We start from the raw sequence: 560,914 nt of genomic DNA on the forward strand, positions 1-560,914 counted from the left end.
TCCTGTCCCCTCGCTGCCCTCAAGCCCAGCTTTACAGATCCCAACACCTCATCTAAAGAGGTGCTGAGCCCGAGGGAAACCAGGCTTGGAAACCCTCCAGCGATCTCCTGCCTTGGGCTGTGGGCAAGACCAACTGCTGCGGCACTTCTGAGAGGCAGCAGCCCACCCTGGGATGATGTACTCGGGCGATTCTGACTTGGCTGAAATCAGCCCTGCTTCGGGCAGTGCTTTCTGGCATCCCAAAAGCACCTCGTAAATGAGCTCAGTGAATTTGTCATCGAGATAGGAACAGAGGCACGACACCTGCCCAGACACACAGCCTGTTCCACGCGCCAGAACGAAGCGTGCCCTGGGACACAGTTAGGAGGAGGGCACTTACTAAACGCCAGGGTCTCTCAGTTACACTCCCACCTGCCCAGCAAAACCTCCCTCATTCACAGCTGCCCAGCAAACAATACATGTGCAGATTTGGGCTCGTGGTGAACATAAGGAACTCCCCAAGAGCAGTGCACAACGGGACCCTCCTGTTGACGTCGCTAGCCTAAACATCTGCCTTAGGTGCCTCTGTCCATGGGCACCCCACTTGCAGGCAGCCTTCAACCCAGCATCAGCCTCACGGGCCACGACCGACACAGCAGGCGGGGAAGGAGCTGCGCTGCTCCAGGTGCTCATCTGAGCCCAAACCTCGGCAGAGCCACCCAGGCAGCAGCAGGTGCTGGGCCTTTCCATCGCTGGGACCTTTCCACACGCTTCCCTGTGTGTAAAGGGAGCGAAGGGCTCCAGCCTCCTCTGTAATTGAGTTGAGATCTAACCAGGAAAAGAGCTGTGCACGATTTCAGGGTCGCGAAGCAGCGCTGCTGCTGCACTTCATTACCATCCCCTGGTCTCTCTTCTTTTCCAACCTTGATCCCTTCCTTGGCTCTGCTGTGGCCCTAGCTCTGCTCTTTCGTCTCTTCCCCTCGTCTGTACGGCCTCTGCTTCGTCCCTCTGCCCACCGCAGTGCACTGCAACACCGAGCCCTCCGCAGAGCTCCCGCTGCTGCTAATGGCAAGTTATTTTCCTTCTTCCCTGTGGCAAGAAAGAAAAAGGAAATTTGATACCGATTTATTTCCAGTTATTGTTTGCTCCTCCAAGAGTGGCTCATTTGGAAAGTTTAATCACTAGGTAGCATGTTCTGCTTTCTCACAGAGCATCTTTTGTACTGCAAGACACGTTGCGCATTGTGTTCTTTCCCTAACACAGTTTTCATGGAGTGAGCTTTAAAAATCATTTTCCTTGGCCACTTTTCTTCTTGAATGTTTAAAGCACCGTTTCTTTGTGAATCCCTGACTCTCCTCCCTCGTAATGCTGCTTTTTGAGATCTGCCTTGACCCTGCGTGGTCCAGCCTAAAACTCAATGAAATCTTTTAGTGGCAGCAGGTTTTGGGTCAACCCCACAGAGAAGCCGGAACCCGAGATCAGCCCAAACCACAGCATGCGTATGTACACAGGCTGGGACTGCTCAGCCCATCAGACTGCCCACTGCACTGTCCTGCCTACACTAAATTACTTCCAACCCAGAATGGGTTAACAAAAGAAATAAAATAAGGCAAAATAAGAAACCACTGTGCTTTGGTAAGTAATAATTATCACCACAGAGAGAAACTAATCTGAAACGAGCAAAGACAACTCTTGCTTGTGCTGCTGCACAGGTGATTCATGAAGGTTCAGCGAAGTCTGGCATATCGAAATGCGTCCCAGCAAGCGCGCGTCCACACGCAGCAGATCTTGTGCTTCCTGCAAGCACCAGGTTCACTGCACGAGTGGCATGTTACGTGAGGACACCTTTCTCGTGGGGAAGTCCCAGAGAAGGCAGCCCTGGCTGGAGTAGGTTTACAGGACTGGCCATCTATAATCCTTCCGGATTTCAGTGGCTGGACTTGGCACACAGGCTGCACATGTGTACGTGTGTAATGATCTATGCAGACACTGTGTACCCCATTATGACTTCTGTACATTGGCGATACTCCTAAGGTCTTGGAGAAAATGTAATTAATTACACTGTACTATTTCATCTACATTCATTTCAACAGCCCTGACTATGAAAATACCATTCTCTTTTTCACTGAGACAAGAACAAAGGTCCCCGTGTGAGACATCTTTCTTAAAAGACTTCCTTTTAATTTATCCTTTTTCTGCTTCAGCAGTGTTGAGAGGATGCAATGGGGTTCATTTCAGGTAAGAAATAGAAGGAGCTGCTGAGGATGAAGGTGTGCAAAGACCAGGCCTGAGAACAAACCAGGGCAGCTCGGCAGGGTGTCTTGCCTCCCAGCTGAAGGTTTGTAGACGATGGCTGAGGCAGAGCAGGAGGCTGTGCTGGCAGAGGAGCAGACACCAAGGGGAAGAGGGTGCACAACTCCCCTCTCTGGGTAATAACGCCTGGGGTCCAGGCCTGGGATTCAGTGCTTTGACCCCACTGGAGCTGGATGACATCAGCATGTGGGCTGGGATTAAAAAAAAACAACCCAGATTTATCTGCATTGGCAATATTCAGTTGAAAAAGCCAAAGCAGAAAGCAATATTCCCCTCCATCCCAAGTCTGAAATACTTTAGCGTGACATTTTTCATAGGGATGACTCTAATTTCTCAGGTCACGGGGCTCATTCTCTTTTCACATGGACTCCCATTATATACAGCCATACTTGAAAGGGTAAAACCCTCCCGCTTCTCATTTGGGACTGAACGAAGGATTTCCTTTTGTCCCAAATGAAATCATTGCTGATTTCTCCATCCACTAAAAATTCAAAACTACAAAAGAAAACTACCCAGTCTGGCTTGGTCTGTAATGAATTCATTTCCCGGCTTGTTTGGGAACGGCAGGTGTTAGAGCCAGATTGCAATGCAGGTAGTAAATGAGCTCATCAAACTTTAGCAAAAATTCCACTCTGGACTAAACGAATCCAGCTCTGACTCTTTCTACAGTCAGTTGAGTGCAGGGGCAACCCGAAAAACAACAGCTCTGTGCAGGTAGCCTTGGTTGCTAGCTGCAATACTCAAACCTGGGATTTCTTGTCACACCAGAGATCCCCAATGGCAGGAGTTACCCCTCCTCCACAATTTTTGGAGGAGGGGACAGAGCTCAATACACGGGAATGACAAGTCCCCCCCAATAAGGCATGCATGTGCCAGACTTCAGCTCAAATCCTGGGTTCATTAATGAGAAACACAAGTGGCACCTCTTAAGTGCTACGTGTCATAAACGGCTCTGCTCCTCTTTATTAGCACCTCCAGCTTTCTGCAAGAAGAGGGAAGGAATAAACAAAAAGTACAGTTCACAGCTACGCCTGACTGACCTTGGTAAGTCAACTCGACCTCAGCTTGTCTGTCTAATGAGTCAAGTACATAATTACAGTCGTCTCAGGGAGAGGCAAATAAGTCCCAGGTATGCGAAGTGTCACCAGCCTCTGCCACAGGATGGGAGAGGTCGCACTTGCGCTGGAGGCCGAGGGATGCAAGTGGGAGGGAAGGAGGAGGAAGAGGTAGGAGGCAGAAGGTTGAACTTTGGATGCCTCTGCCACAGGAACTGCTCTGTGTCGTGGATCCATTTCCTTTGTGCCCAGGGAACGTCATTTAAGGACGGATCCACTTCTCCACCCCAAATCCATGCATCTGGGCTCCCTCTGCACCTAAAGCCGGGACACTTGCTTGCAGTGGACATATTCTGTAGATAGACGGGGTGACAAAACCTCTGCCGAAAGTGCTTCTGCATCTGCACTGCCTGTAGAGGAAGCCCGGGGGCTACCTTGCATTTGAGATTCGGATGGTTAAAGAAAAGACACAACCAGCTAAGCCCTTCCATTCAGCAGCCTCGAGTGGGAAAATCTCTTTTAAGAACAGGTCTCTGCATCCCCCAGCCCCTGCTCTCCCCCTCTCCCCACCGTGTTGTGTGGCACCGGGAGAAACACACAGAAATCCTGCTGCAGGGAAAGCCCAAATAACTGAAATACAGACTGAAGCCGTAAGAAGGTTTTGCCGTGTCATGGGACATCTCTAAACAATCCTGTCCTACGTGGGGTCACTCTCCTCCCACCGCAGCCAGACACAAACGCTGGATTTGGGAAGCTCAGGCTCTACCCTCCTGAGCAGGAGCTGCCATCCCATCGCGCGAGGGCAGGGCAATGTGCGTACCTGTGGCTGCGTTGCTGTGAGCACAGTAATGCTCCAGACCCTGCGACCTCTGCGTATTACCACGATACCACCAGCAATATCTGCCGCTTACGTCTTTGTTCTTTCTGATGAAAGGACTCTGCATTTGCACATAATGCAATTTATTTGCCTTTTTTACAAATACACACCCCTTTCCTCCTCCCCCACTCTCTCCTTCCCTGAGATAATATTGACACCAATATCCATAAAGGAGAATATTAAAATAACCTTTTCCATTACATCCTAATTTAACTACTTCCCCGCGTTGCACAACACACCTGGCTGTCTTTGTCTGTTTGTAATGTGCTCCTTCATTCCCTTCTTGAGAGTCCCTCTATTCCATCAAATTCCTCCTCCTTGCACACTAAGCTGCAGATTACTTTTTCATAAGATGCAATTTCATCCAGATCTCATTACTTACTCTCTTAATGTATTTTCTGTATTTGTTTCATCTGCAATTTCTCTTGTGCTCTGTTCTGCTGATAAAACAGTCAGTTGAGGTGCTGTGGAAAGCAACTTGCTGGACTGCATTAACTAAAACTCTTCTTATTCTTGATTCCATTTGCATTCTCTGGGCCTTTGGCCTGCCAGGCAGAATTAGACCCGGTATGTGCACGGTGCAGAAAGGACCCCAGAATGTAGCCCTCTTGATTTATTGACATCTGTCTGAGAGTGGCATTTAAGCTGGCCAGGAACCAGGGGCAACCAGGGTGGGGAAAGAAACCCAGTGAGAATGCTGGGTTTTCAAGCCAACCTCAAGATGCGAAAGCTTCACGAGGATGCTGTAATGCTCCAGGAGAGGTGGAGTTCACTGTGGACACCCCCTCTCAGGAGATGCTACAGCCTCCCCCCACCCTCAGTAGCCAGAAGCGGCACAGAAATGGCAATTGCAATGCATCGTTGGAGATGGGAGTCTACTTGGGAGCCCCTGGCCCAAAGACAACATCAACTGCCTCCAAATTAAAGGTCTTGCCCAGCATCATGTCAGCCCACCTAGACGGAAATTGTTCCATTTTGCCAGAATTATGGCAGTTGTGGACTGGACATCTTCCACTTTTTAGGTGTTCTGGGAGAAAAGTGAAAGCAACTTTTCTGCGGAGAGTTGACAATGTTCGGGAAATTAGCTATTTTCTGAGAAAAAAATCACCACAAGTTTCAGATGAACCATGCCCATCAATTGGGAACTGCAGAGGAGCACCCTCTGCACTGATCAGAGTTAGAGCTATGGACCCCATCGGCCATCCCACCCTCCTACTGACATAAGGCTCTCCCCAGGCAGGCCCGCCGGGGCGAGCAGAAGTGAACAAGAAAGGAAAAGGGCAGAAGAGGCGCCTGCAACACCAGGGAGACAGATAAAATGAGGAGGTCGTTTTGAAGTCGAAGTGGGAGCCAGTGGCTGGATGAAGGAACATACTCTATTACATGTGTGAATCCTTCAATCCTGATGGACTTGGATTACTCAAACCTTGTTGGGCTTGTGTGGGAGTCGCTGTCGAGCTCCTGCGCCCAGAGCAGATTTAAGCCCAGCGCTGGTTTGCTCCCTTCCCTTTATGCTCACGGCTGGAGCCAGTGCTGCAGGCAGGCAGCAGCGTTGCTGGTGACAGTGGCCAGGACACGGAGCCTCTGGGCTGAGATATCGAGCTGAACGGGGAACGTAACAGCACAGCCTGTTCTCAGAAAAGAGGTATTTGCCTTAAGAGGCTTAAAGTGCAAGTTTGGGGTCTGGCCTGAACTCAAGCCAAAAAGAAAAAAAAAAGAAAACCCTGTAATTACAGGCAATATTTTTACTCCGCAGAAGATTAACAGGTCAGGAGAAGAATTTAAGTCTCCTTCTTTCCTGAATTCCAATTTAATAGCAAATAATCCTGTCCCTGAATGCAAAGAAAATATATTACCCTGGAGAATTCTGGTGAAGTTCAAAGGAGGTCAGACAACAAAAAGGTCAAAAATTAAACAGATGGTATTCTCTGATGGTGTATACAAAATAAAAAGTGATCTGCCTTCCTTTTCCATACCTACATTCCTCCCCCACCATCAAATACCACACATATACCCCTTCTTGTTTGTTCTGCGGCTAAAATAAGAGTCTGAAGCCGCTAACACTCCCTATCCTTCAGTGATGTTCAGGCAAGCGCACCATTTTTAATGTGTCTGGAGGGAGGAATTTATTAAAGAGGCACTGCATTAAAAATATGCAAATGTTCCCAGTAACTACACAGGCCCATGAGGAAGCCAGATGAAATGTCATCCCTCCCTTCTCCCTTCCCCATTTTTATGCACCGAGATGGTTTATGGTTCCTCCTGTTTTATACTGTAACTGGGAGCATGGCAGATATTTAATCTGTTTGGAAATAATTGCAGCAATAATGATTATTTTATTGGGTTTAACTACGTTCTAAAAAAAGGAAACGCTGCAGCAATGACACACCAAGAAAGGGAGAAGGAGAAGAGATGCTCGGAGTGTGTGTGCGAGGTTTTATCCCCTCCTATTTGCACAGACGCAGGCAGGCATGGGGGGATGCCCGTGTGATGCATGTGGATGGGAGGGAACATGTGAAAGCATTTCTGGTTGAGCATGTAATGGACTTACATGGAACTTGTGCCCAAACACTCCAATAGCAGCCAAGCTGCCTGCGACCTCCAAACAGGACAACATCTCCAGAATTAATTGCTCGTCCTGAGTTTTTACAAAGTTCTCCCTTTGGGAGTGCAGCAGGATGGGCAGGGAACGGGGAGAGGAAACACCATTAATTTTCTGTTTCTCTAGATTTCCTTTTGAAGCTGCTGTTACACAGCCTCAAGGCAGCTAAAAGCCACAGTGAGATGGACTCTGTGGTCTTAATCCCAGAGAAAACGCATCTCTCAAGTTTTTTATATCTTCCCAACCTTCCCAAATCCCTGCCTAATACCAAGCTTCAGCGAGCTTTCTTTTTCACGTTTCCCTTCATTTTCCCCATCCTCCCTTTCGGCTGCGGCAGCGGGGCTGGGCCATCAGAGAAGCGACCACCAGCACCGCCCTGCAGCCCTGCGAGGACTTGGCGATGATGGCTTCAACAAAGGGAGATATTTCTACACCCTGCCTCATGACAGCACACTCGTATCTGGCAGTGCTTGATGGAAGCGGTTCAGATTAGGAGGGGCTGCAGTGTGCATCCTTGGGGGTTGCTCTTGCCATACTGAAAGCAGAGGTTTTTGTCAGGGTCATGCAAAGAAACTGTAGGAGGACTCGAATTTAGGCCACCTCCAATCACAGCTCCTGAGACCTCATGAAAGGCAGCAAGTTGTTTTTCCTTCCCTTGCTTGCAACATATCTTCTAAGGCATATAAGGAGTAGCATATCTTGGAGGAGCATTTAGAGAAATCCTGCACCCTTTACTGTCCTCTTCCCTCTCCTGGGAGCTCAGACAGAGAGCACTGGGATTAGGCCAAGCAGGCACTGAAATTGAGACACCTTCTGAAAATCCCTCCTGCATGAAAACCAGTTATTCTGAAATGCAGCCTCCTTCCTCTCCCCATCAGCTGGAGTCCTTGCCGTGGCACGCTGATGCTGGCTATCAGGCAGAGCAATGGATGCATAAGATCGAGGCAAATTTTGGATGGGCAGGAGGAATAGGCTCCCATGGGGATGGTGGAAGCAGAGGATGACACCAGTATTTGCAACTGGTCTGCTCTGGGGATCATGAGTTTTGTGTCCAGCATGACTCTTGGAAGAGGAGGCGAAGTTTTCCATCACGTAGCCCAGCTGCCACCACTACCCAGGACCTCGAGGCTTTCAGCAGGAGTAAGGGGTTGAAGGGGACACCTGACTCTCAGTGCGGCCCCTCATGAACAAAGCTCCCTTGGCTTTGGAAAGTGCCTTTTCTCACCAGAGCAGCTCTAGTTCCCCTTCCAGAAAAAACTTTCCATTTTCAACAGCTCTCATGCAGCTGTTGGTCATGGAAGTGTCCTAAGCACCAAGTTTTGTCCCTCCCTGAGGGTTAAGGGATAGCTGCAATGTGTGTGAAACCCCAATCACTCTACAGCATCTATCTATCTTTCACAGGCTGCATTGTTAAACATCCATAAATATGTTTTCTGTCAGCAACTGGTTCTTAATTATTATATAATAACTGTCTTAATAAATAGAAATGCCTTATCTGAGGCACTTCATTTAACAGATGAGACATCATCTTCCCTCCCATAAATCCTGGAGAAGATCAAAATGTCAGAGGGTCTTAAAGCTGCGATGGGGAGTGAGACTAACATCCTTGTTTACAGGGAAAGGGAACATCTCCACAAGGTCTTCTCAGCCCAGCACAGCACCCACGTGTTTGAGTTTATGACAGTGTTTGGAGCCCATCAAGCCAGAAGAGTTCATCCAATTAGAATTCACACAGTGTAGATGTAAACTGCGTAATTGTCGACATGGTGAAAAGAAAATTTTGGGAAGAAAAATAACAAGATAATTCAATGCCAACAGTCCCTTACAGAGAGGAGAATCCCTCTCTGTCCCCAAATCCAGAGCACGGTATGACACGGCGTCTACAAATAAGACGTCAGAGGTTTTCCATGATCACTGCAAACACTGCAACACTTGCCTGGGCTTCACCAACACGCATTAACCAGAGCTTGTTGCTTGATGTCATCTCCTTTCATCTCAATTAAATTCCCTTCTTTTTTCTCCCTCCTGACTACTCAATTAAAAGTGTGACCAAAAGTTAATTACTCTAATTCAATTTAGCTACAATTCCTGTGGGGAAATAGAGAAAAGAGCATGGGTGAGGGGCTGGAGAAGGGAGCAAAGGCAGAAAAGCTGTGGTGGAGTCTCCTGAAGAATCAGCGGGTCTTGTGAGCCTAGCGCTGCTTACAGGGAGATGACCTGCACAGCTTGGTCGTGCCCGGTGTGCAGAGTCTGGGAAGCAGGACTCGCCTAGCAGGGAAAAATGTGATCCCAAACCGTGCTCCCATGGGAGGAGCTGTAAGATCTGTCTAAGAGCAAGAGATGAAGAGCAGGATGGATGGTTGGCTGGACGGATAGGTATAGACACACCGCAGAGGGGCTGACAGAGGGCTGGGCATGGGAGCGGGTGGACAGAAGAACAGAGAGAGAAACCAGGACTAAGAGGTGAAGCGCAAGTCTGACTTCCCTGGCGAGCTGTCCAAATGGATTCTGCTAATTAACTTCCTTCTCACAACATCCTGGCAGGGTTGCAGACTAATTAGAAACCCCTCTCTTATGCTGGGAAGCTATTCTGACTTGGGCACTCAAGGCCGCAGCCCTCAGATTGGGGACATATGGCAACCGAATGTGCCAGACGAAGCAGCGCGGCTTGTTGGAAAATGTCGGCAGCTGGGAATGAGCAGTGCGGCTCAGTCGCAAGCCCTCTCCAGTCTGCTTCCCTTGCTGCCTGCAAACAAAAGGGCCTTGAGTGGAAAATCAGAGGCACTTCTTTGCAGCAGGGCTGGGCCAGCTTAAGGCAGAGGTGGAAATCAGGACACCAGACTCCCAGCTCTTTTAAAGTTACTCTCCATTCCCTTTTAGTCTTGAAAACAAATATAAAAATGTGTCATCAGCAAACTTACCTACCTCTCTAGTCAGCCCCGGCTACAACCATTAGTAAATAGACTGAGCAATATTCCCATCCAACGCTGACCTGCAAGAACCCCTTGACAATCACAATTTCCCCTGCTGAGTATTGCCCATTCCTTCCTATTCTCTCCAACAGCATTAATCTATCACAGGGATTTTAACTTGCACCCCCTGGTCACCATCATGCCTTGATAGCTCTCTGTCAGGGTCTTTATCAAAAAGGGCTTTTGAAATTCAAAAGAAGGAGTGTGTGTATATATACTCTCTCATTCCCTTTTATCCACTGGTCTCTTAACTCATCCAAAGGATTTAAGCGGGTCAGAGAAACACAATTTTCTTCAGCAGAAACCACGCTGTCTGTCCCTTATCCTATAGAAAAGCCTAAATATAGACTCTGAAAGTCCCCACAGCTGGGAATGTGAATGCAGTCATCCTGCTTTGAAGCTGTCTGAGACTCGTGCAGTTCCCAGATGAAGGGCTAGCTGGCTTTCTCAAAGGAAGAGACAAGTCTTTCAAAGATGCTTGGAGATACCAGGAAAGATGTCAGTGGCCCACAGATACTCCTTTTCCTCCTCCTTTTCTTAGATTTTCTTTAGCCTCTTTAGTTCCTTCTCTCTGTCAGCTTGTGCTGAGAAGGAGCAAGGCAGTTGTGCAGACTACACCCACCTGGGGAAAAAAAAGGGAAAGGGCCTGATGGCAAATGTGAAATAACTAAAATATTATGGAAGTGAGGGTCCTTAGCCCATTGCTGCTGGGACTGGGGACACAGCCCAAGAAAATGAGGCTGTGCTGTGAGCGGGAGGTTCCAAGACAGGGGTTTTGCCCAGTTGAGGCCATGTTTCAAGCTGCAGAGAGAAGACAGTGCCAACGCAGTGCTGATCAGTGCTGCGCCGTGAGGTGCTTTGAGGAGCCTCACCCACCCTCTGTGGACTGACCGATGGCTTGTCACCCACTTGTCTGGCAGCTCCCTGGCACCCCTCCTGAAGAAGTCTGGAGGTTTGGGTAATTCAGTTCTCCACAGACTGACTGCGCTCCCTCCCGAGGATCACTCAGAGCCCACTGCTGAGCAGACCAGTGGGTTAGCACATGGGCTCCTCTCTTGCTACCGACTTACTGTTCCAGCTTCCCTGCGCTTTGCTTTCACCTCTGATAAAGGCAGGTTATCAGGATCTGCCTCGTCGCCAGAGAATAGCTAAGAATGATAGTTATTATTGGATCCTCCGACTAGTCAGTGAAACCTTTGCCAGAACAGCGTACCTGGATTAAACCTCCTTTTCCACCCAGAGCTCAGATGTCTCCAGGATCTGCTATCCATTTTCTTAATGCAACTGCCTGACAGCTAAATCCATGCCTATGTCTATTAGGGAAATGCATGTGTTATGAGCACCATGAATTCAGGCAGCCCTGTTAAATCTATTTGATGTATTCACTTCAACCCTAACCTCCCCCTTCCCCCAAAAGTTACCTATCGTCCAGGCACTAGAGCTGTCAGGTCGTGAAGGATAACAACATTATGGGACTAATGGAGAGCAAAACAACAGGGAAAGCGGGCTTGCTTCACGCTGCCTGCATTAGGCACTGGGCAGCTCTGGGAAAACAGCACTTCTGCATCAAGTGCGGAGGAAGCTTTTGAGACACCAGGCTCCGCACGCTGATCTGGAAGCACTTTGGAGACGTTCGCTAATGGAGATTATTGCCCTGAGGGGAAATGGGAAGGCAAGGAAGGTAACAGCTTCCATTTGCAGCTGATTTTAAGGCACTGGAGAGTCCCGCACTGGCTCCACCAGACTCAAAGTGGAGCTGCTGCATTGGCAGTGACTGAAGAGCCTGCCCAGGGCACAAGGGACCCTCAGCCCACGACCGGAGGTGTCATCTCTGCACTATGGACCTGCTCTGGGGAATTTCAGGTCTTTCAGCTCGGTCTCTGGGTCCTGGTTCCTCATTTGATCTCAGGCTGCAGACGGATCTTGGAAGGGCTCCAATACGTGCCTGCAGCAGGCCAGTCTCAGCTTTGAACTGCCTTCCAGAGAAACCTCTCACGCTTCCTGCTGGTTAAAGAGTAAGTAAGGAGACAGATTCAGCTGGTTGCCATTTATTGTTGAAGAGCAAGGTGAGATGGTGGGAATAGCCCTTCCCAGCGCACCCGTGCATGTCCAGATAAGTGGGTGGAAGAGACGGGGAGGTCTATACAGGGGAGAACGTCCTTGACTGGAGAGCATCCAGATAATGCCTATGTGAGCATGGACTTCTATGAACCATCTACAGATGCTCTGGGCTCTGCTGACAACTGCTTCTCCCGTTTTAGGGACTAAATGAATGTTCCGGATCCTCACCAGTACCACAGTTAAGCGATGGGTGAAATTCCCACGGGCCCTGGCTGGAACGGGCCAAGATGTAGTGATTTCCACACAAGTCACGCAGCCTTGTCTTCAGCATGTGGGCTTCCCTCCCACTCCAAGCTGCCACCAGGGCTAGGATTTTGGTTGTTTCTTTTTCTTTTCTCCTTCTTCTTTTAACCTTTCTTTGAGCTCTCGCTTGCTTCCTCAGCACCTAGTGTAATTGCTTGCAGTCTCTGAGGATCCTGGTGAGGATTTATGTAACACACCAGGCAGCAATTTGAAAGGCTGCTTTCAGATATAAGAACTTAATGCTACACCAGCCTTGGGGAAAATGAGCTGAAATCCTTGGGAGGGCTGTGTGGTGTTTGCTGCATGCTGCTTAAGCGAAAGGCTCTGGGACGGCACAGGCACCTCTGAGCCTCCCCACTCCTTGCACGGAAGGGGAGGAAATAAGAAATGTCTTTAGGCAAGTGGCTCACTCCTCCTGTGTCTCGTTGTGCTGTGGCTTTACGTAGAGGGGGAGTCAGAGGCAGGCAGCAAATGCTCAACGTTGCTGAGCAGTTTGGAGAGGGGAGCAGAGGCAGAGGGAGCGTGGTTATTTTTCTGGCAGACTGTGGTTTTGCTGGTGTTTCTCTCCTCTGTGTTTCTGGTTGTATCAGGGCCAGTCTCTTGGGTAACTGTTGCTTTCAAGATCTGCCCCTGAGAAGGGCACCAGGACTTTGGTGCTCTTATTTAGGGGAGAGATTTGGGCAAGGATGGGAGAGAGAGTACTTTCAGAAGAAAGGGGAGAGAAACAGTGTTCTTGTAAGGCTCTTGAGACACAATGGCCCTGCAGCAGCACTCGAGTGCCCTGGTTTGAGGGATGCATTCCCTCAGTGCACAGGCTGTGCCTGGCAGGCGATGAAAGCATAGCTTTGTGCACCAGACACCTAGAAGAAGCCACCCCCAGCCAGCCCGGTTAGACCTGCCGTGCACCTGCTCCTTCTGCGCCTCCTCCGCTCCCACCTACGTGAGTCTCCAACAGAGACAGGTTCTGGCACCTGAAGGAACAATGCATTTTCAGGAGGGCTGAAATTTTTCACTTCAGCTTTCCTTAAACTAGAGTTTATAGGTTTTTTCCCCTTCAAAATCATATTTGCCTTAATTTATTTTCCAATCAGGTCGCTGATGGAAATAACACTGGAGCAATCAAACTCTTTCAGTGCGTGAGCCTGTCCATCTGTCAGTCTGCGTGCCCTCCCTCCCTCATAGCTTTTGAGCTGATTTCAAGTGCATTCAACACAGAATTAGGGACCTTAAAACTCAGAGGTGTCAATGAGTGAGGTGAAGAGACACAGCTGAGCAGGGGGGAGCCATCCCCCGTGTGCCTTCTCTGATTAAGGCATTAAGGAACCGACATGGGATAGTGACGCAGGGAACTGGGTGCATCATTCAAGGGAACACTTTCTTCACTTAAAACTTGATGGCTTTCTAAGCTTTTTTCACAATGAAAAGGAAGAGAAAAGGCTTTAAAAAGTTACGGAACCTGCAAATTAAACAAAGCCTTGCGCTCCTGGACAAACAGCCTGCCTCTGGTCGGTTGGGGAAGCCCTCACCATCTCACCGTCCTCACCGTCCACGTACTGCCGGTACCTGCAGGGTCTGGCTGCAGGTGGGAGCTGCCCTGTCTTCAACAAGGGGGCTCGGACTACTCCCAACTAACCAATGTGGAGCTCTGAAACTGTGCTGGCAGTGGTAAATAAACCCAGGCTCTCCTGGCTCTAGTATTAAGACTAGAACAAGATCTACCACCATACCGGCTGCCCTCCTGGTCCCGCGAGGGCGATGTGCTGCCTCCCTGCTTTACCATGCGGCTTCCCACATCCTTATATTTATGTGGGTGTTACAGCAACACCAAACCTTCCTAAGCCGTCCTGCTCCTGCTCCCCACAAGCACTGTTACACCTTGCTATTGCGATAGCTCCGGGCTTCACTTTTCTTCTTCTGAGCCCCAGTGCAGCCTTTAAACTCCCACCCCCCCACCAGCAGCACCAACAGCCACAGTCTGCCTGGGGATAACCAGGGCTAATCTATAATTTGTAGCATCAAATAAGCACGTTGCCACTTTCCTTTCTCATCCTTCTTGTATCTATAAAGAAACAGGGCGGGGAACGACCAACAACAACAACAACCACCAAAAAAACCCCGAGTAAATTAACATTACAGCTGAGGTTTTACACGCACGAAAGTCAGGAAGTTCAAAGTTATGGTTCCCCCTCCAGCTGTAATTCTGGCACACTGCACATATATATTAAGACATTAAAGTTAGCCCCATAAACAGTAATACAAAATACTACACGCACACAAGGGGGCCAATCTACGACGGCCAGGGGAGCCATAATTCTAGCTACCCTGACTCCTGTGCGTGCGTTTCTCCCTCAAAAAAGGAATAAGTCAGCTCTCATTCACTTGTAATTCAAAGCTCAGGATGCTGATAGAGAAGAGAAAAGAGAGATTGTTCTGTCTGCTTCTTCTTCCTCCTCTTTTTTTTTTTTTTTTTTTATTGCACAGGCTGTTGTCTAGCTGCTTGCGATCAATGCTCTCCCTCTGTCTGACTTTGATATATCAGGAGAGATCTCAGATTTCTATTCGCGTCCTCTCTCGCTTTGTAACCGATCCAGCTTCCCAGCAAGGCACACGCATGCAATAGATAAGGGATAGCCTTTGATTGAATTTACTTAATTTATATGGACGATGGGACACAAGAGGAATATTAAAATACAAATTAGCAGCTTCATATTTCACATGCATTGAAATCTCCCCAGCAGATAATGAGCTGCTGGAAAATTATCTGCCAAAGGTCTCTCCCCAGCCACACCTATTCCCTTTCCCCTGAGATCCTCGGATAAACGCTAGGAAAGTTGATAACTCGAGAGTTACAGTTTAGGTCCTTAAAGGGACAATAACTCAGGCCAACATTTTTAAACAACTCTGCCACTGGGGGTAGATGTACTGAGAAGGCGCAAAAGGTTTTTCAGCCTTTGTGACCACCTTCGTGCCCTGCAGAGCAGGATGGAGAGATGCCTCCATCTCCAGTTCCATGGGAAATGGACAAACTGGTATCATCATGCAGGATCTCCTCTCCCCTTGTTTTGGAGCTGAGCCACAGAAAGTGTGGCTGTGTGAGATTCTGGCCACTGTGGGGCACAGCAGCAAAACCTCCCTGGGCATCAGCAGGAGCCCCAGGTGCGTTCCTGCTGCCAGCTTTAACATCAGGGCAGAGGCTCCCACTGCAAGTTTGGGGACTGGGATTCTGCTGCGTGACCTCACCAGGGCAGCCTATTACCTGTTTATGATGCAGTCTGTGACCACGAAGCACCTGCGGTAGCTGGGCTGCCTTTCAGCAATTTGGCAATACAAACGTGACATCACTTCTCACTCTCACAGGGACACTCTGGAAGAAGCACCTTTTCGGTTAGCTGTAAGAACCTAACCCCATGCCTGAAGATGGTGTCTCTCTCCAGTCAGCTGGCCCAGACTCCTACCCCGCACGTCCAAGTGCATTCACAGGAGCATCCTCTCGCAGTCCTAAGCAACCCAGTGGCCTTCCTCTTACTGGATTAGACAAGATCCCCAGTTTGGGTGGAGTATTTCATTCTGCCGCAGCTGCTGAGATTACAGGCTAGATAAATCAGAGGTTTCTGTAATACTGTGGTCATCCTAGAAAGTCACAGATGGGGTGGAAGGGGCAGAGCAGAAGGAGCAGTCATGGTGCACTGCAGGAGGGATGAGAAGGGTCTCCATGTACATGTTTTCCTCCTGGTTGCCCTGTGGAGGATGGATAGAGATGCACAGATACAAACAGGGGAACTCTGAAGAAGCTCCTGCAATGTTAAATTGCTCTCCCAACGGAGATCGGTATCTGGATTTGAACAAGAAACCTGCCAATAGACCTGACTTTGAAGTGGTCAGTAGGAAATGCCTACAGGTAGATTAAACCAACAAAGTCAACCTGGAGGTCAAACCTACACTGTATGCTTAAATTAAGTTTAAAATGGCTCTGTTACTTCTCAGTCCTGGGTCTTTAACTCTGGTAGCAGCCAAAGTAAAACAGAAGTGAAGAAATATTCTCCAATGGGATTTTCAGGAAGGAAGGTATATTTTGAAGTTAGGCCAATGAGCACTTGAATTTTGCACACCAGGCCCGAGCAGCCATTCCTCCTCAAGAGGCTCCCAAGATGATTATCTTCACACAGCTCAAGGCATCAGTAACATGAGAACCTGATCTACTTCACAAGAGATTAGGTACAGCTTGAGCCTTGCTAGGGGTGACGATGTGAAAGGTAGATGATACTTCCCATAAGTCAGAGAAGCCTGAAAGCAGGGAATATCCTTCATTCTCCAGCTGGGCCCTAATGCCGGAATAGTGAAAAGGAGTAGGAGCGGGGGCACATTCACGTATCAATGGGTACTGGGGGGCAAAGGGGCTGCTCTGTTTATTCCCTTCATACACATGCTGGTAAAGCTGGCTCAAAGACATGGAGCAGCACAGAGGTCAGGTGGACCGAGAGGGAAGAGATGCAGATGTCTGCGATGCTGGCTTACCCTGTTCTCTCTGCCGGCCCGGGTGAGATCCCTCCCAGCACACAAATGGGTCAGACCCTTTCCTTGATGAGAAGAACTAAGGGCCATTTTTGCAAGAGTATTCTGCTTTCCTTGATTTCCCACTGGAGAGCTGAAAAGCTAGGAGATGGTGGAGAAAAAGATTTCCCTTGCCTTCCAGGCAGGCACTTACCTACCTCCCACTGCCATCAAGTACATTTTGGATGTTTCAGTGGAGACTGTATCTAGTTTCAGAGGGCACTGACACTTTTAATGCTGTTTTGGAGCAGAAGGATCCAGCTTTACTCAAGCCTGCTTGGCACAAGTGGGTAACGAATAACGAATGACTTTCAACCAACCTCCCAACTTTCATGAGTACACTCCTTTCCCACTGTCACGAAATGGCCAGAAAACCAGGATGCTCTTTCTCCACTAAAGAGCACTCTGATCCTCTGACTTTTCTTCCCATTAGAAAGTAAAATGACCCAGGGAGTGACAAAATTATGCTGTCAAAAACAAGACAGTCACTTTGAAAATCAATAATACCCCAAGGTGTTATTGTGAGTTAACAGCTCTCTTAGGCCCGAAGCGCAGAGCTGGTATTAATGCTGTTCTTGCCACCTTTCCCACCAACATCCCTGCTGCTGCCGTTACTCGAGAAAATCTCTGACATGGAATTCTACTTAAAGCAGTGCAAAGGATGGATTTTTTCAGTTCGGTGACCAAACAAAAAATAAGCGAGAGAGATGAGAAAAAGAGAGAAAAGAAATGTGCTACAGGCCACCCTACATGCTTTATGTAAGGCAAAACCAAAATACTATCTTTTTTTGTTTGGGGTGATTTAACAGTTACTGACTCCCACTCCTTTATTTTTATGTGTTTGTTAAAAGCAGCACTGGAGAAAAGGTGTTACTTCAGAACGAAACATCGGATTTGTGTGACACTGACACACACTGTTCAGTTCCCTGCTTCACTGTCCCATCCCTCTCTGCTCCTCAGCCAAAACTATGGCACTTGCTGAACTGAACCCAAACTGGGTCAGTCCGTCCCACAGCTATGAAAATGTGCTTTCCAGCTAATTTAGAACAATTAAAAAAGAAGTAATCAACACCCAGAGTATGGATGGTTTCAAGAGAGATGAAACATCTGGGAAGACTGATGAACCTCCAGAGGTTTTGAGGTCCCCTCCAGATGTGCCCCTGTATTTCCCAGCAGTTATGGAAATGCATCACTCAGAGAGCAGGTTTGGGCATGGAACAGGTACGACCTGCCTTGAATACGCCTTGCATTTCTAGACTGCTCCAGTGGAGCTCAAAAACCAATATATACAGCTGGCGCCATTGCGCCAGGGGACTACGGGTAATTCAGGAGGTGATGTTCGGCACGAGGAACCTCTGAACCCTCACTCCTGGGAAGGGGCATTTACCTGCTGGGGCAATCAGTGCTGGTTTTTCTCACAAGCACTGAACATGGATGGACAGGGCAGAACTGGCACGGGGGCTCCCGGGTGGCTAGTTTTCATGTGTAGCATAAAAAGGTCCCGAGCAGCTGCTGTCAGTAAAGCTCCTGCTGCATTTTTCCAGGAGTCAAAGCGTTACATCTGCCACCCTATCCAAATTCTGGGTTGGGGTATAATTAGCTGCTGCCTAAGAGCCTCGTATATCATCTACATACTACTCCTGCCATCTCCTAAGGAGGAGAGCAGGGGAGGCTGAGTACACGTAACAAGCTGCCCCACACCATCCCTCATCTTGCTGCCTAGGCATTCCTGGCAGGGAAAGCACAGTGGGGAAATGGCCAAGACAAAAGACAATGAAAATGCAGAGGATGATATTTCCTTGATCACAGGAGGTCAGCAGGGCAGGCAAGCCCTTGAAATACCATTCCCTGCCCTTACCCACACCCTGGCCTGGCCTCACTAGGGGAGATACCCAGTGATGAGAGATGGGGAGTCACGCTGCCCCAAAGTTTCTGCACTAGCTGCACTGCTGCAAGGATCTACGTGTACCACAGCACCCAGGGGCTCCCATACCACAGGAAGGTCCAGATCAAATTACATATTAGTCTCATTTCCCTCGCTGTCTTGAAAAAAAAAAAATTGTCCAAAAGGGCCTTCTCTCCTCCTCCTGTGACCAAGGCAACAATCGGAGAACATCTCCCGCCTTGGACTCCTTATTAGTTTAATTAGATGATTTTCTGCATGATTTATCCTGAACGCTGCAATTGCACAATCAAATCACAGATCAGTTGACAACTTCATTTAAAAAATTAGTGTTTAGCAGCTTTGCGGGCTCTAAAAGCTCTGAGGACATCTGTCAGCAGTGACCCCTTCTGATAATGACAAACAGTCCCAGCCTGTGTCCCCACCTCCTGTCCTGCCTGCAAGCTGGCATGCTGAAGAATCCCTTGAGAACAGAAAAAAACCCCTGAGCCTCAAGGCATTCCCGGTTTGCATCTGCCTACGCTGCCTGCTGCTTGGCTGTCCTTCTCACATGTCAGTCCACAAACGTTAGCGAGTGTTACAGGCCTGTCAGAAAGAGAACAGATCCTACTGCTCGCAGGGGGCTTGGCGTTTCAGATGCACTTGCATCAGGCCCCGTGCTTTTGCTAAATTATGTGGGAGTTGATGCCCAATGTAAAGCTGCCCCCCGTGCTACCCAGCATCAGCCAAGGCTGGAGCCCCTGCACTCCCCTCTTGAGCTCTGCTCATCCTGCGCCACGTGGGTGGTGATGGAGGGATGGATGCTGCTGCTGGCTTGAGCACCAAGCTGAGGAACCCAAAGCCGAGCACAAAATCTGTCGGTGGATTTCCCAATCCACAGGCCTCCTGCAGAAAGGTGTTGATCCTGCAGGCTGGGTTTGGATCAACTCAGCATGGCAAGTCTTGAGTTTTCGGGTGCTCAGCAGGCTGTCAGGAATCACATGGAGCAAGGAGGAGGGCAGTGGTACCCACTGATGGAAACAGTGATACCATAACAACGCTCCTTGCAGGCTTGGCTTTCTGGAGCAACAGAGAACTGCTCGGGCAGATCCCGCAGGGACTTGGGGGAGAAGGTGAGTGAATTAGCAATCCTTTTCAGCAGGTTTGGGGAGAAGAAGATATCATGCGCCTTCTGAGCAGGGAATGCACAAACTGTGTCTTTCCTCTAAAAAAAAAAAGAAGCCAAAACCAACCTTCCCTCCTGGCTTTATCTGCTTTGTTAGTCCAAAGAGCCCTGCTCCCCAGGGTGGAGGATCTGTAATGGTTGGACAACTGATCCTTAAGCTGTCTCAAAGCCAAAGGACTTCCTCTAAATCCTCCATGTTCACGGCAAGGCCAACTCACTGGCAGCCCTCCTGAGGGAGCCTACCTTTCCAAGGGAGACCGTCCGAGCAGGGTGACACCATGACAACAAAGCACCCTGCATCCTCAAAGATCTCCGGAAACCCTGCTAACACCATCTGAATTCAGACCTTGCTAAGAAGCTCAGGAAGCAGCCTCCATTCCAGATCTTCAGCAGCCTGAGACGCTGATTATAATGAGCTACGCTAATTAGATTGTTTTAATTCAAAGGCCAGCAGGCTAAAAGAGATGTGAATCAGGGGAACCTTTGTGAGGCATCTGCTGGGATTTCCAGCCAGCGTAATTCCTCCAGGTTGCCCACTGATGAGTCCTTTAGCAGATGTCTCCTCTCCCACCAGGAGAGGTCTCATCCCCAGGATGAAACCTTGGCCAGGAAGGGCCAGGAAGGTCTCCAACTTGCCAACCTGCCCTCCGTTCTCCAGCAGGCATCTCTAAGGGGTGGAATGACAGCTGTTTCCATTCAAATGAACCTCCTTCTCTTGTTCCCTCTTCATATGTTTGCTTCAACTGTTATTCAATTGCACAGATGAAAAAACAACTCAGGCAAGAAGCTAATTAGAGGAAGACAATGGAAGCAGATTAACTGAGGTGGAAACGATGTGGTGTGTTGTATAGCAAGGAATGGAAATCAGTCTTGAAAGGAGCAGCAAATACACAGAGAGGGTCCACAAGTGACCATGTGGTGGATGAGAAGAGCTGAGTGCACGGCTGGTGGCTGATTCAGGAGTCGGGAGCCACCAGGACTCAGGGCCACACGCTCTGCATGGTGAGATGCCTAAACTGCAGGTTCAGCGTGTGCGATGTGCAGGTGATGTGCACCTGCACCATCGTGCAGGTGAGATCTGCAGATATCCCAGACATCTCTGACTGCAGTGTGTGCTAACAGAGCAGAGGCTATGGCTGGCTGGCTGAACGCTGCCCCGCTCCTGCTCGCTAAACTGGCCTGGAGCCACGTCTTTTCAATCACAAATACAACATAATCCTCAAATGAAGATAAAGAGCACTCAACTGCCAGGTGCACCTACCCGCATTGCTAGAAAATTAAGAAACAGCTAATCGCAATTTCAATGGGAAACGTAACTTCCTCTGGTGCTTGTGTGTCCATGGGAGGTTCCCATGGTTCATTTAAAAAGAATACCAAACAAAGAAGCAGCATTGTATTAAAATAAAATCATTTAAAAAAAAAAAAAAAAGAAAAGAAATAAGAAAGCTGGTTTGACTCATTTGCTGCTAATGCCCCAGACACCTGGATTCCTGCAGCAGGGGACAGAACAAAATGGGAGAGCTAGAGTGTAGCATCAGGGTTTAAAAAAGCGACCACACTGAGAAATGCCTTGGAGTTCAACAAAACCCAGCAGTCAGGAAAGGAAAAGCAAGGGTGAGCTAACAGTTTGTGAGCCACCTCTCTTACAGTAATGCAAGACTTGCCACCCATCTCCTGTTTGTGCCAGCCTTTCTAGCCAGGTGCCCTGGGAACTCCAGGACAAGCTGCTGATCCTCTTTGGGCCTCAATTTCCCTTTCTGTAAAAACCAAAGTCCATTTCTGCTTGTGTTCAAGAAAGAACAGTGATGGACTTAGAGATATTTTGAGATGTGCAGACAAAAGGGACTCCAGAAGAACATGTCTCCTTGCTATCTGAGACCATGGAAAGGTGTGGAGGGGAATAGACACTGGGAGAAGGACAAGGAGTCCAAGATCCTTCACCTGAGTTTTTGGCCAAACCGCAGTCCCCACAGTCCAGGGGAACTACGGTGATTGAATCCAGCCATAAGTTGGCTGTCTAGCTGGCACATCTAGAAATTCATCACCTCCCAGCTTAGAAGGCTGGGAAAAGGCGGGTACTGGCCTGTCATGCCAGCTCCTTCCTTTTAGTGGCAATATCTTCTGTCTCCCATCCTTCTCTTCATTACCAAAATCCCCCGAAGACACCATTGATGATGGAGAGCCATTGGAGAGGCAATTAGAAAGAAGTTAGAGCGAATTACATATGCAGGGTTTATTTTCTGTTTTCTGCTATAGCTGCTGCCAATTATTGCGCAATTAGGCTGCCTTCATTAGCAAATGAGATTAAAATTAACATCGTTAATTACTCGTTCTGTTAAACAGGGGAAAGCAGGCATTTAAAAGGAAGATGCAGAGAAGGTTGTTCTCGGAGTAGATGCAGTAACGTTCTCCGTTTGCAGCCCTGTTTCTTCAAGGGTTGAATTTGGTTATTCAATTTCAGCTAACACAGCAGGGAGCGTTTAAATTCAAGCCACTAATGCAAGGCCTTGAAGGAACATGTTGCTCAAAAAAATCATCATCACATGTTGCAAAACACAAGCTAATGGCCACAGTGAGTAGCCACTGGATTGCTCCCACCAGGGACTGGAGAGAAACCTCTCTCTCCTCAGTTGCTGGTGCGCTAGACTGGTTGTTGACAGAAATTTCTAGTGGGGTCTACAACCTGGCAAGCTGGGAGCACAGCTCACACCGCCAACCATGGTGCAATAAAGCCGAAACAATTACTGCTATTTATGGCAATGTCTTCTTGGCACTGGATGTTTTGTGGACACTGAAGAAGACTGCTTTCCTGGGCTCATAGACTAGGAAGGGAGGTCAAGGGAAGAGCAGCAGTGCTCCAAATTGATGGCGATGTCTTTGCAAGCCAACTCAATGGTATTGCTTGCTGCAAAACTCAGATGCTGAGTAAGCACAAAGTGATGCCACTAATCTACAAGGCGACATTTTGAGGGTCCTGGATCACAGGGCTGGAAAGGATCTCAAGAAGTCACCTAGCCCGGCCCACTGTCTCCATACAGAATGGATGTAACTGCATCATTTTTATCTGCCTCTCTAGGCCATTCTTGATGGCCTGCACCAACGGAGGCTCTGCCCCTCCTGAGACATTATGTCTAACATTTTGCTTTCTTTACGCATGGGAAGGCTTCTCGAAGTGTTTAATTGGAACTGCAGCTGTCCCATACTAGCTGCGTTGCTCCCCATGGACATGGAAAAGTGTTTATTCCCATTTTGTTTGCATCAGCCTTTGTCATATTTAAGAACTATTCCTGTCTTGCCTGAGTTCCTCTTCTTTGGACTAAATCATCCCAATTTACTTGATCTTTCTTTGCAGATCATGCCTTCTTGTCTTCAGCCAGTCCTCTTTGCTCTGGAACCTCTTCTATTGCTTTGCAACTCTCTAGATGAGTTGTGCCCAAAACTGGACCCAGGCATCCAGGTGAGATCTCTGTAATGCTGGGTAGAGCAGGAACACTATTTTGTGTGTCTTGCTCGTGAGACTTCTGTCTAGACTCTCCTGTTTGTCATTTTTCACAGCAACTTGACATCTCTGACTCTCACTCACAGTGATCAAAAATGAGTCCTAGTCTTTTCTGCAGGATTGGCGCCTCGTCAACTCTGTATTTCTGCATCCTGCATGTGAACAGTTCATTATTCCTGTCTAGATGTAGAATCCAGTACTTATCTCTATTAAATTGCATCCTATTTCTTCCAAACCATTTCTCCAACTTGTCAAAATCATTTTGAGACAAATAAAGAGATTGCTAAGGTCCCTTGGAAAACGCGGAGTGTAGCAAAACAGCCCTGAATTTCAGCTTGAACCTTGCCAGGTTGAAAGTTTCCCTTGGATCTATGCCTGTCTCACCTTGCTCTGCAACACCTAAAAGCAAAATGTGGTCCCTGTGAGGGACATTGTCACAAGCTGAAACACAAGCTGCCTCTTCAAAGTATGTAGATGTGCAAACAATGTACTGAACAGCAGGAAATATACCGCTATGGTTGTGGAACCGCTGCTCAGGCTGCTCTCTCTGCCTCCAAACCTCAGACCACATTGAAGTCCTTGCACAGTATTGCAACATCCCTCTCCAGCTGGGCCAAAGTACCAAAACCTATGAGCACTGCAAACAAAAGCAAAGACGCCAAAACTAGACCAAAGACTTAGGAAATAGCTGCCCAGTGGACTCCTAAACTGACAGTCAGGATCTGCTGAATGGGTTACCTGCCAGCCTGTCTGCTGGTACTTCTACTTTTCAGCATACAACAGGTAGCAGCAGTACAGCTGCAGCTGCGAGCCTCTACAGATAGGGGTAAGAAAAAGGAGGGAGAGTCTTGTATTAAATCTGCTTTGGAGCACACAAGTTTTTGCATTAGGAACAGGAACATCAGACTCCAGGTGAAAGAAGGCTGAGGTCACTTATTGTCTGTCCCCTTGCTTCAAACTTCCTCAGCTCTAAGAATGCCAAGTACCCCTCTGCCGCACTGTCCAGTTCATTAACATACCTTTAAAAAGGAGCAGCCTGGCTGGAACAGACTCTGCTACCTCCAAGCTCTGAAGAAGCACGTAGTGCTCAAACGCTTATCTGTTGTGTTTGGACCTGCTGGCTGATCTAAGAGAAGGCATTTCCTCCTCTGTGAGTTTTCTCATGTGCACATAAGAAGATGCACCAGCTGTGAGCAGCATCGCCAGCGGCAGTGACCGTACAGCCCAAGCTGAGCACATATGGGCTGTGCCCCTTACTGGAAGCATCTGAATGCATCACATTTTTTTGTTTTCCTGATGCCCCTGTGAAGGTGGGAGGAGAAATTTTCCCATCTCACAAGCTGGAAAACTTGGGCAGAAAGAGATTTAACAATCCACCCATGGTTAGTAATAAGCAGGAGGCCACTTGGGGAACTAATACTATTTCTTAGTCAGGGGAGATTTTCAGTGTTGATGATCTGTGAAATGTTTGCCTTGAATTTCCTTTGGACCCAGCATAGAGCAGTATCTTATTCAAAAGCTGTATTTAAGAATGGCAATGAACTTTATTAGGTGTGTGCCGACAGCTTCACGGACACCTTCAATAAGAAAAGCAATTGGACTCTGAGCAATACGATACCTTGTGCATAGCAACAAGCCAGCTGGCTCTGAAAACCGTTTTCTCACGCAGACCTCATCAAAAAACGAAATGAGAAAATAAGTAGACAGGACTAGGCAGGGAATTCTCCTGCCCTTGTGCCCCAAGGGAAGTATATCCAAATTAATAGGCCTTTTCCACTGCTAATGACTCAGTGAAGATGTGGGAGACACAGGCCACATCATCAGCTGGTGTAAATCAGTGTGTACCTGGAGATGTTGCAGGAACAACATCAGATTACACTCATCTTAGCATACAACCCATCTTACCAGGGAGCCCACCTTCCCGTAGCACTGGGTTAAGCCAAAAACCATCTTGGCAGTCCCCAGACCCTACGTGGCTCTCTGCTGGGAGGTATGCATAAGGATAGGGATGCTATTCAAAGCCTCCGGTTCAAAAGTCAGACAGTGTTGCATTGCTACTGGTAAAATCCTTACCGATGCCAAATCATCCAGCATTGGGACTTCCATGCTCCTCTCTTGGGTTTGGCAATTCCTTGGAGAACAGTGAATTGAGACTGGCAGAGGAGAGATGCACGAGGGAAACCTAGGTGGTGTGATGAGATCAGCAGGCAGGAAGGGACTGAGAAAAGGTGCGAAGGAACCCTGAGGTGTGCACAGGGGGAAAAAAAGATAGATGTATAGGTGCAGGAGAGAAAAATGAGAGATAAACAAGTGATACGAAGTATTCATTTCAGACTCCTCCGTGAGAGCAGATTTATCTGCCTTCGTTCTCTAGAAAATTCATTAGGCATTTGTGCCTCCCTCTTCTCCCTGGCAACGTGCTCTAGCTTTGTCCAGGAACGAAACAGTAATTCATGCCCATGTGCTCTCCTCTCCCAACAACCACGAAACGACACAGCATCCTCCCACCCCAGCTCTCCTCTTTGTCTCAGGTTTCTGCAAGGGCGGACGGGGACCAGCATCCTGGGAGTCTGCAGATATTCCTTGAGGAATTTGCAGGACAAATAGCAGAAACTCTCTGGTCACAGCACAGGTTGGTGTGAGATCTGACCCGTGGCTGAGGAGCATAAATGCTGCCCTGCGAACAAGAGGGAAGAGGCTCCAGGAGCAGGGCATGCTCTCTAGTTAGCTTGGATAATTTAGCTGTAACTCAAATTAAAGGAAATTGAAGTGACCTGTACCAACGTTGCTTAATTTGGCAATGACCTGGCTATGGAAAGAGATAAGAAATAAGTTCTGAAATCTTAAAAGAAGCCATTAGGAAAATAGAGACGTGAAGACCAGCCAAAATAAAGCCAAATGCATGTTTGTAAGCCGATAAGATTCTGAACACTTCTTTCAGCAGCTGATAGCCAGAGGTATAAACAAGGTAGACAGATTAAATTCCTACAGGCATTAATTAAAAGAAGTCTGATGAGTAGAGAAATTAAGGCCCAAACACTAAGCAGAAATAACTGTTGTTTTTCCTCTTCAGAGAATGTTTAGCTCCAAACAACAGCTGGGGGGGGCGGGGAGGGGGAAGCTTGTGGATGTAAGGTGTGAGATGCAGATGGGAGATGCGGAAACACATCATGAAAGGATAAGGGCAACAAGGTAGCTGAGACAAAAATAATATTGGGATGAATCTGGTGGTGGTGAAACAGTAATGAAGAAAGATGAGAAGAAGCTGATCACTGTGTGCAGCCCACAAAACTGTGAACCTAGAAAATGCAGTGAAATCCCAAAGATTTCAAGGCCAGGGTATGAGATTCCCCAGACAAAAGAGAGTTCAGCAAAGCATCTCCTCGTATTCAGCTCCTGTGTGGGGAGAGATGGAGGAAGGCACAAGCACAGTGTGATTATAGCTGAAACAGAAGAACAGGAACCTGCTGAGACAGGTCACGCAGCTCTGTGTGTACAGGACTCAGGAAAAGGGAGAAAAATCTCTGTTTATGAGTTCTCCCCTGCTTATAAAATTGGCTGTAGGGCGCCAGTGTGTGCTTTCTGTGTAGCTGGCCAAGCAGGCACGTGTGGAGCAGATGCCCCACGGGCCTGAGGACATCTCTAGGCAGTGCTACCCCATGACTACACAGCCAGAGAGATCTGAGAGGAGGAGTAACTTTGGGGAAGTTAGAATAGGAGGAATATCCCCCGAGGTCGGGGATCAGTACCTACTGAGCAACTCCTGGTTCTCCCACAGATGCCAGTTAGATGGAAGGATTTGGGGTAAGTCATTGCCCTTCTCCTATCTTTCATCCTATTCATTTTCTTTCATACCAAATACTCTTTCTCTCTTAGCTGGTACACGCACAGTGCTGGGAGGTCTCTGGACCCTATGTTAAATCAAACAGGGCTTACTACACCTGAAAGAGTGGTGGCTGCCAAAATTATTGTTCCACCTGCTGCAATGGCACAGGAGGGTAGCGATTTTGTCTCTGCTCCCCTATAACACTCGTGTGGGTGAGTGCTTTTCCGACAGAAAACCCAGCTTTGTGTAGAAGTGTGTTAATTCACATTAGCTGTTTCCTCTAGAAGACACATCTAGCTGAAGCCAGACCGATTCCACCCACCACAACACGGCACAGCTGACGTCTTGTGGCAGTCCCTTGAGGACACGTCTCCAGAAAAAGAATCACACAGCTGCTCATCTCAGCTCCCAAAGTCACCACTTCTCTCCCCCTTTTCTTTTTTTTCCCCCTTTTTTGCTTTGCTTTATTTACATCATTTTCCCCCCACCAGGTTGACAGAACAGCAAACGCTTCGTGGCAGGGAGGGATGGTACAGCAAAAGACTCACAAAACACTCGGGTGCCTCAGCAACACCCGCGCTTTGCAGCTACGGCGCTGAACCCACGATGGCATTATAATGCAGCTGCAACGTGCTACAGATTAAACACCAACTTGGAAGTTCACATGAGTGAAATGTCAGCTCAGGGGTTGATTTCATTCACCTGACATTCCTGTTAATAACAATGCCTAATTAGAAAGGCTTTTAAGCATCCGTTACATTAATTTAACGTGAAAATCTCATGGAGCTTTATTGGAATTTTTTTCCCCTGTAAAATTAACCCTGCAGGCTTGTTACACATGTTTTCATTAGGGACTGTGAGCAGCGGGGATATTTGATGAATTAGAATCAGCCCCTCAGTCTTTGAGTTTAACTTTGTATTCCAAGTTCTTTTATGCTGATAAAGCCCTGGTTTGATTTCCCCCCACCCCCTATTAGCTTTAATACGTGCTACAGACTCCTCACACTGTGGTTGAGGGCCAGAAATCTAAATTCACTGCTGCCAATTTCCACGCAAGGCAGAACAAAAGCCTGTAGTTCACAGCCTTTCATACCAGCTGGTGCTAAACTCTGGTCTTCAAACCTGCTCTGCTCCACGGAGAGCTTGCTGCTCACATGGCTTTTCTTCCGCACTTCCAGCTGCCGAGCCTTCTTTAAGGGAGCTGAAATGCCACAAAAGGGTTGCCCCAGTATTATTTTCCTTTCTAAGCGTTATAGATGCCATCTTAGCTGCGACTGAGGCTTCTACCGCTAAGGGCACAAAGTGCTCCAGCAGGAGCTAAAATATCAACCTCCGTTGCAGGGAGGGGAAGAACAGAGGCTATTAGAGATCAGACGCTCCGCGGCTCAGCGGAGAAAGGGACTGGCAGTCCTAATGGCCTCCACATCACACAGACCACTCGTGCTCTTGCCACAGTCTCAAACTGACTGCAATTACGCACGGCTTGGCCAAGTGCTCATGGGACAAGCCTGATGCAAGCCCCCTTTGAAAGCTCTTCTATACCTTGAGAGCTAGACCTTTGAAGAACAACCTCGGCTATTTCTAGCACTAGTATTCATTAAACTGTGTTATTATGTTAAAGTTTGGACCTCCATTGAACCTCTCAGCTTGCTAGACACAGAATATGCTAGAATGATTTTAATGATGGATCCACTCGGGGGTTTGAGGGAGAAAAGTTGGAGGAACAGGAAGAAATACTTGACTGGCATATATCTACGGAATTGTTTGACAGCCAGTGGAAATCCGACATGAAGCCAACTCCCCTGTCACACAGACCATGTTACTGAAATTGAACCTAAATAGCAAAAGAATCACACTGTCACAGTGATGGAAGAGAACATACACGTCACCTTGTTCTCCAGCAGGCCACCACAGGATGGTTTCCCTCGTTATATTTTACACTGCTGTAGCTTCACCAGATCTACAATTCCCAGCTGATTTCACCTCTCCCCATAGTACACTACCCTACTGCCTAATGCAACAGATGTAAGAATATTTTCCTGATAACCACAGAGCTTTCTCCTCTTATTAAGACTTTCCCTTGAGTCACTGAACATTAATATTACCCATCTGTGGTATTTATTCTATTTCAATATGCAGACACCTAGCATGTCTCTCCTAGTTGTCACTTTGCCAAGCTGCACATAATTAGATTTTTTTAATCTTTCCTCATTAATCAGACCCTTTGAACTCCCCCTACCCCCAATAATTTTGTTGCTCTTTCTTGAACTTCTTAAGTTTGTCAATACCCATCTCATAATGAGGTGTGCAGAACTGAATGCAATATTACAACTGTCTCATAGAGAAAGGGAGTGTGACCCCTGCCTCTACGCACATAGTGCCATTAGTCTCTCTCTGCAGCCATAGCACATCTAATCTTTTCACTTCTACAACCCCCAGATCCCTTCTGGTCATCTTCTGGCTCCGAAAGTCCTCCAACGCTCTGTTGAAGATGACGGAGATCTTTTCTGCCAGCTCAGTGCCCTGCTACCTCCCTCCTACCACTCATCATACAGATCAAGTTATTAACTCAGAACCCAATTGGCAGGAAAAGGGATATACAAGGACAGGAAATGAAAGGCACGCAGAGATTTTGTATGCAAGTTTAGCTCCTCTGCACGCTACTGCATTGGCATTGCCTAAGAAACTAGTTCAGTTTGCTCCCTGCTGAGAATTTGTTTCTGGAAACCTGTCCTGCCTAATTTCCTAGACTTTCCAAAGCTGTATCCTTTGAAAAACAGGCTCCTTGGCTCCCCTCTCTCTCAAACTGCCCTCTACGAAATAGCTTTTCCTTGATCCTCCCCAGTTGCTCAGGAACTTCTGCCTGGGTAAACCTCTTCTTGCTGTCATGGGGTGAAATTCGCCCACTGCTCTACATAAGAGCAGGTTGGGCCAAGAATCATCAAACCTGATGTGAAACCTCTGTTGGGATTGTGACAGTGAGTGAGATTTCAGCTGAATAAGATCTGCCTGTGATTTCCTGTTAGGAGGCTGTTGGCATCTGCTGAGAAAATTTTGACACACGCACACCCCCTCTGCCTCTCCCCAAATTGGTCTGACAAAGGCCACCCGGACTGGAGCTCCCTCATGCTAAGAGCAGGCAGAGGCTGTAAAAGGATTAGGAGTGGTCTGAAAATTCTGCTATTAAAAGAGCTTTGGAGTGTAGAATTGGATAAAAAGCACTGAAACTCGGGCTGGCTGGGTTTCCCTGTCATTTACATCCTTCTGATGATGCTGTCTCTCATCCCCGCTGTGGATGCTCTATGTTGGGATTTCTTAGAGGCTGAGTTTCACCACCTGAGCTGACAATGCTTTATCTCGGCAGCTCAGTCAAGCAAGAGGACTCGGAGCAGGTGACAAAGGCTGAGATGTGCCTGCTAATTGCATGCATGCTGCTTTTCCATAGGATGGCAGGGCCTGAAAAGTGACAGAGCAAAAAAAGCTTAAACCTAAAAAAAAACCTGACCCACAAATTGCCTTCACCCACATCTTCAGTCATTTGGAAGGGGAAAGGAAGCCTATTTCTGAGGATTTCCCCCAAATCAAGGAAGAAAAAAGGTGTAAGAGCATGTCAGAAGCAAAAGATGCTGAGAGATGAGAAAGTAGGAATAATCCAGAAGATGAGCTTCTCAAATGGGACATAAACCTCCGAGTTCAGCTCCTGGCACAAACCATTCCCTGCCTGGAGAAGAGGGATGCTGATACTACCGTAGGACAAATCCACCTAAGATGGGAGGAGATGGCTTAGCAGAACCTCCCACTCACTAACAAGAAAAGGTAGGAGGACATCCTTCCCCCAGGGACTCCCAAAGCCTTCCCAGCTCCTGCACAGCCAAGCAAGGCTGGCTTTGAGGGAGATAAAAAGGCAATTCACTGCCTGCTCGTCATGGAGCTGGAGGTCCGCAACGTGAAGGATTAGTGCTGTGGGAAGCTCACTGATCTGAGAGCAGTGAGGGGCTGCACAAGGAGTTTTGCTCTTGCTGCCCTGGAGAATGGGGTAATGATAGTGCGGCTTCTCGGGTCTGTCAGCCAGCACAGCGGCAGCCCCAGCCTGGGTTGTCTTAGGCCTGTCTTCTCCCAGCAGGCTGTGAAGGGATTTACATAATAACGTGGCTATTTTAACTTTGCTTCATTGACTCCTGACAAGATACAATATTTTTGATTAAACAGCCTCCTAGGAAGGAACTGCTGCCTTAAACCGCTCGCACTCTCTCTGACCCCATGCAATCTCGTTAGCGGTCCCCTCAGACAACATCTGACGGCATCTTAAATTCCTCTTTTCCTTCTTCCTCTAAATGAGCTCTTCAGGTTAGGGCAGGGCCCTCCTTACCGCCACGTGGCATCCAGCTCCATGGGACCTAACCCTGACCAGGGCGTTCTGTCACTGCCGCGGCAGCAGCCCTTCTGCCTCTCCGACTCCATTAGTCCTGAGACAGGCTTTCTCTCCAGCTGCTTCCCTCACTCAGACCTTCTTCTCCTCCTTTCTTCCCCTATCAATCTTTGATCTGCCTTTTCAGTTTCTCTTCATCTCATACCATCTGTCTCTTTCCTTTCTACCTTCTTTTTTTTCCTTCCTCTACTGACCAGCCCAACAGAGACAGATAAATCTCTCAAGCCAAGGAGACCATGTCCTCCATATATATTTGTGTGACAGTCAGATGCTACAGCGACAAAGATCAAATCAGCAGCTAGCTCAACAGAGAGATTCAATAAAAGCAGAGAGTTATATTGATAGGAACAAGGCAAATGGATAGTTTTGATTTTAGTAGATTATTGACTGCTCAGTAGAGGCAAAAAAAAGGCTTCCCAGCAGCATGGCTTAGAGAGCAACTCCTCCTGATGCAACGTGGCCAAACAAGAGGAGTGAAATATGAGAGAGGGAGCACTCTGTGGCATGTCTGACAGTCCCATCATCTGCATGAGGAATGGTCCTCCCTGCTGGATGAACCACTGGTAATATATATGAAGAAAGATGAGATCTGCTTTCAGTTAAGCCTGAAGCGAGCTGTGCTGTGCAGAGAATCAGGGCGCACTCCCACAAAACTCCCCTGTTACATTTGGGCACGAGAGAAAGACTCCCCATCTCTCAGAAGAGTCCCGTCCGTGTGGAGACGGCTGGTCTAAGCCAATGCAGGACTATGAAGGACGCAGAATGGCGTCTTCAATCTGACTCTAAATACAGCGCGTGTCTGATACTTACATGGCACTCATGAATCACCATGGTCTCTGAATGGCTGATACTCTGCAGTGAACATATCCTCACTGCTCTTTTGCCTGTTTCATGTTGGGAAATGAAAACTATGGGATGTGCACACGGCTCCCAGAGGAATCTGGGTCAGGGCAAGAAATCATCTTTGGTTATGGCTCTTTACTGTCCAAATCACTCAGTGCAGATAACTCTGCATTCCCCCATGATCACATTTTGCACACAGATTATTTGCTTACAGTCCTTCTGTAAGAGAGGAAGAAATTCAGATGCGAAGCTCAGACAGCAAGAGTTTACCTGCAAATACAGGTGGAGGCTCAACACACACCGTGCAAGCTGGGGAGTTAAGGTCTGCATAAGGAAAGATCAGGTATGATGCTATGGGGTAGTAACAAACCCCACAATCCACGTCAGACTCAGAGAATCAAGAGCCAGGAAGATCTCTCTTACTGTGATGTTCCCCCCTAAATGTTCGTGGGAAAGTTGGTGCGTTTATTTACCCCTTCCACATCAGCCAGTGTCAACTGCAATAACATACTGGGTAGCACATCCAGTGTCCAGCAGGCTTTCAGACCCTCCAGCCTCTCCTGGTCTCTTCCACTCTACCTCCCCAGCAGCCCAGCTGACCACAGACCCAAACTTCTTGCTGTGGGATGGGGCAGAAGGGAGCAGATGAAGGAAAGTAGGTAATTCATCCTCAGCTGACCCACAGGCCTGGGTCAGCTGGGAGCTAAGGGGACATGGGTGCTCCATCCCCATCTTATAGGGCTGCTGGCCAGCAGATACCTATAGGCATTCGGCTGTGTTTCCTCTCACCAAGTGCCACCACATGGGCTGTGCTCAGCCGTGGGAGACAACACCACAGCAGGACAGTGAGTATGGTCACCAAACACACGGACACCTTGAGCTTTTCCAGCCACGCAAACCAGATTAGCAGCTCAGCTCCAGCCACGTCCCTGGATGTCCCCTGAGCCCCTGTGGGACCCGCTGAAAACAGCCAGGAAATCACTGGAGAGGCTTCAGATTTGTCTTGTGCCTTGGGCCAGGTTTCATGCTAGGGAATGACCGGCAAACAGCAGCCTGGCAAAAGGATGAAGGCGGACCTCCAAACTCAGCGGCTAACTCCGCCCTGAACCAGAGCAACCAGAACAGAAGAGCAAGGATCAAATCACTTCACGCCCAGACCAGGAAGAAACGGCAGCATTTAGCAAATATTAAATAAACAAAAATGACAGGGGAGTGCTAAAGCATCCCTCAGAGCCTGGAACACTGCAGGCGGGGTCAGGAGTAATGTGGAGCAATCTAGCGCATTGAACAGGATTAATTAAAGCACCAGCAGGCTGAAAAGCTGGGAAGGGGGCATGAGTATGGGGTGTGAAGGATATTTCAGCTCTCTCTGCTTAATTTTAGCCAATTAGCACTCATCCAAGGAAGGGGGAAACCATTAAGCGCTAAATAACAAGAGTGTGAGCTCAAGTGTGAACAGGTACAAGCAGGAACAGAGAGAGACACTTTCAGCAGTATCTATGTCAACATTCAGAAAGGGAAAAACACCATGAAGTTATTTCTTCTGCATTATGGGAAAGGAAGGAAATCTTACAGTACAAACACACTAATGGGCTACACAGGGATCTGACGGAGGATTGTTGAGGTATTAGAGTAGGCTGCATTAGGGAAAAAAAGAGCAAGAAAAGAAAGAGGATTTTCAGGGAGATTTCATCCAAATCGATTAAGTGAGAAATGTAAAGGGGCAGCATTCCACAGGGATGGAGCCGGTAATTGGCCCAGGCAAGTCCCGATAGAGAAAAGCACTCAAAATGCACGTCGGAAAGTAAGCACATGGCTGACATGTTTCCTTCGGTCAGAGGCCAGAAGAGACCATGGAGAGGGAAGTTTCTCCTATGCTAATCCTCTGCACAAATCTATGAAGCCTCCCTTATCTTCCTTCACATCCCTCCTTAAAATTCACTGCTACTGCAATGCCTATAAACCACCGACAGTGCCTAAGCAGCTGGTGCAGCAGGACCAGAGCTTATCACAGTAATCAGATATTGGGTATCACTGTTCCCGCGTGCAGGTCCATGTGTTCTCCGTGTTGACTTGCCTGTCATCTCAAACTAAGCTCTCTGGGATAGAAACCATCTTTATGTTCAAAATGTGGTACAGGAGAAGGGCTCAAGTCCCCGAGGTGAGGCAGGGAAACGCAGCACACGAGCTCTCTGCAGACAAGGGAGGGACACTGCCACAAACAGAATGCAGAATGCAAAATTGGGGCCAGCATGAAAGTAGGTCCAGAGGGAAGCAGACAGCACACAAGGTCTCTGAAAGCATCAGATAGAGATTGTCACTCAAATTCTGAATGTTTCTCTGGCACCAAGATATTTCTGATTCCTTCCCCCAGGAAAAGCAAAGAAAACACTTGTCCCTGTTTTTGTATTTCCCTCTTTTTAGAAAAGAAATGAAAACTCAGACCAGGAGAGAAAAAAAGCATCTGAAATGGCCAAATCCAGTTTTTTAAAATGCATTACTAAAAAACATACGTGAGTCAGGGGAAAAGGTTCATTAAAAGCAACTCTTGACTGCTCCCAACTAACCTCAGTGGACAAACTTTAGAATAAGATGGGACAGAGATAAGGAAACTGCACTCTGGAAAGTGGCTTCAGCTGTCTCCATAGGTCCACGAGTAACCGGCTCAGTTCACAGCTGAAGGTCTGATTGAGATTATAATCATGGGGCTAAGGAAAAATACTTCTTCTTTTTTGTTTGTTTATTTTTAATATAAAATATCTGAAAAGTGGAAAACAGCCTGGGAATCAGCTCCCACTGTCCTCTGTCTCGTAGATGTGCAGAACCAGCATCTCTCACGCGAATAAAACAGCGGGTCTGGGGGGATCCTGACTCTGCCTACGCGCAGCTGACTGCCGTCGTGCAGAAGAGCGAGGTCTCTGCACGGGTCTTGTCAGGATTAGAGTTGTATTTTGGCACCTCCGGCTCTGAAATCTCTCAGAACTGACTATGGAAGAAAACACTATTTTTACATGTAGTATTTCTGGTTCTGTTTTCTCTCAAGTATTCACAAAATAGGTAATAGAAGGTTTTTGAATGATTAATAGGTGTTTTAATGAATGACTAATCAATGCTTAGAGATTACTATAAAGCCCAAACAGTCAATAGGTTGCTTATAATATTCTGTAATACCTTCTCCTGACATGCTTATAATCACATGCTAAATTATGCTACTCGTGTCTATAATGCCTATTAATCATTTATTAATCTTTTATAAGCCACTTGCAAACGAAAGCATAATATAAACTGTGAGAACCTTTTCCTCCTGCTGTCCACGAGCATCACACTTTCTGGGGTTTAGGGAAGTATCAGTCAAGAAGAGACATGATTTCAGCCAAAACTGAGTCTTTGCAGCTCTGATGGGCTACAGGTAATTTGCCACCTTCTGCAGGATTGGAGAGGCGAGCGGGAATGGCAAGGCCAGCTGATAGTTTTGTGGTTCAGATGATGTCAAAGTGGTGTTAAGAAAAGATGAAATAGTCACGCACACAAAAGCTTCAGGAAGAAAATCCTCACAGAGAGAGAGGGAGGAATTAACTTCAAGGCTTAAATCAAGGAAAGGAAAAAAAAATCACATCTGTAAGGACAGAGGATTGAAGTAAATGGACCACAGGTAGGTGAAAATAACCAAAAATCGTTCCAAGTAATCACAGTAAAATCAAAAGATGCTCTGACACAAAGCAAGCATGAGAAAAAGAATTGGTAACACAACATTCACATATTTCTCCCCTCAGATAGGACCAATTTTTATAAATATATATATATATATTCGCAAGATCATACCAGGCTAGTTGGAGCCATGAGAAGCTGCCTCTGCTTCGTGACTAAATCCCCAGAGCTGACAGCTAGAGGCTGCCATTACATTTTCCTTCCAATTACTTACAATTGCAATTAGTTACAACAACCCCTTTTTAACCACTGCCAGCGCAATGCTCCACACGATGTGTTCCTACAGAATTCATCTCAACCATTTTCCCTACCTACTCAGGACCATGCTGTGGGACTCCCTCTCCCAGCCCACGCCTGGGGAGGGAGTCCAGAGGACACAGAGCCAGTGGCTGCAGGTTGAAGCAGGCAATTTATCCAAACGGCCCAAGTGATGAGGCTTTAAGCAGTTCCTGGGCTGTAAAACTGCCCGGCCTGGCCTCTTTTGGCCTGTCTGCCTGTAGCTATTGCCTCTTGGCTGTTTCTTGGCACGTCTGCGTACAGCACCGCGCGCTGCCCGACCCCACCGAGGTGGGACTGCTCCGTGCAACTGGAAGGACTGAAGAAGCCTCAGGAAAGGCAGCGACAGAAAAATCAATTGAGGGGTAGGAGAAAGCATTGAACCTGCTTTCACGGGGCTCCCCGTGTGCCAATTTTCCAGGGCCTAATAATGTGGTTTAGCTCCAAAGACTGCATTTTCTTCAACAAGTCACGAATTTAGATCTTTCTCTTCTGCCCATTTTCACAAAACATGTAGGAATTTCACTCCTCTGAGCTCTTTCAGCGGTCTTTCAAATCTGTTTGAAAACCAGCAGGTTTTAAAAATTTGTACACATGGGGTGTGCCAAGCAAACACACGCACACACAGAGTTGATTTTAAACACCCCTTTCCTTTGGGCAAAACCTACAGCCTGTCCCCAGCCTTGGGGAGCTGTCTCACTTCTAGGCCAATGCTCTCAAAACCGTGCAAGAAGCCACCAAATCCTCTTATTTCTTGCTGGGCAGCAGAGAAGGTTCATTAAGTAGGTGTCATCATGTGTCACTCCTTCTTGATCCAGAAGATCCTTGTGGTATGAAATGCCCTAATTAACTTGCATTAATTTCATTCCCTCGTTTCATGCCCCGCTCCTTTTTATCCCCCGGGGTTGGCTTTGGGTGCTCTGCTGTGTCACCTACCGGAGGCATGTGCTTGCAGCAGCAAGTACTGTGAGGAGGAGAAGAAAACCGAGTGAGTCTAAATTAAAAAAAATAAAAATAATAAAATACAATCCTCTTGATCAGTATGCCTGTCATTTTAGCGGCATTAAATACACTAAAATGGGATCTGCACACCAACTTAATTAAATGAGCCAATTGAAAGTTGCTGCCAAGTATTAGTTTAAGGTAGAAAATACACTTATTTTGGAGCTTATGCAGATTGAATTTGTAGGGCCTTGTGGGAAATGCTAAGTATTTTTTTTGGAAGACTCACAGTTTGGAAATTTATTGTGGTGATCTGAATTTTGTTTCATTACGAGTGTCAAGCACAATCACAGTTAGAAGAAGTCTCTTGGCTGCTTCCCAGGTTAAAATATCCCATTTAAATTGATCTTTTCTTCAAAAGTACTGCTGAAACGTAGCCGGCTATCAACGCCCAGGGGCAGATGACGTGTATTTGCCCATGAAAGAGGCATTTCAGGCTCTGAAAACAGAGCAATTATGGTACCAAGTGTGAGATGATATTTTGTGTCCAGTATCATTGTTTGATCTTCTCTCTTAGGTGACGTGCGGCCAGCTGCAATATGATTACTGAAATGGAGCGCCTGGAACATGTAGCAAAGCTCATAATTTATTCTGGGCCTTTCTTATCCATGTAACACTGCAATCAAGAATTAGTTGAATAGCAGAACAATTGATTTGAAACTATTTCCGTAAATCAAACCACCAGTTTCAGCTCCCTCTCGGTCTTACCCGGAGATGTGTCACCTCATTGTCAGTTTTCTGGAGGCGCAGCAGGAACCGAGGCTGCCGAGGCTGGGTTTAAAAGTTGGGGAAAAATGTGATTTTAGAGGCAGACCTGTACAGTCAAGGTTTCAAGCAAGCCGTTGGAAGAAATGCTTTTTTAGCTGGACTAAGACTTTTCCTCTAACAAAATTAAACCGCTTTGCCTCTGTGGTTCTTTACTGAAACATTTCTTTGACCCAGAATGAACAAGGTCATTATTTTTCAACGGTATATTCTAAGATCTGGGTGTGGTTTTTTTAATGGTAAATTTAGAAGGCCTTTAAATACAAATGTTGTTCCAAACCGATGAGTGGAATTTTTTCACTTCACAAATATCAGATGCTTTGATTTTTTTTCTGATGTTTCATTTCCATCCTGCTCTGAAAAGAATAATTTGGTGTATTCAGCAGGGATTCAAACATTTTACTAAAGTCCTCATCCGATGTCATTTTTTTCAACTTTTAGTATTTTGATAAAATTTCAAAACTGAGAGGCCGGTAGGTCAAAATCAAGGAAAAAATTATTGTGGGTTTTTTTCGCTCATGTTATTGATTATGCAGAAGCGTGCGTTTTTCACTTTTAGAAAGTTTTGAATGAAAACTTCACTCTCAGCTACCTTGCCTGGGAGGAGCAAGCACAGTCGTCTCCAATCTGGACACCCAGACAAAGAGCCACAGAAATTAGGAATGGCTCAGCTCCTCGAAGCAATGCCCACCTCCAAGGGGTGCACAAAGTTGAGGGGTGGTTTCCAACGCCAATTTTGGCAGACCTGTGCTGTCTGCAGTCTCCCGAGGGTGGGGAGACCAGGGAGGCATCTCAGGGACAGCCTGCCCCAGAGGTCACAAGCACCTTGTCAGGCAGAGAAAATCACAGCCGATGATTATTTGTGAGGAATAGCTCACACACTTCGGTCCTGCCCGCTCTGCTCTTCCAGCATCGCTTCCAGCCTCTGTTCTGCTTTGCCTGATTCAAATCAGACACCTAAGGTTAGAGAGTTCTGCTGCTCCTAATTAATCACCTCCTGAGCTAAATCATTTCTGCTGCCTTGGAGATCGTTTAACGAGCACGGCTCACTTAGCCGATTCGCAGCACAGTGCCAGTAGAGCGATCATCCAAATGCCAGGTAGCCAAGCCAGGCCGCGTTTAGAGGATGGCTGGTCTGAGGACGCTGCAGTCCACCAGCCTGGTCAGCACTGGTCACACACTGCCAAAGATCAGCTGCTCAGATCACCCCGCGGAGCTCAGGATGATCCCTGCTGCCGAGGGCCACGAGGGTGCAGTAGGCTGAGGTTTCCACCAGGGTCCACATTCACTTCAACGGGACACTTGCAAGGTCAAACCTGAGCTCCAGACAACCCCAAGCCAGCCCCATGGCTGTGCAGATCATGGCAAGTGCTGGGCTTCAGCTGACCTCACTCCATCTTCTTTCTATCAGGCAGCTGAGATATTATATTGTGGTAAAGTCAGCCCTGAGATCTCTGCTGCCTCTGAGCAAACCTCTGCTCAGACTGAGTTTGCCTCTCATCTCATTCACAGGAGCCAGGCCCGATTGCCCCATCCTCCCCTAACCGCCTGCTGAAAAAAATCCACGCAGCAATGAAAACTTGCCTCAAAGGGATGATGTGAAGGCCAGCAGTGCACCCAGCCGCCCCATGGTAGCCATGAGAAAGCAGACGTCAGCCAAGCAGGGCTGCTGTTGGGCTGTGCATGGCTCGCACAGAGCTGGCTCCGACAGGGACAAGCCATCCACCGCAAGGGACACGCTGTCCAGCTGGCTTCCCGCTGCTCACCAAAGCTTACGCGGCACGGCTGGCTAAGTGGCTCTCTAGCTCTCTCACTTTTTGTCTTACAGTGCTCTGTCAGATGCACAGACGCACCACCTATTCATGCTGCGGGACACAATTTATAAAGAAATATAAATAATTTCCATCTGTGACGTCTGCCTGTCCCTATCTCTTCAGCCATCCATCTCTTCTCCCAGTTTGATGGGAGTTATCAGGCTAAACACAGGCTTCTACAGGGTAAATGTTTACCCTGCTCGAGTCACCTTGTGAGTCACAAAAGCGCCTGTCATTACTAACGGAGACAGGAGAGTGATTGCTCTCCTCTAAAGTGGGCATCTGCAGCTGGGAACATGAATCAGACCCTCCGAGTGCCCGTGTTTCTCTCCAGAGTACCCAGGGAGCATGAGTAGATGGATGAGAGGAAGACGCTGACACTGCAAGGGTCTGAGGTTGTGTGTGATGTATCCCAGCCTCAGCCCTTACCTACTCCCATCTCTACTGCCTGGTCTGTCACCAGCTGCCTGTCAAAAATCAACTGGGCATGGTCTTGGAAGACAAAATCCAACATGGGCTATCAAGAACCAGGGGAGCACCTGCAGCTCAGCCCATCCTGCATATCACTGAAGCCTGGGAGAGCCTCCTGGGTGTCCTTTCTCCCTGTTCTTTACCTCTCTCAGGTCTCTGCCAATCCTTTCTTCCCTTCTTTGCTCCTCTTTTCCCTGACTGAGCCCCACTAGAGACATACCCTCACAGCGCTGAGAGGCAGGTTACCTTTACTCCATTGTCTGCTGACCCCTCAAGGGAAAAGCCAACTTCAAGCCGGGTACAAAACCAGAATTAGCTCTGATCCCACCTCTGCTATCTGGGTTTAGTCCTCCAACCAGCTCAGCATATTTGTTTTAACTACTTACTGCTGATAAATGGTTTCTCTGCTTGCCACGGGTGAGTGAGCACAACTGCACATTCCAGGCCCAAAGAAAACGTGCAGAGAAACCGTAAGATTGTGTACTGACCTTTCAGACAATATGCATGCTAGTAAATACCAGCCAGCCTCTCGAATATTAAACAACCCACAGCCAGACCTGCATTTCCTATTACCCCAAAGTCCTTCAGACTGCATCTTGAGTCTGGCCCCGCATCTGCAATGACCTGCCATTTCTTATATTTCTCTTCCATGTTGGACTTTGGGGGGTTGTACAACCCTGACGCAGTAACCTTCTGAACTGATTCCTGTCACAACTGCCACCAGTTCCACCACAGCGGTGAACAGTGCAAAACAGCCACTAGCAGCATGAAACCCCTGGGAGACCCCATCCATATTGTCCAACGTCACTCAACATTGTGTAGTTGTCCGAGACCTGCCATAAGGCCCAGGATTCCACTCTCTTTCCTGGAAAACTCTTCAATGGCTGCCCATAATCTTCATTGTATTTTCCCATCATTACCTCAGAGAATTGGGTTAATATGGCCCAACAGGGACTCCAGAGCATCACAGAGAGGGGAACTTCACAGAATAAATTTTCCCAACCCTTGCCCTTCGAGAGCTTTAGACAATCCTCCCATATGGGAGTCATTATAACAGGATCTATCCTCACTACAGAGTCACAGTCCACCCCAGGACACCTGCAGGTCTCTTCCAGACCTGCATGTTATGCCATGTGTCATGTTATACCCACGCCATGCTATATACCATTTCTATCCATGCCTGCTCCCTCTGCGGTGGGCTTCTTGTAGCCAAGAAATGGCTTGACATCCACAAACAAAACAAGTCCACTCTGAGTAGCGCTGGCACTGAATTTTGTTGCAGCTTTTTAAAACTCTAGGTTTTAAACTCTAGTCTTTTTTTTCTGTTATGCACTCTGATTTCTACACTTTGTGCAATCAGGTAGGCTGGAAAACAGAAAACCGGACCAAAGCTGAGGCCTAGGGAGGTGGCTCCCCTATTTGACTTCTTTGTGGCTTCCCAGACACCTGTTGCTGTTCCCTGTAATTTGTCACAGATAATGTTTTACGGATGAATGTCAGCATCTCCTCCTTGCTGGCGCTGACGGATGCTGTGCCATCTCATCGGTATGCCTGGCACCCCTTAGCCCATGAGCGACCTCACACGCAGCCTCCTGCTAGTGGTTGGTCTTGACCTTCCCCATGTGGGACTGAATAACAATTACACAGGGGTAGGAGGTTCTCCTGAGAGTAAGCTCATTTCTACAAAGGGTGGATATGAACTCGCAGAGAGCCCCCACTGCCTCCCCCTCTCTGCTTAGTCCACCGGTGCATGGGTCCCGTGCCATTTGCAGCAAGGAGTGCATGTGCAGAGGCAGGGTCAGCTCTGCTGACCGGTGCTGTAACCTGCAGAAACAGCCTTGGATCCAGGACACGCAACGTGCGCCTGGGGAAAACAAAAGCAAACAGCAACTCCCAGTGCCCAGTGCAGTTCTCAGCCAGAGAACTCCACTCGCCAATTAGATTTCCTCCAACAATTTGTATGGGGAAAGACAAAAAGGAAATGCCAGATGCTGCTGGGCACGCAGAACAGATTCGATGCGTGTATTTAAAGCACTAATAACTGCCTTCCTGCTGAAAGAGGGAAAAGACTTTCTCTTAATCCCTCCTTGCATCAGTAATCAGAGAGAGGAGCAGATGGTGCCAGAAATACAGTAATATGCCCATTAAAATAACCTCAGTAGCTGATGAGTTAGCACCAGACCCCATGCAGCAAACACCTTTATGAGTGCCCCGCTCCAGCAGAAACCGTGGCTCGTGCAGTGAGGCTGAGGAAATAAGAACTTGCTAGGAACGACCCAGCTACGTTTCAACAGTAAGGCCAGAGCTCTCGCCCATAAACTCCCTGCTAGCAGATGTGCTCAGTAAGATTTGCCCACCAGGCACATCTACACAAAGCGCGTCCCATTCTCCCCCTCACTGACACCAGTCTGTGCCCAGATGGACTCTGCCTCCCAGCTGAACGGTGAGCATCTCCAGCACTGCTGCTGGGCTTTCCAGAGTCCATTCGTCCCTCAAGAGGAATAAGCAGATGGACAAGAGGCTTTCCAACGATGGATTTCTCTTCTACAATTCCCAGTGTAAGGTCCGTACATAAGCAAACTTCTTGGAATCAGAAACAAGTCATACCATTAATTTCTCAGCGGATTTGTAAGTTTTTGTCCAACTACATCTGTCCAGAAATTATATTCTTCTACATGGGCCACCTGAGCAGTTTTCTGCAAGTTTTCTATGGCATTCATAAAGACAAACAGAAGTGACAGCAGTCACCATATTGCTGATCTTGCACCCTTGCATGGCCAAACTATCTGTTCCTAGACACAAAGTAATGATGCTTAAATCACACCACCCATCTTGGTTGCAAAGGACAGGAACCAGCAACTACCAGGGGCGAAAACACTTTTACTATTCAAGGTCTTCATTTACAGTGGGAGTGCTGCCATCTCCTAAACCTGTATTTGAAAAGCAGCATCCTACAGTCCAGGTAACAGCCTGAATTCTTCTTTCTCTTTCTATGACCTCATAAATCTTCCTGGCAAAATTTCCATCCAAATAAATGTGCTCCCACAAACATTTATGCCAAGTCACACTTACGCCAAGCAGTGTCTCTCATCAGAAAAGCACTGCATCCAAAATATTGCATCAACTCCAGCTCTGTGCCTCTAGAAGGGTGAACATTTCTTTATCATTAATTAACTCTTTATATGACATGACATTTATTTCATTATCTCACTGAATGTCACCGTCCAATTAGCTCATCCCTAAGGAATGGGACCTAATTAACCAAGACAAGTAAACTGAACTTTAGCAACCTTCCTCTCCTGTGAATAAGTTGCTAGTATGTAATTACTTAGCAATAACTACCTCGTTAAAGCTTGAATAAAGACTCCTTCTCCCTTCCTTGGTTTGATTTTTAAAGAAATTTCCAACTCATCTATTTCCATTTTGCTTGTCACAATGTCTCCGACATCTGTAGGGTCAAAGCATGCTACCTTCCAGCATCAACTGTGTGGAAGCGGTCATACATAATCCCTCTCCCCCCATGGCTAATAGACACCAATTTGCTCATGAGGCAATGGAAGCTTTCCAGTGGGGGAAGAAAAGGAGCGCTAGCCCAAATCTGTGTCTCTAACACCTCCCTGATAGACTCACAACTGCCTCACCTCCCGGGTCAGCTGAATTCAACTGCAATAGGTAGTAACTGCACAGAAAGCAGGAGGTTTCTTTTCAGCTCACTTCGTGCCCCCTGAGAGTCTGATTTGGTTGAGCATGTTAGAAATCTGAAAATATCCCTCCTTTCTTTCATAATATTTTCCCCAATTGCATGTTTTAGCTTTTTCAGTAGCAAAGGACCCCCTTCATCTTTACTGAACCACAGAAGGCGAGGAGCAGAGCTGTATCTCTATCAGCGGAGCCATCCCTTCTCTGAACTGCGCTGCTCTGGGATGTAACTCTAGACCACCCTGCCACGACCACCCATGCAACTACAAAGGACACAGGGAAATTAATAGCTCTCCCCAGGCTGATGCAATGTGCAGCCCTTCACTTCCAAACAGGTTATTTTCTTTGATATTTTTTTCCACAGGTAGCATGCTAGGGGCTATATTTTACACGGTACCTGATTTGAAACACAGAGATGAAGGGTCGCAAGATGAAAGGGATGCATTAATCTCGCATGTTGACTCAGCATCGCAATAAATTTCATCCCTGGATTGCTTTTGCTCTTGGCTGGAGGTCAGCATTTTCAGGGAGGAATTCTCCAAAAAAAGACATTGCACTGGTAGAGGAGCACTAACATACCACTGCCCAAACCTGCATCCTGCCTGGTAGTGCAAGGGTTTTCCCATGCCAGTGCCAGAGACGACTGGGAGACATCCCACAGGCTCTGGGGCAAGCCTTCCACAAACGGAGGCTGCAAGTCCCAAATTTCTCATTATTATGTTTGGCTTTACAGGGAGCTATTCTTTTAAGCAGTTTTGCCACAAGCTATGTGAAACTGGCTGCTGCAATACGCGGAGGTTCACACATGGCACTGCTGAGCAGGCACAACCTGGGCACAGGCCCGGCCAGGTCTCTCCTGGCTCCCAGCTCTGAGCAATCGTCGTTAATGCAACGTGAGGAGCTGTCACGGGAAGAGCAGCCTCATAAACATCCCAGCCTTCCTCACCGTGCCACGCTGAGCTCCCAGTTAATGGGATTCAGAATAAATCATCAAATACCATTTAAATACCTCTTTACCTGTGTGGATCTTAAGCAGGCCAAAGAAACAAGATTATTCTTAGTGGGTGTCAAGCAGCAACAAGAAGATCTGCCTAAACCCCCTTTTGGGTCATCTCACACCTCGGGGACAGGGTGCTGAGGTGCAGCAAGCCCAGCTGGCCAGAGGAGCCATCGGGAGCAATCACTGCAGGCAGCAGGATCAGTCCCCCCTTGGCACAGCTTGTGACGGAGATCCCTGGTCGCCCGAAGCACAAAAGCGCATGATCTCAGAACAGGATCCAGAGGAGAGAGAAAGGAAACATCATTTAGAAGGTGCTGCTATCTCGCAATGACTCATGACCAAACAGCACTGGATGTGAACTCAGGCTGGGGCGCAAAGGGAGGAGGTACCAGTTCCCCTCCCAATTCCATTTATTTATTATTATTTTGTTACATATTTTCTCCTGGCGGGAAGCACAGGCATCCATGATGATGTAAAGCACGTGCATGATGGCTGCTGGCATCACTGGGATAGCAGGGTCAGAGTCATCAGTTCTCTACATATGTTATTTCCTTGTTCTTCAGCTTAATGGGGCGTTCCACTTTATTATTGTATTTTTTTTAATTTTATAAGACATGTTTCATTAAATCTGAATTATGGCAATTCAGGGAAAGAAATTAGCCCATTAAAATTACAATGAAAACATCTTATAAAAAAGGCTGTCAACTGCCATTTCTGCTCTGCTGGGTGAGGAAATAAGGAGGAGAGAGAAACGTGTTCTCTCTGAGCAGAGAGAGCACCTGGGAAAGTGGGATCTGCCTGCCAGGTGCTCTGGAACAGCAGCCCCTGTCAGGGGGAGCTAAAGGGTCATTTTTTTTCCATCAAAAGGCCTATTTCAGGTCATTCAAAGAGCTAAGAAAAAAGAGGAGCATTGTCCTACGTTCACGTTTCGTCTCACTTCCTTCTGACCAGCTGGACAGCAGGAACGAGCGGGCAATTTCTGCTTGGATTTCCCTCCTGCAAAGCCCCAGCAAGGCTTGAAGCAACGGCGACATGCACTGGAACTACAGCACTCTGGGATTTTTCTAGAAGGGAGAAAGTTTTGTGCTGGAAAACAAGCACAGGCCCTGGCAGACAGGGAACTGGAAACAAGGAATATCCCCAAAGCCCCATTTAGGAAGGTTTTGCACTTTTCTTTGAAACAGATTGCTCTTCCTGTTGTCAGAGACAGCTTGTACCACCGGGCGCAGGCTCAGGTGCTCCCATATATCGTTTTGTTGCTTCTGTGGCAATGACATTCTCAGAGGTGGGAAGAGATTTTGTTAGAAATATAAGTGGAAAGAAAAATAAACCCCCTTAAGCTCACTCATTTATGGTTATAGGGGGTAGAAAGCTCAGATATATTCTGCAGTCCAAGTGCTGTGTGATTTCTGCTGCTGTCCTAAACTCTCCCCGCCCTCTGAGCAAAACAGCGCTGCACCTCTCCGTGCTTTTCAGCAATGTAGCAAAGGTATTAGCTGGAGGGGAAAAAAAAAGCCTGCATGCAAGGGAATAAAGGTCAGTTCTGCTGAAATGAAATAGATTTTGAAACTGCATGTCAATTAGACACATACAAAAGAAACTAATAAAGCTAATCCACTAAACTGGAAAGCTGTGATAAAGCAGCCCTGTAAGATACATAGAAAAGAAGGTGGGGAGGGGCTGGTAAACAGAAAGAGAAGTGAGGAACGGAATAAAGAAAGTACAGAAGAAGACCTAATGAGTAAAGGAGGAGACGGAGATAAATGTGATATTCATTCCTGAAAAGGTAAAAGCAAATGAAATGAGATCAGGATGAAAGGCAGAACCCAAATAAACCAAAATATGCAGTTCTGCTATGTCGAACGTAAGAAGGGAAAAGGTTTCTTCCTCACAGACAAGATAATTGTCTTAAGAGCCCCAGAGAGCGGATCCGTGTTTGTAAAAGAGCACAGCGGCAGGGGCAAGAGGAGGAGGGGACGCCTGGGTGGGGAGGGAACAGCCTGATCTCCTGCACCCCCGGTACTTGTGCACCCGCCCGGGTGGAAAGCACCCACCACACCAGCAGCCATCAGGTGAGATACATCTGCTGGGTCTTGGGTCCACCTTTTAGCAATGCAGCCTGGTCTGACAGGCTCCCTAGGACAGATGTGGGCAGATCCAGTAGTTCAGGTGCTCCTTTCCAGTGCAGTGCTGTACAGACACTGGTAACAGCCTCAGACGTGATGTCCGGTGAAGCAACGATCTGTACAACCCACAGATCCACGCACTGGACCCATATGACCCATTCAGTAGGGAATACCACAGTGGCTGATCTTCAACCATCCAAGGGGCTGCTGAGGACACCAAAAAATCTCTCTCTGATCAAAACGTTAACATGGGAAGCTGAAAGTTCTGGTTTTACTACTGGTGCCTCTGAAGCCCAGCAAATGCTTGTTTGAAAATCTGCCCTCTCTGTCACCTTGTCTTCCAACTCCTTGATTTTTTTAAAGTGAAGATGACGCACTTAGACTAAGAGCACTTAGTCCTTGAAAGTCTGTTTCACAGTGGTAACTGCCTTTGTCCATTTGATCACCGATATGCAATAAAATTCAGCAGCAGTTTACGTGCATCGGGGAAATATGCTTGTAAAAGTCCCATTACAATTTATTGGATGCTTTTTGCTTCCTTCTGTGATTAAGGAAGAGTGGAAATCGTTCTGTTTAATATATACACAGTGGACATGGGGTATGACAAGAGAGTTCAGCCACATCTGGGAAGCGCTTTGCACACCACTCATGCAAATAGACCTTCTACCAGCTTATATGGCCTGAACTGAGAAACAGCACGGTCGGAATTGCCAACCAGGACAAACCCGCCTTGCTCCACCAAAGCATTGATCTACACCTGAGGGCAACTTGGATGGATCTTAGCCCAATATGGTCATGGATCCAGCATGGATATTAATGCAGCGTGGACAGAACTTGAGGGAATGACTGAACGGTGTAGGACAAGACTTCAGACGTCACAGAAAAGCTGCTGTTACGTGACACAGCCCCATACCAGCCCACAGTCTATGTATCATACTTCTCAGTGAAACCATGGAGCTGGCTCCAACCAGGAGTTCACCTAAGGCAGACCTAAGACAGCAACTTAAATCAATCCTTAGATCAACTTTAATTTCTTCTGCTTATTTTATCTTTCCACAAAACTGACTGGCCCTGAAAAAACTCTCCATCATTTCCTTTAGAGGAGTCTAGTCCAGGATTTGAAGAGGCAAACAGTTCACCCATGTTTTCTCCACCCCTTAAAAGCTTCTTCCAGCCCAGATCCTACCCCTGATTTGGCAATGCTTATGGACACGGGCCAGGATATGCTTGCTGGAGGTACAGTTTACTCAGTGAACGGACACCCCGCCTTGTCTTTCCACTTTTATTTTACTGTTGCAATTGTTCCTGTGCTGCAGGGCATTTCCTGGGTTTAATGAACATCAGGCGGGCCTTCCGCCTAATGGTTCATTAGTGCCTTCCAACAGAGCGAGCACCACACTGAAGTCATTATTGATTTGTTACATGCACCATTGAAGGATTTCCATACGGAGAGGCAGTCAGTTGAGGTGACCCTGAAAACATGGAGTCTCACATCAAACACCAAACAGAAGTTGTATGAAAGAGCATCAGGGAATTTGGTACCGTTAGCCTGATGTCTCTGATCCGGCTTCAAGGATGGAGTGGAAGCCATGTGGCCGATGCTGTCCTGAGATCTCAGGACCCTCACAGGGGCCGCTGCATTTATTGATTGCACTTCTCAAAGACTTCTTACCCCCAGCACAGCCAAGGCTCTTCCAGCCATGGTCAGAAAACAGACTCCTGGGGCTGTCAGCCCTCATGCGAGAACTGAGGGGATAAAGGATTCTTTTAGCGAGATCCTAAATGTGGATTTCCAGTGGAAGAAAGAGGAGCGTATAATACTTCACTGCAAGAGGCAAACATCTCTCTGAGTGGCTCATTAGGAGAAAAGAAGGTCGATTAAAACTGGAATCAAAGAATTGCAATAGTAACGTTATAAATATATGTGCCGAGTGGTGCTCTAGCCGCACTCTCACATTCTCATGCACTGGGTTTCTGTTCTCCCTTGCCTCTTTTAAAGGGAGAGAGAGGAACAGGCTGATTAATAAGGCTACAGAAAAACAGAGAACCATCTCCAGAGAAAGAAATACATTTTGTTTAAACTCATTTCCATATTTTTCTTTTGCCCCCAAAGAATTTTGACACTGATCTTTTCCCCTTTTCCTCTTTATTGTTTTAAATAGAAAGTTTCTGCTTTCAAAACAACTCCTCTCCCTTTCCCCCTTCTCCTTTTTATTAATCTCAAAATGAGGGAGGAAGCAGGTTCTCAGCTCCTCCACTGAAGCAAATGTTCAGTTCAGATTTTCTCATCAAAACCTGGTAGGTGTTTATCTGATTTCTGTCACACACGCTACTTAGGCCAAAGCATGTTTGCAGAGTCATATTCATGATGTATATCAATATATGTTTATTGCAATGGCTTCCTCACCCTTTATTACTTCGCTTTTCTCTCTGGAAGAACTTTATTCAGCTTTACCCGCCACATCAACCCCAAGTTTAAATCAGAGTAGCACAGATGTGTAATAAGAACTGGATACCAGGGAGCTGAAGGGGAGCCCTTGGGTACCAAACACCCAAGGTGCCTTGTACCTGACTGGGAGCATCCCAGTTTGGTGCAGTGAAGGAGCAGCGCTGGCAAAACAGGCCAGGTGCTTCCCCCCAGACCCGAAGGAGGAGAGGACGTGCCAGGTGCCCCTCTGAAGAGCAGCACTCTAACAGTGATGCAGAGTCATATACGCTGTTGGGCAAAGGAAAAACAGAGGGGAACGTAGTTTCTCTTTGTTCCTGGAGAGGCACACTGCAAAACTACAAATGCCACTGCTTTGCCCTGCATCTGTATCTCACAGACAGAAACACACACACATACCCCGACGGGAAACTGGTGCTGCACTTATTACTTGTCATGCGAAAATGGTACCATGTGTATTAGCATGTAGTGGTGTGCATGTGGCAGGCAGCAACCACACGCTCCCCTGGCCTGAGACATCAAGACGTGATCTGATCCAGCTGCTTTGGGAAGATGCTCAGGAAAGGACTGGGGGTGTGTGGAAAGGAAACACACAACTACATCATATGCCCTAGCATCCGTACCGCCCCCAGGGTGGGGTGTGGGGAAGCCCTGACACCCCTTTCCCAGTAAACCTGCACCTGTAATGGATGCTCTGGCAAGGCAACATCTCACAGCAAATCACAGCACTGAAATCTGGAATTTAGCCTGAATCTAATATATATATATATTTAACACCTCAATGCAAAAGCATGACCCATTATTTACTAACTGGGGCCATGTTAATAAAGATAATACATAATTATTGCTGAAATAGTTCAATGCAAAGGTTCCCTCAGCTATAAACAGATCACATTTCTCCTCTGTTTGATGTCCTAATTACAAGTATCACCGTCCATCTGAGTTAGAACTAGATTAAGGCTCTGCTTGCATTTAAAGTAGCTGTTAGCACTGCTTAATAGTGAGAGATGACTAATTGGCCATCATGTTGGTGATGAATGAAGCTGAGACACAAGGCAGTGCATGAAAATTACATATGATTATTGCCAACAATTAGATTGAAGAAAAAAAAAATGTACACACACACACCCCCCCCCATCCTATTTGAACACCCAGGTTGATCTGAAACCCACCAACAGCTCCGAATAGAAGTGGAGATGGAGATAGGTTCATACTGTAGCAGGCAGCTGAGTGTCCCGTGTTCATCCCTGGGCTGGACTCCTGCACCTCCACCCTCTTCACACTCGGTGGGGTGTGCTTGTCATCGCGGGTGTGAAAGGAGCTCTTTGTCACGCTGCAGCTGGTTCCTTCCCCACCATCGCCACAGAGTAATAATCTTGTCACATCTCACAAGTTGAACGTGGTTTATCCGACTCTCCGTGCGGCACTGGCAGCACAGCAGGCATCGTTCTTCCCTTCCAGGCTGTGGTGGAGGAGCTCCCCTGTGTGCTGTTAGGGTGTGTGGGTTGTTGCAGGTGCTAACTTTTCAGTGGAAACCGAAAAAACAAGACTGTGACTGCATCGGCTCATTAAAGGCTCAGTTCTGGGGGGGGCTAGGGCTATCAGCAAGGCCAGGACTTGTGAGAGAAGCAGTATCTTTCATTAACCTAGTGAGAAAGCTAACAAGCTTACAGGCACGTGAGGCAGATACAGAGAAACCAGCCTGCTGCTTCTCACAGCTGTGTCAGCTCCTCTGACGAATTCATAAGCACTGTTCACAAGGGTGGTGGAAGGAGCTTTTAAGGCTATTGTGTGTATAAGACACTTAGACTCACTTCTTCCCAACCTGTTATTTCTAAGTCTACATCCACCTCTTTGGTTGCCAACGGTCAGTGCTTGGCCATTAAAGCACCTTTGTGTTCAATCCTCGAGGTGGCTGCATTTCAGCTCAGGCTGGACTCACTTCTGTACGGTTTTGAGGGCTTTTTACCGGGAAACGTTCACAGGTGCCAGTAGTACTCAGCACAGTGAAGCCTTGCTTTTTTACTGGAGCACATGCTATGCAATGAATTGGTAATAATAATACACTTTTCTGTCTCACCTACTTTCTCGCCCCCTCCAAAGCGAGCAGCAGCACTTCCTCCCCTGTTTCTCTCAGTTTCCTGATAAAAATCTGCTTCAGATTAAACTTGAATAACTTGCTACTGAAGGTAAGAAAAGACTGTGCTCTACCTTGGTCTCATTGTTGGGACACTGGTGACTGCAGAAATCCCTGATTAAGGTGGGAGGCTGGGGCTGGACCACTCCATGCAAAATGTAACATAAAGTTTGCTATCTGTTCAGAACATGAAAAAACAAAATCTTGGGAAAAATCTAAGCTGACTCGAGCTTGGACCTTGGTCCAGGCAAATGTGGGACATGTGATAAGAACTCTGAATTTTGAAGCCTGAGTTTTGACCTACTCCAGCAGCTCATGAAGAGAAGTGGCCAAAATGTATCACAGGAGGTCAAGTTTGCATGGCAGGAGTCTTAATTCTCTCTGGTGCATTGGCTCATATGACCAATCAGTGGATACTCATTAGTCCCAAACAAGATTATGGAAACTTGGCCAGGTTTTTTTTCAGCTGATTTTTGGAAGTAAGATGTGAACTTTTGCTGACGGACGTCCTCCCTGTTGATGGTTTTTGACATCTTTTCACAGCAAACCCCAGGTTCAGAAAGGGGTGGGGAAAGAGGTCAGTGTTCTCATTAAAGAGTTCCTGCAAATACTTGCCACAGGAGAAAGGCTGAGAAATCAACTGGTGAGTCCATTAAGCCTTCCACATAATGCAGCTGTTGATACAACAGGGCCCAAGATGCCCCGGCGCCCCTCCTCATCCATGTGTCACGTTGTTCCTGGCTGAAGTCCCACACACCAGTGCCCGGGCCAGCGCTGGATGCGTGCTATTCTCCTGCATGGCGTGCTGCTCTCTTAAACACTGAGCCCGTGCTTGGGCAAGGTTTTAAGAGTGCTGTCAGCACTGCAGGGATGCCCATGTTTCAGTCCCAGGCAACTAACTTGCTGTGACCACCCAGAGTTGATTTAAAGAGGATGCAGAGCTACAGCGAAGCCTCCTGTGCTACACACAAGTCTTTATATCTATGTAAGGCACTTTTTACTGGTGTGTGCGAGTGGGAAGGAAAAACAATCATGGTACCAGTATCCCTTGGGGGCTGCTGCAGTCCATGCTAGATGCCAGCCCACGTGAGATGCACTTAACGGTCCCCAATCATCTGAAAATTCATACATCTCCAAAATTATCCTAATGACAAATATAAATCTTAAAAAAGCCCTCGCTTCTCACAATCCTTTCATGCACGCCTTGGCAGTCAGCTTGTCCCCGGGATATGAGGAAGCATCTGTGTTTGTAGGGTGGGTGTGGGAGGAAACTGGCTTACCCATGAAAATATTGCCAATTGCACCTTTTATTTCACACATTTAGCCACTGAGATGAGACAAAACTGTGTAGAAAAACTAATTTCATCTGCTGCACAATACCATTATTACCATAATCTAGTATAAAAGGGTGAACTTCACAGCACTGGTAAATACATTATGAGAGTCATTTAAGATCCTGGCTCAACAGCTGAGCGTACAGAGATGCTCTCATTTTTGCAAACAAGGGCTTACAAAACTAATGCCTTCTTCCTGCTATGATCTAGACACTTTAGCTCAGAGTTACCTGAGGAATGATGAAACACCTGAATGCACTGTTCCTTTTTTTCCAGTCTTGATTTTACATCTTTCTGTCTCTCCACCCCACCTATAGCCTGGAACTGCATCTTCTTCAAGTATAGCGGCAAGGAAACTGCAGGAGCATAAGAGAGAAGACCTTGTCTGTTCCTGCCTCTGCCACCAGTTGCTTTGCCAGACTTGAGAAAACACTTTACCGTGTCTGCCTCGCTGCGTAGCACCCCAGGGCTCTTGCTCTCTGTTTGTACAGCATGTAGTGCAGGGGGTAAAGCACTGTCAAAAGGTGCCTGCAGCTGAAAGCACGCTAGTAATTAGTAACAGCCCATGGCGCCCCGGCTCCAGGCTCAGCACATCATCTGTCAGCTCAGCAGCCAGGGCACAGCTCTCTGGCCAGACACTCTCTCTTCCAGGACAAGAACAAGAACTGCAAATATGGGGCAAGTTGTGACAACTGGATGGAGATGCATAAGCACCCATCAGTTTATCCAGGGGCTACATTTTTCCTCGCTGCTTCAAATGAAATAGTAGGTTTCTAGCAAAAGCCTTTATACAGAAACATTTTTCATCGCCCTTCCACCAGCCAGTATCACACCGTATTTTCCTCATTCTCTGCGCTGCATCCAGAGGGTATTTTCCATGCATCCTGAGCTCTGCCAGTGGCTACGCCTCCACGCACCGCAGACTGACAGGTGAACTGTGCGTGGCTGATACCTTGTACCTCACACTGAGCTTATGGTTTCCCTACAGTTTCCCTACATCTTTTCTCCAACTCAGTAGGGAATCCTTATCAATCATATTTTCTGCAAGGGTCAGTTCCTCACCCATCTGACCTCAGCCACCCACCATGTGATAATGCATTAACACCTCTGTTCAGGGGTGGTGCCCCGCAGGGCTCCCGAGCCCGAAGCAGACTTGTGTGCTCACCAGAGTAACTCTTAGATTAAAAGCAGAATTCAAACTAGCCAGATTTGAGCCTGTTTACAGACGCTGGTCACTCCTGCAGAATGTATTAAAGGCACGATTGCCCGGTGGAGTTAAACTTTTTGCCCCGACTCAAAATCTTTCAGGAGGGGTGTGAACTCCCGTGGAAATGTCACATCTGGAGGCTGCAGTACAGCATAGGTGAACGCGCTTTTCTTAAGCACCTTTTATGTACGCTGCAGAAGTACACAGCCCTCCAGGAGGATGCAGCTCACAGCAAAACCCACTGGGTTTTAGTCATCTGACTTCACTGAATATTGTCCCCAGTTAATCTCGTGCTGAAGACGACCTCTGAAGTACCAATCGTGCAAAAATCGACTTTATGTTTGAAGGACAAATGCAAAGTCTCTCTTACTGTCCTTTTATAACACACACTCCATCACACCGGACACAACCACACCTGTCAAATATTGTTGTTTAAATAGCTCTGTTGGTAAATGATAAATACAAGAGCATACATTTGGATAACCTTACACCCTGGAGAGAAGAGGGTGCCCTGGATTTATTGTTACAATGTTTAATATTGCTTCATTTTGTCCAAAGAGAAACACTGGAGTTGTTCATAAAGGTGAACCCTGTAAATCAATAAAGACATTCTTGGTAAATCTGATTTTTAGCTGGGAAAGATTTTAGCTGCATTGCTAAGAAGTGCAGAGGGGGAGAAGCTGTTTTTTCCCCAAAGTGAAAAAAGAGCATGGCATGGAGAGAAGCGCTTTCCGCTTCAGGTGCCAAGAGATGGAAAGTTTGCTGGTCTGGAATATCTTCCCACAGGTTGTCAAACCCCCATGGTGTTCAGAGGCAGCAGTGCGCAGCAAAAAGCAGCAGAAGCAAGGGAATCCTTCCAGAACATACCTCTGAGCTTGCCTGAATTTCCCTAACGGCAGCACTGAGTTTCATCGCTCCGCGCTCAGGAGTCTGACCCGCTGCAGCTCAAGCCAGGGCGCTTTACCACTGGTGCAGAGCCCAGATCCTGCTTTCCAAATGTCTCACGTTGGCTGCATTAATGCAACAGAGGCCTCTGCACATAATCCCTGCCAGTAGGTAAGCTCAGGGGATGCGCTCGTCTCTTAGAGAAGCATTCGCGCACTGGTTTCCTCTCCTCGAGAGGAAGGCAGCTGGCCAGGATCTCGCCATGGGCACCAGTGGGAAGCGTCTCGCAAGCCGAGCGTTCCCACCCAGACTCTACCTTGCAGGGCAGGATGTCCTCTGGTATTCAGTTCAGAGGGTGAAAACGCGAACGTAAAGCCAGACTTCAGCATTTGATGACCTAGGGAGGAGAGGCTGTTGATAAGTCTATCCTGGAAACTAGTGTGAGAGTTTCTAATCGTGTTCCTACAGCTTGTTTATGTTGGGCTTCACTGCTTGCTGCTTTGAACTGCCTTGATTTTGAAGGTTTGTTTGGGGGTTTTTTGTTGGTTTTCTAATAAGCTACGTACTGCAATTTATTCTGTATCACAGAAACCAGCGAAACGTCTCCAAGAGAACGACAACTCATGCAAAGAATGACTCAGACGTACGTCCCATCCTGCAGAGAAGAACAATGCTCGTGCCAGCGCAGCAGAGCCTGCTAAAATCTGTAACAAGGCTGCTGGAAACAAGAGGAAGGTTGGACGAGTTATAGAAACAAAAGCCAAACCCTCTGATCAAAGAATCGAATTAGAGACAAGAAAGGAATAGAGAACTGGCTGACAGTCAACCAGACGCCCTGCGGGACTTGGAGAACACAATTTAATCTCTTTGCTTCAGTTCTCTATCAGTAAAATGGCTATTGGCCACCTTATTCGTTTAGTCTACGGGAGGCTGGGGGCAGAGACGGTCTCTCATTATGTCTGCACACTTTCTAGCCAAGTGGATCCTGTATTGCTATGAAGGTAAATAAAGAAGAAATTCTTGAATACCAGCACAGTTAAATCAAATTTCTGAATGATTTTGTGTTTCACTGTTCACTGCCTGTGAGCTCTTACTGAAGCTTTTTCAACCGGGGAGATTTTTTGGACCTCTTTCTCCCATGAGATAACACTGATGAAGTCGGAGCTGGGCCCTTTCCTCTTCCTCACCCCTACTTTTGTGAAACTCGCATGGGCATCATCCCTTTTAAGACCATTACCCCTCCATCAAACAGGGCTGAAATGGGCTGAGATGTGCAGAAGTTGGTGAGTCAAAGGACATGCAGCCGCACAACTTATTTCCAGGGAAAACAAAATCAAAATCAAGCTGGCTGGAGCTGGCCAAGCCAACTCTCCCATCTCAATCAGGAGATCAGTTTATGTCCTCTAAACAGTCTTGTCTCCTTTCCCATACAGTTTAAGTCCAAAGGGAACTATATCACCAGACAAATGAGAAGACAATCTGGTTTTGATTTTCATTCAGTCTCCATCGCCTTAATACACCGAGGACCCAGTGGCGGTAAGCTGAGACTGAAATATTTACACAGCATCTGAAACACAAATATTAACAGGGAGAGGAACTATTCCCTGGAAGAGCTGACCAAAGAGCAGTGCTAATTCTCCATCACTTAGATCCAAACCAGAAGAGCGTAGGAGAACCACCACTTATTAGACTCAGTGCAGAGGTCAGTCATTGAGCTCTTCTGAGCTTGATGGGTGCCAGAGGCCAGAGCAGAACATCACACAGGTTCTTTCAGACTGGATAACCTACAGGACTGACTCTTATTCATACAGAGTCTCTGTTGCACTAGGATCAACCCTGCGAGAGGAACTTGCACCACTTTTGAAGGCCACTAGAGAAATACACAGTAGAAAAGCACATGAGACCCATGACCAGGATTCCAAGCCAAAACTGCATCATTTATGGCAACACATCCAGTCTGACCACAGGGTTTTGTAGATAACAAAAGAAAACTCTTTGTCATTCCATGTTCTTAAAGAGTTCATCTGCAACTGAAACTCCCTCCAGGATGCCCAGCTTCCCCCAGCTGCCACCTCAGATGGGTAGCCCACCTCCAAGGACACAGAAGCCCTGCTGCCCTGGCCGCAGTCTCAGGGTGATGGGCTCTGTCTCTGCCATGGGGATATTTGGTCTGACACAGCTGCTGTACACATGAGGGAGCCTGGTGCTCAACGCGTTAATGCAGATCCCCGCTGGAGACCATTCATCGATGTTGATAGCAGTCCACAAGATTCTTAACCTCTGTCTAATACTGTCACGCTGAATAGATGGTTTGCCCTCGTGTTTGCAGCTTTCACTGCCTTGTCACGTAATATCTTCAGGGGCCAGAGGCCACACCACTGCTTCTATCAATCCAGCTGCGTGCCCTGCCTTATTGCATTAGTCCTTTACATCTCTGTCAGACGTTGGTAGGCAGTCAAGGATGTTTACTGATATCCACTGCACAGTCAATCTCAGAATGATCTCAGTATCTATGACCCCTCTCTTTACAAATCACGTTGGTTGAAGGCTATAATTATGGGATATAATTAGAAGTGGAGTTTCATTTAATGGAGGCAGCAACATGTCAAGTGCCCCGAGTCCACCAAGCTGCAAGCTATGATTCCTCCTCACTCTTCTCTGCTGCTGCTGCTATTTTGGAGCACATAAAATGCCTGTTGCACTGAGGATGACCTAGATGATGCTGATGATCTTGCTTTAGATGTTGTATCTCCAGCTAAGAAGTAAAGCTCTAAACATGAATTTAGCCCATCATTATATCTATCAGATCTTACAAGCCAGCCATAGACCTTACAAGCCAATGGATCGAACACACTGTCTTTCAACTATTCCCATAGCAAGATCCCTCCCTTTTCCAAGCCCAATGCACACCCACTGCACGCACTTTTACTCCCTTTCTGGATCATGAATTCAAGTGGAAATTAATATGGCAGTAGAGAAAGGTCCCCCATATATGAAGGCATGGAAGATGATCCAGTCTGTTATATTCACTGTCTACCTCTCGACAATCCTCCAGTAGCAAACAAACTCTGGAAAAGATTCAGGGCACTTATGAATTTGTCTGTAAAATGTCTTTGGAAAGATGGAGTGCAGTCTTTATCTCTTGATCAACCTAAACCTTTCATGTCCTGGTAGATTCTAAGTCCAACCTCTTCTGGACTATCAGCACTACAAAAAGAATTCAATATCATGGAGCAGGAGTAAAATCCAAAGCAGAAAAGAACAAAAAGTACCTGTGTGAAAGATGACAACAAACCAACCTAGTCAGCATATATTCCTCCTACACTGCACCATCCAAGTGTCCAGCCCTGCATCACCAGGGCATAGTCAAAGGCCTTGGTCTTTTGGGCACAGTCAATCTTTGGCCCTTCTGTTGCAGCAGGCAGTAACAAGACCTACGATGACTGAGATGTGAGCCCTTGTCAGCCACCGGGATGAGAGCAGCGGTGACTCTTGCACCACCTGGGAAAACTACAGTGTGTCCTTTTGAAAGCACCACTGGTCACTGCCAGGCGGAACGTACTCATCACCAGGCTGCTGTGCCATGCGGGTCCTGCGACCCGGTTCCTCTCTAGGCACAAGAGCCAACACAACTCACAGCTGCCTGGGAACCAACGTGTGCCAGCACAGGGCTCAAAAGTGCTGAGGCAACACTGATGGGAAATGGCAGTAGCTTTTCCTACTATGGAAAAAGCCAGTAGGGTCTTTGTTCTGAGGTGATTGGAAAACACAGGGAGACAAGATCATTTCTCATCAAGTAAAAGAAGGGAAGAGCACATACCTAATTCAATTGGTGTCAACAGGAATTCAGGTCCTATTCAGGTGTTTGAAGTGGTGAAACTGTACAGGAATTTGCTTTGCAGCCTGGGCAAGGAGCAGACGGACGTGACATATTTAAGTCCCAAGTGCAGCAATGAAGGGCATGCAAATACCATTACCTGTTTGGAAAGCTTTGGGGTGTCTTTGGAGAAAGACAATGAGAGGAATTCAAAAGACAGCACAGACTACGCATTCGAGTGGTATTTGTTTACTTCTGTGCTTCTGAATAAAAAGCACCAAGGGAAGAAATACAACCACCAGCCCCAGAGAGATTCCCACGGGCTGTCTCATAAGGCGTTTGAGTGGTGCGATCTGCAAAGAAGAGCGAGCTGGCAAAAACCAACCCCAGCAAAGGTGTTTCTTGAGAGACCTGTCTCACCCTGATGAAATTGTCCCAGACAATACTGGGCTCCAATCAATGGGGAATTTTGGAAGCAGCTTTCCAACCATCTTGTGTGATAATCTAGCTCTCTTTCCTTCACCCTGACAGAGCAGAGACTGGAGAAAATGATGAGGATTTTATAGCTCTCTGCAGTAAGCAGTTAATAACTCTCTGAGGCTATAGATCTGGGCTCCACTGCAGGGCTGGAATAATTCACAATAAAATATGACTTTTCATTTATCACTCTGACACTTAATAAATACTTCCTGGTGAAGCCCAGGAAAGAGGAAGAGAAGGAAGGAGGGGGAGATCCCGTGCTTATGGTCACCAGGTGCTTTCAGTGAACATGGCACATGGTGAAGGATGGTGAGAGACCAACCAGGAAACACAGGCCTGCGACATGTTAGAGGAATGGTGTGATGAGGCCTCAGCTTAATAGGGAATTTTTTTTGTCCATAACAATCATAAGAGGCCCCTTCTGAGCACAGGCAAGGCCCCTGTGGACATAGACATTGTATAATACTGATAATGATGGATGAAGGGTGCAAGTACCAAAGCAAAATGGTGGGGGGACCTTTCTCTTCTCCTGTGCTGCCATCACCCACTGCCACCACACGAAGAGGGCTGATGTGTTCCTCAGTCTGCATGCCGATGGCCTGTGTGCCAATCTGCTTCTGCAGTCACCTTTGCTTGGGTATGGAAGTGTCTCACGGACATACATCATCATGTCACTGCAGAGAGGCAGGAAAATGTCTGTGTTCTTCAGGAAAGGAAATAAACCCAAGGCAGAAACTTGCCCTGAGAGAACCAACGGCAATTTGCCAGGGGGCATCTCTCAAAGTCCTCCAGCAGATGGGCTAGCCTTGCCAAGAACATGTCTCTGCTTCCCCTGCAGGCACGGGCAATTCCCACTGATGAGCAACCTGAGATCTGGGCAGGGATCAGATCCTGGTGCCTCCAAACCCTATCTAGCCCCAGAACGAGCTCACCCTCAGGGAAGGGAAAGTAAGCCAGCAAGCATCTCTGGCAGCAGCCGCTGTTTGCTTACAGCCCCAGCTCCCTTGGAAATCACAGCTGCCTCCGAGGTGTGCAGCAGTGCTCCCACGCTGCCCACGTGCCGCGGGGCTGCCGGCAGGTTTGCTCCCAGAGCAGGTGCTTGCTACACGGCAGAAGCCTGCACCCACTTGTAGTTTGTCTCTGCTGGATTCCCTTTGCCTTGAGCTGTCAGTGGAAACAGCATAGACACCAGCCTTTGTAAATCAGATAGTGAGGCATGGTTTAGTATGATATATAAAGCAAGAGATATTGGTGGGAACTCGATTTGCCTGTGGCTCTTTTATGTGGCTGCTTTGCAGATGGCCTGTCCGCTGCCCCACGTTCTTGAAGGCATTTTTATCTACATAGATGCCATTTCCTTTTCAGTTCCTTGCATCACTTTATCAGCTGATCAATGGAAGAGGCTCATCTTCCCACACCCTGAAGAGGCCTGTAGCAGCTGCTGCGGTGTTCACACAAAACCCTGATGGACCACAGAGCCATGGACGTCCCTGGTTCCCTCTTCCCATCCTTGGCTTGGTTCCTCTCAGAGCGATGGAGTCCTGGTTTAGCTGAAGAGTTCATCACTACAGGGGGAAGGTGCGGATATTGCTATATTGCTCTAAACACTCTGGAAGTGTTTTAGCAACAGAGGCAAACAACAAACATTATCCTGTGCACAATATCGACTCAGTTAATTGGCAAGTGAGGTGTTGGACTGGCCTCCTGCTTGGCTTAAATTGTATATGCACCGAACACTTTCTCTGCTCATCATGCTGTCAGTAGGAAAGGCTCCATACAGGGTAATCACATGCTGCTGCAAACTCAGTGCTCGGTAAAGCTGCAAATCAAAAGAAAATAGCAGACAAACAAATAGGGGAGATGGAAGGAGGGTGGAGGGGGCCGAACGGGAGAACACAAGCAAACTTGCACCCTGCAACTGTAGCCGCCCCTTCTGGGAGCTCAGAGGTTCCTGAGAAACTTCTTTGAGTTGGTCTGAGGTTCACGTAACGTGGCTACAGGCAGACCCAGCAGAAATGAATGGGAAGGAGTGAGCTGGGGAGCTGCATGAGGGAGTCTCATATCTTTCAGTCCTGGTGCTAATGGGAGAGGGGAGACCTGGAACTGGGGAGCATAACCTTGGGAAAGCCACAGGCACTTCCTTTGCCACAATTCCCACATGGCAAATGAGTATTGCAGTCCCTCCTGTGTCTCTCCCTGCTGCTTACTGCTAAGGACCAGGTTTTCTAAGACAATACAGACCCCTGAGGATGCATGCGTCTACCCAGAAGTATTTAAAATTGTTCTAAGCAATTATGTGCCTAACTCACTTGGGTCTTGTCCCATTTCAGCGCACCCTCGAGCATCCAAATGCCTCTCCAAATCTGGCCCTTAGACTCTTTGAGGCAGCAAATTGTCTCTTACTATAACTGTCTGTATAAATATAAGTGTATGCATGCACACGCACAGTGGTGGTTTCTGGTACGGCACAAGTAACCAAAGAGCTACAGAGGTCGAAAACTAAAAGCCATCTCCCAGGAGCTCTCAGGCCTGTGGCCACCTTGCAGATTCCTATTGCACATGCAACATTTCATCTTGGCTACAAAACTGTGGATCTGATTCTCTTCCCACTTGGCACCCAGGCCACATGAGACCTTCCCTGTCCCTGGCTGCTGGCGGTCAGGAGCTGAGCAGAGCCACGTTGATGGCCCTGGCAGTTGTTGACTATCTAGAAGGGTTACTGAGTGCTCTTGGCCAGCGGACACTTCTCAGGAGCTAGAGTCACACAGAAGAACAAGCATTCCAAGGGCAGGCAAATCAGTTCCTAACCTCTTCAGCCCTGAACTGGGAGAAACAAAACAAAACCCCCACACAGCCCACATGCATTAGCAGTAAGGACGGTGGCTGTCAGAGGGGGTTAATGAACCAGCTGCTCAATTCCCTTGCAGACAGGCATTTAATTTATAGCTGCCAGAAAATCCCACACATTTGGAGATCACATCCTTGGTGGAAGTGGTGTCACATCAGAGAAGCACAGGGCAATCTGGCCACTGGGGACAAGGCTGCTCTCCACGATATCAAGTCCATTAAACTCCTCTCCCCCAGCTCTGTACACGCCAGAAAGTATAGGGAGTTCAGGGCGGTGAAAATTTACAGTCTGGGCTCTGACAGCCACTTTGGCTAGGGTTTAGGCATGCTTGCTAGGGAGGCGTTTGGACAAGGGTGTTAGCCTTTCTGTTAAGCTCATGTTCAGAAAGGATGACAAAAAGGGGGGGAAAAGCATGTGGGTAGAAGCAATCCATAATGCTGGAGCCAGGCCACATGGCCGGCAGGCGCATTTAATGTACAGATTAGTTCTTCACTTGAAAGCTGCAAACTTAATTTGTTAGTACAGGACTTACTCTCTGCCTTTGTGTATACTGTGTCTAACCCCGGTCCCCAAGTTCATCTGGAAAGCAGACGTTTCCATTAGCAGCGCTTTAAACTCGGCTCTGTCAGCGCTTCCACTACAAGTTTGGAGGAGTTAACTCCCCATAAAGCATCCGCTCCCAGCTGGAACACAGCATACAAGAGGGGGAGATATATCTGCATAAGTCCCATTAGCGCTTAACGTTCGTTATCTCCTGGGCCCTGTAGTTGGAGAACACCTCCTGAGCTCAGTGCAGGAGCCAACATCCTTACCAGATTTACTCTGCAGACATTTGGCTGGGGATTTTACTTAAGGTTTAACTCAATTGGCAGACATTGTTTTTCCGGGTGCTTCTGTTCCAGCTCTAGGTTTCTGTAAAGCAAGTATGAGATGCATTGGCAGAGTGTGCTGAGTGTTAATTACCAGCTACAAGCACACCCTCAAATGCAATAAGATTTTTCATTCACAATCTGGAATGGAATAACGATGCAAGCAGAGCACCAGGTTGTGGAGAAGGGTGTTTTCTTCAGACCTGCCATCAAATTGGATGAGAGTTTGGGAGCCAGGTGGGGAGCGCAGAGAAAAGGCTATTTAGCATCAGCACAGCAGGGAGGAATAGATTTAGGAAAAGACAATAAGTCAAACTAAACACACAGCTTCATGTGTGTGATCATCTGCTGCAGAGTGAGGTGCACACTGGTACCCTATGAAAACCCACCCAGGAAAGCAGGGGATGCTACAAATCCATGGAGATTCACTGTTGATTCTGGCTCCCCAATAGGCCTGCTGTTCCTCACAGCCCTTTATTTTGCTTTGTTTTGTGTTTTTCAGTTTGATGAGGAACAAGGACATGAACTATAGCCCACAGTGCACACATTCCTTAGATCCACTGCCTGCCGGCCAGGCAAATTTGGGAAGGCAGTACTTAGATGAACTTCTGTGTGGAGAAACAGGGGATCCATCCATACAGGAGCAATGTGAAAGCTCAGATTGGTTCACAGCAGAGAGGGAGCTGCTACAATTCCAGGCAGAGAGGAAAGCGAGGAACAACCACAGCACTTTATCTACCAAACATTTCTGTCTCACATTAAATTGAATTTTTTCAGAGTATGCATCTCCCTCCCTAGGAGTCAATGTTGGAAACATCCTTCTGAGAAATGCCTACAGAGGCAAAGAGAAACCCAGAGATATTTCAGCATCAGTGGTGGGGTTCCAACGCTGCAGCAGAATTTCTCTCTCCTCTCCCTCCTACACTTATCTCTAAAGCTCTTCCTGTTGTGTAGAGCCCAGGACCTTGTGAATCCTAGATCAGAAAATGAATAAGGTGCATCACCAGCAACAAGATTCTTATTAAAGATCCTACATGTCCACAGCTTGGAGCAGGCAGAGACAAATCTCTGGGAGCCTGCCAGCACACGGGGCACGCTTTCCTTGAGTTTCCTGGCTGGATGTTGAACTTCTCCCTTTGCCAGTGTGATTACTGCTTGAGAGCAGAGAACACACTTCTCTCTCTCTCTGGCTTTTGGGAGGGGTCTTCCCAAGGGCAGCAGGGGAGAGAGGCAGAGAGGGAGAATTGTCTATTTATGTTGGCTCACACAAAGCCTCCCAAAACCATTGTTCAGGCTGGAGGGAATGAACCTTCTGCAGTCCTGCTAATCACTCAGAGCTAACCTTGAGGTCCTGGTGCTTTGAGCGGGACATTAAGTTGGATAAAGCAGAGGACAAGGAACAGGAGCTCCAAAAGCTAATATCGTGTGTCTCTTAACAGCAGCGTCTTAGAAATAACCAGGCTGAAGTGAAGGCCCTTCCACTGTGCTAGGAGCTGTACAAAATACAAACTCTGCTCCAAAGAGCTTGAAATCAAAACAGAGGAGACAGGGCAGGGAGACAGGCAATAGGAAACCACAGAAATCAGGAAGGTCACTTAGGTGCTGCAAAGGACATCATGAGCTTCTGAATGATCCACCCCAGCCATGCACAAAGGGTTACTCGCAAGCCCAAGTAGGATTTAAGCTAGCCACTAGCAGGAAGAGAGACCTTTAAGATGAAACTTATCAATTGCTATTAATTCATTAGATGACCCTCTTTGAGACAAAGGTGTTAGAAGATATGAAATACCATTTTTGGAGAAAAAATAAACTCAGTCCTTGTCCTCAGTTGTCTGTTTCTGTGCTGGATTTTTCTTCCTGCAGCTCCAGGTCTCCTGAACTTTGCTGGAGATGCTGCCTATTTTTAACCTGCCTTGGCACTTATGTTATCGTTCATGTCAGAATGAGGCCATGCATTAAATATATCTTTCCACCAAAACTTCCCAGATTTCGTTAATTTAGGCATTCTAGTGTGATGCCTACCACGCTTAGGGGAGCACCCAAGAACGGTTGTCTCAGTCCTGCACTGAGACCAGGCTCCTGCCTCCGAAGCAAGGGGAAGTTTCCTGCACGCACATGTACACAGCATGTGCTATTGCGAGGGCAGCTCCTGTTCCCAAGAAGGACTATTTCTGTCACCTGCACAAGTCTCACTCCAGAACTGTGTAGGGGCCCCAATATTTATATGTCACCAATTTGTCAGCTGCCCTGTAACATCTGCTATGGGTAGTAAATCGATACATGGCATTAGCACAGGCCAGTACCACATCATTTCATATTAAAACCTCTCTAAATTTCAAGGCTAAGAGGTACTGAGAGCTTCCAAGGAAATTCCAGGGGTCTTGTATAATACTTGCCAGCCTGACAGAGTAATTGCCCTATAATTCAAACACAATTGCAATCTATACTGGAAGCGATTATATGCAGATGACTGGAGTGACTCTCATTTCCTCTACGATTTCTTCTGAGCTTTTTTTTTCCAGTATCATTTCCATTGAAAAAAAAAGCCTTGGAAATTATTAACACACAAAACCACATTTTATTAAAGCTTATTTTAGGAACTGTGTGTTAAATCCACATATAGATACAAAGGCTCACGAAGAATCGCTCCTCCTGTTTAAGGTCTCAATACAAAAGCCTTCCTGCATTGCCTTCTGGGAATCATGCCAGCCAAGAGCTTGAAAAATGGTGTAGTAATAGAAATGTAACACGATGTATTGTAAATTATACACAGGATGGGACTGATGAGGGAGGTGGTGAGTGTATTTGTCTTTCACCCCTTGCAATGAGCTCAAACACTGCCTAAGGTCTCTTGCCTACAAGAACTTGGGAGGAAACTTCTTACTCAGCTTTGCACCTGTGAGGCTTCTCTGCAGTGGCGTAGGCTGAGTCTTCCCCACACCAGAGAAGCAACAGGAACAGGGAGCAGCCCTTCGCTCGCTGTGGCTGGAAGCTCCCTCCAGGGTGGATGAAGCGCACCAAGCACCAGCCCACCTGAAGCTGCACGTGACACAGAGCTCTGCTCATCTCCTGCCATGCCATCTCCTGGATGGTGACCTCCCGTGCCATCTCCTGGATGGTGACCTGCAACAGCTCAGGAGAGAGGACACACATCTCATCCCATCAGCTCTGCTACAGGGGAGATGACCCACAGCAGACAGACTGGACAAACATCTCAGTGCACTGGACGCGTGAGGCAGCCCTCTGTGCCCGCCTTTCACACAAGTGTTACCCTGGGAGGAGGATGCCAGGACCCCCCTGCCATGCACGCCCCCACACCCACACATCTGCAAGAGAATCGCTCAGGAGCGAGATAACCCAGCTGTACACAGAAAGGAGACAATTAGAAACGCCTAGCAAAAAGGATTTGTCTGTAAATTATTATTTACAAAATATGCCAATCCCTCACGGCTTAATATCATTCTCCTATTTATTTTGCAGGAAAGATGAGGCTCTAGCATAGTCAGCAATCCTGTAACGAGGACATTTGCCTACTCCCTCGCAGGTAGGAGAAGAGCTAAGGAGGGATTTAAGAGCCTTCCCTCTCCTCCATGCCACAACTTCTCTTCCCCAGACTCTCTCAGGCTGGCTGTCTCTCATTTTTACAAAAACTGCTACAATATCATAGTTACAGCTATAAGGAGATCAGGAATTCTAAAAATCTCAGCTGTTTCGTGGGATGGAAAAGAGAATTTCCCCCCTCCAGCCTTCCAAACTGTCCCACAGCCCAACCATGTGTGCTGAACATCCCTTCTGTGCCTGCTGACTCCAGGGGCAGCTGAGAAGACCTGTCCCACGCGTGAGGCTATGGCATCCCGCATTGTGCATCTTCCCTAGATTCATATTCCCACATTGCCCTGGCATTTCCCTGCTATGGGGATACCAAAAAGCAGTTTATTGCAAGTACCATCCACATGCGCCTTGGGGCGACAGCTGGCAGGTATCAGCCAGTGGAAACCCAAGTGAACTCAGCAGGAAGGAGCCTAAAGATCCCAGTGCCTGGGGATTTGCAATGGGACATGAGCAGCTCATTGCATCTTGCCTGCTGAGACTGGAAAACATGTACATTTTTGTGACCTGAGGACAGAAGGACACATCATAATTTCGCAAAGGTGTGCCCGGTGCTGAGGGAGCACTAGGTCTTGCTGCATGGTCTGACAGGGGAATGTGAAGCCCCTTTAATCAGATCTCAGCAAGTGGAAAGCAGAAACAGACCATATCTTTTTGCAAAAAGAGCAAATATGGTGAAAGACAGATGTTTTGGGGGGGTAAATTTCTTTCCCCAAATGTGGCAAAAATCTTTTCTTTTTGTTTCAGAAATGCCAAACCATTTTATTGCACCATTCAGCAATTCAGCATTTCACTTTGAGGGTACCGTTTTCAGCTTTACTAAATGGTCTAAGGCAAGTTATGTGGAGCAAAATGTTCTTTCAGTTTTCAATTTTGACTCAGAAGAAAGGTTTTTAGTTTGTACCCCAAACAAAAAGCTTTGCCTTGCTTGGCTCCAACAAGAGCCTGTTCCTTGTTTTTTCGTCTGACTCCTGAAGTAACTCCCAAACCTATTGCAAAAATAAAAGCAAAGCCAGAGACCAGGCTTTGATGGAAACTTGATTCATTGGCTTCCACTGCAAGTCACGCGTGCATTGAGGAACATCATCTGAGCACTCAAGACAGGTAGATAACAGATAGCACCACTGATCTCAGAAAGGCTGAAATTTCACTGTCCCCCTGTATGTAATTCCTTCTCCTGGAACCATCCCCTCGACTTCACCCCCCTCCACTTCCTGCACTTCTGGAGGCAGCCACCAGCCTAACGCTGGAGGTCCTGCACCCTTAGGCAAGGGCAACACAGCCCTCACGCTGAAGGGAGTTAATTGAACCAACCCACATAGGCAGCCTTCAGGATACTGGGATTTAATTTATTTGTTCTTGTAATCATGACTCGGTTTATTCACTTGAGAAACACAGAAAGACAAACCAGTAACACAAGCTATCTGAGGAACTGGTCACATCCTGGCTCGTTACTTTGTCCTTCTTTGGCTTTTATGCACTGCAGCACTGCTCTTTTGTGTCCATCTTAAAACGGTTCTACTGAATCTCTATTAAAAAGCATCAGCTCTAAATGGAGCGTTAGGAGAAAAGCCGGCTCCCTGCAGCAGGCAGGCACTGCAGACTAGCTCATCTCTGCCTGCAGAACCAGAGCCTGCTCTTCTGTGTGGACAAAAATCCCTGCATCTCACTACAGCGCACAGAAAGAGCTTCTCGAAGGAGCCAGCTAAGAGGCTGTGCCCGGGGGACCACACAGAAAGGAGTCTAGGATCGGCCACCAGCCACAAGTCAAGGAGATAGAGGTGGGAGGCGGATCAGACCCTCATGGGTCAAATACAGCATATAACAAGGGAGAAGTGAAGGAAGGAAGACAATTCAAGCACATCTCACCTCTCACCAGAGAGAAAGGCTGCTCCTGTGGGACTCCGTTTCCCTCCTCAATAAAGGAAGGGGAATGGTAATTCTCCTGCCTTACAACCATGTTATGGGAAATCTATTCTGCATCATGTTACTGGAATTGTTTTCAGTCCATGCTTTTACATCCCCCTTGTACAGAGGGTGTTCTGCCTTGCACACGCCAGTGCAGAGTGCTGTTCACTCCACATAACTTGCCATGAAAAGGGTACGGTTTTGCTCCAGGCTCCTTTTAATCCATTAGATTGATCAGCAGGAGCTGAATTTAGGAGCTCTGCATTATTCTCTGAAGAAATCTCTCTCCTTCTAGCCTGGGATGTCAAACACCTATGGTAAGCAGTATAAACACCCCTTCCCTCTATGTGCCACCCATCTGCAGCCCTGTTTCAGATGGAAGGAGAACGCCGTGTAGAAATGCAGAGCTATTTTGCAGACCCATGCTGCACGGCAGATTGAATGGGTTTCACCAGCTCCCACTCGGGAGCAGAAAAGGATGATTTTTTCCAAAACAAAAGAGCTATGAAAGCAGACACACCATCCGGTAGGAAACGGGAATCAGCCTTGCCAGCTTGGACTGAGATTTTTCTTTACAAGTAGCGTAGGAGTCTGGCAAGTACAATTAAAGGTAAGTCCCCTAAAATGGGGGAGGCTTTGGCCACCGCCCAGCTATGCCAGCACTGCAGGGCAGCAGAGGGGTCCTTGAACGTTCACAGGGCCAGCGCCACCCTCGCGTCCACCCCAGTCCTGCCCCCCTCGCTGCAGGCAGGAATCTGCTGGCTGCTGCTGACATGCAGCCGTCTCCGAGGGGGACCACTGCAGCTGCTCAGCAAGGCAGAGCCACACCACATCTGAGCTCAGGACAGACGTGAGGAAAGAAACTCTCCTGCTGCAGCAGCAGTAAAAGTCCTTTGCAATTGTTAAAGCCAGACGTAAACTAATTTTTCTCTTTTTTTACAGCCTCTTATCGTCTCCCCTCCTTCTCTGGCTGGTACAAGACTGTACAAGACTGAGGAAAGCCAATTGAAATTAAACGTTTCGTTCCTAAATGAACGAAACAACAATGATGACAAAAAAAATGCAGCTCTCAGCAAAAGCAGCCCAGCTTTCTTTGCAAAATACCACAGGTCCCCAGCGAGAAATTGCTCCTTTCGACATCATTCTGAGCTCTCCCGGGGCGCTCCCTTGTCCCTCCAACCCCTCTTTGCCCCAGATTTAGAGCCTGTCAAAGCTAATATGAAGAAGTGGATGCACGCACTGAGACATCCTGGCCTGGAAGCTGTTCTTCTGAAAAAGCACTGCAAACCTGCTCCTTTAGATAAATAAATAGCGCATCCCCTGTGAGACATCATCTGCAAAGCACTATCGTACGATGCCTCCACTGCCATAATTCCCCATGTCCTTATTGCCCGACAGCCTCCATAAAGAGCCGGCAGGTTTATGTGCCACTTAAAACCAACCTATTACTAGCAGCAAACTTCCTTCAACAAGTTTCTGTGTGCTCTGACTCAAAAGCAAAAGAATCATGTCTCAGGGTGACTAGCTAGTGCTACCCACACACCCTGCCATACCTCCGGTGACAGAGGGGTTACTGGTTCCAGAATAAGGTCTGATCTTCCACTGCTATCTCTTGGGCAGCCACACTAAACCCAGTACAATTACACCAGAAGATCAAACCCAGCATGCACAATTTATAAACTGCAAGACATGAATGATGCTTCCCTATAGGCTATGCATGAAGGGAAGCAGGTTTTCTGTAGACAGAAAGAGACATTGATATCAATGCGGTAAACGGCTGTTGCATCACTCCACGATTCGATTCAGTGGGCACGTTCAGAGGCTGCTGTGCCTGAGGGACACGAAGAATGCCGGTGTGGTTTGCAGCCCTGTAGATAAAGGTTTCGACCTTCATTTGGGATTAAATTGGAGGAGCTGCACTGATTTGCATGCTGCTTTACGCTAGCTTGCAAATACGAGCAGGTCCTGCAATATGCAGTGATCTCTTAACAGTAAGGGGAAAAGGCACCTAAAATCTCCTGAGCCTTTCCAGCCTCCCCGTACATAGGTCTGGGGTTAACCACAGTAATTTTTATTTTAAGACACTGAGAAGCGTTTTTTTCTGTCAAATGAGATTAAAACACAACACACAGGGGCAAGCCAATTGCCCCACACTGTCCCATCTGCTCCATGATCAGATTTTATGTGACAAAGGCTAGAGTATTTGTTTTATTTTCAAAGAGCATATGGTTTGATTTTTAAAAGCTCAGCCACTCACCACTGGGGCCAGCCTTCCAGACAAGCTTGATGCACAGCGGCTCCTCCGGTGACATGTGGGACTTTTTGAAAGAGCTCATCACCCAAGCTGGGCATTTGAAGTCCCTGGAAAAGCTGCCCTTGTTTGGGAGAGCTGAACAGCAGAAAAGCAAGCTGCGTGGTGCACGAATGTAATCCATCTACTCAAAAAGCATGGAAGACTTTAAACCGGGGGGGGGGGGGGGGAGAGAAGAAAAAAAAAAGCAGAAATATAATAAAACAGAAAGGGGAAAAAAAAGAAAGGCAGGAAAGGGTTGAATAAATTTCCCCTTTGGTTTTAGACTAGTAACACCATAAATGCTACTGAATAAATCACGCACAGACCAGAGAGTTGAAATAATACGGGGGAAAACTTGACTTCCCATTCATCACACTCCCTCTGACATATAATAAATGCTTCTCATTCAGACAAAATGAATTAGCATAGTTGACACAGCACGCTTACATACCGATGCCCACAGATTACCCTGCGCTTTGCTCTCTGAAGCCTCCCTTCCTGCCACCTCCTGTCCTATGCCCCCCGCTCCCAGGGAAAGCAAAACAGCCCCACCTAGACGGAAGGGTCCTTGCTGCCACCAATCCCCAGGACACTGGGGTCTCTGTTGTCACCTGGAGTGCCTATAAGCCCCAGTGAGTATGAAAATATAGGCCATGAGGGATGCTACTCACCACTTCCTCCCTGAGGAAGGGAGCTGGCAGATGAGCAGCAGAACTGGGAATGGCATTTCTGAGCCCCACCACAGTATTTCAGAGCCCAGACAGCAATGGCTCACTGGCACCCTACTTTGCAAGATCCAAGATACAAGGATGAGCCACTTGCTTGGTACCACGATACACAGGTCCAAGGGAGCCCAGAGAGGGGTGAATGTGCAGTCGTGGGGTCACCTTCACACAACTCACAGGGAGTCCTGCACACCAACCACAGACAAACTGCAGTCCTGATGCCAGCCCGTCAGGACATTCAAGGCCTTGGACCACAGCAGGAGAGTTATGGGAAGCCAGGTTTATCCTAGAAAACCCAAGCCAGCACCTGCCATGGACATTATTATGGAAACACTGCTCTTCTGTGATGAAAACTGGATCCAACTGTGGCTGAAAGGGGACAGACACTTGTGGCCAACACTGGGGTCAAGATATGACAGGCAACCTCTATCAGAAAGGACTCCATCCCAAGACCACCCTTGTGTACACACAGTGGGTGAGGATGTGATGGGAAGCACTCCTTCTGGTCCCTGCATGACCAGAGCCAAATGAGAGAGTCCATGCTGGGAAACCAGCCCAGCCCACAGCAAACCGCGTGTGGCAGGGGCAGGCAGTGGGCAGCTGACGGCTGAAGAGACATTTTAAAGCCAATTGGAAACAACCTTTACTGATGCTCTGAACGTTTGAAACCATCATTGGTGGATTAAATACATTGCAGGGGGGAAGTATCATGCCAAGTCTGAGCGATTGCCCAGACTAAGTCTGGAGTGATGTGAAAATGGATGATAAATATTAAGAGATGGAGATGAGACACATATAATAGAATGTCTGACAAAACTTTAATTAGAGCCTTGTATATACTCGGAGAAAATATATTTAGCTGATAGCAGCACTAGGGGTTTGAGGCTTTCTACAATGTACTTAGGTTAAAATAAACATTTATTTATTTTAAGCACAAGCAAGTCATTCAACTAGTTAGTTTAAAGTTGAGGTAGGTGAATAGCTTATAGTAAATAAGCTACTACATGCATTTATTCAAGCTTCTTTTTAGCCTAGATTTCCTAAGGAAAAAAAAGAAAAGGCCTGTTATTGCTCTGCATTAGTCATTTCCTCCTAATAACAATCTCCTGACCGATTTCTCTGAGATTCACCACAGCAATAAAGGGCTTGGAAATACTACGGTCCTGCAAGTGTGGTGGAAATGGGTTGCTGATGATTCCCACTGCTGGAACAGCTGCCAAAAATCCAGACCAGATGCCTTCAGGTTTCTTAAACTCATCTTTGCTTGTTTATAACTCTCCTGACTCCTAACACAAATAACTGCTCCCTCAGATAGCCCAGCACAGATCCTAGATGAATTTTGGTCAAGATATCGTTTTCATGATAGTTTCTCATGGCTCCTTTGCCCTCTCGCCCTTGGCTATTTAAAGGCAGGAACTCCTCAGAGTTATCCCTGACTCAAATACTTCCCAAATACCCAAATAGTTCTCCCCAACAACCATTGCTGTTAACGACCTGTACTGCCAGCTCTCCCCATCACAGCCTCTGTGGAGAAAAAGGAGGGAGCTGTGTGTGTAACTGGTCCCTGCTCTGAATAACGGGTTCAAACTTCACTCAATGAAAGCAGACGGCAGTTCCAAAGAGCTCATCTAACAGCTTCAGCAGCTCCTCACCCACCTCTGCCTCCAAAATAGCCTGCAGAGCAGCTCCCATCCCCGCAATGGATGTGGGGTCACCCTCAGACAGCCATCAGTACACGGAGCTGGGCTCCACTCTCTCTGGGCAGACAAATTCTCCTGAATAATGTACTGCCCCAGATGAATCCTGCACTCGGGCAGGATGAGTAAGGGCCTCGGTGTGTAAGTGCCCACTCCTGCAGTGTTGATCACAGCCAATAGCAGGCAGGGCTGGCAAGGACTTGAGAGACATCTTGTCCATTCCACTTGCTCCAAGGCAGCAGTCTAACACCTCACACGTTTGTCACAGCTGTCTAATCTGTTCTTAAATACCTCCGTTGACAGAGCTGCCACACTGCCCCTACGTGCCCTCTTCCTGTCGTTCATATTGTCACCTGCTGCCAGAGTTCTCTAAGACTAACGGTGTTTTTCCTGGGGAATGAGTCAATCCATGATGGGGTTTTCAATCCTCTGGTGTGTCAGGAAAGGTCATACTCAATTTGTCTGCAAATGCTACTCCCTCTGTGATCTCCTCCAGGCTATGAGCTCTCACAGCCCAACTGTGTCCACCATGAGGCGTCACAGACTGGGCCCCAAATATCCACTTCTGTTTCTCTCCAGACTTTCAAGGCTTTTATAGAGGCCTCTTACGTTCCTCTTCAGACCATCAAAGCAGCAAAGGAAGGGAATTCCCTTCCTTCCTCCTTCCAAAGGCCTCACACCCAGCCCCTCAATGCAACAGGTTTTGCAAGAGGTTCATGCATTATTAGCAGGCCCATCTTTTCACCAGCACCAACTGTTTGCAACCCAAAGAGCTCAAGATACTGGGTTCTCCGTGACAGATCCAGCTTTCAACACAAGCACAGAGCCCAGGAAGACGGCTGGTGTGCTCAGCCACGCTCCAGCATTCAGCAGGGCCACTGTCAGCCCAGGCAGCTACCGAGTGCGGAGAGCTTGGAGATTGATTGCGTTGTCGCCTTTGCCTACTGCTCCTTGGTTGCCAACCAGCAGAACGGATGTCCTGCTTTGCATAATGCTTGTACTGCGAATATTATTAACCTCATATATCACTGGGGAATGCACACAGCTCCCGTTTGCAGGGAGCAGCAGGGCCAGCCCTATTCAATCTACTTCTATAAACAGAAACAAGGACCATTTAATAAGCAGGAGGCAGCTGGTGTCTTTAGAGGTTAGGGTTTTGTGTTGATTTTTTTCCCCTTTACGAAAGATAAATACGCTCAGGAAATTTCCTCTATGGATTTTCATCTTGTCAACCTCTCATAAACTAAGCAGGGTCAAGCATTGGTCAGTACTTGGATGGAAGATCTCAAGGGAAAACAAAATCCACAGCAGAGGAGGAAGAGAAATACTTGTGACTTGGCTTTTTAGGGAGTACTGCTCTTCTCTCTGAGCCAGCCCTGAATCCCCATTGCAGGCAGGGTTAAAAAGGCAATCGCAGCTGCAGAAGGTTCCTTCTCCCTACAGAATATGAAACCAGGGTGGGCTGGCATCTTCAAAGCAACCAAAGGTAGTTAGGAACCAGAATTAAATGACAGTCAAGCATTTGAGCTCCTTTAAGAAAATACCAGCCTTGGTCATAAAATCTCCTATCTGTCTCACTCCAACAACAGGTGTTAGCCAAGGGGTAGCTGTTTAATGCTCCATGTAAAAGGCACTCTAGCCTGCTCCTTCCCCTAAATTTAGGCAGTAATTTCGTTTGAATCCAGTATGTTTGCTCCCCCTACTGAACTGTCCCGCGTGCTCAATGTATGTTTTCCATCAGTTCCCCACATACCGTTCCTACAATGGCTGAATTTCCCTGGTGAGTAAAATGATTTCTGCGTTCAGTAGCCTTTTAAAGCACTTCAAAATCTTTCAGATGAAAGGTCCTCATCGAAAAGTGTATAATAAGATTTCATTATTGTATCATTTATTCTCATTATCACTAATAGCAGTGGTTGTATAAAATGTTCTTCCTGTGATCAGAACTGACTACCTAGCAAACACCCCAGCCCACAAAAGCTAAAGACAAAGAAGGCATCAGGGAATAGGTGCCCAGAGTTCACTCGGCTGTTCTGAGCTCCCCACACATCCTCTCTGCTTCTTTGAAGATTTTAATTAAAGCCTACGAAACGGTGTTCCAGGACCTGGAAAAGATCCAGAGGTATAAAAGACAACAGTCAAACTGGGAGCCTCCGCTCGTCGCGGGCATAAGGCTTTTTAGACCTGAAATGCACAAAGGAAGCTGGAGATCAGGCAATGCTGAGGTCTGGGGACACAGCACGTCCAGCAAGAAAAAGGGGATAGTTTGGATTCATCAGGCTCTGTTTTCGGTGGGCCAGTTACCCGCAAGCAAACAGCCTAGCTAACATCTAGGGTTCAAGGTGCGCTGAGAAGCAGAGGCAGCATTTCAATGAGAAACTGAAGGTGTAGGAAAAAGGATTCTGAACTCAGCAGCAGTAAAATAGGGCAGAAAGAAAATCAGGCAAGATAGCATGGAGGGGGAATACAAAAAGAAAAGAAGGGGGAAAGAGAACGAAAAGCACTGCTAACTCAGACTGACCTAGGAAGCAGCGTTCAGAGCTGTAGAACTAATTGCCATAAATAAATATATGAAGTAAGGGTAGGATTTATAAGCAAGAGAGATACAAGAAACAGCTGGCTGCATGGTGTTTGAATGGGTAATGGAAAGTATTTACAATGTTGGCAAAGCAACTTGACAGGCAAGAGGAGCCTAGTCATCACTTAGGGCAAGAAGAGGTGACAGCTGTAAGATCTCTCACCACCTAGAGAGATTGAGAATGAGGGATTTCTGCACCATTCCTGCCCTTCCCCTGTGTGTCCCAGATGCTGTAACTTCAGTGACTTGTATTCCACGCAGACACTTGTAGCCTTGCACATGTCAAACAGTGCAGTGACAAAGAAGAGAGTTTCATCCAGGGGCTGGACAAAACAGATGGGCAGGAAGGCGTTTCAGACCTCTGTCATTCCAGGGTGACGAAGACCAGGAAAAAGCAATTAGAGCTGGATTTGATGCTGGAGCCGGGGGACCCTTCAAGCAATGGCAATGTTTGGAGATAGTCCAGTATGAATGAAGAAGCCAGTTTTCGTATTGAAGGGGAAGGAAGACATGGGACAGTTGAGATTTGACTGCAGATCCAAGGGCACAGACAAGATACAGAGAAGTGAGTGGTTCTGTGGTACCCTGTATATAGTGAGAACAACAGGAAAACTAATACCCAGTTTCACAAGTTGATGAAAATTCATTTTACTTGAACATTAAGTGATAACAAAGAGCATGAGTTGTGTTTTCATTCCAGATCATGGCTTGTCCCCAAATGAAAGAGGGAACCATCAAGTTTAGGCTTGGGTGATGCAGGAATTTCTTGTCAGTTCCTCTTCACCAGAATCATTCAAAGATGACCCATTTTTCAAAGCTTGGCTGTGGTTCCAGTAACCAGACAAAAGGCACAATATATGTGGCATCCCCACTGTTAGGCCAGATGAGATCTGGTCCTTAGGGACTCGGAGAAAGAGGAGGATGCTCTGCTCAGCTATGAGCTGACAGGTATCCTCTTTCCAGGGTGACAGATCCAAGCACCCCAATGGAAATTTTTAAAAATACTCTCAAGATGTTGTCAGAGCTGTTCATGAGAACTGCACTGATTAACAAGCATTACTGAACAGCAGCTACTTTGTCCCTTTGATCACGGCTGGTCCTCAAGTCATGGATGAATTAAATATTTAATAGCCTCTGTGACAGCTCAGGACAGCTGCTGTGTCAAAATGGTCCTGGAAGGCCCCCACGTACCTCGGAGCAGTCAGCAGAGACGCGAACGCAGCAATGGTGAGAGTTAGCAGCACCCTTGGCTGGTCTCCAGAGAAGAACTGGAGCCACGGGCTCTGTGATTAGGGGAACCAGAATCTGGCAGCCAAACAAACAGATGGATCTGAGCAGAATGGGAGGATTTTAACGCCAGGTTTTCTGCTTTTCCAGGATGTACAGTATTTTCTGGGCTGTCACCATGCTGAGAAAGGGGATTCTTGCAAGACTTACCCAGTATTTATTCCATTGTGTATGTCTCCATATAGTCCTGGACCATGAAAAACAATTCAGAGGCTGCAAGCCACACTGAAGAGCTAGCAGGGTGACTAATTCCTGACACACACACAAAAATGCTGTATTGCACAAGCAAGTACACACACTCTGCTTTGTAGATGCAAGGAATGGTCTTGCTTATACACTGCATCCTAACTCTGCACTATATGCACTCTGTAGGTTGGACATGTCTGGTGTTGAACCTTAGACATTGAGCCTTGGCCTTTTGAACATTAGAGAAGTCCAAGAAAAAAACTAGCGCAGGTGGAGCTGGGGAAGACTTGTGAACATGATGATCTCCTGAAATCCCTTTGGTACCTGCTGTTTGGCAGCTCTGTGATTCTGAATATGGTCTTCTGGCTCACCCTCAAAAATCGAACAAATGACGGTGACTTTGGTTACAAAACAGTAGCACTTTAATTGCAACAAGGGCCCTGCTAATTTATCAGAAACCCTTTTAGCTCAGATAACTGCTCTGCTAATGAAATCAGAGCCATCACCACTTCTGGCTCCCCATGGTAAAACCTCTGTCCTTCCCAGGGAGCGAATCTCACCATAGCTTCAGACAGAAGTTTTAATGGGCTTTAGAAGCCTTCGAGAGAAAGTGCTTGAAGGATAAAATAAATCATCTCTCTTACTGTGCTGTCATAAAATCCCCCTTCCCCTTAACATTCTTCTTGCATCACCTTCTAGTTCTGCCACCTTCTCTCTTTCAAAGCTTAGACTTAACTTGAAAGAGCAGATCTAACCCAAGGGGACTAAAAAACACCCCCCAAAATTTCCATTCTTCAGGTCCAGTTTTTGGGAGAGCTGAACAGCACCACAATCAACAAACTCATCTTTCCTAATGCAATGGGGAAACTGCTATGACGGCTCTCCACAGGGAACATTAAGGGAAAACAGCTCCCTCTCCTCCTCTTAATGCTGCCTTGGTGGGACGCTCTGTGTGTTATTTTGAATTGGCTTTGGCAAAGGTTTTAGTCTTCTATGACTGGGGAATCTCCAGCCAGTGCAGGGGCAGCACAGACAGCTCTATAACAGTGCTCTGCAGAGGTCATCTCCAGGACAAGTCCTTGGAAGGATCTAGCTGGTCTGTTCCTAGCCCTCAAATACCGCAAGGCATAAGAAAATCTGTGGATATCCAGTGCAGTCCATGTCAGACTGCAGGAAAGACAGGAATAGGGCAGCAAAGCCACCTCTGCATCCCAGCTTCTCTTCCAGCATCAACAACAGAGCTAAACAGGATTGCAAGTGTTGGCTCGTATTTCCAAACACTTTCTAACCATTGCAAAGAACAACTGCTTAAGGGCTTGGCTGTATTTATGCTTTTGCTTGTCTTTAATAAAAGCTGCATTTATAATGCATGATTAATTATTTTGCACAAGTCTCCCTTTTATGGGAACCTGTGAAATGTAAGTGAGTTTTAATACCACCTCGCAGCCATCACTCCTTCTTCCCACCCCCATTACCGTTAATCCATGTTGTAGAAAGATGTAACGTTTGTCACTGGTTTATTATGAAGTGCAATGTTGCGAGTTATTTATGAGCTTGCTATTTATTGAAGTATTTGTGCGTAGTTTTAGCACTTCAACTCTAGGGTGAGAATAGCCACGTTTTACCCACTGCCTGGCAGAACCCTCTGCTGTTTAACCACTTCACTGCCACTCTCTGGCTATGCCATCACTGCATTTCACCCAGGGATGTGTTTTAGGGCAGCCTCTCAGTCTTGTCACTTCCAAGGGACGGAACAGGTAAGCTCAATTACCTCTCGTTCTCATTAGGTGGATGGGGATGTTTGGAAAGGACACAGAGGTGACAGGCAGAAACAAGTAAGGAATGGAGACGTTACCGAATTCTGAGTGCTGGAAAGACGGCAGTCTGGGGGTCTCACAGCATAGGAGTGAAGCAACTGGCCAGACCACAGATCAAGCCAGTCCTCTATTCAATGCCTAATAACCGGTACCCAAGAAAGAGCATTAGAAAAGGACAAACACAGAGCAACCCTTCCCCAGAGTATTCCCCCTGCTCCCACGAATCTGCCACACTGGAACTTTCCACATGAGAGCTTTGTGCCTGTCTTTAATAGCTCTCAAGAGATCTTTATTCCTTGACTGTGTCCAGTACCTCCTCAAATCCATATAGCCTTTTTTGTACCACAATGTCCCGACAGCAAGGAGTACCACAGCTTAAATTACACGTTGCTTAAGAAATATTTCCTTTTGCTTAGTTTGAACCTGCCATCACCTCTGTTCACTTGATGTGTATCTGAAGCTGCCTCTGCACTGCACATCCAACAGGACAACCGCTCTCTCTCTTGCACTTCAAGGCTGAAAGGTAAAAGCTAGCAGGTATGCCAAACAGATGGAGAGAACAGGAGGTAATGGTGTGACAATTAGGTGAGGAGGGTAACAAACAGCAGTCAAAAAAAGCATCTGTGAGCTCCAGTGCTCCTGCCACACGGAGAGTAACTGCAAGACCATGCTCTGCTCTGCCCTGCACCTAATTGCACCTAAAACCTGCTGAGCAGAGTCGCTCTTGCCTCACTGGGATCTCTGTCTATTCCTGGCTAGCACAACCCAGGAGATCAGGAGGATGGGAGACCTTAAGCGGTTTGTGTACAAAACAACTCCCAGCAGAACATCGGTGTCACCAGCGCGGAGGCCCTGGCAGTTGTGCTGCGTTCACCTCTTTGGCTGGGAGCAGTACAACAGGGGGGAAGCAAATCTAAGGCACAAACCTGTAGTAAATTTCTCTACAGCAGCTTGGCCCCACGTCTGAAAGTATGCTCTGAATTTAAGCACAATATGCAACACAATTGTGGCGTTCCCTTGGTTAAAGTAGCTGAACTCTATGTTTCAGCTATTGCTTTTTAAAAATTCAGGGTAGCCTGATTTGCCACAAGTGAGCCTGCTCATATGACCATGACCGTAACCTCTGTTGCCCTTCTGAGTTTCCCACTTCCAGCACATAAACGAAAGGTGCAAGATCCTGAGCGCTTACCCTGCCCCAGCCAGTCCCATGAGAGCAGACGTGAGTAAGAACAACCACAAATTTACTGCTGAGGCCTTGTGAAAATCTGGCTTCTCTGAACATGCCCTGCTGTCTTTTAGTCATCCATTTGACCTTAGCATTCAAGCATTAACACTTCAGGAAACTGGCCATACACTGAAATTAAGAGCAACAGTGGTTGTTGTGTCTTATCAACAGCCCAAATTGTACATCACTATAGCCGTACAGCAAATACCTGCTGCAGGCAGAACAGCTAGTTCTAGGTAGTCCCTGCTTTTTTCCTCTGTATTGCACACCGTTTCAAGAGAAAAGCGAGAACAGCAGCCAGTGTACAGTGCTACAGCTGTCCATGAAGGAACAGAAATTCATCTATCTCCTCCATTTAAAGGTGTGGAAAATGAACTATACTGAAGTGTTATACTGCGGGGTTTAGACATGCAACCTGTGGAAACTTAACCAATCGTTCACCCTGTGTTATCCAAGCCACACTAATCATCTACAGAAATGCTCCTAGTCCATGGCAAACACAGAAGAAACTCATGTTACTCCACAATGAACAGAAGAAATTTGTCGATGCTCAGACTGCCGACAAAGCAGGCTAACCAAAGAGACCCCAGGCCTAGGACTGAATGCTGAAAAGACAGCCGTTAACTTCAGACAGAACTCACAGACAGATTATGAGCTGAAGTCGCCTGTCACACAGCTGCCTGTGGTCAGCCAGAGGGATTTGAGCAGAAAACTCCATGGAAAACAGAATATTGCCTTTACTGAGCTCCGTGAGAAGGCTTCTGCTTTTACATTTGCTTTTTATCAACTGCAACGACACAAGTAGTCAGTTTTCAGCACCTGAAATGCCTTGCTGAAAACTGTTTACAACACTTAGCACTTTGTGCTGAGATCACTTGCTAAAATGACAGCCCGTATTTTATTAAAAAGAGGAGACACTTTGCAGGCACAGTCTTATTTCACTCTAACACCAGGCACACTCCCTGGCGCTAGCAGGATACAGAGATGCTGTACTGGTATGTAGTTTGCTGCAGATAGTGCATTTGAAGGGTGTGAATTAGAGGGCCACGAAGTCTATTCAAAAGGTTTAGTAGCCAGCAGCAGGCGGATCTGAATGCATTTCCTCTCATTCTATACATTTTTGTTCTGATCCTGCTGTGTCTGTGAGTGCTTCTGTTGTGTTAGCTATAGTTACATTTCCCGACACCACCTTTTTCGACAGAAAATACTATTCCATCAAAACAAGCCAACTTGATTTTGATATAAATTCCATGTTTTAAGAGAAGTCTGCTGATTGGAAGCGTTTTGTAAAAATCAAAACAAATCTGGGAACTTTGAGGTTTGGCTTCAAACTACCCTTTATTATAAATAATTCAAGCGGGGGGACGACCCACACTCCTACTGCATTTTTTAGAGCAAAGCACCGTCACCTGTAATTTCTGAACACTAAACGCTCTGAAATGCTGTGGCAGAGCATTTTCATACAGCTCGGTGATTGTTCCAAAGAGAAAGAGAGACAGAAAACCACTCAAAGTCTTTTAACTAGCTTTTAGCAGACCTGTTCCCACCTGATCCAGCTGGCTTCTAGACCCCCTTCAGAGGGTCAAACGACATAAAACCTTCACTCACTAGCATTTTATCCTGTGCCACGCACTAGGCCTGATTCTGCCGATGTGAAGTCAGAGGAATTTCAAAGTCATCAGACTGGTGCAGATCTACTGAGGCGTGAATGAAGAAAGAAGATGTTTGATTCAGACTCCGCAGTTGCATGGCCTCCAGCTGGGGTTCAGTAAAGGAAGTTTTCCACAGTGAAAGTAAGGACCAGCTTCTCTGCATCAAAAGGTGGATGTCAGTCCTGCTTCCACTCTTCCAACCTAGCCACTTTTTCTTTCACGCTGTGCCTCAGTTTCCCTCTTTGCAAATCACAGCTCACTACCCTAAGAGCTGAGCACTGTTACAGCTCCCTGCTGTGGCTGACTTCCAGAGCAGAACCACAAGCTTCAGGGCCTCTTTCCCCTTTCTCCTGAGAGCCAACACGGAGAGGCACGGCAGGATGCTGGGCAGATTGCCACACGTTAGAGCTTCTATGAGGTTTCTTCTCCAGCCAAGGACAAACTGGGTTGTCAGGAGCTGGTGAGAGTGGCGTGATGGGGTGAACAGCTTTGCAAAGAACAAACAGGATAATAAACCCACCTTAATGCCTACAGAGGAACACAATCTGACCTTATCTATATGCAAATGGTGGTGCCTTCTTCCTCCTCTTTGAGGGCAGGTGAGCTGGCTATAATGTGCCTGATAACAGCAGTGCATTGGCATTCCACCAGAAGCTGTTAGGAACTTCTCTCTGCTTTGTTCAGTGACTTAGGCTGTATTTAAAAAGAAAAAATCTCTTCTGACTAGAAAGCAGCTCCATTTGGCTGCCACCTGTTACGGAATCACCAGAGCCTCAGCAAACTTTCAGACACCAGCTCCCACACCCTTTGTCAGCAGTGTTTGCCTCCTTCTTCTTTGTTATCAGGCTGTATTTGCATGGAAACCAGCCTCTGGTGCTGCAGAATCCATCTGTTCCTGCTGTTCTCTCCTCACCTGAAGTCAGGCAGTCCTACTTAAAGTGTTTTGTGTGCCTGTGAATTGAAAGGACCTAGAGAAGTTAGAGACTGGGAGAAAAAATAAAGCAAAAGTGAACAGCGGACATTCTCTCATCATGCAGCCAGCTCAGGATGCAGAAGGAGACCTCACGTATCCCAAAAGCAGCATGCCACACTGTTTTTCTTTCCGAAATTAGAGGTGAAATACAGCAGGAACTTGTCAGGATCTGCCAATGCAAACTTCTATATTCTCTAAGGTTTTGCAGAAACCAGTATGTTCATACAGTCACACGCACACTAACAGGCATATGCACACTAACAGTAAAATCCACATTCTCCATAAATCTGCATAGCTCCCTTGTCCGTCACTTCTTTCCCAATTTCTTTGAAGCCACTCCAGCTACCACGGAGAACCAGTTGCTGTCCCAAACGCCACCAGCGGTGTAATCATGCTTGCTCCTGTCTGAACCAGTCTGCAGTTCAATGAAGTTTGGATGAACTTCCAAATCCGAGGCATTCTGCTCCTCCACAGTCTAACATTAGTCTTACATACTGGCCCACAGCTTTCAGGGTAAGAAAGTAAAGAGGAAGAGTAGTTGTATTTTTATAAGAATAAAAAATGAACACCATGTTTTTATGCAAATAGCCTTAAACTTTCAGTAGGGGCAAGAGAGAAAATGGGGGAAGAAATCCATTTAAAAACCTTTCTGCTTCTATTCTTTTCTCCATTATGTTTTCAGTGTGGCTTTAGTGGCTCTTTAAAGATGTACTACAAAGCTTTTAATAAAAGCCAGAATGAAAGGCAGAATCCTCTTTAAGATCCTAAATCAGTCTTGCAATATGTGTCTAGACTCACACGTTACTAATACATTAACTTTTTAGAAGTGAGATATTGTAACACCCAGTAATCCCTTCAGCTTCTGCTAAATTCCCTGTCAAGGAGGCTGTGTGTTTCTGTTTAGATGGGAAGCAGCAACATTAACAATGACCCCTTCCAGAGAACATTTAATAGGCAAGTGGATCACTCAAAGTACTTCTCATTTCTGCCTCTCATTCATTTCGCAGTCCTTTCCACCACTCTATGAGCATTGAGGGTATGATTGCTTTGCATCACGCAATCGCTGCCCTCACTGAACAAAGGAAGCAGGAGCTTGGTCCTAATGCTGAGAGCAATGTGCTGGGTTTGGCACCGATCCCACCAAATCTAGGGTTACACTTTTACAGCAATAGCCATTCCATCTTCACCGAGCACTAGCAATTTCCCAGTTTCTCTTCTCCAGGAATTCAATTTTCAGTGCTGCTGGCTTTCAAAAATGTGAGTCCATGTAAGCTTTTATCAGCCATGGTAAGCATATTCTCCTGTAATTTGCGGGTTTGAGACGTATGATAGTTCCTAGTTCGCTTCCAGGCCTAAATGTGGCATCTACAAATTGGCTATTGAGAAAAGGTAACAAGCAGTGTCTAAATGAAGTGTGGACTTTATTTTTTTTTCTAAAAAAGTCCCAACATTTCTCAGTCACAAGCGGTGGCTGTACTGCATCTGTTTGCAGTGGAGATGCTAACCCGCTGATCCTTTTGCTGGGGAATGCCAAGGGCAAAACAATAGGTCACTGAAAAATCACCTGGTTAGTCTGGAGCTACAGAAAGAAACTGGTTTTGAACTCAGACCCCCTGAGACCCATGTCCTTACCTGCCCCCCCCACTTCCCACAGAACCAGAGGCAAATCACTTTCTCTCACAAACTCCAGTTACCCAGCTGTGAAGCAAGGAGGAGCTTTCTCCATCCACGCCCTTGTTTGACTTTCCTGTGCAGGCTGCAAGCCCTGTGGGGCACAGACGCTCACTCTTCCCTAGTATGTAGAACAGTTTTTCTTTTTTTTTAAATAACGACCAAATGCACTGCGGGAATCTGTGAGCCCCAGACTTAAGAGAGGTACCTAGAAATACAACAGAGCAAGTGTGTTGCTCTCCTGTGTTGCCTCCAGCCTTTGGATGCAGATTCAGCTTCTAAGCTACACAATGCTGCGAGCAAGTGCCCCAGCAGTCACAATCCTCAGGAGCCCCAGGCAGGCTGCAGCTAAATTTAGATCCTCTCTTCCATGCTTCAGCTGGGATTTTCACAGATTGATTTTCTTTATCCAGTGCAGGCAGGGCTGCTCAGAGGGATCCCTTGTTTCTCTAGTTAGTTATTACCCTCCCGCAGGGAGAAGGGGCCCTGTTTGCACTAGGAATGCCAGACAAGCTGTTCTGAGCAAAACGGTGAGCGCCGAGTCCTTTCATCAAAGCATCAAGGCTAGAAACACTCCTGCGTGACAATGACTATGAGGAACCACATGAAACCGTCACTTCTGCTGCCGCCACTGAGACAGCCTCCGTGCAAGGCAAGGGGAAGGTCCTGAGAGAGCAGAAATCCTGATCCAGCCATGGGAGGACTCCCCAGCTGCTCTGGGGCACTTTGTATGAAGTTCAGCCATCTCCCTTCCCCAAGGTCACACGAGCCGTTCGTAACCCACACATACGCGCAACCCCGTCCACTCCTCAAGGTTTGCCTGCAGCATCATTTTCTGTAGGACTCAAAATCATCAAACCAAAGACTTGTCCCTTACCAGATCAAAAAAAGCTCAATGAAACCAAAACATCTTTGCCCTGGGGCCGCTTGATGCTTGCTTTAACTGCATCATTCCATTAAGGATGATATGATTTAAGTCTGAATGTCTGGTTTGCATTAAGATTAATAGCAGCTAGTTAGCCATATTCCTTGGATATTAACAGCAGAGCTTTTTCCTGGTGATTTCTCATTGCTCCTAACAAGATGAAGCACTCCAGTCCCAGCAAGCAGAAAACTAAGTTTGACTATTACCAGCAATGAAATGGTCAAAAAGAAGAAAGGATAACCCTGGATGGCCGTTAAGCAGCCAGAAACCAATTAGATGCATTGCTTTTCAGGATCACCATGCACATCACTTTATCCAGGTTTCAACCTAAGCTGTGAAACAACATTTCAAAGACAATTAAAACATCATAAGCAATCATGTGTGAATACTCCTGAATGCAGCTACTAAATAAGAAACAATGACAGATAAGCAAAGGAAGAAATCATAGTTTAATCTAACCTTTAATGGGTTTTTATTAACTAAATGATTACCCCAATTTAGAACTAGACACTTGTTACAGACTGGAACTATATCACAGCTTTGTCCATGTTGAAGCCAAGGCTCGATGGAGATATCATTCAACAGGTTTACGGGCAGTGAAAATGCAATACACCTACAGACTGAACATGCCCGATCCTGCTAGATCATCCTGTGTCCACTAAATGATCTGGATGGAAGGCCACTGGCATATACTGGAAAGTGGGGCAGAAAACCAAGGAGTCACTGTAAAAAATGCAGTTCATATCCAAGCACTGAATAAGTAAAGAAGCTTCATCCAGCCCCACAACTGCTGCAGAACAGACAGCATTTAAACAGAAGCATTTAAACAAGCACTCCCTGGAGGAAGAAGAGCGGCTGTCTCTGAGAGAAGACCAAGGGAGCCAGCGTCTCGTGGGTTGCTGGCACCAGGTTCAAGTTGCTGAGGCTGAGAAGGCAGAGTAAGGCAGGAACTAGGGGGTGGAAGCTGGGCGCATTCACTGTGTGAAACAGTGAAAAATGTTAACGAGCTAGTTTTGCTGTTCCCTGCAGCCTTTAAATCAAGGCTGGACACCCTTGTGAAAGAGATGCAGCTGCCAGGGTGACATTTTACGCTGTTGCAGGAGTCTTGACCAGCTCAGCGGCCCCCCAGCTTTCCTGCCGCTGGAGCACAGCCAGCCAGGCATAGCGCCAGAGCGGCCTCCCCCTGCCCACCAAAGCCCAGAATGGAAGAGCTGCAAGCCCATGGAGCAGTCAAACATCTCTGACCACACTCCTGAACCCCATGAGATAAACAGGGTGGCCGCCTTTGCCCTCAGACCTATAAGTCTGAGGCCCTACTCGTGACACAGTTGATTAGCTTCAATTTATCTGCAAGGAAGCCATCAGCAGAGGAGCACAGCAATGGCTCCGGCAGGTCTGTCCAGCTCTGGATTCTGCTCTGTTATTGCAGCCTTGAGCAGAGGCCTGGGAGAGGATATATGGTAGTGCTTAACTTTATATTAGAGCAGGTAAGGGCTGAATAAGAAAGGGTCTAATCTCACATCCAAACGCCGCAGTCATAAGGGAGAAATTTAACCGAAGAGAAAGGGCAGCATTCACCCACCTCTCCCCCTCCTCTAATACTCTCTGTCTTCCCAGACAACTAATTCTCTTCTCTCAGGGATAAGTCAACATCTTGCTCAGCTATTTTTTCACCTCAGCTGCCAGGGTGAACGCCTGTATTTGCGGCTAGTTCCCCTGGCAGTCTGAAACTCACTCAATTACCCAGTCCTTAGGTCTTGGACTCCGCCGCCTGCTTCTTCAGAGGGAACCCCCTCGCTCCTCCCTCAGGGCCTCTGACCTGACACACACTTCTTCTTACTGAAGCTCACTTCATTAACCAAGCGGTACCTAACTCTCACTTTATTGCTTCCGTCTTTGCTTCTCTGGGTTTAAGGTTGTCTCATGCTAAGGGTTTTATCAAAGCAGATAGTCTGCAGCTGATGTTAGTGCTGCAACAAAACGGTCTACTAATTGTGCAGCCATCTGGAATTAAGCTTTCGGTCTCTGACCTGTCCAACAGTGTCTCCGCACAAGGCAAAGCCAGTTCCTTTGTGTCATTGCCTTGACATTGGCCTGCGGTCTGAGATGGGGGGGCTCGGTCCTGTCCTCTGTTGATGGAAGAAAGGTAAAAGGGAGACACATCTCATTTGCATGAGTAACCACCCACCATGCCAGGCCAAATATTGTCATTGTTTTCATTAGAAGATTAATTTGTGCTTGGAAAGAAAAGATTAAAGTGAGTTGCCTTTACTGCACAGACAGAGCAGGAATAAAATTACATTCACTGTGTCTTCAGCAATGGATTCACCCTCCCCATACCCCAGTGCTATGCCACTAACTCATGGTACGTGGACTCAAACAGGACACCCTGGGATGACAAACAGTCCCAGATGGCCTGCTTCTGCAATATACTTCATGTCACAACTCGATGGATTGTTTTCCACTCAGATTTGTCTCCCAAAAGGAAAATGGTTAAAATATAATATTCTGGGGCATTTTTTTCATTTAAAGAAAAAATAGATGATTTATCTTAGGGGGAAAAGTCTGGAGAGGCACTAGTTTCTTTTTACGGTTGTACATCCAGGGACATGATCAAGCACTGGTGTTGGTTAAGGCATTGTGGCTGCTCTAGCTCCCATCAGTCCTGTAATAGGGCAGGCACCCAGAGCCACTAACAGGCCACTCCAGCACGAAGGAGTCACTTTGGGGTTCATGTATGCTTCCTTTATCCTGTCAAGCAAGCGGGCTGTGTACACAGAAAAATCCCTGTCCCCATCACCTACCTCAGAAAGTTAAAATACTGATGTGGGGAGGAACAGAAATGAGCTCCCTTGTGTTCAGCTCTAACCATCAGGGAGGGCTACTCCCACGTGTTTCTCTTTGTTTCCCCTGTCTTGTCAACACAGAGTCACAGTAGCCACATGCTACCTACAAGGATGCGCCAAACCATAAACTGATCTCATCCACCATCACAAAGGTTATTAAGCCTCTGCTTTTTTTCCTAGTGGGGAAAAAATAGGTGATCTGTGCATTTATTTTATGACAGATTTTCTTTTTTGGGGGGTAGATATATCTGATGAGATCCAAGAGACACTCCCACCACTCAGCCCAGCAGGTGGAGAACTTTGCATCAGTCTTTTGGTCATGGAGGAGTTCATCACAAATCTCAGCTTATGACATGAGCTACAAGAAGTTTCACCCCCAAGGCCAGCACCGCCTATGATACTGTGACCCTTAGCCTTAATGTGCATATTAACACATCCTGCATGCCTTTGTAAAAGGCTACTAAGGAGTAAAGGACATTTGAAACTGCTGTACAGCAAGAAACAGACATTTGCTGGTACGTGATTTGCAATGCATTCTAATAATCACATAATTATAGCTACGATCCTCTCACCCTGCTAGAGAGAAGAGGTGAAATTGTTTAAGAGAATTCTCTCCACGGATCCTTGCAGCTACCATAAGGTGACACCACAATACAGGTCCCAAAGCCAGCACAGGAATGTGGGGGTACTCAGGAATAGCTGTTTGTGTTCACTAACAACCAACACATCACCAAGCGCATGCAAGGGACAGATATCCAGGGATGAGACCCTCTCTGACAGCAGAATGCTGTCAGGGCATCACCGTCTGAATTGAGTCCTCAACCTCGATAACTCTTAGGAAAACAGCAAGAAAATCAGAGCTTCATATGAGCTTCTAGGAAATAGATTTATTTCCACTTGCTTTTCTTGTCTTCCTTCTTGCTGTAGTCCCAGTATTGCAGAGACGAACATAACCCTTTCCTTTACTGGAATAGGATGCTTTATCCTTTTCCCAGTGACTGCAGCAAGCACAAGGAAATGCAAAGCCCGAACAAACGTGCTGGGCAGCCTCAACCCAAGGCCAGTTTGGGATGTTTAGGAGCCAGAAGATGTTTTCCATGAAGGGAGTTACGTCAGTTTGGGGATAGGCAGGATCAAATGGCAGGACATAGGGAGAAGTGCCACATACCTGTACTTTGAAAGTACAAAAAAGAACAGCAGGCTACAGTCTGTACTGGCAGAGCAAACAGATGGACATCTGTAGTGCAGTGCGAAATGGAAAAGCTGAATGTTAACACATGCATCATTTGGACACTGAGGGGACAGGCACTTCAGCCTGTCTCATCAGAAGGTTCTTAAAAGCTAAAACCTGCTTTGCATGAGCACAGAGAGGGTCCCTTCATTGCACAGATTCCTCTGGTACCAAAGGACTATAGCCACTTCTCAGGGTCTTCCTGAAAGTGTTAGATGTGCCCTAGATACCCCAGATACCTAGATACTCACCTAGATATCCCAGGTGCCTCAGATAATAACAAGAAGACCAGGACTATTGAGAACTTGATTCAAATTGCATGGGAAATCAGCCTGGAAAGTAGAGGGAGAGAAAGCTACAGAGCCGACAAACTCCAAGTAGTTTGTGTTGCTAAGGAGACACATTACAGCATCCTTTAGTTGGAATTTCCTCAGTGATGAAGGGCTCCATGCCCAGGAACATCACTTCACTACAGCTCAGCCCAAAGGGGATGAAGACACCAATAACTAAGGTCGGGTCATCATCTGGCAGGCTGGAGCAGAATCTCCCAGCCAACTGGACACAACAGAGCACGCCTTCAGATGGCACCAAACCCAGTCACGAATATGAGTTTGTTACAGTCCCTCTGCTAGATGGATTCAGAGCAGGATTTAGCGATATGTCTTTCTCAGTACTGAAGGTCACAAGTTCAATCCTCGGCACCTTGGTTATCACACCTGGAGATAGGACAGAGATGATAGTAGGAGAAGGGGTGTGAAAAAGGCAGCATTGGCCAGATGGTGGGGTGGGTTTACGTGACATTTCTACTGGCACAGCAAACTGTGAATCTGTAAGGCTTCTTACACCTACTTAGTGGCTATACACGGATGGTTATTAATGCTGCTGCCAGATTGCCTTCTCAGAGGATTTGCTTATCTCCTGCAGTGGATGCTTTGTGAAAGACTGACAGCTTTTAGGATTGCTACTGGAGACTTCCAGGAGGAAGACTAAAGGTAGAATCAGGCTAAGCTGCTTCCCTGTTTATACAGCAGCTTCAGTTCTTTGCCATCAGAAACAAGAAGCTATGGATTGATGGACAACATGTCCCCCCAGTCTCCATGGTGCCTCACAGGACAATTCTCCCAGGGGACACATTGCACCTATGACCAAAGCCTGCCTCATCTCCTCAGGCTGGAGCCAATGTGGTCTTGGCTGAAAAGAGAAGCACTGGGGGACAGTGCTCCTGCATGAAAGAAGTCAACCTTGAGGAAATGTAGCAAAGTTTGTCTCCTGCCTGACCCTTGGGTGCAGTGGGGATCTGGGCTCTCTAAGCTGAACCACTGCTGGGTCATGTTGCTGGTCTGCAGTAGTACCCAGCAGCCATGGATAGGGGTCGGACCCCTCATGCTGTACAAACACAACAAACAGGCAGCTCTGCAAGCTGTTGGTTGCCAAACTCAGACTTACGACTCTAAGGGGGAGACTGCAATTTTGTCAGCTTTTCCTGGGCTTAGTTGGCATTGATGCCACAGACCACTCCCACTCCACCTCACACTGAGATGATGCTTCAATACACCCAGCAGAGAGGCTTTGCCAGCCAAAGGGCAGGAGGACTTCATCCCTGCCAGTTTCGTCCCTCTCCCCTATGCCTCATAATCACTAACTCGCACAAGCAAAAAACTCAGCAAACCCTTGGGCCACAGGTGGCTGCAAGGTGCTCTGAAACTTGCCAGCTGCTGGGGTGGGGGGGTCCCCCCATAAACATCCTTAAAAAATAGTTGTAGTGAGGGAAAGCACACTTGGCATTCACAAACTCCGTTATTTTGTGTAATTGGTTCCTACTTCATCTATTATTTACAGGAAAAGATCTATCTGGGGAAAAAAAAAGAAGCCCTCTCTTCTGAACTCTTTCCAGGACTGACTCAGCAACTTAATTTTTATGCTGGCTACTTTTTTGCTTTTCTTCTCTTTATTGCTTTTTTTGTTTTTTTTTTTAATTTTCCACTTAAACTCCTTATTTGCATGATAGCTCTGTCCAGCCTTAAGCAGATTTTTCTTGTCTTTGACTTTTATCTCATTCTCTCTTCACTATTTTTTATAATTAAAAACACCTTCGAATTAGTTTACTGAAGCATTTGTTTCCCCACCTTCCTCTCCCCCCAGAGAGCTCCTTCTGCTGTAATCCTGCCGGACCGTTCTGCCATCTCAGCACATTGCCATCACAAGAGCAAGTGCCAGCATGGAAAAGTTGATCCAGATTCACCCCTGGATGCCAACTGCTGACTGACTCCCAAGCAGATCCTAGCAGCATACGGGTGTCTCACGCTGGTTGCTCCCACAGAATCCCTGCTTTCGCTATCAACCAAAGGTCTTGTCCCAGAGGGAGAGGTAGTTGTAGTGCATTTGAGTAAATCCCTTCAACATGCAACAAAATGAGCACTTCATGCTTTTAAGCCATTTTCACCTCTGCAGGATTACATAGGATCAGACCCTCTACACTTTGCAGAGGAACAATTATAACAGAAGGTACGAGCCTGTCTGTTTCCACTACCCATTCTGCCCTGGCATAGCCTTTTAGATGACTGGGAGGAAAGGAAAGAAATCATTGTCAAGATGGCTCACTTGGCATTTGCTAAGATCCTAATGAGACCCAGTTTCACACCTACTCTGACACGGCCTTAAGCGTTGCTGCAGACACCGTTTGCAGAAGGGCAAGTGCAAATGCCTCATGAAAACACATGCAAGCCAAGATGCCAGTAGCTACAAATCAAACTGGCACAAATCTGGGTAATGCTACTGATTTCAAGTGAGTTGCTCCCTGCTCACATTAGAATGAGTCAGCCCACGATGTGACTTTTTAAATTTTCCAGGTAGTTACAGAAAAACAGAGAAGGAATTTATGTTGCTAATTGCTTTCTTTGCCTAATTCTGGATTGCTGTAGAGACCCACTGGATCTTGGAGAAGGATGGAACAAAGGGTTACATTGCTCATTTACCAACTTAAGTATCGGTGCTGTTCCTTCATTTGTTCCCACTCTTGAAATTGCTACTGTTTAGCTGTAATACCAATATTTTTAAGCTCCATTTAATGCTAGCCAGATCATGCTTGCATTGAGGTCACAGAAATGACTGCGGCATGTTGGACAGGGAGCCCCATGCTGGCTTTTATTGTCTGTCATGTGTACCTGTATCATCCCAGCCACAGCAGCACAGAAAGCCACACAGACTAAAATTGATCTTGCTTTTCCAAAAGAGCTCTGTGATCCTACTGCTGCTGCAGTGAGACTGTTACCACTAGAACACAGCAACAGAAAAACACACAAGCATAAAGAGCAATTCAGTCAGCTCAAATGTCTGTGTAGCTATCTCTGACCAAGGCCAAACATAGATACTTGGGAAAAGCACAAGAATTAATAGCAAACATATAATCTTTCCCCAAATTGTCTCTCAGACTCCAACCTTCATGTCACAGGAAAATTCAGAGTTGCACAGTTCTTCCATGTACTTAGTACCTCCGAGCAGATTTCTCTTCCATTAATCAGTCTGTAGCATCCCCTCAATATTGTATAAAGCATCCTGCAGCAAGGAGTTCCTCAGCTGAACTACCACTGCAAGCACCAACCTCCTTCTGTTTCTTTTGATCCTGCCACCTACAACAGGACGCTTCACCTGGTGCTTTCTAGTTCCTGTGCTGGAAGCGGTAGCGCACAACCAACCCCTGCCCACTCTCTGCAGGCCTCTCACAACTCCATAGACCTTTCTCATACACGCCTAGGATCGGTACTCTTTCAGACAGAGGAGTCACTCACCCCTTGCATGGAGGCTATCACAGACTTCCGATCACTTTTGTCACCCCCCTCTGAACCTCTCCCAGTTATCCTAGATCCTTTATGAAATGGGAAGACCAGAACTGCACAATGCAGGTGGGCTGCCAAAATTAACTGACTTGGCAGCATTTCCCACATCCATGCTGTATACTGTGATCGTTTCTAGGGCAGTGCTACAGCTCCTAATGTGTCTTTGCTAAGAAGAGAAGGGATGAAAGTGGAAGATGTATTTGATCTCTGCCAGTTGCTGCTATTTAGGAAAAGGGGCTGGGCAAGACCTTCCTGAGCAGAGGCTAAAAAAATCAGTGCCCCAGACACAAAACAACTCCCTGCCATCCTGGGCCCATCCCCAGTCTCCATTATTTTGGGACAGGAGAGCAGGAGAGAGACAGAAAAGGATTAGCTATGCTCCACGGAGTAACTGGTGTGATCCAATTAGTGGCCTGTTCTAGGAACATGGCCACAGCTAAGAAGAAGTGAAGCCAATTGAATCCTGTCATCGCTTTCCATTTATACTAGATGCCAAGTCTGGACTCCTCAGCACAGCTGTCCATCACTTAGCTCCCCACCGGGCACAACCAAGCGTAAAATCCTGGCTAGGGGAACAATCGTTCACCAAGGACCACAAGCAGCAAGAAGCAGATGGACAAAACCAAACCTTTCCCCCATTTCCTTTCCACGGGAGGCAACTGCACACACCCTGACAGGCGGCCACACAACGCCAGCGCAGAGCAGGCACTTCGTTACCCATCTCCTATGTAGCCCATCGCCTTCAGCTCCCTACTATCACCATACCGCCTCCGCGGCGCTTTGTGGAAAGCTGGTGTTTGGCCAAATGCAAGAGACTCTTGGAAGAGAATCAGCCACACGGCATTATCAGCTGACATTCACACTCTTATCTAGTCTCTTCGGAAAGCTCCTCATCTCAGGGCAACCTCCACCTTTTTAATTTCTAAAAGGCTGATGCTAAGTAATTGTTTAATATCTCTGCAGCATTTGCTCCCCTTTATCTTGGAATCCCTGCTGTAATTCATTGACGGAGTCGTCTTTTCTCTTTCTCTATTCCACCGTGTATGTACTTGAAAATGCTTTCATTGTAGGCAGAGATACTTGCTGCTAATTGATGCTTATTATTCCTTTTAAGCCTGTAATTGCTTTTTCTCGTCTAAATTTACTTCCTTCTCCCCCCCCAACTCTTCCTAAAATTGCTTTGGTTTTCTCTTCTGATCAGTCCAAATCCCGGTGTTTGGAAGACTATTTGAACATGTGCCAAAGGTTTTACTGTTGCTTTGACACGCTGGCTTTTCACATCTGTGGAGTTTACTTCAACTTCTTGAATATTTACAGGCAATCGGGTGGCCTGCAACTGGTAATCTCTCAAACATCTTAATGAGAGCAGATTTTAGGTGTCAGCTTCCATGCAGACTTTTGATTAGAAGGCTACAAAGGGTCCTTGGATTATCTCATTTCTCTCTTACGCAACATAGGATTTCTGAGTCAATTCTCTCAGCAGATAATGAAACAAACGGAACAAGTGGAACAAAATGCAATTTTGTTTGCAACTGAAAGAGCCCCTGTTCTTTCTGATGATCTCTGTTTTTTCTTCCACAGGCCTTTACTGGACTGACCCAAAGGAGTTTCCAGCCCATCGCTCCCTGAAGGATTGTAATCCCCTTCACTGAGACCTTCCCAGAGCCCTCCTCTGGATTCTCACCATCACACTATTCACATCTACCCTCGCCTGAGACAGGACCACAGTCTCGTTTGGGCACTAAATCACCACAGGGAAGAAATCTAGTCAGACAGGCAACACGCCATGGGCTTTGCCATCTCAGACTTTGAGTCACTCTTGGCAGCTGATCCAAGGTGCCATGTGAAACGAATGTAAACCCTGCCAGCTGGAATTCACCTCTGCTGGGGAAGGCCTGTCATATCGGCTTTGCTCAGCACCAAGCAGCAAGGACTCGTACCTGGGATATGCTGCCCTGCGGTCACAAGGGAATACCTGACTTCCAGCTGTGCGGCTGAAAACCTGAGAGGTTTTCTCACTTCTGAGCTGCATCCTGTCCCATGATGTCCAGAAAGGCCGAGTGGCCTTGGGAGGCAGTGGCTGTAATGCCAGGTCTAGTACTGACCACTTGTGCCATTTTTAGGAAGCACCTGTGCTTTTGTTTTCTCTTCCCCTCTGTTCAGCTGTGACTGCTCCAGCTATGCTTATGCTGATTTACTCCTTTAAAGTTTTAAAAAGCCTTTGGAGGTCTCCAGCTTTGCTCCTTAGCATAGTTGTCATGCTGTATCTACCTGATATTTAGGGCTGACCTCAGCAGTTGCTCTGAGCTGTTCTTCCCAGCCTGCTCAATTCCCTGCAGCCAGCACAAGAGCTGCCCAGATTGCCTGGACTGGACACGAAGCAGAGCTTTCCCAGCAATGAGTCTCTGCTCTTCGTCTGGGCTTGCCTCCAGTAACTGAAATAAGAGGAGAGGATGCAGAAGGGCCAGAAGGAACAGTGGAGCTGATGAGCACAGGAAATCTTCCCACTGGGTTTACAGGAATGAGTAAACTCTAAACATCTCTCATCAGGAAGGGGGAACAGGGCTGAACTCAGACCCATTCAGCAGCACTCCCAGCTGCAGCAGAGGACTAGGTTTGCTATCAGAATGGCTTTTGGGAGTGCTTTAAACACTTCCATCCTGGAAACATCATCCATCATCTAGCTTATGTCTACATTGTAATCTGATAGCCAGTACAGCACAGCCCACCCATTGTCTCCATGGGAGAGAACCAGGGGTAACCACGGACTCATGAAGTACCTAGTGAGCAGCTGAATCTACGCCATTTTAGACACTCAGCCACGAGCAGAGACACCACATAAATATCCCCTGCATCTCAAAGTACCAAGCCAGAACACGGAGGAACAAGAACAATTACTATCATACAGGAACATTTACTGTTGGGAGTTTGCTGCATTTCATTTTAAACAAGTTTCTTTTGCAGCTCTAGTGACCTGAGGAGCCAGGAATATGAACATTAACAAAAGAAACAAATAAATAACACATTCCAATTACAGCTTTAATAAGATGCAATGTGCTAGAAGTCCGTGTGGATGCAACAGCAATTTCTAATTAAAAGCATGCAATTAATTATTAACCTAAAAATGTTCTAGTATTATTCCAGTGTGTTCAAATGCAAGTGTGCTCTCAGAGTGAATTCAGGATTATGACTGTTAATGCTTGGGGTGTTCTTTTAGTTTTTTTCTAATCTTATCAAGGGAAAAGGTAACTTTTCAGCCAGCAAAACTGTGCAGCTGATAGCAGGCCATTAGGATCTGTTCTGATGGCTACATTACCCTCACCTTTCTTTAAAGGACTACATCTGGCCTCTGTTTTCTGAGTGATACCTTCTTTAATCCTTCTCAGCCACCTTTGTGAGCTGCAGTCAACAGATCTAAGTCCCTGCTAGTGGAGAAAGCCCATTCCAGCTGAAGCATCCATTGACCATATCAGAATACAGAGTCCAAGTGTTGTTTGGGGACATGAGCTTTTCCAAACAGGAAAGTGCAATTGGTGAGATTACATAGTCCAGCCTACACCACCACAAACTGGGAGTCCGTGGGAAGAGCACAGCAAGAGAGATTGCTAAGGGCACCATGGACATGTCCTGCATCTCTAAGAGGTTCTTCGTTTTGGGAATTAGTCAGGAAATTTGTGGCCATTCACCACCAAAGTGAACTGGGCCCACGTCCAGCATGATTCATGCCAAGGGAGAGCTTGCTACCTATCAGCTGCCTTTTCATGCAACAGAACAATGCCACCAAATATAAACTCACTCCAATCCGGTAAGATACAAACACCACAGGTAAGGAAGAGCATTGGTCCTATAATCAGCAAATAAATCTATGATTTAGACACTTCCATGAAGCCCTACCCTTCCATGACGCCCTACAGTAATTAGGATATTTGCCCTTGGAGCGTGAATCTGACAGCAGACAGTCAAGTAGATTCTTTTGACATGTATAAAATGTGTGCAAAATTTTAAAAACTAGTGGCTCTGGGCTGCTAGAATAGAAAGCACCCTCAGGAGAGGCCTGAGGCAGTGAAAGTTTGGAGTCAGACATCAAGAGCTTTGCATTTTATTGCAGGGGGGCAGATTCCGCCCTCATGGAAGTGAGCAATTTCAAACTAACAGACAGTATAGCCTGATGGATCAAAGATTGGATTGAGGCTTAGGAAACCAAAGCTGATTTTTCAGCTCTCCCAAGTAATCTGGCTTCTCTCTGTGCTTTTGCTTCAAGCTCAATGGAACAATAGTCTCCCTCCCTATGCACAAAGTACAGCACCTGGCAGCTTGGTCCTACCATAACGCAGAGGATATTAATAGAGGAGCTGCACTTCTGTATTTAGCTCCCCATTTCGGATGAAGATGAAAATGAGCTGAGCTGTGAATCCAGATAACAATGGCCAAAAGCTCCCCGGGTAGAACAGAGTGATGACAATCCTCAAAATGCCTGGAGAGATCTCCTGCCAGCTGAACGGCTTTTCTGCAAGAAAAAGGACAGCTTTAGGGAAAAAAGAGAAGCCTAAACAGGAAGGAAGACTGGGAGTAAAGAAGCTGGAGAAATAGCTGAGGGAGTCTTTCCTCCCCTCCCCTTTATAGCCTGCTAGAGACCAGCACACAGGCCACTCAACGGCAACACACAAAAATGACTACTGTAGCTGCTTGTCTGGGCAAGTTTAGTTGGCATCGTAGTACCTGGAAGCTACTGAGAAGCCTGTCAGCACTATACACAGTGAGAAAAGCAGAGAGAAAGGAGGAGGTGGGTACTCAATGTGCCCTTTATTGATTATAGTTCAGTTCTATACTTCCTGCATCTCCATCTTTGGGGCCAAGCGGTCACACAATCTGAAGAACCCTTGGAAATGCCTTACGCTGAGTGTGTCTGAGTTTATGAGCCATAAATGAGCATTTTCCAAGTCCCTGAACATTTTTCCCTGCCACACAGAGTCCCAGTAGGCCCTGGGAGGGTTGTGCCTTGTTCAGCCTCTTTCTTCAGTGAAGACCTTCAACATACAATGGATTGTGCCATCTTCTTCACAGACTTAGCTGCTTTTCAACTATACCGTGAGCATACATTGTATATGTAGCGTGTGATGTGTTTCACACTTCTTTGGGGTAGAAGGTTGTTATGGACTTAGGAAGGCAAGTTTGAGTCCTGCTACCAATAATGTCTCTTCTATACATGTCTGCTTGGGAACTTTCCCCTGAGTCACTCTGTGCAGGGCACTAAAAATTATTTCCACATTCAATGGAAATATATACACTTCAAGAAGTAGAATTACACAAGAAAGTTGCCCTTTTGGGTATTTAAGAGTGCGTAGAAACTTCCCAATTTCCATGAGACAAGCTAATAACCAGCAGAGCAGTACAGAACTTTGCAGCATCTCTAATGCATTTTCCCCCTCCACCCCAGTCCTTTTCATTATGACCCATTTTCTTGCTTTTTTCTTCTCTTATTCCAAGTCAAAGCATTTCGACACCCTGCCCTTTGTGAACATTGTGTGTCAGAAGATCTACAGGGATGGCAAATCGTGTTTTCTTCCGTCTAATCTATGCAGGCAGCTGGACCACTTTCATCCATAATTGGTCGCCTCTGGGATAGTGTCACAGTTACAGCGTACCAGTGGGTGGGTACCACTATAATGCAGCAACCCAGCAGAACTAGCAGGCACATGCAATGTATGATAGAGGAGCTGACCTAGACCTCAGTGTACTTACACTTAAAAATAGGAAGAGATCAACTGGCAGGAAATGAATTTAATACTAGGAGAGGCAAAAAAAAAAACCAACTCACTTTTCTTGGAAACCAGCAAGCAAAAGTCAGGCTCCATCAAAGAAGATGCACAGAAACTGCAAGAGCGCAAAACTAGTTTTACATGAGAAGACAGGTGGTAGCAGAATTTGCACCACAGTAATGGGTGTTCATGGCAGGGCTACCTTTGGCTTGGAAATGGCAACTGGTTTGTTTTGCTTGTCTGTTTTAAACCTGTATATAACCACATTCACCTCTGCTGCCTGCCATTTGCCAATTTGGCAAATGAGACAAATCCAGATGTTTCAACATTGCAAAAAGGGAAAATATAAAGTAAATCACACACTGGCTTAAATAAATACTTTAAATAAATACCTCTCTCAGATGCCTCAGATCTACTCATTTTTTGTTTTTTAAGATGGTTTTCATATTTCAAAGACAAGGTTCCTCCTCCCCATCTTCCCTTGCCACGTGTGGCAACTACTCAAAAACATGAAGGAAAAAAGCAGCTTTGTTTAACACAAAACAAACAAGCATTTGCATTTGCCAGTTCCCTTTGTACAAACCAAGGTCTGTGTGGGATTTCAGAGAGAAGGGGGGATTTATGAGGTAGGCAGGCGCTCAAAGCAGCACTAACGTGTTCTGACACCCTCGCTTCTGTCTCCCATATGACAGTCTTGTTTTACACTGAGATTTAAACCACTCAGGCCTTCCCCCGCATGAAGGGACACAAGCGTGCATGGCTCCCGGACTTTTCAAAGAGCCTTGATGACCTGCGTAGAGGCAGCTCACCGCAACCAGGTCACTTGGGATCTACCACCTTGATCAAGGCAGGATGGGTTCAGTGGAAAGCAGTCCACACGTGCTGTGAGGGGGATGCAGACCAGGAGAGGTGAGCTCTGCTGGGGGTCCCCCGGCTTGGGGCATGAACCAAGGAGAAAAGGATGGGAAGAAAGTCAGGAAGGGCAGATTTCCACATTGCCTTTCACCCCTAGTATCTGCTTACCCTTCTTATTTTTGCTCCTGAATAACACTGAATGGCTTTGAAGGAAGCAGAAAGTGATCAGAACCCACATGCATTAGAGCAAGAGGAATACATAAGTCCAGGGTAAGTTCATTATTACAACCAATATCACACAGCAGAGTTTATTATCCCAAGTGCATAGGTACATGAAATAAAAGCTTTTCTTCATACCTGCAGGCTTCATCATCCAAACAATCCCTCTTTTTCTGAGTACAGTGCTCTTAAGATGGTTTAAACCCTTGTTATTTGTTATGCACCAGTATAATCCCCTTCTTTAACTCTGCATTATTGGCAGGGATTTGAAGTCTGAACACGCAGCACAGACTTCGATGCCTTGCTGAGACATCTTTCTACTTACTAAGTAAAGACATCAGAGCGGCTGGGCCCAGATCTGTTTGTGAGGAGCCCAGTCTGGTGCCCAGAACAGGAGACAGAGAGCTGGGACCACACGTGATCTAAAGAAGCAGCAGCCCCACGTGGCTGGAGCCAGCCCTTCCCATGGCACCATGGTGTCACCGCTCCTGGGAGACCGGGTGGGCCCAGCTCTTCAAAAAAATCCTGTTTGGTTATTTCTGAAGATGAGGAATCTTTCCCAAGGAAAGAAAGACAAGTCCCCAGAAACTGTTATTCTTTAAAAAAAAAAAAATAAAATAACTTAGCTAAAGCCAAGCAAAATTTAGTACCAAAAAAAAAGAAAAGCAATATGTGAAATTCTAAAAATGTAGACAGATGTGGAAGGACAGGATTTCTTCAACAAGGATATTTGTACAGTGTAATATGTGAGGCCCCTGAACACAAGAGCCTCTTCTCTCTCCCTGTTCACCCACCACTGGAGCAAAAACAACTGAAAAGTTGCCGCACTATTGGGGCAAAAAAAGGAAAAGACAGACCAGTTTCTCAATGTAGCAAGGAATGCAGGGAAAGTGAAGGAAGAGAACAGAGATCCAGCCCGCACTCAGAGCACCACAGCCCCTTGCACAGCCCAAAGCACTGATAATTTTAAAAAAGCAGATTCTGAGATGGCTACTAAACCAAGTAAGGAAGGTGCAAGCTCTCAGACGAGACAAGCAGGGAACCTGCAGCCCTGCTTCAGTCACTCCCGTCTGCTGGGCAAGTCCTGGTGTAAAAATGGGACTCATACCATGGAAAAGCCAGCTGCAGCCCCCCTTTGCAGCAAGCAGCCTCAAAACCTGCAGAGAAACCTGGCTGGGCCACAGCGCTGACCCGCACTGCTATGAACGGCGAGGCATGCAGAGAGGCACTCTGGGGACTGCTGGCCAGGATCCCTCAGCCGATTTGCTTTTGTTTTGCGGATAAAGGAACAGGCATTGAGAAAAGGTTTTCAAAGGGCAAGTGCTTGGAGCCCAAGCTCCCTCCCTGGCCCACAAAACTATTAATTTATTTCCATTTATTGAAGAGTGCAGCCAGAGCCCCAGCTGCGGAGCGTGACCAGGAAGACGTGCATGCAGGGAGAGCTGCGGCCATCACACACTTCTGCAGAGAAACAACAGACAGAGCAGCCTCAGGGGAAGAAGAAAGGCGCTTGAGGTACCTCCAAGGGGCTTTCTTGAAATCGCCCTACTTTGTGTGCTCAGTAACAGCCCTCAGGTGATCTGGGGCAAGATCCATCTTTGTGAGGGCCAATGAATCGCATGTCCCTGCTGGCTCCAACTGTAGAGATAATCAAAGAATGGAGAGCATGGGAGGAAGGGCCGCAGGTTCCAGGTCCCCCTGCCATTCCAGCACTGCCTTCTTCAGTACACGGGTGCTCTGGACTATAGGAATTAGGCAGCAAATGGTCAACCAGCTCCACTCAGGCAGCAGCTGCACCAGGGTTTGGCTGCCAGCATTTACAGACACTCAGGTTTCAGGGGGGGGTCTCAGCAAGGAGAAGATACTGGCAATGGATGTACAGTGAGGTCACCCATTCACCCACCCATCCACATCCTCCCACACCAAAGAAAGAAATTAGCAAAAAAGAAACAACCACTGTCAAAAATAGCTGTTACAGCCAGAAGACGGGCACCAAACTACTAAACTCACAGCAAGATTCTGGACAAGGAATTTGCACCTGGAAACCATGAAGGAAATCTGTGCTCAGGAGCAAGGCTGGAGCTCTCTTACAGCCATGAAGTGTCCATGCCTCACTGCTGAGCCCGAAGCAGGGAAGGAAGGACAAATGCAAAAGGCATATTTGTGCATTCCTGTCCATCCTGATTTGATTTGGAAACCTATCAAAGATATTAAGGGACAAACAGCAACACTGAGTCTACCTGTGCAATCAGATAGGTACCTGCCAGAATTAAGAAAACAATACATTGCTTCATTTTATTAGTTGCTTTTTTTCTTTTAAGGAAAACAAATTTTCAACACACACAAGCCCAAAGTTTCCTTTGCAAACAAATGAAATGCTGGGCTCCCTGAGCCTTCAGAGACTTTTGTGTACAATTAAACTCACAATGTTGACAAAGATGTTAGGAGTTTCCCAAAGAAGCTGCACATGCTGTCTTTGATTTTGCATTTATGATCTATACACAAAATATCTATATGTTTTGTTACAAAGAACTAAACCAACATGCCCCTGATCGTTTCTTGTTACCCCGAGATGGTGATATGAGTGCATCTGACTTTGTAATCTCAGCACTGTTAATACTGATTAAAAACAAATTATTACATATTTATATCAACCCTGGCAGCAGAGTCTCCCTTGTCCTTCAGCATTAGCAAGCGAAGCTCTGAAGCAGCTGATGCCCGGAAAAGCAGCTGATGTCCCTGGAGAACAGAAAGCCAAGAAGCCCCCTGAGATGGGAGGTAAGAACTGCTCCCGAAGCCAACACTGTTTCAGGGTGGGCAGTGTCTGAACTTCTGCAGGGCTTATCTGTGCCTGTTGCTCACTCCTCTCCCAAGATGCTTTATCCTTCAGATGCAGTCATCACTGTAACACACCAGTATCACGCACAGCGGATTACAGTAATTAAAAAGCCTGCTGCACTCTTTGCTGGAGTAGGTAGCAAGGCACAGAGATGCTGTCACACACAATTCAGTCTAGAGCGAAGTGATTGCTGTCTACAAAACTAATACAACAAGATGAAAGGTGCTTTGTACAGACTGGGGATTATCTCCTACTATCCAAATCCAGTACAATTTGTTGAAATCCCCAGACCTTCTCTTCTTAGCATATCCTGGGCTATTTACATTATGTTAAGGAAAAGAAAATGTTCTTGGGAAAGCCACATAAAATCCAAACTCTACTATAATTCCAAGACCAGGTTAAAAACACAAATAAGGAGTTTTGTAGTAGTATCAGTGTGCCGTGGCCTTAATCACAGCCCTGTTGTGCTGGGGCTATAAAAATGTAGAGTAAGACATCCCTTGCTTCAATGACAAAGACGTCTCTTAGATCTTCTAATCCTCTTTGATGAGACTTGATGATGCAGCTTGACTGCAAGCCCTGTGATTTAAAGTCCTGCAGAGGGGTCTAGCCAGCGAGAGTAAAGGACAGGACCAAATAGCTCCTATAAAGTATTTTATTACTGAGGAAATACTGTTACATCGTTCCCTTGAACGGGTTTAAGATATTTCAAGTTCACAAAAGAAAAACAATTTTCAAAGAGTAAAACTGTTGGGAAGTGATTTAATTATTATTTTTCCAACACGAGTCCAGTCAAATAGATTCTTACAGAAAAGGGTAATTTTAACAGAACTGTCATTTTTTCATCATTGATAAATTCAGCATTCCTTGAGAAGTCACTATCTCTTGTCAATTTTTTCACCAATGAGATAAGAAGAGTCAAAGCTAACTGGAAGGTAAAAACTGTCTTTCCAAAAGAGTTACTTTCTTCCACTGAAATTTTGATTTTAAAAGATTTCACACATTTTAAAGCTGGGAGCCGTTCTAATAACTTTTCTCCTGCTCTATTTTGTTAAGTAGATAATTCTTCAAGCCAGTGACTCTAGTAGTCTATGTATGGACTTTAACACAACAAATCCCGATTTCCAACAGTGAATTAATGTTCTGGAAGTAATTAGAAAAAGTCTTGGTTTTTAAAACCCTGATTTACAATTGTACAGTGCTAGGGATGTTTGAACTCCATCAAGAACAAACTCTGCCTCTCATTCCTCAAAAAATAGCCCAATAGGATAAGTTTTATCCAACCCAAGGGCAACGACTCTCTTAGTACCAAAAAAAAAAAATCATAAACCATACAATGATACAACACAACCTAACACATCCCAAACAGCCTTAGTTCTGACCAAGGGCACCATTAGCTATTGAGAAAGAACTTAAATGCAAATCGCAAAGATCTTCTACAGATCTGCTCATCCCTGATACAAGTATGAGACCCACACAGGACATTGCTCTTTCCATGTTCTACCCACTCCATGCCTCTGGCTTCCCCCCTCGGAGAGGCTCTGCCATCAAGCAAAACAACCGGTGCTCCCAGGTGGAAATGGAAGGCCTTGTGCTCAGGGTGGGACAACAGCCAGCCTTCAGGAGGCTTTTATTTAACCGGGTTCTGTTAAGTGGCTGTTTCCTCAGGTGGGAGAGGTGCTTAGGACACATATGAGCAAGACAGATGATCAAGAACAACACACTGACTGCTCTGAGAGGAATGGGAGTTGAAGGGATTACTTTGCCTCCCAGTTCCAGGTTGTTGTCAGCTCAGCTTTGGTACGGGGGCAGAGGGAAGGTTGTTCAGACACCATTAGATGGTGCTTTTGCTCAATTCCAGCACTGCTGGCAGGTTTCCCAGCAGGCAGCACTCGGAGGCAGACACACCAGCAGAAGCCAGAAGAAAGCATAGTTAAAAAACAAGGAAAAGGGCAGGGAAATTTAGTAGAAATGAAGAGGTCTGAGGAGGTGCAACATTATTAACTCCTGTTGTACCCACTCCAGACAGAACAGCCTTTGACATACGATCTCAGGGCACCTCACTTGGTCGACTTGACAAATGGCTCGCTCTGATTCGTAGAGGGGAAGAAAAATAATAAAAACCCCTACCCTTGGGTCATGCTACCCATCCAACTTATAGAAATCATTTATCATTTATCTGATAGCTTAAGCATATCTGCATAATAAGTTACACACAACCAGAGAAGCTCTCTATATTTCACAAATCCTTAGCAATGCATTTTTTAATAGAAAACATCAATCCCAAGTAGCCCAAAGGAACAATCCCTCTTTAATCATCCACCACACTGAGGACTAATTTTAGACAAAGGCTCAACGGTCCAAGTCACCTATACCATGTAATAATGCAGATGATTCCTAAATTCACAGGGAAAGGTTCAATCGCCTTTTCAAAGCTGGATTGCAGATCCTGCGTTAATTACTACGGGAAATTACATCTACAGTAATACTCAGCAAGGCTTTACAATAAATGCTGTCTGATCTTTTCCTGCTCAGCCTTGAACTCTTTGTGGAATATTTGTAAATGTAATGGGTACTTCATTTTCACCACTGCTCCTGAATAATTCATATAGTGGAAGATCCTTGCATGGTTCCGTGAATCAAGAGACTTCGGGTATTTTGTTCTCTATAGTTAATGGATTAAAACAGGTTTTTTTTCAGCTATGAAACCAGGTAATTTATCACCACAAAAAGAAGCATGGTTCATACATCACTGGCTCAACCTAAAAACACATCTGTGAGTATGGATAGCAGAACTGAACAACCAACAGTTTTTAAATCATCCTATGTTGTCCGAAAAGCCAAAGAAGTTGCAAAATGAAATGCAGAAGAACTGCCTTGGATCAGTCAAAATATTTTATTTCCTTTTTTTAAGGCGTTTGATTCAGACTCAACCCTTTTTTTCCCCACAAAACACTACATTTTGAAACATCATTTTGAAAAGAGAAAAAGAAATAAATCAAAACTCCTTTCCATTCAGGAAATGTCATAACTGGGAGTTCCAGCACTTTCAAGATATTCCTCCCCAGCTCCCCTCCAAGCAGAATTGTCAAAATCGGTAAGATTTCCTGAGCAATTTCTGTTTCATCAAAATGACATTTTTCAAGACAAAACTGTTGTGACAAAAAAAAAAAAAGTCAAACCCAAAACTCAACAAACCCGAACATCTGTGATCCAATTGTCTTTGACAAAAAGAGATGTCTCAAAGATGCAAAACCTTTCTTTGGGTGAGTCCCAGAACATCAGTATGACACATCCAGGTTGAGCATGTAAGTTCCTCTTAGGTAACCACAAAAGAGAAATGAAATCAACTGGAACCCCAGAGGCCAGAGATACCTTCAAATGTGTTCAGAGCCAAGCAGAGACTTCCCTAGACTGCAATTCTTACACCAACTTCGCCATTTTTACTGAGGAAATTCCAGGTTCCAGTCTTAAAATGCGGGGACAAGAATCTGGATCCCTCTCCGGAGTTGGACACTGACCTCTCTGTTCTGCACCAATTCAGGATTTGGCATTACAGCTCCTTCTGTGGGTGTTGGTACAATTTGCTCTTAAATCTCTGGGTTCCTGTCTACTCTCATGCCAGCAGTTTTACCCCTTACCAGGCACTAACTCTCAGTTCCTAACTGATCGCTTCAATTAGAAGTGAGGAGTGCGCAGCCAAGTAAACAGCTGCATTGTCTCTATCAAATGAAGTTAATTCATCAGAGGAAAATTCAGAGCTGTCACACGTTGGAGTTTTTAAAAGCTGTATTTCCAAAGCTTCATTGTGGGGCACCACCTCCATTTTCTCAATGTCAGCAACAAATGTGCTCAATTCACATGTTAAAATGACTCTTCATACCCCTCTGCCAAGAGAAAATGCACATGAACTCACCTGGGGAGATCAAATAATCTTCTCTTTAGCTCAGTCATCTTTACCAGCCATAAAAAGATTCCCCGGACCATGTCAGACACCTCCACAACCCCTTTCCTGTAAAAGGATTGCACGGCTGTAGCTCAAGGCATAGGCACAAAGTCAATCAGGATATGTAGACAGCCCTCACTTGGAGGAAAGTTCACAATTCTGTTGATTCACAAGGCAGAGAAGACTGCTGTGCTCTCCCAGAGCGGAGCTGATTCTGCAGGGATACCAGTGGTAAAAATAGTGAAAACTGCCTCTATTTTTTTCCTCCAGCAAAGCAAATGTGACTCAGATGCTTGCTGTTTGCTTTCAGAGGAAGAAAGGGTCATTTCTACACAGTGACTCTGCTGACCTTCATCTCTCCAACAGCGTGATCTGGGTTTGGGTTTTTAAAGCGATGGTGTGTGTGCTGGGGCAGGAGAGATGCCCGACCACTGAATCCCAGAGCAGGGAGGGAGATCTGAACTGGCACATTGCAACAAAGGGCCTGGCAAGCCAAAAGGTGCTACAGAGAACAAATTTTCCATGTTGAGCAGAAGAGGTCACCAGTATCGCAGGTGCCTGCGATGGAGCAGAACAGCTGCCTGTTTCTCGAATTCACAGGGTTGGTTTTACCTTTTTAACCAAATGCCAAAGCCTTATCTTTGCCAGAAAAAAAAGTCTTTTTTTTTGTCCAGTACAGAATTGCAGAGTTCAGGGGCAGAGAGGGCCTAATGTAGTGTCAAATCCATTCCTTTATATCACAGACACCACATTTTTCTTGCTAAACCCTGCAACAAACCCTCCCTGAATTGATGCAGCACATCCTTAACCCACAGCAGCCAGCCTGAGCAACCTTTGAGTGAGCAGCTATCTACCTACCAGAGGAAAATTTCCTTGCAAATCCCAAAGCCTGTAGAAAACTCACCAGATTTTGCCAGTGATAAACAGGATAACGCCTGCCCAGCAGAAATGAGAAACTTGCCAAGACGGATAGCTTTAGAAAATGGAGCGCTCTGCTCCAATTTAATTAAAAAGGTATTTGGGAAAATGATAAGCGCATCACAGAGCTCAGTGCTATCTGGGGTAGACATGGAGCTTTGCATGCTTTAAAAAGCAATTAAGACAAGACAAGAATCACCATTAGCCCAGGGGCAAACGCATGAAAAAGAAAACGCACAAGCCATTTTCAACCCGCAGGCAAGAAAAACAGGAGGGAAATGCCACCTCCAACCCTGTGGTCAGCATGGCTACCAGAGCATCCTCCTCTTTGAAGCCCAGGCTGAGCCTGCGTCCTCCAAAGCAGAGCTGTTAAACGTACAGGAACACAAACAAGGACTGGCTTTTTCTGATGAAGCTCGGCTGTGCTCTGCTCATTGTGGGCATTTCAGTTCAATGCATGACAGGACCATGATTTATTTACACGGTTTTGAAATTCTGGGGCCTAAAATGACTGAATGCAGAGAACAGGTTGCATGAAACAAGCAGGCAAGCAGCAGGGCATCCTTCCTCTGCCAGGCTCATTGGATGTCTCCAATTCCCTGATACATCTACCAGGAAGGGACATTCATGAAGACAGACATGTCAGCCTTGTCTTGGAGGGCCCAAAGAGGACTTCTGTGTGGTTCCAGTCCAGAAACAGGAATCGATCTTCACAGCTGATACTGCTTCAATCAGCAGAGATCCAAACAACATGGGGTGCGCCATGCTGATTGTCCCCTATGCCTAAGAGCTGTTTAGCTGGTGGAGGGAAGATATTGGTTTTGTTTCTTTCATTCTTTCCTGCCTTCCCCACATACCATTTCACTTTTGCTGGTCTTTGTCCTCTAGGCAGGAACTTCAAAGTAGGCGGAAAAATTGTCAGACCAGTCTGGAAAGAGAGATTTCCCAAGGGATCTGCCCCAATTCCCCATCACCCACCCATCCAAACAGCCCTGAGCAACAGTCCACAGTCTGGGTGGGTGTTCACTTCAAACAGGAGGCTACTGGGCCAGTTCAGGCCCCAGCTAAGCACCTTCTGCTCACAAAAAAGGAAGAAAAGATTCTTAAGGTGGTACAGTCTACCCCACTCCAAGCTTTTGCACCAAAACTACTTCAGTTGCTGGAGCTGCAGTCCCAAACTGTATGGGCAGCAATCTCTTTTAGCCAGAGACAACAGTACAGCATGCGATCCCAGATCACCAGAGAGAAAGGGAAACTGAGGCAGAGCCATGGGCACAACCCACCTAGACTCATCTAGCAAACGAGCGGCAAAAGGAACAGCAAAGTCCAATATCCTACATTCATTTCAGCAGTATCTTCACAACAGCTGCTCTGCATGGCTAGAAAGAAATTAAAACAGTGCTGGTTAAGGTTATCATTGCTTTCTGAAGCCATGTTTGACAGCTCAACCTAGCCCTTGCAGAACTGGCAGGCAGAAAAGAAGGAAAATGTCTTCCTCCTGTCTCAAGGGAAGAGACAAGCTTGAGCTGGAACCAGAGGATTAATCTGCTACACCAAGATGCCAGGGTCATTGCTTGACTCATTTTTGCAGGCAAAAGTGCACTCCTCTGCCTTTTACTTTGACCATCACTTACGCCTTCAGTTTAGTATTTGGTTGTCCAGAACACACTTAAATATTACTAAATATTCTCCACTTATAATAAAGTGAATTTGGGCTTTTGGTTTTGATTGCACCACCATTAAATACCCAGAGCAGCCTAAAGCAAACTGTAAGATGGCCCCTCCAAATGTCTGCACGATAAGATTGCAATTAAAGAAAACACACTAGAGCCAGAGGTAAGAATCTGAAACACTGGAGTTCCCATCTGTAGGTAGTTCTGGCTGAACATCCACATCTGCTTTCATCATGAACAAGAAATTGAAAATCTCTGAATAGAAATGCCAAGAATTCACTTTGGAAGTATGCAGTTCCTCATTTCTGAAAATTATCCAAAAAGCAGACATAAATAAAAATATGGTAAATGTGTTGTTCCCTTATTGCAACGTACAGTAAAAATTATAAGTGTCTCACTCAAATCAAAATAAAAGCATTTGTTTTGACACATTCAAGTTTAAAATGATGCTGGAAGAGACATGTTTCCAGTCAATGTTTTGATTTTGACAAAAATGTTTTCCAAAAAAAAAAAAGTTTTCCTACAGTTTTTTCTGCCAGCTCCCAGAGGGATAAGTCAAAGCTTCCTGAAGCTCAGAGTCATTAGCAAGCTGTCACATAGCTGAGACCCTAAAATGCATTTGACACATCAGATCACAGTTCTATCAGACCTGGCAAGCGTGCCAGTGCTGGATCTTCATGCCTAACTCTTGGATCAGACTCCTTTAGGATTCACTCTCTTTTCTAATAGAGCAAGAGAAAGGAAATTAGCCCAGATCATCCCCCCCAGCCAAAACAATGCATTCATCTGCTGTGGAGAAAGAGGATTTTATGGAGGATCTCATGACGTTCCCACTGTATACAAAGCACAGTCACACACAGATCTTCAAGCCTTTAAGGTGAGCAGAGAGCAGCAGTACCCAAGACCTCAAAGAAGGAGCAGAAGAAAATATATCATGTTTTCTTTATAAGGATGATGCTTCTGAGGACACAGGCTCTTGGGGATCTAGTGGGCGCGTACCTAAAGGGCCTCTGCCTGATAATGTCACATCCTGAAGATCCCATGTAAAAGCTGCAGAGTGCAAAACATGCTGGTCTTGGCAGAGCAAAGGGTTGGAGTTGACCCATCTGGCAGTTGACCTTGCGTTTCCTACAGAGCTGAGCTATTTTCAGATCAGCTGCTTAGATCACAAACCTCTCCAGCAGTTCTCTCTTTTGAGTATCAAGATAATGAATTTCTGGGAAAAAGATTGTTCCTGCTCCAGTAAGCAAACCCAAGGCCTCCAAAACATGACCCCGCACTCAGTTTTCTTGTTGTAGTTGAAATAAACATATGTTCAAACAGCACTGATGCAAGTCGAAGTCCAGGTGGTCATACAGAGCTGTTGGTGTAGGCAGATGTCCCCATTTATACACAGGCAGTTTGAGGGCATGGCTTGTTTGCCGTTTTCAGACAGGTAATCCCACCAGTGCTCTGTGTGGATTTCCTGCTGCTCTCACGGCTGTGATACGGAGCTTGTCTGTATGTGATGGAATTTTTGCTCGTATCCACCCCAGAACAGCATGCACCATTTTCCTGGCTTTTCTTTTTCTTCCCTGATGGACATTGAGACTCTTTCAAATGACAGTGTTCTCACAGAGATCCCCATGACGTGCAAAAGGGAGAGCCTTACAATTGCAGTGAAGTGGCACAACTCCCATGGCCCACCTGCTCAGGAACACTGGGAGTCCAGCTGGATCCCAAGTGTAATCTCTTATTGTTACCACTATGACCCTCCCAAAAAAGAGATCAGGTTCCCCACAGATAGGAAGCATCGTAAGGGACATAGTGTTCTGTACCTTGGACATCCAGCTCCTTGCACTGACCTTGTGTTCAACGAATGGAGAAGCCTTGGCTTTTTAGGGTGTAGATTTCTGTATCCTCTCTGGGAACATCCCACCTTCTTGTGGCCCATACTCAACTGAGACTGAAGTTATATTAATACATAAAAGTGTCTTGTCCCAGATCTGGCTAAAGCTCTCTCTTTTTGTGCAAGGACATTTATTGTTTTCTTTTCCCCTGCAGAAACTTGTTCTCTATGAAGAAAACATGGAGTAAAACGTAACTGAGGAAATTACATTCATCAGCCTATCTGGCAATGCCAAAACTTACAGTTGGATCACGCAGACCCTCTGGATTATCATTAGCTATCAGGGTATTTCAGTCAAGTTTGCAGGATGCTTTATATCAGTCAGTAGAGACTTTCTAATCAAGGGACACAGTTTAAAGCATTTTGGATGGGGAAGCACGTACGTAGGAACGTGAGCCTGAGCACAGATGTATGAAATTGTAGGTGATCAAAGGTAGTGCATCCAAGGCAGGATTAAAAGACGTTTAATACAGCTTTTCCCAATAAGCCTGAGAGATGAAAGAACTGCCACAAGGCCTTGCTGGAGGCTTAGAAATTGCTCTGTGAAATCAGCTGCAATTGGTAATTAAATGGAAACCTTGGGGGTGTTCTGAAGACTCTTTTCATAGCCTGGCATAAGGGAACTCATCTTTAAATTACGTGGACTTTTACCTTCCATGAAGGTGAAGGTAAAATACCATCCTGCTGTTCCTACACGTCCTGCCTCAGAGCAGCTGGTTTCACACACAAGCAGAGGTGGCTCCTCAGACCGCTCTGCGAGAGGGTCAGGGTACACGATCCAACAGTCTGAGCCTCTCAGGACACTCCTGTCTTACCAGTGCCTGCCCTCAACTGACCTAGCTCTACAATGGGTAACTCGCCAGTCACACTGAGTCTGCAGGTGTGGCCAGGTGCCACAATAACTGTGCCCCTGCCTCGTGCAACACAGAAAATCAGCTCTGCTATAGAAGTCTCCCAGCAGGTCCCAGAGGATCTCCTCCTTCTTGGAAGTGCTCCTCCACACCTTCTTCCAGCCTAGGTCTTTTCTCTGCTACAGGGAGAGCCCAAGGCAGGCAGAAGATCCCTTGGTTGACTGGGATGTGGGGGAGAAAAAGGAAAACCCTGGACCTTACAAAAGACAGGAGAATGACTGTGTTTTGTTTAACCGATTATGGTAAGTTGAAAATTCTGAGTGCACAGGAAGATCAGGGAGGGAAACCAGACCACAGCAGAAAGCACAGCCTTTCTGTGTGCAAAGCATCCCAATGGACCTCAGGAGATTTGGGTTCGACTCTCAGCTCTGCTACCACTTTCCCCAGTATGGCTGAGGCATAGCCCTTCGCATGGCCTATTTCCCTTCTCTTTTTAATAAAAGGGGTTGATCTTTTTTGATCTACCTGCAAGAATGGATTATTTACTGTTTGCTTGCAGAGTTCCTAGGGTAACAAGGGCCATAAACAAAGCGAACCTTCTGCTTTAGAATGCAGTTCTGCAGTGTTTAAAATGCCTGTTTGATGCAAAGTGCTTTGTTTCTTGTTGTAGCCTTTCATTTCTAGATGGCATGACACTCTTACTCTGTGGCAAAGTACTCTTTTAGACAAAGCTGAATCTGCTGAAAATTAGCACTGGATATCCCATTTTCAGCAGAACAATAAGCAGCAGGTGAGGGCAACTCAACTCCAGACAGCTCGTCAGCTGCTGAAAAACAAACTAAGATTAAAAATGTTGGAAAAAGAATTAAAAGGAGGTTCAATTTAAAACAAACAAACAAAAAAAAGTGCTAAATCTCAGCTGAATACAAGGCAGGTAGCCAGAAATAGCTGCCACTGGGAGGGATCGACAGCTGATACAAATAGTAGTGGCTCATGGTGTAATGGGGATCCAGTTCAGGGGAACAAATCCCTATCGGTTGCTCAGACAAAGCCTCCCACAGCAAACGCCTCTGAATGGTGCAGGCCTAAATACCTTCAGGCAGAAAACCCTTGCTGCCAGTCCCCTGTCCACTAACCATCCACTGCTGTGGATGGCTTTGGTTTGTGGCCTGGGACAGAAGGATGTATACAGTGCATAAGGTTACTCTCTCAGACAGATGTCAGAAAAAATCTCCATGCATCAACTGTGCTAAGCTGCTGCTGAAATCTCTCTCCCAAGAGTCCCTCCTTGAGGGGGTCACACTCACACAGGTTCATTTAGGTGAATGTGACTCACACACGCATACAGGGTTTGGGCAACAAATAAGCGTCCTTTAATTTCCTAAGGACTATGCAAGCTCTGAGCAGAATGTAGCTATATGCCTTCCTACCTGCGAGCCTGAGCTTCAGGCCTATCCACCCACTGGTTTGCAGAAGTTGCCTGTCTTGTACCTGCCAGCAATGGCACGCAACCAATACAAAATTTTTGCCAGCTATATTTGTCCCTCCAAACTCATATAGACTAAAGTTCTCCAGCACGTGTAACAGAGCCACCAGTGTTCAAATGCTAACATTCTCACACTCACACACACACACACACCATGATTCTTGCTGCTGCCTGCCTGCAGTCAGAGCCCATGGGCAAAGCCAAACCAACCAGAGGGGAAGGAGGCAAGAGGGAGAGATGGAGTTATTCATCATGAGCAGAAGTCCACTGACAGCTGGAAGGCATCCCCAGGATGCTAGGTAAGATATTGACTATCTGGTACTTGTAAATCCTTTACCTTCCTTTTACTTTTAGGGTCCTGGTAGCTAGCCCTGGAGGAGATGCCAGCTCTTTGCATTCCCCAGTTCTAGCCTCTGAAATTGTTTCCTGCCCTGTGCTGATGCTGAAGTCAATCGCAGAGGCAGAGCAAGCCTGAGAAATAAAGACGTATGAGCCAGAACGGGCAGGCCAGCAGCTGGGGTATTGCACAGAAATGGCAGTCTCTCCAACACAGAGATACTTTTCTTTCAACTCCTTTAATTTTTTTTGCCCTGCCATATAATTCTCTAATAATCACCCTATTAACAATGTTCCATTTGCCACACAACTCGGGATATTAATCCTATTAGTTGGTACTAATCCTCTGCAAAACAAAATAGAAATATTCACTCTCTCATTTTCTCAGGGTAAAAAAAAAAAGGAGAGAAAGAGGTGGGGAAAAGAGAAGACAAAGATGCTTTCAGAGGTTTGCTGTTTTGTAAGTTAATTGAATGGAACTGGGTCTCCTGCGGTCTCCATATAGGATTCCATTATCACATAATGGGGTGTCACAAAGCCTGTTGATAAGAGATAGTCTGTCAGATTAAGCATTAACTATCATATTTGGAAACCATGCATTTTTCTACCCATTGGGGCATCAAAACACAATATCCCATTTTCCTTTCCTTCCCCCAACATCTTCTTCCTTTACTACACACTAATTAAAGAGCGGGGGGGGGAGATTGGTCTGTGCTGCCGAGCCCAAGATAAACTTTGCTGAGTAGGGAAAAAAAAATGAAGTGAGCATCCCAGAGAACAGAGGTCCTTCCTATAGGCTTTCATTTTTCCTCCCACCCCCTCTTGTGCTGTATTTTTTCTTATTTCTGTGAAGAATTGCTAGCAGTTTCCATTCTCCCCTGCTCCACAAGGTGAGACTGGCACCTACTGGAACTCGCCTGGAAAGGCTGAGACTGAGAACAACAAAAAAACCCCTTTTCTCAGCCTAGTTTCCTCTGCAGCTTCACTTTATTTCTTCCCCTTCAGCAGACAAACAGCTCAGCAGACACAGCAACGGACAGCACACGCTGGAGTCAGGATTTGACACAGCTCCATTTCATTAGAGGTGCTCAATTTTTTAGCTGTTTTGTGGTAATCAGGGGTAACTATCATTAGTCACTGCATTTGTGTCAGCCCATGTGGAGGCAACCACGGGAACAGGTCCTGATAAAGCTCCCCAGGTTATTCTGGGTCTTTGAGGCTATTCACTCTTCTCATACGTCTGAGTACGTGACGGAAGCAAGAGTAAACATCCCTCCAGGTACAGCATCTATCTTCATTAGTTTCATCTCCCTTCCCCCACATGCTCTAGGCTGGTGCTGAGGATTTCCCCATGTGATGTGTTCACATGCTGGTCCATCCTCTGGGATTTAGATTTAGACCCCAGGGCACTGCTCTTCCACACCTCTCCCCTAGCCATGGACATATTCTTTGATGTCACCTCTTCAAAGCCCCACTGGCCAACCTCAGTTGAGCGGTAGCTTAGCTTCATTCTGCCTCTCTCCCTCCTCTCATCTCTCCCTGCCATCACCACTCCCCAGCCATAACACCAGCCTTGTTCCCACTCCAGACCTCCAAGACAGCTCATACAGACCTCCATCAAAGCTCAGCCACCCATTCCTGGTCTCTAAGCTTTTGTGAGCCCCGGAGAATGCATCCTGAATCCATCACCATCTGATCACCCAAGAGAGCAGCTCTTTCACAAAAGTTCCCTGCTAGTTTTGTTCTGTACCACACTGTGTATTTTATCATTAACTTTGACACACAGAGCAACAAGCCTCCCAACTCAGAAATCATCACACAAAAAACCAGAAAATAGGCACCACAGATTAAGTGAAGGCACACAGAACAGGGGAGAGGAAGGGCTGCATGCCACAGCATGATGGAGAAAGATCAAGGGAGAATAAGAGAAGAAAAGCCAGAGAACAGAGCAAATCCAGCAGATTTTTAGCTGAATAAAGTGCAGCTGGAGGCTGGAAACATCTCATGGACTTGAGCTGCCTCAATTATAGGGCTGCAGCTCTTATTAAGGGAAAGTCCTCTCTCTATTTACACTCTGCCTACCCCCAAGGCTGCTAACCTGAGCATGCATGACTCACTGTTATGAATAAAGCTGTCCCAACACGGGGCACCAGACACCTCCTGATTAGCAAATCTAATCCTCCCCCTCGCAACCTCTCCATTAGGGAGCTCTGGCTCAATAGACTCCCCTTTTGTTTGAGAAGCAGCAGCTTGTCAGAGACCTGTCAGCACCAACAGACAAGGCCTGTCCGATGGAGCTGACTTATATCCCCCAGCTGAGAATGCTTCAAACAGTCCTCTGTCCTCAGGAGCAGCATGCGCCTGCTTTGAAAAATACAGAGTTCAGCATGTCATAATTGCTATGGGCTGCACAAACAAACAAATAGAGGTTTGTTTGCACAACAGCTCTTCAGAGCGGCCTCAGCAGTTCTGTGTGTGCAAGGTGGAGTGAGATGTTCTTCTCCACCTCCCAGATTGATCAGCTCTCAGCTGGGAAGGAACCAGAGGCGCACGGCATGGGGATGCTCAGCAGGCTGCCCTTGGTGTGCGTGTCTGGGGGTGGTAGAAGGGAACAGAGATTCCTTCTTCCAACAGAGCTTCAAGATGTCCTGCTGCCTTCAGGAGCGTATTGGATAATGACCAAGAATCGAATGTACTCAAGAGAAAAAGGGGCTCCATTACACTGATGCAAGCTTGAAAGGGCTGTTATAGCATCTGTGAAATTCCTCTGGATTTACACAGGGGTAAAATGGAGTAGATTCACCACTCAGCTGACTGATAGCATCTACAGCCACTGACAGGAACTAGGAGAAAGAGAAGGTTCAGGTACAGGGGAGTACATAAGGGTTCAGCCACCGGCCAGCTCAATGCCTGGCAGCAATTCATAGCCTGGTTCTGAAATCAATAGAGGCTGAGAGCACTCAGCCGACAGACTAAGCCAGGTCTGTAATTTACTGTAACTCTGGGCTGCTAGATTACTTTCTTCAGGTTTCCCAAGAGGAACTGTTAGTCACAGCGGTGAGTTACTCCCCTTTGTAGGCTGTTTCCCATTCTTCCCCTTCCTGATTGTCACCCCAACTTCCTTTCCACTCCCAGAGAGTAGAGTGCTATTCTAGCCTCCCATTATGGCTTCTGCTACCTCAGTGCTGTCATTCTGGGGGAAGAGAGAAGGATTTGCTGGTCTTTACAGTATAACTTACTCTCCAGCTTCGTGGATGTCATTCCTTACCCCACCTCTGGCAGCTACACAGGTATCTGATGAGGAGCCAGCTCTACTGATGCTTCCAGGAACAACTACATCCCAACCGCCACTAGGCTTCTTGCGGGATCCTACAACCTATGGATTCAGCCGAAGAGGACCAAATGCTCAAGTAGAGCATTTAATGTCTTGGATTATCTCCTCACCTGTGTTTGACAGTACACACTTAGAAGACCCTATAGGCCACAAATACAAATAAAAGCAGCTCTGGAGAGGGCTAAGATAGACTTGATGGCAGTGGCATTCCCTTTTGTGGTCCACATTTGGGATTTATTGCTCCAAATACCAACATATGCTACAGGCCCTCTCTTGCAAAAGATGATGTTTTGTTCTCCTGAGTATAGAAGAATTCAACCAACTACCAGTACTGAGTTGTGACTGTCATTGCTCTAAAGATATCACTTTGTGTAGCTGGTAACAGAGCCCACTTGGGCTTATTTTAGGAAAGAGAACCACCCCCAGCATGGTTCTGTCTTTGCACTGCCAGAAAACCACAGCTGGCTACCTCACTGCTAGAAACAGCCTGGGAAAGAAAGATTTTGGCCTTTTTCATCTTGACTGGGTCAAGGGAACATTGACTCTGATGATGGATGGTTGACTGTAATTCCTGCCTACTCATTTAATCAGCACGAACAGACAGAAGCCACGAGCATGCTCAAAAGAGAAAGCAGCAGGCAGTGGTGGAAACCCCAGAGGCTCTACAGAGCAGGGAGGTGCGAAGGGGAGATGCTGGCAGGGGAGGAAGACACTGGAGTATAGTTCTGATACCAGGGACCACAGGGAAGGAACCTGGGGCTTTTCCTTGGATGACAGATGAAAAACTAAAATCACCTCTGCTAGCTGTGCCATTTCAGAGGGTGAAACCATGCTGCAATGAAAGAACAGCCCCTAGAGTAGCATAAACCACAGCATGTGCCGCATCCTGCCTGCCTGCCCACAGGCAGCCTGCCTGCCATAAATACATAGGGGCATTCAGGCATGGAGGAGAAAGGAGGGGGTTCAGCCATACCCAAAGCTACTTTTGCAGTCTTGCAACATGAAAGCCAAATAAATCTGCTTTTAAGGGAGCTTCCCATCCATCAACAGCCAGCACACGCACAGAGTTCAAGACCAGAATAGACCACATGGTCTGATCTCCTGACTGAAAAAGGGTGGCCAGTAAAATCTCTCTGTTTCCTGACCCCGATAGCATGCCCCAAAAACAAGAGCACCCAAACTCTACCCCTCAGCTCAGCAGTGGTCCTGTTTCCCCAGGACCATGTAGCCATTAGAGCATTTTCAAACCAAAACCTGGTAGTGTGGTATAGAGGACTCTCCTCATGCTCCCTGGAGCTGGCACTAACCTCATCCCCCCAGCCTGATAGCCAGTCGCTCAGACAAACTACCTCAGCTCACAGAGGAGCAGCGTGTGGTGTAGCCAACGGGGTGGAAACAGGAGAGGCCAAAATGACACTACAGCATCCTGGGCCCCTGCACAACCAGCAACAAGGCAGCTCCACGGCTGCTGAAGCAGAGACGCAGCACAACTGAACACATCCAGGTTGTGCTGTCAACGAACAGACTGCTCCAAAAGGAAGACGGACACATTGCAAACCAAGTCCAGCCCTAAATGTCTAATTCTGATGTAGCAGGAGTACCCTCTAGTGGGAGAATGGCTTGGAGAAAGCCTTTAAAATCATTACATACACACACAAATGCAGGATTTTAGATCTCCGAAAATGTGCACAGAAGGTGAGCATAAGACACAAACAGAATGGGCTTGAAAGCAGAGAGAAACATAATATTGTGGGGAAATAAAGGCATAAAGTCTGATTATTGCTTACAGTGTTATTTTTTACTTTTCCAAGCAAGCCATCTCAAAACATAGTCAAACCCGCTATTTCAAGTATTTCCGTGCAGGGAGAGCGCTGGGTTGGAAACCAGATAGAAGTCTACTCATATTCATGAAGCCAGGCCAAGACTGTTTAAATATCCAAAGGTCACAGAAAAGCCTACAGCTGTGTGTCTTAATCCTGCTTACTGCTTGAAAGCTTCTGGGTGTGGAAGTAGTCTCTGTACTCATGGCAGAAGCCCAGCACATTTCCTGAGGACATCATCGCTGGTGAAGCCATTTTGCTTTGGCTCATGGATGAAAGATTTTGCTGTTAGAGGAGGGGAGGGGGGGAAAACTGGGCAAGGACTGATGCATTGGACATAAAGGAGGCAGAGGATGCTGTAAACTGTATACAGATGGGATCAATATGCTCTCCCCAGTGACCCACTCTAATATCACACTGACACCGCAGTGACAGGTGCAGTATTAGAACCTCAATAGAGTGGAATTATGTAGTACCTTTGGGGCCCTTCCCATGCAAAAGCCTATCTAACCTGAATGTTATATATAGATCCCTTCATCCACTATTGAAATGCACCTACCTCTAGGGAGACATTCCTGGTGTCTAAGCCTCCAACCCTTCTGATTTGGGCAAAGAAAAATACAGTTGGAGAGTCTGAGCTCTTTTGTTTTCAGATTAAAAATCTAAGCACTGTTTCCTGCAAACCAGCAATTGTAAAGGAGTGAGCAGATTTAAAGAAACATAGTCCACTTTTACAGCCAGGGATAGGGAGGAAATTAAAAAAATCCATGCCAGACTGAAGGTGATCTTTTCTACAGAGATGGAGCCCAATTAGGCATCTCGCAGAAATCTGTGCTGGTAGTCACGCAATGAAGGTGAAGCAGGAGTGAGAGTTGGGAGGGGGAATGCTTTGCAGATCAGTTTAGAAATGGTAGGAGAGGTGACGGGCAGAGGAAAGCGGTGGGTTAAGCCCAGCATCCCTCCTGGGAGATGGCACAGTGCTCCCTCTGCATAATGTGTTGTGTGCAACCCAAGTTTCCTACTTTTTTCAAGCTCCAGTTACTCCTAGGAAATTTGGCTAGGGACTCAGAGTCCTGGTTTCTGTTTATAAGTATCAAATTCTGCTTCGATCCCATCTTCAAGTGGGATATTACCTCCAAGTCATATGAGGAGAGGCTGAGGGAGCTGGGCATGTTTAGCTTGGAGAAGAGGAGGCTGAGAGGAGACCTCATTGCCCTCTACAACTACCTGAAAGGAGGTTGTAGACAGGTGGGTGTTGGCCTCTTCTCCCAGGGGAATAATGACAGGACCAGAGGAAATGGTCTGAAGTTGCGTCAGGGGAGGTTTAGATTAAATATTAGGAAGAATTACTTTACTGAAAGAGTGGTCAGGCACTGGAACAGCCTGCCAGGGAGGTGGTTGAGTTCACCATCCCTAGAGGTATTTAAGAAACGTCTAGATTTGGCACTTCAGGGCATGCTCTAGTGGCCGAGATTGTAGGGGTGTGGGGGTTTTTTGGTTCGGTTTTGTGTGTGTGTGTGTGTGTTTATGGTTGGACTCGATGATCTCAAAGATCCTTTCCAACCATGAAGATGCTATGATTCTATGATTCAGCCTACTCCCAAAGAGGGGATGCCCCCCACAGCAGAGCTCACCACCACCTTCCTAGGCCAGACTCACTATCCACCTGGCTGCTTCAGGCCATGGGGACTTCCCAGCCAAACACTGACCCAGCAAGGCACAACATGAAATTATAGTAGCATAAAAAGATGCCAGTCCTAGGCACTGATTCCATCCTCAATCTTGTTTATTTCATTGGGAAGCCTCCTGGAAAAGATATTTACTCACCATACAGACGGGAGGAGCCTGGCCCAAGGTGACTGGGCTGCAGAACTGGACCAGAGCCCAGACCTCTCCCAGAGGTTTTCCTCTGCCAGAGGCAGAGGGAGGGAGGAAGGGTTTGGCTCTTTGGAGAGTTACTCTGACTTCCAGAGCAGAAGGCTGTGAATTCCCTATTTCCCACGCTGCACGCTCAGTTAAAGTGACAGATGACTGTATGTGTGTGTGAGCCTCCATCACTGTAGAAAGGATAGAGTAGATGACTTCTTGGAGAGAAAGGAGAAGGAAAAAAAAAAAGAGAGAGAAATTTGAAGTAAAAGAGGAAAAAAAGAGGAAGAGATTCTCTAGATACAGAACATGCCACTGCAGAACCAGGGACAAGTATAGGGAAATTTTTAAAAAGTTTAAAGGATAAGCAAAGCTGAAAAAAAAAAAAAAAAAGAGAAAGAAAAAGGATCCTATTAAGATTAATGCTTTTTGGCTTTCCATCTCCCTCCAGCATGGCTCTTCCATTTCCATAAACCCATTATCCTCACTGCTGTTTCACTTAATTGGAAAATGTCTATTGCAACCTAGCATGTTCCAAGACAAACCTTGGATATATATACAACAGCCACTTAAAAGCTTTCAAATATTTCAAATTTGCTCAACACAATTATGTTAACAAAAACCCTGTGGGACTTTTTTTTTTAACAAAACAAAAAACCCACCAAAAAACACAAAACCCACAATAGTCATAAAGCATGTGTTCACAGGGCTAGAAACACCATTACATTTATCCTGATTAGCATTCACTAAGCTTTTATGTGCACACACAGTTATTGCCAGGGTAGGGAAGAGGGGAGAGTAGGAAATGACAGTAAATGATTTGGCTGGTGAAGGTCAGGGAACTGAAACAGCTTCACTGCAGTGGCACAGTGACAGCACGCCAAAAAGGGAGGTTGTGCTATGAGACCCCCGAGCTGTGCTTGGGGAGGGCAGGGGGGAACGGAGGAGTGTTAGGGGCAGTGAGCAGAGCTCCAGGGCTGGTCAGGAGCTAACTTGCATGAATTGGGACTTCCTGGTGGTTCCTATCAGTTACACCACTCTAAGAAGCGGATGAGCTCCTTTGCCTCTACACCTTTTGCTGTCTTTCTTGCCTCCATCCCCACTGACCCCTCACAGAGTAGCACTGCTTTGGGGTGACCAAGGCATCAAGCCACGTTATGTGGATTCAGCTGCTCACTGTGGGAGCTGGCTTGGCACCAGACAGATCAGCCCACCAGGCAGGCTGGGACCTCGCTTTTGCCACTAGTTGGCTACAGGACAGCAGGAGTTGTGGGAAGCAAGGCAGGAGTCAGATAAAGTTTTCTACTCTGATATTTGGTGGCTCTGCTGGTTTTTAGCTGGTAAGCATCTCAGAATATTTTGAAGTAGATTTGTCTGCACCTATGCATTTAACAAGTTTACAGGCTCCTTTAGAAGATAATGGCTAATTTTGCTATTTTTACATGGCCCAGCTAGTCTCATCTTGGTCGTATTATCTTGATAATGAATAAACTCTGTTATTCTTGTTTTGTACAATAACCTCCACTCCATCATGCCACTAGCGCACATAATTATTAAGACAGAATGACAAAGATTTCAGTGAGCTTTAGAAAGCTCTTTGGGGATGAACCCCACTGTACTCCAGGTAAGTGCCAGCTCTGGCCCTGAGAATCTGTGTTAGGGAACAAATTTCTCAAATATTTGCTCTCCTGTCCTTTCCAGCACGTCTAGGCTGCTGTCCACAGACATTATTCTCCTGCTGACCTGCCCACTGTGTAATGATATCACACCACTTCGAAATACGAGATTTCCTCTTGCTATCTGTGCATCTGGCTCAGCCCAGCAATGCCTGTGAAGAGAATGCCAGAAATGTTTCCCATCTGCAAGAAGTGCAGGAAATCCCCTTGAAAGTGTCCCCAAATGTATCAAGAGACCTGTCAGCGGTGTTCCTGGCCCTGCACCTTTATCCTGCCCATTATGTAAAGGCTAAAGAAAGGGTAAAGAGCTGATAGAGTTTCTATCAAGTGTATCACAGCATCTTCTCCTCCAACCTTCTCCTTCTTCATTTGCACCAACAAACACCTCTCCTTGGACCTGCCTTTGCCGTTCTGGGGGAATCCTGAGAGCACGTAATCTACAGCACAGGCTGAAAGTAGAGGCAAACCATTATCTGGCAGCAGCACACAGGCAGCAATAACCAAGCCGTCTCCTGCAGAATGGTATTGCCTGTGCCAGGCCTGGGCTCTGTGTCCTCAGCTGGACATTTACTGAGTTGGATAGCTGCTCTTTTTCCAGCACTGTTTAACAGGCACTGATCCTGCATATAGAAGTTGCCTATGTTGCGTACTGGGCCTTGCAATGCATGGGGAATCTGGTAGCTCCAAAAGCCTTTTTGCAAGAAGAGTCGTCAGGCTCAGTGAATGAAACAGCAGCAACAGTGATGGAGATGGTGTTGGATGGTGGTAGCTTGCAAAAAAGTCTGGGCATCCAAAGCAGTAGCTACACTTTGAAGATGCCTCCTGCTGGGTTTGTGAGTGAAACAAGCACATATCTTAGGTTTGTTGCATTGCAATTGAGTGAGAGGTCTGAGGTGGGGAGGTGGCCACCCACACTTGGGGTGTCCAGGCTGAACTGAGAATCCCTTTGCTGTAAGGGAACAAAGAATGACAGGGCCATCAGAGGTAACTGTTGCCTTGGAGGGACTATTTCCAAGGCAGCACAGCACCTGAAGTCAAGCTTTATGTGGCACTTCTGGCAGTTAGAGATGAAAAAAAAGTCTGCGCTGAAGCCAAAGTGTGAGGGGGCATGCAGTCCTAAAGCAGGTTATGGAGAATTAGCAAGATCTAAGTGCTGAAGGGGGAGGATCAGGAAGAAGGTGACATGAGGATTCCTGCTAGCCAGGCAAGAGAGAGCCACCTCAGAGTGCTTCTAATAAACCAAAAAAATTATGACACAGTTGGAGAGAAATTTATCATGTTTCCTGACAAATACAATCTGACTCCAGTGGTCCCACACCACACCACTCCTGTCTCTGTTGCCTCCTCCATAAAGACATTAAATCAAATGTTGAAGCTGCTTTTTCAACTAATGATATGATGCTATTGGTCATGCTGCTGGCTCCTTTAGATGCAAGTGTTACTGAAAGCTCTGATAACTTACCTGTAAAAGAAACAAGGCTCCTGAAAGAGGCGTACTTCTGCTGTGGAGTAAGAACAGAAGAGGCCATGGAAAGATCTGCTTAGTGCCCAGTTAAGAAAACACTCTAACTTCTACAGAGGCTGCAGGGCCACATTTCATGTGGGAAACTCACAATTACTGATCAGCCTGTTGTTCCGTGCCAAAAGAAAGCACACATGAGGTTATGGAAGGTACGTACCAAATGTAGTACAAACAGAGACTGAAATATCATAACATCTTTCCCCTCCCCAAGCATCAGGTGCTGGCTACAGCCTCCCCCAGACAATCAAGACACCGGAAAAAGTCACTTTTGGTTTAGTGGTAATTCACGCAGGGAAGAAGAGGCTAAGTTGTCTTAGTGACTCCCCAAAAGCCAGGCAGGGAGATGTAGAGAAGAGCAGCAAATCAGGAGAAGACAAATAGAAGTATCTCCCCACGACTCACAAAGTCACTGTTTCTTTCCCCCTGCACTGGAGTTCTGCTTAATCCAAGAGACAAATTTATTGCTCAGCACAGATGTCCAGACAATGCAATTTATTGTTTCAAGACAGAGGCCAGAGATGATAGGTCACTACACCTAGGTTGTATTTTTAACTGCCAAGACAAAGGGTTATGATATGGTCATGCTGGAAGCATGAGGAACAAGCAGGAAGAAACATGTTTTGCAGGGCTTTGACTACATAAGCAACTAATTTCCTCATTTAGCTAGCTCTAACTCATAGTCATATCTTCTCTTCTGCTTGTTTCAAAATCACTTGCCCATCTAACTGGCTTTCAAACATCTACTATTCCAGATACAAACATAACTGTATTTTTTTTAAGGCCAGCACTACATTTTTCTGACTGAGAGATCATGTGCATGTCCCCAAAAGAACTGGGGAGTTTTACAGTCCTGCAAGAGCAGAGGAAATTGAGGGCTGATCTGCCTCCCTACTGCATAGTGCAACATGCCGATGATGGCATGTGAATGACCAAAGGCAGTCGTGTTATCTCAGCAGTTGTGTTATCTCAGCTTTTTTGCACTGCTTGCTCTAAACCTGCTGGCCCATCAGGCTGACAGAACAGCAACTCCACTGTCTATTGCCCTAGGGCTGTTCTTCCTTTCCCTGCCCTCCTCTGGGTGCAAACACATTTCCCAACATGATTTCCTCCTTCCCCATCACAAGAAGAGAAAAGCTTCTTCGCTTTCTCCTCTAATGCGATGAAGCAGCACCGTTATTAGGGGAATGGACTGTTAACAGCATTTGGGCATTTCTTAGTAATGAGGGCAGTGAGATGGAAGGGGGGAAGTAATCAAAATACATGTACCAGATGGGCTATTTCAGACACATTTTTCTCCCTTAGCACCTGTGAAGGGCATTGGCTTTCAGCAGGGACACTTTTTGTAATGAAGTTAAACCCACAGAGCATGGTGGGACAATTTGTATCTGCTCACAGGCAGGAAGAAGGAGGGAAAAGCCCTGTCCTCAGAGGAGTTTTCTGGCACTAAAGGGATTCTGCCCTGGCTAAGCCCAGGGGAGGGGGCTGAGAGCCCCATTTCTTTACCTGTTCCCACCACAAGCAGAGGTTGATTCAGTCTCCACAAGCTTGTTAATCATTTCTCTGTTACGGGGCTACAATAAAGGGGGACAGGGAACAGATGGAAAAGCTTGAGGCGGCTGCAATGACACAAAGTCGTACTGTGTCTCAGGATGAGAAGCCAAAACCTCTATGCAGTCTAACTCAATAACATTAACTGCTGCTTTAGCTCAAGCCTCAAACTCTGCAGTGGTGAAACACATCCCTAGGACAGAACAGGGAACAATTATCTTTCGCTTCAGAGAGGCTCAAAGGTAACAGAGTGAACCCTCTTCAGATCTCTAGGTTGTCCCAAAACTCATGGGATCGTTTACCTAGTGTGCAAGCCAATAACACACAGAGTCGAGGTGTTAGCTATTTATTAGCAGTTCTGCGCAGAATCGGGTGCTAGGGGGAATTTCTGCAAAGCTAACACACACAACATTGGAACAGTCATTCATTTATACATTGTAAATGAACATAATTAACAAATTCATTGTTTATCAACTTTTTACTGGTGCTTATAATTCCTTATCTTGAAGCTGATTGGTGTGAAATGCCCTCATCTTCATTTAAAGGTACAGTGTCTCTTAATTTTACTGCACAAGCTCAGTGGTTGAGGGTCACAAGCAGAGGCGGGTATCCTAACTTCTAGAAGAGGGGTTTTCATATTATGATTAATTAAGTTCACCTAAAGTGCACATCTTTAGCTGATTCATACAGTATAGCCAAGTTTCTTGGGCAATCAGCCCACTAAAGTTTCTGGTTCCTGGTTTTAGGTCCATTTGTTCCTTCTATCCCATTGTTTTGTCAAGAACGCTTTACCCAAATGACTTACAGAGTTACAATCATAGAGGTTTTGAAATCATCTAGGCAGCCAGACACTGCTCTGGCAAAGCCATGGCTCCAACCATTTGTAGGGGATTGCCCGCTCTGTGAAGGAGCTGCTTAAGGGAAGTTGCTCCAGACACAGAGAAAGGATGTCAGAACAGCACTGGATGCCTCTGAATATGGAGAGGTTTTGCAAAAAGCTGTTTGCAAAGGGATAGAAACGTAAGTCTTGGGTGTGAGATGCTGGGCTAGAGGCTAGGAGAGTGAAGTGTGCTTCACCACCGAATGAGTGCATCTTTGGGTAAACCAAACAACTCAGACAGGGGCCACCATATAAACCAGACTCCACTAAAATCAACAGTATCTACATCAGTGCTGGGCACCATAGGACAGTATCTGTCTGCTGCAGAGATGAGGAAACTTTACGGGTAGCTTTAGTGCAACTGCAAGGACTGAACCAAGAACTGTAACAAGCACTGAAATGTAGAATTTTTCCCAGCCAACCTGAAAGTTTTTATATCACAAGTTTCCAGCTTTCCATTACTTGTTGAATTGGATGCATCTTCAGCCTTGAAAAGGAACAGCTATAATTTCAATTCATGTTGCTGAGAGCAGAGCATAATAAGATGGTAATCCTACCATTAGCATATGAGCTTTATTTACCCAGCTGTTACCTGCAGATATGACAAGTAACTAAGGGGCGCAGGGTGGAACAGGCAGAGCTCAGCGATGTCAACATGCAAAGATGTTCCATTATCTTTAAAGCTGTGACACAGTGAGAATGGAGCTTTAACATTTGTCTTCCAAACCATGCTGCAAAGGCTTTCCCTCGCCCCAATCTGTTTGAAAACCATCTCAAAGAAAACAGATGCTCTAAAGTAAAACAACACCACCCAGCTATCAGTGTGCTATTTGTATGAAATAGGCAGCAGGAAATTGTGGGGTAAAACTTGCCTGAGGCATTTGGCTTTGCAGGACAGCAAAAAAACCCCTCAACACTGCTTGCATGCAGAGGCAAAGGACCTGCAGCCACAGGGCTGTCAGCAACACAACAGATGACCAGAGGACTGTTTTATTGCTCGGCTTGTTTTGCATTTATACAGTGATATGGTGGTATCAGCCTTGCCTTTTTTTTTAAAGGGAATTTAAGGTGAGGCTTGGGAAAAGGCTGGTGCTTGCTTTATTTATTTGTATCCCCTTTCTGGTCCTGTTTGCTTTCTAGTCAAGAACTCTGCTTCTTCAGTGTGCATTCAACATTAAATTGCCTCTTAATGTACTAACAGCCAGACTTCTCTTGAAGAATATGCTTCAGCATAGTGAATTCACAGCATTTGTCAAGGAGAAAAGGATTAAGTGAACAGGGACTCCAGCCAAGTTTTCTTGATATTTTTTTTTTCAGGTACTGGTAGATTAAAAAATTACACAATTTCCTGGATTATTTATTTATTTTTCCTATGCCTGCATAAGCACTTTTTTGTTGACAAAAACACATCAAGTTCTCATCTCAGCCACCCCCATCACAAGCAGGACTTATCCAAGGTCACAGAGTCACTGGAAGGCAGGAAACCAGACTCCATCTACCAGATTTTAGCCTTACAGGTCTGGCAGCAGCCAGATTCTTTTTGTTCAAGGGCTTTGACCCTGAAATTTAGTTGCAAGCACATTCCCTGAGGAAGGCGCCTCGCCAAGGGAGCCAGCACAGGCACTGGAATGCAGCGTTTCACTGCCCACAGCACCTGCAGTGACGAGCAGTGCAAAGACATTTCTCATCACCAAGGAAAGGAAGAACCTCCCCATGGTTTCAGATGGGGAAGGGAACTATGTTCCAAGCCTACAAGGACTGTCATCTCCAGGTTCACCTTGTGATAAAGGGGATATTGCACTCCCTGTATTTCAGAGACAGCAGTTGGAAAAAGCTGCCTTTAAACTAAGTTTTAGACACACTTGAGCAGCATCCAGGGGGAGGGAGAATGTGCAGATTCAGAAATATGACACATCCTTTGCAATCACTCTTCATGGCCTTGACTCCTTAAAACACCACAGGATCCAGCAGCGTTCCATAGACAGTTCAATTGCTCTCATGTAGCGCTCTGCCGCCCACTTCCTGAGTTATGGAGGGGCTCAGCTATATATCTAATGAGAACCACATTAGCCAGTGGAGTGAACGTGGCTATAAGGATCCATATTAATGCTGCTTATTGCTCCAGAGGTTGAGATCCTCAGGCTGAGGGCAAGAGAGGGTGAATCCCCTTCTAAAACCAGCTCTGAAGTAAAAGATCTGGCTAGCTAGATCCCAAATATTGAAGCAGAAATGGAGGAAGGACCTCCCTGCTCTGCAAAGTATGTGGTGGAGGCCTTTTGCAACACTCCTACTTCCCATCCATCCACAGGGCAAGTGAGAAAGGTTACCTGGCGGGCTGCAATCTCCCAAGTCTGGAGAGGGAGGAGGACTGATACTATGAAGACAAAATTCCTGTTTAAAGCACACTGCCTCTCTGAACTAGGTCCCTCTTTTTTATCTAGGGACTTCTGCCCTCTCTAACAGGACAAAAAATCAAGAGGGCTCAGTTTGAAAATCCTAAAACTGTCTGCAAAGTAAAAGGGGATTGAAAAAGTCCAGATACGCTTATCCTCCCACACGTCATGAGGCTGCCCCTCAAGCAGGACAACAGCTAATCCTAGGTATGAATCTCCCTTCCCACTGATCAAACAACAGTGTAGCAAAAGCCTTCCCATTCCTATTCTCGGAGTAAGGAAAGCTTTAATCCTGTTTAAAAAGCCTTCAAGGCAGCCTGGCTTCCCACCCAGCTTCTCCAGCAGCAAGGCAAATCCCCAGTGCTTTTAACTCCATTGCATTGTAAACATGTGAGCACTAAACGGTCCTCAGAAGCACATTTCTGAGTGAGCCTTAGGGGACTTTGGGCAAAGTAAATAAAGTGGCAGAAAGCCTTTCTAGAGGTTTCATAGCCTCTAATTTCCTCACCCAATAGTCACAAGTACAGCAGCTGGCACTTAAGGCTCTCAGCAATTCACACATCCCAATCCAGCTCTTGCTGTTCAGTGTTTGAGAAACACTCAAAGCCATCTCCTCCACTGTCTCCAGAGTAAATAAAGTAAAGGCAGTATGACAAGAAAATTAGACACTGTAAAGTCTTGAGAAGCAGTTGTAAGGTAAACTGTCTTGCCCTGTGCAAGGTGCATTAACTTGCAGCCCCCTGTAAGTAATTTCTCTCTGCCTGGAGTTTTTACTCAGAAGAGCTAGCGACTCTCCAGGATACTCCAGTAAGACACCGAGCTAAGCAAGTCAAAGTGGATACTGCTGCCCTGACAGGTGGGCGCTCGAGTGCCCATTAATGGGATTTCTCCAGCCCAGAGAGAAGGAAAGCAGAGGTGGCTCAAAGATGAGTGCTGGAATGAAGGTCTGGAGAGATGCTTAAGCGGTGGGATGTGTTTTGGATGGAGGACTGTTTGTATGGGAGGGACTCCAGATGAGTGGAGGGGCAATGCAAAAATCTGCAAGCTCAGAAAGGGAGGAAGAGCATTAGCACAGAGACAAGGTCTTGTTATACAGCAGGAATAAAATGGGAAGAGGACTACAAGTTTCTAGGAAGGCATAAAGGAACAACTTACAACAGGAAGGCAAATAAAGTGAAATTACGAAGGCAACGAGCAACAGAGCTAGAGAAAGGCCACTGCTGCATTTAGACAGGGACCTTAGGCCTACCACACTCTGTCACGATAAACAGAGAGAGAGCTGGGACAAAAATATGAACAACTCCATGACAGATGTGACCTCAACATGAGAAAAGATCCATTGATCCATCAGGTTTGATCACGGAAACTAAATGCAGTATGTTCAGGAACAAAAGTAAGAAGCAAAGGTAGGAGTATGTCAAAGATAGTAGGTAAAAAGGACAGAGAGAACAGAGGATGAAGACAGGAGACTTTGTTTGATTCAATGTTCTCTTGGGGATAAAATTAAGAAAGTTCTCTGGGTGGTAGGAGGCTGCTGGTCAATTTTCAATCCAAAAGGAGAAACTAGAAGGTATTCCTGGGTAAGAGTGACAGATTTCCATGATCTTGGGGTGGGGGCAGGGAGTGAAATTTGCTTTTCAGGAGATCTAACCTGGGGGAAAAAAAAAGTTCAGGTGGAGAGGATAAAAGATGAGAAGTATAGCCAAGGAATCAAAAAGACTAGAAGGCGTGCAGCCCTGTAAGGGCAGTGGCCAGGCTGGAGGCAGGCAACCAGTGGACTTCTGTCAGGAGTCCTGTGATTCACATGTCTAAAAAAAAAAAGATTGTTCTGTGGTGCCAGAGGTGTTGCGTTTCAGTTGTCACAATAACACAAAGAAGGTAGAAATAACAGGGTGACCTTGAGACATGGAGATAAGATCAAACAGCCTAGTTTTTGTCATGCATTTGCTGCCTGCAAATACCAGAGGCTCTAGATGAGTTTGGGGTCTCAGTCCTTCCAAGACCAGCTAAATGCTGTAACTGTGACAGGCACAAGTGTGAGAGAGGTGATGCATTTCCACCAGAGAAAGAGCAGCAAAGAAATCTCATCTCCCACAATCCAGTTCAAAGCCCCAACACGTAGGCACAGAGGACCACCACGAGGATGTTCAAATGAACAGAAGGTTTAACAAATGGAGGTTGAGATTTGCAATATTTCCAGGTAGCTGCACACAGAGCCCCCAGCTCCTCCGTTCTCTTTCCAGCAAGGCTTCCCAGAAGCTGGAAAGCTGCACTGGCGCAGCACGAGGCCTGGCTTAACACACCTCCCCAGCAAATGGCCAAGTGGTTGAACTTGGTGTAACCTTGGCAAAAGAGATCTGCTTTTAATCATGCTTTGTGCCTGAGCTTCTGGGCTCCTTCCCTCATACAAAGACATGGCAGAAAAAATTGCAGCCTAAAAGTTGAGCTTTTAAAGAAAAAAGCTTTCTCTGCTCTATACATCATTACCCAACAATACAGAGCAGCTACTTAGAGTATCTCTACGTTTGTTGAGTAAGAGACCTGATTTAAAAGCCAGCAGCTTTATCTATGGTGTAATGTATCAAGCGTAAGCTGAATTGACACTTATGCAAGTCAAACCAAATGTTTTTAAGATGTGACAGCAGAGCCATTACCAGCTTCATATATTTCATTCTACTTTTGTGCACACAACCAAGCATATTATTGGCTTTTTATTTCCCCCCTTGTTTGCTTCAGGATTCTGATTAAAGCAAGGAAATATTTCATGAACTGCCAGGTTGTGCTTAAACCATTAGGTCCATCTATGAGAAATATTTATTGTTTTAGGAAATGGGAGAAAAGGGAAGCTGGAGCACTGGTGATACATCTCTTCCACTTACAAAACAAGAGCAAAAGCTTTTCAGATTCTTGCTAGCCAAAGCTCTGATTCGTGAGAGGCTGAAGTTGGCTCAGTACCAAAAACTGTAACGGCTAGATGACACAGAGCCCTGATCTGGTCTAAAGCTCCTGGATCTGTTCAGCTCTGTATTGAAAATGTTAATGATGGTAACGGAATTTATGCTTGGTTAATGCCTCATAAAATCCCACAGGCCTCTGCAACAGTCCTTTTTTGCAGTCTCCTCTCTCCTGATGTTGTTTGAGGTCACTGTATGTGACTGCATGACCCCCTCAGCCTGAAGACTGAAGCACTGAGCCTCCGTTGGCATAAGCCAGTGGGGTTTTACCGCTAGCACTCTTGAAAAAATGCTCGCTTTACCTGACATGAGATAGCAGAAAGACAATTAAGGTCTGAGAGCCACAACCATCTGCAGTTCATAGTACAAACGCAAGCAGATTTGGGTGCAAGTGACAGTCCTGCTGGAGCTCCAGGGAAAAAGAGAGCAGACAGTGCAGCAGTCCAATACCAAATGACATGATGTACCACAGTAGAACAGACCATCCCATGCTGGTACTACCAGGAGCTTGTGGAGTGCTAGGCTGAGGCCCTGACAAGGGCTCACACGAGGGCCAGGGTCTACCAACAACACCAGAGCAATGCGCTCCAAGAGCACAGTCGCAGGGAGTCACAACTGACTGGGAAAGCGAAAGGCAGGACCAGCAGATGCTGTCCCAAGAAGTCCCACTATGCAAAGGTATCCAGTATGATACAAGACAGAGTGAAAGGGCAGGCCAAAGCATGCCAAAGGCTTGTGTCAGCAGAGTCACTACTGTACCACTTTGCTGACTTGGCTGTGCAACTGCTTTATTTGTACCCAGATCCAGAGTAACTCTGTGAAATTACAACCTGAAAGACTTGTCCTCTAGACAACTTAGCTAAGCAGAAGTGGGGCACATGCTCGGAGAAGGGAGGCATATTGCTTCTAGACTTGCTTGGGATAACAAGACGCTCTGGGGTAACTAGGGTACTTTTCCAACCATGCTGGAATGAGAACCTGCACAGTTTCCCTGCATCTTAAAGCTGGATGCAGTCTAAACCTGAATAGCCACAATTAACAACCAGCTCAAGGACAGACAAAACATAACCTTCACTATGGAAGCACATTGCCTTCCCTTTTCATTTTGTAGGGCACAGAGCACAACAGAAGCTGCTCTGCAACGGAGCTGGTAGAAACCAACACATGAAGTTTCTGTTGTTCAAGCTTCCACAGAGGTGAGGGGAGAGTCACAGCTGAGGTTACAGCACGCAATGCCCTGTCCGCATCTCCAGGGCAGGTACAGAGCTCAATGAGTAATGGACAGGGGGGAGAAGAAGAGGTGATTTATTTAAGAGCCTTCTAAATCAGTTCACTGAGATGGCTGACCTTCTGACAGTGACTTAATCAGCACAAAACATTTTCTTGATTTGTCACCAGGGAATGGCAAAATATTCTCGGAAGAGCTTCATCTTTTATCTTAAGAACTATTTACATCAAGGAGGTTAAGACACAGCCTTAACCACACATATAGCATAACCTTTGGAGTACAATCAGATTTGCTGTTCTTAAGAAAGACTATCTGGGAACATAGTCTTTCTTGTCTTGACTTGTAACTGCTTATCCACAAAAGAAAAAGCTCTGTGTAGCATCATTTTTATTCATGAAGATAAATCCATTGTGTATTATTCTAATGATCTCTTAAGTCTGCAATTTGTACCATTTTATAGCACTAAAGTTAGAGATGCAGGAAGCCATGTATTTGAGGCTGGTAACTTAATGGGAATGGCATTATCTACTATTTCAGATTTTTAGTTATGCCCCCCTCCCCATCTTTTGTAATTACCTTGTTACTTAACAGCAGCATCAGCAATTTTATTGATATGCTTTTAGCACAGGCCACTACCAGAGGACAAGTGTGCTAGAGCATGTTATGGACTCCAGAGTAAATTTTATCACCTACTCTTCTTAAAAAAGTATGATAGAATTACCACTTCTCCCCCACCCTTAAAAATCTGCATGCATCAGTAAGGCTTGCTTCACAAGCGTTTTTAGCTAGTCAACTTTTAAAAGATAAAAGATCACTTTTGGGCCCCAAATCAGAACCCATATTGTCCTAATAGATAGTATCCTCTAATAAGCCTGGGTTTCTAATTTCTCTTGTAAGCTTTTGGGGTGAGGGGATGGGGGGAAATCTGCAACCCCAATACGATCAAGTCTAATTCATGATGGAAGTCCTTTTGAATAGGCAAACAGAAGTAAAGAAAGGTTTAACAGAAACATCATGGTGATTCTTCACTTATTTCTCACCTGGGTGACACTGGCCTGTGAACCTTGAAATGGCCCACGCTCACTCGCCCTGCCTCCTGTTCCTCAAATGAAGGAGCACCTGGCGCTATGGGACCCCACGTGAGCATCCCTCCCTGTGGCCAGGACTCTTACCAAGGAGACGCCATGCCCACAAACAGCCAGCTGGTATCAGCACTTGCCAGTACTCCTGCTCTAACAACCTACCTTCTTAGCCTTATGAGGCTGTCATGTAAACCAAATAATTACACATTTGGCGGTGTCCAACCAGCATCTACCTTCATTACTGAATTTTCTGAACATCCCCACAGCTGCTGGGGAGAACGAACACTGTCTTGTATCAGCCTTTATACGACTGGCAATGGATTTGTGCAATTGTATCCACTATTCCATTGTGCATTTTGTCCTGTACACACGCACCAGGAGAAGACAAAAGGTATAGCACAGAGCTTATCAGCACATGGCAGGCATTTTAAGCCATCTAGCAAAGAAAAAAAACATGTTGTGCATGTAACAGACGGAAATCCCTAATTGGAAACACAATTGCCTCGTAAGAAAAGCTCCAAATCAACAGCCACTCCAATTTATATGGTGTTTTATCAAGCCAAATAGCCCCCAGGAGCTTTGCAAGATGAGACTGTAATAAGGCTTATAAAACTAGCCCTCTATAATAGAGGCTAGGGTGGGGGTGGTTAAAGGACTTTAAGCATGTGAATTGTAACAGAAATGTAAGCCTGTCAAATCTTCAGCTAATAGAGGCTGGAGGAAGCTCAGAGGGGATCTGCAGCAGTTTCAAGTGCAGAGGTTCATGGGAAACAGGAAGAGCAGCTGGGATGCAGACTGGGCAGCTGGAGCAGGCGCTGATATGGAACCAGGCACCACTCTCAGCTCTCTGAAAGCCCACTTGGGGATTGGAGCCACATGTGCGGGGCACACTCTCAGTCCATAGAGCATAACTTTGGGGGATCAACTCAGAAGACACCCACCCGAATGGAGAGTGAAGGTCTCCTGTCTCACCAACACAACTTCCCCGTGGTTTCTAAAAGGAAACCATGTGTGCCTTCATCCTAGCCATCAAGACATTTCACAGAAGAATGCAATTTTAAGGCTTTTTTATTTCTTCTTCCCCCATCCACTCACATAAGTGGAGAAAGGTTGAAGGAAAACAGAGGGGGCATTTTGATTTTAGCCTTTATGGTGCAACTGGAAGGCAATGAGATGCTGCAGCAATGAGCATGCAATAAGGAACCTGAACAGGATGGGGAGCACTTACTCTGAAATGTGCATGTAACATCATCCACAGGAGTACATCCTTTGAGTACCATCGCTCCATCATCACTGTCCTACCCAAGTGATAATACACAAGTCAAGGAAAGCAAAACCAGACTGCATACAAGTCACACTTCACTGCACAGTTCTGCAAACTACGCTAAAAAACTCTCAGAGGAAAGAACCGTTGCACAACTAGTTTCAAGTCTATTTTGAGTTGAACACTGGGGTTTGTCAATACCTTGTTTCTGTCAGTTCTACAGTGTTTTAAAAAATACATAAATTAGCTATGGAAAACCCAAGACATAAACTTATTGCAGAAATGTATGTCTCCTTCCTTTTGCAACAAAGACAGCAAGTGCTTTAATTGGGTTACATTTTCTGGTTGCTGCTATTTTGTGAGCAAGTCTATAATGGCAGATGGGTGCTGTGTGGTGCTGATTCAGGAAGGATGTACCGTGCCCCACTGTGAAGGTGGAAGGCTGCACATAGCCTGTTTTTTAACCAACACATGCACATCTACCAAGGAGCTAACAGATTAAGGAAGGTTGTCACTAGTTTCAATGTCTTTCAGATCCTCTTGCTGAAATCGGGGCGGGGGGGAAGCTGTTTTACCATTTTCTTAGATTTAGAAGTGGTACATGAAAATCATTGTGGTTCCAAGGCTACAAAGCATGTTCATCCATGGGGAAACAAGCATAATTTAGGAACCACATGTCAGCACCTTGAGTGCATCAACAGGCTCTGCAATCTTCCCCACACACCTTCAGGACTCCCTCATAGCTCAAGACTGACCTCCAAACCCTGGCAGAGACTATGGCCAGCCTATAGAGGCAGCTCGTGGCCCTGCAACACACTCCTGCTTTCCCTTCTCCAAGCCACTTCATTTTAGCCATGGAAGAGGTATGAGCTCTCTGCAGAAGTTCTCCAGGCAATCACAAATGTCCTGCTCCCAACATAGCATTGAACTGGCAGCACCTCCCCCTGCCTGCAAGACCAGGAAGACTGCCTGTACTGGGACAAGCAGCTCGACAGCCAGAGGGACTGCTGTGAGCACGTCTGACCCCAATGCCATGATGGACCCACAGCCAGACACGAGACGACATAATACCTGATTACCCAAAGGACAGCATTACACACACTCTTCAGCAAGTGTCTGTGCCTGGACGTGTACCTTCCTGATCCAGACTCTGACCTGCTGGCTTAGCCTCCCAGCTTGACCTCAGACCTGCCTTGGCACAATGGACTTGGCTAGTGATTTCTGAGCTGTGGCTGACCCTGGTTGTTGTCATTGAACCTGCTCTGCTCTTCTTGCTGGGGTACTGTGGGACTGCACTGCTTCTCAGCAAGGCCATAGCCTCTGCTTGCCCTGCTGTCACCCTTGGCTCCATGCTCATTCTCCCTTGCTGCTCCCTGACAACATGAGCCTGCAATTATGCCATGAGTTAGTAACCCCAGCGCTACAGAGGAACAGAAGCAGCCAGACAGGCAAGTAACTGGCCTAAACAGGAGACCAGCTTCCTCTGAAAAATACAACTCAGGTATGACTAATGCACCAGAAAGCTCATGTCTCAAGTAATCCCCTGCTCAAGACTTTATCAATAATGCAAAATTGGATTGTGGAATACAAAACCCCCGAAACTTAATAAAAGAACTAGCTTAAGCGCCACATTAACATCATTGAAATTGATGAGTAGAAGGACAACTTCAAACAAATTACACCTCAGAACCAGATAAGACCTATCTGCAGGAGACCAGATGAAACACAAGGATCTCAGAGTATCTGTTCTCAACATCCAAAGTGAAGAAGCTCTCAGTGGAAAACAATTGGTGTAACAATTAAACACACTTCAGAACTGGAGGGTTATAAATCGAGGAGATGGTCTGTCTAATGCTATTTTAGACATTCGAGTACTTGGCAAAAATTCATCCAAACATGGGGGTGGGGATGCTGGTTATTATTCTTGCATTGCGAAAGTAAACAAAGGGCCACAAATATAGGTGTCCTACCCCCAGCTCAGTTCCCCTCACATCTGCATATGCCTGTGATGAAGTCTTTCTGCCCAGATGCCCCATCACTGTCCCAGCACAGGCAGGGTCAGCCACAGCCCAGCATACTGACCCCAAGCAGACTTAGTTTGGCCCTGAAACAGGCAACACTGCTACAGGAGAACAGGCTCTGAGGGAAAAGGGACAAAATCAACACAGTGTAGCATACAGAAAGGAAACTTCAGAGGCAGCAGACATGTGGGCTGAGAACGGGGAATGTACACTGGGTATAGGACAAATTAGCGCCGGGACCTTTGGAGGTAATGTATCAAACTATGCATGGTGCAGAAAGAAGGAAAGAAACGTGACAGAAGAACCTACAAAAAGATGAGATTCTTAAATGAACACACCCCACTAATTTATGCAGACAGTGCAAGCACTGAACTGCGGAGGTAAAACACGTGTACCACACCCCAAGACCTCCCAAATAAAATCTCAGTTTCTCAGGCTATGGATGGACCCTGATCCATTCATATCCTGATTTGGACCCTGATTCTAAACTTTGGATTAAGGCTGTGCTGGATTTTCTGTCACCACGTCTGTGAGAGGCTTCTTCAGTGAATACCACTTCCCTGGCTAGCTGAAGGCCAGGGCTGGTGTTTGGGTTGCATGTCCGTCACAGGACCCACCCTGCCTCATGCCTCCCACTCACAGAGCCCTCCTGAGGTTGTACAACAGTTCTGCAGTGTCCTCAGAAGATAGTGAAGGCATCAGCACTTCACATCACATCAGTTCCACCCACCCTGCATTCAGCACCCACAACGTGCATGCAGCAGGCTCCCACAGTACAAGCAGAGCACCATAAGAGCCTGTCAGGAGGAATCAGCTCCATACGTCTCCCCCAACGCTAGCATAAGCTAACAGGATAGCACAGACAAGCCCAGCAGTTCTCAAGAACACTTTATACATTGCAATCCAGGGTGAGAATATCTTGTCTGGAGCCAGGCTCCAACCCAGCTCTGAGTACCAACTGCAGGGAGATAGCTGAAATTAGAGTAACACAATTTCAATATCCTCACAGAGGTAAATGTGTTCAGTTGCCTCAAGGCCTCTGTAATCATTAATTATTAACTTAATGTCTATCTTCCCTGAGGTATCCATTATCCTGTGTATTAATGGGCCTTCCAATAAGGCAGGGGGTAAACAGCTTGCAGATTACCTGATAGTATTAATGAAAGTTTGCAAATTGATTTGGTTGGATTAGAAAGTGCTTGGCAGTTAACTGATCTCAGAATTTGGAAAAAACAGCAGTGTACAATGAAAGATGTTTTCTTTCCTCTCAGCTTTATCTGCTCAGAAAAGAAGAGGAGCCAAGCACAGCAGTGCTGGCTGTTCTTTTGGATGCTTCTCTTTCCTGTCTCCCATCCAAAGTGTAATTAAGGAAAGCCTCAGGCAGAAAACTCAGTTGTATCAAGAGGTAACATTATTGCTGCCATGTTCTGAATGCCCCTTCACAAAAACTAAGTCAGTCTTATCCCTAAGACCCAGATATTTTCTCCAGGCTTCCATATTTTCCCTGCCAAGCTATGGGATAGGCCTGAGGGGTCAGATTCACAAACAGATTTCAGTGAACAAACTCCAATCCAGTCCAACACTGAGATCCTCAGAGCCGTCTGCCTAATCCTTTAAATACCTCCAGATCCACAAACACAGAGTGAGGTAAGGGCGACAGGCTCCGTGTACAGACATTTACAATTTGCACTTTCTTCTTGCATAAACTGCTGCTCACTTTATTTTCTGACTCCCAGAAAGCTGCTTTTATAACCCTCTGAAACATCTCATTTAACCGAAGGAATATTTGTTCATTAGCGTTACTTGCAGGAGGATGCACGTGTCAGCGTGGGAGTTCAGTCCCTGAGGATATGACAAGACAATTCATACCGCAACACCCAAGCTCTAGAAATGCTTCTGTTCTGAGTTCGCAGCTCAGCTCTCTCTCACCCCAGTTCCACTGGCTGCCACCTCCGCCCTGGTCAAAGTATCACGATCAGTTCGCAAGCAGGACAACCACATCTGCAGGCTGTTCAAGATAAGACTGACCAATATTAAAAGCAAGCATTTCCCCCTTCAAAAGATAAGGCAAGCCTGAGCAGATTACCATAACTATTTTTCATCCAGAATACCATATGCTTTTAATAGCCGCATGCACAACAAGCAGCCGTCATGTTTCCAATCTGCCATGCACTTTGCTGGGCCCCTTGTGCTCGAAGAGAGATCTGTATTCTCTGATTCTATCTGAATGTCAGGGAGTGATTTAAAGTGAGACCAATTACAGTCTTTTCTTGATAGAGTTCTGGATATGTTGCAGTTTGCTGTTTAGTCAGGTATCATGTGTTCTTTAAGCAGAGGAACACAATACTGGTCTTTCATGTAAATTTATGGAAGAAGTTATGATTTTATCCTATATCCTAATAAGGATTCAAACTCAGTTTTTACAAGGAGAACCTTGTTTGTGCTGAAGTTTTGAGCCTGTTATTTTATCATAATTTAAAATCAAACTAGTCAGACACTAAATTATTTCCTGCTGAGAAATGTGCAAAATCTCCTTTTATTCCTATATCCTCTTTACCGCTGGCATCTTGTATTTATAGAGTGTAGATGGAGAACTTAACATCCATGTTTTCTCCTTTTAAAGTCTCTCCTTTGATCTAGTCATCCATCCAGGAGATTGCTTTGATCCTTGCAGTTTTGCTAATTCCAAATATGCAATTATGCTTATCTAGTCCTGGAGGATCTGAACATTTCAAGCTGTCCCTTATACACTGCTGGTTTACCAATACACCACAGCTCTAATCAAAAACAACTTGTTCTTGCCCAGAGCACTACAGGCTACAGACTGTTCATCTGCAATCCTGAAAAACCCGGGAGAGCGCATTTCTCCTTGCCTGGCCACATCACGGGATGACAGGTCTCTTTACGGGAAGCAGGATGGAGAACAGGCTGACCTACTGCCTGTGATAGAAGGGAATCTCATCATGCCGAAAAGTGAGGTTGGTGAGCAAGTAGAAAAGTCCAGAAAGACACGGTCACAATGAGAAACAGAGCTCTGGGCTCTCAGACAGCTGCAATATCTGGAAGCCTGTTAGGTCTCCTGGTCATGATGTCTTTCCCTCTCTCTTCCACCACTTTTCAGTCATTCAAAAGTCATTGCTTACCGAGCTGGCATTTGGTACCAAGAACCAGGGGGTATATGACCCATGACAGAACCGATGTTAGTATGGAAGGCAGCAAAAATGGCCTGGGAAGCAGTTCTCCAAAAATGCAACCATATACTCCCTCCCATCAACTCTGATTTCAGGCCTGTTTGATGCTTGTTTTTAAATATCTTCTCTCTTATAATATCATTATGCCACATGAATGAAGACTAGGGTTATCTACAACTGCCTGATCTCTCCCCAGGGGAGCTGGGAGGGAGGCAGAAGAGGAGGAATGCCATTATTTTACGATAGGATCTGAGGTAGTAGGGGATTTCCTTTCAGGTTCCAGAGAATTGCAACAAATTGAGATGCATCATCCTAATGCTTCCTCACTCAGTATTTTAACACCACGTTATTGCTCAGCACCTGCAACTGATCCGATAGAAGATGTGACCACAGCCATGCTTTTCTCTCTACAACTAACTTCTTGTTTGCCATTCCCCATTCTCATACTGAGAAAGAAATTAAAATCTTTTCTAATATGTTAAAGAGTGATAGGAAAAAAATAAAAAAGGAAGGAGAAGATAAGATAATCTGAAGGGACAGCAAGTGGCCACAACTATGATACAGCATTTAAATAATTTTCTTCTTACATGAGCCCAGACAAGCCTGCTGGAGGTGCAAATTTCTCACATCAAAAGATAAGTGCAGGTTCCCTTCCCTCCATATATAAAGGCTAATATTTCTGGTTTTGTAAATTGAAGGTCAAAGAGGCAGTTTCTGTGCAAAAGCTTCTCCTACCAACAACACAAGGAAGAAAAATTACCTACTATGGCTTAGTGCCACCCTGGCACTACCAGCAGCTTTTCAAGTGGCAGGTTACACATGGAAGGCAGGGAGCCGAGTTGCTAAATCACCCTCTTCTATCCAGCAACCCCGTCAGCAGCAAGGCAAAGCACATTTTTCATGCTTTGCTTCAAAAAAGACTGACAACAGCAGAGCAGCCCCAACACCACCTTGTATTTAATAAATCAGCTGAGAGATTAAACAGGACTTTATTTTGCCAGTCTGCCCTAATGAGAACTACTTTTCAGGAGCTCTCAGTAGTTCAGACAGGTACGTGACTGAGGTTCAGTGTCTGCCCTCCCGGAGTGAATCCTGATGCCACAAGGGGGTGCAGAAAAGAAGCTTGCAGCTGGGAAAAGACACGATGCTCTGTGATGCTAGTGATGCTCTGTGCACAATCCTGTTACACTGCTCTAGTGAAAACCCTTCCAGGAAAGTTGTAGCAGCGGAAAAGAAAAGTAAGTGGGCTGGTGGTGGGCCTTTTATGAAGTCAGCTTTCCTTGCCACTCGGCAAAGCTCTCGTGGAGGCAGAGTTAGCTTCCTACAGAACTTCAGTGGCCACCACTACCTGCAGTTTCAGGCAGGCTCACTGAAATCTCTCAGCAGAGTTGTGTTGTGCAGACTGACTCACTGCTTCAAAGGTGCAGCCTTCTGAACCAGCGTTTCCAAGCTGTATTACTTGCCTGACATTTGATAAATCTCAGTGAACTCCCTTTCTTTGTAAGGGAGAACCTCTAAAATTCATTCTTCTTTGTATTGCAGAAATTCACACCTAGTCCTCCTCTGGAAAACCCTATTACTGTTTATGCTGCAACAGGGCTGCCTGCCCCAACAGATTTTAGAGTATCAGTCCTAGATATGAGATATTCCTGTTGCATGTTTCTCAGCTTTACGTATCAGTGTTTTGCCTGAAAGAGGCAGGTTAATCATAAGATTGATTGTAAATTCGACAGAGGAGGGATGGTGTAAGTTTAAGGTGCCAAAATCACTAAGTGCTTAGAGAAGATTTTTGGTAAAGTTTTAAAAAACAGACCTGGTAACAAAGTTACACTTTTTGTGACTGCCAGTTCAAAAATTCCCAATACTGTCTCAGTACTTCTACCATCAGTTTCAAAAATATTAGTCCTACTGTAACACCTGGCCTCACTAGGTGAGAGCAGATATATCCCAGACTCTTTGCTGGAAAGTAGCTTCATCTTACTCTGAAGAAAGATGACTCGCTAGGTGATTCTACAGACATTAAACTGAAACACATTTAAAATTTGGAATTACAGTACCTCACTTTTCCATCCTTGAAACATTTGTCTGCACAGGTGGTGCACCTTTGGTGGCATGGGGTGAAAACAGGGAAAACAGGAGTATATAGAGGTCATGCATCTTGGAAGGAAAATTGGAAGGAAAAGAAAGAAAGGGAAAAAAAATACCATGGAATACAAATTGTTCAAATCTCATTCCTCTGCATAGAATATAAGCATCAGACACCCACCATGTAACACAGTCCCAACCAAACACAAGCACCTAACACACTCCATCTGCACAAGCAGCAAACAATTCAAGCATATTTTGGATGATAGATGTAGGACTGGCACATATTCATCACTTAACTATCTGGAGATTTGATTATCAGATAAGCAAGAAGGCTGTTAAAAAATATCTGTCTCAGCACAGAAATTTAGAAGCTCATGCTCTGGAAGTTGCCCAGATTCAAAACATGCTGCGTTTGATTTTCATGCCTGTTTTACCCTTAAAAGATAGATGGCTCAAAGTCACTTGACATTTTGATCAGAAAGCCAGAGCAAACAGACAAAGCTGGATAAGGGCTTCTTTGCTATGTGTGCTAACAAAGAAATGGACAAACATGTCAAGCCAAAAGCCAGCAGCTGTGGGAAGGCATGTTCGGCAAGGCTGCAGCTCTTAATAGATCCAGAGAGAGAGGCTGTAAGAGTTTCAATGTGGAGCACAGCACTAGTGAAGCTAATTATCATGGTAAGCAGGTGCAGTTGGCATTGGTTGTTTAAGACACCTCTTATGCTTGAGGGATGGCTCTGGAGGAAAAGGAAGGGTTGGTAATAGAGGGAAAACTGGAAACTTGGCCTTCTACAGCATCTAACTGCTTTATGAAGATGTGACGTGATCTACACAGCTGCTGCATGCACGGTTACCCTCCTACCAAATCAGCAGCTTCCAAGCTTGATTAGACTGCAGAGCTGGATATCATGGGGTTTATATTACAGATCAGAGACTTCTCGCAGCTGTTTTAAAAATGCAATCTGACCTCTGTTCTAAAGCACTTCAGGGAATCTTTGTCCCAGAGCTTGAGAAAAAGGTAGAGCTATACATTAAAATTGCATTAGTAGTTTCCTTGGTGGTCTGCAGAGCAGGAAGGAGAGTAGCAGGGAATTTTTTTGCATTTATAGAAGTTATACCCCAAAATTATATGCGGTGCTTTAGCATGGAAACACAGATCCACTAAAAAAGAAAAAATAAAGTTTAAGCACTGTATTGCTCAACAGAGAGGAAATGGCATTACTAAAAGACCTAGTACATTAATTGCAGTTTCTAGCATTCTCGTAATCCTGTATGTCTTTGTGATATCTACATAAAAGCATAAACCTCTCATTCTTACTGAAATAACTCTTTCTATGCAGTTTCATATACATGAAATGTACAAAATTTGACACTTTTACTTGCAGTTGGCACTATTTCCAGGTGATTTCTTGTTAGCGCTTAGAGAACTTTGATCCAGTTTTAGCTAAAAATCAAGTTATATTCCACACATTGGTTTTATACTTAAAGGGTAGTCTGAAATTAATCCATAGACATACTATTTTATTGCTTTTGCACTGTATTTACTGTTTTAATGCTAGATTTTTTGATGGAAGGTAGCAATCATTTAAACATTAAGAACAGTCATCTTGGGGACACAGTTGTCAGATTTAAGGATCAGAAATTATATAGGCAGCTATAAAAGGACAGGAAGTGAATAGATCAATATTACAAGGTCCAGTAATTCTCTGAAGTATTAAAATGAAATGGGAAAACTGTTTGCAAGAATAACTTGATGATTTAAGTTATGCAGCAACTCCAGGGGCAGATAAGAAAGCAGCTAGCAACCTCTGTATGGTGTCCTGAAACAGTTACGGGTATCTTTATCAAAAAGGTTTTTGCTCTGAAGGAAGGGCAGGCTAAGTAGGACTTGCAGTATGATCCCACTCTGAAGGCTGGAAACCAGAAAGCCTTGACAATTTTAGTGTACAGAACAGCACTGGCAGTCACTTCATCTGTAGGAGAGTCACTGGGGGAGCATTTATAGAGAACAGATCTCTAACATTACACAACCCCTTTAGGGGTCCTGTCAGCACCCTCCAGATCACTATTTACATGCAGAAAGTGAGCAAACCATCACTGAATTAGCGTTCCATCACACACAGTTAAGCATGTTTATGAGCAAGGCACTGAGCACATAGTAACATACTGCTTTGTGATATCAATCCTAAGAGAATGTGGCATTGTTTGGAAGTATTTGGTCAATGACTTTTTGGTGTTCATTCCCCACGCAGAGGAGGAAGGAATGTCCCATCACATTAACTAGAACACGAGCTCCTTTTAAGTATGTGGGTATTTGAAAGCAAGCCCAGGATGCAGCAACCCTCCCAGTTTGAAGATCTACTTGGGAGTCTCATTAATTCAGGAAGAGGTACACAGCTCACATGGAAATGCAGCAAGACAGAGGAGGCCAAACCTCAGCTAGAAAAGCTACGCGTAGGGTAGGACAAAGCTGGGTATCCTACTCCACTGTGAATTTCAACCAGATACATATAATGTGTCATTTGTTGTGCGGGAAAAGTGATACGAATCATGTCATTATTCATCCCATCTGACTCTAACCATGCAGTACAAGTGAGTTAAACTCTTAATCTAAGATGACTTTATGCATTTCACTGGGAATTCAAAATTCAGCCTGTAGACGTAACCATTTCAGACTGGTCCAAAAAGTCTTTACTTGGTTTAGTGATTTTTCTAGGACACAGACATTTAAGGTTGCAGCATGAAAGTTTGGAACCTTTAATGTTTTGGTGGTTCTTTGAACATGACAAAGCAAGTCCCCCTTGCTATGCAAGTCCAAACCAACAATCCAGATTTCTCTTTCAGTCCCATTTGAGGATAAAAAGCCCCTTTTATCTGCCTTTAAGAGGTAATTTTCTATCGGCCAAAAAAGCTGTAAGATTATTTAATCAATGAAGAAAACAACTGCTTTTGGTTCATTTTCCTGTTGTCTTATTTCCCAACCCTTTTCAAATAAGCCTTTGTTGACAGACCGCAACAGGGTGTCGTGGTTTCAGCTGGGACAGAATTGACTTTCTGAGAGCTGGTATAGTGCTATAGTTTGAATTTGGGATTAAAATAGCGTTGGTAAAACACTGATGGTTTTGGTTGTTGCTAAACAGTCAAGGCCTTTTCTGCTCCTCACAGCATCCTGCCAGCAAGGGCTGGGAAGGCACAAAAAGTTGGGAGAAGACATAGCCAGGAGAGCTGAGCCCAACTGACCAAAGGGCTATTTCCACACCATGTGACAGCATGCTCAGTATATAAAGCTGGGGGAAGAAGAAGGAAGGAGGGTATGTTTGGAGTGATGGCGTTTTGCCCTCCCCAAGTAACTGTTACACATGATGGAGCTCTGCTTTCCTGGAGATGGCTGAACCCAAGTCTCTTGAGCACTTTTCCGATTCTGTTCCCCATCCCAATGAGGGGGAGTGAGCAGACAGCTGTGTGGTCCTGGTTGTTGGCCAGGGTTAACACAGGGTTTTGGTTGTTAAGAAGAATCCAAACAAAGTTTCAGCTCAGAGTACTCCTAAAGGAGGAGGAAATTCCCAAAACTCATTCAACTATAACAGGTAATGGGAGAGTACACTGGGAGGTGGAGATCACTCTAAGTAACACACTTCTAGAGAAAAAGTCATCCTGGTTATCCCCTTGAAGTACAAAGGCAGGATTATTTGCCTCATGTGTTTAGGCATACCATCTTTCAGCGCTCAAGAGCCTTGGGGACGTGTGAGATTCAAATTGGAAGCCTCTGATTTCAAAGTTTTGTCAATGACTGGGTCTACTTCTCAGCAGTGATAATAGCCCAGGCCACATTTAAGCTAGTATTAGCAATTCAAAGCATCTCAAAGCAAGGACACAATCTTTACAGGGAGTGGAAGCCTTCCTTTCCTACGGTTTTCTAGCAGCAAAATAGTAGACCCCTAAATTAGCAAAACCAGGGACAAGTGCGGTAGTTTCCCATGGGAGAGAGGTTAACCTGCTTGTTTCAGATTTCAGCTAAGAGATTCTGACACCAGGGTAACCTCAGTGCCTATACTTTCTATGTAGTGAACACAGCAACTCTACCTCAGCAACCAGCTTACAGTAATAACTCTCCTCATGTGTTGCATAATGAGGTCCCATCTATAGCCCCACAACTTGTTTAACCCTCAAAAGTGACTTATTCCAGGCTATCAGCCAAGTGAATGCGTAAGTAGAATATATGTAGCTATGATCTTCACAGGCTGGTATTCATCTTGTCTCAGAAATTGTTTAGGGCAGAGAGGTTAAGAAGAATAGAGTGCAGGTTTAAAAAAGATTTGTTTCTAAGAGACACTTCACTAGATTCATTCAATTTAGTGAAGAAACTAAGGTTAGGAGAATGCCTTTTAGAAACTATTGTCTCATAGTAATTTAATACATGGGTTTTCAAAAGAAGACAGAGAGCAGGTAAGAAATGTTGCAGTTCAGTTAGATAAAAAGCTATCTCATTAGTATGGATTAGATCTAAACACCTTAAGAATAGCTGTCAGCCTCCTTACAAGGCAAATCCTACACCCCTTCCTTTTAGACTCTACAAGCCAAGCTATCCAGAGCTTTTAAGGGGTTCTGTCATATCGCAGACTTACTGACTAGTCTAAAAATATCCCTGAAAGTAAGGAGAAAAAGACACTGATCTAGATAAGGCAATTAGACATGGTTTAAAGAAAACTCACTGATCAGACAGGCATCGTTCTCAAGTAGTGTTATTCAGCACAACATCTCCTATCATAAGGGGAATGAGTCCAGAAAGACAGAAGAGATAGTAAAACAACTAGCTCTGAGCCTGCACACAGCCCACACGCTTCTCTCCCCAGGCAAAGAACCAGCAGAGCTGCTGCTTGGGGTTTTTATAACAGCATGAGGCTGGTTAATTGGGTTTCATCTGCAGCAGGTGGGAGTTTCCAACTCTGTCGGCATCTGCTCAGACAGTTAATGTGACCTTGTGCGTAAACGTACTGGTGTAACTGCAAGCAGACTGGCTTTCTCCAAAATACCAACAAGATGGAAAAGCTTTTTTTTAAGTGTTGTTTTAAATGTGTGTGCTTCAATGTGCAGGTGTTTTCACTCACTCATGTTTTTTTCACTGAAATCTCAGATTTGGAACGATGAAGGGGGAAAACTGGGAGCCTGGAGGAATGGGATGAAAAGACAGAGGGACAGGCCAAGCCTGGACTTTACTGAGGGGCCTCAACAGTCTGGGGAAAGGGGCAAACAGGAACCTCATTAATTCAGTGAAGCCACTCTACCTGGGACAGCTTAGTCCCCATGCACAAGTGCAGGCTGGGACCTGATTTTCTGGGCAGGAGCCCTGCAGAGAAGGACCTGGTGGTTCTAATAGAAACAAAGTCAATGTGTAGCTCATCTTAAGTCATTTGCACAGCCTTTCAGAAAGAAAAAAAAAAAAAGAGTTACATTTCATTGAAAGCGAAGCAATAAGATATCCCAGGAAGCAATAAACTGGCATCCCTCAACGAGGATACACAGAAACAAGTACCCCAGAAGCAACATTTGCAGATAGGTCAGAGGTTTTGCATTTTTGCAAAATAGGTCAGAGGTTTTGGCTTTGTTTTATCCCATTTCCCATGCCCCAGGGCGCTGCAAGTGAGACAGAGGTATTGTGACAACCCATGCACTTTCCAGAGGGGAGAATGAGGCACTTAGCGACCATTACCATTCACGCTGTTCAGGCAGGAACCCAAAACCCCTGGTTCTAGCACTGGAAGGTGCAGGGTCTTTGGAGCAGAAGCAACAGCAAATAGCCCATCCCTGGAGAGCTATTCTCTGCATAAACAGCTGCATAAACAGCTCTGCAGTGGCAGTCACAATCTGGCTCTGGAGACTTTTATGTCTCCATTTTCTAATGAGGACTAGTTTAATATTTTTTTTAAGATCCTGTCTCCTTAATAAAAGTCAGCTCCAATGTGGAATTGGCTCTAAAAATTGCAGTCCCCTGATCATAAATGCTTTCAAAAGACGTGGCATGGTGATCAACATGAAGGCTGGATTAAAGTTGAGATTGCAGCTTTTGGGAGTCACACAAGTAACTAAATACACATAGAGCCTTTAGCACAGCAATGTGTAATGACACATACTACTTTGGGAAAGATTCAAAGAGAAATAACACAGTTTAGCAGTAAAGTAAGGAAGTTCCCCATAACATTAAACAGCAGATTTTCCCTCCAAGCAGAGGTTTGTCTATGCCTCCTTAGCAGGTGGCATCCCGAGGCTCTGTTAAAGCCCAAAGACAACTACTTGTACGCTTGCTGAACGCAGACAAGAGCTGGCGTCTCCAGAAGTCATCTTGTACCTGAATTTCCATCTGCCTTCTGAAACATGGACTTGACTGTGGAAAGCCTAAAGAGTGCTAGTACTTTATATAGCTAAAGATATCCCACAGCCTCCTTGTGCAGAACAAAATGGAGCGACTGTCATTACTGCTACTGAGGTATCAGAGTGAGATTAGATCTGCAATCAGGCATACCTCAGTCCCACACTGCAGGCAGCAGGGCACAATCGATATTGAATTTGTTTAGGAGTTTCTTTCATTTAACTGTCTTTGCTTTGAATGTATGACACCCGTACAGACCAGCTGTCGAGTACAGATTTGACAGATGTGGCTTGAAAGAACATAGGAAAGTGCGCAGCAGCCTTGGGACTACTTTGTATTAAAGCAGAGAGCACAGATTACCTGAGACACAAAAAGAAGTTAAAACTGCCTCAGCCCTGTCTGTTCTGTATTGGTACACAACTGCCACTCAGTAAAATGAAGAAACAGAGAAGAGAAATTGGGAATTTGAAACCTGGAAGATTCCTGGCTGTTAAGATAATAAGCAGTGCTTTGCACGCGTATGCTTTTAACACAACCAGCCGCAGATCTGACGGGGACAATGAAAGGTAGGCAGCAATTAAATTGCACCATTTTCTTTCTGGTCACAAGTGTAACTTTGCAGAACTAGACAGAAGTGTTTCAGTAAAAAGCTGTTTGCATTCAAAAATAGCCTTTTTATCAGAAGCCTTAAAGACTTTCCAAAAGAAAAAAAGACAAAAGAGTTTACACTTTTATAGCCTATCTTGAAAATATTCGTGTTTTTCTGAAATTAATTTTAGATGTCGCAAAGAATGGTCTCCAAATGATCTCTAGGTTTTAGCAACAGTGATTCCCTAACAAGGTCAATTAAAAAAAATACAGCCGTGGTTTCAATCCCATTCTCAAAGATTACAAGTTAAGCTTTTCAGTTAAAATTTTGAAAAAATCTTATCCAAGCATGCAGAAACGACAAATTAATTTGGGAAATGCTTTGAAACAAACAAAAAAATTGTCAAGCTTTTATTTTAGCTTTCCTTTGTTTTCCAAAAGTAGGTATCATCTTTCAATCAGCACTAACATATAGTATGAGATTTGTGTTCACTATACTTGCATGTGTAATGATGCTGGTATAATTTGCAGCAGATGTACATTTGGGGAGAAATTATTTTCCTCGGAATCTATTTGTGTGGGAGGATGAAGTATGGTTATAATGAAGGTGCTGTGGGAGCTGAATGACTTTGCATCCCAAGTACAGGTGCACTTGAGTGTAACTTAAACATAGTTTGCAATCTCTCTAAATGGAGCATTTATAGCCAATTACACTTGTCATTCACCTTGCAAATACGTCTATCTAATTTAACAGCATATGCAGTAAGCAGAAAAATAAAGGATATTATATTAGCTGACAGCAGAATAGAGGTGTAGATATCAGCATCTGTATATATTGCACATTTGGCAGATTTCTGAACCGAAATACAATGAATTCCAATAGTGGCCTCCAGTGCCCTTATTCTCTCTGCATCAGAACCCTCCTGTCAAATGTAATTTCCTCCAGGAAGACATGAATCTAGCTGAGACTTTCCAAAACCTGTCCAAGTGATTTGGACACTCACTTCTCATTAGTATTAACAGCAAATGGGCACGAGCATCTCCTAAACGCCTTTAGAAATCTCTGACACATTTTTTGTGGCTGTTAAATGACTCCTTGGGCAACCTGCACTAGAAATGACAAATTTCACATTTGTTTCCCTGTACTGAGATATTCATAATGTCCATGTACCAAATGTCAAGACTGTCCCTCCAAAAGACAGCTGAGATGTGGTAAGAGAGAGAGGAGAGACAGACTTTTGCTGTGTTTGGATTAAAGGACAAAGTTCACATTCCAAAACTGTCTCCTCTGCGGAGGGCTGTATATAGCAATTTCAGGATAATACCACATTCATTGTCATCTTTTTGTCACCGCCCTAGGCAGGCATGTCACTGCGGTGGGAACAGGGATGCAGAGGAGCGACATGGCCACATGTGTCATATGCACTGAATCACAAGCACCGCCCTGGCCAGCACTGACTTGGAGGGAAAGGAAAGGTTAACTACCATCTGTACACCTGATAACATGTCCCACAGAAGGGACAGCTATTCTTTTGAGATGCAGATTTTTAGCGTTACACCTTAGAGCATATTTAGTCCCATTATGGTTGCAGAAAACACCCTTCCCACCCTTCCTGTCCCATAAGAAGAAAAAGTGAACTGCGGAAAAGCAAACTCATTTGTAAACTGACAGTAGATTATATTCTCCCCTTTCCCCACCAAACTGAGGGCCAGAAAGAAGCTTGTAGGCCATTTCATACCATTTCAGTTATTTCAGAGATTTCATGTTATATCCAGCTTCAACTTTTCACACCCTTAGAAGCCAGAAAGCCTTGTAAGCCACTTCTCAAACCAAAAGCACTGCGAATCCTTTCAGACTGAACTGCCATCTACCACTCTGTGTTTGACTTCACCATTTCCCTTTCAAAGCCCTAACAAAGTAAGTCTTACCAACAAATATATATGCAAATAACTGAGTAATATTGAGCTTTAGAACTCCCTTACACGGCTTCTTGATCTGTTATTTAACTGACATCACTTCCCTTTTTTTCAAATGTATTTCATGTATATATGTCTGTTTTCTATAATCTTCTCCATTTCTCTTATCTCTTGTATTTTAATAAACCACATGTCCAGAATCAGTATCTTCTTTAGCAGTCAGAGGGAGATATATTTGTTCATTGCAGTTATTAAAATTCTAAACATCTCCCTCCCTTTATTTGATTTTAGTGAGATTCTGGACATTTTCTCAATACTAAGAAGACTGGATTCATTGGAATGTAACTCTGAAAGAAGCCTTGCATTGAAACTTTAATTTCAGTTCAAAACCCCATCAATTTAAGGTATCCCCGGAAGACCTGGACAAGGTGAACCTTTTTTTTTTATGAACTATTCTCAACACTAGTTTAAGATGAAACTAAACTTGTTTTTTACTTCTTAACACTGAGAAAAACTACACAAAGCACAACCTGAGACCATTATTTTGCTTTTACATATATTCTAAATCCTGACAGGACTCCTGATGGCCACTTCGCTTAAGCAAGAACAGACTTAAACCTTTAAATCTGACTTTTTTGGGGCATTATCTTCCCTGTATTAGTGGAATAAACTACTTAAAACAGAGCTCTGCTTTCCTAGGGGCGTCTCTGCTAGTCCATCATTGATGACTTTTACACAGAGAGAGCATTATGTTAAGAGGCTCACTTCAGCAATAACAGCATTAGCTACCAAGAGAGACACCAGCAGTGATTCCTCCCTGATCCTTTGAGAAACACCAGTGATTTGTCTCCTAGTTTTCTCTCAGCTTTCTGTGAACTCAGCGTCCTGTAGTTTTGTGGAAAAAACGCTCACTGGATATATTGCTTTAGTCACAGCTGTTTAAAGGTACATCTTGGCCAAAGTGGGAGTTGGAGGAGTTTATTCAAATAAGACTGTAAAATCTGAAATAATTTGTATTCCTCCCCTTGCAAACGTACTTTCCCACTCAGAATAAGAACAGTAGATGCACATTGCAACTTCAGGGGAAGAAAGTGCTGATGTGGAAAACTTAAGAGTCGTGGCCAAAATCAGGGGCCTTCAAGGCCAATGCCAGTTGAAACTTTCCTATCACTTCCTATTGTCATTTCAGACCTGTTAGCCACAAAAAGCTCAGAAGATACATAGTTTTAACTTTCTACCCATTCCTTTGGGGCCACAGTGGAATAACAGCAAAATTAATGCTGCTGGCTGAAGAGTCTTCAACTACATTGCTCCAGAGGAAGAGAGATGGAATTAGGACTGCCCCAGCTTTGCTGCTGTTATTCCCAGGCCTTTCAAAAACAGCAACCAAACATCAGTTGGTCTGTTTCCCACTGAAGAAATTAATCGGAAATTCGCACTTTCTCCCGGCAGTGTTCTGCCACCTGCCTGTGCATACTGCGTTTCATCACGGGTCAGGTCATCAGTCTCCAGTCTCAGCATGACTCTCTGGAGGGGAACCTTCCTACTTCACTTACCTGTCCATGCTGCCATCTGAACACCCTCCAGACTGAAAAGAGCCAGAAGACAATTCATCTCACCCTAACTCAAGCCTCTGAAATGCCCTCTGCAGGTCCCTCTGCTGATTATAGACACAGCCTACTTTAGATCGTGTTGCTGACTTCTAAACAGTAAAAGTTAGGGAAGCGAATCGTACCGCTGAGAGGATGCTCAGCTGCCTTATTTAAATCCAATAACGATGTACTGCAGTGAGTGTCAGCCCTTGAGATTATCTTTCCATCTCTTTTACCAGGTAAAACACACAATGAGTGAGAGATCTCACCAAACAGGATGCTGTGAACACTGCACTGTGCTCTCTCTGAACAACGTACCCACCATATCTTTTCCTGAGCTTTGTAATTTTACTCCCGTATAAGATGTCAGCATTAATGCAAACTGTTGCACCAGTCACTGCTGGTTCTGTAAATAATTTGTCAATTGTACATCTTTTTCAAAGCAATTTAAATGATTGAAAATTTAACCGCATTAAACTCGCACACATACCTTTCATCCAGGTCTGTCAAATGCATGGTCTTGGAGCTGAATGCATACAGCCTTTTGGTTCAGCATTTTAAAACTGGAGCATAGTGCTGGTCTGGCTGCCTTACACATAAAGTCAATAGCAATCGAGAAGTCCTTTGTGAACCCCCTGAATCCTTCTGCAGTTCCTCTTCCGCGACTCAATACCCCAGTTGGATTTGGTTGGGGTAGCTTGTTTCTTTCGTTTGTTTTGGGGTTTCCACCACTTCTGGGCCATGAGGGACAGGAAGGTTTCTATTCTGAGATCACAGACTGAACACATTGTCCGAGAGCAAAGTATTGCAATGTAAAGTATCGCGAAGTAATGCAGACCGACTGCTTTATAGCCAGATCCTATTGATCAGAAATGCTTATCTCATGGACTTCATCCCAGTTGTGTGACCAGACACAGCCGTTATACTCATCCACAGCTCCAAATAGTGTGGTTTGTGTAGCTGGAGTTTGGTGTGCTGAGAAGACTGCCTGCAGCTCACCTTGCAACTAGCTGGAGGCCAGCAAAAGACGGATACATCTCTGGTGAAGCAAATTCTGTACCCTATGCCTCCTACTCTGCCTTTGAGGTATAGCACAGCACGGACAGCCAGGCCATGACAACCTACACAGCATCTTTTTCCTGAATGAAGGCAGGAACTCTGTTGTTTTTATGTACAGCATCCACTCCAGCTTCCTCAGTGGCCTGCTGGCACAGCTTAACAGCAGTTTCATCAGAGAAACGGGGACAGGGGCTACCACCAGAGACCGAAGAGCTGGAATGCAGGCATGTGCCCATCTGTACTGGGATGAAGGGCTGTTTTCAGCGAGCTGGGGGTGATACAGCAGCACCTCAGGGCCTGCCAAACACAGGAGAGTGCTCTTGGATGGCCTGTGCTGGGAGGCCAAGTATAGGGCAGCACCTCAGGCCCACACGAACACAGCGTAGGGGTCTTGGAGGGACCATTTCAGGAGGTGAGGTGATAGTGCAGCGCTTCAGGCCTGTGCAGGTACAGCGTAGCACTCCTGGAGGGACCATTTTGAAGGCTAGGTTACATCACAGCACCTCGAACCTACATGAACTCAAGACATGGCACTCTTAAAGGCCAATTTCCTGAGGCTGGGGATAGGGCAGTAGCTCAGCCCTGCACGAATACTGCAATTTGAAGGCCCGGGCAATACAACAGCGCCTCAGACCTGCACTGACACGACACAGCACTCTTGGAGGGCCCATGTGGTGAAGTAAGGGGCAGGGCATTGCCTCAGACCTGTACCCACACGGCGCAGTGCTCTCGGAGGACCCATTTTGGAGGCAGGGAGGAGGCCACCCCCTCAGACCGGGATACGCACGGCACAGCGCTACCGGACAACGGCCCAGGGCGACGGGTGACGCTACGTCGCCTCAGCCGCGCGCAAGGCGGGAAGACGCTCGCGCACGCCCGCGTGCGGCGGGGCGGGGCCTGCTGGCGGAGGGGCGCGGCGAGGGCCGCGCGGGAGGCGGGGCCAACTGGGCGCCACTCTCGGGCGGAAGAGGCGGGGCGCGTCGCGGGGCGCGTGCGGAGGGCCCTACGGAAGGCCCTACGGAAGCCCGCGGGGCCGCCGGTACAGGCACGGCGGTGGCGGCGGCTCTGGCCTAGGGCGAGGGCTGGAGGAGGTGGCGTCCGCCGGACGGGGGTGAGGGCGGGATGGCGGCGCCTTGAGGATCTCGGTGAGCCCTTCCCCTCGGCGGTGGGCAGGGCGGGGGCGGTGGGAGACGGCGGTTGGGCCGGCGCGGGCAGGGCGGGAAAGCGGCCTTAGGGCGGGCTGAGGTGGGCCGGGGCTCCTGTGTGAGGGGAGAAGGGGCTGGGGGGCTTGAGGACGAGGAGAGGGCTGGGCTACGGGCATATGGAGGATCGGGGCCTGTGGGGCAGGCTCAGGGGGCGATGGAGGCCCTTGAGGGGGGAGTCGGTCTCTTCTCCCAAGGAACAAGCGATAGGACAAGAGGAAACGGCCTCAAGTTGAGCATGGGGAGGTTTAGAATGGATATTAGGAAAAATTTTTTCACTGAAAGGGTTGTCGAGCATTGGAAGAGGCTGCCCAGGGCAGTGGTGGAGTTGCCATCCCTGGAGGGATTTAACAGACGGGCAGACGTGGTGCTGAGGGACACGGGGTAGTGGTGGCTTTGGCAGTGTCAGTTAATGGTTGGACTCGATGATCTTAAAAGTTCCTTCCAATTTAGATGATTCTGTGATTGTATGACAACTGGGTCTCAGAGGGGGAGACAGCTGTGGGGCAGGCCTGAGAGAGAGGGGTGAGGATTGAGGGCTCTGAGAGGCTCCGCATCCCACACCAGGCATAAAGCACAGGGCCCACAGGCGGCCAGGGTGGCTCAGTGTCTCTTCTCTCGCTTGCAGCATGCACGGAGAAGGCTAGATGCCCACAGGCAGCAGGACACTGTCACAAGCTGCCCGAGCACTCAGCAGGGGCACAGGACTATTCTCCCCCCATACACAGGTCTCCTTGCCAAGACCCTACCTTTGCTGCCTTGGCCTCCCTGGGGCCAGCCCCAATTACTGGTACCAGCTGCTGTTACGGCGTGTATCTCTCCAGTCCACAGGCGGAAACCAAGGTGGTGGTGCTGGGATTTTCCACTTCTCCGTGCTTTTGAACGCTTGGCTTCGCCAAGCTTGCACAGCTGCAGAGGACATGGCAGAACAGAGATACTGCGTAGACTATGCCAAGCGTGGCACAGCAGGCTGCAAGAAGTGCAAGGAGAAGATCGTGAAAGGAATGGTGCGCATTGGAAAGATTGTTCCCAATCCTTTCACGGAGTCTGGTGGGGACATGAAGGAGTGGTACCATGTGAAGTGCATGTTTGAGAAGTTAGATAAGGCCAGGGCCACCACCAAGAAAATCGAAGACATCACAGACTTGGAAGGATGGGAAGAGCTACAAGATGCGGAGAAAGACTTAATCAACAAGCACATCTCAGGTGAGACACAAGACAGCACCTGGGGCCCTTTTCTACTTTACTTATTTTCAAGATAAGCCACTGATTGTCACACAGCCATGCCTTTACTGCGAAATCCTCACTGATGTATTAGTATCAGCTAGTGACAAAGTGGGTAGCGTTGCTCAAATCTGTGTCTCAGCTCTATAGGAAAGAGAAGAAGTAGTCACTTCTACAATAGCACTTCTTAATTCATTTGTCACAACTGATTATGGAGAAGGTCTAGGTGATTTAATTCACGTGCGGACCTGGGCAGATAAATCCCAGGAGGAACCATCAGTTATTTTCCATTTTCACCTTTTTTTCCATGATCTTTACTAAATTATGTAGTCGTTTAACTTCTGATATCTGAAAAATGTTCCTTAATTTTTTTCCTCCGCCCCCAGTTCTGTTAAGTGTATCTTAACATAATATGTTGAGGAATGTATGTGATTATTTCTGACTGCTGGTTTGAACCTTGCTGTTTTACAGAAGCTAATTCCAAGGCTGCAAGTACACCGAAGAAAAAAGTGATAGTCCAAGCTAAACTCACTGCCACAGGACAACTAACTACAAAAGATCCGTTAGCTCTCATCACTCCATCACCAAAGAAGTTCTCTGGCTTCACAGGTAGGACTAAAGAAACTGATTCTGGCAAACTCTTCTCTTCTAATACAACATCAGAGGTGTCAAAACTTGGCTCAGATCAGTATTTTTTTATCCTTAGAAGATGGTTTGGTTTTAATTGCTTTTTTTTAAATCTGGTTTGCCAAAAACTGTTAGTGCTGTCTTAAGCTGTTGGTCTTGAAAGAAGTGATGCTTGAGTTTCTAGTGTTCCCGAGGAAGCAAAGTTTATGCAGTAACCCACATTGTCAGGCTGGCTCTACTGCTGCCTTAGTCCATTGGCCAATTTTAATCAAACTGTGAAGGTATAGAGTAACGATATCCCATGTGGAGCTCAAAAATCTGTAAAAAAACCTGGCAGTGAGGGATTCCCGGTTGCAGTGTTCATGGAAGGGAAAACGGTTAGTCCTCATCAGCTTGTCCTGAGAAAGAGCCGCCAGCAGGACAGTCAGCGTGTGGCCTCTGACTGACCTGACACAGACCTGTAGCTCTGAACCACCCAGAGCACATGCACAGACAAAGAGATGAGAATGTGTAGGGATGTTAATATTATGAGAGAAGAGGGGATGGGGATGTTTTTCCCCCATCTTAAAAATGACCTTAGGAAAACATCTTGCTGTGAACGGCAAAGGCCCACAAAGTAGAAATAAAACAGAAGCATCTGCCAGCAGGAATTCCTTTTCACCAAGGTTTAATCATATTTGTCTGGTAGAATTAAGGTCCAGAAAATTCTGCCGTACTGGAAAGAGCAAAACTAATGAAAAAATAGTTTAGAATTTTTTTAATGGTAATTAAAACTTAAAGTCACAAATTTTGGCATAGCACACATCATTATCCAGTTCTGAAGCTTTGCCAGCATACTGGGATTGTTCTTTTCAGCTTGCCAAGCAGAGGTAGTGTCAACTTCAAAAGCTGCACCATATTGTACTTGTTAAAAAAGCAATTTCTTATGTCCTTGATGCAGCAAAGCCAAAGAATTCAGAAGATGTCTCTGCAAACTCTGACCACAAGTCTAGCCTATCTGCAAAAAAATGTGATCCGAAACATAAAGACTGCTTGCTGCGAGAGTTCAGGAAGCTTTGTGCCATGGTTGCTGAAAAGCCCAGCTATAACGTGAAAACGCAAATCATCCAGGATTTTCTGAAGAAGGGATCTGGAGGAGGTATGATTCCTGCTTCGCATTCTCATCATATGAAAGCCCTCTCAAAAACACATCAAAGTAGTATTTCAAAAGCAAGGGTGAAATAAAATGTGATTGCTGTGTGCTGTGATGATTTCTGAACTATGGAGATAATGTTTGCAAAGCGAGCTGTTTATTTAAATAACAAATTCAGGTAAGAATATCTTAGTCTGGGATTGTGGGGAATGCTTGTAGGTGCTACCAGCCTTAGTGCTGAGATTAGATTTGGAGGACGATTGTGGGTGTTTGCCCTAAGAAATCTCCCTTCCTGTGAAGCAGAGCAGCATGGTGGAAAGAGGAAGCCCCAGCTGCGGGTTTTTTTTTTTCCCCCAGGGTCACGCTAATGGGCACAAACAGCCAGAGCCGGTACGTGAAAATAAATTGTGATACTTTCTAATGGTCTGTGCTTTTTTTTCCAGATGGTTTTCATGGTGATGTATACCTGACCATCAAGCTGCTCTTACCAGGCGTCATTAAAATTGTTTACAACTTGAACGATAAGCAGATCGTAAAGCTGTTTAGTAGGATTTTTAACTGCAACCAAGAAGAAATGATCCGGGACCTGGAGCAGGTGAGCACAGACAGCAGTTGTCTTAACTTCTGCTGTTCAGTCCCTGGGTATGGAAATTCTGTAAATTTGTTTTTCTTTACTCCTATTTGAAAGAGTGTTAGCTTGACTTTTAGAATGGGAGTTGGTGATTTTTTTTTTTTTATTTTTTTATTCTTTTTTACTTTAGCAGTTCTTATAGCGCTCCTGCCATCTGGAACCTTTAGAAAACAATGTTTGAACAGAAAGCAAGATATGAATTCACCTGCAAAACTTGTGCACTTGGCAGGTGCTCACATGTGTGCATTTAATTCCTGTGCATAGGAGTTGATAATTGGCGGTGCACACTTCTGATTCATAGCAAGATGGAACAAACAGGTGAATTAGATAACAAAGCTAATTCTTTCACCTCTGTTTATTGCCTTGGTATATACTGCTGTTTAGTGATGTCACTAGACTGTTTCAGATCCTTGGATTTACAAGTGGATTCATCCTGAGGAAATAAAGGGTCTGTGATGCTGCAGCAGTGAAAAATGGAGCAATGAGATGATATTGGTACTCTTACCTTTTTTTGCAAATGAACCCTCTGAGAAGCTTTATTCTCTGTGGCAGCTTTTTTCTTATGTTTGATTCCAATTTCTTTATGCAATCCCAGCATAGTTCCTGTACTTAATCCTACTTATTGGAACCATGTTGAATCCCCAGCGGCATCCCCATTCTCTAGCCATTGCTCTGATCCACACCTGTATTTTGTTTTTGGAGACAGGGAGATGTTTCCGAGACCATACGCCTCTTCTTTGAACAGAGCAAGTCTTGTCCTCCAGCAGCCAAAAGTCTCCTGACCATCCAAGAGGTAGATGAATTCCTAATCCAGCTGTCAAAACTGACTAAGGAAGATGACCAGCAAAGTGTGCTGCAACATATCACTCGCAGGTAAGGAAAGCAATCGGCCTCCGAAAGTTTACCCTGAAACTAGGAGTTGTTATCTATATATCACAAGCTGGAATAGGTGAAAAACTAATCATAAGCCACAGAGACTAAACTTAACGTCTGTAAGCCGCTATTAGTGGTTTGATTAAGACACCTTGATTGCTGACTAGCAATGGAGAACATGTATGGCTCTTGTTCATGACTGAGAATTTCATCCCTGCCTGTCAAGACGCTTCAGTCAGTACTAAGCAAGTGGCTTACAGAAGTACCTTAATGGTACTTAGCTGTTAATTAAGTTACTGTTCTTGGGTATGGTGGGAAAAGTCTGTGAGCCATTTGGAAATGTTGAGGACTCTTGATCTGGCTCAGTTTCTGTTGATCTGAGGCTGTTACTATCATCTACTCTTGATGCGTTAAGTGAATTTTGGAAGGTATATCGACACTGAGGCAGAATTCATATTGGCATTCAAACATAGAGATGCTAAAAAGCCTTTTGGATATTCTCTTGTGCCTCTGAGATGTCACTAGTAACACGTGTCCTAATTTGAGTTTAAACCATACAGAAGGGGAGGACCTTTTTTTGGAGGCCTGGATCAGTTTTTTTTCATCTGGAAAGTAGTTCAGTTAAATGTCTACCATTTCTGAATCTTCTCTCGTGCTTCAGGTGTACGGGCAATGACCTGAAATGCATCATCAGGCTAATTAAGCATGACTTGAAAATGAACGCTGGAGCAAAGCATGTGTAAGTCTTGTCTTTCATTGTGAGACAAAACCTGAAGTGGGCATTAGCCTCATAAGCCAGGAGCAGCAGACCTTGAGGTTGATCCATGTTTCCTTCCTCTCCTCAATTTGTTGAAGGCTGGATGCTTTGGATCCCAATGCTTACGAGGCATTCAAAGCATCACGCAACCTCCAGGATGTGGTAGAGCGAGTCCTGAAGAACCAGCAGGAGGCCGAGAAGATGCCAGGTCTGAAGCGAACCCTCAGTGTGCAGGCCTCCCTGATGACCCCCGTTCAGCCCATGCTGGTAATGTTGGCTCCCCTGCAGCAGTAACCTTCAGCCGAGCAAGAGTTCTCATCTGTACCGTCAGAGACCCTCACCTTTAAGAATCAGTAGACAGAGAAGTGACTGCATGTAGTATAAGCTAATAGAGTGTGCAGAGCTGATTTTTATGTTTAGTGCCATTTTAGAAAGTGTTTTCTACCAAGAGGCCAGCATTGAATGTACTCAGTGCTTGCACCATCAGTGCTGCTCCAGAAGCTAAAATCTTGACTTGCTTTCAGTCCAGAAGTGACTTGTTTGCTGTCATTCCAGAAGCTGATCCTTTCTCTGTAAATGGCATAAGCTTTCCATTGGATTAGAGATTCAAATAAGTTTTGGGTTTTGTTTGAACTCATCAGAGTTAAATATTTACTTCTGAGCTAAGCATATTCCTGCAAAAGGCACAGTACTTGCACCTTTAAGTTTTTGGAGGAGATAAGCACTGAAAAGCTGTAATTATGTGGACATATGCAGATGATTGTAAGTAAACGAGTAATTAAGAAAAGGAAAACTTGGACTGGGTATCAGAGACCCTGGACAAAAAGATCTATAAAGCAATTGATAGTTCATTCATGAACTTAGGTAAGCTTAGCTTTATTTTTAAATATTTCATCTGAGTGTGTTTGGAACTTACCTCTCTCCACTTTTCTAAGGCTGAAGCCTGCAAGTCCATTGAGTATGCCATGAAGAAGTGCCCAAATGGCATGTATGCAGAGATCAAATATGATGGCGAGCGGGTGCAGGTCCATAAAAATGGAGATCATTTTAACTACTTCAGCAGAAGCCTCAAACCTGTTCTTCCACATAAAGTAAGCACCTATAAACTCTCTGTTGTGCCAGCTCCTCTATAAACACGACTGAATTTCACAACAGTTTCTGTAGGCAGGGGGAAGATACCTTCTGTTGTAGACTTTTTTTCTAATTTATGTAGGTACCTGGAACCTAGAAACGCAACACTTATTAGAATTGTAAACAATTCGTTTTGGTGGACATCAAGACCTTGAAACTGAAGTTACGCTACCTGCTTTAGAATTCTCTTTATGCACTGCTTTTTGTGAAGCTTGATGCCAGTTGCATGACTGACTTAGTTATATTTGTTCAAGACACGCATTTCTATTTGTAGAATGTGCTGTCTGTAGCACAGCAGAAAGTAAAGCTAGTGCAGATATGCCTACGCATGTCTCAGACACGCTTCTGGAGACAGCATCTGCATTGGAGTGAGTCCCTCTCTTCAGACAGTAGATGTATTTTTCTTTTTTTCTTTTTTTTTCCCCCCAAGGTAGCTCATTTTAAGGACTTCATCCCCCAGGCTTTCCCTGGTGGGCAAAGTATGATCCTGGATTCAGAAGTTCTTCTGATTGACAACAAAACTGGCAAGCCACTTCCTTTTGGGACTCTTGGTGTGCACAAGGTAAAAAAAGAAAAAAAAATATTAAGAAATCCTTTGTTGTGCTTGGAGGAGCTGTTATTCTGCTGACTTTAAAGCACCAGTGTGCGACCTGTTGTAACAGGCTAATTTAAGAGATCTGGTGCTTGCTAGAGCATTTGGGGAAAAAATAAGCCCGAGAAGGCTGGTATTAATGAAAAGGTACTGCTCTAGTGCAGTAGATTTGGTATTAACCTGATCTCGCATAGCAGGACAGTAAGAAAACTTCAGCTCTAGATAGATATTAAAAAAACTCTTGGAAAATTTTGCAATTCTGTTATTGCTTATCATTTCTTGAGCAACGTATGGTGGACTAGAAGACCCCAATGATGCAGAGAGTATTTAGTCCATATGAATATTATGTAGTGCTTATGTCTAGACTAAGTGGTGGTGAGGAAGAGGACAGTAAAATGAAAATTAACCTGTAAGTGCTTTAACTTAAAGTAGCCATTAATCTGAAGTCTCTGGAACGCTTGCTGTAGCAGTAGTGGCGGATGTTACTTTGGCCGAAGTCATTAATATTTGTGACGTTATTTCCCTGGAAGTTAACGTGTTATATCTTCTTAGTTTGTGCTTTGACACATTCAGTCTAAATCTTAATTCTCAGAATACTTTTAGAAGAGGCCTAAGCTTATTATAACTAAAATATTATGGAGATAAAAGTACATCCTTTTGTTTCTTTTATTTTTCTAAAACTCCATATCGCTGGCTGCTACGACTGCAGATTTCTTTTAATCAGTCTTCATTGTCTTTCAGAAAGCTGCTTTCCAAGACGCCAACGTTTGCTTGTTTGTGTTTGACTGCATCTATTTCAATGACATCAGCCTGATGGACAGGTACGTGTCTGGCATAATGTGAGAGTAGCCTGACTGGTTTCCCAGCATGAACTTGCTGGAATAGGCTCCCAGAGCAGAGGGAGCAGTGCACATTGGCTGTTACGACTGGCCATTTGCCCCTGTAAAATCAAGACAGCACGGGGAAAATCCTTGCTGTGCTAAGGAGTTTCACTATGGAGCTCCATTTTGCTCTGCAGTTCCAAAATATTGGGATTAACTGCATTTCAACTGAACTGAGCATTGTTCAGTGCCCAGCTTATATCCTCTTATATCTTCTGAAACCAAATGCACTCTTAATGTAAAATTGCTACTTTATAACTTATTTCCCGGAGGAAAGTAAGAATTGATTGCCCTTTCTTGAACTCTGTAGGATAAATCATTTAATTATTTAAATAGCTTTTCTCAATGTTGATGTTCAAATTGCTTGCTTGTCCTTATTATCCGTACCCTGGTTTAGGCCTCTGTGTGAACGTCGTAAGTTTCTCCATGATAACATGGTTGAAATCCCCAACCGCATCCTCTTCTCGGAGATGAAGCACGTCACAGTGAGTTCAACGTTAAAATAGCATGCGTGGTGATCTCCTAGATTGCACTCCGGAGACTTCAGTGCTCCTTTACCGCGTGGCCTTTTTTATGATTGAGGCTGCAGATCTGGCAATTCCCTGCCTGTCAAAACGATTCTCCTTCTGGTCTGCGTGCAAGACTTCTTGAGCTAGTGTTGTTCAAGAGGGCTGTGCCTCTGCTCCCATCTTGTCTTGGCTACAGCCACTTTAGTAGAGTCTTAACTTGCACATCCTTTTTTTTTGGCTTCTTAATGACTTTGTAGCCATTGTAACTTTGACGTTGTTAGGAGCAGCCTAAAGCCTGGTGTAACTTAGTCTGTGTAATGCTGAGCTGCGTAGAGGAGACCGAAGCGTGATTGAAGGGAGCTAGACTGCTTCCAGTTCCCAAACCGGCAACTTGAAGTGCCGCGCAGCCCCAGGTACATCCTGAGTGCTAAAAACTGCATTCAGACAGCAGCACACTTGTTTTTTCCTTGGATTGTTATGCACAAGCCCTGTGTCCTGTTACTTTTCCCCACTGCTGCTGATTTCTGTAGCAGCTTGGTTTTGGTGGAGAATGCTTGGACATTCGGAGAAAGCATTTTGGGAAGAAGAAAAGGGCATAGGTCCCAAAGCAGTTGGACAGAGGAGTAAGCAGGCGCTGCTGGCTGAGGAAAATCTGATCTTGTACGTATGGGACATACTCAGGACGCAATCAGAGTGGCTACCTCATCTCTGGGGAGTATTTTTTAAGAAACAAACCCTTCTCTTCTCGGGACATATTCCCAGTTTAGTCACAGGATGTGCAGCAAAGAGAACAAATATGGTAGTCTCCTTGGAAAACTATCTTAGGAAATTACCATTCATCTCTCTGCAGTCGCTTTGGGTTTAGTGCATCACTGCTACAAATAGAAGTCTGAAGACCACAGCCCTTCGACAGTCTTGAGCTAACCGTGATTCCTTTCCTTTTCAGAAAGCTTCAGATCTGGCAGATATGATCACCCGAGTCATCCGTGAGGGACTAGAAGGACTGGTGTTGAAAGACATAAAGGCAGGTTCACAGTTACTTTTCACTGGTGCATGCTGGGAATTGGGGAATAACAACAGACAGAGGTCTGTGGATGAAGCACACGAGGCTGAGCATCCTTCAGACATCTCTGGGTTCTTGTCGATGCCGACATCCAATCCAAACTGCTCCTTATATATCTGAGCACTGCTGTGCTCTTGTACCACTAAGCCAGATAAAAGCAAGGGCTTTTTGAGGGGGTGGCTGTCCACCAGATGATCTCCTTTCTGACTGGGGGTTCTTGCCTTGTTTTGCACAGGGTAATTATGAACCAGGAAAACGACACTGGCTGAAAGTGAAAAAGGACTACTTAAACGAGGGTGCAATGGCTGACACAGCAGACCTGGTGGTGCTGGGAGCTTTCTATGGACAAGGTAGTAAAGGTAAGTAAGTCTCTGGCGTTGCCTTCAGTCAGAGATCTGTCAGTTCAGAAGACACAAGCTTTTCCCCGTTCCTGGCCTCCTGTAGCATTTGTTCTCCTACCGGAATGAGACTGGCTGTAGCAGTGACCCGCTTTAGGTCTTGGGCTGGGCTCTCGGGCAGTGTAGAGGCTTGCGCTGCACCCCAGGCAGCTCTGTGTGTGGGAGCTGATGCTGTGAAGCCATCACAAGCCCAAAGCCCTGTGATTGCTGAAGGTGGAAAAGGGTTTTGGTTCATTACTTTGCTTCTCCCCTCCTGCAGGTGGGATGATGTCCATCTTCCTCATGGGTTGCTATGATCCCAAGAGTGAGAAGTGGTGCACTGTGACCAAGTGTTCTGGTGGCCATGATGATGCCACCTTGGCGCGTCTGCAAACAGAGCTGGATATGGTGAAGATCAGCAAGGTGAGAGGGGCTCTGGCATGGAGGCAATCAAGGGAATGCTCAGCAAAGGGCTTTGGTAGAACCTGCTTCCTGCTGAACTACAGCTGAGGTGGTGGCTAAATGCAGAATTGAAGTGCTCTACTGGGAATGAATAGAGGCTCAATTAGAGTTAAAGCAGATAAACTGCTCTGACGCAAATGAGATACAGGTGCAGCCAGCTCCTGAGATGAGGCACTGCCTGAGATCTGGACTCAGACAGTGAGTGGGAAGCCAGGCACCATCTGTTTCCTGCTAAGACAAAAGTTTTATTGGGAAGAGCAGAGCAAGTACCATTTTTCTGGCACGCTGCGATTAGTGAAGACAGTCACTAGATGGGGCTGCGGGTGAGAAATGCTCAACTCGGACTGTTTCCTTGTGGCTAGATAACATGATGTAGTGGAGGTAAGGCCTTTTGTGTGTGATGTGTTTAGGTGAGGAATCTTAACTTTTCAAGGCTTGACAAATAAACAGAGAGCTGAATTTTAATATTTACTTGACATCCTGAAGACCATTTGCATCAAGGTTATAGAATCTTTAAAAAACGGGTAGTTTTATGTGAATCACAATTGGAGCAACGATGTTATTGTTTTACATGTAGAATGACAGCAATTGAGAGCTGTGCTACAGATAATTTTTGCGATCCTCTCGATAACAGAAACTGCTGCAGATCAGCGCACCTTGCACTGCAGGCTAAAGCACGTTTCATTCCATACAAAGGCAATGTAATACCTATAAGCTAAACTACTTCTAGATTATCTTTCTGCAACTTCTTTTGTAGAAATAGGTTCATACATGATCATAAGGGCTATCATTTTGGTTTTGTGCTTTTAATTAATAGGATCCTAGTAAAATTCCAAGGTGGCTGAAAATTAACAAAATCTACTACCCAGACTTCATTGTCCCGGATCCAAAGGTAAGTGCTGTCATCGTCATTTAACTATGTTTTCCAGCCCCGATATAGCAAGCTACTATACTTCATTTGAGTGTACAGATTGTCTCTGTTACAAGGTTAGTTTTCATACGTGGAACAGGAAATTAAGCACAAGTTTTTATCTCTGAATCTTGCAGGTGCATTTGAGGCTAAGAGCTTCATGAAGAAATCATACCTGCAGCACTTCTGGGAAGTATTCTTGTGCATTAAATCCCTTCCAGAAGTGAACTTAACTTTAAATTTGAGGCATGAAAAATCTGACTTAAAACAGCTGAAGCACAACTGTAACCCAGAAGTTGCTATCGTTTTATGAAATTTATCAGTATCTTTGTGCCATGTATATGTTAGAAAAAGGTGATATTTAGAAATTGGCGTTATGTATTAGTTGAGGATCTCTGACTTGCTGAAGTAAAAAATTAGATGTTTTTCTAACAAATGTGACCAAGAAAGGTCAGTTTGTGTATATGGAACTCCGTGTGCTGGGCTGGGGAGGGGGGGGTGTTGCAGAAGTAGAGGAACATAAATATATTAGAGTTGGTTCCTGAGACAAGACAGGAATGTGACGTGTCTTCCTCAATGCTGTGTTTAGAAAGCCCCAGTGTGGGAGATCACAGGGGCTGAATTCTCTAAAGCCGAAGCCCACACTGCAGATGGGATCTCCATCCGCTTCCCTCGCTGCACCCGCATTCGAGATGACAAAGACTGGAAGACAGCCACCAACCTCCAGCAGCTTAAGGTGAATTAACGCAGTATGTCTGCAGCATGTTCAAGAATAAGTTCTGACAACAGTCTGTATTTAAAAAGACAAATTCTGATCGCAGGGTGTGTAGCGAAGATACCCGCTGACTGGTACCTATGATGGCATGTTACGTTTTCCATTTATTGTAGGCTCAGGCTGCTTGCTGGATTATTTTGATGTGAATCTTATTCTTTCGTGGGGCCTCTCGAGTCTCTTGAGCTGTTGTGTTGTGCACTTTCAGGAAAGTCTGTGCTGGCAGCTAGTTGTATCAGCTCTTGTAACAGCCTTCGCGGTGAGGAATTTCCTTCCTGAAAGAGGTGACCTCTGTTCTTTTAAATGTTTATGGTCATTCGGTCTCCCATTAATTGCTGAGATTAGGGGAGGCATCTGGGAAGTGACTGAGCGCAGCCTGTCCCGGTTCCAGGACACGGGGGCCAAATGGCAGTCAGCCAGGACCCCTGGGGCTGCACCCACCCCACACAGTTTCTACGCCTCCTTTAGTGATAGAAAGCGGTTGGCTTGCTGCCATCCCCAGCAGTAAGTCAGCTGTTGATGAGCTCTGTTCTCAGTCTAGTTACTGTCATTTGGGCTGTCTTCACGCTGCCTACAGGGATACTGGCAGCAGATGTAAATGCTCGTTACGGCATCGAAGCAAGGAGTGATTCAGCCCACCTGCTGTCCAGCAGCCTTTCTGGCTCCCGGTGCAGGTAGGGGAGAGAAAGGTAAAGTACCCTCTTCAGACAGACTATTCCACAAGCGAGCAATGGGTATTGTTCGTTTTTCAGGCCAGGGAGCCAGGCTCTGAAGAGTTTGTCTGTCGTGCTCTGTAGTACATCATGTAAATATGGCTTTTGTTTCCTCCCTGTATGGCTTCCCTTAATGCCAAGCAGCTGGGTGTAATGCAGAGAGCTTGATCAAAGTTGACAGGAAAATGGCTACAAAAAGGTGCAGGAAGAAAAAGCATATGAGCAAACACTTCAGGGGAGAAACAAGAGCAGACCATATATTACAGCTCATTCCAGTATTGGAAGCTTCACTGTGGCTAAAGGCAACGCTTTGTTTCTGGTGGGACAGGAGCTGTACCAGCTCTCCAAAGAGAAGGCTGATTTCAGCGTCGCTGCTGGGGAGGAAGATGAGTCCACGGCTGGCAGCAGTGGAGAGAACGAGGGAAACTCCAGGTCTTCCACACCACACAGCGCTATTAAATCTCCCCCAAGCAAGTCACCTGCAAAAGCCCAGAAGCCAGAAGGTAAGATGGTGCTTTCCAGGGAGAGGAGCCTCAGGGTGTGTCCTCTGCGTTTGGGGGGTAGGTCAGCTTTGGATCTTTGCCTTCCATCAGATGCTCGAAGGTCCCGTGGCAGCTTTCACGTGCACATCAGGGTTAATGGGCAAAGCTGTTTAGACTCTTTGTTTGGCCTATGTTGGCCATGGATTGACCAGTCACAGCTCTGAGGTGTGCTGGGATTGAGAAAAGACGGAGACAGCGCTGATGATGCTGGTTAGGTTGGTGCTTGGGCATTTAGACTATAAAAGCTCTCAGAGATTTTATGCTGCGTAGATCAGGTATCTTGAACCTAGCAGAGTCTCAGTTACTGTTATTACCAAAACTACTTTGGAGTGATTTCTCTGGGCCTACAATCCCTTTTAATCTTATTAGATAAAGGTCCTTAGCAGTACATACAAGACTGGTCAGAACAGCAAACCTGCTGCTTCCATTCCTGCAGATCACATGCCCTTTGGTTAGACTTTTTTTGGCCATGAACCAGTATTTGATTTTACTTGGATGAAATTCATGCATATAAATAGAGCACCTGGATGGAGGGGATTTCCAGGTAGTAAATTGCAAAGCTGTGAAATGAGTTTGCTTCACCAGCACTTTGTCACTGGGGAATAACGTGAAGCAAATTTCTGGGCAGTCTCAAAAAGGGAGTGGGGTGGCGGCAAGGAGGGAATTTGAACAGCAACATCCTGGAGATGAGGCAGGAAGATGCTCTGGGCCATTTGCAGTAGAAAAATTTGTCTTACCAACTTATGGGTTTTCTAGAAACGGTAAGGGAAACGACTTTCCCCTTTTACTATCTTCAGTCGTTTCCCCCAATTTAATACACAACCAGTATCTGGACAGAGAGCACAAATTGAGACAAGTTTTTGTTTTTAGAGAGCAAAGCAGTCGCTGGATCCCCTCAAAAATCAGAGGAGAAACGAGGGGAGAAGAGAAAAGCATCTGAGATGGAGGACAATGGAAAAAAGGTACAGAGAGCTGGGGCGGGAGGAAGCCGAGGCAGTTTCAACTGTCTGTTCACGTTCACCCTCCATCTGGAGAGCCTTTGAAATCTCCCTATAGCAGCACCCTAAATTAAAATGAAATGTAAAGGCAGAAACAGCAGCAACAAGCCCCCTTGTAAAGGAAGCAGATGGCTGCAGCTCTTCTTGCCTGTCTGCACAGCTGACATAAGTGGGTTTGTCACGCTGAAGGCCAATACTCCGTTCACCCACCACCAGTGTCCTGCTCCACAAAGTGCTGTGATTGCTGCGCAGCTCCTCTTCCCGACTGCTGCGTATGGAAGAGTTGGGAGCTGTAAAGGGAGAGAACTGTCCTTTCTAGCCCATTAGGCAGCAAATTGTAGGAGTGGATTAAGAATCACTGAGCTATAGTTTCCTGATAAGCCTGGAGTAGCTATTTTGATGTAAACAGCAAGCCCTGTCCCAGGGCGGTTATGTTCTATTTTACCTAAGAAGCATCAGCTTGTAAAGGCAGAGACATTAAGATCATGTTTACTGGACCTCATCAGCATCACCGCGAAGGGGAATAATGAGGTAATAATTCCCCTTAGCTAGGGAAGCACTGCTTAGCTGTAACATCTGGCTTCCAGAGGAACTGTATGGGTGTTGCTCTTGTGTATGATTTAATGGCGGTCCAAAGAGCAATTTACAGTTATTAGGCATGGGATTAGAATGATAACCTTGGGAACGGTGAACGGACTCGTTCATGCCTCAAAGAATTTAGTGTAATTTCCAGACCAACCTAATGTCTTTAACCAACCTGTGCTTCTCATCCTCTTTCACAAAATGCAGACGCTGCTGGACATATTCACTGGTGTGAAGCTGTACCTATCGCCCTCTGTGAAGGACTTTGACAAAATCCGGCGGTACTTTATAGCATATGATGGGGATCTTGTGCCAGAGTTTGACACAGCCTCCGCAACGCATGTTATAGGGGAGGACATTGATGAGAATCCTGGCGCTAAGCGTGTGTCTCCCAACTGGATCTGGGAATGCATCCGGAAACGGAGACTGGTGGCCCCATGCTAGGAATATGGGGCAGCTGACCGGTCTTGACACAAGAATTCCCTGAAGAGAACTAGGTAGGTGGGAGAAATGGTGAGATTCCTCTGTGGAGATATGGATAGAAATAAAATCCCAAGTCCATCGGAGGTAGTTAGAAAGATCCATAGCAACCATGCGGAATGAATTAAAACAAGTCTCTGAAGAAATGTCAGTGCTGAATCCATTTTTCTGCCCATAATGTAGACCATGGCACTTATGTAGGTGCTGGTTTATTCTCCTTGGGTTTTTAAAGTTTGGGTATTTTTATAGATAAAGAAATAAAACTGAAGCAGTTTCTCCTTTGCTGTCAGGACTTATTTTCCAAAGGTTATTCTTTGCCTGGGCAGGAAACCAGACCACCAAATAGGTGAAACTACTGCCTGTAGTTTCAGGGCAATTTTGCTGCATGGCTACAATTCACGTGAAGGACACGCATCCTACTGTTTGACTCTTCTTTCCTGTCTTCTAACATACAGCACAGCTCTGTATCCAGCAGCAGTTCACACCTCTGCTGGAGGTTTCACATGAAAACTCAGACACCAAATAAGCTTCTATTACAGCAACTGCTGTAGCGTTATCCAAGCATCCTCTTGGAGCATTTGTTTTATGGGATGCGTTGCTCATGTGTTCTGCTGTTCATGTTTCAACAAGTAAAAGCTGAGAAAGGAACTCCACCAGCTGGAGCTTTTAGGATAGTTGAGACACCTCATTATCTGAAGCTGTTCAAAACTATTGCAAGTACTCGAGTATTAATGAAATAAGGAAGATAGATAGGTTTTAGAAATAGGGCTTTGTTTTAACTTACGTACATTGGCATTTGCAAGATAATTTTGCTGAATAACTGCATGGGTACATGATGAAAAGTGAGCTGGCCGCTTTACTGCTTCCCTTAGTCTCAAGGGGACAGAGTCATATTGTAAATTTGTAATATCCACAATGATAAGACTGTACTGCTAAAACGTTGTGTTTTCAGTTAACTTTTTCCCTTCAACCTCTTCTGTACTTGTACCCCACCCTCTCATGATATTTAAGCACTGGGTACCCCAAGCCTTTCCTGGAGGAAGTTCAGAAGTAGCTGTAGGATCTCTGCTTTCTCTGAGCCTGTCGGCAACGGAGTCAGAAAACAAGGTTAACTGAATCACATTTCAACTTTATTATAAAATTATAAACCAAACTTCTGTACCAAAACTAGTAAGTTTTAACCATTATAGTACCAAGAGGATTTAATAGAGAATAACATGCCATTTCAAGTAGAATATTAACTTTTAAAATATTTAAATTATGTACAGTGTACATAAAGCACATAAATATTTCTGTTTCTTTTATTAGTTCAGATCACTATATTCCTTTGGATCATTAATTAGTTTCCTCCAGATTTTGATTTTTTCCTTTAAAAATAATCATATCCATAGTAGAGAATCCATTTTTGCAAGGGAAACACTGTAGTCAAGAGAAAAAAAAAAGAGAAAAAAAGAGCCTTCCCTTCAGAAAGCACATTTCTGAGTCCTGTGGTGGGTACATCTTCTCATTCCTAACATTTCAGGCATTGATCTGCAACTGATTTATCTGCTGTAGAAAATCAGCCTACTCTCTACAAGTAAGAGTACATCTGTCCACAGGGGAATAATCTCCTTCCTGTTAAATTCCCCCAGCCCTGAGTTTATTGAAAAATATGACAACATGAATTTTCACAGTGAATTTACTAAATGAGGCTGTTCAACACTTTGTATGGGTATTCTTGTACCTCTTAAAGAGGTCCCTGGGAACCTCTTGAAGAGTAAATACAGTTACTGCTTACCTGCAATTTTTATTTAACACGGTGCACTGAATTGTACCAGCACTCTTCTCATGCTGCGTTAGAGAACAACCCGAACAGGGAAAGAGGTAAAACTCAGAAGTTTTAGTTCAATAAACCTCAGCAGCTGTTGCATTTTTATGGCGTTGAGAGACCACCTCAATAGTGCAGAGGTTCTGCTGCCTACTGCCTGACAGATTTCTTCATCTTAAGTGCTTTTTTCATTCCAGCTTGCAGAGACGAGCCTCCCCCCTCCATGGCAGTTGAGGAGCTGCTACTCACGCACTACTCCATGTCAAAGATTACAGAATTTTAATTTGCTGTTAACATACATTACCATGTATTGCAAAAGCAGATGACTTTGGTGTCCATTTCTGTAACTGCGCTTCCACTACTCCTGAAGCTGTAAATGAACACTTGGGTTTTTATGCTGTTCCTCTGCTGGCAGCGGTGCAGAGATTCAGTTTGACCACTAAGTGATCACCCCCGATAAAGGGGAAAGCTAGACAGGAAAAGACCTGCAGCAGAAGGTACTCAGCTTTACAAATGAAGTACAGTCCCACGGTGGCTGCAAACTTAAGGCATCAAGATTCTGACCAGCCCAACGGACTGAATTCTAGGAGGCCACTGAGGGAAAAATACACCTTACAATTTTCTCCAACAAGGCTTCCAAATGAGGACAGCTGTAAGGGCTTGCAATTGTCATGTATCAGACCACAGAATCTCTTATCCACTCTCACGTAGAAAGAGCACAAAATAAATTTTGTGCTTTTGATAAGCAGCCGGAGCGTAACAGGACTGTGAAGTTGAGCAAAGGGGAGGATAAGAGGGAAGCTGATTAGCACACAGAAGCACCTGCAGTGATGGTCACTCACCTTGTTGATTCAAGGGAGACAAAGTTTGCTTTCTTTCATGTCTCCCCTCTAAAAAGAAAAAGTCACCTGTACTTAAATATGATTGTGTAGCAGTGGAATCCTTACTACTCTTTAGCTGTTCGTTTTCCACGCTAAACCCTTTAAAAGGCTCAAGCCTTAGATTCGTAGCTCCTTAATCAAGTGAAGTCAGTTCAGTTTGAAAACGATGCTGGCATATACTGTAAGGAAGCCTTTGAAGTCAAAGGAATCAACAACTGTCAGACTAGAAATCTCCCTCTCGCTGGTGTGTAAACAGAAGACCACCACCACACAAGGTAAGGCGCTGTATTTCAGAGTCTCACTCCCTTTACATTTTTCAATAATACGAAGTCCATCTCCAAATAAAATTATACATTTTTCCACAATTGCACTAGCCTAGAATTACGCTTATTCTGCAAATGGAAATCAGAGGCAGTCTGCCTGTCCTGCAAGCATAAGAATTTAACATTAAATTAAAAAAAAAAAAAATAACAAGCACAGTAAAACTGTGATCTTTGAAAAGAAAGTTGTTCCTGGTGTATAGCCTAAGCAGCAAAACAAATGTCACCTTTTGAGACCCCAGTCCACTTTTTTATTATTATTATTATTATTCAGGCAAAAATACAAAGCCTCTGGATCTGGTCTTTGTGGTGGAAAGCCAAGCATCCATCTGTCCCCCACACCAATGGATACAGTTCTAGGCGGGAGGTTGTTAAAGATTTCTGTGTCTGCTGCTGGCAGTAAGCTCCGAGGAGTCCAGGCACTGTGGTGTAAAGCACGATAGTGGGAAGAGCACAGCCAGGCATGGCTTGAGTAAGAACAATTTTCCCCAGGCTTCATCCTTCCCCAGCTTCCAATGGGGTCCATATGCTAATTTCTGACCTAACTATTCGTAGCGATTTTGACCGTTCCTCTAACAGCAGATGAGGCTTTAAGGCACCAGTCTTCCTCACACACACTTAGGACTTAAAGACGTGGACAGCCCGTATCACGTACTGCCGGCAGATGGGACATTCGCTCATCCGCTTCCCACACTTGGTGCAAGTGACCATGTGGCCGCATTCCAGCAGGACACAGTCGATGGGTGCGTCCATGCAGATTTTGCAGAGGTTTTCCTCCGCGCCAGGGAGCCCGGCACCACCTGAGCAAAAAGGAGACCACGGTTTGCATGAGAGAAAGAAAGGTACATCCTTTTTGTGCAATCTGAGAGTTGTCTTTATCGAAGGGCTTCCCAAAGCACGCTGGAGGTCTGGAAAAAAATTCCCCTCTTGTCTACACTACCGTGGATAGATCTGTTCTGTCTGGCAAACAGCAGAACGTTTTAGCTTTTACACAGTATTTTCTATGTCATGAAAACAGAAATACCACTGAGATTCTTAGCGATGAGACGACTGAAGGAACATTAAGAATGTCACTTACCAGTTTGATCGTCAGTGTCAGAAACTGCAACATAAGAAAAGAAAGTTATTTGGTGAGAATAAGAGAAGCTGGAAAAAAATTTTACTCGAGCGGTACTATTAAGCAGGAGATGAAAGCCCTGAAGGGAGGTTACTAAAACAAAACTGCTTTTTGCTGATCCCCATGCAGAGGTTCAGGCTGATTCTCTGGTCAGGATAGAAACTCTCCGTTACTGAGCTTCCACAATAGTCAACGCTTCACAAAGATAAGCAACGAACTGAAGCGATTTCTCAATTTCTATGACGGTCCTGGAATGTACGCGGTGTTTGGCTTCCTAGAACTACAATTTCAGTAGCCCCTTGTGACAGTTTCTTTGGTGTTACACAATCTCACTGATACTCTTGAGCACAGCGGAGACACATGCACGGGCAACAGTAATTAAGAGAAAAAGGGTAAATTCTGTTAAAAGCACAAGATACAATGAAAGAAGATTATAAACCCAAAGCAGTTGTCTTAAATCTTTTCTTATTCATAGAGGAGAAGGTGTAGAGAGATGTGTTTAAGAAAACAATTTACAAGTATATGTGTTTTTAAACTAATCATCTAGAATTGCGAACTGGCACCTGAAAGTCAAGCCAGATACATTCTCTCTGCACCTCTGTCACACCACTGTCCCCTCATCAGGAGCGGGTAGCACACAGGAGGAACACTCTTGGGATCAAGAGGACAGAGTCAAACCACAGATAACCACAACTCTTCAGCCGTGGTAGCCACTGTCACTGAGCACGTGCCCGCTCTGAATTGCCCGGCTGCTTCTTGGTAGCATTTTCCTGCTAGGGCAGGGCATTTTCCTGCTCGCTTTGCCAGCTGCCATGAGTCAACAGATAAGAGCTCACCCCAGCGCTGACAGTCATCTGTCTACAGTCACGCATCAGCTGTTCTGAGGGCGATGCAGTGACCAGTGCGATGCGCCACAGCTATACCCAACCCCGAGATGACAGGCGCACAGTTCTCATTTGTTGCTGCTACAGGGAAGTCACTCTCCAGAGCTTCCACAACGCTCTCCTCTTAGACAACGACAAGTAGCGGTGAATAATGTTTAGCCACTTTCACCCTAACGTGCATAACACCCTCCATTCTCCCCACTTGCAAGAAACAGAAACGTGAAAGAAGTTCTATTTCCTTCTGCAACTGTCCATAAGAAGGGAAAACCTGGAAAACAGGCACACGTTTGCCAAGTTTCTTACCTAGATGCTGAAGGTCTTTCTCTTTATAAAGACGAGTCACTCTCTCTAGCAGCTCCCACTTTTCACAGCAGCCTTTGTAGTTGACAAAGTTGCGAGCAAGAATTTCCTTCAGCTGTCGCACTGAGAGCGCATTGATGTCTCCGATGCTTCTTAGATCAGAGAGAGAAGCCTTCCTCCCCGGCACCAGGTTGTCTTCTGAGTCAGTAGACTGAAAGGGAACACAGATGGAATAGTTCTTGCCCTCAGCACATAGCACTTTGATTTAAATCAACTTTCAATATGCGCACTAGCGGGAATTCACGTTTGGATGTACGTATAACTCCCATTACTCCGTGAATTCCTCCATCTATCAGAAACACAAGTCCTAGGATGGAAATAAATAATTTTTATTATTATAGTGTCCAAGTGACACCAGTTCTTTCTGTATGCGGAGGACAAGATGATGCCAAAGAAAGGGGTTGCTTGGGTCTGCCAGTGGTCAGTCTGAACTACCGGTTAGCCACCCACCTCTCTGCAGTCACAACTCTGGTAGCAAACACAGCCTAGAAAACCTGGCAATCCTTGTCATCTAATTCCAGGACACACAAACCTGTGTCTCCTCCTCTGTTGGTGCTTCTGCTGCATTCTCAACTCCTGTCATACCGACTTGGCTTGGAGGCACGTAACCGTTTGCCTAGAAGAGGAAATAAAGCTTTCACCACCAGCGTTATCTCTGTGTGTCCAAAGGGAAATAAGCTCGATAATTAGCGTAACTGCAAACCCTGCCCACTGGAAGGACAATCTGCAGCACATGGTAAAAGTGAGCACACTCGCAGAAGGTATTTCCTGTGCAGCACTTACGAAAACAAACTTGAAACAGGTAAAACTTTTTGAAACTGCGGTGCAGCATCCGACCTTTTGAAGCCCTGCTTTATTTAAACCCCGATCGAGTACTGGTACAGACAGATGCCACATGATGTTCTTGTGAGGCTGGATCATGTGGAGACCAAATGTATATGCACAAACACATATGTATATGCAATCCTTCACCGCAGTGGCTGCAATGTGTGACATTGTGTGGAATCACAGCTCTGATGGCACGTGGGGTATCAGTGCAAGGCTCTGTGTAAGACTCCTCTGTAACACAGCTCAAAGGCTACAGGCCATATTCGACACAACGGTACAGAAGCACCCCCTCAGGTGGGTTCTGGACTGGACAAATAGGTGATACTAAATGAAGGAGCGGCAGCAACAAAGCTGGAGAATGAGAAGGGGCACTTTGTGCTTTGTGCACTTAATAAAATGAAAGTAACTGGAGTGTAACTCTAGCTGACGGGGCCTCAGCAGCTATCATTCCCTCCTGGGGTTTCCCTACTGACAAAGGGGACTGTAATGTTACCACCCTACTTATCTAAGCGGTGACTTGTTAATATTTACAAAGCAAAAGAATAACAATAATGATGAAAGAGCCTGAACTGTAGCTGGATCTCATGCAAGTCAAGACAAGAAGCTGAAATGTGCCAGAAAGGGAAGATGACAGAGCTGAACATGCTGGTAAAAACTGGGATGGCAATATCCAGAAAACCTGAGAATGAAAATGCCCTTTAATGATTTGTAAAAAATGTCTTTCCAGGAAAACTTCTTTTGTGCTAGATGTATCTGCTGAGGAAGCAGAAGGTACTTTCACAGCTCTGGTCCCCAGGAAACTAAATATACCTAATAACTCAGTAATAGAACTAGGAGCAGATGTCAAACGCTGAGTAAACTTCCCATACCAGATAGCAGAAAGACAAACAAAGCAACGTCAATAAAAAATAATTAAGCTCAAATGCCCCCGACAAGGTTCATCAGAACCGCAGGTTTCATCGTGGACTGAAGACTAACAATGGACATGGGCTTTGTCTACTATTCGCCTTGGTGCAGGAGATACCAAAAACCTCACCCACCTCACTATCATCTTCCCCAGCAGCCCCAAATCCACCATTACTTCAAATTGTGCTTGCTGTCTTGCACGTGAATTAGAGAACAATAATAACAGTTTCATCTAACACCTACATAGAACTGTCAGAAAGTTGTCGACATTAACACAAGACAAATCTGCGCCCCAACACAAACATCAGGTACCAAAGGAACCCGTCACAGGAGTATCTAGTGGCAATGGCAAGCGTGGGGCAGAGCACCAGAGAAAACACGTCTCAGAACAGTTATGTTTTTCTCAGAGGGAGCGTTCAGTACGCCCAGCACTGCCCACCAAATTAAATTCCACTAGTGCAGAAAACAAATAGCACGTCAGAGTTGGTGCAGCAGCAAGGCAGTGTAAAACAACTCATCTTATTTTCCTAATTATCCTGTAGGAAAGTGTGAGGTCCTTACTCCAAAACCTGAGAAGAGCACGTATAAAATGCAACTGAAGTATTTTGTCATCTGTTCTAAACAGAAGCCCTCCTTGCTTTTTAAGCAGGCATCTTCAATGTAATTTTTTTTGGTGCATTATCTACTTGCAAAATCTCATGCAACATCTTAGTAGTTAATCCAAAACCAGAGATGAATGAGTTTGCAAAAGATGCTTCTGGCTAGAGACTGTACCTGTTGATGTTCCTGAGCTAGTGAACTTGAGATGGGATCTGCAGACACGGGAGACGCATCATGCGAGGTAGAAGATGCTATGCTGGTTGGTGGGAGAATCACAAAGTCTTGCTGTCCAGAGGCACTAGTATTAAATGGATTTGTTCTTATCTGATCTTCCTGGGTAGTCACGGGCTGCTGGCCAAGAATCAGAAATACCAAGTCCTCCTTTTCACGACACAACTCTGTGGAAATCTCACGGAGTGCCAAATAGTCTCGTAGATCCTTCACCTTCATCTTTATCAACTCTTCCCGCTGAAAAGCCGTGGCTCGGAAACGCTGGCATAGGTGGCAGAGAAGGGGACCGCCTTCGGGCTGGTTTGAGCAGGATGTACAAAAATTCTTTTTACAGTCCAAGCAGATGTGCTGGTAAAGAGAAGGGAACAGAATCAAACCCACGCACCATGACCTGCCACAACAACCGCAGGCAGCGCTCCCCTACTATCTGGAAGCCAAAGTGAGTGATAGCCTCTGTTATAGCATACAAAACCTAATTTACGAAAAAGTGCCAAGTTACTCACTCCTGTTCCTAGATGAGGAAAAGGACTGATCCCGTGAGCAGATCATTAGATTCTTCATAGTTCTTAAAAATCACTGTTTACACTCCATTTATTCAGAAGGAAATACAGTATTTTTAAACAATTCCCTCAAGTGACAGGAGTTTTCTGCACCATATTCCCGACCTGTTCGTCCAGTTTAAGCCACAGATGAGATCAGGAGATACCGATGAGGCAGCAGACTTTCAAGTTAATTACAGCTGTGCATTGCTTTGTGAAACAACGAAATACTGCTCTGTGCATTAAGAAAGCTCAAGCATTGGAGAGAACTACTTAAAAACATTTATCTATTTCATAAATTTAATACTCGCTAAGAGTGGCCTCCCCCCCTGTTTTTTTTCCCCCTACAATTTTCTGCAATTAAGAAATGAATCTTTTTTTTCACCATAAGAGGAAAAGGAAACAGCAAGGCTTGCAGTGTCTGACAGACTTCAAAGAATACAACATTTATTTATGCAACAAAAATAGCCAGTTTATTTTGAAAATAATACGCACACTGTGTGCCAGTTAGGTGCTAGACAGAAAGTGTTGGAAGTTTTGGAAATATTAGGCCCCAGATGTTTAAAAAAGCTTTATAGATTAAATTCTGTTGTTTAATGTTTATATTTTACACTGTTCTGATCTTGTCACTGAGGGCTCGATTTTCAGAAGTTCCAAGCACTCACAGTCCATGTTGGCTTCTGCAGAAACTTGACTGTTCAACACTTTGGAAAGTCAAATTCTACATTTTCCAATAGGAATAGCAGCAGAACAGCCGCATTATGCGCCTTTTAAGAAGTCCTGAGGGAAGAAAGAACTAGTTTTAGTGCTGGTTAAAAATGCTAATTCACAAGTCTCTGAGAAGAAAAGCATCTCTATGAAATCCTGACATCCTGACCCTTCAGAGCTACACAAGGAAAAATACACACGCGGAGCTGGAGAGAACTCAGACAAAAAAAAAATTGTTTCATTAATTGCTTCTAGTGATTAACGAACATTTTTCACTTCACAGTTCAAAGAAAGCAGACGTTTCTCAATGTTTTAAAAGGTATAAATATACTACTTGCTTACATCAGCTCCTTCTGATCCCCTTTACAGCCCCCCACGTACACCCTCACAATTAGAACCGACAGACTTCTCATTTAGTCCCGGTAATAGACTTATAATGACAGCTAGTGGAAAGAATCCCAGTTTCCTGCCTAAGCCTTTTAAGACATGAAAATTTCTACCACAGAGAGAATCGCTGGTCATGCAAACTTGAAACCTCATCTCAAAATTGCTGTTTGGGGGCCTGCCAAGTACGAGTGACTTTCATCAGTCACAAAGCAAGACAGGAAGGGCAATTTCCACATACCATCCAGTTTTGAGAAGTTTTCCTTAGCTTGGTCATTATAAAAACCATTCGTATGTAACTGACTTTTTTTGACCCTACGATTGCAGGAGCAATCTGGTTCCTCAGGAAATTTTCAGGGCAGAGACAGGAATTACTGGTTGTGCATGTGTCTGGAGCTGGGGAACAAACACTCCACAAAGGCAGAGTAATGGAAAAGAGCCCCTTTGACAACACTTCACTTCTCTCAATTGCCCATCTCTGATGGGGGAGCAACCAGAAGAACCAAGGGGGAAAAAAAAACAAAACAAAACAAAACACAACCACCAAAACACAATCATCCCTGCTTTACTCTGGCGGGGGGAAGCCTCCCCCGTGCTCTGCAGATTGCCAAACCGGCTCCAAAGGCAACCGCTGAACGGCCAAGGACCTTCCAGCCAGAAACCCCCCACTTGAGCACTGACGTGTGTAGATATCACGTCAAGCACAGTACAAGGGCTGCATTATCCAACATGGTTTTTTTTTGCAAGCAATCAACTAATAACATGAGTCTGCCTTAGTTATCAAATGATACATTTGAGAAGTCAAAATAAAACCAGACATGTCTCGGGCTTATCAGTTCACCACTAGGATTTGTCTTCAGGGAAAAGAAAAATCCCCCAGCCTGTATCTGAGCATCAAGTATTTAAACATGCACAGAAGCTGTTTGCCAAACCTCAGTATTAAGCAGCTTTCACAGCTTCGGTATATTCATTGAACTCTGACTGAAAGGGCAATGCTTCAAGACACCGGTCTCTTCCGAACAAGTAGTTTCAAATGTTGTTGTAAATTAAAACCTGTTACTAAGAGGGCAGACCATTTTTGAATGATGCTTAACTAACCGGTAGCACGGCGACAGGATGGTCAAACAGAAGTGAAATACTTTAAATCAGAAGTCTGTCCAGAATGGAACCTGTTCTGGTTGTTTGCTCTAACGGCTAGTCTCCCGGAGACACCAGGATGGGCCTTTGATACACTTGGCTCTTCTCTGGATGCAGGATGAAATGAAGAAATGCCAACATTCAAGCTTTCACTACGGCTACTGTTGTTCGGGTTGGCTTTTTTTTCTTTTTTTTAATCTTACACTCAGCCTTGCCAGGAGCTTTTTCTGTAAGTATGCAAAGAAAAGCATCTTCCTGAAAATGTCAGCCAACTTAAGGCACTGACATCAGAAAATGGGGGAGGAAGGAATAACAATCTGACCTATCCACCAAGAATGCCGCCATAGCTTCTATCAGCAGAGAGGGAAATGAAGAACGCTTGTTTTAAATTTAGCAGATTTTGTGGAATCAGTTTGCTGCAGAAAACCAAGATCAAAAAGCCACATAACAGAAGGAAAACACAAAAAACCTGAGAGATTTTTGCTACCATGATTAAATTTTACATCCTTTAAAGATGCTCCAATAGTTACTTTAAAGCATTTTTAAAGTACATGCTCCACTCAAATGTCCCCTAGCCTAATCCTTTTAGTTGGTGCCATGTTAGATGAAAATTAAAATACGGTTATGATAAAAGATTGAGTACTTAAGATACCGTCATTCAGCTTTTTGGGTTTTTCTTTGTTTGTTGGTTTTGTTTTTTTTTTAAAGCAATCTAGGTTATCTTTATGGTCACCAATGTGGAAGGAATTAATTTTTATCCACTGTATTTCAGCATAAACATTAACTGGACGCTAGAGTTCAAAGGTACTGCCTCTCCTGGGGGAAAGAATGCAGAGGTTTCCACACTCTCATTGCAGCAAAGTGAGATTTCATACACCTCTTGGTCCATATCAACAGAATTAAAGAATTAACGTGGCTTACAAACCTCTCGTGTTTTATAAGTTACGTATCCAGCTCTCTTCTGGAGACCAAGGGCTGATGGATGAGCTCTGGCAGACCTTCCCGCAGCTGTTTAAGCCTTGCCACCTGTAACCACCGAGCTCAAGTGGGTTCCACGGATTACTGCTCAGTAGTTGTGGTGGCAGAAGGAAGGTGGAAGGAAGGTTTAGGAGCCCCCCTCCACAATGCAAAATAGAATCCTCAAACTCATTTTCATTGATAGTCTGCGCTGAATGGGAGCAGCTGAGACAAGCACACATTGTACTCTGCTGCCCCAGTTACACTGACAGCCAAATCCAGCAGGAAAACAGGGAAGTCTGCTGGTGGCAGAAACGCCTTAAACTGCTTCAGCAGATCCTCTGCAATGTGCACTCCAGAGCTTCACCTCGCCCCCATCACTCAGTATGTTTTCATATATCTGGAGTGGTACTGTGACTCTTACACAAGAGACTGCTTTAAAGACAGCTTATATTAGAACATACGTTTTAGAAGATACCAGGAAAAACGGGACCATGGCTCTAGCACTGCTACTGTCTAATCCAGACTTAACTGCGTGAATTGTTTTCATTTCAAAAGCTGAATTGTCTACGTCAACTATTCGCTACTATGCAGAAGAGTAAGCGCTGGATTCTGAATAATTCTTTCCACAAGTGTTTGCAAAGATACATCACGTTAATGAGGACAATGTTGAAGAAAACACTACACAGAGTCCTGTGCAGTGACTGCACCATTCCCACCTGACCCAGAATCTGCCTACTGTCAGAAAAAGTCTAAGCATACTTGTATACCCAAAATATATTCGCATATATACCCAACCGCCAAAATATATTACCAAAATTCAAATTTGAAGTGATTTCTGGAGCAATAACACTTCTCAGGGCAAAAATGCAAAAACATCCCTGTTGTTCCATGAGTAGAAAGCAACAGCTCTGCCTAGACTTACCATTTCTCAGGTATGTGCCAGCGTGCACGAATAAAATGGTGCAAGAAAGACGAATTTATTAATTCCCCCATGTAATCTAAAAGGGGTGTGGCCAAAATTCACTGTTAATTTTTAAGTTCTCACATTAACAAATTCAGTAACATGCTATACGTAAGACACTTAAGCCACAGAGTTTGGACTCTCAGCAACTTTCCTCACTAAAACATTTTTAAAGCAGCATTATAGGAACCGCCATGCCCAAATAACGCCCCAGACAGGGTTTGCTGTCTAATTAAAAATCTTGCGGCAACAAGACATCCATATGCTCACAAATGAAGTTTACAGAGAAGATAAAATGGATTTAGTCTTTCTTTTCTTTTTTCTTTTTGGCACCGAGCCTCAGCAATTCAACACCCACCCTCAATAAACTTCCATGGCTTTTTAGTTTGAGCAACAACAGTTTGGAAGAGAGAGATGCAGATCTTCCTTTACTGAAAGCACAAACAGATTACAAAACTTCTTGCTGCAACCTTTTTTTTTTTTTTTTTTTTTTTTTTAAAAGGACATTAGTGTTTTTAAATAACAAACTTTAAAACTCATGGTCGAGTTAACGCTCCTTTAACTGATTGTAAGTAGTTTGGCTTTCTTCTTCAGTGCCTGGGAAAGCCAAGTCTACTAAAGGTTAACTACTGCATTTCCAGTCATCTTTAACTACCTCTGCTAATTGCTAAAGAATGACTAAAGAGACAGAAGCAAAGGCAAGCTGTCTTCTCCCATATGGCACGTCCTCGAATCAGAAGCCTCTAATGGGCACCCATTGCTCTTCAAATAGGCTTTTTCTAATTAAACGGAAGTCAGATGAACAGCGCCCTAAGTCCAGGGGGCAGGAGAAGCCCTTTGCGACTCACCTTCCTCGAGGAGCTGTCGAAGCGCACGCCACAGGCTTTGCAGCTCTGTTCAGGAGCGGTGGGAGAGGGGAAGGAGCTGTACCCGGGGTTGGAATACGCCTGGGCTCCGGCTCCCTGCTGCGGCTGCGGCTGCGGCTGCATCTCTTCAGGTGAGCCATCCAGACAAAACCAATTACAACAGCTTGCCCACATAGTCACTGAAAGTGGGAAACAGAGACACATTAGAAACGACATGGGAAACAATCTGTGAGCTGAAGTGAGAACAAAGCCTAAAATGCATATTTAAATTTCCCACCAGCAATTCATTTTTGACAGTGTGTTTGTCAGTTTTGGACTTTCCTCTAACTTAAAAGCACATGCAAAAGCCAGCCCAGCACGGTATGCCTTTTGTGAGCAAGAAGAAATAAAGTTCAGGATAGTTATTACTGGAATTTCTTAGAGTTAATAGAGTACAGCAAAGATAAGATAAAATTTATGTTATGGCTGCATGAGACTCCATCATCAAGTTTGCCGTAACAGGCTGTCTCTATTCCACATAAACTGTAATACACTTATTTTTTTTGGTGCATCAGGAAAAGCAAACAGAAGCTCAAATTACGTCTCATACATTATTGAAATAAAATCAGCAGCAAGATCATAGATGGCTATTCTTCAGTTTCATTCTAAATCTCTTTACAGATTTACAGCTACAAATCTAAAAAGATAAAATAAAAGACGAGGACAGTGGAGCCACTGATTTATGTTATATGCCAGTTCTCAACTGAATTTGCAGCATTACAAGGCTAAATCATCACACAGTGAGTAAATGTCAGCAACATACGAAAAATCAAATACTAGCTTTTGGTAACTTACTTGGGAAAACAATTGCATTTGAGACACATAATCACTTTTTTTTTTTTTTGCAAGCCAAATATCGATATATATATACACTTACCGAAAATCCTAACAGTCCAGTGCAAAATACACAGTTTTAGAGCCTTCTAAGACCACCCATGCAGCAGTATGCCAGAAACACACTGCTATAAACTTGCTTTTGGGAGTTTACAAAGAAATCGGAATTCATCTGGGCATTCAGCTTCTAGACCATACACCATGTGTCATCACTTACTGGTAAACAGAATACAAATTGCCTCCTCTGCATTTCTGCGTTCACACGGTAGTTCCTGGACTATGTTTTCTTTAATGTCTTAAAAATCAGATGCATCACTGATAAGTGTTCAGCCACTGCTCCACTTCATAAACTTCTGGAAATAAAACATCTCTCAGCTACACAGCCAATTCCTTTCTTCCGCCTCAGTAAGTAGCGCCACTGTAAGACTCCAGATTCCCGAGGGAAGGGGGCTGGTATGAGTCCTAAAGGTTATTTGGTATGATATACTAACATACTGTTCTGTTGGGTTTTGTTTTGTTTTAAGCCCTGTTAAATCTTTTGGGTTGATGTACTTGAATTGGGAAGCTTTTGCAGTTTGGTGCGGTTCCAGTATCTGTAGCTTTAGTGGCATCTTTAATCCTTTCAAAATCCAGCTGAATTTGGCTCGTCAAAGTTCCTGCTGTCGCTGCAGTGGACGTATGCCTTTCAAAATCCACAATGGTGGGCTTACCAATGAACTCTACCCTGCAGGCTCAGCAGATTTTAATGTGTAAGTGAAAATCTACAGATTCACGACATGATAAACAATTCGTAGCGTAACGGATGTGCACAATGCTGTCGTGTAAATTGCACGAAAGGACAGGGGTGAAAGGACAGGGGTGACCAAAGGCACGGCAGAGAGACACACGGTGCAAGGCTATTACTACAGATGCCTGTGGTGTCAAAGAATTCAAATGCTGCTTCTATCAAACACCGACAATCACAGCACTAAAGCGGCGTCAGTGCGTTCTCCATGCCCTACAGTCCTCTCACCGAGTGCTGACAGCAGATTTTGGAGGTGCCTTGACCATCCATTTGGAGCTATTCTCAGACACAAAAAGCAAGCTGCTCTGCTTCCCCAGGAGCCCGGACACCAAACCACCTTGGCAGGAGCGTGCGTGCTCTGCACGGAAAACACTCGGGAGAGTCATCACACCGCAAGACAACGAGATCCTTTGGGCCACCAAGAACTTTGATTGATGTTACATCCCTGTGTTCAAAACCTGCTGTCAGAAGACCATAAGCTTAAACGCTGTTATTATTTATGAACATAAACAAGAATCAATGAAAACCAGTGCAAGTTCTTACTGACACACAGGGATGTGAAGCCTGAACTGCAGTGTCTTAGCCTAACGATTAGTTTCGCATGCCACAGTACTCATCTTGCATAAGCAGAGGTAATTATCACTTAATAAATACATGGAGAGAAGTGCCCCATGCACAGAAATAACGTATCATCCATTTGTATTAGCTCTGCACTGCTATCAAAACACATACTTTAGATATCATACGTAAACGAAACTGACTGACTCTCTTTCTGCACCTTAATTTTCAAGCTATTGGTCCCACTCAGAAGTGAACACATCCTTTCTATTGCAAAAACACTGAATTTCTATTTTAAACCGTGCTGATTGGAGGTTTAATTTGTTCCTAGGAATTGCAAATCTAAACAACACGAAAGCTGCACAGCGAACCAAGTATTCACAGCCTCCACAGCAGTGGAAAACTGCGTCCGTAGTCGGTTCTCTTCCTGTTTGGAGGACCCCTGCAAACCGAAGGCCACCCACGATAACAGAATACACAAACGCTACTGCCTGCCCCAAAAACTTTGTTTTTCTAAAAAAGACAGCCCTCTAATTCACTCTGGAACATTGCAACGTGTCAAACACTGGGAAGAAAAACACAAGGGAGTGCACAAACCAGGATAAAATAAGACAGAACTCAGCATTCAGCTGGAGCTGTAGTTTTGTGTAATTGCCAGGAAATGATTGACAAAAGGCTCAGATGTTGCTTTAGAAGAACCTTAATCCTGCTCATCCACAAAAGCAGGGAAGGGAAACGTCCATAAACAAATGGCTGATAACCAGGACCGTCCTCTATCTGTAATGCTTTCCCAAAGACATTTCCCCTCGTTAAGGGGCACGTGGAAACACGACAGCCATTCCTACAACACAGGCGCACTACTTCAGCCTGTGCCAGCGTATGCCAGGTTTTAATTACTTGAGGACCCCCACATATAGGTGTAAGTTTAAGTTAGGGCTTGTCTACATGCAGTGTTTCCATTGACAAAGATGCTTCACTGAAAGCCACCTCGTGCTGATAGTCGGTATCCACACACAAACGAACAGCTCTCACTTCTCTATCAGCATTTCGGGAGGCTGCTGGGTTCCTGCCGAGCACCTACTTTGCGCTGTGAGCGGGCATCCCACGCTCCTCGTGCCACCCTCAGCTCTTACACAAAGCCGGATTCTCCTCCAGGCACACCGAGAGGTACCTGCCAGCCAGCAACCACCTCCACAGGGCATACGGGTCGGGGACAGCACCCGGGCGATGCCACACCACGGCTCGGACTGCTCCAAGTGCAACAAAAGGAGCTCACGAATGTTTCCACCTCTGCCCATACAGCGGCCATCACACTCTGCATCTCGGTCAACATTGCCCCAACTAATTCTGTAGCTGTCTGCTACCATTTCCGGATTCCCCAGGAGACCACAATGGCTGAAAAGCAACGATTACACTGCTGATACCCGGAACGTGCAGTGGATGCTACATGGGAACTTAAAATGCTGCCACCAGTTCGGCAAAACTTTGCTAACTGGCAGCTATACTACCGAGCAGGTTTGACTGAGGCTTCAGATGCTAAAACATCTCTGGATCTGCCTACAGCCGCACTAAGAAGACAACAAGGAACGCAGGGAAGATTCAGCAGGTGCTTCAAGAGGGATTTTTCCCTTGTTCTATACGGTGTCAGTTTTAGACCCGAGGAAATATGCACTGCCGGTGGGTGAGGACTGGTAGTAGCAAGCAGAATTTCACGGTGAAATTTCAGGGTGGCAATTTCCTAGATATCTCCACAATGCTGTGGCGCTCTACAGCGCAATTATCCCCTTGTTTATTTTATTACTCATTCAGAGGAATATCGTCAGCACCATCCAGAAACTGATAATTTCCGTAAGCAATGCTTTGATGGATGGGCTGTTGGTACAGATGGGACAGAGTTTGAGCATCACAGCTGGAAAGCACTGCCCTGGGTAAAGCCCGTCAATCCTTTGCAGATGAAGGGCAGTTTTACGTGCAAGGAGCTCCCCAATTACACTGAAGTGACAAATGAATGCCCAGCCACAACATTAACCAGCAGAAAGAGCTACTTATCGCTTCTGCTCCAGGGCTTGGTAAACACTTACAGTAACCTGACTAGTATTAACATGTAGGTTTGGAAAAGTTAGCGACACCGTACATTTCAGGAGTTCTCAAGCAGCTTCTCGAATAAAAGATGTTGACTTACTGGCGTGATGAAAGTTACAGTCATGACTACTATCAGCAATCTTCATTATTCTTGGACATGATCCTCATATTGGCCAGTGGGAGCCACAGAAAATAACCGTTTTAACTATGCAGCCAAGCGTGTTTTTGGGAAACTGAAAATCTATATGGCAGGCGCTCAACAGATGACTTCAGGCAGCCAAAAAGTACCTGCCCTAAACCCTAACTGCATGTTGTGCTTAGAGCATCTGCAAGAGCAAAGGGAGAAGGAGCTTCACCAAGGGTGGAGATGCAAGATTAAACACTCCGTCTTGGACCTGCAAACACATCCACCCACATGGCAATCATCACGCTGGGCTCGTTCTTGGGAAGGGGGGGATTGTTTTATCTTCTTGCCATGGTTGATGGGCAAAGCAATGCGAGCACACTGCCGTGCTCTGACAGACAGCTGGGTTTTTTTCAGTATGAAGCTGTGAACTCTGTGACTCTCTTCACTGATTTTAAAACAGAAGAGTGAAATTCATTTCACCACCTGTTCATTAACATGTTCTATACGTCACCATGAGTTTTGTATAAATTTGCAAGCATGATTTAATTCTGGAGGAAGCACCAGCGATGTCGAAGTTTTCCTCCCATACACTGTTGAAGACAGCATTCATAATGCAAGCCTGGATTTTTATACCTTCCATCTTCATTAAAAAAACGTGTTTGAACTCAGGTTCTCACTATATATGCAGTATTAATGCCATAAACTTGCTGTCTGGAGTATCAGAGATCACTGTCTACATACAGGATTTATTACACATGCTTTGTGGATTTCTGTCGCAGGGTAGGCTTTGGCTGTATAGGAAAACAGTGGTTTATGTTTGAGTATAAAATTTCCCTTTAATTTCGTAAGAGTACAAACAGTAAGGGACTAGAACAAGCAAAAGGAACATCTCAGAATCATTGAGCTTTTGGCTCTGTGTAATAAAGCTCTTGATGACTGTGTCTGGCTTCTTTTCGTGACTGCTCAGGAATTTGGAGGCTGGAATGCAGTAGCACCAATGAGAGACTTGAGTTAAGGGATCAAAAGGAACTGAGCTCCCATAGGCAGCTGATTTTGCTCCCACGAGAGGAGAAGCCACAGCAACAAGTACCCTCCTCCTCCTCCTGAGAGACCTTCAACTACTGGAACGCCAGGGCTGATGACCCTTGAGGCTACTGCGAATGGAGAAGGGTGCCAAAAAGGGAGGGAGATGCAAGACAAACAGCAGCTTTGCTAGGGCATGCTTTCCTGCAATAAAATTTGCTCATTAGCTCTATCAGTTGCCCTCACACCTCCTAATTTAGGAGACAACCGTTCACCACAATGAGCTGCTTTTCTATCAGCTCCCTAAACCATGAAGCTCCCCTTTCCATCTCATTCATCGAGAGGCCATGCTCTTTTGACTACCTGCTTCCTACCTTTCAGAACCACCCTATGATGCCGAACCGTCTTCTCCCGTTTCTCAGCAGTTTCCAGGAGGTTAATGCAGAGTCTCTCAGTCTTCTCTCTCCACCTTCCCCACACTCTTTGCCAAACCCCAGGTAACTGCCACACTGCAGAATCCAGCAAGGTCTGTGTGCCTCAAGTACAGATGCTATACACCAACGTGTATCCGACCTGTTATCCACCGTGTGGCCTCCACAACAGCAAAACCGCGTTAATCGGTAAGACACAACTTTCAAGGCAACACACCAAGGCTGGGATTAATGCTATGCACAAAAGTAGTAGGTTCTGCCATTTCTAGGAGCTTGAAGATCACCAAAATCTATTCAGAAAGCCAGAACAGAGCAGTATGGCTTTAAAATATGTATGTCTTGGTAAAGTACGTTTAAAATTATTATTTTTGTATTATTATTCCATGCTGTATCCCCTGCAAAATTCATCAGATTCCACTTCCATGAATGCTGTTTTGCAATGATTTAAATATTTAATGAGTTAACGATCTTGGTTCCTCATTAATAGCATTGTACAATTGCTCATTGTTACAATGTACTACTTTTTTTTTAGTAAACCTGCACTGATAAGAAATGCCTTGCTAAAATTTAATTTCACTAATAACCTACCACTTACAAACGGAATTCACAGCTTGCTTGGTCAAAAATTAGTATTTACTTGGTAACAGAGCTATCAAATAATCTGCTCAAATGACATTTCTGCCTGAAGTACTATTTTTATCAGCCTGTGTCACAGGCACACAGACCTGAATTATGATAAATGGGAGCAACCATATGTTGGGACAGGTGGAAAAGACAGCGAATTAGCCATTCGCAGGAGGCACAAGGGAAGGCGGCAGGTCGCCAGCCCAAGCATGACATTTGCAGAGGTGGCGTCTTAACCAGTACAAAGCATGAGAAAATGAAAAGTGGGGACCAGCCCTGGCTGATCACAAAGCACGTAAATCTAATTTGCTATATACAACAACTGGATTGAACAGATAAGATTTTTACCTAGGGATAGAAAAAAATGTGTTTATGACTAAAGGTACGAGTTCACGCGTGCCCGAGGTGACAGCATGCAGATCTTGAAAAAATAAGTAAATAAATACCCGCACTGTATCATAGCTGGAAACATGAGCATCCAGGGGGAAGAGAAACTGAAATTTTGTTTGGAGGGAGGAGACATTTTTCCATTTTGTTCTGTGCCTTCAGAACATCTGGAGACGTTTCACAGCTCTAACCATCTAAGTATGCAATACCAATAATCTTTAGACAGACAAATACATGATTGCTCACCAGTCTGATCAGCAACTTTGATGTCAGTCTACAGTGTTTCAGGTGAGGAAGTGGCCAGCTATGAAGGCAGAGGACAGAGTATTCCGGTCAATCTGCACCGAGCGGAGTCAGAACCCCATGTCCAGGTTGGTTTCTATGGCGTCTTGGTGAGGCTTCTGCGTGTCCTCGAGTGCCTGCGCTGTCACAAGGCACATCAGGGCTACCATCTGCACTTGAACACTGTCTCCAGACTCACATCCACCGGCTGCTTTCGATGGACAGAGCAGGCTGATACCGGCACTCCATGCCCGAACGCTGTCTAGACCTTCCCCATCGCATGTGGGCAGTACGCGGCTGGTAGATCAGTTCACGTGTCCTGGTGATCCATCTTCAGACCCGCTTCAATACAGCACGACACAGCCGCATCTGTGCTTCTCCACCGCGGGGATGCCTTCAAAAGCCTCTACGTCTGAGCGCTGAGCATCTCAGAAGTCAGGAGACGCAGCACATCCCAACACGTCCAGCCAGGAGCCAGATCAAGGAGCGTGGCACACAACTGGATTCACCAACGGGAGCGCTTACTAGGTGCGCTGCACGCTCCCAGCATGCGAGCCCAAAGGAAGAGAATTTGGCTGCGTACCAGCATTTTAATCAAGGAAGTGACATCCATTTACCACAGAGCAAAAAGTAAACAGCGTTCCCCATTGGGGCAGGGTGTAAAGCAGCGCAGGAAAAAGCTGGAACGGGGCCACTGCAGTTCGGCAGAGACAGCCACACACTGCTCTGATGAAACACTATCACCTGAAATTATTGCTGGTTCCGAAAGAAGCACCAAAGTAAATTCCTAGTTATATGGTACAGAGGAAACCATCAGGCAGACAGAGATCCTTTCATACTGCTATAACCTGATTTGCACTGGAGTAAATTATTTGCAAAGTAAGCCCTTAGAAAATTTGCTTCAAAAGAGAAAAAAATTAAGAATTAGAGTTTTCAGATACATGAAAAAAATACAGTGGCTATTCTAAGAATACTGCAGCTTTACCAGTGTTTATCGGCACGCTATGTTACAAGTAATTCGCAAGCTTACTCTCCACAACACTTGCTGATGCCGTTTGTCAGATTTACAGGTAGATCTTTGGTGAAAGCTCCTTTGCCCATCAGCAAATCCCCCCAATACTGTTACAAGCATGAAGGATCTAAGCTTCAAGCACCTCTTTGAAATTACAGCGCTGCAATTTTCAGTTTAAAATTGAGGAAACGGTTTTAGAAAGCTGTGTGATTTATATGCAGCATTGCAGAGGAAGCTAACGCAACAGCAGAAACAGGAACCCTCTCACTGGACTCCCAGCCTTGCACCTGAACTGCAAACTCACCCACCTACTTTCTCCTCTGCAGCACAAGTAAACCCAAATGATTTTTCCCCAATTTTAACATGAGAAGCTTGGAAATCCAGTTTTGTTTTAAAAGGAACCAGGTACCTGGGGGGTGTGTTATTTCAATGGAAACTGTTTATTTTGACCCAAAATTGCACTTTATATATTGAAAAATATTTAGATAAAAAGTTCTTCTTGCTATTAACTGTAATTAGGTCTCTAAAATGGTCTTAATTTGGTCTCTAAGATGGTCTGTAATTTAGGTCTCTAAGATCTGCCAAGATGGAAATTCAACAACAGCTGTTTCCTTTGCAAGTCAGTGACGTTCTTCCAGCAAGTTAACACAAAACAAGAAAAAAAAATGATTAATGAAATCATGTGACTAGTTTTAGAAAATTATTTATCTTACCCAGTCTGTCTTAATTCCTTAGTCCCATACCTCTTCCCGAGTAATATGCTGTGACCCTAGATAGAATATCTCCCTTCCACTCTCCTGCTATGCTAAAAAACAATTAAAAAATCCAGTGCACTCTTTCACACTGGTACGCTATCCATCAGCAAGACAAAATTAAGTCAGCTGCAATATATGGCATAAACCAAGTCAGAAAGAGAAGAAAGAAAAGTCTGGAGAAGTAAGACTCCGGAGTACTCTTTTATTACCATTCCCACCCTCCTAGCATCCTGCCTGGGTGTAGGTGTCTCTCTCTCCTTTGTCCCACACACAAAAGTGGCAGCGAAAGTGGACGTTCTCTGTCAAAACTTCAGCAACGAGCAGTCCAGGAATCCTAGACTATCACATACCGTCTTCAATCAGTCCTTTTCATTACAGGGAAAAAGGTCAATGCTGGCTCACGCTCTGAATTTTTCCCTCTGTTCATTCACATCGTCACAAGCCTACCTTGGATTTAGTTTCGGCCAGCCGGTTTTTTCAAGCAGGGGGTAGCTGCTAGAATTGTAATTGCAATATGTAGCAATAAATTGCTAAATGACAACCTGAAAATTTAAATAACTGTGTGGCCTCCTTAACCAGCTCTATTCAAGAAAAGTTGTCATCCCATGCTCTCCAGACTTCATCTCAAAACCCACCTCAACCATTCTTCTACGACAGCCCCGCGGCAAGGCCTGGGGGAGGTTACCTGGATCTGTGCCCACCTAAAACCCAGAAACAGTCTCCAAAGGCACAACATAAGTTTTTCAGGGAGTCTTCCTCCTCGTAACGCTACATATGCCTCACTCTCTTTGCAAATTTTACATTGCCCAGAACAGAAAGTTGCTCAAACTCAGTTTCTGCTGTGCTGCAAGACTGCTATGAACTAAATGACTTCAGCATGCAGATAGTACAAGCAGGAGCAGCTCCACAATGTAATCAGAGACACGAGGGGAACAGCTCTGAATCGCCTCAGCTTTCACCATGGAAGAAGGTAACCACTGCTGGATAGCTTAACAATACTCTTGTCCTAAACGGGGGGAAGGCAGGCAGCTGGAACAAAAAGTGGAGGAGAAAGGATGCCAGTTTGTATTTTCATCGTATCACTAGAGTTTCCACTTCAGATAAAAAGAGATCAAGCTATTTCGGTTGAAATCCTTGGCCCAAGAGGCCTACGATGACAGCTGCACATCTTGTTTCATTATGACAGGTTTTTCTCCAACTGGATAAGTTACATATTCATCAACAGTTCATCTTTGGAATGAAGCACAAGCACACGGGGGCAGTTGAACGGAGGAGAAATAGCAGCATTATCCCAGCCACAGCTCCTCAAACTTAGAAAAACCCTTACGCCCAACCCACAGAGGCAGGGTAGGGACACGGAAAACAGGAGGCGTCTCACCCCAAATTGCAGCGACGTGCACAGGAACTCCCCGTCCCACCTGGTATACAAGGATTCAGAGAGACGAAGTACTCTAAAGCAGCTGTACCCACAGTAGAGACAGTTATAAGTACAGTCTTAAGTCTTGCAGTGTTACTTATCCAAGAGCTGAGCTTGGGCTGGAGGTGGTGCAGCATCAGCAGTCAGAATTACAGTAAGTTTGTCTGAAATTGGGATTGCAGTTGGCACTAATGCTCTAAAGACTCCGTTGCTATCGCTGTCTCTCAGACACCCAGAATCGAGAGTGTTTGCTGATAAGCAACACCAGCAGTTGGAAATCCCATAAATTACTTTTCATGCCAAGCTTCAAGTTTATTTTTAAACAGTAAACTTCTGAATTTTATTTTTTTCTCTCTCCTCCATGGTCCCCCAAGAAATCAAAAGATAGCCTCAAAATTCCCTACACACAAAGCCTAATCTTCACCCCCTTATTTCAGAAGCTGTTAGTAGAAAAATCAACCTAAACCCCATGGAATTCATACATGTGGAAAAGTGCACATGCAGTAAAACTGCACGCAAGAAAGCTCTGTGCAGACTGGTAGGCAACCTCTAACCTATTTAACTGTAGCCTGAAAAAAAGATCGTTTTTATTTGGCTAGCCTGAAAAAGATCAGAATGTATATAATTGAGGCACATCATAACAAGTACAAACACTGCAGACTCATTTCGCAGTTATGCCTATTCCAAATTAATCTGAATTCAAAGCCAAACTAGGTGCCGAAATAGAATAAAATGCAACTGCGTATCATCTCCTTCGGCAGACATGTACAAAGACCAGCACATACATCACATGTGTGGAAAGCTCTGTTCTCCCAGACTGCAGAAATACTTATGAGTTTGTCAGCAGTTAAAGGTCCAGGATATTTAATACAGCACCAAAAAGCAACAAACCTGAAGACTAGTTTTGTTACTGCAACAGGAAAAGATATTGAATAAAATAGTCAGTTTATTTATGACTTAGTCACCTCATTTGTGGACGAGGAAAAATACCCCACCCTCATTTGAAAAGTTAGTACAGGTGAAAGTTTGAGAGAGACTTTGAAGTTGCACTCTTAAAGCGTTTCCATAAATATTAACTACCATTTTTTGTGCCAATCTCCATTTAGCACTGAAGGGGTTGAAATTAAAAATTGCTTACATGCAGCCCTGGATAAGAGCTTGAAAACCGAGGGAAAGTTCAAGGCTTACCATGCAGTGCCTGTCACCAGGACCAGCGTGAGCTACCTGTAACAGTCATGGGACAGATGTTGTGAAGAAGTCCATTTCCAGCCATCTCTACACTACTTGTTTTCGGGGCTGAAAGACTGTAAATTGGTTCCTTTACCACTGCCCTTGTTCAATTGCCACATCTCTCTTCTTCCAGCCTTAGTCAGACGAGTAACCCCAAACCAATGCCAACTGAAATCCGGGCTTTATTTGAACTGAAACGCCAACAAACCCAACAGCTCCCTCTTCCATATTTTGGGTTACTGAGTCTCCCTAGGAGATTCTGCAAGACCTCACACAGGAGTTTACCTACATTATCAGTACAAACCATACAAGTAAACATTTGTCTCTTGGAAGCCATAACACACACCACCACCACCCCCGAAAAAAAAAAAAAGGTAAATTTCCTTTATTGTCACGTCTCTGTACGTATCTATAACAGGGCATTGTTGAAGGCACGGCTCACCTCAACCCACCGCAATTTATGTCAATCAAAGCAGAAAGTCAGGATTGCTGAACATGAAGTCATTGTTGGATCATACCTGTACAAAGCATCTTTAAAAAAAAGACTGAGAAGATACCAGGTAATGAAAGCTTCAAATGGCCTTTAAGGACCTGCATCTTCTGGATTCCCTACCTTTGTCACAAAGAGGAAATTTCCCATATATGGCCCAAGCCGACAAGCAGACTAAGGTCACGTTGCAGTTCACGGCATTTGGCAAGCCCCAGCATTCAGACATCATGAGTCAGTGCTCCAGAAATCATTGGGTTTTATAAACCAATAAATCTATTTCATTTAGTGGGGGTTTTTTAATTTGCCTTGGGTTTGTTGGGCTTTTTTTCTCAATCTTTGCAGTACAGAGGCATCATCACATTTTGATTTTGCTTCTCTATAACTGGGAGGAGCACTTTTTTTCCATTCTGGGTTTGTTTGCTTTGTAAAATGACAGACAAGATTTTTGTATTAGACTAAATCCTGGCATTGCAGCATTAAGAAAAAAACAACATACCAACTATCATGGAAGTTGGGAACAGATGCTGCCTTGTTTTGTACTTTCACACAGCCCTTCAACAACAAAGAACACTTATTTTTTAAATAAAACCTCAAAACTTCCTCACTTCTGTTCTCAGATCCCAAACAAAAACTAACTTATCTGGCATTTCAGCACAAGCAGACATGATTCCTGCAGCTCAGAAGCTCCCTGCGACACAATCTTTTCCACCAATAACCTGATAACATCAACATGAACTTTCTTCCATTTTGAGTTCTGCTTTTCTCAGTTCAATAGTTCAGCAGAAACTGCCCCATTTTTGATTACACACACAAAATCACATACCACTTATTCCCAGTTTTAAAAAAGACCCGAAGCTCAACAAATTCCATTGGGTAATTACTTTTAGACTAGTAATGGGATAAATTGCTATGGGACAATTGTGGCAGAGGATTTTTGCTTTCATTTTCTAGCTTTGCTACCAACGCTCTGCGCATCTGGGCCACTTTCTCTGTGCTTCAGTTTTCCGTAAGTAAGATGCGGATTATACCTCATCAGGGAGTGGAATCAAGTGAATATTTCGTTTCTTCAGAGCAGTACTGTGTTCATAATGGAGTTAAATACTTTCAGAGAACTATCACAGCTCTCAGAAGCAAGGCACTTCTGGGAAGAAACCCTTACAGTAAACAACCTCCTTGCACTTTTGCAGAGCATCCTCACAATTTAACATTGGAACAAAACACATCAATATAAAAAAAAAAAAAAAGGACAAGACAACAAAATTTTGAGGCCAACTTTATGTTTCACACAAGTGCAAAAGACAATGCACTATCCAGATAGTTTTTTGGTCTTTTTTTTGTTGGGGTTTGTTTAACTCTTTACCAGTTCACAGTGAAAATTCTGGTAACATGCAGAATAAAATATTGCACAAAAAGTTTGGTTTAACTTAAGGGGACATTTTAACTTTTAAAAAAAAAAAGTGTCACTGCCAAATGTGGCCTTGTCCAAAAAAAAAAAAAAAAAAAAAGACGACACAGACATTCTTGGCACAGGAGACAAGAGTAACATGTGAAGGAGGGAGCACGCTACCAAACCGCTGTTCAGAAAATCAGAAAACCATCTAGGATTTCAGGTATCAAATCTTTTGTGGATGTTGTAAAAATTCCTTTTTATTTAAAAGTTCAGAAGGTTCGATAAATATTTTTAGACTGTTTCCTCCATAATCAAGGATTAATGCTGGTCAGTCAAGTAGACAGTAGACAGTAATAATTTATATCCTTTTCTTCACATTTGTTTCTATTAGGGGAATTTTTAAGAAATACTGCCACATATTACAGATTTAATTTCAAGCTTGCATCTCTTATTTCAGGCAGAGCAATAAAAGCCTTAGCTTGTATTATTAAGAGTCACATCCAGAAGTAAAAAATCCCCAAGCTTAGGCCTCCATAACAATATCTTACCAAGTTACTTAGGTTTTGAGCAGAACACCACTGGGAAAACACTGACGAGGAGACAGGACTCATTCCAAGAACGATCATCTTACTTCACTTAGACAAAGTAAAGCCTTTCACGAATCAGGCTCGGGTTTGGCCTACATTCTCTTGTATGAAAAGGCTCCATTATATGCAGCTGAACACATTGTTTGAAAATGCTATCCAAACAGCATTTAACGCCACAAAAGGTGAACAAACTAAAACAGTAAAACTGTATTAAACTTTCTATTTATTATCTCTAAAATATACACATTTTGAAAACCTTTAAATAGGTTTTCACCCATGGAAGAGTTCAGAGATGGTATCAGCACCACTCAAGACTATCAGATAAAGCTATTTGCAGATGTAAGATGTCTCTGAAGACAGACATCGGCAGATAAAAAGAAATGCTGCAAGTAGTTTGTTTTTAAGCACGTTACTTTGCTATATACAAGCAGTCATTTACTGGTGCTTTGAATTCCAACTGCATTCTCTATGCACTTTTTGTAGGCATTGCGATTCACTTCTGAAGCTCCAGCAGCAAGCTAAACAACATATTTCAATTCTTTTCAGGAATTTCTTACTTCACTCAGAATGACATTCATGATTTAGTTATTTCCATTACAAAATCTGTCTGTGATCTGTCTTCGAGTCAGAGGAGCAAGCAACAAGAAGTATAAATAACAACAGGAATAGAAAGAACAAGGAGTTTGTCAAAAAGAAGGCTGAGGCTTTTGGCTTTATTTTTATTAAATTCCTGCATCAACTCCCTCTCGCTTCTCTTCTGCACAAAAGACAGGTCTCACTCCTCTTACCCAAAAGCCCTTTGCACAAAATGATGCACAACGACAGACTGGATTTGACTAAGCTGACAAGGAAATACATGATCACATGCAAAAACTGACAAGCCTCTCAATCCGAGAAACATAAGGTATGAATTATGCAAGTATCAGCCTCTGACTGGAAGAAACCTGGGTTCCGAGCTCCGAGAGCATAAACCACTTTCTATATAAACACCAGTTTCAATTTCTAGTTTTTTGATTATACAGTCAAAAGGGACTTTGAAATCTACACTTTATTTGGAATCTGAAAAATAAACTGTTTCCAAACTATTTTGTAATGCTTGTGCAATGGCCTCAAGACAGACAGTAATTTAGACAGCTGTGCCACCAGCCACAGAAGCTGCATTTTAGAAATCGCCTTTCTCTGGAACAATTGAAACTTTCTCCAGGACGTAGTCTGCACACAGAGAGCAGTGTTTCCCTGCAGCATGTAACAGTTTCATTATTGTTTAACTACCAAAAAACAGCTCCAGCAATCTATCAAGCTTGACATTTTATCCCTCTCTGCTGCGAGCCCAGAATACAGGGTATATATAGGAAGAGGTTCAAGGATTCAGTAAGTTATTTTGTTAATCTAAACAGAGAAACATTTCCCTTCTTTTAGCGATTAATTTGTCATTTTTAAAACACGTTCAGGAAACCATGGGCCTGTTTGTCCTCCAAATGATTAAATCCAAGTATCTATAAAGAAACCTATTCCACCAGCTGAATAAAAGCTCCATTTTAAGATGTGCGCAAAACAAATTGAAAGGCAATCCTATAGAGAAGGGATTCCTCACTGCAAGAGCGCAGCAGTGCCAGTTGTGGTTCCAGCCCAGCTGTGATTATTCTAACACCATAATTCAGCAGAGTATTAACTTGCTGCTCACCGACCCTCCCTTCCCGGGAACGCCACGGCTCAGCAGGTTTCCTGTGGCTCAAGCAAAGTCCTAAGAAGCACCAACATGCTCGTGGAAGAAAACTTATCAATGCATGATGCAACCTGGTGGAGTATGTCCTCAGTCGCATCGGAGAAGTGATTCATCCGAGTGATGCTAACAACTCAAAGTAGCTGGGTGAATGAAACGTGGAAGTCACTCACCAATGCCAGTAGCAATTGCTTTCGGAGCAGGGTATTTGGACATCAACGAAAAGCAGCGTCACATCAGTTTCAGTCTGGACTTCCAGGGAACGCAATTTTACGGTTTCTGACTCATTTGGGGACCAAGCCAAACCAATATAAGCTCATGCACACAGCAAATGGTATTGATTCAATGATGCCGCTTGTGACCACAGGATTTGAAATTATCCATGTGTATATATAGAATATATAATGCCCAAAGGAACTGTCCTTCTGCAGTAGAGGTTACTATGCAACAAGCTGCTCCCAAAAGAGAGCATTTAAAATTCGCCTGTTTAAAAATCTCACTTAACATCAGTCTAGAGGCTAAACTAAAAGATTCAAAGCATATGCTGCTTAAATATATTCTTACAGGCATATCCTACAACCTTCTGAATCTAAATGAAAGGGTGGCAGCATAAGAAAACCCTGATGTTAAATTAATATTTTAGTCTATACTGAAATACAACGTGGAAATTCCTATTCCAAGACTATTTGGCAGAGAAGCCAGAGGGCGTGAGAGAAAGAAGCCTAATTAATATTTTGGAGTAAAGTGAAAACCTCAAAGCAATTAATGTGAAGAATTCGTTGATTTTACAGATGCTGAGAAGAAAAAACAGTGTCTCAGAAAGCAGCAAATCTTTTTAAAGAAAGTCCCTTATGGGAACATTAAATTTAAAAAGCCACAAAGGGCTTTCAGAGGTTAGAGTAAGCTGTCTCAGTTCTCAGGAAACTGGCTGAGAAGGGAGAAAGAAACCAATACAAAATTTGAATTCTTGATCTGACAGTCATACTCAGTTTCTTAAAGAAAACTGTAATTTTTGAACCTTGCGATGTTCTTTGAAGACTGAACAATCAACTTTGGAGGGACGTACCATCAGGTGGTTAGAAGACTTGGCATGCAGATGTTCTGTTTCTGACATCAATTCAGCAGTGATGCGATTCTCCCCACCTGTGAAATACAGATTACACTTATTCATCCCTGCAAAGCGTTCTGTGCTCCCTGAATGCCAGCTGGTCTAAGTTCAAAGTACTAATTTCTGGCTTCTTGTAATGACCGTCCCTGGGAAGCGGAGGAAAACAAGCTTGATATGGGGAGACAAAGATAGGTTCTATCAAGACTAATGACTAGAATTACTTTGGGGAGCGGGAGACTGGCTGGGGTTGTGCAATGGAAGTGGGCAGTGAGGGGAGGGCTGGAGAAACATTTGCACCAGGTGAACACGTTTAAGTGCAGAGCAGATAAATAGCAGTGTCATCGCAGCAGCACAGGCCTTACCACAGCACAGATCGTAACGCTTCCCCAAGAAGTTAGATCAATACTCGAGTATTTAGCCCACACCAGACTGCTAGCAATATTCCAGTAATTTAAAGCCATGCTACGCTTGGAGTCAGAGCTCAGACTATAGAGAAGTCCCCTCGGTTTTTACTACCAAGTACCAGAAGGTCCTCTTTCCCTGGTCAGCAGCAGTTCACACACACTTGTGTCCAAAAAAAGGACATGTGCACACAATTATCTGCATCTCACATTATCCTTCCACTAGCAAAGTGTTTTATTAAGCACCAAGTATTTGGCTCAAGATACTTTGTAATTTCTTATCTTTGGATCAGGCTGTGTGACCCTCAGGACTGGTCAAAGGCTGTAGAGAAGAGACACTGAGATATCCTATATGAAAACGCACTCTTTCTATAAAGGATGGGGAAGGAAGCCTAAACCTAATTAAGCACAATTTTTCCTCCCTGTATTACAGTGAAACCAACAAGCGCTAGATAAGGACAGCGTTTTTCCTGGCTAGATGTGAGGACCCAAAGCTGCAGTACGGGGTCTGACCCACGGCTCTATAGCCTGCCCCCAGCGCAGGTCTGGGCGAGTCAGAGGCAGGCACGCAGACAGAGCATCACCACGCGCGACGACCGCGTGAAAATCTGCTTACACCCTTCCACCATGCAAAAGCTGGTTCAAAGTCTAAAGCACAAGTTTTAATAACCCTTCTATATATAGCCCTGGAGATTCAGCTCAAATTGCGCTCCAGCCTGATTGAAGAGTTTACAATCTCTCTAAGTTGTTATAAACAATAAATCATGGTACAAAGTTGCATAACAACAACTGAAAATTACACAATTTTAAAACCAACAAACCAACACAAGGCCATACTGAAGTCAACCACAATAAAGAGAAAACTGAAGGCCCAGAGAAAAGAGATAGATTTCAGTCATAAATGCAACTAGTGACCACCAACCCCAAAATATAATTCACATATCTCACTGCTTTGCACTCTCATTGCAGAGCATTGCATTCAGCTCTCATTTTCAGTTGACTCCCAAGAGCCCAATCACATGTACCTGCCAACAAGAAAGACTAAGCCTCACTGAAAGTCAGCCTACTTTTTCTACTCTACAATTAAACACAGTATTAACACAGTATTTAAATGATGGCTTTAAAACTAATCCAATACAGCAAAATCTTGAGCAATTAAGCCTTAACCCATGAACACCAATTTCAAGGCAATCAGCTTTTAATTAAAAGTTCAATTGCTACCAGCCGAGGAGACATGCAAACCGGAGAGTGCGGCAGCAGTGGGAAACTGCGCCGGGCTTCAGACGAGCTGAGAGAATTGCCCATAATGGAAAACACGATAACAGCCAAAGTAAATGGTTTTGTTTCATTAGACCCAATTGTTCTAACAAAAGCAATTATGTTTACAAAGACTGAATACAAGATCCCCCCTCCCCATCACTGTGAACACAAAATGTGTTACGGGGATAACAGTATTTGATGGGTGGTGGTAGGTAAATGCAAGGATCTGGAATTCATAAAAAACGTTTAAAGCTCACAGCTTTGTGTTCCACTTCTCAGCTCGAGAAGAACAAGGTAGCAGTGGAAATGATCACAAAGGGTAAATACTTTGTTTGTTTGTTTGTTTATGTAATCACATATCTGCCTTAACCATCATTTATCTTCAAAGTTTTGAAATACAGCCCACTACAATGCAAACACACAGAAAATGCCAGCTTATAATGCACCTGTCATTCCCCATCCGAATGAAATGGAGAACTAAAAAAGCATTTTGTAAACGCAGTAAGTTCTTTACCAATTCCAGTCACATTAGAAAGAACAGAAAACTGCCACAGGTTCCTACTCTGCCATAAAACAGTTCTCCAAAAACAAGGTCCAAGACTTCCTGTGCTACCCATGGAGGATACGTTCTGTGTCAGAGAGGAGGAAGTGAGCTCAAACAAAACACATAAACAAAACCGTTTTATGTCTCAGCAAATTAAACATTACCCTGTACCTATCTGAATCAGAGAACCATAAAACTAAAACATTCCTATCTACGCTTTAATATTATACTTACCTCTACAGTATCTAAGTAAGCCCGGCCATCCTTGCAGTGTTTGAAAACACATGCAGCTATCAAGTGCAATAGCTTATTTATCATACGGTCATCATAACATTGAGCGCGTTCATCCTGAGCTGTTTTGCCAAGTCCCTGCTCTGTGAAGGCTCAGAGCGGACCACGTGCATGTTCTCACTGATGAGAGTTTACGTTTATTAACCTGCAATCTCACGCTGAAACACCGTTAAGAAATCGATTTGACAATACGTCAACACTTTCTCCACCGGAAACACCTTGCCCAGTTTACAGGAACAAACTGTTCTGAAGAACTTGAGTACTTTTTTAACTCCTTTTACCTCCTGTGGCAAAGGAAGGACTTTCATAGCTTTCACTTTGCCACACACCCCCGATTTTGAGCAGAAAGATATTTTCTTCCTCATTAAGAAAATAACTTGGGTCCTTGCTACTAAGGAAGCATCACCCCAGGTACGCTGCCACCGTACCAAGCCAACGAGTGCCTCAGACATGCTAAAATGCAGAGAGACAACAATTTAAGCAAAGAGCTGTACAGAAGGCTGGCGCTTATCCAGAATTCCTCAGTTCCCGTAGCATTTCCAGCATAATAACCTACTGAACCTCAGAGCGCCTTTGGGAGCAGAACTCAGAAAAGGAAAGAGTTTATGAACACCACTTTCTAAACCAGAGAAAAGAGGCTGTATCTGAGTCCCACCCGCCCTGTTAGGGAAACCCTGCGAGCGCTCACCCCAGAACTAAAATCCAGGTGCTCGCAGGCCCCTTCCAGCCCTCCCCTGTCCCCTACCGGCCCTGGCCCGAGCAGCCCCATCTCCTTGCCCCATGCACCCACCAAGCCCTGGCAGCCCCCTCCTGCCCCATGCCTCCCCCCGGCAAACCCTGCCAGCCCCCTCAGTGCCCCACAGCCCCCCCAAATCCAGACAGCCCCCTCACTAACCCACACCCCCCCTAAGCCTTTCCAGCCCCCTCACTGCCCCACAGCCCCCCCAAATCCAGACAGCCCCCTCACTAACCCACACCGCCCCAAGCCTTTCCAGCCCCCTCACTGCCCCCCAAACCTTGCCAGCCCCCTCACTGCCCCACAGTCCCCCAAACCTTGCCAGCCCCCTCACTGCCCCACAGCCCCCCAAACCCTTCCAGCCCCCTCACTGCCCCACAGCCCCCCAAACCCTTCTAGCCCCCTCACTGCCCCGCAACCCCCCAAACCCTGCCAGCCCCCTCACTGCTCTGCAACCCCCCAAACCCTGCCAGCCCCCTCACTGTCCTATACACCAAGCCCTTCCAGCCCCCTCACCCCCCCAAATCCAGCCAGCCCCCTCACTGCCCCACACCCCCCCAAGCCATGCCAGCCCCCTCACTGCCCCACAGCCACCCTCACCGCCCCAAAACCCCCCCAAACCCTGCCAGCCCCCTGACTGCTCCCCCAAGCCCTGTCAGCCCCCTCACTACTCCACAACCCCCCCAAGCCCTGCCAGCCCCCTCACTGCCCCACAGCGCCCCCAAACCCTGCCAGCCCCCCGAAGGCCTGACCCCCACCAAACCACGCCAGCCCCGCGAAGGCCTCAACCCCCGGCCCCAAACCCCGGCACCCCCGGCCCCACTCCCCCAAAGCCCCGGCAGCCCCCCCCTCCCCCCCGCCAAACGCAGGCAGCCCCCCAACCGCCTCACCTGCCTCCTTCGGCAGCCCCGACCCGGAGCGGACGGCGGGGCCGGGCACCGGGTCAGCCCCAGCCCTCCGCCCTCAGCGCGGCGGCGGCGGCGCTATGGCAACTGCCCACCGCCGCGGCCGCCAGCCACAGAGAGGGCGGCCACAGAGCGGCCAGCTGGGCGGCAGCGGGCGGCCCGCCCCTAGCGGCCCGGCGGACTCTCTGGCGCCCTCAGCCGGCCCAGGGGGCAGCGGGGCACGGCGGCTCCTAGGGCCGCGGGTTCGAGACCCGGGCCGGGCAGCGGGGGGAGTGGGTGTGACTGAGGGGTCCCGTGGGCTTCAGAGGGCGTCCTGCTGTGTGCATAGGGCTTAGATGCATTGTGCGGGAAGCATATGTATATATGCAGGTGAACCTATATATATAGACACACGTACAGGTACACCCATATATATATATACACAGAGTCACGTATACATATCCCCATACAGACACGTTTACACACGGTACCTATAAGCACACACTTATATATGTATTTTATACCCATCAAGGGCAAATAAGCTCTCAGTGACCAAAGGCATCCCCACTGCTTGGAGCGAGGGGGGCCCTGTTTGCCCTGGGATGGGTTTTATCACCCCGCTCCGGGCCTTTCCTGCAGTTTTCCGGCAGATTTAGGCAATGGGAAGGAGCGGGGAGAGGGGACGTCCCTGTGCGCACCGGCACAGCCAGGCCCTGTCTCACAGGGTCACAGAAGTGCCTGTCTCAGCACGGAGGAGAAAAGCTGAATTAGGATATTTAGGTCAGAAACTCTTTTCAGCCTAATTTTACTATGCAAATTTAGGGCAAATCAGCTTGAGTAAGGCAAGTTTTTCCAGATCGGGTAATAGATTCCCGTAGCCTGAACCCTTCTGCTGTGCCCACACCAGGCAATAACCGGCACTCACAGCAACTCCTTCCCTGCGGCAACGCAGCCAGAAATTCAGGACGTCACCGTCACCTTGCACGCACGCTGCCTACCTTGGCGGCAAAGCCAGGAGCTGCCACAAAGCTCAGCCGTGCCCCGTACCACGCTGTCCTCCCCGACTGTTTCCCAAGAGGGCATCAGACTCCCACAGCTGCAATTAGCTGATTGCCAAAGACAAAAAATCCCCCCAGGTCACGGCTATGCCCGACAGCCTGGGACATTTAGCTTTGGAGGAGCACAGCCCCCACGTCGCCGCCTTTCCCTGGTCTCTTCCCGACCAACTGGTACCATCCCCGTTGAATCACCGTCCCATGACTGCTCCCCAGTGACTAAGTGCCAGAGCAGAGTCCCTGCTGTCATTGCCTGCAGGCCACAGTGAAGATGCTCACTGGGCGCACGGCTGGTCTCACGCCGAGGCTGGTACAGGGTTCAAAGCGGGCTGTTCCCCTTCTTGTCCTCCCGCTAGCCAGGGGAAGGAAACACTGAGAAACCTCCCTTGATTCAAATATACCTAAATGAGGTTTCTCTTTCCCCTGCTCTACGCCCCCACAAAAGCTTCGCGTCGCCTACAGAACCTCAGGCAGAGAGATAAAATAGTAGCACACAGTTTTGGTTGAAATTTGTGTGTACCAGCTATTTATTCACAGCTTCAGGAGACGTAACAAGCTCAATTTTCTGCTTGTAAGGACCAGCCACATCAGCATGGGTCTCCAGGAGACAGCAAAACCCATCCTCCTCCTTGCTCCAGCCAGCCGGGCTGCAATCCCTGGGGCCAAACTCCCCTTCCCAAGCTTGGAAAGCCCAGAAACGCAAGGAAATACAACAACTTTAAAAGACATTTATTTCCACTGAAAACTGTTCAATGGTACAGCTCGCGTTGCTTTGGCACGTTCCCCTCCTCGGGCAGGAGCCGCTGGGAGCTCAGCCCTTCCACAGCCCCGGGGCCGCAGGGGCTGGGGGGCCGCGATGGAGGAGGTAAATCACAGCCCCGGCAGCACCCAGAGCTCAGTTTCGCAGGAAGCACGGCTCTGACAGATGTGCAAACCAAAAGTCTGTACCGAGACCTGGCACCATCCCTTAAGAAACCAAAATATGTGCTCACATACCCCTTTTTAGCTGCCCCTTCCCTCCAGCAGCTATTGCTCAGGCTTACAGGGCTGTACGGTATTATGTCTACTCTGGAGAAATTAGCTCCCAAGTTCTGGCTAAACCAGAGGCCTCTCTGCCAAATCAGACTCCTCTTTGCCCGGCAACAGCCTTAGAAGGCTCCAAGAGCTGCACTGCTGTGTTATTAATTTAACGAGCATGCCCTGATGAGTCCCAGCCCCCACAATCTACATCAGCAGCTTCGGAGGTGCAACCCTCTAACTCAGCTCACCTGCCAAGAGGTTTCTTATTAAGCAGAAGATGAGGGTGTCTGAGATATCTGGGATCACGAGGAGAGGCCATGCTCCATCCCAGCCTCCCGCCTCCTCCCCGGCACTGCACAAGCCCCCAGGAGGTTGCCCAGAGCAAGCGAGAGCAGCTGGAAAGCACTAGAGCAAGGAGAGATTATTTTAAAACTATTTAAACACATGCAATTGAGTAGGTCCTTGAGCATCAGGCAGGGCCAGCTGGTGTCAGTCAGACTCATCCGCCCCAGCTGAGCCAGATTATAACCTTCATCAGTTAACAGCAATTCTTGACACAGCAGTGCCCCAAAAATACCAGCCGTTCCCTACAGGGTCTGGTGTAACTCTGGGGATAAGGTCAGATCAAGCATCCGATTATGTCCCTTCTCATCAACAGCCTGTCCCACCCCAGTCCTGCTAGGGACTAAACCTCAAACTTTTAATTAAGTTAACAGCAGTCGCCATTATCGAATTCCAGCTCTGAAGAAACACAGCAGTGTGCAACATCTTCTTTGTTATTTCTAACCCCAGACCACTGTGGGCTGCGCAAGGACGATCAGAGCTCCGGGACCAGAGCTCCGGGGGCGGGGAACAATCCCACCACGAGGAGTCACGGGTTCGTGCAGGGTTGTGCCCCCTGGTCCCAAGCCAACACCTTAGGACAGGGCTGGCGCTGCTGGCTGAAGACAAGCCTGCAGCAGAGGAGAGGACGCGGCTGTCGTGCTGCCCACTCCAGAGGGTGTCTCCAGGGAACCCCACGCTCATTTTCTCCCCAGCGCAGAAGAGCAAGAGCTTCTTCACGTTGGTGCTTCCTGGGGCTGCAGGACTCGGAGGCGGTCTGTAAAACCTTCAGTGTGCTTGCCTGCTTTTTTTTTTTTTTTGCAGCTCTCTTGGACCTTGACATTTGCTTTTCCGCCCGCATCAGAGCCCCTGTGGGGGTGTCGCTGGGTTTGGCTCCTGCACATCACCGTATCCAATATCCAGCTCCACCTGTATCCCCGTCGGCTGCAAGGAGAAACAGAGCGGAGCTTAACCTCACACTGCTGGGACTCCACAGGCAAACCTGTACATTCCTCCACCACCTGCCCCAGAGCCCAAAATCCCCAGTTACATCCCCTTGAGGGTTTCCTTCTGCTGGTGCCCTCATTTTGACTGGGTCTGCTGAGCACGGAGATACAAACAGAGAATGCAATTTAGCAAAGAATGAACATCTTGCTCTGAGATATCCCCAGACACACGGTTATTTAGCACACCCAGGACGCGTTCCACTGCCCGGCACACCGTCCCATTTGGATCAGGCAGCAGAGCGGGCTCGGAGCCAGGAGGCTCAGCCAGCGCTGCCCCGAACGAAGGCAGGATTCAAGCCAAAGTCACCTCTGCAGGTGTCGGAGCCAGCCCTGCGGGACCCTTGCTGCCCATATGCAACCAGGAGAGTGGAGACGAGCAGGAGGAACACAGTGACCTGAACTGGAAGTGGTGCCACTCACTTAACGTGCCCGTAAATACAAGCTCAGGCTGTTGGGAACAGATGCTCTTCTCTTCCACAGCACACAACCAGGCTGCGTTTGCTTCTCTCCCATTGCCATGGGTCACCCAGTGATCCTGCCCTACCCCCAGGAGGAGCTCTGAAGCCAAGGCCATGTCACACAGCCGCTTCTCCATTCCCAGAGGGACTGCTCCAGGGAGCCTCACCTGCCGGGGTGACTTCGCTAAGGAAGCGACGCGCTGCATGGTGGCTTTCTCCCAGGCGGCTTCTTTGATCTCCAGCAGCACCCGGGTGCTGGGCACGAAGCTCCAGGAGCGGCCGAGGGCTGGCTTCAGTGCACCCGTGCTGCTGTCCCTTGTCACCTGGTTAGTCACCTGTGGCACAAACAGGCTTATCGGTGCCCAGGAAAAGCGGTGCCACTCGGTGTAATGAAACACCAGAGACCACCAGGAGATAATGGCCAACCTGCCACTTCTGTGAAGTTTTTTGTCTTCTCCTTCCTGGCACACCTGTGCCATCCCCTCTATCCCAGACACGTACTCAGGTAGGAGCTCACTCGTATCTGCAAGCTGCAGTGGCTCCTGGTGCTGAAGCCGCTTGTGAAGTTTAACTTGGAGCCTCCAAGCATCCTTCCAGGCACCTCATCCCTGTCACTCTATCCCTAATCAAAGCAAAGGGCAGGACTGTCTCGACACCTTCCAGTGCCAGCTTGAGCAGACCACCATTTTGTGTGGTGGCCTTCCCAATTCAAACACATGAACTGTGGTCACAACCACCCCTCTGGGCGCATTGAAGCAAAGGCAATTACTTGGCCAAGAGCTGGGGAAGACTAGAGCGGAGCCCCTTCCCGTCCCCAGCTCCTTCCGCACGATGCAACGCCCTGCAGTTCCTCCAAGGTAACTAAGCAGGAGGGTACTTAGTAAAGCCCCTTAAAAGAATGGTGTTACATCAAAAACACAACCAACCTTTCGATCTGCCTGGAACTTAACTCTACTTTGCTCAATCAAGTGAACGCCTCGTTGGCTGGGGACAGCAACAAAAGCAGGGAGCAGATCAGCCCTGTTCTCGCTACGCTCACTAGAACAAGACACCCATGGGCTGCGTCGAAGCAGAGCTACATCGGGGAGCAGGGGGCTCCTGCTCAGCTGGGAATGGGGTCCCCCCTCCCAGGGGATCCGAAGGCTCCCCAGGGCTCCTCGCCACGGCACACGCCAGCACGCGAAGGACAAGGCGCAGCAACACTCACCACAACAGCGAGGCTGAACTCCCTGGCCAGTGTCTTCAGCTCCCTGGCCAGCTGCATCATGACGGCCAAACCTGGAGGAGGACAAAGCATTTGGGTGTTTGCGCATCGACCCTCCAAGTCCATCTTGGAGGCAAGTGACATCTGGATTTGCATGAACACTAGATTTAGTGCCAGTGCTGGTGTTCGTGGGCACCTTCAACCCATTTCCATTACCAGCACCCCAATGTACCCATTGCACCTGCACGCTCCAGGGGACCCCGGCCAAATGGATGTGGCGTGGACAGACCAACCCCTGAGTTGTCCCAACACCCTTCTTTCCCATCTTAGAAGCCCTGAGGCCAAAAAAACCCTACAAAAGCACCAGGAGCTCCAGACAAAGCCGGCCAGGTTCATTTAGCAGGTAGAGGACCCCTCTCTGCAGCTCACACCATTCCTACAGCCCGTGGCTGCGAGGGGAACCTCCTGTGACAGCACTGGCTGCCACCCAGGCACGTAAGACCCTCTCGAAGGTGTCTGAGGGGCCTCTTTGGCATCCCAGCCAGCAGAAAGCCCCTCCCTCACTCCTGATTTATGGTCCTTTCCAGCAGAAACAGCCTCAGGGGAGCTTTGCAAACCGTGCCAGCGACCACCACGTGTCTCTGACACCGTAGGCAGAGGTTTTACTCTGCGAGCAAACTGTTCAGTGCCTTCTCTGTCCCCTGGACGGGTTTCAGACCACCGGCATGAGCTTGCACAGCCCCAGCCAGCTTGGACGTTTGCCGGTAACACCGCAAACAGACTCCTGTTTTATCCAGCTGCAAAGGAAAAGCTGGAAGCAGTCGCATCCCCATCGGTCCTGCCCCAGCTCCAGGCACAGCACACGTGGGAGGAAGATGCTCTTCAGGAGGAGCAGAGAGGTCTGGAACCCCACTGCACATCCTAACGAAGCAGCTCACCCTCCGACTGCTTGCCGCCCAGCAGCGGGTAAATCACGGCCGAGACAGAGTCGATCACCACCATCTTGAGAGGTCCCGTGGAGCTCACGACCTGAAAGGAGGAGGCACCATGTGCAGGGTGGAGTAACAAATCCAGCAGTTTCGGAGGTCATGAGCTACACAGAGGTTCAAATGTCCCCAGGACAGGGTGATCTGGTGTCAGTTGTCAGGCAGACAAGCCTCGCTGCCTTCCTTGCAGCTCCGGGGAAGGGAAGGAAGCCTGGAGCCTTGCTCCTACCTGCTGGGAGAGGCGATCCCGCAGCTCCTGCAAGGCGCTCAGCATTTCATAGATGTTGAAGACACGGACCACCTGGATCCGCTGCAGAGCCTCCAGCTGCGGCACAAAGTGGCATCAACAACAGCCTCATCCCCTCCAGGACCCACCATATTCCTCCTGCCTGGCTGCTACCAGCTCTTTGCTGGTATCACGCCATGGAGACAGGGACCCTTATTTCTTCCCCATTTGCCTCCGTCCCGTGAACACCGTTGTTCCCACGGCACTGATGGAAGCAGCAATGCGGACTGAGCTCAGGGAGCAAGCCCTCCCGTTCTCCCCAGGAAAAAAAACAAAGCGCGGTGTCTGTCCCTGAGCGCAACACCCACCCAGCCATGGGAGGAAGAGTTTGGACCCAAAAAAACCCATGGGGACAAAGGCGGAGCTGGAGAGAAAAGCAGCCTCTGGAGGTTGTCCGCAGGCAAGAGCCAAGGCAGTTTTAGCATGGGTGGAGGAGCAGCAGCGGGGCCAGCTCCAGGGGAACTTGCCTGCTCTTCCTCGGCCTGCGCCTGGGCTCGAAGCATCTGGTAGAGACGAGAGGCAGTAAATCCCCCCGTGGAGTCGAGAAACAGGACGTGCTGCTTGAGGCCGAGAGACACGCTGGCCGCAATGCCCATGCACACCTGGAGAGGCAGGGACCGAGCATCAGCCAGCCATCGCAGGCCCCTCCGCTTCACACGCCTGAAGGCATCTTCACCCCATCTGTCCTCTCCCCTCCTCTGTCCCACTCACCTGTGTCTTCCCGCTGCCCGGCGCTCCCATGAGCTCCGTCATCTCCCCCGTGTACAGCCCAGAGTCCAGCAGCTGGTCCAGGCTACAGGTTGAACACAAAGTGGGATTATCAACACATCTTCCGGCAGAATGGCAGAGGCATCGGGAAGCAGCAGTCCCTAGAGCCCCCTTCCCATACGCCGACAAGTGCTCCAGGCTCTCTCCGCACTGTGGGCAACCACAGCTCCGCAATGTGGAGGATACGAGAGGATAGTCCTGAGCTGGAGAAGAGCTGTGGTTCTGGGAGCAAGGTTTGGGTACCCGGGGTCTCTCTGCACAGTCGCTGTGACAACCCAGCGAGGAGACGGGGGAAAAGAAGAAGGAGATGCAATACAGTAACTCATTTCCGTGCCTGATCTAGACAGTTTGGATCATCATCACTCAACGGTCCTCCCAGATCCCCAACCCTCCTCTCTGGAGCCCTCAAGGGAAAGGCTGAAGGCAGCGTGTAGCAGTGTAGAAGTGGGACACACAACCAGCTCCCAAAAGGTGCGCAATGACAACAGCAATGTCACTCCCTCAAGGGATGCCGACCAGCTGGCTCTGCAGCCACAGGACGTGAAGAATAACCGTCTCTTGCTCACAAAAGGCAGAGCCAGGCCGTGGCTGGAAGTTTTTAAAGCAGTTGTCGGGGATGGTTTGGACAGCCCTGAGCCGGCTCAGGGCATCGCCACATTGAAATTCAAAGCCTGCGCTGGGCAACCACGGACTTTTACAGCAAGCCCGCCCCTGGGGAAATCTGCTGGCTCGCCAGATGATGCACCCACCTCGGGCTCCCAGTGGGCAGGATGGCCGTGGAGCTCTTGAGCTCCTCATAGAGGTCTGCTCCGTTGGTGGGGAAGGCAGAGAACTGGGCCAGGAGCACACGTCTCACTGCAACCAGCGCCTGGTGGGCAGAGAGATGTCTGGAAACGGGACTGAGGAAGTCCAGGGCCAACAACGTCTGCTGCAGAAGGTCCCCCCAGACAAGCCCATCCAAGTTGTGAGATGAGCAGCTCTGAGCTCCCCAATTAACGTACCAGGACTTAGGAGTCACCCTTTACCTTGTAAGACAGGGAACACTTCTGGGCAACGTCCTCCAGGTCTGATGACACAAAGTCCACCACTGCAAATAACGTGAGGGACAAGAATTCAGAAGCCAAACCCAGACAGACCACAAACACCAAAGAGACGACCAGCTTAGACAAAACCTGCCTGCACCAACAGGGAAAATGTCTGTGCCCTCTGCCAACTCTTCAAGGGGAGAAGAAGGATGCCCCACAAAATGGACTACTGGAGGATTTTCCTCTGAGATGGCCCTGCCACCCATTGCAAAACGAATCAGGGAGAGAAACCGGTAAAAATTCTCCCCGTTTTCCCCAAGAACAGCCCAGCTCCATTTGAAAGCTGTGGCCACCCAAGAGAGTCCCCTTCTGCCAGTGTACCAGTCTCAGGGGCTAGTGACTGACCCAAAGTGCCAGCCCTGGGCACGTGAGGAAGGGCTAAAGCCACAGAAATTAGAAGAAATAGTGTCCCCATCTCTGCTCCCAAGAACTACTCCAAGATTCACTTTTTCAGGTAGATGTGTATGTTATTGGTTGGAAAAAAAACCCAAACAAACGTGTTAAAAAGCAGTTCTTATAGGAAAAACAAGGATTAGAACATCCCTGTCTCCAGCACCCACAGGATCTCACAGACTGCATTTAAAAAGAATAAAATGGTCTTTTCCTCAGCTCAAATCCAATCCAGTTTCTCAGAGCAAGTAAAGAATCCACCTGAAGTCTTTTCCACCCCCCCCAAGAGCAGGCCTTGCCCAGGGTGCAGTGTGCCAGGAGCTTGGGCATTTTCAGAGGGGAAAAAATGCACAACCTTCCCAAAATACCTTCTAAAAGCCATAATTGATCATCCCTCAAAGAGCCTCTGCAGAGACCCCTACCATGTCCTGCTCCTATGGGGGAGTCCTGAGTCACCATATCCACCCGGGGGGACCCAGAAGACACCCAGCAAGGAGGACATGGGAGGGATACCAGAAGGATAAAACCACAAAGGCAGCAGATGTTTTCCAGGGGCTGCCCCACAGCCCAGACCACCCAGGCTGGCAGACGGGCCCTGCACGGGAGGAGAGCGTGGTGCCACCCCAAACGTGCAGGGGATTGATGTTCCCCAAGCCGGGACCCCGCCGCTGCCCCGTTACCCGTCCTGATGCCGTTCGCCCTGAGAAGCTGGATCATCTCTTCGCTGAGACCAGGGCAGAGCCCAGCCCGCAGGACCACCATGTCCCTGGCCACCCCCAGGACGGAGCCCCACGGGGCCGGGAGGGGAGAGGAGGCCTGCGGAGGAGATGGGAGAGGGGATGTGGCACTGGACCGTGCCTGCCCCCGCAGCTGCCCGGGCTGGGAGGTGGTACCCGGCCTGCGTCGGGATGGGCGGTCGCGGCGAGCGCTCGCTCTCCTTCTTGGGCCAAACAGCCCCAAATCCCGCAGCCAGCCGCGGCACAGCGGGCAGGGCATCCCCATCCTTTAGCGGAGCCCTTCGTGTGAGCACGGAAAGCCGCAGGAGGAGCGTGTGTGTCCCGTCCCCCCCCCTCCATCCTCACCGCCCTGTGCGCCCCCGCTCCCCCAGGCACCCCAAAGCCGCGCTGCCCCGAGACCCCCTGCCCGTCCCCTGCCTGCTGCCCTTCCTGCTTCCTGCAGGCAGCGGAAGAGCCGCCCAGGGCTCGTACTCGCCCTCCCACCTAGCGGCGGCACTGCCGGGCTCCGGCCCCGGGGCCACCGCTCGCCCCTCCGGGCCACCGCGGTCCCTAGAGAGGAACCGAACGGGGCTTTCCATCCTCACCCCACCCACCCCCCCCCGCGGGGGCCAGCAAAGGCTCTGCAAGCAGAGGGGTCCCCGGGTGCTGCTGGCACCCAAGGGCGCTCCTGGCAGCGCAGCCCCACACCAGCGGGGACACCGGGGGGGGGGGCTGGGAGGAGCAGAGCCGACCCAGGAGCTGCAGCAAAACTAAAGAAAGGAAGCAAAAACAGACAACAATGCACCAGAACAGAAAGAAAACAGAAGAGATAAGGAGGATCCCTTATCTATAGCAGCTCCCCCCCCGACCAGCTGGGTTTAAATGCCCCTCAGCACAGGTGCCAGCAATCCACAGCCCCCCACGGGCTCTATAAATAACAGAAGCAGAGCCTGGGCTGGCTGGTTTTTGGGGTGGATGGTGCTGCTGAGGTGACCCGGGCAGGCTGGCTCAGGAGTTGAGGTGGCCTGAAGGAGAAGAGAGGTGAGGCTGCTCCGGTCTCGTCTCACACAGCTCTGCGTGTTTCTGAGTGGGGCTTGTTTTACTTTTAAAAGCACAGTTTGTGTTCAGAGTTGGGCCCTGCTGCTGGTGTGACTGGGCAGACTGGTGTGCCCTGCAGAGCTGGTAGGGTCTGGGTGCTCACTGAGGGAGCAGCTGATGTGAGTAGGGGAAAAAAACCCACTTTAATTATAACTTCTGAAGTTATTTCAGAGGTCAGCCTGAGCTATGTGCAAACACTTCAACTGCCCTAAACTTCCATTAGGGGTTTGGGGGCAGCTCTAAAAGGGGTCGCGTGCAGCTTTACCCCCAGGAGAAGGTCTCTAATGCTGCGTTGGGGAAAAGCTCAAGCACTGGGTGCTGAGCACAGCTACTCCTGCAGCCTTGCTGTGGCTCTAGAGATGCTGGAGCTCATCCTGGAATTTTCTGGAGGGCAATTTCACCGTGGTCCTTGCTGGTTCTCTGGAAGGGCCTGGGTTAGAAGGTGGCTTGGAGCCAGGAGGTAAGGTGGGATCCCAGGGCTGGGTTTGGCTGGACTCATCAGCCAGTGCTTGCAGTTGGGGTTGCAGGGTGGAAAACGAAGGCGAAGGGGGGGAAATCTTTGCTGCCCCGCAGGCGAGGAGAGCTCTGTCCCCGACGGGGGCTTGCTGCAGGGGAGGCCGAGGGCTGTCCCCATCCCTGGCTGCCGGGGGCTTGAATTTCCCCAAGAAAAGGGGCTTTTTGCTTTCTCAGCCGAGGCCTGAAGAGGGCCCCCCACGCCCGCTGCTGAGAGCGCCAGCCCTGCCGGGGGCCAGCGCAGCGCCCCAGCTGCAGCGGGCACAGGGAAAGGGGCAGGAGCCCGTCCTGGGCAGCCGCTGCCCTTCCCTGCCCCTGCGGTGTGATCCCCAAAATACAGACCAAGGGGAGCTCAGGCCACCCTTAGCTCTGCCTTGAACGTTAGCAGCAGCAAATGCAATTTTATTTTGTAACTTAATTTACCTGAAGTACCTCCAGTGCTGCTGCTTGTGAAAGTGAAGCCTTTGTTCTGGATAACCTGAGAAAGGCTGCGCTGATACTGTGAGTGCTGAAATGAAGCAAGCAGACCCTTCTCTTATACTTAAAGCAATGTGGTTAAGGGGTTTCTGGTGTGTTAGTCCACGTGAGTCCTAGAAAAGCGACCGTACGGAGCCTATCCAAGGCAGGGATGGTCTCTTACACCCTCCACAGATGTGGCCCTTGTGCCTGGAACCTACCCCTGAGCAGCTGAAGGTGTGTGAGCTCCCTGCGACTGCTCTGCGGGTGATGTGCTGCACAGGGACCTCCAGACTGCTCTGCAGTCACCCCCTGCCTAGGGACCAGGCGCTGCTGTCGGTGCAGGGTGAATAAAACAGGAGCCCTGAACAGTGCAGCCTTGTGCCAATTCTTGCTGCATAAGATCCACAAGCCCCAACACAGATCACCAACGTTAAAGATAATAGACTTTATTTTTTCCCCAGCAGAGCTTCAGTGTGTTGTTTTCTATAGCTCAGTTCTGCGCCGTAAGCCTGATCGAAGCAAGTGAGCTGATAATGGTCAGCCTGTGCTCCCCTCGGTCATTTCCCCATCCCTGCTGCCAGTTCCCCCATTTGCTTTTTAGCTGGGATGCTCATAGGTACGCTCGGGAAGGCAAGGCCTGCATTTTGAGGGAGACAAGTTGCAAAGCAGAATTCCCTATTGACTGTAACACCTGGAAAACAGGGGCGTTTGAAAGGCTCAGCTCTTCTGGAGCTCAGTGCTGCTCTGTCTACTGGTGTCACTCAAATTGAGACCCGAGACACTCATCACAGCAGTGGGCCAGCATGCTCCGGTATGGACATCCGTGCTGGTGAGCTGACAAGCGAGGGGAGGTGGCAGTGCCGGACATGGGTGGGCTTTCCAGCGGGGTGGGCTCCCAAAGGCCCGAGGAGGAGGTGGCGCTGGGTGTGTGTCAGCTTTCTGTCCCGGGGTGTTCTGGAAGGTGCTGGGTGCTGCTGCTGGCACGGGGCCACTTGTCCCCGAGGCTCAGCTGTCTCATGCTTCCCTAAATAGAACGGGAAGAGGGTCTGAGCACTGCGACGGGGGGGCAGCTGTCCCAGCCGTGGGCTTTTTTGGCATGAAACCCCCCCCTGTTCCTGCTCCCCACCCCCTGCGCAGCTCTGCGGGCGGAGGGAAGCTGGGGTTTGTCCCGTTGGGTGGGAGAGGAGCCCCTCTCGCTGCAGAGAGGTGCTGCCCATTGCATGTAGGTGTCCCCCCCCCCTGCCCTGAGATGGGCTGGCTGCCGGGGGCCCTGGCTCCCAGCCCTCCCCAGGCGCTATATAGCACAGGGAGGGACGAGGAGGGGGACAGGCTGCGGTGACAGGTGACGCTGACAGACAGCAGGAGCTGCCAGGGCCTGCCCAAACTTGGGGGTGGGAGGCGAGCTTTTTTCTGAGCCATACGGACCCTCCATGTTGCTGGCAAACTTCGTTAATTCCCCTTTTTTTGTTGTTGTTTTTCTTTCTTTTATTAATTGACTCCTGAGGATCTACAGCTGTGAGAAAAGCTTCTGAGGAGGCCCAGCCTTGAGGAGCAATTTAGGTCCTAATTTTCCCAACTCTTCAGCCGGGTAAGCTGCTTTTATTAACGTGTGTGTTAATTATGTGTCGGTCAGCTCAGCTTGGTGGGGTAAGCAGGCGACCCCAGTGACACAGGCAGCTGAAAATGCCACACAAATCGATGTTTTTCCCTAAAGCTCTCCAGATGGAGGATCCCATCCAGCTGAAAGAGGAGGGCAATAAATATTTTCAGGCCAGTGACTACGAGAAAGCTGCGCAAAGCTACACTCAAGCCATAAAGCTCAACAAGGACAAGGCGCTGCAGGCGGTGCTGTACAGGAACAGGGCAGCGTGTTTCCTCAAAAAGGTGAGAAAAGCTCCCAGTTTGCCTGGGCAGCGCTCAGGGAAGAGCCAAGGGCTCTCACCAGCTGTGGATTGTGTGGTTTGTCAATTTATCGAACAGGGTTTTTGCAGACCGGTCTGAGATTCTTTGTTCTGGGCTTATCCTGGAGCTGGAAAGCTGCCTCCCTGCTTCAATCCTGCTGGGGCTGAGCACGGTCCCACTCAATCACTTTGAAGCAAAAGGTTTTGGCCACCAGCTTAGCGAGCTCTAGCATTGGGGTGCGGAGGCATTGCTTTTGCTATTCTGTCCCAGCACAAGAGAAGCAGAGGCAGAGATTTAGCAAAAGAAGTTCTTAGTATCTGTACCAAAATTGCCTCGGCTCCCTGCAGCCAGCTCGTAACGACCTGCGGTGGGATTTTAGCGGGTTGCTTGCGCATTCCTGAATTTTCACTCATCCAGGAGAAATGACGCCAAGCACAAAACGCAGATGGGCTGTTGTGAGTATCCCGTCCCGAGCCCCGTGCGCTGTTGCTGCATCAGCAGCAGCGTGTATCGTCTCGCCTGTATCGCAGACCTTTTCCTATCTCCCATCGGCGATGAAAAGGCGCCTCAGCCCCCATTTTTCCTGCTGTAGGCTGCTGCTGGAGTCGCTGGGGGGTCCTGTTAGTGAGAACAGAGAGGTCACGCTGTGCGTTAGCTGTTCCGCTGCTAACAAACCTCTCCCTTCTGGTTTAACAGGAGGAATATGCCAAAGCAGCCTCGGATGCATCTAGAGGTGAGGAGGGGGCCGGTTTGAGGAAGCAGAGCTGCGCTGGTGGGTGTGTTTGCCCCAGCCTGCTCTCACGTCTGCTTTTGGGGCACTGTGGCCTTATTCCTTGATGCCCACTAACGCCCAAGTGCTGAGGCCACGAGGGAATTAATGGAGAAGGCACAAAAGAAGATGCACCGATGCAGTGCATTGGCGCAATTGATGCTGATTGGGCACCAATTCACTCACAAGGTTAACGACTATGTCTCGAGGAGCTGTAGTCACTGTAAAGCAAATCACAGTTTACACAGAGGGTTTCCAAGAAGCAAACGCTGACACCTGGTGTTTTGGATCCCTTTCCCAGCTATTGACATCAATGCTTCGGACATCAAAGCCTTGTACCGGCGCAGCCAAGCTCTGGAAAAATTGGGGAAATTGGACCAAGCATTCAAAGATGCTCAGAAATGTGCCACCATCGAACCCCGCAACAAAAACTTCCAGGAGACCCTGAGGCGACTGGGGGCCAACATCCAGGAGAAGGTAAATGCCGGGGGAGCCCTCCTGGGTTCACAGACCAGGTGTGGGAAGTCCTTGCTCCGGGTTCCACTGATGGATTGTTGGTCGTACTGGAAACTCATAACGATGGAGGGGGATAAATAGGCTCCATTAGCTGGAGGTTCATACTTGATGCGTGTAAATTTGAGGATCAGATTGAATGGTTAAATTAAAAAGTGCGGCAGCTCACTCCCGAGGCTGGCCCAGTCCTGAATGTCTTCGTGTAGGGTCCTGGCAAGGAACTGGACCAGCTTTGGACTGGGGCTGGCAGTCACCACATTGACTTAATTACCTTTACGTGGGTGCTGTGAAGAAGTCCCTGCATCATTAGGTACCATGAGGTCTCAGATGATGGCTTAGGGCTGGCTCTGCCCGTGCCGATGATTGAGATGGGTAATTGATGCTGCCTGAGAAGTGACACCTATTTTGTTATTCAGCTTAGATTGTCTGTGGTTTGAGGGTCTGTGGTGTCCTTGAAGTGATAAAGGAAAATTGGTCCTTGATTTTCTCCCTCTGATGCTCCATGCGCTCTGTTGGCACAGCTGCGCATTCAGTTCTCCACGGACATGAGGGTGCAGAAGATGTTTGAAATCCTGCTGGATGAGAACAGCGAGAAAGAAAAGCGAGAAAAGGTGAGAACTGTCCTGGACTTGACAGGACAAACTGCTGTTGTTTAATGTCAGAGGCCACAGCGAGGAGCAGGAGGCTGCGTTCCCTTCCCCACCTCCCCCGGATGGAGGACGAGGTAAGGAGCTGGGAGATGAGCTGGGCTCAGACAGTTGAGAGGGGAAATGCCCCAAAGAGGCATCACCCTTGTGCTGTGGGAAGCTGGACCAAACTCCTAAAATTCCAAAGGTGGGATCAGACTGGACTTCTGCTCAGGCCCGTCTCTGCTGCCTTCCCCATGTTTTCCTCCAAGCAGTGACTTTTCATGGGCAGAGCAAAGCCAATCCCCAGATGCACCTGGAGAAACCGCCTGGTGGGGTCAGAGCTGGTCCACCGCAACCATCAGGAGATGGCCACCCCACAGCTCCCACCGGCACATCCCGGAGCTGCAGAGGGACATTTTGGAGGCTGCCGGCAGGGCCGTGCCGCTGAGCCCCGATTCTGCTGTCTTCCACCCAGGCTGCAAACAACCTCATCGTCCTGGGGCGGGAAGAAGCGGGTGCCGAGAGGATTTTCCAGAACAACGGGGTCAGCTTGCTGCTGCAGCTGATAGAAACCAAAAATGCTGAGCTGATCCTGGCAGCTGTGAGGACGCTTTCGGGCATGTGTACGGGACATAAGGCTCGGGTAAGAAATGGGGTTGCTCGAGACCTTCACTGCTATTGCCTCGCACCTGGGGGAGTGGAAAATTGCAATGGGTCATGAGGTTTGTGAGCAGTGGGGGAACATTAAGTCCTACAAGTAATATTTTTAATTCTGGGGGGAAAAAAAAATGCAAATGAGCAAGTGAGGTTAACACAAACTATTGAAACCACCCCTGTTACTGTGCTCCTGGTCTCTGGGGTCAAAGCTGTACGTGTTCCCGATGGTGCCTTCGTGGGTGCTGGCGAAGTAAAACTCGGGATGAGTTGTTAGCACATAAGCTGGGGTGAGCATGGCTGGGTCCAATCCACGTCCTTCATTGCAGGTCTCAGAAAAGCAACAAATAACAACTAACTCTGGGAAAGTTTTGTCCAGGGCTTAGATGAAGGAAAGCAGGGAGGACCTACAGGGAAGTTAAGGTTCCTGGGAAGGGTCCCAAGGTCCAGGGGTCTCCGAGCCAGCTAATACCTTACTGTACACCAAGACAGTTGTTACTAGTGTAAAGCGGCTCATAAGAACCCCTGTCTTGTTACGTGGCTGGAGGCAGGAGATGGACATGTCCAAAATGAATGCGCACGTCAGTGTAATGGGGCAAAGGGGCGGGAGGGAACTACAACACAACGAAAATAAAATCTACTGGATGAAAATCCAGTGGAGTCCTGTTTTCTTTTTCCTGAAACAGTAACTGTTGTCTTATGCAAAAAGGCTGTTCCGCAAAGCCCGCGAGGTCAGTGTGTCTCTGAACACATCTCCCCTGCGTTCCTGGTGTGCCACCATGCACGGGGACAGGCTGCGTGGTGACACTGGCTTTGCTCACCGCCAGGATGGGGTTTGTGCACCAAACGGGCTCTTTGTTAATAACCTTGCGTGAGGGCATCTTCCAAACCCAGCCACGCTCATCTCATGGCTGAGATGGAAACTAGACCGTTTCCTCATTGGAAATAGTCCGTTGCATTACTGACAACTGTAGATTTTAGGAGTTACAGAATCACAGAGTGGTGGGGGTGGGAAGGGACCTCTGGAGATCACCCAGCCCAACCCCCTGCCAGAGCAGGGTCACCCAGAGCAGGTGGCACAGGAACGCCTCCAGGCGGGGTTGGAATGTCTCCAGAGACGGAGACTCCCCCACCTCTCTGGGCAGCCTGTGCCAGGGCTCTGCCACCCTCAGGGTAAAGAAGTTCCTCCTCGTGTTGAGATGGAACTTCCCATGGTCAAGTTTGTGCCCGTTACCCCTTGTTCTGTCCCCGGGCACCACTGGAAAGAGCCTGGCCCCATCCTCCTGACACCCCCCCTTTCAGTGTTTATAAGCGCTGAGTTATCTTATTATAAATGAAAATAAGGACGAAAAGCAAAACTCTGCCTTGTACTGACTTGGGATTCACCCAGGAAAATACTTTCTTTATAGAAGCTGAGCCTGGCCTTTCCAAGTCACGCAGGGAGGAAAGGCTCGTAGCCTTCGCTAACACCTGCCCTGCTCTCTCCTTTCTGGGGCCAGGCCACCGCCATTCTGCATTACCTGGGCATTGACAATATTTGCATGTGGATGTCGGTAGACAATGAAGAAATCTCCCTGGCTGTCTGCAACCTCCTGCAGACCATCACGGACTGCCTGCTGGGCCAGGGGACGGAGGAGCATCGCGGGAAGGAGGAGGCTGTAGTGCTCGGTAAGGGGGCATGACCTGGTGGTCCTTCAGTCTTGCTGGAGGAGAAGCTGGGCGAGCAGGGAGGGCTCTGCTCCTGGGATGTCCACCTTTATCCTTCAGCTGTCCAGAATGACAACCTGCACGCAGCTCTTATCCTGGTGGTGTTGAGTGAAATACCAATGTTCCGGCCACGCAATGGCTTTGAATGGTTTTCACTGGGTTCACCTGCTCTCACAACATCTTGCAACTGGCCGCTACTGTCTTGCTTCTGTGTAGATACTAAAAAAGATTTGAGGATGATCACAATGCGTTTGCTGGACATGCTGGTCAGTAAGAAAGTCTCTGGGCAGGGACGAGACCGAGCTCTCAACCTCCTCAACAAGAATATACCGAGGAAGGACCTGAAAGACCATGACAACAGCAGGACCGTCTTCGTCATCGACAACGGTGAGTCTTCTGCTCCACCCCTGTTCTGGTTCGGGAGCTGTGTATTCTTGCCTGAACTCCTCTAGATCTGATCCTTGCTATAAAACCCGTCCTCTCTGGCTTTTTTTGGTGCGTGCAATCCCGGAGCAAAGTTAGACTTATTAGCAGGAAACAGTTTTAAGATTAAGGGGGGGGGGAAAAAAACCCGCTGTGTATGAGAGCAAGAATTTTTCTGGTTTCTACAGGCCTGACTTAATTTCTCTGGTTAGTTTATTCCAATGTATTTCCTAATGTTAGGAGGATTTGGCTTGGATAAATTGTCTGGCATAGGCAGGATGAGATGAGTTTGCTGGATCCTTAAACTACTGGTCATTTCTAAAACTGGGAGGGGCTGAGGAATTTGGGGGGGGGGTGTGTGTGTTGTTATACTAATTCCAATGCATACACGTGTTACCGGTCTGGTGGAAGTTATCAAATAACACTTCAGCAAAAGGAGGGTTGAGACACCCGGTATCGCTCAAAAAGTCGCTGACTTTTCCTCAGTCAAAGCCTCCAGCCTTGGAGGTCAGTAGGTTTAATGCTTCCTGACAAAAATAACTGACCCAGCCGGGGACCAAATGCAGAGTTTTGCTTATCTCGCTCTCAGCTGGATAAAAGCCCGATGCTGCAAATCTGTAATCTCGCCACCAGAAGCTCCTCCACAGTAAATATTGGAGTACCTTTTTTTTTTTTGTCTAAGGCTTATGTGATTAGGCTGCAAAGTAATTGAAAACTGTCCAAGCTGGCTATTTCAGTGCAAGGAACCATTAAATAGTACATTGAATTTTGGACAGACCCCTCTAACAGCCCTATCACTCCGTTGTTTCCAGGCTTAAAGAAGATACTGAAAGTGGTGGGCCAGATTCCCGAGATGCCTGACTGCCTGCCGCTGACAGAGAACACCCAGCTGACGGCCTCCGTCCTCCTGAATAAACTCTACGATGACCTGCGCTGTGACCCGGAGCGTGACAACTACCGGGTGATCTGCGAGGAGTACATCAAGTGAGCGGGGGCTGGCGTAGCGGGGCTGAGGTGGCCCAGGGGCACAGGAGGCCTTCAAGACGAGATGGGGCACTCACAATCCACTTAAATGCCAAATTGAGTCCCTGGGAGATAATGACTTGCTTGAGATCCTGCTGGATCCTTCAGCTGGGATCCTCAGATCCTTCTGTTGATCCTTCCTTCTGTGATCCTCCTGGATCACAGCTTTTGTAGGAATTTGGGCTCAGCTGTTTCCCAGACACACGTATATTTCAGCAGTGGAGCTCAGTTCCTGACCTGAGGGAGGACATTCTCTGCCCAAGGGAATGAGAACTGTAAGCAACTGCTGTTCCACATGCTGACTCCTCCTATCCCATGCAGGAGCAAAATCGACCCACAGAACATGGATAAGACGCTCCATGCCATCCAGATGGTGTCTGGAGTTCTGCAAGGGCCCTTTGACTTGGGCAACAAGCTGCTTGGCATGAAGGGAGTCATGGAGATGATGGTTGCCCTGTGTGGGTCTGAGAGGGAGATTGACCAGCTGGTGGCTGTGGAAGCCCTCATCCATGCCTCCACCAAGCTGAGCCGGGCCACCTTCATCATCTCCAATGGGGTGACGCTCTTGAAGGAGATCTACAAGAAGACCAAGAATGAGAAGATCAAAATCCGAGCCCTGGTGGTAAGGATGGCAGCCCCTGCCTCTATCGTCTGCCACGCTCACCACCTTAACCCCAGACTTGGGAGAGGGGGGAGGTCCTGGGAACATGTTGGGTCCACTCAGCTGAGCCAGGGAATGGTCCACGGTGCTTCCCCTTACAAGGAAGGGGGAGATGGCGGACCAGGAGAGCACATGGCTTATTGGTAACTTTGAAGGCAAAGTTTGTTAATGTTCCATTAAAGACATCCGATAAGAGCACAAACCCCGCTTTGCTGTGCTACAAGCTGAACGATCTGCTGGGTATTAGGGTGCTTCCTCTTTGTCAGACCTGACTTCAGGCTTTAGATACGGCATTAGGCCGCTTTGGGGCAGCGATACCAGGGGATGCATGAACCTTTCTCACTGGTGTACCCTCTTCATCCTCCTCAGGGTCTCTGCAAGCTGGGCTCAGCAGGAGGTACAGATTATGGGCTGCGGCAGTTTGCTGAGGGGTCCACTGAGAAGTTAGCCAGGCAGTGCCGAAAGTGAGTGACTTTACCTTTTCCTTCTGTTGTTCCGTACTTCGCAAGATACAGTATGTTCCTTTCCCAAGAGATCCTGCCCACGCACTGTCGTCTTTTACTGCTGCTGCCGCCTGACAGCTGACAGTGCCCCCAGAGCCGTTGCACTGGGACCAGAGCTCTTCCATGCCTGAAGCAACCACGTGGTCCTCCTGCCTCAATATCCAGATGAGCCTTCTCTGTCTCTTGCTTCCCATGGGAGACACCAGACATGGTGCTTCCCTCTCTGCCAGAATGGTACAGCCTCGTCAAGTGCTAGGTAGAATATGTGCAAGTATCTAGATGGACTAGATGACCTTTAAAGGTCCCTTCCAACCCAACACATTCTATGATTCTATTAGCAATAGGACGGGGGGCAATGGTTTAAACTAGAGCAGGGTGGGTTTAGATGAGACATTAGGAAGAAGTTCTGTACACTGAGGGTGGTGAGACACTGGCCCAGGTTGCCCAGAGAGGTGGTGGAGGCCCCGTCCCTGGAGACATGCAAGGCCAGGCTGGATGAGGCTCTGAGCAACCTGATCTAGTTGAAGATGTCCCTGCTCACTGCAGGGGCGTTGGACTAGATGGCCTTTAAAGGTCCCTTCCAGCCCAACACATTCTATCATTCTACCTTTGAAGGTGAATTTACCAGGTGGACTAACCACGGAGGTGGGATGAAGTGAGGAAGTGACTGAATGGGTGATCATTGCTGCTGGCACTGGATAGCTGGGCATCATGTGGTTCACGTGATGGTGAAGGCAAAGCAGTGTTGAGTAGCTGTCCTGGTCTGTGTTTCCCTGCAGCATTTAGATCCCTCAAGTTGGGCCATGGGAGGAAGGTCACGTCTTAGGGAAAGCATCCACAGTCTTTAGGAGCTGCAGCAGAACCTGAGTACATGTTAAGCCTGAAACCACCTCAATGTCTGTTTTTACTCACTCTCCTCCCAGAGAAATTAGTCCTGGCTCCTGAGATAGAAATGTGGATGGTTTTCTTTCTTCCAGATGGTTGTGTAACACCAGCATTGATGCCCGCACCAGGAAATGGGCTGTGGAAGGGCTGGCATATCTAACCCTCGATGCAGATGTGAAAGATGACTTTGTTGAAGATGAGCCAGCCCTGCAAGCTATGTTTGAATTAGCCAAGGTCTATCTCCTTACCTTGTTCCCTCATTCCTCTGGTAGCATCAAGTTCTCCCAGCTCTCCAGCCCAACATTGCCTTCCCAGGCAGGAGGAGCTTTGACCCCAACCCCTCACCTCTAGTTTAGCAAAATGTCTGTTTTTCCTGTGCCACGGGGACACCTCGAGGTGGTTGTCACCCTGCTCTTCTCCCAAGGCTGAGGAAGGTTGCTCTTACCTTTACTGTCAGCAACTGCATGAAAACCAAAGGTATCAAGGTGTTGACAGCATCTGATGATGTCAAACAGCCTGTTTGACCATAAAAACTTCTGGGTTTTCCTGCCCTGGGCTATAAAACTAGGCATAAGCCTAAGAAGAATTCAACTAGTGGAAACATCTCTGAACTAGTTAAAGATGTCCCTGCCTACTGCAGGGGGAGTGGGCTAGATGACCTTTAAAGATCCCTTCCAACCCAACACATTCTATGAAACCACCATGACGGCAGTCCTAAGGACTTTTTTCCTTGCTGTGTCCTCCTCACCCTCACGTGAGCTTTTGTTTTTCTGTGCAGACAAGCGACAAGACCATCTTGTATTCTGTGGCTTCTGCGCTGGTGAACTGTACCAACAGCTATGATACCAAGGAGCTGGTCCCAGAGCTGGTGCAACTGGCAAAATTCTCCAAGCAGCACGTGCCTGAGGAGCATCCGAAGGTAGGTTGTCTACCTGGCTGCGGAGCTGGGAGGGGATGCTAGGATCTGAAGACTTTCTTTGGTGTATCCATTGTCGCAGACCCCAGGCCTCCTGTCTCCGAGGCTGAAATGGCTTTGCTGTTCAGCCAGGCTTGGCTGTAGTCAGCAGGGTGGCAGCTGCGACGGGGCTAATCCCTTTCCAATGTCCCTCTCAGGACAAGAAGGATTTTGTGGTGAAGCGAGTGAAACGGTTGCTTAAAGCCGGTGTCGTCTCTGCTTTGGCCTGCATGGTGAAGGCGGACAGTGCCATACTGACGGACCAGAGCAAGGAGCTCGTTGCCAGGTGCCTTCATCGCTGTCGTGGGAGCTGGGAGCGCTGGCCAGCCCATGTGCCACCGGGATGGGTGCCTGGGCTGGCGCCTTGCTTCGTGGGGTGGTGCATTCTGTCAAGGGGGGGTGAGATAAAAGGGAGGCAGAGAAAAGATTTAAACCCAAAGGTTTTCTTAATGTCATAAAAATCCACGTTCTGACCTTGGAGCTGGCTTACAGGGCTGCCTTGCTAGGACGTATTTTGGATTTCTAGCCCTCTGTACTGGCTTTGGCTGGAACAGAGTTCGTCTTACGGGCCTGGGAACTTCTTACTGTGCCGTTTGTTGCTTCCTCCTAGAGTGCCGTGGGCACTGGGTTAAACATCTGGAATTTACCTGGTGGATCTGGCACCCCTGCTAAGCCTTAGCCCCCTCCCATGAGGGACGTGGGTTATTGCCTTCCCGCGCGGCTGTTTCACTAAGCGACGCTGTGCTTCTGCAGGGTGTTTCTTGCCTTGTGTGAAGACCCCAAGGACCGTGGGACCATTGTCGCTCAAGGTGGTGGAAAGGTGATTACTCCTATGTTTGCAGCCCAACCTGCTGTGCAGTTAGTGTCTGTTGGGAGCCTACAACGTGTCTACAGTGAGAGAACGTGGCAGAAGAGCACGAGCTGTTGTGGTGGCCTCTGGGGCCCAGACTGATGCTCCAGTCCTGTCTCTGCACGCCCCCAATGAAGCAATCTTCTTGAAACAACCCTGTGTGAGCTACAAGCTCTGGTGTGGTGCCTATTTGGGAACAAAAGCAAGGCGTCGCGGGGCGGGGGCTACAGTCCAGACCCATTTCTTCAACAGACACATCTTTACGATATTTTTAACTTATTTTAGTGTGTTATGGCCATCCCGTAAATCTTCTCAGAGGCATTGAATGCTTTCCTGTGTGTCCCTAGGCCCTGATACCTCTGGCTGTAGAAGGCACAGAAGTTGGCAAGATAAAGGCTTCTCATGCTCTGGCGAAAATTGCTGCTATCTCCAATCCAGACATGGCATTCCCAGGGGAGAGGGTAAGCTTAGGAAAAAAAAAATAAAAAAATCTTGATAATTCCTATAGCAAATGAAAATTGCCGAGACCTGAGAGCTGGAAAAGCAGTGACGTGCCTTCTCTTCTTAGGTGTACGAGGTGGTAAGGCCCCTCGTCAGCCTGCTGAACACCGAGAGAGATGGCCTCCAGAATTATGAGGCTCTGTTAGGTCTCACTAACTTCTCAGGACGAAGTGATAAACTTAGGTGAGTTTAACTGCTTTTCAACCCTCTTTCTTCCCTGTGAGTGAATCTGAATTTCAGTTCAACACATTTCTTGTAGGACTATGAAGACTGGTCAGTTTGAGCTACCGTTGGCAGAGTTACAAAGGTCTCTGAACTAAAAGATTAATAAAATAGCCAGGAAGAGGAGAGCGGTGCATTTTGCTCTAGAAAGAGGAAAGACACAAACCTAATCTGCGTTAGCTAGGGAATGAACCACGTGTCATGAGCTCCAGTGCTGCGGACACTGATTTGTTCCAAGGCCTTCCCTGTCTGCAGTTAATACTTTATAAGTTGGTGATTGCTTGTCCCATGATGTTGTTTTATTTGACTGTTCACCACAGGATGAAGATAGTCAAGGAGAAGGCCCTGCCAGATATTGAAAACTACATGTTTGAGAATCATGACCAACTTCGACAGGCAGCCACAGAGTGCATGTGCAACCTGGTGGTCAACAAAGAGGTAACGCACTGGGCATCTCCGACTTGGCCGTGGTCTGTGAGCCCCTGGGATGAGGCATTCCTAAATGTGTTGACTCTGCATATCGCGGGGTGGGGTGGTGGTTTTTTTTAGGTTCAAGAGCGGTTTGTGGCTGATGGCAATGACCGGCTGAAGTTGGTGGTGTTACTGTGTGGTGAGGATGATGAGAAAGTCCAGGTCGCAGCAGCAGGAGCCCTGGCCATGCTCACAGCAGCACAAAAGAAACTCTGCTCCAAGATGACTGAAGTGGTAAGACCATAAGCGTGACTATTGGCGGTGTAGACATACCCTTGAAGGGGCCCGGCTCAGTCATGAGTCTCTCAAAAGGAAGACGTTAGACCAGTTTGATATTGAGGAGCTTAGTGGTGGAGCTGGGACCTGGGCGTGCATGCTCCTAGTCCATCCCTGCGCAAAGCAAACCAGCCTGCCTTCTACTAGACTTCACCTCAGAGCTGAAACATTTCTACGTAGCCATTCCACAAGCTAAGTCCAGGATGTCAAGCAAGGGTAGGAATGCAGAATGTTATTCGGTAGGCGCTTAAAGCTTTTGATAAATAACCTGCTATCCAAACCATGTTTCAGTCAGAAATGAGAAGAGCTTGGTAGATAACCTACTGAGCTTTTCAGATCCCAAAACCTCTCCATGCCCTGCACAGATCTGCTGGTGCTGAGAGCTCAGACCCTGCGTAGCTGAGCGTCTGTGAAGAGCTGTGGTTGAGAACTCGTCAAGCCTGTTGTGTTGCACACACGCTGACGTTGGACACTGGGGCTTGTTAGAATAAAAGTGATGAATCAAGCCAAAGGAGGGACTGAGGAAAATCAGTGGGGGGAGTGGGTGGTCTGCTTCTGGTCACCTCAGCTGGGTCAATACTCTGATCAGATTCTTTGCACAGAGATTATGCAGGAGCCTAAACATGAAACGTGTTTCGTGTGGTGCTAGTACCATGAAAGCTTCTGACTTTAGGGGAAGAAAAATTGGGTTCAAAAGTTTGGAGTCAGGTTTCCTTAGTTAAAGAACTCATGCCAGGTCTGGTTATTTGGTATGAAGAGGTGAGTCCTTGTCCTTCCTTCTGCTGAGAAGCACCTGGCCAAACTCAGGGTCTTGGTTGAGGCATCCTTCAGATCAATACTGATGATTTCTCTCTCTCCCTTGAAGACCACCCAGTGGCTTGAAATCCTGCAGAGGCTCTGCTTGCATGATAACATGGAAGTACAGCACCGAGGACTGGTCATCGCTTTCAACTTAATCAGCGCTGACAAAGACCTAGCGAAGAAGCTGGTGGAGACAGAGCTCCTAGAGATCCTGACCTACGTTGGCAAGCAAGAAGATGACCCCAAGAAGCAGCACATCATTAACGTAGCACGTGATTGCCTCACAAGGTGCATGGATTATGGGCTGATCAAACCTCTCTCTCGGGCATGAGGGAATGAAAAGCACCAAGAAAGGCTGAATGTAGGGGTGGGGGGGGAAAGCTAGTGAGAAATGTGGAGGAGAACTATGAGGAAGATCTCGTGCCACTGTGTGAAGGCACAGAATAGTTTGGGGGGATGACTTTGGAGGATCAGAAACTGTATTGAGGAAAAGGGGGATATTTGCCTGGGAAATTTGGGAAGTGTCCATCTGAGTAATTCCCAGATGGTGTAAATCCTTTCTCGGCCCCCATTCAGCTGGTAATGACGAAAGCTTCAAGGCCCAGCAGTAAAAGTCTCGGTTGTGTTAGAAATGTGCCAGGGGGCTGCTGGAAGGAACCTCAAGTGTGCTGAAATCTGTTCTGCAACCATCTACAGTTCCTGATACTTCTGGAATTCCTAGCGATGGTGGAACAGGGAGGCTTAAATACCTTCTATCCTGTAGTCAGAAAATAGGCTGGGTTTTACTGTGTGCTTTTTTTGTTCATCTATGGTATTTTTAAACAGCCTTCGGTGGTGTGTCAAAGTGTGAGGATGGTGGGATGAATTAATAAATCCACTACTTTTGTTCCATGTGGAATTCCTGTTCTGCTTTTATTAAGCAAACGGAGAATCTAAGGCAACTCACGCTTGCATCATACCCAGGAAGCTGGAGGAATTGGTAGCACAGGATGAATTTTCACCACTCGCAAACTATCCAGTGCTGCTGAAATGGACGTGTGAAGCCACCATGAAAGGCTGTCCAAGGAGGCAGCAGGAATGGGTTAAGCTGAGGTTCACACCAGGGCACAGTGTTTGATTCAACAGGGAATGTCAAAAATATCTCAATTATGGAAGAAGCAGAATGAGAAGCAAACACCAGTTTGTCATCACATTAAACTTTATTATATAAATGTTTATATTCTATCACAGATTCCTTACGCAAGCTATGGATGACACAAAAAAAAAAAAAATCACAGACCTTTGCTTTAGTCCCTGAGGGGAAAGAAAATCTAAGCATAAAGTAAATATAATCTTATTCAGCAATGATTTAAATGCAAATTCAAGTGCATTAAAATATTTCTGATCATACTAAATGTCAGTGATCCTCCCATGATAGGCATGGCATGATTAAGCATTGAGGTTTGGGGTTTGTGAAAGGAACTGTGGGGATAGTCTTTCCTTGTATGTAGATTATGGAAAAAAAATAAGATATGAAGTGCCTCAACCTTCCTCAAGTTAGAAAAGTAAGAATTTTTAAGCCATAAGGCAAACTCACTTGGAGGGTGATTCCAGTGTCGTCTGCCTGTAACTGCATTCAGTTAAAGCACTGGTGCTTTATAATCCCACTAGGAGGGTGTCAGACTGTTCTTCCAAAATAAATGAACCACAAGTCATTCTGTGGGGGAAGAACAAGATGGTTCTTTTTTTTTTTTTTTTTTTTTTCAACCTGCCTCCAGTTTTAGGAATTTTGGATCTGTCTGTCAAAAGTACTTGGCATCTTACCTCTGTAGAGGGTTTTATCTACCCAGCGTGTCTGAAACCAAGACAAAAGATGCCATTGGTATGTAAGGGGAGTTGTGCAAAGTTTTCCCTCTCCCACTAGAGCTCCTCGTTGAAGAAACTGCCTTCTAACCCATACTGACTGTTGCTGAAATTGAGTGGGGAAACTACTGTAAAAGCCATTTATTTGTATTTCTTAGCTAGAACATGGACAGAAGGCCGCCTTTTCACTTTCCTAGATATCTGAATAGAGGCTGTCTTTTAAAAAATGGCTTCTAACACTGGATGCCTATGCTCTTTGTTTCTGAGCAGTACTGTGAGTATGGGAGCGAGCTGGTGAAAGCCAGGAAGTCTTTCGCTTTCCTGTCTTGGCATAGTGGTTTTGACTTGGCAACACACCTGCCGGCAGTCAAAGGCTGAGCATCAGATCTTGCAAGTCCTTGTAAGGAGCCATCAGGGAATTAAGTCATTCTACTGACATCCAAAGTATCTTTTATCTGCATTATTGAAACCTTACATTTGATTTAAAACAGACTGTGGAGGCTTCCCAACAATGTCTGGGCTTTTAGAGAGGACCATTACAAAGGAAATCCTTCTACTTCAGATACAGAGTAAAGAAATTTCAAATATACATTAACCATTGACCTACCAGGGCCTTGTTGGGATCCTGTGTGGCTACCTGTTCTCAGTTATAAAATAACAAATGTAGATTTAAATTGGCTCTGGATGCTACACAGACCAATATATTTTCAAAAATTTTTTCCTGAAATTGAAAGTGTTGAGGAATAATACCAAATACAATGCTTCTTTCTAAGCCAGAGAAACGACGGATGCTGTCAAGAATAGCGTGTTCCTGTAGCCCTTCCTCTGTATTTCTTAATAATATATTTGACTTCCTCATTTCTGACGCTAGTATTCCCCGGTGTGCTTTTACTTCATCATCTCTGTAGCACAGAATAGCAATATCTTTCTTAGAGTAACCCTTTTTAAGATACGTATGACAGCGTTCTGCCACATACTTTGCTATTTCATTTATGTTTTGTTTGCTTCGTACTTCCGTAGAGCCTTGCACGGCACGAGCACACGTGGCTCTGCATAATAACTCTCTCAAACGGTCTTTGGGAATATTTAGGGTAGAGTGCGTTACAATCGTTTCCATATTTTTTTTTAGATAGCTATAGATGTTGCTAGCATTACGAACCACTTTGGTTAGTGACTCGATGGGATCATGCCATTCTGCTTCTGGAAGACCAGTTGGGAAGCAGTGACTTGTCTGCAAGTAGTCCAAGAAAATCCAGAAAAAGCCGGGCTCCGGGAGATCTGCTGAGGAAGTCAGAGCCAAGGCTTTCTTATACCAATCACCTTCTCCATCTTGGAAATTCTGTGCTTCATCAATTATTATGTGCTTCACATAATTAAAGCTGCCCTTCAAAAAGGCTACTCTTGTCACAGCTTGGCAAATGTTTTTCTGCCTGCAGAAGAGATACAAGTAGATGAAAACCAATCTCTGCATTGCAAACTACTGGTTATACTTGATCAGAACAAAGTGAATGCCCATGATACTAAAGTCATATTTATTAATAGAGGCTCAGGATGTTGAGAAAAGAATTTGAGCCTTACTAAAAATGCATCCCAACTACATACTTCAAACACTGCCATGATGGTGGACCAAACAGCATACCAAATGTATTAATCAGTACTCTGCTAGTTAAAAATGCTGGTGAAAGAAAAGGATATTGAACTGAATAGCTGGAGGAAATGCTTACCGCACAAAATCTCGCAGAGGCTTGTTCTCACATACATAAAGAACTTCTTCTTGTTTGCACTGCAGCATAGTTCTTATTTTCTCTATGATCTTCAGGGCGACTATGGTTTTTCCTGTTCCTGGTAGTCCATAAACATACAGCTTCTTAGTTTTGTGAAGATTTTCTGACAGCAGCTGGTATTGTTTGATGGTCAAGAGGTTCAAAAACTCAGAACCAACATGGTCACTTAAAAAGGACTTGAAACTCAGCAGAACTACTGTGAGAGCATGTAAGAGGGCCTTCAAGTTGTCACTCCTGATTAGGCTGTAGTTTTGGGGATACATTTCTTGAATATTCAGATCCCATTCTTTTCCACAGTTAATTTCGGGAAGCAAAATCAGTAGCTTTGGTATCACGCACAATTTGTGAATATAGCCCCCAGTGTTGACTAACTTCTGCTTCAGCCTCCAGGCTATGCATCTTGAGTATTCCAACAAAGTCGGTGAGATATGATGCTTACAGATTGTATAGAGGATAGGTGGCCGATCCTCAGCTATTAGGAGAATGTCACAAATTATGTTGTGATTTTCTGGCAAGCCGACCTCAACAGCCCAACTTCTGGAAAATATCAGAACTCCCTCAGAAAGCTGCTTCAATTGTTTTTCCATTAGAATATCCAACCCTGGATGCTCTTGGAGGAGATCTTCACTGAGTTTTTCCGGAGTATATATTATTCTGTGGGATTCCACTAACAAAGCAAAGCAGAAGAAATGGCTAGTGTTCGTATAAGACATGGAAATCCAGCCCTCTAAATGATTCTGTGGGAATTAATGTTGCTGAAAGGCTACAAATACAGACTATAGCTGCCTGAAATACCTTTTTTGCGTCTTCAAAATTTTCATTAACTCCTCCACGTGTTTCCAGGTTCTTTTGCAAAGACTACTTCCTCAGGGAACTCAATCCTCATCTACCCAGGTCTCAGTCCCTTTGCTAAAAACGCCAGCACAGGACCAGCTGTTGCCAACCCTGTTTGGGAGGCCTTGTGAGTAAACAAAGAAAGACTAATGGCTCAAACGCAAAAGCCCCCGGATACCTGGCTGATCTTGCAGTGCCACAGAAATGTTGGACTGTAATCAGCAGCAGACTCTCTGCTCTGGGCCCAGCCCCAGTCACTTCACGTATTTACATTGGGCTGATTCCAAGTGACCTCCTCCTCCTGTCTTTAACATTTTTCCCTGGATTGTGAAAAGACGTTGGCATGGCTGTGACTGGTCCCCAGAGAGGCTCATCTGGCTAAGCTCCATCACTTACAAGTATCAGTAGCTGGCAGAAGATCAATCCTTGGGAAGGGTGGGTCATCAGGCATTTGAATGCAATGTTGCTGTCAGTTCTGCAGACGATTTCTGTCTCTTTCACCAGTTTAAACAATGTCTTCAAATTCATCTTTGACCTTGACCCTGCCCTTGAGATTCACATTGTAAACCTACCAGACAGTGAAAGCAATGTGTAGACTTACCTGGAAACAGTTGCTTACAAAGGTCATCGATGTTGTCAAGGCCCTGGTGTGAATAAACTGGCTTGGCAAGAGGTGGCCGCTCTGTCAGACTGAGCTCTAGCCTAAATGTCTCAGAGAACTTTGAAAGATCTGGAAAAAAGAAATAAAAACATATGATACAGCATGAGCATTTGCTGTCCCTCAGTGCAAGAGCCACAAGCTGTCCTCATCCTGATTTGAAATCTTTTGCTGTTCTTTAAAATGATAAATGCAATACACAGACAGAAACCTTGCAACTCACATGGACAGCAGCTGATTAGCAACAGAACAGGCTCAGGTCACGGACCATGGAGCTCCTCTTGGTTTCCTTATCTCATTAGCTGCTGTTGTGACCTCTAACTCTGTTAGTGATACCCTTTTCACTGCCCAAGAATTGGCCAACGAACAATTTATCTGTCCGTAGTGCTCAGCTTATTAGACTGGTGGTAGCAGTGGAGAATGCCCCTAAAAAAGCAGGAGGAAAAGTATAGATTAAGCCTGAAAGCAAATGGCAATTGCCATGGACTATGGCAATTATATAAAAAATCACTTGCACCGCGGGGTCTAACCTCAAAAGTGGTCAACTTGAGGCACAGAGAGCTCATGCTGCAAAAGCAGGCACAAGCATTGGCATTAATAAGCTGTTAGCCACCAGGACCTGCTGTGGCCTGAAGCAAGCATTAAGGAACACAAGCAGCAGAAAGACAGGTATTTAGCAAGGACCTGAAGCAGTCAAGCAGGCTGGTTTGGTCAGGCCCTCAAAGAAAACAGAAAAGCAGGTAAGATTATCTAAAGCAATCAACACTGCCAGACCAGGAGCAAGAAAATAAAAGGAAATATCGAAAATGGCAAGGGATTGTCCTGGCTCTTTTGGACCTGGATCAGCAGTCGTCATCCACGTAGCCCACTCGTATGCGCTCAGTCTCTTCACGGTGCTTCCTTCCACTAGCCATGAGTCTGGGTCTTCAGAAAACGCGACGCAAGTAAATGGCTGAATCTTCACAGCGCAGACATAGCCACAGTGATCTCCAGCCTCGTGGTATACTTTGAAAATTTTGTGTTCGTAGCTTATGTTGTGTTCATATCCACTCCCGCAGAAATGGAAAAGGGTTAATTTGTCTTTAATGGAATTGATTACGTAACTTAATTTTTTAAGGTCCTCCTCATCACTGCTGAATCCCTGCACTGTGCCTTTATCATCCACACCGATCCACAAATACCCACCACTTGTGTTTGCAAATCCAGCGATATACTGAGGTAATATCTCTTTGACACGAGTCAAGATTTTTTCAGTTGAATAGTGCTTAAATTCCACATTTCCTGACTCACTGAAAGTCAACGTCTCTCCATGTTGCAGTTGGTCCCTATTAAACAACTCGACAACAGCTTTATTTATAATGTCCGTGCCTCCTTCAACAGCCCTTGTCTTCCTGTTTTTAGCAGGTGGTCCTGGGCTAAACTCTTTCTTGGCTTTATCTTGCTTTCTTTTAAGGAATGAAACAACTTCGGTAAGATTCACGTGGGAAAGAGAAGTACCACATTTTGTGTGCAACCCAGTAGTCAGGCTACAGAGACGTGGCTTTGCACTTGTAGAGGTTAACGATGTGTTTTCACTACTCCAAGTTTTAATAAAAATCAAAATGTAATTATCTCGCTGTTCAAAGTCCAGGTATTCTCTCCAGTCTGGAAACAAAAGAAGAGACCGAAAAGTGTCTTCTAAATCTAGTCCAATCATATCTCTCTCTAACTTGTAGTTTTCATTTTCAATCTCTGCTTTTACGACACCTCCTCCAGAGTTCAGCAAGGCACACACTGCACAGACAAGGGTGTATTTTTGATCTTGTTTTGAATTTTTTGGCATCTTTTTTCTTGCCTTTTCACCAAAACATATTTTTCCAACACATAAAACTACTTCAGGATACTTGGTTACTAAATTAACGCAGACCTTCGGCTGTTGTTGATGATATTCCAACGCCATTCTGGGCCTGAAACAATTGTAAAAAAATTGCTTACTATTTATGCTGCAACATCAGTCTTCCAAAGACGTCCAAAAACATTAGCTAAACAGTGGCTGTCCTTTGAACAATAAATACACTGAGTCACAGATCTGAGGGCAACAGGGATTTTCCTCCACTTACAAAATAGAGTGCTTGCTGAAAACTCAAGTTTGTGCCAGGTGCCCAGGTGTTTATTTTTCTACCCTTGAGCCTGAGGATATAGGGACCGTGCTGCCATCTGTCCCTTTGAACACAGAAACAGCCTCAAATAGTTTCTCTACAGCCAAGCTCGTTCCCTACACCACCATCCCCTTACATATTCCTGGACTGCATGCCCCCTCCTCTTCCCCCGTAACGGCTCAGAAAAGGCTGTGCCAAGCCTCACCTTGATCTTAAGAATCCAATAATCTTACTGATTAATAACCAATAAATAATAACAACTGACCCTTCTACTTTCAGCTCTATTTGGCCACCCTTGTTAGTAAAGCGATTGAATCTCAGCTGATTGCCACTTGGCACTTGGAATGCAGGCAAATTCTTTAAAATGGTGCCAAACTGCATCTGCATCACATTTAAGCCAATTCCTCAAAATGAAATCCAGCCCCCTTGCTACAAAACATAACTGTGGTACAAAAGCACCTGGAAATAAATGAAAGTGTGCCTAGAAGAGATCTCGCCTGTGACAGGAGCACAGCTTATTTCCAGCAGCGCAGATTTGCCTTCTGCATGGCCAAATACCAAGCCAGAGAGCTGCAGGGCACAAAAACTCCAACGAGCATCTCCTCCAGATCTCACACAGGAGACAAGTTTCCTGCCTTGTCTGCCTCTCCTCTGAGTTAACTCTGCTGAGGAAAGGCGCTCTGCTCCTCCTAAGTTTGAGTTATGGTAGAACTAAAGCAGCAAGGATGTTTGTGTGGGCTAATTCCTCTACCAGGTAGAGGAATTTTCCCATCCAGTTCCATGAACTCCCCTCTAGCTTGCTGCAACAGGACAACCTGGCTGACTGCTGAGATCTCACGACTCCCCCCATGTGACAGAGAAAAGGACTTGCCCTACCTCTTCTTCTTAGCTCTGGGCTAAAACGTCAACATTTGAAAAATCAATTTTAAATCCTTAAATATTTAAGTCCCAGAATGATGAGCAGCAGAAATGGGGTACAAAGCATCCAGAGCGTGTTACCTGTTTTCTCCACTGCCCCCTCCTTCTAATAAAATTTAAGAGAAATTAAACATACTTTGTTGCTGGTTTCACTTCTTCTCTGCCAATTTTGTTCTTTCTCTTCCGTTTCCTGTGATGAAGCACCAGTGTCCACAGACTTCACTGGGTCTTTCTAGCTCTATCTGACGTTCAAAACCAGTTTTTGCTGGGAGCCCAGCTCTCCAGGACAACTATTTCCCTCCTCTTGGCACCTTTGCAGTGGCCAAAGTCTACAAGAGGAAACAGACTGTTAAAAAAATAGAAGAAACCCCCCAACTTACAGCACTTACATACGTCATTGCTTGTTTAGACTGAGAAGTTGGTGCTCCATTAAACTTTTACAGCTTCAAAGTCAGAGGTACAGTTCCGGAAGCTGGGAAGCAGGGAAGCAAGCTAGAGGGTCCTGCACAGAAGAAATGGTCTGTATATCTTCATTTGCAGCATTTGCAATATGAGGTTTGATTTTTTTTACCTTTTTGTACTGACAAAGCACACTAAAGCTAACAATTTTACACTGAAATCATGCCCATATACAACTTTCAGCTGAAATAATTAAAGTTACCAGTTAAAACTGTCTCATAACTTTTCCCCATGAAAGTGATCCATGCAAGGGGCCACTTTGGAGCATCTTCAGTGTCGCCTCCCTCCTTGGGGCAAAATTCCATCAAAGGCACTGAGACTGGGGCAATGGTGAGGGGACTGAGAACAGGGAAGGATGCACCTTGTGCGGCGGTGGATGAGCATGTCCTGGGTATCTGCTCAACAAAGTTGTGTGGTTTTGAGGGGAGATGAGAGAAAATGAAATAATGTGGAAAAAGAGCAAGCTAGCGCTAGACTGCGGAAACTTGCTTGCAGGCAGGACAGGAAAGAAACAGAAACATATTCTGTGGGCAGGATTACAGCCTCATGTACAAAGTAAACATGCCTTTTTGGCTTTTGATTCCATACGGTGTAAAAGAGTCTCCTGCTCAGCCTCCTTGGAAGGAGCCGGTATATTTTTCATTGCAAAGCAGTTTTTCCCCATTGAATTTTTCACAGCGCCCACCACAGTTACCGAAGACTTCCCTACCTTCCCCACAGACGTCTCCTCGGGGCCGCGCAGAGTCAGAATGAAACTCAGAAGCAAGTGGGCGGGTTAAAAAGCTTTGATTTCTTGAATTCCGAGCCTCCCTACGTACTTCATACGTCACAGGGCTGTCTTTCCCGCTCAGGCTGGATCCTCCTCTTGATCCCGCACAGAAAGGCCCCAGCAGGGGCAGGGACAGGAAAAGCCCTGTGGAATCCATCTCCCGAACAGGCACGCGTGTAGCGCTGGAATGTCTTACAAACTGGTGGAGGAACCGACTTACTGCTTTAAAACCACAGGATGAATTTACCCATCTGTCCTCAAACAAGTGCTTCATTTTAACTTCTATGTTAAATCATGATTCTTTTCCTTCCAAAACACCTTCTGTTCAAGTGTTGGAATACTTTTATTTCTACCACTTTTGTTTAGTTTTGTTTTATTTCTTCCCTTTTTTTTTTCCTTAGTAGTTTTCACGGCGATACTACCCCTTTGTTGCGCAGCCGTCGCTACACAACGTGCAGCCGGCAGAGCCGGGCCCTCAGGACGGGACGGCGTTTAAGGTGGTGATTTCTCACCGCCTTCTGCCTCAGTGAGAGGCGGTGCCTTCTCACTGGCCTTCTTCCGTTTCTCTGGAAGCGGAAGGGAGAAAGCGAAACGAACGGCGGCGGCCCCAGAGAAAGGCCAGGCCGGGCCGGGCCCTCCGCCCCCTCAGGCCTCCTCAGGGCGGGAAACGCTCACACCGCCCCGTGTTCCGCTAACGCGTCTTCCTATTGGTTGTCATTGGCCGCGCCGGCAGCTTCGCGCGCTGCCATTGGCTCTTGTCCGCCGTAGGGGTGGGACAAAGGCGGAGAGCTCCGCCTCGGCGTGGCTGGGCCTGCGTGAGCAGTGTGGGGAGTACGGTGGCGCGGGCGTAGAGGGTCCTGGACCCTCAGGAATATGGGCCCTGAGAGGCTGAGGAGGGGCTGGGGCGACCAGGGTAGGGCAGCTTGAGGGTCCGGGGGGACGGGGATAGAGAAGCTGAGGGGCTTACTGAGGGGGATGAACCCTGCCGAGTAGGGCATTTGGGGCTGAAGGGGTGCGGGGGTGATGAGCAGGAGGGTGTGGAATATTTGGGGGATGGGTTATCTGGGGGATGCAGGGGTCTGAGGCGGGCTGAGGTAAGGAATTGGGGGCTGAGGGTGGGTGGGTGGGTGGGTGGACAGGAGCGGAGGAACTGGGTGCTGAGGAGCTGCAAGGCGCCTGGGGGAGGGGGGAGTGCCGGGAAGGAGATGGTAAATAGGGCGCAAATGGGTGGCATGAGGGAAGGGCTAGATCGAAGTAGGCCTCTGGACCCTTGGAGAGCCACTGACTTCAGCAACATTTATAGGTATGACGGTTTTTTCCCCTCTTGTTTTTGCCTGGTACTGGCTCTCCTTGACCTTGGAATCCCAACTTGTGACCTATCTTCCCTAGCTCCAGCTTGTTCTATCAGACATGTCACCCCCTCCCTTCCCTTGCTCTCCTGCTAAATGTGCTTCATCCCCTTGTTATCTGTAACAGTAGGAGGAGATAAGGGGAAAAAAACCAAACCCCTAATTCATGGATGAGCATAAAACTTAAAAACAACTCGTTTTATCTGTTGCGTGCTTGCAGATCAGCCAAAGCTTTAATTGATGCCTGTTTGGAGCCTCTTCTGCTTTGTGGGGTGGCGGTGTCTATAGGTGTGTCAGGAGGAAGAAAAGGAGTTTTGCTGGCTTAACTAAGGGTGTGGAAGAAGACACGGAAAGTTTTTGCCTGTGTTACTCTAATAACATGGCTTTGTCATGCACACAGCTGAACACAAGAGCTCTGTGTGAAGAGACCCCATCCGTGCTGATGGTGCAAAGTACCGTCTCCTCCGTGCTGCTGTCTGACAGAGGTGGGTACACAACGTTAGAAACAGCAACCAGGGGCTCACTTTTTCAGGCTCCTAACAGCCGCTCCTGTCTCATCTCCCCTGGGTCAGTGTTAACTAACTGCAAACTGTCCTGTATAAAGCCATGTGATCCTGAAAAGAATTAACCCAGAACCCAAGTTAATCTGCGTTTGTTGGGGGTGGTGTGGAGGTGTGTGTTTGTTTTTTCCTCTAGAAAAAAAAGCTCTTTTCTGTTCTAGTTCCTGACCTGGGAGCGAGCTCCTTACTGAATGGAAATAGATTTGCCCAGAGCAATGATGAGCGAAGTAGACTCTGAACTGGTATTGCTGAGACTCTGTCTCTGCTCTGACCAGGGCATGATCACGTAATCTTCTCTCTGAGCTTATTTAGGCTAAGCTCATCCAGAGTAAACGGCTTTGCTTCTTTTTGATGCATCCTAAAAAATATTGAAAAAATATTAGGAATTTTTAGCATTTTTTTAGCAGCAGAAAAACAAACCTTGATTTTAAAAGTGAGTTGTGCAAATACTTGTTTGGGTTTGCATTGCGGCAAGATACGCTGCGTTTAGTACTGAGCTTGCAGTGAGTTTCTTGTTATTTCACTTTGTGCGACACACGGCATATGAAACTCCAGGTATTTTGTCAATGTATCTTCTCTGTTTGTAAATGCAACGCAGGCTCTGTAAAATGGAGTTTGAGCTGTCTGTCCTGTAGACACCTCATCAGCAGCTGGTTCAGCTGTATTCTCATCTAGTGACTGCCAGCACAGAGGCAGGAGGATTTTTGGAAGTGAGTTGTAGTGTGGGGTCTGGCTCTGGTGCTCTGCTCTGGATGAAGTGCGGCCCTTTCACGGGGGCAGGGAAAGGCTGGGCTAATCAAGCAAGTACAGGAAAAGATACAGAGCTATTCTCTAATCTAGATTTTATTCTCTTCCAGGTCTTGGTGACACCTTTACATTCATTTCTGTCTTCCTGTGGAGAACGAAGCTTCTATGGGGAATCTGTATGTAGGAGTATAGTTATGGTGGTTTTCTCTTAATAGGAGGTCATGTGGCTTCTGTTAAGGAAGTAGAGAAAGCAAATCAATTGCTAATTTTTTCAGAGTGTCTAGATGAGTTGCGAATGTGGCTTATGGTCACTAAACATTTTTTAAAAGATTTGCAAAGTCAAGTTCTGACAGTAACATACCGGGCAACTCCAGTGCTGCTGTTAATGTTGATGTAACTGTTTCAAGCGACAGAACAAAGCATACTGAATGCATGTATGATGCATACTAATTTGTGACTTCTCTACAGTCATGTATGTCCAAAGGTTGGTTTAATAAAGTTGGTGTGCCTTGAAAAATCTCTTTTGTGTATCTTTAGACCACCATGACTTTAATAACACTATTACAGTCAAAAAGCAGATAAATGGGAATGTTTATATAACACAAATCTGTTTCGTAACTTTGTTTTAGAGCAACAGACCTGATAAATAGGTATTTATTTGGCTACTAAAGACAGGAGGGCTAGAAGCCATCAAATCCAAGTTGGTATCCTGCAGCCATCTGCAGGAACACTAATGAAATCTGCCAGGTAACTGCTAAGCCTGTCACCATTGTGGGCTTAATGCCTGTTAGTTAGCTAGGCATTAAAGAGCAATTCTACATTCAAGAGTAATTACAGCTGTTCAGAATTGTGGGGCTTAGATGTGGGGGGTTCAGTGCAGGTCTTGGAGCTGCTGTGGAGTTGGCCAAGTCCAAGTTTGTCAGGGACAGGGTGTTGTGCAGCGTGGTGTGGGGAGAGGTGGAGTGGAAGGCAGCCAGGGCCTGACAGGCCGGCCGTTCTGGAGAGAGGAAGAGAGATTAACCCTGGGAGAAGGAGGTGTAGAGGCGCTGGAGCAGCATGTGCACAGGCAACTTGGTTGTGCCGTTCAGCAGTCAGTGAATCCTTCTGGATTAGGGGGGAGGAAGGTGCAGAACTCATCCAAGAGCTCCTGCAGCGCTGGTGGGTGAGTCAGCATTGGTCAGTCTTCTGTCTCAGGTCTGCCCAGCTCTTCACTGAGCAGCAGACGGTTAACCTGGAAAGTATAGGAGGGATTGAAGGAAAACAAACCTATCCTGAAATAATTATCAGTCAAATCCTTCAGCCCTTATTTAAACGAGCAGTTGCACTGGAGTCAAGGGGACAATCAGGCCCACATCTGTTTATTCAGACAGGTTATTGTAAGACCATGCAGCAGCAGCGGAGCATCTGGGGTACTGCCTTCTCACAGAGATAATGATCTCCATGTATGAAGCAAAACTGGTGTAGCAAATGATGTGAATTAATATCCAGCCCAAAGCCAGATCTGTTAAAAGTGATTTGAAATCTCAGAAAATGTGATTTCTTTTCTAGTAAGATGTGTATGCTCTTGCTGGCTTTCTAAAGGAAGAAACGTGTCTTTATGGAACCCATAACTACTGGAAAAAGGAGAAGTGAGACAGTTTTTATTATTATTCCATAGTGGCACAGGTAGAAGGGTCTGGAAGAAAGAGATAATAAGACAAGCACTGGGCACAAATCTCATTTGTTACAGTAGGTGTTTTTTTTCCAGAGCATCTCTGGGAGGATGCAAATTACTCTATTTTCCCCCATTATTCAATAACCTTGCTATCTCGCGTACAGGTGAGGGAGGATATTAGAGATTTTTATCTTCTGAAGCAGAGCTAAAGTGGGGGGGAAAATAAGATGACCGGTTCAGTGGATTAAATGTTAGAACATGTCTCTTAATCTGGAAAGACCTTGTACTTTGTGCAGCAAACTTTGCTCTTCATATTCTATAAACCAAGTCACCATGATGTCTAGAGTAGCTAACTGCTGCTCCCTAGAGCTGAGTCAGGAAAAAAACCTTCCACTGTGAGAAATCAGGTGTCAAGGAAGAACCAGCCACAATGTCACACACGTTTTCTTTTCTGTTCGATGAAAGGATGCGTTGTTACGATATGAATGTGCTACATGGTTGGGACTGGAGTAATTGCAATGTAATACTTAGATCAAGCATAGGTGTTAAAATTCCCCGCCTACAAAATACTAGTCTTATATCCATTTTCATCATCTGCAAAGATGAAAGCAACTTTAGTCTAGTCTCTTTTATGTAAACAGAGCCCCTAGAGGAGCAAACTCTCTTTCTTCCAATACTCAACGAATATAAATTAGGTTCTCAATCAAGCAAGAATTTTGCTTTATAAAAGCAGATAATAACAGATTCAAAGACTCTTTTTAACAAAAAACAATTCTCATCATTTGGCATAGCTGCTGCTTTAATCTGGTTTGTTGTTTTTCTCCCTTGTGCAGAAAATGTAATCTCCCTCTTGTATCCTTGCTTGTACACATCACCTTTTGTTCTTTTAAAGAGTCAAAAGTCTTAATTTAGAACTGTTGATGGGAATTAGGGGTGTGATGTTCTCAGTTCAAAAGCGAGTAGCCTGAAAATGCAGGGAGACTCTTAAGAATAGCATGATGAGAGCCTGCCTCTACCTCTCTGCCAAGCTCTAGTGCCAGAGCTCGCCCCGGGCAGCACGAGCGCCTGGGAAGCTGCTAAAGGAGGAATAACTCGCCTAGAGAATTTTCCCTACCTCTTTAATTTGCTGGCTCATACCCTCGAGCAGGACTTTTACCAGTGATGCTCTTTGATCCTCCCATCTGCATTCTTTTTATCCAAATCAATATTTCTTCCCTTTGGTTGGTCTTTGAAGGCATTTCTGCACCAGCTGACAGACTGTGGCTGTCCGATCCCTCTGAAGCTGTCACAGGACATTTGAACAGCTAATAAACAAAGGGGAGAGCCTTACCAGCATTTGCACAGGCAGCAAAACTCTGACGTACCACCAAGCTCAAAGGCGCTTTAGAGCTCACTGATGAGCTGTAGTGGTCGAAAGTCTTCTGTGGGATGTAAGGGGTGAATTTAGGCTCACTGCTAGCCAGCCGCTGCCCTCGGAGCTGTACCTCTGAAAGCACGGGGCAGGCCTTTCAGCTCTCAGGAGAGTAGAGTTTGACAAGGTGCTGCAGCTCTGTGGCGTAGCCTGTGATGGGGCAGCGCTGGTGAGTCTTCACGTAATTGTATGCACAGCGGTAGCAAAACACAAAGCCGGAGGTGGACAGGGCCGTGGCATTGACGCGGATTTTGCGGCACAGAGGGCACACGGTCTTCAGTTTGGGTAAGAGAGCTGTGCCGGACCCATAGTCGAGGTGCACGGGAGGTGGAGGAGTTGGGAGCGCTGTCAGAGATTTGATCGTCTCCTGGTTTTCTGAGGAGTACCACCAGTCCAGGAACTGGAGGAAGAACACACTGACCGACAGCCCAGTGGACAGGGAGAAGGCAATGCCACCTAACGCTTTCCTCGCTGCTGACTGTACTTGCATTTTAATGCTGTAAAAGAAAGAAAATGTGGAGAAATCACTACTGCACATTTGTCCATCTGCAAACCAAAGTAAAAAGTCCTTGGGGAGTAAGTCATTGCTTTATATAGCTTCTTAATGCTAAGGAAGTTGGTCAACATACCCCATGTTTGCAATGAGGCATCTGCTAGGATGTTTCTCCCGGATTCTGTGTATTTTAAGAAAGTTTCAAGATCTTTTTTGTTCAGGTGTCTAAATTGGAAGAGTCTGGATTGAGGGGACCTGGACCACAGAGCGTTTCCCTCATGGATCATCATTTTACAGGACATTAAGCGTGGCCATGACTAGCTGCTGCTCAGAAAAATCAAAGAGCTAAGTTTCACTCCTTTTAGCAATATTGTTGCAGTCTACTTCCCTTGTTAGAAAAGAGCAGGTGAAAACTGAACAGGATAAAGGCTGGAGTGCCAACTTCCCTGCCCCCCAAACGTTGCAATTTTATGATGACAAAATCTTGTGAAGCTAATCCCTGCTACTTGTTTCCTTATTTACGCTAATGATATACCCTTTTGGAGCACATTTTGCCAGAGGTAAACTTAATCTTGAAGAATTTCTGGAGAACAAGACAGTTTTACTTGCAGCATCACCTCCAAATTAACGTACTCACAGAACCTTCTAGAAAGCAGCTGCTGAGCCATGTTCTGACATACCTGTGTGTTTGACCTGAGGCGGCTCCAGCCGATTTCTTCTCCAGGGCCTGGATATCCTCTGCAGTCAGTCTGACCAGGCGAACGCCAGCCAGCCGCAGCAGGGGTGAATGATGCTGAGCTTTCCCAAGGATGTAGCACAGTTGCTGGATAAGAAACCAGCCCTCCCAGGTCATGTTTACATAGGGGTAGGCAGCTAGAAAGGCTCTGTAAAAGCGTTTCCAGGATGACGATGGAGGGTGGATGGAGTACTCGTCCTCTTCCCTCAGGCTGGACACCAGTTTCTCCAGCTTTCCTTTCAGGTAAGGAACAAGAACCAGCAAGAGGAGAGACTTCCAGTGCTGCCTCTTTGGCAGGCCAGCTGTGGCCAGAGGTTGCTGCCTGCGCTCTCCTGTCGGTACCCTCTTTAAGCTGTAGAAGTTTTCAGAAAAGGAGGCGCTGCACCCCGCCAGATAGTGCTGCTGGAGCAGCAAATCCAGCAGGACGTAGATCTCGTCAAACCAGCGCCAGAGGAAGCCATATCGGCCAGGGTTCGACTCAGCCAGCACCTAGTGAAAGGGACACAAAACGGAACTGAAAGCAGAGCAATGTGCTAAATTACAGTAGCTATAAATTATGCCTCCAGGTCATAAAGCAAGCTGGGTGGGCCAAAACTCACGCTTAGCTGGTGAGCGTGGCCAGAGGCAAACCCTGGCTCAGCACAGAGCTGTGCAGCCTCCCCGGGGTCCCTTTCCATAGCAGTTTCCTCACAGAATATTCACCCTCAAGATAATTTACCTCAGCGTCCTGCTCCCCTCTGCGCAGCGGCCTGCAAGGAGGACAAGGACGCCGCCGGCCCCTCCTCTCCTTCCCCTCGCCCTTACCTTGACCAGGTGCTGCAGGGCGGGTTTCAGGGCGCCCATCAGGCTGTCCTGGGCCACCGCCTCGAAGATGGAGGGCCGGTCGTCGCCGGCCGAAGCGGCCGTGAGGTGGGCGCCGAGCTCCGCCATGGCCGCCGGCTGCGCTGCGCTGCGCCGCGCCCCGCCCCGCCGCCAGGGGGCGCCCCCGCCCGGCCGGGCACCCGCCTGGCGCCGCGGAGCACCGCCGCCCCCCGCCCTCCGCGGGCAGAGCGACGCTCTGTCTCCTCCTCGCCTCTCTCTATGGTGGCGGGGGCGCGGCCGCTCTAGGCGGGGGAGGGTTCAGCCTCGCTCCTCGCGAGTCCTCCCGGCCGCTCCGCTTCCGGTTCCGCCACCGCCCCCGCAGCGGTGTGTCCATCCCGCCGCCGTGAGTGGGGCCGGGGGGGCCGCTGCGGGGCTTGGGGGCGGCGGGGGGCCGGGAGCCGTCACTGGGCCGGAGGGGGGCCGGCACGGGTGGGTACTGGGAGGGGGGACTGGGATTGGGTGGAGAGGGGCGCTGGTGGGGAACTGGGAGGGGCTGGGGTGGTACTGGGAGGGGTTGAGGGGCACTGATGAGGCCCTGGGGGTAAACCGTGAGGGGGGGGCCGGAATAGGGTGAGGAAGGTCGCTGGCTGGGCGCTGGGAGGGGCTGGTGGGGTACTGGGAGGGGGAACTGGGGTAGGGAGGGGCACTGGGGGGGGTACTGGGAGGGGGTGGAGAGTCGCTGGGAGGGCTGGGTGGGTGCAGAGGTACGGGGAGGGGCACTGGAGGGACGAGGGGTGGGACCTGGGAGTGGGGACTGCACTGTGGGGGCACTGGGCCCTGGGAGGAGGCACTGGTGGGAGGGTGGGATCTGGAGGTGGGGGTGCTGGGGGGTGGAATGGGAGTGAGCAGAGTGATCTACTGGGATGCTGGTGGGACTGGGCAGGGATGGGGGGGGCGCTGGAGCTGGGAAGGCTGCGAGGGGGAGCTGGGATTGGTGGGGGACACTCCTGCAACTGGAGGGTACTGGGGGATGCTGGTGAGGGGGGGAGGCTGGTCAGCAGGGGGTTTGAGGGGGCCGGGGTTGCATGGGGAAGGTTGGGGGGGTGCTGTGGGTGGTGGAGGGGCTGCAAGTCCTGCTGAGGTGAGGGGCTGGCAGGAAAGCTAGGAGGGGGTGCCCCAGGAGTGAGGGGGCCATAGGAACAACAGGACATTTGAGAGTGAGGTGGGGAGCACCACAGGGGTGTTTGCTCCCCGAGATGGAAGCGACTTACCTGCCTCTAGCACATGCTGTTAGGGCTGCGGGTTTCGGAAGCTGAGGTGCTGCTTTCCCTTTGCCATCCATGTTTGATTGCTCTGTTTAGTTTTCTGATGCTCCAGCGACCCAGAGCCGTGCTTGGGTTATCGTGTGGCTACTCACTGGCTTTGCAGGTGACATGGGTGCACATAAGAGGTGGTGGCACCAGCTGGAGTTAAACTGGGGATCACTTTAGAGATGTAAGGGTTCAGCACTGGTTTCTTTCAGTGTTAGGGAGCCTGGATCAATACTGAGGCCTTAAACCTGCCACCTCCCTGTTCACACCAATGTGAAATCAGTGTGGGGAGCTGGTCAGGCTGTCATTGGAGTCATGCACGGGGCAAAGCAGTTGTTGGTCAGACGTAGGGTGCAGTTTTCTGTGTAGTTTTTGGGTTGAGGAGGCTTATCTTTCTGGTTATGATGGTTTCTTAGTCTTTTCGTTTCATCATATTTTTGGTTCAGTCTACATTTAAATGTCAAGCCAATGCTTGTAGCATGAAGCATTGACTGAGCTTCTGGAGAAATTCCTCTATTTCATCTTTGTGTTTGCTGGGGTTGGAACAGGAGCCTTTTGCCGTCAGCTTGACACCTCTTCCGTGTTTCCACCTTAGCAAGAGCTGGACACAGGACGATAGTAAGGAGGGGACAATCTGATGTAGATTTTCTTCTAAAAATACAAGGATTTTCATGGTATTGTCATAATTTATTTTGGCTCTCTTTGATTTAGATTTATGTTCAAGAAGCTGGCATTTTCTTGAGTTATTTAAAACATTGCTATTTGTATATCTGGGCTGGTTTGTTTTTGGCCTTCATCTGGGACTTGCTGTAAACCATGCTGAGTTTGCTTAGTGGATGAGGTAATACTCAGTTCTGATAGCAAGCTGTCTCTGAACAATGTGCAAAGCAAGCTCTGACATACACGAAGCAAAAAATCTGTGTGCTCATGAGAAAAAAGAGCTTTCTCCTGTGTCGCGCTTGGAATATGGTAGTTTGCTTTTTTTTGACCTAAGTCAGATCTTATTTACATCTATTAAAACAGGTTGTAAAGACATACGCTGTGCTTAGCCTTACCTGAGTGTTTCTAGGATTCTTCCATGTTTCCAAGTATGAAATCTGAAGTTAGAAAAACAGTGAAATGTCCTGCTTTGGGGTTTAAAGATCATCTCTGAAATTCAGCAAGGTTTCTCCCTCTGTGTAGCTTTATGCAACTGGGATGATGTGTATGGTATGGTGGCTTGGTTTGTTTTTTTTTTTTTTTTGTCCTGGATTTTCTCTATAATCTGCTGTTCTGGCCACTGTAACAACAATATCAGACTGGCTCAGCTGGGAGGTGTGACCCTTGCTGACAAATCCACATATAATGCAAGCAAAGAACAGCAAGGCTATGTTCAATGCCTTTTGCGTGGCCTCGTGCCAAGTACTCTCGTAGAGGAAAACATTTAAATCGTCTTCTAAGCTGGGCGGAAATCTGAAGGACTGTGTTAGCAATAACATCGCAGCTGAACATGGGCTGTGTTTTTAATTACAAAACAAGACCCAGGACGGCTTTTTCTTCTGTGATGCTGTGATTTTGTTGCTGGAAAGATTGCAGTGTTGTGGCTCGTGTGGCTTTCCCAACCCAGCCTCTTGTTTTGGAAGGAGGGCAAACCTCTCCTTCAGGAGGCGGAACGCGCTTCCAGAGTTGTCCTCGGGCATAGTTTGCTCTCCAGCTTGGCAGGAGCAGAAAGGGAGAGAAATCAAACCAAACCCATGCTGCCTAACTGGGATGAGGCGGTAACTGCACAGGCCAGGCAGGAGCTCTGGGGAACTGGGAGAAGCAACAGGTTGTTTCTCATCTGGCTGCTTGGCAGGATTACAGCTGCTCTGCGTTGCCATGCTGTATGTACAGCACGCTGAGGGGGGTAGAAATGGTGGCATTACCCCCTAGCTGCTGCTGACGGGATTTTAACTGTTGAGGTATTAAATTGGTCAAAATGGATGGGGAGGTGGGGAAAGTAGTGGGACTGGGGTTGGTTAGGGGATGAGGAAGGAAAGTGTTAAGAAACAGAAACAGGGAGCTGGTTGCTCTGCTGGGCAGTGTCTTGGAGTTCAAAGCTAAGCTCGGCCTTTTGCTGCTGAGCCAGCAAGACCTGCGAGGTTTGGAGAACAGCGTTCAGGGAGCAGATGACTTGCTGCTTTGCTGGTAGCGTTTAAGGTCACGGAAGTATGTACAAGAGAAGGGGAACTTGCAGGGGGAGAGGGAAACCAGAAAAACGAGGAAAGAGTTAGGAAACCCCTTTTTTGGGGGTGGTTTTAGGGTCATAGGTTCTTGGTGCTGATGCAAACTGTTTTTGCAAAAACAGTAAAACTGCCGACTCGCATGCTTGTTTTTCATCCAGTACTTAAAAACTGTTTGAGTCACGTTTGTCACAGAGCTGGCAATTGTAAGAATGAAATGATGGATATCCACATATGTTTGGGCAATCCCTCTATTCTAAGGTACTAATAATTTGGTTCCACGGAGCGAGAAAAGTGCTGGTGAGACCCTTCTCTCGGTTTTGCTAGGCACTTACTGGCCCAGCAGCATTTTTCGGTCCTGTCCATAAAAGTGCAGTGTAACGCTGAAATAATAAGCTTGTGTGTGTGTCGGAGGTGGGATGTCAGATCTTGGCAGAGAAAGATTTCAATTTCAAGCTTGAGAGAACTGAAAAGTAATGGCTTTTCTTTTCACAAAACTGCTTTGCATCTCCCGGGAACAAAAGAAGGGAAAGAAATGACAGGGCCTCGGGGTGGGTATTGCAAGTTGGGTTAATTGTTGCTTCCATCAAGATGCAACACAGGAAAGTATCGTTAGGGGGAGTTGAGTTTCCTTTGTCTGAAGCATGGACTTCTTGCTTCCAGTGGATATATTAAATGTGCAGTGCTTTTTTTTTTTTTTTTTTTTTTTTTTGGAAAACGGAATTGTGTACCCAGGGGAAAGACAGCTGCAGAGCATCTCAAGATTTGCTGATTATAAGGAGTTAAAAGCCGCCTTTTCCCTTCCATGATTGAGAGTTTAAAAAGCTGGGCTGAGCACGACTTGCTTTCCCAGCCTGTCCGCCTCGGGCTGTTGTGTTTTCATTCACATTGTTCTTTCGAGCCCTTTAAATCCCTGGGTTTGCCAAGTAATATCAGCAGCAGGTGCAGAATGAAGATTGTGAAAGTCGTGCCCGTGGATGTAAAGCATTTGCTTCTTCCCTTATGTTACGCACTCACCAACCGTCCTTTCTCTGAGTTCCTGCCTTGCATACTGGGTGTTGCCGGCTCCGAATGCTGTTTGACTGCCTGTTCTTTTTTTATTATTATTCTCAGGTGTTTTAAAGAACTGGAACCATGACGGACTCCAAATACTTCACGACCAATAAAAAAGGTTAGTGTTAAGCTGGTGCAGTGGATTGGAGGTGGTGGGTGGCTATTTTTACACAGCTTTTTTAACTGCATGCAGAAGAACTTGTGCTTTTCTCTTAGCTCTGTCCCTGTTTCTCATCTTAATCATCCAGGGAGAAACTTCCAAAGTAGGCCACATGGTGACAAAAGACAAAACTGATGTTTTATACGGTTTTGTGGTGCACAAAATGACCCAAATTGCTGCTTTTTCAAGGATCAGAGAAGAAAACGTTGGGACTTGAGCACAGGTCTGGTCAGAGACAAAGTTTTAGTTATGGACTAATAAGATCAAGACTGAGGATGGTTGTTCCGTTGAGCGTCACAGAATTAGGTTGATTGAGAGACATTTAATATTTAAGGTATAAGTGTATATCTCTACATCAAGGTGTTGCAAAGATGATGAGATTTCCTATTGCCGTTTTCTCCAAAGCTGCAGTGCTCCGTTTGACTTGCCCTTGGCTTTACTGTAGGTGTGGTGGTCACCTCACCTCAGGACAAACTGCTGCCATTAAAAATGGGAAGACGGGAAAGGATCTTCGGGGACGTTTTACCCATTCACCTGTTTCAGTGGATGACTTGTTCTGCTGAAACTGTCCCAGGCAGATGTTTTTTTTCTAACCTGTTCTTAAACAAAACAGTATATCCCGACTCTTGCTGGCTGCAATTTAAGCCTGATGTTGCTCATCTTTCTCCAGTAGATGTAGAAAATGGTTTCCATTAATCTCTCCTTTTCAGAATGGCTGAATGTTTCTGATGAACGCTTGCCAGTGAAAAAACTACAGCATTGATCTATTTATGTCTCATTAAGCTTCCGAATGATCTTGTCAATTAAGCAAATGCAGTTCACGTCTTTCTAAGGAACATCTCTAAGTTCAGTCCTAAGGCATCAGGCAGATTTTTCTGGGGTGGCTGCAAGAGGCCAGCCTGTGCTGCGGGAGCTGTAGCGAGTGTGCTGCTGGCTCAGCTCTGCTCCAGGGCAGCGTCTCCGTGTGAGTAATGCCAGCATCTCTGTCTCAGGCAGGAGCTATGATGAGTGGTCGCTGCACTTGCATTTGTCTGAACAGTAACTTCTCTTCTTCTTTTTGAAGTACCTGTTAGTCTGCCTGTGCCAGGCTCTTCAGTAATTAGTGCTGCTGATCTGACAAAGTGCCATTCGTGTGTAGGAATCGAAGGTTAGGGGCTAGCATGTGTTTTGTCAGAGATATTTTGATATTTGTAACGTGTCCTCAGCCTGTGGCTTCCCGTGGGAATGCTGCTTGTTGTCCTTCCTGGGGAAAGCTATCTGTTGGTTGGGAGCGTTATCCTCACACCACTTGCTCTGTCTGGAAAGGCCTGATAAGCTCTCTTTTGCATGTGTTTCTTTATCTTGCAAACTTGCTTCGCCGCTTCTGTGATCCAGCCTGAACTGCCTTCCTGTGCAGTAATATCTGGAAGAATTAGCGTTATGGAAAAGGCTGCTTTGGCAGCCTCCGAATCCAGGCGAGCTGTGTTACTTGTTGCTTTTGTGAGTAGCAGCTCTGTCTTTCTAGCTCAGAAGGAATTTATTCCACTGGACTAAATGTGTGCTTTCCTGATTCTGCCACTGTGTATCGCGGCATTTGGGCTACGCTGCAGTCTGCTTGTTTTCTCACGGCATTTGCAGGAAGCAGGCGACAATGAGCAAAAGTTAAGAAGTCTGGGCAAAATTCCTAGCTAAGTTAGGGGTTTTTTTTCGTGCTGGCACTGATCTGGTGTCTCCAAATATCGTTTCGTCCTGGTTATGTAATAGTTGCCTCTGAGAAACAGACAGGGATGTGATTTCATGTTCTAGAAGTGGGAGAGCTGCAACATGCAGCGTGGTTCGTGTTAACTGCTTTTTTGTTAGGTATAGCCCATGTCGTTCCCTGACTGTCGCGGCTTTGCTTCTCGGTGAGCCCCGTTCTCCATAAGGTCTGACAACTTCCACATGCTGCTCTACCGGTTTTATGGGAACAACAGGCTGGGAAAGTAAAAAGTCACCTCTGAGTTATCCCTAAAGCTTGACCCTTTTCTTCTCCCAAGAGGCTCAATCTGTTTTGTCTTCTGCCAGGAGAGATTTTTGAGCTGAAGGCTGAACTCAATAATGAAAAGAAGGAGAAGAGGAAAGAAGCTGTAAAGAAGGTTATTGCAGCCATGACGGTGGGGAAGGATGTCAGGTAAAAGCAACTCTGGTTCTCCTGGGACTCAGTGGGGTGTAGTGGCACGCATCTCCGTGGAACAGCTCTGAGTTAGTCATCTCGGCTGGGTAGCGAGGCTGGCTGTGCCCCTGAGGCTGGCTGTGCCGCACTCACAGGTTTCTCAAGCTCATTCCTGTTACTGAAAGCAAAAGAAACCAGCGTTTTCAGCGTGAGTTTATCTAGGTGCCTATTAGCCCTTTTTATTTAAAAACCCATCCAGAATTCAACTATTTTATATGTTACTTTAGATGACGCTTTCTCACAGCTTTTACTGCCCTGGGTTGTAGTGTTACAAAGGTAATTCCAAGTGTTTTTCTTAGCCTTACTTGTCATAGCATAGATTTAAGCTACGCTTTAAAATGAGCGGTGGTTTGTAAACAGAACCTTTCCCTCATAGTGACTAAAGGACACGGGCATTTACCTTCGGCACCGTGGACCCCAATACGTTTTTCTGTCTTTGTGGCAACCAGAAAAACTTGCTTGAGTGAATGTTTTCTCCCTTCCAGCTTCTGCTGCTGGAGTCTACCATAAAGGCGCAGTAGTCCTGGATTCATGCTAGTGTGGTCCGTTGCCACGGAAATTAATATAAGGTTGCAAATTTAGCATCATGACTTCATTGGAGAATGAAGGAACAGACAAACTGGAAGGAGGAAAAAAGAATCTTTTTAGCCAACAGCACTTGCCCTTCACCTTTAGATCTCTACAGCATAAACACCCGAGAGCTGCAGATATCCTGTGTTCTTTACAGATTGCCACCTGATATTTGTGTTTAAGCTCCTAATTGCTCTACAGTTTACTAGTCTGAAATTTGACAGGTTCTTTGTAATTTCCTGCATTACCAAAACATTTTTAAGCAGTTTTTTTTTTTTTCTTGTGGGTTCATTTCCAGGCCTGGCGTGGTAGAGTTTTCTTGTTTGGTGAACTCCCCAGTTAAAACGCTTTTAGGAAATTGCATTAGCTTTCACATGTTCCAGAACTGACCGATGTTAAAGCCCTGGAGGAGTTTAAATGATAAAGCTATTATAAAAGCCCTTGCAAACTGTTTTGGGAGGGAAGTTGACCTCTCATTAGACGTCAGGATAGCTAGGGTGGAACACCAGTTTTCCTGGCTTCCTTGATATTGTTACTATCCCTTTGTATATCATGTAATCTCACTGCTTTTTCTGTGTTCTTGCTTACTGTTGTCTGTCCAGCTCACTCTTTCCTGATGTTGTGAACTGCATGCAGACCGACAACTTGGAGTTGAAGAAGCTGGTCTACCTGTACCTGATGAACTATGCCAAAAGTCAGCCCGATATGGCCATTATGGCTGTCAACAGCTTTGTGAAGGTAATGTGCTCCTGTGGCTCATCAGAAAATGGTTCAGCGCAGTGGCTGTCACTGTGTCTCCTTTGTCTGTCAGCCTTTCTGAGCCATTGTTTATCTCTGCTTTTGTGCTCGAGTGTCTGGGCTGGGAAGCTTATAGAGGAGCAGAAAATAAGGAGTTGGCATGCTGAATCCAACACTTCTCCCTCTCACTCGCTGCTGCTAGTTATTGCAGAGATGAGTTAAGCACCCCTGTAAGTGGTTATGAGAGAGCCTGCTCCAAGGAAAGCTGCTTCTGTCATTTTACTTATCATAGAATCATAGAATTGCTCAGGTTGGAAGGGACCTTTCAGATCATTGAGTCCAACCATCAACCTAACTCTGACAAAAACCATCACTAAACTGTATCTCTAAGCACTATGTCTACCCATCTTTTAAATACCTCCAGGGATGGTGATACTATCATCATTAAAGACCAGCTTCTGGTATTGGATAACAGATTTTATATTGTTCATCATCCAGCCTTTATAGTATCTCTGTCATCTGGATATCTAATTATGGTTTGAAAGTTTCAGCTGTGCTCTGTGTGGAAAACCTTTATCTCTGGTGAAACTGAAGGACGGTTCACTGGAAAAAATAACAGCCTGATCACTGTATTGCCTTTAATTCTGTTGTCAAGTTGCCTCTCCTTATCTAGGAAATGTTTTTTTCAGTCCCACATTATGTAAGTTAAAAGCCAGCGCTTAGAAAAAGTTTGAGACTCCTAGAGCATTGAGACACTGAAGAATCTGATTGTGTTTTAAGTTTCTGTTACGATGCCTGGGGCTGAAAGAGGTGAGAAGACCTAGGCTGAGAGCATGTCTGCTCTGCTGGCCAGAGAAGATGTCCCACCTGCCTCTCCGGAAAGAATATTGTCTCTCAGATCTTAAAAGTGTAATTCGGTTAGAATGAGCTAACAAATGTACGTCATATTTTCAATCTTCATGCTTTTCCATGCAAGGAGGTGTCTGATGTCCCTTTTGGCAAGTTGAGGGACAAGTGTTAGTAAAGAGAAAGCGTTGACGCTAGTCTGCACTAGCTGAGCACTTCACACGCAGTTCGCAGTTCAAGGTGTTGAATGCACTGGTAAGACATGTCACTTCTCTTGGGTGGGTGAAAAGTGATACATTCAGGTGTTTTTTTTTGGCTGTAGGAAATTTAAACCACGAAAGGTAAATGTACCTTATGCTTTTGTGGGTTAGCCTGCATCCATCCTTTTATGGGCTGGTTTTGGAGGAGTATTTGTTGCTCAGAGACGTAGATGGATTGGATGCATGGAAAATCACGTAGGCTTGAAGTATAAAGTGTTAGATTCCCTTCTCTTTGCGTTTGTTTTTTTTTCCTCGTCAGAAAAGCACCTCTAGAGTAGCCTTTGCCCAGTGCTTCATATGTTGCAAAGTTAAGGGATGCTTGTGTCTGCAACTGATGGCCTGTGAGAAATAGGCCGTGATGACTTTTGCATTGTGTTTAATTGTTGACTTTTCCCATTATATTCTCTTTCTCCTTTAAGCCAGTAAGGCTGGAAACCAGTATTTTATTCTGCCTGAAAGTTGCCTGTGGCTAGCTTTTGGGTGGCAAGATCTGCCCCTCTAGCGTTAGCTGTACTTTGGATTTGGCCGCTAGATCATGTTGAAAGAAGCTTTGCCTGGGGAGAACCAAGGCACACCAAGATCACAGTCTTGCTATTTTACAAGCTGTCGTAGCCTGAAAACATCTTGAGATGATGTAGAATGTTTCTGTGAACCAGCGAGTTCCACCTTTTATCCCTGATCTGAAATAATTGCCCTTTTTTTTTAGCACATAATCAGAGAGGGTGCTTTTTGTTTGAAATAAGAACAGCCTGAAGATATCAGTGGTTAGCGATGCAGATTTATTTACTGCATGTTCTGTCCCCTTGCAGGACTGTGAAGACCCAAACCCTCTCATCCGTGCTCTGGCCGTCCGTACAATGGGGTGCATCAGGGTGGACAAGATCACAGAGTATTTGTGTGAGCCTCTTCGCAAATGTCTGAAGGATGAAGACCCATATGTACGAAAGACCGCAGCCGTCTGTGTGGCGAAGCTGCATGACATCAATGCCCAGATGGTGGAGGACCAAGGATTTCTGGATTCCCTGCGTGACCTGATTGCGGACTCCAATCCCATGGTAATGTATATGTCCTTCCAGCGCATTGCTTGACTTTGTCATGGTCAGATAATCAGAGATGTAAGGGCTTTTTAATTGCAACCGATGCACCGTGATGAATGCATTGGTTAGAAAACATTTGTTGCCTTGGAAAATAGGGGATGCCTTCTATTCTTAGATGTGTTTGGGCTTTTGCCTGTCGAGCGCTGCAGCAGAAGTTTAACTTCCTGATCAGATGAGTCAGAAGAGCAAGAAATACTTGATGCTGCTACCTTGGTGACAGCTTGTAGCTCTTGCTTTCCTGCAGGCTTCATCTTTTCTTGGAGTAAGATTGGATGAATTCATTCACTAATGCAGATAAATCCACTGGCCTGTAATGAGTGGAGAAAATCAATGCTTACGTTTTTAATAAAGGTAAATGAGTCGTCAGAGCAGAGGTGGAGATCACGACCAAGAATTTCACAGGAGTAAATTACCTACTAAATCAGTGTTTCATAGGGTTGATGAAGGGTACATTTCCACGCCAGGCATCTTCCACTGTTATTTTATAACTAAAAGGTGGTGCATAATGGATTGAAGTGCCCCACTGCATAATCCTTTCATTCAATATTTTCTCCTATGATTTACCAGAATCCAGTGAGCGTGCCGATACCGTAACTCCTAGCAGGGAAGAAAACTTCTGCAGCTGGGTTTAACTCAGAGTTTAAGGCTGTGACTGCTACTTTTTTAACTCTTCTAGAGCACAGATCTGATTTGACTCTGCTTAAAGACATAATTTCACATTATTAGAGCAGGTCTAACAGCTCTTTCTGTGGTGCATGAATCAAACTACATAAAGCAAATTGCTGTTCTGTCCTAGCTGTCTTTGGGCAGGTTTGGGTAAGTCAGGTGCAGATGGTAAGGTACTGTCTCCTTTAGTGGGAGAGCAAAAGCTGTTTATTGCTTTTCTTTCAACTTTCTAGCGGCGATAAGACTAAAGGCGTCAGACTTTCACAGGCACAAGTCTGTGAGCACTGGTGTTTATCGGAACATACAGGCACCTATTGCCTCTGATACCTGGCTCTTTTACAAGGTATTCTTTTTGTATGCCTCCCTGATTGTTTTTCTTTATGGCAGGTTTCTGCATGAATATTGATGACTACTCAAAGATGCTCTCTCTGTCTGGGCAATTTTGAGGCACGTAGGGGAACGCCTGCTTTTTTTAATTTGATATTAAGATTGTGCCTTGCAGCCTCTGAAAGTACTTGATTGGGCTGCTTTAGTCCCACTTAAATGCTGGCCCCTGGCACTCACTAGCTCCTGGCAGTGATGGAGCATGCTGTGGAAAGGGATGTAACCTATTTTCCTCCTAGCCTTGGTTCCAACTCTTTAATTTTCTTCTGCTGATTACAGAGACATGGATATGTGTTGAGGAGCTCAGGCTGAAAAGATGTGGTACTTCAGGAGAAATTAATAAGGTTTTCCTTGCCCTTTCTGCTCATTGATCTCTGTGGAACTAACTGTTTTGGTAAATGAACCATTGGCTGTTATGAGAGCACCGATATCTATTTCTAAAGCACATTAACTTAATACTGACTTAAATGAATGGAGAGAAGAGGAGAAATACCAAAGGGCAGCGTATGCTCCATTTGCTAAATAAACCACCAAAAGTAGCACAGGGATTCCTAATAAAACACCAGTACAACTAATGAGCTCCTTGGTGATAATGAGGATGGGCTGGGACAGCAAAACCTTTGCAGCTGCTGCAATTGATGGTGGCTCTGCAGCTCCTGAAGCTGCGCGGGATCACAGAACCCGCCTCGTGTCCTACTCGCCTGCTCTTCCTGAAGCTGGGGGCTCACGGCAGGAGAATGCAATTTGGAAGAGAGATAGTGATGAAGAGGAGAGGCCTGTGGCGTGTCTTCAGATCTGCAGCTTTGAGAGGATGACGTGGCTGGTGTTCAGTGTACTGTTTCCTAGGTTTTAACTGTAGACAGGGTGTTATATTCTTGCTTTTTAAGGGTGCATGGGGAGAGATTTTTATCAGGTTTGAGGCTTTTATAGCTGCTGACTTAATACAATATTTAATCCGGTTACAATTTTTAGTAGATACAGACATTCCTTCTAGTTAAGTTTATTGCTTAGGTCCACTTTGAAATTCATGCCTTTCTGGTACAGTTGTTCCCTCAAAAGCACAGGAGCTATCCTCCCCTAATTAAGGTTGATCTTCCTAGTCAAACCATCCAGCTCATTGCCGCCTTCTCCATGTGAAATTCCAGCAGGGGTTCCTGGTGACCAGGAGTCGTGTTTGCCAAATAAATCATATTTATGTGCAAGGTGATATTTATTGAAGTATTTCTCTGTGATCAGGTGGAATGCAGCCCTGCCTGGAAGCCCTTTTTAAGTAAAAACCTGTGTGTCAGTAACTGGTATCAAAAGAAAGATTACTGGAAAGAATGGTACGGATGGATCTATCCTTATGGCCTATTCCTCTGTAAATGGTGCATCTCAATCACGACAACCTCTTATCATTCATATTTATATTATATGAAACTCATTCATATTTATATTATTATAAATGTTTTTCCTCTTTTGATGACTTGTGGAAATAGGCAACGTTAGACACTTAATGAAGCAGAATTTTTTAGACGGGAAATCCACGCTTGTTCTCTCTTCTGAGAAATGAGGATTTTGAGCAGGAGCTAAAAAAATCCTGTTGAAAAACAGTCTTTAAGAAGGATTTGTTATGGTTTTGTAATTGGCTGCCTCTAGCAGATGAGCAAGTACTAACCATTCTAGCTGTGTGCTGGGTAGAGTAACAACTCCCATCTGTGGCTTGCTAATTGCCTCGTAATTGTGCAGAGATCAGGGTGCATCTTTCTCTCGGCTCAAATCACCCTCCTCATAAAGATGACTAAGTTGGAGGTGACCTTGTCAGAAATGTTTTGGGTTTTTTTTTTTCTTCGTATTTTTGGGCTAATAGTTTATTATCCTAGAATCACGTGAACAGAGATTGGGGATGTTCAGCACGTTGCTTTGAAATCCCGCTGAGGTGCTGTAGGTGTGCAGCCAAGCTGCTTTTCCCCTTTATCTGGGCTTTTTGTTATCAGGATCTGGCCTTGGTTCAAATACAGTAATAGAGTGATCTTTTGAAGAGGTGCAGGATTGCACCCTTCCAGATGAGCTGGCTCCGGGTGTGATTAAAGGACACCTGACTCTGGTAATTCACTAGCTTTTTCTGAAAAATCTCTGGTAGCTTTGCAGTTTCTCCTGGATGAATTAATTAAAACTTCTAATTGCATATGTATTGATATGGAGATACATATATATGTATAGCAAGTTGCCAGATGGGTTGGTGGCTTACTGCGTTTCAGCTGAGTTATCTGAGATGTTTTACCTTCTGCGGGCAATGGGCCAATAACGCATACAAGGGCACGGTTCAGTTACTGGGTGGTTACACTGCAGAATTTTGATTGTGGACAAAGTCTTTAATCTCATTTTACAGACGGACCTAAAGTGCTTGTGGCTGCCCTTTGCCACTTGGGATCCTGCCAAAGAGTTTCTCTCCATAGAAAGAACCTTCATTTCTTCCCAGAGCTGGCTTAAGCCAAGCGCTTCTCCTTTTTCGCTCTGCATTTCCCTGTGTAAAGCTCAGCAGAACCAGACCTAGATGAACATGAACCTGGGGCCTGGCTGCGTTGGGCTGTCAACGGTGCTGCTAGATCTCTTCATTCCTGAGGGCCTTTCTTGCTGGTAACTTCGGTGTAGTGCAACTCAGAAAGTGTGTCCTCCCATAATCCTCATTTTCTAACAAAATACAGTTTCAGTATAACATCCCAGGATTTTTGTGGATTCCTGCTCATCTGGATTCCTGCTCAATCCTGGACGGCAGATCACTGCAGAGCGCAGCTCGCGCCCAGCAACAGCAGTAAATAACAGGGAGGTGAGAGAGGTAGGTCTGTTATATCCTGCTGGTGGCCAGAGCCTCTCTGAAGTCTTGGACAAACTGTTTTTTTTTCTTTTTCCTGATACTGGCTTGTTCTGTAATTTGTGAATTGGACCTAATGACCGATTGCTCATCGTTAGGCTGTTGCAAGTGTTGAGACCTGATGGTGCAGAGCAAGACCACGAGATGGCAGCAGTTTAAAGCAGAACCAAAGCTGTTGATGTTCAGACACCTTGTTTTGTAACAAGTTGCCTCCTGGCGTTTATCACTGCACTTGGTTTTCTTCAGGAATGTAAATATTAACAGAAAAACATAAGATGAAATCCATCTTAAGCCTTACTGGTCTTTTGGTTTCTGAATGGAACAACCTCTCTCTCTCCAAATATTTTCAATGCTTGACCTTCTCGGGTAACTTTTAACCCATGGAATAGTTTTCTTGTCGGTCTACCTTTTGTCTATACGGCTTAAGTTAGGATGATGTCACCTTCTCCCAGTTCGTTTTGATGTGCTGTTGGGTTTTTAGTTCCTTCTTGTAGCATTTCTTCTTCCTCATATTCTGCGTGATCACTGTGGTGTGCTGGATCAAAGCTTTCCAAGGTGTGGCTGTGGTTTTGGCCTCTACAGACATAGCACTTATGTACTGTCCAATAATATGTTGGTTTACACCATCTACACATCACAGTTTATCGGGAGAAACACTGTTGTGAATCAATATGGAGTAAACTAAGATGGCATAAGAAGCTGGTTAGTAAACATACCAAGTGTGTGGAATAGAATTAAACTCTTTTGTTGTGCCTGGTTGTTTTTTTCCTTTAGCATTTAATAACCTGCCCTAAGAAGGGTATCTATTGAGATCTGACAATGAGAGGTGGCGAGGTCCATCTTGATCTAATCGGAATTCCCTCTAGCAGTATTGAATTTCTATATTTCAGAGACGGGACTAAAAACCTATTGATACAGATCACAGTGCTCTCTTGTCTCTCCTGCTGTGACTGCAAGCCATGTAGGTTCCTTCTCTGCCAGCCACAACTTCAGGGTGCGTGTTTGGGCTTCCTGGATGACGTTATGGAGGAAGAAGGTCCTCATCTTGGTTTGTGTTTTTTTCCTACTAGCTGGTAAGCAGTATGTCTTTGAGATAGCGCCCTGAGGTATGAGCCTGTTTAGAAACAGAAGCATACTTTGCAGGAATTTTCTTCCTCTCTGGTTGTGTAATAAAGCTGAGAAATGGGCCCCATGCTGAGAAACTGTTGGTGGTCCTTTGAGTCCCCAAAGGACTTTGTGGGAGGCAGCCGGGGACTTCTCTTGTACAAGAGGGAGTGGAACATATCTTTTTCACGGGCACAGGAAAGCACTGGTTTCTCACGGGGAAACTTGGAACTTCTCACAGTTCTGTTTTCCCCCCCCTGCAGCTGATGTTTTATCTGGTACCAGGAGTGAAGCACCACTCCTGGATGGGTTCATGAGTCCTGCTCATGAAGGTTGGTAAGGCCTTGAAAGCTCACATCCTAGTCTGGAGCTGAATATTGCTGGGAGCTGTGGGCTGCGCCTCTGCAGCGTGTCATCACTGCCTCCGAGATACCCTGGCTGCCTCACTGCCCGTAAAACGTTCTTTTTTTCAGCCTAGGTCTTGCAGAATGAAGTCCTCCAACCAGGTCTGTATTGGTCCTATGTGTGGTTTGGGGTTTTTTTTAATCTGCTTGTGCTGCAGGTGGAGATAATATTTCTTTCTGGGAGACACCTGATGGCATTTGTAGGCATCGGTAGGTGGAATTTGTTTACTCTGTGTCGGATATATTACAGTGAATGAGAGTGTTGCGCTGATGAAGAGTAGGGGCTTCACTTTGGGGCTTTTTACAGGGCATTCTTGCTGTTTATATGAGGCTGCCCAGGAGGGAGAGCAACACTTTTTACGAAGTAAGCAGCCAGTTAGCAGTAGCAAGCTGGCAATTAAATAGGTAGAAGTTGTGGAGGAGCCTGTATAAAACTGTGGCAATGTTAATGTGTGTGGTGGGATGCGTAAAAGTGGCAACGGGGGAGATTGCCAGGGGAGTTCAGAAGCCGGTCTGTGCTGCAGCGGTGGGGCTGCAAGGATTTAAACTGGGGAGAAGGGATTGATGCCATCTGTCGTGGATGGCACGGTTTCTGGTTAGCCACTCTGACCCTGCTTGCGCTGCCCGTGGACACCCATTCTGGGCTTTGGGCTGAGTTCCTGCAACTGCTTCTACAGAGAAAGGCTGGAGCCTGACTTACCGAGTAGGTGGTTTTTTCCCAGGTTGTCATCCTAAACAGGTCTGAGGGAATTTCAAGCCCGTAAGCAGGACCGTATTTCTTTTGGGTTTTTTTTTTTTTTTTTTCTTGTTTGGTAGGCTTGTGGATGAGGGATGCTGGTCTTGAATGCTTTCCATAGAAGCCACGTTTTCCCCTGCCTTTTGAATACTAGAAGAGATCTGCAATGAGTTTGTATGATAATGCATGAATTCCCATGACTGCGCAGAGTCTGTGCTCCCAGACCCCTCATTTATAAAGCTTCATTGACAAATTCATCCATCAGAGACCTGTCTCCGTCCACTTACTGCCACCAGCACGTGTCTAATTTCCAGAGTGTTAGTTTTGCTGAATAGATCATTCCAGGATCTCTAGTATCAATCGGGGTGCTGGGGACGTTAGTTGACATGTGTCTAGATGTCACATTTTCAATCGGAACAGGCACTTCTAGCTATTGACAAGCACCATTTGTCACAAAAGGCTGTGGCGATGATGTTTCGTAACTCTGCACCCCCCTTTATAGGGCTACATAAAGTTTTTGTTGATGCTTATCTGGTGACTTTCTTCTAAATAGCTGCTTGGATCAGAGAGACGGCCGTTTACCACTGGATGGTGCCAGTGAGAACGTCTGCAAGGAAATGCAGAGGGCCTTACAAAAAAAACACCAAAAAATGCAAAAGAAGCCTTCCTGGTGTATGACAGGTGCCTGATCCAGGCTGGGATCAGGCCATGGTGCTTTCTGGAAGAAGCACAGTGGGTTGCAGACCCTTGGTCTCCTGCACTGGGGGGGACTCAGCTGTGCCAAGGAGAAACCCTTCGTGTTGGAGCCACCCCTGAACGGCTTCTCGCCCACCTACCATAAGAGTTTCACCCGTTGGGGAAAATATGGTTTCCTGTCTTACAACTAACACATTCTGATTTTGCAAGGACATGAGAGCAGGAGCGGTGTTTTAATCTGCCACAAAGTGGCATTTTTTTGCAGTGCACAGTAAATGCAGGGAATTACAAAAACCAGTTAGGGCAAGCACGCTGTGGGAAGCATAACACTTAGACTTCCCTTTCATTGCCACCTCCAGAAAAATTCATCCCACTTGCAAAAAAAACCAAGCAGGGGGTCTTCCCCACTCCAGCAATTTTTGGGACGTGCTCAGGAACCGATCGTGTATCCAGCAGTGCAGTTCCAGACTTTTAGGTGCTAAAGTACAACCTCCTGCAATGGAATTAGCGGAAGATGAATGACTTACCCACAGCCCTGGAAATCTGTCACAATTAAGGCTGAGCAGGTGAGGTGTTACTTTCCAGGACTGTACATAGACTGGAGATGTGTTAGTTTCCCAGAGTTTTAATTTAAAGCGATACACGTTAACGTGCGTTAATGGTGCAAGAGGTTCATGTAGGCTCTCTGACTTGCCGGCTTGGGCCATTTTAATAGTTCATAGACCGTTTCTAGGGAAGGAAAGTAAAAAGGGGGCTTGTGGATGTAAGATATAATTAACGTGAACAGAAGGAGGGGTCGCGTACTCCAGAGAGAGAGCTGGTCTGTGTTGGTGACTTGTTAGGGACCTTTGAGGCACACAGCATCGTCTGTGGCCGTGAAAACAAGCGGCCCTGTGAAATAGGCATCCATGCGGATGCCCCTAATATCCCACCTGGGACTCTGTGCTTAATGACACGAACGTATCATGCAAGCTCAGCGTGCTCTTCGAAAATGTCCGCACCTCTCCATTCTGGAAAACATCACGTGGTGCCTGGCTCTCTTGAGGGTGGGAGCCTCCAGCTATGCGGGGAAGGCTGCCTTTCCTCAGCGTCTTTTCAGAGCCTCTTAATTTTTCCCTCCTTTTCTTCATTTTTCTCCTCATTTTAATGGGATGGAGAGCCAGAGGTTCCTGTTTTAAGCAGCAGAACGTTGTATTTCATTAACTCCATTACACACTTGGTTTAATTTCCAATTAGCCTGGGATGCTAGCAAAATAATCTGATTGCTTTGACCGTTTGGCGCTTAGATCCGCCTAACTTCCCTCCTGTCCCCCCCACCCCCTGCGAAGCTTTTCCGTGTGGGTTGATAGGCAGACACTCAGGTTTTCACCCACCCCCTTTCCTCCTTGTTAATGTATTTTATACCATTTGCTCTGAGCTAAAGGTTTGAGCTGCCAGAAGGAATAACTGGCAAATCAGCGTTCCTACCTCTGCAGCTCTCCCTGAGGTCAGGTCTGGGCTCTCGGGCTGCAGAGGGGGGTTGTCTGTAGGTGGGTTTAAAAACGTTGGGTTCTTGTTAAATCTGTAATGTAGTTTTAAGTGCAGGGTTTATTTATTTATTTTTTAATAACAGCCTGTAAGATTTGGTTATCCTCCTCCCAATGACACTTCTCCGAGAGTCTTAAATTTCTTGGGAAATTCCAGCCAAAAAGCAGGTTTATTGTCATGCGGCTCAGTTGTGCTCTAAGGGGCTGTTGCTGTGACTGTGTTTGAATCATGTTGAAGGGTACCCAGGGCGAACTGATTGAAGTCAGCGAGCCAGGGGCCTGTTATTATTAAATCTTCAATCCGCGCTGCATTGGTACGTTCTAGGTGTGGTTTGGTTTTTAGGCTGATTCTCATTGGTTGGTAGCTGTTAGCTTGAAGACGGTATTCTTAATTGTGAGTCAGGTGAGGCATTCTGCCATGGAGTTAAACTTACAAGTTTTAAGGTTTTAAAAGCTTTTCCTGCTCATTAATTCTTTGGGCTCACACATCTTTGGCTAGTGGGTTGACCTCAGCTTCTTCAGTGATATTTTTGAGAACTAAACACTATACTAGATGTTAGTTTCTTCTGCTTTTAGTCTCCTTTCGATCTGTGAAATAAGTTATCCTCCTACTGGTTGGTCTCTCATCAAAGTGAACTTGTTGCATCTTCTGAAAAGCAGAGAATGCTTTTTTTGGTAAAGAAGCTTACGGCGTTTTTTCCTTAGCCAAGGTATGGCATTGGCTGTGATACTTCTCCGGTTTCCGCTCGTAAAGCTTTAGCTTTACTTTGAATGTGTCCCCCAGCAAGTACATGGTCAGCGCTATTTATTGTAAGGTAAAAAACCCCATCCTGTTGTGTAACTTATTTTATCTCTTTGTACCTTGTACTTGCTGCTCAGTGCAGTTGGACTTCGCTATCGTGTGTTGCTCTGTTAAGGAAGAAGTATCAACCGAGTTGAAGGCTTAAGGTTCAGCTTTGAAGTTGTAGATTTTCTTTGGCCAAAACATCTTTCTAAATATTTCCACTGATGCTCATGTGGCTGCCGAAGCATATACTAGGTTACCAGGTGATGTAAGACATGAATTGGTGTTGGCTGGTTCTTAATGGATCTTCTTTCCGTACCTGAGTGGTAACTGTTAGCTTCAGTCTTTGTTTACGTGTTGCCTGCGCCATCCCTCAGTGAGAGCTGTCAGCAAAGTAGGAGTCGTTGCGTACTAGAGTGAAACCGTGCGGTGCCGGCTTGTATCGCTCTGTGTTCCTCTCTCGTAGTGAAGCCAATGACAGTGCCAATGAGGAGAGGTGAGCGTGCATACTTGAACCAGTGTTTATGTTGGACTGGTTCCTGAAATCTGTTTTCATTTCAACTGTGCTGCGGCTGTGTAAAAAGCCTTGAAGATGCTAATTATTTTTGTTGGCATACCGTAACATATCAATATGTTCAGTGCGAATCGCCAGCAAGGACTTTTTTTTTTTTTTTTTCAATAAACGTTGCTTAAAGTGTGAAGATATTCCTCATCCCTTCCCTTATCCCTTTTTGCTTCATTTGTTTTCTTGTCACCGAGTTGACAGCAGCACCGTTCTGCTAAGGTAGAAGGTGAGGGCCAGCTCTAACTGCGGACTATGAGTTTGTATATCCCAGCCCATCTGGCAGAACTGAGCTGCCACCAAATGTTTCACAGTCCTTTTTTTTTTTTTTTTGCAACGCCCAAGGAGACCACAGCCCTTACTCCTAAGTGCATCTTGCCATCTAACGCTCTTTCTGGTGGATGCTTTTAATGGAAATCTGACGTCTGTTGGGTTGCCACGTAGTGTCCCATCCTCAGCTTCGATTTGGACGCTTGCATTTATGCTGCCATGCTCATTCCTGAAAAGAGCACAGAAAGCTCCTAAAAGCAAGACCTCGTTCACGGTCAGGTCTCTGGGTCGGAGCTACTGTGTGCCAGGCAGCCCCTGGTAACAGCATTTCGGAGCGTCCTTTGCCTGTGGCAAACTTAAAGTGGTAGAATGCACTGACTCTGCAAGGAAAGAAACTCAGGCGCAGCTGGTTTGACTTGTACTTGCCGCAGGGTTCGGTTATCCACGTGGCCCAATTACTGCAACGAAGGTCGTGCCTGGCGGTGTGAGCGCGTTTGCCAAAGCTCAGCCCTGCTCCTTACCACAACTGATGGGTACCTTTCTGCGATGCTTTGGCCCTGTCACTTTTTTTATTGCTTCAGATTTCTTTTCCAAAGTCCTCATTTCATTTTCTAGGTGCCTTTTCATAATGGTTTCGAACTTTTCGGTTGCATTTATGATTTGTCTTCGCTTGTAAACTTGCAAAATATAATGAAATTAAAACTGTATTTTACTTCAATTTTATGCTGTGTCACATTAACCATTCAAGAATTACACAAATTAAATAATGGGAAGAATAAGCAGCACGTCTTAATAAGATACTCATTAAAACAGTACAAGAAGACAGCAGTCCTGATTGCTAAAGATTCTGGTGACAGAAGGCTCGTTCAGCTAATGAAATTCGTAAAATCTTGGATCAAAATCCTATCTCTGACCTCTAGGTGTGAAATGCAAAACAATCAACGTTGCTTGTGCAATGACTTTGGAATATATTGGTTTAATGACAAGCAGTGATGGGAACAATGCAGAGAATTTTCTGGTCGTGCTGTTCTTGTTTTCAGTGTACTGCATCAAAAGCATCTTTAGTCATCCCAAGAATCAGATGATTTTAGATAAGACATTTCTGTCTTAATCCCATAGAAAATAATGCGATAAATCTTCATTTTAGTGGGTAGGAATTGTGAGTTGGGCTGGATATGTTATATGTTGTAAAATATCCTGAAAATGCCTTTTATAGGATAAATCAGTTTTGTGTGTGAAACTCAGGCTTAAATCCCTTTTCTGGTTAGTTAGAAAAATAAGACGTTTGTCTCGTCTGCAAGTTTTCTATTTTTGTCTATAAATTCTGCAACTCTTCTATTTTAAAAATCTTCACATGGCATCTGTTAGGTTGAACGGTTGAACTTGAGTATGGAGCTAAGAATTAGAAATTTGTCTTGCACTCCCACTTCTCGCTCTTGTCAGGCTGGACCCTGGACCTCCTCTCTGCTTCCTTCCATCCATGCTTAGGAAAGAGAAGGCCTTATATAGGCTTCCTTCAGGCTACCTGAAATGTAGCAAGAATATTTTCAGCGATGAGTTGTGCTGGAGTGCTTGCTTTAAGGGGACTCCATAAAGCAGACAAGTGGATGCTATGGAGTCCAAGTTCAATTTGGAATTGAAATATGTGTTATTAAAAATTTAGTAGGAGTTGTCCGTTTTAGGGAAACCGTGTTTGCTTTCAAACTGGGCGACCTGACAGCCTTGCTACAGAGCTGAAGGCTGCCTGGCACCAGATATCTTCTCTTCCAAGGAGATGGTTCTTCTCATTTCTCAGATCACGTTAAGCGACATGTCACAGAACTGCCAGGGGGAACTTAGGCAAGGGACATCCGTTCCTGAATGAGTAGGACCATTAGAGGTTTTGAGACTTTGACTATATCGGTTGAGCATCTCCTGAAGCGGGGGTAGATGATGCCTGCTTGAAGCAAGCCAGGGTGGAAGTCTGGAGCGCGAAGGAAGGTGAGATGTCCTTGTTCCATGTGGACACTCTCTGATGCCACCTGAAGTTCCCTCGAGAGTAAAGTCTCTTGTGAGGTCCTGGTCCCAGGTCCCCATTCTGTCCAGAGGTGACTTTAACTTTTGTTTATCTTCAACAAAAATACTTTCAAGTTGTGATTTCTCTAGCAAAATGCTCTTTGCAGCCATGCTGGCTTTTCACGTTTCCTGCGTGTGTCAGCAGCCCCCTCCTGCTGTGCTGCTGTCGTTTCGCTTCCTCCCCAAGAAACTCTTCAAATTTTGGCAAAGAGCAAGGTTGCAGTCAAGCTTTGGGCTCTTCAGGTTGGTCGTGAGGTTGTACTGGGTCCCCGAAGGCTTGGATGACTGACATGGTGGCTGCTGCTGGGCAGCTGATAGCGCACACCAGGATCTCCGTGTTTGTTTCCCATGCGTAACCCCTGCTAAGCCCAAGCTAATCCCTGCCAAGCTGCTGATGGCACGCTAGCAAAGAATGCTTCTCCTTGTCTCTTCTCCCAGGTGGTGGCGAACGCCGTGGCTGCCTTGTCGGAAATCAGTGAATCGCATCCCAACAGCAACCTGCTGGATTTGAACCCTCAGAACATTAACAAGCTGCTGACGGCTTTGAACGAGTGCACGGAGTGGGGCCAGATCTTCATCCTGGACTGTCTGTCCAACTACAACCCCAAGGATGACCGCGAAGCGCAGAGGTATGCTTGTTCCTGCTCTTCGCCCGGCCCACTGAAGGTTATTTGGGAGCAGGCTTCTGGCAGTGTTGCAACCCTGAAAAGGGCTTGTAATGTCAGGGGTCTCTGTTCCGGTCTGTAACAGCACAAACAACACTCAAAGTAAAGGTTGAAAGAGAGACAACTTTGGGTAGTTTGGGCTGATGCTGGAAACCTGCCCCTGCCCGTTGCAGAACCGCTTCCTCTGTTTATCATTAGCTTCCCCCCCTCCTCCCCGCATTTTTCCATTTAAAAGGCTAGTTCTTGTGGGAACTGGCGCTGCTGAGAAGGGATCAGCCCAAGACCAAACCTGGAACAATGGCTGACCCATCTGGAAGCGTTGTTTGGAGGATTTTCTGGTTTAAAGCAGAGCTATCAAATCCGGGTTTGCTTTGAGAGGTTATAGGCTTGTGGGCTTCCAAAGTACTGCAGGTCTGAGACTGGAATATTTTTTCCAACTAAAAACTGTTCTGTGATATGATAGAACTGAAAATAAAGGTAGGAAATTATTTTTCTTATCACACCAAATTCACCTTTGTGATTTTACCTTTAGCTGCCACGACTAAACCTAAATACAAAGACCGTAGGGTTTAGGTAGTGGGGTGTTAATTCGTGCACTTCAAGCCACCTCCTCATCTGTGTCCAGAATCACAAAAACTCACATTCTATACCCAAGAGAACAAAAAAACAGCAAGGAAAATTACTTGAACAGGGGAATTCTCAGACTTGATGTATTTCATGTAGATGATGTGGAGGGTAGATGGGGAGGAAGGGGCACAAGCCCACGCGCAAAATCCTGGCAGGCCTTTTTGAATTTGGTGGGTTTCTTCATTGACTGTTTTCTGAGGCACAAGAGATAATCCACTTTTTTAAAAAGCCTGCCAGTAGTCTTGCTGGTTTGTGGGGTTTTTTTCCCCCCCCCACCTCCTTCTCTCCTGTGCTGTGTTTCTGTGCCAGAAACAGCTATTAATGAGTGCTAAAACCTGCAGAGATCTCCAGGGGGTCAGGCCAGTATTACGCTAGCTTTGCCAGAAAGGGACCGCTAGTTTGAACAGCTATGAACATGTCCCAGTTCCTCGTCCGTAATTCCTCTGAAGAGCGGTGTTATAAAACTGGGTGGGCAGTAACTGCTTTTACTCCTTTGTGTGGAGTTTGACTCTGGCAGCCTGCCTTATTTCAGGTAGGAAAATGACAGCGCCTGGTTTTATATAGTGTTCCCCTTTACAGCAAGGCTGGTGTCAGTGTCCCTGTGCATGGAGAAACTGAGGCACGGAGAGATGAAGCAGCTTTGGCGCGCCAGGGGACCTCGGGCAGAGGCAGCTGGGGACTGCCCCCGACTCTGACTTCGACTCCTCTGCTCCTCACTTAGCCGTGTTGCTTCCCTTCCAGGGTGGCTGAACGCAAATCTTTCAGGGAAAGAAACTTCAAGAGGCACAGATGGGAAGAAGATTGTTCTGGGTTAGCAATATGCAGGAGCGGGTGGGAAGAAACTTGACAGATGCTCTAAGAAAGACCATATGAACCCAAACTTCCTTTCTGCTTGGGATGGGTTGTTTAGGATGCTGTTGATTATAGGATCCACTGAGGCAAGTGGTGAAGCTGAGACTTGGGAGGATATTTAGGTCACGCTTTCCCTATATCTTCAGAATAGCACAAATCTTTTTTTTTTTTCTTGGCAGAAGCAAATGGTTGACATGGCAGCAAACCCCCCAAGCAAGCCAGAAGCAAATATAACCTTCGAATGATTATATGGGGGCTGAAGTGTTTTTCTGATAGCAGTTTTGTTAAAGTTGTGTTTGTAAGTGACAGACAAGATCACAGAAATAGAGAATACCACCAGGCAAAGGCAGAAAGCTCTAATGACTGAACGTGTGCTGGGACTGCAGTGCTGAGAGCTGGAAGAGTTCCTGAGCCAACTGTGGCAGGAGAGGAACTTGAAGCTGGGAGAGAAGTCGTTCTTGTTTGCTTCCTGCTGTGTTCAGTAAAGCAGGACTTTGCCTGTTCTTTGTGAACAAAACCAAATCAAAGTAGTGTCTGAGAAGCTGTCTTCAGACATGTACAGCCTCCTAAATTCAGATCTGAAGTATTTGACGGTCTAAAATACATGTGAACTCTTTCTTCCTCCCTTGTCTCTAGTATTTGTGAACGGGTGACCCCTCGGCTGTCTCACGCCAACTCGGCAGTGGTGCTGTCAGCAGTGAAGGTCTTGATGAAGTTCCTGGAACTTCTTCCCAAGGACTCTGACTATTACAACATGCTGCTGAAGAAACTTGCCCCTCCACTGGTGACCCTGCTGTCTGGAGAGCCTGAAGTTCAGTACGTTGCCCTGAGGAACATCAACTTGATTGTGCAGAAAAGGTGAAGCCTCACGGGGGTGTTATTCCTGGGTTGTTGAAGGGCATCAGATATTTCCACGTGCACAGCACTTTGTTTAATCCAGGGTCAGATCCCTTGAGGGACGAATTAAGCAGTCTCATGACTCTAGTAGCCTGAATTAATTTTCTTTACAGCACACTTGTGATGCCGGTATCATACAGTATTTCCTTACCTGCCTCTCTCTTCGTCACCTTCTTAAGAGCATGAAGAACTGCCTCTCATTAGACTATAAATCATTTTGTGAATAGGAAGGAGGGGGTAACTCTACAGTGCAGTGTGACCTGTAGAAATTCAATGTGCCCGTGCTGTTCTCTTCAGCACAGAAGAACCAGACTGGTGACATATTGATGTACAGCGCGTTGGTTTTTTTCACCAGGTTACTCCCACGAGCGTGTTTAAATACTTGCTGGAAAGGTGGAATAGGTTGGATAGCACTTTGTGATGGTATTCGGGGCAGAGTTACTGTGCACTGGCATCTTGCAAGTGAAAGCAGAAGATGAGTTTGTAGGTGGATTTTGCATGGAGATAAGGATGTTATTCTTGCACTGAAAACGCTGTCATCCTCGACTGACTGCAGCGGTTGGCTCAGCAGTTCAAACGGAGGAAGCAGAGATGTAGGTGTAGTTAGGGAGACTTGAATTCTGCATTTTCTATCTAAACAATTTTTTCCCCCAGCCTTCTAACTTTCTTCAAATTGTTGTTCTCATATGTTTGTTCGCATATCCTGGACACAGAGTGACTCCATTCTTTCCTCAGTGAACATTTGGGTGGATTTCTAAGCAAAAGATACCTTTGGTTAGGATAGAGCCTGTTGTTTTCACCTGTCTTGAGTGAAACGATGTTATATTCCCTCCAGGCCCGAAATCCTGAAGCAGGAAATCAAGGTGTTCTTTGTGAAGTACAACGACCCCATCTATGTCAAACTGGAGAAACTGGACATCATGATCCGCCTAGCTTCTCAAGCAAACATTGCCCAGGTGAGCTGAGGAACTTCTGATGTGTTCTGGGGGTGGAAAACCCTCTCGTGGTCCTTGTGTGAGGATGTGTGCAACTACTGCTGGCGTTGTCCTGGCTTTTAGGGATCACTGTCCCTGGTATAGTTGCTCTTTGCAGCTGCTTAATGGGAGATGTTGGAGTTTCCTCCAGAATTTAAATGTTAATAGCGTGGTATGTCTTGCGTTGTGACCCGTTAGGTAGAACTTGTTTTACAGATCCCAATTCTAGGAGGAGAGCTGATGTCTCCTGTCAGATGAGTCACCGCTAGTGCTGAGGTTGGAGTGAGCGCCTTGTTTCCAGCGAGAGGTGTGCCTGTAATGGAGGCATTCAGGAAGGCCAGAGATTACTGAAGTGTGAATTTCAAGTGTATTCGTTAAATTATTAAACCCTTGCACAGGCACTCTTCAGAGCTAAAATAATATTTATTTTGCTTAAGTTGCTTCCAGAGTGGAAACCGTACTAAGCTAAAGCCAAATTGCATTGAGACTGCCTAAAGTGTAGTTTCTCTGTGGATTTGATGTCGTTTTAATCCAAATTCCTTTCTTAAAGGAAGTGTTCTCGAGTGCCATCCTGGCCACAAGACCTAACACTAATGCAGAATGATTAATGCCTCTGGTTAGTGCTATTATTGTCCTATCCTAATTGTCACAAACCAGTTTCATTTAATGTGACATTTTTAAGTGGCTCTCTTCAGCTCTCTCCTCTGATGTTTTTATGGAACAGAGCAAGGTAATTCATACCCCTTTTGTACTAGGGACATGGAAAACATTTTAGAAATCGGTTTCCATGAGAATGTATTCAGAATTTTCTGTTTGCTCTTGGTAGGCTCCATACCAATTTTAATGCATAATGTTTGGATGGTGCAGGTTGTTTGGATGAAAGGCAGTGGTGTCTGGAGGGCAAAGTCTGGGACTGGGATCTGTGGACTAATATAACGAATGAATCTCTTCCTGGCTCTAAAGAGGTGTTCCTAAAACCAACCCCAGCTTCATCAGAAATACTCCCTGAAATGAGACCCAAGGAGAGCAGGTTTCTATCCGCATCCTCCCAGCCCGGCTTGTCGAGACTTCATCTCTGAGCCCGTTCTGGACCGAAGCAGCAGACTAGTTGAATCCGAGGCACTCAGACTTGAGCAGGATTTGCAAAGCATAAGCTACTAAACCAGGGTGCCCTAAGTAGCGTGCAGCATAGATCATCCAAGGAAATAATAAAACTTCAAAACACAGATGTCCTGTCTACTCCTTGCAGATTTATTTGTCTGCAGTCTGGCCCTTCAAGGCCTCTTTATCTTGCCATCGTTCTGAGCAATTGGCATCGGCTAGAGATTTTTCAAACAAGCGTCTCGCTTTATGCTGTTCACCTCTCCCTTGCAATCTATTTGTGACATCACGATGAAATCCCTGATGTCATGTTTGACATGAGAAACTGAAACAAATGAGATTTTGAGGGAATATAAATTGCATAGGGTCTTTTTTTTTCTTTTTAATCACTTTTTTCTAAGCTAAGTGATTTGTTTAAGACAAAGTAGCTTTTTAGCTAGTAGTCTGCAACATCCCGGCAGGTCCTGGTTTAAGCCCTTGTTCAGTGTCCATTAGCAAAAAGACTGAGACAAAATAGTAAATCTTATTCTTAAGAGGGGAAATATCTTCACGCTGTTATTAATCTCTGTATAGGTGTTCCAGGGTGTCCTCAGATCTCCTCTGTATCCTCCTTTTGGATCCAGTAGGGATCCAGACGTTCACCTCAGCACAGAAAAGGAGAGATCAAAAATGGTTGTTGCTGAGGGCTTTGCGTACAGCAAACGTAGAACAATAAATACAATAAAGAGTACATAAAGTCTATGCGCATGGATGTGACCCCTATTTCGCTGTATTTTCAGTGTAAGAAGGAACAGCAACGTTTTAAGTTTGGCAGGGCTGATTTTGTCCCTGCCTCTTGTTCAGGGGAATTTGAAAATAATCTAGACTGAGCCGTCTTTTGGCTTTGGCCAGCCTAAACCAAGCCAGTGGGTTTCAGAGATGGAGGCAGATTGCAGAGTTTGACCGTGATAGCTTTGAATGTGTGCGGCTAGCTGTGGAAGAATAAATCGTGCTCGTGTTCTGGTATCCAAGTAGCGTCGCTTGTCAGAGTGGGATGTTCTCTCGGCGTGACCCCAGGGACTGACGTTGGTGCGCTTTCTCTGCAGGTCCTGGCAGAGCTCAAGGAATACGCTACGGAGGTGGACGTTGACTTTGTGCGCAAGGCTGTCCGAGCAATTGGGCGCTGTGCCATCAAGGTTGAGGCAAGTATCTGAAACGGGCTTTTCTGTGGCTCTCTGTCCTCAAAAAGAGTGATGAGCTTTGCCGTCTCGTTCCCACACCACACAAATTTTCTTCACTCCCGTGTTGGCAGTCAAGGGACCCGGCTACATCATGCTCACGGGCAAAGCCCCAGCTGAACAGGAGGGCTTGTGAGCTCCAGTTGAGTACATCACAGGAGGGTGGTGTGCTCCCCTCAGACCTCAGCTTGCAGGCAGAGCGAGTCAGCTCCATCCTTGATGGAATATTTCACTGTACTGGCTTCAATGGAACAATGACAACTTACATACGAAACAATGACAACTCCTTTAATAGCTGCGTCCCAGCCTTTTGAAAGGGGAAGGAGAAGAGATTGTGCAGAGGAGCTCAGTATTATGAAATATTTTGCGTCCCCCCTTTTCAGCTGAAGAGAACGCAAGCGTAGAATTCCAGAGATCTGGGGCACTTACGTGCAATTTGCACAAACATAGAGTGACCCTATCTGCTTGTCTAGTCTTAGAGGTCCATGTAGCTCGTAGCTTCATTTGGAATGTGCTCTCTTCAGCCTAGATGCTTATGCAAATAAGTTCCCAAGAACCTCTGCAGTTATCCAAAACAGCAGTCTGAAATGTCCTCTGCAGGTTGAACATCCACCAAAACGCTCATAATAGAATATTATTTTTTTTTTAGTGTTAATTTCCCTGTAAATGAATCTGGTAGGCTTGACAGGAGCTCAGGAAGCCTGTGAAGAGAGGGAAGGCTTATGCTGGGGTGTTGGTACTTTTCAGTAAACTGATAACTGAGTGCAAAATGTCACATAAGTGGTCTAATTTCAGCGGAGCTCATTTAGCTTTTGCTAAAGTGTGTTCCCATGAGCGTTGCCTGACAGCACATTTAAATAAAAACCTAATCATGCCTGGCTGAGTATCGTGCCAGTGCGCAGGTTTCCCTTGTTGCAGCTAAACTACTGTAAGTCTGTTGCAAGAGGGCACAAACTTCTTTCGCGAGAGTCACCTGCCCATGCAGCCTTCTCTTCCTTCCTTCAGCTCTTAAGGGCTTATCACTGCCATGGGCTTTCTTTTAAGCGGGGCCCAATAGAGCGGGTGATCGCTGTCTCTGTGTCATGTCTGCAGTTCAAAATACCATCATGCTCCTTCCGCGTTGGTGCAGGCAGGAGACTCTCTGGCTGGAGCCACAGCAGTGATGGTACAAAATGCTCTGGAGAACATAAGAGGGCTACTGAGAAGTAAAGAGGAGCTGGTGGCAGCCCTTTCTGTAGCAATGCTTGTGCTGGGGAGCGGGAGCTTGCTTTAGTTCTCGGTGGGGACTTTCTCACTGGGACTTGCCGTGTGTCTGTCCTAGTTTCTCATGAAAGGTGGTGTGTTCCTGCAGTATCAGGTTGGTTTTAGTTTTTATCCTTTCTTGCCCTCATCCCTTACATTCTTTCTTCCCATCCTTGATACCATGACAGTCATATTCAATATGCAAAGGACTAATTAACAATAATGTCCCATCAAATTTGCAGTGACCCTCTAACTGTGTGATTGTGCGTCTCTCAGTAAGTAGTGTTAACCTTGATTTTTAGCAACCCTCCTTTGAAGACGCTGCTGCTAAAGATGAGGTCTGTTTACTCCTCTGACAAGAGCTAGATTTAAAGAGGGCGAGTATAGAACAGCTCATTACGGTGTCCTCATCTCTAGGTTAATCCCTGTCCCCAGTGCATCTGTGCTTACTAAAGGCTGTTTGCACTGAGTTATGACTAATGGAAGAGCGTTCTTACAGCCATCAGTGTCCAAGTTCCCAAGGCTTAGAAATCTGCTTTTTGACATAGGGCACAGCCAGCAGGAGCTGTTGATGAATGAGTATTCATGGGGAACCGCAGCTCTGCCTTCAAGGATCCTACTCTTGTCTAATCGTCTCTCTTAGAAGAGTAAGACAGTAAATAAATTTGCCTGCTGTGACGTGCGCCGTGGAGCAATTGTAGCGTTGCCTTTGCTGCGCACAGCGCATGGTGCTAACAGCAGAGGTAGCGTTCATTTTGGAAATGTAAGCAATACGTATGCTGAATTGCAGGGCTGATGGATTTTGCCCAGGCTTTGCCAGTCGTGCTGGTTTGGGGGGTGTCAGAACGTTGTTTGGTGTGGGTAGACCAGCTGGGCTCAGAGGTGGCTTGGGTGTCTCTGCAGCAAACTGTGTGGTGTAGCTAGACTTGGTAGCGTGAGGTGAGTGGGTTGTGCATTGGTTCGCTCCAGTGGCAGCACTAGACGAATCTGATGCTTTTGATTGTAAGGAAATAAAGTACCACTCCTATGGGAAAAGGAAATGAAGTGGATGCAGTAAGAATAGTGATTCCTCTGGAGCAAAGGAGAAATAGAAGGAACTGTATTAGAGGGGGATCTGTGTCAGTTCCAGGAGATTCTGCCAGCAGCCCAGTTCTTAGAAATCGTTGAGGCTTATGGCTGCGAGCGTGGCCTGTACTGCTTCAGTCGTCTTGCGGGCTTTCATTTGATTTCTACAGAAAAACAAAGCAAGTCTGCTGTTGGTTGGTTGTCCTTCCTCACTCCAGCTTGAGAGCTGTTCTGGTTGGGGCACTCTTTCATGAGTTTGCAAAGCACTGCAGTCCCCAGGGATGTCCACCTTCAAATAGCAACGTGTTTACAAGGGATGGGGTGCGCTGAGATGTATTTTGCTACAGGGAAATTTTGTTAGAGGGACTGCTGTACTGTGCACGTGCCCACATAACTGCTCACCTTCCAAGGGACTCTTGGGCTGAAAAATCAATACTGCGTATTTCAAAGTGGATGTTGTGCTTTTCCTGGGAAAATCACGCTTTGAAGTGTCTAAAGAAAAATAAACCTTAATTTGCCTTTTCCTTGAATTCTTCAGCTCTTAAAGCTTTGCTAATTGTAGGCTCTGATAAGGCTGGACTGCTTGTCACAAAGAGTGATTGATGCTGTAGGTTCTGTAGAGTGGAGTTGGCTTAGGACAGATTTACCCCCAAATGCCCCTTAAGGCCACTTGTTAAAACATCGAGCCAAAGGTGTTGAGAAACTGATAAGAGATGAAGTTGCAAGCTCTGAAGCATCTGGCTTGCAAGGGCTTTGAGTGGGGTTCCCAGTGTGAGCAATGGCAGCCTGTGTTGAGCCAGGGCCGTGGTCGGTCTCTGTGAAACGCAAGAGTCCTCCAGGTCACAGGCCTCAAATCTCTTCTTGAGCAGGAGAAGTGATCAGAGCAGGACCCTGTCGGATTGCCATTTCACTGCCTCTGTCGTGGCATAGTACCCATAAAGCCGTGCTAAGGAGGGAGAGATATCATAAAAAAATATAAAACCAGTCATATAATTTTATATGATACCTCTCCTTACTCTGATACCAATTGTATTGGATTTTTTTTCTGTTTGGTGTGAATTTCAGGGGAGAGTCTTAGGGCCTTGAGTGCCACTTTGCAAGGACAGAGCAAATGCTGGTTTATAGCGTCCCCTCTCTTGGCTGATCCCCGTGCCCGCATTGCCCCTGTGGGCCGGGTTTGTGAGAGACCGCAGCTAGAGTCACGAGGGCAAGAAACCACCAAGAGGTTTTAGTCTCTGCTTGTCCCAAATTCAGCTCTACAAGTCTTGAGCTTTGTCCTTGACGTTTTTGCCCGTTCTCAAAAAACTGATTCCTGTGACTTAAATGCCACTTCATTCCTCCTCCTCCTCCTGCCCAGCCTTCAAGTGCTCTGAAAGCGAAGGGGACTATTAGCTCACTTGAACTGCAAAATCCACCTACGTTGCTATTGTTTGTGCCCTACGATGTTTGTCTCGATCCTGAATGCTTTATGAATGTTCTGCTGGGGCTGCCTAGGCAGCGTCGTGAGCAGTCTGCTCCTCACATTAATCACCAGCTGCGTAATGAGGCTTCATGTGTGCTCTGCTAGTAGCCAAATTGCTGTCCTTATTTGAGACTCCCTGGTGCTGGAGTTGGTTGCTCCTGTGATGTCCTGCCTCACTGTGCTATTTGGGAATAGATCTCCCGGAACTGTTTGCCTCTAACTCCAGTTCTGGTTCCTGGAGTGTGCCAGTGTCCAGTCTTTGTTATCTTACAGTGCCTGTGGCTGGGAATTTTGAACTAATTAACGTGAAAGCTGCGTTGTCAACAGCTGGATTTCTATTTATAGCCGTATCTTCACATGTTACTAGTGACCTCACCCCCAAAATACTGAGCCTGTTGCTGGTGTGAGCTGCTTTTTGCTGCTGTTCTTGCAGTGTGATTGACAGCATGGTTTTTTCCTGTGTTCTGGCTTCCCCAGGCACCCTTCTGCAGTCCCTGTCAAAACTCTCCCAGCCATGATGGCCACAGCTTGGACAAGTCTGAGAGCTCATTCGGTGGCCTGTTTCAGCTGCTAGCTAGCAAGAGGGTGATGGAAGTAATGATGCAGGCAATGTTCTTAATGTCGCTTGTGTGGTGACCCAGCTCTCTACTGGCACAGTTACTTTTCGCAGGAGCTGGAGTCAGCTGGGATCTCCGGTGTAATACACTTGTCAGCCTGTAGGCTTTTCTGGACGTACATACCGAGTTGGTAGCTGTCCTTTTGTTTTCCCCCTCTGGGCCTTTTCTCATATGCGTGCCTCCTTCCTCAGCACGTGCTGTGGGCTGGGAAGGAGTGTTTCTTCGCCTTGTTTTAACTGAATTGTTCTGTTCTTCTCTCCAGCAATCTGCGGAGCGCTGTGTAAGCACGCTGCTAGACCTCATCCAGACCAAGGTCAACTATGTGGTCCAGGAGGCCATTGTTGTCATCAGGGACATCTTCCGCAAGTACCCCAACAAGTACGTGAAAGTAATATAAGGCTTTTGCAAGCCCTTGTCTCCTAGCATGAGAATAGAGCAACGCAAAACTCGCTCAACATAGATTACTAGGGCTCTGAAGCAAAGGTGGCCCTTTATTCTGCAAAGCAGTGTCCGTTCTGATTCGAGCTCCGAGTACGGTAGGATTCAGATGTTGGCTCTAGATGAGGTATCAGCCTGACACATTATTAGTTTGAATTGAAACCTTTTCCTTCCCTGCTGCTCCATCTTGAAGCCTTAATCAGAAGGTAGTAAAGCTCTTAGAAAATGCCAGAAGAAAAATTGGACCAAGTTTACCGTGTCAGGCTCCTGGTTTTGCTGGTCTCCTCTAGAAGGCTTATATACAAAATTCACAGCTCTCATGGTCCGAGATCCCAGCCAGATTGTGCTGAACAAAACGCTGCTGGCTTTCTCCATCGAGCATTCTCTCTGGCTTGGGCAGTACTCAGCTGCTTTTAAGCTGTTTCTGCAACAAGGTTTTGTCTCTTCTGCAGAGCAGCAGCAGTGTCTTTCAGCAGAGACTTCATGATCACCTAAAAAGTAATATGGGACATCTGCAAGCCTCTCTGGCAATTTCTGCTGTCAGTTACAAGATAGATTGCCTGCTTATGACAGGGGTGCCCACGCATGGGAGCAGGGGAAGCTAAATAACTAGCGTAGGGTATTGTCTGTTTTACAGCAAAGCCTTTGGGGAAGTGTAATATCCAGTTTAGAGTTACCAGTCTGAAGCCGCCAGCGGGGCTGCAGGATCTGATACAGACTCATGGTTTGAACTGTTGGATCAAATTTTCCCTTCAGCAAAACATGGAGGGAGGCAGCTTTATCTCGAATTCCACATCTGGGTGGTCTTGCTGATTAACGCAACTGCAAAGCTCTTGAGAGACCCAGTGAGATGTTAGTGCTCAGCTTGGAAAAACAAAAAGCCTAGGAATATCTTCTGTAGTTGAGTGAAAATGCTGCTCGTTGTGTAGAAATACAAGGCATTGTAATTCAGTACAGCAGTCTCTGCAGAATGATGTGTGCAGAGATGGAGGAATACAAGTTGAATTCGCCCCAGTAATCCACCTGTACTCTGACAAATCAGGTATGAAAGCATCATTGCCACTCTCTGCGAGAACCTAGATTCCCTGGATGAGCCGGATGCCAGAGCTGCCATGATCTGGATAGTGGGCGAATACGCAGAAAGAATTGACAATGCAGATGAGCTGTTGGAGAGCTTTTTGGAGGGCTTCCATGATGAAAGCACTCAGGTAAAATTGTGTTCTGCATCTTATCTGTAGCGTTTCATGCAGTGTATGTGTGGGAACGGATGGTAAATATTATTGCAGTGGTCAGAAAATACCTGCCAATGAAAACTTCAATATTTAGCTAAAATAAAGCTCTTGGGAGTCTGTAGACTTGCTCTGTTGTCTGTATCTTCCAAAGTTCTCTTCTTGGAAGGATAAGACAGAACATGAGGGGTTTCTAGATGTTGCATACTTCTTGGGGAATAGGGGCTAGGACGTACAGAAGAATAGTGATGAGATGCATAAAAGTATGACGTAAATCTCAGTGTGCTGGTCAGGGACTTGTCTGCGAAATTGTTTTGCAGCAGGCAAGAGTCTGAGTCTCATTGTACTGGGTTTCAGTGGCAAAGAATAGTGCAATGCTGTTAGAAAGCATAGGACTTGAGTTTCGTATCAGTAAAGGATGTTCAGACTTGGGAGACGCTGCTAAAGCATGGATGAATTTTCTAATCTCTACTGCGTCCCTCCCTTTCTCTTAGGTGCAGCTCACCCTACTGACTGCTATAGTGAAGCTGTTCTTAAAAAAGCCTTCTGAGACGCAGGAGCTGGTTCAGCAGGTCCTCAGCCTGGCCACACAGGTAAGCCAAGGTACCCCCAGACACTGTGCTGGCCTCCCGAGTGGTGTCTCCCATCTTCCAGGCCAGCCAGCTGTGCAGTAGATAGGATTCAAGCACGTTCCTCCTAAAGATGAGGGATTTGACTCCATTTAAGAGCTGCTCTGTGCCTGTTACCGTGCCATTTGATATCTGCTTTCTCCTCCTTAGCTCTTGCTTCATCCTAATTCTGTTCTCCCACCAAATGAAATATTAAGAACAGGGTAGAGTTATGAAGAAACCAAAACATTTTCTCCTTGAAGGTGGCTTGCAGTTAAAACATCTGGAGCTATGACACAGGGAAAGGGCCTGGCAAAGGCTTTGTTTTGCGAACAGCAAAGCTTAAGCAGTGCTATGAAAAAGAAAGAACTGAGGTTTGGGTTTTTTTTTTTCCTTTGTACTTGGGTGCTGTCAACCAATGTCACAGCTTTGCTGGAGGCTGTAACAGTGGGTTAAGATCCCGGATTCATTACGCATAAGATGCTGAGTTATGAGCTCGGATCACTGCAGGCGGGGCTGGGCTTGAGCTGGCAGACAGAAGCGCTGTAGTTTGGGAGGGCAGAAGTGGAGATGTCCTGGTGGCAGGAGTGGGTGAGACCTCAGCTGATCCTCCTACACTCCCTGGCTGTAATGACTGGGTCATCTTTGTGGTTGCATAGTCCAAAAAGTGCAGCTCTTTTCCAGACCTGCTGTGTCAAGTGGTGACAATAGTCCCCCAGCTGTTCTGAATGGGCTGCGATTTGTTTCTGAGCAGAAAACCTGGAGTCAATCATCACCTGGCCTTTTTGGTTCTCTCTGCTGCAGAAAGTCGTGGCTGTGTACTTATTAGTTTTTAAAACTTTTACTCATCCCTTTGTGGGTGTTGTATTGGTCAGTGGCAACAAATCCGTGGCTTGCTTTTCTTGCTTCAAAACCTGCTGTTAGGCAAGTGCTCAGCTCTTCTTTAGAGAGGGGTGGGCCAAGGGCAAGCTGTATCATTTGTTTAAGCCACCAGAAGAAAGGTACTAAGTGTTAAAACCCACTATGCTGAGTCACATAACGCTTAATGGCACCCTAGGAATATAATAGGCGTCTGTTTTTTTCTGTTTGTCACAAATGTTGATTCAGACTGGCTTCTTGTATTTTATATGAATAATAAGTCAATGTAGGATAACTGGCTGTAAAACACTAAAAAACCTTATACTTCAAGGTCTGATTTCTAGGTAGAGATACTGTTCTTCACTTGAGTGGGAGAGTAATTACACGTGTGTTTTTCTTTGCCCAGCTTAGGTATTGTTGCACTTTGAGTGTCTCTTAGGGTATGTTTGCACAGCAAACTGCAGGTGTGATTGGAGCAGGAGCCACCTTAACCCAGCCAACACTGGTAAAAATAGTAGTGAAGCAGCTGGGGATGGGAGGGACACAGATGTGTAGCGGTGATCAAAGTCCCTGGCAAGCCTGTAATCTAATGGATGGCACAGAGCCTCTACATCTCCATTGCTGTTGTCTCTCTGGCCTGGTGGGTATCTAAGCTAGCATGGGCTCATTGGTATGCACCACGGGTGTGCGTGCAGACCCTGGAGAACGGAGAATTGGGAGAAATGTGGAAAGGGAAGATCTGAGCCTCTTGTTCCAGTAGATCTGCTAAAGTTTCAAGTCTGTTTATTTGGCTGTGGGAAGAAACAGTCAGTCTCGAATCTGTATGTGCCTGCCAGTAGGAGCATGTGGTCTTTCATGTCTGCCCTTGCAGGAGTCCTGCCTGGTCTCGAACTGTGCTGCAGGCAGGATGCGGAGATTCTTGTAGGAATTGTTAAGGGCGAAGGGTGTAAAGAGTCCGCAGCTTCACCATTAAACTGAAAAACAGCACTGCAGAGAAATCTATCAGTTGACCCAGACATTGTATCTAGGTCCTTATGAGCAAAATGAGCGTAGCATGCTCAGGCTCATTACAAATAGGGGCTTTGATGCGTGCCTGAGAATGTCTTGAGACAGAGGGCAGAGAGGCAGGTCAGCAGCAGCGTGAATGAGATCACAGAAGAGGAAAAGAAATGCCAGGGAGGAAGGCTAATGAGGTGTACAATATGTTGCCAGAATTTTACAGGGAGGGGAAAAACCTCAGAAACATTTACCCTGTTACTCTGCTGACGTGGGGGTTAAAAGTCCTGGCTCTTGTTTCCATGAACAGTTCAAACGTGCTGCACTATAACGTGAAGGCACCCCCCCTCCCTATCCCTAGAACGTTAGCTGCAAACTATCAGCAAACTCACTTTGCTGCTCTGGGCAGAACTGTTCGGAAAGGAGAGAAATAATTAGTGCTTCATGCAGAGGCAGAAGTATCTGCAGTAAAACAAGGGTATTACTGACAGCTGGAGAACTGATGAAGTATCCCAACTGCGATCATTAGCATCTTTCCGTACTTCATTAGATAACTAAAAGGCAGGATAAATAAGATCTCTTTTGGTATGAAGAATACAGCTTATTAAGATCCGTCCTGGAGCTCTGCAGGGTCTTTTTGTCCTGTAGTGCCCTTGGGTACCTCATATATTTCCAGGAATTTTGGGTCATTCTGTTTCAATATGCAGTATTGCGTGTCTGCTCTTAGTATGTGACAGTCATTTTGACTCACCTCCTGTCTGCACCCCCTTGAAGTTCTCCTGACACTTACTGTTACATGAAGTGGCAGGAGAGTTTGGAAAGCAGTTGATAGTTCTGTGGGATGGAGCAATTGTGGGATGTAAATCCTGGGCTTTTTGCTCCCTGACCAGCTGGGCAGGAAGCCAAGCATTAATACTTGGGTTCTCGCTTTTAATTTTGGGATGTTCATCACAACAAGCTGTTCATAACATCATTCTGAAATTGGTGACTGTCGCTACTAGACGGCTGGGTTTTTTAATCCAGCAGAATCGCTCCTAGAAAAATTAAGTGGTTACAGGTGTTAGTTCCCTCCGTCCTGTGACTGATGTGTTGCTTTGTCTCAGGATTCTGACAACCCAGACCTGCGGGATCGTGGCTACATCTACTGGCGCCTTCTTTCCACGGATCCAGTGACTGCCAAAGAAGTGGTCCTCTCGGAAAAGCCACTTATTTCTGAAGAGACCGATCTGATTGAACCGACTCTGCTGGATGAGCTGATCTGCCACATTGGATCTCTGGCTTCTGTGTACCACAAACCACCCAACGCTTTTGTGGAGGGGAGCCATGGGATCCACCGCAAACACTTGCCAATTCACCATGGAAGGTAAGCTGAGGCAACCGTGGTGATAATGGACAGTCCAAAAGAAGATGTAAGGACCTTTTATAACACACTAGTGTTTTTTATTGATTCCGTAGGGGCTCGCAGGTCATTCAAGGAGCCATTTCATTGTAGGATTTAATCCTGGGTATGTAGTTCCTGAGTTCCTGGGTCAGAAGATAAAGGAAGTATCAAAGCTCTTGTGTGAGAAGCTATACTGGTTTTTGGAAAGACACTGCCTATAAGCCTTCTTGACATGAGAGTTTGAGTAAAAAAGTAGAAGCTTTGGGTAACTGGTGCAAGGGCATGCTTCCAGGATGAGCGTGATAAAAACAAGCATCTTACAGAACGATACACTTTGATTTTGCAAGAGCTTTTGCTAGAGCAAGGGCACAGCTTTGAAAGCCTCATTTGTGTAGAATAATACCAGTTTCCTGAGCAGGGAGGTACAGGGATCCTTTGCAGTTGGAATAGGACATGGGGAAGGACTGGTAACACTGTCTTTTCTCACTTGCAAGGGGAGTGTAAAAGCCATCGAAGCCCCATCACTGAAAACTATTTGGGCTTAAAAGAAGATGGCTGGACTGATGTGGTTCTGTTTGGCCTTTGGGGTGGAGTCGGGGCAAAATGCTTTGGCTTATTGTCTGGAGCTTTAATGCTTCCCCGCGATGGCAGTCCCGGAAGGGGGTCAGACCTGCAGGAGCAGGCAGTACAGTGGTCCTGAGCTGCAGCCGTGTTGCTGTTGAGCCTGTTCCCATGGTTCCTCATTCAGGTAAGCAGTGCTATTTGCACTAACGGTATTAATTACAAATGTAAGCGTGCTTTACAGCAGGAGGCAGAGTATCCAGGCTTACCTCTTAATAATATTCCCAAAGTGACATTTGGAGTGCTATTTTTTTGCTGTTGCACTGATAAATCAGTGTGCAATGCTGCTCCTTTTCTATTTTCTGACACCACTTCTCTGCTATTCTTAGCAACTAAAGCTATTTCTGTAATGACTAGCTTTGGGAAGCCACGTTGTTTTTCTCCCTGCCTGTGAAATTAAGTCTGGCTGCATTGACCCAGGACCAGTGAGCACAAGTCGACCAGTCGGATGAGAAAAGCAGTGGCTGGTTTCTGCAGCTACCTCTCCTAGTCAAAAATTTGCCTCAATAGCAGGAGGAGCTGGGGTAGGGGTAGCTTTGCTCTCCGGTGTTACCAGCCTTCCTGTACACTGTTGGTTTAGGTTACTACAGAAGCTAACGTTTTAGGGGGTTTTAGTCAGCTCGAGGAATTCAGCTTTTGCATGGAGTGGTCTTTTTTACTGTCATCTTGCATATACTGCGTACGTGGCTTGACTCTCGTAGCTAATGCTCAGACAGTCTGCTGTCCGCAGGTCTCTTCGGACTGTAGCAGTATTGTACCTTGCCCTGGTGGTGTTTACTACTAAATTATCCGTTATTTCAACATAAAACCTTCAGGCCTCAATCAGCAGTGGCAAGCTGAGGAAGCCGGAGCTGGGGGAAGGTCTAAAGGGCGCTCAGCAGAGCGTGCTGCCTACTGATGCAGTGCCCACTAGGTAAATCTAAAAAAAAAAAAGAGTGATGTTACTTAACGGCACACCGGGATTCTCTGATGTGAGCTCACCTCATAAAGAGGCCCCATTATTGTGCTTTTCTGCTTTACTGTTAGCAAAAGGACAGCAAAACCTTACAAGCCGATGCCAAGGCCTCCTTGGGCCATGTCCCAGCATACCAGATTGCCGCTTTCAGCCATGGGAATTACAGTGAGCAGCTCCCCAGGAGCATGGGTGTGGGGAGCCTGAATTTGTGCATCCAGTATGATTTCACTGATTACGAAGAAATTGGCTTGCCAATGAAAAATTATATGAAAATCTGTCAGTTTAAGGCAAGTTAAAGGGTGTCCAGTGAAAGATAACCTCCTCCCCTCGCTATTTGGAGTCGTTTTCATCACTTCTGCCCTCTGGTGATGACCATTCTAGCGGCTGACCCACCTGCTAGAGAGTGAGATAGAGGTGGAAGCATGGAGATGTCCACAATGAATGTGGCTTAAGCAAGTCAAGATAGCGTTGCCTTGAGCAGATGGGCAGAAGTAGCTAGTTGAGTGGTGCTTTTCTGGGTATAAACCTAGGAGGAGTTAGTTATGGTTGTCAGAATACACTCCATTGCATTTTGATTGATTTCATTTTCATTCAGAGCAGCGTAGGACAGGTTCCTTTCATCTGTCGGCTGATGGGGAGACCCATTGAAGAGCTCACAGATGGTGCGATGTTCCTGTCTCTTCAATGAGCCCAAGTGTCAGAGAGTTGCAGATGAATCCTAAAGGTGGGGGAGAAATCTCCTTATTGCTTGGCAGCATTTCCTCATGTGGTGGCTTCCACCACCCCTGCTCAGCTATGATGCAGCTGGGAAATTTGGGGCGATGTTTACAGGGCTCCTGGGCGAGGAGGAGACTCAGGCAGGAGGCCCTGTTCCCACACAGGTGGCTGCAGGAAATTTTTCTTTCTGGTTCAAGCTGTGCATCCCTTGTGACACCCAACATTTGGGAGCTGCGGGAGGTTGAACTCATGGGAGGGCCACTTCCCCCACTCACGTGGGCAAGCCCAGCTGCTCACCACTGCTCAAGACTATGAGGGAGAAAGCTTATATCATGTCTTTTTGCCCTTTATAACCCACGTATTCTGTACTCATTTTTTTCTTTCAAAGAAAACGCGAAGTTGTTTATACAAATCTCTCTAGAGAGGCCCGTTCTGTACAGGAAATGGAAGGCTTGGTGTTTTGTTTTTCAATACAAACTGACTTAGCTTTGTCCTTTCCTGGTTTCTGCTTGGGCTTTGGGGCAACTGCAGTTACACAAGACCTTGAAGGATTGCTTTATCTCCATCAGAAGAAGGATGAGTAAGTGTTGAAGAGGTGTAGTGTTAAAGGGATTATATGCTGGGAAGGAACCAAGTGTGTGCGCTACCGGCTTGTAATGTGCCTCTGCTCATACATGCTGTTCTTCCCCCTTCGCAGGGTGGGGGTGGGAGTGGATCACGGTAACCACTTGCTCTTCAAAGATGTTTTAGTTAGCTCTTCAGCATACTCAGAAGTCTCCCGGCTGAAGGCAGAAGCAGAAAGGACAACTAATATTAGTGCTATTAGGGGTCTAAAGCTTTTAATGCTAAGAAGCTTTCAGCCCTTTCTGTCGCTGCCTGGTAACTAATTCATTCTGCAGTCCTTATGCTCCATCTTTTCCTCTTGGCACTGAAGTTGGGAGCAGCTTCTACTCTGTTGTTAAAGCTTTCCCCTCTGTAACTGAATAAGGATAAGGCAGAGAGCCGTGGCTACTCAGAATCAGGAGCTGTGATCTTTGCAGAAGAGCCGCAGTGTTAAACACCTCGTCAGGACGCTCGTTCTCATGGCGTTTGTGTGCAATTACCTGTTGGCTGCATCTGCAGTAATATGAGCTGGAGGTAATTTTGTCGGTTACTGCTGGCAACAGGATACAAAATGCATTTTAAGTTATCTAAAATATTAGCGTCTCTGGATTTAAAGAATAAATACATTGTCATGAGATCCCCAGGAGCTACAGTCAGTCTTACTTTTCCCCCCCCACTTCTTGTTGTAAAATTCAGCGGCAAGTGGATATAAAAGAGAGGCAGACTGCATATGATGAGAAATTTGGGAGCTGTATAATGAGCATTTCTAGACTAGTAATTAGCGTGCCTGCTAACTCAGAAAAGGAACTTACTGATAGAAGGGAGGAATCAATTTTAGTTTGACGTCTTTATTTTGAAAAGACCAGTGGAGCTTGGTGCTGGTCAGTGGAAGGCGAACTGTGGGGAATGGTTGAGTTTGCACTGGTTAGAGTGAGGGTTAGGTCTCTCAGGAAATCTGGATTTTTATTTTTTTCCCCGTGTTTACACGTAGTTCTCCAGAACCAGTGGGCTGAAAATCATCTCTATAGGTTTCTTGTGACCTGGGAAATAATTATTTTCAGTGCTGTAGTCCATGTAGTACTCGTGGCTCACTGTTTTGGAGAGTCTGTGGTTCTCAAGGTGGGCAGATTTCACACCTTGAAGATTCCCTTTTCTGAGCTGAAAACGACGCACGATGCATGGGGGAAGTCTTTGTGCTCAAAGCATGTGTTGAAGAACCACTTGCCATAACGCAGCGCCTCGTACGTGGCAGTGGTCAGATCAGCTGCTAGGATCAGCTTTTAACTGGCTCCTGCTCGTGAGCCACCTCTTGCTGTGTTTCCCCATGCTGGGAATCTAAAGCTGGAGACCGCAGGTGACTAACGTTTCTCTCTTCTGCTTCTTGTTCCTCCCACCCGTAGCACTGATGCAGGTGATAGCCCCGTGGGCACAACGGCCACTACAAACCTGGAGCAGCCGCAGGTCATTCCATCGCAGGGTGACCTCCTGGGTGACCTTCTCAACCTGGACCTGGGACCCCCAGTGAATGTTCCCCAAGTGTCCTCCATGCAGATGGGTGCTGTGGACCTCCTGGGAGGAGGGCTGGACAGCTTGGTAAGTGGCATCCTCTTTAGCTTCAGCTGATGTGAAATAATTGGAGCTGTGCTTATCTCTGCAAAGCCTTGGTCGTTTGTGCTTGTAATGTTTGGATCACTGAGCTCCCAGTGCTGAGTCCTAAAACTCCAAGAGGATTTAACCAGTGCTATTGTACCAACTTTCAGCAGGTTTTTCCTGCTATAAGACAAATATTGCTGCATGCTGTAGAATCCCCGTGGTCAGCGGATGTATTTGTTCTGTGCTTTTTCTGTGTCTGTAGAAGAAAACCAAAAATTGGCTTTAAGGCTGTACAGTGTCCCACTGCTTTGTAATCAGTTCTGGCTCCCTTTCAAGAAGGCGCTTGTTCCACCCGGTTCCCAGCCTATTGAATTTCAGTGCAAAACTCTCAGGGCTGCAGGCCGTAGCCCCGTGTCACCCTATTTGTATATTCTCCAGAGCGTGTCATGGTTTAATATGGGTGACATTTTAATTGCCGTTAGGTCAAGAGGGAAGCGCTCTGCGTAGTCCTGCCCGTGCCGCAGCCGCTCAGGAGGAGGTGTTCTGGTACTGGCAGGGTCAGGCTCCGGAGTGTGAGTAATGACACACGGTATCTGCTCTGGGCTGTGAGCTGGGCACGAGCTGCAATGAGAAAATCACGTAGCAAGGAGACTGCAGAAGTGGTGAGGAGCTTGGGCTGTGGTCTTGTGCTGGTGGCAGCCAGGCATGGAGAAGTGGTGAATGTAATCGTCGGCGTGGGAGATGTTCCCATGGGGTGGAGCGCGCAGATCCCTAACACCCTGGTGACTTACCTGCAGGGCTAAGAAGCAGTCTAGGTGTATTTGCACCATGTAACCTAGTAAGACTACCCCAGTGAACATAGTTGGGTGGTTTTCAGACCTCCAGTGGATTTGTCTTGCTTTGGTTTGAGGTTTGGCTTGTGGTGAGCTGGGTCAGGTTTCTGTGTGCCTGGTTTTAGGTGCCCTTTCAGTTCTGAGTCAAGCTCTGAATAATAGAGGTGGGAGGCAACTGGATGAACCCCAATGCAACAAATCCTTATTTGTCAAAGATATATTTTTTTTTAAACCGTCATAATCTTATTAAAGCAGATGTTAAGCACGTATCCAGCTCCAGCACTGCATGAGCTAATGAACTGGAAACGATCTAACCTGTAATGGCATCGGTGTTCACGAAGGTCAGATGCGCTTTAGTCTCTGTGCCATTTAAACAGCGGTTTGCTTATTTAGCAGGGAGACTGCTATTACACTGGGGAGATGGGAGATTAGGGAAAGGGTTTAAGCTGGAGTTGCTGGGAAAGCAGACAGTGAGCCCAGAGCATCGACCTTTGCAGCCTTTGCCCTGCGTTGCAAGGCGTGCCACTGAGAAACTGGGATTTTAATTGCATTAAGGCATCGCAGAAAATGGTGCTGTCTGTGGCGGCTCGGAATGGTTAGGAGTTAAATCCCTCTGTCTCTTCTGCCTTCCAGGCCACTTACAGTAACCCTTTGTTTCTCATTAGTGTCCGAGACAATAAATGGACACAGAGGAGGACTAAAACTTGTTTCTGGAAAAGGCTTGTCTCGCAGTTGGCATTAATGGGCTTAATTTAGTGACCTGCTTTGGCAGTAGAGCTGTTAGGTGCTATGGTACTAGGCTTTTACTTAATATTTTTCTCGAGCCTTAAGTAAATTCATGGGGCTGTGGAGTGTGATCTAACAAAGTGATCACGTCTGACGGGGAGCGGCTGTCCCTGGGGCTGTGTGGGCCAGCACTGTCTCAGCTGAGTTACTAGATGGGAAGAGCACTAAAAAAATATCTGAATGGTGGTGTCGTCTTTTTTTTTTTTTCCCCGAAATGCTGTTGCATCAATCGTCCTGTCTTCTCCTGATCCCTCACATGTATAAGTGAATCTATTCCTGGCAAATCTCTGTATTTCTCTGGCTTCTCCTTCCCTAATAAGCCTAATTAGTGTGTGAGTGAATGTGATCTGTGTCTTTGTTTGTTGTTGTGGGCATGTGTTTAACAACTATCAAGCTGAGTTAACCCTAACCTGGTATTAGCTAAATTGCTAGGCAGCGTCTCTTGGCTAGCTGAGGAGATTGGCATTTGGATCTTAGGCTAATATTAAGCCACGTTTGTGCTGTGGCAAAAACACAGTCTCAAACTGCGGGTACGCACACGCCGGACGTCTGTACGTGGTGAGGGGCTGAGATGTGTCCCAGGGTGCCCTGTGAAGAAGGGCTGAGCCACTCATCCTTCACCAGGGATCAAAGCCAGCCAGGAGCCAGGGATGGCAGGCACTTGGGCTGCTCGTGCAGTCAATTAGTGGGGTTGGAGACTGAAATAAAACCTTCTTCCTCTGTCCTTACCAGTGTTCTGCCTGTTGGTGTATCAGCAGGCATCCTGGCTGTTGGTGTAGCAGTCCCTTCCTCTTTCTCCTCCGAATACTTTATCCACGCGCTTTTCTTTGTTATAGTGCTGCCTGATTCATTCTGCATTGAAGTTTCCCTCTCCATTACTCCTAAAGTCTTTTTTTTTTTTTTTTTTTAGTGGATTTTCTTTCCCTGCTTTGTTGGCAAGACTGAGGCCCCCATACCCTTGCATCAAGCATGGAGTGGGGTGAGCGGCCCCTCTCTCCTCCTCAAATCGGGCAGAGTTTACTTCACGTTGGACCCTTGTGCTAGTAGAAAGTAACCCCGTTTGGTTGTGGATGCCGAGGCAGCTGTCTTCCTCTGCGTGTGCTGCTCTGGTCTTTCTTTTCCCATCCCTCCTGTTGTCTTCGGGGTCTGAACAAGGGTACCGGAACCAAGCACGGCTGGGGGCTGATCTAAGAAAGGTTTATTGCATATACGCTTTCCCAGCAGGAATTTTAGTGTAATTTTTTTAAGGCTCCCGATGATGGAGTTTGTATCACCTCTGGTGCTGATCCCTGTTTTCTGCTCATCGCTAGCAGATCCCTTTCGGGTCTCAGGTGACCTGAGAGGAGACAAGGGATCACAAGATACTGGAACGTGGCATATCTCTGGATCATGCCTCTGGCGTTATCTCTCAGCCTGAGGAGGGACGTAAGTTCCTTTACTGTCAGAGCGGAGCAACCCTAAACCCCACTTCCATTTTCCAGGCAACTGTTTGATATGTAGAAAAGCCTAAAAACGCCTCTTGGTTCCAGTGGAAGAAAATGGTTTGAGTTGATGCATGAAATCATGGTCTGTGGCTGTGATGGCGAGATTGCGTCAGTGTCTCAAAGGCAGCTGAAGGTCTGGAAGAGGCTGCTGGCAGGATCTCAGCTGGTTTGTCACATTCACTCAGTGTCATGTGTTGATCCCCTCGGATACCTGTTGCAGCTCTCGTGTATTTGATAATGCCTCCTTTTCTTTGGAGGGGGTATCTGTCTTCGGAGGGATGCTCTTGCAGTGAAAGCCCCAACAGGACTAACCCAGAAAGATCAGCAGAAGCATTAACTTCCACGGCAAATGTCATTCTGCATTTCCATTTCTTAAACTGTGGGGTTTTTTCCTCCAGGCATTTAAATAGAGACTGCATGGTGTAAAACGGGATAAACATCAAATTAATCTTGTTCACTTGAATTTTCCTTAGCATTGCTAGATATTTATTCCTATAATCAGTGAGACTCCAGTTGCTTGATTCACACTTTCTTTAGTGAAGAACTCTTATTTTATCTCCATAGTGAGGCCTGTAATTGGTATTAAATGTAACATGCATGTTGTGCATGCACAGATGCTGAGCATGTGTTAACAATTTAAAAAAAAAAAAAAAGGAGAAAAAGGGCCTTTAGAACAAGACATGCTTTGCTTACAACCCCAGCAGACTCGCTGTGTGACTTACGGAGAGCTGTTGTCTAGTGAACAGAGCCAGCACTGAGTCTGCCCCGCGTTGTGCCCCCGTTTGCCACCCTGGGCAGATCTTGTTCTTCTCTGCTTTGCTTTCTGGTCTCTAAAATGGTGACCGATCCCACTGCTACAATGCTGTTTGAGATCTCCAGCTCCAAAACGTACAGTAATGACAGCAGACACTAATATGGAAGAAGGAAAACTTGCTTGGGCGGCAGATTGCCGGGTGCGGAGTTGTGCACGCTGAGAGCTGGCGTTTGATGCTTTTATCCCCTTAAAGCCGGCTCTAAGTGACTAAACTTCATGCAGATTATCGGCAGCCCTCCAACTCCTGGTTTACTGTTGATGCAGCACTTTGTAGGATATCTATCCGTGCTGTAACGAGACAGGGTCATTTTGCCTTTAAACTTGTTTGTATGTTTATTTGCCCTGAAAATGCGCGGGGCGTGAGAGCTCCGTGCTGCCCGGCACGCGGTGCGGCTCGCTGCGAGCCCGTGCGTTTAACGGGAGCCGGGCACTGTGGCCAGGAGCCAAGGAGGCTGGCTTTAAACCTGGAGGCAGAGCAGTAAATCTGTAGGAATGGACAGGCTTGGATTGTCTGTGCTGTAAGGATTTTATTTAATACTCTAGCTGCTCATCTACAAGAATATTATTGATTCAAGGCTGGCAGCTGGTCAGGCTGATTTATCTCCTGAATTGTAAAGCTGTTTGATAAACACTGGATATCCACAATTTTCTGTGTTACCTGGACTGGTTTGGGCTCTGCCAGGTGGAGATGTGCCCCCTCTACATAATGGGGTTGGATACGGGGGGGTCCGACCCCAGGGGTGTCTCCTGCATGGTTCAGTGCTGTGTCCCACCACTGCGCTTGCTGTGTGTGATGGGCTGGGAGCTGAGCGCTGGCTCACCCTCTCCCGTGGGCTGTCCTGGGCTCTGGGCACCTCTAGACTTGGCAGCCTGGGAAGAAATGCCTGCTCCGCACTCCTGCGTGCCTGATAAAGGCACTTCATTTACCTTTTCCTGGAACTACGGCGTGAGAGCGGCTATGGTAGGTCAGCCCCAACATCCATTTATGCAGTGGATGTGATGCTTCCCCAGGGTGTTCCTCCAGCCTCCGACGAGGAGCTGAGCGTCTCCTTTCATCTAAGCTGTTCTGGTTTTGAGCTACAAAGGACATCTGTTAGGATTTCTGACAAAGAGCATGTGTCCGTTGCTGGAGCAGCGCTCATATGGAAATAGAGCTCTTCTGGTGGGTCACTCATTCGCGTCTGATTTAAGGCTGGTGTTGCCGTAACAGTAACGGGACCACTAGAGCTTTGTACAGCTGCTTTTGTACACTTTAGAAAATGAAAATGGTCAGTACTTAGTTTCATTCGCTGATGGAAATCGTTCAGCAAGGCAAAGCATTAGTAATAAGTGCTACTGAAACTGGTGGCCGTGGTATTGGCAGCATGACCTGTCCTCCACCACCTTGTGACACAGCTGTCCTTGGTTTGGACCGTCACCCTCCTGCTCTGCAAGCCCGGCTTGGCAGCATGAAAACAGACACATAAAATAGGCAGCAAAGGAGGTACTGAAAATGCCTGTGTGTGAGCCACAAGCGGAGTCTGCAAGGAGATATCTGCAGGGGGTCAGAAGATGCAGACCATGCGTGATCCGTCCTGCGGTTAAGATGTCTCTAACAGGATTAGCCCAGATCAAGTGGCCTGATAGCAGCTGTGCTCTCAGCGTTTCAGTCCGCCCCATCGCCTGATTCTTGTTCGGTAAATGCCTCGTGTTCCTTGCTGCTGTGTTACGGAGTGCATGCTCTCAGCTGGCTCCTTGAGCTGTGACGCTTCACTCCTGGTTCACTCCTGGTTCGGGGTGGGAGGGAGGGAGGAGGCAGCAATTATCTCCTGTTAACCCGTGAATTACAGCTCCATGAACTGCAGAGCTGCCATGAAAGCTGTGGCTATGCTATGGACGCGAGGCAAAGCGGCTGCCGAGCAGTGGTTGTTGCAGCTCCTGTCCCTGTCCCCACCCTCCCTGTTATTTTTTCGGAGCTCCAAATGCCTCACGTCATGTTGCAGAAGTGATCGTAACCCCTCTGGATCACATGAACACCTCAGCAGAGTCACTTCATTGCGAGCTGCTGTTAAGATGCAAATAAAGCCTCCTAATGCAGTAACTCCAGCACTGCTGCACTTCGTAAGTCAGCATAACTGCTTACACGGAGCTGAAATTACGGGGCAAATGCTCTTCAACTGCAGAGCAGCTGCAACGCCATCCGAGCCAACTAATACAAAGTAAAGATGCCGATGCAGTTTGAGAAGAGGTGCTAGTGCTGGTTTTGTTGATACAGGGTCAGGCTCAGCCTCTTATTAAACCCATGTGGCTGCTTGAGTGCGGTTATGGCAGGATGGCTTTGGAGGGAATGAAGAGAATTCCTGTTTGAAGAACTTGATGTGTTTGTTGGCCAAAGGCTCCCTGTTCATCCCCTTCTCATCTCCTGCAGCTCTTCATACTGCACAGAAGCTTTGTGCTCTTCAGCAAGAGGCAAGCCTGCCAACCTTGGGCTCAGGATCAGAGCTTCGCAGTGCTGCAAGGACCTCTTGGCCATCAAGTGGCAGCCCCCCTCCACCCCACCTTCATAGCGAGCTTTTTGGCCTGGGTAGGGCTGGCAGCTGTATCCGTGTGGTCCTCTGCTCCACGGGGTTGTTTCCTGCTCTCCTGTAAGGCAGGTTCACGTTGTCCTTCGTACAGGAGGCCCTGCCTGCCCGTGAGATGAATGGAAACAGTTAACTGGAGCTGCCAGCCCTGGGGAATTGGTTCGGCAGCACTTCACGCCTGACTAATATCTGCTTCTTTCCTTCTGCACTCTGCCTGTCACTCCAGATGGGAGAGGACACTCCGTGGGTAATTGGTTCCTGTTCCCTCTGTCTTCCTCCTTCTCTCTTACTCACACGCGTCGCTGTTACCGTCTCTTCCATCGCTTTGAGTTCAGGATAAAGTTAGGTCTTGGGCATCTTGCAGGAGGATTGGGTAAACCAGAACTGTAGTTTCTGAATGGGGAAAGCGTTGGTGCTGTGGGAAGGTGACAGGCAAGAAAAATGGAAAAAGGGACTTCTGTGCTGCTGTAATGAGTATTGCACCCCAGATCTGATGTGGAGCTGATCAGTTATTAACTTTCCCCCCTTTAATTTCTGTTGGATGTGTTGTCACTTCTCTTTTCACTAGATAGGTGGAGCCAGCTCTGCCTGTAGGGACCTGGGGAAGCTGCCAGCTCTTTGGAGCTTGCTCTGCGGCTTTGGAGAGCACATCTGCAGTGCTTGGTCCCAAGCACAGGAGCCAAGAGAGCGGCAGGTTGCTGTGTGCAGACCCCTGCTGGGAGTAGAGCCGGACTTCAGGAGGAGCAGGTCAGAGCTTCCCGGCATTGGAAAGAGACCTTTTGTACCACAAAGCAGAGATGCTGGGTGAAATCTAGAAAAGTAAGCAGGCTCATGGTAAATTCTCTGAGCCAGTGAGGTTTTTTTTCTCTGCCTTTTAGGGGGTGAGAGCTGGAATCTCAACTCAAGACAAGCAATAAATCCAAATTCTACTTCCCCCCCCCAAGGCCTGACAGCTAGGGAAAATGGAAGACTTGTGGATAGCTTGAAGAACCCCAATATGTCATGCCTTTCCTCCTGCACAGTGAGTGCATGCAGATACCAGTGTAGGGGTTTCTTCCTAGCCTGCAGCTTCTTTTGATGAGTGTAGTAGGAAATGGTAGAATAGTTAACATCTGCCTTGATTATGCAGAATTATTCAGTCATTTCCATAATGTCCTTTGTAAAATGCTTGCTGCTTGATAAACTGGTCTTTCTCCTGCTTCAGACAACAGTACCAGAAGTTCTCTGTGCGTACAATAATATCTGGAAACAAACTGGATTCTTTACCTTTTTCTTCTTTTCCTCTGGACTTCAGTGCCTCTCGGTATAAAGCGTGAAGTTCATCTGCGTGCAAGACTATGAATAGGGATGAGGTGTAATAGTTGCATTTATAACTCCTCAGTGAGCCAGTAACAAGATGTAAATGATCTGATATATTAATCTAAAGCATGGCTTGGCTTAAAGAGCGGTCTGTAGAACAAAACTCCGCCAGGCTGTTTCAGCAGGAGAGACCTGACAGTGTAATAAGCCCTATTTTATAAGCTCAATATTAATTGGATTTGCATCCTCTGGCTGGCTTCCTTTGGTCTGTGACTGATCCTTCTTTAACTTTGGAATCGCTCACTCTTAAGCAAGCTAAGAAGACCTGGACTTGCACAGTGCAGTGCCGTGGGCAGCAAGAGGAATGGTTGCCGTATGAAGATGGAGCCATTGCAGAAAATCAGGGATGCCCTATACGTTTCTGCCATGACCTCAAGTAGGGATAAACTGGGTCTCACGCAGGAAAAAAGCTCTTAAGGCTTCTTAACAAAAGGCAAACTGTGTGTGATTTGTACTTCTCTAACACCTACTTATGGTAGCTAATATTGCATCAGGTGGCTCCTCGGGGCGCTAGGGGAAGGAGAGATGCCAGGGGACAGGAGGGGGGTCCAGAACAGCACAGGGATTTGTCAAATTTTACGGGTTTTTTGGTGGCTAGTTATCATCTGGTAAGTCACTGCCTTGCAACTCTGCTGCTGTTCTCGAGGCATTTTATCCTTTTTGTCTGTGTTCTGAGGGAGAGAAGGGTGAAGCTTTATGGCGTCTCTTGACCAGTGTAAAACACATTTGCCGTGAGATCCCCCGGGGAGCAGGCTGGCGGGGGCCAGAACAAAGTTGAATTTCCAAGTCTTTTGTGCAGAGGCAAATGGTTGGAGCCTCCTTAGGTCTAAGCACATGCACTCCTGGGACCTTCTGCTTTAGCTCTGTGGGTGCATTTTTTTCAAGATCTTAACACATCAGTGTGTATCTGAGCAACATACCTAAAGGCTTTTTTGACCCAGTTTGTCAAATGCTTTTTTTAAAACAAACAAACTCCGGAAACCCTAGTCAAATGGAAGAGCAAAGCCATCTACGAGGCGAGCTGTGTTGTTCTGGCCTCTTAGTCCAGCCTTTTCCCTGGCTCCTACCTCGCCCCTGCGCTTGCCCTGTGCTCTGTGCACGTTGTTGGGGCACGATCCTCGTCTGAGGGTGACCAAAAACCCCACCCTGTACTAGGCAAAAAACTACCACGGTCTCCTGAACAAAAGCCTGGGACACGGATAAGCCTGGGGAGGTCTCTGTAGTGAATAACGGCCGCAGATCTGTGCTTGTTTCCTCCTGGCTGTCAGTCATCTGTCGAGTGCTTTATAAATATTCACAGGAGTGATGTTGTGCTCGCAAACAGCGCTTGTAGCCAGCTTTGGAGTCCGTCCTGATCACTGAATTCTCTCAAGCATGTAGAATGGTGTGTATGTTTAAAATAAAATGGGCTGTATCCCTGAGGAAGTGGTCCGGGTGCTTTGTAAAGGGAGTTCGTGGTAGGACAGCTTCTAGGTGGGCTGCAGGGTGGTCTGGCAGGAGGGCTCCAGGGAGGATTCAGTGTTTATGGAGGGTTGTGCGGGTGGTACCCAGTGGCTATTTCAGTCCCTTCAAGCTGTAGCTGTGTAGCTTGGCAGAGATCGTTCCTGAAATATCCTAGTGCACTGTAAGGTCTCTTTACTATTTGAGTGGCCCATTAGATCGTGAAGCTGGTTTTTTTTCCTGTCTAAGGGAGGGGAGCATCTTCAAAGGGAAGAGAAAGCCCACCTATCTGAGCTGTTGTAAGAGCCGGCACGCATCCCGTTCTCTTTCTTCCTTGTTATTGAAAAGAGCCGCATGTCAGAGGAACGTAGCCAAGATGCATTGTGTTTTCCCGTAGCTCGTAGCTGTTCCCTAGAAAACTAAAGCTTTCGGGAAGTGAGCTTCCTGTCAGTTTTATTTTTACTCCGTTTCACAGTTACCCCACTGGGTTTTATGGAGCTGCTCAGGGCTGCTGGCAGCCGGCGCGGTGGGTTGAAGGGAAAGCACTGATGCATGAAACGTGAGGAATTGCGCAGGGTTTGTGGTGCAGGTGACAGGGGGGGATGAGGTTTTGTTCTTATTAACCTGCGAAACGCTCCTGTCCGCAGTAGGTGCGTGAGGTTGTTCTCCAAATAGCTCTGCTCACACACCAGCAAAAAAACCAAACACCCCACCGAACCCTCTGTTCCCTGTGCTTTCCCATCATTGCGTTTCTATCTGTCCTGTACGCGGCAAGCGAGTGGGCCGTGCTCGCAGCAGTGCGGTCAACTGAGCTCCACTCCGGCCATCTGACACCTGGCTTAAATGAACTCGGTCTTTCTCTCCTCTCTCTCCTTCTCTCTTTCAGCTTGGCAGTGACCTTGGCGGGGGCATTGGAGGAAGCCCGGCAGTAAGTGCCATTCCATTTTTTTCCCCAATTTAAAAAGCTGCTCACAGCTCAGGGTTTTTTTAAATACAATTTCACCCATTATGTGCCGGAAGATGCTTAAATCCCTGAAGAAGTTTGACAATGGACAACTGTAACCGAAACACGCAGGTCCCAACCCATGTTGCTTTGAGTCCAGCTGCCACCTGGGCTTTCCTAAGAGCAGCCAGGGCCAGAGCTTTTGACTCCATCTGCTCAGCTCTTCTTTCTCAGAGCTTTTGGTTTGAGCACCAGTGTTAACGCTGGCAGTACCCCAGGCCTTGTGCAACCGCTTTGGTAGCTGAAAGGCGGAGGATGCTGACCTCTCTACTCGCAAAGCCTGTTCTGTTGTAACTCTAACCCAGCCTCACCCCAGGCTTGTCTGAACTCAGTGCTTTTCTCCTCCCAAACACCACATAAGATTTTTTTTTCCTGGACATCAGGATCAGGTGATTTGAGCTTTCCTGCTACGCGTGGTCAGTGCTGGGCTCTGCCTGCCACCGGCCGCCTTCTCTGTGCCTGTGACTTGTGAGTGTCCCAGTGCCTAGAGTGCTTGCCCGGGATATGGGAGACTTTCAGGCTGCTTCCAAAGCACCCTTGCCTTCAAATGCATACCGGCTTCTTCCAGGAAAGCATGGGGAAAGGATGCAAGATGACTTGGAGACGTGGTGGGCAGGAGGGAGTGTGCCTCCAACCCACAGCCAAAAGCAATCTCCTGGAGGAAGCTCCAGTCCCTCCTCCCAGGACTGCGTAGCCAGTAATTCAGTGAGGAAAGCATACTCAGTTCTGGAGTGAGGGCTTTTCAGAGACCCTTGTTACGGCTGCAGTCATTCTTTCTCCTTCTTTCCCTGTGAATCTTGCATTCCTTTCTAACTTCAGCAGGAGGGCAGAGGAGAGCCGGTGGTACAGGATACCTGTAGCCCCCAGGCAGCACGCACCAGGACACAGGAGATATTTACTCTGTGGAGATCGTACCTACAAAACCAGGTCTCTGCCTTCCCGGGCCAGCGTAAATCCACCAAACAGTTCTGTAAAACCACCGGTGTTCCCTGTCCAAAGGGTCAGTTGAAACACCACATCTCAGGTGCTTTCCTGAACACAGGACAGCACTGAGACTTCAGACCCGGACCAGTCACCAGGATTTCCTATTGCCTGCCTTAGTCGTTCTGCCTCTGAATCCTGTTCCTCGAGCACGTAATTCTTCCTGCTCACAGCAAAGAGAATTTGGGAGCCGAACTTGAGTGTGACTGTCCCACCTGCAGCTGGGCACCTAAAGGTTAATATTCCAGTTTGGTGCCCTCATTTTAAGTCCTGAGACAAAAGGATTGCCCTTTTTGCGGAAAGGTTGTCTTCTGACAGGCAGAGACAACTAGTTCTGCTTCAGATAATGAAGTTTTTGGACCACAGTGCTGAGAATGCAGAGCTCTGGCTTTGGGTGGGAGTACACAATACGGTCATGACTCCCTTGCTATCTCTGGGTATGCAAAATCTTGCAGATTCCTGAAGACTGACGTAGTTGGGGGAAGATTTGAGGCATTTTTTTCTTTTCCCTGGGTTTATATAGTGTAGATCCACAAAACATATTGTCTTTACAAGGAGGAGAGGTGGAGAAGAAGGATTCCTCTACAGTGGGAATTGATAACTGGAGCTATAAAAATGATGTTAAAGCCACTGCATGGTTGAGGTGACAGCCGAGCGTAGGGATTAGTTGCCAAGAGCTTTGGAATTCAAATGCATTATTTAGCACTATTGATAATTCAGCGGGGAAGCTGCAAACGGCTTTAAAATATTTAGGATATTGCCCGAGTTCATGCTTTATTTAATAAGTGGTGTTCTTCATATGCGATGTTAATCAGTGCCTCTTCTTTCTAACCCCTCCAGGTGGGGCAGACCTACATTCCTTCTTCTGTGCCAGCCACCTTTGCCCCTTCACCCACCCCAGCAGTGGTGAGCAGTGGACTCAATGATCTCTTCGAGCTCTCATCTGGTATAGGCATGGCTCCTGGAGGATATGTGGCTCCGAAGTCTGTACGTAAGGAAAAGGAATCATCCTCAGTACCTCGCCTTACCTTAGGCTACAAGAAGTCTGAGGTTGCTCGCTTGCCCCCTTTGCTGTGGGTCTCTGGTACTATCGAGACACCTTAGTTCAACTCACCCCATTAGGGATGCCCTGGGTTTTTCCCAGGTGAAACAACAGTGTGTTGGAGAACGTGTTAGTTATTAGTTACAGACTTCTGGGTTGGTTTGGTTTTTTTTTCAGCGGTTCCCTCATTTTGCCTGTAACAATATCACTTTAAAGAATGGCTTATATACAATATGAGAATTTCAGTTTTGTCAGAGCAGCTTTCCTGGAGACCTACTTCTTAGCAAGTTTCCCCGAGAAACTGAGGGCAGGATACAATTTGCTACAACTTTCATAGAAGATTCGTTTATTTGGAGGAATCCAATGTGACAGTGAAGATAAAATCACATGCTTGGGATGAGCGTGCCGCAGTGTAATGCGGATAAACGCTCTGTTAGTGACAGCGATGGCAGATGCACTGACTGAAGCGTGCTTAGTCTGAAGGGTTCGTGAGATGCAGAACATGGTTCTGGTAACCGGCTGTGGAGCAGCCACAGGGACCTCAGGATTAGCCTTTCGTGCCTGAAAGGGAATAAACAAAAATTAGCATTCTTGTTAAATAGTCAATAGATGAATAAACTAAAGTCATCCTACGAAATCTAGGATCTCCAGGTACTGCAGAGCATGCTCAAAGCCTTTGGTCCTCAGCTGCTTGCAAGCATTACACCACATATAAAGACCCAAGTATGAAAGAACCCAGTCGATTTGCGCTAAGTGCTTCATTTTGCACTACTCAAATTTGAGTCTGAGGTTTTCCCACGAAGATGATTTGGGAATCCAGAACCCAAACAGCTAATCGTATGGGCCCTGTGATTTTATTTGGTTCAGACTTCAGTATTGTCCTGCCTCTAATAGCCCAACAGATCCTTGGAGAAGCCTGTCCATCAGCAGACCTGGTAAGTCTCGCGTTAGTCTGATGGACACAAGCCTTCACTCTTTCTTGTGCGCACTAATGTTGTAGTGTATTTGAGTTCTTATGTGAGTGCTGTGAGCACGGATTAGGAGCAGCAAGCTTGTTTCTCAGTGGTGAGCTTGATCCTTTCAACACCCCATGTCGTGTCTTCCCTGTAGTCTTTCTTTAGCATTTGTGGGCTTAATGTGCCAATGTAGCTGGGTTTCCAAACTCAAGGCTTTTCTGTTGTTTGGAAAACTCTGCTTGCTTGTTATCTTCAGATCAGACTTCTCATGCTGAATGACATCTCTTGTGCTCAAGGTTTGGTTGCCTGCAGTGAAGGCGAAAGGATTGGAGATCTCGGGCACGTTCAGTCACAGGCAGGGACACATCTACATGGAGATGAACTTCACCAATAAGGCTTTGCAGCACATGACCGACTTTGCCATTCAGTTCAATAAGAACAGGTAAGAAATCAACACGCTTTGTCCGCTATGTTAAAAAGTTTGTGTGCTCCTATGAAAGGAGTCTGTGTCTGCACCGCTAGGTATAGGGAGGGCTTTTATGTAGGTACCATAATGCAGTCATGGAGACAGCTGGATGACACAGCCTGAACTCCCCATCGCCCCACAGTTGTGTGAAAGGGCTGAAAGTACAGACTGATAAATCTGGGAGGAAACAGGCAGCCGACAGTCCCGTTTGTTCTCCTAGCTCTGAAACAGCATCTGCCCCATTTAATCTCTGCCGAGTTTTAAAGCAGCCTCATGAGTTGTTAGGCGGGTTAGTGGTTTTATAGCCAGTAAGTGCCCCGAGGAAAACAAGAGCGTAAACAGGCAAGCATTTGAGCTGCACAAGTATCAATCCTTAATGCCTCTACCTCCTGACTTAATTGCTGTGCTGCCCCTCAGACTGTCTGCAAGTATGGGTCTCGTTAATAAAGCTATTTGTCAGTGAAGAAATCGCAAGGCAAGAGCCTATGGCACATGTTTTGCCTGTAATTGGCAGCAGAACAATTTTGTCAGAAGGAGCAGCCACTCGAATGTTTAGAGCATACAGATTGTTCTCAGAAACCCGTCTCAGGCAAAAGGCATGACATGGCAGTACAGCCCCGGCATCTTCCCGCAAATACCTTCCCAGTCAGAGAGCTTATCGGCTGGTTTGCTGTGTGTTACCTTGAGCAAGGACCAGGCTGGTTCTTACCAAGACTGTAAATAATATCTTGTGTCTGAAATGTTCCCCATGTTTCTTAATATCCCTTCACTGGAAAAGGGCTCTCTACACTGAGGATCCAGTGAAAGCATCTCTTTAATACCACTGTTAGCCTTGCAAATTTGGGATTTCTTGGGACGAATAATATTTACTTACAAAAGACATTATGCTAAGTAAGTCTCAGTAAATGTTCTCCCTGGACTGCTATATTTTCTGGAGAGTTTTGCTAAGCTGCTATATGCAAATGTTTCATGCAAATTGGCCTGAAAAAAAGCCGTTTTGCTTGTGATTTTTTTCCCCCCCCCCCCCCGCCCCATCAGGCTGCGTTCTAGCCACACCTATGTGGTACTTCTGAAGGATGTAAGAAGTTTAAATACTGTACAGTAAAACAGTACATACAAAATTTCTTCTTTTGCAGCGTACGGGCGCATGCTCTGTATGCAATTTACTACTATTTACTCTTCTACAAATACTGTTCTCGTGTCACCTGTGCTTTCCAGTGTGGCTGGTGCCTTGGAAAGAGCTGCAGTGGGCTGGCTCTTTGGGTTTAAATAGTAAGGTTTGTGACTGGGAGTTTTCTACTGCTTTTCACCCTCTCCTGCCGCTGCTAATGGCATTCACTGCAGTCTTGGGATAAAACATTAAAAAAAAAAAAAAAAAGATAGCTAAAGCTCTGGTGTGCTGAAATATCACAGCCACTTTGTAGCTTTCTTTTCCCTCTGAGGCTAAGGGAAAACACTAGGTCTCATGTTCCCCAAGGTGAAATGGCTGCAGAAGGCAAATCACGCGGCTAGGCCCCTGCTGAGAATATTCTTTTTTCAGCTCCCTAGAGCTGAAAACTGAGGAGAACAAAGAACGGGGCATCTTCTGATTTCTGAAAGTGACGTACCCAATGCACATGCAGCTGACTGTGCAGAGACACTGTCGGTTTTTTAGTGCATAAAACAAAAATACACACCTCTGCATCTTTGTTCCTGTAAATGCTCTATCACCTCTGAGTTAACGTGAATTCCGCTAAAGGGAAATGCGGTCGCAAGTGGACACCAAAACTGTCTTGTGCATCTGCGCTTCCATCTGCTTTAGAAGAGAAGCCGGTACATAGTTCAGAAGCGTTATGTTAAATTCTAGCTGCTTTTCCTCTTCGCCACACTAACTAGAGGTGCCCGGGGAATTAAATGCCTCTTGGACTGAAGGAGCAAGTAAACATTCGCTTTGCTATGGTGGTATACGTCCTCAGCTGAAGGAGTCTCAAAGCAAGCAACAGAGCCAGATGCTGTCATTTGGGACCAGACAGCTGGCTGCATTGATTCTGTCACTCTGTGATTTCTTCTACCGTGCTCTCTCACAAACCCCGTACTCCTTCTTGGATATCTGTTTGTTCTGTGTTGGCTCCCGTTCCTTCTTCCGTAGCCCCCGACGACATAACAGCCATGCAGGGTGTGATACGCTCTGCTCGCAGAATTCCGCAGCTCTGTGAGAGCGAGCCAGCAGAGCTGAGTCTGAGTCCAGGTGCTGCTCCCTGCTGAGCCGGCTGCTGCCCAGCACGTAGACCAGTGCCGTGGGGGTAATGGAAGAGATCCCAGATGCTGGTCCCCTGGGCAGGGTGGTGCGTGTTGTCAGGGAGACCAGCCTGATTGAGTTTCCTGTGCCTTGTCCTACTTTGAGCGTCTGCTGGTTTGAGCTGTGTTCCTCCTTTGGAGTAACAGCAGAGGCAGCTCAGGAGTAATGGGAAGACGAGCCAGCTCGTGTTTGGCAAGAAGGGAAGAGGTTTTGGGCAATGGAGTGCTGCTCTCATCACCTCTGTTTTTCTCTTGCCCAGCTTCGGTGTCATCCCGAGCACCCCGTTGGCCATTCACACGCCTCTGATGCCAAACCAAAGTATTGATGTCTCCCTGCCCCTCAACACCCTGGGACCAGTCATGAAGATGGAGCCTCTGAACAACCTCCAGGTAGGGATTGTCTCGTTCGCGGCAGGGGGGAGATCAGCAGGTGCTCAGCCCAGTTTGTTTGGCTCAACGCAATGTGGTAAGACTCTAGTAACAAAATACCATGCGTATAGGGTAAGCAGACAGACCTCCTGGGTGTGGGCCATGAGTCTGGGCAAAACTTCTTCCTATTCCTTTTTCTAGTCTCCTCCGGGAGGACTGAAGCAGACGTTTCTTGAATTTTGTGAGTTTGCCTCCTCAAACACCTCAAACCCACTGCTTGCATCTGTGTAGACCGAGGTCTTTGCCTGCTCCAGTAACACTTCTGTAAACTGGGCACAAGGTTTGGTTGGGCTTAGGAGCTGGTCTGAACGGAGAAAGTGCATGCCTGTGGTGGGGCAGGCAGCGAGAGCTGGCGGCAAGAATTGAGGCAATTAAAGGAATTGCAGGAAAGGTGGCAACTGCTGAGTGATTAATATTTCTCTAGTGCTCTTAACTTCCAGGGTGCTTTACAAAGGCATTGGCACATCCCTGCCCCAGATAGCTTAATCCAAGGCAAACAAGATGTGTTCCAGGAAAGGCACAGGAGAAGTGACGTGATCAGATAATGTTTCATTAATGAGGCTGTCGGCGCGTGTCAGGGACAGCATTCCCTGGAAGAGGCTTTTTGTCAGGTTGGGCTGCCAATCTGATAAAGGCATGACAGATCCAGGGAGTTGGTCCCCTCTGGTTTGGACCAGAGACTGTCTCCGTCAGTCCTGGCATGCCTTGGGGTGTTGATCTTGAAGAACTCATCAGGAGCAGTTCTCCCTGGAGGAGGCTCTTCCCACTGCTGCCATGTGCAGCTGCCCTGGAGCGGAGCTCAGCGAGTGACTCCTGCCTCTGCTCTGGGTAGCTGGGTCCTCCAGGATGATTTTCCCTGTATCCCAAAAGTGCGGTTAACTTGCTCTGTAGCACGTCTCGCTCGCATCAAGTCTCCAGGAGATGGAACTAGGTTGGGTTCCTGTAGCGTAGCAGCCCATAGGGGGGAATATTTTGAAACTGCTCATTCTCTTTTTAGATTAAGAGAATGCAATGGAAGTTACTATTTATTCTGCCTGAGCAACTGTTTTTTCCCTTCTTTTGACTTCCATTCTGGGGCTTATGACTTATTGATGAGTCTTTGGGCAAACAGCTTGAAATAGCTTCTTTGGCGCTCAAACGAGCAGTCCTACACTCCGGCTCTGAGCTCAGTCATGCGACTGGGGGAGCATGCGGGCAGGGAGTGAATTACATGTGCTTGTCTTCCACAGAGGGCCCTTCCAGCTTGTGGGAAAGCTGGATTCCCTCTGCGTCCAGCTCTCGAGGATGTGGTTGCAGGCACTGCATTTGGGTCAGCTGTGGTCAGAGCCTTCTGCTGTGAAGCAAATTTGGAAGTCTATAGGAAGCGACAGTCCGGATCTGCCTCCCTAGCGCCGGGGACTCTCTCCATGAGGCATTCTCAAGTTGCTGCCTCCTTTGATCGGGAAGGAGGTGAAGTATTTGGGTTATTGAATCTCTGAAGGAATCAGAACGCGGTTTGTTTTCTTGTAGCATCTTCTGCTAGAACAAAGCAAAGAGAAAAGATGCGAGGAAACCTCCAGCTACCTTATACTGAGACAGCGGAGCATTCATTAGTGCCAGACTTAGTTGCTAATTTGCTAGCGCGCTCATTGCCATAGAAGTTGGCTGCCCTTTTACAATTGGGGAAGCTGCCATATGGAGTAATAGTATATTTCTCTGCAAAGAGTTGAATCATGATAGCAGATGCCAAGTTAAAAAGAGCACTCCCCTTACTTTTTTGACAGCAGTGGGTTTGATGGAGATCTGTCGTTGCCCTGACAGCCAAGGCTCTGGTTTTGTTTTGTGAGTTCACGTAGGAATTATCTGTCTTGAAACATTCAGAGAGCGTTTTGGTGACCTACTTAGGCAACAACTTATAGCATAATATAGGAGTAGAGAATACAAATGTTCCTGTATTCATTGAAGAACCAAAACACTCATCAAGTTGAATTTGCTTAATGTGTTTTTTCTGAGCTGGGGAACTTTGAAGTAGATGCGGGGCTGGTTCGAACCTGAGGACCTTATGTTCATCTCCTATTTCTGGTGGGGATTTTTTGTTTTAGTAACAAGAAAAATAAGTCCTGAAGTAACCAAACTGATAGCTTTCAACTTTTTGTCATGTTAATTAGGAACTTCAAAGACTAGTTGTACCTTCCTTAGGCAACTATTTCAGAAGTAATGAATTCCAGTCTTGTTCAGGTTATTTTTACTACCGTCTCTAATCTTTCACCCAATACAGCTGGTTTAGTCTTAACATTTATAATCATGGAAAGAGACTAAAATATTTGACAAGTTAACAAAAAAGCCATTTTTACAAGAAGGTGAGGAAGACTGAAATATTGTCAGAGGCTTACTTGGGTAAAAGGTAACTATAATTCCCATCTGAAGAGTCTTCCCTGTTTGCCAGTCACCTCGCATCTGGTGATAATGAATAGTGGGCTTCTCCCTCCCATCCCAAAGCAGCGACGATACCTTGATTGATAATCTGACCTGTTGGCTGGGGTTCAACCCCCGCTGAGACAAGCCGAGGTCAGGCTGGGCACAGCGCTGTAGTGCTGAGCAGACTCCGTCTCTGCTCTCTGCTTCGTCTCTTTTACATCTTGCAGATTAAAAAGCTGTTGTCAGAATGCCTTTGGGATACGCCTCTTGCTAAAGGGAGTCTGACGTAGTCATTTATGTGCTGCTAATTTACAGAATCACAGAATGGTTCGGGTTGGAAGGGACCTTAAAGATCATCTTGTTCCAACCCCCTGCCCTGGGCAGGGACACCTCCCACCAGACCAGGCTGCTCCAAGCCTCATCCGGCCTGGCCTTGAACCCCTCCAGGGATGGGGCAGCCACAGCCTCCCTGGGCAACCTGTTCCAGTGTCTCACCACCCTCACAGTAAAGAATTTCTTCCTGATATCCAATCTAAATTTACCCTCCTTCAGTTTGAAGCCGTTACCCTTTGTCCTATCGCTACACTCCCCGATCAAGAGTCCCTCCCCGTCCTTCCTGTAGCCCCTTCAGGGACTGGAAGGGGTTTTAAGGTCTCCCCAGAGCCTTCTCTTCTCCAGGCTGAACAACCCCAACTCTCTCAGCCTGTTGAACTTCTGCTGGGGGACACTCTTGCTGTGCCTCGTCAGCATTTCAGAAGCTTCCTGGCACTTGTGGGTGCTGTGGTCCCCCTGCCCAGAGCTGCCTCTGCAGAGCACAGCACCCGTAAGCGATAACAAGCTCTTGCCCAAAGGTGTGTGAGAGGCTGTGTTGAGCTTCACAAGTATCTGGTAGCTGGGTCTCGTTTGCCAGCCAGGGGGGCGGCTCTGGTAGTTGTACAGGCTTGTTTGGGTCCTGCAGTTGCCTTTTCACAGTCAGAGCGGTGAAAGCCCTCTGATGACATGTACGCTGTCAGGCTGGTGGAAAACATGGGGTTGATGGGGTACCTTTGCCACCACGTGTATGAGACCTTGACCTCCTGAAGAGGACGACAGGTTCTGAAATACGGATTTTGCGTTGATGAGGAATCTTCTCTCCGGATACTTCTTCAGCTTCAAGTCAAATTTGGAGTAAGAGAATGTCTGGGTTGAAAGCCTTTCTATGCTAAAGAGAACCACTGTTCCTAATAAATGGCTGTGAAATGCCGTGAAATCAGAATACCCGATTTGTTCATTTGGGTACACATGAATTGCTCCCCTAACCCTGGAAGTGGGTGAAGTGGAGCCAGCCTGCTGCCAGAGTTTGGAGCTCTGTCCTGGCCTGTCAGGGCGTGAATACGGCAATCTCTTCTCTGAGATGCTAACCGCTTGCAGGAGGTGATAAAATCGAAAACAAGCTGCAGGGACTCCCAGAGCAGTAGCGAGTCTGCCTGAGCCCAGAGCGTTGCCGTTCTCTGGGGACCCGCATTCAAAATTGACAATCAATGTGTTGTGTTCCCCAGCATTACCTGCTGTCAACTGCCAGGGCTGTTTGTTGCAGATACTGAGCATGCAACTGAGAGAAGCATGGCTTCAGTTTCCAAAAATGCCCGCAAAAGGACCTGGCGAGTACTGAAAGGGAAGGATCTGCCAGCTGCATTTCTTCCTGAAAAGTGACACTTGGAAACGCAGACCTCTCCCTTGCTGCTGAGCAGTGTGAGGTGCAGAACACTTTTCTTTCTTCCAGTGAGTTTGGCAACACATTTCTATAAAGGCAGGTGAAGGTGCAGCTTCTTCATTGAGAAAAGATCGGTGTTGCTAATGCACTAGATCGTATCTGTCCTTCTGCGCTCAGTTCTGCTGTAGCTCATCACCTGTGCTCCTCCACTCTCCAGTGTCGTGCAATGCAGAACCGCTGGAGCTCTCCTTCATCAGAAGTGTTAATGTATCCCGGGTCGCAAATGCAGAGCTCTCCGTGCTTGGAAACAGATTTCACACTTTCAACTCTCCATAAAAACAAGGCTGAGAATCGGTGTGAGCGGCCAGTCCAGCCGGCACATGTTCTCCCTTCAGAGCCTGCTTGATAAATGGCCCAATATCTGCCTGGGTGGGAGCTCTGTCAAGATTACTGGACCAAGCACCACCGAACAGCCTTGGGTGGCTGGATGTGGAAGGTGCTTTCAAGGTTTGTTGCCTAGGTTATTTTTTTAACAGCCTCTACTAGTGAGAGTCTTATTCCAGCAGAGAAGCCTCCTGGGAGCTCCGGGAATTAAGGACTGGGATCACAGCTTGGCATCTGCGGCCAGTTCCTAGCTCAGCTGCGGAAAGCTGTTGGCTTGCCGATTAAGGGCAGGGCCGCCACATGGTACGGCGCGCCTGATAAAAATGTACGTTTTGAACTTCCAAGCACGGCCAGGCACACATTAGAGCGTAACCCTCCCAGTAACTGCCTGTTCCCTGACGGCTGACGTCGGTGACGTGCCCGGAGATGACGGCTGCAGCCAGGGGCACAGACCCGGCCTCGCTGTCTGCACACGACGCCGCTGCCCAGGCTCCAGGCTTGTGCCTGTAGGTAGAGCATCCGAGTGGGATGCTCGTAGGATCCTGAGAACCCTACCTGTCAAACAAAATGAAGTGAAGGAGCTAACACTCCCTGGGGGCATCTGACAGCCAGAGCAGCAGACTGTCACAGAATAAACCATGACCTTGTGCTGGCAGAGGTAAAAAAGACTCTGCAGAGGAGACGACTTCTTGCCTTAACAGTTTGGCGGCTACCAGGCTCTAAAGCAAAACCCAACTTGAAGTAAATCCTTAATTTAGTGTAGGTGCTAATGGGATTCCAAGTGGGTATGTTGTGTACTTGCTGCTGATGGAAAGCATCTGTGTTGCTTTCAGACTTGACTTTGAAAGTCGGTTCTTATGCTCAAGTCTGGGATTTAAAGCATCAGAAACCTACACTGTTGAAGAAAATAACTTAGCGTTGTTCTTATGAGGTGCCTCTTCCCCCAAATACCATGTGTTGGCTATCAGAAGGTTACGCTGCAAGAAAGGACACTGCAAGAAGGGTGCTCGAGCTGCAAGGTGAGCAAAGGGCTTCCAGGGGTTATTTCTAGAGGTGCTGCTTCTCTAGTCAGATCATGAACAAGGTGTAAGTGATTGGGAACCCTGTTCCGATTTTTAGTGGGCTCACACCTTTTCAGTGGTGAAGCATCACATGAAATCTGGCACCATTTCACTTGTATCCCTCAGAAGCGTCGTAGTTTGCTTGACTAAATTCAAAAGGTAGTAATTTTATTCTTTTTTCCTCCTTTCAAAAAGAATCGCAGATGGAAAGCCATTTTTGCTTAAAATGCTTCTGTTCCAACTTTCAAATGTCTGAAGCTAAAGGTCTTGCTGAAGATTTAATGGTTCATGTCCTGGTTGGCAGGTTCAAGCTGCAAAGCCACAGGCAAAGTTAGTCTGGACTGGAGGATTTATTGAATGCAAGTGGAGGTTCCTTTCAAGAATGCCAAACGTGGAGAGGCTTCACAGCTACTGCTATCGCTTTAGGTGTCATCGGTTGTCTCGGGTCCATGTTTCCACCTAAGGAGCACTGGACTTTCTTGGCAAGTGGCTATTTTTAGCTACTCAGTGTCTCACTCCTCCTGCTGTGGGTCTGCTTTCTGCCTGCATTTGCTTTTGTAGGCTGTCAGATGGCATTGGGTGCTCCTGATGTGGCAGGGCAAAGGTTGACGCATGACCTTGGAAAGCTGTTATCAACGGGTAGGGCCTCTTAGCCTCTTCTTGCTGCGAGTTTCCCCATCTGGGTATCTGCAGGTGCCTTTTCATGGACCAGGTCTTGGAGACAGTGCGTGCATGGCTGGCTGGGGCAATACGTGGTGTTGAGTGATGGAAGCAAGTCTTGAAGAGCTTACCAGTCTTGTCCCGGTGCTGTAGGTTTAAGGGGACACTGGCTTTTTCCTTTCCTGTTTGCAAAAATTATTTGTAACAGCTGGTTTCTGCATCATTACAGATACTTGCAAGGTGACACGTGATGACATTACCAAAGCCAGTGATGCAGGTTGGGAGGAAGGCTGGCGCGTGGCTTGCTTTTCTTTGCTGGGAAGAAATTGCACTTCAGAGCATCTTAATTGGGTAGCTCTCCAGAGTATAGCCAAAGCAGCTTACTCAGTGTGTTTCTGCAGAGTTGAGAAGCAGGTCAGCAGATACCTTTTTATAGCATTCTTATAACTGCAGGGACAGGGTTAGCATATTAATTTGGAGTGTGTCTCTAGAACCGTGACTGGAGAGAAGGCGCTGCTTTCCAGCCCCTCTTGTAAGAAACTGCTGTTGTATGGCAACAACAATTAGCTACAAAAGCTAAGTGATCTCTGTTGTTTTAAGGCAAGGCAATTAATCATTAAATCGGAGTTGGAAGAGATCTTAGGTCATGCAGTGTAGTCCCTGCTATGCTTTGTTTTGCCACAGTTCCTCGTATTGAGAGCATTGTCAAGGCTGATTTTAAATACTCCGGGCGCTGGAGCTTCTCTCTTCCTCAGGAGGATTTTGTGCTGCTTAGTAATTCTCACTGTCAAGTTTTCCCAGCCGTTTAGCCTGAATTTTTCCTCTTCCTGCTCATCTCCATGACTTATATTCAAACATAGCATCCGGAATGGCTACACTGCTGTCCCTTCCCCAGCTCTCTCCTCCCAGATTGAGGTGTGTTTTTGGCTACTCCTCCGGTTGGGTCAGTCACATCTTGCAGAGGTGAATCACTTGGCTCCATCCACTGAACTGCTTTTGCCCCTCCAGCTTTGGTACCTCTAACTCAGACACCAGACGCTCCAACGTGTGAGTGTGACACCAGCAGTCGGAGCACGTGACACCTCCCCATTACAGAAAACCATTTCCTTTTTTCTTTTTTTTTTTTTTTCCTAGGTTGCACCATCATTTACATGGTTTTAGAGGGCTTTAAAATAATCCCTTCTTTAAGCTGGTTTGCACTGTGGGAATTAAATATAAGCCGCTACCTTTAGCGATGGCTGAAAGTCGAAAGCCCACAAGCTGTCACATCTACATTTCTGCTGCTCTTTGCGCTTCTGGGACTTTCCCAATTGCTACAAGACTTCATTCGGGAGCTTCATCTCCTACCGCTTGTCCTCTGGCTTTCACGCATGTCTGGTCAGCCGACTGGTGTTTGAATTATCTGCTTTATTCCCCTCCCTTGTCTATCCACAGCTGTTTTAACCGACATTTGGGGGTGTCATTCGAAACCTGCCACCCTGGGACAATAGATTTTCTCAGCAGAACACTAATGTATGTAATTATTAATGTGAATGGAGTTTGTCTTGGCATAAATCTTTGTAGCAGCAAATTAATTTCTTTGGCTCAGCATTTAGCACGGTCTGGTTTGTGTTTCAGCTGGGTGACAAATTGGAGAACTCCTTGGATTTTTCAAAGGAACTAGGCGCTCCAGCGGCTCCTGACGTTCAGGGCTCCCCACACGACCTCGAGTTCAGGTCTCTTTCACAGGCTAAGTTCCCTTCGTCGCAAGCAGTGGCAGGTGTCTGCTGAACTGTACTCCCGTGACAGGCTATCTCTGCGCGGGATGATGTGAGGAGAGCGTGAGAGGCATAGAAATGAAGCCCAGAGCTACCTTTTCCTCTGCTGTCGTATGACAGTGCACTTTCTCAGACCTCCAGTTTGCTCCTGCTGTACCGTCAGCTCTCAGCCTGGGGAAAACTGAAAGTGAGATGGCTCTCCGCGTTAGCAGAGATTAGTCGGTAATGTGGCAAGCACGTGTGATAAAAGGCAATCCAGTGCATCTCCCTGGCTGGCGGAGTTTAATGACGCTGAGAATTAAGTCTTTTGTCAAGTGATCTTTTTTTACCTGCCCTGATTGCTCTGTAGCAGGGCTTTCTTCTCCCAGGAATCAACACCCGGCACGTGTTCATGAAGGTAAAGGCAGGAGACTTGGGAGATGCTGCAAGGAAGGTGCAGGCTGTGGACCAGCTTCAGGCTTTCTAGAAAGTGTCCGACCTGAGATAACGACTAATCAAGGAGTCTACGTGCTCAGACATGACGGAGAGCTGGGGGTGAAAATAAAGAATACACAGGGCTTTGGAGCTGGGGAATTACAAGGGTGAGATGGCAAAGGCGGGGGGGGATGGAGAAGCTCGTGTGCAATGTGACAGATGTGACAGTAGCTGTGTGCAGCCAGGGGATGTGAACGTACCTCGGAGGTGGAAGAAGTGAGGGGAGGGAGAGGCTGAACGAGAGCAGAAGAGAGCAAGGACGCTGGCTGTGGCCCCATCAGTGCAGCGTGGTGAAGTGCTCGGAGGAGAAAATGGAGCAGCTTTTAGTGAACATGGAGCGAGCACAGAGGGGTGGGACTGATCCTTGTCTGCAACCACCCAGAAGCGCAGTAACATCTCTGCAGGTGGTCTCACGTTCAGAGCTGGCCTCTGCCCGGACAGAGCGTGCCAGGGTGCGCGGGCAGGCGATGAGATGGTGCAAAATCTCGGGATCCCTTTGGGCTTGCAGCTGATCGAGACGTTTTAACCCCCGCTTTTTCTTCTGTAACAGGTGGCTGTGAAAAACAACATTGATGTCTTTTACTTCAGCTGCCTAATTCCTCTCAACGTGCTTTTCGTAGAGGATGGCAAAATGGGTGAGTGCTTTTAGGTCTGTGGTCAGCCTCCCTCAGCCAGGCTCTGCTCACAGCCCCCACCTGGGGGCACTTGTCCCATGGCTGAAGTTCGTGTGGGTTTGGCCACAATCTTCATGCCAGTGCATCTCAGCAGCCTGGATTGATCTGTGGTGGTTTGGTCACCTGTCCCTGTTGTCCTGCAACCCTAATAGTTACCAGAACCCAAGTCTCTGCTCTGATTCCCTGCCAGACAAGGGATGGATCTGTTTTCTTTGAAGCTGATTTCTTGGGGGTGGGTCGTATTTAGAGGGTTTGGTTCACTCAGATGGGTGTAGGATTTGTCCCTATTCCACTTTCACTGTAATTCATGCATTCATGGTCACCTTCATTACATTGTTGTTTGAATTGGCTGGGAAGTTGCTTGTCAAGCAGCTTTCACTAACGTGATCCTAAACGTGTGGATCTCCCTCCTTCCTCGTCAAATCCCGCCAGTTCTTGGTTTGTAAACAGCTCATGTGGTAGAAACAGTCTCTGGTTTGGGGGCTCCAGAATCCATCAAAGCTTTGCTGCTTTTACAGTGACACTGAAGTTGTCATCGAGCAAATCCTGGATCTGACCACAGCAGGGCAAAATTCGACCAAAAGATCTTTTCTTGTCTCTACTTTGTATCATTCTGCGGTGAATTAATTAATGCTTCGGTCCTGTGAGGATCCAGAAGTGCTGATTGTCTTTCTCACTTCTAGAGCGCCAGGTCTTCCTTGCAACATGGAAAGATATTCCAAACGAAAACGAGCTTCAGTTCCAGATTAAAGACTGTCACCTGAATGCCGGTGAGTAGCCTGATTCTACCATGCTGAGAGCACTTTTGATGTGCGGTCACTGGACGTCACCTTGTTAATAGCATTGTCTGTGGCTAACGGGTAGGTGGGTATCGCGCTTACGAACAGAACAGCCTTGGATCCTAGGGCTTGTTTCAGTAAAAACTTTAGCTGCGTCCCCATAAAAGCACATCTGAAATCCCAGATTTTAGATTTTACCTATGTGCTTCCTCCTTTCATTGTGGACTTTCTATTCTCGTTTCTCTTTTATACTTTGTTTCTCTGCAAAGCTGCTGTTTTAAGTTGAGCTGAGTAGGGTGCTGGGGCTGTTCAGCAATCCTGTTCTGCGACTGCGTGTTTCAGGCGAGGTGTTCCAGCCCCGACTTTAACCCACTGCATAGTCCCGGGCCAGTCGCTTTGCCTTTCAGCATGCTCTTTCTCCTTTGCGTTGTGAAAGAGTAACCCTACGTACCACTATGAAATGTTTTGACATCTGTGGAGGACAGGCCATGTGAGAAGAGTTCTGGTCTGCTGCCGTTAGCTGCCGTATTGATGCACTTTGATCATACCTTGTCCTGTTCAGCTGTCTGGTTGCCTCTGTGAGCATCCTACTTGTACGTATGACCTTACTGCTGCTGAAGGGTGAGGGACTGTTTAAAAAAAAAAAAAAAAAAAGTGGAATGAGGCCAGCGTAGCAGCTTTGCTCCTGTTTAAGAGGTTCTGGACAGGAGCCAAGTGATTCTACCAAAAGCTGCTACGTTTCATAGAGGAAAAAAAGTGTCCCTATTGATTACAAACCCTGTAACCTTTTTATTCTCCCGTGTCTGCTCTTAGACAATGAGCACCCTCTTGCTTCAATTGCAGGCAGAAACCACGGGTCTCTTTGTACTCGTAATTATTACTATTTGGGAATATAAAAGATGGAGCTCACAAGAGGGGGAAAAAATAGCAGCTGTCGGACCTTATGACTTGATTTCACTGTGGGGTTTCAAATGAGAACAATCTCTGCGCCTCCCCCAGCCCTCCCTCTGCTCCCGGCCGAGCTTGGCATTGCCTCTCCCCCTGCACTGCAGGGCTGCCGCCGGTGGTGCCTCTGCCCCGGCTGTGCCCGAACCGCACTGCCCACAGCTCTTTCCATCTCAAATCAGAAACGGTGGTGGCTTCTCGTGCTTGGTGCTGGGGCGTTGTGGTGCCGGCTAGCGGAGGATGGAGTTAGGAGGGAGAGAAGGGGTGTGCGTGGCTGGGAAGATGAGCAGTGGCGATCCTGCAGACTGGCCCGTGCCCCCTACTCCCTCCAAAATAAAATGTTAGAAAATATGGAGTGACGGGCAGTGGTCCCCATTCCAGGGAGGGTTTGCCAGCTCCGGACCAGACTGCTTGCTCAGGCCTGCCTGAACTGGTGGTATTCAGTAGAGAACATGTTACAAGCTCGCAGGGAGATCACGGGAACGCCAGGCGATTTCTCTGCAGCGGTACCTGCAGCCATTGCCAGGGCTGAGACGAGAAGAGGCTTCTCTCGGTGCTTTAGCAAGAGCCCTGGACACGGTGCCTCTCCCGAGCACGATCCGTCACTTGGGATGCTCGGGGGTGTGCGGGATCTGCCAGCCTCTTTGGCTTATGTACGGGAGAAAGTGGGTCACGTCTCATAAACAGATTTCAAACACTTCCATCCGCTGAAGCTTCTGTTTTTGTATTTCCGCTGCCGACACCTCCTCCCTCTTGCAACGGTACCGGCCGTTTCCTTCCTTGACCACCTGGGCTTCAGCACGGAGCAGGCCAACAGCTTGCAGGAGGGAAAACTAGGGAAATGTTGTGTGCTTGTCTTATTTTAACTACCAGTGCAACCCTGCCTGAGTCTGCTGCTCACCTTGATTTCATCTAAGCAGTAACCTCCGCTAGTACAGACCATCCTAAGAGCATCAAACCCATCTGTACAAGGATCAGCTGGGCACCAGACCCCACGGATGGCTGGCTTTCCAGCATCCTTGGGGATGGAGACTTCTCGCAGCGTGGCAAGTGGCTGGTGGTGCACGCCGGGGCAGAGGCGAAATAAACTGTGTGAGCTCTGATGACAGCTGAATCCATCTCGCTGCTAGTTTATACCAGAGGGAGGGTGCGTGTCTGGCCACGTGCCGCAGTAGGGCGACAGTCTTTCAAGATTCACAGTCTTGATCATTTAAATCCAGTGAAAAGAGCCTTGTTTTAAGACACCTCCTTTCTTCCAAGAATAGCAACTCTGGGTACAAAATCTTTAGGAACTTGATCCTTGTGGAGGAAAGACTGATTCGCATTCAGAAGCCTCTCTTGTAGGAGATGCCTAAGCAGCATAAAGCTCTCGACCTGGGCTGTCGGCGGTTCTATTGTTCACCCATGAAATACCACCGCGGGCAGCTCTCATATCGCTGCATAAAGTAAGGTACGCAACGGCTGCCGTGGCAGAGCTGCGCAGAACAAAGTGTGCAGATTTCAACGCCTCCGAACTAAAACTTAGGAGGCGCTGGGTTTTTGCAACCCTTGGGCACAGATGAAAAGCTTCTAAGCGCCGCCGGCTCCGCAGAGGTGTGCAGCCGCCCTGTGAATCCCTATCCCTCCTCCTGCAACCGCTCCGATAAGTAATTCATGCCTCGCGTGAGCCCACCCACTTGGTGGCGAGTTGTCGTTGAGGCTCGGGGACGCATCGCACCATTCATGCTTCGGGTCTAACCGATTCCAGCCCAGTGACGCGGATTTAGCTGCGAACTAAAAATACCTCTGCTCCCAGCCGATGCGCCCTAATCGCGGCACCAGCAGCCACTTTAAATCGAGCCGCACAGCTGCAGCAGGCGCCGGACAGATGGAGCAGAGCCTGTGGAACGGCTGCTGCTGGGCAGAGGGCTGATGAGAAGCGTGGTCCTTGTACCCTTGTTGCCTGGCTTTTTCGTCTTCTAGCTGTAAAGAGCCTTTTCTTTCCTCACTGCTCAGATCTGCGCTGTTCCTGCACCGCGTGAGAAGCGGGGCTGAAGTTAGGCGCAGGCGTGCGGGAGGCCCTACCGAGCAGCTAAACAGGGCACGGTGATTTTCTTCGACAGAGAAACTGAAATTTGAATTTCGTTTTCTTTAAACCAAAGGGCTTGGAACAGGGATTTTTAGAGGGCTGGGATTTTATCTGTCAGGAAAGCAGCTTGTGCATTTCTTGTACATCCAGGGCTGGCTGGCTGTTACTGTGCAACAGTCACCTTACAGCACCTCCGGTGTAAACTGCAGGCTTTTCCCCAGGTTATTTCTTTTCTCCCTTCAAAGAAAAGGGAGATAAACACAGTCCGTCAGTGGAGATGCTTCTGTGCAAGTCTGTGCTCCCAGACCTTTGTGGGGAAGAGATCCATCCTGTGCCCACGGGGCAAGCCAAATAGGGTTGACTCCAGCTTTGATGGTTTGCAACAGTGATGGCAGCAAAAGCTCCCGTTCCCGGCAACTCACCCTGTAACAGGGCACAGAACAGCCAGAAAATCTTGGCTGCTGCAGGTAGCCCACGGCACCGCCAGCTGAAGCCTCGGGTAAGGTCCCAGGCTGCGGGGTGAGGAGCAGGTACCCTTAAGCGCCACTCTGATCCATGTCTCCAGCGTCTCTGTTTCCAAAAAAAAAAGCAAGTCCTGGACCCTTGAAGGTATTCCCACAGTTCCAAGTGACTCAGAGAGATGAGTGCTTAATTCTGGATGAGGGATCTGGGGCTCAGGTTCCCAGCGGTGAGAGCTGGCACCGGCCTGAGGCTGTTCTGTAGGGCTGGGGCCGTATGGCCGCGGAGGAGCGAGTCTCTCTGGACTGGGGTGGTGGGGCCAGCGTGTACTTGCGATGCACTGCACAGCTTGAGTTCATTAGTGCTCCCTTTCATGCATCTGCCTCTTAGGAAGAGGTTACGATAGCGCTATGGAGAAAACCATATTCGGAATTACAACTCATAATGAAAACCCAAGGTCATGGTTATATCCCAGCATTCTCATCTCTTATGAATCCAGTGCTAAATTAATTGATTTGGAGCTTTTTAATGAAAACATAAGAATCTAATGCATGAAGATAGATTCATAGACTCTTATGGCTGAAATAACCTGGGTGCTGCTGGTACAGCTATACCAGCCCCGGGTTTCCCTGCAACTGAACACGTGCTAAAGCTCAGTTTGCCTTGTTTACACTGTTTTTTTCAACACGCAAAGTTTGATTAAATTTTAAAGGACTGCTACGTTAAGCTAAGATATGCAAATCAGATTAGCTAAGTGGTTTTCTTTTTTAAAATTCTGCTTACCCAAAGCCACGGAGGAGAGAGGACAAGCTGGCTCGCCCAGGGAGGTGGAATGCCATTGCACAGGAGGCAATTGGTTGCTGTGCTGTTCAGCAGCTCAAGGAATTTTGGGTTTGCTTGCTTATTACTGTTCCACAATTTGGTGTGAAATGACAGCTTTACTGCTTGGAGTTGAATATGGCTTTATTGGTATGCAGTGGCCACTTTGCTGTGTTGGGTTTTTTTTTTCCCCTCAAGTAATTTGCTAATGCTAGAACAAAGAGAAATTGGATTTTCTTATTGGAATAACCTGGGATGCAGTCATGTGCAAGCTTCCTGGTATGGGTTGGTTTTTTTTTCTGTATGTGCAATTCTAGTATCCTGATCATTTAATAAATTACAGAACCCGTACATATTACATATCTTGGAAATGAAGGTACTGTCATAATATTAACTAAAGTGCCTCCCCACTGGATCCCAGTCTGCAGATGCCTCTGGTATTTGAGTGCAGTTCTTGGCTGGATGCTCAGAACCATTCAAGTGTTACTAGAAACGGCTCAGGGATGTTTTCAGCTACTGCAGCACAAAATATAGGGAGTAAATTTTACTTGCCGATATCCAGTGCTCGTTGCAAAATGCCAGGAAGGTCCAAGCTCAAAAAAGGTGTGTTGTCGGTGTTGGTTCTGAGTCGGGCACGTCCTTTGTGAAAACTCCCGTTGTTGCCAGTTGGTTGTCTTGGCTGTTTGAGTTTGGAAGGGAAATTCTTCAGCTGTATGGGGATGAGATTTAAGCATGTCCTTTGCTTTTTACCCAGAAGGAAAGTGCTGTTGAAAAGAATTTAATTATTTCAGTGCAAGGGAGGAGACCTTGTCTAGCTGTTCTGCCCTGCCTGCTTGTCTTTCCACGTGTGCTATTTAGTTGTTGGACTGAGGCAGGGTAAAGAATTCTGTTTAAAAAACAGAAGACGAGGGAACAAACCAACAAAATACCCCTGAAAGATGGACCGATGGCAGAAGCTTCCCTGGTGTTGGTGATGGGGAAATCTTTCTGTATCCTTACATTGTGCTTCAAGAGGGTTTTGAGAATAAGCTCGGAGACAAAAGAAAAAGCGCTGCAGAAAGTTGCTTTGCAAGGTCAGATGTAGCCTGTGCCGTCTTGCAGAAGGACTTTGTGGCTCTGGTTTGCAGAGTCACCAGACCCCGTGTGTGCAGGGAGACGTGTCCCCAGGCGGCACGGCTCAGCCCTCTCCTGCCTGTGCCGGGCACTAACCGGGGCTTCGCTGGGTGCTGCGCTCTCGTTCCCATACCAGCAGCCCTGTCCGGAGCTGGGCTCAGCACGCTGCCCCCACCAAATACCTGCCTTGTGGAATTTTTAGTTTAATTTTTAAAAAAAAAAAGGCTGTGCTGTCACATGGCATTAGCCGTCCTGCCTTCAGCCTGGCACTGTTGCTTAGCAACTCTGCCCGATCTCCAAAAATCCCCAAATCCTGACACTGGGGAGCACAGGAGGGACGGGAGCTGCCACCTGGGGGGAGAGGGGAGTAGGTTCTTCCTAGTCCCCAAATCTGTGCTGAGGGAGGGGGCAGGAGGAGCTGGGCAAGCCGAGCATCACCACTCCAGCCTGCTCCCAATTGCTGCAGGTGTCTGGCTGAGACAGGGTATGTGTTGTAGGGTTCTTTGCACTCTTCAGACGGTAACTGACGTCAAACAGAAAACAAGCTTTCCTAGGAGTTTGCCCTGCCTCAGTTTCCCTCCCTGTATCCCCCTACAAGCCCATCCCTGCATGGAAATCTGCCTCCCAGCAGAGGCAGCGGCTGTTTAAATTGCAAGAGGTGCCATCACACGGTTGAAGGCTTTGGCGCAGGAGCAGCTGCTGTGCGGCCCCGTCTCGCCCGCTGTGTCCCCGGCGCGCAGCTCCCCGGGGGGCAGGAGCGCTCCCCTCCTCTGCCGTCACACCGCCTGGTGGGGCACCAGCCCCACAGCTGCCAAAATCACAGCCTCCCGCTTGCAGCCTTGCTTCCGACCCTGCACCCACGCTCCCTGGGGAATGCCTTGGCTCTGACAGCATCCCCCGGCGGAGGGGGAGACTGCTCCCGGCAGGAAGAAAGATTTGCTGGAGAAAGTCTTGAACCTTTGCCAGCAATTCCACTTCCAGGATGCATGTCCAGAGGGGGCTTCAGACCAGCGAGGCTTAACCACAGCCTGTTAAAATTGGGCAAACAAAATCACATTTAATACCCACGTCCCTCGCAAACAATGATGCGCTCTCTGAGCCGGCGCTTGTGCTGAACGCTGTGCCTCCGCAGAGCCCCACAGGCTGCTCTCGCGGGCTGGAGGGGCATCGGGGATGGGAGTCTGGGCTTCAGCCCCAGCGGGTGATGTCCCTCCAGTGCGAGTTTCTCCCAACCGCGCTCCCTGCGAGCCGGGGACAGCTCTGCATTGCCCGTTTCCCTGATCTGGATGAGTTTGTTGTGTAGAGGAGGAGTGGAGGTGGGAGGAGGAGACAGAGGGGTTTTAAGCAAAGGATCTCATTAGTTACTTATATCTGCCAGTTTCCATAGTAACTGGGGAAGAGAGGAAAACCTAAATCTGAGTGTGTCTGGGTAGCTGGATGCCTGAACCCTCCTCAACCTGCACGCAGCCGCTCTGGGGAGCTGGGGAGCGAAGGGGTTCAGCCCAGCCGCAGGCGAAGGGTCCAGGCTGCCCGTGGAGCTGCTCCGCAGCCCTGGTTATCAGCGCTGCCCCGGGGAGAGGCAGCGGATCCGGGTCTCTGCGTCGGTGTGTGGATCTGTGGGGCCTTTGCTTTCCCGCTTCTGCCACCCCCTGGTGCATGAACAGCCTCTGCTGTCCCCTCTCTAATCCCTCCATGCGCCTGCTTGTGTCCGTTCTCAGATCCAGCACTGATGCCGGAGGATCTCTGTGGGTGCAGGGATGGATTAGAGCTACACGGTCGCTTTGTGCTGCTTCCCTGCTGCTGTCCTGCTCCTCACACTCCTTGAAATGGATCCCACGTCTCGTGGCTTTCAGTGCAAATTGGTATAAGGCCGCGTCTCTCCCCTGCTTTTTATCAAAAGTGCCCAGCCTGCTGATAATGGCCCAGCATAGACAGGGCGTTCCACTCTGTCCTACCAGAGAGCTTGAACGAGTTAAATTGCTCCTGTTGGGCACCAGGAATGGGAATTTGCTAGTGATGCGTATCGGGTGTGTGGAGTCCTCCTCCCGAGCCTTCCACCCAAAGGATGAATGTGCCCCTTGTATTGGCATCCAAAGGCTGAGGTTTGCCCAGCTCCGTGCTGGGCTGAGAAACCCCTTGGCATCCGAAGGCCGCTGGTTTGGGTCTGTGTGTCCTGCATATTTGCCTCTGGTCTTGTTTCTTTGTAAGGTCCCTTAGAAATAACGTGTGTCGTGGTTACATCCGTACAGGTCTCCGGGTGAAATCGCACATCTTCTGCGAGTGCTGGGGTCGTACAGTGTGTTAAAACTGTATTGCAGCACTATGATGTCTGTGGGTTTTTACCCTTTCAAGTGATTGCTTTTAAAAAAAAAAAAAAAAAGAGGAAAGGATTTTTACTGCCTTGTAGGACATCGGTTTGGCCAGAAGTGTCTGTGCGAGAGGGGGCGAAGCAGGAGGGAGCTGTCGTGGTTGGGACGGGACCTCAGAACCAGGCACCGGAGCGAGCCTCGGGCAGGGATCTTTGTTCTTCTCCGCCTTCATTATCTGAGTTTTGGCTGGCGCCAGGTTAGCCTGCCTGGGGCTTGCTGGGAGGTACAGATAGAGCAGAGACCTCTTCCCCGCTGAGCTGCAGACTTTCGCCTTGATAAAGGCGAGACCCAGAGCAGTGAGCAGTAAGTGAAAGCCCTGCAAGGCAGGCGAATGCTTCACAAGGGATCGTAGCCTGAGAGGAATGAGGTGGGTCTGTGGAAGGAAATTGGAACTTTTTCTCCTTCTGTCACGTCTGCTCCTGTCCCCAGAGAAAACTCTGGGCCAGAAGTCAGCGTTCCCTTGTGCGCGTGCATCCTGGGAATGCTCCTCTGGGCTCTCCCGTCTCTGCAGATGATGAATCTGAATTAACAGATGCGTTTTCCTTCCTTCTCTCTGAAGACACCGTCTCCAGCAAACTGCAGAACAACAACGTCTACACCATCGCCAAGAGGAACGTGGAGGGCCAGGACATGCTCTACCAGTCTTTGAAACTCACCAACGGCATCTGGATCTTGGCCGAGCTTCGCATTCAGCCGGGGAACCCGAACTACACGGTGAGGTGTCGGACTGCGGAGGGCACGTGGCGCGGGCTGGGATCCTTCCAACTCGCCTTGCCCACGGAGCCGTTTCTCCTTGCTTTGCCTAATGTGCTTGTGTTAGGGGAGATCCTGTTAATTTGACTGAGGGGTTAGGAACACCCACTGAACTGGAAAAAAGTGGGGAAAGAATAGAATTACACTGTTCTGTCACCAGTGAGCTGGGAGAATGCCCACTCAGCAACGAGCAGTTACTTGCCAAGGTTACCCAGAGATAAAGCCAAGAGACATTAGCGAGAAAGCAGTGCCAGGATGCCCTTCCCCCTCTCATAAACAAGGAGAAATTTATGCCCTGCCGCGTTCCTGCGGCGGAGACCGGCTGTCTGGATGTCGGAGCCTCTTTGGCCTTGTGCTGGCGTCAGCCCGTGGCTGGTGGGAAGGTGCGGTCTGTCCTGCCTCGTGCGCCTGTAGAGCTGTTCCCTTTGCTCCCCTTCTGAGGACCTGTGTGCCTGAGCATCCCGATTTATCGGGATTTTATTTAGAGGATTTATCTCCTGTTGGAAGCCGTTCCCGGAGTTTTAAGAGAAGTCCATGGGCTGGGGACCTGTGGGGTGAAAGTGAGCGTTGGGAGGTGACTTAAAATGTTTGCACAAGGATTGATGCCGTGAGGCTGGGCTCAGCCTGATCCTTGCTTTAGAAGGGAGTAACAGCCGAGTTTGTGTCCATCAGGACCGAGCAGCAAATCGTTAGAAGCCCCCAGGCTTTGTGCTGTGATTTACAATATGTCCCTGTCTCAGGGTCTGGGGCAACGTCCCCTTCCTTCATGCCTGCAGAGGCACCTACATTTGTTGAGGAATTTGGGAACTCCATGGTGGGAGTTTGCTTTTTTTTTTTTTTTTTTTTTTTAATACCTCCTCCTGCTTGTGGCAAGCTCTGAAAAGGCAGTTCGGTGTTGGTGACAACGAAAGCGCCACCCAGGAGAAGTACTCTGTGTGACTGTCGTCAGCCACATCCACGACCTGTCCAGCCCGTGCTGTAGGTCGGACGCTTCCAGTTGCCTTCGCGAAGATGGGAGAAAGCTCCCGCCTTCCTTGGCACCATCGCTAACCTCTCCTCTCCTCTCCGCAGCTCTCCCTGAAATGCCGAGCTCCCGAAGTGTCCCAGTACATCTACCAGGCCTACGATGCCATCTTGAAAAACTAACGGGAGATCAGCCTGTGCCTCACCCTGCGGAAGGAGGAGGGAGAAAGGGGTCCCCGGATCCTCCTTCGCCACTGGCACGGGGAAAAGCACTCTTAACTGGAAGCAGCTGTATTTCATGTGTAGGATTTCAGTCAAAGGCACTGATTAAACAAGGTAGCAATTAGTATCCACGTGCTAATGATGATAGGGAACAAACCCCTTTGATATTTTTAGCGTCCATGGAGTTTGTAACCACTGCTTCGACTACTCCCCCGTCCCCCTCGCCCCTCACTCGTTGTCCGTTCTTGTGGGCTTCTCCATTTTGTGCCAATGTTCAGTGTTTTCTAAATGGCTTTAGGCGTAGTAACGATTTTGTAAAATACCGCTCATTGGAAAGAAAAAAAAAAAAAAAACCAAAAAAAAAAAACAACAAGCAAAAACCACACGTCGGCTCATTAAAACAAGGCAAAAGTGTCGAAAACATAACACTGCACTTTATTTTATATTTTTATACATTTTTTTTGAGTTTTTCTATTGTAATTGGCTTAAAGGGAAGGCGATTCCAAGGAAGTATTGGGAGCCCTGCAGGGACGTCGGGCTCTAGCAGGGTGAGCGCAGCCTCGGGGAACTAGGAACAGAGCCATCAGTTCGGTCCGTGGAGGCGGATGGAGCCCTAAAGAGGGGTTTTTTATTACACTTGTGCTGGCAGACTCAGCTCTGCTTTTGATGGCGTGTTTTCACTCCAACCATCTCCCTGGCTCATTAGCTGCTGATTTGAGAAGCAAGGCTGCTTTTGTGTGGGGAGGAGCTGCAGACCTAGATTGATAATGGGACAACGGTGGATGAAAATGAAGGAAACGAGCCCGCTCTTAGAGCCAAAGGCTCTTCCCAGAGCTCCAGGTATGGTCTCTGCATCCTCACCCACCCGCAGCGCTGCTTCTTCTTGTTCTTTCTGTGCCTGCTACGGCCAAACTGCCTTCTCGGCCATCCCCTGAGCTGTGCCACCTTCACCCAGCGCTGCGCTAACCCCAGCAATCCCCGAGGCTCGCGGTGGTAAATCCCGACGGGGCAGTGCCGCTTCCCCGCCGGGGCTGCAGGCATGAGCCCTGCCCCTACGGAGAGGGGCCGCTGCTGGCAGTGTCCCGGGGTGCTGCGGGGAGCGGAGCGTCTCTCCCTGTTCCCATGCTGTCCCCCAAAACCCGGGCTGGGCTGTGATGGGAGATGGTTTGGGCTTGGCGGTGTTTGCACCCTGCCTGCCTGGGGGGGGCTTCGGGTCCCGGCTGGCCTGAGCGCCGAGCAGACTGCGGAAGCGTTTCTGCCATTTGCAGCTTGGCTCTGTGTGCCCAGAGGCACTCGGTAACAAGGGCCAGTCGCGTTCCTGCTCTCGCCCCATGGCCCGGCCCCGCTTTTCCGACCTGTCCTTAGGGCCAGGACTGCTTCCCTTTCCAGTCCACGGCTGTGGACTCGCCACATTGCAACCACTAAGTGCTGCAGCAACAGCAGAGAAAGCAAAGCCTCTTGCATGTCCTTGCTCCATCCATAGCTTGTCCTGCTTCACCCAAGCCGCTAACCAGAGCGGCTTCGCCCTCCCAAGCATGCTTTGACGCCATCTCCTCCCCAGCGAGCAAAGCTCTTACGCCTAGCAACCCCCATGTTGTCCTTTTAGATGCCACATTCAAAGTCAATAAATGTTTTACGGTGGGAGATGGTTCATCAGGGCTTTGGCGCTGTCTGCAACCCAGAAGCCCGTGCTGGGAAAAGGTCCCAGTGCCCTGGAAGAGGCTCCAGCAGGGCCTGCCAGGGAGCTGCGGGACCCCGAGGAAGGTGGGGTCCCCTGCGTAGGAACCCCTTTTCCCCTGGCTGGGGAAAAAGGGGAGCAGAGCTGGAGCAACCCAGCCCTTGAGCCCTGGCCACGTGTGCTGGGAGGTGATTTGCTCCAAGCGCTGGGGGGGGCACTGCAAAAATCATTACGAGAGCAATTAAGGAAGCACCAGCGGCGCTGAGTGCGATGCTGTGTCGGGGCAGGGAGGAGGTGGTAGAGGGTCAGGAATAAACATCAGCCCTTCTCCGCTAAACAGCTGGTGTGGCTTCGATGCGAGGCGGCGGGGGGGGGTGGGATGCTGAGCACCCCCTTCTCTTACCAAATTTCTTCCCAGCTCTTTGGGCGCGCGGGTGTCTCTGCGCTGCAGGGCAGAGCCTGGCCTCGCTCGCTGGCCTTTCCCCCTCCTCTCCCGCCGCGCCGCTCCTTCGAGTGTTGGCCGCGTAGTTGTGTTGCTCTTCAGGCTTTACCCGCCGTCCGTGTCAATAAACGCATTTCCACCACGCTCTGGCTGCGTGTGGCTCTGTGGGGCTGGGGAGAGGATCCGATTCCCCGGCTTTTAGCCTCGTCCCCCGGGAGCAGGCAAGGCTGAAGGCCTGGATTTGGTGGGAAGGAGGCAGTTTGCTCGCAGGGAGCTTTTTATCCCCTTTTCGCCAGCCACTTTTCTACAGCAGAGACCCCCCCCAAAATAGGGGCTTGCACAGCGAGGAGGTGGCAAGCATCCTCGGTCCTCTGTCTCCGCCAGCCGCTCCATTCTCAGCTCGAAGGGCAGCAGGAAAAGGCCCCTGGTTTGCCCGGGGCACCACCACCTCGGCACGGACAGCTGCTGATGAGTAGCGGGAGGAAGGTGGATGGACCTATTTAGCCCTTTCTGGGCCCCAGGTGGGCTTTGTGGGACACGACCTGCTTTCCCTGCGAGGAAATGATAAAATGGTGTGAGTCAGTGATGCGTTCACGTTGCCCTGGACCAGTGCTGGGATCTTCCAGAGGGCTTTGCCATGGCTGGTCCTGTCTTGGGCGGGATGGGCTGGGCTGCAAAACCTCGGTGGCAGGCCAGAGCCGAGCTGGGGCAGCCCCAAACTCAGCCCTCAAAGTGGCCAGAAACGCGACAACACCAGCAGCAGGTTTGGGAGGTGATGATCTCCAGCGGAGCAACTCCTTCCCGTGCCCCTGCCCAGCCTTGGCTTGGTGGCACGTGGAGATTAGGAAACTTCCACCCTCTGAGGACCTGAGGTGGCAGGTCCCACAGCAGCCTGCGGTGCCCTGCGCAGGGATGTTCTTGTGCTAGAAGCTGGGGTGTGTGTCTAGTAGCAGTGGTGACAGGCTGGTTTGGGGTCACTGATGCTGCTGTTGTGTCCCTTCATGCATCCCGGATGGGATGGGATGGGATGGGATGGGATGGGATGGGATGGTCGTTCCCGTGGTGGGTCTGCTCCTGCCGTGATGCTGGGGCTGAGCCTGGGGCAGCATTTGTCCCAGCAGGAGCAAAAGCTGCTGCAGGATGCTCAGGGCTCGGCCGTGTCAGACGCTGTCCTTTTCCTATCCCATGGCAAAGGGAAAGGTTTCTCCCTCCCCATTCTGCCAGGGGCTCCTTGGGGAGATGTTGGTCTTTCCTGCTGCTCTGGATTTGCAGCACACTGGTGCCCCGTAAACGGGGACACGCCAACCCCAGGCCATGCTGTACCTTACAAACTGGGTTTGCTTCGTTAGCATCGTTGGCCTCTAGTGCTGGGAGCTCGGGGGACACAGTTGATGCTCCCGAGGGTGGAACCTGCCACAAGGGTGGATGGTCCCCACAGCCTTCCCCCTTCCCGACGCCCACGCCGCGGGCAGGGACCCCCTGGGCTGCTCCTTGCTGCCCTGGCTGGAGATGGGGCAGCCCCGGGGTGCTGGGTGGGCTCCCCAAAATCCCCGCTGCTCCTGCCGGCCTCGCACGCATCCTGCTCCACGCCAGCGTGTGCGCTAAGGGCCAGCAACGGGTGGCAGCGGGTCCCCGAGCCCACGACGCAGCACGGGGAGAGGCAGGGACTCGCCCAAGGATTTTGGAGGCTGTGGTGGAGGTGGGGGCGGACCGCGGCCCCCCGAGCCGTCAGCTCTGCCTGCGCCCCGCTGCCGCCCGCATGCCAGGACACGGGCGCTCTTTGACGGATGATTTTCGGTTCGTGTCAGTCGCCTGTCGCTGAGGCTGGGATAAGCCTCCCAGCCAGTGAGGACGTGCCAGGATCCAGCCCCGCTCCCCTCCCCCCTCCCTCGTATATTAAATTTCACAAATAAAACTGCAAGCGAAGAGCATCTCGGAGGGAAATGCTAAAAATAGCCCCGAGGCTGGAGCCTGAATTGTGCAGGCGAGTTCATGTGCAGCCGCGATCCCTGCCCTCTCCCAGAAAGATTTCAGGGCTCGGGGCTGCTTTATGGCGATGGGGGGAAGGGGAGCAGCGTCTGGGGCTGGTGATAACCCCCGGGGACACCTAAATATTTCCCTAGCTGCGAGCATCAGGCAGCTCTGCAGGAAAATAAGTCCCAAATCTCTGACAGCCTGGGTGTAGCGTGAGATGGAAAAGGGGCTCCGACTCCCTTCGCCTGGTGCTGATCTCAGCCCCAGCCTTGGGGCAGTGGCACAAAGGCTGTCCCGCATTTCGCTCCCCCAGGAGCTGTGGGGCTTGTCTGCCATCCCGTTTTCCCCCCAGGAAGGATATGGCAACGTGTTTCCATTTGTACCCCCCTCCTCACCCCGGAGAGGAGCCGCCGGAGACGCTGCTTTTCCCAGCCAAAGGTGCCGACGAGGCTGGGGGGAGCCCAGCCATGCTGTGGCCAGTGTTTGGGCTCAGCAAAGCCTTTATGATCACCGCCAGCCCCACGGGGACACCTCGGTGCTCGCTGGTGTCACGGTGAGCTGGAGCGGGGTTCGGGGTCTGCTTCGAGGAGCAGAGAGGCACAGGGAGTCCATCAGCAGCGTGTCACGGGGGCCTGGACCACGCTCCCTGGAGGTGCGACGGGTATCTTCCTCGCCATCCAGCACGCAGGTAAATGCTCGGTGTGGGGTGTCCCAAAAACCGCAGGTGCTGCACCAGACACGTCCCTTCCTCGGTGGGGCCTGGCACCACCCCGAACTGGGAGCATCCCCCGGTGACAGCGGGCACAGAGAAACCCCCAGCCCTGCCAGCTGGGCCAGGGGCTCACACAGCGAGGGGGTGAAGGGATGTGCCCAAGAGCACACCGAGCAGCAGTGTCGGAGGAGGGAATGTGTCCCTGGGGGGGTCCTACCCTGCTCCCCCAAAGGGGTCTGGCCCCAGGGGGCTCCCACAGGATGGGCATTGAGTGTACAGATGCTGCTGGGCGCCAGGGAGGGAAGGGGTGACGGTGTTGCACCCAGCACACTGCAGGGAGGATCTTTTCCCATCAGCACCTCCCCAGAGCCCCGGGAAAAGCCGGGGTCTCTCCTGGCTTCCTGCTACTCGGTCTTGGCATTCCCTGCCTCCTTTCCCAGGCGCTGCCTCTTTCTCTGCCTGGGCACTGCCTGCATCCTTCCCCAGGCATCCCCTGCATCTCTCCCCGGCCACTGCCTGCATCCCTGCTCGGCCACTGCCTGCATCCCTCCTCGGGCATTCCCTGCATCTCTCCCCGGCCACTGCCTGCATCCCTCCTCGAGCATTCCCTGCACCCCCGCCTGGGCAGAGCCTCCTTCCCTCCCCGGGCACTGCCTGCATCTCTCCCCAGCCATCCCCTGCATCTTTCCCCGGGCACCTCCTGCATCCCCGCCTGGGCAGTGCCTCCTTCCCTCCCCTGGCACTGCCTGCATCATTCCCGGGCATCCCTGCCCGCATCCCTGCCCGAGCAGTGCCTGCCTCCCTCCCCAGGCACTGCCTGCCTCCCCGCCCGGGCATTCCCTGCATCCCTCCCCGGGCACTGCCTCCATCCCCCCCCTCCCCGGGGCGCTGCCTTCCTCCCCGCCTGAGCACCGCCTGCCTGCCTCCCTCCCCGGCCGCCTCCTGTCCCCCTCCCCGTGCCCCGGCCGGGCTTTGCCACCCAGCGCCGGCCGCCGCCCCCCGCCCGGCGCCCCCCGCCGCCCCCCGGCCCCTCGGTAGCGCCGCGCCGGGCGGGGGCCGGGCCGGGCCGGGCCGGGGCTCTGCAGCGGGGCCGCCCGCCCCGCACCGGGCTCGCCGCATGGCTCCGCCGCCTGCCGGGGCGCCGCCGGCCCGGGCCGCCGCTGCAAGGTAGGGATCCCCCGCCGGGGAGCTGCGGGAGCGGGGGGGAACGGGGGGGCAAAGTTGCCGCCGGGCAGGGCCGGCGGGGGACCGGGGTAGCGGGGCTGGGGGGGGGGGTCCCCAGCGAAAGTTGAGCGCCGGTGCTCCCCGCTTCCCCCAAGCCGGCCTGGGGGGTGCGTGTGTCCCCCCACCCGGCACCCCCCGACCTCCCCCAGCCCCGGCAACCCCCCCGCGGGCCGGGGATGCTGCGCTGCCCGCCGCGGCGAGAGCATCCCCCCGGGAGGGTCGGGGCGGGATGCGGGATGCGGGATGCGGGATGCGGGATGCGGGATGGGGGGGTGCGCGATGCTGCCGCGGGGGTCAGGGCTCGCTCCTCCGGCTGCCCGCGGGGTGGCGAGTGCGGGTGGCGGCGGGGTGGCCAAGGTCGCGGCGGGGGCCGGGGCACCCTCCTTCCCGGGAGCGGCCCGCGAGCCTCCGCCCGGCCCTGCGACCCGCCGAGCCCGGCCTTGTGCCGAGCGCCTGGGCCCCCCCCGGGCTGCTCCCCGCTCGCCACCCCACCCTGGGGCCACCCTGGCTGCGACCCCGCTCTGCGCCTCAGTTTCCCACGGTGGCACGCTGGCGCGAGGTGCTCGTGGGGCCGGGAGCCGTCACGTTGGCCTCTGATGCTTTGCGGGGGGAAGCCCGCTTTGCGGGGCCCGTGAGCCGGCTTTCCCCAGGCGTGGTACCTGCGTGCCAGCTCGGAGGGGGACAGGGTTTTGGGGGTGACACGGCGGGGCCCAGCCCGCTCTGCAGTTCAGGGCAGCCCCGCAGGTGCCGGGTCTCCGGCTGCGTCGCTCCGTCCCCGCAGGGGAGCTGGGGTTGCTGCCATGAGGAGGAAGGGTTTGTGGGGACAGGGTTATCCCTGCAGCAGCGTGGCCCCTGGGACTCGGGATGACAGTGCTGGCTGCTGGAGGAGAAAGGCCCTGGCAGGGCTGGGTGCGGGGGCTCCTGCACCCCCCCCCCCGCCCCGTTTCCCTGCATGTGGCACAGAAATGCTCCTGCTGCCGGGGCTGGAGCGAGCGGGTCCCCGAGGGCAGTCAGCACCCCTGGGGACGCTCCCGTGTCCCCCAGCCCTGGGCACAAACCTGCCCTGCTGCCCTCGGGGATGGATCAGGCCCTGCTGAAGGCCCCCTGCCCCGGTGTGAGGAGGATGAGGATGGTGAGGATGGCGTAAGCCACGGCCCAGGCCGGGAGACCGTGGGAAGCCCGGCCGCCCCCAGCACCCAGCAGCAGGGACCTCCATGGCCGAGCTCTCCTCGGGGCGAATAAACCCCCTTAAAGCAGGCAGGACGGGGTGGTTCGAACCTGCCGCTTCCTGCCAGCTCGGGGAGCGCTGCCCTGTGCTTTGGGGATGATTGTCAGGGAAAACAGGCCAGAGCATCACAAACTGGTAAAAGTATCCACACTTTGGGATAACGCACGAGCCAATTCCCAGCAATGGGATTGAGCAGAAGTGGGACTCTGCCCGTCGCCCTTGGCTGTTTCCATCGCAGCACCCAGGCAGGAGCCCAGTGCCAGGGGGTATTTGGGCTCCTCAGACTCGGCTCCCGTTTCCTCGTGCACGGATTATCACCCCGTGTCCCCTCCACACACACGGCCCTGCCCCGGGGCCCCTCTGGCTTCACCACGTGTGCCAGCGGCTTGTGGGCTCACCCCATCAGCTGGCTCGGAAATTAGCCTCCATCAAGTTAATTGCCAAACCGTTCAAAGCCTGAAATTAAACATTAAAGCTGTCGCTCACAGGCGCAGAGCAATCCCCCCGCCCTCCCCGGAAAAGGCAATTCTGGCTGTCCAAGTGGAGGGAAGATGGATTCCCTGGCTTGGGGCAGCACCGGGATGGAGCAGCCGGTGACAGTCCCTGTGGGTGTTATGGGACAAGTCCCCAGCGCAGCCCGGGGCTGGGCAAACCCGGAGCTGCAGACAGTCCCTTTCCCGGAGGTTTCCTTGCTCTGGTACCAAAAGGGCTGAACGTGCCCGTGAGAACCTTCCTGGGATGAAGTTTGCTCAAATCCTTGGCTCTGCAGGGTGGGAGCCTCCGAGGGGGACCCTGGGGTCTCGCAGTGCCGAGGTCCCCGCTGGGGACGTCTCCCAGCCCTGGGGGATGCTCCTCCTCCCCGCGGACGAACATAACTTTTTTCCCATGGGCTCCCGCTTGGAAAAATATTGCCTGAAGCGATAGTGGGGTCTGCCAGGGTGTCTCCGGGATCTGACCGGCTTTTCCTCGGCCTTGCAGTGACGGGCTGTCCCGGAGGGGAAATGCATCCTGAATGGGGCTGAGGCCCCCTGCACGGGAATATGCAGCCTCGGCGCCGCGGGGGCAGCAGCAGGGCAGCGGCCGGCGTGCGACGGCATGGTGGCAACGGTCAAGATCGCCGTGCTGGGAGCCCAGGGCGTGGGCAAGAGCGCCATAGTCCGGCAGTTCCTCTACAACGAGTTCAGCGAGGTCTGCGTGCCCACCACGGCCCGCCGCGTCTACCTGCCCGCCGTCGTCATGAACGGCCACGTCCACGACCTGCAGATCATGGACTTTCCCCCCATCACCGCCTTCCCCGTCAACACCCTGCAGGTAGGGGCTCGGTGGGATGGGACCCCCGCGTTTGGGGGGTCTCCAGTGACGGCAGTTTCGCTGTATAACCCTGCGGGGTCCCAGTTCCTCCTCTTCCCAGGATGCTTCTCCTTCCGTGTTGGGCTTCGCTTGCTAAAAGCTGGGCGAGGGATCGCATCCTCACGGTACTGGCTGAGCGGGCCCAGGATACAGTATTTTTTAAAGCTTTTTCACCTAAAATGATGCCAAACGCGGCAGGGACGGTGTCCCACTCTGAGGACCGCGGCTCCGGTGATGCCGGATCTCCCCCTCCAGCTGGGCGGTGGATCCCGGAGCACTGGGATCTGGTTCCATTGCTGCCAGAGCCGGGGCCAGCGAAGGGCTGGGGGAGCACGGCCAAAGCATTCGGGTGAAAAACAGGGGTTTCTGGAGAGGCAGACCCCGACGCACCCACTGCCCAAGCCAGGCGGAGCGGGGCTGCTCGTCCCCTCCCCGGGTGGCTGTTATTCCCCCGGCGTCATCTGCGTTTGTCCCTGGAGCCCTGAGCCCACTGGCTCCGCACCCCGCAGCACTCTCTGGTGCTTCCAAAACAGCCCCAAAAGGCAGCGTGGGGTTGGAAAATCTTGCCATCAGTGCCGGCCGCTTCGGGGGGTTTTAATGGGGAAAAAGAGGATTTTAAGCTTGTGCCACGGCTCCATCCCAGGGGCACAAGTTGTGTCACCCCTGCGGGGAAAGGAGCCGGAGGTGCCCAGCTGTGGCCGCAGGAGGAAAATGCCACCAGCGGCATCACCTCCCTCGGGCTGGACTCTCTTACATTTTTAATCAATATAATTATATGACTCCCGTGCCCGACAGGGACAGGGTTACAGGGGCCTTGTAGTGCTCCAGGCGTCCCCTGCGCCGTCGGGCAGGAGGCGAAGTGAGCGCTCCGGGGGCGAGGAAGAGGTTTAAAAATTAATCGGCGTGTGCAGAGAACGAAAGGTCAGTGCGAGAGGCAGCCCGAAATAGCAAAGGGTAATTTATTGACACGGCAGCCGACGCTAACACACTCGATTAGCTCCCCGCCTCGCCGCGCTCAGGAGGAGGCGGCCGGTGGGAATGGATGGAGGTTTCCAGGGAAGAGGGGATGGATAGAGGGATGGCTCCAAGGGGAAAGGAGAGGACTGTGGTGGGGGATACGGCTCCGTCCGCTGGGAAGCATTGCTGGGCTTTGCTCCATGCCCGGGAGCAGCATCCTTGGAGCGATGTCCTGGGGGAGCAGCAGAGGCCGGTGGGTCCCTGATGTCCCGCTCCTGCACGGGACCAGGCAGGATGCGCAGTGTGACCTTCCTCCAGCCCCGAGCGTCCCGGGAAACCTGCACCGTGCAGGGAAAACCGTCCCGACATCATGGCGCCGGAGCAAGCTGCACCCCAGCGTGGTGAAATAGCAGCAATTTATTGATCTCCAGGTGTATCAGGACTCAGAGTAACCCGAGACGCTGCTGCTCCATCCGCCTGCAGCTCCGACACGGAGGAGCAGCACACCGTCCCTCCCCTCCATGGATGGGCGAGGGGCTGTGTCATGCCACTCGCTCCCAGCTCCTTCCCGCGCCGTGGTCTGCGATGGAGACCAGCCCGCACCCCAAAACTTTCCTTCTCCCAGTTTCCTTGGGTCCTAGGTCTTCCCGTTTTGCCCCATTCCGATGATAAACTCAGGAAGGGGTGGCTGACGGCGCTGAAGAGGTTTGCTCGGGGAGAAGTGGTGCCTTTCCTCCTGGGTGCATCCGTCTCCTCTCCGGTGGCACTCGGGAGGGTTTGGTGGGCTGCCATTCCCCGGTGTCACCGCGGCCTCCGTAGCCCTGCTGGGCTGGGCTGGGGAAGTGGCTGGAAGCGGGGCAGATTCGCACTCCTATAGCACGGGGGGGGAAAAAAACAACCCAACCCTGTCATTCCTGGAAACCCAAAGCTTTCCTAACCGCATGTATTTCTTACAGCTCCAAATTTTGGCTGTGGAGAGGCCACCCCCGACGGGTGAACCCTCCCGATCTCACTCTCGCAGACCCCCCCTCCCGAGCAGCCACTGCTCCTCTCCCGTCCCCGTGTCCCCTCTGAAGAGCCCTGCCGTCACCTTCCCCCTCGTGGGGGAAGCTGTGGAGCTTCCCCCAGACCATCACCCCTGTCCATCACCCCCAGACCCACGGAGCCAGGGCCGGGCTGAGTCCCGCTCAACCCTCAGCATCCTCCTCACCCGCCCTGCCCAAAAACCAGGGCGCGTCACTAATTAACACGCCTAATTAGCAGCTCCGGAGGCTGAAGCTTTTACATGCAGGGCAGGGGGTTGCATTCAGCCCCGTTCCCAGCTCTCCCCTGGGCTGCTGTGTATTAGGCAGGCTGTAATCCTCCCTCAAGAGAGAAACTGGGGCTGACAAATCCCGTTATCTCTCCTCTGGATTAACGAGGGGGATAAGGGATCTCCGGAGACAGGAGGGGGATGGCTGAAGGGCTGCAGGGGGCACTCAGAGCCGTCGCAGGGGTGGGTTGGGGCAGAGCAGAGGTGAGCTGGGCGCTGGGCGTCAGGGCTGGAGAGCCTGCAGACCCCTTGCTACCCGCCGGCGTAGCAGCATCCTCGGCGTGCCCGGCCCCGAATCAGCGCGGGGCATCCCCCGGGCACGGCGTCGGGGCTGAGCCGGGATTGATCCCTCTCTGCACCTTGCAGGAGTGGGCGGACGTGTGTTGCAGGGGGCTCCGGAGCGTCCATGCCTACATCCTGGTCTATGACATCTGTTGCTTTGACAGCTTCGAGTACATCAAAACCATCCGCCAGCAGATCCTGGAAACGAGGTAGGGACCCCTTTGCTGCATCCCGTGGGGCTCCCAGCGGGGCGGTACAGCTCGCCCCAGTGCTCCCCTGCTCTTGGCATCAGAGCTGAGATATTAGAGATGGGGGGAAAACTCCTTTGCAGGGCTGGGAGCCCGAAAGCAAAAGCAAAACTGGACCCAAGGGCAGGAGAAGGAGCAGGACCCCAGGCAGATATTCCCTGTGGGCGAGGGCAGCCATCCCTGGGGAAGCAACTGGGCTGGCCACAAAGAGGGACAAGGGGACAGGCCAAGAGGAGGCACGTCCCTCTTGGCAAGCCAAAGCCAAGGGCCAGTTTGGGATGGGTTGTGGAGGTCCATCATCGCGCTGTGCCCCGTCCCCTTCTCTCCTCCTTCACCTCCCGTCCTCCCCAGGGTCATCGGCACTTCGGAGACGCCCATCATCATCGTGGGCAACAAGCGGGACCTGCAGCGGGGCCGGGTGATCCCGCGCTGGAACGTCTCCAACCTGGTGAAGAAGACGTGGAAGTGCGGCTACATCGAGTGCTCGGCCAAGTACAACTGGCACATCCTGCTGCTCTTCAGCGAGCTCCTGAAGAGCGTGGGCTGCGCCCGCTGCAAGCACGTCCACACCACCATCCGCTTCCAGGGCGCCCTGCGCAGGAACCGATGCACCATCATGTGAGCCCCCCCCTGCCCTGATGGATCCCCCCCCGCCACGGCCGTGCCCGTCCTCGGGGACCGCAGCTGCCCATCCCTGGGGACCACGGCTCCCCGGCATCACGGCTCTCTGCGGGGGTGACGCCGCGGCAGGAGCTGTGCCGGAGGCACCTCGGGGTTTGCTCCCCCGCCGGCGCTGGCACCCTGCGGTGACATTTGGGGACGCTGCACCTTGGGCGGTGCTGGGCAGGGTGATGCGACGGCCATCGGCGGGTCGGAGCGGGTGTGCAGCCGCGCTGCCTGCAGGTAGCGAGGGGTGAGGGAGGACCTCGGCTAAACCCCCGAGCCCTCCCTGAGCCTCCGGCGCTTGGGGCCAAAGTCCCGGGGGGGGCTTTGTGTGTCCGCCGTGCCTGAAACGCTGCGTGGCATCGGGGGGTGGAGGAGCCACCTCGGGTGGTGGCCAGAGGTTGGCTGTTGGGTCTGTCCTCGCTGGCTCCTGCCCCGGCATTGCAGGGGCAACGCTTGCTGCTGCCTGCCATCGCCTGCCCCCCGAAAGAAAATTGCCCGGGTGCTGGTGTCCTGATGTGATGGAGGTGGCTCCATTCCCGGGGCACGGGCAGAGCCGGGAGTCCCATTTTCCTGCCGGCGGAGCTGGGGTTTGTCCCCTCGGAGGGCAGAGCAGCCTCCGGCAAAGGTTACACGGGCTCCCTTTCGGCTCAGTTGGGTCAGATTTCCAGGCAGAATTTCTGGATGAAAACAAGAAAGGAGAACAAAAAAAATAAAAAAAAATAATCAAGCCCCCATCCTGCCCCTTACATCCCCCCCAGGGTGCTGGGTGCTGCTTCCCCAGGGCTCGGAGTCCCCGTTCAGCCAAGGAAGGCTTGTCCTCCCCCGCCAGCCTGTCGAACACCAAATAAATTCGGAAGCGCTCCTTGCCGGGCAGGTCACCCCTCCGCTACCTCGCATCCCGGGCTCAGCGGGCGACGGGCTTTGCACAGCTCCCACCCAAGCCCCCGGCGTCCCCCCCGGGCGGGCAGGCGGTGTCCCCTGTGCCATCGCCCCCCGCCAGCGGTGCCACCGGGCGGGTCCGACCCGCGCCGGGCTTTCCCACGCCGTGCTCTCCTCCATGCACGCGGGCGGCGGTGCGAAGGCAGCCTCCGAAGCAATAGGGAGCTGGAGTTGCATTTCCAGTTGCATTGCTTTTTTTTTTTTTTTTTTCTCTCTTGCACATCCCGAATAGGAGGGTGAGCCCTCCCATCTATTTTTATTTTTTTTTTTTTTTGATTTTTCAGCTTGTTTTTACACCAGACTTGCAGCTCACCTGCGCCTTGTCCTGCGGAGCGGGTGGCAAAGCGCAGCCTGCACTAGCAAAGGGCGTCGGGGCGCTGTGCCGGCGACGGGCGAGCGAGAGGCCGAGGGGGCCGTGGCTGCTCCTTCTTGGCTGTGTGAGACACGGGGAAACGCCACCCTTGCCCCCGCTGAGGCCGGCGCTGAGGCCGGTCCATCCTCTGGCCAAACCATCTCAGTGGTGTCTGGTGTAACGAGGGGATGCCGGTGTTCAGCGCCGCGCGGGGCTGTGAAGCGAAAGGGGGCCAGCCCCATCTCTCCCCCCTCGGCCGGGTTTCCATCCGCCGGCAGCACCGCGCTGCTCTGGGTGACAATTTCTATTAAGGCTCGGTCCAGCCGGGCTCCGGCACCCTGCGTTTCACCGCCCCGTCCCCGCCGCCGGGGCCGTGCGCTGCCCTGCTGCCCCAACGCCAGGGGCTCGGGGGGGGGGTCACCCCGCTCCTCCCTTCCCACCCCCAGAAGCCGCTTGGGGCCCCAAACCCCATTCCCCTAACAGAAAAAAAAAAAAAAAAAAAGGAGGAAAAAAGGCACTGGGGGGACACGGTTCTGTCTCAGGTGGCTGCGAGAGCCCCAGCCGGGGAAGGGCAGTGGCACTTGTCACCATCCCTCGCCTTCACGGCAAACATACCGGCACCCCCCCCACCCCGACCTCACCTCGTCAGGATTTATTAACACGTGTAAGCCCACGTTATCGGTCTCTGGCTAGCTTTATCCCTCCAAATTGTTTGAGAAGGAAATTCCTTGGTAAATGCTACTAATAAAGCATTTATAAAGTGCTCCGACGTACACATATCAACGACTAAGCCAATACATTGTTTGTTATAACCCTGTAGCCTGCAGTTTATAGCACAATTAGTTACAGGTTTTTATAGCACCTATTTAGTATTTTGAAAAAAAAAAAAAAGAAAAAAAAAGGTTATAAATACAATTGTTATATTCTATTGTACTTTATAGACAGAGAAAGTTATATTAGTAATAATAACTCTCGCCGCTTCGACAGCATTTCCCAGCTCCCGAGAAAACGAGGGCTACAAAGAGCTACTTTCCCGAGAGCCCAGGAGGGGGTAGGCGGTGGCACCAGCAGGGAAAATGGGACAGGGATGTCCTGTGTGTGGCCAGGCTGGTGGGGGCAGAGCAGGCGGGAGCACAGCAGCAGCCGCGGCCTTGCCCGCACCCTTAGTACGAAGCGTTACCGCTCGCCCGCCGCCGCCCTGGTCCTGCTAAAAACAACCTGCTCCCGAGCCTGGGAGAGGCTGAGGATGTCCCCACCGCTGTCCCCAGGGCAGTGCCGGGTTTCCGTCCCCCCCGCTCCGGTGCGTGTGGTGCCGCAGGAGGTGATGCCTGGGTTCGGTCCAGCCCCGGCAAGGATGCTTCCCTCTCCTCCTCCTCCTCCTCCTGCCCCGGTGAGCGTCCTGGTTGCCTGGACTTGGCTTTCCTTTCCCCCCCTGGACTTCTTGTTGGAGATTCCTGAGGTGTCTACACCGCCTGTAACGCCCTGCACCCCCTTCTCTGAAATCCAATTAAAAAAAATCAGGTCTGTCCCTCTTTGTTCCGTACCCGCCTCGCTGCTCTTTGCCCGTGGTGCCGGATCGCTCGCCGCCCCGCCGCCGCTCTCCCAGCCCCCCTGCGGTTCCGAGTGTGCAGGGCCGGGGGGGGGAATTAGTTTCTCCCCTGCAAAAAGGAATATTTTTGCAAGCAGGTTTTGCATCCACAGGGGTGTGGGTCCGGCTCCATCCTCTCTTGGATGATGGGGCTCTTCTCACCCCCGTGGGGCTCTCGGAGGGACGCTTGCTGTGCACACCTGCAGCAGACCGGCGGCACGAATTCCCTGCCCCAGCCGTGACCCCCCCCGTCAGGATTATCCTCTCCTCCTCCCCACCCACACAGAAACGATGCCGAAACAGCAGAGCTTTGGTACATCTCTATTGCACAACCAACATTGCCGGGTCCGTGGCTGGGAGGGCAGCGGCGGCTGCAACAAGCCTTGGTGACAGCCAGCACCCCGACCATCACCGCCGGGGTGACCACCGACCCCCCCGGGGCTCCCACCTTCACCCATAAGGAAGCCCGTGGGGCTCAGCAAGGGTCACCTCCTGTGACAGCCCCCCCCGACCTGAGTGACTCGAATGCTCGTTAAAGCTCTTGGTGCTGTAAGACACGAGCTGTGTTAGTCCCATTTTACAGAAGGGGAAGGCTGAGGTACCAGATGGTTTGCACGCTTGGATGCCAGGTGCGGGGTGTCCCCGCTTTAGGGGGACACTGTAGGGGCCGGTTACACCCCTCCTCCCTGCAGAAGGTGCCCCATTCTCTTGATTTTTCCACCCAAACCAGTACAAGAGCAGCTGTTTAGGAGAAGAATTACCAGTCCAAAAAATAAAAAACCTCCCTGGGAAGGAGGGGGTGCAGCTCCGAAGAGCAATTGAGGACTCCCAGAGCCCCCCGGGAGGAAATTCGGCACCAAAGCTCCATCTTCAGCATCGCTCCCCCTTCGGATGAGCGAGGGGGTCCGTCCCCTCCAAAACCTGGCCGGAAGGGAGGGATCAGACCCACGACTCCTCGTCATCCTCGGTCAGCCAGGCGCCGCTGTCGGCGGGCGAGGGCTTGGTGCCGGGGTGCGTGCCACCGGGCTGGGGGTGCCGGGAGGGTGCCGGGGGGCGATGCTGGCCCCGGGGAGGGAGCGGGCGCTGCCCCAGTGGGGTGGGGATGCGCGAGGGGCGCTTGCCCGGCCGGTGGTCCCGCCGGGGACGCACCTTGGGCCGCAGCTTCAGCTTGTAGATGGAGGGCACGCGTTCGGGTTTCTTCAGGCACCGCCGGGGCTTGGGGACGTTGCTGGCCCTGGGTCCCTGGCCCCCCACCCCTAGCTCCTCCGCCTCCCCCCCAGTGGGGAGGGCGGTGGGCTGTGGGACGGCTTGTGGGGGTGTTCTGGGGACCCAGTTCCCCAACCCCACGGGGCGCAGCGGCTGCCGCCCGCGGGAGAGCTCTTCCACCACCCTGCCATAGCCGGGGGGCTGCGTGTGCCCCCAGCACCCCCGGGGACCCTCTCCCCCCCCGCCACGGCCGCAAGATCCCCCCAGCTCATCTGCTGTCACCCTGGGACCTTCATCACCCCCAGCCTGTGGGCTGGTGGCCGGGTGGCACTGCTGGGTCCCCTGGGGACCCCCCCCAGCAGCACAGCCCTTGCACCCATTTGCAAAATGGGCTGAAGGGGTGGGGGGCCGGCAGACGGCCGGGATGGCTTTGACAGAAGGTTTAATGCTGCCGTCCTGTTTTACAGGCTGGCTGGAGGAATTTCGGGGTGACAGCGGTTGGCCCCGGCCGAGGGCTCCCCGGCTCCCTTCCCGCAGGCTTTTCCGGCTCTGGGAGCCTCCCCGGGCATCCTGGTGTGGGGAGGGTGCACAGACCTTGTTGGGGCTGGGGGCACGGGATGCCACTGTGGTGGGGACCCCCCTTTCCTGCGCCCTGGCAGCTGCCGCAGACAATTTGCCTCCTTGCCGGCTGCTTTTTGGAGGTGCAGGTGCCAGTCGGGTGCCGGGTGCCGCGGGCCTGCCCCGTGACGGTGCCATGGGGGTTTTCCCCGGGATGCTCCCACACAGCACCTTGGGGACCCCCACGCTGTCCCATGTGCTGGGGTTCAGCCGGGAAGGGGTGGGTGCCCGGCGTGTCGCCCCACCGGCGCAGCCAGGGGAGCTGGGTCGAGCAGGCGACCTGGACGGTGGTGGCTGCATCCCTAAAGGGGTGGCCGCTGGCTCCTGTGTCCTGCAAGGAGAGAGAGCGGAGAGGGGACAGGGAGCCACCACCGTGCCCCCCCCTCCATCTGGCCTAGCAGCTCCAGAAGGGAGGGAAAAAATTCAGGGATGGGGGAAAAACTGCTCTGAAACCAGGCGGTTTGGGGCACGGAGCATCTCTGCACCACTTACCTGCCCGAAGGGACCCTCTGGGGCTGCGCTGGCTCCTGGCGAGGGCTGGCACCCGGTGGGCGACCCGAGCCCTCTGGCAATGGGCTGGCAGGGGACCGGGGACCTTGGGGGATGCGGGACCCCCAGGCGACGGGGGGCAGGGGGCTCTGCGAGCGGCTGACCAGCAGCGTGGGCTGGGGCTGGCCACGGGGGGCTGCCTTCAAGGCCGGGCACAGCCGGACCTCGTGCTGCACTTGCTGCTGGGGGCTCCTGGTTTTCAAGGCTTGTTTATGAGCTGGGAGGAAAAGTGTGTGTGTGGGGGGGGGGCTCAGCATCCCCGTCCATTGCACCCACCCCCCCGGTGCAGCCCAGCACGCCGTTGCTCACCATCCAGCCCCCTGGGGATGCTGGAGCAAACCTGCATTCCCTGCAAAGGAGCTTTTGGGGTCCGGCTCCATCCAAAAGGCTGCCGTGACCTCTAGTGGCCACCAAAGCCAAAGAGAGTCCCCAAAACCAGACATTCCCCACAAAGTAAGGAGGCATGGCGGTAACGAGGCCTCCCACTCCTGCAAACGGCCCCAGAAGCAGCAAGACCCAGGATGGACCCCCCACACACACACACACCTCACCCCAGCCATGGGGCAGAGCCACGGGGTTTGGGGACGCGGGGACTCACAGAGCGAGGTGCAGCGACACGGGTCGTGCTTGTCCAGGTAGTGCTCCAGCGTGTCCCAGCCGCCCCCGACCCGCACCATGACGTGCTCCCGCAGGATCTGCACGGGATGCCGCGCGCCGTGAGGTCCAGGGAGGTGCGTGCGACGCATCCATGGGGACACCCCAACCCCCGCCTTTTTAAGCAGCCTGGGGGTGGCACGCTCAGCCGGGCTTCGTCCTATCCCTGGGCTTGCCCTACGTGCCACCAGGTCTCCCAAAGGACAGCTTCATCCCCAGCTCAGCGCCACCGAGGCAGGGAGGGTCCCAGCTCCTGCTGCCATCCCAACGTGTCTCATCAGCCCAAGGAGGGCAGGGAGCCTTTTGGGAAAAACCCTCTCCACCATCACGTGGTGAGTCCTTTGGGAAGGCCAGGCTTAGGGACGGATGCAGGCAGGGACGGAGCATCCCAGTGTTCCCATTGCTGGGTAAGACCTGGCTCTGGCTTGGCGTGGGACAGCAGGTTTTGTCCTGTGCATATGGATGGTTACATCCACGCAAACGTGTACCTCAGGGCCGAGCTTTCCCTGCTTTGGGCAGGTCAAAAACCTCACATTGGGGAATGGATTATGGAAGGGGTTTTGCGGGAGCACAGCAGGATTCCTGCTGCCTGTGCCCCAAAAGCACGGGGCAAAGCGGACTCACCCGGACAAAGATGAGGGTGTCGGAGTCACCCACACGGTATTTCCCTTCGGATATCTTGATCATGGGGAACTGGACGGGGCAGGTACAGCGGCTGACCAGGTGCTGGACCTGTGGGCAGCAGGGATGGGTCCTCACCAGGGGTCCGGTGAAGGGTCCTGGTGTGGCCATGCTCATCTTCATCCCCCTCCCCATCTTCATCCCCATCCCGCTCCATGCCCATCCGTACCATCTGGTCGAGGTTGTGGAGGTCCCGTGGTTTCCTGGGGGGCCGGGGCAGGGGGGTGTCTGCAGGCGGCAGGTCCAGCTCCTGGCGGAGCTCCTCCTCGATCTCCTCCTCCATCTGCACGAGGGTCGGGGCGCGCATGCCGAAGCGGGCGGCACGGCGCGCCAGCTCCAGCAGGCACAGCACGAAGTTCTTCTCGTTCTTCCTCAGCACCAGGTCCTCCGTCTCGAACATCAGGACGTCTGGGGCAGGGCAAGGGCGGACTGAGCCAGGGCAGGCAGGTGGGGACAGGGGGCATCGGTGGGATCAAAACCCACCCAAAGGGATGTTATTCCCTAGAGCCATCCCGCTAGGAATGTGGCTGGGTCTGACAAAGATTGGGGCAAATTCATGGAGGAAGAGCCTTCCCCTTGGGCACCTACAAGGAAAGGCTCTATGGCTGGTCCATGGCATCCCAAATCACCAACCCCAGCAGCCGGGTGCGCTGAGGATGTGTCACTCCATGCCCATGCCCTTCCTGGACATCCTCTGGTGGTGGGGTCAGGGTGACAGACCCTTTGCTCAGAGCCAGGACCACTCCTGATGTCCTTGCGGCCAGGATCATGCCGTGCATGGCTGCAGCATATGCCCTTTCCATTTCCACCCCCCGCCAGCGCACATTTGCACCCAAGCAAACATGCCCACTGCGTGCCAGCTCTCTGCAAAGCTGCTGCCGAGCCCGGAGGAGCTTGTGCAAGAAATCCCAGCTCAGGGATGCATGGTATGGTGCCACCCGATGCCCAATGGCTTGGGGGACACTTGGGAAAACAGCCGGGGTGACGGCAGGAGCAGCTGGAGGGGGATGGCACTCAGGGACACGGGGCAGCAGGAGCCTGGCATCTTACCTTTAATATCCATCTCCTTCCTGCACCACTGGATGAAGTTGGAGACGTTGTCCCTGGCCTGGAAGGTGCCGGGCTGTGCCGTGAGGTTGCAGGCAACGCCGGCGGTGGGCAGGCGGAGGTGGCGGGCCACCCCGGGGCAGGTGCGGGCAAACTCCCCGGCCACGTGGGTGACGTTGTTGGCGTGGGAACAGAGCACGGCCCCCGTCTCCAGCACCTCCACGAAGGTGCCCACCCCGATGTCCAGGTCGTACAGCTCCTTCAGCCACTCGGCCAAGTCCTCCTTCATGGCGTAGAGGTACTGCTCGCTGGAGCGGTAGGGACGGATGCTCCGCACCGCAGCGCCCGGCGTCCCCCACATTTTGCCATAAGACTGGGAGGAAACCGAGGGAAAGGTGCGATGGGGACACGGGTGATAGGGACATCAGGAGCTGCCCTGGGCCGTGTCCCCAGCCCACCTCCCCAGCAGCCACACTCACCCGGTGCCAGTTGCTCTCTGCCACTTGGGACGGTGGCACTGTCCTCCCCGAGCCCTCCTTGAGGTCCGAGGGCTGCGGGGAAAGGAAATCACCCTCCTGGGCAGTGGGTGTTTTGTTTCCTTCCCAAGTGCTGTTCCCTTCTCCTTGGTGACAAGGGACTGGCTGCAAACACTCCCCATTAACCCTTCAGCTCCTGCTCCTCCGCCAGCAGCCCTGCTCCTTCTTCCCCACACCCCCCAGGGGTGGCTTTCCCCCCCGAGACCCCTGGCTCTGGGCCAGGAAGGGGTTAGGGAGCAGCGCTTCAGCATCCCAAGTTGCTCACAACCCCAAAAGAGGGGGGATTTGCCCCCTCCCCACCATCCCTGCGCCCACCTCCACCGCAGGTGGGGTGACCTGGGGGCCCTACAAGGTGCCCTTCGGGGCTCGGTACCCCTGAATTGATAGCCCCAAGGCAGCCACATTTTTGCAGCCATTTTTACAGACTCAGACACTCTGCTGAGATGCCACCGCATGCCATTGCAAGCCCAAACAGGCTGGGAGCCCCCTTCGCTCGAGGGCTCGTTCCACCCCTTACCGGGAGCTGGGAAGCCCTGCGACGTGGGATGTGTCGCGGCTCAGCCCGAGTTCCAGGGAAATGCAGGAGCTGCAGCTGCAAATCACAGAGGAAATCCATCAATCCTCTCCCCCAAAGCTCTTTCTGAAAAAAAAAAAAAAAAAAAAAAACAAAATAAAATAAGGATGAGGGGTTTATTTGCATGCCCGCCTTTGGGCTTTCTCTGCACTGTGCTCCCCTGTAAATGTCTTCCCAAATTGCCCAGTTGTCACTGAGGTCTTCGGCAGAAACCAAGCTCTCCCGTGGATGGCGTGACTCCAGGAGCTGGGGCTTTAAGAAAGCAACCAGCCGGGTGAGTGGGCACTGCTGGGAATGCTGGAGACTCTCTCCCTAACCCAGGGCTTGCAGAGCTGCCCCAGCACCCGGCGGCTCCTGCAAAAACCAAATCTATCAGGGATGCACCCACACCACGGGGCCGAAACGGAGCCTCTCCTGGGCCTGGGGGGCTTCCTGCTGCGTCGGGAGACCCCCGTCCTCTCCCTGGAGCCAGCTGCCCATGCTCACTGCAGATCGTGGTCCAGCCAGTGTCATTTTGGGGGAGGAAATGCAAGAATCCCAGCTATTCCCCCGGGGCCGGGGAATGCTGGCCGGAGGAGTCTGCCCCTGGCATGCCCTGCCAGGGAGCCCAGGAGGAGAAAGCGATCCTTGTGACGCAGGAGTTTCAGCCAGGGCACCCAGCGGGGCCCATCGCATGGCTCGGGGTGTGAGTCCACCTCCCCCAGGTCCCCCCACACCTGTGGGGTGCAGGCGACGCAGCACACTCACCCCCTCTTTGCCAGCAACGCCGTGCTCAGCCTCAGCCCTGGCAGCATCCTTCGTGACCCCAGGGCATCCCGACAGCACACAGCCCCGCGAAACACAGCTGGCAAACAAGGGAGGAAAAGGAAAACCCAAAAACGGGAAAGGATTGGAGGTTGCCCCATCCTCAGCCTCCAGTCCCATGGCAGAAGGGACTCCCGGCTCTCTCCTAAGGGGACACGACAGGCGACATGACGGGCTGCTTCTCTGCAGAGCTGCAGGTGTGGAGTACCCCTGGGGTACAGACGGACCCATAAATCCTCCCGACTCCAAAAAGCACTACACGGATTGTGTATCAGCCATCACACTGCTCTCCTGACCCTTCCCACTGCCCAGGGCAGGCGCCTTGCCACCATGACCGCGTCCAGCGCCAGCCTTTCCCATGGATCTCCCCATCAACCCCCCCCATCACCTCCATCAACCTCCCCATCGCCCTGCAGATCCCAGCTGAGAGGGCAGGAGCGATGCAGCTCCGGGTGGGAGACGTGAGCGGGGATGGAGGCAGGACCAACCCTGCGCCGGTCGGCCGGTCCTTCTCCCGGCATGGCAGAACGCTGCCCGCGCAGGGGGCAGCACCGGTAGGACGCCCCGGCGTGTCGCGGCATGAAGCAAAGCGAACAGGAGCCGCGGGGAAGGCTCCAGGGTGTTCTCCATCCCGCGGGAAGCAAGGACCTGCCTTCACGCACCGTGATGGGAGAAGGACCTGGAGGGGCCCCATCGGTGTGAATCCATCCTTCGTGCTGGAAGAAAAACCTATTAACACATCCCGAGGTGGGGAGACATCCACAGTAATTCGGGATGAAGAAGAAAAGAGAGTTTCCGTGTTTTCTTCATTGTCAGCACCACGTGTTTCATACGGTGATTTTTCAGTGGGATCCATCCCCCCCATCTGATCCAGCAAGCGCGAACGCTGAGGCCAAATTCAGCAATACCCACACAACACACACACACAGCCCTTTCAGGAAACAGGAGATTGGCTTTAAAATAATAATAATACAAAAGTGTAACACGAAAACAAGCAGAAATCCCAACGCCGCATATCCAGAGGTTCGTTTTATTTGCCAACAGGTCTCCAAGCCCTTGGGACTCCCTGGAAGCGACGTCGCCTTATTATCATTCCGTTCAAAAATCAAAATGAGGTGGCCCTGTAACTCTTTGGTAACACTGAAAAGCCCCTGAGATTTGAAGCCACGAGCAGATGAAGTTCCCCGTGTCCGCGTGGGCGCAGGAAGGGCTCGTTCACAAATATTATGGAAAACGGACAGACCCGCTCGTGCCGGCTCTCGGCACGGGACCCCGGCACGGCAGGACCGGCCGCAGCCCAGTGCCAAAGCCACCGACCCGAAGCAGTCCTGGGTCTGAGTCCCGGGAGAACCACCAGCGAAGCAGCAGCCCACATGTGTACAGCCCCCCCAGCGTGGTGAAAAAATCCCCCAAATCTCTCAAACGTAAGGACATTTTAAGAAACCCGGGCCCTGTCCTGGTCGTCACCGAGAGCTGGCGTTTGCTGCCGCTGCCTTCAGGCCTCGGAGCCCCGGCGCTGCCCCACGGGCAGCGGGAGACGACGGCCCTTCGCAGACGCGACCGGTGACTCGGTGCACAGGAGCCAGCGGCGTTTCGAGGTGGGGAGCCGGCTTTGGGAAAGGAATGAGGAATATGCAGCCGAGCTGTCCTCGTGAGCCTGCATGCACGGACACGTCCATCTGTCCTGCGCACCCGCTCTTCACCCCCCTCCTCCCCCAGTAATTCTTCAACCCAGTTCACCCAAGGGTGGCAGAGGGCCACAGGACTCAAAAATAGGTTGATCCTGCCACAGAGCAGAGGACAGACACTTTCTCTGTACACAAGGAAGCTGCCGGGTGAGCACAACCCTTATTAGACACCGGAGAAGCCACCCAGCCATCCCAAAGCCACCAGAAAGCCAAGCTGCCGTGCTCCTGCTGCCCTCGAGCTGCACAGCACCATCCCACGGCGACGCGGTCGGCAGCTCAGCTGTTCTTCCCTCCTCCCTTCACCCCAAAGAGGCTCCTACACCCAAACCCTCTGCTTTCTCCCCCAAAATCCCACGGTGTTGCTGTCTCCAGCCGGCGCCTCGGCAGAGAGCCGGGATGCGACCGCAGCCCAGCAAAGCACCCGCAGGGGATGGGCTCCTCCCCGAGGTGCCGACCCGCCATCCCCGGGAGGGGAGGAGGCAGGAGCGGGGGCAAAGCTCAACGCGGACCCCTGGTTTTGTCCAAACGTCTCTTTTTTTGTTTGTTTTAACCAGGAAACATTCTCAGTCTCGACTTTAAAACCACCCCAGCCCCAAACCAAGCCACGGTGCGGCACTTCTCCGCCTGACCGCGGGAAAACAGCTAAAAAGTATCAACAAACCCCAGCCCCAGTTTGAAACAAAAAAAAGCGTTAAGGATATCCGGAACATTAACAGAAACGGGTGTGTTTGCAGTCTCCATGGCTTATACCGTTTTTTGTGGTCTTTTTTTTAAAAAAAATATTGTCTCCCAAAGCTTCCAGCCCACCTGGCCGCCGCAGATGGTGCCTGGGCTGATGGTTGCCCCGTCCCGCATCCCTGCTGCGCCGGGGCATCGCTCCACCGAGCCACGGCTCCGGTCATCCGCGGGCAGCCCCGACCTGCTGGTCCCTGCTGAACTGTCCCCAGGCAGGAATCCAGAGTCAATTAAAAGTGGATCTGGGCAGCGGCGAGCGAGGTGGGGTTCAGCCCACCCCCATTTCGTCCCAGCCCGCTCTGCTAGAAGAGGACCTGCCCACCGTTTGCATCCCAGCAGCCCATCCAAGGCAGCTGGGTGGCCCATTTGCCGGTGGCCACCACTTGCAGCTTCGCCCGGTCGAATTTCCAGTACTGGTCATCCCGAAAGAAGTAGACGAAGCCGTCGCGGTGGGTGAGGGCGCCCGCCGTGCCGGGGGGCAAACCCTCCCAGTCCCGCAGGCTGCGCGGGTAGTAGGGCTCCACGCCGAGGGTCTCCTCGCTCACCACGAAGTACTTGGGCCCTTTGAAGAGGACCAGGCGCCGCAGCTGCTGGAAGTAGAGCGCGGTGTCGGGGTGCCGCGGGAGGCCGCGGGCGCTGCATTTCTGGGGGAAACCTGCCTCCAAGGTGGAGCCCGTGTAGCGCCAGCAGCGCCCACCTGGGAAGAGACGGGGAGAGGGGTTAGAGACCACCCCAACGGGGTCCACGGCAGGACCAGCGCCAGGAGATGTGGACTCAGCCACGGGGACAGCTTTGCAGCCTGAGACACGCGTGCTGTGACATCCATCCCACGGGTGACGCAACCAGCAGCACCACAGGGCCTGTCTATGGACTGGGCTGGGGGGGAAACTGAGGCACAGTAGCTCAGGGGCTTGAAGGCATGGAAAGGGACCACCCGGGACACAGCAAGGCCACCACGCCATCCGCTAGCCCATGCTGCTTCCTTGCCAACCTCTCCCCTGTTCCTGCACGGCGAAGAGGGACAGATGGACCCAGACCCCTCCAGGGCTGGGGCAACCGAGACCAGCGCTGCGCCAGCAGGAACTCGGCTGTCCCCACAGAGCCCTGTCCCCGCAGAGCCCTGTCCCCGCGAAGCAGGCAGACAAAAGCCCCTTTCTCCTTGCAAGCCGCGGCCTGACCCAGCCGCGGGGAGGGAGGGAGCGGCCGAGGGCTGGGGAGGGAGAGGGGCTTTTGGCTCTCACCCAGCCGCAGCAACAAAGCCCCCTTTCTCACGAGCCGGCAACTGGTTTCCATTAAAAGCTGGGGCTGACCCTGGCAGCCGGGCTGCCTGGTTTGACCTTCCTCTGCCCATCTGGCCGCGGCGTGTCACCGGGCAGCTTGGGGGATGGCATTTCAGCTCCCCGTGGAAGCTCAACCCCCGGCACGGCGCAGGGAACCACGTGTACCATGAAACCACCGCACTCGTCCCAGCTCCCCCTGGGCCACGCGTCTTCGGGGACCGTTTTCTCCTCAAGACCCCAAAGAGTTTGACGCGTCTAGTTTTATTTTCAAAAGCAGGTGAGCCCTGCTCCCCTGAACGGGGAAACTGAGGCACGAGGGGGTGACGGCGGGCTGCCGGGGCGATACGCCATATGGTTAGTCCATGGCAGCCCAGGGCTCCTGCGGGTTTCTGCACACCCGGGAGCCAGCAATGCCCCAGCGGGGATGGCACCAGCGGCAGGGGACAGGAGAAGGTGCTCCAGCCGGACCCGGACACAGCCAGACCACAGGCAGGAGCGGCGGCAGCCCCGAGGGCAGCTCTCCTGCCCGTGCCCCACCTACCTTTGAAGAAGTAGAACTTGCCGCTGAGCTGGGACCAGGCGCAGGCGTCGATGCCGGGGGGGAGGCCGGGCCAGCGCGGCTGCAGGGGCTGCGGCTCGCTGGCGTTGCCGCTGGCTGGCACCAGCCAGTAGTGGTTGCCCTTGAAGATGTAGAGGTTGTGATCCGCGTCTGCGGGGCAGAGAGAAGCATGAGGGGGTCCCGGGTGAGAAACCTCATCCCACCTCCCAGCCACGGCTCCCCGGATCCCCTCTCCTCCCCCTGCAGGCCTGCGGTGCTTCGGGGATGCTCAGGTTTTGGACGCTCCCTTCTGCCTTCCAGCCACCCCCTCTGCTTTCATAATTCATTGCCTCCACTCCAGCCTGGAGAGGATAAAAGCTGACCACAGCTCCCTCTCAAGGCTTGTCTTTCATGGTTGAGCTCCTGCAGCGAATGAGCCTTGCCACAGCCCAAGTTTTAGGGTCTTTGCCAGTCTCCCAACACATCAAGCCCTCGCCGCGTCCTCAAGATGCTCCACTCCGCAGCACCGATGTGCGTCAGTGATGCCACCAGCCTCAGCAACAAGCACACATGGGGCTGTGGACCAGCCAAATCCACCTTTCCCACGGCTGAAGGTTATCAGAGCAGAGACAGGCTGCTGCAGCGGTGGGCGAGGGGTCAGGGTATGTGTTTTGGGAGAGGGTTACACCAGAAAACACCCACCAGCGGTTATGGCATCGAAGAAGGAGTGGCAGTAATAGGCGCTGAGGCTCCTCCGCTGCCGGTCCCCACCGTAAAGGTCCACGCTCCAGTCCTGGAAGTGAGTGAAGACCTTTCCTGGGAGTTGGATGGCCAAGCCCTTTGAGGGCTTCCCTGGGATGGAGCAAGGAGCGGTGAGTTGTGGAGAAGGGGCAGGGAAACAGCCTTCCCCAGAGCACTGTGCGAGCACGGGGCTGGGGATGTGTCCCAGGGCTCCAAACACTCCTTGTCCCACTGTCTGGTTCCTGTCCCCCTCTATAAGGTGGTGGCAAAGACCACTTGGCACCCCCAAAGCACATGCACCAGTATTTCCCTGGTTGCAAACAACCGGGCAACTTTCCCTGCCCTGGAGGACCTGGTACCCAACCCACATGCCCTACTGCATCTTCCCCCCCAGCCACACAGGTATGGGGCCCATCCCCACCACGCCCCTTGCATGTAGCCCTCTCCCCTTGCAGGGACCTGCTCCCATCCCCGCTCCTCGCTCTCCATCCCAGAGAACAGCCCCAGAGGAACGCAGGGGTGCTCGGGGAAGCCAGGCTCACCGTACAAATTCTGGACGGCCAAGATGTCATCCCAGCTGAGGACGAAATCCTTGCTGAGCTTCTTGTAGTAGGGAGACATCAGGGCGCTCTTGACGGGGGAGTGCTCCAGCCCCAGCGTGTGGCCGACCTCGTGTGCCACCACGACGAAGAGGTTGCGCCCTTTGCCGCTGTGCAGGGACCAGCGCTCGGCACTGTCGAAGTGGGCTTCTCCGCGCCGGGGGAAGAAGGCGTGAGCCAGGGCACCTCCTGGGGACACGAGAGCCATCATGGACTATGGGGCAGGAGAGGACCTCAGCTGCAAGCCGAGGGGTGAGGTGGGGGGCACACACAGCTCCGGTTTGCTTAAATATGCATCAATTTTAGCTCTTTAGGAGGTCTCCTGAGAAATAACAGCAGCTTCCCACAGCAGATAGGACCCAGGCCGGTTCTGTCTTCTGCTCCCAAGCACGAGGGGGATTTATTTGCTCTGTGGTTTATGAGTTTGGTTTCTTGCCCCGGGCTCAAGGTGGGGACTTGGTCCCACTGCAGTGACCCGTGCTGGGTAAAGGTTTAAGGAGAAGGCCCGAGCGTGTCTGATAGCAGTGTGCAGAAAGGCTCAGCTGGAAGGAAAGAGCTCAGGTTTGGAGGATGCCGTCAGGGTGCGGAGGGCTCCTCGAAGGCCATCAGCAAGATCCTACAACAAGCATCTCACCCGCCCCGCTGGCAGACCCCAGCTGCAGAATTGGGAGTGGGAAACCACAACCAGAAAGCAAACTGGTGCAAACTGGGAGGTGTCCTCAGTAAGGAGGACTGCTGGGACAGAGCCTCCATCACCCCCAGCCCATCGCCGCCCCAGCCCTCCTCCCTGCCGGGGAAGAGCCCACGTTGTAAAAGAGCAGCTTACGAGGGGGAAGCGACCAGCACCTGGCCCATCGAAGGCGTTGTTGAGTCCATCGTTGTGGTCCCCGTGGAAGAAGGTCAGGCGGATGTCGGCCGGGCCATCCCGCGCCTCCCAAAACACCAGCGAGGACACGTTGCTCCAGAGCTGGAAGGCGGCTTTCACAGCCAGGCGCACCTCATGCTGCGGCAGGTAGGAGGGCCAGTTCACCACCCGGTAGGTCAGGTGCCGCTTGTACCACCTCCCGCCTGCAAAAGGGGCAAGCTCAGCATGACGATGGGGACCTGGACATCTTCTTCCACCTGGAGGCCGCTTGGGTGGAGGAAAGCTTCCTGGGGCTGGGAAAAGCCACGGCTTTCCCAAGCTGAAGCTGGAAGCCCACCTGGGCGTCCCATGAACAGCCTCAGCACCCTGCCTTGGCAGCAGGACCCGTGAAATCCCTCTGAAGGTGCCACCACCCGATCCCACCCCAGAGATTCCCAGTGCTGGAGCTGCAGCCAAACCCTAAGAGAGGGGCCAAAACCTGTTTGAGGAGAAGAGAAGCTGGGGCACCCAATTTGAACAACCCCCCCCTTGCCTTGTCATGCTTTCCAGGGCCAAATCCAGCACGGGTCCCTGACCTGCGGGTGTCCTGCCTGATGCCAGCTTCACGCCCAGAAGATGCAGCCTAAGGACTGGCTTTCAGGGAGTGAAAGCAAAGCCACCTCTGAGAACAAGTGGCCCAAAGGCAAAAGGAGTGGGAAGGGCTCTCGACAGCGCCTTGGGGGCATCGACGGGACTGCGGGGCTGGGGGTGCGGGATTGCAAGCTGGATAAGGCGGATTTGCCAAGAGCTGGGCATCAGCCAGAGGGGAAAAAAGAGCCGATCCTCAAGGGGTTTGAAACACATCACCAGGAAGGAACGGCACCGACCACCACGACACTGATCTCCATCACATGCCCAGAGACCCCACGGATGTCCAGGGCTCCATCCAGCTGGCCGGCGAGCACGGGAGGGAGGGGAAAGTGCCTGTTTCTACCAAGGGGAGCTTCAGCAGAGCCCCGCGGTCGGTCCCTGTGGTCGGTCCCTGCGGTCGGTCCCCATGGTCGGTCCCTGCGGTGCCTCCGCACCCTCTGCACCGAGCCCAGAAGCTGCAGGGACACCGAAACCAGGGGGTGTGTGTGGGGCTGGGGTTCCCCAGCACCCAAAGCTCCCCTGGTGAGACGGGGGTCCTCCCTGCCTCCCCGGAACTCCCTCCCCGAGTCCCAGCCGCCTTTGGGATTTTTAGAGGATCTTTTCTTTTTCCCCCTGTACAGGTAATTTGAACTCGGCAAACACAAGGAAAAGGAGAGCAGCTCCCCAGTGGCCGGGGCTGTATTTTCACCATTTTTAAGGGCATCCTGACCATTTCTACCCGCAGAAGTTCTTGCCTGGAAGCCCAGACGGGGATATCCCAGTGGGGACAAACCACTGCTCACCATTCATTTTAAAAGCCTCATTTTTCATTCACCACGGATCTTACTGCCCATGGCTTCCTTAAAAGCTCTGTCCTTTTGGGGGGGACACAGCCCCGGTGCCACCGGGGGAGATGGTGACAATGATGAGATCCCCCTAAGCACCCCACAAAGCAAAGATGCATGTTCCTGCATCCCCCGGGCAGCATCACAGCCCCCCCCCCGCCACCTCCTCCAGCGCCCTCGGCAGCTGCGGGGACCCCGGGGCCCGGCGATTACATCTGGATGGGGGCAATCAGGACCGGGAGAGAAGCCACGGGGCCACAGTGGGAAGAAGCGGGTGCCAGAGCCGGTGCCGAGGCGTGGGAGCAGCCACAGACCTGCTCCAGATGTGCGGGGAAACAGGGGGAACGGAGCCGGCAGCACGCCGGGGCTCACGGCCATGGGTCTGAGCCAAGTCCCTCAGCAAAGCTGGCAGACATCCCATCCCATCCCATCCCATCCCATCCCATCCCATCCCATCCCATCCCATCCCACCAGCCATGGGGACAAGCCCCATCAGCTCTGCTTCCTTCCCCCCGGTTTCTGAGCAGCCCACGGCAGGGGAGGCTCTGGGCCAGCTGGGCACCCTCCTGGGGGAGGAACCGTCCCCCCCTGCTCTCAGTGCAACAACAGCCGCCAACTCCAATGGGTCACGGCGCTGGTAAGCCCCAGCATCCAGCCCTTCCCTCCATGGAGGCAGAGCATCTCCCATAGAGGACAGACAGCACCAGCGGGCAGAGGGGTCCAGGCAGAGCATCTCCCAGTGGAGAAGGATGGATGGCACCAGCGGGCTGGGGCAGGAGGCTCCGGCCAGAGCATCCCCCACCAGAGGAGGATGGATGGCACCAGCGGGCAGGGCTGGGCGAGGCAAAGACAACTGGCTTTTGGGAAGAGGAGGGCTGGGTGCCACACGCAGCCGTTGAGCCCAGGACAATCGCAGGCTGGAAGTTTCCTGAGGGGAAATCCAGGATACCGCTGCCCGACACGCTGTCTGGCCAAGGACCTGCTGGTCAGCAGAGCTCCCGGCCAGCTCTGGTGCCTGGTAAAGCCCAGCAAGGCAGCTAGAAAGGCCTCTTCCCGGCACCCTCCACTGCAGACCCTGATTTCCAAACCCAGTCCCTTTCCAGAGGCAAATGGGACCTGTCTCCAAACCTTCCCAGAGAGCAGAAAGCCTCGGGTTTCGACTGCCGAGGGGAGGTTTTGTTTGAGGTGCAGAGTGGGGCAGACGCACCGGACCCCATCCCGCGCAGGGACACAACCTCCACCGCTGGGCTGGGACCGAGCACGGGAGCAGTGGGACAGACGGACGCCCTCCCCAGCCCCGCGCTGGCCACCGCTGCCGGGCTAACCCGCTCGGGAGCCAAAGCTCGACTGGGGTTGGCTTTTCCCATACGCCAGGCTGCGAGCGTTGCCCGAAGCTGGTGGGACGACGGACACGGCGGCTGCCTCTCGGAGATCCTGCTGGGAGAAGGGTGGATAACAAAGCACTTTGCTGGCTCAGCTGCAGCGGCTTCCTGCTCCAAGGAGGATAAACAGCCAACTTAGCACAAAGCCTCCAGCCTTCCTGCCCGGTGCCGCCGGCCATGCGGGCACCCCCTCCCTCCCCTCCCGCCTGCCGGCACCGATACGGCATCGCTCCCATCCCCGCTGGCTGCCACGGGGGATCCGCTGGCGCCAGACCACTGGGGCAATAACCATCACAGCACGGAGCCCTTCCCCACCTGGGCTCAAAGCTACTGGGTGTCTCTTGCCACCCACCCCTGGGCCACGGTCCCCAAAAAGGAGCCCCCATGAGCTGCAGGGCACAGGCTGCTTCTGTTCGCCCATCTCCGGCTGCATGCCCTTCCCGGCTCTGCCTCGTGGCCCGGCTGCCCGGGGCACAGCAGACCCTCTGCCCGGGATGGTGCCTGCAGGGACGTTGCTACACGTCAGGGTTTCGGAAGGAAAGCCAGAGGCTGGAGGAGGACGACGGGGCTGTCTCCTGGGGCCATCCATCGCCAGCCCTGCCAGATGCAGCGACAGCCTGACACGGCACAGAGCCCTTTCTTAATCTCCTCTTCATTTTTCCCATGTCCTAAGCGCAGCTGGTCCCAGCCCTCTTGCTCTCTAGGAATCCAGTTACTCATCCCCAAGCCCAGGAGGCAGCTCATGAGAGATGAGAGGCCCAATCCTGGATACACAAGAGCAAGAGAAGCTGCTGGGAGCTGACTTAAACCTTTTAATGTGGGTGAAACAACCCCCTGTGGTCAGGCAGCCCAGCACCAGCAGGTTTTGTGGTTCCTGCTGGGTGACTAACACACGTTAGACCCTCAAAACTCAGCAGAACCTCGCTGCGTGCCAGCCCCTGCCCTTTGCATGGTGCCACTGCGGCTGTGCCCGGGGCCACGGTGACCAGATTGCTCCTGGGGACATGTCCCAGCTCCCTCGACAGCAGTAAAACCACCCCGGAGAGCTGCATTTCCCCAGGAGTGGGAGTTGCATCTCTCTAATCGTTGCTGACATCAAGCCATACAGAACGACTAAAAATAAAGAGGTTTAAAAATAAAGAGGTTTAAAAATAAAGCGATGCAAAGCCAGGGGGGGTCCTGGGATGGGTGCTGTGACGGTGGGGCTGCACCTCCCATCCACGGCAGCATCTCCAGGAGCCAGGACGGAAGAGTGGGACTCCCAGCACCCCAGAAACCCAAACGTCATCGCTCACCGTGCTGCGTGGTGCGCCTGCGGCGCCGGGCGGCGGATTCCCGGTGTGCCCCGGCAGCGCGGCGCTCCCCGTCCCCCGTGCCGCACCGCGGCAGGGCCATCTGATGGAGCGTGGGGGCATCCAAGACCCCGCTGAGCGGGAGGTGGGTCACCCGCTGGAAATCCCTGGAAAAGGAAGGGAGATGTCAAGCACGCACACGCAGACGACCCCTCGCCGCAGGGATTTCGGTCACGTTTGTGCCGGGTGTTTGACCCAAGCCAGGGTTTTCACCCAGCGAGCATCGCGTCCCGCCGTTGGGAATGCATCCCGGCGATAAAGCAAGGATTTACCTCTGCCACCACATCTGACCGGTGAGCCAGCTCCTCGCAGGCCAAAAGTAGACAGGGGAGCCAAAAAAAAAATAAACGCTTTTTCCAGTTTTTAACCCCAGATGTTTGACTTTGCACTTGACTTTGCCCAGGGTCAGGCCAGGGATGCTCCCGGAGCCAATGCGATCTCATCAGGAGAAGTCTGAGGGGGGGCTGTCAGCTTGGCCCCCGGACGTCTCCCAGCCCTCCCCAACCTCGGCCTCGCCGCAGATATTATTGTAAGGGGAGCACCGGGCCATAAAAGGCAAATAAAGCAGCGCAGCGCGGCGCTGGGCTGCCAGCAGCCGGCATCCAGCTGCGGGAGCTGGGTACGGACCGGCGTTTCCGAAAAGGACCGGTTGTGCTTTATCATCGGACCGTGCGAGAGAGAGAGAGCCCCCGGCTGCAAAAAGACACCCCCCCCCACCCCGAGCACCGGCAGCTCCCACGCAGCCGGAGCTGCTGCATTTCTGCCGTGGTTTTAAATCGAAGGCTCGTACCTCACCGCCTCCGTGAACTCGGCGGGGCTGTGCGTGCCGGCCCCCCGCTCGCCGAAGTAGCCATATTTCTCCAGGAATAGCTGCAAGAAGAGACATGGGAGAGGCACAGCTCAGAGCACGGGCAGGGGTTTGCGCACATGGTGCTTGGGAGACGGGGGGAAAAAGAAGGAGGTGCAATGGGAAACAGTACTGGAAACCCCGGGGCTGTGCAGAAATGCTCGGTTATTTTTTTCGCGAGATCTCTGCGCCCCAAGCAGCCGCACCTCCCGCGCTCACACGGGTTTGTGTGTCTCCTCCCCATCCTTTTTGATGGCTCTTGGGGTTTTGGCCATGACACGATGGAGGAAACGCTGCTATCAACAGATCAAAAAAATCCTGCTGCCAGGTCATCCGCAGCCAGAGGCTACCAAACCCGCAGCTCTAATCACCTCGGCTCCACGCAATGATTAAAATAAAAGCTAAAATGCGGCGGACAGGGGTAGGGAGGGGTGAGCCGGGGTCAGGCTGCAGCCTCTCCCCATCCCCACGCAGGATGTGCTGCCGCAAAGCGGAGACACTCCGGGGGCAATCTGCCCTGCCAAACCATTCTTCTTCTTATCGGCCATTTGCATGGACAGAGATTGTCGCTCTGAACTTGCTCCAACGCACAAAGTGCACGTTAAAGAAAATAAAGGGCTTCCCTCTGCGCAGCCTGCGCCCCGAGCTTTCGGAGAAGTTAATAGCCACGGTGGCAGGAATGCTCCACACCCGCCTTCCCCGCCGCCGGGGATGTCTGCAGGAGACAAACAAGCCGCCCAGCATCCTGTTAGCGCAGGAGACTCGGACTTCAAGTCACGAGGAATAAAAAGTGAAAGCGGCTGCTCCGTTTCCCGCATCCCAAAGGAGAGGTGGGCTGAGCCCCAGGAATGCCATGGACTGCCCCGGGAGAGCTGCCCGCTGGAAAAACTTGGGCTTTTAAAGCCTCTTCCCTCCTCGTTCGTCTCAGGGCAGGGAGAAGAAGGGGGCTGGTGTCAACCTGCACTCGATGCTACTCCTGAGCGTCCGCCTCCAGAGGGTGACTTGGTCGCCCAGCGCGTCCCATGGCAGCACCCAAAGCTGTGCTTTGCCGGTCACCTGGTGGGGAGCGGGGATGGTCTTTGGGTATGGCAGCCCCAGGGCGCGCCAGGGCCTCTCCCTCGCCTCCTCCTGCCCAAACCCTCCGCTTGCGGAGAACAGTCACCTTCACGTCATCCCCAAACACGTCACCCTCCGCGTCCGACGCCTCCCGCGGGCAGGGCAGGCACCTTCCCTGTGCTCTCTGCCTGTTGCTGGCCCCTTTGCAAGCCCTCCCTACCCCCTTCCCAGACCTCATCTCCTCCAGCCCCCGAGTGTGATCTCCTCCTTTACACCCCTTTTACCTGCAGCATCCGCCTGCGGCTGCAGCGCAGCAGGGAGGACCGGCACGGTTTCCTGCCGGGACACGCTCTCCACCCAGTCACAGCCAAAAAATTTGGCCGTGTTTCCCACCAAACACATTTACCAGCTGCCTACCTCGGCCGGAGGTAGCAGCGTCTTGTAGCATCATCAGGCTGCAGCCTCCGAGCGTGGCCAGGGTCACCCAGACACCGCACGGCCGGGACCGGTGAGTCAGGATAAATCAGGTGTGAGTAAGAGCCGCGCCGGCAGGAGAGAGCATCGGCTTGTCCTCTGCCCGGGGATGGACCGTAGAGCCTGGACATGCCACCTCCCCAGCCGTACGGGGATAACCCCCCCTTTACAGGGGTCCCAGGAGGCAAAATACAGCGGCGGCTCAGGGTGGTCACACAGGGAAGGAGGATACAGGGGTGAGGGAGAGCAGGGAGGTTTGGTAGCCCAGAGAGAGCAGTCTGGAGAGGAGAAGGTGCCCGGCCCTCTTTCTCAGTTGTTTTGTTTTTATAATGTTCTCCTTCATAATCAGAAGATCGCCAGCTACACACAGGGACGCGGGGTGATAATCCCCAGCGGTTACATCGCCGCAGATAAATGTCAGCCGCAAAGCACCCAGACACGCAGCCCCGCGTCTCGAAAGCATGGCGCAGTCTAAACCTTTTCTACCGCAATTTTGCTCCCGCTTAGCACCAAAACCATAACCACTGTGAGCCGCTTCCTCTCCTGTAACCTAAACCAATCCCATTCTTCCAGCACAAAAATGTTTTTTCCCCCACCGTGACCTCACAAAATGCTTGAAACCCCATCTGGACAAGTCAGGGCGCGTGGCAAAAAAGCAACCGTTATCAGGGCAGCTGCCCCGAAACGGCACCAAAACGTACACAGGCCGCTGCCTTTGTTATTCCCATCCGCAGCTCCTTGAGCTCTGCAAGTCCAACCAAAGCGGCAGTTTCCCTGTAGTTTCTCTGTAGTTTCTGGCCCGCGTTGAGGTCCTTGCAGCTCTCAGGCTGCAAAACCACCAGAAGTTGTATGACATTGTCTAGAAATAGTTATTGTGAGCTCCAGGTGATGCTAGTCCTGGAAACACGGAGCTAGGGGAGAGGGATGCGCTGAGCCTCCACTGTGCAAGGTATTTATCAGACAGTCCCCTGCACCAAGGGCTTTTCAGGGTGACAGGGGAACCCAAGAGCCCCGTGCCATGGTGTCCTGTGCCCAAACCCACGCCCCAGACCCCCCCCGCCCCGTCTCTTCACAACCCCCCGGAGACCAGCCAGGCTCTGGTGGGGCCGGGTGGAAGCTGGCATCAGCCCGCCAAACCTCTCCAGAGGCTGCGATGCAAAGCCTGGCCGTGCTGGGAAACCCCCCCTCCCTCCTGCCCCAGATGGGGAAATGCTCTTTTCCATACAATGGGAAAAGAAAAACAGCAGGAAACCGAGAGCTAAGCATAAAGATGAAATACGCCCGGCTCCCCCTCCGCAGGAGGGAGGGAGAAGAAGAAAGGTCTGGCTGCCAGCAGGGATAACGGCAGGATGGTCTGGGGGAGACCGAGGGGCCCTTCCCGTCTCCGGGCTCCGACGGGGAGCTGGGTACAACCCTGGAAATCATCTCTGCGGAGAGCTAAAGCCAAGGAAACACCTTGCCCTCGACCGCAGGCATCCCAGGTGGAAAACGGCCAACAGCAAGTACAATGAGACCTCCCTCCCTGGAAACCGGGATAACAAGAGCGTGGAGACAGCAGGCTGCCGTCCTGCCCGCCCTCCCCTCCCGGCACTCAGCTCCTGGCACCTTTCCACCGGTGAAGTATCAGAGACGCCTCGCGTCGGGCCTCCATCGACTGTGGTCCCTCCTGCTCCGCCTGGACACAAACCCCCATCCCTGCCCTCCATCCCCCGGCAGTGGAGGGAAGCGATCCCATCCTGCCGGAGGGCGGGCAGGCATTCCGTGCTGCGGTTGCAGAGGATGCCAGCCGCGAGCTGCCCCTCCAAAGTCTTTTGCTTTTAAGCAGAAAACAACAGCAGCCCAGGGAGCCAGCCCAGGCGGGTCCCCAGCCCTGTCCCGGCAGCCCCAGGCTCCATCCTGCATCATTCCCCTGCCGAGATGGACACGGGGAAAGCCACAGCTCTGGCTTTTCGGCCTCAGTTTCCCCCCCGGAGCACGTTTTGTTATGGCTGCAGAAGGAGCGGCGGCTCCCCCTGCCCATCGGGACACCTTCGGAAGGTGTCCAGGCCTTTACAAACGTTCATTTCTTTCCGCTCTCCCAAACCGCATTCCTGCCGGCAGTTACAAACCCTTCGGCAGAGTCCTTGTGTCTCTTTTGTTTAAGTGTGTGTATAAGTATCTGTATAAATATTATATAGAGAGACACACAGAGGCGCACAAGAAGGGAGATGAGCAAGTACAGGGCTGGGCTGTCCTCCCGCTGAAAAGACAGCGAATCGTCAGCTAATTCTGTGTGTTAATGACGGGGGCCGATTAAAACCCCAAGCCCCGTCTCATTGCCGCGACGCTGCCCCGCTGTGCCTAATGCCGTCCTGAAGGAATCTCCTCTCCCACCCACCCCTCCTGAAAATCTGCTTTACCAGCAAATTACCTACTTGCCACTGAAGGTGTGGAGCTAGGGAAATTCGTCTTTTTAAGCTCCTTTAGTTTTCCCACTTGGTCTTCAGGAGCTGAGAAGCAGACCAGGACCTCAGCGGGTCTAATTAAAACCCCTCCTTGGTGTCGTAACCCAGATCTCTGGGGCGCTGAACCGGAGCCAGCTCCCTGCCTCCCCGTCTGCCCGGGGCAGGAGGGATGCTCCGGGACCGGAACAATAAATATTGCATCACTTACGGAAACAAACGTCATGAAATGCGCTGGGCTTGGTGTTAACCTGCCTGCGGGGCCGGCGGATCGCTCCGCTGCTGTGTTAAATACAGGAGTATCTCGTCGGCCAGGACGGCAATTGGCTCCTGCCTTTGAAACCAGCTTTGCCCCAGCATCCCAGCGATGGGTAGCGATGGGCTGCACCGCCCAGCGGGACCCAAAGCACTGGGGGGAAAATAGGGAAAAACCCCGGGCTTGGCCCAAACCTTCCCCCTGCGAATACCAGCGCAGCTGACAAACCAGTTTGGTCACGCAGACTGGTCGTGCTCTCGTGTCTAGGGAGAGAAAGGAAACAAGACGCTCGGTCTTCGCCCTCTGCCGGGATGGGAGCCGCGGGAAGGCCGACGTGCCCGCTGCCCTGGGCATTATTCCCGGTAACAAGCGGGGATTGTTCGGGGGGGAGAGCCGGGAAGAAAGCGGGGCCATTCCCGCCGCGGTGACTCACGGGGCTGTTCGTCACACCGGGGAGCGCCGGGTGCCCTGGAACCGCCGTCCCCTCCCCGCTATCGGCAGCGACGCAGAGCTGGGATCCGGGGGGTTTTACACCGGCACCTGAGCAATCCTTCCTCCTCTCCCCCACTCCTTGTGTTGCCCTGCTGAGGCCGAGCAGCAGGAATTTTTCCCGGGAAGAAGGTTTCCTTCCTGTTGTTTCCATCAGAGGGAAAATGTGGGGGTCCCAGCAGACCCCCAGCCCCACCACGTGCTGGGTGGTAGCCAGAGACCCTCGCTCCGGCTGGGCTGGGCTCAGCATCCCGCGTCCCAGCTGGCCGCCCGCTCCATAGAGGAGCTCATCCGGGCGCTGGAGTGTTCCTCAGCACAAATGGAACTCAAAGCCTACGCTAAATGTGAGCCCTTTGGTTTCCAAGGGGGGAAAAGTCAGAGGCCGTGTGCTACTGTAAGAGAGGGAGAAAGGCAGCAGGATAAGAAAAAAAAATAAAAAATAAAAAAAAAAATCCAAAATGAGAATGTCTCGGTCCCTTAGTCTTGCTCTCCAGTTCCATTCCCTGCTTTTCTCACGTTTCTACCCAATTTTTCTTCCCATCGCAACAGACCTGCAACTTCTCACGCCAATCGCTCCAGGGACTTTATTGTCCTTTTCGTCCTTGGCACCGGCAGCACTGGGCCACGCTCTTCGCTCCCAGCACGGGGGGAGGTCTCCTGTGCCACGCGTTTGACACAATTCCCCCGGGATGAGGGAGACTCGGGCACGACCGTGCACCAGCCTGCGGCTGCCCGACTCCGTGCTCCCTACCATCCCACCGTCTCCTACCTGGAGCCTGCGGATAATAGGACAATTTAAGGTACAAACGTTTCGAATTAAATTCCAACCTTTTCTTCTTTTTTTTTTTTTTTTACGGAGCAGCGATTGACAGAAATGCAGCGAAAAGAAGGGCACAAGCCAGGAAAATAACACAACTGGACGTTTTCTCAGACTTTTGCATCTAAGTTTACACAACCCATTGTTGTTAACTCTGGCTATTTTAAAAGCAATAAAATAAAAGCTTTCGAAGCAAAGCCTGGCAGCGGTCTGAAAGCCACAAGTAACTAGGACTATTTGATGTTGCGTGAGAATTTCGGCTTCCTCTTAAAAGCGGAATTAACTGCCCGGTTTATTTAGACGAGCTTTCTTACCCCAGTCTCTGCAATTTCCATTGTATCGCCCCAAAGTCCCCGCGGCACAGCGCACTGGGGAAACTGAGGCAGGGTGACAGGAAAGTCCCTTGCCCGGCGCCCCTCGCCTGGGCTCTGCCACCATCCGGGACCTGCTCTGGGGCTTCGAGGGAAAAAGTTCTCAGAAGTCACCAGCGAGAAATAAAAAGTCAGATCGGCCCTTTTAAAGCTCTCGCCCCCAGTGGGGTGGTTTTCTTTCTAAAGCGAAGTTGAAGCTATTGATTTTCTGAGCGTTAAGAATTTTGCAGGTTTATTTTTCTCCAGCTGGCACGAGGGGCCGGGCTGAGGTTTGTGCGCACAGGGACAAGCACGTGTAGAAATCACCTCTTCGAAACAGCGTCTCCCAGCGTAAGAAGCCTCCACGTTAAAACAAGCCTCCGAGCACTTACGTGCACTTTTCATCTTAGAGCACGTGAAAAATCCCAATTAATCCACCAGGACTTGCTGGGGTTTTAAAACCAAGCATCTGTGCAAACGTACACTGGATCAATGCCTAAACAAGAAGAAGAAAAAAAAAAAAAATCCCCAACACGAACCTTTGTTCACCAGCCAAATCTCATACCTCGTCCTCCCAAAACAAACAGGAACGGATGGCAGCGTGGTGTGACAATGATACGGGGACAAACAGAAGAAATCCAAACAGAGGTGATGGGGACAGCCCTGGGGAGAGGCAGGGCAGGGGAAAGGCTGCCTTTTGTCCCATCCCGATTCGCTGGGAGATGGGGAGGTTTCCTAGAACAAGCTCTATTGCTGTCAGAGCCATATGGAAGGGTGGATTTACAGACGTACATCACCTGTAGGGACACGTCTCCACATACAGCACGTGTAGGCATCCACCTTGGCATTCCAAGCACAAACTTAGCACAGAATCACAGAATGCTTTGGGTTGGAAAAGGCCTTAAAGATCATCTCGTTCCACCCCCTGCCCTGGGCAGGGACACCTCCCACCAGCCCAGGCTGCTCCAAGCCCCGTCCAACCTGGCCTTGAACCCCTCCAGGGATGGGGCAGCCACAGCTTCTCCGGTGGGCACGGCCGTGCAGGCACACAGCTCCGGCACACAGCACAGGGGCACAAAGCCGCGGCTGGCACGCACACGCCTGTGGCACACAGGGCTCACCCTCGCTCTCCATCCACAGGCGCACACCCGCGCCACGCACACACCTCGGGCACCCACAGCACACAGCTATAGCGTGGGCGCACGTGTCAGGCACCCACGGGCACGCACCTATGGGGTGAGCATACCTCGGGCATGCATGCACATACCTATAGCATGCACGCACCTATGGCATAGGCACACCTATGGCATGGGCATACACCTATGGCATGCACACACCTATGGCATAGACTCCTATAGCACACAGACACCCCCCCAGCATTAGGACCTATGGCACATGCATAGCTATGGCATGGGCACACACACAGCACGGGCACACCTATGGCATACACCCACACCCTTATGACACGGGCACCTATAGCAATTGCATACCTATGGCATAGGCACACCTATGGCACAGACACACCTATGGCATGGGCACCCATATGCACACCTATAGTGCACACACACCTATGGCACAGGCACCCCTCTGGTATGGGCACCCCTATGGCACACACAGACACCCCTATAGCATGGGCACACCTCTGGCATGCACACACACACACACACACCCCCCTATGGCATGGGCACAACTATGGCACGGGCACCCACATGGCACATGCACACCTATGGCACGGGCACCCCTCTGCTATGGGCACCCCTATGGCACACACAGCCACCCCTATGGCGTAGGCATCTATAGGACAAGCACACCTATGGCATGGGCGCACCTGTGGCACACACACACCTATGGCATGGGTGCACCTATGGCACACACATACCTATGGCATGCGCACCCCTATGGCACACACAGCCACCCCTATGGCATAGGCACCTATATGATGAGCACACCTATGGCATGGGCACACCTATGGCACACACTTACCTATGGCACGGGCACCCCTATGGCACACACAGCCACCCCTATGGCATAGGCACCTATATCACAAGCACACCTATGGCACACACAGCCACCCCTACGGCATAGGCACCTATATGACGAGCACACCTATGGCACGGGCACACCTATGGCACACACAGCCACCCCTATGGCATAGGCACCTATATCACGAGCACACCTATGGCACACACATACCTATGGCACACACAGCCACCCCTATGGCATAGGCACCTATATCACGAGCACACCTATGGCACACACATACCTATGGCACACACAGCCACCCCTATGGCATAGGCACCTATATCACAAGCACCCCTATGGCACACACAGCCATCCCTACGGCATAGGCACCTATATGACGAGCACCCCTATGGCACACACAGCCATCCCTATAGCATAGGCACCTATATCACAAGCACCCCTATGGCACACACAGCCATCCCTATAGCATAGGCACCTATATGACGAGCACACCTATGGCACACACATACCTATGGCACACACATACCTATGGCACACACAGCCATCCCTATAGCATAGGCACCTATATGACGAGCACACCTATGGCACGGGCACACCTATGGCACACACAGCCATCCCTATAGCATAGGCACCTATATGACGAGCACCCCTATGGCACGGGCACACCTATGGCACACCCCCCCGCCATGGCACACCCACGCCTATGGCAGGGCCCCCCCCGGGGCGCTCACACGCCGCGACAGCCGGCGGCAGGAGGGCGGGTGGCAGCTCCCGGCCCCCCCCCCCCTCCCCCCCCCGCCCCAGCCCCCCCGCGCCCGGTGCCGGTCCTACCTCCGCCTCCCGGCGCTGCCGAGCGGCCGGTGCGGGATGCGCCGCCGCCAGCAGCCCCAGCGCCAGGGCGGCCCGCAGCGCCCCGCCCGCCCGCGCTCCCATCGCCGGCCCCGCTCCGCACCGGCCGCCGCCGACCCGGCCGGGCTCGGCTCGACTCTCCCCGCCCCGGTCCCGGCCCCGCGGGGGCGGCCCCGGCCCGCCCCAGTCCCGGCCGAGGGCTGGGCTCCGCCGGCGGAGACGAGCGGCGGCGGCGGCTCCCCCCGCGGCTCGCAGGGCCCCGGGGCCTCCCCCCGTGATGATTTTCCACGGGGGAAATCGCCCCCTGTGCCTTCTCCATCCCCCTTCCCCAGCAGGGCCATGCCCCTTCTTCCCTCCACATCCCTCTCCTGCACCCCCACACACGGGTTGCGAATGAGGGGAAAGAGCTCAGGGCAGTGTTTGTGCCATTGGGACAACTGTGACACTGAGACAAATTCCCCTTGGGATCTTCAGGGCCCCCCCCAGCCTTAGGAAAAGGCTGGACAAGCTGCCCCATGGACTCACCCTGCACCCAGCTCACTCCAACGCACCATGGAGGATGGATCCTTCTTGGTGTTCCCAGGGCTGCCGGCCATTACTAACTCGCCCCGCCTGTCGCAGATGGGGACAGGCATGGTGGCCGTGTCGGGCTGTGTCCCGCTGTAGGTGCCGTCTCTCCGGGCTGGACGGGGAGCAGGGCACGGGCAGGTCAGGCTGCGGGGACAACCCTCCTGCTGGCCATGGCAGCCAGGCTTGGGCTGCGCCCGGTTTGAAGCTGGGGGAAAGAGAAGGAGAAAGCAGGTCCAGTTTTTCCTAAACTTGGGTTCATCCGTGGTCCAGACCACGCGGATGCAGAGCCGATGAGGGCTCGGACGCAGGGCATCCCTCTCTGACAGCGGCCAGCACTAGCCACAGAGCACAGCAATGCAGGAGGCTGGGCAAGCAAAACCAACCCCAGCCGTTATAGCAGCCTGCTCTCAAGCTTTACAAAATAACCCCCCACTCAGGTTGCTGTTTTGCACTGTTTATCCTTAAATTTCCCTGCTAGGCCTGGGACTCGGTCCCCCATGGGCCACGAGGGGCTCTTTCCCACCCAAGGCAGCACGACGCACGCGCGTCAGCGCCGCAGCTCTCCTGCAGCTCGCACACAGGCCCCGATCGGGCGGTTTCCAGTGACAAGTTAACAGCTCTGTTTACTCCCCGCAGTGTTTTGTTTGTCTATTTTGTTTTAATTTGACTAAAGCAAAAAGGATGTTTTGATTCTGCTTTGGTTCAGGGGGGGGTGGGGGAAAAATAGGATGTGACTTATATCTGCTTTTGTTTTCATGCCAGCTTCAACCACACACCTATTTTAAAGCTCACAGGCCTCTTCCTCTTCTTTTGAATCATGCCAAAAATCTGAAGTTACGGGAGCATCTGTTGAGCGCAGCTTGAAGAGATCCGTGGGGATCCTGTAACACATCGCCTTTCAGCTGGACGGGGATGAGCACGGAGGGAGGGTGAGAGCAAAGAACATGGCAAAGTAAGGAAGCTGCTGGGCCACGGGGAGAAAAATAGAGACGGGAGAAACGAGGAAGGGATGGGAGAGTGTAGGAAGGTGGGGGCTGGGCCAGGGAGCGGTGACTGGGCGAGCACGGTGGGCGGCTGGCATGCCGCGAGGGGAACGCAGAGCGCCAAGGGCCGGCTGCTCCTCGCGCAGGTCAGCCCAACGCTTTTCCTTTCCAAACAAGAGCAGCCCCGTCTGCGAGCGCATCCGTGTTTGGTTCGTATCTAGGAAGCGACTGATCCATCTGCTCTTCCACTTAAGAATAGGGGCGACGAGAAAGTGGCTGGCCGGGCTCCAGCAGGAGCAGGAAACTCCCTCCTCTGCTCATTGTGGTGCGGGGAAGCGTCTGGGAGGGCACCTGCGTCCCCGGAGCAGCCAGCTTTCCGACCGGGCATTAGTCCTTAGTGTTTTCGGCATTCAGACAGAGAATTATTCAGCCCAGGAGATGCTAAATCACGGTTCTCAGCAGACTTCTGGCTCAGGGTACAAAGATGTTTATCCAGCTGCTGTGATCAGAACGGTATCAGGAAGAGAAAAGCTGTCTGGTGGAAAGGTGAACAGATTTCCAGCTCTTTCAGCTCAGAAGCGGGGCAGAAGAAAGAGTTAGAAACCTTGTAACTTCTACCCCAAAAATGGAACTTGAGAAGTTAAGCCTAGGGCAAATAGCTGACAAATACTTACTAAAAACATTTCCGGAAGAGCACGATAAATAGATTCATACAAGCTCTGGTTGCCTAAACACCCGTGATTTCTTGGGTTTCTAGGCAAAATCCCACCTCCCTCAAATTTAACGCAAAAGCTCTCCATGCAGTCACCTGCCTTGGTTTCAAAACCCTTTCCTAAGATGCCTCCACAGCTGGAATTTGGGGACCCAGAGGGTTCCTAATTAAATACCATATTAACCTGAAAACATCACGGCGAACCGGACGCTATGACAGCCGGGGCGGGGGGGGGGTTGGGGACGGACAGGGGAACGGGCGGTGAATCCCCGTGAGCTCCGAGGGGAGTTTGGAAACCGGCGTTACGAAACAGCGCTTCAGCGACGTGAAATTCCTCGGAGCAGCTTTTAGTGTTTACCGCAACTGATAAGCAAATAGCAACACCATTACTCCTCCGGGGCGGGTTTCTAACCCTGGGATGGATGTGATGCATGAGAACCGCCAGTTAAAAGGAAAAAAAAAAAAAAAAGAAAGTCTTCAATGCTTTGCACTAAGAACACGTTCGAGTTGTTCCGTTTCACCCACTCGAGACAGCGCCTTGGGAGAAGAGTCATTCTTCAAATGTTTGCCGCTCAACAGCAGTTGCAGCGGGTGCAGGGGGGGACGGCGGGGCGGCGACACGTCGAGGTGTCGAAAACACCGACCCTGCTGCCCAGAGGCGGCGGCCGGGTCCGGGACCGCTGCAGTTCGGAGGGGCAGAGTCACGGGCCCAGCTCTCCCCCGCGGGCAGCCTGCGAGAGTCGAGTTCTGCACAAAGGCGCGAGGAGCTCACGTCGGCCCTGGCTTTAGCCGTCACAAGGTAAAGGTTTTCTGCTTAAAACCAGTTTTCTTGGGCACTTCATTTGCGAACGGTAAGTTTTAACAAGTCAAAGGACTTCCCCTGCCCTTAACGCGCTGAACAAGTCTGTCTAGTCCAGTCTCCTGCCTTCAACGGAGCCAGGAACAGAGACTTACCACAAGGGCGTTTAGGGAAAAAAAAAAAGAAAATGCAAAAATCCCTACGTGCTTCCCTTGGCTTTACCTTTTGTGTGCAGAGTTCCCGGGAAGTCGGTGAGGTCAAGAGAGGCTGCATCCAGCTTTTGAGCCCTCCTCGAAACGCATCGGCACGTTGTGCTTCGTTTGCTGGAGCAGTTTGACTGAATCTCACGGGTTATTTGCTCCGACGGCTGCTAAAACCGCTCGTAACTCTTTTTAGGATCAGAGAGTCACCTGCGTTCCAGCACACAACATCATATTAGTACGTAAAGTGGACTTTTAAGCAACTTTGGGTGCATCCTGACAGCTGGGTTTTATTAAAACAGCTTCACAAGCAGTTTCTACAGCAGCATTAGCAACATCATTTACTGGGGGCAACGTCACACGAGCTCTTTGTTACCCTGGGAATGGGAATTATCATTTCTAGATTAGGCAAAGCAGCACTGGCTGAACCCTGGCCTCAACCCCCCGAAGACCCGAGCTATTGGCTTCAGTCGCAGCTTCCATCTCTCTCCCTGGGACGGCGGTATTTGAGCAACTCATTCAGCTGCGTGACTTCTCAGGGTGAGGTGGGTTTGGCTGCAGAGAGCCAGCACAGAAATTATTTGGCTGTCTCTTAAATCGTTTAGCTATTTTTGTTGCATTTCAGCTCTATAAGGATCACATGCCTCTTCTACATTGGCGTCCCCCTGGTAGGCTTTTCTCCATAAAGTCACTGTTGAGCTTGGCAAGTGCTAGATGTGTTTTTATAAATAAACCACCAGCATTCCATACAGGACCGATTTCCAAAGCTAAAACCTTGCTGCTTAGAAAATGTATTGGAGGATCGAGCATAAAAAGAGACGAAGGAAGCAGAGCACTGCCATTCCCAGCTCAGACAACTTGAACCCGTTCCCTCTGCTGGGATTGAGCCTCTTGGTTTTCCACCTCCCGATACACCCGCAGTCCTGTCTCTCCTTAGTTTGCAGTTTTCATATATGAAGTCCCAACAAATTCCGGCAGAAGATAAATTCAAAGTAGGACTCATGAGATGCGCTTTTTATTTTTGATTCAGCTGGTTGGTCTGTTAAAAGTAACAGATAACTTGTCGGCAGACACCCTCCTCACCTGTTAGAAAGCAGCAACGCTACTATCGGCAAAACCCCGTCTTCTTACGAAGAGCGCCAACCACGCGTAAAGCATTTTATTTGCACAGCATCACAAATAAATCCCTAGAAACAGGAGCAGCTAGTCGCAGTGCCAGCCGTGCTGACCGAAATCCACAGCCTGCTCCGTCGGTCTCACTAAAAGCAAGAGTATTCCTAGCACGACCGAGGCCCCGTGTCCAGGAGAGCAGTCCGCCTAACAACGCTGCAAGAAGTTAGCGACAAATGTTACCAGGCCAGGAAGAGCTAAAATTCGTTCAACTCTTAATATATTAGCTAATGATTTTTTTTTTTCTTTCAAGCCTTTTATTTTTCTTTTAACCTCATTAAAGCTTACCCTTCAGACCTTTAGGCGGCAGCTGAGAAACTGCAGTGCTAAAGGACTTAGCAGAAACCATTGGAGGGCAATGGCAGCGAAACCATCATCTGGGCTGTCATCTCTTACAAAAAACATCGCTTCCCAGGCCCCTCTAAAATAATTTAACTCTCTCTACACCAAAAAGCAACTGAAAACATGTGCCATCAAACCAGTCCCACCCTTTCCCTGACTTGCGAGTTTTCTGTACGACAAAACAGCTGGTGAAGATGATGTCTTCGCTGTCTTAAAAAACATGTCAGAACACAGGTTGTGTTCTGCCCCGATGCGGAACAGAACAGAAACAAAAGCAGCGTTCAGCATCGTTGCTGGGCTGGAAAAGCCGTGAAGGTGGTGACAGCTCCAGCCGTTTTGTGGCTTGCTTGAATACCGCTCTACTTAGTTAATCCAGCTGGGCAGCGACTGTTTAAAGACGTGAGTGCTCCTACCCTCAGGGAGAAAGCGGGGCTGGAAGCTGAGGCAGCATTAAAAGGAGTTAGAACGGTTGACTCCCAATATTAAAAGTACCAACTTTTTCAAGCACCATTCCTTTCCCTGGGAGGGCAGCAGTGAGAGCCCCACCTGGGAACGCGCGGGACCAGACGGGCAGCCCCAAGGAAGTCTGTGCAGGGTGACAAGTGCCAGCGCAGCTGTGCTGGGGAAGAACCCTTAGGCAGCCACACATCCCCTTCTGCTCTCAGCTGCTTATCACCGCTTTCCTTTCACCCCATCCAGCAGCCACCACTCCCTCAGGTCTGCCAACGCAGCTTCACGCGAGAGCACCCTCTAGCCTGCTTCGCTCAAATCATCACGCTAGCTTAAAAATGAGAAATACTCAAAGCTTTTCTAGCCCGGCTCATTTTTGACAGCGCTAAGTTAGGAGCATCAGGCCCCAGATCTTAAATCTTAAGCAAAACAACAGATACCGAATTTCCCTACAATTTGCCTATCTAAAACCTCACCTGTACATGGAATTTTATGTCACTAATACACATATACCTCGAACTCCACTGTTTTAAGAGGAACAAGCCGTCCAGAATTTGTGACGAATGCCTCTTCTGACAGAGCAGCAACAGTACCCGTGCTTTCCATGAGAAACCTTAAAAAGGCACAGCACAGTCATGACATTTATAGCCGCGGGTAATGGCTGATTGGAACTTATCGTTACCGTGACCATGAATGTACACCAAATCAGGGAGCTGGCTTACAAACATTAACAAAAGCTATTTTTGTTCACTTCGCTGTGAGAGGCCACGGCTATTGTGCAGCTGTGAGCCCAATTATCAGGGTTGTTAACTACAGACCCTGAGAACTTACATTGGCAGTATTTTGCTCACCAGAGTATTGCACGACCAGATGTTCTCTCTTAAAAGCTTGTGACAAAAAGGTGGCACTGGACACAAGCTGATGGCGGCAGTGACAGCTTCTCACAGACTCCCACCACCCCACCTCTGCAGCGTGCAGAGTGACCTAGTCCAAGAAGGGGTGATAATTAACCTCCCTCGTTTCTTCAAACCTTGGCTTCAGTGCTGGATCCCAAATGCTGACAATGCATCCACTGAACCTCGCCTGCTTCTTATCTGGAAGATGAAACAGCTGCATACAACACACGTTTGCAATCACCGCACTTCAAAAGCGGCAATTAAAAGGTACAGCAATACGTAGGAAATTACTTTTTTTTTTTTTTTGAAGCCATCCCACCTTGCTTTTGGGAGTTATCCTGGCCGGGACACAGCATGCTCTCCCTGGCAGCACAAGAACACACTGCCATCTGCCTGCTCCTCACGAAGGCTGCAGGGCATGGCGAAGCACGCAGGAAACGCAGGCAGCGCAGGACTTCAGTCTCAGAGGGAAGTAAGAAAGGAGCAGGGGACAAGACTGCAAGTGTGGGACAGAGGGCACGGATAGCAAGTAGGCTCGCACACCGGCTTAACCACAGATTTTTGCGAACAGCACTGAGCCAGGATCAAAGCAGCAATGCCATTTCAAACACTACTATTTACTGCTCAGGTCATGCCACAGGAAGACAGGGAATACGTAAGGAAACATATGCAACTGAAGTAATTGTGAAACAGTAAGATTTCACAAATAAAACAATCAGCATTTATTGTTGTATTACAAAACACTTCATATTTTGGCAATATTTTACAGTTTATCCTTTTCCTTCTTAGGGCCTGTTGAAAAGGTATGGGGGAGAAGAAAAGAGGAGAATGTTGAAATCAAGATTAAATTTCAATGTCTTGCTTAAAAAAAATTCTCCCAAACCGCCCCAGTCCCTCCCACCAAAATAAAAATCTAGTTTCACTCAATTCCACTATCCAAAGAGGCCATGGGTGAAGCGGCAGGCAAAACTCTGGCAAATTCACTATCAAACGCATCAAGAAGACAAACAAAACATTCACAGTGGTCTTCAGTATGGTCTGTTGCGTTGATCATTTCTGAAATCATTTCTGAAAAGGAAATAAGATGTTATAAGGAATGCCTTAAGCAAATAACAAATAGTCCCTTCAGCCAAACAATCTCTAAGCCAACTTCTGCGTATTCTTCTATGTTTACACAGCCTTATCCAAAAATGCTCACAAAGCACACTCAACAGGCAAACTAACTTATTTTCTCCAGAAGCTCCTATCTGCAGTTAAGTGTTTTGATAGCACAGTTATGTATGCACACATAAACAACACTTTTCCCACAGTCCCTATCAATTCCACAGTTCGTATGCTACGCAACGAAGCGAGGGCAGAGGGCTTACCTTCCTCCCATTTTACCACCATAGCCGCCTCCTCGATCGCCACCTCTGCCACCACGACCTCGATATCCTCTTTCTCCTCCATAGCCACCTCTCCCACGAAAATCTGGAGGAAAATGCGAAACGACACATCAGCCAGGTTTTTCAAAAAGCTGCAGATGTCATTAACACTTCTAACACTTCAGAAGAGATGCAGTTGTTTTCACACACCTCCTGATGGACGTGAGTCTTCTGGTCTGGGTTCACCACACTGGTTGCAGGAATTCCTGCGAGCGAAGTTCATATTACCGCAGGCCCTAGAAAAGACAAGTATTCCCCAGACTTAGCTGCTAAGAAACTCAGACAGCATACATGAAACAACACTGCCCAATTAAAATGACACTTACGGGTTAGGACAAACCCAATCACCATTTTTGGGTTCCCCACTTCTACCCTGGAAGCCCCCACCTCTTCCATAGCCACCTCGTGAACCTGCAGACAAAATTATAATCAGAATAAAGGAGGGGAAGTGTCTATGACCCACACATGAGAAACATTTATTAAGGACTGTCACTGCCTTCAGAACCCAAGTGACAGACTTTTCAGGTGGAAGAAAGAGTAAGTTTTTAATGCAAATATATCCCCACTAGGCAAGCCCCTGAAACCATATTAGGAACTCTGAAAGAAGCAGGTTGTACCAACGACAAGAAATTGTACCACCACAGAATTCAGCATCTATCAGCTGACTTACTGCTAGCTACAAGATAGCTAGAGGACTTGGGCAAATGACAACAGAAGTTTCAGCCACTACCAAATCTCGACAGCATTCAATGTCCTGAAGTTAATGTATCTGCATAGCTTAAATACACATGTTCGCATGGGCAGGTTTATAACTTAGGCAGATGGGGAAAAATAAGAAGCAAGGATAGCATATGGTGGCCAGAAAAGTCTGCTCCACCACATATTTTTTATAAATTCTTTTTCTGCAGTAAAAGGAAATTTGATCCACTTGAATTGCCAATGGGTAAATATAAAACCACTATGTGCATTGATAAAACTTCATAAAGATTTAACAATGTATAATATCCCATATGGCCAGACTTAGTCACAGAACAAAAATTTAGGAAAAAAAAAATCTGTCTGGATTAGTGCCAAGATGCATCTGACAAAAACACAGGGACAACACAGTTCTTGCTTTCTGCATCAAAAAGATTAAGAACTTTTATACCAATTGAAGTTCTTGAAGAATCATTTTTTACCAGCCTACAAAACCGCCCGATTTCAGAACTAAAATTTGTTGACAGCCACCACACAAAGCATGCTTCCTGCAAAATGGCAATTAATATCCAGTGGACTACTGACAAGACTGTATTATGCAGAGAATCAGGGAGATTGACACCTGTCTAATTAAAGGAGTCAGACATCCAACTGCTGCTCTAAGTCAGTAGGAGCTAAATAATTTACCCTGCTTAATACCATCTGGAAACACCAGAGTATCTCAAGGCTTTGCTGTAATAAGCAAATACTCATTGGGAATTCACACCTATATGTGTGGAACCTGTACAGCCTCAACACCGTTGTTATATTATCTCTTTAAAAGCAACGCTGAGACACGATCTGGAGACTTTCCAGTTCAGAAGATCATAAATTCTGTGCTGTGTAAAAGAGATTACAGATTTCAGTTTTCTTAACTTGGTTCAATCCTATTACTCCCTTTCATGGCAGAATCCCAAAGGCCCGTATACTTTGATGAATCACTGCTTCAAGTCAATTTCTCTTTCATAAACCATTAATAGCTAAAAAGCATTTAATTATGCAAAAAAAGGATTCTACGGATTTTAGTCCCACCTCGACGTCCACCACCTCCACCTCCTCTCATGAACTCGGGCCGTCTAGTTGCAAAAGAAACTTTGATAACATTGCCATTGAATTCTTTTCCTGTGGCAAGACAGAAAGTGAGAGAAAGATCAATACAGCTCCCAACAACACAGCAGCAAGTTCAGAAGAACAGAAGTGATTTGCAAATACAGACTGAATACGAAGCTTTAAGATGCAGGGCGCCTGGAGTACATCTCTTACTTTTAAACACACCGGTCCAAATGTGAGATGGCAAACACCGAGGTACTCGCTAGGTCCTCCACAAACCCATAGATATTTCTTGTGATTTACATGTGACCTTAAATTGCAATTTAACTAGACGCATAAGAACATTTAAAAAATTTTTGGCCACGTTCATGGATAAGTAGTTCAGATGTTTGTTCTTGCCCCAAGTCCAGGCAACAAGGCTTTTGTACAATGCAACAGCCAGCAAAAAAAGATTAAATACTCCCAAGTAAGTGAAAAACATGAACTTTTTAAATGTGAAGTCTCACTTCTTCATATATACAAGGTTTATCACAGAACACACTGGACTGGATGTGTGCCTAATAGAGTCATATTTGTTTTATCCTCCTAAACAAAAGTCAATTTGCATTTTATTAGCAAAGTATAAACCATCAAATAGCATGCCATGTCAGATTTTTTAGGCACTGGCATTTCACAACAAGTACAGAGTATGTCCTTTTGTTTCTGCCCCATGTTATTTAAATTCTGTGAACACAGGTCATAGGAGCAGGCATTCCTCCCCCCAAGTTTACTACTACAAAAGAGTATCACTGTATTTCCTGCATGAAGTCTGAAAAGTTTTACATCAAGGTATTTCTGGGATCTGCTCTCTTCCTCCACTGAACCCGGAATTTAAAAAAACCTCGTTCTTCACTGTGCATATACAAAGCACTTGGCACAAGATTGCCATAACCATTGCCAAACTCTAAAAATGCTACCACAACACTAATATCAATACTAACACTGTAGGAAATCCCTCCAGCTGCTAACACAGATTACAGCTCTATTGGTCTGAACAAGTTACACTCTCCTGAGTGACACGAACACCGTCTCTCATTCTCTGTGCGTGGATGACTGAGGTACAGCAGCAAACCCTAGCAGTTTCATTACACATTTTTGGTTTTAATCACTAGCTGCTGTTCCACTGAATGAGAGAAAAGCCAGCACACACAAAATACCAGTGAAATAGAGGTCTTTGTTAAAAAAAAGAAACCAAACAATAAAAAAACCACCAAAAAAAAAAAAGGACAAACAAGAAGTAGCATGGGGTCCCCAATGAGGTTACTGATTTGCTTCTTCCACTGCTTGTTAGATTCATAAATAACAAAAGGAACAGGTACTCTCACCCACCATCAAACCAGTCAATTGCTGCTTTAGCAGAAGGAGGGTCATCAAAAGATACCGTTGCTTCTCCCTTTGGTTTGCCAGTATCCTTATCTGTATAAAGATTTATCATAGGTTTGCCAGTCTTTTTGTTGGTCTGAAAAGAAAGGTTGTACACTTGGCATAAGAGAAATACTGGTAAAAGCCAGTTCATAGCAATAAATTGTAACAGCTAAGTATCATTAGAAAGAAGAGTCTCTTGGAGCTAGCCTGCAGAAACAGATGCTTTTGACTGACAGACACTGACTGGCTGTTCTCCATGAAGTAATGACAGGCCCAGTTTTTACAAAAATTGAGGTCAAGTGCAGGAAGTCCTAATTTAGAATTGCAGAAACAGAAGAAACAGCCACAGAACACAGAAGCGTACTTGCTGCAGTATGAGGGTAGTACAACAGACAGCGTCAGTGTTATGGGTTATGAAGACTAAAGAAGAGATACGAAGCAATCTAAATGACGCTAGAAAAAAAGTTGCTAGTGCTGCCAGCTTACAAATGAGCTGTCATCTGGGAACCCAGATAAAAATATTATCTACAACTGCTGGGGAGTCAGAGCGAGCATTTGCCTTGAACGGTATCAGTACATTTCCAATACACTAGCTCCACAAGTTCTCTTCCTTCTTACCACTGATTTCTCATTTCACATACCTTTATAATACCAATTTGTTTGAAATAGTCTGCCACTTGATCTGTTGAAACATCCTCTCCAAGTCCTTGCACGAAGATAGTGTTGTTATCAGAGTTGTCAGACTCTGAATCTATGAAAAAATAAGCTACATTTACCATGCATTTTTGTGGTAGCAACCGAAGCAACATTTTAAGCTCAGGTCTATACTGCCCAGTAGCAGATCCTTAAATCCCAAAGGCATCTTGTGTGAAATAAAAGATGAGCAGAAGCATAATTTTGAAGTTAACACCATCTACTTCAAAAATGCACGCACAGCACCTCCACATGCTGCAGTACAGCAGAGACTGCACACATTCAACAGCTGACCAGCTGTCTGCCACACACTCACCTCACCCATGCAGTTAGGACATCCAAACCCTAATATCCAAGTAGTATATATTCTAAATAACACAAGTTTAGCAGAAGTGTTATAGCAGTGAAAGCAGCTGCTTGGCTCAAGCAGATTCCAAGTTCACCAGCAAATTCTTACTTGCTGTATGAAAAGACATCCAAAAATTCACATGCAATTTAATAAAATACATTTCTTTCAAGGAAGACAAGCTTTAGCTACATTTCTTTTGAGCCACGGGAACTGCAGCAACATCCATCTTTCTAGACGTACATTTAAAAAGCAATGACTTAAGAGAGCTGTAATCCACTCCCACCCACTGCTTGTTTTCTTACCAGCATCTGATCTTGGTCCATAATCCCTTTGACCTACGAAACAGGTTTTTTTTAAAAAAAAAAAAAAGAAAAAGACTATTTTTAGCAAAACATTTTCAAGTGACTTTTTTAGAGACAAGAAAATATTTACAGTATGTATGCAATGCATCTAAGATCTAAAACATTAACCAGAGATTTAGAGAGTATTTAGATTAAAACGTTCAACAGAAGGTGTCTGTAGGACGTTAACGTGTTCTTTAACTTGCAGCATGTGGCAGTTGCCACACTGATGCTATGCTGGTGTTATCTTGCCAATGCTGGTTTGTCAGATCACCAAGCAGTTTACCGCTTTATTTTTTTTTAACCTCTAATACCTTTCTAAGAAGCATTTGTAACAAAAATTTTTAAAAGAAAAGAAAAAAATAATCCGGTGAACGTCACTGTCTCCACAAATTCTTTCATGCAATTTGACAAAGTAGAAATCCAGTTTACTGCTAAAAGTTTGGCTATTAAAACTCATGAACACACCAGCCTCACCAAAACGCTTTAATGCTTCTACTAGATAGTAACAAGATATTGGTGGCTTTTAGATTTATAAAGAATTTCCACTGAAACATTTTCGGATACTCGGCACTTACCACCGTAATTTTTGAAGCCACCACGGTCACCACCACTGCAGAGGAAAAATTGAAGAAATGATTTCTTCCTTAAGTCTCTATGAGCTGAGCCCAAGGCTCAATCTACAGTTAACTGATCACAAGTTGAGAGTTACTCTCTAGCAGCTAAAGCACCATCTCTATGTTCTCCTCACTACTCATTCACGTTCAAAGATTAAATTACATGAAAGTGAATAACCTCACAGGGTGCTGCACTGGAGAAGAGACGCCCTAAAGAGTATTTTAAACTAACCCACACGCATGTCGTTGTTTCAACACTTTCTCCCATCCCATAAGCCAAAATGACTGCTATTAAAAACTGGGTTTTAAAACAGAAACATTATTATCATGAAGGTTAACGGGCTTTTAATTGTAGATGTAATTGCTACTTTGGAATAATTAGTACTTTAGTACTTTCCTAGAAGTAAGAAGAGCTGAAGTTAATTAACCTCCATTGTTATGCATTTATATACGGGCGACAAATTAGCAGTATCAGCCACTCTCTGAGGAAGGGTCTGTGGGGACCTACTGTACTATTAGCACTTGGCACAACAGAGAAGGTGTGTGTATGTGAGCTTCAAAAGCAGAGGCCGTCAAGTTTTATTTCATTCATTCTGAAACCTGTGGCACAAAATGTAGACCAAGTTAAGAGATTAAACATTATCAATTTTCAAAGGTTAGAAGGGGATTTTAAACAGGACGTTACGCCTGCAATTATGTGCATGAAAATAAACCCTCACTCTTTTCGATGGAAATGGTTCGTACTAGCAGGATTTTTCACAACAGCATTTTTAATTGCATCCATGTTATGAACACAATATAATCAATATTCAAAACCTTCAGGAAAAATACAACCACTGCATTTTTTAGAAAGTCAATAACCAAGAGTCAGAAAGACTATCTCATACTGCCATGTACAACTGCCTGCTCATCCTCCTTTGCACGAGAGACACAGCCACCACCTCAAAATTAGGCAGGTTCACCTAATCCTGATAGTTTTCACTCTCAGGAGCTAAGACAAAGCCAGTGGAAGTTCAACCCCTGATGCAGACAGCTGTCTCCAGGCTCTGGAACTACTGTGCCAGGACGAGCAGCTTCTTCACCAATGCCCTTCACAACTGGAAGTCAGTCCAGATTTTAGTTCAATCTATCTGCCAGCACATTGGAGTCCGAAGATGGGACACAAGCATTCCAGCAAAACGCAATGAAATAAAATTAGGGAGTAACTTCTTTGGCATTCTGTGTATCTGTTTTCTGTTACAGCAAATGCAAAGTCGTGAATGGGAGGTATTGCTTAACATTTCTCAGATAAAATCTGTCCAAAGTGAAGGACAAGAGAAGAACAAGGTTTCAACAGGTATTATCAAAACTGGCTCAATAGAGACATTTTGTGAGAGTACATATAAGGAGTATTAGATGTTTGTCATGACAGACTATCACTTTTACTGGGACTTTTCTTAAAATAAACGTTTGCTGCAGATTTTAAATTGCTTCTCCACAGAAAAAAATCTGAATGCTAAACTGCAGCATCATTTACTCATAAGTAATTCATTCTGCTCATTAAAGAGTAAAATGAATGAATTTTATATGCAGTATCAGAACTGGTCTTTATTCAAGGCTGGCTATTTTCAAGGACTGATGACAAAACCACAATGGTGATCATAAAATTTAAGTATCTTTCTGCCACCTCCAATTCACTTCAGGTAAAAAAAACAAAACAGAAAACACTTCATTATGAGACAACAATTTTCAGTAGGATGCCTGCTCTTCCAGGATTTTAGCTCAGAAATAACAAGAGTGAATACATCAACCATGAAAATGTTATCAAAGTTTTCCAACACTAGATTATGGTCCCAGTTCATCAGGACAGCATTATCCACAACAAGTACGTTTTCTGATTTGAAAGTATACAGCAACAGAGACAGAAATTCAAAAAACCCAACAACCTAAAAATATACAGAAAATACGTTTATGATTAACACAGCCAGGATTTTACAGGACGCAAAAATTTTGCTAAGATGCTGGGGTAAAATGTGTGTACCATGATTCCAAGAAGCAATAAAGTTGGATATATAAAATGTAAGGGAAGTCATAGTCAAATGCCTAATTTCTAACTTTGTGATACGGTAATTCTGCACCCTGCACTAACAAGTGCAATTCACAATTTTTCATTAGTTTTTTAATTAATGGGTGTAGAAATACGTTTTTGCCCAAATATGCTTCAGCGTGTTATCTTCTGCTTAGTCTCACACGACTAAGCCAACCAAAACCTGTATCAATTCATTGACATATACTTTTGATAATAAATTGATGTCTTCCTTCATTTTTAAGTCCCATTTCCTATGTGACTGATAAAGCAGCAGCGTGTTACCTTCTTGAGATTGCTGGGCAAAGCTACCCAAGACCCCCAGGAGGCATGTGGAAATGCTGCAGTAAGTGAAGTCAAACACAGAAACTGGCTGCAAGCAGCTGATGCCAGTCTGAGATTTACCCCTCATTGAGACCTGAACTCTACATGTCTATCTCAGGAACTGAATTAGTTCCCACACTATTATCATAGAACACGTGGAAAATATAATGGCAGTGCTTCACAGTCTATTGCTTTACCAGTCTTGCACGCAGACCACATAGATGGGTATCCAAATGGACTTTGGGGTTTTAACATCCTATGTTAGAATTGTGAACCGGTAGCTAAAATTCAGCAATGCCACCAAAGATAATAAAATAAAAGAGATTGAACTGCAAGCAGCCAGAATGTGTACGTGGCATCATTCATAGTGACAAAAATGTACTGCTATGAAAGAAACGTCACGAGATGTTCTTTTCTCCCTATGCTCAGTCATACATTTAAACATCACCTACTTGCGTGTAAATGGAATTCATCTGAACATTGCTTACTTCAGCTGGGAGTAACTCCTTAAATTAAAGGCACAGTTACATGGAGAACCGAACATTACAGAAATAAGAAATATACTCTAAAATGTGATCAGATATTGGCAGAGGTAGCACTAAGAACTCAGGAACGAAAATCCAGCCTCCAACATGCATCTATGTCTTGCCAAGGATGTGGGAGTTACACATAAGAACGTATTTTTACAAACAAGAAAGGAATGCTTAGTGTACCAATAAAGTCACCGACAGATGGGGTTTTTTTTTTGCTGCCTATTTATTGCCTCTGTTCATGTTTCTCCAGAGTCTATATAAGGCTAAGCTCAAGCATATACATTACATGTCAAAATATTAATTCTGAACACAAACTGCACCGTTGTAAAAAACATTTGCACTAAGTAGTTTCTTTATATCACAATAAGCTAATTCCCACTCATAATAGCTAATACAATAAACAAGGTGCATAGGTAACTTCTGTTTACAGAAAATCAACATCAAATCTGCACAAGCAGAAAACAACAACCTATGCTGAGCAAAGTTAGGATTTCTGTGACGAATCCTAACGCAATGGCAAATCCTTTTCTAAACTGCATCTACATAGTTCCACCAACAAAGACTGCGTGAGCAGATTCAAAGGCAAGGCTGCTCCCATTTATTCCCCAGACTCTAAAGGAAGGGCAGTGTCACAGGTATGGCCTGAATGGCTTTTCCAAGATGAAAGAAAACAAACCAGCTTTGTGTTGCCACCGTACTTCCCGCTTACGTGCTTAACCAAAATAACTTGTTCCCACAATCACAACAAGCAATTAATTCCTTACCTTTCGGATGAGGACTCTAACAAAAAGGTGACTTATTCTACAATGAAACTTGGAAGAATAACCTATAATAAAGCTGCATTCTCAAGACCTGGTGCACCTGCTTTCTAACCGAAAGAGCTCAAAGACGAGACTCTTCTACTATGGGTTTAAAAAAAAGAAGATATTTTGCTTCTTAGCCAAACTACAAATCAGTGAGATCATCAATTTTTCAAGCTTCAAAATGAAAGGGTAGAAAAATTCTACTGAAATCCCCAAAGACGTAATTCATTAAAAAAAAAATCTGCAAGAATAATTTTGAAACCCAAAGCTACTAAGATTAAAAAGTGAACATCTGATGCATAAGAAAGTGATTGTTCTCTATCATAATAATATCTGCTAGGGAATCTGAACAGTAATTTTTCAAAAGATATTTTCTTCTCAGTGCTGCATGACTTTGCCCAGGGACAAAAGAAAAATGAGGGCTGAAAGCATTTATTACAGTACATATTCAAGTCATTCCACTTTTCAGAATAACGATTCATACCTTAACATTACCGACTATGTTTGGTAACATTACCGACTTTTGTAAAGGTTATTCGAAGAAATTAAAGCTCTCCAAAATTTAAAAATGCCGATTTGATTTTGCCCCAGGTATTCCACTGGCAGACTGCTCCGAGGGGCCCTGCATGCAGGGTAAGGTTCTGCAGGCCAATGCCACCCGCAAGAATCTTGGCGAGAGTGGCTGTTGCAGCCAAAGTCACTGTATCACAAATACAGGACAGCAGCAAGTCAGTGATGGTGCTGATGAACAGGAGGCGTTAACAGCCCAGCACTACGTATATATTGGGAAATACATCTCTAAGAACACTGGAGACTGGGTAAAGCTCTCGCTGATGAACAACAAGCTGCAACAAGCTCTTCCTGCATTTAAATGCCAGTCAAGACAAAATTTTTTATTACTAGCTAACACAGGAGAGATTCATTTGCTATGATCTCAAGCTAGCTATTAATTTTTCTGTAATGTCAAGGAAGAATATTTTTTTTCATATTGATGAAACTCATTTACACGTTATTTTCTAACCACCATAAAAATCAAAAATACTGCTGTTATTACAGCAGTACAAGTATCTGTGTAGACAAGATTTTTAGGTAAGATTATTTCCTGATGGCTATGGAATTTCCACAATTTAATGTTAAGCATTAAAATGTGATCGAAGTAAAAAACTGAAAGTGGTAACTAGTTACTGGAGATAAGACTTGACATTCCTACCAAAGCTGCTTTTAGGGGAAAAAAAGCCAAACAAAAAAAACACCACCAAAACACAAAACCACCCAAAGAAACAAACACAAAAAACTATCCTGAAATCCCACATTTTCACAGGACTAAACATGATTTCTTACCTTATTAGAAGTTATTTTCCCCTTGATTATACAGTTTGTTACTTAATTTAACCTTTTACACTTTTCTAATAAGCATGACTGGTAAAATACAGGTGAGAAGCAGAATCCTCCATCATAATTATGCAGAAAGACTGAATAAACATATATGACACTGTAGTTTCAGAAAAATTTCACTGCAAACGGCATTAAAGATTGCATGGCTTAACAGAAGCAGCCAGACTACCTAATAAGTCTTCCCACTTTGCTGCATTTTCCCCCACTTCTCCATTCACTTCCACTTTCTTCCTTCTTTCGGCTTTCAAGTCTACTGAAGTACTACTATCTACATGGATATGTGAACAAAATTTTTCTTATATTTTGGAAAAATATGGGAAGAGGCTTTATTTTCACAGACATCAGTTTGTCTTACTTTATCTTGCAAAGATAGAAATTTGTTTCAAAGTGATAAAATCTACCGAAAATGTGTTTTTTTGAAGCTCACATTCATTCCTCTTATTGGAGAGGGCTCAGCTATAGACAGTTTCTTAAAAACTCAAATTTTATCATACAAATATAGAAAACCCTCATTCATGTAGAAAAGCTGATTTTAAAAAATGGTTCCGTTTTAACTGAAAATGAACTTAGAAATTACTTTGCTAGTTAAGTTTATATTACATAAAACCCCAGCAAATTATAACATAAAATAACCATTAATACGCTTTTGTAATTGTGCTACCACACGTAATTAGGAGAGATAAGGTCCACCTACATCATCAAAACCGCAGGCCATGAAGTACAATTTAGGACCACCTTAGGAGCAGGCAAATTTTAAATATGGTTCAAAAATAAATACTTTTTAAAAAGTCACCAAGTCTTAACGCACTGGTGGATTATTTCATTTAAATTAGATCAGTTCAAACAAATAGCACTGTATAATTACAGTTCTTCATCTGGAGCTCTAGCAATAACCCAGAATTGTGCAGCCTGTTAAAGGATAAGTGGTGGGGACAAGCAACACTTCAAAGCTCACTGGAAGCTTCAACGTTCTTATTTTGCATCAATGAGCACTCTACACCCCCAACCAGTTCACAGACGTACATAAAGATAATCCAATCATGATAGTTTATGAAGAAATAATAATGTCATCTGGCCTAATTCAATAGGATTTAAAGCAAAGGTCCCCATCTCTCAGCCCTATGCATGAAATCATCTGCAAGCACAAAATTAAACATGTGCATAAATTTTCTTGACAGGAACAGGGCCTAAGGCAATGGCAGAAGGGGCAACAGTATTGTTAGTATTTAAAAATCTACCTAAAATAAACGTGTTTAGGCTGACAGCTAAACCAATAACAAAAACTGTATTTTAATGGAAGATTAAAGTTTCAAAATACGGTAAAGAACAAGTAATGTTCTTTACTAAATTACTCCTAAATTATTTAGAAAGCAGAAAGATGATTAGCCAACCTTAGTCTAATGATTTGTCACTGTAAAGTCAAAATAATTCCCTGTAAATTGTTAGCTGCCTTGGCTATGAATTTTATAAAACTTTCTCAATCCCTGGCTCTTGGTTTTCTTGTCATCGAAAACATATTTTTACAGGTTTTAAAATATCTCATTTCAAGGGATGGACTCAGTCAGTTTTTGTATTGCAATTCATGTAAATAAAATGCAGCTATTTGTCCTAACAATCAAATGCTTGGTCTCAATCTGTCTGAACCTAGAAGCTTTTCCTAGGCAAAATGCATGTCTGTGCAGCACAGAAAGGTTTAATTTTAGAAATCTTCCATTTTTGGAAATCTAAATCTGAACCACATTAGGAACAGACATGTAGTAAACGAAACTTAAAAACAGCTAAATAATAAGAAACAAAGGTAAGGAACTGCAGGCACTGGAATGAGATCACTTACCCATATCCAGACATATGACCTCTTCCATCCATGTCATATCCCCCTCTACCTCCTCCCTGTGACCCGCCATATCCTCTATTATCTTCTCCATACCTACTCTTTTCACGACGATCATCTGGAGGAACGAGTAAAACAAAACAAAACATGAGGAAATTGTCGTGTAAACTGCAGTGCAGTGAAAATTCCCAACCTACAATTATTTTTCGCCTCAAGTCTACCATTTAAATCTGGAAAGCATCAACTCCTAAATCTCTCTTACATTATTGACGCCACAAGTAGTGGAGCAAGGTTTGATTTTGTTCCAGTTATCTCCCTTGGCTTCCAGGGCCACAAGGTATGTCAGAATGTAAACACTCTGTACTTTAATTACACTCCATTTTCCAATCATTAAACACATATTGTCTAAAATACACTCTTCATTCTACTCCCATGTAGCCTTCCCAGTTTGTAAGAGACATCACTGAAGACAGAACAAGGATAAAAAGCATGGGTTGTGCTGCTTGTGTGACATTACTGGAAAAAAAAAAAGGGTTGATTTTAAACTTCTTATTTCCTTCTATCTCAAAATTCACCTACACAGCATAAAGCTGGAATGTGAAGTGCAAAAGCTCTTCATGACTGATCAAGACATGTCACTCTCATGCAGGAAGAAGGTTCAAAATAGCTTAGGAAGAAATTCCATCTAGAATTTGCAGAACTTGGGGCATGGACTTTGCAAGGCTGCCTCTAAGAAATGCAAATGCAACAATTTTGGGGCCCCAACAGTTTTTCATCTCTGCATGATGTTTCAAAAGTCATAACAAATAAAACATTCCAACATTCCCCAAGAACATCACATGGAAAAAGAGCTTTAACTATTCATCAAATCAACTGTCTGTGGAAGGAAATCCAACTATTTCACAGTGTCTCTGCTCAATGTTATTAGCCAATATTGAATTTAACCTGTGAATTTTACCTTGGCTGTTGTGGCTATAGCTTCCCTTCTGAGACTGGTAGGACTGCTGAGAATGGCCATATGAGCTTTGGTGCTGGTTATAGCCTGACTTTTGGTCATATGAGCTCTGGTGGCCATAGCCCGACTGTTGGTCATATGAGCCCTGGTGGCCATAGCCCGACTGCTGGTCATATGAGCTTGACTGCTGGTCATAAGAGTCTTGGTTTTGTCCATAGCTTGACTGCTGGTCATAAGAGCTTTGGTGCTGACCATAGTTTGACTTTTGTTCATAAGAGCCTCTTCCACTTAAAATAAACAGAATTTGTATTAATAGCTAAACGTTCACAGAATAGAGAGCAAAATAATGGCTGAAAATTCATGACATTGATAAAATTTCCTAGTCACAGTCACCTCACAGTCATTACTGGTATATGGATATGAAAATACTCTATGTTTCATCTTTGTTGAAATATATCTTGCTTCCAATAAAAGCAAGGCAGAAAACTGTATGTTATCATGGCTTTCAAGACATCCTCAGTTTCCACTGTACATGTAACTTAAGAGCATCACTCCCCTTACATATCCCAGTACAACGCTTGCTTTCTACCCTCTCCCCGGTAGCATGACAACAGCTGATGGATAGCCCATGACCTGCTAAGCGCCAGATCTTTCCCTACAGAACTGCAGGGAAGACACCTGCTGCTCGTGTTTTATTGTGCAGCTGATACTGCTGCCTATGAAAAAAAGAATCCCCAAATTTTGCTTTCACCGAATTGCAATCTATCTTTTTCTGGGCATTCTACCATTTGGCCAGGAACTTTTCTAACTCTTGTGATATCCTCTAATATACTTGCAGTTCTTCCCACTACAGTGCCATCTACATATACTATCCCACCAACTTTCATCAGAAACATTGACTAATATCACATCTAGGATACTCCAACACAATGTGGCTATACATACTAAGAGGGAGTTGTAACTACCCTCTGACTAACAACTTCATAGCAACCACAAGGATATCTTACCCACACCTTATTTCCCTAGGCTACTTCAGCATCCAACATAGAAACTAAAGTATTTTGAAACTCTAGATATATGAGAGAATTGTTCCACTTGGGTTACCCTTTCACAGCAAAGCATTATATAGATTTATGAGAGAGAAACTGCATCCAGGAAACACTGTCTCTTACTCATACCTTTGTTTTCCCGCGGGTACTTAGTTGCGGCTCAATTGTATTATTTTTTTCAGTAATTGAAATTAATCACTGACCTCTGCCACTCTTCCCTCTCTTCCTCCTCACTGCTTACACCCTTTTTCAAAAGATGAGGCACTACATTTGCCACTCTCCAGTCTCTGGCAATCTTACCTGCTAGCCAAAATGTCTCAGAAAAACAAACAAAAAAAAAAACTAAGACCCAACAGAAAGTTTCTACCAGCTTTTCAAAGCACTCTAAGAAGTCGTCCTTCGGATGCAACCAATCTCAAAATAGCCCATCTGTGTAAATACTGTCTAATCTGATCACTCCCAGTTCTAGCCTAGATCTTAGCTTTAACACAAGCAATCCCAGTGGCAAAGAAACTGCGAAGATTTTTGTTCACCACTTCAAAAAAAAGTCAGCTCCACTTTAGCCTTTGCACCATCACCAATGAAGGAAGCACCGTTGACAGCATCCGCTATTTGCTGGTTTTCCTTCCTTCCCTCCTTAGGATGTGAGAGCTACAATTTTGTGATCATCCTCTTCAAAGTTGCTATCATTTAATTCCTCAGTTTCTCCTTATTTGTTACAACCATACATTGAAAAGTTTCCCTCCAATGCCTTTTTTATTATTTTCTTGATAAAAAAACAACTTGTTGGAGAATATACACTATACTGCATTTTTTTTCCCCACTGGATGTCTACAGAGTTAAAAGCTACATTATTGCCTAGTCTTGTACCTTTGTACAGCTCTAATAAATGCTCGAAAAACAAAGCAAAACAAAATCACATTCCTGCCTGCCTTAGAAATGCAAAAAAGACACTCTGAAGGACAGCACCTACTGCTGACAGATAAGGACCTTGCTTGTTTATATTATGTTTTGTAATAGTAACTACAAAACTAGAAACCAAGTACAGGTTTACTGAAGTCCAGATTGTCTTACCAGCTTGCAAAAAAATATAAAAAAATATTTGGACCTTGGACACAAGAAGTTTAGTGCATGACTGTATATTTTAAAGAGGTCACATGATTCTCAATAAAGATCTACTGCAAGCAATAACCTTGGGGTGTATGCATGAAACTTGTAAACTAGATAATGAAGTGGCCTTGTGAGCTGTTACGGGAAGTTGGGTTCTATTTTCCAACATACTTTAAAAGTTGCATCATTAATCCTCCCGAAACTGATTTGAGTACAATATTACTTAACAAGTAAAATACACTTGTAATAGCACGAAGTACCGAGTGCAGTATGAAATGCACATTTAAGTTATTGATAAGGATATAAAACCATGATGTTTTGAGAATTCTACTTAGTTGGAAAAAGAAAAGGTATTTCTTAAATGATATTTCTGAATTCTTTCCTTTTGTTTCACCACAAAAAGGCATTCTAAGGCAGATACGAAGTCTGCAAACCTAAGAAAAGCTAAGAATTTCCTTGATAACGGCCTATTTGAAGTTAATAAAGAGCACTGTGAGCTTATACAAAATAATGTGTCTGGAGAGGTACTCGATCTGTCTTTTTCTTAATCAAAATAGTCTCTACCAAGTCCATTCTTCATTGTAGTCACTATCCAAAGACTTTCTAAAGTGTACCTCCCCGTACAGCTTGACTTCAGAACAACTGCACCCATCCTTCTTACATAAAATATTCTTCCCTTACCTCCTGTTCTTTCAAGCATTAAAAGTGTCCTAAGAATGTGGACTTTCAGATGTTTATCCTTTTTTTTTAGCAATGATAGCAGGAAAACTGTTACAGCTCTAGTTAAGAATGTACAACTACTAGACAGTACTTTAAATAGATGCTGTTAATCTCAGCTTCCTTACCCTCTAGACGACCCTTTCTGCTGCCCCTGACTGCCGTAAGACTGCTGGTTGTACGAGCTCTGATTCTGATTTTCATAACTGGATTCATCATCATATCCCTGGGAATCTTGTCCATAACCTGGAAATTGAGGAAGATATTTTTTAGTAAATATTCACCTTTTAATTACTGCCAATGAATGTAACAAGCTAGCCAAACCTGTTTGATTTTGTCCATAGTTCCCATGATAGCTTCCATAGTTCTGTCCATAGGAGGAATTGTCTCCACTCTGCCCATAACCAGAATATCCCTGTAATTTAAAGAATGTACTCAAATAAGTGTAACTTCCACAGAAGGTAATTACAGTTCTCCTTCACTAGACACGACTGCAAACACCAAGCACAGCTGAGAATGGGCTTCTTCCCGGCCCAGATATGGTCACCCAGGAACAAGTACTTTTACTCAAGGAACATCTGCTTTGAAAGAGAATGTTGTTTTCAACTTACCTGTGTTTGTCCGTAATTTTGACTGCTCTGATTGCCATAGGACGAATAGCTGTAACAGAAAAATGCATTTAGTAAACGCTTACAGTGCCCTCCACATGGGTTGGAAACTAAAGGTATTTTTTGTGTTATTTTCTTTTCATTCCAAAATAGGTGTTTAATCCCTAGGCATATTAGGGATAAACAGGCATATTGGAACCGCATCAATAAACTAATGGTTACTACAGCTGACTGTCAGAAACCAGAAGAGCTTATTTTAATTTCTGCTCTTTTTCAAGTGTAAACTTAAAGTACATGGGCTTACTGTAATTTGGCAGATTCTTCACAATCACAGAAAACTTTATCATATATAAGCAAAGCTTTTTAGTTTATTCAGGACGTCCTTAAAAAACTAATTTATTTTCATCAATTACAGTCAATTTGGTATTTGTTGGACTATTCAACAATAACATCATGATCAAAAACCGCACTAACTTTAGATTATACTTACTCCTTATCCTGCCACTTTAAAACTTCGTGAACTGATAGAAGAACCATGTGCTGAAACTCATATTATACTCACATATAAATTTAAACTCAGGCAGTGCTACATGCATCTTGTGCTTTCATTAGCACAATCAATATTAGCCACAATTTTCACGCTTCCATAAGAACACTTTTGTTTCACTGAGTAAAACAGCCCCCCCAAAACCTGCAGCTATTTTATGAACTGGCTTTTAAATGTCACAAATGCGAACAGTTAGTTAACAAAAAAGTTCCCTCCAATGGGAAAATAAAATGGAAAAATAAAATTTTACATCTATATGGCCCATCATCTTCACACGTGTATAGCCTATGACTAAAACCTTAGTGAACAGCTTAAGGCAGTCATATAGAAAAATTCTCGATATTCATAACATTTTAGAAGTTCTTGCTATTAAAAGATGTCATTCCAATTTAAACCTTCTTATTGTCTTCCCTTCAGGAATGTAAATTTTCTTCCTGTTTTTGCAAACATCTTAATAAAGGCCCAGGGCAGCAAGCTTTCTGCACCTGTAACTCCAAAGCCACATCAACACTGTAACATGCACAAAGATTCAAACATCATGCTGGGAATATGAAATGGCCTTTTATTTTGCAGATTTAATTGCTAACAGCAAAAAACCCCACACATACCTCTGCTGGCCCCCAGACTGACTGTAACTTCCAGAATCTAGAAAAATAAATAAGTCATATTGAGAAATTCCAATTAACATTTTATTCCTCAACTTACTGTCAGAGGAAGAAATCTGGGGAGAGGGAGAAAGGGTCAAGTACACTGGATAACGTAGCTACTTCCCCTGCAGAATGAGACAGGTTCCTCTTTATTAACAGAACAGAAAATGCTAAGACCAGGAGAAGAGGAGCACAGAAGCACAGGGTGTGGGGAACACGATACAGGTGTTGAACTTTCCTTTTGAAGGATGTGAATTCCATTTTCAAGGCATCTCTTCAAGTATTCCGGACTCTAAAGGCTATGATCATTCAACAGAATGCAGCAGCTTAATTACTCAAGCGAAGCTAAGCACATGAGTCCTACTGAACCTCTTTTTAAGATGCCCTAAGAAAGTTCTTTCTAGCAAAGGGCACAGACACAGGCAGAATTTGGAGATGTAAAATCAGGGGTGGAGGAACCATGACATTTCCTTTCTTCACCCATATTGCAAAAGGAGAAACATTACCACTAGCTCAAACCACACAGGAATTAATTCATTTACACACAACACAAGTCATCTAGGCAGGTATTATAAATATTATTTCCAATTAAAGTAAACAAAATGTTGTGACGGAAATTGATTCTTGAAACATATTAGAAGAATGTGAATTTCAAAATATGACCTCAAGTTAAAAAAAATATAAATAAATTCATTGAAATGGTTTGACTTGTATTTAGAGTATCTAATTTGTAAAAGCTATCAACGTTACGAAAAACTACTACCTGCTAGCTGGAATTCAGTTCTCAAATAAAGTGCTTTGTCTTTACTGATTTAGCTCATCACATTATTTTATCTTGTTAATTGCATGATGATGGATTTCCTTATCTTCTGCAAAACTGCAAATTTTTATGTGCTAAAAGCTCTTACTCTACAGGGGAAAACACACATTCTTACCAATTTAGTTTCCCAATTCAGCTGCATGTAACAGATGCAGATGCACAAAACACACATGCATTGCTCCATCAACCCTTCAGAATTCAGATGGTCCTGAGCAGCCTTCACCTCCTCAGAGACATGCACATGAGCTCAGAGACAAACACACAGACACCCAAGCTACTCTACACCCTACCAACTTCTTACCCGCATGGACTCTCTCGATCTCACTTTCTATGCAGGAGCCTCAATTCCTCTTGACATTTTTGCTTGAAATTCCCACCTTCTTGTCAAAACCCAAGCATCATCCTCCTTTCTCTGCCAGTCTCACCAGTGCTGTCACTCTGGAGAACAGACCTGCAATTTTCCTGTTCCTTTCAAATCTCTTCAAGAATTTGTACAAATATTGTGGTGCCGCGGTCTAATAAAAACTATCAAGAGCTTCTCTGTTTTCATCCCTAATTTCAGCCTTTCCCCCACTCACTCTCTCCAACCTCTACACCTATAACTGACTAAGAAGCTGAAACCAGAGGCTGAGTTCCAATGCCGTAAGCGTCATAAACGATTATAACCATTTTCCAATCAAAACACACATCAAATTGCTCAAAGTCTGTTCATTATACTTTTCTCATATGGTTGTAAATCCAACCCTGCCAGTACTTACACATATACTTAAACACATGCATATATACTTCCAAGATGAGGATTATCACCTAAGCTATTCAGACATGAAGCAGCGTTTTTAATGGTAAAGTACCTCCTCAAGGCAATAAAAAAGCATCAAATTTCACATTCTATAATAGTAACATTTACAAAAAGCTGAGATGAAATAGTTCATTTCACACATCCTATGAAGCAGTTTCACTCCGATGTGAAACATTCTCCTCCTTTTGCTCTGCTACACAATTATTTCCTTGCCTTTTCGTAACAAGCATTTAAAAAAAGTGCAACTCAAACATGTTTGTTTTTAATGAGAAGGTCAATTTTTTACATTATTTCAGTTTTAATGATCATAAAGATTACTATTAAATAGGCAATGGCATTTTAAAATTATGATTTCACTCTAAAATTTCTATGCCATTAGTGCTGCTAATTAAAACAAAGAATATTAATGGTTGTACCAGAAAGAATTCTTGAGTAAAGATGTAATTAGCTATAAAATAAAGGACTACACTTAATTCTCCTTAGCCTCTCCCTCATAAACTTCTGCCAAACCACTAAATTTTGGGAAGAGTTTGAAAGCAAACAGATAAGGAGCCTGTAAAAAATGAATACGTAGAATCTGAGGAATTTCCTTTATTTATACACTTTTCTACATCCTTTGTTGGGCTGCTTAGTCTACGGGCTTCTGATCAATTTATTTTGGTGAGCTCAATAGGGACAAGAGTCTAAATACTTTCGGAAACGACAAATAGTTTATTCTGGAAATTCCTGGATACACAGAATTTTTTTCTGAATGTTTAAAAAGCTCATGGAAAAGTTTCCTGTGAATGAAGTGGGGCATAGCAGGCTAGACACCTTGCGCTGCTCAGGAAGTATATTCCTCTTAGGATAGAAACATCTGCTGTGACCATTTGAAAACTGAGGTTCTCATACAAAGTAATTCATGTAAAAAAGCAGCATTGCTTCTATAGTCTTCTCAACTGAAAAAAATTCTCATGTTTGAGCATCACCACAGAGTAAGAACAGAGGAGACACTCTCAGATGCTTGACTGGTAAGTACCTGAGATCTGGGAAGAAAGTGTTTTTAGTTTACTGCACAACTTTACTCATTTAGTAAAAGTCTTCATGGTTTGAACTCATTATACAGTAGCTTCCGACATGTTTTCTTCTCATGACAACTGTCTGTTCTTGCACTAAAGGACTCCTTTAACATATCGTGCTTTGTTTTGTTTTTATTCTCTATTATTCATATATGTAACATGAGGCACTAAAATGGCTCAACTCTAACAAAACATGGTTCACTCCACAAAGCACTTACAGCCCTGGCATTCCTTCTCCCATTCTGGGATACACTACCTATCCATGGCGTCACAGGGCCATCACTGCTGGTGGGACAGAAACATTTCTGCCTCAAATGGGATGAAGAAACAGCCACACAACGTGCTCCAGCCACACAACGTGCTCACAGAAGCCCCAGGAGAAGCTGGGCTGCGTCACGTCATCTGGGGCAGCAGACATACTGTCTCCACACTCAACTAAAGGCCTCCACTGGGAAAAGAATTACAGCCAGAGCATTTTTAAGCCCACACTAGGGGGGCTGTGAAGTTACCCGCTTCGCTATGCTGGCACCCTCGGGGCGGGGGGCGTTGCTGATAGAGCAGAAACAGAGCAAATGCAGCAGATACTGGGACACAAAGGTGGGTACCATGCTGGGGGGTGAGGAGGGCATGTCCCATGGGTGGGGGGGTGCACTACCAAAGGGAAGAGGTGTTCCCATTCCATGGGGGGTGTTGACCCAAAGGAAGACCAGACAAACCATGCTGTGGGTAGTGGCACGACTGAAAGGCAGGTCCACATCTCACACTGGGGGGACAGGACATAACCCAAAGTGGGGGCCCACCGGGGGAAAGGACCATGACCCAAAAGGGTAGTGGTGAGGGGGAGGCTTAGACGACCCAACAGAGGGCGCACATACACCAAAAGGGGGTCCACATCTCACACTGGGGCGGGTACACAGCGACACGACACAACCCAAAGGGGCAGCCCACAGGGAGTAAGGGCCATGACCTAGAAGGGGTGTCAGGCGGCCTTACATTGCACAGCAGCGGGGGGGTGTGGGTGTGCACACGACCCAAAAGAGGGGGGGCCTACACCAAAAGGGGGTCCACATCTCACAGCGGTGGGGGGGGCGGGGATGAGGGTGGTGGTGACACAACCCAAAGGGGTCCCACAGAGGAAAGGGCCATGACTCAAAAGGGGATGGCCTACACCAAAAGGGGGTCCACATCTCACACCGGGGAGGCAAAGGGGGGTGGCACAACCCAAAGCAGGGCAGGGCCAGACCCAAAAAGAGGTGCCCACATCCCACGCAGCACCCGAGGGGGTGGCCCCGATGGAATCCTGCCCCCATGCCCCGCACTCCATTGTAAAACGGGGGGGGGGGGGGGCATTTGGCCGGACTGCCCACGCCCCCCTGGATAAAGGGGCGGGGCTCCCCCGGAGGGGGGGCGGCCTCAACGGAAAGGGGGCGTGGTCAGAGGGGGCGTGGCTCCCCTCCCCCTCTCCGTCGGCCGGGAGCGGGCGCTAAACGGGGGTGTGAGGAGGGGAAAGGGCCGCGTCTCCCCCTCTCCACCCCCCCACCCCCAACATGGCCGCGGCCTTTTCCACCTGCGCCACATGGCGCTCTCCCACCCTCCCGCGCCCACCACACCCGTACGGGAAACAAGAGCCACCGCCGCCACCGCCCCCTTCAGCCCGCCGGGCTTGGAAGCACCTACCCGAAGCCATGGCGGCGGCAGCCGTTAACCGGGGCTGAGGGAAACGGGGGGGTAGCGGGGGGGGAAAGAGAGCGCGAACGTCAGGGAGACCAAGCGCCGCGCCGGCCGCGCGCACACTGAAGAACCCGCAGCTCGCGCGGACTGCGGGGCTGGGCAGCCAATCAGAGCGGGCGGCGCCTACCACGTGGCGGGGGGGGGGGAGTAGGGCCGTACCAAGTCACGGCGGGATGGGGGTGTGTGTGGGAAGGGGTGTGGGGGGAATGGGTGCTCGGCGCTGTACGGGTGTCGTTGGGTTGGATGAGGCTGTGCAGGGAGGCCGGGAATCGTTTAAAAGATTAAATTAGTTTAATTAATAAGCACGCAGGGCACGGTCGGGGTGCTGAGAGGGAACTGGGGGGGCTGCTGGTGCGGAACGCCCGGCTTTCCACACCAGCAGCGCCCCCAGTTCCCTCTCAGCACCCTGGTTGTGCATCGCCAGAGGGTGTTTAAAGCTCTCCAAAAGAGAATTTATCACCCCAAACTTCACAGCAGCCAAGGGGGAAAGTCCTCGTCACGCTATGAGCAGGTGGTGCCAGGAAAAGAAGCGAGACGCTAAGATAAAGAAAACATCCCAAATCTGGGTCCGAAAGAGGAAAAAAAAAAAAAAACCAAGGTGCGCCCGGGTGTCTGACACTTAAAAAGCCAAATGTTGGCTCAGAGAACGGCTTTCTAAGAAAAGGGATGGTGATCTTGGGAGCCACTTCTACGAAACAAGAGACATTGCTGCAGAAAGGAAGGTTAATGAGGATGGAACTGAAGCGACGGCAGAAGCAACTTTGATTATTTCACCTGATTGTTTTTTTAGCAGTCGTATTTTGTGTTTCAGATCAAGCTACCTTCTTGCGAGAGCTAGAGAGGGAAAGTTAACAGTTGCACACTTTCTGTCTAGTCACACTCTCCGTGTCCATCAGCAGAGGAATCAGCGAGTGCTGTAAAACCTTGGGCGCTGCAAGGTTTTACCCTTGGTTTTGTTTTTTTGGTTTGTTTTTTGTTTTTTTTTTTAAAGGCAGTGAAGAGCGTTCTCTGATTTCAGCTGAATGTATTGAGCAGATTTGCAAACAAGTTGTGCTGTTTCTTTCCCCGCCTCGGGCGGGAGGCAAATCCCCACTGCCACAACCTAAAATAAGTTTCTGCAGAACAAGCAGTGACTAGAATGATTAATTTAAAAAAGGGGTTGAGCTCCCTGCCTGTCTTTCGGTTTCTCCTTGAAAACCTTCATCTCCTCCAGCTGCAACATCTTCTCCCATGCTGTGAGCCTCCCCGTGCCTGTGACAACCTGGGACCTCTCACAAAGACTGCCTTCGCCATCGGGATTAGGGCAGATCCCAAACAATGCTCCGTAGCCAGGGGCAGGGCAGGGGAAGTGGAGGGATCATAGAGCCTCTCAGTGCCTTTACATTCCTCAAGAGATCGAAGGATTCTCTCAAACGGCATTAATTGAGACAGAGACAAGCTGAAGTGTCTGCCTGCTGACAGATCTGTGCTCTGCTGTCCCGTTGCTCCCAATCAAAACCTTTGAAGCTGGAGTGGGGAAAAGATGTCGGACTCACAACCCTCTGCTCATCTCCCTTGGCTGAAAGAGATCCCAGCTGCCTCAAACGCTTTCTCTGCTTTGCAAAATCCAAGAGGGTGTGGGAAGGTGTGTGTCTTCTGATCCTTCCTGTATAGACGAGACCTCACGAGTCTCTCGTTAGACCTGAGCCAGCAGCCTGCGACTGGGGTCTTGACTGGGAGAGGAGCTGGTGGCAGGGGAGCATTTCTGCCACGTAACTGCTCATGGCAAGCGTGTGTGGGTCCAAGCACCAGGAACTGTGCAATGGGAGCCACATCCTCCGCTCACTGCTGGGGGCCTCCCACCACCCTTGGAGAAGAGCCTCTATTTCTCCCTGCTTCTCACTTTTTTCCTGCTCATCTCTCTCCTCAGGCAGGGGCTTCTCAGGGTGAGGGGTTCCCGTGCCAGAGCACCCCTCCATCTGCCGCTTCCCTTCAGGCCGTGGAGTGTTTGGCCGGTGCATGCACAACACTGTAGACAATCAGCAAAACTGATGCTGTTCAGCAGGTTTAGCCTGGTTTATAACGCACTGCCGTGGAGGAGGCCTCTCTTTGGGCAGCCCCTCCATTTGCGCCAACGTGGGTGGGCAGACGCGGCTCTGGTGCAGGGAAGCCTCTCCACCTCCATCTGTCACACCTGAAGAGAAATGCGTGGCCCTTCCAAGCAGCCTAACCCTGCCACACGGCAGCGGAAAGCGGCCGGGGGTCGACGGGGCCTTCCCAGCTCGGCGCGGCCAGCCAGGCCTCGCCTGATGTGTCCCATGGGGAGGCCGGCAGTAATCCAGCCTGGGGGGGGCTTCCAGCCATAGCTCACACCTCTCCCGCGGGTATTTTTTCCTTCTGGAAAGGTAAATAATAATAATAATAATAATAATTAAAAATTTTAAACAGGATGGAGGAAAAAAAACCACGAAACACCGCCCGCCCGTCTCCATGGTAACGGGGGGCGCCGCAGCGCCTCGCGTTGCCACCGCAACGGTCCAGGCCTTCCGGCGGCGGCCGGAAGCGGGGCGGCGCGAGGCGGCAGCATGGCGGCGGAGTGGGAGCGCCAGCCGGCCGCCGCCGTCCTCACGCTGCTGCTGTCGCTCGGTGCCTCCGCCCTCGGGCTGCTGCGGGTAGCCCCCGCCGCCTCCCTGCGGCCCGCCGCCCTGAGTGCGGGGGAAGGTGAGCGGGGGCCGCCGGGGCGGAGCAGCAGTTGGCCCCGTGTCCCCCCTCGCCCTATTCCGGGCCTTCCCCTTTGCTTCCCTCCTCTCCCGGCCTTCCCCATGTCCTGTCCTGAACCCCATGGTCGTGTCCCGTCCCCCCCTCCCATCTGAGCCCCCGTTTCCTGGTGCTTCTCAAGTCTTTCACCGAGCCTGCTGCTGCCTCCGTGGCCAGCCAGTCTGGGCCTTCCCCATGACCCGCACTGTGCGCCTTGCTCCCCCCTCTCTAGGCGCTTCCCCTGGCCTGCACCGAGCCTGCGGGCCGTCCATCTCAGCCCCCCTATATCAAGCTGCACCCCCCTCGACTGGCATCTGAAAGAGGGTAGATTTAGGTTAGGTATTGGGAAGAAATTCTTTACTCTGAGGGTGGTGAGATACTGGCCCAAGTTGCCCAGAGAAGTTATGGATGCCCCATCCTTGAACCCTGGAGGTGTTCAAGGACAAGTTGGATGGGACTTTGAGCAACCTGGTGTAGTGGGAGGTGTCCCTGCCCAGTGCAGGGGGGTTGGAACTGGATGGTCTTTAAGGTCCCTTCCAACTGAAACCATTCTATGATCTCTGGCCCTTGACACTATGCAGAGTGGGGGTATGCCGCTAGGCACTTGGGGGATTTGCTTTCCTCAATCCCTGTGGTGTTCCCAGAATGATTTTTATCACACTTTTAATTCCCATGCTCCTGCTCACCCCCATGCAGTGATTTCTTTTAACAGCACAGTGCTGTGATCTGATGGGTGAATTCCACCATCTCCTCGCATGTCTCCAGGCAGGCAGGCAGGCTGCGCGGTTGTACTCTCAATGGCTATTTTGCTGACTATGGGACTGAGGTTGATGGGAGGGAGGTGGAGAACTCTTTGCCTCAGTCCTCACTGAGTGCCCAGGAGAACAGCCAACCAGAGGGCCTGGGAGCACTTCTGAGGGCTGATAACCTCCGGGCATTTTTTTGTGAGAAAAATCAGCCTTCTAGCAATTTAAGAAGTGTTTATCTTTTGAGCAAAATCATAGTTACCGTAAAAGTCATTTTTAGGTCTCTTGCCTTCTCTTTTAACAAGACTGAAATTTACTACAGATACTGTTGCTTTTTTCCAGGCAGCTTCCCAGGAAGCAGCCAGAGTCAGTCCATATGTCTGCGATACCCAAGATAGCACTTGTTTCAACTCAATTTGGTTATTTACGCCTGGTTTTAAAGGCCTCAAGTTTCTTCTCTTCTACACCAGGATAGAAATGAAAACTATTAATTAATCCTGTAGGCTCACTCTCCTTCTGCTCAAGCATGTTAAGCATGTTGTTGTAGTGGTTTAAAACGAATCTATTGCTGCCTCTGCCTTTCTGACATGCTGGTGTGCTCAGTTCACAGGTTGGTTACCTACATCTTTGTCTACGAAGACCTGATATCCTTGACCTGCGGTGCCATTATCATTTGGTATTTTGCTGGCAGCTTTGAGAAGAACGTTGGCACTGCGAAGTACTGCTTTCTCACCATCACGTTTGCCATCCTCTCTGCCTTCCTGTACCTCTTGCTCAGGCCCGTTGTCTCAAGGGTGTCGGCAGTGGAAGATGCCAAAGGATTCATGCCTGTAGCTTTTGCTACGCTGGGTGTCTCCACCACCCGCTCACAGATGAAGAGTACTCTGTTTTTTGGTGTTAGAGTTCCAGTGGTGCTGGTGCCGTGGTTTATGCTCTGCATAGCATGGGTTATCCCCCACTCTTCTCTCTTGAGTAACCTGTGTGGGCTCCTAGTTGGGGAAGCCTGTATCCTTTCCGGGTGCAAAGCCCTGAACCAGAGTGGGATTGGGGTTCGCGAGGGGGATGGTGTGCGGCGGTTCTCACTGCCAAGACGCACCAACTTTACCGTGTCTCCTGGGCTCTTCCTCTGCATTAAACTCTCAGTGGCTTTGCTGATCCTCATCACATTCAGTTCTCCATTTGTTTTTCACCTCGCGTTTCCGCTTCCCCCGTGGCTTTAGTGCAGGTGGAGGACATGCAGCTGAGAAGGGTGATGGTCTGTGAAGATGGCGCTGGGTAGAACTGGGAGAATTCTCCAGGGAAAGTGGTTTGTGGCCAGCGGGGGATTGTGTGTGGCTGTGTTAGAAATGAGTGAGTTTTGTCCGCATTCCTCCTTAACATGCTGCTGACTTCAGATGGTCTTGGCTACTGTTTCTGCTTGGATTTTCCGGAGTCGGTGGGCTCTAAGCTGGACCGAGTGTTCCCTTTCAGTCTGCTAAAGAGGATACCAGGGCTGAAATATATCCCAGGGTCTTTAGCAGAGAGAAGAGCCTTCGAAAGCAGCAAGTAAGTACAGGAGTTCCTGTGAAAGATCTTATGATACAGGGAAATTTGGAGACATTAAGTTGCCTTTAAAAGCTGTATTTTGCTTGTCATGTTCACATCCTGGGTGTTAAGGGGAACATACTGACCCATTAATGTTACACTGGTGACATTACTGTGACTAATACGTTGTCACACATTAACTCAGCCAGGTCTTTCAGTGAAAGCTAAATTGAGGAGGAAGACCTCTCATTTGCTGCAAGGGCAGTGAGTACACACGCGAAGGTATTGCAGCTGGGCTGCCATGAAGGCTAAGTTGTGAAGTTCTGCTGTAACATGAAGACTTCTGGTGTTTGTTCCTGGCTGTATTGCTCCCTGGGGCGTGATCTTTATCTTTCTTTGCCCCACCTTGCCTCCCAGGAATGCTGTGAAGTGAGTCATGGCCTAATCTATGTAGGAGCGAAGCATTATAAATTAAAGATGTCACTTATGAAGTTCAATATAGACCTTTCAGTGCATGATTTCGGTGTCAAGACAAGATTGCTTTACTGAAAAGAAACCTTGGAGCCTGTGGCTGACATTCAGGAATGGTTTTGGGTTTGTGTATATTACAAGCCATGAGAACTCACTTGTATTCTAAAAAACTTGGAAATGTAAGTCAAATTTTCCCCTGTTCTAAAATGTTGTTTCAGTTTCACAGATGATTTTCTATTAAGGGTTAAATTCTATGTATTTTTTAAGCCATCAGCTCACTTAAAAGCGTTCTTTGAAGTGGAAGCATTCCCAAGTGTTTGCATCTGCCATCATCCATGGGGAAACCATAAAAGAAACCCTTGCCTGCAGCAGGAGCGTACCCCAGATCTATTAGGGCACTCAAACGTGTGAGGGCTTGCAGGGGAGGCCAGGCAGATCCAGCAGCATTTGTGTTTTTACTCTCTTCCTTCTGTGCAAGTGCTGCTTTTGGGAGGAGGGACTGTCTTGCTGCGTGCTGAGCCTTATGTCTGCGTCAGTCTAATGCTTCTGCGAATAACCGTTGTGCACAGCCTCTCAGCTCTGTGTCTAAACCTGCTTTCTTTAGGTGAGATGACATAAATAGACTGTTCTGGCTCAAAGATATTTACATAAACATTTGACTATCAATCTGGGCGTGGGAAGGTGTTTCTAGGATGTTTCCATTTTTGCTGCTAAATTTGCATGTCTCTGTGTCTTGTTCTATATGTGCTCCTGGGACTTAATTTTTATTATTTTGATTCTTATTCCCAAGTAAGAGTTCCTGATGGTTTGGGGTTTTTTTTTTTTCAAATTTTCATAAGACTTCAGGCATCCACTTGCCACCAGACAGAAGACATTTCTAGGAGGTCCAGGCTTTGACATCATGTTTGTGTCCACAAATGGAAAAAAACCCCAAAACCAAACCCACACCCCACATAAAAAAAAAAAAATAAAAAAAAAATCCAAGCCTGAAAACCCCAATATGAGCCTATTATTGCTGGGAATCTGCTGGTCATGGTCTTCATGAATATTGTCTTGATTCTCAGCACTCGTCTTAGCGTTGTGCGTGGGCTGAGCAGTACTCCTGAAGTCCCAGAGGCTTTGGCTTCTAGGCAGATTGCCACTCTCTTGATACGTTTCAGGGGGATGAGTCATGCCTTCTGTTGGCAAAGGCTGTTTCTAGACCTTGCTTCTGAATGATTAATTTTATTTGTAACTCTCTCCTCCTTCCCTTTTTGCTCTATACCCCGGGCTCTTACTCACACCAAAGGCCTTTATGGTTTCTTGATAAATAACACTTGGCAGCTGTGACTTCTCCTGATTAATAACTTAGCAGATGTGTCATTCAGTGGAAGGCAGGGAGGATGCGTACGGAAATCTTAAAGCACATTGCAGTTTGGCTTGCATATTCCTTGCACAAAGAGACTCAGGGCCAAGAGCCACGCTCGTTCAGTGGGTGTGGAACTGGCGTGGGTTGGGAGTGGGAACATCTATCCTGGGAAGCCAGTAAACCTATTTTACTCAACTGCTGCTTATAATGAGAGCTGCTTTTGTTGTAGCGCATCTCTCTGATGGATTGCAGTGACCTTTCTGAGCACTGGTCAGGAGGAAATTACCCCCAGGGCACTTCCAGCACTAATTAGGCAATGCCAGTTCTGAACATAGTGTAACCTTCTGTTTTCTTCCTGCCCAGGATTAACACTGTGCCTGGCGCCTACCCCACCCAAAGCTACTACCGCGCTTCGCCTCCGGCTCTTCCTGCTTTCCAGATGCAGCACCCCAGTGCTCAGAGCCAGGGGTTTCAACACAGCTGCGCTGCGGGATGCGGCCATGGTCTGGGACACGAGGGATGTCAGCACAGCCATGCTGCGGGACACAGCCTCCCTTCTTCCCCCTGCCAAGCCAGAGGTGCCTTCGGAGAGTGTTACGTGCAAGCCCACGCTGGAGCCTCGCCTGGACAGTGCTGCCAGCTGGGCAAGTTCTCTCCCCCGCAGCGCGTCTGCCCGACTGATCCACAGACACCTGCAGACGTGGGCCCCCTGGCTGGGGTTCAGCAAGCATCGGGGTATCCAGCAGCCACAGTGGCTCCTGTTTCAGCTGAATTTTCAAGAATCCAGGTGTACTGATCCTCCAGAAAGCAGCAGAACTCTCATGCTGTGGCAGGACCATTGGGTGATGCTCAAGCAGCAGTGCATTGCTGGTGTCTTCGCTGTCTCTGGGGTGACTAGCAGAATGGGTTGTTAACTCCAGCGTGGGCCGTTTCCCTGCTCCCTGGCACAGGCTACTTTAATTATATTTCCTTTTTTTTTTTTTTTTTAACTTTTTGATATTGCTGGGGGCAGGGGACTGAATCACATCTGTGCGCTTCACATCCTTTTGGAGTCTTTTTTCGTTGCTGTATTTAGCAGATGCTTTTCCACACTACCCCTGGAGTTACGGTGCATCAGCTCCCTGACTCAAGCTAGGAACCTAATTGTCAAAACACTGGACTAATCTGGGTTTTAATTAAGCTGCAGCAATAAGGACATGTCCCATCTACGCTGAGGCTCTTAGCCTCCTATCGTGTTTAGAGGGGTGATGTAGCTAGGACCCAAAAGAGGTTGAAATCATGGAAGCCTTAGTTTATAACTTAATATTTGAGTGGAAAAGGACAGCTGTCTGTTCTATTACTGACTTCTCCACTAAGAGTGCGCCTTGATGTGGACTTGTTAAACCAGGGCTGGGGCAAGCGGACAGAATACAGAACACCCTTTTCTGCCCCCCAAAACACAGCTCTAAAATGCTGAAGGTCCTTCTTAGCTGTAGTCTGTGCGTGCAGCAACACGTTGCCTTCATTTTCCGATAGCGCTGCACGCGCTCAGCCTGTGTTGCCAGCACTTGTCGATAAGGCAGCCTCAAATGCACGCAAAGGAGTGGAAGACTCTTCAATAAGGGATTTTGGCCATTTGTGGAGCAAATGTATATAAATCCAAGGAGCTGGGAGGGACCATAATGGTGGGTTGGAAGAATTAACTGGAATGTAGCAATTGCATTGGGGGTGTTCACACTGCTCAGCTTTAGATGTCTCACCCACCGATATTAGCACAATCTCTCTCTGTTTTCTTCAGAGCTGGTGGAAAGGTGTGTGGGAGAGGGGCATTTTCAGCAAGGGCTTTGGAGCAGGATGCAGTGTTTGGTGCCTGTGGCAGTAACGAAGGAGTTTGGTTGAGTTGGAGGGACTCAAGCTTTATTTCCAGCTGTGTAGCTGCTTTAGTGTTCCATGCCCAGGAGGAATCTGCTGTCTCTGTGTCTGTAAATCAGCCAGGATCTCAACTATTGCCCTTGATTCTTTGCTTAGAGTTTTGTTGTGCTCCAAAAAAAAAAAAAAAAAAAAAAAAAAAAAAGTGCTACAGGAAGCACGAAGTGCCATCACTGCTCTTGGAAGTGTTCTTGCAGTGCCTAGCGTGTCCCCCAGAAACCGTGATGGCCTCGGGGCCCTTCCATGCTATCAGCGAGCCGGGGTCATAGGTAGCACTGGCAGCCGCGTGCTCCAAGGCATGTACGTGCCCCTCTTTTTTCCCCTCTTCAGTGTCTGAAGAAGCCCCGTGTTGCTGTACAGCCGCTTTCTTCTCCAGCAGCCCTTCTGGGATGATGGCCACAGTTAGGTGTGGCCTCGCAGGGGCTTGCTTTGGGGGATTGCCGAAGCCAATGCTGAGGACGTAGACCTCAGATGCACATTAGTAAGAAGCTCTGCTCGCAAAGGTGGGCACCCCTGGGCAGGGGCTTTCTGCAGGAGGATGCAGCAATTTGGGAACCAGCCTGGAGCTGGTGGCCGGCTCTGTCTCATCCCTGGTCGTTTCACTCCTCCATGGGATCACAAATGGACTTGACTTCATGGTTCTGTTTTTCCTCCTGACAGCAATTCCATTGTTACATGTTTCGTGGGGAGCAATAATGGGATAAGGTGCTTGTTTGGAACTTGAAAAGCATGCTTTTAATACCAGGAAAGAAATGCTAGAGATAACATTGAAATGTGAATACTCCACTCTCGTTAGTGCCTTGATTTTCGTCCTTGTGAGATCCTCGCCTGTAAACCTAGGAATTTTATAACTATTTTTTCCAGAAATGTGCAGCAGGGTGATGAGGACTGGTAGCAATCGCAGATGTCGTATATCTTCAAATTGTAAGCTTGAAATACAATCTGAAAGACAAACTACTACGTCTCCAGCTTTGCTTTCAAGTGGGGAGCTGGAGCGTGCCCCTCCAGGCGCTGGCGACTGCCGGGCAGGCTGCGGGTGTCTGATGGGTGCTCGCTGCCTGTCTGCCTGGTGACAAAGGACGCGCACCGGGGATGAGCAGTACTGCACGTTGGAAAACGCTCTTGGGGCTGGAAACCGGTTATTTCTCCTTTCCAATTCTTATCAGTTGATCTGGTAAGAGATTCACTCTCCCTGCAGAGCTGTCAAAGGAGTGGCGTGTTTCCAGTGAGTAGTTTCACGACTTTACGGTGGTAAAGGAAGCCCTGGCTTGTAAGAGTCACCGTAGCATCACTGCCGGCAGCGAGAAGAGCCCCAAGCCTGGCTGGTGCGGGGAACAGAGAGCAAAGCTCCTTCCAGGAGGGACGGTGGGTCCCTTGGTCCTGGCAGCGGGGAGACATGTCCATGGGCGAGGGACCAGGACCAGCCATTAACGTCTCTGTGCTTGGACAAGGCAACTGCCACAGCCTTGCAGGTGAGCCCCAGGGGATGGGATGTGATGGGATGGGCACAAACCCACAGTTTGGGGCTTTTTTCCTTCTGCTCGCAGCTCTGTCGTGAGCTTCCTGGTGAACCTGGCAGGTCACTTGTCTCCGTGATCTCTATGGCTCCCACCACGTCCCTGGGGCTGCTCCAAGTCCAGCTGCGCGACTGCCCTGGTGCCTGCCTGTCACTTGAAATGTGTCGTTCTTGTGTTCAGCGGCCTTCAGATGGATGTTTGGAAAGATAAAGATGATTTCTAGCAAGGTCTGTTTCCTGCCTTTCGCGAGGGCAGCCATTTCGCAGTGAAATGCTGTTGTATAAATCAGCCGAGGACTTTCTGCTTCTCCAGCAGCGGGGTCTAAGCAAGCGCCAGTTCCCCAGGGCTGGTGCCAAACTTTGGAAGTCTTCGGCTGGGGAAGGGAAATTGCTGGGAGAGAGGAAAGGGGTCGGGGTGAGAGATTTGCAAACGTGTCTAAGGCTGAAAAGAGGAATGAAATTCGTAAGAGAGGGAGGTAAAAATCATCAGCTCATTGGGCTTTGGCATTTGCCTAAGCTCACAGGCACTGATCGCACGTTGCAGTACCAGGTCATCTCCTTGGAGGGGAGACAGAGAATTACAGTTTCTAAAGCAAAAAGGGGAGAAGAAAAAAAAAATGGAAAAAAAAAAAAAATCAATAAACCCCTAGTTCAGCCTGGGATGGCTGCCCATGGGGAGCCTGCCGTCCCTGAAGGTTTGTTATTTTGTGTTTTTTGGCGCATTCCCAGTAAAGCTGCCGCTTCTTTGAAGGTCAGGATTGCTTCTGCTCTGGAGGCAGAGTGGATGCTCAGTGACACCAGAAAGCCCTTTTTTTTTTCCCAGGGGTGGTCACTGCGGAGTGATGAGATTCTGTGGAGAAGCGCTGGGAGCTGAGCTGGCCGTTCCCCTGTGCTCAGGGCAGGAGTCCTGCTGGGACACCCCAGTCCTGCTGCAGGATGGATGCTCCAGGAGCATCCAGCTCCTTCCCCTCCCCTCTTCCACCGCCGCCGTGCTGTGAGATAACACGAGTCGGGGGTACACGGGGACGCAGAACCAACGCTGAGCTACATCACCACCACAGCTGGGGATAAGGGGGGGGTTTCACGGCATGGGGAGCCCCGGCAGGAGACACTGATGTCGGAAGAAAAATGGGTCTGTATTCACTTTCTTGTTCCTCGTTCGTTTGTGGTAAATCACACGCGTACAGACGGTTATCCGGCATTGGGGGCCAGGTTAGCTGGGCCAGGGCACTGCAGAAGGCAGCCACCGTGGCTGTCCCACTGTGTCCCGGCTTGTTTGCCGGCACCGTGGAGGCTCCACGGCCAGAAGTTCAGGGGGATGGAGAACTGGAGAGGAGTGAGCTTGTGCCTGTGCTGGGGATGGAGGAGAGCTGGAGAGGGGTGAGCTCCTGCCCGTGCTGGGGATGGAGGAGAGCCCGAGAGGGGTGAGCTCCTGCCTGTGCTGGGGATGGAGGAGAGCTGGAGAGGGGTGAGCTCCTGCCCGTGCTGGGGATGGAGGAGAGCTGGAGAGGGGTGAGCTCCTGCCCGTGCTGGGGATGGAGGAGAGCCCGAGAGGGGTGAGCTCCTGCCCGTGCTGGGGATGGAGGAGAGCTGGAGAGGGGTGAGCTCCTGCCCGTGCTGGGGATGGAGGAGAGCCCGAGAGGGGTGAGCTCCTGCCCGTGCTGGGGATGGAGGAGAGCTGGAGAGGGGTGAGCTCCTGCCCGTGCTGGGGATGGAGGAGAGCTGGAGAGGGGTGAGCTCCTGCCCGTGCTGGGGATGGAGGAGAGCCCGAGAGGGGTGAGCTCCTGCCCGTGCTGGGGATGGAGGAGAGCTGGAGAGGGGTGAGCTCCTGCCCGTGCTGGGGATGGAGGAGAGCTGGAGAGGGGTGAGCTCCTGCCCATGCTGGGGATGGGGGAGAGCTGGAGAGGGGTGAGCTCCTGCCCGTGCTGGGGATGGAGGAGAGCTGGAGAGGGGTGAGCTCCTGCCCGTGCTGGGGATGGAGGAGAGCTGGAGAGGGGTGAGCTCCTGCCCATGCTGGGGATGGGGGAGAGCTGGAGAGGGGTGAGCTCCTGCCCGTGCTGGGGATGGAGGAGAGCCCGAGAGGGGTGAGCTCCTGCCCGTGCTGGGGATGGAGGAGAGCTGGAGAGGGGTGAGCTCCTGCCGGTGCTGGGGATGGAGGAGAGCTGGAGAGGGGTGAGCTCCTGCCCGTGCTGGGGATGGAGGAGAGCCCGAGAGGGGTGAGCTCCTGCCGGTGCTGGGGATGGAGGAGAGCTGGAGAGGGGTGAGCTTGCACACGCCCTGTGGCGAGTGGGAGAAATACGTGTGGAGGCAAATCCCCAATCCAACAGGTCCCTCTGGGCTGGCCAGGCTCGGCTTCCCAGTCCTCCGGGGGCGTTTGGGCTGGGTGTGATGAAAGCCCAGCCCCATCCCTGCCAGGAACAGAATGGGATGGGCTGTGCTGCAGTGCCTGTCCCCGCTCCAGGCACACGAGGGGCCCCGTGACCCCAAACCACGGACCAGCTCTGTCCTGCTGTCCCCTCAGGGCCGGTGCGGGTGCATCCCCAACGCTGCCATCTTTAACCCGCGGCCATTCACCCCGCGGGGGATGGTCACGGACCAGAGTCACCCTGGGGAGCTCCAGCTGGGTCAATCCCGGAGCTGATGCAGGTGGCAGCCATGTCCGGATGGCCCCGCATCCCCGAGCCCTCTGCTGGAATGCCATCGTGAGAGGGGGTGTCCCTGCAGCCCCAGGCATCGCTGCCCCAGAGCCGGTGCTTTTTGGGTCCGTGCCCCCTCCTCGCACCCCTCCTGTCCCCGCAGGTGCCGACCAGCTCTGCCAGGGCAGACTTTGCCCCTTCCCCCGGGGTTTTATTGACTCTGGGTGGGCATCGACACAGCGATAGCGGCAGGACCGTGACCTGCCATGTGCCAGCGCCTGGCCAGGGGTGACCCTACGCCAGGGGGTGGCTGCGGGCTGCTGTGCGGGGGTCGGGGCAGGCTGTGCTCCGGGCCAGGCTTAGTGGGGCCGGGATGTGGCTCCACCAAATAAAAAGGAGAGGGGAAAGCACCTAAAATAAGAGGCGAGGGGAGAGCATCGATCCCCCTGCCAGTGAGAGTAGGGTCTGGGGGTCCGGCTTGCAAAACCTCTCCTGCTGGGATGGTGGGGGACGGTTCCGGAGCTGCTCGTGCAACTCTCGTCTGGGAGAAAGGCCTCCCCAAAACACCCCAAAATTGCCCCATTTTTGGTTAAGTCAGGAGTGTTGGCTTGCTGTGCTGTGAGCCAGCTGGGCAGGGCAGCCCCTCGTTCCCCGGCGGGGTGGCGGTGACCGGCTGCGGGGTGCCAGCCCCCACCCCGCGGTCCCCCCGCGGGCCCTGACCCCCACCGTGACCTTTGACCCCAGCCCCTTCCCCAGTGCCGCCTGTCCCTTTAAGACACCGGGCGCGGTGGGGCTGTACCAACTGCGCCGCTGCGGGGGGGGGGGGGGGGGGGAGGAGCTCCTCCAGCGGGCGCGCTCGCAGCCCATTGGCGGGCGGCGGGGGCGGAGCGTGCCTGTGTCCTTCCCCCCCCCCGCGCGTGTGCCCGCGTGGTGCGACCCGCTCTACGTGCCGGCCTCGCCGGGGCTGTGGGGCGCCAGCGGCGGACGGGCCCGGGCGGTGGGTGCCGGGACCGCCGCGCCCTTGTGCTGCGGCCTGGGGGGCCGGAGACCGGGGACCGCGGGCGGGTTCCGGGTCCCTGCGTGGGTCCCTTGTGGCTGAGGGGGGTCGGGGGTCCCCTGTGGCTGCGGGGAGGCCGGGCCTGGGTGTCCCCTGTGGCTGAGGAGATGTCGGGCCTGGGGTTCCCCTGTGGCTGAGGGAGTTCCGAGGGTCCCCTGTGGCTGAGGGGAGGCTGGGCCTGGAGTTCCCCTGTGGCTGAGGGAGGTTCGGGTGTCCCCTGTGGCTGAGGGGAGGCTGGGCCTGGGGTTCCCCTGTGGCTGAGGAGAGGCTGGACCTGGGGCTCCCTTGTGGCTGAGGGGGGTTGGGGGTCCCGTGGTGTTGAGGGGAGGCCGGGCCTGGGGGTTCTTCGTGGCTGAGAGGGTGGGAGGGGGCTGTGGCTAAGGGGAGGTTGGGCCTGCGGGTCTCCTGTGGCTGAGGTGAGTCCCTGTGGCTGAGGGCAGGCCGGGCCTGGAGTTCCCCTGTGGCTGAGGGGGTCCGGGGGTCTCCTGCGGCAGAGGGCGACTGGGCTCCGACACCCGGGTCCTCTGTGATGGAGAGGGGAGGGCTTTTATCCCCTGATGGGGGCGGTGGAGGGAATGGGATGAGTGGCCCCCGTGTTATGTGGGGGGGACTGCTGTGACTGGGCCACCTGTTATTGGGGGGACTGGGATGACTAGGGTCCCCTGTATAGGGGGGGACTGATATGAGCGGTCCGTTTGTTATTTAGAGGAAGGCTGATGTGACTGGACCCCCTGTTATTTGGCAGGAACTGGGATGACCAGAGCCCCCTGTTATTGGGGTGTGTGATGTGACTGGGCCCCTTGTTATCTGAGTGGTGAGGGGGTGCCCCTACCATGCCTGGCATGGGGGCAGGGGGCTTGCCGGCACCCAGGTGCCAGGATCCCCGCCGTGGGGCTGAGGGAGGGGGCAGGAGCCAGCGTTTGGGGCCTCCTGGCAGGTCCTGGGCTGGCAGCCTGGGAGAGGGGTGCTCGGGGTGATGTCCGCCCTGCCTCGCTTCTGCAGCAGGCTGAAGGGTTGCTGGTATTTATCTTGTCCCAGGCCGTTGCTGGTTAAAAGCCTTCAACGAACTTCTTTTTCTGACCCTTCTCTGCAGAAAGTTATTCCCAGCATCTCACTGACACCTCTGCTGCCCTCGGGACTGGCTTGCTTTTGTTCTGCCTATTTCTCTTTATAAACTCTTGTATTATTGGAAGACTGTCTTTTCCTGATGGAATTGCTTTGGAGAGTGAAGTTATCCCCTTAGGGAATGTGCTTGTTGAAGGAAATAGTGGAAAACCCCGTGTTTGGGAATATTAAAGCTGGAGGGGATGAAGACACCTAGATCGCAGTATTGGGAGTTAGTCATCAATGTGGAATTGATTCTTAGGAAGTCATCGTATTTACAGGAGTAAGCACAGCTGGTGCAGCTTGGAGTATGATCTGCAAGTGTTAGACCATGGGTTAGCTTGTGTTAGCTTTCAGAGCGTGAAAAGAAATAGTAATGTTTGGTGGAATGCATATAGAGAAGAGGGATCACTGAGGTTTTCTGCCTAATCTCAATGAGTTTGGAAAACTGAAATGGGTTTGTACTTCTACAGCTCTTTTTAAAAGCAGAAACGTATACCCAATTGAGAAGCTGCAAAAGTACAAGGAAAGATTAGGTCTCAGACTCTAAATTCTGAAAGTGTTGGTGGGGACATCCCTTCTTCCCTAGGGCTTTTTATTTTGTGTGGACCGTAGTGAGGAGCTGAGGGCTTTAATTTTGTGGTGGTGGTGTTATTCAGCAGAGCTGTGCTTAGTGGGGTGCACTGATACACGCATCCTTTTGCTAGATAGAAGGGAATGTGATTTCTTCCAGGATTTCTGTAGTTCTCCAAGAAATCCTGATGGGCTGTTGTGCACATGCAAAGCAAACTTGCAGATTAATCTGCTGCAGGTGAGGAAATTGGTGTTTTGTTGGGAAAGGGCTGGTGAGCCAGGCCACTCCTGGAGAACCTGATGTTGTCCTGGTACAGCTCTTGGTTTTCTTTCAGATGCACCTTGTGCTGGTTGATTGCTCTGAAACGGGGTGTTGCATGGCACAAAGCATCTGGATTTGGAGAGTCCTCTGTGTTGTATGTGGACGTGATGGTGTACAAGAACTATATTTGCAAAACACTGTCCCATAAAGCAGGGAGGATACCAGTGCCACAGGGGAAAAAACCACCTGACACAACTGAGCATTGTCTCTTAATCTTCTAGTGTAAAAGCCTTGGAGAGTAAGGTGAAGAGTGGGCAGGAAGGAGGCGGTAGTGTCACACAGCTGGCTTAACCGTCTGTTAATTAGTCCTGTTCTAATTGTGACAGAGTAAACCTTTTACTTTGTCATCACTTTGGAGTTGCCTCCTGTTCAGTCAATAATCTCTGGGGTGGTGCCCTCTGGGTAGCCAGGGTTGAGCAAGTGAGTGCCTTCTGCAACTTTTATTTTGTTTCTTCCAAAGCAGCTGGAGGAGCTCAACGGGGACATACAACCAAAACTTCTTGTCTTGAGGGAGGCTTTCCCCGCTGCTCGCTGCCCTTCGTGCTGGAGCTCACAGACCCCGTCACCATTTGCTTGCTGAGACATTGGTGCAAGGTAATCTCTTTCTTTTAAGCATTGCAGGTTGTGGAGCATCTGTGGGTGCAGCTGGGTTTGGGGAGGGCGACTGGCAGCAAGAGCTGGGAACGATGGTTTCTTTACCCTGTTCATCCACAGCAAAAATGGCATATGGAACCTTGTCCAAACTGAAATCTCATTTGATCTTTACTCTCTCCTTTGGCTGTTGCCATGCAGCCAAGATAATGTGTTTACTCAGCCCTGAAGGACTGGGGAAAAGGCTTCCTTGCTCAGGTCTGTGCTCCTGCCATCTCCTCCCCATCCCTTTCCTCTGCTATAACAGAAAGCCACCCGACAGTTACCTCTGCTGACACTGAACTTTGTTCTGTTTCCTGACGTGGGCTCTTCTACCTCTAAAAACACAATTCGTAGAACTTGCATAAATTGCTTTCCCAATGTGATCATTTGATCCGAGCGGTGAGACTGCTTTATACACGCTATTGTTGAGAGTGAGTCATGAGCTCTGTAGTGACAGGTGCGCCTCTGCCAAGATTGTTTTTTATGGAGTTTGAAATTTCATATATCAGAACAAATAATTACAGGCTGCTCATAATCTCTTGCTGCTTCTCCCCAAGTAAACATTCAAGTCAGTTGTGTGCTGCTGATGGCTCATGAAATCCATAAAGAGTGAAAGAGGAGAGCTTGTATCTCTGGTGGCTTCTCTAGGTCCACAAGTCCAAACAGTGACTGTTTGACCTATGGTGGCAGATTATTGTAGTATTATTGCTTTTAGTTATCAGCCACTTCTGGGCCTCCAGTTACTCCCTCGCAAGGAGTAAAGCAGAATTATTGGCGAATTTTCCTTTCTGTTCTTGCTGTATGGAGTAGGAGATGGGGAGGTTCGGAGTTAAAGATGGGGTTGGATTTTTCTCCTTGGAAAATCTGTCTCTGGCAGTGCATGTGGAAGTCTTCTGGGAAGGTTTAGTAACCAGCTTAGGGAGTCGGTAGGTCTTTGTGGCACTGCCAAGTACTCTGGATCTTGCTGCGTGGTTGCTTGTGAAACGCATCTATTGACTTGCTTTCACGGGTCATCGCTAGCATCTCTGGGTTCTAGCTAACTCCAAGCTTTGGAGGAGCAAGCAGATAAAATGCCTGCAAGGATTGTGCAAGCCCTGGTTGTGTAACAGGGCTGTATGCATAACTGCTTGAAGCAAGAGGAGCAGCTCATGTTACAAAGGGAAACAAAAATCCTGTGTCAAGTATCTTCTGTTTATGTTGCCCATACTGGTGTGGAGTTGGAGAGCTGCAGTTTTTGCAACTCAGGGTCAGCCTTTCTGCCTGCGACCCCACTTACTCCCTGCCTCATTTGTCTGTTGTCCTGTGGCCCTTTTCGGCACGGGGGCATCTGCTTTGGGTACGGAGCTGATATTCTGCGATCTGTGAGTGCGAGTGGTTGTGTGTGATTGCAGAGGACTGGGCTGGGTAGCTGCCTGTATTTCACAAGTGTTCAAAAAAAGTGAAATACAGCTCAGATTGCCTTACCCTTAGCGGGCAGGGAGGTCCATAGGGTGACTGCACACACTTCTAAAAGGGGAGCCAGATGGGAAGCCTGGGTCTGGGACCTGGAGGACAGTTCTCTTGCTGTGATGTAACGACTCTGCAGTAACACCTCCGTCCCTTACAGCTATGTAGGAGACGGGCATGTAATGACTGAAATGGTTCCACATCTTCAGAGGAAAACTACCTTATAATACAAAATGTCCCCGTTCCACATAAATAGTGCTTTTTTTAAACAAATAAATCCCCAAAATATACTGTTCTGCTCTGAGGTCTTTACTGTTTTTAAACCTTTGCATCCCTGTGATGTTCTTCCAGTTGTTAGTTTCAAAGGAAATCTCCCAAACGAGAACAACGTTAGAGGATCTTGCTGTCCAAAATCTTCCTGGTGGAAGAGGTCAAAGTCTGTGGCTACCAACCCTGTTTGTAGTGTTCATCTCCCTGTAATGGCTGCAGGCAAAATCACAGTTTGTCACCCAAACCCTTGACAAACAGGGTGAGCATATGGCCAATTTGGAGGAGGACAGTTTTCACTGAACTTTCAGCTGTGGCAGCATTGGGTACAACACTTGCAGAAGAGGCTGCTGAAAAAAAAATAATACCATATTCCCCTCTTGATCTTAAAAAAACATCTTCAGCAGGACCTGAACCATGCAAAATACATGCCTGAATGGGTTGTTCCTGAGATTTTTCAGCATAGCCCTCTGAGCAGTTGGTTTAACTGAGCAGTGCCCATGGTAGTTGGCAAAAGGATGGTCTAAAACTCCTTCAGTCTTGTCCCAACTCCCAAATGTCGGTGGTGTTGAGCCTCCTGTTCTTGTTTCGAACGATGCCTGATGCACGATTTTGTCCCTTGCTGGGAAGGAAGGCTGGGGAACAGTATTAATTAGCAGGGGCTTCAGTTTACCTGCTGTTCTCGGGTTTTGTTTATCCTGTAATCCTCAACAATTGTTTTTCTGTGCTGGCTTGTGTTAATCTGCGTGAAGGAAGGTGTTCAGGTGCCTAAGCCAGTGAGGTGCCCCACATCCTTGTTCAATAGCTGAGAGACGGGCTTTTACCTGGTGAAAGGAAGTGTGTGAATTCAGTTAATTCTGGGTTGCTTTCTTTTAAGGCAGCTTGGCAAGTATGAATTCATTTTTGTGTTGGATAACGTCTTAAGCCCTTTGGTTCATTGTACTGGGCTTATTGCATAGCCCCACCTTGGCCTATCTGTAGGGTAGAGTTGCTTTCTGCTTCAGTAAAACTTCTCTTCTTATTCTCTTCCTTGCTTTTACAGCTGCTCTGCTGTCCTTGAATAAGACCTATTGCCCAGAAAAAAATATCCAAGTGTGACAGTGAAAGCTCAAATATGCAGTATTTCAAGCTCCAGACTGACTGATGCACGCTCCGCATCTGTCTCGTGCCTAAAATAGAAGTTCTGCCGATGCCTGAGCCGGTGTGTCAAGGTCTGGTTAGAAGAGACCTTGCACAGCGAGAGTAATTTGTTCTGTTCTGCAAAAAACACCCAGCTTTTGTGTTTCTTAACCTTGCTCGAGGTGCTGCTGCAGCCAAGTCCTCTGTATAGGTTGGGGTTTCTGAGTTGGTGAAGTGCTGAGAGGACTGTGGAGAGGCGTTTTCCCAGTACTGTGTGTGAGAGACTCTGCTGCTTTCCACCCTTCGTTATGGGGCTGCTGGTGGTTAATGGGAAGTTGTGGGCTATGCTGGGATTTTTTTTTTTTTTAAATATGTGGGAAGAAAGTGGTACGGAAGCGCTAGGCATAGCGAGCCTTCGGGTGTAGTGAAAGCCAAACCCCGCTGACGCAGCGGTGAATGTCAGCCCTGGATCACTTCCCACCGTGCCTTCATTCCCCAGCGCTGCCCCCAGGACCGCAGCTGTAGGGTGAGCCCACGCAGACCAGACCAAGCACGGCCTCTCATCTGGCCAGACCAAAGGCCTCTCATTCAGGGGAAATGTGATCTCTGCGTGGCAGAGCTATGGAGAAAAGGCTAATTCAAGGGCTGTTGAAGGCAATGTTAAATAATCTGCGTCTGAGCGCCAACTTCAATGGTCTGCTTTTGTTTTGGAAAGGACCACTTTTCTTGCCAGGTCTCCTTTTACTAAAAAGGAAGGGAAAAAGAGCTAATTTGAGACTTGCCTTGGCCAGTAACTGGCACAGGCTGATGTAAACAGAATTGTTTGGTTTTTTTTTTTTTTAGTTCTAATAGGTTGTATTCGTACCTGAAGGGGAATGAGAGAAGATGTGGTTTTGCCCCAAAGGTCTCCTGGCCTAATACCACACACTAGCATGCAGGAAAGGCTTCACTGCGGTGGGATTCAGAGGAGTCTGGGCAGAAATGCCATCTCCACCGCAGCCCTGCTCTTTCTGCTGCTGCTGACCCTCCTCCTTCCTCACGGGCTCATGTCTGTGGGGCTCCTTGGCCTGACACACGTCAGTAACCCACTAGTCTTGTATCTTTAGTGGGTGAAAGAAGAAAAACCCTTTGTCAGTCACAAGACTGTATTCCTGTTTGTAAGAAAGTCTCTTCCTTCACCACTGCTGTGTGGAGCTCCCTTTCTGTGCCGCCGTCTGTGCGAGCTCTCGACAAGCTTTGCAGATGCCATGGGAATAGGGACCTGTGAGAGGGCTGCTGTGTGGTTTTTCTTTTTTTCCTCCCAGGTGTTTTAGTTGCTTTTTAGGTTAATTTCTATTTACAGGCTTCCCGTTTTGCCGTTGCTTCTAAACTCGGGCTGCGGGTTGGTGCTGTGTGAAGAGGTGTTTCCATTTGCTTTGGCTGCTCGTTTCCACAGTGTGTCTCCCCTCTGTCCTGAAGTTGTCTTTTGGGACTGTGCTGTGATGTCAGTGGAAGGAACTGATCTCTAATTTAAAACTGTGTGAATTTTTTAAAGCTTCTTCTCAAGGCTGATGATATCCCTGATCCGTGCCGTGCCATGGTCCTGTGCAAGGATGGTCAGCACGAGAGAAGGGGTGATCCCTGGGGCAGGCCAGGCACATGGTGGGGTCTGGTTATGCACACCCACCTGCACCTAGGGAATTCAAGTTGGTCCTTTGCTGGCAGAAAAGTGGCTCTCGCAGATCTTGTGGCAATGCTGACATCCCCAGCCACGCAGAGCTTACAGTGCTAGAAATCGTGACAGCTGTGTTTCCGCTTTGTTCGCTAATGCAATGCATGTGCTGAGTCAGTGACACGAGGGTCATCATGTGGCTGCAGGGAGCGAGAGGAGTGCTCTGCCAAGTCACCTCTGCCAGACTGCCCCTTTGTCCCCTTCTCCGGTGCGGCTGTGCGGGGCTTTTCCTGGGAGTCTGGACTGGAGAAAGCTAGTCTGAAAGAACCAGTGGCTTTCTGGGTGTGTGCACTGCTGTTAGAGGTGGTGGTGACTTGCATGAATTCCCCTTTACGAGAAACCAGAGAGCAGTCCTTTGGTAAGTCTCCTTGCTGGATGTGAACAGGGTGGCTAGCATGGAGGAACTGGGCACTCCAGGGCTTGTGTTGGCGGTGTGATGGTATTGCTGTGAGATGTGTGGTGAGCTCGTTCCTGCAGGTGTGGTTTGACTTCAAACCGACTACCTGTTGTCCCCACTAGCAATTAGCTGAGACAGCCTGGACCTTGCTGCGGGCTGCAGAAGGCTTGGCTGCCTGCTGAGCTCCCTGTGAACGGTGCCTGGCACTGGTGCGAGTGTTGGGCAGAGGGTGATTAACGGCATTGCATGCGTTTGTCGCTCAATTCCTCCTTTGACTCAGTCATCACGGATTTTTGTGTGTACGTGTTACAAAATAGAACTTCTGCCTGCAGCTCCTGCATTTATCGGCAGGTGTCCAAAGGGTGCTGATGCTCCTCAGTTCCCATTGGGAAAACTCTGGCTGTCTCAATAAGCACAGGGGCATGGGAGATGGGGATGCAGCCTCTGTGCTGCCCTTTGCCAGGGCAGGCAGAGTCCATAGGGCACGGTGCGACTCATGCCTATCGCTCCATGGGTGTGGGGGGATCGGGAGTGTGCTGTGTTGACCTCAACTTGGGAGATTCTTGCTGCTGCAGGCTGCGATCAGATGGAGCCCGGGGATCGGGTTATTGGAGGTGGGAGCAGTGAGCAGCCCGGGGCTGTGCTTGGTCAGCAATCTTCCTTCTCCTTTGCCTCTCACATGAGCAGGGCTGACGCCGTGGGTTGCGGTGTGCTTATGGTGGCACAGGGCAAAGGAGAGTCAAGCACAGAGCCTGGCCACCCATTTTTGGAGCAAGAGTCACAGCCTGCAGCCCTGGTCTGGGACTGGGAAGTCGAATTATCCTGAGATACTTGGAACATCAGGGACGTTACATTAAAAAAGGCTACTTGAAGCTCACAAAGAGCCAACTTACTGCCCAAGTCACTTTAGAGCCAAGGCATTTTGGTCACTAGATGATACTACAATGTGACTGTAGAAAGGGAGACCTCCCAGCCGGGTTTTGTGACCGTGATGTTGTGCTGCAGCGTGGTTTTTGGGGCATCTGTTGCACCGTTTCCTAATGCTGCTGTCAGCTGTATGCAAGAGAGGGGGGGGGGAGAACAGATCTCATCAGGTTGCTGACAGCTTGGTTGTTCAGGCGCTCCCCATACTGTCTTGTTTGTTGTAATACTATTTCTATTTATCTTCTAGTATTGTTAACCCTGTGATGTGATAGCACCTTCAGTCCACATGGAAATAGTGGGGGATTTGAGGATGCCTGTCACTGACAATGCTTCCAGTCCTTTGCTGCAGAGATAGGCGTGAGAATTAGGAATACGTTTTTTTGAACGAGAAGGAAGTGCATCTGTTTGGCAGCATGGAGGTGTGCCGAGAGGGTCCCTGGTGATTGGAGTGATTGCGAGCTGCTGCATATCAAGCGAATTCCCAGGTTGAGGAGCTACGCTTAGATGCTGAAATGCTGTGCTAAAATACAGCATTGCTTGATTGCGATGTTTCAAAATGTTGTGACTTTCCTGTGTGACAGAGATGCCTCACATCTTGTCTGAGACTGATTGCTTTACACCAGATACTGTTGCATAAACAAGGATCCAGGAACTGGAGCCATAATTTAAAGGGGAAAAAAAAAGAAACGAAAAACCAACATACCAAGACCGACTTCCATTTCCCCTTTTTTCTTTTTTATCTTGATTGAAGGTACAATAAACATTGGGGATAAAATAACTACCCTTGAAACTGGTATCAGCGGAACTTTTACTTCTGATTCATAAATTTACTGCTTTTTTTTTTCTCTTGAAAAAAAACCCAATCTGATTCTATTGGGGTCCTTAGAGTTAGAAAAGGACATGTATTTGAAAATTAATTGCTGTGAATGCCCAGAAAATAATTGTTAGAACCAACTAGGTAAGACTGCAATAAATTGAGGAGTAATCTTCTTGTGCTAGGTGAAGTGAGTTAAATAAATAGTTCCTAAGTTATGACAACCCTTTAAAAAAGAAGTGTGAGGTCTAATTCCACATCCTTTGCCTTTCTCTTGATACATCTCAGCAAATCTTTTCCTGAGGGTGGGGAGCAAAAAGGAAAACCTGTAGCTAAGATGTGGGACTTGAATAATTGAATGTCCAGAACCAGATGGAGCCCATCATCAAAATGAAATCAGTTCTAGTGTCTTTGGTTCCATCACTAGAGAATGACTGTATCTCCTTCTAGGGTTAGAGGTCAGTATATAACCTTTATGCAGCGGAGGCTTGTGAATGAGGAGACCAAATGAAGACTTTGGTCCGTGCACCAGAGCCATAAGCCTCCAGAAATGGTGCTCTTCCTTCTGGCTGTGGGTGTGGGGAGTGAGCGGGTGGTCCAGCTGCAGCTGGAGGGTTCCCCTTTGAAGCGCTGGAGAGCTGCAGTGTAGTGAAGGCCAGGAGATAGTACGTCTTCCTCCCCTGTGTCTGTCCACGCTACATTCCCAGGAGCTTCCCTCCCGAGGATGCCTCCTTCGCTACTTGGGAGATCAGACCACCTCTGGAGGCTTAAAAGAGCAAAACCACTCCTGGGAGCTGTGCTGCTTTGGGCATGGTAATGAATTGCTGCTGGAGGTGTAGCCCTTGCCTTGCTGATTAGCCCAGGAGCTCATTCCCTTGCTCTGTGTAAGGGCAACTGGCAAATATCCACGTCTGAGCTAACTGGAGCTGGGAGGGGAACTGCTGTGGAGTCAGGTGTATGCAGCCTGTGTGCGTTCCACCCTGGGCTGGCTGCTGCTCACCAAAGACGTGTCTAGCTTGAAACTCTCCTCCACGTGCCGTGTGTTACAAGGGATGCTGCTGTCCTCTGTGCAGGGAGCCTTTCCTAGGGCTTGGCTGCTGCGGGTGCTGGATTTGGTTCTCAGAAAGGAAAGGGGTGCAGCCCAAAACCAGCTTAGTGTGGTCCCCATCAGCCTTGGGGTTTTTTTCATGGCTTCCTTTGAGCAAAGGTTCGTCATTGCGTTATGTGCCATGGGAAAGGACTTGTGAAGGCAATAAACCAGCAACATTTTTCTCCCCCAGTGTGTTCCTTCGATGTCAGTTGCTGGACCTGCGCCTCACTGATTTACTGGAACCCAGCACGGAGGAGGAGGGGGACCCTGCTGGGAGCTGTGCATTGTTGGCAACTAAGCTCCAGTTGTGGAGGCTTTAATTTAACAGTTTAGTCTACAGTTGTACAGAAATAACACCCAGTTCTTGCTTGGCTCTGAGATCCAGCGATGGAAAGCCTGTCAGCAAGGGAGGGAGGACAGGGTGACCTGTCTGATAGAGAGGAATGGGCAATTTGCTTGTCTGCAGTTGCATCGCCAACATTTTTCTTCCACCCCCCTGCTTAGTGTCATCACTGGGAACCTAATGGCAAGCTTTGCAGTGGTGTTTTAGTGCCCTTTGTAGTACAATCGCTTGCCAAGTTCTCCGCTAAATTAAACTTCTTGTGGGGCTGGGAGCTGGTTGGGCTGCAAAAATACCCGGTTGTCCTCCCATGATTGCTGCCAGGTGGCTGTGGACTTTTCCCTGCACTCTGCAGGGCTGACTTTTATAGCTGGTGGCCCATGGCAGAGTACTTGGTGTTCTCTGGAGCTTTTCCTTGGTGGAGTAACAGCAAGGGCTTCTTATTTGCTGAAGACCTTACCTGGTCTGCCTTGTTAGTGCTCCCTAAGCATCACCCTTTTTTTCCCAGCTCCTGAATGCATTAGCATAATTTTAAACTTTAGTCAGTTTTATTTCTCAGTCCAGGCACAACTTGGAGTTTGCTGCTTCTCTTTCAGCCCCCCCAGGAGAAAGCTGTGTGGGAGCTTTTCTCCAGCAGGCACAGGTTTGCTAAACCCTCCCCTCATGGCCCAGTCAGGGGACATGTCCTTTCTCTCTGGTGGCACCCCCACAGCTCTGAGTCACTCTTCTGTGTGCAAGTTCAAATGTCCATGGTCTCCTGGGTTGGCAGGATGCCCAAGTACAAGAAGAGAGTCACTTTGCCCTTACAAATCAAGTTTTGAGTTAATTATCTGTTTGCTTGGACAGAGCGTGTCCTTGAGTGTTGGGAAGATAATCTTGCGATCGGGACTAGGGTCAGAGGAGTTCAGAGTTTTGGCAGAGCAGCGGGAGGGAGGGAGCGATGGGTGGCTCCCCAGGGGAAGGACAGGGGCCATAGGGTTAGTTGGGGACTTGAGGGCTGGGTGCTTATCCTTGTGCTACTGCGAACTCAGGGTATGGCCATGGACAAGCCACAAGTCACTTAAACTCTGCCTCGGCAAGTAGAAAAGAGTAATTCAAGGAGATGGAAGTTAAACTGGGGAAGATAGTGGAGGGAACTGGGAAGCCAGAGGCCTAAAAAGAAGTTGATAGTAAATCCAATCCGCATGCAGAGGCGGATAGTAAATCAGAAGTATTCATCAGTTGTGTTGTAATGACCTAATGTGTGGATGCTCACAGAAGTACCATGTCACAGTCCTGCTCTGTGGTTCATAAACACAGCAGTAGGGGCATCGTATCACCTTTGGAAAGGAGGGAGGAAGCCTAAGATCTGTGGTGTGACTGGAAGAGTGCGATCTTCCCCCACTAACACCCCATGGGCTCCATGGTGAGTAAGGGCTTTAGTAAAGGCTGGCCATGAGTCCCTCTTGAGTCTTGCTGGGGTGTTAGTAGGAGCCAGGTCAGGCTCCCTGCCTGGAATGTGGGGCTGCTCTGATGGTGCTGGCAGAGGGGAAGCAGAAATCACTTCTGGTAGATCAGCATGGATGCAATGGGAAAGGAAAAGCTTGGGAGGACAGTGAGATACCTTGGGATGCAAAAGGATCTCACAGTATTGTGGTGCAAAGCCTTTCTCCAAAGAGTTGTTGGGCTGCCTTGTGCTCCTAAGAGTAAATGTATAGTGGAAAAGCGTGCTCTGAATGTCCCTTAATGCTCTTCTGTGGCCCTGCGTGACTACTGGTGTTCACTTTTTTTCCTTGCCTACAGTGCCTCTGACCATCATGGGGGATGCCAGCATGGAACTGAATGTTTCCCCTCCTGACAACACTTCACAGCAAGACTCCTACTTCAGCATGACGGACGTGTTTCTCATCTCGCTCATCACCGGCCTTTTTACTTACTGGTTCTTCTTCCGCAAGAAAAAGGAGGAAGTCCCAGACCTCCCCAAAATGCAATCAGTGTAAGTAATAACTCTCAGGCAGCACGGAGTGAGTGTAGCTTTCTGTCTTGCTTGTGGTGGGTCCTTGGAGGCTGTGTGGGAAATTCGGTTGGATTCTGGGAGGTCCTCAGGTGATGAGACTTAGTTCCAAAGTGCATTTATCTCCCCTCCTGTTTCTTCTGAGCTGTTCACTTTGCAATGCAGAAATCCCTGCGGAAGGGCCAGGCTGCAGTTCTGCTTTGCCCCACCGTGTGGCCCATATCAGTAATTTGCCTTTCCCAAGCAAGGCAAGAAAAGCCAAGGCAGAAAAGCTGTTGGCTGTACTTCAAAACTCGTAAGGATTGCCTTGGCTATTCCCTGTGCTTTCGGATAAAAGTCATATTTAGATAAATGTGGGGAAAGGTGGGCTTGCTCTTAAGCAGGTTTCCTATTGAAAATCTTATCTACCCTCAGCTATGAAGAGAAGAAATAGTCGTGGGGAGTTGTGAGAGAGTTCCTGGGCATGAGTTGCTTGGCAGCTCTTGTGAAACTTGCTTTGATGCCAGGTTACCGCAGCAGCAGGAGACTGGATTTGGAGAAGTCCTTGTTCCACCCTGTCTTCTGCAAAGGGCTTAGGGGCAGGAGCGAGCCACGTTGGTGCGATCTGGGTGCATTGGCTCATTGTCGCAGTCACATACCAAACTTAACATCAATTTTCTGCTGGGCTCTTTAGCTCATTCCTTCCGTTTCCTCAGGGAGCATTGGTGAGAGCGGTAAACAAGTTTGAAACCCGCTGCAGCGCTATAGGAGCTGGTGTTGTGGAATACCTTTCCCTTCAGTCTCCTGGGATCTGTTCTGCAAGGGTGCAGTTTGCCCCAGAGAGAAGGCCAGCCTCAACCTTAGCCCAGCTCTGCGCTTTCCAGTATTAGGCCTTTGCAGAAGACAGCCACACAACAAAGGTGAATCCTCTGGGTTTGTAAGGCTGGCTGCAAATTCACTGCAGGCCCCCCCAGTCCTGAGTCATTGGTTGTGGGGCCATGCCAAGAGGAGGGGAAAAGTGATGGCCGGCTGCTTGCAGTAGGTTCAAGATTTAACGCGTGCAGTCGCACCAGCAAGGCGTCCTGCATTGAGTGGGTTTCTCCCCATGGCACTTAGTGAGTGCTGCTTTGGTAAGAAATACCTGTCAGTCCTTCATTTCGAAGTGTTACAGCCTGGTGTGGAAAGAAGCTGTGGCAGGACCTGTCTGCAGGCTGCTCAGACCAGGGTGTTTGGTGATAAAAGAAGGCATTTCAGCAGGGGATTGGTGCTCCTGTTACCCTCTTTGTAAAAGCTACATCAAACACGGCAAGCGGTTGTGGGTCTTATCTCAGACCTGTCCATCTACCTTATGCTGTTCTCAGTTTTCAGGGCTCATTGTCCAGTGTTTGTGTTGTAATTCAGGTCATAATTGAAAAGGAGCAGGTTTGGTCGCATTGTTTCCGCTTTGTGCAGATCTGGTGGCAGAGGTGGCCCTCTCCTCTGCTTGCAGAGCCCTCTGCTTGAAGGAAAGCCTGGGATGGATACCAGGTCTGTTGTGAATCCCCTGGGTAATGGGAAGAGTAGCGTGCAGCTCAGAGCCAGCCCTCAGGTGGGCTGCATGCACTGCTGTTGCAGGAGGATGGAAAGTAAGTTTTCTGTCTGAGAGGGGTTTATAAAGGAGAAATATCCCTGGCTGAGGACCTTTGGCTCGTGCATGCAGACAGGTGCCTGCAAGGCTAGTAGCAACCCGTCTCTCTATGCCTGCTTGGCTTTATCTTGGGAATTTGTTTTGTTGGATTGGTCAAATACTTTCTCTCTCGTGCCTGCAAGAGCAGGAGGCTCCAGTGCACTGTGTGTATTGGTGTGTGCGGTTGCCTCTGGAGATCGTAACAAGAACGGCTGTGTTGCGATGAGAACTAAGCTAGCGGGAGAAATGGCACTATCAATCTGAAATTAGATCTTGACACGACGCAGATCAACTCAGAGAGCTCCCGTGCTCACCGTCCTTGTGACTGTTTCCACTTAGCACATGCAGCTCTTCCAGAGGCTGTCGTGACCTTGCAGAGAAGTCACGCTGCAGAGGGGCTCGCGAACCCCCCCGGGTGTGTGTTACCACCTTCTGTAGCTGCAGGACCTCAGCGCGTGGGCTTCTGTCTGAGGCTGGCTGGAGGTTTTGGCTTTGAGCTGACTCACGGTGATTTTGCCTGTGTTTCCTGCGTGGGGTCCGTGCTGCCTTCTCCGTCTGCGTGGGAGGTGGCTGGCAGGGAGCACTCTGCAACTGCTGCTTGGAAGAGCAGCACCTCCCGTCACCAATAACCAGTGGGGAGAGGCAAGATTGTTCCAGACCTTGTCTGATACGATTGCATTTTGGAAAAGTGACAGCCAGGCAGGTGAAGAACAGGAGGAAGCTTTGAAGTAGTTTTTCCCCGTACATTAAGGCTCTGCCATTGTCTGCTCCAGCCCTGCTGTGGTCGTTCTAGCAAGGTGGCCTGAGGGCAGCGTGGGACCCCTAGGCCAAGGCTGTGGCTGGTGGCACATCCATCCTCTGGGACGGAGACAGCAACTTCCTGCAGCTTTTGCAGCATTATTTTATGGGACACTTGGAACCGGGTGGGGAATGAGTGAGGAAAACAATCTTATTCGGCCCCGGGTTTCCTTCCCTCCTGTCATCCTTGAGTCTGGGGTGGAGTTTCCTTTCTGGTGAACAAACAAATCTGCAAGATACAGGATCACACTGTCAGCCATTGCCTGTGGGTAGCAAGCTGGTCCATAGGCAGGCAGGGAAGCTGTCCCAGACCCATGAAGGCAGAGGGCCCGCAGCAGGGCTGTCTCTGGCTGAAGTGGAGAGCCTTTACCTTAAGAGGTGTCGCTTTTCTTCAGTACGTTCTCTGCAGCTCTGCTTTGGCTCGTCAAATTGTCCTGAACTGCTTTATCTGATGGTATTGGTGATGGTGTCTTGTTCTGTCACTTTGGCCTCACACTTCGTCTTCAGCCTCGGAAGACTGGAGGATGAAAGTGCTGAACAGCAATTCAGATGCATCACGATGGCTGTGGCTTTAATGGGTTTGTTTGCAACCTGGGAGAGTACAAACAGAGTCTCCGACCTGAACATAGCATCCAGCACCGTGGTGCCCTCCTAGGGTTTTTGGGAGCCACCGCTGAGCAGCACGCCTTGATCAAGCCACGTCAGCTCAGCAGGGTCTCCAAAGGCAATGCCACTGCTGCAGCTGCCCTTGATTGTGGAAGAACAGATGCATGGTCAAAATACCCTGTTTTGGATGACGTCTGTGCTGGGTTCACTCCATGTGGCTCTGCCAGCCTGCATGGCCTGGGAGTGGTCACCATCTTGCCCCGACGATGCGTCTCTGGGTTCACCTACTGCTCAGGTGCTTGCTGATTCCTTACCCTCGCAGCCAAGTGCAGCTGTTCTCCTGCCTGAAGCTCCCAGCGGAGGGGCAGAGCCCAGCATATGCAGAGGCTTGCTGCATACAAGAGGTCTTGTACCTGTGCTGTGTACCGCACATGCGTGGGGCAGGCCGGGATACTGCCGACTGAGGATTGCTTGCATTTTGACCGTTTTCAGGCTTAATTGAAACCACCGGAGCAGCCTTCCCCACAGCCTGCTCTGCAGATGTCATTAGGGAGAACAGCTCTCAATCGCCACACAGCCGTGGCCACCATGCTTCCTTATGGTGGCATTGCTGGGAAATGCACTAATTTGTTTTTATTCTTTGGCTGCGCCGCCTCTGCATGTTTCTCAATCACAGATTTCTTTCCTTTCTTGTGTCCCTGCTCCGGAGTTGTGCAGACTGTTGCCCTGGGGAAACGCAGGCAAGACATCGATTGGTACGCTGTGTGTCACCCCCTCCTTTCTCCCCTCTGTCTTTACCATTGTTTGGGGCAGAAACTGGCTTATCTCTATTCTGCAGCTATAGAGAAATCCATTCCCTGGTGCTTGTAGGGCTTCCTGTGGCAGGAATTGCTCCAACTCCTTAGCCTGATTAGCTCTCTTTGCTGCCTGCATGTGTGGGTGGGTGAGAGAGAGACCATCTCTAATTTAATTTAATAGGATCCTGAAGAGAACAAACTCCTTTGAGCTGCCTCTGTAATGGCACTGCCATAGTTACCCGTAGCGCTGCTCACGTAGTGTCTGGAATAGTTTCATTCAGCTACAGCGTCGACTTTTTTTTTTTTTAAAAAGAATATATATAAAAGCAGCTGTGATATAAACAGTTTCCAAGGTAACAAGGCTGGGGGAGGGTTTTGTGTCCCGTCCCCCTGCTCCACGCAGATGGGAGAGGGACGTGTGCTGCGGAGGATCCTGGGAGGCTTCATTCTCCACTCCTAATTCCTTTCTGCCACTGCTGCCAGATGTTGCAGTTTCTCAGGACTGCGCGGATCCACTTGGTAACTTCCAAAGCCCCGCCACGAGGATCTGAGCGGACAGGACCACTCCTGCTATGACCCGTGCCGGGACCTTTTGTGCCGGCTCTCTTCTCCTTAACAAAAGGCTGACGCTTGGCTTTAATGCCCGGGAGGAGCAGAATGGAAAGGCCTGCGTGCGTGTTGCTCCAGAGTTAAGTTAGATCCGTCCCCCCACACCTCCCCTTGCAGACAGACACGGCTGCCCTGCGACTCTTTGTCTGCCTTTTCCCTGCCCCGACCATGGGCTGCATGTACTCGGCCCCGCAAGAAGAGGCGGCTGTGGCAAGGTGAGTTAATCTGCCCGGCAGGATCGCTCTGACTCGGAGCATCGTTCCTGCCACCCCAAAGCTGGGCGGAGTGGGGTGCCTCTCCCTGCTGGGGCAGGAGGAGAAGGAAGGGGAGAGGCTCTGCTGCTCCAGAGGAGACCCTGCTGTCAGCGCTCGGTTTCTGTGAGACGTCCAGGCTGCGTTCTTACTTCTGGATGTACGTGTGCTTTTGGGAGGAAAGCCACAGGCATGGGAGCTTTCTGAAGGAGAGGAGTTGGGCTGAGATGGAGACTTTGATATCGTTGCTGAGCTGTCGGTAACTTCCTCCCCCTTCCTTTTTTTCCTCCTGAAATCAAAGTGACAGAGAGCCCTGGGAGTCTCTTGCGCTGTGTGCTCTCACCAAGGGTGGTCAATCTGTACAAGCTAAAGACTTGCTCCAACAATGGAGTTAATCCCCTTTCCCCACCCGTCACTTCTTCTAACTCTCTTAGTCGCTACCCTGAGCTATCTAAGCTATAAGAGCAGTCGTTGCTGAAAACACGCTTTCTCTTCTAAGTATTCCTGGCTGAGTAGTGAAAATGAGTGTCATGTCTGTCTTCAGTGTCCGTGTTTTTCTGCAGCTCAGATTTTTAAGCCACCCCGATGAACCAGTTCAGGGACTTGTGTAGCCTTTTTTTCAAAAGCCAGACTCATTATTTCTCCTGTGTCTGAGCCACAGACTGTTCTGAGCCACAGTGCTTCAGTGCAGGGTTGCCTCCTTTGAACATGGACGAGCTCCATGTGCTGCACCCTTTTCTCTTCCAAAGGGAGCTTGCTGAAAGGATCTAAAACTTTTTTTTTCCCCCTCCTTTAGAAGCATTTTGTTTAGCAGTTGACCCAACAACTATTTTAATTGGATCTTATTTGCGGAGGGCAGTAAACCGGAGAGGTTGACCAGGGAGCCAAAAGCTCAGTGAGAGCTGAGTCTGGTGAGCGGGCTGGGGGCAGGTCTCCTGAGCCCCTGTCCCGACGGTAGCACGGGCTGGGTTTTGGGGCTGCTCTCTCAAAGGGGCTTGTGATATCCCTGTCCCCAACAGGGAACAAATGACATCACGGGGAGACGGTGAACTGTGAGAGAGCGAAGCGGAGGGTGTGAAGCAGCTCTCTCCTGGGAGCACAGCTGCCTTGGGTAGCTTTTTGGGGTAGGTTTGCTTGTTTTCCGTGCATGCTGTATGAGACTGCGTCGGTGCACGGCACCGTCAGCCCCAGTTATGGAGCTCCTTGATACCTTTGGGTAGAAAGGGGTGCTTGAAGTTGTGCTTTACTGAATGTCCCCCACCCTGCTGTGCTGTGTGTGTGTGCTCTCCGCAAATGTCTCAGCACATCCGCAGAGATCCCTCCCTCTGGGCTGCAGAGCTTAGGAAACTGTTAGTGAGCTCTGCACATTCTCACATGGGCTGGAGCCAAAACCATTTGTTTTTTGCCTGGAGGCTTCTCTCTTCCCACAAGAGACCCAGCCTTGCATTCTTCCATTGTGAAAGAGAAACGGGAATGGGTCCCACGTTCCTCCTTCCTGCTACTGAAGCTCCAGCAGGCAAGATGGCAAGTGAGCTCCTGGCACTTCTCCTCCTGCCTTGAGGAGACCCCAGTGACTCATCTGACTGTAGCTAGAGCCACCTCTGCTTGTGGGACTCCCAGGGTCCCCAGGGCTGGGTTGCTTTCACCCTGTGACACTGAAAACCCATGGGTGTGCTTAGGATGGCAAAGCTCTTCTGGCTCCCCGCCTAGTAGGGTAGCCATAGCGCTGTGAGTCTCTGCCTCAACATTTCTGATGCTGCTGTGGTTTGTCCCTCTTTTGAGACAGACAACTGCCTCCCTGTGATAATTCCAACTCCCTCTGTGCTGGAGATCCGTGCTGGGGATGGAATGAGCACAGGAATGAGCCCTGTGGGACCTCAGGCAGAGGTTGCCTTGCTGGAGGCTCTGTGGGTCTGATCAGCTGCATCTGTCTGCCCTGCGGGGCTCTCCGGTTCTGGGACTCATGTCCGGCATGCTGTTTTGAGGTTGGAACAGCTGGTGTTTAGCCCTGTCTGACTTCGAGATATGGTTTAGTGATGGTTTTTGTCAGAGTTGGGTTGATGCTTGGAGTAGATGATCTGAAAGGTCCCTTCCAACCTAGGCGATTCTATGATTCAAGCTTGGGGAATATGCCCCGGGGGCATGGCTCAGGACCCATTCCCTGCCTGTCCGCTGTGGTGGCGGGAAGCAGGGAGCTCTCTGTTCCCTTCTCTCCCACTAAAGCTCGGCCCCTGAGATTTAGCTGGAGACCTGCTCTTGCATCGTGGCTCTACGAGATCCTTGTAACCTGCTCAGCTGTGAAACCTCTCAGGGCGGTTGATAAAGGCTTCCTGACACCTAGGGCTGAGTGCCTGGGCTCTGCCTGCAGGGGGATTTACCAGTGGAGGTAAGGCATGGTGTCAGCTATTCCCCTGTGCTCTGAGGGTCTCTGGTCCGGGGCTGTGTGCAGAGGAGAAGCCCCACAGCTGAGTGACGGGCATCCCTGGGACAGGGTAAGTAAGAGTGGTCGGTGGGGACTTGCACCCCTTTGGACAGCCTTCTGAGATCTGGGACGGTTTGGGGGCTGCTTTTTCCCCACTTGCTTCTTCCTGACCTTAAATAATGAACATGCTCATCTGAAAGGTGGTTCCTCCTGTCTTTCAGAGCAGCTCCAGCGAGAGATAGCAGCTTCATTGAGAAGATGAAGAAGACGGTAAGCTGCTTGCTCTGGCTACATGGGGTGCTGGGAAGGTGGGGGAGCTCTTGTCCTTCCTGGTTTCCTCTGGAGACTGCCTAGCTGTCAGCAGGGGGACTGGTTTGGATGGAGACATGTCTGCTGCAAAGAGCATCCAGAGGAAGGCTGTGTGGGCAGGCAGGAATAGCTCTTTCAGTCTGTGCCTGAGAGTCATTCTTAGAGAAGACATTAAAGTGAAAATTTGGTGCAAAAAAATAAGTGTAATGTGAGGTCAAAGTCAGGAGGGAAATGGCAGAAACTTTAAAGTCATTGGCTGGCGGTTGTTTATCTGCATGGTTTGTTCCCAAACTGTCGCTCTGGAATGGGAATTGTACACAGAGCTAGCAGCTTTTGACTCTGCTGGACTGGACGCAAGAGGAAGCAGAGGAAGAAGCAGGGGCTGGATATATTTTCCGTTTTACTTCCAAGTAGCTGGCTGGCAGCAGAGCAGGAGCTCCAGTGCTTAGGCGCTTTCCCAAAGCTTAAGCAAGTCTGCTTTCTCATCCAGGGAGTTCCCTGTTTCCAGGAGTCCTGCTGCAGCCTTGGGGCTGAGAATAAATCCTGAGGGTTTATTCTTTGCTTTGGGTTTTAGTCTGACCTGAGTCACCTCTCCGAGATTGACAAGTTATGTTCTTATTAACAGTTTAGCCTTGAGTTTTCTGCCGCAAACCCAGCGTGGAGTCCCATAGGAGTGCAGGCTCTGAGTTGCCTTTAGGTTGCAGTTCAACATTTCTGTTCCCAGGCGTTTCCTTTGTCTCTGACAAGATGCGTTTCCTCCATGCATTTGCCAAACGAGTAATCGCCATTTAACAGGGTTTTCTTTTTCTCTCCAGGGGCGAAACATAGTGGTTTTCTATGGTTCCCAGACGGGTACAGCGGAGGAGTTTGCCAATCGCCTTTCCAAAGATGCTCATCGCTATGGCCTCCGGGGCATGGCAGCGGATCCAGAGGAGTATGACTTGGTAATTTAGCTGTGAGCAGTCTCAGGATAGCTAACATCCTTTTAGTGTCCCCTAAAAAACCACAAAGGACCTAGCCAAGGGACAGTTGCCCTATTAGTAGTGTCATTTAGGGGAGAAAAGGAAATTGGATTGCCCTGAGAGATGCAGGTGTTGGGCTTGATCCTTGCCAGTCAATGGATTTGGGGTGAACACTGCAACACGACTGAAAGAGGAAGGTAGCCTGGAGTGTTTGGGATCGGGAGTCATCCGTTGGCAGCATGAAACTTGCTCCGTGTTCCTTGTGTAGTTAGCATTAAACCCATACTGCTGCAGTCTTGCACAGAGGCATCGGCAGGTTGCGCTCCAGAGTGACCAGCAATCCTGGGCCCTTAAGACCTTGTGTTGAAAATCCCATCGCTTTTCTGGTGGGGCAGAAGTATTGACTTGCAGTCCAGTGAGAGTGGTTAGCTGTATTTCCCCTGACATTTTTGGGTGGATTTGGCCTTTTTCAGCCCCTTTTGTAATCCGCTCTTTGACATTACGTGGTGCTGTCCTGCACAGCAGGGGTAGCTGCATTGTAGGAACAGGCTTGCCCAGTAACCACGTTGTGGGATTCTTGAGGGTTTATTCTTTCCTTTGGTTGTAGTCGGACCTGAGTCGCCTCTCTGAGATCGACAAGTCTTTAGCTGTGTTCTGCATGGCCACTTACGGCGAGGGTGATCCCACGGACAATGCCCAAGACTTCTACGACTGGCTGCAGGAGGCTGACGCTGACTTGTCAGGTCTCCGATATGCAGTAAGTGGCTCAATTCCAGTTTATGCTGCATTTGGTCAGGAAAGTTGGAAGGCCTCCACTGTGCCTGCATGTGGCTTGGGTAAAGGCACAACATGATGTCTGTGCCTCGTACGCCTGTGTTGGATGTGGTCCCCGTTGTCTTCCTCTACAAGCTTTGTGGACACTTGCAAACATAGATCTGGGGGCTTTAAATGCAGATGTCAGAGTACTCTCTCCACTCCCTAAATCACAAGGGTTTGCTGGTAATGTCTTGCCACAAACAGCCCAGCAGGCATTGAATACAAGGTCTGTAAATGAGTTACAGGCTGATGCTGCTGTTCAGAAGCTAATTGAGCAGCCCTGGGCCAGATCTTCTCCCGCAAATTAAATCACTTGGAGGAGCGTGTAGCTCTTTTCCTGTGTTGAGCTGAATAATTGGCTGAGATACAACCACCTCACCTAAACCCCGGCCAAATTCCTTAGGCAGCATAATAATTGCAAATGAGGAGAAAATCCAGTGCTGGAGATGTTAAGCTGCTCTGTATAAAGCAGTGAGCAAAGATTTGCTGAGCAGTTTGTGGGAGGCAAGGGACAGCAATTAGTCTTCAGGCAGTCCAAGCTCTTACTGGTCCCTTGGGGAGATGGCGCAGGCAGCTCTTGTACGTGCGTCCTCTTGACATGCCGGGGGCCTGGCTCCAGGGAGGTGGTGCTGCCTTCTGACCACACTCTCCAGTGGTAGCTTCTTACTCAGAGGGTCCACAAACAGCTGATGGGGAGCTGTGAAAGGTCTTGCTGTCTGGCTTCCATGTTCTTTCTTCAGCATCCTTTGCTGGGTGCTACTACCAGAGGATGCTGGTTGAATGGGAAAAATCCAGCCCCTGCTTCTCCATGCTTAATCAGCGTTCCCTTCCAGGTCTTTGGGCTGGGCAACAAGACTTACGAGCACTTCAATGCCATGGGAAAGTATGTGGACAAGAGACTGGAGGAGCTTGGAGCCCAGCGGATCTTTGAACTTGGGCTAGGAGACGATGATGGCAAGTGAGTAGCGTGGCTTGAGAGGCTGGTCAGAGCTGGCTAAAGCATCGTGGAAGGGACTTCGGCAGGGAGTGAGCTCTACTACTAAGGCAGAAGTAAACTCCAGAGGGCTGTCTGCTCTCTCTCCTACGAGCAGATCCCTGTACACTTAGAACATCCTAGGGGATCCTGCGCCTGGTGAAATCCCACATCAGCTTTAAATGGCCATAGTTGTATACCTGGGGAGGCTTAGCCTCTGCTTCTGCTGCTAACCCAGCCTGTCTGGATAGGCTCAGTCATCCCTGTGCAGGAGACAAGCTCCATCTTGTGAACTGTTTGTTTCATGGAGAAAGGCAGCAATTTTCCTACTTAGACAATGATGTGATTTTTTGGGGGGAGTTCTTTGGTTTTTGTTGTTTTACCTCTCTGTGCTCACCTGAGCATCCTGCTGGTAGCAGCTTAATCTGGGAAATTACATCAACCAGTGGCTTTGCCTCTAAGGGCTGCAAGGTGTGATGAGACGGATGTGCTGTGTGCGGGAGGCTCTGAGCCCAGAAAAATAACCATTGCCATGGTAGAATCTGCCTTTTAGGAAGGTGACCTAATGCCAGGAGTGGGCAAGGGGGAGCTGAGTTGGGTAAAGACCAAGCCTGAAAAACAAAGCCTTCCTTGGCAGACCTGGTGAAGGGAGGGGTGGCTGGTATAGCAACAGTTCCCTCCCACCCACTTAATGATCTGAAGATGTTCTCCTGATCTGTGGGAGGTACCAAAACTGCCTGGGTCCAAGCGCAAATGCCTTTTCCCATGGTGTAGGGAGGAAGTCCGTAGGGATCTCAAATGGCTCCTCTGGGAATGCCCCTTTGCTCCCCCTTGGGAAAGTTATTGAATCTTTCTTTTGCCCTGGCTAGCTTGGAAGAAGACTTCATCACCTGGAGAGAGCAGTTCTGGCCAGCGGTGTGTGAGCATTTTGGGGTGGAGGCGACAGGAGAAGAGTCCAGGTGGGTATGGGAGCCGGTTCTTTTGGGTGCCAGAGAACGTGGCCACCTTTGGCTGGTGGCTGTGCTGTCAGCCCTGAGCTGCTGTCCCTTTTCTTGTGCGCTTCCTCCCCTTCCAGACTTCAGAGCGGTATGTGGAGTAGAACAGTGAGTGGGGCTCTCTGTACTGAGCCTGTCCCAGTGTGAATCTGACCCCAGCTCTGGATTTCTGTTCTGGATGGGTGACGAGATGGGTTCGATTCCTTTGTGGTTGGCTTTCCTGGGTGTGATGCTCCCAGCAGAGTTGATGTTTCCTCTTGGTTTGGGCTTTCTGCATGGTCTGCCTGTCCCCTGTTCTCTTGAGAGGGGTGGAAGTTGCATTTGCTTTTGGGCTGCAGTAAATCCAGCAAAGCAGATGATGGTTCCAGCTGTACCTTGTGATTTCCATTTGACTCTTTTCTCTCCCCCTTCCTCCTCTAGCATCCGCCAGTATGAGCTGGTGGTGCACACAGATGTGAACATGAACAAAGTCTACACCGGTGAGATGGGTCGTCTCAAGAGCTACGAGAACCAGAAGCCGTAAGTGCCAAACCACCCTGGGCAGGGTGTACGTGGGCCAGGCTTTGGCTGATGGATCCTTGATGTTTCTAACAACACCCACTATGCGGGCAGTGTCATTTCTGTAATGCAGCCATATGGCAGGTCTCTGCCCAAGAAAAATGGGCTCAGGTCTCCTCTGGGACTCTCAGGCGTTTCCCAGCTAATGAATCATTAGTGTTTGAGAAGGTGGCAGCGCTCACATGTGCTGCTTGGCTTGTGCATTTGCAGTATCTATCTTGAGGTCACTCAGAGCCTTTCCTTGCCCAGGGTAGCTAATGCCTGATGATTGCTTATAGTATTGTACAGAGATTAGCTGTGTAATTTAATTCCAGCCTGAAATATTTCTTTGAGATGGGACAGTCCCTCCGATCTGTTTTTGCAGCACGTGTTCTTAATGGTACAAAAGCTGTTGACTGCTGGGCTGTGCTCAGAAGGAAAATTACCTGTTTTCTGTGCCAGTGTGAGTAGCAGCAGGATCATAATTTAGTTTGTGCTGTGGTGTGCTTTGAAACATGAACAGGACAGCCTTGTGCTCCAAGCGTGGGAGCCTGCTCTGGAGGCAGAGGGAACATGCCTGGATACAAGCAGCGCTGTGAGCCTGCAGGAGAGTAACCCAGAGGGTCCTTTTCTTTCCTTCCAGACCATTCGATGCCAAGAACCCCTTCCTGGCACAGGTTACAGAGAACCGCAAGCTGAACAAGGGTGGAGAGCGACACCTTATGCACCTGGAGCTGGATATCTCCAATTCCAAAATCAGGTAGTTCCCCATGGGCAAACTGGTCCTCTGTTTTGGCAGGAGCAGTCTGCTTCAGGAGCAAAGAACAAGGATGTGGCACTGGCCTCATCCAGCACTTCAGAAGGGGACCTTGTTCTCGTAATTACTTAACGCTGCCCCTCGGGGCTTCCATACCGCGTATCAGGTACCCCGTATCAGGACTTTCTCTCAGCTCTTGCACTGCGCCTGGCTGTGGCCGCTGGTGGCCCTGTGCCCCTCCAGAGCTGGCCACACATACCCATCCTACCTGAGCAGTCCCAGCTGCAAGAATTCTCTAGAGTCATTCAAAAAATGAGAGAGTGGATGAGCTGCAAGAGAGGGGCGAGCTGGGGATGGCTCGTGCCAGGGTTTGCCTGGCTTAGGTGTACAAGCACAGGGGAAATAAAGCCCTGTTCTTAAAAACCTTCTTGCTGTCTTAAATTTCTCTTGTGTGTGTTTGTGAGAAAGCTACGAATCCAGGTGGCTTAACGTAAGAAAATACAGCAGAGGTTTTGAGCAGCTTTGCTCCTTGCCTGTCAGGGAGTTGGCCTGTCTTTGCTGGAAGACGGCCCTCGTTGAAGTCTCGGGCAAAACTGGTGATATCTTGGAGGTCCCTTGTAAAGAACCTGGTTCTTAAAACCGTTATTCCACAATGGTCCTTTCTGCTATGACTGCCAGCTCTTAGAGGTCCCTGATTGTGCAGGGACTGTGTAGTAGCTCAGATCTCAGCGTTGTCGTACTGCCCCTTGCACCAGCCCGCTTGTCTTGTAGCTGAGCAGCTCAGGCTTGGGGTGGACGAGAAGCCATGCTGGTGTTTGATCTGCTCTCCTCCTGCTCTCTTGCCAGGTACGAGTCTGGGGACCACGTGGCGGTGTACCCAGCCAACGACTCCTCTCTGGTGAATCAGATTGGTGAGATCCTGGGCACGGATCTGGACACGATCATGTCCCTAAACAATTTGGATGGTGAGTATGGATCCCCCCCCTGAGCATCCGCGGTTCTTCAGCTGTGGCCTCTGTCCTTCCCACCAGGGCAGGAGCCAGGTCACCTTCAGGTCCCGTAGGGCACCTCTGGGCAAACAGACATGTCCCGTGGCCACTCTGAACGCAGTGCATTTTTAGCAGCGGTGGCACGGAGCCTGCTTGCTGAGAGCCAGCTGAAGTGGGTCAGTTGTGAAACGTACTTGGTGTGCCCGTTCGGCAACGAATTATGTAACGGCACGCTCCTAATTACGGAGCGTCAGCCTGCCAGAGCATCCCTCTGCCGCAGCAGCCCCAGAGCTCAACAGGGGCCTTCGTGTCTCAGATGCTGTTATTCAGTCCTTGGAGGAGGCGCAGGCTTAGGGACTGAACTGCCAGGAGGGAGCACTTGTGCTGGTATAAAGAGCGTTTCCTGGGCGGTGTTCCCAGCAGAGCTGGCTTCTGGCAGGAGGGAGACGGCAGCTGCTGCCCATCTCACTCCGGAAGCAGCGCAGCCTGACCTGAGGCATCAGAGCTGCTGGCCCAGAAGCCCAAGAGCTGGCTCCTGGTTTCCAGAGAGCGAGTGGCTTCAAGGCAGTGCTGGAGCCTGTGGCCCGCTGTGCGGTGTCCCAGGCTGTCTGGCCTCACGCTGTCATTCCTGTCCCTTATGTGGCACTTAGTTTGCTAAACTGAACAGCTCCGGCCTCGACTGCTGGTGCTTACCTTTCCCAAGGGGGCTGTGAGCACAAGTGTCCATGTCTGAAGGAGACTAAGAACACTTTTGAAGCCAGATCTGAAAGAGACATAAGTGTGGGAGGCCAAATTAGCCATGCAGAACAGGAGTTGGCCCGGGAGTTTGCTGGGTGCCTCCGTGCGTTGGTGTCTTGGGGCAGGGAGCCCCATTGGGGAGCACAGGGTTTGGGTTTTTTAGCTGATAAGCTGGCAGGCAGCATCTGGGAAACACAAAATGGGCTACTGGGAGACGGAGCTGCCCTGTGCTGGAGCTGCTGCGGCGGGGGATCGTGGCTTTTGCCAACAGACTGATTCAGCCCTAGGGCTGCTCTCTCCTCCCTGATGCCGTTTCCCCTGCTCTGTCCCCAGCTCTCATACGCTGCATTTTGCTGCTGGCATGAAATCTCTAACGAAACAGCATGTGGTTGCTGTTTTTAATTTTTTTTTTTTCCTCTCCCTCTTCTCTCCTCTAGAGGAATCCAATAAGAAACATCCCTTCCCCTGCCCCACGTCCTACCGCACAGCCCTGACGTACTACCTGGACATCACCAACCCGCCCCGCACCAATGTCCTCTACGAGCTGGCCCAGTACGCCACGGATGCCGGCGAGCAGGAGCGCCTCCGCAAAATGGCATCCTCTGCGGCCGAGGGAAAGGTGGGAGCTGTGGCCTTCTCAGCAAAGCTGCTGGGTTGAACTGGGTGCTGGGGGATCCCCAAAAGGGATCCGGGGCTGGTGGGCACCTCATGCAGAGAGCTGAGGGAGAGTTTGCCAGGCGTGTAGGGAAGTCATCATGCATGTGTCCTCCTTGCCCGCAGGCTCTCTACCTCAGCTGGGTGGTGGAGGCCCGGAGGAACATCCTGGCCATCCTGCAGGACATGCCCTCGCTGCGTCCCCCCATCGACCACTTGTGTGAGCTCCTGCCCCGCCTGCAGGCCCGCTACTACTCCATCGCCTCCTCCTCCAAGGTGAGCGTGCTTCCAGCAGGGACTGAGGCTGCTGAGTGACCGCTTCCGCCGCAGCTCCGCAGTGCCACTGTCCCCCTTCTCGCCTGGGGACAGGGCGATGGGGGATTTGCCCTGGTGACGCTTTCTGTGAGGGGGGAGGCTTTAGTTATCTCTGCAGGAGAAGAGGGGGTTATCCCAACTTCCATAGGGTTTGCAGGGGGTCCCACGCTGCAGCTAGCTGTGCCACCCTCCCCGCAGCCCTGCTCCTCTTCGCCCAAAGGCCTTGCTTTCAGGGCTTGGGAGCAGAGTGGCATTTTAGGGGTTGGTCAAAATTCACTCTTTATTTTGTGCTCTGAAGCCCTGAGGTTGTTGGCCGTACCGAGGGAAGCTCAGCAGTCCTGTGACGAGCTGGGCACAAGACAGAAGCCCCATGTTGGGCCATGCTGGGGGAGGAACAGCTGTCCCAACACTAATGTTAGGTTAAACTTCTTCCCCTCCCTGAGCACAAGGCACTGAGCTGTGGGGTTGCCCAGGACCTCATGTGGGGCTCCCTCTCTGCCTGACACTGACGACCCTTCCCTGCAGGTTCACCCCAACGCCATCCACATCTGTGCTGTGACGGTGGAGTACGAGACCAAGACAGGACGCCTGAACAAAGGGGTGGCCACCAACTGGCTGAAGGACAAGGTGCCCGACGAGAACAGGAGCAACTCCCTGGTGCCCATGTATGTCAGGAAGTCCCAGTTTCGCCTGCCCTTCAAACCCAGCACGCCTGTCATCATGATCGGGCCAGGGACTGGCATAGCCCCCTTCATCGGCTTCATTCAGGAGCGGGCCTGGCTGAAGCAGCAAGGTGGGTGCCCAGAAACTTCCCTGGGGACCAGAGCCTCCTGCAGGACGGTGCTCTGCAGGGCTAGTTCATGCCTCCAGGGAGCCTGTTGTGCTGCTCACATCACTGACAGGTCTAGCCGAAAGCAGAGGCGGTGGAGCAGGGTGAACAGCAGCTAAGTGGTTTTTGCCCAGCACAAAGATGCTTTGTCCTCCGCTCTTGGCCACTGAGAAGGTTTGGGAGGGGCAGACAGACACGAGCCAGTTCTCCGACCTCTGCCACCACATCTCCAAATAACCACAGTCACGTCACTCACTCCTAAAGCATATGGGTACCTCTGGGAATCAGAGTCTCGAGCTTCCTCCTACAAACAGAAGCAGTCACACAGCTCTGCGTTGGCAGGACAAGGGGAGGGCAGGGTTGGGGGCTGCGGGGACCCAGCTGATGGTGCTGTGTGACTCTGCAGGCAAAGAGGTGGGCGATACGGTGCTTTACTATGGCTGCCGCCATGAGCGTGAGGACTACCTGTACCGTGAGGAGCTGGCCCGCTTCCATCAGGAGGGAGTCCTCACCCAGCTGAACGTCGCCTTCTCAAGGGACCAGGCTGAGAAGGTACCGCTCTGTTCCCCCAGCCGCCTGCTCGTGCTGCCCAGCATCGCTCCCAGCCACAGCAGCGGGGGAAGAAAAGGCCCTGAGAGCTGGAGATTCCCAGCCTGGGGCCTTGACCCAGCTCCTGCGCTGTGTTGTGGAGCCGCGTGTGTGAGCTCGGCTTCCCCTCCCTGGCCACGGGCTGTGACGCAGCTCAGTGGCGCGGCGGCTCTGCCCCTCTCAGCTCACCTCCACCTTGTTTCTTGCCAGGTTTATGTGCAGCACTTACTGAAGAAGAACAAGGAAAACATCTGGAAGCTGGTTAATGAGGAGAACGCTCATATCTACGTGTGCGGGTAAGTCCAGGCAGGGAAGAGACTTTGTGAAAACATTCCTCTATTTGGGAAAACGAGTGTGACTCAGTTTATCCACTCGTCTGTTGTGAGCCCTGGGAGGGTTACGCTGTCCTTGTTCTGGAGGAGGGTGAGCGCCCAGGTAGATGGGCTGGGGTGAGTGAACCGTCTGCGTTCGGGCGTTCAGAGGCGACCAGGCTCTGATGTGTTACCTCTTGCTTCCAGCGATGCTCGCAACATGGCTCGGGATGTGCAGAACACCTTCTACGAGATCGTGGCCGAGTTCGGGAACATGAGCCAGCCCCAGGCCGTGGACTATGTAAAGAAACTGATGACGAAGGGCCGGTACTCTCTGGATGTCTGGAGCTAAGAGCAGGGCTGGCGGGGCTGGGGAGAGAACGGGTCCCCAGGTATGGGCCCGCAGCAGGTGGAAAGTGCCTGCTCACCCACTGCTGCTGTGGGTGACAGTGTTGTCCCCAGCCCACAGCTACCCCAGTGTCACTCCCAACCCCTCTTTGGCTACAGCAGCCCCCTGGGGCTGGCTGTGTACGCTGCGGGGTGGAAAGGGTTGAGAGGGGCAGGGTGGGTAGCTGAGGCTCGTCGTCCAGGAGCCATGGTGCCCCCGGTACCCTGGTGAGGACCTCATGGCACCAGCATTTGCCTTGAGGTCAGGGACACAACTGATGTGGCACAGGAGGGACAGGTGGTGCTGGAGGAGCTCTGGGGTCCTTCCCTGAACACGAGGTGTTGCCTTATCCCCTGGGGCTGGAGACCGCCCTGGCCTGCCGGCGCATACAGCCTGAGGGCAGCAGAGGGGTGGAGGAGCCGGCAGGCCCCTGCCAGGGCATGGCACAGGGCAGCGAGCTGTCCTTGCCGCCCTCCCACCATCTTTGCCCATCTCTAGGATGTGGGGCTGGCAGCCGGCTCTGGGCACAGAGCTGCCCCACGCCACCAGGACCCTGCAGGCACCCCGCTCCCCTCCCCAGCTGCCCGCCTTCGCTCCAGCTCACAGCGGGGAGGGGACGGTTCCTCTCCCTCCAGAACCGACCTGGTCTTGGGGGGGTGTCTCGGCCCGCAGGGGCCCTGCTCGCTCCCTGGGGTCCTGCAGCCGGCAGCTCCCTTGTGCCCAGCCCCTCCCTCATGCTGTGTACGGTCTTTTTTTAAATACTGTTTTTATTTTAACATCTTTGTGATTTAATCATGGGAAAAAAATCCCCAAACTTTCAGGCTTTCCAATGACTGTAAATTATTTAAATACATTTGCCCTTGCAATAAAAATACTGTTTCTGTAGTTTTCTTCCTGCCCTCCCTCTGCTCGGGAAGAGGGAGGCAGGAGGAGTGTGATGGCTGCGAACCAGGAGGAAACTCTGGGTTTAGGCTGAGCTGGAGCTGGGGGCGGGGGCAGCCCTTACCCTGGGGTGCTGAGCCCTGGCAGGGCGGGTGGCTGGCTCTGGACTGAAGCGCAGCTGTGCTAGACATGCTCTTGGGTTCCCAACACTTCAGGAGTTCTGGCTTCTCCTCCCCTGGGCTCCAGTGACACGGATGCCCTGCCTCAGGCAGCCAAAGCTCTGGCCGCGGCCCAGAGCATGGGGCTGTGTGGGCTGGGGGCTGCTGCAGGAAGGAGCTGGGGAGGGTTTTATTTCCCTCCCTGTGACACATTGTCGGGTGCCCACTGCCAGATGAGCTAAACCCGCAGAGCACACAAGCTGTTCCGAGACCACCCCAGCGACCCGAGGCAGCGCCTTCCCTTTATTTTCACATGTGCATCCTCCAGAGATGCAAGACCAGGGTGCTGTTCGCACAGCTCCAGCGTGAAGCCTGATTCAGGCTCGTGGTGCTCCCACCCCTCCGCCCCGTGGCTCGAAGGCGCGGGAGGAAGCGGGGTATGACACAGCCTGGAGCCAGGCCTGTGCACGGCCTCCAGCCGTCCCTGAAAGCAAAGGGGGCAGCCAGGGGAGCGACTGCTTGTAGCCGATGAGGTGTGAGGGCCTCTGTACTTCTGCCTTCAACGCCCAGGGGCTGCCCTGTCTGCAGGGCTGGGGAGAGATGGAGGAGAGCCTTGTCCCAAGGGAGCTGATGCAAGCCAGGTGCTCCGGGCTGCCCTGTGCGTGGTGGGGAGCGCGCGCAGAGCTGGGCTCAACCCAGGAGAACCATCCCAGTAAGTGTCCTCGGGGCAAGGGGAGCGGCTGTCCCAGGCAGCCAGGAGAGGGGGTTGCAGGGTGCTCGGGCCTCAGGTGGGTGATTCAGATCCAGCACCGCAGCGAATACGCGGTCTATTGGCGAGCAGGGCCCAAGCTCCGTCCCACACCCAGGCTTCCAAGGAACGGGGCGAGACACCAGAGTCTGGACGGCTTCGAGGGGCTGGGGATGGGAGATGGAGCTGGTGGGGAGAAACAGTCTGGCCCCCACGCTGCTCCCCTTCAATTCTGCTTCGTGTCTTTGTTCTTGTTCTGTAACTTCTGGTGGACAACACGGAGGGTGGTGAAGAAGTTCCCGAGGAAGAGGATGAGGAAGGGGAGGCCGCACATGAGGACCTGTGGGAGCCCGCAGAGGTGTGAGTCAGCGGGAGGGACCCGCCTGGGGCATCCCCCTCTCCAGGGCAGCTGCCCGGGAGCCCCCTTACCTGCCACTCCTTGCATTCCGGGTGCTGGATCATACGGAAGAGGGTGACGGCATTGTAGAGCTGCCAGAACTGCAGGAGAGAGATTTAGGAGAGGTTTCTGCTTTCAAGAGGCTCGACCCCATGCTGATGTTTATCCAGCTGCTCCCTCTGGGCACAAACCCCACGTGAGGCCAGTCTGCCCCAGCATCCAGTGAAACCCCATCCAGGCTCAGGGCCAGAGGACCCCAGGTGGGACATCTCCCCCTTTCTTGCCACCTTCTAGAGCCCAACAGCCAAGAGGAAGCCTCAGACCAGCCTATTGCCTTTGGCCAGCGGCCTAAATGATCTGACCAAGGAAGATGGGACCTCCAGCAGCCAGGAATACGGCACCATCTGCTCCCACCTGAGGCTCTGGCCTCTTGCAGGTCCCCACGAGGATCGGTGGATACTCACGTGCCCAAAGAAGAGGAAGGGAAGGAGAAAGGTGAGGCCTCTCCACATCCAGGACTGGAAGCCCTCTGCAAAGGAGGAGGGTTTGCGTGAGAACACGCCGGCTGGGGGACGGGACGGAGCCCAGCTCCTGGGCCATGGGCAGGGAGGTTTAGTGGCCACCCCGTGCCTGGCTGAGGAGGTCCTGCCAGGCTAACGCAGCCTTGCCCTGGGCGCTTGTGCTCGCAGGGAGGACTGCGGCTGGGATTCCTGGTGCTAATCTAAGGTGGGCCTCTGGAGGAAGCGGCTCTGGTAGAGCTGCCCTCGTCTGTAGCTGCTGTCCCTCAGCCCGAGCACGCGTTGCCGCAGGGGCCGGGGAGGTGGCAGCCTGCGAGTGTGTGGGGTGCTGGAGGGACATTTCATGTCCGAAGCAGCTTCCTGGGGGAAGCTCGGATGCCAGGAGCTGCATCCCCTGCTACCTCACATCCCGAGGGAGCCAGCTGTGGGCCGGTGGCCCCAGGAGAGCAGAGGAAGAGGGGCATCCAGCCTACGGGACGCTGCTCTGAGCTTTGCCTTTAGTTGTAGCTTTTACCATTTCCGCCACTGATAAGCCGCCATCAAACTAATCTTGAAACAAAAATAAGCATCGCCGTTGCCTTTAACAGAAACCACAGCTCCCAGTTAGCCGAGCACCAGTCTGGTGCTGGGAGGGAGGCTGTTTGCAGCCATGGGCCCTGCAGCAGCGGCAACAGCAGGTCCAGTTGGGCTGGGACAACTAATAAGGGAAGATCCCGGCTTACCCACAGTCAGATCCATGTTGTGCCTCTCGCCCAGCGCTCGGAGCCGGTACAAGCACCCGCTCTGGTAGTAGTACTGGAGGAACTGTACGAAGCCTGCAAGGAGAGCACGGCTGCGGTGAGCAGGCACCGGCTCTGAGCCCCAGCATCAGCCTAGCTCCGAGATGATGCTGCGCACAAAGCCTGCCCCGGTGCCAGGGGGATGGAAAGAGGCCCAGGTGAGGTGAGAGCTGTGAGCAGCTACAGCCGGGTCTCCACGGGTCGCAGAGCCAGGCCGGCACGCTCAGACCCGAGGCCAGCCCCAGTCCCAGCCCCGTCGCAGCATGGGTGGCAGCACTTACTCTGGTACATGGAGAAGGAGAGGAACTGGTTCCTGAACATCTGGTACATGAGCCCGTCCGGCCTGTGGAGAGACAACGCTGGCTGGGGGACGTGGGGCTGGGAGGGGACGCAGCCGGCCCTGCCAGCCCCGGAGCTGGGGCGATGGCACTCTGCCTCGCCCCGCCTCCCACCAAGGCAGGGGGACACCCCAGCTCAACACCTCCCATTTCCCAGCCCAGGGGTGCTGCCTGCCGCCCAGGGGTGCTGCCTGCCGCCCAGGGGTGCTGCCTGCCGCCCAGGGGTGCTGCCTGCCGCCCAGGGGTGCTGCCTGCCGCTTTCATTTATGGTGCTTGGGACTGAAGAGGAACGCGTGGAGTTGACTGTTAGACCCCAACGCCCACAGAGCAGGACTACGGCTATGGGCTAGGGCAGAGAAGCTTCATCTGAGCCGGCCACAGCCCAAGCAGGCCAGGGTCTCTATAGCAAAGAGATGGGGGGATGCAGACTTACCATGTCAGCATGACACCTGAGAGGAAGGTGGAGACGTAGTGATGGAAAACCCACCAGCCTTTGATTCTGGAAGGCAGACACAGGCAAGGGGCGTCAGGTCTCGAGCGCGAATCAAGACCCAAACACAAACCAGGCGAGCGCAGCCAGCCCAGCGCCAGCCACCTCCAGCTCCCGGGGCACGGCGAGGAGCAGGGCTGGTTACGAAAGGGCCACGCACGGAGCAGGACCCAGTGCCTCCAGTCCAGGCAGCACCCAGGGGGCTGGGGCCCTTCCAACCGCTGCTCCACCTTCCCGCACCACCTCCGCACGGGGAGTTCCTCCCGCCCCGCTCGCACACCTCATCACCGGGGTTTGCTACACACCCTGAGTAGGAGGGAGCTGCTCCCTTGGGAAGTGCGGAGCTACCGCGACAGCTCCCAACTCCCCAGCCTTGCAGAGAAGGACCAACTCACTGCGTGCCCCCCTCCCCGAGCCCAGGGGACTCACTTGGATCCGTTGTTGATCAAGATGCTCTCCCGGATGGTGAGGGTGCAGTAGTACCACACCAGGAGGAAGTTAAAGACGGCATCTGTCACCCTGGTGTCAAACAAAGCAGGGTGTAAAGGCAGCAGCAGAGGCACCAAGACAGCCAGCGCTGCAGGATGCCCAGCCACCCTGCGGGCAGGGAGACCTGCTTCTCCGCCATCCAACATGGCCACAGAGAGACCAAAGTAGCCCCAAAAGCCACCCTGCCTCCAGGGCAGTGGCCAGATCCTTTGTCAGGATCTCCCTCTTCAGCTCTGGACCTTTCAGGATGGGAGAGGAGGACACAGGGGCCCTGGGAGGAGATCTCTGCCCAGTATCCAAGCCAGACTCACCTGGAGTTGAGGAGGAACCGACAAGAGAAGGACACGATGAGTAAGATGATGGTGAGGTAGAGCTTGAACTTCTCATACTCATCTTTATACGCAAACCTGCAGGGAAGCACAAGGACAGGCTTGGAGCAAGGTGGCTGCTGGAAGTCTCTCTCCCTCCACCCCACCTGGCTGGACAAAAGCGATGCTCTGTTGGGAGCCTGTGGGACATGCTTGGGAACAACCTCATCCCCTGGGTATTTCTGAGGAGAGCACGTCAGGCGGTGACACGAAGAACTTCAAGTCACCCCCAACCACGCCAGCCTCAGGGAAGCTGGGCAGGCTGGCGTCTGCTCGGCTCTTCAGGGGGAGGCCTGGGGAACTGGGCGAGGGGGACACGGGCTCCTGGCTGGGCACCTCTGGCATTAGTGGCCCAGCGTGCGGGGGGCTCTCATGGGCCAAACCCAGCCGTCGGTGTTTTCCAAGGGAAGAGGGAGGGGGCTCGCCAGTGGCTGCACGAGTCTGTGTCTCCTGGAAGTCCCTAATAGGGAGGAAACCCAGACACGGCTTTGGCGGAGGGTCCCATTTAGCTTGTCAGAGCTAACGGTCTGTCCCACTCCCATGGCAGGAGCGTGAGGGGGTGTCAAGGACTCAGCTGATTCCTGGAAGGGAAGCAGGGGACAGCCCGGGAAGGGAATCTGCACCAGGCGGGCCAAGCCAGCCACGTGTCTGCACGGGCGGCAACTCAGCCGGGGAGAAGTCATCGTTTCCTGGTGACAAGGGGATCCCAAGCCAGGCAAAGCGCACGGCAGCAGTGACGAGAGGGCCGTACTTGGCCTGCTTGCTGAGCAGCGTGACGTTCACGTTCCCGAGCACCAGACTCAGGTACAACCTGGGGAGAGAGCAGAGGCGTTAGGTCAGGCGCCCGCCTGGGAGCTGGCAGCGCTGCCGCAGAGCCGAGGCAGAGCTGTCCCCTCTCGTGCCACCGCTGAGGCCGCGGGGCTGGGAATGAGTCCCCAGCTGTTTTCCACTCGGAGCTGCCAGGCGGCGTGACTGGCACAAACACTCTGGCATCTCCTCCCAAGGGCAGGGGGACGGGCGGCCGAGCACACACCCCACCTCCTACGGGCACCGGGGTGTTCATCGGGGCTACCCCCAACGCACGGCCACCGTTCAAGGGCAGGTGAAGGCCAGGAGCAGGCAGAGGAGCGAGGGGGGACGAGGGCAGTGCTGCAGAGGCTCAGCCTGGCTCCTGCCCAGGTGTCCTCTGGGGAGCAGCACAGCCGTGACGCTTTCGCGAGCAGGGTGACAGCAGGTTTGCGCCCTGCAGCGTTACAGCCGGAGGGAGGGTGTGGTGTTTCACCCAGAGACGGAGGCGCCTCTTACCCGTTCTTCTTTGGCAGATAGGCCTCCATCTCAAAGAAAACGTTCTGCCTCTCTTTTATCAGGTTCTGGGTCTCTTGGATGGACTCCTCCTGTTCGGGATTCACGTGGGTTTTGCATCTGGGGGGGAAAAAGACAGGTGCTGGCATCGGGATAGCCTCCGTAACACAAACAGCACGTGCTGGCACTCCATACAGGACTGTCTCAGACAGGGACACCTCAAGGACAGGGAAGACGGACCGGAGGCAAGGCCACGACTCCATCTGCAGGGTGAGCTCCTCTGTGTCAGGCTGGGATGTTGCTCAAGAAAAGGAAGCGGGAATGGGAGGGAGGTGAGGCCAGGCGGGTCGTCTCCTCAAGGAAGGATGGAGGAGTTTGTGCAGGATGAAGTTTGTGCAGGACAGGGCAGTTCAAGTTACCTGCAAAGCCCTCGCAAGCTCTAAACTGCCTCAAATCAGGGCAGAGGAAAGGGAAGCCGAGGAAGATCTGGAAGGCCTGGGTGAGTCCAGACCCCCACCGCACTGCGCTGTCGGTGAGGCCGCAGCAGCGTTTGTATTGGAGGCGGAGCTGCGAGATAAGTTCAATAGCCTGGTCCTTACTGCTTTCCCCTCCTGTCCCACCCCGCGCCGTCGCAAGACATCAACTTACTTTTTGAGGGACAATGACAGCTCCTTCAGCCGCTTCTTCTGCCGTGCAATGGAGCTGGAGATCCCGTCCTGGAGCTTGGTTAGCTCCTCAAGCTTCTGCTTGTACAGCTTGTGATTATCCTGGGAAGGAGAGACCAGGATGCATTACAGCTGCCTGTCCCAGCCGTCCCTGTCCTTGGGTCCCCTGTGGGGGCATCTGTTGATGCCTCTGTTAAAAATTGTCTCTAACTTCACCTGCACAGCAGGCTGGGTAGGACAAGAGGTGGCTGCAGGCGGCCAGGCGTGTTTGGGGACAGCCTGCAGCCATCCCTGCTTCCGTGGGGGCAGAAGCAGCCACTGGGGATGTCCATCCCCAATCCCAAGGAAGTCACCTACAGGTGCAGGCACATCCCGACGGCACAGCCTGGTCCTGCCCTCACACATGGCTTGTGTCCGCCCCCTCTCCAGCTGCGGGCTGCAAAAGTCCAGCCGGCAACACAGTCTTGCTCAGGGGACACTCCCGTGGTTGGGAAACCATTGATGGTGGCACAGGGAATAGGAAAGACTCGGGGAAAAAACACTGCCGGGGTTTGGGCTGCAACCGAGGGCCGCAGCCACCGAGAGGTGGCTTTGACTGCTGGGACGGGAGGAGCGGCTCGCTCCGCCTGCACCAACTCGTGGCTCTGGGGCTCCATCCCGAGCACCCCCGTGGAAGCTGGAAGGAGCCCATCAATGAGCCAGACAAAGGGGACGGACTTGCAGCAGGGCTGTGGCCGACTGCCCAGCTCCTCGTGCGGCGGTAACCCAACCGCACCTGGGTAAGGCTAGATGCCATTCTTCCGCTATATTTAGAAAGGAAAGGAGAGAGCGCGCTGGATCAATGCTCCTTCTTGTCCAGGTCAGCTGGAAAACAGCCTCACCCCGACCACGGGCAGCCTGAACGCCACCTCCAGCAGCGAATTAAACACTGCTCGCAACAACCCTTGGACTAGACCTTGACGTTCATGCATTTTAGCCTCTGTAGTTCTTATCGAGCACTTTATCAGCAGATCTCAAAGCTCTTCCCAAAGGAGAAAGGTGAACCCAAGACGCAGAGGAGGGAAACAACTCGTTCTCCCTTTGGTGACAAGGGGTGGAAGGGTGGGAATAATCCCAGACAGCCCTGGCTCCCTCCACAGTGATTTATGGCCCTGATCTCTCCGGGGACACTCCCTGCTCCACCACCAGGCTTTCCTGCTCCCGTACAGAGTCACCTTCTCCTCCTGCTTTAGAGTTAACTGACAGCAAGTGGCTGTTGTCACAGCTCCTTCAGCAGCGCCAGCCTGGGTCCCACCGCTCCATACACCATCTGAGCACCACGCTCGGACACAGTCCGGATCAGGAGCCACCCCAGGAGAAAGTTTCCGAAGGAAAGGGCCAGCGCTGCGTGGTTGCACGCAGGGTTCAAAGTGCGCGACCCAGGCCATCCACGCAACCCCTGTGGAGCAAGAGGAGGTTTCTCAAAGCCTCCCTTGCCCCAGATCTGGGCACAGCTGTGGCGTGCCCGCAACAACATCCGCTTCGCCCCGCTCCTGTGGGGGAAGGAGGGGGAAAGGGAACTGGTGCAGATGCAGCTGATTGATCTGAACCGCAGCAGAAGGCGGTTAGCCAACGTTTTCCTTGGGTGACCCCTGCCTGAGCTGAATCCTGCCCACTCCCTGGGGATTACACAAAGCAGGTGGAAACACCTCCAATACCAGTCACCTTCCTGGCACAGAGCCCTGGGCCAGCCCCAGTGGGTGACGGGGCACCGGAGGGAGGGTGCCCAGGGTCGAGCGAAGTGTTGGGACAAGGCGTCCGGATTCCTGGCTGCCTCCTCTCTGTGGGCCGGCTCCCCTGTGAGGCTGGCTTTGGGCTCGCTGGAGCTGGGCTGAGAGGAGTGATAAGGAGTGCGAAACACCATCTGCACCCTTCATTCCTGGCCATGCCGTGACAAGCAGCGTGGCTCCTAGCCTTGAAAAACCTGGAGATCTCGCGTTTCCACACCACGTCCCTCACAGGCTGGGTAATTACACCGACCAGCCCTGGAAAGCCCCTGCTCTCGCCAAACCCCCACGTCCAGGCGAGGCTTTAAGCATCTCCTTGGCGGTGGCCCGGCACAGCCTGGCACCCTGCTCCGAAACCCTTTTCCCAGAAGCACAAGGGCTCGTTGACGAGTCGCGACGGAGGGCTGGGGCAGGGAGGCAGGGGGAAAAGCGACCGGGATCCCAGCAGGGAGACCCCGGCTGCCCCCGGTACCCGTTGGGGATGCTGCCGGGACACCCGGTGACAGTAACCCGGGGGCGCCCCGGCTCCGCGCCCCATCGCCCAGCCGTTAACCATTCGGGGGTGCAGCGGACCCGTCCCTCCGCGCTCGGCCCCGACGGGCGGCTCAGCGCCCCGAGCCCGGGCCGAGGTCTCCCGGCGGCGGTACCTGGATGCGCTGGTAGCCGTCCTGCAGCTCCTCCCACTCCCGCAGGCACTCGGCGACCGAGGCCATGGCGGCGATGGCGGCGGGCGAGCGGCCCCGGCCCGCGGCGATGGGCGGCCGCCGCCTCCCGCCCCGCTTCCGGACACGCCCCGCGCGGGGGCGTGGTCAGAGGGGGCGTGGCCGGGGAGGGGCGTGGCCGGCTTTATCCTGGTTTCCCTCGTCAATAGCAGCCTGGGATGAAGAGGGACAGGAAAAGAAAAATCACAGCCCTTTCCCGGGCGCTGTTTGAAGCCCAGAGGGCCGGTCCGCTGTCAGCGCGGGCGGGTTTTGGTGTAAATTCATAGAATTATAGAATGGTTCGGGTTGGGAAGGGCCTTAAAGATCACAGAATCAATCACAGAATGGTTCGGGTTGGGAAGGACCTTAAAGATCACAGAATCAATCACAGAATGGTTCGGGTTGGGAAGGGCCTTAAAGATCACAGAATCAATCACAGAGTGGTTCGGGTTGGGAAGGGCCTTAAAGATCACAGAATCAATCACAGAATGGTTCGGGTTGGAAGGGGCCTTAAAGATCATCTAGTTCCAACCCCCTGCCCTGGGCAGGGACACCTCCCACCAGCCCAGGCTGCTCCAAGCCTCAAATTCACCAACATAAGAGTAAAAGCTCCGTCCCTGAACGCGCCTACTTGAATTACAAACCAAAGGGGATGATGTAAAATCAAAATCCCCGCTAAATCCTTAGCACCAAGTGCAAGGAAAGCCCAGGAGCGTTTTCCATAATGTTTTATTTCGTGATATCAATGCAAAGAATTCGCAGTGCGGCGAGAGAGAGGACGGTACCGCGTTTAGGTTTCACGTAAAAGGATCGATGCTTCAAAATTCGCCAAGGGGTTCAGTTGTTGTATTAGAAGGTGGCAAGTGAGAAGCGTGGTCCTGCTCGACAATCCAGCCCGTGCGCCTGTGAGAGGCCACGTCCACGTCTGCGGGGAGCTGAGAAGGCACAGAGCAGAGGGACTTGGGGAAATCCTGTCCTTACCTCTCCGGGTTGGACGTGGGCACAGTCAAACTGTAAATTTACTCAGGCTATGGATTGACAAACCTTTTCAGAGATACCCCTAATGACTTCCCCATACCTGGAGTGAGGAGCATTCCCAGTAATGTGGTTATAATCCCCTTTGCTTACAAAAAAGACGAGCAGTCCGTAATGGGCCACATCCTGCAGGACTTGCTTTCCCCCAAACTGCCACCTTCTACAGCACAGGTGAGTTCCCCTAAAGGCTCCAAAACTTGACCCAAAATAACATGGAGCTAAAGAGGAAAGCCGTTCCTTTACATTAAGACCTTTTTTCAAACAGCGTTCATGTAACTTTCTGCCAACATGGTGCCAGGGACAGGGAAGCGCCTTTCCCTGCCAGGGGTTCTCTTTGCTACCTGTCAGTAATTTGGTTCAGAGACGTCTGTGATCGTGGTCCCGTAGATTTTGGTCTCCCAGTCTGAGAGCTGCTTCACAAAGCCCCGGTGTGGTCTCATGTTCGTTTTGCATTTCAGAACGTAGTCCCAAGCTCTCTGCAAACAGAGGGAAAACAAAGAAGTGCTGGGAGTTTCTACTGCAAGTGAATCTTGGGTGTGTACACGAAGCAGCTACGCTTGTAACGACACAGCTTTGTATTTACTCCCCGTGTTGGACAGCAAGAACCTGCAGGTAAGACACTGGCTAGCAAGGCAGGGACAGATTAGATCCAGGTGATAGACTGTCACCTCCATACTCTGGTGTCCTGGATACGGGGACAGCTCAGGCTGCTTTCACTACCTGGCAGGTACCTTGTGTTATTTTACACAGATGGAGCGACGCAGCCCTGGATTTTTACCCTAAGATGGTGTTTCTTCCATGGATGATAAGCAGAGCAGTGAAGTGTCAGCTATTCACAGGTAAGCAGCAAAGGTTATCGTGTTTCTGGATTGGTGTCACCTGATACGGCAAAGCAGCTAGGAAGCTGCGGTTATCTCACTGCATTAATTACAGCCATCTTAATTATTTGTTAGTTCCATGTAATCAGCTAGGAACTCTGCTGCGCACAGGGCCGATCCACCATCATTACTCCACTTTACTCCAGCTGCATCCTTGGGTTTACCCAGCAGCGCTCAGCTTCCCACTTTTAAAATAGATTTTTCCCCCCACACTCGGAGGATTGCTTAAGTGTAATGAGACCAAAGGTTAGAAAATAGTGCTCCATTGGTTTGCTTTTCTAATCTCAGTGATTCTGCAGGCTCCCAGCCTGATCTTTCAATATTTACTCTTCCGGGCCCACAGTGTGGATGTCTCTCGTTCCTCTGAACTCAATAGATCTACTCACATGTCAATTACTAATAGAATCAGGGGCCACACATCCCAAATCTGCCTTTCTTTTGCAATATCCGTGTCTTTCGAAGCTTTCAAAGATCTTTGCCTACATTGGGTGAAGGATCACATGGGAATCTGTTGCGTTGCTTTTGGCTGCAAGAAACAAACTCGTCTGCCAGGATAATCCCCTAGGAAAGCTTTGCCTGGACAACAGTGGGCAAGCACCGCCCAGGCCAGCTGCAACATGGCACTGCCCTGTCAACCTTTTCTTCTTCTTTTTTATTGGCACTGAGCAAAATGCTGAGACCAACCTGTTGATACCGACTGAGAGAAATTGCAAGGATCAGCCTTTGACTTTTGCACGGCCGTCGCAAGCACCTCCAGTAATTCAGCGTGCAAGGGAACGGTTATCAGTGTGCAGGAGCAATCGCGCCCAGCATTACTAGCAGAGACGAAGCAGTGTCTGCAGCCCTGTTGGCACACTCAACCTGAAATTACCCTTTGGCACACAGCGATGGGAAGAGATTTCCCCGTATGTCGCAAATATTTGCACAAAATCAATTGGATGATTAGATACAGGCCCAGCTTCAGTGAAGCTGGGATCAATCCTTTCAAGCTCCCAAAGGAGGAAACGCTTTCCAAACAAGGATGAGACTTTTAAGGAGACGCCTTTCCGATCCCATGGGAACTAGCCTGCTCTGTGTTAAGCAGGCGCCACCGGGAGATGGTGGCTACGGCTGCACGATGCCCGTGCCCTGTATGCAGAGGGAAAAAGGGCCTGGCACCTGGAGAGAGGCCACCAGGCTATTGCACAGCCGGGTCGTTCTCAGCCACCCTTCATTATTTTTTCTTACGTTATTCAGAGCTATGGAACAAAGCGTACTGGCCATTTAACCTGTACACCCCTCCTGGGCTAGTGTTACCCCACTCCAGACTTCTCTACAGTACCGCCTGTGGGAGCGGATTGCGTCTGGAGAAATAAAACAGGATTTTGTAAGAAGCCAGTGCTGCTGAGCCCAGTGGTATATCAGAGCCCTGCAAGCACTGGGTTCTGAATTTCCCTGTAACCCCATGGTGTTAAGAGATGGGATTAACTCCAGTAGCTTCCAGATACTCTCTTTCTGAGACCCAGGAGAGCAAAAATGCAAAGATCTGTAACCGCAGCTTTGTTTTTATAGCCCTGTAGCTAAGGAGGGAAATACAAGAATATCACAGGTGCCAGGGTAAGGACTCACAGATCCAACGTCACACCTAAGCCACCTCCTTAAGAGCGTAAAGAATCTGGAAGCTGATATAATAGAATCTATTACATTATCAGGTGGTTAGTCTGCATGAAAGCACAGATAACATCTTTCTCATTACTACAGTAATGAGGCTTCAGAGACAGAAATAAACTGCAGACCCAGCCAGTATCTGTGGGAAATATGACAGTGATGTACCTTCAGGGAAAACTGGCAGGAATGCATAAGATAGGCGATGGTTACTGTGCTGCTCCGGCTTATCCCCAGGCTGGAGAACACCAGCACCGCTCCGCGATCCAGCTGAGCGTCTGAGTAAAGAAATGCCAATCACAAATTAGTGATCCGGGAAATCAAGCTTCCAATTGTACGGTCAAGCGCGACTTCGGTGACAGCTGACAGGCTGGCAGCCTGAGCGACAGGAGCCCTCATGAACCCTGACAGCCGCAGATGGGCACTGCCAGCTCCCGTTTCTGTAAGCATTTGCCTTTCTTAAAAATGCACTGAGTCAAAACGTGGCTTTGAAGAGCAGAACCAAAGGACAATGACCAGTCAACGCTTCATTACAGATCAGTGTCACCTTTACATCAGATAACTGAAGAAAAGTGGCCCACCGTGACCAATCCGCTGCGGTCAGCATCACATCAGCTACTCAGGCTCCTCCCGGAGAGGTTTAAAGGTATTGAAATTTCTGATGAACACAGGCCTAACTGTTTGCTACTGAAGCGGGAGAAATCCGCCCTCGAACTGGAGGGGACTTAGACTTCAAGTCCCTTACCCCTCTGTGGGGATCACCAGCAGGACGCATGTACGGGCCAGCTGTGGTGCTGATTTTATGATGTTTTTATGATGGATACTTTGCAGTGAAAATTGCTACGATCAGCAAACTCTGATCCGCTTGGCTTTCAGAGGATGCTGTCACTCACTCCTAACCACACCGACTCTGCTCTCTGTGCCTGAAAGGTTGCATATTTTATTAATAACGTTTTGAATTCTTTCCCTCCCTTTCCAGAGCAGACAGCATGACATGTTTTTGGAATATCAGCAACTGAACTCTAGAATTCATAGGGCAAACCCTCTTCTTTTATTGTTGTCAAGTGATTGTGGGGGTTTTGCATTTCTTTTTTTCTTCAAGCTCTAAAACAGATTTTACTGACTTATTTCTATCATGAGATACTAGTTCTGTTCTAAGACCTGAGTAGAAATGGTTTCACTCCAACATGCACTTGGCATGAGGACACCCACCCTCCTCTGAGAGTATGCGGAGAGCTTTAGTCTACTGTTCACCCGTAACCGTTCCAGTTTAAGTAATCTACTCTGGACTATCAAGTAAACAGTATACACTTCCACAAGAGCTACGGCTAATAAACTCTTATAGTCTGTTTTGGAAATTTCCACGAACTGACGTGAGAAAGACACTTTCTTCTGAAATACTAGTGGGGAAAAAACCTGTGTCAAAATGAAAGGCAAGTAAGTGGATTTTGGGTTTCAGTGCATGCAAATCATGGCCTTCAGTTCAGGACTACAAAATTATATCCTCAAATATTGTTTCCTTGTTTCTTTGTTGGTGTCTAGTTGTCATTTCTTATTTCGTACATAGATTATAAGATCCATGGGGATGGGGTGGTCTTTTGCTTCTGGGCCTGTACAACACTCAGCTCAGCAGGGCCACCGTCAGTGGCAGGTGTTATTTCATGAGTGTGATAACAGCAGCAGGGTTGGACACCATCACAGCATGGAGCTGCAGGAGCTACGTCTGCTGTGCTGCTGCGGGCACTCAGCTGGAGACTATGGTTTTTTCTTGCCTGCTCTGATGTAATCAGCCGAAGGCAGGTTTATGCCGCCCAACCTGAAAGTCTTCCTAGGCCCTACGGTGGGTCTGCACTGCAAATCACAAAGATTAGCAGCGTCTTCTGCTAAGCTCCCCAATGCGTGTCATGCTCTTCTTCAAATAAAGCTCTGGCGGTTGAAGATTTCGGCTGGTAAGAGTCAAAGGGCTTTTAATTTAAGAACGTTTATTTATAAATAAATAAAGTAAATATATAAATCAAGAAAATTAAAGAAAAAAGGAATAGGAGGAAATCCTGTGAAGCCCTAACCGACATCCTACAGCAAAGCCTTCTCAGATCTAGTGGAGAGCTCACTATTATCAGAGTGAGGTATGCTTCAAAGCGAGCAGGAACCTCAGAGTCAGATGCCGTGTAAAATCTCCTCTCTGTCCATCAGGCCAGTTACTAAGGCAGCTCTGGTACCCATTAGGGCGTGGGCTTGCCTGGGAGTACACTGATCCCCAAAGATTACGACCCTCCTGTCTGAGCTTCCTGTTCGAGTGAACTGGAGTCACTCCCATCTAATATCCCAGCGTGAGCAAGGTCTCTGGAATTCCAGATTAGGAAAAACTCACCTATGAAATGACAAATGGTGCCAAAGGCAGAAAAAAGATCTGCTTCAAGCGAATCTGGAACAGGTACATGGAGGTATTTGCTGCCTTCTGCAAACCTGGAAGAAGAGCACACAGCGTGACATAGACCAGAGAAGCAGCTTTGAAAAAAATGTCTTTGTTGGAGGCAAGCTGATAATTTTGTTTGCTGTTACATGTGTGAGCTTTTCATCATCGTCGTCACCATCATTAACATTACGATAAGGGATTTGTTATGGTAAGACACTGAGGTGCTTGTAATACAGAACCACTTTAATTACTGATTTTCCATTCCACATGGTATCAGCATTGATGTCTTAACCTACAGCTTCCTTCGTCTGAGAGCTAAATGAAAACAGATGAACTGAAAGCAAGAGTGCCTTCACAGCATGCACGGTGGCGCTTTAGTGAACACAGCCCCCCAGTTCACTTTGTGTCGTTTTCTATGACAGCGTCCTCCTTCCACAAGCTCAGCAAACTTAACTTGGAGAACTAATGGAACAAAACGTTGGCGAGGAATTTCTGAAATGTGAAAGCACATCACGCACAGAGGGCATGGGAAGATTACCCACGGTGCAGAGACCTTTGAATATTTTCCTCCAGAGCCAAAGGCATGAGAAATGTCTGCTGCTACACATGCACTGGGGTAGGTGACTGGATTTCTTACTTCCTTTGTTTTGGCCACCACCTTGAGAAATGCCACTGGATTTTTCACTGTGTGAAACAGCATTTCCAGCATGGCCTACAGACTGAGCACAACGGTCATGGACAGCTGCAGGTAAGGAAGGAAGACCAACAATGTGAAACATCAGTGATTTAGCGTTTGCACTGATGCTTTTGTAAGATTTTGCTCTGAAAGCCATTCAGAGATGTAGGTTCTTCCCAAAGGATGATGGTATGCGACAGACTCAAAATGCCAAGGGCCTCCTAGTCCTCCTCTCACCCAGTACACCCATGTCATGGTAGAGGGCTGCAGAACTGCATTGCTGTTGTGCTAACTCTGGAGTGGAGATCAGAAAAATGAGCATGAAATAGCACTTGAATCTGCAGAGTCTTCCTCCAGCGAGGGGTTTATTTGGAAGTCCACTGGCACTGAGTTCTCTGCGAGTGGGTTCTGGTGCTATGCCACCTCACTTTTTTCACAGGCACAGATATTGGTGAGGATACGCCTTGAACTATTTAACTTACAGCGTAGCATGCTGTTCAGAGATGTTGACTTGTGCTTTGATCTTCAGATCTTTCTGAATTTGTGCGTCACAGGCCTGCTTGAAATTGCCCATATATAACTTTGCAGGCAGTATTTCTACAGGGTATGGCTGGAAGTTCTCTAGTTCCTGCCAGAGAAAAAACATAGACTGAGTTTAGAGAGTGTGCTCGCTCCTATTAGCTTGGTAAGTTCTTAAACAGAAGTCATGTGAAGAATTGACCACAGGCTTAGTGAACAGCCCATGACACATTCTAGTGTCATGATTCATTTAATCACCTGGAATTTCCATATATTGAAATCTTTGCTAGATTTAGTGATAATAATTAACAGCAGTGCTGTCATTGTGGTATTACTTGAAACAAATCCTAACTAGACAGGAGGCGGCATATATTTTTTACATTGTCTGGAGGGACTGCAGCATAACAGATTAATTTGATGTTCTCCCCGGTTACTGTTTGCAAGCCTAAATGAAATCATCTGCCACCTGCAGAGATGCAGGTGCCCTGTAGTGGCACAAAACAAGTCTGCAGCTGCTTCTGCTGTCTGCAGCGTAAAGGCTGAGAATAAAAATAGACGAGTAGTCGACAGTGCCTCTACCTCCCTAACTGATACTCGGCTAACGCTACAGCAGAACAAAGCAGCAGCCTAACAATTTAAAGCAACAGAGAACAACAGCTTAAACCGAGAGGCAAGCAGGTACTCTGTGTCCAGTTGAATCTGATGGGGAAGTTCAGCAGTTTGTTACCCTTCACAAAGCAGCACAAAGTGAATTGATTTTCTCTCCTGCGCTGTAGCATCCCACAGGTTAGCACCGTGTCATGGGCTATTTCACGGGAAGCAGAAGTGAGGAGATACAACGGGAGCTAAAGGTATGTTGCGATGAGATGCTCTCTGCTGTCCAGTACTCTCTAAGTCTGCCCTGCCTCAGGTCCTGTCCTAGATGTGAAAAAAGGGTAATTGTTTCTCATAAGCTAAATAGATCATTGTTTGTAGGTGAAACCAAACAATTAGGATACCAATGTTCCAGTGGATGGCTGTTTTCTTTCCGGGCCTGTTGAAACAATGCAGCAGCACTCGCTTTGTGATCCTTCCCGATGGAAAGCTTTATAGACAGGGAACACAGTGCTTGATAGGAATTGTACTTCTGTCTGAAAACATTCACTGTGTAACATCCTAGATAACCACGTGTCAGAGAGGAACCTGCTTCTTTTCATCATTTGCTACTGTTTGTTTAGTTATCTCTACTCTCCAGTAGGCCAGTTTTGGGGTTATCAGAGAAACCTTCCCAGGTTGTTTTCATGAGCTTTCTTTCACGCAATAGAAAAAGGATAAAAAAGGCAAAGTGTGGCTGTAAAAGAATTAGTGGTGAGATGCAGGGAAAGCACAGTAACTCAAATCACATTTTAATTCCTTTGTTTGAAAATAGTCTGATAGCAGGTTTACACCACCATTTAACTTGAATTCATTGGCCATCATCAGTTGGATATGAATGCTAATGTCTTCTACTTACAAATTAGTCTCATCTCACCTGAGGCATCCACAATATCTTCTGAGTCCTCAGAAAATGATAGCAAGCTGAAAAACACTTGTATCCTCCCCTCAGGACCAGGACGGGATGGCGGGTGAACTGCTCTAAGCTTCTGGCATATCGGACGGCAGTTCCTTCCTCAGCATCTAATGAGATCAAAAAGCTCTTTGCCAGGGCAGGTTTAGAGTGTCTCCAGCAGCACTGGGCGTTACATCTGGCCCCCTGACACCGACAGCAAACGCCTTGTCATTTCATCTAATGGTCTGCAGAAAGCTCTACTAAAAGCTAGACGTATTCTTTAACTGTTGCTGCAGATCAATAGCAAGGCTCTCACGGTTTTCACCTCTTGTCCCGATCTTTTCTTCATCTCCTGGTTTCTTTTGTAGGTCAAGATGAAGGGTTTTTTTCCTCCCCATTATTCTTTGGGAATAGGGAAGTATTATTAATTTAAATCTAATAATCTTAAGTTTTATGGACGCCCTTTTTTTTAGTCTGCTTTAGGCAAAGGGGGAAAGAAGGAGGTCTCTGGAATAAATTTTTCACAAGTGTTTTAAACACTCCCTTCAGTGAAGCAAATTATGTGAGATGGCTGCTCCCCCTCCTTCTCCCAAGGGATCCATCCCACTTGCCTCTAGCTATGTCTGCTTTAGAAATAGATCAGCACAATAGAAACCCACTTCTGATCCTTCACACTTTCCCTTGCTGCATTCTCACGACTGAGCATTTATGAATGTGCTTGCTTTATTCATTCCCCTTGCACTCCCAGATTTTTGTCTTTAAAAAATGATGTAAATCTTTGCTAGAACTATAGGAGCCTTTATAAAGCTAATAGGAGCCCAACAAACGTACAGAAGTGGCTCTGCATATGGCAGAACTCCTTGCCAAAGGATGCGTGAAAGCTAAACATTTCCATGGTTCAAGGAAGACTGAACAATTACATGGAAAAGTTTCCAGCTCTTCACATTTCTCAGTGAACTCCATCGAATCATCACCCCCGTTAAAGCTAAGTCTTTTTAAATATGATAATGTGAAAGCCTTTTGTAACTCAAAGAAGGAAGTACTCACTCTGTGAACATACGGAACTTGAGTCACTGTTTTCAACCTCTGAAGAAGCACTGCTCCCTAAAAGGCAATCATTGAACAAGCCCAATCTCAGTGAAATGTGAAAAAAAAAAAAAAAAAGAACCCATTCCTCACACGCAACAAGGAGCTTCAGAGGACTTATTCCACAGATAGGAAACCAGGCCTGCCAGAATGCTTTGAAATCAAATCTGGATTTTTGAAGCCTAAGAACATAGGCAACACAGGGGAAAAAAACAGAGGCATAGCACAGATGTTTGAGATGTTCATTTGTCAAAGAAAACTGGGCAAATTTGGATCTCTTCCAATAAGCTCATAAAATTAAACGAGAAATGGGAAGAATATCTATCCGGCAGTGAGGCCTTGACTGACATGGGTCACGGGTACCTTTTTCTTTCTCCTCTTCCTCATAGTCACAGCAATCCAAAGAGCTGGTCTCGCAGTCATACACCACACAGTATCTGACGCACCCCAACTCCTCTGAATCCGGTACCAGATACTCCCCTGTAGGACTCTACCAAAATCACAGAAGAATTCTATCAGGAGCACAGCTCCACACTTTTCTCGTGACATCAATGCTACCGACATCTTGCAAGTTATTAATGTATAGCTACCGGATGGGTTTGGGACTACGTCTGTACTTGACGCTGAAAGAGCCGGTTAGAATTCAGAAATGACGCAAACTACACCAGATTGCTTCATCAGCCGCAGCAGTAAAGATGCCAGCGCTAGCCTTTGTGAGACAAGGCTACAACATGTTCGTTCTTGTGCAATATTTTTCCTGATACACAGCTCCTACGTGTCAATCCTTCGGGCTACTGAAGCCACCTTTGCTTTGTGACAGAATACATCCCCCCAGTGGCAGAAATGGAACACGGCTGGAACAGGGAGGGGAGGCTGGGACAATTCCCGTGGGTTTTAAGCCAATTTTAGCTTATTGCTAATTGCTAAATCCAGGGCTTGTTTCCATAAACGGTAATCCCCTCACCTGTTCAATCCTGCGTGCTGTAATAATATGGCTCTCATCATATTCACGCTGAGTACGGACATCTGAAAAAAACAACCAAGACAGAGCAATTGGCTTATTTGATGCTTTAAAGGTAGAATCCTGTTCGTAATTCAGTCATTGGGAATTCAAGCACTGGCACCAACCAGAGTGAGAGATTTGGGTTTTTTTAGAAACCGAGACTTTCTGATGTGGATATAACAAACACCAATACTGATGTGAGTCTAGGTGTACCACCAAGGGATGCCAGCAGCTTTAGTCCTGACCCAAGTGTGGTACCGCAGCGTCCATGGTGCCAGTCCCGCGCTCAGTTCTGCTCTGCCCCGTGGCATAGCCTGGCTCCACTCGCTGGGATGTTCTGACCCCGCAGCGTCCAGCACCTCTGCCTCTGTGCTGCCTCAGAGACGGGGAAAGGGGCACTGGAGAGACCCCAACCCCACTCCCAAACTGGCTGACTCCTTGTCGTGGTTTAACCCCAGCTGGCAGCCAGGACCACACAGCCGCCCATGAAGTTCTGCCCCTTCCCCCTAAAAAGGGCAGGGAGAAGAGGGAGAAAAGGAGGGGAAAGAGAAAAACTCGTGGGTTGAGATGAAGATAGTTTAATAGAACAATAACAGAAACGGAAAATAACAACAACAACAACAATAATAATAATAATGATACAAATCACTCTCACCACCTGGTGAATTGGTACTTTCCCGAGCAGCGATCAAGGATTCCACCCCCTGGCCAGCTGCCATTTATATACTGAGCATGACATCTATGGTATGGAATATTCCATTGGCCATTCCGTTGTTCTGTCTACGCTCCTTCTCAGCTTCTGTGGGAAGCTGAAGAGTTCTTGAAAAGTATGAACATTGCCTAAGCAACAACTAAACCAAGATGCATTATTGGCATTCCTTTCAGAGCGATCACTGGAAAGAACATTAAGTCTTTCCCACCTGAAACCAGGATACTCCCTCACCAAAACATTTAATAATATCATCCTATCTTTCCCATCTGAAACCAGGACACTCCCTCAGCAAAACATTAAATAATATCACAATATCAGGCACCCTATTTTCGGTAGTGCCACTATGCAAGATGCAAAGGCTTATCAGCAAGCTGCCCAATGGTCAAGAAATCGTGTCCGCCTCTGACACTCGGGAAGCAGCTCAGAGGAGGAGGCTGGATGCCAAAGGCCAGTGAAAGGACAGCAATAAGCAGAAAACTTCCTGATTCACCCTCTGCTGTCGAGCTAAGTGCCAAGAGAGGCTAATGGCCATTCGTATTTAGCACCACTGCTTTTTGCTGAGCGTACAGGATGGAAGATGGAGCGGTACCGGGTCATGGCACCTGAAATGGGATAGGAGAAACGCCCCAACAGCAGGGCCCCAGCAATTATAAGAAGTAATGCGTGCTCTTCCCCGCAGGCCGGAGACCCCAGGCCCCATTTCTCCAGGCCGCCGGCCCCTGCCCGCGGGCTCACCCAGCAGGCACAGGTAGTGGGGCTCCGCCAGCCGGGGACACCGCCGGTGCTGGTTGAGAATGTTGTAGAGGTGTCGGGGCTCGCAGAGCTCCAGCCCCGCCATGCCGCCGCCACGGCCCGCCCGCCTGGTTGCTAGGGAGGGACGCCGGGCGGTCGTCGGGGGGGGGGGGAACGTCAGCGCGAGATCTCGCGAGATTTCTCCAGGGCGGGGATGGGGGAACGGGGAGGAGCCAAGTCTCGCGAGAGGCGGTGGTGGTCCCGCGCAGGCGCCGCGCCCTGGAGGTCGTTGGAGTCACCGCCGCCGCCGCGCCATGCTGTCCCGCCTGGCCCGTCCCGCTGCCGCCCTCCGCCGCGGCCTCGCCACCACCGCCCAGGTACGCCACACCGCCGGCACGCTGGGCCCCCGCACACCCCTCCCGCGGCGGGCCGGGGTGCAGCCCGGGCCCTCCGCGGTGAGGGGGCGGACGGGCCCCGCCGGCGGCCTAAGGGGCCGTGAGGGAGGTGAGGAGCAGAGCTTGTGAGGGGGTGTCGGGTCTGGGGCGGTGCCGTGTCTCCGCCCGGTGAAACATCCCGGCTGCTGCTGGGCGGCTCTGGGCACAGAGCCCCTCTCCAGGCAGGGGTAACCTGGGTGTCCGTGTTAATTCACTCTAGATGAACTTCTCTTTCTGGTGGTATGTCGTGGATGATGCACAGTGTTGCGTGCCGCTTCCTTCCTCGACTGAAATATGCTCCTCCTTTCAAAATGTATTGAGAACTAAAGGCTGGCGGTTGGGGGGTTTAACAGTAATCCTTAATATGCTGAAATGCCTCCTCTTGGTACCAGGAGAGGACGGCTGCTGCGTGGTGGGTAGATAGAGACCGACCTCTGTCTTCTAACGTAAATAGTTCCCAGTGGCATATGACAGAATGGTTATAGCAGCTATAAAAATAGGCTTTACAAGAGAGGTTTGTGTGATTATTTTTATAGCAATTAAATTTATTAGCAATAAGGTTTTGACCGCATGATATCAGCTCAGTCATATATATATATATAGGGCATAGCAGTGACTAATGCTACCCTTTGCTTCCCCTTGACGGGTCCTGTGCTGAATTACCTTTGTTGCAATAGCAAGACAACTGAGCTGAGGTTAGGCTGATCTAGCTCCTGGATAGTTTGTTTCGTGTCATAGCATAATAATTAAGTTGTTCATGCAGGGACTTGGAGCTATTATGGCTTTATCTGGTAAGACAGTGTGATAGATAACGTCCTTATCAGTGGTAAGTGTATTATTACATATTACATCTCTGCAGTAGCCTCTGGTTCTCCGTCACGTCAGCAGAGTGTTGCATTTTAAGATTGCTCTGGTCTTTTAAAGTAGCTTCGCTCTCATCTAGCGGCACTTTTTCTGCAAACAGGAGCACAGGCTTTTTCAAGAAAAATAACTTTCTTCCAGTGAGCACATTAGAGTAAAATAAGTTCACCATGGCAACAAAGAAGAGTTGATTTTACTTACTTCTCAGCCCCACTTGATCAAAGCTGGAAATTATAGTCACTTAATGTTCACAGGGCTCAATCTTGGGGCAGCTGCAGGTACTATTTTGAATTCACTTCAGGCATACACGTTTTCTTTACGTGTATGCGGTGGTTATTATGTTTATTGTAGTCCATTAAATGTATTGATTTTCCAAATGAGAATGCGTATATTTTTGATCCTGGCAATGAAAACTAGAAAAACTGTGTAACAGATCTTGCCCTACGTCAGACCTAGGCCCACAGGATAGCAGGTATTACTCTCAGGCAGACATTGCCATCTGAAGAAAGATGATCCTTCTGGTTTCTTTGCCTGTCCTTGCTTCCCTTTTGAGCTTGAGATCGCAAAAGAACGTTTTCCTCTAACTTGTCCTACCAGTGAACTTCAAAGATCTTTGGGAGGCTGTTGTGATGATTGCTTTCTGTGAGCTGAGGCAATCGCGTTTGGATAGTGCTTGATAAAAAAATTGAGAAATAGAACTAAAAGTAAAGAAAGTGTGGTGAAATCACCAAGGTCACTGCTGCGGTAATTACTAAAACATCTCTAAAATGTGTTTGTCCTCTTTTTTTCCTCAGAACAATGCCAAGGTAGCAGTGCTGGGGGCCTCGGGAGGCATTGGCCAGCCTCTCTCTCTTCTCCTGAAGAACAGCCCGCTGGTGAGCAGGCTCAGCCTTTACGATATCGCTCACACTCCAGGCGTCGCGGCTGACCTCAGCCACATCGAGACAAGAGCGAATGTTAAAGGTACTGCGAGCCGCTGGAAGCCATCTGTGCTCCGAAGGAGTCCTCTCCGGTGTCTCTGACAAGTGGAGATGCCTGTTGTTGTGCATGTAAAGGGGAATCTTCACATGATTCTGAAGCCTAGTATCAATTTAAGTAGCTTTTTCTCAAGCAGTGCATGACTGATTAAGGTTTAGCTGATTAGATTTGAAGGTATGGAGATGAGAATGGTTTGTCGTTGCACTATTGAAGGGGAAGTTCGTAATAACTGGCAGGAAACATTGAGTAAAATCATCTTGGAAAAAAGCTTGAGCGTTGAATCTAAAAGTTTGACTACAAATAGACTTAATGCTCTCTGAGTGTCTATGTGAATGCTACATGCTTTTCTGAAGGGACAGCTGTCAAGTTCTGATGAAATCAAAGAAAACTTAATCTGCTGATCTTCATTTTGCTTGAATGTGTCTTCATGTGATTTTTTTGGGGGGCACTGACTGTAGTGTCAAGCTAGGGTTTTTGGAGAGTAAATACACATAACAGGAGGAACTGAGGATTTTTGAAACAGTTGAATGTGAGGTTTCCGCCACTCTTTTAAGTTTTGAAACAAGGGAAAAGTATTAAATAGGGTCTGTCCATAATTGTATTTCTTTGCTTTTCAGCATAAGTCTGAATCGAAGGCTAAATTTTAAAAAGGAATTTGGTGCCTCTAGGCATAATTTTGTACTTTGAAGTGTCAAATATTTAATAACTAGCAAAAACATGGTGCCTGAATGTCTTCCGTTTCAGGCTTCCTGGGACCTGAGCAGTTGCCAGAATGTCTGAAGGGCTGTGACGTTGTAGTTATTCCTGCAGGAGTTCCTAGAAAACCAGGTATGCTCCTTGTTAAAAAGCCCCAGGGCTTCATTGAAGTGTGTTTCTGCAGTACTGTTGTTCAAATAGAGCTGTATCTTGTGCTTTATGGTAGTGTTGGCTTGGGATGTAAGTGCTGTTGATGACACTGACCAGAGCTGCTTGTGGGCACCTCCTTTAGCCTATGTCTTAGATTGTCCATTGTAAAATGGGCAGAATTGATTTCTGGAGTTCCTGTGTAGGGGGGAGGTGCAAAGACTTTTCGTGCAAGTGATCCCAAATCTCCCATAGTGTTTCTTGCCCAGAGCAATGCTCTACTAAAACAACTGTTTCTTTGTTTCATTTCTCAGCAGAATACAAATAATCCATTTGTTTTGCATTAATTGTATGGTAACTTCTCAGAGAATCTCTGAATGAATGCTGTTAATCCTTCCTGGAATGTCTCTGACCTCCTCCGTTTCTACTCTGTTTTTCAATATCCTATTGGGAACGTAACAAAATTCTAGACTTTAATGGCTACCTCTTCCCAATTCTTCATTTTTCGTGGTTAAAGTAGTTGCTGCAACAGAAGTGAGGGGTGGCACTTACGCAACGAGTGATATTTTGCACAGAGCAGTTGGCATTCAAACTGTAGCTGGGGAGGAGACTTTGGACGGGGAGGAGGATTCACTTTAGGAGCCGTTTATGCTGCTCTGAGCGCCACTGGTACACTGGTGTGGGTCAGCATGGTCACACCATACTTCAGGCTGCCTAGGTGAAATACACTCAGACAGTTGCCAGCTGGGCTGGTCGGCTCTGAAAAGCACTGATCTATCTGAAAGGGCAGTAATCTTTTATTAGCGAGAGGAGTTACCTTTGGAGCTGATTCATTACTGCAGCTGGAGAGTTTTGTCTTGCTATATGAAACCAGAAGTGAAAGTTGACGTATCTCTATCCAGACCAGGATATTGGTTTTTTTGATTGAGTTGCTTGCCCGTTCTGAGTGAGACTATGGCTAATTTAAAATACCGTACTGGATTTGTTTAGGTATGACCCGTGATGACCTGTTCAACACCAATGCTAGCATTGTTGCTACTCTGACATCTGCCTGTGCAAAGCACTGTCCAGAAGCCATGATCTGTATTATTTCTAACCCGGTAAGCATTTTCTGGAGACCTTGAAAATGTATTCTCAGTCTGCATTTTTTTCCTCTGCTAGAGTAATCTGTTGAGTTGCTGTTAGTTTTGACCAGTATCCTTTAAGGTCTGCAGGGTATTTGCAGAAAAGAACTAAAAGCCTGGTTCTACTAACCCATTTTTCTTGAGCTATATTTAAGTCAGAGGAAACTTGGATATAAAAGTGCTTAATATCTCAATCTCTTGTGTGACTATGGTTATAATACATGCTGGTGTATTAGCTGGAATAGAAGTCTTAGCTCGTTAAGGAAGGAGCCTTTGTAATGTGAATGAACAAATTTGTTGTCTTAATGGTTACTTAAGATGGAAGATTTTTATTCCAGCCTGACAGTAAATTGCTCTTCAATTAAGGAATTAAAGTAATTGGCTACAGTTGGCTTCAAGTTGGAAATATACTTCAGGTTGTTTACTGACCTGTTCAGTTCATGCGTTAGCTTCCTTAGTATACTAGCTTTAATGAATGCTTGCCTATTCTTGCTTGTAGGTAAATTCAACCATCCCAATAACTTCAGAAGTCTTCAAGAAGCATGGTGTGTATAATCCCAACAGAATCTTTGGCGTTACAACACTGGACATTGTCAGAGCGAATACTTTTGTGGCTGAACTAAAGGTGGGTCATAGTAACAGATGCTGGGGGAGGGATATGGTGCGCTTTGATCATCAGAACTATCAAAAATGCTTTTAAAATCACTGCACAGAGCCAAAAGAGCTTGGATTTCTTGGAGCTAAAGGCAAAGATTCCCTGTTTCCATTCTCTAGAGGAGCCTGGGTATAGGGTTTCTTGCAAAATGTGGTTCAAGAGACTTTGACCTTTCCTTTTCATAGCTGTCACCTGTGAGTGAGCTACATGTTCCTTTAATTCTGTTGCCATTTCCAGCCCTGCTGTTGCAACCGGAGGAGAGGGTTGAATTGTAGTATATATTTGCAAGTCAAACTATCTGTACTGCGTGTTACAGGATATTCTGCAAAGTATCAGGAGGTGTAACAGGTTACTACTCTTAACAGCCCTGGTGGAGTTTGTGCTTGTGCTTCTATTTATCTGAACTTGCATTACTAATATCCTGTAACTGTCTAAAGTTATCAGAGTAACCTGGAGTTCAACTCTGTAGATCTGACTTTGTCCCTGGAGTGTAACTGCCTCTGAAACTCCTGCCCCGTGTAGCACTTAGGTTATAGATGTGTCCAAAAAACCTGGGCAGAAAATGAAGCGTGGCGTTTTTAAATGTTTTTCTTGTCCATATGCTTCAGAAGCTGGAAAGTTTCATGTTTCTCTTAGGGCTTAGATCCAGCTCGAGTAAGTGTTCCGGTTATTGGTGGCCATGCCGGGAAGACTATCATCCCTCTGATCTCTCAGGTAAGTCATAGTAACTGCCATGTGTGGCATCACACTGTATGGTATTCCTCATGGATATGTTAGACTTGATGTAAAGTGCCTTTGTGATGGCATGGAAGGTGCCATACAGCAGAGACAGTCTTCCCTGCTCTTAGGGCTGCTTTCATTCTGAGATGAGGTACAAGATACTGGAAGGCAATGAGCTAAATCTGAACTCTGAGTGGTTTAAATCGTTCCAGCCTTTATCCTCTAAAGGACGTTGAGATAAGAACTGAGGTGTGGTGTGGGTGTTCAGATGTCTTGCCACTGTTTGTTTTGGGTTTTATTTTTATGACAGGTATTTCATGATGTGAATACCTTGCTTCAGCAGGAAAATGAAATTGATTTTGCTGTGGCGGACTAGAAACACCACTTCAATGCCATTGAAATGAGGAGGCATAGCTCAAGCTGTGTGGGGAGGCCTGCTTCAGTAATGACTGCTAGGCAGGGAGAGGGTCCCTTCATGCATCTGAGCCAGAATGAAATGCAGTTCTAAAGCAGGCTGCAGCTTCATGAGGAGATAGGTAGGAGATGGCTAGGACGCGAGGAGCAGGAGATGGCTAGGATGCGAGGAGCAGTCTGTGAGAAAGGGGGAAAAAGCTTTGCTCTAAGTGAGGAATAAAGGGTCCTTCACCAAAGGATATTTGTAGGGAATAAGAGCAAGGGCTTTGGAGCAGCTGAATGCTGAGAGGGTGCTTTTGTTAGACAGTCAATCGGGACAGCAACAGCTGTGCTTAACATACTTGCGTAGCTGTATCTGAAGGTTCAGTAACTTAGTAAATGCTGCTGGCAGACTGGATCCTTCGTAAGGCTCTTGACTTCCATAATGCCACAGTGACCCAAATACTTACAAGGTGGCCTTTGGAAATTCCTAAGGCCTGTTACATGCTTGGAGGGCATCGGTCTAGTGCAAAGCACTACACAGAAGCAAGTAACCATGGCAAGCCCTGGTTTTGCTGTCAAGTTGTGGTTTAGCCTTGAGTAAGCTAGGCGTGGATGGGTTCCTGTTACAGCCCATGCAATACCCGGCTGCCTCGGTGGACGCTTGCAGCTGGTCAGTGTCACACAATCTGTGAGCTGGGGTAACTGATTTTCCCAGTTGAGAACTGTTGGTAACAACTTTAATGTTACAAAAAGCATCATGTGGGTGGCCTCATGCTGAATCTGGAGGGGTCTTGGTATTTGATAGTAACTTCTTTTTTCCAATCTAGTGCACACCAAAAGTGGACTTCCCTCAGGATCAGCTGGAAAAGCTTACAGGGAGAATTCAAGAAGCTGGCACTGAAGTTGTCAAAGCTAAAGCAGGAGCAGGTTGGTTCTTGACTGCAGCTTACAAGTATTTCTTGTTGGCCAGCTAAATGGATGCAGTCCTCTTCAGTTTAATCTTATTGACAATTGCGGTGCAGAATTGTGAAGTGCTGATTACAAATCTAGCTGCTCTGCCATGTCAGCGACTGCCTGAACTGTGGTACTGGAAGCAGCTCAGTATGTAGGTAAAACTAAACATTAACTGGTCCTATGCCATGTGTACGGCTTTAAAAAGAATCTTCTCTGTCAAATTACGCTGTTCCTTCCTGTAAATCTGGTCAACTAAATAGTGTGTAGGTGGCCAAAAGTGGCTGCTTTATCCAACTGGCTGTGAACTGGAAGCCAGTGATGCTGCAGCTCTGTAAACCTATCAGTGTGGAAGCCTTTGATGCTAAAGAAAGTATCAGATTTCAAAGTGATCTGTTCTAAAAGTGATTTAACTCTTACAGGATCTGCCACCTTGTCTATGGCCTATGCTGGTGCTCGGTTTGTGTTCTCCCTGGTGGATGCAATGAATGGAAAGGAAGGGGTTATTGAATGTGCCTTTGTTCGATCGGAGGAGACGGAGAGCCCATACTTCTCTACACCTCTGCTGCTGGGAGTACGTACTTTAAATGATGGAGCTTATAAACAGCAGCTACTCATCTAGTCTTGTGGTTTTACCGAGTGATTTCAGTTGAGTCTAATGCTAGCTGTCGCTGAAGTTAACAGCTGAGCGTGCCTTTAAGAGTTCTTGAATGTTTGGGTATTGTATTTGGGCATATACCTCATGCTTGACAGGGATGATAGTGCTTTTATCCGCTCTTAGACCGCGGGTCGCTGAGTAACCAGAGATTCAGACCTGTCTTAAGAGGTCACGCTTGCCTCAAGTCAGTGCCTGTTTATGAAGGGCTTTCAGATGATTAACCAGAGTCAGCAATCCTGTCTCCTCGGCTTGATCTGCTACAAGCAAATCCCTCAGAAATTGAGGCACGTGGGGAACTACAGCATGGATGAGGATTAATAGATTGCTTTTGGGACCTCTGCTGAACTCTGAAAGAAGTGTTCCTTTCGTCACCCTTACCGTGTGGGTGGAGTGGAAAACAAGGATGCTGCAGCCTTTTCGTGGCTGCTGGGATGCAAAGGATGGTGTATGCTGTCTGAGGTGCTACTGGTGAGGAAATGGAAGCAGAGGGGTATTAAGGGGGAAGGGTTTGGATATAGGCATGAGATCTCGAAAGCCTAGAGTGAAACTGGAGCAGTTTCAGACTGCAAACCATTGGCAAGTGAAGGGCGTACACCAAAGGAGAGAAATTCTCGTGCCAAACGGTGGGGTTGAAGATAGGAAGAGGCACGAAGGAGCAGGTTGGTATCAGTCTCCTCTTGAAGGAGCCTGTGGGCTAGCTTCAAGTTTCACGCGTGTGAACAGTGAATGAGAACTTTGTGAGGGCTGCAGAAGTTGCTACAGATAATAAGAGGCTTCCGAGCCGAGCCCGGAAGCACGGGGTTGGCAGACTAGACATGAGAGGTCCCAGGCCGGGTCTCCATCTCAGCTGGGTAATACCCAATCAGAGCTGTTAAGTTACTCTCTAGGTCATTCAATGAATGGTTAATCCTTAAATCCTCTTTCCCTCAGAAAAATGGAATTGAGAAGAACCTAGGTATTGGCAAGATCTCCCCCTTTGAAGAGAAGATGGTTGCTGAGGCCATGTCTGAGCTGAAGGCTTCTATTAAGAAAGGAGAGGATTTTGCGAAGAACTTCAAGTGAAGAGTTGATGACGACAGGCATTAACAACTTCCTTAATTTATTAAGGCATCATGTCACTTTACGACTTCTGATTCAAAGCTCGTGCTTTGATTGAAGTCTGTCTGTACTAGCTTAATGATTGTTGCCAGTGCTGAGTCTAATCATCAATAAAACAGCCTCATTTTTTCAGTGTACCATCTGGAGTTGTCCTGATGTGCTTGTCTTTTGAAGGCGGAAGCTGTAGGTCTCTGAAAGGTTATCGGTCTCCGTAGCGATGAAATAGTCTCTTAAGGTGGATGAACTGATCACTCCAAATTCTGCTGCTTGGGTTTTGGCTTGGGCTGCTTGTTCGGTGCAGCAGCTGGGAAACCGGGCATGGTGAAGTAAGGTCGAGAAGGGGTGAAGAGGCTTGCGAGAGGGATCACTGAGTGAAGTGATCCAAGAAGTGGGTTTTTTCGGGAGGTGACGTTACCTCTGTTACCTTGCGTTGCCTTAATCGCATATGTAATTTGATTTTTAAAAGCGTAAGTAAAAGCGCACGGTGGTTGAAATGTCAGTCCTGCTCTAAGAAAATAATTAAAATGCTGCGAGTGACTTCTTTCTAGTTAGGAACAAAAGCCTTGATTTAGCATCTACATAAATTTCTTTTACATTCATCCTCTTGTGAATATAAAAATAAATGTCTGCAAGAAAATGGTGATGACGAGTTCTGTTGCTGACTTCTTTGAAGGTAAGCTTTAATGAAGGAAGCTATTAATCCGCTCTTCCTCCGTGCTCTGTGGGCTGCTTACCCTATTGCTTTGAATTGCTTTAATCCACGTAGGTTGGATTCTGGGTTGAACAGACTTTATTTTGATTAGATGAAGGAAACGCCAAAGCCCAGCGCCGCTGGAGGAACTGAGGGGAGCGTTGGCTTGAGCGAGAGAACCTGGTGTAGAAGCTTCTCTTAAGGAGGAGATCTAAAGGTAGTAGATGCTGTTTGGGCCCTGGTTGTTTTCTCCCACTGCTTGTGTTCTAGCTGTCTTTTGAGCTATTTTTATTTTAAACTAGTTCATTCTGAATTGGATCAAACAGTTGTGACGCTGAAGATGCCTCGAGAATGAAGTGCTCGGGCTCTTTCCCTGCCCTGTGGAACGCGTAGGCAGAGAGGACAGCCAGCGCAGTCCTTGTCACTCCGCTCTGCAGAAATTCAATGTATTACAGCTTGGTTTCTTCACAGAAATAGTAGTGAAGCGTCGGCAGTCATTACTCAGCAGGCTTGGAACAAAGTAATTATTAGGTGGTATTAATAGAATTAAAGACTAACGAATTAAAAGATGATGTTGGAGAGAGGCAGGGGAGGATGTCGGAGCTGGAGGATGCCGAGAGGAGGAGTGACTGGCCAGGCCTGGTCAGCGCAGCTGGAAATTGTGTTCAAAACAAGAAATGGGAAGCGTGGGGCAGGCTGCGCTGAGGCAGGTTGCTGGATGCAGGGGTCCTGCCAGTGGTTTGTAGCAGAACTAGGCAGCAGGGGTTATTTAAAACCACAGTGTGTATCCGTCTGCCAGAGCTAGTGGTCTGCAGCCCCGGCGTGTGTGCCGGGCTAGTCCCGGGCAACTACCACAGGAAGCCGCTGAGCTAAGGGCTGCAGGGAAAGCCTCGCCTTGCAGCCGGCAGGGAAATAACGTACGCTTGTTCTAGTCCTGCTATTTTAAATACGGCAGATAGAGCAGATTTCTGAGGGTTGGAGATTTTTAGAACTTGGGGTTCATAGTGTGGCTTGGGTTATTCTATCTTTTTCCTGTGTCAGCAGTCCAAAGTCGGCGAAATCTGGGGGGATTGCATGGACAAGCAGAAAGCTTTGCTTAGACCAGTAGAGGCTCGGGGACAGGATGGGTAAGTGGAGCTGAGGTGGAAGAGGATTACTTCCCAGCACCTGCTGACTCGTAAATTCTTCAGGGTCTCCTTCAAACCCCCTTAATGATAACGACGTCCCTTCCCGTTCTGCACTGTTTAGTTTTTGGGTTTCTTCCCCCACGCCCTCAATCCCGTGCCTCATGCTTGGAGTTGCAGCCGTTCCCCGTGCCTGGAAATCCGCTCTCATTTTGGGAAGGGAACTGAGACACCCTTCTTGGGGCTTTCTGCAGTGAAGGACCGGGAGGATATTAGATGAAGGTGAGAAATGAACTTGTGTAGGTGTCCTCTGCTTGGCCAAATGTGCTGTGCCCCTGGCCGAGCCCTGCTGTGCTGGGTAACTTGGTCACCATGAAGACTGACGATGGTTTGCCGAGGTAAGCGTGGGACATCCCACCCCTTCCCACCTCTCTGAACAGATTCCCTAGAGGAGGAAAAGCGCCAGGACATACCCTCCTTGTGAGAAGCAGGAATTAGCTGGGTGTACCTAGATAAGCCAAGGCTTTGCCCTGGATATTGTTTCCTGGTGCTGCCTCTCAAACGAGAGACACGACCTTCATCCTCTGTCCTGTGAGCTGCTGCGGCGTGGCCACCTTGCTGACTCACGGCGCAGCCTTTGGTTTCTCCCTCCCGTGGCGGTGAGTAGCCAGGCTGCTGTGACCTGCTCTGAGAGGAGGCGGAAAACCTGCTCGGAGCTCTTGGGTTTCATCCTATTCACTTGCGCAGACTTTTGTCTTGATGGTCTTTAAGCGTCTGACGTCTTCCATGGTAGCATCGTTTATGTGCATGGAGCTGCCTCCTCCTTGGGCAGCTCGGCTCCGCGCAGGAGTCCGGTGTCAAGATAGAGAGATGTGTATTAAGAGTAATAAATAGAGATGCTTCAGATGGCCAGATGTCCGGTCACTTGATCCCACCTGACACTCCTGTGCTGCCGGGCCAGTGCGATAAAGTGCAGGAGAGGGGAAAATGAGGAGGAAAACAAACGGTCAGCGTTACGGCTCGAGCCTTTCATCCTGATCGACCTCAGTGTCCCAGGGGGGCTTCAGGTGGGACAACCGCAGGAGCAGGCTGCAGGCTGGCAGCCGCAGGTCCCTCATTCCCAGGAAAACTCTTTTCCCTTCCTGGCGCTGTTTAAGGGCCAGCCCTTTGGGGTGGGGGTACAGACCTGCCACCCTCACCCCTGTCTTGCCATGGGAGGGGTCTGGGCGGTGGGAACCGGGAGATGGCAGCAGCAGCTTGCCTTTGGGTAGGGCTGGTACCCCCGCAGCCCGGGGACAACGGCGGGCATTTCGGTGATATTTAGGAGGAGAAGCAGAGGAAACAACACCAGGAAGACAGTTGGGTGCAGCCTCTGCCTTCCCGGCTCTGGGAAAGGAACGAAACCAGTGGGGCTGGAGGTACCTCGTGGGGATGCTGGTGTCCCCCTGTCACTGCTGCTCAACCTCGGTTTACTGGGGCTGGCGGTTCACAGCAGGCTTTGTGTGGCCGATCCTCTTTCGGAGGCTTCATGCTTTGCTCAGCCGGCGTAACAAGCTCCTGGCTGGCTGGCAGAGCTGGATCCCACTCGGCTTCACCGCCGCAGATCCGGCATCCTGCCATGTGCGGCCAAAAGCCACTCTGGTGTCCCGGGCAGGGTCAGCCGTGGCAGGGGTGTGAAACCCCGCTGCGATGAAGCGAGCTGGGCTCTGTGTTTCACACCGAGCATCCTCTGCCCAGGGGGATGGTGGGTGAATAAAGGAGAGGGGGAGATGCCCTCCGAGGTGGGTCGGGCATGGACAGGTCTCCCTGCAGCCCACTCAGCCTCCCCCTTCCCTCGCAGGGCCATGGCGAGGGGCTTTAATGGGAGCAAGAGGATCAGAAACCATCTGATCTGCGGTTCTGGCTTTGCAGGGGCCCCTCCTCTCCCCCTGGCTCCCCGCTGCTCCCCTGGCCACAGGCTGGGTGAAATCACCACCTTTGCGCTCGCCGCTCTCGCTTCACTCAGACACCCGTGACCTCTCTTCCCTCCCGGGTGCCTCAAAGCAGAGCTGGAGCCCGGCGCCGAGGCGGGAGGATTTGTTTGCATTTACAGGGAAACCTGTTAATAAAGGAGACCAAAGGGACTGCTCTTTTCCTGGCTGCGGGAACAGATGGCTGGATAACGCAGTGCAATTAATATGCAGGGACTCCTGCCGGGGCCGGGGGGGGGGATTGCCTGTTAGGAGAGGTTGGTGCGCTCGAGCTGAGCTCTGCCCGGCCCTGGCACCTGCTGCCCGTGGGGGTCCTTGGGGACAGATCGCACGGTGTCACGGAGGAGGCTGTGGGAGCTGGGGAAGCAGGCGGCGGGGGCCTTGTGGCCAGCGGCGGGTCTCTGCTTCTCTCCTGCGCTGGGTGATGCTCCTTTGTAAAAGCAAAGGCTGGCTCCGGTGACGAACAACTGCTCAGAGGCTCTTTCAGGCTGGAAGGGGGCTGGTGGCTCATTTCTTGTCCTCCTGTAGTGGTTTCTCCTCCGAGACAGGGAAGCAGCAGGCGCCAGCTCCTGAGTGAGGTGAGGGAGGCGGGTGCTGGGACATGGGGGTCTCCTCCCTGTGGCACAGCTCGGGTGCAAGATATTTCCCAGGGCTTCAAAGAGTGACTGGACAAATCCACAGGGAAGAAAAATCCCTGCCGAGGGCTGGGAGGCTTTGGGAGACCCTGGGACAGCTGGAGAAGACCCGGCAACCCCCCACCCCTGCCGCAGCACCAAGCACAGCCATGTGGCCACAGGGTCAAGCCCAAATCGATGGGAGCCTCCAGCCGCTGGCCCACGATCGAATGGCCCAAGGTCACCCCGGGCGCACACGGGGCTGTTTGGGTGCCCAGTCCCCATCGCATCCCGGGCTCGTACAGCACAGTGGTGTCCCCCAGCCCCTTCCCCTCCGCTCCTTTGCTTTGCTCCTCCATATTTGCTGGCGTTTCCTTCCTCCCCGCTCCCTCGCCGGCTCAGGCGGGGTTTTGCTGAGCATCAGGAAAGTCAGGGCCGGGCTTTGATGGGGGGCTATGGCCTGTGCCGTGCCAACTGCACGTCCCCCCACGGCAGAGCCGCTCCCGGCCGCCCTTTCTTCTGCGTCAGGAGGCGGCTGGCGGAGATGTCGAACCTCGGTACGAATCCTTGCAATTAGGCCTGTTCTGCTGCCTGCCTCGTTTGATCTCCTTTAATTATTTATTGCCTTTTTTTTTTTTTCTTTTCTTCCCAAATCCTCAGTTTCTTTCAAGTGATGATTATTTTCTTTCTCTTCCCCCCCCAGCCGCGGCTGGCTCTGTCTGTTTGCTTGCAATTACCGTCCTTTCTCCCCTCTCCTTCCATCTCTCCCCTTTTGTTCTCCACCGGCTCATCCCTTCCCGCCGCTCTCCCGGCTGCACCCCCCAGCTCTCTGCCTGCCTGCCAGCTTTTTCTTGCTGTTTTTCTCCATTTTCCCTCACCCGGCTGGCTATTGCCTTTCTCCATCCCGTTCCAGGCGTGGTTCTGGCTGTGTTCACCCCCGGCGCCAGCTCTCGGGCTGGGATCCTGCACCTTGGGCTGTACTAGATCTCCCATTCCCCTTCTCCCAGATTATTGCCCAAAGCCCGACGTAGCCCCGCGGCAAAGCCCTGGCTCCCAGCAGCGCCCAGCCCGAGCCTGGGGAGCCCCATGGAGCTGCTGCCCCCTCTCATACCAGGGTCTCCCTACACTGCTCTTGCTGCTGGGGTGGGGGGGACCCGGCTGCATCCCTCCCATCCTCTTTGTTTCCCAGGGCCTGATGCATTATTCAGCGCTGCGGGTGTTGGAGAGATAACGGTGGTGCGAAGGGCATGGGATATGCTGGATTTTCCCCATCACCGGCTGTTTTCCCCCTCCAGCGTTAAACCGGGAGAGGCCCTGACCACATAAGGAAGCTTCTCCTAGGAGGTGGCATCTGCTCTCAGCCTGGGGGGACATGGCAGGGACAAAGGCAGGAGCCGGGGGGAGACAACAGCAGCCCTGGGGTCACTCTGGGACCCAGCCCCGCCGCCTGGCCAGGGCTTAATGGAACCAGCCCAACCCACGGCCAAGCCCCTTGTTTATGTAGTTCCTACCATGACAGCCTGGAGAGGCTGTTATTGCCCCTCTCCCACCCCGAACGACCCTCTCCCGGCTCCTGTAGCTGTTTTAGGCAGGGACAGGCCGCCCTGGAGCTGGGGGGGAGCAGTGTGGGGGGGGCACGGACATCTCACACCCCGGGGGTGGCTGGCGTTGGCATGGAGCAGCTCTTGGGGAAGTCCCCGTGTCCCCGGGGCTGCTGGTGGGTGTCCCTGCTCACCAGTGGCTTTGAGCGACCTGTGGCTTCCATCTGCGACCCCCCTGGCCACCCCGGGCAGGCTGCTTGGTGCAGGGGCTCTGGGCATTTGTACCCCCACCTTGTCCCCCCAAGGTGTTTGGGGGGGTTTGGCCCAGCCCCTCCTCATGCAGTGGACGGGGAGTTTTAGCCCGGCCTTGTCACGCCGCCGAGTTTAACTATGGAGAGGGTGACGGATAACAAACGTGGGGCGTGGGATTTGTAGAGCAGCCGGTAGGAAACAACCCCAAATGTGTGTTTAATCCTCGCAGAAAGAGTGCTTGCACCCTCCACCCTGGCAGGACCCGTCCCCGTGGCCTGCTGCCACCTCGACCCATGGGGACCCCTGTCCCTGTGCGCGGGGATGAGGAGGAAGGTGATGGACGGCAGCTTTGGATGTGGTGAGTGATTTTGGGCTGGCACCAGTAAGCAGTTGGTCCCTAATCCGGTCCTCCCCAGAGCATCTCTGGGAGCAGAGCATCACCCAGCTGCCACCCGCTGGGGCGACATCCCCACCAGGCCAGGTCTCTCCAGCCTGAGCTGCCCCCCAAAAACCCCCCTTAAACCCCAGCTCTGGCTCCCCACCCCTGTCCCCACTGCAGCTCCCTCCTCAAATCCCCCTCCAAGGCCAAATCCACCCTGGAGCAACACCCGGGTGCCTTTGTTAGGTCTCTGCTTGGGAACGAGCAGCTCAGTTAAGGAGGGAGCTGCAGCCAGTGCAGTGTGGGGGAAACTGAGGCATGGCGTGGGGGGGCACGGGGGGGACCAGGCGTGGTGTCCCTGGCTGGGGCCCTGGCGGAGCAGCCGGGGTGCTTCCAGGGTAGTTTGGGCAGCCGGGAGCTGGGAGGGGGTGGGCAGGGCTGGGCTGGCACTGGGTGAGGTGGGACACCATGGCGAGGAGGTAAGGTGTGGGATGGGGTATGGGATGAGATGGGATATAAGGTGGGATATGGGATAGGGTAGGGTGGGATGGGATACAGGGTAGGATACAGGATGAGATGGGATATGGAATGGGATGGGCTATGGGATAAGATGGGATGGGCTATGTGTTAGGATGGGATATGGGGTAGGATACAGGATGGCATACAGGGTGGGATGCAGGGTGGGCTGGGATGCAGGCTGGGATGCAGGATAGGATGCGTTGGGATACAGAGTGGGATACAGGATGGGATGGGACACAGGGAGGGGTGCAGGGTGGGGGTTTTTCTGACAATTGCATCCCCCAGCTGTGAGCGGCTTTGCCGGGACAGGTGCTGGTGTTTGGCGCCATACCCCAAGGTGGGTGGGCTGCTGGGAGGACTGGGGGGCTTGGGGGTGCAGGGGGATGGTGAGATGTGGGGAGGAAGGGGCGGGGGGGCGCTGGGGAGAGTTAGGAGGTGCTGGGGGACGGGGGGCAGAGGGCTGTGTGAGAAGATGGCGGGGCGTAGGTGGTTACCGCGGGTGCCCCAAGGCGGTGCAGGGGGCTCTGTAGAAGGTGGGGGCTCTGTGGAAGGAAGGGGGACCGCTGGGCAGTGTGGGGGTCTGTTGGGTTATGGGGGGGCTCTGTGAAAGGGAGGGCTCTGTGGAAGGAAAGGGGAGCTCTGGGGCTTGCGGGGCCTGTGGGGTGCAGGGGGGTCTGTGGAAGGAGGGGCTCGGTGGAAGGAAGGGGGTCTCTGAGGGTTGTGGGGGGTTACGTGGGAGGAAGGGCTCTGTGGAAGGAAGGGGGTCTCTGTGTAAGGAAGGGAGGGCTCTGAGGGGTGCGGGGGGCTGCGGGGTGCAGGGGTCTGTGGGAGGAAGGGGGGGTCTCTGTGGGGTGCGGGCGGCTCCGCGGGTGCGGGCGCGCCCTCCGGCCGGCAGGCGGCGCTGTGCGGCGGCGGCGGCGGCGCGCTGTCGCGGCGGGCGGCTCTGTGTCGCGGAGCTGTCCAGCACTTCAGGAGGGGCCGCGCTCGCCGCGCCGGGAGCCGCGCCGGGAGGGGCCGGGCCGGGCCGGGCCGAGCGGAGCCCAGCGGGGCCGAACCGGGACGAACGGGGCCAAACGGGGCCGACCGGGGCCGGGCCCGGCGGGACGGCGCAGGCAGCGGTCGGCGACGGCGGCTCCGGGCCCGGCGGGGCGGCGGGGCGAGGTGAGGCGCGGCGCGGCCGGGCCCGGGCCTGGCTGACGGGCCGGCACCGGGCGCGGGGGGGGAGACGGTGTCTGGGGGGGCAACGGGACCCCGGGTGGCCGGGTCGGGGGGGTGAGAGGTGCAGGGGACTGGGGACCCCCGGGGGACAGGGGGGGACAGGGGTGTGTGTGTGGGGGTGATGCTCCCTGGGGGAAAGGGGGCTGTGGACCCCAAAGAGATGGGGGTCACGGTGCTCCTCAGGGGGCAGAAATTGGGGTCCCCAAAGGGACGCGGGTGACAGGGCTGAGAGAGGGGTGCAGCGCTTCGTGGGTGCTGGGGGTGGCCGGGGACGGAGCAATGGCTGGCGGGTCATCCCCGGGGTGTGATGCTCCTGGGGGTGCGGATGGGGCGAGGAGCCTGGAGGTGAGATGCTTTTTGGGGCGCAGGGGGTCCCCTTTGGGGACGTGGGTCTGCTGGGTGCTCGCTGAGGATGGCTGGGGGACACGCCACATCCCTCTCCCCTATGCTGTGGGGAGACAGGCCGGGATGGGGGCAGCGAGCCACCCCTTTTGGGCTCCCACCGGACTGGCAAGGATGGGATGGCGATGAGCCCCCAGCAGATGCCGGCACCTTGTGGGGTGCGGGTGGGAGACGAGGGTGAGGTAACGGCCCCGAAGCCCCTCTCTCTGCTGTGCCGACCCCCGGGCCGTGCCGCGGAGCGGGGCTCTGCAGCTCCCGCTTTGTCTGCTGAGATTTCAAACCCTGCGGGTGTTGCGCGGGGGAAGGAGAGGGGCAAGGCTTGGCAGTCGGGCGGGCTGCCTTGTCTTTCGGGAGCGTTTTCTGCTTCTCCTTCCCATCTTTGGGAGGTTTGTCCCCAGGGGTGGCCGGGCTGTGCCGCACAGGGGGCTGGTGGCGAGGGGTTGAACCGTGGCTGATGGGGACCAGGTGGATTTCAGGATTTCAGGGGTCCTGTCATTCATTCACCCCCTCTGGAGCAGAGGAGATTTCAGACTGTGGATGTTTCTTGGCTTGCCTGCACTCCTGCTGCTGCAGGGGGACACTTGGGGGCTGCCAGAGCTTGAGGGTGTCTTGGGTTGATGGCAAACATCGAGGACCATCTTATGGGGTGGAGACGCTCGTGCCCCAGCTGATCTCCCTGCCCTGGCATGTGGGTTCGTCTGTGGCAGGAGCACTGGGACACCCCAACAGGGGGGATTTTGGGGACGGGAGCGCGTGGTGCTTGTGTCCAAACACACACCATCCTTGCTCTGTCCCCCTCCGCCAGCGTGGCATCAAACGATGCCACCCCTGCATCCCGCCTGCCTCCCCCTGCCCCAGGGACTCATCCTGGAGACATGTGCAGGGAGAGACGGGGGCTTTTGGAGCCAGAAGTTGGGCAGCTTTTAGGGGAGCCATCGGTCCTTGGTTGCCGGTGGCGATGGGGAGTGGAGGCTATGCCAGCCAAGCGGAGGGGTGCAGGGCTTTTGCTTGGTTTTCAGATGGTGCTTCCCCCCCAGGCAAAGGGTGTCCTGCCCTGGGGCCAGATCCAGCTGTGGGTGGACACATGGCAGTGGGTCCTGGGGGCTGCTGGAGAGGGGGAACGGAGGGCGCCCACCCCACGCCTCTGGGCAAGGGAGTGCCTGCGGGGTGCAGGTCACCCCATGGGTTTAGTCCTGGCTGCTGGGGATCTCCTGGCTGGGGGGGACCCCGATGCCAAAAGCCCTTCCTCCTCCTCTTCTTCGTCCTCCTCCTCCTCCCCAGATCCCGTTTTCCCGGCCAGGTGGCCCGTGGCTTATATAATGTGCTCAAACCCCGGAATAGCTCCTCCCGTTACACAACCGCCCGGCCAGCCACCCGGGGGGGGGGATCCCCGGCTGGATGCTCCCCCTGCGCCGGCCATCACCCCCCCTATCAGCAGCTCTCAGCCCCGGGGGTCATTTGCTGGGGTTGTGTCCCCATGGGGGAAGGTGACCCCATTATGACAGTCATCCCCCCCGCCACCAGCTCCTCTGTGTGCTCAAAAATTGCTTTTATTGTTATTATTAGTAGTATTATTCCATCCCCCCGCCTCAGAAGTGGTGCTGGGCCACAGGGATGCCTGTGCCTCCTCCCGACTCCTTGCCCAGCAAAACAAATGGCCCCAAGGATGCAAAACATTGGGCGGGGGGGGATGGGGGGCTTGCTCTTCCCCTCCCCATCCTTGCCCGTTATTTAAGCGCCTCCGGATTGGGAAGGTCTGGCAGGGCAGGGAGTGCACAAGCCCTGGCTGCTGGGGCTGCCTGCAGGTCCCTTGGCTGCCAGCGAGCAGCTGCTGGTGGCCACGGTGGCCCCAAGGGGCTGGGGAGAGCGTGGCTGGGGTTGCAGAGCTGGGGGGTCCCATAGGGATACCCATCACCTGGACCCGCTGGCCGTCCTCTCAGCACGGGGGGGGTTTGCTGCCATCACTTGGACCTGTTTGTCCTCCTTTCCCTCATCCCTGGCTTGGGAATGGGATCGCCGCAGAGGTCCCAGGGTCCCCTGGGGATGGTCCCCATCATGGCGTGACCCTCTTCCCGTCAGCTCTCCTCCAGCTGGGACTGGGAATGGGGCTTGCTCGGCCTCCCCCAGCAGCCCAAGGGGGTCGGGCTGGGGGCCTTCGGCCACGGTGTTTTGGGGACAGAAGAAAGCCCATCTCCTCACCCTCCTTCGGGCCCTTTTCTCCGGAGCATCTCCCAGGGGAGCTGGTGGATCCCCACTGCCCGCACCTCTGTGTGGTGCCCGGCCGGCGGGGGAAGGGGAAGGGGGACACGGGTTCCCACCCCTGGCTCCCCCATCCCTACATCCCCAAGCTGGGAAGGAGCCTGGTTGCTTAGCAACTGTTTAGCTTCTCCACCAGCCTCCTCATCTATTTAAAAAAAATAAAATATATATATATATGCAGAGACGTAGGTACGCACAAGCAGCAGCGAGCCCTCGCCCAGCTCACGACCCCACCCCCCCCCCACCCCCCCGCCAGCCAGCATCCATATATTCTTTATTAATCGCTTTAAAGTCTGCAAGGCATCAGATTTTGGTCAGGCAGCGAGAGCAAAGGATGCTCCAGGCTTGGGGTAGGGAAAATATGGATGGAGGGGCTGGGATGGGTGTAACCAAGCCCTTCCTGCTGCCCCTTTCTGCGGGCAGGATCCCTGCCGGCTCGGGCTGGGAGGCAGCACTAATGAGCCCCAGACCAGCTAGGCTTTTAAAGCCAATTTTGCCTTTTTTTTTTTTTTTTTTCCCCTCCTTCTCGGAGGTCTGACTCATGGTTTTTGGCACCCGGGGGCTGGTGGAAGGCAGCTCCGGAGAAGGTCGGCCCAATTAACGGCAGCAACCCCGGACTTTTCCTCCTTGTAATTCTGGCCAGGTGTTCAGAGGAGGCCGGCTGCCTCTTGCTGTGATGTTCTGGCGGTTTTTGTGTCAGGGAAAAAAAAAGCCCTTCTCCCAGCTGTCCCCTCGGCACGGGCAGGGAGCAACCCGGCACGGGGCTGTAAATGCTTCGGGGACAGGGTTATGATTTCCGTAGGGGGTGGTGTGCCCTGATGAGACCCCGATGGGCAGGGGAACCATGGAGGCCACCCCTCTTAACCCTCTCCGGTGGAGCTGGAGGGTCCTCTCCTCGGCTGGGTTGTCCCCTGTTTGTTGGGACTGAGCTCTGGCACGCTCAGTGCACGAGTGGTCCAGGGAGATGCTGTCCCAGGCTCGCCGCCTGCATCCCGTGCCCACATCCCCGGCACACGGATGCTCACCGTTGCCCTGGCTGGTGCAGCTGGATGTGGTGAGAATTAATTGAGCACCGGCCGGAGGCGGCTTTAATTAGCACTGAGGTGGAGGGGGGGAGGATGCCCAGGCACCACTGCCGCCTTCCTCCGCCGAGGGGGGAGATGCCGGGAGAGCATCCAGGCACCGCCAGCCCCCCGCTGCCGTCCCCGCTCCCACCGGGCAAACGGCTTCATCCGCATTATGGCGCGGCGGGGCCCTGCGGCGGCGGCGGGCAGGAGCGACGGGCAGCTGCCTCCAGCACAGCCCCATGCCCGGGGTGCCGCGGGCACGGCCGGGGAATGGGGATTTGAGCGGAGTCAGCTGGGAAGGGGTTTGTTTCTGGGCTGGAAAATCAAAGGGTAAAAGCGGTTTGGTGAAATAACACTTCTTTTGCTCGTTTTCCTTCTTCTTTCCCATCGGGATGGAGCTCCCGAATGCCTGAGCTTCCCTTCAGTGCCCGGGCTGGGCAGCCCTGGGGCTGGGACGTGGGGATGGCTGCGTCCCAGGGCCACCCCACCAAGTGTCCCGGGGTCCCAGCCCACAGGGAGGGAGCACGGTGCAAAGTTTGGCTGGAAACCAGCAGCCCCAAAGCCCAGCAGGATGGCGATGCTGGTCCTCGCACCCCAAGCTGGTGGGGCCTGTCCTGGCTGTGTGTCAGGGGCACGGCACGGTGTGTCTGTCCTTCTGTCTCTCCTGGCTTCCACCAGGATGGCAAAGGAGGTGCCCGGGTCCTCTCTTCTGCTTGGGGTGAGGTGCGGGATGGGGATGGAGGATGAGGATGGAGGATGTGGATGATGATGGAGATGGAGGATGGAGATGAAGGATGGGGATGAGGAGGAAGATGGAGAATAAGGATGAGGATGGAGATGGTGGATGGGGGTGAGGATGGAGGATAAAGATGGAGGATGGGGATGAAGATGGAGGTTGGAGATGGAGGATGGGGATGAGGAGGAAGATGGAGAATAAGGATGAGGATGGAGATGAAGGATGGGGGTGATGATGGAGGATAAAGATGGAGGATGGGGACAAAGATGGAGGTTGGAGATGGAGAATGAGGAGGAGGAGGAAAATGGAGAATAAGGATGAGGATGGGGATGACGATGGGGGATGAGGATGGAGATGGAGGATGGGTATATGTATGAAGGATGGATATGGAAGATGAGTGTGAAGATGAAGGATGGGCATGGGGCAGCTCTGAACATTTCCAAAAGCTTTAATCTAGGCAGCAGAAAGCACCTCTGAGCTGAAAAGCTGTTTTGACCTCCCCAAGCCCCAAGGTGGCCTGTGGAGCGTCAGCGGGGAAGATCAGGATCCCAAAACACGGGGTTGAATGGCTCGGCAAAATGGGAAGAGAGGGGTTTGCTTGGGAGTTTCCCCAGCAGCATCAGCCCCTGGTGCCGGGGGGGGGCTGAGCCCTCCTGGGTGGCACTGCGGGGATTTGGGTGGTGGGGACAGATGCCAGCGACTGTCCCCAGCCGCATCCTGCAGCCTTTGGGAACCTGTGGGGACACGGCGCGGCGCTCGCCCCAAGACGCCTCCTCTCCCTCTCGGCCGGGCAGCGGGCTGCCAGTGCTTGATGATTTCTGGGTAATTACTGCAGATAATGAAATATTTAACCATCGTCTTTATTATCGGGGGTAGCGCTGAGCCAGGCAGGAAGCCGCTGCTGGTCGGGCAGGGCCCTGCTGCCTTCGCCGACGGGTTTGGTGCCGGGTTTGGTGCTGGCACGAGCTGGCAGAGCCGGGCGGTCCCCACATGGTGGCCAATGGACGGAGGTTGTGGGGGTGACGGCCACTCTGCGTCCCCGAGCTGTCCCTTGCGGCTGCAGGGCTGCCTCCGTGCAGGGCGTCACTGGGGGTCTCCTTTGGGGACGGGGAGGGCACAGACCCAGCTGGGCGTCAGTGACTCCGTCAGTCCTCGGTGCCTTGTCCCCGTTGTCACCAGAGATGTAGGACTGGCTCCGTTTTCCACCCAGGGCTTGGCTACTGATAGCCGGAGGTGGGGGGGTTACGGGTGGTTTTTCTCTTCCTTTGTTTTCCTGCCTGAGCCGTGGCTGAGGCAGGGTGGCCGGTGTCAGCTCTCGCCGTGGATATTGCTCACGGCCGAGGGGACACCGGGACACAGTGCCGTGTCCATCCCCGCGTCAGCTCCACCCGCTTGGCCCCGGGTACAAGAGGGATACCTCCAACTGCATCGTTTTTACCGAGACGGGGAGCATTTCCCGGTGGGATCTGCTTGCCTCCCCCCCCATGCAGCCCTTACCCGCAGGTACCCATTTATCTCACGCGCTCCTCCGTCTACCCGCCCGGCCCTGTATCCCGCACCCTCTCAAGGTTTCACAGCAAGGAATTTACCCGCTGCCAGGCTCAGGATAAAATTAATTCCCGCTTGGGGAAAAGCAAGCAGAGGCTGCTGCGGAAAGCATCCTCTCCCTCCCCCTCTCCTTTCCCCGGTGGGTGCAGGTTTCCCAGCGGGGAGCTTCCCCCATTCCCTAATTTCCTATCCCAGCTTTTGCCTTCATGCCCTGCTGGGAGAAAGAGGAAGAGGAGCCCCCCACCACCACCACGACCACGCCGGGTTTTGCTGCAGCGTCTCCACCCTGGGACATGGAGGGGGCTGGGGTCAGGGGTCCCCCCCCGGGTAGGGAGGGCTGAGCGGGGCAGATCCTTGCTGCGGGGCGTCCTGGGGCTCAAAATGTGGGTGCTGCCCTGCCTGCTGCAGGCAAGGGGGTGCGGAGGGACCCCTCCGGTCGCTCTAATAGGACCGAGCATCCAGGGGGTGCAGACCCCCGGCCGGCTCCTGCTCCACCGGCAGCGTCTCCTGCTGCCCGACCCCCGTGCCCCTGCGGAAATAAAGGCTGCTGGCTCCTCTCCGCATGGTAATAATTAGGGGGGGAGAAAACAGGGGAAAAAAAAAAAAAAAAAAAAAAAAAAAAGCCTTGTAATTAAGCAGTCAGCTGCCGTCCTCCCTGGGCAGGCTCGTCAGGAGATAAATGAGTGCGTGTGGTAGCCAGTGGCAGTGGGAAAGCCGGGGATGTCCCCTGGGGATGCCGCGGGGTGTGAGGTGCCTTTCCGCCGGGCTGGGACCCCCGCCGCCCCGGGGAGGGCTCAAACAGCAGAGAAACGTCCTCAAAGCCCCTCGTGGGTGATCTGCCTTCCCACCCTGGCTCTGTCCCAACTCGCACGGCCGTGGAAAGCTCTGAACTGCCTGGCGTCCCCCTGGAATGGCACAACGGGAGCGGTGAGCCCTCCCTGGGCTCGAAACGGTGCGGATCAGTCCGTGGTCCGTCTGTCCTGCCTGCACTCCCAGGCTGGGCTGAGGGATCCCTCCTTCCCCGCGCCAGCATCCCCTGTCCTTGTCAGCCCCTGTCAGCCACCCCAGGCATCCTGGGCAAGGGTTGGCGGCTTCCAACGTGGGCAACGATGCGCGGGCAACACCCGTCCTTGGAAAAGCCTCTCCGTCAGGGTCCCTGGGATGGGAACACCTCAGGGAAGCGTCTGCTGATAAAAAAGATGTCTCTGAGCCCGAAGGCAGCTTGGAGAGCCTTCGCCCCCATTGTTTCTCTTTGTGTAGGACTTCGCAGGAGAAGCCGGTAAAGCCCAGGCGGTGCCTCCGCAGCCCGGCTGCCGCCGGTAATTAAGGCAGCGGATCTCCAGTGGGAGCATCCCGTGCTGGGGAGAGGGCTGGTGCTTTGGGCAGGGGAGCTGGGGCATCGCAGGACGGGGAGACCGAGGAATGGGTGCTCAGCCACGCGCCGATGGCCCGAGGTCACCGAGACAGCGCTGTGTCTGTCTGGGTGATCCGGGAGATTCGGGAGCATCTCTTCCCCCAGGCTTAGGGAGCATCAGCCGGAGCTTCAGCGTGCCAGTGCCGCTCGGGAACACTCGTCCTCTTCCGAGGGGTTATTTTTGGAGCCAAGTGAGGACACGTTGGCTGTGGTGGTGGAGGAAGGAGGCAGGGACACGTGAAGGTGAAGGAGCAGGGAGAAGGCGGGCGGGCAGCACCTCCCCTCCCCTTGCAGCCGGCACCGGGCCGTTGCCGGCGGGTGCCAGAGGGCATCGGCAGGATTTGCTGGCTGGACCAGACATCAGCATGTCCCATCCCACGGCTGCATCCTCACCGGCCGGTGCGGCTCGGGGGGATGCGAGGGGCTATCTGAGGTGTTTGGGTCCATCCCCTCGTTGGATGGGGACAGTGCCCGGGGATGTCCCCAGACAGCGGTGAGGATGGGTGCCTGTCCCTCCTCCACCAGCGGGGTCCGTGGGGCTCGGGGGGAGCCCTGCCCGCTGATCCCGCTGCTACCGTACAGCTCCGGATGCCACAGACCCACATTTTAATGGGCTTTCCCTGGTATGAGGCTGGCTCAGAGCATCCTCCTCTCCTTCCCAGGAGCCAGCCCTGGCGCCATGGTGACGGGGATAGCCCCAGCCTTGCTTTGCAGATGGGGAAACTGAGGCAAGAGGCAGGAAGGGCGCTGGCAGAGGACCCAGATCTCTCAGCCGCCGTCCCCATCGACCTGCTGTGCCTGCATCTCTTTTCGGCCAAATTTAGCCTTCAGGTCCCCTCGCCGTCGTGGGGTGAGAGGGAAACCGGGGCAGGGACTGACCCCCGACTCTTTCTCTCCCTCCCAGGCGCTGCTGGTGGGGAGGCCGCCCACGCCAGCATGGCTCTCTACAACAACGGGGCCGACGTGCCTTCGCCCCAGGAGGCCTCCAATGGCTTCTCGCAGCCCAGCGCCTCGGGTACGTGGCACAAGGGCGAGGAGGAGGTGCGTCTGGTGGAGCCCAGCCTGGTGAAGAAGGCTCACCGGGAAATCCTGGACCACGAGCGCAAGCGGCGGGTGGAGCTGAAGTGCATGGAGCTGCAGGAGATGATGGAGGAGCAGGGGTGAGCGGTGGGGGATCGGGGCTGGGCTGGAGATGGACCCCATGGCTCAGGATCCTTTTGACCCGCTTGCACCTTGTTTTTCCCCTTTTTTTCTCTCTAAAAAAAGAAGTACCTTGATGCGGCAAAGGTCCCCAGTTGGAGGCAGAGCCACTCTGGGGTGAATTGGGCAGCTTTGAGGTGGACTGGTGGGTTGATTTGTGAAGCTAAGTGCCTCCAAGAAACACAGACCTAGGAGTGCATCCACACACATGTTGGGGGCTCACTCCGGCCCCTCCGCTTGGAAATTGTGGCTCCCAGCTCGTCATGCCGGGAAAGCGGAGGCAGGAAGGAGGCAGCCACCAGCGTGTCCTGCAAGGCTGGGATGGGAGATGGTCCTTCTCTGTCTCTCATGCTGGGGAGATGAAGGAGAGCTGGGGTTTAGTCGCAGGCGAGGCTGTTTCGGTGCTTCAGCTTGTCCTGCCTTCCTTCTCTCCCCCCAGTTTTGGGGTGAGAGGATCCCCTCCGTCTTGCCGTGCCCCTGGCTGTGCACCATGAGCTGCTCCGCAGCCTTTGCTCCGCTCCGGGGAAGCAAAGGGCTGGGGGCAAACCCGAGGGGAGCTGGAGAGCATCCCCACCTGGGTGGGCAGGAGGGGCTGGGGGGCCAGCCAGGAGACCCCCATCCCCACCGGACCCGTGGCTGCCCCACAGCACCAGCCAAACGACCTGATCCCCCCCTCCGCCCGACAGCTGGCTAAAACCTGATGGATGGAGCAAATTCTTCGGCACACGCGGGTGGACGGGGACTGGTATCAGCTGGGGAGAAGGAAAATGGATTGAGGGAAGGCTTCGCCAAGGCTTTCATTAAGAGCGCAAGCGTGACCTAGAATTAAATTGTCTCACACAGACTGGAATAATGATTGTGCCTAATTTGTCGTTATGGAAATAAATAAGGCTGACCCGGTGCCTTGGGGAGCCCAGAGCCTCCTGTCGGGTTCCCGCACCCTACCAGGGATCTTACTGCTGGTAGTATCGTTACTGCGCTGGGTAATAGCAATATTGCAATCGGTATTGTTGTTATGGCTGTAATTGCCTTCGCTATTATTAAGGCTATTAATAACGGTGATGACGGTGATACACCGAAACGATAATATAATTACAGTAATAATCTTGGTCAACCTGGTTAATCCTCCGCCTGCTCTTCCCCTCGGCGCAGGGCTCTCCGGGGAGGGGGGGGGTTGTTGCACGGGAAGAGCTTTGCACCCCGGAGGTTTCCGCCTGGGCCGGGGGCCACATCCCGGCCACGGCCTGGGGGGAGATGTCACCAAGGGCAGGACCCCCCCGGGATGATCGGGTGTGACAGCGGAGGAGGTTTTGTGGGGATTTAAGCGCTCCCTTGTTTCCCTAAATGCGGATGGCTCCTGCTGCTCGCTCCGGGCTGCCTGGGACCTTATTCCCTGCCTGCAGGCTGGGTTTCTTCTCGGGAAAAGAAGCGTCAGCATTTTTTTAATTTTTTTTTTTTTTAATTTTTTTTTTTCCTTTCCCCAACCCATTCTATGTGTTAAATGCAAATCCCAAATGCCTCCAAGGGGGTTATAAGCAGCACCGGGGGGTTGCAGGAGGGATGGGGCTGGCGGGGTGCTCCTGCCCCCGTCACAGGATCGCTGGGTGCAGGTTGGGGGGTTCCTCTCCTTAGCCTTGGCCCCCCCGCAGATTTGCCAACAGCCCAGCCACGGTGGCCCATCTGTCACCTTGTGTTTGGCCTCGCGTCCCCTCTCCCACGGCATCGGCCGTAACATGCTGCAGCAAACGCTCGTCTTGCCGGGCGGACACCTTCCTGCTGCCGCTGGCTGGCCCATGTCCATGGGACGGCCGGTGCCGGTGGCTCCATCCTTGCGGGATGGCTGCCTTGCCATCGAGGGGACGGTGCAGAGACGCATTTAGGGGTGCTGCCCTGTTTTCGGGCCCCCCCCGTGCCCAGGCAGGGTGCAAGGAGAGGGGAGGCAGCCGGGGTGCCTCCGTGCCCCGTGAACCCCCCTCCTCCTGGGTTGGGAGTCCTGGCCGGCTGGGAATTAATGAGAGCCTTCCAGTGCAAATGAGCTCGTTAATATTAATTCCCCTCTCCTCGCTGGCCCCCTTCATGGGCACTGCAGGGTGGTGGGAGTGCTGCCATGTGTCCCTCTGCTCCCAGGGACACCCAGGGACACCCATGGGCTGCGAGGGGTGTCATCGTCCCCAGCGCGGGCTGCGAGAGGTGCCGCAGGGCTCGGCCGGGCTGTGACACCCAGTTTTCTGGGCTCGTTAGTGGCGATGCTGATGGGATGTGATGGTGAGAGAGGGCCGTGAGCAGCCCCTGTAGATGGTGTGGGTGAGGACAGGGACGCACACAGAGCCTGACCCCTCCCCTCCCAGGGTGGCAGCATGGTGGTGACATGGGGTCCCTCTCCCTTTGTCCCCAGGGATGATGCCGAGAGCACCGTGGGTTCTTCCACCGCATCCCTCCGTTTGGATGCTTTCGGTCCAGGGGGATGCTCGGGTGCCCTTGTGCAGCCCTGGGATGCGGCACAGGACCGCCTGCCCAGGGCTGCCACCCGTCCCTCCCTGGGGACACCTCGGGGACGGCTGGAGTGCCGTGGTTTGCCGCGGCCGTTCTCAGATGCCAGGGACAAAGTGATTAGAGTCTCTCGTTAATAACCCTGCAGCGGCCTGAGTCAGCGTTCGGCGTTAGCGCAGAGCTGGCTCGGCTGCCGGTGCCCCGGCGCAGCGCGGGGACGAGCGAGGGAGGCTCGCGATGGGACGGAGGCACCAGGCGCGAACCCCAGCATCACCAGCTGCGATGCTGGCACTGCCAGGGGGTTTGGCAACCCCAAACCTGAGGCGGTGGCAGGGGGGATGGCAACATCACGGTCATCCTCTTTTACCCCTTCCTGATGTCCGTTCCTCTGCCAAGCGCTGCTGAGAGGGGCAGGCAGGAGAGAGGGGAGCGTGGAGGGTGGTGGCAGGGGACCAAGCGGAGGGACCTGCTCTCCTCCAGGCCGTGATGACTGTCACCACGCCACCCCTCCTTCTGACTGGCCCCTCTGGCTACATGTCGCTCCTGAAGGTACGAAGGTCCCCAGCAGGTCCTGGGGGAGCCCACGCTCCGGCCATGGCAGCCCTGACCCTGTCTTTGCCCATCCAGGTACTCCGAAGAGGAGATTCGGCAGAAAGTGGGGACCTTTCGGCAAATGCTGATGGAGAAGGAAGGCGTGCTCACCAGGGAGGACCAGCATGGGCGCCAAATGTAAGTGAGGCAGCTCCGAGGTGGCCTGTCTGTGTGTCCTGCCCATCTCTCATCCCAGAGAGGCACTTCCCTGATTGCCTCCGAGTATCAATGGGTGGGTGGGTGGATGGGTTCATATGGAGAGGGTATGGATGGTTGGATAGACGGATGGACATAGACAAGGTATATAGGGATGGATGGATGGATGGATGGATGGATGGATGGATGGATGGATGGATGGATGATTGGTTGGTTGGTTGGTTGGTTGGTTGGGTGGTTGGTTGGTTGGTCGGGTGATTGGTTGGTTGGTCGGTTGGAGGCAGGGTTTGTGTCTCTGAGGCAGTATCCTACCTCTGGAGAGGTTGGAGGTTATCTTGTAGTGGTCTTTAGGAGACCTCAGGGTGCTGTACAGAGGGGCCAGCATTGCAATGCTCCTGTCCCAGATGGTGAAACCCAAGTGTGGAAGGTGTCAGTGCTCGGCTCACCCCACCAGCTGGTGGCAGAGCCCAAGCTGCAGGTTTGCTGTGCCTCACCTTTGCCTGCTCCTGCCTCTTTGGGTCACCTCTTCTGCTCTCCGGGGGGCTGAAATCACAGCTTCTGCTGCCAGCCAGGCGAGGGCACGGGTTCCAGTCCTTGTTCTTTACGCCGTAATGCAGAATAGTCCTCCTGTCTCCAGGTGTGAAGCTGGGGTAACTCACCTCGGCTGGTGATGGATTGTTCTGTAACGCTAGAAATCTTTGTGTTGGCAATAATAATCATTAATAATAGTAATGATAATTTCTGTTGCAAGGGGCCCAGGCTGGATAGGCAGGGCTCGAACCTGCTTCTCACCCGGGTAGACCCAGAGCCTGGGTCTCCATCGGGCTGGTGTGACACCGAGGAGCCCCATGGAAGAAACTTCTCCAAGGAGCTCCTTCCCCGTGCCTCTGCCTCCTAATCGCTCCTCACGCTGCTTCGTCCCTGGGGGCTGCTCCAGCCCGGGGTGGAGGCTTGGGGCTCAGGTTAGGTGTCCAAAGCAGCCCAGCTCCTGCTGGGAACGTGCCGCTCGCTCCTCCTGCCCCACACAGGACTGTCCCCAGCCTCGCGAGGGTCCACCCTGGCTCGATGATGATTTATCTGCACGATGCTTAACGGCCCGGGCAGCATGGCTGGCCTGGCGCGCACCATCCGTCAGCCTGGAAACCAGGTCACTGGGGACAGGAATAGCTGCTGCAGGTTCACTGAATATTAATGCTTCATTAGGGTCAGGAAATAGGGCGAGGGGGGAGGCAGAGAAGCCGCGGCGGCGGGGAGAGCCTTCCTCCCACCGCACCACGGGCACGCCGGGCAGGGAGGGACACAGCTCAGCTGTGGCCAGCCCAGGATGGGGCTCATGGCCCTGGGGACCAACAAAGCATCCAGGGTCCTCCTCCAGAAAGGAAAAACCACGGCATGGGGAAAACCAACCTGCCCAGGTCACCCTGGTGTGGGGCATCGGGCCCAAGTGTTAACAAGTGGCCTTTGCCCGTGGGGGCATGAGTCATCTCCAGGGCATCTTCCCGGGCAGGCTCGTTAGGGCTGGTGCTGTAACGAGCACATAGGGGAGCCGAAGGTGCTTTAAGGTTACGCAGGCAGCCCTAGCTGTCACCTTTGCGGGCTTGGTTTTGAAAAAACGAAGCGTAATCATTAAAGATTAGCCCAGGGGCTATAAATAATAATGCTGAGCTGGAAGGAGCAGTCTCAAAGCGAAGGATTGCTCGGGAGAGAGCAAAGCCGGAGCCGGTTGGAGGAGGCTGGTAGGAGACAGGTCCAAAGGAGGTGGCTCTTCAAGCAGCGGGGACCTTAGCTGCCAAAGTCCCTGCCAGAGGATGTCCTGCGCATAGAAAGGTCTGCGCTGGTTGAAGGGGCTGGACAAGGGATTTAAATAAACTTTAATTAAAGAGCCACAGCCCTTGCAGTGGCTGGGAGAGCGCCCAGCAAAACATCTCATGGGCTGGTCCTGCTCCAGCACCTCTCTGGACTTTTACAGCTCGGTCTTTGGCTGCCGGGACTATGACCCTGAACTAGCTGGTCTCGTTTCAAAGCAGATGCGAAAGCTCAGCATCGTCTGCAAAACTCCCCAGGGGAAACTGAGGCACCGAGCAGAGCCGTGACCACCTGAGTCCCTGGCTTGCTCTCTGCGCTCTTTCAGCTCCCGTCTCTGTGCGTGCACAGCCCGGTCCCCAAGGAGTAACTGCTTGATGGACAGGCTGGTGGGATTGCAGACAAACGCTTGCTGGGCGGGGAGGGATAATTGGGGCAGCACAAGCCCGTCTTGAGCCGCTGAGCACAGCTAATGGGTGAGATGCTGGCAGCCGGTGCTGGCATGGAGCACAGAGAGCCCAACAGGGAATTATCCCTGCTCACTCCTCTCTTTTCCTCTTTTCTCCCCCTTCCCACGGTCGGGTGGGTGGTTGAAAGGCTGTTCTTGCCCTTGGGGCACGGCCAAGGCAGGAGTCGCTTGGAGAGGACCCAGAAAGCCATGGCTGCAGCACAGAAGGGAGCCCAAGATCTGCTTGAGTGCTCGTCCGCGGTCAGGAGGAGGATGCCTCGCTTGTAGTTTTGGTCCAAACCATTTTTAATTGGGTTAAACAGCCCAGGGCCTGCCTGTGGCCGGGGATGCCAACACGTGCCGCTCTCGGATCTGCTGTCTGGGGCAGGGAGCATCCCTTTGCTCGGCTGGAGGCGCTGGCAGGGCTGCCAAGGGACCGGTCGCGCAGGGGCTGCCCTTCACCAGCATCCCTGGCCACGCACCTCTGGGCTGGGAAGGGTGGAGGAGCCCACATCGGGTGTCTGAGGGCAAATCTCCCTTGGGAAGCAACGCCCGGCTGGGTTGGTGTGATGCTGGCTGCCCTTCGTTATGGTTCCCTCCAGAACACCTGGATGGCCGCATCCTCCCGGGGTGAGATGTCCTACATCCCCCAAGAACAAACGAGAAGCTCCCGGGGTTGGGGTTGATGCTGCTCCTGGGGCGGATGGCAGAGGAGGTGCGGGGCGGTGGGGGAACAGCAGGGAGAGGCAGGGCAGGGACTCCCGGGCCCCTCCTGCCTGCCCCGTCCAGCTGCCAGGCCTTTGCTCGCAGCCCTGGTAGTCAATGGCAACCTCCAACTGGTTTCCATGGCAGCGGGAAAAATTAATGCTGATGAAGTCACTCAGGAGGGATAGGAGGCACTGATGGCTCCAGGCCCGATGTCCCCCCAGCCCATCTCATCTGGCCCAGGGGGGACATCACCCATCACCTACCTGAAGCTCCGGTGCCGAGCTGGCGGCACGCCGGGGCTGCCGGCCTCAAAGCCCGGATCATCCCAGGCAGCTCCCACCAGCGGTCGGATAATCCCCTGAATCCCCCCAGCCTCCTGCCAGCTCCCCTCGCCCTAATCTGGCCCCACCGCCTACCTGGGGTGACCCCAGCCCCCTGCCCAGCCCCGTCACTTAGGCATTGCCAAGAGGGGCTCCGAATGATGCTGAGCCTGGACCCTGTGGGGGCATGGTGGCCTGACCCCCGGGGTGTCCCTGTGCCAGCCTGGCAGGGCTTTACCCCAGGAAGACCCCCACCATGGGGCTTTGCTGCGTGTGGACCTCAAGTGATGTGACCAAGGTCCCCTGGGGTTGCTGTGGCGGAGGAGGATGTTCCCCAGCTCCTGCAGCCGCACTGGGGTTACCCCAGGCTTCCCCCTCCGGCTGCTCCCGTGGGAGACGGGGAATGGGGAGCCCCGAATTAATCCTGCGCTTCCTCCTTCGGCAGCGTGATAGAAAACCACCACGAGGCAGATGGGGAGGAGTACGCGGCGGAGTACCCCGACTACGGCGAGGGCTGCCTGCTGCAGTGCGACTGCTCGGCCGAGTGCTACCGTGAGGACAGCGGCCACCACGAGTATAGGTCCGGCTGGATCCATAGAGGGGATTTTGGGGAGCGGGTGTGCATGGAGGGGAGGTCTCCCCACCTGCCAGGTCCCTGTTGGGGGAAACAGAGGCCAGGAGGCCCCCGGGTGGGTGTTCCTTCTCCCCCCAACCCTGTCTGCTTTCTCCTCCCAGGCTGAAAAGACGCTCGAGCAGCTCCACCTCTCCTCCGCCCAAGAAGAAAAAGAAAAAGAAATCAGGTCACCGCCGGAGCCGGTGAGTCCCCGGCTGTCCCTGTGCTGTCCCCTCTCCCGGGAGGGCAGCTCTCCTCCCGACTCAACCCCTTCCCCAGGCTCCCGTGGGGCAAGTCCCCCCACTTTGGGGGTCAGCGCACCTCAAATCGTGCACCTTCAAGAAGTGCAATGCATCTGCGTGCACCGATGGTGCGACACGCACACGTGTGTGCACACACGCACAGCGCCGTGGGACGCACCACCAGCCCCCCCCCAACTGCATGCACCGGTGGGACATCGCCCGGTCCGTGCTGGGAAGGAGCCGGCTGCCGCGGGGCAGGATTTGGCTCCCCAGGGGGTCTGGCTCTGTCTACCCGCTGGTCCCCTCCCTGGTTAGCGCTGGCCACCTGGGCATGATGCTGTCCCTAATGGCCCTTTCTTCTCTGCCTTCCCCACGGCAGCAAAAAGAGGAAACCCGGCTCGGAGCGCAGGTGAGTGCCCGCCGGGCTGGGTGGGCTTGCGGGGTCCCTGCCGGGCGTGCAGGGCCACCGGGCACACGGGATGGCCTCCACCACCCACCGTCCCCCTCCGAAATCCCAGTGGGAATTGGCCACCCCGTCTCCTGCTGGAGGCTGCGGAGTCCACGAGGTGGCAATGGGACACAGTGGGATTTGGGAGCTCCGGCACTGAAGGCAGCCAGAGCCCTTCTGCCAAAAGCCCCTTTTTGTCCCCCACCCCAAATCCCCCCCCAGGAAATAACTTCCATCCAACGTTCATGCATCCCATGGGTGGTCCAGGGGAAGTGGGGTGCCGGGGGGTGGCGGGATGGGGCTCCCCTGGGCCGTGCGATGGGGCTGCGGGGGGTCCCTTGCTCCCCCCTCAAGGGCACCCACTTTCCCCCCCACCCAAGCTGTGACAGCTCTTCACCCATCCGCAAGGAGAAGAAAAAGAAGACTGGAAAGAAACACAGACGCGACAGGTAGGATGGACACCACGTCGAGTTGGGGACAGCAGGGCTGGTTGGGGACAGTGGGGGCCGGTTCGGGACAGTAGGACTGGCTGGGGACAGTGGGGTGGGTTGGGGACAGCGGGGCAGGTTGGCGGCTGCCCAGGCCCTCGGGCTGGGGTGGGATGGAGACATGGATCGGGATGGATGCCGATGGCTCTTCATGGGGTCATCAGCTCCTCACAGCAGCTGTCGCCTGCCCCATCCAGCAGCCCGTCTGAGGGCCACCCCCCTGCCCCTGTCCCCGTCCCCGGGGGCTGCCCGCGCAGCATGTCTCCTTCAGCTCTGCCTCCTCTTCATCCCTCAGGTCTGAGTCGGGGTCACGGAAGAAGAGAAGACACAGGTGAGAGTGACGGCTGCCGGGAGCCACCCCGCTGCCACCAGCACTGCCAGCTTCCCCCATCGGGGACCCCTTGTCCCCTGCCCTCCCGCTGTCCCCATCCCCTCTGCCCACGGGGATGGACCCATTGGGTCTGAGCCCCCACCACGTGCTGCCCCCGCTCCCGTCTCTGCAGCCTGTGGCTCTTCCCGCAGGTCCCGAAGCCCCAAGAACAAACGGAAAGAGAAAAACAAAGAGCGCAAGAGGTGAGGGGCCGGGATGGCGGGGGGAGCGGGGCGGCGTGCCCCCCTGCCTGCCCCCCCGCGGCGGCTCAGCCTGCCCCTCGGCCCCCCCGGCCGCCCTCTCCGCAGGTCCCGCAGCGAGTCCCCGGCCTGGCGCTCGCACCGGCGCAGCTCCTGCAGCTCCCACAGCGTCTCGCTCTCCTCCGACGACAGCGGCTCCAAATCCCCCGGCAGGTAGGAGCAGCCCGGGACCCCCACCCCCGCCACCACCAGTGGGCCCCCAGCCTCTCTTTTGGGGGACAGGGAGGCAGGTGGCAGAGGTGTGCCCATATGGGGGACACTTATGGGACGGAGGGCAAGGAGGCAGGTGGCAGAGGTGTCACGAGGATGGGGACCCTTGTGGTATGGAAGGTCGAGAGATGGGTGGCAGAGGTGTCCCCATGATGGGGACCTTTGGGGATGGAGGGCCGAGAGATGGGTGGCAGAGGTGTCCCCATGATGGGAACCCTTATGGAATGGAGGGTTGAGAGATGGGTCCTCATGATGGGGACCTTTGGGGATGGAGGGCCGAGAGATGGGTGGCAGAGGTGTCCCCATGATGGGAACCCTTATGGGATGGAGGGTTGAGAGATGGGTCCCCATGATGGGGACCTTTGGGGATGGAGGGCCGAGAGATGGGTGGCAGAGGTGTCCCCATGATGGGAACCCTTATGGGATGGAGGGCAGGGAGGTGGGTGGCAGAGATGTCCCCATGATGGAGACCCTCGGGGGTGGAGGGCAAGGAGGCAGGTGACAGAGATGTCTGCGGGATGGGGACCCGCGGGGGGATGAAGGGGAGCAGGACGGTACTGTAGCATCTTGGGGGGGAGCTGGGAACATGGCGCCTGGCCAGGCTTTCAATATTCAACCAGAGAAAGCAGAAAATGCCAATTTTCACCCCGTTTCTTGCATCGGCAAAACCTGCCCCGCCATCTCAGCCCGGGTTTGCGGCCGCGAAGGGTGATGCGGTGCCGGGCTCGGGGCAGGGGGGATGCCGGCGTCTCTCACGGTACGGTGCCCCGCAGGCTAAGCCCCAAGCGCCGGCAGGATGTCCCCAAGGGCAGCAGCGCCCGCTCCAGCCGCAGCCCGTCCTCCCCCTCGCCGCGCCGCTCGGCCTCGCCGCACACCAACGGGCACAAGGGCAGCGCCCAGAACGGCCGCCACAGCCACGGCGCCCCGCTCCCGGAGCCCTCGGATGTACGTAGGCTTTTCTTGGATCACCGTTCGCTTCCCTCTTCTCCTCCCTCCGCAGGATTTCCCCCCCACGCACCCCAACCCCGGCTCTCCTCTCCCTTCCTTCCCCCCCTCGCTCGGCTCCCCGCCTCGCCCAGCCGGGGCACACCGGGGGAGAAGCGGGGTGCACCCCCCCAGCACCCATCACCTGGGTGCCCGCTCTCCCTGGGGGAGCCAGCCCATCACCTCGGGGCAGGTATCGGGGCAGCCAACAGGTCATCCCCCCCCCAAAAAGCCACACGTCGCTCTGCAGATGTCACCTCCCACCCCAGGGATGACGGCTTGGCAGGCCAGCGTCGCCTGCCAGGGGCACCACCGGGCTCAGCACCTCCCTGGGAGAGGATTGAGCCCAGAGAGTTAAAAAAAAAATGGGTAAAGCTGGAAAATTCTCGTTTCCCCGCCAGCCCCAACCCTCCCCAGCACCAAGGTGCCAACACCGGTGCTCAGGACCCCAGCACGTTTGGGGACCGGGGTTTGGCCAGGGTGGGGTTTGGAGGGGGTTTGGTGCTGGGTGCTCAGACTTTAGGAACTCAGGGTCCCCCGTGACGGGTGACGTTGGGGCCAAGTGTCCCCAGCCCTTCCTTGGCACGCTGGGGGTCCTGGGGGGCTGCTCCCACACTGAACGGGGCAAAGCCCTAACCCAGCGAGACCAATCCCGGTTTAACCAGTGCCGGGGTGGCGAGGAGCCCGCTTCGGCTAGCAGGGGGCTGGAGGCAGGGCTGAGCCGAGGCAACGTGCCGGGGGGACCCCAATAACGGGGGGGCACACACGTCCCCGCTCGCCCTGGGGGGCTTTATTCCCACAGGCGAGGCGCTGCAGGGATGCTCCCGGGCTGGCGGCACCCAACACCGACACCCCAACACCGGCGGGGCTGGGGGCACCCCAGAAAACTGGGCCAGGAGCCCCCCCTCCCCCCCCCCCCCTCCATATTCCCACCCCCTTCTCCCACCCCAGCCCAGCGCCCCCCAGCACCCTGCCCACCTCTCGGGGCACCTCTCTGCTTTCTTCTTTCCTGTGCTCTCAGCTGGGGCACGGTGCGGGGGGGTTTCGGGTGCCGAGGAGCCGCCTGTCACCCACCCAGGCGCCCGGCTCGCCACCCCCCCCCCTTTCCCACCCCCCCGCCCACCCCCCCCAGCATCGCCCAGGCCGCCGAGCCCCCTCGGCTCCCCGGCACCAGCGGGACTTTTCTCCGACAACTTTCTCTCTCTTTTTCTCTCTCTCTCTCTCTCTCTTTTCTTTCTCTCTCTGGTTTCTATTTTTTTTTTTTTTTCTTTTTAATCCCATCTGTGTTTTTCTTTAGCCTCCCATTTGAAAAAAACCCAAACGGTAATATACACTTCCATTTCTTGCTCAGCAGAAGCAGGGACGAGGGGGAGGGAAGGGCAATGAAACGTGCTTTTTTTTTTTTCCCCCACCCCTTGTTTTAGTTTCCTTTCTCATGATTTCTTTTCTTTTCCCTTGTGATGTACAGAAATGCAAAACAATATATATCTCTCATATTTTTCCCCCCCTCCCCGTCGTCGTCGTGTTGTTCTAGAATTTTTTGCTTTTGTGTGTGTTAATGTGGAGAAGAAAACAAAAAAAAAAAAAAAAAAAAAGGCAGATGTGTTTCCTAAATATTTACGACCGCTGAACGTTGTATTTCCATATTTTCTATATTTTGAACAAGGAATTTAAAAGGGAAGAGAACCGAGCAGCTCTACACCCCAAAGGTCGCGCGGGCTCGCTTCGATATCGCGGGGCGAATGGCCCGTTGCCTCCTTGAATTGGCTACTGCCTCGGCGCCCGGGCTAGCGGCTGCCTCCTGCCGTTGTGGGGGTGCTTTTCCTCCACAGCTGCAGGCTGAGGCCCGTGGGTGCTGGGTCACCTGCCCCCCACCTCCTCCCCCCCTCCAAAAGCCGAGCACCCCGTACCCGGGCGAACGCGTCCTGCATCCCGGCATGATGGATGCTGAGCATCCCTGGTACCCGGCACCCTCCTCCCCAGCCTCCTGCAGACCCCCCCCCAAAACTCCGGACTCAGCCCGTCCCCCGGGTGAGCCGTGACCCCCCCCAGCACCCCCAGAACCACCAGGAGGGCCCCGGGGCGCTGCGTGGTGTTGCCTTCCCTTTTAAATACCCGGTCCCGTCTCCATCCATCCCTGCTGCCTTCCCCAGCCTTCCTCCCGCGTCTCTCCTCCTCCTCCTCGCCCACACGCACCCTCTGGCCCCTCTTTCTCTCCGGTTTTCTTTGGGGTAACGCACCCCGACAGCCCTCACCGTGTCCCACCTCCATCCATCGCCTTCCCTGCATGTTATCCGGGATTTTGCCATGTTATAGAGCGACTTTTTAAGACCGAAAAACGCAGCCGGGTTTTACAGGCACCAGCCAGCAAATTCCCCCCCCCCGCCCCGCGGCCACAACTTGGCCACCGGCCACAACTTTTCCATTAAAAAAAAAGAAAGAAAAATTTAAAAAAAAAAAAAAAAAGCTAACGAGACCAATTTTTAAAATAATTTTAAAAAGAAATTAAAAATCTAAGCAAAGCAAACGGGATTAGCCGAGGGGTCTGGATCGCCGTACTAAAGAGTCCTTGTCTTTTTCCCATTCTGCCCTCCAAATGTGGAGATTATTGTTTTCTTTTTTTTATTATCGCATTCCTGTCACTGCCAATTGCGAAGGTAGGTATTTTGTCCACCTCTGCACGTTCACTTCTGCAGATGAGCCTGTTGAAAAGCACCGTAGCTTGACTTAATGTTATTTTCTCTTTCTTTCTGACTTTCTTTCTCTTTCTTTCTCGCTCTTCTTCTCTGTCTCTTTTTCATTTTGTCTCTTTTTGGTGGCTATTTATATATATATATTTTTTTATTATTATTATTTTTTTTTACTTGTATGGTTTTCCCCAGTTAGCTGCAAAGCCATGCTCTTCTCTTACGTTCTTTATTTCTATTTTTTTTGCCCTGTCCACGTAATATTTTTTTCTTTCTTCCCCCCTTTTCTCTCCCCCGTCTCCTCGTGCCGTCGGTAGAATGCATTTCTGTGTCTTTCCGCCCTCCGACTTTGTGTTCGTTTCCATCCAGGGGCCGAGCACGGCTGCTCCCTTTCAGTCCCCCGTTAGGGGCCGGGTAACGAAGGAGAAGATAATTAGCAAGAAATAGGGGCAGCGGCCAGAGCTCATGGTGGGGGGGAGCAGCAGACCCGAGGCACAGGGAGCGTTTCGGGGTGGATGGATGGGGCAAGGAATGAGAAATTGGGGGAGAAGTGCAGGTTTAGCCCCTCCTCGGGCCACGATGGGAAAAAGAAAGCCCAATCCAGGGAAAATACTGGGGGGCTGCGACGGGGAAAGGTTGAAATCTTCCTGCCTGGGGAGAGGCAGCTCCGGGGCACCACGGTCTCCGAGGGGCAGGGGACGGTGTCCCAGCTCTGGCCGTCCCATCCCCGCAACCCCCCAGGGTGTTTTCCCTTTTGGGCCGGGATGTTGCCCATTTGGATTTATTTGGGATGCTTTTCCTTTTGTTGCTTTCCTGCACGCCTGGGCAGGAGACCCCTCCGCCCCCACCCCCAGCCCCAGGGGTTGGGTGGGAATCCCGTATCCCACATCCCGCATCCCGAGCCCGCGGCGTGGCCAGTCGGCACCAACCTGCCACCCTGGGAAAGAGGAACCCCCCCTCTCTTTCTCTCTTCTTCTTCCTCTTCTTCATCTTCATCTTCTCTGCTTTTATTTTTCCCTGCCTGGACGTTGGCTCAGCTGAACCCCCCCCTTCCAGGGATTCTGCGTCCCCTTGGAGGGGTCCGTGTCCCCCGGCGCTTGTGCCATGGGCAGAGCTGGCCACTGCCACCGGCCTCCCCCCTCGCTGGAGCCATGGCAACAGCAGCAAATTGTTAAAAAAAACACCCCAAAATCGGTTGTGGCTCCAGCAGGCCGGCGTGCGGCCGGAGGGGTTGGCTCATCCCTGGGGACAAGGAGGGGACCGGGGACGTGCCACCAGCGGGGTGTGGAGCAGTTTTTGCGACCCCCCCCCCCCGCCTGGGGACGCTCGGGGACACGGTGGCTTTGTGTCCCTTTTGCAGCATCTTCCTGGTGGTCCTCAGGCTCCCACCCCGGCGCCTCTTTTGGGGCAGAAAAGCGGCGTTTAGGAGGTGGTGGGGTGGGCAGGGAGAACTTCGTCCTCCAGGATTAACCGATGGGGCGTGTTTGGGGCAAGGGACCGGTGGGCTACCGGGGTCGCCGGCCCCCAGCTTAGTCCCGGTGCCACCACCCCAACACCCCGGCGTCCCGCCAGATGCCCTCGGCCGGGCTCAGCGCCGCCCCGCGCAGGATTTACCCCTCCAGGGATACTCAGAGACCCCGCACCCGGCTGCGGTCGGGAGAAGGAGACCCCCCCAAACCCGCCCCCCCCCCAACCCCGACAAGCCGGGGTCTGCCGGCTCAGCGGGGGCCGCCGATGCAGGAGCCGTTTCCCCCCATCTTTTTTGGTCTAGCGGTTTTTGCACAGATGGGAGGGGAAAAAAAAACCACCCCAACACCCAGGCAGCGGCCGCAGCTCGGAGGAGCTCAAGATATTTGGGATCTGCTGGATGAGCACCCCCGGGGCCAGGCAAAATCCACCCCCCCCAGCTCTCAGCAAGAGCCCGGCACGGGGGCTTGGCCGCGGCGGTGGCCCAGGGTTTCATCCCCCCTTCCTTCCCCGTAGGAGAAGTGAGTTGGTTTGTTTTATTTCTCCTCTCTCTGGCTCTCTGTCTCTGTCTCTCCTCCTCCTCTCGCTCTTTTTCTTTCTCTCTTGCATTTTTGTGAATCTAATGATGCACTTATATTGCCCCGCTTTTCCCTTCTCTTCATACCTTACCTACTAAAGGAGGAAATGCCACTTTTTTGGTAAGTGGATGTTAACCAAGAGGGACTTAAAAAAAAAAAAAAAAAAAGCATATAATGGAAAAAAAAAAAAAAAAAAAAAAGGAAGCAGAAAGCAAAGTCTGTGTTGAGTGCTGATGAGGACTTAGCAGTTCCCTGCAGAGTCGCAGCTCAATGCGTGTCCCAGGAAGAGCTCAGAGACATTCGTTTATCTCAGTAACGAGGACATGTGTGAAGTCCTGCTTTTTTTGGTTTTAGTTTGTTTAGTTTTTTTCGTTTGGTTTTCGTTTCGGTTTAAATTTGATTTGATTCGGATGATGGTTTGTTTTTTTTTTTTTTCTTCTTTCTTTTTTTTTTTTTTTTTTTTTTTGGTTTCTTTATCGCCTTCTCGCCCCTGGCTCCCCCCTCCCCTCCCCTCCCCTCCCCGGCCTTGCCCTCCGTTGTGGTTCTGTGCCGTCCTCCTCGTTTCTCGATTTGTTTTAAGCCGAAAGCCGTCCTAGCTATAAAAACTACGCATATCTGAACATATATCTCTCTATATATGTGCATGCCTCTGTGTGAGCAGACCCCCCCATCACCTCCAGCCCTCTTCGGTTCGACCCCTTCCCCTCGGCTCAGGCTGATTTACTCTCCCCCCCCTTCCCTTCCCTTCCCTCCTCTCATCTTTTATTTTATCCCCATATTTTTCTCCCTTCATTTGGGTTTTACCCCCTGCCTTTTCCCTTCCCTTTTCTTGGTTGGGATGGGGGGGCGCCGGGGTTTTGCTTTATCCCCGCTCCAGGTGTTGGTTTTTTTGTTTTTTTTTTTTTGGGCGGGGGGGGTTGTTTCTCCCTCCCCGACGACTTGGGGGTTTTCTTGGATTCATTTTTTTGGTTTAGTTTGGCTCCTATCCCACCCCTTCCTTTGGGTTTGTTTTTTTTTGGGTTTTTTGTTGTTTTTTTTTTTTTGTCTTTGGTTTTTGTTTAATTTCAAAAATTTTATTCGAATTATATATTGGTTTTTTTTTTGGCGTTTTTTTGCATGCGGAGGTTTGCATGACCCACGTTGTGGAGGGCGAGAGGAAGGTGCAGGGTAGCGTCTGTGTAGCCTGCCTTATGCGATGTGCGTTGACGTTGTGAACCGCGCCCCCGGCCCGGTGCCCCCCGTTAAAATCCCCTTTCTCCTTCTTTCTTCTTTTCTCCCCCCCCCACCCCAACCTTTCCCCCCCCTTCTCTCTCTTTCTCTCTCTCCCCCCTTGCCAGAGGCCGGCCTCGGCGTCCCCCTCTCCGTGGGCTCACGGCAGGACGGACCCTCCGTCCCCCCGCACCCGGGGGGGCCGACATGGTGCCCGCAGCCCCCGGTCGCCCACGCCGGAGCGGGGCAAGCACGGCCACCGGCATCGCTCCCGCAGCTCCTCGCCGCCACCTCGTCACCGTGGCCAGAGCAAGGGACGGCCACCGGCCCCCCGGGAGCCCCCGCCACCGCCCCTCAGCCCCCCTGGCTACAGCAGCGACTCGGAGGGCTCGGCGGGCTCCCACCCCTACCACCCGCCGCTCGGCCCCGACAGGAACCACGGCGCCCACGCCAAGAAGTAAGGGGGTCCCCAGGACGGGGTCATGCCGTCCCTGCCAGGACGTGGGAGCTGGTCTCTGATATTTGGGGGTCACCAAAATTTGGGGACCCCGGTTCCATCCAGGCAAACCTCTGGGGGCCAGGCTGGGGACAGGGATGACGAAGGGATGGGGACAGGGATGGGGAAGGGGCTTGGGACAGCGATAGGGATGGGGTTGGGGACAAAGATGGGGTTGGGGATGAGGATGGGGTTGGGGACAGGGATGGGAACGGGGTTGGGGACAAAGATGGGGACAAAGATGATGATGGAGATAGGGACGGGGTTGGGGACAGGGATGGGAATGGGGTTCGAGGCAGAGATAGGGGTGGGCTTGGGGACAGGGATGGGGTTGGGGACAGGGATGGGGTTGGGGACAAGGGTAGGGATGAGGTTGGGGACAAAGATGGATGGGGATGGGGAGAAGGAAGAGCCACAGTGGGTCAGTGCCAGCACACTGTAGGAAGGGTCATCCCTGCAAGGGATTATCCCAGCGCGAAGGGCAGTGCCTGCGTGGGATTACGGGATGCAGGATCCCAAGCGGGCACGCACCCCATGCTTTAGAATCAGGGATGCAGCCCAGCCAAAAATTGGAGTCGTGTAGGTGTGTCCGCTGCTCCCCCGTGGCAACCTGGGGTCCCCTGGGGACACCCTGCTGGCCACGGCGGGCGAGATGCGAGGAGGTGCTGGGGTCTGCCTTCGCAGGGTGAAGGAGAGGCACCACCGGGGCCGGCCCAACAGCAGCTCGGAGTCGTCGGCCAAGCACTCCCGGCACGCCTCGGAGCGGAGGAAGAGCCCGTCGCCCAGCCCCGGCCAGCGCAGCAGCTCCTGGAGCTCCAGCGGCTCCCTTTCCAAATCCCGCTCCCGCTCCCGGGAGAAGAGAGCAGGACGCAGCCGCTCCCGCTCGCCCTCGCCGAAAAAACCCGCCAGCAGGTCAGCACCCAGGGGCACTTCGGCATGGGGGGCACCAGTACCAGCAATGGGCTCAGAGAGCATCCATGGCTCAGGGTGGTCCCGGCTCCCCTGGGGCGCGGGGAGGGGGTTGCAGGTCATTGCTGACCCTGCTGGCACTGGAAGCGCCAGCCCCAGGTCGGGGTGTCACCTCCGTGGGGAGCTGCTGTGCATGGCCTGTCCCTGCGTCCCACCCGGGACCCCAGCCCGCACCCCTGACCCTCCTCCTCCTCCTTGGGGTGTAGAGAGAAGGACAATGAGCCCCGAACACGCCATGGTGACCCCGATCCCGCCCGCGCCCGGCGCCGCTCCAGGAGCTACTCCCCCATCAGGAAGAGGAGACGTGACTCCCCCAGCTTCATGGAGCCCAGGAGGATCACGAGGTGGGTCCTGACACGTGGCGAAGCCTCTGTCGTGGCTGCTGGATGAATGGAAGGTTGGATGGGTGGGTGGATGGATGGATGGATGGATGGATGGATGGAAGGTTGGATGGATGGATGGATGGACGGATGGACGGATGGACAGACAGACGGATGGAAGGTTGGATGGATGGGTGGATGGATGGGTGGATGGGTGGGTGGATGGATGGATGGACAGATGGATGGATGGACGGATGGATGGATGGACGGACAGATGGACGGACAGACAGATGGATGGAAGGTTGGATGGATGGGTGGGTGGATGGATGGATGGATGGATGGATGGATGGATGGATGGATGGATGGATGGATGGACGGATGGAAGGTTGGATGGATGGGTGGATGGGTGGGTGGGTGGATGGATGAACAGATGGATGGACAGACTGATGAATGGATGGCTGGATGGCTGGATGGCTGGATGGACGGATGGACAGATAGATGAATGGATGGATGGACAGATGGATGGATGGACGGATGGATGGATGGATGGATGGACGGATGGACGGACGGACGGACGGACAGACCTACAGATGGATGTACGGATGAATGGATGGCCAAATGGATGAGCAGCTCTGTGGATGGATAGATAACCTTGAGGATGACCAGCTGGGCGAATCAGCTGGCCCAGACAGACGGATAACCTGACTGCCTCCAATATTACAACCATCTGATCTCATCCCATTTCAAGGCATGAAAATAGGAATTCATTTTAATCTGTGTGCGCACATTCCAGCAAGACGTACAGCCGCAAGCGTGCCTCTCCCCTGCCCTCCAAAAGCCGGTTGCTCCTCCTTGAGATCCTATTGACTCAGGATCTCGGGCTGTAAGGCAGGCAATATTTAGTGCCAGACGAAACCCTGTGTGCATATATAGTACCTCGTTAGCATGCAGCGCTGGCAGCGGTACCGGTGGCAAGCTGAGATTACCTCGTTCCTGACCTATTTGTCTCTCCTGCTATCAGCCGGGAGATCGGGGCCGTGGGGCGGAGGGGATGGATTTTCAGAAATCAGCTCCAGCTCGCTGTGTGTGGGGGTCTGGAGTTGTAGGGAGGGAGGACAAGAGAAGTACTGCTCAGCCGGGGGGTCGGAGCTCCCTGCAGCCCTCCCCGATGGATGCCCTGGAAAGAATATGGGCTGGGAAAATGGCTCCCAGCCCCGAGGAAGGTTTTCCAGCCTGGGTAGCACTGGCTAATTTCGCATCCCTCCTGCTCCATCCCCGAGCTGCGTTTTGCCAGGATGTCCCCAGGAAGGTGGCAGGGCTCGGCTGGAGGACACAACCCATGGGCCCTGCCGGGGCTGTCCCCCCGATCCCTGTCACCCATCCCTGGGATGGATGGCGACGGCAGACACAGCTCTGCTGGGGGTGCAGGAGGAGCAGAGCCGTTTCTGCCAGGCTTAGAGGACGCTGTGGGGAGGGGGCAGCCAGGGGAACACCCCCAGCCGCCCTCGCCTGCCCCGTAGCCCAGACAGAAGCCCCAGGGCTTTTCCTTGCCCTCCTGCCCTCTCCCCGGTCCCCGTCACCCTCTGCCACCCCTGTATCCGGCACCGCGTGGTCCTGCCTCAGTGATGCCAACTTCTCCTTTTCCATTTCATCCCAAGGTCCCTCTCGGAGAGCATCGCCGCCAGCCTGGCTCCCAGGGTAACCTTCCCCCTTCCTCCTCCTCTTCTTCCTCCCGGACCCCTCTGTGTTGCCTCCGGGCCGTGCCTCTGTCTCTCTTCAGTCCCACTAACACCGGGCCGGCAGAAGGGCGCAAGGGGCCGGCTCCTGCACCGGCTCCAGATGTCCCCCGTGTCCCCCTCCGTCCCCACGTCCCTGTGCTCCCCACGTCCCTCCTCATCCTCAGGCGCCGGCGGGCCGCAGCTCGCCTCCCGCTAATCCTGAACGTCTCTTTTTCAGCAGCTTTCAATCTTTGGTGTCTGGGAAACACAAAAGCCACATTAACCTGCTCACTTTCTGCCCTCGCCGCTGCCTAATCCAGGACTAACACCCCGGGGGGGGGCGTGGGGGGGGGGGGTGGGGGGTGTGTGGAGGAGGAAGGGGATGGAGGCGAGGTGGCGGGGGGTGGTGATGCTGAGCGGCTGCATCCTGACACCCTGCAGCCGGTCAGGGATGACACCCCGCATCCCGACGCCCCGCATCCCTACCAGGGTGACGCCCCGCATCCCTGCCAGGGATGCTCGGCCGTCTTGGGGAGCCAGTACCGGACCCACCCCCCCCACCCCTCTCCCTGAGCTCCCGCCGGGGGCGGGGGGCCTGACTCAGTTTCCCTTTTCCGTTTGCAGCGCTCGCAAGCGTCCCATCCCCTACTACCGCCCCAGCCCCTCGTCCTCCAGCTCGCTGAGCACCTACTCCTACAGCCGCAGCCGCAGCCGCAGCTACGACAGCTACAGCACCAGCCGCAGCCGCAGCCGGACTCGCAGCCCCCCCAGCCGCTCCCGCAGCCCCAGCCGCAGCCCCAGCTACAACAGCCGCAGCAGCTCGGAGAGCGCCGGCTTCTGATCCCCCCCCAAACCCAGGTGCCACCTGCACCCCCAGGAGGGACGGGGAGGTGGAAAACAGCCGGGACCTGCTAAGGATGGACCTGGCGGCGGGGGAAAGCGGGGGCCAAAAACTCAAATGGGTCCTTGCATCGCCCTAGGAGGGGGTGATTCCGCTCCCCCCCCCCCCCCTCCCCCCGCCACCGTTTTGGGGGTCGGGATGGGGTAAGGGGGAGGATTCTTCTTATTTCTGGGAGCAGCGGGGTGGGGTGGGATGGGGCGGGCGAGCGCGGAGCGAGGGAACAAATTGCTCAGCAGAGACCTTGGGGTGAGCGGGTGGGGGCGGCTGGGGACCCCCCCAGGAGCCTCCCCTGTGCTTTTTTGGGTTGGTTTGACTTTTTTAGCACAAGTGTATCCTTGGGGGAGGCGGGGGGGGGTTTGGGGCAGGAGGGGGCATCTTCAGCCCAGGCCAGGCTGGAAAGTGTGATCCCAGTCAGCCGTGAGCCCCGGCTTTCCCCCGGCAGGGGAGTCACGGCGTCCCCATGGTGTCCTGGGGGACAGGGGCACCGTGAACCATTTTGGTCGTCCCCCCCCCGCCCCACCAAGGCCCAAGCACAGGCTGAGCCATGGATGAACAAAACCTGGCGCCCAGCGGCGCCCCACAAATCTCCTCCTGAGCGGGGATGCCCAGGGCCGGGGCGGGGGGCGACACCTCTGCGGGTTAATGCTGCTCGTCCCGGCTCGTCCCTGGCACCCGTCCATCCCACCCAGTTTTGGGGGGGGGGACCAAACCGTCACCCCCAGGAGGAGGAAGCTGCTGGGCTGAGGGCTGGGCTGGGGATTTTCCACCCGCCCCGGGGGGCTGCATCCATCCATCCTCCGGCTTCGGCATGTCCTACCCCCCCCCCCCGCCCCCTCCAACCTTTGGGCTCGCAGCCCCCAGCCACCTCCTGTTCTGGGGCCGAGCGGCAGCTTTTTAAACTTAATTACAGAAAGAGAGAGGAAAGGGGCTCCCAGGCTTTGCCGGCAGCCCCACTTTTGCGGGACTTTGCTGATTTTCCAAAAAAAAAAAAAAAAAAAGCCCCCCCAATGGGCACCGAGGACAGTCCTGACCCGACCCGACCCCCCCCGGCCCGGCCCGGGGCTGTTGGTGTTTAATCCTTGCTGGCCCCGTGTTTTCCGGGCGGCTGGAGCAGGACGATGGGGATGAGTCTCCCTGGGTGGGAGAGCAGCTGCCCGGATTAACCCGCTGCCCCCGGATGAAAAGCCGGGCTTTGGCAGTCCCGCTTGACGCTGGTTTCCAGCCAGCTGGGACTGGTGGCGGGGAGGGGGGGGGGGACACCCTTTGGTCTCCAGCTTGGCTGGTAATGCGACGGCCTCGTTAGCCGGCGGCCTGATGAACCGGAGGTCCCGGGAGAGCAGGGACGTGAGCGGAGGGACACCCCAGGGTTGTCTCCCAAACCCGGCACGTCGAGGAACCAGGATCCACCAGCCCTTGGAGAAACGTCTCCAGGAGCCGGGCCGTGGCGGGTGCCAGCCCCTGGGTATCCCACCCACCCCCCGCTCCGCTGGCAAAGCCGCCGGTCACCCACTGCGGTGCCTGGACAAGCAGAGTCACTAGAAAAGGGGTGAACAGGTAAGGAGGGGACACCCTCGTGGCTCAGCTTGTCCCCATGTGCCAGCCCCGGGCAGGGCGGCAGCTCTGGATGTGACCGTGGCAGGAGGAGGAGGCAAAGGGCCCTGCTCCCCCCAAGCCCGGGGAGATGAAGGGCGTGAGTGCCCAGCATCCCTACGAAACCCTGAGCCACGCACTCCAAAAACCATCCCACCCCTCTCCGGCCGCTGCCGCAGCAGCCCATGGACACCACCCCGCAGCCCCCGTCCCCCCCATCGCCCCCCGGGGAAGCTCAGACTGGCCGCGGGAGCCCCAAAACCTTGCTGGGGGAGGGAGGGCTGTCCCCTGAAAACATCCCAATTCGAGCCACTGGCGGGTGGTTATTTTGCCAGTGGCCGCAGCCCCCAGCCCTGCAGCCCCCCCCCGCCGGGGCCACGGCTCCCAAAAGCCCAAGACTCGACTGCAGCGCCGGCGCGGACAAGCCAGCACATCAGGGAAAATTTCCAGTCTTCCTCTTTTACAGTCTCTGTCTCCTGCCGCGGAGGGAGCTAACTGGAACAAATACTCTGTAGAAATATTTCAGTATTTTCCTCTCGCGCGTGCGCTCTCTCTCTCTCTCTTTCTCTCTCTCTCTCTTTTTTTTTTTTTTTTTCTTTTTTTTTTCTGGGTTGTGAGTACAGCTGTAGATTCAGTGAGCTGGTTCAATTATAATAAAATATACAGTATATATTGTAAATGACTCGGCCGGGCATGGAGCGGTTTCTTCACAGGGGGGCAGCACGGTGGGGTTAACCTGTTCCCTCCGTGCAGGCTCGGTCTTGTCCAGCTCCCCGCGGATTTATCCTCCTCTCCCCCCTGCCTTGCGTCTCCAGCCACCCATGGATCGCTCTTCCCTGGTTCCTCGGCCTCAGCTGTGTGTCTGATCCCCCCAGCATCCTGGGGGGGGGGGAAACCCTCTGAGGAGGCCCTGCTGCTGGGGCAGAGGTCTCCCCTTGCACCCTTCCCGTCTTCCTGCAGCTCTCCCGCCTCCCTGCATCCTTCCCTGCGTCCCTTCTATTTGCCTGCAACCCTCCCATCCATCCCATCTCTCCCTGTATCCTTCCCTGTATCCCTCCCTGCATCCCTCCCATCATCCCTCCCTGCATCCTTCTCTGCGTCCCTCCCCACCTCCCTCCCAGCATCCCTCCCTGCATCCTTCCCATTCCTCCCCGCATCCCTCCCTGCATCCTTCTCTATATCCCTCTCTGCATCCCTCCCGTCCCTCCCACCATCCCCCCCTGCATCCCTCCCATCCCTCCCTGCATCACTGCCTGCATCCCTCCCTGCATCCCTCCTGTCCCTCCCACCATCCCTCCCGCCATCCCTCCCATCCCTCCCTGCATCACTGCCTGCATCCCTCCCTGCATCCCTCCCTGCATCCTTCTCTGCATCCCTCTCTGCATCCCTCCCATCCCTCCCTGCATCACTGCCTGCATCCCTCCCTGCATCCTTCTCTGCATCCCTCCCGTCCCTCCCACCATCCCTCCCGCCATCCCTCCCATCCTTCTCTGCCTCCCTCCCTGCCTCCCTCCCTGCCTCCCTCCCTGCATCCTTCTCTGCATCCCTCCCTGCATCCTTCTCTGCATCCCTCCCTGCATCCCTCCCTGCATCCTTCTCTGCGTCCCTCCCTGCATCCCTCCCATTCCTCCCTACATCCTTCTCTGCATTCCTCCCATCCCCCTGCATCCCCGCCTACATCCCTCCCCTCCTCCCCGCATCCATCCCCTCACCTCCGCACTCCCTGCAGCGCCTTGGCCCCCGCCGCGTCTCCCCCAGCCCCCCAGCAGGATGCAGCCCCGGCCTCCAGCCCCGCACGGCTCAGCTGCCTTCAGCCCTTTCCCCCCACGCCATTGCAGAGACAACGCTGGGCTCTGCCCCAGACAAAGGGGTTCGGTGGGGGCCGGCCCCCATATCCCCTGTTGCAGCATCCCCCCTGCTCCCTCTGTCCCCTTCTGTGCCCTGTGCCCCGTGGGGAGGGCTCCCCAGGGTCACACATCCCTGCAGTGAGTGGCTCAGGTCTCAGCTCCCCCCCATCTCCTGGCTCCACTCACGCGTTTCCTCAAAGCAAAGCAGCCAGAGCTCAGCCCCGGGGGCACATCCCACCACCGTGCCTCCGTCCCCCCCAAACTGGCCAGTCCCAGTCCCCAGGGCTGGGGGACAGAGGGGGATGGGGCAGAAGTGGTGGGGTCCCGGGGGCTGCCAGGCTCGATGGGCTGGGAAAACAGCCCTTCCCTGGGACCGGGGGCCCTGGAGTCTGGCCCCAGATGGGAATCCATTCCCGGGTGCCAGGAGGGCGTCACTGGAGGGACTTGTTTGGCCGTGAGGGCAAAGGACAAAGGGAAGGAGCCACCTCCCCTGCCCCAAGAGGGTGCTGCCCCCTCCGGCCCCCCTGACCCCACCAGCTCCATCAGCCCCCGGGCCCCCATCAGCCTCCATTGCCCCCATCACCCCCTACCTGTCCCCACCAACCCCTACTGGTCCCCTTGGCCCCCATCAGCCCCACGGGCCCCAGGGACACCCACCCCCAGGGGCTGGGGCAGCTTCATCCCAACTTTTTGCTGGGGGTTCCCCACCGCGGTGTCGAGCGCGGGGGCCACAGAGGTGCCGGGGAACTGGGGGGCTCCAGAAGCTTCTGGCTGGTAGGTGACGCAGCAGCACGGGGCCACGCACGGGCTCCTCCACTGACTCATCCCCCCCTCCCGCCCCCCCCCCCGAGGCGCTGGCCCGGCCCCAGCCCCCTCCCCACGCCGTCCCGCATCCCTGGGATGGTTTTACGGGCGAGAAATGCAGGCAGGCGGGGGTGAGGCCGGGAGCAGCTCCAAGGGCCATCCATCACTCCCAACCAGCCCAGCCTCCCGCGGCGAGAGGCAGATGGACATTTCCCTGGCGGCTGGGGGGGGGGAAGAACACGACATGGAGGTGCTGCCAGCCCCATCCCCGTGCCGCCGGCCCCAGTGCGGCTGCGTGCGGCCGCCCCAACCCCGGCAAAGTTTCTCGTCCCTTCCCTGGGCCCTGCCGCAATTTCCATTAATAGCCAGCTGCGCCGCCCGGCTAAAAATAACCACCCGCCCTCTTCATAAGTGGCCGGCGGCCACCCCCCCCGGCAGCCCCGTCCACCATGGCCGAGCGCCGCGTCCCCTTCACCTTCCTGCGCAGCCCCAGCTGGGACCCCTTCCGCGACTGGTACCATGGCAGCCGCCTCTTCGACCAGTCCTTCGGGATGCCCCACATCCCCGAGGACTGGTACAAGTGGCCGAGCGGCAGCACCTGGCCGGGGTATTTCCGCCTGCTGCCCCGGGAGAGCGCGCTGGTGCCGGCCCCCGGCTCGCCCTACGGGCAGGCGCTGAGCCGGCAGCTCAGCAGCGGCATCTCCGAGATCCGCCAGACCGCCGACAGCTGGAAGGTCACCTTGGACGTCAACCACTTCGCGCCCGAGGAGCTGGTGGTCAAGACCAAGGATAACATCGTGGAGATCACCGGTGGGTGACGGGGACGGGGGGTCTGTGGGTGGTGGGCTGGGGCAGCTGCCCCCCGGAGTTTGCTGGGGGGGAAAAAGGGGTGGAAAGGCAAAGGAGAGTGGAATAAGTGATGGGAAGCAAGGGAAGAGCAGAAGGAGATGGAGGGGAGGGAAGGAGAGGAAAGGAGAAGAAGGGAGGAGAGGAGAAGGAGAGGAGAGGAGGAGGAGAGGAGAGGAAAAAGGGAAGGGGGAAACCAAGGCAAAGAGGACGGCCCAGCATTACGAGCTCAGTCTCGGGGTACATTCACGCTGCAGGCGTTGCACAGGGCGCAGAGAACCCCCAGCCCCATATATTGACCCCTCGCTGCTCTCCCAGCCCGGACATGGGGAGGGCTGTGAGCCGTCGAGGGACTTTGGGGGTGACAGTGGGGCGTCCTGAGCCCCGCAGCCCCCGCGCTGCCCTGCAGCGCCCTGGGCAGCTCAGCCAGGGACGCCGTGACGAAGCCCAGACCCCGTGGCACAAGGCCCGCGGGTGCTTCGTGCCCGGTGAGGCGGGGGGGTCCGCATGGGGTGGGGGCAATTCCCAGCCGGCGGGATGCGGGGGGCAGCCTCAGGCTGGTGACCCGAAACGAGGGCTGCGGGTCCCCTTGGCCACCGCCGGCTGCTGGCACCGCACTTTGCTCCCCTGGAATTTGGGGGATGCTCTCGGACGGGTCCCGCTGCCCCTGGTCCCCCCCGGGTTCCTCCAGGCTGATATTAAGGCAAAGAAAACCAGGAGAGGCAGGATCAGCCCCTCTCCGGCGCCAGGCGATGCTGGGATCGGGTGGGCTGGGACAAGGGAGGGGGCACCCCGGGCACAGGGACCTTCCCAGTTCACGGCCACTTCCAACCAGCCCGGGCTTTGGGGTTTTTTTTTCCCCTTCCAGGCAAACACGAGGAGAAGCAGGACGAACACGGCTTCATCTCCAGGTGCTTCACCCGAAAATACACGTAAGTACCAGGGACGAGGGGAGACGGCAGCCCCCCGATGTCTTTCGGGACATCTACCCCCCCCCACCCCACCCCTCCAGTGCCCACTGGCCAAACTGGGGATGCCTCTCGCCCAAACTGGGGATGCCTCTCCCCCAAACCGGGAGCAATGTGGGGCTGAGCGTGAGTCACCGGGCACAGCGTGGCACCCGCCGGGGTGCAGGTGGGTGCCGCAGCCCTGACGCTCCCCCCTTCTCCCCCTGCCCCCCCGCAGCCTCCCCCCCGGCGTCGAGGCCACGGCCGTGCGGTCCTCGCTGTCCCCCGATGGCATGCTCACGGTGGAGGCCCCCCTGCCCAAGCCGGCCATCCAGTCCGCCGAAATCACCATCCCCGTCACCGTCGAGAGCCAAGCCAAGGAGCCGGCCAAGAAGTAGGCGGCAGCGAGGAGGAGGAAGAGGAAGAAGAGAAGCCGCTGACGCCCCCCCCCCACTGCGTCCTCACACCCACCCCCGCTCACAGCCCCCTTTTTATCGTCTATTTTGTACTCGCCCGGTCACCGTGCCTTGAATAAATGTGAAGGAACCGATAGAATCAGCTGGAATTAAAAGTGGTGAAAAAAACCCGTCCCCGTGACCTGTGTCTGTCCCCCCGGGACCCCCCGGCGGCACCGGAGCACCGTGGCTGTGCCGCGCCAGGGGGGCACCGCACCGCGGGCACCGGGTCCCTGCTCAGGCAGGGCTGGACCAGAGCATCAGGATGGGGCTCCCTGGGGCCAGCGTGGCCAGCGGGAGGGCCACCAAGCCCTGCTCAACAGCCCCGGGTCAGCTCCACATCCCAGCTCTTCCCAACCTGGGCTCAGCATCCCAGGTGTCCGCATCCCGAGTCTGCCTATCCTGGGTATCCCACGTCTCCTGCATCTCAGCTACCCACATCCCAGCCTCCAGCATCTCAGGTCTTTACATCCCAGGTCTCCAGAATCTCTGGTCTCCACATCCCAGGCCTCCAAAATCTCTGGTCTCCACATCCCAGGTGTCCAACATTACAGGCTCAGCATCCCAGTTTTCCACATCCTGGGGCTCTGTCATCCCAGGTCTCCAAATTTCTGGGTCTCAATCTCAATTCTCCACACACCCCAGGTCTCCTACATCCCCTGTGTCCGCCATCCTGATCTCTGACATGCCTGGTCTACAAAACTCTGTGTCTCCCACATCCCGGGTCTCAGCACCCTGGGTCTCCTGCATCCCAGGTCTCTGAAGTCCCAGATCGCAGCCCCCTGGGGCTCCCCATCCCCGGGCTCCAACACTCTGGGTCTCAACATTCCAGATCTCAACGTTTTGGGTCTCAACCCCCCCCAGTGTCACCATCCCGGGTCTCTACATCCCTGAAAAACAAGAACACACACACCCCCCCCCTGCCCCGGGGTCGCAGGGGAGCCCGAGGGCAAACAGGGGCTTCATGGGCAGAAGCTCCGGCTGGGAACCCCCCCGTCCCCCGCAGTGTGGCCCCTCCAGCCCCAATCCTGTCCATTCCACCCCCGCCACCCCAGCATCCCCCCTTCCCTTCACCCCGTTGCGATGGGCCGGGCAGGTTCAGCTCAGGGGCTGCAGCCATGCTGGGGGGGCTGGACGCAGCGGGGTGGGGGGGGTCATGGTCCCATTGCTTTTTGGCCCCAGCTGGCCCCGTGCCCGCCCACGTCCCCGTGCCCCCGGGCAGGACCGGCCGTACATGGCCGAGGCCGGGCCCGTGGCTGCGATGTTCCCGCTCCGACAAATCCCACTAATCCCCCCTGAGTCATCCCAGAGGCAGACGGTGACCTGGGAGGAATCCCGCGGCCGCGAGGCCCCTCTCCGAGCCCGGGGGGGCTCTGTGTGCCCCCGAGTCCCTTCTCCCGGAGCCCCAACCCCTCTGCCCCAGCGGTTTTAGGTGCAATGAGTTTGGCAGGCCTCAGGCACAGCGCCCAGGGTGGGCTCCTGCTGCCGGGGGGGTCACGCGTGGGCCTGGGGACCCCCCCAACTCTGCGTGTGTCATTTTGGGGCTGGGTGGCCATGGCAACCAGAATGATGGAGATGGTTGCCATAGCGAGCAACAGCTGATGGCAGCCCAGCCTCGGGGAGGGGGGGGATTAACACCAACTCCCCCCTCCCCGGCCCTGCAGCACCTGGAGCGGGGGTCAGTGCGATGAGTTGGGCAGGTCTCATGCCTCCTGGGGGCATCCAGCCGTCGGGCTCCAGCACTGGGGCGAGCGGGAGGTCCCTGCAGCCCCCCAGCCCCCAGTGCAGGGAGAAGGGCCGGGGGTACTGGGGGGGGGTGTCTGTCCCCCCTCCCTCTGCCCATGTCTGTGCTGCACTGCAGCACCCAGCCCCGGGCGCACCTAACACCCCATTTTAAGGCTAAATCCCACCCGGCGAGCAGTGGGGACACCCCTGCCCCTTTCCTTCTCCCTCTGCCCCTCCGGTGCATCTCTGGGGGGGTCACCGACACCCCCCCCACCACCACCACCCCCCACAGGGGCACTGCTGATGGTTTGGCAGCCCAAACGTGTCCCCAAGGGAAACCCCCCCCCACCCCGAGGGGTATCCCTGCCCCCTCCCCTCTCCCGTGGCCATGCCGGAGCGGGTGGGTGGCCATGGGGGCCACAGGGGGTGGCCCCCACCTCCCAAAAAGCCACCCCGGCTTTATCAAGAGGGAGGCTGTCAGCGTGCAGCGATGCTGGGACGGGGCGCTGTGTCCCGCCCTTGCATGGAGGGGGCTCGGAGAAACCCCGGCCCCTCTTTGCCATCCCCCGGGGTGTGTGCGTGTGTGTGGGGGGGGGCTGTTCCCAGCCCCTTCCCCCCAGGGGTGGGTGTCCTGCACCCCCCCGGGCTCCCTCGCAGGGCGCATGAGTCAAGGCGCATTTTCAGTTTACGGTTTCCAAGGGAGGGGAGTATTTTTACAGCGTGAGTCACTGCCCGCGGCTGCGAGTGGAAAAACCATCAGGGAGGGAGGGAGAGAGGGAGGGAGAGAGACACCCACCCCCCCCACACTCCCACGGGAGCACCCCGCGTCCATCCCGAGGGCTCTCCCAGGCCGGGAGAGGCTGGGAGCCTGGCCAGCCATTAACCCGCAGGGATGCGGAGCATCCCAGCTTCCCTCTGCGCTGGCGGAAGAAAATAAGGCCGTTGACTCCCGAGCCACGACGGCAAGGAGACCCCCCACGCCCCCATCCCACGGAGCTCCCCCCCCCAGAAATTCGACACAGGCGATAACAATTAAGCAGCGCTGACGTCAGATCTGTAAGTTTATTTTGCTCAATGTACGACGGCTACATAATGACTCACATTCATGATATTCCATCACTGAGGAAAAACTGCTAAGAATGGTCCGTGTGTGAAATAATTCCTTACAGAAACACGGAGTTGGAAAAATAATCACTGATTAGACCTTAAAAATAGTTCACTGCATAACATGACAAAAAGCACAAACAAAGGCTCATTCAAAGAACACAGTCATTGTTCTCCTACACTGTAATAGTTATAATTTCACCATGACGAACACCAGACATTAAGATTAAGCTAACACTGGTGTTTTCTTTTGCTTTTTTTTCCTTTTTAAAAACAAAATCATATATAATTGCATGTCACTATAGCAACATCCATAACAGATCAGTTTGTTACGATCACTATTTGGTAGAGCAAACTTTACCCCCGAAAGAAAAAAAAAAAATAAATTAAAAAACTTTAAAAAATTTTTGAAGACTATTTTGTCATAGGAATACATAACATCTACAGTATAAGTTAATAAATTTCAAGCTACTGTATAGAAATACGACACTAGCATGCACAATATTGTATCAATAGAGTAATGGAGCAGTAATCATTTCACTGGAGAGACAGTATCATAGGCAAGTGCATCTCTTAAAAAACAAAAGAAACCATTCAAGCTGCTTAAAAATCAAGTCCCTGACCCCCACTCCGTTTGTAGCCCTCTTGTGCCATCTCTCCTGCATAAGTTTCCTAAAGCAGCCAGAGCAAAAGCTGAAAAGAAGAAGGAAAAAAAAAAAAAAGATAGGTTTTGTAATTCCAGTAAATCACTTCCAAATTATACAGCTGGGACAACACTGCTCACGGGACACGAGGGTCGATCAAAGGAAGGTTAAGAAGCCTAAAGCGATCTTCCAGTCCACGGCACGTACCGGCACGGCGAGCGTCTCGCCGCGGGATGCTGCACGCCGTACACCCGGGGGATGCGCTCACGGGGCTGGGCGAGACTCTGCGGGCGAAGGCATCCCGGTCAGGAAACAAAAAAAACCAAAAACCAACCAACCCGAAAGCTTTGCCGGCACAGGTGGGGCAATGGCTGGTGGCCAAGCGGCGGCCTCAGCCCCACTCGCCCCCCCAGGAGTCGGGGCAGCGGCTTCGTTTGACTGCGGGGAGGGAGCTGGAGCCACGTCTCCCCGTGCAACCCGACAGCAGGAGCGGCTCGTACCGTGTGTGCAACACCACGACACGCTGTTTGCGGACTGACTCTCGAAAGGGACAATGAAAGCCTGTTTCCAAAATAAAATAAAGAAAAGGAAAAATAAGAATGCAGGAGTGCGATGTTTTTTCCTTACTGCGCAGCTTTAGGTGAAGAGCCACGTGGCACAGCACTCCGCGAGCCAGAGAACAGCAGTGAACTTCCAACAACGATGTAAAAGTAAGAATTAAAAAGAAAGTTACTCAAAATGGGGTAAATATTACCTGCTAAGCAACTCAGATGCCCCGTCTCCCACCCCCAGCCGGATCGGACAGACTCGGAAAAGATTTTGCTAAGAAGAGAACTAAGTTCCTGGGCTCCCGATGGTTGATAGAAATGTCTATGATTGTAGCTCTTCCCTTGAGGATTTCTCTACCAAATTAGTTTCTAGGCTCCTGAAGTTCACTCATTACACCACAAGCTTCCCCAGGAGAAAGGAGAAGGCAGCCGGCTTCCCTGGTGACAAACAAGGGAGCCTGGGTGCCGGAGATCTGCTGACAAACCTCATGGTACAGTGGGAGAAAGTCAGGCAGAGTGAAATGGCAGTGCAATCCCTGAGGAAGCAGCTGTGGCACCTTAAATCAGGATGGTCTTTTGAAATACCAAACACAGTACATGACATACAGACCTGAATGCTCTTTTTTTTTTATTTTTTTTTATTATTATTTTTTTTTTTATTATTTAAGTGGCATTTTAAGTTTAAACACTTCCCCCTTGTCTAATTAAGTTCTTAAACCTTTTGCTGTGGACTTAAAATAGTTGAAACAGCCGCTAGCCAAGCACCTGTTAAGCTGTTGACCAAAAAACTAGAGCAGCTTTGATGTTCCTCGGGCGGGCGGTCGGTCGGTCTTCTTGCCTTGGGCGACACAGAATAGCTAAAGCCAGTCCACAGGCGAGGACTGATCAGGAAGGCAAGCCAAAAGAACTAGCAAAAGAAAAAAAAAAAAACAAACAACAAAACAAAACCAAACCAACGACAACAACAAAACAAACAGACAATCAAAGGCTTGATGTCATATGGCTGTAATGTAGAAATACTGTAAACTGCAATTTAGTGTTAATACTGTAAGCTACCCTAATAAATATCTTCAACAAACAAAGGGAAAAGATTGGATGGCCTAAATCCTGGGGCTTTGCAAGCCCCGAATTCTTTAGTTTTATTAATTTTCATTTTATTTTTTTTTTTTAAATTCCTTCTCAATTTGGGGATTTTAAGCTACGCCCTGCCGAGCAGAGCGCTGCAGAGAGACGCCCCGCGACGTGGTACGGACACACGGCACTTGGACTGAAGAAACAAACGCACAAAGCCTTACTGGAACCACAGAACTCCTTTTTTTTTTTTTGCGTTGCTTTCCTTAAAAACGAGGGCCATTCCATCCGCGCGAATTCGTCTTAAAACCCTTTTTATTTCTAGCGATAAAGTTAAATTAAAGACAGCTCCACTTGTATTAATAATCTACAGAACAGTCCATATGCCAGTGAGGCTGCTATTCCATACCAGCACAGCCAGCCTGACTTCCACTAGTGGTGTTTTGGCAAAAATGTCAACGAGGCAATCAAAGACAGGTTGTGGGGGGCCTCCCTGGGAAGGTGTCCCCTCCCTTTCCCTCCCCCACCCCTGACCCCCCCCCCACTCGTGGGAAAAAAATAAAGACTGCAGTAGTTAGCATCAGCGTGCGGCTGCCAGTCCATCGGGGGGGTCTAGTTGTTGCCTTCTCCACCGTCGTCGTCTTGCTGATCGCTCGTCCAGAGCGTTAGGTTGTCGCGGAGGAGCTGCATGATGAGCGTTGAGTCCTTGTAGGAGTCCTCGTTGAGGGTGTCCAGCTCGGCAATGGCGTCGTCGAAGGCCGTCTTGGCCAGGTGGCAGGCCTGCTCCGGCGCGTTTTGGATCTCGTAGTAGAAAACCGAGTAGTTAAGAGCCAGACCCAGCCGGATGGGATGGGTGGGCTGCATGTGCTCCTTGCTGATCTCATGGGCTTCGCTATAGGCTTTCTCCGAAGACTCCACCACGGTCGCCCTCTTCTCACCGGTGGCCACTTCGGCCAGGTAGCGGTAATAGTCCCCTTTCATCTTCAGGTAGAAGACTTTGCTCTCGTACTGCGTCTCGCTGCAGTTCTTGATCAGGTAGTTGTCCAGCAGGCTCAGCACATCCTGGCACACCGCCTCCAACTCCTTCTCGATCTTCTCGCGGTAGGCCCGCACCATTTCTATCTTCTTCTCATTTCCATCGGCAGAGGTCTTCTGCTCGATGCTGCTAATTACTCGCCAAGAGGAACGCCGCGCCCCCACCACGTTTTTGTAGGCGACGGACAGCAGGTTCCTCTCTTCGTTGGACAGAGGCTCGTTCAGCTCCGTCACCTGCATCGAGAGAGGGAGAGAGAAGAGAGACACTTGGGTTAAGCCCCAGTCACTTGATGTTCCCATCACGCGTTCGGGTGTTCCCGTGCATCTCCAGTGAGACGCAGGAGAAGGCAGGCAGCCAGCTCATAAATCATCTGGAATCCGCTCCCATCCCGGAGGGAGCTGGCTGGGAAATCACGCTGCGGTCCAGTCCCTCGGCAAAAAGGGCGGGTTGGGTTTTATCTGAGATATTCTCCGTCTTTTAGCAGATCAGTGTTTTCCAGAATGAGAAAAATTCTCCAGGGAAGAGACGCCTTTCACCTGTGGGGTGAGAGTTGGACTTTGTGATGCAGGCGAGAGGGGACGGTCAAAGCAAGAGGGTGGAGATGGTCTAGGGTTACAAGCTAGCCGCATGGATTAACAATACCATAGCTACGGGGTGTCCATCTTTTCTGTTTCCCATAAGCACAGGGCACGCTTCCGAGATGCCTAAAGAATACGTTAGATGTTAAAATTACAGCTGCCTAAGGCATCTGCACAGATAAGCACTTAAAAGTTCACATGGTAAGAGTATGCTCCTCCCACACGGGATTTTCTTCATTGAGGATAACGGCGTTAATGCACAGCACCACTTCCACCTGCCTCTGATGCCGCGGCAACAGAGGGATTAAGGAGACACTGGAGCACAGAGCCATTTCACCAGCAGGCTGCCAAACGCCACCTTGGCCGGTTTCAGTTACTGGGAAGCGTCACACTTGATATTGCAATAATCTCATTTCCAGCTCCCGCAACCCCGCAGCTGGCTGAAGCCACCCGGACAGCACCTGCGGCAACGGCCAGGCAGCCGGCCAACTGCTGCACCAGCTGCCCTGCCCTGGGGACCGCAGGCCAGCTCGGGAAGGGCTCGCACCCCTCCTTGACTCCACGCTGTGCCCCCTACGCGGGTCTCTGCGCCCTTGGAGCGGGTGCAGCAGCCCAGGACGCTGCGTCAGCCAGGCTGCTCCGCACAGCCGCCCGGCTCGGGGGTTACAGCTGCCAAGCGGCACGTTGAGCCTGGATATTGCTGTTGTCCCCTCCCCGCAGGGTCTCACCGCCCCACTGCATACACACCCTGGGTTCGGCCGCGTGGCAAGCGGGCCAGCAGAGGAGGAACCTGCCAGCCTCCTCTTGGCAGCCACTTCTCACAAGGATTAGGTAATGATTTGGATGTGAAAGGCTTCTGCAAATACTGAGTCATTTTCACAAGCGTTTGCAAGGACAAGGTTTGGTCTGGGCCTAGATAACCACATTTATGGTGGTGATCAGGTGACCAAGGGCTCATGCTGGAAGGTGGAAGATGGTCCAGCCCAGGATCTCATTTGAGTGGCCTGGAATGACTCACCTTTGCTTATACCATATTGACCTGCTCATTCCAGCAACATCCACTCCTGCCTGCAGATCTCAACCACAGCCCGGCTAATCCTAAAACCAAGCCACAGCTAAGCCTTGGATTCCCACACAGCAAGCGGAGTACTCTGGTCTCTGATCCAGACCTCTGCTCCTTTCCTTGAGGCAGAGGCAGCAAGAAGAGCCTCCGCTCCCACCTCCCACTGTCGCGTAGCCCCACAAGATGCTCTACAGCCCAGCGGGGGAAGCAGCAAACAGCGACCAACCCACCTCCATACAAAAGCAGGTCTCACTGCGCAAACCAGGCACAACTGCCTTCTGTGTCATGGGCAAGAGACAGCTGAGGGACCAGGGAAACGGGTGCCACGCTAAAGAGGGCAGAACCTCCCGTGATTCTACCAGCAGTTGCCACTGATGCAGGACAAGGTGCACGGGGCAGCGTGCCGAGGCAGCTCGCAGCTTTCCTGCCCCAAGGTAAGCAGGGTGCGCGATGCCCGGGCCATCCAGCAGCTCCCAGTTGTCAGACTAACCCGCATCCAGTAGCTCCCAGTGCTAGGAGACTAACCCACATCCCCCCGCTCCCAGCCAGGCTAGCGGCGGCTGTTTAACCACACAGCCCTGGGTTTCGTGTGATATGCTGCTTCCCGCAGAGGGGCCGGGGCAGAGGCTCAGCCCTGCATGCAGCCCGACTACGATGTGCTAGAATACCCCGGCAAATCATTTATATGCTGCCTGCGCAGCGCTTTAAGTTCAGGGGTCTCCAGTTGTCTGTATTTTTACAGGACTTAACAACCTTGAGATGACTCCATTCATTCTTCCCTCCGAGTGACACCTGCGCACACATAAATTAAAGATACTGCGAGCTAAAAGCCATCTTTGAAAGACCCTGGAGCACAATGAAGGTGTCCCCTTGCCCTGGAGCCTGTGGATTGTCTATTCTTGGAGATACTGGAAACTTGAATAGGTTACTCAGGGGCTTCTCCCATCTAAGTTGCCCTGCTTTGAGTACGGGATTCGGGACTAGAAACATCCAGAAATCCCAACCTGACTTATTCTCTTACCTTCCAGCTGTAAACGGAGTGTCCAGCATCGACAGCTGCGCTACAAGAGACTCGTCGACTCCAACAGTTTTCTGTCCTGACACTGGTTGTGAAGGTTGATAACCACATGAGGTCTTGTTTTTAGCAAGACGCTCTCTGAGCGCAGACACCAGTTTTAAGTGTGGGCCAAGCAGGTGACTTTAAAGCTGCCCCCCAGCCAAGTCTGCAGATATTTGTCGCTGCAGAAAGAAGTAGATTTACCTCCTCTCACCAGAAGAGTCTTGCTGGAGGACAGATTTATTAAAACTACAGGGAGTTTCGTAGGATTAGCTTTGCCATAAACATTTTAAATTCGAAGCTATTAAGGATTACAGAAGAAAGTTGCCTGTCAAAATCCTTCCAACAAACCCGCTGACAGATGGAAGGTACACCTGTGGAGAAAGCAGATTCCTCTGGGGAGCTGGTGGGGAACTTATCAAAGCAGAAAGGGAGCCTCATTAACCATGTAACTCCTTTCTAGCAGTACCCAGGCTCCCAGTAAGGTAGAGCGCCGCAGAGATGCACTGCGGAGAAATGCAGAGGTGTAACACGGCTGGAGACAGGGACCCTCAGCACTAGCGCAGGGAAGGGAAGAGGCTGCAATCTGCAAATATTTCAGTTTGTGACTGAACTGAGAGAAGAGGAAAAGAAAACCACTTGCATTCCCAGCAGGAAGAAAATGCGAGGTGCCCAGGACACTAGATATTGGACATAGTAAGGTTAGGCTTAGCTGCCTTAATTAGTCACTGGAAGGGGGAAAATACGTACCCCAGGTTAAGCTGCCTTTGAGAACTGCCATCATCCCTGCCCCGCTACATCTCAGCGCGACAGCTAAGCCGCTGCTGCCCGCCGGCCTGCCCCACTGCATCGCCGAAGGGGGAGCTTTGTCTCTGCGTGATCTGCCACAGTACATGTGGCACTCCAGCACGGGACTGCACATCACCATCACGCTGCTTTTGCCAGCAGCGCTGTACGGGTGAACGTCTCCAGCAGAAGGCCATCCAGAAACCACTGCTGCAACCTGTCAAGGGGATGCGGGTCTGTGCCTTCGCTGTAAGCCTCGTCTGGCCAACCAAATGCTGCATTGGATTTTTCCTTACACTGCAGGATACCAACACAAAGTGAGCTCAATCAAGCCAGAGGCTAAACAGCAAGCTCTGATATACTTAATTTATAGCATTGTATTGAACGCCTCTGATGTAACATCAATATCCTGCATCCGGCATGGATTAGATCGCGGCAGTCACGTTATAAGCCCTTTCAGAGAATTTTTGCTAATGTTTGTTTCCATCATCCAGATTAATATTGTCAGAACCTCCCCATTCTTAACTCAGACCCTGGAGGGGTCTCACCTCCCTTAAGAAGGGCAGCACCCTCATGTATAGACCAACGCTATGCGCATTAGGTCACCTAACGCCATTCCCAGCACTATCACATGGAATTAGAGACTTCGAATATCCAAAGAAATCTCAGTTTGACCTTGAAAGGGCTTGCCAGGAACACAAAGCCACCACCCTCTGCCTGGAAGTCTACCTACTCTCTGGGAAACTTAGGCATTTTGGGGTTTTACTTCCCTGATTGACAGCAGAGAAAAGCAGAACTTGCACTGCAAATCTCAGTAACTGTCAAGCCTCTCATTTCACCCTTCTGACCCCGTAGATCAGCAGGTGGGGGGTCAGGAGACACACGCAGCCGAAACGGAGTCAAGCCTTGCATGTAGCATAAGAAACCAAGTGCAAAGAGCTAGTCCACATGCTCACATAGCTAGAAACCTGACAGATGCAAGTCTTCTAGCTATTTTAGGGGAAAAAAAAAGCGCCTTTTTCACTTTCCTTTCTGCTTCTTCCCCCCAGACAAGCCCAGCCTGCAAGCCCAGCCACCAGACCGGCTCGCTCTTTATGCGGAGCAGCAGAAGACCTCAGCTGCGGTGCCTCTCATTTCCCAATTAGTCTGCAGGCAATGGTCATACGTGCAAGAGCTTCCCCTACGCCTGTCACAGCACGTGGCACATGGGCCTGGAGCCAGACCCTTCACACACTGCAGGCAGCCCTGTGCTCTGCAGAAGCAGAGGAGAAGACACCTAGCCAGAGAGTGCAGGTCCACACTGGGCTCGGCATGGAGCAGCCTACACTGGCAGGCTTTGGCTTGGAGGCACGCTCCATCACCAAGCTTGAGGACGCTGCCAAGTTCCAGTCTCACCAGTTCCTGCAGCCTTTGAGGGTGCAGCATCTGCACCACCAAGACTCAAGTACCCTAAAGCCACAGGGATAGTCCAACAGTTCCCGTTGGACAAAAACTACTGGAAGTTTAGGGTTTCTACTGCTTGAGAGTCCAGAGTTCTGTACAAATCAAAGCCCTCTGATTTGCAATGAAGCTCTTTGGAGGCAGCATGATCTCAGAGAAGGTTCTCCCGATTTCTGTCCTACAGCTGTGAGCTCTGACTCAGTGCTCTGCCCAAAACCTGGCCGGCTCCCAGCGTGCCCAAGTATCGCATTGCAGCCAGTTCAGCCTCACACAGAGAAGCCAGGCAGCACGCACAACTTTACCTGCCCCTGATGTCAAGGTCCATGCTCTCCAAAAGCCCAAGGGTTGGTCCTACTGCACCTTCTTTCCAGAAGTATCCTAATTATCAGGCTTTTTTGAGACCTACAGGGGCAGCCAGCAGGTTAGTTTGCTTACACAGGGCTTACTCCAGGACTCTTATTCTCCACTTCTCACCTTGTATCAGTAGGTCTGAAGTAATCGTTTCTCAGTACATCATGAAATAACAACTTTTGAGGACGCTTCAGCAGCTGCAATGGAGATCCATCACAGGATTTAGTTTTACCTCTTTATCCTTACACACATGGATTTTCACTTCTTTTTATAACTAAATGCCCACCCGTTTATGACTCCTACCAAGCTTTGATGTCTTATCTTAAAGCATACAGTAGAGGAAGCTGAGCAGACCCCGACATTCTTCCTTGGGGAATACCATCAACATCTGAGAGTTTAATCCATGTTATAAGCCTCAACACTCTTGCTTTTCTGATTGCCTCGAAGAGACCCCAAGTCCCTGAAGACATTACACATCTACAAAGGAGCTAAGCTTTCCTGGAGAGAGAGAGGCAACCGTGAGAACCTCAAACTGTCCACTGAGAACAGCTTTTGAACACCACCAGATCTCCTTTTGCACCAGGATACAAAAGAGCCATCTCCTCCTCAGCACTTGTGTTTCCTCTGTTCTATCTACAGCTTCTGCACCGTGTAATTAAGTATGTTATCTCTCAACAGAAACCCTCACAATTGCCTTGTTTTCCTTCACATGCAGCTTGTTAGTCACACTGAGGTCTGGCCTGAAGGTCCCCTTTTCTGTTTCGTTGTTTTAAAAGGCAAACGTGCTTTTGAAACAATGTTCTGGCCAGAAGTCCCACCACTGAAATTCTTACTTGGTCTGAAGCCACCAGCAAGGGGAGCAACCAGCACGTAACTACTTCAGGCTCAAGCAGCCGATAAATGTTCAGGACTACCTGCAGCCACGCTACTTTCCCCCTCCATCTCTAGCCACCGTCTCATGGTGGGACCCCATCACACGTTTTCCAAGCACCAGAACAGCTTCAGCAGCCCAAGTGCTGTCATTTTGGAAGCGACAGGCCAGACAGACCACCTGGTTTTTCTGTCCCCATCTCACTCTACATCAAGCTTCTGAAGAAATGGCTGCTCTCGAGCACATTAAATTGTCACCATTACCTGTTGGCTTGATTACGGCCATGACTAGATGTTGCACAACCTCGTCAAGAACAGCTTCTCCTTGCGTGCTCCAGAGCAAGCTGTCCTATGACACCATCGGAGCAGGTGGAAAGATGCTCTTCTTAAGCACTGGCCTACTTCAACACAAAGTAGGCGTGTGTTAAACCAGACCTAAATCTAAAATCTTACCAGATTTCACTGGTTTGGGTGTTTTGCCCCCGTACTTTAGTCTTCTCTCCCATGTCACACTTCCAAAATGGAAGTCCTACCATAACGCTATCTCTCCGTGCCAAGCCCCTCCGCTGCCCTCTCTGCTCATGTTTTATCTCTGCGTGGCTAGGGGGATTTTCAGCTGCAGGTCCAGCCCTTCCTCTCCTCTCAGGCAAGACCAGAAAAGCACAGGCAGGCTGTGGGCAGAAGTTAGTTCCCCACCGCTGTCTCCTTTGCCTGTTTCAGTATGAATAATGGTATTCTAGTTCCCATTTTTAAGCTGGAGCGGCTGGCTCTCATCGCAGGACAGCAGCTAAAAGCACATGGGACTGTTCTGCCATTACGTTTCAAATTGCTCCAAGTCCATCAAGGACCAGTGTCTGCAAAGGAAGATTGTTTATGGCTTGTAGCATAACTGGATCTCAGAGGCTACTTAGGCACTCTAGACACCGATTAGGATTTCTGCATGCTCCTACAGCCAGCAGCGGCTTTCATCCCACCATGCAGCCTTCATTATTTAAGGCGACTTTGAACCACCCGAGACAAAGTCTTCAAATTGGAAGGGAGACGTGAAAATCAAGACTTAATTTATTTCATTGGCCTCTGTAGCTTAACAACTACTTAAGCCAAAGTGAATTTCATCACGCTACACACAGGTTTGATCAGTCCTTGGAGCCTGCAGATCTACTCTGGTTTCAGTCTGGCTCTGATGGATTTTAGTTCGAGAAAAAGCAAGTTTCAACTACTTGGGTCATTCCTGCATGTAAAAGGCCATAAGGGAGCCAAAGCATGAAAGCCAGTGGTACGGCAGGGCTCTAAGCTGTTCCTGTTCTGCACTTGGTAGCAGCATTTCATGTACCGCCCCTTATCTGCAGCGCTGCAGTCCCAGCATTGGGTCTAACGGCTCAAGTTTTCCCTGCTGCAGAACACCTGAGTGCCACCGATTTGCTTCGCCAGCTTCTTCTGCAGCTTTTGAGATAAGGCCAACACAAGGGAACATCCGCTTGCCTTCCACACGTGGCTTCCCGGCATGTTATTGGACCTTGCAATCTGCCATGGCTATGGAGTTAACTGAGGGCAGCCCAGACACATCGCAACAACCAGCATGGACATCGTGAATGCTCTTCGAATGCACCAGCGTAGGTCTACAAAGTGTTTCTGAATTAGATTGCAGAGCCTTGTAGCACAGAGCTGCTCCTATAGCCAGTATCTGCTTTTTGAGCCATTAAGGAATTAAAGGCAAAGTTCTTCTTGTCTTACTTATTAACACCCTGATTCTTGTTAGCCTTACCGAAAGACAGGCTATTAAAGATGAAGAAAACGGGTCATAGGACAACTTGTGTCACTGTCTTGCTGCCATTAGCTGCCTCGTACCTATTAAAAACTCTTGGGAAAAATAATCAACCTCCGTTGGGCTGGTGCCTTCCGGCCACCAGATGGAGAAAGCAGCAAGTCGAACCACATCAGTCCCAGCATTTAAGAGGACTGTCACTCAGGGCTCATCACACCGTCTCTGGCAGATGGGATACCAGCACCTTTTGCCTGCTAACTACAACACAACAGAAGGGATGTCAAGCTATCTGTTCCCCAAGATATGGCAGGCTGGCAAGCATCATCTGTCCAATTTTGCGTTTCTGCAAGCACCTTAGCAGCAGCCCAGGATCACCACCCTGCTCCATCGCCCAACAGCCCAGGGAGCTCTCCTGCCTTGGATTATCCAGTCTGTTCCTTGCCGATATGCCCTTTCTCCAAGCTTTCTGCAAAGCATGTGGAAGACCAGTGTCACAGCATGCCACTGCCGTGGGAGCTCAGACGTGCTCCTGGAGCGTGCCAAAAGTTTTAGGAGCTCTGAGTAGATCCTTTTGAAAGAAGAATGACAATTCAGTGATTTCTGTAGGCTCTTCTGGGCTTCATTAAACTTCTCTGGATGCAAGCCGAGAAGCTCTTGAAGAGTAACTGCAGCTCTTTCCTCAACAGCTTTTCTATACAAGTTTAAAAACTTGATTTCCCCCCCCCCTCCCATTCAAGCATTAGTATTCTTCAGAAAAGTCCATCCACTCACAGGCTTTTGAGCCGAAGCAGCCATCCATGGGATGACCACTGGTCATTTCCAGAGCCTTGAGACTTGGTCAACGCGGGGGAAGACTGACTTTCCCCCCCTCCCTCCAATTTATGACAAAACAAAACCAAGCTAGACAGACTTCAGGGACTCCAGCACGTGAGCAGGGATACACTAGAAAATGAATCAAGTTTCATGTGGGGAGGGTGTTTAGTGATGCTGGGAGCGTTAGCTGCTTAAAGACTTACCTCACGGCTTCTAAGAGTACTAATCTGGCTCAGACATTAGTGCTTCCCTGCTCACCTCCAGCCCCACTGCCAGGCACCCTGCCACCAGATCATCAAATCCTCCCTGGAGCTTCAAATGCCAGGCCAACACGAGGTGCTTGTCCTTAATCAGGGGCTCAAAAAATGACAGCATTATGGTGTACCCATGACCTCTATTTGAGTTGAACAAAGCAGAGAGGGGAGAGATGACATGCCACGGGCAGGACACCCTGAGAAAGGTTGAGAACAAGTTCTGGCTGCTGAGGGAGCCTGCTCCTGGGTCTGCTGGAACAGGATGAACTGGGCAGCTCTTGGCTGCTTGCATGGCTTCCTCCTGCATGGAAGAACCATCCCTATCTCAGCGGCTGGCCAGCAGGATGAAATGGGAGAAGCTGCAACCATGCAAAGAGACCCTGCAGCTAGCGCAGAAGGTTTTAACCGCTTCATGTCAATACCCCAAAGGCTTTGGGAAAGTCTGCTTGTCACACATCAAGGCATGGTTCTGGAAATATTAAAAAACAAAACAAAAAAAACCCACAACACCAAGATTTTTGCTCTAGGTCTTTTGGTCTGCAGAACCAGCAGTTCCTTGCAGCATCTGAAACATGTTTTGCCAGATTAAGCAAGAGATTTTCCAGAACACCCAGGTGGACTCCAGCATGCCAGCTCCACCATAGGTTTAATTTCCGCACCAGCGAGTAAGGTGATTATCCCTCCAGGTGTACTTTACCCTCCCACTGCTTGAGGGATTTCAGGCTTGATCTTACACACCCCTAGCAAAGACAATTTTATTTAATTCCTTAAATTAACTTGCAGAAGAGAAATTAAAGTTTTTGCTCTGGCAGCTTTCTGGAGCACTGCAACCAATTTTAAATTACGAGGAGGGTCACTTTACTGTTCTAGCTCTGACTGTGGATTTAAGTACCCTCGCCTGGCTCCAGCTATCTCCTCCCAGTCCTCTTTTAAAGCCCAGGGGACTACTACCACAGATTTGATCTCAGTTCATCACAGGTGACAGAGCCCCTCAGGCGCCGACGTCTTGACACCACCAAATGCAAGAAGCCAAGCTCCCAACGTCAAGGTAATGAAATATTCATCCCACGTTAACAAAGCCCAACCGCATAAACAGGCAAAGCTCCGACGCCTTCCTCAGCTGGGTGTAAATCAAAGGCTGTTAATCTTCCCCCAGTTCTCATTCACTGCTGAATACTAAGCATTAGTCTTTTACAAGTGCAGATCTCCTACAGCAGTTCTCAAGTGTGTCTGTTAGCAAGAAGCACAGCAAGAGCTTCTCCAACTACTATTAATAAACTTTATGCTGCAGAACACCACAACTGTCCAAACAACGTGTCCATCAGCAGCCTCGTTAACGCTGAAGCTGAGACTTCTCGCTGGTATTTTTCTAGAGCCTTGCTGAAACCATCTTAGAGAGGAATCAGAAGCACACTGACATGCCAAGTAGCTTTGCCTGGTACGTAAGCAAAGATACATCCCAAGCAAGCCAACGCATCCAGTAAGATCAGAGGGAATTTGCAAACAATTAAGGAATGTTTTGTACTTTGAGTCCCTGCAGACTTGCGTTTGTCCAAGTGCAGCTGCCTCAAACACCCGCAGACTGACTCAATTCTAACATCTCCTTTACAGAAGAAAAACATTAAGTACTCTAATCCCTAATCTGGGGATCACTTTAAGGGAATCTCATGGCCATCATCACTGACGTGTTCTCTGGTTACTCTCCTACTGCTATTAACTAATGCACTGCCCTTGGTGACTAGATTACCAGTTTGAGGCCAAAAATCAGGTTTGTTTAATACCTAACTGAGCACATGCTGGGTCATTCCGGAGATGTGACTAAATCCGGGTTAGTGCAGAAAAACCGGAGATTGAGGGAAGTTTGTACTTAAATAGGCAGAGACAAAGGCTTTTGTTTCACCAGCTACACGAAGGCATTGCTTTTGCGCGACAGTCTCATCAGTGTTTCCTGCAGCCTGAGGACTGCTGCCTCATCACTTCAGCTCATTTTTCCAGAATTTACCATTTCTGAGCGTTTCCAGATCCCACCAAGCAAACCAGCACTGCAACCAGGGTGAGACTCCTGGGTGAACATCAAGCCCAGCACTCCACCAGCCCCAGCAGCTCCCGCCTACCGGAGGGGCTGGAGAGACACGGCAGCTTGGGCTCGCCATCATTGTGCACTCAGAGAAGCCGGACAAAGCCATCCCGCTGCCAAGCTCCTCCCCAGGGAGGCTCCCCATCCAGACCCACGGGTAGGAATCCAACATCTTGACATCCGGCCTCTGGAGAGAGGAATCAGGCCTCTTACTTAAAAAAATATAATAATATAAAAATGTGAAGAGCAGAATGACAGTCCTTTTGTCACCATTTTTTCCTTCATTTTCGGACGGGAGGAGGGACTTTGCTCATTAGACCAAGCAGGCTGTGACAGCACTGGCCGTGCCCAGCCGAGCAGATGACACACCACCAAGTTAGACAAACCCCACAGCCAGCTGGTCGCAGGTCCACATCCTTCCCCTTTCCCCACTTGCTCCAGAACAAGCACAAATTTGTGAAATCCCCCACAGCTGCTCAAAGCTTGCTCTGCTTTGGAAGGGGGAAGGTGGGAGGAGGCAGAAGCAGAGACCAGGAGGGACCTCAGCAATGCCACTGCACCACCCGCATCCTGCACAGGAGAGCACAGCCGTGCTCCCGCGCAGCCTCACTCATCTTGCAGGGTCCTCCACCACCCACGTGTAAACACACAGTGCATTCAGACAGCACCGTGCAAGCCGTAGGCTGGATATCCCACAAAGCCATTTTGTCTCCACGGGGGAAGAAGAGTTTCCCTGTCTGCAAAGACCAAAAAACTGCACAGGCAGAGCCTGGCAGCCAGCAGCCATGGCAGAGCATTTCATCTAACTACCACCAGCATGAAACCGGCTGTGGCTATTTATCTGAACAGCATCCTGAAGTCAAGCCGAAGGTTTCAAAGGTCAAAAGACAAAACCACTGTATCTTCAGCAGTACAGCGACTAATTCACAGCTATCTCCACTTCATTTTAGCAGGTGCTAAAACGGGTTGCCAAGCTATCGCTTTCCAGTGGCGACCATCGCTTGCAGAACCGAATCAAGTAAACACTTGCTACTGTTTTCATTAAATTTTTGCTTTCCAGACATCAGGTTGCCATTCATCCGCAGTCACATGAATCTAATAGGAGGGAGGGAGACTTCAGCCAAGGTCAAGTTTGGTTAGTTACCTTTCCAGTAAAGAACAGAAGTTGGTTAAAGCTTTCGGCCTTACAGAAAGGAATAACAAAGGCTTGGACAGCAAAGGAAAGAAGGTCTAAGCTGGCTCCAAACCAGTTAGCACAAAAATACTTGTAACAGCATTAACTTTGGAAAAAGCTATCTTCAGCTGCAGAGCACTGGAGCGTAGAAGAGTGCCTGGAGGCATCAAGGGTCATCAGCTATCCAGAGACAACCAAAGCCCTGCATCACAGCTTTGCCACAGTGAAGCCGAAGATGATGCCTGTATGCTATCAAGACTGTCAATGGAGAAATGCTTGGGAAGCCAGGCAAATCCTGTTTCACTCTGCTTTGTACCGCAGTCATTCCAGTACGTGTTCACATTTCACCGTCAGTCACGGGTGAAGAGGTAGAACTGGGCAGAAACACAGTAGGCAGCTTCAGATCCACAGAGTCCTAAATGCCCCAGACACCGACCCTACCTCGGGTCAGACCGTTGGCATTTTCCAACCCCCTCTTCCTCTGTACCTGCCTCTGAACAGCCTGGTGTCTGGCTGGGACACAGGGAGCAGCTAGCCCTGGTCTGAACCAGTCTGACAGTCCTTTTTCCCTTCCCTGACAGACTGGTATTGAGCTCCCAAGATGCTACTGACCTGTGCCAAGGGAGAGAAGCAGCACCGAGTCCAGCAGTGCTCTGCATCCAAGAGCATGTCTGAGCTCAGACAAAGCCACCTCCTAAGAAGCAGCTAGTTACTCAAGCTTTGGCAGTTGGACACACAAAAGCTTGGACTGTTTCTTTTTCCTAAATATGTACCCTTGCACATGGTTTACTTGGCATGAAGCTGCTCATAACAGAAGCTGAAGAGTTGTAGAGTTCATGCATTATACCCTGACAGATACCTCACCGTCCATGGAGGTTTCTCCAGATGCAAAGCCATGGCTACCACTCTCCTCTCCCAGCCCCTGCTCCATCAGCTGCACCCTGAGACATGTTTCTTCTTGTATCCTCAACAGTCAGGGCTACTACATCAATTCCTAACTACGGGTATGCATCAATCAAATGGTAAATGTGACAAGCACATCTCTTCTCTGATGCCTCGTGGCATGAAGACCTGCACACTCAGTGCCTCACCCCACCCAAATCTGCAGTTCCACAACACCCAGCCAGGCTGCTCACCCCTCTCAGAGCACTTACTGAACCCAAGGGAGCACAAATTCTTTAGAGATCTAAGACAGAAGACTGTATCCAAGGTTAAGTGACAGCTCACCAGGACAATGATACCAGAGGCCCCTGAGCACGCCAGCTGACAAAGCTCCCACCATGTGCATTTTGCCCTTGCAGAGTCCTTTCTTTGGCACAGCTTCAGCCCACCCCAAATGGCACAAACCATTCCATCCTGGCATTTCAGCAGGAGGCAGAAGAGCAGCTTGCTGGTACAGCTGGAGTCCTCCATCCGTGCACCATCCTGCACATGCTGACATCTTTCTCCATCTCCATCCTAGCTGTGCTTCTTCCAAGCACGTAACACCCCAGTATGGAGTGGTGCAGTGAAACATCAGCCTCTGAAAATCCTTGTACTTGTGATTGCAAAGGGGCTTGGGGGCACCCATCAGCCTGGGAACAAAACCCTGGTCCAGCCCAGGTCTCCTCATGGGCCACTGAGGACCATCAGGTCACTTTTACTCCACCTCCCTGATCTTAAGCTCTGCAAGGCTCAGACTTTTCATTCCTACCCAGAAAGGCAAGCTGACCACGCTCCTGACCAGCTCTAATGCTGTTGGCCCAGACACAAGAATGGTAAGAGCTTAAAATGAAGCAGTCCAGTAACACCCAGTGAAGAAGAGATGGGGAAGAGGAAAAAAATATAACGGCGATCCTCAGATAATGGAAAATCTTCCTTCTACCAGTAGCAGAAGGCGAGGAAGAAGCACATTCCTCATCTCCCCTCATCACAATCCAGATACCAGAGAACGGCCATGGGTAGTGCCAGCCATAACGAAGCAGAGGAGGCAGAAGGATACAACACAATTATCTGGATTGCCATCACTTCTCTTGCAAGCACCATCCAGCACACTCATGAGAACTGCTAAGAGGATGCCAAACAACATCATCCAGTTCAGAGGAGACAAGCCAAGAACAGAGCGTATATGTTCCAGAGGGGCAGGAGTTTTCAATTCAGAAAACACTTTTGGAGATGAAGTTCTGTGGTTGCCCTTGAAATGCTGCTCCTGCAGCTTCTAGCAAGCACAAGTTCACATCAGCAATGCCCAAAGAGTCTATTTCAGAGCGCAATGTTGGGATCAGATGGTTAACAAAGCTCGGGCAGGTAGGGCTTGTCCATATTATATTATTATTGTATATTATGAAGCTTATTTGGAGTTCCCCCCCAAAAAAAGTCTCCTGTGAGCCAGTCATCTTTAACCAAAAGCAGCAGCGCAAGAAAGAAGGGGGGGGGGGAATATCAAGACAACTCGACCAACCTTTTTGCTCTTTCAGGGTTAGCCACCATCCAGAAGACCTACTGGCTAAGCGCAAAATATCTAAGGGTTCTTGGAGAGCCCTCACCCAAGAGCTTCACTGCTTCCATGTACTCCAGAGATCTGCAGAGGATTCAACAGCTATATTCTCCATCACAGCCTCAGTATCACTTTTGTTTAGCTCAAAAAGAACAATTTTTAATCAAACCCATACCTGGCTGTTAACACTTGGCCAACTGAGAGAAACCCACCATGGTCTCACAAGTCAGGGGCTTTTCCTAAAGCTCATAGATAAAGATTTACCAGGATCTTAAAGGGGAATTTCTAAGAGCTTGAGCTGCTGAAGCCTCACCAGTTAATACAGCTAATGTGTGCAGTGCCCACCGCGCTTCCATACAGGGCATGTTGCTACCTGTCTGTGGCTTGAGTGCAACTCAGCCTACCACTAGAAGGTCCTGAGGCTGATTTATGCAGAGACAACACATGCTGTGAACCGTTACAAGGTCGGAAGCGCAGCAGGATGGCAGCTCCTGAGAGCAGCCATCCTGCCCTGACCCCGCGAACCTGCGGGAAGGAAGCCCTGCTCATGAGTCACGCTGTCTCAGAGCCCCACCACCATCACTCAGGTCTGAGCAAGCCCTCGCTGCTAAAGGGCGAGAGGAATGCTCCTCGATGTGCAAGAGCAGGTTGGGAAGCACACAGCCATGCAGCCCCATGCCGCAGTGGTCCAGGAGGCACCACGAGGCTGAGCAGCATTCAAGACACCTGCAACAAGAGGCAGAGGCAAGAGCATCGATGCTGTCATTAGATGCCAACACACCCTCTCTCCACTGGAAATGATTTCTCCAAAGCCTTCCCAGGCCCCCCGGGAAGTGCTACTATAGCAGCTCACCACACTCCTTGCTCCCTTCCTACCATCACAGATGGTTTGCCCAGCACTACTCCTGGAGAAGCCTTTCCACCTCACCCTTTTGTCTCGTCTACACTGCAAAGTGGAAAACAGCTAATCATCCTTGCTCCATTCCCCTGGGACTCTCCAGATAGGAGGGATTTGTGTTACTCCCCCTCTTTCCAAAGGCGAGCCTGCTATCTGCATGAAGCCCCGCTATCTGCGCCAACCTGGTCACTGGGTGTGGAGGACGATAGCCTGCCAGGCTGGTGAACAACATGGCAGGAGCCCCATACCCTGTGTGCCAGAGAAGGCCCGCGGTTCCCCACGCTCGCTCTCTTCCTCCACCCACAACGGCCATTTACTGCACCAAGACCCAGTTGTGTCTAAAGCTTGGGCAGCAGCCATCTGCTTTTCAGCATCTCCAGCGTTCACTCCTCCACACCCACCACCATCGCAGCTGATGGTCCTCACATACAGCACAGCCGCAGCCCCGCTGAAAAGGCTGGGTCCCCAAAGCCAAGTAGCCAGGTGTTCCCCTCACAGGGGACCTTCAGGTGGGCTCACGGACTCTGCCATATGATCCCATACCTACATGGTACGTAGGTGCAATATAGTAATCCTTCTCCATCCTTTTTAGGTGACTTATTTCCTATAAACGTTATTGCAATCGTCTCGGTTGTTCACTTGTGTATCGCCCAACCCTAAAGGTCTTTGGGAAGACACATGCTCTGCTCCCCAGGCAGCACCTGCCGGGGGCTTGGCAGGGCTCCACCACTGAAAAGCCTCCAGCAGCATCACCGTTCCCCAGCTAATGGGTATCGATCCACAGCCCTGGCACTGGGTCGGGCAGTAAACCCTTTTTGGAGCTGAACCAGACAAAAAGGCAGCTCGCTTCAGCCACAGGCACTGCGGGCAGCAAAAACCCAGCGGGCTGGGAAGGGAACGACTGGTGCTGCTTGGGCACAGGCTCAGTTGGGATAGCAAGCCCAAGGCCAATGCCTGCCTACTGATCAGCGGACACAGCCACTGTCCTGGGGACCAGCAGGGAGCTTTCCTGCTCTCCAACACATTATAGAGCTGACTGTGCCCCCAGACAGCGCTGAGGTGACAAGGGATATGACCAAGGTCACGCAGCCCAGCCCCATCATCCTTCCTGGGTGCAGCATCACCTTCTGCTCCCTCTGGCAGGAGAGGGGACCGTCTGCTGTGTTTTAACGAGACTCCCCAGTAAACCTGTCACATTCGTAGACCGAAGAAGCCGTCCTGCTCCTGCTGCAGCAATGTGACTGCACATACCAATTAGGGGCACTGACGGCTGGCAGTTGCAGCAAGGAAGGAGCTAGAACTTCTTATTTTTTTTTAATATATATGTATATATATAAAAATAAGTATTTGGAAGAAACTATTGTGATCCAGTACATCACTGTGGCAAGCAGCACTGGGTGAATCAGCAGACAGCAAGAGCCCTAGTAAGTCATTTCCATTTTAAACTATTAAAATAGCACAGAATCAAAGAATCACACAGAATCACAGAATGGCAGGGGTTGGAAGGGACCTCTGGAGATCATCTAGTCCAACCCCCCTGCCAGAGCAGGGTCACCTACAGCCCTTCAGCAGAGGCTGCAGGCAGGGATGAGGTTTCCTGAACAACATGCCCGGCTGCCATGTCACCACCCATGGGGGGACCACCAGAATGCAACAGTGAGATCACGCTGCAGGAAAATGAAGCCCTTTTATGCACATCATCATCATGCCAGGCTTTAAAGGAAAGCCGTCCAGCATTTCTCAGCAGGGCGTCAAGGAAGCAAAGAGGACAATTAGCTTTAGAGGGCAGGAGAAAAAACGACGACGACCACGGGAATGCTTCTGCATCACCTTCGCTAGACGCAGCCTGCATGCTCTCTGCTACCACCTGGGTGCATTGCAGCTTGGACCATCGCATATGACATCACTAGGCGTTGCTACGGAAATGAGTGCGAGGTCATCAGCCTCCCGCACAACCGGAGCTGGGGGATGGGCGGCACACAGGAGGGTGACAGGGATAACCAAGTGTGACATGCCCATCACCGCCAGACCGACCGCGCCAGAGTTTGGGCAGTGTCGTGCAGAAATGAAGAACAAAGCTCTGCCTTTTGTTTGCTGTCACGGGAGGTGTCAGCACTCCCACTGTGAATCATTTTCTTACGGCCAAACTACACGGCAACTGATAAGCGGCATTAGCCCGGGTTACTGTTTCATCAGGGCCAATAAGGACTAAAAGGGAAAAAAAGGTATATATAATCTCTAATAACACCTTTGGTTTAAACACCGACACTGGGTAAGCAGGCTAGGGAAATTCGCCTGACGGGAATACTGCAACACGGCTGTGCGTCCCAGGCATATCCCTGTTGGCTTTGTCATAGTGGCTGTATTATCCGTAGGAAATGAGCTGTAGGATCTGCTCACACAGCAGGCTTTGCTTTAAAATGAATAGATGCCATTATCAGAAAACGGTATAAAAGCCACAGTGCAGCAGAGGAATAGCCCGGTTGGTTTAATATGATAATATCTTGTTCTGATTATCCGTATTTCATTTCTTGATAAGACATCTCCTCCCTCCCCGTTCTTAGGCTGTGACAGTTTTGTCTGTTTGATAAATGCAAGGTTATTGACAAAATGGTGCAATATGGGCAAACAGAGCTGCACCCACGGCAGACTGCGACATTCCTAGATCAGCATTCACTTTTCATCAGCCAGGGAGGACACCCCAGCTCCTCGCAAAGGTTCAGACCTGACTAAGAAGACAAACATAAAGAACAGTTTTCCCCTTTAAAGCACCCCCTCCCTCCCTCCACCCAGTCTAGCCTCTCTGCAATATGACAAATGCAGAATCTTCTGGAATGACTTGATCCTGCCTCCCACGATTGCTTTGTTTGCAAGATCAGATCAGAGATATGGCTTTTTTCCCCTTCTTATATTGTCAAAATGTCAGTATTGAAGGGGAGCGTTCAGTGTCACAAATCAGATCAGCCTGCTATATGCAGAGTCTTTATTTTAAGAGCGTGAAATGAATACAACATGACTCAATTCATAAATCTCCAACCAAGTGCAGTAAAAATAAGAGCTTTGGCAGCGAAGGGGCTCCCGATCTTTGGGGTCACGAGCACACACCAGCCTCACCGACCGCGCGCAGGAAGGGATGCACGGGAGCGATGGCGGGGGGGTATTTCAGCAGCAGGGAGAGGTGTGCACGCCAACCCCCCCCCCCCCCCCGCCTTCCCTCCGCAGGGTTCCCTGCAGCCTCGCCCCGCAGTGGGGGGGCAGAGAGATGGGGGCACGGCAGAAAATATGTGGGGCAGGACAGGGGGGCTGGTATGAAGGGAGAGAAGGTGAGGCAGGGAGGTGATGTGTGGGGCAGGGTGAGGGCTCTAGGACAGGGGAGAGTGTGTGTGGGGCAGAGCAGGGGGCAGCAGGACAGAGGAGGCAATGCGTGAGGGCTCTAGGGCAGGGGAGAAGTTGTTGGGGGGCAGAGTAGGGGGCAAGAGGACAGGGGGGAGGATGCATGGGCAGAGCAGGGGGCAGCAAGGCAGGGGAAAGGATGTGTGGGGGTCTCTAGGGCAAGAGAGAGGACGTGTGGGGCTGGGTGGGGGCTCCAGAACAGGGGAAAGGATGTGTGGGGGTCTCTAGGACAAGAGAGAGGATGTGTGGGGCTGAGTGGGGGCTCCAGAACAGTGGAGAGGATGCATAGGGGGTCTCTAGGGCAGGGCAGAGGGCATGTGGGGCAGAGTAGGAGGCAGCAGGACAAGGGAGAGGATGTGTGGGGAGCTCTAGGGCAGCGGAGAGGATGCGTAGGGCAGAGTAGGGGACAGCACGACAGAGGAGAGGATGCGGGGCAGGCTCTAGGGCAGGAGAGAGGATGCGGGGGGCAGAATGGGGGGGCAACAGGACAGGGGAGACAATGCGTGGGGGGCTCCGGGGCAGGGGAAAGGGTGCGTGGGGGCTCCAGAATAGGGAAGAAGATGCGTGGGGGGGCTCTAGGTCGGGGAAGGGGAGTCAGGAGAGAGCAGGGTGTCCCTGGGCGGGGAAAGGCGAAAGCAGCAGAAGCCGGCGCGGGGGTGCCGAGGGCAGCACAAGGGCCGGAGCCGGACGGAGGGACGGCGAGGGTCCGGGGCCCGCACACCCCCACGCCCCCCCCGCCCCGCGCCCCATCCCAGGCCCACCACCCACCGGGAGCGGGCAGCACGGGAAAGGCGAGGGGAGCGCGGAGCCGGGGGGTGTGGGGGGGAGTGTGGGGAGGGGGTGAAAGAGAAAGGCCGACGGCCACGGGCCGAGACTCACGTTCTTCATGGCGGCCGCCATGTCGTCGTATCGCTCGGCTTGCTCGGCCAGCCGGGCCTTCTGCACCAGCTGCTCGCGGTCCACCATCTTCGCGGGGCCGGGGGAAAAGGGTAAAGAGGCTGCGGGCTCCGGGAAGAAGGAGGAGGAGGAGAAGGAAGGAGGAGGATGAGGAGAAAGGGCGGCGACGGGAGGAGGAGGGCGAGCGGGCGGCTCCCGGCGCTGCTGAGGCGACGGCGACGGCTGCACCCGGTGCTGTGCGCGCGCCGCGGGCCACCACAACCCCCCTGCGCCCCGCCCCGCCCCGCCCCGCCCCGCCGCACGACGCTCCTGCGCGGGGCACGACGGGAGATGGAGTCCTCGGGGGGGCGCGGCGGGACCGCCGCGCCCCCCCGAGGACTCCATCTCCCGTCGTGCCCCGCGCCGGAGCGCTTCCCCCCCCACCCCACCCCACCCCTCCCACCCCTCGGCTCCGCCCACCCCGCGTCCCGCCGGCGGCCTGTGCTGATTCACCGGGAGCGGCCCCCCGGGTGGGCCCGGCTCGGCACCCCAGTGGGGACACGGGGCCGTCGCGCCACCCACGGGGCGATACCGGCGGGCTGGGCACGGTCGTTGGGGTGGGCAGCGTCGTGGGATGGGCGCACGCGTGGCCTAGGCCTGCTTGGGGCCTGGGCCCACGCACAGACCTGACCCACGTGTGGCCTAGGCCCACTCGTGGCCTGGACCCACTCACAGACCAGCCCCACACACAGCCTGGGCCCGCTTGCAGCCTGGACCCACTCAGCCCAGGCCAACCCAGCCCAGAGTCACTCACAAACCAGCCCCACTCATGGCCTAGGCCCACTCACAACCCAGACCCGCTCACAGCCCGGACCCACTCACAATTTGGACCCGCATACAGGCCAGACCCACTCTCAAACCAGGCCCACGCAGGGACGAGGCCCACTCGAAGCCCAGACCCACTCACAACCCAGACCCACTCACAGCTTGGGCCCACTCGTGGCCTGGACCCGCTCACAAACAAGACCCACTCACAACCCGCACGCGCTCACAGCCAGGACTCACTCACAATTCGGACCTGCGTACAGCCCAGACCCACTCACAAATCAGGCCCACTCATGGCCTGGGCCCACTCACAGCCCGGACCCACACACAGCCTGGGCCCACTCACAAACCAGACCCACACGCAGCCTGGGCCCACTCATGGCCTGGGCCCACTCACAATTTGGACTCGCACACAGCCCAGATCCACTCAGAGCCTGGACCCACACACAACCCACACCCACTCAGCCTAGGCCAGCCCAGCCCAGCCCCACTCACAGCCTAGGCCCACGCACAGCCCAGACCCACTCACAACCCAGACCCACTCACAGCCTGGACCTGGACCCACTCACAACCCAGACCCACACCCAGCTCAGACCCACACGCAAGCCCGGACCCACTCACAACCCAGACCCACTGACAGCCTGGACCTGGACCCACTCACAACCCAGACCCACACCCAGCTCAGACCCACACGCAAGCCCGGACCCACTCACCACAGCCTGGACCCACTCACAGTCTGGACCCACTCATAAACGAGCCCCACTCACAACTCGGACCCACACCCAACCCAGACCCCCTCACAGCCCAGACTCACACAATCCAGGCCCACTCAGCCCAGGCCCACTCACAGCCAGGTCCCACCCCCAGCCCAAGCCCACCCAGGGCCACCATCCACCCTGGCCAACACGGGCCCGCAGCCCCATTGGCATGGCTTTTGCCACGCTGCCGGGCGGCTGGGGGCTGCCCTGGTGCTGGGGCGCTCCCCCAGGTTACCCTCCACACCCACAGAGGGCCGTGGGGTCTGTGACACCGTGACGGTGCTGGGCCAGCCTGCGGTGACACAGCTCGGGGCAAACAAGTGCCCCTTGTCCCCTTTCCCATGCCGTGGGATGGGGTCCTCCCCGCCGAGCTGCGGAGGAGAGCAGCCCCGCCGAAGAGCCACGCTGGATAATTTATGAGTGGGCAGCTTGGGAGCGCGGTGCGCTCGCTCATCAATAACGCATGAAATAAAAGCGCACGTCCGCTCCGGCCTAGCGGAGCTTCTGCTGTGCATTAGGAACTCCATTAGGAGCCATCAGAGATCCCGTTTTCCTAAAAAGCCGATGGATAAAGTGATGCTGGGAGGATGCTGCAGCACTGGGGGAAAGGAGAAGGGTCTGATGAACGGAGCCATGGCCTCGGCCACGTGGCTGGGGACAAATTGGTTTGGAAATGCTGACAGTGCTTTGTGACGGCAAGTAACACCGTTTTGGCATGAGATCTCCATCTTTATTGTGGTTTTAGCACTGCTTTAAGAATAACCAAGGATTGTATCGAATGGATTTGTTTTACACAAAATACTTCTTTGTTTACAGCTTCTGAGAGCGGCAGAAATCACGCCTTCTGAGAAATAAAACTAGAAATATGCCCAGATCCTCTCTATTTCCTCCCTAAAATAAACCGCTGTCTCCTTGCTTGCCTCCCCGGCCTCACACCCCGCGGCACACGTGGTTCTGGAGAGAGAACAGCCTTTGTGCCCGGCCTTTGTTTACCACCACGGCTATCCCAAGGAGAGCGCCCGTAGACAAGGGCAGTTTATTCCTCTTTCCTGAGAATGGGGCATTCATCCTTCTGAGGAGGCTCGCCATCGTCTCTGGAGAGCTCAGCAGCGGGTTTTTGCGTTGTTTTCTACGTGACGCCAGCTTTGGGGAGAGCATTTGAGTAAAAAAATGGAGAATCCAAGAGAATATTAAAGTAGGTCGTGGATCCCAAACTGGTTTTTCAGCTATTGCTGCCATCAATAGTCTGGAGGTATCTAGGAATGCCATGGGGCATCACCCAAGCCGAGCAGGACTATCACATCTCTGGGTACAGACCAGAGTGGAAGTGCCTGCTCATCCTGGACACCTCTTAAGTGATGCTGCCACGTTTGGGTTGGATGTATGGTGCCTCTCCCTTGGAAAAAAATAATATTGGCCCTTGGGTACAATTCCTGGATTCTCACAGACAATATCGAACACAAGCCTGGACCTGAAGAAACACTTGTGCGCCTGGAAGCTCTTCTGGTTTCTCCAAATATATCAACAGGCCTAATAAAAGATATCACCTCTCCGTACAAACCTTTTGACACTTATCTAGTAATTTACATAAATACGGCAGGTTCTCAGCTCATCCAAACCACCGCAGCTCTGCCGATTTACGGTGATGGCGTGTTTGCCCCAGACCAAACAAATACTGATTTATTCCTGTCGAAGCACCGTAGCAATAAATACACTTCTCAAGGCAGATGATTTCCTTCCCCATCCCAGGTCAGAACATGATATTCATAATGCTGTAAATTCTTCAGAATAGTGTGCTGGCCGTAATATTTATCTGCAGTGTATCCAGCCCCCTTTTTGGGCTCCGATGCATAAATCAGCCTGCCTTGCACCGCTTAATTCTTCCGTTTTACAGACCGGGCAGCGGTGGGATGAAGGTTACACAGTGAATGGCCAGAGTTAGAAGCCGAACTTGGTGCTTCTGGTGGGCAGCCCAGGCAGCCGGAGGTGGCATCTGGCTGCCCGTCACCAAATGTCACTAAACGTCCCCCTCCCACCTCTGCCGGCTACCTACAGACACCCCTCAGCAAGAGCCCAGGCAGCTGCTGGGTTGGGAAATCACAAAGACCCGAAGGATGCGGGTCCGTTCTGCAGATGTCCCAGAAAAACCTAATAACCCCAATTCCGCCAACGGTATTAAAAATATTCCGTCGCGTTCAAGTGTGCCACTTTGTTAATTCCTGTGGCCTGGAAGACGAGTCCTTCTCTTCACATTTCCTTGCCTTCCCCGCTATGTCTTGTCAATGCCTCGTGACACTCCAAGGGAAGAAATTCTCTTTGACTCGGAGGTTCGCTTGGGTTAGCTGCTGAGTGCTCCGAAGATGGATCCAGAAATCCTCACCCCTCACTTGCTGCGGGAGAGCCATGCTTGTGTGTGTCCCTTCCCTCCGTGTTTGCTTGTTTGGAGAGAGGGGGATGCGTGGCGAGGGGATGCGTGGCGAGGGGATGTGTGGCGAGGGGATGTATGGCGAGGGGGATGTATGGTGGAGGTGGGTGTATGGCGAGGGGATGTATGGCGAGGAGGATGCATGGTGGAGGTGCCCCAGCCTGTCCCCATGCCGAGGGCAAGGGCGGTCACCCGTTGGTGACTCAGGCAAACCTGCAACACCTTACTTCAACAGCAAGCAGTGACCCGGTGCCTTCAGTCCGTGGGTGGCAAAGCCGGGCAGAGCAGGGGACACAGGGTGGCATCCCCTGGGGACAGTGCGTGGAGCTGGGCTGGGTCCCGTCCCTGGGATGCTGCCCTGGCCCCTGCACAGCCCCGGGGCTCCCGGGCTGGGTGCTCACCCTCCAGCCCTGCTGCCCGGGCGGCTGCAGCTCGGGTTGCCCCGAGGAAGGTGTTGCTTGCCCCAGGGAGGTGGTTTTCTGGGTCTTGCAGTTGGGCTAGTGAAAAACAAGCTGGGGAAACCTCTGGCTTTGGTCTCCCCTTCCCCACAGGCTGCAGGACAACCATGCCTTCCCATGCGGTGCCATGCTGCCTGGCCCCAGCACCCCAGCACCTCGACACCCTGGCACCCTGGCCCCTTTTCCACCTCGTTGCCCTGAGCCCGGCTGTGCAATGTGGCAAGGGAAGCATCCCAGGAGCAGGCCAAGGGCATCCCTTCTCCCCCCACACCCACCGTCAGCACTCCCCGACCTGCCAGGGTGCAGGCTTGGTCCCGGCCCAGCACCCCTCCACCCCGCCAGGCACCAAAGCTGGGGGGTCCCGCCAGCCCCGAGGAAGGACCCTGCACCCAACACCTGAGCGAGCTCGGGGGTGCACCAACCCTCCCTCCCCAAAACACCCCAGAGCCAGGGCTGGGGGCAGGAGTCGATGGAGGGGCCGTGGCTGATGGTGCGGCCGGCGACGAGCCCACCAGACCAGCGGAGCTTTGAAGGGGAGCTTCCTTCCCCCCGTCTGCGGAGCTGCAGCGCTTTGTAACTCAGCCCCGGCCTTTCCTCTCAGGGTTTCAAAGCACTTTCCAAGCCCAAATTAATTCTGTGGCAGCAGCTGCGCCCCTGCGCTGTTTAGCATCAGTCCTGCCACAAAGCGGGGCTGCCCCTACCCCTCGGGGTGCACAGCCGGGCTCCCGGGGATGAATTTCCCCTGGGACCACCTCAAGCCACCGAGACGGGATGGGGACGGTGCCTCCCACCCCTCTCCTTATCCCTAACACCCGCACAAGTCCCCCGGCGCTGAGAACTCCAGCGATGCCCATGCCACCATGGCACACTCCGCTCAGAAAATCCCCCCCGCCAGCCTTTCTCCCAGCCCCAGGGAAGATGTTCCCATGCGGGATGCATGGCCGGGGGGTGGCCGGGATGTCAGCCCTCGCCCTGGGTGCTGCCGGGGAGCCGGGGGGAGCCAGGGTGAGGGACCCCAAAATGGACCCAGCGGGAGGGTGCGCACCGCCTCCCCGCAGGACATTAATAATTAAGCAGGCGCATCGGGCTCAGATGGCAGGTCTTATTTAAGGAGCCGATATAAATACCGCCCAGACAGCACTCATGGAGCACCTAAAAAAAGCCCTGGCTGTCTCCGTCCCTCCAGAAGCGGCTTGGAGCTCTGCGGGGCCGGTGGGCAGCACAGGGCAGGGTGGTCACCAGCGTCCCGTGGGGACGGGGCTGTGCCAGGCTCTGAGCCTCAGAGGTGGCAGCATGCGAGGCCAATCCTCTGGGCACCCCCTGTGCCTCAGTTTCCCTCTGCAGCGGGGACCTGCCTCAGCCCTTTGTCCCATGTGGTGGCAGGGGTGTTGGGGACCCGGCGCAGGGCTGGATGCTCAGCCTCGTGCCCTGGGTTGGTGGCGTGGGGTGGGAGCTGGGGGGGGGGGGGTGTCTCTGCCAACCAACCCCCTCATCCTCCCGGTGCCAGGGCAAAGCCACCCCGTGTTTCAGCAGCTGCCAAGTGCATTTCTGCGTTTGTGCTGTCAGTGAGTGGCCACTAGACCCTGCTGCCCCCCTGGTCATGGCTACTTGGGGACACCCTTCCGCACTGGGGCTGGGGACACTCATCCTCCAAGGACAGCTCAGTCCTCCCCCTCCCTGCCTGGGGTCCCCGGGACCCCCATCCCAGAGCTGCCCCATCCCTATTGAAGTGGAGGTGTAAGAAGGGCCGGGAGCACCGAGACAGCCGTGACCTGGGGTACAGCCGGGATCCCCCAGCCTGGGCATCACCCCCCCCATCAGCCTCCTGGACCCCCAGGAGCGGGCGAGGAGCCGGAGCGTGCTGCGGGTGGGAGGGACGGGGCTGTCACATTGTCCCCATTGCAGGCGGGCGGCAGTGAGCCGCTTGCTGCAGTCCTGCTCGCCGGCTCTGCAGCGTGACTCAGCACAGCCTCACTCAGCTCCCAGCCCCTTCCTCCAGCCCTGGGGGGGGACACACACGCTCCCCACCTCGCCACTGCCCTCCCATGGTCCCCGTCACCCCCAGAGCCACCCACCAGACCCCTATTCCCACCCAGCACCCTCCATCCCCACCCACGGGCTGCTACTCCAGCCCCAGCGCAGGCAGGGACCCCCCCTCCAGGGCTGAACTGGGGGTCCCAGCGATGGGGAACGGTGGGTGTCATCCTGCCTGCACCCAAATGTCTCTGCCGTGCCCTTGGGCAGGGGACGGGCAGCGTGCCGGATCCGGCCCCGGGGGGCTCCCTGCCCAAAGTGGGGCTCAGGGTTTGGGGAGCAGAGCACCGGCTCCTGCTATGGCACCTCCCAAGGCGCTGGGAGAAAGGATTTGGGTATTTTTCCTGTGGGATGGGACAGAGAGAGGTGCCGGGGTCACATGGGGAAGTCTTGGGCTTTTTGAAGGGATTTTTTGAGCCCCAGTTTTGGGGTGTTTGGAGCCTGCTGGGATCAGCTTCTCACAGCATCTCTGTGCACATCCCCGCTGGCCGTGACCTGGAGGTCACCGGGAGGCGGGGAGGGTGGCCAGAGAAAGCAACCGGCACTGGGGGAGGAGGGCTGAGCGCCCCAACTGTCCCCTCTAACTGTCCCCGTGTCCCCAGGCACGAAGCCACTTGCAGGGCAGGACCGCGCTGTCTGCTTGTGCTGTTCCCTCGGGGACGGGCGTCCCTCTGCTGTGACAGCAGCACGTGGCACGTCCCCATCCCTGGGACAGGGCACAACAGGGCTGTGCAGCCGGGAGCACCCATCCTGCACCCCGACAGCTGCATCCGAGAAGATGCTGGATTAAACCAAAGGCATAGCCGGAGGCAGGGAGCCCAGGGACCCCCGCTCCCCCCCCGGGCAGCCCCTCGCCTGCGGCATTGCCATGGGAAGCACGTTGCCGGCATCGCTGCCAGCTAATTGCTTTCCTGCCTCTCCTCTAAATGCAAGCGACGGCAGTGAGGCGGCAGCGAGCTGGCTTTTGCCAGCATCCAGCAGCCCACGTGGGGTGGCTCCTGCCAGGGGAACGAAATAAAATTAAAAAAAAAAAAAAAAATAGGGGAAAAAGAAAAAGAAGGCAGAGAGGAGGAGATGATGGATGGGGAGGATTTGCAGCCGTTTACCCTGGCGGAGGGAGCCCTTGAGCCTGCAGGCGCAAGGAGAGGCGCAGATCTGGTGGTGGCCGTGGGCCGTGGCCACGCAGCCCCACGGCACGGCACGGCACGGCACGGCGTGGAGAGCCAGCCATCCCCGCGGTCCCCCCCGCCGCCCCGCTCCCTTTGCCAGTGGACTAATTGCGCCAGTGACTTTGCAGTTCCCAAAATAGCTCCTGGCTCCGGCAGGGTGACGTCAGCGGGAGCCGCGGCGGCAGGCCCGGCAGGAGCAGGGAAGGAGGACGCTGGCCGGCATGGGGGGCGGTGAACGGCTCCTGCGCCCCACGACGGTCCCACTGGGTGACCTTGGCACCCTGGGCCCCGCTCGCGAGGGAGCAGGACGTGCCGTGCCGCAGGGATGCTGCAGGGAGACCTGGTCCTCATCCATCCCATCGGAGGAGGAGGTGGTCCAAGGCTGTCCCTGCCCTGCATCCCTGCCAACGTGGGTGCTCACATCCCTGGGACCCCCCACCGCTAGGGACGGGGCAGGCTGCTCCCGCGGGGGTAAATCTGTCCCGCGGTGCCCCCCGTGGGGAAAGCCGTGCCCCCTGCTCCCAGCTGGTCCCCTGCAGCTCCCCGAGGGTGCCAAGGGGTGACCAGGACCAGCATCCTGTGTGCCTCCGGGGAAACTGAGGCACGCAAGGGGGATGCGGAGGCAGCAGGGAGAGCCGGGGGTGGGGCACAGCGAGCCGGGGAGTGGAGCACAGCCCAAGGTCACCCAGGTGGTGCTGGGCGCAGCGGAGCCAGGGATGCTCTCCGGGCCAGGGCTGCCTCCGGCAGTGACTCACCCCGCTCCTCCGGTTACAGGCGCAGACAGGATTGCCTTAACGGGGCACGGCGGAGGTGGCCAGCCTGGGAAAGGCACCCCTGGGACCGGCCACCAACCCATGCACCCCTCCAGCCATCCCCGCGCTCTGCAGCTTCCCCCCCCAAGCAGCGCATCCCCCATCCCATGTCCCAGCCGGCAACGCTGCTTGTACTGGTCTCATACTGGTCCCAGAATGGGACTCCCCATCCCTCCCAGCACTGCTCATCCAGCTGGAGGGGATTTAACTGTGAGTGCCCCCTCGCCCGCCCCAACTTCCAGGGAGCAGAGCTCCTGAGCCCCACGCCAGCGCTCGGCTGGAGAGCCGGCTTATTATTCTGGAACACAGCGAAATAATTAAAGCCTCCTCCATTTCCCCTTGCTCATTTGTGCTCCTTCAGCCTGGATTAATGGGTCTCCTCTCCCCAGCACAGACTCATTCCTTATTCCTAATAGCCCATAAATCCCAGCCCCAAAATAACCCCAGCTTTTGCCCGAGCCTGCTGAAATATTTATTCTCTCCCCCCACTGCCGCCCCCAGCACCATCCCCTCTCCAGGGATGGGGAGAGGAACTAATCGATGGCATCGACCAGTGTGGAGCTACAGCTGCTCCAGGCGCGGTGAAACAGCTGACGTCGGCAGGAGGAGAAGAGCCGGGCGGGCACCGCGGCTTCTCCTGGCTCCCACGCAGCCGCCGCGGCCTGGCTGCGGTCCCGCAGCAGGGTGCTCTCGCGCCATCGGCAACCCCCCGTGCTGGTTCCCTGCTCCAGGGCCAGAGCATCCCCTGTACTGGTACTCCCGTGCTCGTTCCCTGCTCCAGGGCCAGAGCATCCCCCGTGGTGGTTCCCTGCTCCAGGGCCAGAGCATCCCCCATGCTGGTACCCGACTCCAGGGCCAGGGGATCCCCTTGTGCTGGTTCCCTGCTCCAGGGCCAGAGCATCCCCCGTGCTGGTTCCCTGCTCCAGGGCCAGAGCATCCCCCGTGCTGGTTCCCGGCTCCAGGGCCAGGGGATCCCCTTGTGCTGGTTCCCGGCTCCAGCGCCAGAGCATCCCCAGTGCTGGGGTTTTGCTCCAAGGCCAGAGCATCCCCCTTACTGGTACCCTGCTCCAGGACCAGAGCATTCCCCACTCTGGCATCCTGCTCCCGCCCTGCCATGTCACTCCCACGGAGACGATGCCCAGTTTGGATACGGGATGTCTGGGGGGGATCCCTGTGGATCCCAGCGCATCCTGAGCCCTGTCTGCGGGAGAAATGGCTGGAAGACAAGGGAGGAGGCTGCTGTCTCTCCTGCCTGGAAACCCTTTCCTTGCCGGACTGCAGGTCGTGGGAGGGAGAAGCCCAGGGCAAGCGGGACCTGCTCTTCCCAGCGCAAAGCGAGGAGGAGCAGGGTGCGGGGTGACACCAAACACCAGCCCAGTTTTGCCGGCTCAGGGTGCAGTCCCCAGGGAAAACAGGGAAAAGCCAGCCCAGCCTTTCTCATCATCTCTCACCCCAGGAGGCAGCAGCCCCCAGAGCAGCCCCTGGCCACCAGCCCCCTCCCCACCTCCCGTAGCCATGGGGAGGGGGGGCCCACAGCACCTTCTGACCCATCCCCAGCTGGCATGGGCTGGGGAGGGGGGCTGCTGAGGACAGCCCTGTCCCCCCCCTGCTCCCAGCAGGACCCAGGATCGCCCAGCTGTCCCGGAGGCAGGAGGCGAGGCGGAGGCGGTGGTGGCAGCAGGGGGGGCGAGGAGCGGGCGAGGAGGGGCAAGGAGGCAGCGGGGTGGGCAGCCGAGCGTGCAGGACCTGGGAACCCGGTAAAAGGGGAGGTTTCATTCATACACCACCTCCCTGCCCTCTCCCAGGGTCCCAGCAAGCCCAAGCCCGACTGTGCTGCCTGGAAGACGCTCCCGTGCCTCAGTTTCCCCACTGATGGAAATCTGAACTGGGAGAAAAGTGCTGGGAAAGCCCTGCCTACGGAAGCGGTGGGAGAGGTGGCAACCATCATCCTGATGCTGGCTGCTGGGGCACAGGGCTAAGGACACCCGAGGGGACCCGCAGCAGGCTGGGAGCTGCTCGGGGACACCAATGTCCACAGCGGTCCGGTGGCTGGGACGTGCCATCTCACAGCAAGCTGCGGCTCAGGCCACCGCCACCGGCCATCGAGGTGCAGAAAAGCCTTCCCGATCTGGGGAACCCTCTCTCCTGGTCCCCATCCCCACGGTCACAGCCTGTCCCTGCAGGCAGCAGCAGGCAGCAGCAGGCAGCAGCAGGCAGCAGCTCCCAGGACAGTCTCTCTTCCCGTCTGCTCGTTGGCGAACAGCACCGAATTTACCGCTGTCAGCACTGCAGAGCCCGTACAGCCGCACAACGGCAACGCGCCCGCTTCAGCAGCCTCCCCGCAGCCCACGGGGCTGCCAAATCCCACCAGGAACAAACCCCGAGCCGGACACAACCTCACCCCCGCCTCCCGAACTTGGGGTTCAGGGCTGTACCCCTGGAGCCGGGATGGGGAAGGGTCCAAGCTCGGCTCCCAGCTGGGTGGGAATCAAGGGCCAGCAAGGGATTCGCATCGATTTTTGGCAGCCTCTGGGCTCGGGGCATCACGGGTCCCCCAGCTGTTTGCTCCTGTCTGGGCTTGGAGGGGGTGGCAGGGAAGCAAGTCAGGTCTCAGCACACTTTCAAAGGGCTTTTATTTATTCACAAAACAAACCCAGACACGGATAAGACAAACGAAGGGGGCGGGTGGGTGGAGGGAACCCCAGGAATAGGCACAATTAACAAGAGAATTGCACGAATGGAGGAGCGAGTGCGGCGGGGGGAGCGGCCGGGACCCGCTCTGCGCCTTCCCCACCCCGGCGCCCCGTCGAGGAAAACCCGAGGATGGTTGTGCCGGTGTCCCGTCTGGCACCGCAGAGGGCTGACGGCGCGGGCGGCGGGTGCTGCGGGCCGCGTCCTTCCACCCGAGCTGGGAGGGAAACAGCTTTCACCCCGGGGAGGGTTTGGGTTCAGCCCCACCGCGCTCCCCGCGCTCTGGGCAGGGATTTGGGATCTTCCCTAGGGTTTTCCATCTGCTCCTGCACTGTCTGCCAGCTCCCGGCCTGCCCCGGACACCTCGGAGCATCCCGGAGCTCCTGGGAAGGAGCAGCCAGAGCTGGTCTGGACCGCGCAGGACGGAGGAAGGATGGGGAGGGTGCGGGGAGCCCCGTCCTTCCCTGCTCCCCAGGGGATTTTTTGGGCAGGGACTGGCAGTGCCGAAGACCCCCCCAGGGAAAGGAAATCCCAGCCAAGCTCCCCGCAAGCCCAGCGGCTTTTGGAAAAGAAACAGGAGGTGAAATGGGCGCCAGGAAGAAACACTGGGCAGCCGAGAAGCGGGATGGGGTTGGAGAGGGTGTGAGATCCAACGCCTGCACTCCTGCTGCATGGAAATTGGTATTTCTTCCGCCAAAACGAGAAGAAAAGCCTGATATTCCGATTGCTGGGAGGTTTGCAAAGCAAGTTGCAGAGCCGCAGCGACTCGCTGCAGAGCCACTGGAACATCCTGGTTTGATTTCAGCCCCTTCTTACATTTTTCCGAGTATAATCTAACGTCATTTTCACAGCAGAAAATCCATTTTTCTCTCCTCATCTCTTAAACGAAATGGCCGAAACCAACCAGGTTTCACACCAAAAGCAGGTTTGTTTTTCCAAGGGGCATTTTCGAGGTGTGGGGGGGGAAAGCTTCAGCCAGTATTTCCAGTGCTGAGAAAAATCCATCCTCCACCCAGCTCTTCCCACCCTGAGCCCAAACACCCACGGGGGGGCCCAGCCAGTGTGGGGCGAGTGGGGAAACTGAGGCAGAGAGTGCGTGTCCCCGGCCGGCAGCCGGGGTTCAGCCCCTCTCCGTGGGCATTGCCACCACCTCCCTCCAACCTCCCCGTCCTCCCCAGCCCGGTACCTGCGTGGGGGTCCCGGCGGGTGGGCGGTCACAGGATGCCGCAGGCGGCACCAGCATCCTCGGAGTGGTCGCAGTTGTGGACGTCCCAGCGGATGTGGGAGCAGCGCAGCAGCGAGGGCTCATGGCCCTTGCACTTGAGGTTGTCGAGGAAGATGTAGCCGGTGCCCTGGCCGTAGCGTGCCTCCCCCCAGGCCCCCACGGCGTGCCCGCAGCCCAGCTGCCTGCACACCACCTTGGCGTCCCGCAGGTCCCAGGCGTCGTCGCACACCGTCCCCCACTGGGACAGGTAGAACATCTCCACGCGCCCCTCGCACCGGTGGCTGCCGTTCACCAGGCGCAGGGACCCTGGGAAGGGGATGGGGTGAGGTGCCCACCCCAGCACTGCGTCCCCCTCTCCCTGCCTGCCACAACCCTGGGAGGGTGGCACCCACCAGGCTGGCTCCCCCGGGCTGGCAGAAAGGGGGCCAGGCTTCCTGGCCAGGTTGCCCCCAGGCAAGAAGAGCACTGGTCTCTCCAAGGCTGGGCAGATGTTTGCTGCTGCCCACAGCTCCACCACGGCCTCTGCGCAGGCAGGAGCACGAGGGGGTGACCACTTGCCAGCACCAGAGCTGGGGCTGATCCCCAAAGCATCACGGTGGACGTTCAGGTTGAAGGAACAGACGATAATCTCTGTTCCCAGCTCAGCACCGCTGGTCCATCACCTCCTGTCCCCAGCAAGGTCCATCCCCTCTCCCCACTGAGGTCCATCCCCTCCTCTCCCCACTGAGGTCCATCGCCTCCTGTCCCCACCAAGGTCCATCACCTCCTGTCCCCACTGAGGTCCATCCCCTCCTCTTCCCACCGAAGTCCATCACCTCCTGTCCCCACTGAGGTCCATCAGCTAATGGTCCATCACCCGAGGTCCATCACCTCCTCTGCCTGGACCAGCCTTGGGGGCACCAGGAGAGGCCATGGCTTAAAGGTGCCGCCAGCACGGCTTTTCCCCCTCCCGTGGGCTGCTCCACCTTGGTGCGTCAGGCACTGCTGAAGCCTCCATCCCACGCCACCTCCATTTCCACCCTGTGCCAGTGTGGAGCGTCCCCAGGGCTGGCACCGTGTCCCCGGTGATACCTCGATACCTACCATCCTTGGGACGAGTTGGGGCTGACGTGGTGGTTGTAGCGGTGGCTTCTTGGAAATGGTCTCCAGAGTCGTCAGTGCCTGGTGCAGCAGGGAAGGGGTGGGAAAAGTGACTCAGGGGACACCTGTGCCCCCCAGGGCTGGGTCAGAGCCCCCCCCCCCGAAATGGTGTGGGGCTGGCTGGGGATGGACGCAGGGATGTTTGGGGTGGGATGTGCAGCCACTGCGCTTCCAGGAAAGTGCACAAAGAGCGACTGGAGGTGGAACCCATGCTCCAGCCATCACCCAACTGCCACTGCTGTCCCCCCACAGGCAGGAGGAACCTCAGGGTCTGGGGGCTCACGTTCACCTGCCACCCCATTTCGGGGACCCCATTTCCCACAGCCAGTCTGAGCATGGCTGAAATCCTCCCCATGCCCGTTATCTCATCGGATTTCCACTCCACCGAGCCAGATTTCAGCAGAGACCTGGAGAACGCTGGGTGGTCACATCCATTTCCCTTCTCCCACCCAGCTGGCGAGGGAAGGCCGTCAGGTGGGACCAGGTGGCCACCGGGCTCGCTCCCGCTCTCACCTCGGCAAATGACCCCGGCGTCCTCGTGGTGGCCGCAGTTGTGCTGCCCCCAGCCCAGGTGGAAGCAGTCGGCCAGCCGAGCCTCGCCGCCGCCGCAGCCCACGTTATCCAGCAGGATGGGCCCGCTGCCGTAGCCGAAGGAGCCGAGGACGGTGGCGGCGAGGGCCGTGCCGCAGCCCAGCTGCCGACACACCACCTGGGCGTCGGGGAAGTCCCAGTCATCGTCGCAGACGGTGCCCCAGGTGCCATGGTGCCGCACCTCCACCCGCCCGCGGCAGCTCCCGTTCCCGTTCGCCAGCCGCACGCCGCCACCTGCGTGGGGGGCCCCGGCACAGGTATGCCGCCGGGGGGACCGGGGCTCCGCGAGGAGTCCGATGTCCCCCACTGACCCTCCAGGGGCATGGGGTGAGTGCTCGGGGAGCATGGGGTGAGCCCTGGGGATGTGGGGTGAGACTCTGGGGGCATGGGGTGAGACCCTGGGAACATGGAGTGATCCCTGGGGGTGCAGGGTGAGCCCTGGGGCCATGGGAGCACCCCCCTGGGGGCATGGGGTGAGCCCGGGGGACACAGGATGAGGCCTGTGGATGTGGGATGAGCACTGGGGGCATGGGGTGAGACCTGGGGATGTGGGGTAAGACTCTGGGGATATGGGGTGAGCCCTGGGGGTATGGGGTAAGCCCTTGGGAACATGGGGTGAGCCCTGGGGGCATGGTCTGAGCCCCTGGGGACATACGGGTGAACCCTGAGGATGTGGGGTAAGACTCTGGGGATGTGGGGTGAGCCCTTGGGAACATGGGCTGAGCCCTGGGGATGTGGGGTGAAGCCCCTGGGGATGTGGGGTGAGCCCTTGGGAACATGGGCTGAGCCCTGGGGATGTGGGGTGGCCCTGGGGACATGGGATGACTCCCAAGCGGCACAAGCTATGCCTGTGAGCATGGGGTAATCCCTGGAGATGTGGGGTGAACCCCTGGGGGACATGGAGTGAACCCTGGGGATATGGGGTAACCCCCCAGGGACGTGGGGCCCGGGGGGCCATGCCGGACTCTGTGCGGGACTAACAGTGGCCACACACTTACTTTGCTGCTCGACGGTAAGGAGAACGGTGGTGACCACCTCGGTGGCCTGGGAGGGCTGGTCCCTGCCATCTGTCACTGCTGGGACAAGCGTGGGGACACATGGACGTTGGGGGGGTGTCCAGCTCCAGCACTCGCTGCCCCCAATCCAGCTGGTGCCAGCTAGCACCACGGTGGCCCCATGGCAACCTCCTGCCGCGGGCAAGGTCACCCCCCGAGCCTCACCTACATGTGGCAGGAGCCCAGGGTGGCCGTGCTGAGGTCACGGGAGGACATGGAAGACTCGGTCCCCCCCAGTGCGCCCCCAGCCCTGGCTGTGGTGCAAGGGTGAGCTGGGTGGCTGCCGACCTCCTACCTGTGGCCGTGGCAGTGAGCGTCTCTTCGTAGTCCAGGGCCACCAAGGTGGTGAAGGACGTGATGGTGGACCTGTCCAGCCCTGTTGGTGACACAGAGAGAGGTGACACGTGGGGAGAAGCTGCAAAGCCGTGAACTTGCTGACTCAGGGAGGCAGACCCGGGGCGGTCTGGGTGCTCCAGGGGAGATGGACCCGTGCCCACCCTACTGCCCACGTGCTGGAGATGGTGCTTCTCCACCCCTGGCCCGAGCGCCGAGGTCCCACCTGCAGCGCCGAGGGGTCCCTCGCTTCTCCGCATGCCTGGGAGGTTTATCGGGCAGGCTTCGTTAAGGCTCCGTTCCCCTGGGCAAGGTGCCGGAGGGGACGGGGATGTTTAGGGAGGAAAGAACCGGCCTGAGAAAATTGTCCCTTTTCTCCCGCATCAGCCCCTTTGTTCGCTAATAGCGGGAAAGGGAAAAGCGCTGGCACTTACTGCTCCCGTCATTAGCCGGGATAATGAGGGAATTCAGGGGGATTATTAACATTATAAATGGTAATCAACGGAGAATGGCAGAAATACATCATTTCGGGAGGGGAAAGGCGGGGGGACAGGCTGGGGCTGGCATCGTGCCCAGCCCCTGGCAGCCGCTCGCTCCTCCCGGCCGCGGGCAGCTCGTTTTCCAGCCGGCAGAGCCGGGAAATGGCAGGCGGGCAGATGCATTTCCCTTGCAAATTGCCGCTCGGGTCGTGTCCCAGGCTCTCGGCGTGGTGTCACAGCCCGCTCCGGAGCGCCGGGATGACGGCAGATAAGGAGAAAGCGTGTGGAGTGCTGTGTCTGGTTCTGGGCTCCCCGGTTCAAGAAGGACGGGGAACTGCTGGAGAGGGGACAGCAAAGGGCTACCGAGGTGCTGAGGGGACTGGAAAACCTCTCTGATGGAGAAAGGCTGAGGGATTTGGGTCTCTTCAGTCTGGAAAAAAGGTGACTGAGGGGGGATCTTATCAACGCTTATAAATACTGAAAGGGGGGGTGTCAGGAGGATGGGGCCAGGCTCTTTTCAGTGGTGCCCGGGGACAGGACAAGGGGTAACGGGCACAAACTTGACCATGGGAAGTTCCATCTCAACACGAGGAGGAACTTCTTTACCCTGAGGGTGGCAGAGCCCTGGCACAGGCTGCCCAGAGAGGTGGGGGAGTCTCCGTCTCTGGAGACATTCCAACCCCGCCTGGATGCGTTCCTGTGCCACCTGCTCTGGGTGACCCTGCTCTGGCAGGGGGTTGGACTGGGTGATCTCCAGAGGTCCCTTCCAACCCCCACCATTCCATGGTTCTGTGAAAGGATGCTCCCGCAGCGCACAGCCCGGGTCCCTGCCTGACCTTGGGCACATCCACGCCTCTCTGAGGCCATTTCTCCTTGGAGACCAGGATGTCCCAGGGTTTTTTCCCCCCAGGGGACAGCCCTGAAGGTGATGTTCTACCCTGGTACCTGTGCAGATGACCCCAGCATCCTCGTGGTGGCCGCAGTTATGGATGCCCCAGCCCAGGCTGTAGCAGGCGGAGAGGAAGGGCTCGCTGCCGTCACAGTTGACGTTGTCCAGGAGGATGCGCCCCGTGCCGTAGCCGAAATAGGCATTGCTCTTGTAATCCAGGGCTTGGCCGCAGCCCACCTGCTTGCACACCACGCTGGCGTCACTCAGGCCCCAGTCATCGTCACAGACGGTGCCCCAGTTCCCCCGGTAGAAGATCTCCACCCGGCCTTGGCAGGTGTCGGTCCCGCTCACCAGACGGATGCTGCCATCACCTGTGGGGTGGCAGCACGTGGTGAGAAGGGCATCGCTGTCCCCAGGAGGCCACAGCACACATGGTGTCACCGAGCCTGGATCTGGCAGTGCCCATGAGGGCACAGAAACTGGCTGAGAAACAGCTGGGAAGGGGCGATGCTTTAGGGCAGCCCAGCTGGTGGGAGCCTTGGTGAACCTCTGGGACAGGGTTTGTCCATGGTTGGCGCAACGATGGGGTCCCCAGGGCTCTACCCCTCGGAGCCGGAGAGTCGGACTGCTACACAGAGTCATAGAATCACAGGATGCGTTGGGCTGGAAGGGACCTCTAAAGGCCATCTAGTCCCACCCCCCTGCAGTCAGCAGGGACATCTTTAACCAGATCAGGTTGCTCAGAGCCTCATCCGGCCTGGCCTTGAATGTCTCCAGGG

At 50.2% G+C, this 560,914-nt stretch overlaps 20 protein-coding genes, 2 long non-coding RNA genes and 1 other non-coding gene across 48 annotated transcripts in view; 11 read left to right on the forward strand and 12 right to left on the reverse strand.

Annotated features, from left to right (window-relative positions):
• LOC134518825 (uncharacterized) overlaps window positions 1-154,470 on the reverse strand; it is a 252,227-nt gene extending 97,757 nt beyond the window's left edge. Inside the window, exon 1 of the long non-coding RNA XR_010072069.1 lies at window positions 154,313-154,470. This is a non-coding gene — a long non-coding RNA (uncharacterized LOC134518825). The remainder of the gene's footprint in view (window positions 1-154,312) is intronic.
• A 1,417-nt stretch (window positions 154,471-155,887) lies between these two features.
• LIG3 (DNA ligase 3) lies at window positions 155,888-171,623 on the forward strand. 3 transcript variants are annotated; one of them, XM_063340527.1, is made up of 21 exons: window positions 155,888-156,026; window positions 156,712-156,811; window positions 156,908-157,289; window positions 157,779-157,916; window positions 158,875-159,072; window positions 159,510-159,661; window positions 160,404-160,570; window positions 161,232-161,309; window positions 161,426-161,594; window positions 162,263-162,418; window positions 162,889-163,020; window positions 163,792-163,871; window positions 164,329-164,416; window positions 165,387-165,464; window positions 165,739-165,862; window positions 166,161-166,303; window positions 167,160-167,234; window positions 167,842-167,988; window positions 169,066-169,240; window positions 170,150-170,241; window positions 171,067-171,623. In XM_063340527.1, the coding sequence occupies exons 2-21, from the start codon at window positions 156,731-156,733 to the stop codon at window positions 171,301-171,303; spliced, it is 2,892 nt and encodes a 963-aa protein (XP_063196597.1). In that variant the 5' UTR covers window positions 155,888-156,026; window positions 156,712-156,730; the 3' UTR covers window positions 171,304-171,623. The 3 variants fall into 3 exon arrangements, with proteins under 3 accessions (XP_063196597.1, XP_063196596.1, XP_063196598.1); XM_063340526.1 differs by having other exon boundaries at window positions 156,712-157,289; XM_063340528.1 differs by lacking the exon at window positions 156,712-156,811.
• Window positions 171,624-172,034: 411 nt separating this feature from the next.
• Window positions 172,035-205,966, reverse strand: RFFL (ring finger and FYVE like domain containing E3 ubiquitin protein ligase). Of its 6 annotated transcripts, none has more exons than XM_063340531.1 (8): window positions 205,834-205,966; window positions 201,670-201,746; window positions 184,811-185,007; window positions 179,217-179,621; window positions 177,241-177,324; window positions 176,652-176,859; window positions 175,426-175,449; window positions 172,035-175,147 (listed from the first exon to the last, which is right to left on the reverse strand). In XM_063340531.1, the coding sequence occupies exons 3-8, from the start codon at window positions 185,000-185,002 to the stop codon at window positions 174,966-174,968; spliced, it is 1,095 nt and encodes a 364-aa protein (XP_063196601.1). In that variant the 5' UTR covers window positions 185,003-185,007; window positions 201,670-201,746; window positions 205,834-205,966; the 3' UTR covers window positions 172,035-174,965. The 6 variants fall into 6 exon arrangements, with proteins under 6 accessions (XP_063196601.1, XP_063196602.1, XP_063196603.1 ...); XM_063340532.1 differs by lacking the exon at window positions 205,834-205,966 and adding an exon at window positions 204,151-204,349; XM_063340533.1 differs by lacking the exon at window positions 201,670-201,746.
• Window positions 205,967-207,486: 1,520 nt separating this feature from the next.
• On the reverse strand, window positions 207,487-215,551 carry RAD51D (RAD51 paralog D). 5 transcript variants are annotated; one of them, XM_063342002.1, is made up of 10 exons: window positions 215,088-215,551; window positions 213,958-214,019; window positions 213,682-213,800; window positions 212,876-212,957; window positions 212,632-212,766; window positions 212,108-212,203; window positions 211,831-211,921; window positions 210,896-210,966; window positions 209,856-210,023; window positions 207,487-209,168 (listed from the first exon to the last, which is right to left on the reverse strand). In XM_063342002.1, exons 1-10 carry the CDS (start codon window positions 215,407-215,409, stop codon window positions 209,085-209,087), a joined length of 1,230 nt encoding a protein of 409 aa, XP_063198072.1. In that variant the 5' UTR covers window positions 215,410-215,551; the 3' UTR covers window positions 207,487-209,084. The 5 variants fall into 5 exon arrangements, 2 of the variants coding, with proteins under 2 accessions (XP_063198072.1, XP_063198070.1); XM_063342000.1 differs by having other exon boundaries at window positions 214,830-215,551; XR_010072061.1 differs by lacking the exon at window positions 207,487-209,168 and adding an exon at window positions 210,115-210,310 and having other exon boundaries at window positions 209,888-210,023; window positions 214,830-215,551.
• A 2,749-nt stretch (window positions 215,552-218,300) lies between these two features.
• UNC45B (unc-45 myosin chaperone B) lies at window positions 218,301-231,829 on the forward strand. 3 transcript variants are annotated; one of them, XM_063341647.1, is made up of 21 exons: window positions 218,301-218,415; window positions 218,698-218,781; window positions 218,908-219,077; window positions 219,792-219,828; window positions 220,166-220,341; window positions 220,899-220,988; window positions 221,482-221,649; window positions 223,160-223,328; window positions 223,584-223,754; window positions 224,603-224,774; window positions 225,135-225,435; window positions 225,844-225,938; window positions 226,955-227,096; window positions 227,641-227,781; window positions 227,976-228,103; window positions 228,571-228,637; window positions 229,015-229,128; window positions 229,236-229,351; window positions 229,711-229,828; window positions 229,940-230,095; window positions 231,003-231,829. In XM_063341647.1, exons 3-21 carry the CDS (start codon window positions 218,916-218,918, stop codon window positions 231,267-231,269), a joined length of 2,790 nt encoding a protein of 929 aa, XP_063197717.1. In that variant the 5' UTR covers window positions 218,301-218,415; window positions 218,698-218,781; window positions 218,908-218,915; the 3' UTR covers window positions 231,270-231,829. The 3 variants fall into 3 exon arrangements, with proteins under 3 accessions (XP_063197717.1, XP_063197716.1, XP_063197718.1); XM_063341646.1 differs by lacking the exon at window positions 218,301-218,415 and adding an exon at window positions 218,534-218,584; XM_063341648.1 differs by lacking the exon at window positions 218,301-218,415 and adding an exon at window positions 218,566-218,584 and having other exon boundaries at window positions 218,707-218,781.
• Window positions 231,830-232,282: 453 nt separating this feature from the next.
• LOC134518634 (schlafen family member 13-like) lies at window positions 232,283-240,729 on the reverse strand. The gene is made up of 6 exons (XM_063341650.1): window positions 240,281-240,729; window positions 239,249-239,441; window positions 236,894-238,002; window positions 236,000-236,128; window positions 234,505-235,231; window positions 232,283-234,210 (listed from the first exon to the last, which is right to left on the reverse strand). The coding sequence occupies exons 3-6, from the start codon at window positions 237,993-237,995 to the stop codon at window positions 233,424-233,426; spliced, it is 2,745 nt and encodes a 914-aa protein (XP_063197720.1). The 5' UTR covers window positions 237,996-238,002; window positions 239,249-239,441; window positions 240,281-240,729; the 3' UTR covers window positions 232,283-233,423.
• Window positions 240,730-241,121: 392 nt separating this feature from the next.
• LOC134518446 (uncharacterized) lies at window positions 241,122-243,243 on the forward strand. 2 transcript variants are annotated; one of them, XR_010071968.1, is made up of 3 exons: window positions 241,122-241,253; window positions 242,090-242,174; window positions 243,107-243,243. It is a non-coding gene; the product is annotated as an uncharacterized LOC134518446 (long non-coding RNA). The 2 variants fall into 2 exon arrangements; XR_010071967.1 differs by lacking the exon at window positions 241,122-241,253 and adding an exon at window positions 241,483-241,643.
• Window positions 242,460-242,555, forward strand: LOC134519082 (Z30 small nucleolar RNA). The gene has a single exon (XR_010072132.1). It is a non-coding gene; the product is annotated as a Z30 small nucleolar RNA (small nucleolar RNA).
• On the reverse strand, window positions 243,075-248,361 carry PEX12 (peroxisomal biogenesis factor 12). 2 transcript variants are annotated; one of them, XR_010071966.1, is made up of 4 exons: window positions 248,095-248,361; window positions 247,235-247,779; window positions 245,981-246,558; window positions 243,075-244,227 (listed from the first exon to the last, which is right to left on the reverse strand). XR_010071966.1 is itself a non-coding variant. In XM_063341268.1 (3 exons), the coding sequence occupies exons 1-3, from the start codon at window positions 248,218-248,220 to the stop codon at window positions 246,159-246,161; spliced, it is 1,071 nt and encodes a 356-aa protein (XP_063197338.1). In that variant the 5' UTR covers window positions 248,221-248,361; the 3' UTR covers window positions 244,234-246,158. The 2 variants fall into 2 exon arrangements, 1 of the variants encoding a protein (XP_063197338.1); XM_063341268.1 differs by lacking the exon at window positions 243,075-244,227 and having other exon boundaries at window positions 244,234-246,558.
• Window positions 248,362-248,375: 14 nt separating this feature from the next.
• Window positions 248,376-329,559, forward strand: AP2B1 (adaptor related protein complex 2 subunit beta 1). 4 transcript variants are annotated; one of them, XM_063341264.1, is made up of 22 exons: window positions 248,376-248,494; window positions 252,716-252,773; window positions 254,859-254,964; window positions 256,179-256,314; window positions 258,230-258,475; window positions 270,997-271,187; window positions 273,339-273,560; window positions 274,435-274,555; window positions 276,760-276,855; window positions 281,540-281,655; window positions 282,758-282,923; window positions 283,439-283,537; window positions 286,510-286,769; window positions 291,084-291,276; window positions 301,440-301,481; window positions 303,378-303,524; window positions 304,832-304,977; window positions 307,539-307,668; window positions 316,684-316,768; window positions 317,491-317,577; window positions 325,919-326,073; window positions 327,184-329,559. In XM_063341264.1, exons 2-22 carry the CDS (start codon window positions 252,737-252,739, stop codon window positions 327,256-327,258), a joined length of 2,856 nt encoding a protein of 951 aa, XP_063197334.1. In that variant the 5' UTR covers window positions 248,376-248,494; window positions 252,716-252,736; the 3' UTR covers window positions 327,259-329,559. The 4 variants fall into 4 exon arrangements, with proteins under 4 accessions (XP_063197334.1, XP_063197336.1, XP_063197335.1 ...); XM_063341265.1 differs by lacking the exon at window positions 248,376-248,494 and adding an exon at window positions 248,563-248,580; XM_063341266.1 differs by lacking the exon at window positions 301,440-301,481.
• A 2,896-nt stretch (window positions 329,560-332,455) lies between these two features.
• On the forward strand, window positions 332,456-342,188 carry RASL10B (RAS like family 10 member B). Of its 3 annotated transcripts, none has more exons than XM_063342045.1 (4): window positions 332,456-333,270; window positions 335,534-335,866; window positions 338,621-338,665; window positions 339,056-342,188. In XM_063342045.1, exons 2-4 carry the CDS (start codon window positions 335,651-335,653, stop codon window positions 339,341-339,343), a joined length of 549 nt encoding a protein of 182 aa, XP_063198115.1. In that variant the 5' UTR covers window positions 332,456-333,270; window positions 335,534-335,650; the 3' UTR covers window positions 339,344-342,188. The 3 variants fall into 3 exon arrangements, with proteins under 3 accessions (XP_063198115.1, XP_063198114.1, XP_063198113.1); XM_063342044.1 differs by having other exon boundaries at window positions 332,459-333,270; window positions 338,541-338,665; XM_063342043.1 differs by lacking the exons at window positions 332,456-333,270; window positions 335,534-335,866 and having other exon boundaries at window positions 335,873-338,665.
• Window positions 342,189-342,730: 542 nt separating this feature from the next.
• On the reverse strand, window positions 342,731-347,547 carry GAS2L2 (growth arrest specific 2 like 2). Its single transcript, XM_063341657.1, has 7 exons — window positions 347,484-347,547; window positions 347,008-347,377; window positions 346,127-346,365; window positions 345,901-346,008; window positions 345,221-345,317; window positions 344,566-344,839; window positions 342,731-344,404 (listed from the first exon to the last, which is right to left on the reverse strand). The coding sequence occupies exons 2-7, from the start codon at window positions 347,363-347,365 to the stop codon at window positions 343,189-343,191; spliced, it is 2,292 nt and encodes a 763-aa protein (XP_063197727.1). The 5' UTR covers window positions 347,366-347,377; window positions 347,484-347,547; the 3' UTR covers window positions 342,731-343,188.
• Window positions 347,548-349,918: 2,371 nt separating this feature from the next.
• Window positions 349,919-369,253, reverse strand: MMP28 (matrix metallopeptidase 28). The gene is made up of 8 exons (XM_063340539.1): window positions 369,097-369,253; window positions 360,343-360,422; window positions 359,496-359,659; window positions 355,346-355,567; window positions 354,443-354,688; window positions 353,862-354,011; window positions 353,163-353,330; window positions 349,919-352,038 (listed from the first exon to the last, which is right to left on the reverse strand). The coding sequence occupies exons 1-8, from the start codon at window positions 369,196-369,198 to the stop codon at window positions 351,644-351,646; spliced, it is 1,527 nt and encodes a 508-aa protein (XP_063196609.1). The 5' UTR covers window positions 369,199-369,253; the 3' UTR covers window positions 349,919-351,643.
• Window positions 369,254-375,921: 6,668 nt separating this feature from the next.
• Window positions 375,922-398,926, reverse strand: TAF15 (TATA-box binding protein associated factor 15). 2 transcript variants are annotated; one of them, XM_063340541.1, is made up of 16 exons: window positions 398,788-398,926; window positions 394,395-394,431; window positions 393,243-393,291; window positions 392,956-393,046; window positions 392,760-392,877; window positions 389,759-390,042; window positions 388,804-388,918; window positions 381,811-381,845; window positions 381,194-381,226; window positions 380,491-380,600; window positions 379,814-379,943; window positions 378,428-378,517; window positions 376,987-377,071; window positions 376,811-376,896; window positions 376,604-376,706; window positions 375,922-376,304 (listed from the first exon to the last, which is right to left on the reverse strand). In XM_063340541.1, the coding sequence occupies exons 1-16, from the start codon at window positions 398,795-398,797 to the stop codon at window positions 376,265-376,267; spliced, it is 1,416 nt and encodes a 471-aa protein (XP_063196611.1). In that variant the 5' UTR covers window positions 398,798-398,926; the 3' UTR covers window positions 375,922-376,264. The 2 variants fall into 2 exon arrangements, with proteins under 2 accessions (XP_063196611.1, XP_063196610.1); XM_063340540.1 differs by lacking the exon at window positions 381,811-381,845 and having other exon boundaries at window positions 398,788-398,905.
• A 2,431-nt stretch (window positions 398,927-401,357) lies between these two features.
• Window positions 401,358-408,821, forward strand: RHBDD2 (rhomboid domain containing 2). Its single transcript, XM_063342406.1, has 4 exons — window positions 401,358-401,541; window positions 402,927-403,328; window positions 403,718-403,868; window positions 406,030-408,821. Exons 1-4 carry the CDS (start codon window positions 401,406-401,408, stop codon window positions 406,460-406,462), a joined length of 1,122 nt encoding a protein of 373 aa, XP_063198476.1. The 5' UTR covers window positions 401,358-401,405; the 3' UTR covers window positions 406,463-408,821.
• Window positions 408,822-412,641: 3,820 nt separating this feature from the next.
• LOC134518213 (NADPH--cytochrome P450 reductase) lies at window positions 412,642-443,677 on the forward strand. 4 transcript variants are annotated; one of them, XM_063340644.1, is made up of 17 exons: window positions 412,642-412,723; window positions 415,246-415,376; window positions 425,306-425,498; window positions 432,866-432,914; window positions 433,769-433,897; window positions 434,523-434,672; window positions 435,565-435,689; window positions 436,574-436,663; window positions 437,120-437,218; window positions 437,880-437,996; window positions 438,840-438,958; window positions 440,158-440,339; window positions 440,501-440,650; window positions 441,215-441,482; window positions 441,925-442,070; window positions 442,317-442,402; window positions 442,625-443,677. In XM_063340644.1, the coding sequence occupies exons 3-17, from the start codon at window positions 425,320-425,322 to the stop codon at window positions 442,767-442,769; spliced, it is 2,034 nt and encodes a 677-aa protein (XP_063196714.1). In that variant the 5' UTR covers window positions 412,642-412,723; window positions 415,246-415,376; window positions 425,306-425,319; the 3' UTR covers window positions 442,770-443,677. The 4 variants fall into 4 exon arrangements, with proteins under 4 accessions (XP_063196714.1, XP_063196715.1, XP_063196713.1 ...); XM_063340645.1 differs by having other exon boundaries at window positions 412,708-412,723; window positions 415,243-415,376; XM_063340643.1 differs by lacking the exon at window positions 412,642-412,723 and adding an exon at window positions 412,816-412,987.
• Window positions 443,660-452,495, reverse strand: TMEM120A (transmembrane protein 120A). Its single transcript, XM_063340646.1, has 12 exons — window positions 452,353-452,495; window positions 449,923-450,041; window positions 449,278-449,394; window positions 448,724-448,783; window positions 447,916-448,011; window positions 447,545-447,634; window positions 447,059-447,124; window positions 446,569-446,630; window positions 446,231-446,323; window positions 445,455-445,519; window positions 445,023-445,091; window positions 443,660-444,933 (listed from the first exon to the last, which is right to left on the reverse strand). Exons 1-12 carry the CDS (start codon window positions 452,416-452,418, stop codon window positions 444,820-444,822), a joined length of 1,017 nt encoding a protein of 338 aa, XP_063196716.1. The 5' UTR covers window positions 452,419-452,495; the 3' UTR covers window positions 443,660-444,819.
• Window positions 452,496-453,164: 669 nt separating this feature from the next.
• Window positions 453,165-464,759, reverse strand: STYXL1 (serine/threonine/tyrosine interacting like 1). Of its 2 annotated transcripts, XM_063341389.1 has the most exons (10): window positions 464,639-464,752; window positions 463,153-463,214; window positions 462,552-462,678; window positions 462,150-462,206; window positions 461,085-461,230; window positions 459,538-459,683; window positions 458,335-458,429; window positions 456,132-456,241; window positions 453,783-453,917; window positions 453,165-453,341 (listed from the first exon to the last, which is right to left on the reverse strand). In XM_063341389.1, the coding sequence occupies exons 1-9, from the start codon at window positions 464,739-464,741 to the stop codon at window positions 453,786-453,788; spliced, it is 978 nt and encodes a 325-aa protein (XP_063197459.1). In that variant the 5' UTR covers window positions 464,742-464,752; the 3' UTR covers window positions 453,165-453,341; window positions 453,783-453,785. The 2 variants fall into 2 exon arrangements, with proteins under 2 accessions (XP_063197459.1, XP_063197458.1); XM_063341388.1 differs by having other exon boundaries at window positions 453,165-453,917; window positions 464,639-464,759.
• Window positions 464,760-464,864: 105 nt separating this feature from the next.
• MDH2 (malate dehydrogenase 2) lies at window positions 464,865-473,490 on the forward strand. The gene is made up of 9 exons (XM_063341790.1): window positions 464,865-465,012; window positions 466,725-466,893; window positions 467,653-467,736; window positions 468,742-468,851; window positions 469,375-469,500; window positions 470,167-470,244; window positions 471,474-471,573; window positions 472,020-472,171; window positions 473,186-473,490. Exons 1-9 carry the CDS (start codon window positions 464,950-464,952, stop codon window positions 473,315-473,317), a joined length of 1,014 nt encoding a protein of 337 aa, XP_063197860.1. The 5' UTR covers window positions 464,865-464,949; the 3' UTR covers window positions 473,318-473,490.
• A 7,899-nt stretch (window positions 473,491-481,389) lies between these two features.
• SRRM3 (serine/arginine repetitive matrix 3) lies at window positions 481,390-513,035 on the forward strand. Its single transcript, XM_063341849.1, has 15 exons — window positions 481,390-481,604; window positions 489,992-490,247; window positions 493,405-493,506; window positions 497,249-497,383; window positions 497,539-497,619; window positions 498,038-498,067; window positions 498,487-498,555; window positions 498,890-498,925; window positions 499,117-499,167; window positions 499,273-499,377; window positions 500,208-500,379; window positions 506,488-506,816; window positions 507,540-507,767; window positions 508,031-508,168; window positions 510,487-513,035. Exons 2-15 carry the CDS (start codon window positions 490,024-490,026, stop codon window positions 510,701-510,703), a joined length of 1,917 nt encoding a protein of 638 aa, XP_063197919.1. The 5' UTR covers window positions 481,390-481,604; window positions 489,992-490,023; the 3' UTR covers window positions 510,704-513,035.
• A 2,380-nt stretch (window positions 513,036-515,415) lies between these two features.
• HSPB1 (heat shock protein family B (small) member 1) lies at window positions 515,416-517,376 on the forward strand. Its single transcript, XM_063341319.1, has 3 exons — window positions 515,416-515,814; window positions 516,719-516,782; window positions 517,036-517,376. Exons 1-3 carry the CDS (start codon window positions 515,454-515,456, stop codon window positions 517,193-517,195), a joined length of 585 nt encoding a protein of 194 aa, XP_063197389.1. The 5' UTR covers window positions 515,416-515,453; the 3' UTR covers window positions 517,196-517,376.
• Window positions 517,377-520,020: 2,644 nt separating this feature from the next.
• Window positions 520,021-543,559, reverse strand: YWHAG (tyrosine 3-monooxygenase/tryptophan 5-monooxygenase activation protein gamma). Its single transcript, XM_063340599.1, has 2 exons — window positions 543,255-543,559; window positions 520,021-523,613 (listed from the first exon to the last, which is right to left on the reverse strand). The coding sequence occupies exons 1-2, from the start codon at window positions 543,339-543,341 to the stop codon at window positions 522,957-522,959; spliced, it is 744 nt and encodes a 247-aa protein (XP_063196669.1). The 5' UTR covers window positions 543,342-543,559; the 3' UTR covers window positions 520,021-522,956.
• A 10,978-nt stretch (window positions 543,560-554,537) lies between these two features.
• Window positions 554,538-560,914, reverse strand: part of SSC4D (scavenger receptor cysteine rich family member with 4 domains) — a 14,769-nt gene continuing 8,392 nt past the window's right edge. Inside the window, exons 6-12 of the mRNA XM_063342010.1 lie at window positions 560,192-560,506; window positions 558,730-558,810; window positions 558,378-558,455; window positions 557,302-557,613; window positions 556,732-556,809; window positions 555,610-555,954; window positions 554,538-554,640 (exon numbers count right to left, since the gene is read on the reverse strand). Coding sequence (XP_063198080.1) covers window positions 555,638-555,954; window positions 556,732-556,809; window positions 557,302-557,613; window positions 558,378-558,455; window positions 558,730-558,810; window positions 560,192-560,506 — 1,181 coding nt within the window. The 3' untranslated portion in view covers window positions 554,538-554,640; window positions 555,610-555,637. The remainder of the gene's footprint in view (window positions 554,641-555,609; window positions 555,955-556,731; window positions 556,810-557,301; window positions 557,614-558,377; window positions 558,456-558,729; window positions 558,811-560,191; window positions 560,507-560,914) is intronic.

This window comes from Chroicocephalus ridibundus, chromosome 7 (genome assembly GCF_963924245.1).
Source record: "Chroicocephalus ridibundus chromosome 7, bChrRid1.1, whole genome shotgun sequence".
NCBI lineage: Eukaryota > Metazoa > Chordata > Aves > Charadriiformes > Laridae > Chroicocephalus > Chroicocephalus ridibundus.

Coding starts and splice junctions, on each gene's coding strand:
- GAS2L2 (XM_063341657.1), bottom strand. CDS start 347,365: ATGTGGGGGACGCCGGGCGCTGCGGTGCGGAGCATCCGTCCCTACCGC. Junction 345,318..345,900: donor ACACCCTCATCTTTGTCCGG/GTGAGTCCGCTT, acceptor CATCCCGTGCAG/ATCCTGCGGGAGCACGTCAT. Junction 344,405..344,565: donor CAGAGGGTCCCTTCGGGCAG/GTAAGTGGTGCA, acceptor CTCTCCTTGCAG/GACACAGGAGCCAGCGGCCA.
- UNC45B (XM_063341647.1), top strand. CDS start 218,916: ATGGAGGATCCCATCCAGCTGAAAGAGGAGGGCAATAAATATTTTCAG. Junction 219,078..219,791: donor CAGCGTGTTTCCTCAAAAAG/GTGAGAAAAGCT, acceptor CTGGTTTAACAG/GAGGAATATGCCAAAGCAGC. Junction 221,650..223,159: donor GTACGGGACATAAGGCTCGG/GTAAGAAATGGG, acceptor TTCTGGGGCCAG/GCCACCGCCATTCTGCATTA.
- SRRM3 (XM_063341849.1), top strand. CDS start 490,024: ATGGCTCTCTACAACAACGGGGCCGACGTGCCTTCGCCCCAGGAGGCC. Junction 490,248..493,404: donor GAGATGATGGAGGAGCAGGG/GTGAGCGGTGGG, acceptor TTGCCCATCCAG/GTACTCCGAAGAGGAGATTC. Junction 500,380..506,487: donor CGCTCCCGGAGCCCTCGGAT/GTACGTAGGCTT, acceptor CCCCCTTGCCAG/AGGCCGGCCTCGGCGTCCCC.
- YWHAG (XM_063340599.1), bottom strand. CDS start 543,341: ATGGTGGACCGCGAGCAGCTGGTGCAGAAGGCCCGGCTGGCCGAGCAA. Junction 523,614..543,254: donor TGGCGGCCGCCATGAAGAAC/GTGAGTCTCGGC, acceptor CTCTCGATGCAG/GTGACGGAGCTGAACGAGCC.
- LOC134518634 (XM_063341650.1), bottom strand. CDS start 237,995: ATGGCGTTGGAATATCATCAACAACAGCCGAAGGTCTGCGTTAATTTA. Junction 236,129..236,893: donor GATGACGACTGCTGATCCAG/GTCCAAAAGAGC, acceptor TCTTTTTTCCAG/ATCTTTCAAAGTTCTCTGAG. Junction 235,232..235,999: donor TTGTAAGCAACTGTTTCCAG/GTAAGTCTACAC, acceptor TTGCTTTGTTAG/TGGAATCCCACAGAATAATA.
- MMP28 (XM_063340539.1), bottom strand. CDS start 369,198: ATGGGAGCGCGGGCGGGCGGGGCGCTGCGGGCCGCCCTGGCGCTGGGG. Junction 359,660..360,342: donor GAGTTCACGGAGGCGGTGAG/GTACGAGCCTTC, acceptor TTCCTTTTCCAG/GGATTTCCAGCGGGTGACCC. Junction 354,012..354,442: donor GGCCGTCCAGAATTTGTACG/GTGAGCCTGGCT, acceptor GCTCCATCCCAG/GGAAGCCCTCAAAGGGCTTG.
- RFFL (XM_063340529.1), bottom strand. CDS start 204,202: ATGTGTTTTCAAACACTGCAAGGATGGCCGGGCTTACTTAGATACTGT. Junction 185,008..204,150: donor CTTACTTAGATACTGTAGAG/GTAAGTATAATA, acceptor TCCCACTTTCAG/TGACTATGTGGGCAAGCTGT. Junction 176,860..177,240: donor CAACAGAGGAGGAGACACAG/GTTTGTGTGTCC, acceptor GTTCCCTTTCAG/TCTACTGACTCAGAAGACAA.
- STYXL1 (XM_063341388.1), bottom strand. CDS start 464,741: ATGGCGGGGCTGGAGCTCTGCGAGCCCCGACACCTCTACAACATTCTC. Junction 463,215..464,638: donor CCACTACCTGTGCCTGCTGG/GTGAGCCCGCGG, acceptor TGTTTTTTTCAG/ATGTCCGTACTCAGCGTGAA. Junction 453,918..456,131: donor CCTGCCAGTTTTCCCTGAAG/GTACATCACTGT, acceptor CTCTGTTTGCAG/AGAGCTTGGGACTACGTTCT.
- TAF15 (XM_063340541.1), bottom strand. Junction 381,227..381,810: donor TGGCTTCAAAAATTACGGTG/GTAAGTGCCGAG, acceptor CCTGTTTCGTAG/GTCAAAGGGATTATGGACCA. Junction 376,305..376,603: donor GGTGGTAAAATGGGAGGAAG/GTAAGCCCTCTG, acceptor TTTCCTTTTCAG/AAATGATTTCAGAAATGATC.
- MDH2 (XM_063341790.1), top strand. CDS start 464,950: ATGCTGTCCCGCCTGGCCCGTCCCGCTGCCGCCCTCCGCCGCGGCCTC. Junction 466,894..467,652: donor GACAAGAGCGAATGTTAAAG/GTACTGCGAGCC, acceptor CTTCCGTTTCAG/GCTTCCTGGGACCTGAGCAG. Junction 470,245..471,473: donor TCATCCCTCTGATCTCTCAG/GTAAGTCATAGT, acceptor TTTCCAATCTAG/TGCACACCAAAAGTGGACTT.
- LOC134518213 (XM_063340642.1), top strand. CDS start 420,277: ATGAATTCCCCTTTACGAGAAACCAGAGAGCAGTCCTTTG. Junction 425,499..432,865: donor CTCCCCAAAATGCAATCAGT/GTAAGTAATAAC, acceptor CCTGTCTTTCAG/AGCAGCTCCAGCGAGAGATA. Junction 440,340..440,500: donor CCTCTGCGGCCGAGGGAAAG/GTGGGAGCTGTG, acceptor CCTTGCCCGCAG/GCTCTCTACCTCAGCTGGGT.
- AP2B1 (XM_063341264.1), top strand. CDS start 252,737: ATGACGGACTCCAAATACTTCACGACCAATAAAAAAG. Junction 252,774..254,858: donor CTTCACGACCAATAAAAAAG/GTTAGTGTTAAG, acceptor GTCTTCTGCCAG/GAGAGATTTTTGAGCTGAAG. Junction 316,769..317,490: donor CGTAGAGGATGGCAAAATGG/GTGAGTGCTTTT, acceptor TCTCACTTCTAG/AGCGCCAGGTCTTCCTTGCA.
- LIG3 (XM_063340526.1), top strand. CDS start 156,731: ATGCCCACAGGCAGCAGGACACTGTCACAAGCTGCCCGAGCACTCAGC. Junction 166,304..167,159: donor ATATGGTGAAGATCAGCAAG/GTGAGAGGGGCT, acceptor TTTAATTAATAG/GATCCTAGTAAAATTCCAAG. Junction 170,242..171,066: donor TGGAGGACAATGGAAAAAAG/GTACAGAGAGCT, acceptor CACAAAATGCAG/ACGCTGCTGGACATATTCAC.
- RAD51D (XM_063342000.1), bottom strand. CDS start 215,409: ATGGGGATGCCCTGCCCGCTGTGCCGCGGCTGGCTGCGGGATTTGGGG. Junction 213,801..213,957: donor AGTGTTCCCTGTCTTACAAG/GTAAAGGGTGAC, acceptor TCTGCCCACCAG/GCGCTGGTTGCAGTGAGACG. Junction 212,204..212,631: donor CGCAGGCCGAGGAAGAGCAG/GCAAGTTCCCCT, acceptor TTTGTGCCGCAG/CTGGAGGCTCTGCAGCGGAT.
- PEX12 (XM_063341268.1), bottom strand. CDS start 248,220: ATGGCGGAGCTCGGCGCCCACCTCACGGCCGCTTCGGCCGGCGACGAC. Junction 247,780..248,094: donor CCCTGCAGCACCTGGTCAAG/GTAAGGGCGAGG, acceptor CCCTTTCACTAG/GTGCTGGCTGAGTCGAACCC. Junction 246,559..247,234: donor GCCTCAGGTCAAACACACAG/GTATGTCAGAAC, acceptor TTTCTTTTACAG/CATTAAAATGCAAGTACAGT.
- TMEM120A (XM_063340646.1), bottom strand. CDS start 452,418: ATGGCCTCGGTCGCCGAGTGCCTGCGGGAGTGGGAGGAGCTGCAGGAC. Junction 448,784..449,277: donor TATCTGCCAAAGAAGAACGG/GTAAGAGGCGCC, acceptor CTCTCTCCCCAG/GTTGTACCTGAGTCTGGTGC. Junction 446,324..446,568: donor CTCCTTCTCCATGTACCAGA/GTAAGTGCTGCC, acceptor CTCTCCTTGCAG/GCTTCGTACAGTTCCTCCAG.
- HSPB1 (XM_063341319.1), top strand. CDS start 515,454: ATGGCCGAGCGCCGCGTCCCCTTCACCTTCCTGCGCAGCCCCAGCTGG. Junction 515,815..516,718: donor TAACATCGTGGAGATCACCG/GTGGGTGACGGG, acceptor TTCCCCTTCCAG/GCAAACACGAGGAGAAGCAG. Junction 516,783..517,035: donor TGCTTCACCCGAAAATACAC/GTAAGTACCAGG, acceptor GCCCCCCCGCAG/CCTCCCCCCCGGCGTCGAGG.
- RASL10B (XM_063342043.1), top strand. CDS start 338,316: ATGGCTGAAGGGCTGCAGGGGGCACTCAGAGCCGTCGCAGGGGTGGGT. Junction 338,666..339,055: donor CAGCAGATCCTGGAAACGAG/GTAGGGACCCCT, acceptor CGTCCTCCCCAG/GGTCATCGGCACTTCGGAGA.
- RHBDD2 (XM_063342406.1), top strand. CDS start 401,406: ATGGCGGCGGAGTGGGAGCGCCAGCCGGCCGCCGCCGTCCTCACGCTG. Junction 403,329..403,717: donor GCTCCTAGTTGGGGAAGCCT/GTATCCTTTCCG, acceptor TGCTGACTTCAG/ATGGTCTTGGCTACTGTTTC. Junction 403,869..406,029: donor AGAGCCTTCGAAAGCAGCAA/GTAAGTACAGGA, acceptor CTTCCTGCCCAG/GATTAACACTGTGCCTGGCG.